At 47.0% G+C, this 438872-nt stretch overlaps 8 protein-coding genes, 1 long non-coding RNA gene and 3 pseudogenes across 21 annotated transcripts; 5 read left to right on the top strand and 7 right to left on the bottom strand.

The window, feature by feature from the left end:
- The first annotated feature begins 14245 nt into the window (after positions 1-14245).
- LOC133372769 (gap junction beta-5 protein-like) lies at positions 14246-14914 on the top strand. Its single transcript, XM_061601832.1, has one exon. The coding sequence runs from the start codon at positions 14246-14248 to the stop codon at positions 14912-14914; it is 669 nt and encodes a 222-aa protein (XP_061457816.1).
- Positions 14915-18283: 3369 nt separating this feature from the next.
- On the bottom strand, positions 18284-25561 carry RPS15 (ribosomal protein S15). Its single transcript, XM_061601831.1, has 5 exons — positions 25536-25561; positions 22626-22773; positions 21991-22076; positions 20704-20938; positions 18284-18450 (listed from the first exon to the last, which is right to left on the bottom strand). Exons 1-5 carry the CDS (start codon positions 25559-25561, stop codon positions 18337-18339), a joined length of 609 nt encoding a protein of 202 aa, XP_061457815.1. The 3' UTR covers positions 18284-18336.
- Positions 25562-26919: 1358 nt separating this feature from the next.
- On the bottom strand, positions 26920-78023 carry DAZAP1 (DAZ associated protein 1). Of its 5 annotated transcripts, XM_061602190.1 has the most exons (13): positions 77423-78023; positions 60619-60659; positions 59823-59989; positions 58168-58233; positions 56107-56214; positions 49305-49353; positions 43231-43313; positions 38990-39194; positions 37693-37722; positions 35575-35715; positions 34930-35112; positions 31894-31983; positions 27928-28015 (listed from the first exon to the last, which is right to left on the bottom strand). In XM_061602190.1, exons 1-12 carry the CDS (start codon positions 77452-77454, stop codon positions 31904-31906), a joined length of 1185 nt encoding a protein of 394 aa, XP_061458174.1. In that variant the 5' UTR covers positions 77455-78023; the 3' UTR covers positions 27928-28015; positions 31894-31903. The 5 variants fall into 5 exon arrangements, with proteins under 5 accessions (XP_061458170.1, XP_061458171.1, XP_061458172.1 ...); XM_061602186.1 differs by lacking the exon at positions 31894-31983 and having other exon boundaries at positions 26920-28015; positions 77423-78020; XM_061602187.1 differs by lacking the exon at positions 31894-31983 and having other exon boundaries at positions 26920-28015; positions 56107-56211; positions 77423-78016.
- On the top strand, positions 65594-67122 carry LOC133372747 (peroxisomal N(1)-acetyl-spermine/spermidine oxidase-like; annotated as a pseudogene).
- A 3135-nt stretch (positions 78024-81158) lies between the features above and the next one.
- GAMT (guanidinoacetate N-methyltransferase) lies at positions 81159-89518 on the top strand. Its single transcript, XM_061601171.1, has 6 exons — positions 81159-81451; positions 82737-82882; positions 84255-84318; positions 85420-85487; positions 86761-86871; positions 87976-89518. The coding sequence occupies exons 1-6, from the start codon at positions 81205-81207 to the stop codon at positions 88111-88113; spliced, it is 774 nt and encodes a 257-aa protein (XP_061457155.1). The 5' UTR covers positions 81159-81204; the 3' UTR covers positions 88114-89518.
- A 441-nt stretch (positions 89519-89959) lies between these two features.
- On the bottom strand, positions 89960-99241 carry NDUFS7 (NADH:ubiquinone oxidoreductase core subunit S7). Its single transcript, XM_061601173.1, has 8 exons — positions 99132-99241; positions 97254-97290; positions 96214-96282; positions 94663-94780; positions 93227-93406; positions 92010-92056; positions 90692-90780; positions 89960-90179 (listed from the first exon to the last, which is right to left on the bottom strand). Exons 1-8 carry the CDS (start codon positions 99145-99147, stop codon positions 90082-90084), a joined length of 654 nt encoding a protein of 217 aa, XP_061457157.1. The 5' UTR covers positions 99148-99241; the 3' UTR covers positions 89960-90081.
- A 4480-nt stretch (positions 99242-103721) lies between these two features.
- Positions 103722-117931, top strand: LOC133372731 (uncharacterized). 9 transcript variants are annotated; one of them, XR_009759537.1, is made up of 9 exons: positions 103722-103823; positions 104853-104944; positions 106734-106853; positions 110285-110471; positions 112209-112285; positions 112894-112999; positions 113590-113700; positions 113964-114099; positions 117631-117931. It is a non-coding gene; the product is annotated as an uncharacterized LOC133372731 (long non-coding RNA). The 9 variants fall into 9 exon arrangements; XR_009759536.1 differs by having other exon boundaries at positions 103724-103817; XR_009759539.1 differs by lacking the exon at positions 103722-103823 and having other exon boundaries at positions 103882-104944; positions 106752-106853.
- On the bottom strand, positions 112896-138505 carry LOC133372730 (cartilage oligomeric matrix protein-like; annotated as a pseudogene).
- A 1052-nt stretch (positions 138506-139557) lies between these two features.
- PWWP3A (PWWP domain containing 3A, DNA repair factor) lies at positions 139558-158377 on the bottom strand. The gene is made up of 14 exons (XM_061601273.1): positions 158145-158377; positions 154837-154966; positions 153864-153940; positions 152317-152387; positions 149484-150440; positions 148152-148262; positions 147620-147690; positions 145731-145810; positions 145380-145440; positions 145134-145209; positions 143886-143936; positions 142094-142524; positions 141464-141552; positions 139558-140527 (listed from the first exon to the last, which is right to left on the bottom strand). The coding sequence occupies exons 2-14, from the start codon at positions 154891-154893 to the stop codon at positions 140437-140439; spliced, it is 2223 nt and encodes a 740-aa protein (XP_061457257.1). The 5' UTR covers positions 154894-154966; positions 158145-158377; the 3' UTR covers positions 139558-140436.
- An 11026-nt stretch (positions 158378-169403) lies between these two features.
- Positions 169404-435303, bottom strand: LOC133372632 (calcium/calmodulin-dependent protein kinase type IV-like). The gene is made up of 15 exons (XM_061601509.1): positions 435140-435303; positions 433428-434626; positions 291811-292103; positions 275232-275297; positions 261977-262019; positions 189874-189952; positions 188302-188364; positions 186231-186313; positions 183975-184047; positions 179860-179950; positions 177685-177759; positions 173335-173410; positions 170783-170909; positions 170315-170467; positions 169404-169948 (listed from the first exon to the last, which is right to left on the bottom strand). The coding sequence occupies exons 2-15, from the start codon at positions 433547-433549 to the stop codon at positions 169652-169654; spliced, it is 1641 nt and encodes a 546-aa protein (XP_061457493.1). The 5' UTR covers positions 433550-434626; positions 435140-435303; the 3' UTR covers positions 169404-169651.
- Positions 204786-205628, bottom strand: LOC133372746 (prohibitin 1-like). The gene has a single exon (XM_061601807.1). The coding sequence runs from the start codon at positions 205626-205628 to the stop codon at positions 204786-204788; it is 843 nt and encodes a 280-aa protein (XP_061457791.1).
- LOC133373026 (5S ribosomal RNA) lies at positions 287212-287330 on the top strand (annotated as a pseudogene).
- Positions 435304-438872: the final 3569 nt, after the last annotated feature.

Below are 438872 nucleotides of genomic sequence, written 5' to 3'. Positions count from 1 at the left end.
GAGGTGTGGAACAAACCCATCAAGCCTATCTCCAAAATCATGAGGACTAGAAACTTGGCTTGGAAAAGAAACAGCAAGGAAAGAAGGTAAACCTGCCATGCTTAGGAAGCTATATTTTGCGTCCGTGCCACATTCTGTGGTTTCTTTCTTTGGCCCCATAGTTCCAGATGCAACTTGTAGAGGCAAGGTTTGTGATTCTCTTGTTTTCAGAGGAGGGGGCCTTCTGTTCTGACAGCAACCCCCCGGAAGCCTACAAATGGGGCACAGAGATGTCGGAACATCTCCCTCTGTCCCCTGAGCACCAGCTATTCAGATAGACTGCCTTGGGATAGGGAGGCTCAATTGAGCCCTCAAGACCAGGTCTCCTCCATGACTCTGGCTCACACTTTAAAAAAAAAAAGTCTAAGACAGATTTGGAGGAAGGCTGAGGTAATTTCATGCAAGTGGGGTTGGAGGTAGAGGAGCCCAGAGGGAGAGGAGGAGTCAGTGAGGAAAGTAAAAGAGAGACACACACATTTGCCCCTGGAATCTTGTGGCAGTGAGTTCCATAAGTTACCCTGTTGTGTGCCCATAAACTACTGCCAACTGATAAGCTACATATTCTAGTTTTAGGAGATTTGAGGATAAACCTCGGTGGTGAACATCTCCCTCTGACTAGGTCAACCTGCCCCCCCCATGTTGCTAGACTACAGTTCCCATCACCCTTGACCATTGACTGCTGGGGAATAGTAATCCAATAATATCTGGACAGCAGCAGGTCAGGGAAGGCTGAGCTAGGCCTTGCGGGTGGGGGAAGCCTTTTGTGTTTTGGCTCCCCTGGTGGCTCAAATCACCCCCGGCCACCAGCGATGCAGAAGGCAAACATACCTTTTGATCCAGAGCTAATTCCCACTCAGCAAAGCTGGCCCACAGGGTCACACACCTGCCCCCCCATTCCCACTTCTGCCACCACTGACCGCCCTTGTGAGCACCCCTCCCAAATGCTCATTTTTGAAGAGGAGGAAAACACAGGCTGGCAGTGGAGGGGCGATTTGCCCTTTAAAATCAGAGCAAAAGAAAGAAACAAAAGAGAAGGCTGGGGGCCCTCCTTCAAAAAAACCAACCCTTTTCTTTCTCTCCCCCCCCCCCCCGGCATGGAGAGACAAAAGAGAGGGCTTCTTTTCTGAAGCTTCATTCATCTTGCATTGGAAAGGAGATTTCCTCAGTGACTTGTCCCATAGAGTGAATAAATCAGAACGAAACCAACCGGTGGGGGGACGACGACGACACGGAGGGGGTTGGAAAGAGAGAGAGAAAGCAACAGAGGGCTGATGCCAGCCAATAGCAGCCCAGAACATGCTCTTGGGTAACCATGGAGACAGCCAATGGCTTCCAAGAAGCAGATTAGAATAGATAGACAGAGAGAGAGAGAGAGAGTAGTGTAGTGGCAAATTCAGAAGTGCAAAGTCCCTTCATGTCACACACACACACCCTTTTTGGCTGCTGAGTTGAGAATGAGATCATTGTTAATGCCTTCTCCCACAACGACAGCCAACCCTAGCAGCCAAAAAGCATGAAAGTGTTGGCTACTGAGAAGAGTCTTCTCACTAGCTGACTCACCTCCTCTGATTGGATCATAGGATCCTGCAGACATAGGGACCCTGCTCCCAAAAAAGGAAAGAGTCTAAGCCCCCCCCCGACACTGGATGCCTATACTCCCGGATATAGATATATCCTGACCAGCCCCACTATAAAAATGAATGCAGCTAAATTGTAAACGGCCAGTCTTCCGTTCTGATCTGGCCTTCCCTGGGAACGACTCGAAGAGCCGTGTATGCAACATACATTGAGAGTGCATTGAAAGCACATTATCCCCCCCATCGAATCCTGGGAGCAGTAGTTCAACCCTTGCAGAGCCACTGTTCCAAACACCCTGAATAAACCTCAGTTCCCAAGATGCTTTGCAGGGACAGCCCATGTGCTTTCAATATGCTGTCCATGCCTCATGTACACAGCCTTGCAAATGTGAAAGAGGAAAAGTTGGTTTTGGAAATGACAGACGCCCTGCCTGTGATTGCACTGGCTCCTTTTGCCTTACACACTTCAGCCTAAAACAACTCTGCTCATTCTCCCTCGCTGCCCCTTAGGTGTAGAAATCCAGCCCCCCCTCCCAGAGATTCCTGGACCCTTAAAGACTCTTTTGCCCTTGCTGTAGATCTCCTGAGCCTTTCCATGACCCCGCTCATTCTCTCCGTCTTCCTCATATGTCTTGAACATTCTCCCAAAAGAGCTGCAGGTGTCAACCTTTTTCCACTTAAAAAAACCCACAACCCAGCGCTAAATAAACAGAATCAGTGACTGTGAACAGGGCTGCAAAATGTGAACCGAGGTGTCTATGAATGAGAAGCTTGCAAAAGCAATCCTTTGCCAGAGAATCCCTCCTCTTCCAAAAAATGTCCTGGCCAGAAATTTCAAGGGAAGGGGCGACAGTCCACCCTTCAAGACTCACAGTTGGGTAATTTGGAAAAGGGGGATTCTGGAAGTGCCCCTAAGCTAATATCTATAGTGCAAATTCATTCATAGTCCTCTGAGCCCATCAGAATAGGAGGCACATTTTACAAACCCATCAACATCTGTGCCATTCAATGGGGCTGAACGATATGATTTCAGCACCCTGGACAGGGCAGCCATCAAATCTGCATCGAAGACTCTACTTGTCTGGTGCCCTCCCTATGTTTTAGACTACAGTTGGCCAGGACTGATGGGAGTTGTAATCCAAAACATACGGGGGGGGGCACTGGATTGAGGAAGGTTGATCTACTTGGCATACTTAGGGCTGACTGCTTCCAGACCACAGCTCAGGGGGCAGAACACCTGCTTTGCATGCAAAAGGCCTAGGTTCAATGCCTGGGTTTAAACAAGATGCTTACTTTATTTTCAGGGGAAGGACAGCTGGTTGCTCAGTGGCAAAGTGTTGCATGCAAAATGACCCTGGTTCAAACCCCAGCATCTTCAGGTAAGGCTCCGAAAAACAAACACCTGCCTGCAACTCTGAAGAGCTGCTGCCAGTCAGTGTGGACAATACTGAGGTGAGTGGGCCAAAAGGTCTGATCTGGTACAAGACAAATTATCATCATTCTAGGCCAAGGGTTTCCAAAATGCGGTCCGTGGACTGCCAGTGGTCCATGAGCTTCAGTGGTCCACAATGTGTCTGCATTAAATATTCATATTGACTTTTAATTGTCTCGCTTTTTAAAATTTCTTACACCGTATTTTATCGCAATACAATTTGAATTCTAAGGAACACAATCAAAGGCAATACAGGAAACAAAAGCAACCATACCAATGCAATTCAAAATCATACAGCATCTAGCAGAGCAAGCTGCAACAGGCAGAAAAACCATGAAGTGATCCGCCAAGGCCTTCAACCATTTTCAAAGGGTCCATGGGGAAAAAAGATTTGGAAGCCCCGGTCTAGAACTCTGACTAGGAATGAGACGATGGGGGACAGAATGTGGCCGTTGTTTATAATTTACGTGTGATAATTATATCTGTAAAAGTTCAAGGTGATTGTTTTGGTGTGGAAAGCCCTATGCAGCTTGGAACCAGGATCCATGAAAGATCATCTTACCCCTTATATACCCAGCCGGTCACTGCGCTCTGCAGGTGAGGGCCTCCTGCAGATACCATCTTATCAGGAGGTCCATTCCGCACAAAATAGGAAGCGGGCCTTTAGTGCGGTGGCACCGACCCTTTGGAATTCTCTCCCCTGAAATATTAGACAGCCTCCATCTCTGTTATGTTTTCGGCACTGACTAAAGACTTTCCTCTTTCAACAAGAAACCTTATTGCAAGAGACCTTATTGCAGTCTGTTGCTGAAATTGCTTTTTTAATGTTTTTAAAGCTTCTTTTTAAATATATAATATGTTTTTAAAGATGTTTTGTTTTAACATATTTTAAGGTGTTTTAAGAGTGTTTTTAGTGTTTTTGTTTGCCGCCCTGGGCTGCTTCTGGGAGGGAGGGAAGGATATACATTTAATAAATAAAATAAAATAAGTGCCCAGGTTCTGAGATTCTAAGGGATCACAAGCCTTATCCCACTTTTTTTCTCCCCCCGCCCCCAAAATAACAATGGATATGGGCATCTGTGCCTGACATCTCCCTACCATGTGTCAAATTTGAACTCATGGCTTGGGACCAGATCACCTGAAAATATTAAACTCCAGCATGTAGGTCTTAGCTATCAACCCAGGCCTGGAGGCCATCTGTCTCTGTGGAATATTCTGTAATGCCTCACTTATCCAAGGTGGAAAATTTGATGAAAGAGAGAAGGCATTAAAAGAGGGGAAAAGTATTAAAGTGAAAGAGTGAAATGAACTAATAAAAGGAGAGGAAAAAGAAAAATGCATTAGTGTGAAAGTAGAGTGAAAGGTTGTCTCCATCTACTGAGAGCAGACCTATGGAAATCAATGGAGCTGAGTTAGACTGCAATCCAATACACATCTACTCAGAAGTAGGCACCATCTCTGTTATCTTTTTGGCACCAACTGAAGACCTTCCTCTTTCAACAAGCCTTTTAAGGAGAGATCTTATCCCAGTCTGTGTCTGTGTTGGTGTTACATGTTAAGATGTTTTAGAAGCTTTTAAAAATGTTTTTAAAGATGTTTTGTTTTAACATGTTTTTAAAAATGTTTTAATATATTTCAGAGTCTGTTTATATGATGTTTTAGAGTGCTTTTAGTGTTTTTGTTTGCCGCCCTGGGCTCCTTCTGGGAGGAAGGGCGGGATATAAATTTAATATTATTTATTTACATTTATACCCCACCCTTCCTCCCAGAAGGAGCCCAAAGCAGCAAACAAAACACTAAAAACACTTCAAAATATCTTAATATATTTTAAAATATATTAAAAACAAAACATCTTTATAAACTTATTAAAACAAAAACATCTCTTTAAAAAAAGTAAGTGTGCATTGGATTGCAGCCTTAGTCACGCACCTTATTTTAAAAAGAGCATTAAAATGACAGGCCCAAATAAGAGAATTGCAAAGAAACAGGGACATGACAGAGAAATGAAAGGGTGTGGGAAGAGAGAGGAATCTCCTGAAGAAATTAAATCTGATCTAACCTAGATGTGGTCTGGACTTATACTATTGTAGGATAAATGGGAAAATGGTATTTATACAGCCTCGTCCTTTTTAACTGCAATAAAATGTTGCTGCTGTTATTCTGTTGCATTGTCACTGTCTTTTTTAAGCCTACTGGTTTAATCACTGGATGCTGTCTCCCGCCCACCTTTTTTAAACAGAACAGGAGAGGAAATTGCTTTTGTTCGAAAAATTATTTTGAAAGTCTGGCTCGGGGATGGTCAGGCCTGGAAGGAGAAAAGGCATTCACATGAACGGAAAGTGAAGGGGAACGGAAGAGATAAAAAAATGTTACAATGGAAAAGGAATCGTGTTTTAGCGCCTGAAGCTTTTAGGCCTTGATCGCTGGAGGCGCTGCCAGATGGTCTTGGGGTGGGCGGAGGCTCCTCTTTCTCTTGAACACACACACCCTGCAACCCCCCAGGGGTGTTAAACAAACAGGCTGTTGTTACCAGCTTGTGCTAATTGAAATTTCAGTCAAGATCCAGGGCAAGAGAAGAGGAAACCCAATCCTGGAACAAAGCGACCGCAGGGGAGGAGGAGGGAGAGGGGAGGGGGTTTCCAGGCAGCCAGCCGAAATCACTCCCCGTCCACCCCACACACGCATCTCCCTCCCTCCTGTGATGTCCTGCTCGGAGGTAACACATCCCGGTTGGACAGTTTCCAAAGCAAGGTCAATGCAATTGCTGAGAAATCAATGCCGCAGACGTGAAACGCCAAGGCAGGATGGCTTGAAGTGCAAGAATGATCATCATAAATTTAAAAAGGAACCGGGGGAGGGGGGGTCACCATGGCAACAGGGCCGGATTGGTACCCAAGTTTGCTGACTGTCCCCGGTATCCGGAATGGGATGCAGTTAACCTGCACAGGTCCTGGAAGGAGTACATGAAACAATCCTAACTTGTTTTGTTTTTCAAGGGAGAGGGTGCGGGGTCCCAGGAAGCTTTGTTTATGAAAAGAAACTGCTTTTATAAACATGTGTGTGCCTCAGTGCCTTCCAAATGAGAAAGGATTTAATGTACATGTCTCAAAGGACAAAAGGAGGACAGCCACTGCTTCTCTGCCTGAGTACCTGCCTCCCTCTGATAGCCCTCTATGGGCAGAGGCGACTCTGCTGCCTCTCTGTGTGTCCCTCTTTCTTTCCAATCAGCCTGCATCCACAGAGGCGGCTCGGCGCTGCCTCTCTGAGTGAGTCCATCCCTCCTTCTGACCAGCCTCGAAATGCAGAGGTGACTGCTGCTTCTCTGCATGAATCCTTGCTGGCCTTCCAATCAGCCTGCACTGGCGATGAGTTATTCTGTTGAGCCTCTGTACTGGGTATGACTGGATCATTCCATTATCCCTGAGACAGGGGCTGTGTACACACCAGACCTTTAAAAGCACATTCAAAGCACGTTCCCCCCCTCCCAGTAATTCTGGGAACTGTAGTTTACTCCTTACAGACCTGCCATTCCCAGCACCCTTAAGCTACAGTTCCCAGGATTCTAATGAGGATGTGTGAGCGCTTTGAATGTGCGTTAAATGCCTGGTGTATACACAGTCCTTAGGGACTCAGTAGAATCTCCACCCCAAGAGAACAGGTTCCCTGTTGCAATTCTGGATGAGTAGCATTCAGGAACATAGAGCAGCATGCAGAAACATATAGGGTGTGCTACATGGAAGGTGGTTAGCTCTTGCTCTTTCACACTCTGAACCCTTCTGGATTGTAACAGTGATGCATTTGCCTCCCAAATGATTTGCAACAATACATAAGATATACCCATTGCACAGATGGGAAACTGGGGTCAAGAGTGACTTGCCCAGGGCCATACAATGAGCATGCGACTGCTGCAGGATTTGAACCCAGTCAGCGTGCATGCTTATTTTGGTGTAAGATCCTCAATGAAGGGATGTTGCTCAGTGGGCAGAACACCTGCTTTGCATGCAGAAGGTCCCTGAGTCAATCCCCAGAATCTTCCGGAAAGACCTCCGGTCCGAAACCTTGAGAGCTGCTGCTAGTCAGTGCAGACAATACTGAGCTAGATGGACCAATGGCCTGACTTCCCATAAGGCAGCTTCCTATTTAAACCAACTCTTTACTTAGGACCATGAGGACTAGGACCTTACTTTACTTTTAAGGGAGGGGCCATAGCTCAGTGGCAGAGCATCTGCTTTGCACGCAGAAGATTCCAAGTTCAATTCCCGGCATCTCCAGGTAGGGCTAGGTGTATCCCAGAAACCCTGGGAAGCTGCTGCCAGTCAGTGTTGACAAAAGATAATACTGATCCCAACAGACCAATGATCTGACCTGGTGTGAAGTACCTTCCTGTGTCCCCGTGGTGAAGGCTGGCTCTCTAGAAAGCATGCAGAATTAACTATCCTTTTGTTTGCGGGAATTGGATGGCGATCCTATTCCTCCTCCTAGATAAACGTATTCATTTATTTATATAATAATTCTTCCTGCTGCTTTTCCCAAGGCGCATACATCATTCTGGGAGACTCACAGCCATTCAAAATCCTGATACCATCCTAACATCATCTTCATCAAAATGTGGTAAAGCCGCAAAGGGAATTTAAAAAAAAACACCTTTTATTTATTTATTTGATTTATATCCCGCCCTTCCTCCCAGTTTACATAAACAAACAGTACAAGTACTGTAGCATAACAATACATTTATTATTATTATTATTATTATTATTATTATTATTATTATTATTATTATTATTTAGATTTATATCCCGCCCTTCCTCCCAGTCAGAGCCCAGGGCGGCAAACAAAAGCACTAAATGTTTTACTCACTAAAACATCATAAAAACAGGCTTTAAAATATATTACAACCAAAATCCTTAAAACATAACACGTTTAAAAACATCTTTAAAAAAAAAAAGCTTTAAAAACATATTAAAAAGCAATTTTCTGACAGAGGGCCGCATTTCCTCCTGGGCAACCTTCTGCAGGCCACGTGGTAGGCATGGCCAGGGACCAAAGTGGGAGGAGCAATGCATGCAAATGTCCAGTAGGCTCATTTCTACACACACTCACATGCACACCCCTCTCTCTTTCCCCTATCCAGGCAAGCAAAGAGGCATGATCAGAGTTCGAGGATGCGCATCCCAGGCAGGCACAAGCACTCCAGGAGAGTGTGAGGCAGGGCCAGCAAGGGGGCCTGGCTTGGAGAGAGGGGGAGTGGCCTGGGGAGAGCTTTGCTATCTGGCCCTCAGGTAGACAGATTTTTTAAAAGGCAAAAGTCCTACTGGAGCAACAATCGCAAGAGCAACAACCGCAACATCAATATGTTTACTAGGCAACAGGAAGGTTGTTAAAAGAGGTTTACCAAACCCACAACAGACATGATGTTCCATAGCTTGGGTGCAGTCACTGAGCAGACCCTGTCTCTCGGTCAACACTGCGCCTCCCATAATCTGATCTTAGGCCAAGAAGAAACCCACTTTCTCTGTGTCCCCTCCTGATCTTGAGGATGGGCAGGCTGGTGCAAGCTGATGCCTTGGCACCCTGGAGCCTGAATCTTGCTTTATTTTGAAGGTAAGGGACACACGTTCGTGGCTGATCACTTGCTTTGCATGCAGAAGGGGTCCCAGGTTCAGTCCCCAAAGGCAGGTAGGGCTGGGAAAGACCCCCTGCTGCCAGTCAGTGTAGACAACACTGAGCTACATGGACCAAGTAGTCCGACTCAATATAAGGTGGCTGCCTATGTCCCGAGAGATTGTCTGAAGGCCTCTTGGCCTAAGATCAGCTGATTAAACTTCAGCAGCAGTGAGTCTGCAAGCAGGATCTTGGATTCCTACACTGAGCAGGGCGTTGGACTCGATGGCCTTATAGGCCCCTTCCAAGCTCTACTATTCTAGGATTCTGCGAGCTGGGGAAATGGTGGACAAACCAAATTGCTCATTTTCAAGGGAGCTGGTGCACTGTTGTAGCTCAGAGTTATGAGTAACAAAGCCTCTGGTTCGATTCTTGACTCTATAGATGGCCTCAGTTTCCACCCCCCTCTACAAAATAATATTCCAAAATCGACTTCCTCGCCTTTTCACCCATCTGATTCTAAGTCTTGCCCTCTGGGGCAGAGAACAAGTTTGTTCCGTCTTCTGCCTGGGACAGCCCTTCAGACAGTTGAAGGTAGCTATCACATCTCCCTTTAATCTCCTCTTATATTTAAACCAGCCGTTTACCCCCAGAACCATGAGGACTGGCATCTTACTTTTTTTGGGGGGGGGGACAGCTAAGACCTGTTCCTGAAACCCTGAAGAGCCATTGCCCGTCAGTGCAGACTTTTTTGTTGCAGCTAAATTTTGTTATGTTTGCCACCCCAGGCTACTTTGGGAGGAAGGGCGGGATATAACTACTACTACTACAAATGGCTGCTTGCCCTACAGGGTGGTTGTCAGGATTACATCTTTAGCTCTACATACAGTATTTGAAGCACTTTTGAACAAAATGAAACTATATTATCATTATTGTTAGTCATCAAAGGTCCATAGTTTCTTCTTAAAAAACAAAACAAACAACCAGCTGCCAACCTCTGAGCCTTACGAAATGTGAAGTCATTGGGATAGCTAAAAATGGAACCTCCTGGGTTGGGAGCAGACTACCAGAAAATGCCGGGGATGGAAAAACTGGGATGTACTGCTGCCTTCTTTGTGTCCTTATTGGCAAATTTTCTCAGAGGCGTGCGTCTGACCACTTTTGGACACAGAAGATGGAGCTGGGACTGTTTTGGGACTGATCCAGCAAGCCAATTCTTATGCTTGTTACATTTTTTTGTTTAATATTTAGGGTGGTGCTTCAGACAGCATTCTGCTAAACTCCTGCTTCCAAAGCAATCATTCCTCAACCTCTCTCTTTCTCTCTCTCCCTTCTCGATGGGGGCGGAGGAAGATGGCGCTCTTTCAGGTTGGACCAACGTCAGATCCATACAGAGACACACACTGTCTGTTGCATCCCCTCGTGTCTGTCAACACACACCCTTGGTTGCACTTTCCATCGCTAGGCAACAAAAATGCAGAAATTGTGCCTGAGCCATCATCCTTTATGAGAGACAGGATCTATATATATATGTGTGTGTGTGTGTGTGTGTATCTACCTAACTCACAACTGAAATGTGTCTGTGGTTGTAGATGATGCCGCAGTGTCAACAACCATAGCGTCCAAACTGCAATCCGGACCTTGCAAAATTAAAGCTCTAAAGCTGTAGCCAAGGAGTCCCCAGCCTGCCCCCTCTGACACCCCCAATTTAATCAATGCCTGCTTTTCATCCCGTTTCTGAGAGCCCAAAGATGCTGTGAGATGCCTGCTTTGCATACTCCCAGGTTGGAGAAAAGAGGCCCGCTGTTACATTAAATATATATATATATATATATATATATATATATATATATATATATGCATGCAGACACTCAAGCTTCCAATTCTCGGTGGATTGCTGTCTTTACAGCCAGTGATTTGAGAGACAGACAGAGCATCGAGAAAAAGACAGGGGTGCATCTGGTAAGAAAACAAAGAAAGGGTGGTCTTACCTCCTCCCCGAAGAAGGTTGAATGGAGAAAGGAGAGGACCCAGAGCAATCCCATGGATTCCGCATCCTTCGCCACCCTTCAGGCGACTCTCCCTCCCTGCTAGATGCAGATGGGCTTGGTTTCCTTTTGCCTGGCAGGAATGTGGCACCACAGGATCACTGCTGGGCGCTAGAGGACAGTGCAGAGCCAGTCTCCAGGTTGCTAGGGGGAAAAAATGTTGCAAAGAGGGTGTTGCAGAAGACAAAGTTGGAGGAGGACGCAAGAGGAGAATGCAAGGTGGCACGCTGCTGGAATGGCCTGAGATTATGGTTTGGGACTTCTGAAAATCTCAGTCATGCTTATTCCTTGGCTAGGGATGGGTGAGAATTTCGATTCAGTTTGCATTTCAAGCAGAATTTATCAAATTCACAAATTCCGGAACAATATAGGAACCAAAACACAGCCATCCTTCGAAATTCACATTTATTAGAATTTTGGGATGCTGTTCGGCAACTAAAGGACATTGACAAAAATGCATACATTAGGGGAAAGTGTGCATAAAAATGAATATATGAGTGAAAATCACATGCAAAACGGTGTGAAATGATGAGAAACGGCTTGCAAAAAATGTGTACCTTTGTCAAAACTACCTGAGAAAAATGTGTTTATTTGGAGAAATTCACGCTAAAATGATGGAGAATTTTCATGAGGACTTTTTTTTTAAATAAATTGCAGATTGCTGTAGGAAAGTAGCGAACTGAATTTATCGTTGGAAAAATGAGAAACGGAAACAGAACAGACAGCTCTTTCCACCCCTATCCCTGGCTGCTGCCTGGATCATCTCATCCAGCCTCCTGTTCACACGGTGGCCACAATCATATATCCCAATGGGAAGCCCCCATAAGCAGCACCTGAGTGCAATGGTGTAGTAGCAAATTCAGAAGTGCTGGTTCCCTACACGATAGTCACAACCATTCCTCCCCCCACTTTTTAGCTGCTGGGGTGAGAAGGAGAACCTTGTTAATGCCTTCTCCCACAACAAGAGCCAATCAGCATGAGAGTGTTAGCCACTTAAAAGAGTCTTCTCAGTGGCTGACTCACCTCCTTTCACTCTGATAGGCTCCAATCAGGAGGAAAGGATAAGGAGTCATGTTAGAAGACTCTTCTCAGTGGCTAACACACTCCCCTTTCATGCTGTTTGGCTTGTAGCATGCTGGAGACATAGGGACCCTGCTTCCAAAAATGTAAGGTCTAAGATCCCTTGAGACCCTGGATGACTACACCCCTGCCTGAGTGATGTTCTTACACAGAAAAACCACCAAGATAGCTCAATGGCTACTAACCACAGTAGCCTGCTTTTAAAAAAACACATTAACTCTTCCCACCCACATCGTGCACACCTCCCTTCCCTTGCTTGCTTCAAACTCACCTGAACTGGAAGCCCCACCCCTGAGCTCCAGAAGGTGCCTTATTTATACCAAAATACAGCCAAGGGAGCAAGCATTTCCTGATCTTTTCATTGCTGCCCTTGACTGAAGAAAGGGCAGTTTCAGGGGAGCAGGCTGTGTCGAAGGGCATCCAGTCAATTTTTTCACCAGTCACCCCCTTCAGACGTCAAAGCCATACTAGCCTCGCAAGGTATACCTGTCCAGCCCTCCGATCCTGTCAGGTGAGGCCTCACTCTGTGGACTTGGCTTTCTTTCCTACCTTTATTTTTTTTATTAGAGCTACGGCAGAATGCGTGTAAACGGTTTTCATGTCAGTAGTCCTGGCTGAAGAAGTTTTTGCTTGCTCAAAAGGACTAATGGTTCACAGGAGCAGCTGTTTTTCATCATTGCTTCTCAGCTAAAACAAGTTTCAGTTGGCTCTGTTTGGTCCTCGGGACACCCCCCAGGCCACACCCCTCACGGGTCCTACTTTGCGCTGTCCTTGGGTGGTTTTATTTATTTTATTATTATTTTGCCTGGCTGGAAATGTGTCCTTGAACTCTTGCTTGCCTGGACAGAGGAGAGAAGGGGGTGAGCGAGTATGCATAGAAACTCGCCTGTTGTACAATGGCAGTTGCTCTGCCCACTTTTGCCTCTGACCCCTCCTACCACTGGCACGTGGCCCCCAAAAGGTTGTCCAGAAGGGAATGCGGCCCTCGGGGCTGAAACAAACATCTTCACCAGTGCAATAGAGGATTTTGCGACTATTTTAATAGGAGCTTTTAACAGAGCCTTCCCAGGGGTGGAGAACCTGTGTCCTTCTAGATCAGCCTTTGCCACCCTGGTGCCCTGCAGATGTTTGGGACTACAAGTCCCATCAGACCCAGAAGCATAGCTGCTGGTTGAGCAGGAGTCCAGCAACATCTGGGAAGGCTGATAGATTCGCACCCCTACAGATCAACAGCATATGCTGTTCTTTTTGAGACCAGCTGCCTTAGAGCAATGGCTCTCCCCCACAGGAATATTGGGAACTGTAGTTTTTCCCTCCCACACCTAAAACTCCCAGCATCCTTACCAAACTGTAGAGACTCCTCAGCTGCCACCCATGGACAGCCACTCCATCAGGCTACATGAAACATTTCCATCACAGCGGGCAGATAGTGTAACTCCAAGAAATGGTGTCTGAGCTTGTCTTTTTCCTCATCCTTCTCTCCCCTTTTTTCCTTGCATGTCATGTCTGCTACGTTACTGCTGTTCACTCTGGGAGCCTTTCAAAATAATAGGCAGATTAAAAAGGATTTCAATAACAACAAATAAGATAAAATATTCCATACTGATAGATAGCAATGGCAGGTATGGAAAGCAGAGTGTAGCCTGGACATTAAAACCAGACAGATCAGGGATTAGAAACCCTTGGCTTGCCTCTGCTGTGGGACAGTGCTTGGTTTTGTATAAATGACTTATTTAGTTGTATTTGTGGATACTAGATGTTTCCAACTCATTTTTAGCGTATGCCTCCTGGACTCTATAAAAACAGGCTGAGCACATCTAATACCTTCAAATACAACTAAAATAAGGCTTCAGCATAAGATGACTTAATATATAACTAAACAGTAATAATACTAATAAATGACAACGCAAGTGTCGCCAACCTTTTTGGGGCCAGTGGGCACATTTGGAATTTTGAGAAAATGCCGTGGGCATCACTCACAAAATGGCTGCCTTTGAGGGGGCATGGCATAGCAGTTGCCATATGCAAAGAAGCAGAAAAAGTGGCACAGCCAGAAAATAGCGTGGGCAAGCCCCCTCTTCCCCCCAGCCCATCAATGGGGGAAAAAGGCACCTAGAACAGCCACCGCTGGGCTCGCTCACAGACCCGGAGAGAAGCTCTTTGTGTCTCTCCTCTGTTCAGAAGAGACAGGAGGGTGCGGGCATTCCGTTCTAGCACCTAGCAACACGTTGGCCGTGCTTAATTGTGTGTGCGTTTAAAAGGCTGAGCAAGGGTGAATGGGCTGAGCAGGAAGACTCCTGTGCCTTTTTGAAGGGATATCTACAGAGACCTTTTGCGGGCACTGTAGGAGGTACTGCTGGGCACATGGGTGCCCACGGGCACCACGATGGCAACCCCTGTAATAACATACACAGCATAATAATAGTGTGCCTGGTTTGCATTTCAGTGCAAGGTTGCTCCAGAGACCCATGGAGTCCGAAGCCTTAATGACGCTGCTGAGTGGGACCAGCAGGCAGGTGCATAGGCTGTGTCGAGCCGGCCTGTCCTTCCTCACAGTGCTCCGGCTCGGATCGCTGGCGCTGGGGGCCAAGACCCTATGGCGAGACGAGATGGCCGACCTGCAGTGCAATTCCACCTCGCAGGGCTGCATCTTGTCTTGCTTCGACAAGGCCTTCCCCATCTCCCCTTTCAACCTCTTTCTGCTGCAGGCGGCTAGCCTCCTGACGCATGGGGTGGCCTGCGCTTGCATCTTCCACTCGCCTAGGTGCCAGGGGAAAAGTGGCTGGTGGCGCGGCCCACTCCACGGCAAGAGCCACGGGCTGCGGCTGCATTGGGTCAGTCTCTTGGCGAAGGCCCTCCTGGAAGGAATCTTTCTGATGGCGTTCCACGGCCTCTACAGTCGCTATCCATCAGGGCTCCGCTGCCCTCTGTCAGTCACCTGCCCCAAAGCTGTGCTGTGCGCCATCCAGTATGCCAACTGGAAAGACACATTCAACCTTTTTGTAGCTGGGATGACCTGGGTGTCCGTCGCGCTGTGCCTTGTCGCCCTGTACCCGGCAATTGCCGAAACCCTTCGGCCTCCATCAAGCCCTCTGAAAAATCAACTGGCACGCCCCTTTTTAGTCTCACATCCTTGAGATCTGCTGTCCAGGATGTCCCTTATACCAGTTTGCCTGTCTAGCCTACTCTGATCGGCAGCAGCTCTCCAGCAAAGAAATCTTTCCCCTCACCCATCAACCAGGGCTGTGGAGTCGGTACCCCAAACCTTCGACTCCTTTATTGTTCTGCTGTCTGACTCCGACTCCACCCAAAATTGCTTCCAACTCCACAGCCCTGGAAAGCACTGTAAATGTCTTTTTAAATTGGAAGCTCTCATAGGAGCATTTTTATCGCTGCCTGAATATGTGCTGATCTTGGCATCACAGCATTCGTCTTCATCTGGGTCCTGCGTCATACACTGACACACAAAATGTTTTCCATCTTGAGTTATGCTGAAATGCTCAACTACAGCTGACTTCATGGGAAGCTTCTTTGACATTTTGAATGTATGTTTTAAAAAAATTGTCAATCAAAATTTATTTTGAAGCCGGAGTCGGTACATTTCTACCGACCCCGACTCCACCCAAAATTGCTTCCGACTCTGACTCCACAGCCCTGCCGTCAACCCAACCCTTCCATCTGGACACGCCATGGATTGAACGCAGGACCTTCTTGCACACAAAGCATGTGCTCTGCCACCAAGCTATTGTCGGTCCTTCCCTTAAAAGACACAGTAAGATTGTAGTCCTCATAGTTCCGAATAAAGGGCCAGTTTAAATAAGGAGTGTCTCAATGCCAAGTCAGGCCATTGCTCCATCGAGATCGGTACTGTCTACACTGACTGACAGCAGCTCCCCAGGGTTTCAGGCAGGGGTTGTTCGCCAAAATTAGATGGATTGAATTTGGGGCCTTCTACATGCATGGAGGTATGGCCTAGCACGCTGGCGAGAGCCCACTCCAGGGCTTAATTTGTGGTGGCACCAACGTCAAGAACCAGAAGGCTGATCCAGACGAATTACTGTTACTGCTTTTAGCATGCAGGCCGCCTTGGAAAAGCATCTGCAAACTCCTGTCGGTATGCAACACAACAGCCGGATTCGTTACAGGCATGTGGCACGTAAATCACATTGTATCGATGCTATTCCAACAACGCTGGCTCACAGCTAGTTTTGCAGCCCAATTCAAGGGGGTGTTTTTCATTTTCCAGAAATCGGGAACGGGGAAGCCGCGTGGCTCTCCAGATATTGCTGAATTCCCAACTCTCATCAGCCTCAGCCAGCTTGCCCAATGGTCAGGGAGATAAGGAGTTGCAACCAGCAACATCCGGGAGGCCACAAGGTGCCCCCAAGCTCAGATACAGATGCTTTCAATAAAAATTAGCAACAGCTACCAATGTGATTCTGCTCACCATCGTTTTTAAAACCATCCTGTCGAGTAAGCGCGCCAACGCGTTTGAGTAAGAGAGTTTCTGATTATACAGCCACGAGAGCTGTAGCCAGCGTGGATTTTTCACATTCCTCTATGTTCAATCGAAAATACCCCCCATGCCATTCTGAGGCTTCCCAGAAGCTCATTTCAAAACAAAACCTTCCAAAGCTGAATAGTCCCGAACTCAGAAATGCTTGCTTGACCACCCTCTTGATTTTCACGGCGACACACAAAACAGTCAGAGAGAATTCAAAGTCTAAAAAGAGAGGGAAAAACCCCAGGGCCCTTTGGGACTTTTTTCCTGTCAGAGTTCTCATAACATAGTGAAATTCATTCAAAACCAGCCATGTTCACAGAGTACCTGGAATCCCAATCCTGACCTTGCCCCAGACTCGGACCTTCGTCTTCTGCAGTTTAAAAGTGACAAAAATGCCTGGCTGATTTTTAATTAATTTAAGAAATTTTGCATTGAACGGAATGTGGGGAAGGCTCAGGAAGAACCACCTGTCGGGGTTCCCACAGCCAAACGCCCAGCTGCTGGGCTAATCAGGGGGCCACACCCACGACAGATGTTGATTTCACACGAGGCAGTCATGGCTTCCCCCAAGGAATCCTGGGAAGTGTAGTTTGTGAAGGGGGCTGTGAGGAGACTCCCATTCCCCTGACAGAGCTCCAGCGGGCAGAGGGGTTGAACAGTCAGCCACTCTGGCGGAAGGTCTGTGAGGGGAACAGGGCGTCTCCTAGCAACTCTCAGCGCCCTTCACTAACTACACTTCCCAGGATTCTCTGGGGGAAGCCATGACTGTCCCAAGTGAAATAAAGGCCTGGTGTGGATGTGGCCAGGGACAGCTTTGGTTTAAATTTGGGTGGGAAGCTTCATGTGCCTGCTGTAGAATAAAAGGGTGGGGGAAACGCTGAAAAGCAATATTTTCCTTTTGGAAAGAGGCTTCCCCTCTACCCAGTGCCCACCCACCCAATCTCCTTCTCTCCCCCTCCTGGGTCAGTGTTGGACTAGGACCAGGGAGACCAGGGTTCAAATCCCCACATAGCCATGAAGTTCACTGGGTGACCTTGGGCCAGTCACTGCCTCTCAGAGGAAGGCAATGGTAAAACCACCTCTGAATACCCTTACCATGAAAACCCTATTCATAGGGTTGCCATAAGTCAGGATCAAATTGAAGGCAGGCCATTTCCATTTTCAAACATGATTGCACAGAAATAAATCCCACTGAACTAAAAAAATATACAAATGATCAAACCCACCCTCCCTTCTATCCCCTTTCTCTTGCCCCTCCCTCCCCATCCCCTTCCTCATTCCCATGGTCAGTTTTACCTGTCTTAAGCATAGAGTCATAGAATAGTAGTTGGAAGGGGCCTATAAGGGCATCAAGACCAACCCCCTGCTGGATGCAGGAATCCAAAGCAAAGCATTCCCGACTGCACAATGATTGCATAGGAGTAAATACCATTGAATTCTATAAGCATGCTAATGATCAAACCTGCCCTCCCCCTTCCTTTGTCCCCCTCCAATCCCCCTTTTCCTCCTCCATAGGCAGTTTTACCTATCCTAACCATGATTGCACAGGAATAAATCCCATTGAACTCAACAAGCATGCAAATGATCAGACCTGCCTTTCCCCTCCGCTCTTCCTTCTTCCTCCTCCCCTGCCCACTCCAGCCCTCCATCCCTCTCTACCCCGTCAGTTTTACCAATCCTAAGCATGATTGCATGCGAGTAAATCCCACTGAACCCAATATACATGCAAATGATCAAACCTGTCCTTCTCCCCTCCCCCTGCTACTTTTTCCACAGATAGAGAAGTTCAGAATTTGGTAGTGAACCCTTAAGGAAAATTCACAACCCTGCAGTGTCATGAGGTTGTTGTTTGTGTGTGTGTGTGACCATGAGCAAGTCCTGCTTACTTTATTAATCACCAGTTATCGCTGCACAGGGAACCGCAAATTCTTTTTACAATCAAAGAGAGCAACAGGAACGGTTTGGGAATGTCCCTATCCAAAAATGAGACTAGCTCACAGGATCAGTTGGGAAACAGCTTTTATTTACACATAGAAAAGTTCTTCCCAAATCCTCTCACTTCAGAGGAATGAACCGAGATGAGTGGGTGGCCCCAATTCCAGGCCGGCCGTGCTTCACAGGCTTGTAAGTGATGGAAAATTCTCCCAAGTAGTGCCCAATCATTTCAGGCTGAAAGAGAAGGAAGAGAACAGTAGTCTGTATGAAAAAACAAACTTACGTTTGGTGCCTACCAAAGACCCTTCTTTTTCCAATAGATCTTTTGAGTGGAGGTTTTTATCCCAGTCCGTGGGCAGAATCCAACTAAATGATACTCAGAGTAGACCCACTGAAATCCAAGGAGATGACTAACTGAATTCTATTATTTCAATGGATCCGCTCCAAGTATATATTAGGGATACAACCTTGCCTCTGTATTGGATTTGAAGTTGTATTTATGAAATTGCTGTTTCTTTCATTGTCGATGTACCTGTGGTTAAAACACAATTTGTAAATGAAAAGAAGTTGACTCAACCGCGATAAAATTACACACAAGTCTGCTTTGTGTCAAGCACTGAAAATCGAATGGGGGTAACCACGCTATCAGAACAGTTAAAAGTTTTGATATGGAGCTGTTAATGCAAAGTAGAATGCAAGAAGTAGAACTCCTTTCTTCACTGAGGAAAAAAAGGAAGTAAGTGATGATGTGCTCCACATTATACCTTAAGACAGAACAGTTTTGTTTATTCATTTATTATTTGATTTATATCCCGCCCTTCCTCCCAGCAGGAGCCCAGGGCAGCAAACAAAAGCACTAAAAATGTTAAAACATCATAAAAGCAAACTTTAAAACACATTTAAAAACATTGCAAGGCTGAAGTAAACAGTGTGCAAGGAACACCCACCACCGTCAAATATCAGTCTGTTTAGTGATGTTTAAGACCCAATGCTGAGTTTCTTATGGGAGTTGAGGCAACATGAAAGCTTGTGCACAGATCAGAAATTCTGCAAAGTGACCAATTTCTATTTGTTTCAAATTTGCAAAAATATTCACATTCTGTTTTTTGAAATTTGGGGGATGACCACTTTAAGAAAAAAAATCTTTAACCTTAAGCCTTGTTGCTAAACTCATTTAATTACAAGTCTATGGGCAAGAGAATGTCTTTTCAGAAACTGATTTATGTAAGCCGATTTGGGAAACTTTCTGGCTGAAGAGCAGGGGACAAATGTTCCAACGCACTGCGATTTTGGAACAGGCGCGGGAGTTCCCAGATCAGGGCTTGAAACGAATGGAACCACAATGGGCAACCTGAATCCCGTTACAATGCCTTCCCAACCCGTACCCTTTTAGCTAAGACTTCCTCAACTAGCTGCTCTCAAAATGTTTTGGACTACAGCTCCCATCAGCCCAGTCTCAACTGCTGGCCTCTGAGACTGGCCCAGTATCATCAGCTTGGGGAATTTCCACCCTATGGCCCTCTCTCCGCTAGCTGCCACCACAGGGGCTTCTGCAGGACCATCTTGCCCTGAAGGGAAGGAAGAAGCAGTGGTAACCCCTTCTTTTAAACAAACAGTTTTGTCTTGTCCATTTTATCTTCTCGGTGGACCACTTAATGATTTTTTTCTGTCTATTGCAGCAATTTTCTGTCCTAGGTGTCGTTTGATTTTTTTCATTGTATTTTTCATTAATTTTAATATGACAGCCAGCATGGTGTAGTGTTTAAGGTGTTGGACTACGACCTGGGAGACCAGGGTTCAAATCCCCACGTACCCATGAAGCTCACTGGGTGACCTTGGGCCAGTCACTGCCTCTCAGCCTCATGAAAACCCTATTCATAGGGTTGCCGTAAGTCGGGATCGACTTGAAGGCAGTCAGTCCACTGTTCATTGACATTGGTGGTGGAGAGAGCGCCAGTGTGGCGTAGTAGTTAAGAGTGTTGGACTACGACCTGGGAGACCAGGGTTCGAATCCCCACACAGCCCTGAAGCTCACTGGGTGACCTTGGGCCAGTCGCTGCCTCTCAGCCTCAGAGGAAGGCAACGGTAAAACCCTCTCTGAATACCGCTTACCATGAAAACTCTATTCATAGGGTTGCCATAAGTCGGAATCAAAGGCAGTCAATTTCCATTTTAGTTGCTACTTTTGTTTTTACATTGTATCTTAAATAGTACTATGATCTGCGTTCCATACAATTCAAATCGTAACACAATAAAACAGAATACAAAGAAGAAAGAGATGATTAAACATCAATAAATATTTAATGCGGACACGCTGCAGACTTCCTGAAGGAAGCTTGCAGACCCCTGGTGGTCTACGGAGCAGAGTTTGGGAGCCCCTGTCTCAAATAACAAAGGGCTGACTGGAGTTGTAGTCCAACAACATCTAGAGGGCCACAGACTCCCCATGCCTACTCCTATAGGAACGCCTGGGGGCGGGGAACGCACCTTGATTTCCACCTGGTTGAAAGTTTTCCCGTTGTACACGCCGACCATGCTGCCCACCATCTCTGGAAGAATGATCATGTCACGCAAATGGGTCTTGACCACCTCCGGCTTCTCCATGGGCGGAGCGTCTTTCTTCGCCTTGCGGAGGCGCTTCAGGAGAGAGTGCTGCTTGCGGCGCAGGCCCCGATTCAGCCGCCGGCGCTGGCGGGCGCTGTAGAGCTGCATCAGTTGCTCGCTGGGAAGGGAAAAAAGTGCCCCTGTCAGTCCTGATGCCCTTCAAGGCATAGAGTGCCACCTGACAAAAGCAGGGAGACTAACTGTGAGGCGTCCTTCCCTGGCTCTCCCTGTCAGGTTCCTACCTGCTCGTGGTTACTGCCTGTCTCTAGGCACCACCAGGGAGTCCACCAGTCCGGACCGCTCTCTCTTATGGTTTACCTATCCCCGCTCTAGCACAGATCTCAACAAATCCCCCTGCTAGGCAACCACCAGTAACGTCCCAATACTAGTATTCCCAGAGACTCTGAATACTGGTATTGTTATTCTCTTCACCGCTGCCACCATTTGTTACAGTTCCCCTTCAGCCTTGGTCATTACCTTACCCTCCCTTCTGGTCTGTGAAACCCCAGCCAAGGATCAGGCCTTTGGTAAACCAAATTAAGTATTTATTACAGATAACAAAGCTAACAAGATTAACTGGGGCTAACCACCCCCCAGGTTATTACTAAAAAAAATTTGCACAGCACTATTCACAAAACAATAACAGCATCAGAACCATTTACATATACTTCTGTTAATGCAGCCCAAAATAGCATTTGCCTTTTTTTGCAGCCAATCCCAATTATTATTAAATAATAATAACAACAACAACAACTGACTCAGCTTCCTCTGTTTCTAGAAGACATCCAGGTCCTACCCAGAAGGCTCCCGCTTCCAAGTCAGGATTGCAGACGGCCAGCTAATGCCCTTCCCTCAATCCCCACAGCGGCTTGGGTTCAAGCCTAGACTGGCAGCCCTCCGTAAACTATAAGCAGCCAGAGCAAAGGGGAGTTGCAGTGCAAAATCTGTGGAGAGCCCCAGGATGGCAAGGGAGGAACGAAGACGAAAACTAACTGGTGTGACACTTTTCCTTTTGTTGCCGCTAAACTGATTTGTTGACATATCTGCCACCCTGGGCTCCTTTCAGGAGGAAGGGCAGGATCTCAGCCCGGTAAATAAATATAGAAAAGGAGAGGGAGTGGGGTGTAAGCGATTTAAAGAGGGGGGGGGGAAAGACGAATATTCTCTTACTAGGACATGTCCAGGAGCTGATCCAGGTCAACACCCCGGTAGGTGAACTTCCGGAAGGTACGCTTCTTCTTCTGCTCCACTTCCGCCTGTCCAGGGAGAGGAAACACACAAGAATAAAGAATGCAAAAATGTCTACCCTGACTGGCGGCGGCTCTACAGGTTTTTAGGCTGGGGGGACGGAAGGACGGACACTTCACTAGCCGGGAGATGCTGCCAGGACCTGGGCCCCCGGACATCCAAAGCAGGGGCGCAAGCGCTGAACTCCCAACCAGTTATCTCCCCTGAACACCCCCCCCACACACTATCGGCTCATGTTTAAACAGGTCAAAATGCCAGATGTAAAATTTTCATTCAAAGCATTGGGGTGCGTCGCCAGAGCACATGCATGCTTTGGGGCGAGCGTAGTCTGCTTGCAATGGGGCAGGGCACGAAGTTAACTCCCCAATGCTCTCCGGCCGAGGCCGCCCCGTTCCACTCTTCCTATCCGGCTCGCACCATTCTTCCCCCCACGGTAAAATCGACCCCCGTTCCCACTACGCGAACAGTGAGGCCTAAACGCCCCCTGCCGCCCTCCTCTTGCCGGATGGATCCGGATTACGCAGCCCCCCAAAAAGTCTGCTTCAAAATCTACCTACCATCTTGGCTGCTGTCTTCTCCGGGAAAAGGCCGAGCTCCCGCACAGGCGCCTCTTGGTATCGCGAGAGCGTGCGAGTTCCGGGCGCAAAAAAATAAATAAAAAAAAATAGGGAAGGAATTCTCTGCTCAGTCCACGCCCTCTGCGGGCTTCAGACCGTTCGCTTCCGCCCGCAAAGGGGCGAGCCGCTTGGGCGCACGCGCAAGCTTCTTAAAGGGACCGTAGTAACGCGGCTTTCACCCGAAGAGGTGCCTTTCTCGTGTTTTGGACTGCCGTCCCTAACCAGACCCCACAGCACGGAGTGCACAACGCTGGGGAAGGCTGGAACATAATAAATACGGGCTTGTAGGTCAGCCTGTTTGCTAGCCTCAAAAAATATTGTATCAGGGGATTCATTTTAACATGAGCTTTTGCGGTTGTAAGTTGATTTAAATGGCTTTTTAAGGATGAATTTTAAATTGCTGTAACCCGCCCTGAGACCTCAGGGTGAAGGGCGGGTAATAAATTATTATTCATACTATTATAATTATTAATACAATTATAATATCATTCATCCCTTCCTGCAAGGAACTCAAAAAGTTCTTTCACCCCATTGTATCTGCAGAACCACCCTGTGAGGTAGATTAGGCTGACAATGGCAGAGCCAAGGCCACCTAAATGAAGTTCATGGCTGAAGTCCTAGTCCGCCATTGTAACCACAGAACACATACACTCACACAGCCCTACCTTTTTCTGTCAGAGTGCAGAGGATTGCAGTATTGCAGAACATATTGAGCTGCTTCTGATCATGCACACTGAGGTGAGTCTCATTTTTTGGAACACAATTGTATCCAAGACGGATCTGCAGAACCTCCGCATTCAGCAGCAGTCTATCTCCAAGCCACAGATAACAGGGACAAAGCGGGCAGCGTTGCTTGCCTTTGTGGCCTGCTGGTTGGTGGGTTTCCCTGCAGATATTTGGTTGGAAAGAGGATAGTGGCCTGAATCACCAGGTTTTACTCTTCGACTGCATCCTCCGCAAAAGCATGTCTAGGGAAGATTGCCCCTTTGATTCCTGCCATTTTAAAAAAAGCTAGTCATAGGGACAAGTTAGTGATGGGAAACACACACATCCAATACATACAATCTTCACTATCAGTGCTATTAGTGTCTCTAGTACAGGAATCAGCCATTGGTGATTAGTGCTCAGTTGGGACTGCTGGGGCGGAAGGCAGGGAGCCCAACGGTAGGTGGAGCTAGAGCCAGTGAGGGGCGGACCCAACAAATGCTAGTTTTTGTCTCAATCTCCTCCCTGCTGAGTTCTACAAGAGGCAACACTGAGATGAAGGAAGAGGAAGTTGACAGCAAGGACCCCTACACTGGGTATTAAGTAGGAAGGCAGGTAGGTGAGGACTGGCTGGACGCAGCCCGACGTTAGTGGGGCATTACCCCACACGCCCTAATGAACCAACCTCCACTAGGAGCAGGCGCACTTAGTGTTGTTATGAGACCCCCCCCCCCAATTTCCCTCCCAGAGCTACAGTTCCCAGCATTCCCTGGTATTGACTGTTAAACCATGAGAATTGTAGCTCTGGGAGGGGAATGCTGGTCTCCCAGCTCCTCTCAGCAACCTTAAGACGCTACAGAGCCACAATTCTTTGGGGGAAGCCGTGACTGTTTAAAGTGGTATGATACTGCGTTAAATGTCGAGCGCAGACGGGGTCTGAGTAAGACCGTTGGTCCTGTCTCAGTGTTACTGACAAGCAACAGTTGTTCCCCCCAGCCCAGGGTTTGAGACAGAGGTCTTTCCTAGCTGCACCCGGGGCCTGGTTAGTGCGTTGGACTGGGACCTGAGAGTTTAGGGTTCAAATCCCCCCTCCTCACCTATGAAGTTCACTGGAAGACCTTAGGGGCTAGTCACACTCTCTCAGCCTCACCTGCCTCACAGTGTTGTTGTGAGGGGGAGAACCATGTTTGTAAGCAACCCTTGAGCTCCTTTGAGGAAAAGTGGGATATAAATGTATACTGAAACAATAAAATTTGCAACCTTCTACATGCAAAGCACATGCTCCGGCACTGATCTAAACTCCATTATCATTTTCTAAAACCATATTTTAAAACATGAAAAACAGACCAACAGTGGCTGGCTCACAAGACAAGCGATTCGAATTTCCCTGGGAAATTCTGAATAGGAAAATTTAGTAACATTTATATACTGCTTGATTGCCAAGAAGCCTCTAAGTGGTTTACGAAAAACATTAAAATTATCAGTAAAAAATTCTCTAGGAAGTTTTCCCATGCAATTTGTATCAAAACATGTTCCTTTGCCTTACAGAGTGGTTGACCTTAGCATGTTTGTTACGTAGTAAACAAAAGCTTAAAAACTTCAGAACTGCTAAGCCCACCTCTTACTGGAGTTGCGATCGGCATCCATTCAATGTAAATGATAACGAACTTACAAAAGAAAAACACTTCCGTGGGAAAAATAAAAGCACTAGGAAGTTTTCCACCCTCCACTGCTCACAGATGTGCCATTAAGTGCAGGGCAGAAAGGACATTCATCCCCCCCATGCCCACCTCACACACACAAAGGGTGAACAGAGTAAGTGCAAAAGGCCCCTTCTCATGGCTGCGAAACATGCGGCTGGTGGGGGAAGGTGGCCAGTGCCAACTTGTGAAGGGGGGGGAGCTGCTTGAATTCTCCTAGAGGCTGAACGCAAAACCGTTCTTGAGCATGATACCCATGGAAGTGAACTAGCTCAACCTAAGAGGAGCCCGGCTGCAGCTCCCAAGAAGGCCCATCAAGTCCAACATCCTGTTCTGACAGTGGCCAACCACATGCCCCAATGGGCAGCCTGCAAGCAGGACCCGAGAACAACAGCAACTCGCCCCACCTGGTATTCGCAGCAACCAGCATTCAGAGGCACAATACCTCTTAAGGTGGAAGAACATGGCCATTGTGACTAACAGCCACCGACAACTGCATGAATTTGTCTCATACTTTTAAAAACCCATCCAAATTGGTGGCCTTTGCTGCGTGTTTTGGGGACCGAATGCCATAGTTTCACTAAGCGCTGTGTAGGCTAGTACTTTCGTCTGTCCCGCGTCATCTAACAATCAGCTTCACTGGATGGTCCCAAGACTATTAATGAGAGGGGAAGAGATTGCCCCCAATCCATTTTCTCCACAACATGCGTAATTTTAAATACCTCTGTCACGTGCCTTTTTCTTGCCTTTTCTATAAGCGAAAAAGGCCCAGGTGTTGTAACCTTTCCCCGTAGGGGAGTTGCTCCATGTGCCCCTTGGTCATTTTGGTTGCCCTTTTGCTGAACCAACTTGTAGGATCATAGTGACTACCTACTCATCAGAAAGATGGATTACAAAAATAGTGTAGAAATTAATTAGAAAATCCTCTGTACAGCAGCTTTTCAGGCTATGGCAGGGCAAAATGGAAAGGAAATAGGTCAGCTGTGGATCCCATCAGACCAGTCTGCACGACTGTGAGAGCTGTAATCCAAAATAGCTGGAGAGCACCAGGTTAGCCTTCCTCTCTGAAAACCTTATTCGAGTGCTTCACGCTTTTTATCTGTTATGAAGGCCAGCTCCTCACCGTCCAAGTTGTACATTAACAATCATACAACTAAAACCCTTTTTTGACAATTTGTTAACCCCACAGCATAGGCCACCATTCCCTAATTCAGGCCCAATTCAGCACAAATTAACACATCTTTTTTTTCCTGCGGCTTGCTGGGTACATTTTAAAAGCAGCAAACCCCAAGGCCATGAAACAGCTTTTTCAGAAGAAGCTGGGAAAAGACCACTTGATTCAGAGATCAAAGAGGGGCAAGAGTTTAAGCAGAAACCTTTTTGTTATTTCCCAAATCCAGGATGGTTTAAAGCAGCAGGCTGCCTTTTAGCAGAGGGGAGGAGGTTGTGTAAGGTGAAGGGGTGGGGGACCATTCTGCAAGCCACTGGGAACAGAACAGATGAGAATTTAAAAGGTATTCTTGTAACAAAAGTGTTGATTGATTTTTTTGCTGCCTTAAGGTGGGCAGTATATACGATGTCAGAAATCAAAGTGTTTTTCGTACTGACTAGGCTGTCGCCATAGCCACACTTTGCAGGGACACGGAATGTGGAACAGATTAAAGGAAGAGATTGTGAACTCATTGTGAGTCGCTGAAAAGCACGCAAGCTTCAGTCACACAGAACCTTTCAAGAGTCTGCTGCCTGTGAAACCGGAGTTTCTTGGAGTTTACAGGCTATGGTGAGAAATTGAAGCATTTTGAAAAAATGAAAAGAAAGTGGAGACAGGCTTGTGTTTCTAATCCAAATGTACTTCTCTTTATTCAAACCAGGGGTAATCACTAGTTAGTGCAAAATGCACCAATTTTTATTTGTTTGCCTGAGGGAAATCTACATCTTCGCAAGGCCTCCATTAACCCCCCTTAAAGAAATCTACATCCCAAAAGGATTTTTTTTTTTAAAAAAAGAACCTGAAGCCCAGATTGAAATGCTGTGCTTCCCGAAGTGACCTGGTGCCTTTCCAACAATTCTGCGCTTCTGTTGTTATCAGCTCAGGAACCAATAACAAAATGACTAACAGTAGATTCCTTTCTTTTCTCATTCTCTCAATTTTTTTTAAACTTCCAGAGTTTCTGGACCAACCACACTTAACAAAAGGAAGTTGGGAGTTGACCCTCACTTACTTCTAAGCTAACGGAAACCCTGTTTGTTGTTTTTTCCTCTTTTAAATTAAAAAATAAGCCAGCATACATAGTAGAAAATTTCTCTTAAAAATCTCACAATCTGTAAATGTATATATTTTTTCTTCTTCTTTAAACATAAAGTTTACAATATATGGTAAAACAAAGGCTCGGGAAAAAAATAAACTTCCAACAAAAATATAGAGAAAGAAACCTGAAGTTGTTGTTTTTTTTAATTAAAGCTGAAGACGTTTTTAAAACCCTGTAGTTTGAACCAGTGACACACTCTTTATTTGTGCTGATGGGTTAAAGAAAGGAAAACAAAAATTAAAAACTGCAGTCCAAACACCACCCACAGCTTTGCTTTCAAAAGCTTCCTCCTCCCCCCAACCCCCCCCAGATGTTACGTTTGTGCCCCCCCCTCCAGCAAAGTAGGTGATTGTCACACGTTCATAAGTCTGGGATGCCTGGGTTTCAAGCTGGTACCAGATATCCTGCTCTGGACAGAACTCCCTGATTTCTAGGTGGGCGCGTTAGCGTCGGTAGGGGTGAAAACCTTGAACGTTATGGTTCTGTCCACGACCAAAACCACTGCCCCCTGCGGGCGGCCCACTTGAGGGTGGTACTGAAGGGCCTCCATAGGAGGGGGGCTGTTGGCTGGGATCAGCAAAGCCTTGTCCAAAACCACTCAAATCTTGTCCGTATCCTAGAAAGGAAAAAAGAAAAAAAGGGGAGGGGGAGAAGGGAGAGATGAGCTCCTGTCCCACTCAGCAATTTTCAATGCCAGAATGATAAATACCACATTCTAAATTTACACATTCTAAGAACAGTTCCACACGCACAGAGCAGCCTGACTGACCCTTTGAGCTGTCAAGGATGGGGGGAAATGAGTAGGGAGAGAATAAGAGACAACCCCCCCCAATTTAAAGCTTCCCAGTGCCAGCCCATTCCTCATTAAGGCCTGCGGGACCCACAAGTCCAATCCCAAGGGTAAAAACAGGTTTGACTCCATCGGCAGAATTTACCAATAAAAGCATGGCTCCATTGGACTAAAAGGTGGGAAACTACTTTTATTTTATTTTTTAGCCTTAGGGCTACATCCACTGGCTGGTACCAGCTCTCCAGGCAGATAGAAGCTTTTCCCATTGCCTGGCATCCAATCTTTTTAACTGGTGCTCTGCCACTAAGCAATTCTCCCTTGCCCTCACCAATCCAGGTGCCAGTAGAGTTTTCCCAGCTGAAGTTTAAGACGAGTGGTTAACTCTTTGGCTTATACACTGCTTGTGCTGGCTCCCTGAGAAATAGATATCCCAGATCCACAATGGCTCAGATAAAGCTGCCACACTGAACCAACGGCATTGGCAGGGTAATGCAGCAATGCTCCAAGTGGCGGGGAACTCTTTTGGGGCAGGAAACCTGATGTCTTGCCACACTTGCAGACTGAACTGCTGGAATGTTCTCTGAACGTTACATCTGTCCTCCTTCTGACAGTGTTCCAGACAACTCACTTGCACAGGTAACTGTAGGAGCAATGTAACCTTGGAAGAGCAAACTCACACACTTCCTCCATGAATGGGAATATCAGCTTTCCGGTCTGCTGAAGGGAAGGAGTGATCCTGTGCAAGTTCTTACTCTCAACATTACAGCACTCGCGCACGTGAACACCCATGTGCAAAGTTGTCTGCACAAGTGAGCTGATTGGAAAAGAGTGTTGCTTTTTCCAGGTCTTCCTAACTGGGGTGGAGAACATTCTCCAAAAAAAATCAGATATGGTCATTCAGACTTGGGATATTTCCCATACAAACACCTCTAGGTTGACTAAAGAGGCTATTGCCTCAGATTTTGGAAGGCGTTTGTTTTGTTTTTAGAAAATCCAAAGAAAGGAAGGGTCATGGTAGAGGGTGGGAAGAATCACCCTTACCATTCAAAAGGCGCATAGGACCTTTGAAGCAAACAGGAGTGGCTTCAGAACATAGTAAAAAGCAGAAAAAATATGTTGAGAGTCACCCAAAGGTGATCAAAAAACTGACAGTGACAGCCACGCAGCTTAAATTGCTTTGTGTTGTCCTGTCTTGTCTGCAGACTTAAATATAGCACTGATGCTGCTAGCGGCCAAACCTATAGGATCTTTAGTAGCCTCCCCAAACCCTCTTTTACCTGACCACACCTACAAGACATTTTCCAGAGGCTTCTCTTCCTTACCTCGAAGCATCGATTTAAAAATGCCCCCAAGTCAGCAGGACCCTTAAAAGTACATCTTGAATGTCATGCCAAAGGCTTACAGGTTTAAAAAGCTATCCCTCACTGCAGCGCTGCAGTTTTGAATTATTAAAAAAATCCAGAAAGACTAAAAATCCACAGGCCTGCTCTTCCTCACACTTTAGAGTGGAGGGAGCCACAAAAGAACCCATGTGCTCCCGACACCCTGTAGGAAGATATTCCCAGACATGCACAATGCATAGGAAGATTCTTAATGTGGAATCAGACCATTGACTCATTTGAACCTGGGCGCCTTTTGCATGCAAAATATGGGTTCTAGGCTGCTGAGCTTCTTTCTGTCCCTCCTGTCGAAGGTCAAAGCACATTTGCTGTGAGGGAACAGTGAGTCCTACACCTTTCCCCACTCTAAAGGGTGGCTATTTAGCAGCAGTCAACAACCAGATTGCCAGTGAGCAGGAGGGTGTCCCTTTCATGTCTCCTCTCACCAGGCACATCCAAACTGTCATGTCTGCAGAAGGAACATGTGCCCCCACATACTTTAAAAGAAGCTGGATGCCTTCCTGGTAACCACCCCATGCTCCCCACAGAGCTTCTGGATAAACCTGCAAAACAAGAGGCAGGTGGATGGGGTAGGACTGGTGACCTAAACCAGCCCAACCACTGATAATTTGTGACTAAGAATTAATGTCTCCTTCCTCCTGCTTTCCGTCTTTTAGATTGCAAGTCTGAAGGGAGGGGCTGTCTTATTGCTGGTACTTGTGAGCCACCCTGGAAGCTTTTTTCTGCTGAAGAGCAGAACAAGAATGCTTTAAACAAGTAATAAAAAAGCAAGTGCCTGAAATGTCAATATTCCAGGACTGCTTTACTCATTTATGGAATATGAGAGATAAGAGGGAGAGTGTGAACACCACTGCCTGGACTGATCCATTTTTAAAATCCAGGCTTATAGGTGAAAAGTGGGGCATCCTAACCTAGGAGATGCGCCCAGAGATCTGGAGGTAATATTTAGTCCAGATCAACTAATCTGTGACTTAAATTACTGAAATGTAAAGAAAGCTGTACCCCACCTTACTTGGCCTTTAAAGGGACTATTAACATGGGGGGGGGGGACCAGCTCATGAGACAACACTCAGAGCAGAAAAGGGGAGGGGGAGAAGAGGAAAGCAGCAGCAAAAACTTAATTTGCCAAAAGGCAACAAGAGCACCATGGGCTATGTCTACTTGGGTGCTTGCCCTGAAATTTGACTCAGGCCAGCCAGCTGCTGACTAGCGCTGTACAGAAAACCCATTCTCTCCCTTGTCTCCTTTCTGCCTACCCCATCCTCCCCAGTAAGGGCATGCTCTCTCTAACCCCTGGGAATGTTTGTGACCCAACTGAGAAGCTCTGTGGGATTCACGCTTGGAGACCTATAGGGCAAAGCGATGAGCAAATTTGCCATTTTGTGCCATGTCAAAGAGGTTTCCCCATATATATCTGAACAAGCACTCCTGCATTATCAGAACTGTGGCATTTTAATTAATTAATTAATTAACAACCTCCTCTGGACCAGGCCCAACAGCTGGTTATTTGTTTTATTTTATTTAACGAAACATATACTGCTTGACTGTAGAAAACCTCTAAGCGGTTATCATGTGAAGGTGGGATTATCAGAAGCCACGGCCGTGCAAAGAGTTCAACCAACTTGTTAATTCTCCTTTTTACTCTTGCAGCGAGTTAAAAGTGAGGACAGATATTATTATTTATTAGATTTATTAGTCGCTTGATACCTGAAAGTCCCCAAGAGACTTACAGAGAGCACATGGGCTCTCCCTTTAAAAAAACCAAAAGTGCCTCCACTTGTAAAATTGTTTTCCGAAGTGTCTCCCCCCCCCCCCGAGTGGTGCTGTTTCACCTTTCATGGGGGCATCTCTGCCCACCACAGAGGACAGCTCTCTCTTAAAAGCAAGCTAAATGGGAAGAGCTTGTGTGAATTCACTGACCAGAATCCCCCTGCCCCACATACACACTTCCCCAAAGGCAGAAAAACTGTCCTTCCCTGTGTATGAGTCATATATAGAGACAGAGCTGAACTGCCTTGGCACCTGAACAATCCCAAGCACAAGGACCCAACACTCTCTATGTGAACGCTGCCAGATTTTGGTACGGCTAGTTAAGCCAGCAACCTGCTGAGGGGCAACCAGGTAGTTTTAACAAGATCAGCAGTTGCTTTAACCAGAGAAACCTTCAGGGGAGGGCAAATGTCTCCCCCCCCCAAAGGGATGATACCCCTGTAAGAAAAAAGGTTACTTTCTCCCCCACCGCCCCTTTCCATCCACACAAGAGATCACAAGCAAGAGGATTTGGTGTAAATAGGCTCCACCTACCTAGGGTAACTCACTTCTCAGCCTGACCATAAGTGTGTAAACAAAGAATTGGCCCGAAGCCTGAAGGGTCTTGAGAATAGGTACCCAGGCCTGGCAAGAAATGGAGGAGACCAGGGTGACTAAACCCCCAAGAGAGCCCTGCACAAAACCTACAATTCTCTCGGAAAGGGGGCAAACAGGACTTACCCAAAATGCAGCGCTTAGGGTCAACCCTAGCTGAGAAGAACGACAGCATGTGGAAGACGCTGCCCCAAAAGGGTGGTGGTGGTGGTGGTGGTGAAGTGCCAGAATCATTTCAGCCATGTCTGTAGCCCCCTTCCCCACCACTGGAGTGATCTTAAAATTGCTATGCATCCTTAAAGTGATAGACATGCAGAACGGGGGGGGGGGGGAGACTGCTTTTGTACGACAACATTGCTGCAGAACTTGGGAGAGTGGTACATGGATGTCAGCGAGAACTCTTTGGAAATCGTACATGTGCGAGCACAAACATATGGACATCTTACAGGCGGCGTATGGCAGTCCCCCGTTCTGGGCACATACATTTCCAAGAATATGGCCCTATCATGAAAGCTCAGGATGGTTTGGGGGAGGGTTAGTTTCTTAGGACATGCCAAGGAGTAACACCCCGGCTTTATTGTTTTCGCTCTCTCTACATTTCTCTTCATTAGAAATGAACTACGAACACTCCAAAAACAAAGTAAGTAACCTGCAGTTATTAGGATAGAGCAGAAGGGTCACAGCATTTTTAAAAACCAAAAAGCATTTTAAAAAAGAGCATGTGTTAAATACTGGTGGCTCCCTCCCTACGTCACTCTGTCTCAGCTTAACTTCCTGGTCGCTACAAGCCAGCCTAGTCAAAGAAGCCCTAAGGCTCTTCTGGGAATCAGAGGCTTGTGCAAAGATGAAGCCTGCAACGTGGACCGAGATTTTGGGCTAAGAGAGTCTTCTTCCCACAAACACCTTTTCCAGCACCTCACAAGACCTGCTAGTTGTCTCAAAGAGTCATCTCTCTCTCTCTCTGTCTCTCTCTCTCGGTTGACTAAAACAAGGTTAGATCGGACGACTTAGGTACTTTGGGTAGTCTGATTTCCTTGAAATCAGGGAGGGTATCCTTTCACTTGATTAACTAGAAGCCCCTTTTGCTGCTCTGACACAAGATGGATGACAAGGAAAAACTCATCCATTTGATGAGCATCTGCCGTTGCACGCAGATCATTTCAATAAGGTACCTCCTAGCTGTGGTCAGACTAACAAAGCTTTCCCACACGCTGAGATCAAGATGCTTTTATTCCCCTCCTTGAAGGTTTCTCAAGATTTCACTTCAAACATCCAAGGCATCCTGCTCTCACTCCCCTTGCCATCTGTTCCCTGATTAGAAGCCTTCTAAGTCATTTGACCAAAAAATCTCATCAAACAGCTTTAGCGTGCAGGGCATTCCAAAGCCAACAGCAGCACTCAACTTGTTGTGTTTTCGGGGGTGGGGGAGGAGGATGTTTGCTGAATCAGAAGGAGAATTTTATATATTTTTAAAAAGCCAACCTGCAGGGTTGCTGAGAGACCTGCATGCTGAGAAACCCCTACAGAGGGGAAGGTATTGAAAGATTCTTTTCTATGCCATTCCAACTAACCGTGCAATTACAATATTGGGCTCAACAGATTCTGCACTAGGATGGATGACCTGCACTCAAGAAGAATGCTGTCAGGAAAAAGGCTAGTCACAAAGGCCTCATGGCCTCTCTTTGCATCCCCTGAAGATTTCTCTATTGGAAGCCTGGAAATTGACATAAATCTTGTACCAACAGACCTACAAAGCAGGGGGTGTCTTTCTACAAAGGAAAGGAAAAACCCAGAGATGGCGAGCAACAAATTAACAGCAAGTGGCATATGGGGTGGGTGGGCTTAACTGGAGCATACTGCCTCCAAGTTTGGTGCTCACTGATCCAAGATTCTACATGTGGCCAATCAAGATGAGATGCATGAGAGTTCAGAGCTCTGCAGAAGGGGCCGATTGTCCCAAGCAACATGAGCATATATTCTCATTCTTCCCATGGTAGTTTGGCCATGACCTTTTTTAAAAAAAAAAAAGTTGGAATGGTGCAACTATTCAACAAATTAGGGAAGAAAATATCTTGTGCTGTTGAACTGTTCAACTAGGAGGCGGCGAGAGACTTTTAATCAGACTGCAGAATCCTAGCAATCTAGAAGCAACCCTACTCTGGAGCCAAGAGGAAAAGATTAAATTTGCTACCAGAAAAATTAGCCAATAGAGAAGAAGGGGCACAGAATTTCCTAAATATATATTGAGAATAGCATTTGGATGGTGCTAAAATCCAGTCCTGTTAAATTCAAAACAGAACCTTTCATGCATGCAACTAGAAATCTTACAAAATCTAATTTTGGTGCAGGAAAATGTAAGCTTCAAGGGGTAGAGAGACCCAATTTTTGCAGCTGCAAGATCCTTAAGGTGCAACTTATACTTACAAATTCAACTACAGCATTTGTTTGAACTCTACGCAGAGAAAAAAATTACAAGCCAGATGACCTTTTCAAAGCCCCTTTCAGGCTTGGAAGATCTGGACTTGGTGCTAAGAAACAAACAAAAAGGCCTACTTACATTATGCCAGAAACTTGTGCAGATTCATAGCCCCCTCCCCTTTATTTCTCAGGGTAACAGCAATGTCTAGACAGCTGAAATTCAAGCGGTCACTATCAGACACCCAGTTTATCCTACCCTCAATCCTCCCACAGATGGGCACCACGTTGACAGGAAGCAGCCCTGTTCTGATCTCATGGATCAACTTTCACAGGGATGGTCACTACAAGCCTCTACTCTCAAGAGGCTAATCTATATCAAGAAAAACAGGTAAGAGTTTAAAAAAAAAGGCAGAAGGAAGCTTTAGAGAGCCTTTGCTAAGCGTAACTTGCAAGCAAAACCCCAATTCTGTTTTCCAGTGGAACAAAACAAAGGGGTGGGGGAAGAAACACGGCTGGAAGAGGCGGCCACGTTGCACAGATCCTGAGGCCAGCACTTACCAAACTGACTATAGGGGAAATCTGGCTGGGCGGTTGGTGGCTTGCTCATGTCCTGAGTTGGCTGAGATGGTGGTGGTGGAGGGGGGAAAGCTAGTTGTGTTGCCCCAGGAGTGGCAGGCGGTGGAGGAACGCCAGGAGGGGCAAACTGGTCGGGTGGAGGAGGTGGGGCACCATAGCCAAAACCTGAGGGGAAAAGGGGGAAAGGCCAGTCACTAGAGTGCAAACCAGGATTACAGAAGAAGCCCACACTGATTCCTACCTGCTCCATCAGGCGGCTGGGAAATCCCCTCTGGGCAGTCCTCAAGAATCCTCCCCCCCCCCAAGTTATCACTCCCACCCACCAACTAGGGATAGAGACCATGTAAGTGAAAAATTCAAAGAGCATCAGGGTGGGGTAGCATTAACAGTAGCCTCCCCCGACCCTGGCTCTCTCCATCAGCTCCAGCCAGGTTAGAGCATCATACACCCCGCACACTGGGTGATCTTCCACCAGTTTAGATACTCTTGGTCTGACTTACCTTGCAGGGCTGTTATGAGGACGATATGGACCGGGACAGAGGGAACAGGACACACAGTGCGTGTTACCTTTGAGGTCTCCCCGGCAGGGGGGAAAAACGTGCCGCAAAGCTGCCAAGGAGTACTTACTGAAGGGCGGAGGGGTGCCGTATCCCTGTGCAAAGCCCTGTGGGGGCGGAAATCCCCCTGGAGGTGTTGAGACGATGTACGAGGTAAAAGGGGGTGGGGGCGGCGGCGGCGCTCCTCTACCTGGAGGGGGACCATAACCACCTGGGGAAGGAGAGGAGCAGCCCGTAAGAAGCTCATCGCATCTTTATTCTCATCTCATCAGAAGAAGCAGAAGCTTGAGAAAATGGGGCATGTTAAGGCGTCTGAGCCAGCCCCAAGAAGCTGGGCGTCAACCTGCTATGACAGTGATCAAGATTCTCTGGAATTCACTGCACGCCGTTGCTTGCCAACACAGGAGTTTTCACTTTGGAGGCACAGCATTTGTAATGTCCCCCACCCCCCAGCCAACGTGCCATCTTGCTGGGTTCCTGACCTCCAGTGCCCATCTAAGAGAAAGCCTCAAATATGAGAAAACAGACACACAGGACAGTTTGTGTTTGAAATACTGCAGGGGAACGGAACCCCTTAAGAGTGGGATGGGGTGGGGAACCTGAACCCCCTCCCAATGCTGCTGGACTACAACTCCCATCCTCCTCCTGGAGGGCCGCAGGCTCTCCATCCCTTCTGCAGGAGCACAACTGTAATGTGAAATGGGCACAGTGGTGAGGATTCTGTGGGGGGAGGGGGTTAAAGGCCAACTCTGCAAGGATGATGATTACAAGGGGTAGTGGATACTCTCAAAAATATTTTGCACTACCTCGTTCAGCCCCCAGCATTCAGCCACAGTATGCACTTATAATCCCACGGAGAAGCCTATTTCGGCATTACGTGGCATATGCATAAACATGGTGAGGTCCAATATAATACGGATGTAATCCATGTACCCCCTCACACTTTGAAAATTGCCACACACTTAAAGAGTCCTGTTTCCTTGTGCAATGCAAATTAAATTGGAAGTTGCACCTGCTGCTTTTTGTAAATTGTATGGCTTTTATTGATGTATTTTTATATTTGTGTTTTTTTGTAAGCCACCTTGAGGGCCTTTTGGCCAAAAGGCGGGGTAGGAATAAACAACAACAGTAACAATACAAAATTATTGTATATCAAGTTGGCATGTGGCATCAGGTTCCCATGAAAAGCAAGGCACGGCAGCCTAAGAAACTGCATAACCGGCTCCTGAGCTGCTGAGTAAGTTAAAACTCCTAACTATGTAGTTAAATAGGCAGTGGAAAGAATTCTAGGCTCAGAAGACCCAAGGTACGTCCTAGCTCCTCTCCAGCTTTCTCTATTAAACCGTGGTGCAGAGGGCTGCTGCTCAAATGAACTTGTAGATTTAAAAAAAAAAAAAAAACAACCAATCATTTGCTAGCCCACCCCATTTCTGAACTCCTTTAAGGCACAGGGCAGCTTCGAAGCCAACCGAGGGGCTAGCTTGGTGAAGAAATTGTTTTATTTATCCAGTCATTCCTGCATAGCTCTGAGATAGCCGGCTTTCAAAAATGAAGGTTTCTCTTTAGTGCATTGTGAACATGAAGGCTTAGGGGGCAGGCCTATGAAAGACAGTATGAGAACCACCTCCAGGCAGAAAGTGTGTTTTGCAAATGGAAAGAGGGTTAGTTCTCTTCCCTATCTGCCCTCCGCAATCTTCTCAGACTGCCAATGTGTCACAAACAACTAACTTGAGTACATACGGGCTAGCTATATTTGTGGCCTGTATTTGTGAGGTCTTAGGGCAGGGGTGGCGGGGAATCCTCACTCCCCCCCCCCCGCTGCAGTCTGCATTCAAGGCTAATCTGTTGGGAGTCGCATGCTGGAGCCCCCTTTCCCCTCCTTGACATTCCCACGAAATTAGGCAGAGGGCCATGTGAAATTAAAGTCAACCCATCCCTGCCAATCAGGCATATTTACATAAAATGAATCCCTTTCGCTGTCCACACACACAACCTCAAGAACCCTGGGAACCATCGTTCAAGTGGCTGGAATGTACTTGCAAAATTACAATTATTAGAGGACCTAAGTTGGATACGTTCATTCATTTCAATGGGTCCACCCCATGTGGGACTAATGTTGGAGACAACGCTGATTTGCTTTAATTTGGGTTTCAATATACAATACCTTAAGCATCCATAATATACTTACCAAGTGCTTGTCCAGCTGGTACCCACATACCTAAAGTGGGGCGGGGACGGGGTGGGGTGGGAGAAACACACACAAGAGAAGACCTGGTCAAGCTACTACATCTGCTTCATCAGGGCAGTGCAAGCATTCTACAACCACATCATTTCAGGGAGATTGTGGGAATGGCAAGAAATAAAACCCAGTGGAAGTGCTTTTCAGGAATATCCTGAAACAAGGCATTTGGAAAATGGTATCCAGGATGTGGCTGCGGACTCTTAAACTGGAGAAGCCCATAGATGGAAGGGGGCAAAATTCAGCTGTACACACCATCCAAACTGCTGCCTGTGCCTCCTGGAATGGGGGCAAAACCTGCCATCCAGAGACCCTCCACACCTTCTCCTATATACCCAGAGCCACTTTTTCTACCCCCCCCCAAACCCAACTATTTCAGAGCGCAAGGGCTGGCCAATCTTGCAGCTCCGTAAATACAGGAGACTGCCTTATACAAGGTCAGACTATTTGTTCCCCTGGTATCCTCTCTTAAGGTTTCAGGCAGAGAGAGGTCTTTTGCATCGTCAGCCACCTGCCGTTGTAGGTTGGTTTGTTTGTAAGCTGGAGATGCCAGGGTCGGAGCATGCTCTAGTGTGCGTACACACGCTCCAACAGCATCAGCCACAATCTCAAGCTGAAGGGGGACCAGGCAGGGCTTTCAAGAGCCAGGAAACAAGGATTCTTTACCACTCCATCCCAAACTGGTTGTCAAGGTCCAAGACCACATTGTGTAATGCATGTCACGCAGCCTCAATTGTGGCTGTATCAAAGCTTGATGCATGGGGCTCGGTCAGAGGAAAGAGCTCCCTTTGACACCCCCTGCTAACAAAGAAATTAAGAAGAGGCCTGAGGCTGGATCAGGCCAAAGTGGGTCCCATCCAGTCCTGCATCCTGCTCTCACAGCGGCCAACCAGATGCACCGGGACGCACAAGCAGAACCAGAGTGCCACAGCTGCATTCTCCCCACTTGCGATTCCCAGCCATTGGCATTATACAGAGCAGTACTGCCTCCAAGGTGGTGCAGGGAGCACTCGAACTCCTTTTAAACAAGAGATGCCGAGGGCCTTCTGCAAGCAAAGCAGGCACCCTTCCACTGTGCGGCAGCCACTCTCCAAGCCCTGAACCCGATGGTTATCTGCAGGGGCGGCCTGCATCAGGCTAAAGGGGCCGTTTGCACACGCTCATACATCAGAGGAACGAGGGTCCAAACTGGGCCCAGGAGCACAACGGACAACAAAGTGGTGTTTTAAAATCAGCAACAAGGCACCTGGATGGAGGCGAACCAAAGTCACCCAGGAGCCGAGTGTACAACGGGTACCTTGAGGCCCATATCCTTGTTGCCAGGTAGGCGGGGGCTGCCCTGCCCAGCCATTGGCAGCACTTGGCATGATCCGGCTTCCCCACTGGCTCGTGCCTGTCGGCCCTGGAGTCTGGCTCTTGCTATCCCGCGGCTCGGCCCGCTTCACCTCCACCTAAACAAAGAGAGCAAGTTGCTCAGGAAAGGGGAGGCTGCCAGTTAACTCGCCCCCCTCTGCCCTTCTTCACACACACCCTTAAGTTAACAGTTTTTTTAAAATTAGACTTATATCTTAGCACCTTATGACTTATGGCTAAGTACTTAAAAAAAAGTATTACAAACTTATTTTCTTTTTTTTAAAGGCCATTAATTCAGAAAAGGTGTTTCTCAGGTACAATGGATATCAAGAGTAAGCCACTCCAAAAGTCTTCATATGCAGTTAGAATAAAAGGTGCCCCTGGACGTGGTTTTCTCTTCCATTATGTTTGTCGCTTAACTTGCTCATCTGAAAAGCAGACAGTGCCATCTTCGCAAGGGATTTCTGCTCTCCGCACGTAGTTCTGACATCTGGCTTCACAGGTAAGAGAAATTAAGTTTACGAGCAAGGGTGGAGGAGAACATCATGGAAGAAGGTACTACGGCTTTACGCCAGACCTTTGGGAGGGATTTTTTGGGGTGGTGGTGAGGAAAGTGGTGAAATTTATGGCCGAATCTGCCACAACTAAACTGCAAATTTCAGTTTTGTTCATACCTGAGAAACACACATTTGGCTTCCAGTTTCTTTTTTAAAAAATATCCTTTTAAAACTTAAATATTTTTTTTATTATTTAAAAGTCTAATGGAAGATAGAGACTTACCTTCCCCAGGCTAACGCTTAAAGAACCTCAATTAACTCAAACAATGTCAGAAGGGAATGGATGTGATAAGAGAACCTTACATTACATCTAACAAAAAAGTAAACAAACATGCAGGTAATAAAAAATGGACAGTTGAGTCAATAAGAAGCAAAACCTTCATACTGTGTTAAGTCAGGGGAAAAGCATTTTTTGCAAGGGTGTGTGTGTCATGCTTAAACTCAAGTGAATGTACCCCAGTGCTTTTAAGGCCACTAACAATGTGCTTGGCCTACTTAAGATGCACTTCCTGTCGAACAAACTTCACATAGAAATCCAAAAATGTTGAGCTGATGTTAATGTTCAAATTTGGTGGCGGTGGTAGGAGACTGGCGATGGTGGGGAGAAGAGATAAACTCAATTACTAAGTGAAACTGAGCAATGGGGCAGAGAAAAAAGGAGGTAATAAAATCTTGCGATTTTAAATCACACGTGAGTCAGGACACGGCTAACAATTTGGATCTGCTCAGTTACACTTAAATAAATCAAGGATCTTTGTCTCCCAAGAGCTCAGGACACAGTTCAAATGGGTATACTTGGTAGAGCAACCTTCCTCAAGCTAAGCAGGCCTTTTGGGGGACACTGCCTGGATAGGAGACCGCTTGGAAACCCTACATATCTTTCCTGAGCTCCTTGGAGGAAAGCCTGGATATAAATGTAGTAAAGCAAAACATCTTCAGATGCGTACTTCCAGTTAACTAGCGTATGCAAGGCTGCACAAGTCAATGCTGATAAATAGGCCTCTCAAGGTCTCCAAACCTTCTCAACACACTCTCTCTTTAGTCTACCCAAGCCCTTTGCTGGACTCATGTTGGAGTCAAGGGATTGCCTGCCCCAAAGCCATAAGCCCCAAGTCAGAAACCCTGAGATAACTAGGTTGCCCCTTAAAAATGGCTAAGGGGGGAAATAAAAGCTTTGGAATCAGAGCAGCTATTTCGGAAATAACCCTGAGAGTGGCAAGTGTTGAGAAATTTTTAAAAGCTGCCATCAACAATGGAGTAGAGTGTTCAAAAGGGTTGTTTGTCATTTGCGTTTGGGCTGACCAACAAAAAGAGAGTTGCATCCAAGCCTCTGTGGCCCAAGCCTGCTGTTCTCCAACTGTGCTGGGGTGCTGCACAGGTGCTCCTGGCTTCACTTCCGTGGTGTGAACACCGCTGCCATCTCTGCACCTTTGCTGGGCTGAGGTTTTAGGTTCAACTTCGTGCAAAGACAAAGATGAGCTCTCACTCTTTTGCAGTACGGAGAACACTGCTTCTCAAACCAACTCTTATCAGCCTGTCTTCTGGGCTCCCACAACTACTGAATTTGATTAGCAACCTACAAGGACCAGAAAAGCAGTAGCTCCAGTTCTAGGCTGGAGGTAAATTTAAACAGCATTTTAAGCTAAATAACTACTCCTGCATTAACTAGGATATCCTAGCAGGTGTTTTCTGGATCCCAGATAATCTTCCACTTTCAAACAACGTATTTTCTGCTTTTCACCATGAATGATAAAACTTGAACGCTGGGAGACCAATGGGAGCTTTAAACTCAGGAAGGGTCTATGATCAACACCTGCGCTGTCAAGCAAAACTGGAGAGCAACAAATATTTTAGGTTTTGAATCAGAATCTCTCAACGTCCCTTCAAACTTTCCCTTTTCAAAAGGAGGGGCAATTGAGAGGTTGAGGCTGCTGTCTGAAAGTTAAGTCACTCCTCTCCTTGCCTGCTGCAGCTGAAGCTACGCTCAGAGAGGAGCCACTTAAACCAGAGTGAGTTAAGGAGGCAGAGTCCTTTCACCCATAAGCCTCTAGGAAGCACTGACAACACAGTATGAAGATGACAACAACCAAAAGGTCACTTAACTGCATCGTGGTTAAAAACACTATTATAGGTAAAAAAAAAAAAAGAATATGTGGATTCGTATCAAAGTCTTACAGTAAGTGACCCAATCTTTTTTTTCCATTTGAACCATTCCTTCATGATGCTTTTGTCAATGGTTTGTTCACGTTTAGCTTCTGAGAGGCCACTGTGCACCCCCCTCCCTCTCCTGCCCGCAAGCTGGAATAGGGAATAAAAGGAACACACATCTGAAGGAGTGGTAATAGGAAGCTGAGCCTTGGGCAATGTAGAGATTTCACTGGCGCTGCAAAAAACGACAACACTTTCTAACCCTTATCATCACTTCTTGCGGGGGATGGACTCCTCCTGGAGCACGACACGTGCGGGCAGAAAAGGTAGCACATCTTCCTGAAGGACAACCTAAATACTGCTTGCCTTTGTTCGTGTGAACACAGCTGAAGAGCAAGGTAAATCAGAGAGGTATTCAAAACTACATTCTTAACTACTGCATCGTTGAACTCACACTGTCCGTAAACTGTCTTCAAACGCCTGCCAGCAGTTTTCAAACTTCTGGGCTCCAGGAATCCCTTCCTGCATTGATTTGTCCAAAGTGCGTTACAGAGGATTCTGGGAGGGTGTGCTCCATCACAGCCCATTCTCCAACCACTCAGCCTGCTGACGAGGCCTTTCTCCACCCCCAGAATCCCTCAAACACACCCAACCCACTCCCACAGCCAAGTATTGTAAGGGAAGATGGGATAGTAAGGATGGCCGAGCTGTCCTGGTTTGGGCACATCAATCCCAGATCGATAAGCGATGGCTTATTGGACAGAGAGCTAATGCTGTGCCAGCACACTCCCTCCCTCCCTCCCTCCCGCTTGCAGCTCACTACAAGGTTTACCATTCAGACTTCCAGGAAAACCCCTGGGAGCCTTGCATTAATGTGGCTTTCCCTAAACTGGTGCCCTCCAGATATTTTGGACTACAACTCCTGTCAGTGCTGGCTGGTGCTGACCTGGGAAGCACCAGGCTAGGGATGGCTGCATTAAGGCCTAATAGAGAGGAAGGGATTTGGGGGGTGAGGCGGGGAGCACACAGGGACAATGTCTGTTCATGGTCTGATAAACTTTCATTTATTAGATCAAGATCATTACATCTGAACCTGGCCATCGTCTTTCACGGAAGTTTGCCCACCAAGAAATCCCCGAGAAGTGTTCAGGGAAGCTCCAGGATCCTGAAAACACAGTCTGAAAGACACCAACGGAAACTTTGTCAGTGCCAAGGAATTTCTGCAAGGAGTTGTTCCTCACTCATGGAGAGGCCAGAAACCTCTTTGGTCAAGATGTGTGACAAAATAAGTCACTCAACTCAGGAGGATTCCTCTTCTGCCACCGCCCCTCCCCCGCCAGCCTACAAAAGCTCCTGTTCGCCAGCCAAATTGCCAGTTGCCCCAAGGCTCAGCTTAGTCTTAAGGTAAAATAAAACTACAACTACACACTTTTTTGCCCATGATGTCGTGAAAATGCATGTTGACAGCCTGGTCCACTGATTGTTCGTCCTCGAAAGTAATAAATCCAAAACCTAGCCAACGACGAAGAGTGAATCAAGGTAGCAGGGGTGTTGTGACACAAAACAGGATGATGAACAGTATTAGGGGCGGACCAAGGGTTCCAGCAAGGGTTTCAGGTGGCTTGGGGGGGGGGGCTTGCCGTGACTTCCCAATGGTAAGATCTTCTGGGGTCAGGGGGATGGTGGTGGAAAAGCTCATTGTTCTTGTTGGCATAAATCTGGCTAGATATTATGGGCTAGCATCAGCAGGGGCATTTTCCTTCCACCCTGCCAGTTAATTTCAATATCCAAGCAAACTCCAAATGTAGCCCTGCACAGAACAACTGCTTAACTTGAGAAAACTATCAATGGTCAAGTCAATGCAGGACCATTAGCTGATGCAAATGCACCCTTTTGCAAAACGGGCTTTCTTTTTTTAAAAATGTGCAATTTGGTGAATAAAACAAAATGAAGGGGGGAAAGTGATGCTGGGACAGGGTGTCATTCCCCCCCTGAAACCCAAGATTTCCCCCTTGGTTTCATTTTGCTTTGCAGCTAGTGCTGACAGCAGCCATTTATTGCTCTAAAGCGTTCAACAGAAAAAAAAAAAAAGATACAGTCTTTGTAACAGTTCATGTCTCTCTAAGCTTATCCAACATGGTTGGGTAAGCCTGTGGAGCCTTATTGTAGAGAAGGTTTATACTTAAAAAGACACAAAGATACAGGCCAAGATAGTTCACAGCAGGTCAAAATTCTGCTGTCAGCAACAAGAGCAGGGGCGGGAGGGGGGAGAAAAATCAAATAAAAATAAATGGATTGCCGGGACTTTTAAAAGCATCTCCAACACGCAAGAGTAAAACCGAGGTCAGGCCTCTACGGAGTGGCTTTTCCATCGGAATACATTTGCCTGGAGACAGGTGGGCAATAGCAGATCCGCAAACATCCAGTATTTAAAACGGGGGAGGGTTACCAACTGCCTGCATAGAAGAACGCATGCTCCTTTTTGCACTTCACTCCCAGCGAGGGAAAATGAAAAACGGGAGGCAAGCAAGAAAATTCTGAGGAAGAAAGGCTGGAGCCCCGGAAGGGGAAAGAGAGCAGAACTAATAAGAAAAGCAGCAATGAAAGGAGGATGGAACGTCAAAGGCTCAAACAGAGGCTGGGTGAGCGAGTGCTGAAATAGGCTGCAGAATGAGGTCCCCTTCCACCCCTTCTTCCTATTTGGGAAGTGATGGCCAGAGGAGGCTGACGAAAAGCTTTTTGGAATCCTCACAAGAGATGGCGAAGCAGCCCTTCGGGATACCAGGACAGAACTGGGGAATTGACGTCACAAAGAGATTTTTCCAGAAGCCAAGAAGGCTCTGCCCAAGAGTGAAAGGCATGTGAAAGGCACAAAGAGACCAAAATGCTAGCGGATTTTTGGCAGTTGGGAAGGAACTTGAAGCAAGCAGAAAACCGTGGCATTTCTGGATGGGCAAACATGCAAATGCATTCATCTCTAGATATTAAAAGTCAGGGACCCAGGGAGAATTGTCTGCCAGGGGGAGGGGAAGAGGAAATGGTGAATTCCTCCTCCTCCAAGAAAGAGGATAAGATTGTGGAGTTCCAGGACTAGATGAGACGGAAGATTGTTTTTACCTCTGACTTTTTAGATTGCTTGTTGTATTGATGTCCTTCCTGCCCTGCGCTCCTTAGTGATATAAATGGGTGGGATATAAATTCATCCACTAACAAAGTAATAAATAAATAAATTAGTAGCCGGCTCACACACACACCCTCGCTCTGAGCTGTGGCAGACAAGCACTTTGAGGTGCAATTGCCCCATGGTGCGGACTGTGTGGGCCGCCTGCCCCCCAACTCCAAGCGGAAGAGTGTGCTGCATACAACAGATCAGGGAGTGGAGAGAGAAGAGAGGATAGCGGGACAGGATATGCGTGCCTCAGGCACACCCCCACCACCATGATTGTCAGCCTGCTTTGCAGGATACTTAAGCCAACAGGAGTGCTGCTTCCTTCACAACTGAAAGCCCGGGGGGGGGGGAATTAGGGTCAGAGGAAGTGCTTTTCCCTTTATCCTTTAAAATCATTCCCCTGACTTTTACCTACAAAAGAATATCCTCCAGCATACTGTAAGAAAGCAGCCAGAGAATGAAGCAGATTAATCTCTCATCTGCCCCCCTTTTAAGCCCAAATTGAATAACCCTCAAATGGCTGATTTTGGAGGGTTTTTTTGGTAGCCCCCCCCCCCAATGCAGTGAGGCCTGCCTGGTGGTGACGTTACTCTATGTTCGGTGGCAGGATAATTTCCCCCCTGCTCCCAGTCATTTCATGGCATGTAACTGGAATGTTGTTGTTTTTTAAATCATTAATTTCTGATGCATTTGATTTTGTTAATTTTTTAACTGAGATGCCATACCTTTAGCATTGTATGGATTCACTGTGGTTTTACTGTTTGGTTTTAAACTCTCTACAGAGTGGGTTGTACATTCGTGGTACGCGGAGAAAGCCCACTGAAAGTGAAGGGCAAGACGAACGTAGCTCCGTTAATTTCACAATAGGCCTCCTCTGAATAGAATTAGGTTGAACACAACCTTCTGTATTTCTGGTAAGTAACCTGGGGTCATTTCTGCGAAAGGCTACTAAGAAATTTACTAAATACTAATAATGTGGCACCTGGAGGACAATGACCATGATCACTCCCCGCTGGGTCATTTGGGACCCCCCCCGGCCATCCTCTTTTTAAATTTATTTATCCATCTGAGAGCTGTTTCCTGAGGCCCTCTTCATTCTTCCATTGCAAAGCTAAACTAAAGCTGGAAAGCACATGTGAGAATGTGCACATGCGAGAGAGGGGCCTTTTCGGTTGTGGCACTCAAGTTGTCAACAGCCACCCCAGGGGGCAACATTCAGCCCCCACTGCTGGCTTTCAAGTGAACTCTTGTTCTCTTGCAATATCCTTTTTTGTCATTCGTGTCATCACAACAGCCCTATTGACATAGTACTAGCTGATCACCACAGCTCCCTCAAGTTCAACACAGTGAGCTTTGAGAGTTGAACTGCAACCTGAACTTTAGGGAAGAAGAATTATCTCACAACCAAACACACCATTTGATCTGCTGGCATCACACTGCATTTCTCTGTGAGCCTGGATACTTTCTTTCAAGAAGAACCTGCAAGAGTTTTTGGACTCATACAACATTTGCAGATATGTAGACTCAGGTGCATACAGGATGGAATCCAGAGGAGGTTAGGTACCCTCAACTTTTTCAGTGGTAGGCAACCTAATATATATATATATAGGGTCTGTGACACTTTTGTTTACCTTGAGTGAACCTTATAGCAATCTGGACTCTTCTGAAAAGTGCCTAGCCAAACTATCAACCCTGCCTCAATATAAACCTTTGCTTTTCTGCTGGCTTTATTATGAAGCAAATTTCCAAAAGAAAATTGCAGCAGGAGATGTAGGACTCACATAACATTTAAAAAGATGCTTTTCATGGTGGCATGGTACAATTTACACATGGCCATATAATATACCCTGTCAAACAACATGCACCCAGTCCCTCTATGGGGCATCAACCTCCTTTCCAGCACTGGCTCTCCCAAACCCATGCTTAGTGCAACCTAGCTGAGAGAGCAGTAGGTTCGAGGGTGGGGGGAACAGTTTAAATCATAGCTGTGGAATCACTAGGTGGTTGCGAGACAGCCAAATAGCGTTTAAGTACACATTCTCCTTCTGTAAATTGGGATTGAGGCTTGAGGCTGGCATGGGAGGGTGCATGGGATACGAACAAAGCTTTCTGACTGCTCAAAATGACAAAGCAGAAATGTCAAGGTGAAAGAAGAGTGTTAAGATCTTGAGCAGAAAAAAACACACGTCAAGAATTCAATTCGGGAATAGGAAGCGATTTTCCTAGGATACTCGGACTATGCAGGCAACGAAAGTGATGCACCCAAGAACAAAATAAATAAACAAAAGGCAAACTGCACTGAGAGTGGCCAGGGATAAAAAACAATAGGCATTTGCTTCTCTTCCCCCAAAAGGCCCAATTCAGACAAGGCACTTGTAAAAAAAGTTTACAGTTATACTATTGAGAGGAAAAGCACAGAGCTACAAGGGGAACTCCAGGGCACTATGGACAAGCAGTTAAGACACCAGCGAAGTAAGCCACGCGTTGAAGAGTGATGTCTGCCCATAACTGGAATGGGTGGAACAACAGTGCAGTTGTCCAGCTGGTCAAATGCTGCACATGGTAAGCCAAGGTGGGCACAAGGAGTCATACCACTACAGCATGGGCAGTGCTGTGGTGGTCCCACCCATGTTTGGCAACTGGCACTGCCCACACTTGTTACAACATGGCAGCCTCCAGGCAGGGCTGCAGCCAAATGTGGTTGCCTTGCTCTACATCAAAACCTTTCTGAGGCCACCTCTGGCAAAACAAGATGCCGTGTTTGGCCTGGAGCTCACAAGCTACAAACCTGTTGATGGTAGCTTACTGGGTAAGCAAGGAGGCTTTAAGGCAAAGGGGGGGGGGAGAGAGAAAACCTTGGGAGAAAGCCCTAGAAAGAAGGGCGTTAAGGGCCAGAAAGAAAAGCCTTCTGAATTTCCTGCTTCATCATGGGGTCGACCAAACTGCTAGAGGTTTAGGCCACTTAGCCCCCAAATGGTTGAGTTTGATGGAGAGCATAAGAGTGTGGGATGAACAATTCAAAATAAAGGCAAGACTCTTTTATTGCCTCCACTAACCTTTTTTAAACACACACACACACACACAGGGGAAGATGCTGCTCTGTGCTGTGTCAGTGAATTTTTCTGTTGAAACAGTGCAAAGCTGTTGCAAAACAAATTAAGGCATCAAAATAAGAGCAACCGCCCACCCCCACTCCTCCCACCCCAAATACCGAAAACTTTGTTTACACTCCAATAAAGACAAAGCCCGGTCCCTCCTTCGTTTGCGGAAATGGCCTGTACCTCTGTGATAATCTATCACCTAGAGAGAAGAAAATCTAAAGAGATATTAATCACAAACAGTTCACAGGAGGGAAAAAAAGGAAGAGGGAAAGAAAGAACTTAACATTTACTGTACTTTTACTATGAAACACTTAAATATGCCACTAAGGATGTATGTCTAAATTAAAATAAAAACTAAGACTTAACAGCTTAATCAATATGAAGTGAAGAATTAACATATTGCTTTAAATAATGGAGTAAACAAGGAAGAGTGGAAAAGTCCAGATGGCAAACTATTTCCTAGCATGTCTGACATGCTACCAAGTGGTTGGGTGCAACTCACATTTATGACTTTTTTAAAGAACAAAAAACCTGCGTCTAAGAGCCAGCTGAAAAGTGACTGATGTAATGAAAAGCTGGACAACGCAAGTGCTGCTTCCTGTTGGGACTGAAGCTGAGAAGGCATGCTTACTCAGCCTTTTGAGTTCGTTGGGGAAACTGCTTCCTTGCTCCAACATAAAAGCAGTATCTCAAGGTTAACAGGGAACTCACATAAAGCCTCATCAACTAAACTTTTCAAGCAGCAATTTACAGACATGGTTTCTCAGCCGCAGCCATTTAACAACAACAACAAAAGACAAAGCAGAACATATGCTCTAATCTTGCAGTTAATGATAACTGCAAGCATGGAAAACAGATTTTAACAGCACCATTTCTTTTTTATAAAAAATGGGGGTGGCGAATCTATAAGCTTGCTGGCTACTCCCTTCCACTCCTTTCCCCTTCCCTGTTTGAAACAAGCAGCTCAATTCAGGTGCCAACATTTTTTGTTAAGGAAAACACCTTTCTGGGGTGGAGGATGGGAGGGAACAGAAATGGACATGTAACATCTGACTTTGAAAGCAGTTAACACACCAGATGAAATTGCATGAAAAGTCTACATGAAGTAGTTTGCTCTGTGAAATAATTTCCTGAGGCAATGTAAAAGATACATATTTTGTTGATGTGAAAGTTTGCCATCTGACATAGGGAGAGGATAAAGAAATTTCAAGGACAAACTAGATTCTCCTTTACCTCGGGGCCGCTGCTTCTCCGCATCATAGATCATTACCACTTCGGTGACCTGGAAGAAGAGAAAGGGGAATTCTACTAATGATGCTATCAGATGAGGGTTAATGTACGGCAGAATGCAACCGAATGCTTGATGTGTAGCAATCAATATGCATCCGCCAGGAAACAATCCATATAAACCCCTTACAAGTGAAGTGCCCTCCCCCAGCAAGGGCTTCAAGGCAGAAGATCATTCCAAGTTCTTTCTTCTTTAAGATGTTAACATATAAAGTACAACCAACATTAAATAAATAAATAATGGATAACCGAGACTGCAAATATCAACAGACAAACCAAAGTCTCAAATCAGCCCACAAAGTCACCTCCCCCCCCTTTTGAAAATTCATCAGACAAGGCACAGATTAATTGTGCCAAAGAAGCAGAAAAACATTGTATTAGGAAAAGGGGGAAAAGCAGGAGGCTCTGGGGAATGAGGATTGATGCCTTAGCTTACTAGAGGGACACACAAGGAACGCTGGGCATGTTTTCAAGCCATCTTAGTAACTGTTTCGAACAGGCAAAACTCCCCAAGGGGGCAGAGAGTCTGATCGTATAAACAGGTGCCCGGCAATAACTACCCCTTACCTCTACTTTGCATACATTTTCAAGGGGCAATTCAGGGATGGGAAAAAGAGCCTCAAATGACAACCAGGGGCCCCAGCCAACCTCTTTTTCTCCCTGGGATTTAACTGATGCCATTTACAAGAACAAGAGGGTCATTGCTGGATGACTAGGCTGCTCTCCCTGCAAAGACAGGAAATCTTCAACATTTCCCAAAACAGTGAACAGGGCACTAGGGAGACACTGGGGGACTCTCTGTATGTGAAGTTAACAGGCTGCTGATTCAAATTTCACACCCCCAAACCTACTTCCCCTAAAATCTCTTAGCCGTCGCAAAGACCAGTGATCAGACAGGCTGTTTTCAAAAGGACACCGATTCCGAGGGGTCTAAACTGGCCCTGGAACTGCAACAGATTTCCACACACCCTACTCCTAAGTACTACTGAAGATCAGGACCTGCATTTTAACCACAGGACCCAAATCTTCAGAGGATGGGAGAAACCAGGGCTCCACACGAGCAGGGAGGCAGGCTTTCCTAGATAGCACTGTCTTCAGTTGGCTCATGAGAAGGGCATGGGGGAGGAGGGAGGGACAGAGAGAGATGGCAGCTGAATGTAGGGCCTTGCAGTCTCTTGTCAAACTGTGATTTTCTAAACAAGAGAAACTTCACAGCCTGTTTTTTTTCTCCCCCACATGTATGAGATGCCCCTGAGTGCCATTTGGAATGATGCAACCTTATGACAGTGTCTTCCAGGGCATCCCAGGGAGACCTAAGCCAGGAGGGCCAGTGATGAGTTTCATGCTCACCTGTCCCCAATATTCAGCCACGTGCCCACCCCGGCTCAAATAGCCCGTCTTTACAGCCTGCAAACCAGGCTGAAAAAGTGAGCCGGGGGGGGGATATTTATTTAGTCCTAATTGATGTATCTGTGTGCATCAATGGTGGCTCCTTTAGTTTGGCGGGAGGGAAGAAACGAGAGATGCCACTTACTTAAGCACAAGGAAAAAGTCTTACATTAAGAAATGACTTACTAGCTGCAAGATGCTGGGCCTGTCTGAGGGGGCTTTGCTCTCCATTTGACAGGCATTTGTGCTAGCCAGCTCTTTCCTTGGGTCTTACCCTGCCTCTGCTGTGGCAGGAGAAGGACCTTTGATACTCAGAGCTTCTCCCGTCCAGCTCCAAGAGGCAGCTGTTCACATGGGGAAGTTGGAAGGACAGGAACTCTGTTGCCTAGCACCACTCAAAGGCGTTTAGGTAGCACTTGCCCTGAAAAGTCACAAACTTCCCCCCAGGGAGAATTCCGGGAGCCAAGGGGCAACTGCATAATGAAAAGGGATGTACGTGAGTTTGCCCAGGGTGAGGTTTAAGTGCTAATTTGAAAAGACAACTCGTTTGGCAGGGCTCAGGTTACCCAGCACAAGTGTGAACAGGAATCCTTCTAACATGGGTTGATCCCCCTTTTGGGACCTACCCAATTATGACTTGCACACTGCCCCGTCCCAAGAGAAGTGTCAAGTTTCTGATTCATCTGGGCAAAAGCAGCCATTAGTTGCTGAATACGTTCAAGTGGACACGTCCGCTGTTGGGGAAAGCCAGCTCCCTTTTAAGACAGCACATCGCAAGCTGACTTGAAATCCATTGCCCAACCTGAGCAAACTCAATTTGCAAACCTCCCTCCCACCAAAAAGAAAAGAAAAAAGAAAAGACCCAGGGTGGTGGTGTGGGGAGAGCCATTTCCAGCCACCTGGCTGGAAAAGGGGCCAGCTGAGCCCATTATTTTGCAGACATAGGCAGCCTATGGAGGCTTCCGACTTCACAGCGATCAGGGTCCCCTGGAAGCTGCGCAGAAGCACTCCCACACACAGAAGTAGCTAGGCTTGCTGAAAACAAAAGTACAGACAGTTTGAGATGGGCGTCTGGAGGTCCAGAAGTGGCCCTCCCCACTGCATAAGCCGCCGGTGCCTGGGTCTTAAGCTGAAGCTGGGCTAGCCACCCCCCACTAGGTATGGGGCTGAGCAGTTTGTTTGGGTGGTTCAACTCAAAACCTCTCCCCCAAATTTACCTGCAATGCTGTCCAGTAAACACTTAGGAGCAGGAATCTTTCCTGGCCCAACTGCACTGGCTACCAATTCGTTTCCGGGCCAGATTCAAAGTGTTGGTTCTTACCTATAAAGCCCTTAACGGCACCGGACCGCAATACCTAATGGAACACCTCTCCCACTATTATTTTATTTATTTATTTTATTTAATTAAGCTTATATACCGCCCGACTAGCAACAGCTCTCTGGGCGGTGAACATTAAAAATACAATAAAAATAACACAAAACTGTACACAAAACTGTACAGTCTAAAATCAAAATATAATAATTTACAATTAACAGGAATTAAAATGCCTCAGAGAAGAGAAAGGTTTTAACCTGGCGCCGAAAAGATGATAGTGTCGGCGCCAGGCGCACCTCCTCGGGGAGACCATTCCATAGTTCGGGGGCCACCACTGAGAAGGCCCTAGATCTTGTCACCACTCTCTGGGCTTCCCTATGAGTCGGAACCCAGAGGAGGGCCTTCGTAGTAGACCGTAGTGTACGGGCCAGTTCATATCGGGAGAGGCGTTCCGACAGATATCGTGGTCCCGCGCCGTATAAGGCTTTATAGGTAAGTACCAACACTTTGAATCTGGCCCGGAAGCATATTGGAAGCCAGTGCAAACGGGCTAGCACAGGTGTTATATGCTCAGACCGCTTAGTTCTTGTTAGCAGTCTGGCTGCCGCATTTTGCACTAGCTGTAGCTTCCGAATCGTCTTCAAAGGTAGCCCTACGTAAAGCGCATTGCAGTAGTCCAGACGCGAGGTTACCATAGCATGTACCACTGATGAGAGGTCCTCCTTACTCAGATAGGGACGTAGCTGGGCTACCAACCGAAGTTGGTAGAACGCATTCCGGGCCACCGAGGCTACATGAGCCTCAAGTGTGAGGGAAGAGTCTAAGATGACTCCCAGACTACGCACCTGTTCCTTTAGGGGGAGTGTAACCCCATCCAGGACAGGGTATATATCCACCATCCGATCAGAGAAACCATCCACCAACAGCATCTCAATCTTGTCAGGATTGAGTCTCAGTTTGTTAGTTCTCATCCAGTCCATTGTCGCAGCCAGGCAACGGTTCAGCACGTCGACTGCCTCACCTGAAGAAGATGTAAAGGAGAAGTAGAGCTGCGTGTCATCAGCCTACTGATGACAACGCACTCCAAAACTCCTGATGACCGCCCCCAGCGGCTTCATATAAATGTTAAAAAGCATGGGAGACAGAACCGAACCCTGCGGGACCCCACATTGGAGAACCCACGGTGTCGAGCAATGTTCCCCAAGCACTATCTTCTGGAGACGACCCGCTAAGTAGGAGCGGAACCACTGCCAAGCAGTGCCTCCAACTCCCAATTCCACAAGCCTCTCCAGAAGGATACCATGGTCAATGGTATCAAAAGCCGCTGAGAGGTCAAGGAGAATCAACAGAGTTACACTCCCTCTGTCTCTCTCCCGACATAGGTCATCAAACAGGGCGACCAAGGCAGTCTCAGTGCCAAAACCAGGCCTGAACCCCGATTGAAATGGATCTAGATAATCGGTTTCATCCAATAGTGCCTGGAGCTGGTCAGCAACCACACGTTCCAGGATCTTGCCCAGGAACGGAACATTGGCTACTGGTCTGTAGGTGCTGACATCCTCTGGGTCCAAGGAAGGTTTTTTCAGGAGTGGTCTCACTGCCGCCTCTTTCAGACAGCCAGGGACCACTCCCTCTCGTATGAACCTACCCGTTCGCTGCGCTCGACGTCGAAGGCCCTTCTCTGGGTTCCAACTCACAAGGAGGCCCGGAGAGCAATAACGAGATCTAGGGCCTTCTCGGTGGTGGCCCCCGAATTATGGAATGCCCTCCCTGACGAGATACGCCTGGCGCCTTCTTTGATATCTTTTCGGCGCCAGGTAAAGACCTACCTCTTTGCCCAGGCATTTTAGTCTTAGTTTTTAATTTTAATGTTATAGTTAATTAATTGTATTTTTTATTAATTTTGTCTTAATCTGTTTTTAATGTGTTTTATACTTATATGCTGTACTCATATTTGTTGGTTTTAAATGTGTTTTTATCCTGTTGTACACCGCCCTGAGACCTTGTTGCTATAGGGCGGTCTAAAAGTGCAATAAAATAAAATAAAATAAATAAATAAATCTTTCATGCACACCCATCTACGTTCTGTTTCAGGACCATGAGCTCATTGTGTATACTAAGCCCATCATCGTCAGAGGGCATCCTAGCCATTCTCAAGGACTATTGTTTTACAGAAGCAAGATGCCAGTCCCGATGAGGTAGGGTTTAAGAGAATAGGCACATGGTCTCTACGTGAAGTTTAGAAACCAAGGGAATGGTTGGGCAGGGCTGTTAAGGGTTGAAAAAGGCTGGTGGTGTTTTAGTGCCCTATACAGTTCCTCGCCCTCCGTTCTGTCCCCTCCTCTCAAACAGATTCTATGCCTGCTCACTGCAGAACCAATTTCCATGCTGTTCCCTAAAGCCGCTGGTGGAAATCCCCTAAAGCTGCTGGTGGAAATCCCCAAGTAAGTGAAAATTTGGGGGTTTTAAAAATAAAGGGAAAATATGCAAAATCTATGTGGGTTTGTTCCAAGGACAAACATTTGTGGGAAATGAGGGAGGCCAAGGACAAGAATATAGATAACCCTGGTTGCAACTAAGCAACTCTGGGCTTATTTGTAGACATGGTTTCTGCTGTTGCATTAAAATTTGTCCTTCCAAATTCAGTACCAACATAAAACATGCCACTATTTACTTGTTCTTATAATCAGTGACCACGGACCTTGGTGTGGGACAGGCCTCAACCCTTTTCCTGGGCAAGCCAGTGAAGGAGCCATTGAAAGGCCCCAGAAGCCCAAACCTCGGTGAGGGAAGAGCTACAGGAAAACTGTGCTCCACGCATTGTGTGTTGTAACACTCCTAGGTTAAACCCACATAAGCCATGGTTATGATTAAATAGGCTTTTGTTGTATTAATAGAATCCTGTGCTCAAAGCTTGCTGGTATAATTTTTTTTAAAGCGCTATATGTTTGAAGCAGAGGGGTAAGGGTCAACACTATTCAGGGACTGGGAATCTTATTATTCTGCCTATACACCAACCATAAAGACCTTGTGAATTAAAGGATAAATTCAGGCAATGTTTGTCCATGTGATGAGTAGCTGCTTTACAACTTACCTGTTTTGGGGAGTGGGGGAAGAGAAAGAAGAGGGCCAATTGTGTGTGTGTATTTGAGAGCACAGCAGGAAAGTCATCTGTACTAACGCAAAAAGACATGAACTTTTAAGGATGGCAAATTGTACCCTGACCAAAAAAACAACTACAATCAGTGGGAGCGCTGCTTTTGTGGGTTGGCATTTTTATCATTGGCCAGCCCCAACAGAGCTCTCCATTCCCTGCCCCAGAGAAAGGAGCCTGGACAGTCATGAACTGTCAGGGGCAAGAAGAGATGGCCGTACACGCAACTCCACGTATCCCTGCTACGTTATACTCGTGTTGGATTTTGTTGCAAGCTGTTTAGGGGGAGCCATACTTGGCTGAGGGGTGGGGAAGATGGCCATAATTCAAGGTTTAGAAAATCAAAGCAACAATGCCAAACCTCATCAAATTGTTGGGTTTGCTTATTGTGTACAAATAAGGGACTGCTGAGCCCACCGCCAGAAGATCCAGCTGAGGGGTGTATGTGTGGGGGAAGAACCCTAGAGATTGTTGGGGCATCAAGGGAGAGGCTGCATTGGCTGGTCAGTCTGCTCCAAGAAGAGATGGGGCAACAGCAGTCTTCCTTATATCAAATTATTACCAACTGAGCCCTTAGCAAAGATTTAATTCTGTGGGAAAACAATACAAATACTTAAAGCCAAATATATTCTTGATGCTGCCAGATCAACAGTGCCGAGCTTATAACAGTACTTCGACTATGAGAAGAGGCTAAACCATACACTCTGAATGCCAAAACTGAACACATGAGAACAAAGGTCTTTTATGACTAGTGGGAAGAAATGCAGAAGGTGTTTTTTAAAGGAAAGACTGGCTGCAGGAAAACAAAATACTTGGGCAGGTGTCTGGAGACTGGGAGAAAAAGCCTCTTTCAGGAGAACAGATGATGCCTGCCCTCTCAATAAACTCACCACTCCGAACTTCTTGAAGTATTCCCTGAGCTCCGTTTCACCACAGTTGTGAGGGATCCCACCAACAAAAATTTTATTAGATTTGCTATCACTTCTGGATCCTTTCTGCTAAGACAAAAAGGGACAGAAAAAGTTGTATTAAAACTAGGACTTGTCTTGCAAAGCCACACTGACTTCACACTTACACAAGGGTTGGCAACCATAATCCTTTTGATGGTCAAACAACTTCTATCTTAAAGGTACAGACCCACAGGGGTACATTTGCATCGGACTTTAAATTCAGAGACTGGTCAAGCATGGCTTTTTACCGTGCCTTGCAGTCTGCAGTTCAGATCTGGCTCAAAGACCCCCTTCCATTCATTCATTCAGCCTGCCTGCCATTTGTCAGCATAGGTCTTGGCTGCAATCAATGGAGACCATAACAGAAAGATGCAGGAGCACCCAAGGGCTGCTAGCATGTGGGGAAGGCGTGGGAGATGAGAGGTATGAGAGATATGGATTTATGAGTACGGGTAAGGAGTAAGTGATGCAGGGGAGATGAGAGAAGGAGCCCATTCCTCTTACCATTTGTATCAGTCCTCTCAACTTACCTCTGTGGGGGGTTTTGAGCAAAGGCTATATATAGGAGGGAGAGGGCTCCCCTCCCCCAAATAATTCAAGAACTGGAACGGTGGGCGATAGTCAAGTTTTCCCACCCCATGAGAAGGAAGTATGAATGGATGTGCTACAAATGTCCCATCCAGGCCATGGACACCAGACTCAGATATTTACGAGTTACATTTGGGTGGGGTTACATCAGCTAGAAAGGGAACAGTTCAGACATTAACCTTTCTTTAAAAAGCCAGCTCGCGCTACTGGAGCGGGCACCTCTAAAATGATTCACCAAGGATTAAGTTACTTAGCATAGAAGGAACGCTGCCTGCATGTAAAAGTGTTATAAAGAACACAGTAATCATTTATCCCCGCCCGCTCCTTCCCCATGCAAGGAAGATGGGCAGAGAGCAAGAATAGCAAACAGGACAAAGGTGAGAGGGGAGGAACGGGGTTGATAAGGAGGCCCAACATCGAGGAAGGCAGAGTTGTCAGCAGGCTTGAGAGAGCGCAGGGGGGGGGCATTTCATGAAGAGCACTGTTAACATCAGGAACAAAGATGGGAGGGGGTTGCTGAGAGCTGACAGCCCTCAATGCAGCCGAAAGCACAAGGAGAGCCAAGGGGCCTTGAACAGGTGCAGGAGGCAAATGGGGAGACCTGCAGAATCCCAAGAGGGGAGGTTTATATACAGAACTCTTAAAAAAAAAAAGTCCCAAGCTGAACAGACTTATCCTATACCCTCCAAAACCCAGTGTGGCATGGGCTGAGCGTAACTTAAAAGAGCAGCTTAGCTTATCGACAGGAACCTGTTAGACCCTTGAGGACGCTGCTTACTCGCTAGGGCATTCAGCAAAAATCTCTCTGCAGTAATAGTTACGGTACGGAATGGTCACCCTAGAGACGCTGCCTGGGCCACTGAACTAAAATAAACTAAAATAAGTGAAGACAGGTTTGTTCACTAAGACTTTACAGTCCATGCCTCTCCTGGCCTGTGCAAGTTATCTTTCACTGGCTGTTATGTTTATGACTTTTATATCCCCAACCCTGAACAAGTCCTTAAAAAAAAAGGGCTACATATTATGAGCATCCATAATATTCATTGATTAGAGAGGCATCTGAACACATCAGTGAGTCTTCCAGATGGGAGATTTCGCACTCAGCTCCTGACCCCAGTGCAATAAGCAAGTATGCACATGTACTACAGACACCCCATAGGAACAGATTGTGGATGATGGGCTCAGCTGAGTGCACTAAAGCATAGCCGCTTTCAGCAAGCAAGCAAGCAGTGACATCTGGCAAGCCAGCATCAGTGCTGAGAGCTCTATTTGTGACTTTTGCCAGCAAGCTTGAATTTCACTGCCCGCTTCCAGCAGGTTAACAAAGCTCCTTGGAATTTGGACACGAAAAACATCAAAGCAATATAGAGAAGGAAGAGCGCAAAGCAACGACTGCCGAAGTGGCTCCCTTACCCATCCCTCCTTTGGTCGGGTTCTCTCTGGCTGCATTCCACGAGGGGTGCAAGGCTTTGGATCAATCTGTCAAACAAGAGAGAGTGTGAAACTAGAGGCATGGCAAGCAACAGTTAAAAAAAGAAGATCTGAAGCTGGCTTTGCCCTGTGCTGGTGCTTGACAAGCAAGACAACCAGCACCAGTAGGTCCCGCCCTCCTTAGGAGGGCCAAAGCCACATATTGAGAAACCCGCAGAAGGCACATCAACAGAGGCAGTTTCGCTGCACGCAGCTCAGCCCAGCCATGCTCTCTCAAGCGGAAGGAGAGATGCGACTGTGGGGCCTTTCCATAGGCTCTGCTGAGAGACTGACAGCCGTTGGCATCTCCTCCCTTTGAACTCTTTTCCATTCCAGTCGGTCTTTATCAGAACTTTGTTAACTAAGGACTTGTGCTCGCTTTTCTCCCAGTCCCTATTCTGTGTCATGCCTTTTAAATGATTTGTAGGCTGCCCTGCGAGCCTTTTTGTTGTTGTTGTTCAAGAGTTTTAAATATATACAGACAGCAAAGCGAAACCCACCAGTCAATTCCAAGGCCAAACTGCTCGTTGACTTATATGAAGAGTGTAAATGGCCACTCGCCTGGAGCAAGTAGGAAGAGCTGGCAGTGACCAGGCAGGGAGGCTGATGTAAACAGAAAAGAGCTGCGTCGCTCTCCCATTTGGGAAGGTGATGAGCCTCACAGTGGTACACGCCAGTAGGCAGGCTGAAAAGAAGTGTCTCGCTAATCCAACACTGGCAGACTTATTTGCAAGGCTGCCTCATTTAAGCCACGCCTTCATCTTGTGGTGGCATCAATCACAGCAGCCACCTACCAGTTAAAGCACTCCCGGCAGACCAATATACTGTGGAACTAACAACGCCGGTGGCTTTGCCTGGCAGGTGCCGACCAAGAGATACTTTGAGGGCACCAGCAATTCCAAAAACAGCAAGGGCAGTCGCTCAGTGGAAGAGCATCTCCCTTGCGTGCAGAAGGTTCCAGGTTCAGTCCCGAATTCGTCTTCAGGTAGGGCTGCAAGAGACTCCCTGCCTGAAACCCTGGAGAGCTGTTGCCAGTCAGTGTAGACAATACTAAACTAGATGGACCAAGGGACTAATGCAGTAGAAGGCAGCTTCCTATGAAGGGGGTGGGGTTCATCTAGCAGGTATGGGGAGAAGGGGACACCACCCTCCACCGCGCATTTCTCATCATGATTTTGAGAGCAGATATAAGATACGGGGGGGGGGGGGGGGGCAGGTAAGATGGATGTTCAAAGTTCCCCTAAAAGCCAAGCTCTAGTATGTTTTAGCCTCACTACAATTACATCTGGAAGGAGCCAAATCCAAAGAATTTAATTAGTCAGTCAGTCAGTGTGGCGTAGTGGTTAAGGTGTTGGACTACGACCTGGGAGACCAGGGTTCGAATCCCCACATAGCCGCGAAGCTCACTGGGTGATCTTGGGCCGGTCACTGCCTCTCAGCCTCATGAAAACCCTCTTCATAGGGTCACCCTAAGTCGGAATCGACTTGTACATTTACATTTTACAGTCATGCCCACAGCTCCTTAAGAAATAACAACTGGGCATGCAATCCCATCTCTCTCTCTCTCTCCCTCCCACACCCGATTGTGGCAAACTTACATTTCGGCCATCTAACGTATGAGGCCTGCTGGCCAGAACCGTGCCCACACAGTTGGGATCTTTGAACTTGACGAATCCAAACCCTCGCGACTGATTCGTCGTCTTATCTTTCATTATAACACAGTCGACAACTTCCCCATACTGGGAAAAGTAGCTACGGAGGGTTTCTGTTGAAGAAACATACACATTTTTGTTGAGGACAACTTGTTGAGGAGACAGAACGCTGGGCAGTGATGGAAGTAAATGTGCCCTGGACAGACGGCCTTAAGCTGGCTTGTGCCTTTTTGAGAAGGGTGTACTCAGAGCTGATGGCAGGTATGGCTCTTGAGGGCAACCAAAATAAACGCTTAAAGTATTAGTTACCTTAAAATGGGTTTCCAGCCATTCAGTGCTTCGAGAAGCAGCAGAACGCTATTCAGAACAGGCTCGTAGGGTCCACAGAAGGGTGGCTTAATAGTGAAGGCAAGAGGGCCAAGGCATACAGATAGCATTTTATAGGTTGAGGGAGGCTCAAAACAAGGCTTGAGAATTTGCACTCTAACATACACTGGCCACCATCCTCCCTACCCCCATATCTCAGAAAAGCAACCCATTTGCAAGCGCATTTTAGGCTATGCTGGCCCCAGGGAAGCCTCAAATGACTTGGAGTGAGGCAAGCCCTCTTAAAGCCATGGTACAATGAGAGCAGCAGCCCAGATCAGAGGTAGGGGAATTTGAGCTTTATGTATGATTTCGGGATTCATTTTTTATTATTATTTGAAGTAAGAAGCTCATGATCAACTCAAAAGATGATTACCTTGCGTAGTGCTCCAGTCTAGGCCGCCCACAAACAACTTTCTGTAATGCCAAGAACACAAAAGTTAGCATCTCTTCTGTGAAAATAAAGGCTGCTTTAATTTTACACATACATCCGATGTACACACTCTTCTAGTAACCTGCTACACTGTTAATATGCCTTCAGAGGGTAGCTGTGCTACTCTGTATGCTTTCTAGATTATGAAACCTGCTTCCAATTGAGAATCTCTTCACCACTTTTACTTACCTTATGAAGCAATGTGTCTGACCAAAGCAAAATGATCATTACCTCATCACACCACCTGTTCAAAAGGCCTAGTATCAGGAATGTACTGAGTGCTTTTTTTTAAAAAAAGTAAGATGTGTTAATACTTTACAGTTGTAATTTCATCCCACACAACTGCCCTTTGAAGTATGTCTTTGTTTTGCCCATTTCACAGAGGCTAAAACAGAGGTAGCTATTTGTCAAAGCAACCTAGAAAGGTCACAGCTCAGCTCAGATTTCAGTTTCGATCTTGCTAATAACATACTATTCACTAGACTAGACCATAAAGGCCCTGGAAAGCCATTTGTTTTCCTGAAACTGTTTCAGACAAACAGTTTGCACCTTGGGAATTGAACTGCATCCTGGGAAGGTGTCCAGTAAGTAATTCACTACTGGCAACAACAACTTTTACAAATGCCTTTTTATTTATTTTATTTTTCAAGCGCTGAGGAAGGATTTCACAACTGCTGTTCAAGCGATCTAGCCAAAAGGTATGCCTAGCCCTTTCTGAGCTAAGGGCTTGAACAGCCAGCAGAGGGCCTTGCATGAATTTCCAAGAACGCCGTCTCAATTTTCTAGACAAACCCCACCAGCACTAAAATCTCAGGTGCATGGTAAAATAGTGTAATCTGAACACCGCTGCAGTCATATGATCATGGGAACTGTGGCTCATTATGGTTGCTGTACCAACAGAACTATGACAGCCAAACAGCAGCAACAGTTCACTGCACCAACAGCATGTCATTGCTTGTGGTTCTCCAGGTGTTGCTGAAACTCCAGCTCCCACCAGCCCCCAGTCAATGGGTCACCACCTGGAGGGCCACAAACTCTCCATCCTATAAAGGGTATTTGGCCGGCAAACACACACACACCCCTGCTGCGCAGAAAACAGATATTTCCACCCATCTCTCAAAGCGTGATACACACTCCAGCACTGGAAATGGCAAAGATCATCATCATTCCTACCAGGAGTCACTCTCCAGCCTAATTCCCACATATAAGTAGAGAAAAACCACTGAGGGCATAACTCTGCAGCCCTCCCCAATTTGTGGGAATACATATCCCCAAACCTCCCCCCGCAATAAAGGATCCTCTTTGCTCTCCCATTTATACAAGGTGCCACTTGTACAAGGCTGAAAAAAGCCAATTGAGAAGAATGTGTAGTTTCTACCATGTGTCAGGACTCCACCATTGCCTCCAAAGTCAAAGGATATTCAAGCCATCTAATGCTTGCTTTAAATATCAAACAATTCCATATATCAGCAATGCAAATGGCTGCACACAGCTTGCATGCATGCCATATGGGTGGAAGAGAGCCTGTTGGGAAAACTCAAACAGCAAAAGGCTTCCTTTTAAGAGCACGCCAAACAAAGTGCAACAATTAAGGACCCCGGCGCCATTAACTTTCATCACCAAGATTCAGCTTTGACTTAATATGTTTTAAAAACACTGCAAAGTCCCCTGCTCCATTCTCCAATTTAGAGTTTGCCCTAAAGAGTGGCTGTGTCTATCTTCCCCTGAAAACAACTCCCAGGGGTGGGGGGAGAACAGCACAAGTGATGAACTCTTTGAGATAATGCAGCTTTACAGATAACTAAAAGGGAAACGAAGCACTTTGTGTTTATACTAACAAAGGAATTTTGGCAACCTCTGATATCAACTGGATGTCCAGTTCTGGACAACAGTAAGCTATTATGTACAATCCTAAAGTGTACCATTCAGAGAGGCACAGAACAGTGGATCAGGGGTGGGGTGGTAGTATTTGGGATCAGGATGCCCCTGAGTGCATGCTAAACTAAGGAATCTGTTTTCAGTAACAGAACTGAGGCCAGTTGTTTCACACACAAAACCCACTCCCCTCAAGCTCTATTTTAGGAGCCTAATTTGGGGGTAGAAGTGTGGGGCTTCTTTATTGTTGCAGTTGTTAAGCAACGGGAATCAGAAAGCCTTGCTGACCTATGTAGATCACCTAGAGATCTTCCAGTACATCCTGATTGGCTCTCCCATTACTGAAAGTTACTATACTGGCACGTATAGGATTTCACAACTGAACTTGATCAATGGGACAAACTCCCAGGTAAGTGTGCATAGGATTTCAGTCTCAGGAAGGAGAATAATTTGTTTATTCCAGTACATTCACGTTGGTGAAACCAACTTACAGTTCTAGCTTCCAGAAGGCAGTCAGGCTAGTTTGTTATAGCAAGAACTACAGTGTCTTACGATACCTCAAAGATAAATCAATTTATTGTGACATTAAGGGTTTGTGGATTTGAGTCCATGTCATTAGATGCATGAAGTGTTGTCCTTATTAGGATACACACAAAGAGAGGTATATATTTATATATTCCTGTGAACTGAGGCTACCATTTGATACAGCTTGGCACCCAGGTGCCTAGAAATTTGCAGCACCTGTGAATTAAGAGAGATTTCTTCAGTCTTCTGCAGGAACGGCATGTAAAATCTGTCACACCTTCTTTTTAGAAACTGAAGCTGGTGTTATCAGGTTTTGTTGCAATGTCTCCAATCCTGGCGATATAAAGCAGAAGGCCATCCAGAAGAGCCTGCCATAATTGTGCCAGAACTGCCTCCTAGCTAGAGAGTTCTTAAGACTTCCTGTGTGTCCCCTCCCCGCCCAAAAGTGACTGGACATCTTTTGCTGCACTCATGTAATGACACTTATGATCACAAAAGGCTAGTTCTGCTAAAAAAAAGTCATCAGACATCAGCTCTGTCCAATCCCACTGTAAAGGTGACCGAGCTCTTTCCTCATACGTGAGTGTACACACAATACACATTTAAACAGGCTCGCTTCATTTAAACTGAGAATTCCTGTGATGTTTTCAACACACTCTGCTAAAATCCCAAAGGAAAACATGAGGTCAGGATGTTTTCACCACTTCTCGTGGAAAGTGTCCAACTTTGCTTCCCTTTCCCCTTTTTAATTATCCCGACACTCTAGAACAGCCTTGCCCAACTCAGTGTCATCCAGATGTTTTGGACTTCAGTCACCAGTGTAAGGATTACACAGCAACACTCCAGAGGCATAAAAACGTATGTAACTCTGCCCTGGACCTCTCCAAGGGATTTCTATCCAACATAACCAATCCAAATTTCAGTGTCAATTTAACTTCAGGTCACAGACTGATCTTACTTTCTCAAAGAGCAGAGGTAGGGAACCTGTGGCCCTCCGAATGTTGCTGGACTACAACTCCCATCATCCCTGGCCACTGGCCCCGCAGGCTGGGGCTGGTGGGGGTTGAATTTCAGCAATGTATGGAGGACCATTCTCTGCTTCTGTTCTAAAAGGATGCTTATCCGCATTAAAAAAATAAGAAAGAATCTTACTAAAGTTTTAATATGACAGAAGCTGAATTTACAGGGGGATAAACTAACAACAGAAGATTCCGATTTAAGTTTCTGCATCCTATCTGAACATTCCAAGCACTGGAAAATTAACACCAGGATCCAGCCTCCAGCATTAAGCCCTACTGCAACTAGTATTCACTGACCCGCAGAATGGTGTCTGTCACCTATTCATAGATGATTTGGCAGGAGCATCCCATATCTTAAATCACTTTACTTCCATATTCTGGCTGTCACAAACCCAAGTTTCCTGCACAAAGATTACATCAAAACCAAAATGGGAGGCTTGGAACCAGCAATAGGGCCCATTTCTCAGACCATTTAAGATCAGAATGCACCTGCTGTTCTGTTTATAAAGAGGGAACAGTAATGTTTTCACTCAGAAGGAACTATTGAGTTGTGCATAAGTTCTCTCTCCCCCATTTTTAAAATACCACACTAATTCTAGAGAGCTACTTCCCAAGACAGAGTGATGTAATATACAGGTACAGGATGCTATAAGGCAGTGAGTAAACAGCCTAAGCACACTGAAAAAAGTTTGATTCCACCTTGCTCAACCTGGTGCCATCCTTTGGACTACAGCTCCCATCAGCTGTGGTGGCAGGCACTGCTGTAGCCCCAAACACCTGGAGGGCCATCAGGTTGGGGAAAGGCTGGCCTAATTCCTCTTATTAAGACTGACTCAATTGGCCGTTGCCACCAATAACTAACTTGGCTTTCACTCGCACCCTCCATCCACATAAACAGTCACAATGCAATATACTTATTCCACAGCTCAGGAATCTCAAGATCAGTGTTCATGTGACCAAGGCTTCAGAAAGGTTGGCCAGCTACAATGAGAAGGCCTTGCAACAGAGCAAAGCCAAGTCAAAGCAACATGTTCAAATAGCATTGGGAGATGACTATATTACCAGATTTATCAGTTTCAAGGTACCTAGTAAAGTCAATTGCCCATTCTTCCCCCTCCTTTTTAAAACACCACACATTGTCACTAGGCTAAGAGGAGAGAAAAACCACAAATACAGAACAGACCTCCCAGCTGGCAAACAAGTTATTAGAGAATCCCTAAACACAACAACATGATTAACCCCACAGGTAGGGGAGCCAGGTGTGTATCAGGAGCTGCTGAAAGGAAACTTAAGCACCATAAAAACATCTCGTGGTGTGCTTGCTTCTCTAGGGAAACACAAAATCTTCAATACAGTGCAAACCTGGCTCAATTTAAAGCAGGCTGAAGCCAGGCATGAAAGCGGTTTAACTCAAGGACAGGCTATTCGTCTCTTCAGCAGCTCTCAGTACCCTGAGAGGAATAAGCTACCAGCTTGAGAAAGTGGAAACTGGGTGAGCCATGGGGCCGGCAGGTGCAAGAGGAAGTCCCAGAGTGCTGATTGTGGGCGCAGGGCTGGCAGGACTTGGTGCTGCCCTGCAGCCGCTTGGGGCTCTCTCAGTATTTCACTGACGTGTGAGTGCTGGAGGCCTTGGGACGAGCTGGGGGCTGCATCTGCTCTGGAAAGCTCAGAAACAAAGTGGTTGAGATAGGTGCCCGCTGGATCCATGGGCCCTCCAGGGAGAATCCTGTCTTCCAACTGGCACTGAAGTACAGACTATTGGATGCTGCTGCTCTGGCTGAGGAAAACCAGCAGGTGGAAATGGGGGGGGGCATCCCTTGGGGCCTTCAGTCTGCTACGCCGGTCAGGGCCAGTAGCTGAAGCCCTGACATAGTGGACTCCATGGGGATCCTCTTTTCCACTTTCTTCAAAGAAATGTGCGAGTTCCTACATGTGGCTAAAGTGCCTGCACCTAGTGTGGGCCAGTACTTGAAAGACGCAATAGCTCAGAGGGTGAAATAATGGCCAGATGATGAGCAGACAGAGTCTGAAACTGGCTGTCCTCAATATATACTTCAAGTTCAAGTTGGAGTGCTGTGTGAGTGGGACTCACAGCTTGGACCTGGTGGCACTGGGCCCCTTCGGAGAGTACACCACGCTTCCTGGCCTGGACGTTTCCCAATGGTTATGAAGGTCTCACTGCCTGCCTGATGGCATCTCTGCCCCAAGGGGCTGCATTACTTGATAACAGGGTAAAGACAGTTCATTGGGGACACCCCTACTAGGAAGAGACTCCCACAGGCCAAATCTTCAGAGTCCAGGTGGAATCCAAAGACGGTGAGAAGTTTCTAGCAGATCATGTCATTGTCACCGTGCCTCTAGGTTTTCTCAAAGAACATCAAGAGTCCTTTTTTTAACCCACCACTTCCATCCCAGAAGATGGCAGCAATAAGGCAGCTGGGCTTTGGGACAACCAATAACATATCTGCAGAATTTGAGCAGCCAATTCTGGGAGCCAGCCTGTCAAACGCTTGAGGTGGCGTGGGAAGGCGACTCGACCTTGGCTGAGCCATCCATTGACTTGGAGGCTACCTGGTCCCAAATGATTGCCGACTTCATTGTTCTCCACCCACCAGAGAGGTATGGGCATATCTTATGTGGCTTCATTGCTGGGACAGAAGCTGAATTCATGGAAAACCTCACAGATGCACAGGTTCTTTCAGCATTAACACAAGTTTAACACACAGGAAATCCACAACTTGATCTGCCAAAGAACATTTTGTGATATAAATGGCACAGTGAGCCCTACACGAAAGGCTCCTATAGTTATGTGGCTGTGGGGACCTCTGGAGACAAAACTGATGCTCTTGCTCAGTCCCATCCTGAGGACACATCTGATACCAAGCCACCACAAGGTTTTTTTTCGAGAGAAGCCACACATCACACATTCTATTCTACTACCCATGGGGCCTTGTTTTCAGGCCGGAGAAAAGCAAATCATCTTATCCACATCTATAACGTGTCTGAATCCCCACATTCTGCATTGTAAGCCAGACACTGAGGTGACAAGCAGCTTCTTTTCCCATTCTCTCTCTCAGTATAGCTCCCTGTCCCTTAACTTTTTAATCAGTGAGATAAAAATGCCTGGGGAATCATTTGTCTTGAGTTGATCACTGGGATCGTGGGTGCCAAAGGACACAGCTACTAACACCTCCACTGTGTGCAAGAGACAGCATTCAGGAGAGCCAGTGTGGCATAGTGGTTAGAGTGCTGGACTACCTGGGAGACCCACTCAGACACGAAGCTCACTGGGTGACTTTGGGCCAGTCACAGTCTCATAGCCTAACCTACCTCACAGGGTTGTTGTGAGGATAAAATGGAGAGGGAGGAGAACCATGTTTGTACATTGCCTTGAGCTAGGAAAGGTGGGATGTAAATGTAATAAAATAAATAAGCCTCTGGTTAGGCAGCTTTGTGGTTTTTGGTCCCAGTATATAACTTCATACTCTGAAGGGCTTAATATACACAGAACTCAAGCTGAGTCTTTGCATTGACTTTCTCATGTAGAGACACTGTATTATTTGCCTAAATTTTAATTCTATGTTGGTCTTTGCCCCCAAACATAGAATAGCTACACACCTTTCTCCCCTCCCAAAACAGATGTTCTAAGATAGCTGTAGTACTCCTACCACATTACAAGTGTGCTGTGAATTTCAATACACTGGGGGTAGGGCATCCCTTCAGGGTGCTGGGGATCATGCTGCTTTTCCTAGAGCGAGAAACTGCATTCTATATACTTTGGAAAATACCCTCCCTCCCCCAGGCTCCTAGAGGAAGCTTGCATTGTCCTACATGGCTCTCCAGCTCAGCCACATGTGCTCAGCTGTGCATCTCTGCTGTGCTTTATGGGACCATTCTTCTCCTCCTCCATCCTCAATGCTAGTGTAGTCACCAATTACAGCTTCTCAAAAACTGCGGAGCACAGGCATGCCTGTGTCCAGGGGACTGATGCCAGGAGCCAGGGATCCGCCTCCCAGCAGCCCAGGCCACAAAAGCAGCATAAAGTAACTGTGACCCTGGGTGGGCAAGACAGGACCTGTTCCTCACGTTCAGCACACCACAGTGGTAATGAGGCTACAGCTAAGGTCAGAATGTTGCGGTTTCACTTATGAATCGGACAAACCACACCTACCAACAACTCTACATTTCATTCACTAGGGAGAGCTTCAATCTCCACCCCGCCCCCAGCAGAGATTATCAAAGGGCACCTCCCAGTGCAGAACAGCCAGCTCTTTTTATATCTTTTTTTTTCCTGGGCACCAAGATAAAAGAGCTACCCTACCCAATGACTAATGGCTTTGTCTTGTCAGCTTGATCCAGAAAACTGGATCTACTCTGCAAGTGAGCCACTCCCTAAGCATGGCTGCCATTAGACATCTAAGACCCACTGAAAGCTGATTGTTAAGAGACACAGGAGGTTGAGCAACAATGGAGATGGTTTGAGGGGAAACTGGGCTGCACAGAAGACCAACGGCAACATCGTGAACTTCATCCATGTGGGGTGCTGCCAGGAAGTGAGGGAGGAACTGGGGCTCAGTGGCTGAGGGCTTGCTTTGCATGCAGACAGACCCAGGATCAATCCTTGACACCTCCAGTTAAACAGGATCAGGTAAGCAGGTGATGTAAAGACCTCCAGTGAGCCCCTAGAAAGCAACTTCCTGTCAAAGCAGACCAAAGTGGACAAATGGAGAAACAGACTGATCTGGTCTAAGGCCGCTCCTATAATCTCAGATGAAGGCTGTCCTAGCAACATCAGAAAGAGAAGGTAAGGAAAATAGCACTATACTATGACTGTGCCACCAGGTAAGCTTTGCATGAACTAGCTCCAGGGAATTTCTTCCCAACTTTACCACCAGGTGTTATAAAACAATCTTCTTGCATGGAAAACTCATCTCAGTCTCAAGATAATTCCACGCAGGGATAGATAGCAAAGCTTTAGGCAAGTCAACTAAAAGCCCCCCAGTGTTGGCCCTCAGAATCAAATAGGAAAATGGGCACAGGAAGCTGCCTTATGCCAAGTAAGATCACTGGGCCATCTAGCTCAGACTGGAACAGAGGAAGCTGCCTGAAACTGTGCCAGACCATTGGCCAATCTAGCTCAGCGCTGCCTGCACTGACTGGCAGCAGCTCTCCCAGGCTTCAGGCAGGGTCCTCTCCCAGCCCTACCTGGAGATGCCATTGGGGACTGAACCTGGGACTTTCTACATGCACGGCAGGTGCTTGACCACTGAACCACAGCCCCTTTCTCATGTTTTGTCACCCAGCGAAATCCACTGAACAGAATGATATGGGCCAATATGGGGAAGAAAGGTGAGACCTTGCTTTAGATCACACACTTTCAGGTTCCTCTGAGCTCTTCGGCTACCATGACTACCTGGGACTGCCAACATTGCCATGCGATAAAAAGCCATTTCCGTTTTTTATTTTGACCTATTTCAGAGTTCAGAGCAGCTTTTGGTGCAAGCACATGAATGCTGCCCCCAGTGTTTCAGCTCTCTTTAATCACGTGCCTGGCCCACCAATGCTGTGCAGAAAGCACAGAATGTGCCTACAGTGGAGGGCTGTTTGGGGTCACCAGTCTTAAAAGATGTCACCACCACTGTTACTCTGGCACTCACCCCCACTGTATCGCAAGCCTGGCTCACTCTAGCAGGCATCAATAGAAGCTGAGACGCCATCCCAATGGCACGGGTTCAATGAATACTTAAGAGGCAGCCTATTCTTCACCAATGAAAAGTAGGGGAGAAGGCAACTTGTGAGGTACTAAGGGCCATATTGGGGGGGGGCTGCAATTAATTCTCGTGTCTCAGATGCACGCGACTAACATAACCAAAATGCAAAAAAGTGCACATGCCAAAAAACAGTTGGACAACATGGCACACTCATCCTAGAGGGCTAAAACAAGTTGAGGATGCTGGCAACAGGAACCCATTTAACATACAAAATGCTTTAAAATTCTCATTGGCTTGCAACAATTCTGTACAGTGAGAGAGCCTTAATATTCTCATGCTGTGTAAAATGAGCCCAAGAGATTGTGAGTTGCACAAGGTCACCCGTGGGTTATTGGTTGATAAACACAGTAGAAATTGCAAAAAAAATGAAAAACTATGAACATGGGTTTCATTTTACTTGTTTCTGATCCTCTTCTGGCATGTTCTCTTACGTGTTCTCTCTATATCCTCATTTCCTCCTTTTTATTGAAGGGCTCAAGGCAGCGAACAAAAACACAGCTCCATAAAGCTCCACTGAAATTACTATAAAACACTCACCCGTACACAACACATATCTAAACCAAGCATCTCCCTGCAGGAAGGAGGGGCTAGAAATCTTTAGAAGAGAAAGTAGGGGACATTAAGCAGAATATGGTTAACCCTGCACTTCCCTACTAAAAAGTTATGAGTGGTACCTACTCTTCTGTTTGATTGCTCAGATGCAAACATTCCTGACATGCCATACAGCTGTTTTGAGTGCAGGCATTTTCTCTTCTCAGTGGCCATTTCAAATCTCCTGGCTCCATTCTAAATTGTTTCTGGCCACCTTGACAAATATTCAGACAAAAAGAAAAAGGCAGGGTTTTCCGAGGTCAAGCAGAGCAGCTGTATGTAAATAAAGCGCTGCTATTTATACACAGCTCGACAGATTGCCATAAGCTAAGACAGTTTTGGTCCCTGGCTTGGTGATAGATGGGATTCTGGTACATTGAGCAAATGCAGAATTAACTGGACCTGCAGCTTGAGAAGAGCACGGAAATAAACAAACAAACAGACTAGGAGAGAAGCAAGCTACCTTGCACCAAACAGTTGAAGAAAACCTCTCACTCTTCAGTGCGTGGCTGCTGCCATCTACCCGGTTTATCTGCAGCTCATCTGCCACACAGCAGGAAACCTGTTATGCTTGACACTTGGTTTTAAACAACACTTCCCTTAATGCAAAACAATAGCAACAAAGGTACAGGTGCTTTTAGATACCTAATGGAAAACCTCTAAGAACAGGGTAGCAAAGCAAAGCAATCCACATTACAGGCTGCCATGATAATCATCACCCAGCTCCCTTGGATTACTTTGGGTTCCTTTGGGAGGAAAGGCGGGATAGAAATTTAATAAATAAACTGTTTTAACAGCTGTGGAAAACTTTCTCCACATTAGATGTACCAAGATGTTGCCGCCCTGGGCTCCTGCTGGAAAGAAGGGTGGGATATAAATCTAATAATAAATAAATAAAAAGACAGCAATCCTAGGCACTTTTTTGGTACTAAGCACCACTGAACTTGCTGGGGCTTATTTCTGAGGACACGTGCCCAGGATCTGGGTGGACACCCTCTAACTTTTGGTGTTATGTCCTGAGCCATTTTCATGAATCTGTTTTTGTTGAGCATTAACTTTACATGCTAGAAGGTTTTCCTCTTTTTTGGGCTAATGTGTTGGGCTGCATCAGATGCAATGCCAAAGCATACACAGACAAACAGTTGTGAAGCCTCAGCCTCGCGTGTTCCCTCTCCTTGCTCTGCATGCATGCCAGCTCTGCCCCTCCTTTACTTCCAGGGTAGGATGGAACTACTGTGCACATGGTGAGGAAGAAGGGCAAATGAGGCAGCACAAGTCCCTTTTATCAGCTTCAGCCAACATGCCAGCGTCAATCTTACCTGGATAGAGACAGCTTGGCCACAATAACCCATGCTCTGGTAACCTGTTATATGTGGAGTTGCCTTTAAAGCTCTAAATGGCTTGAAGCTAGGTTACTTGAAAGGCTATCTTCTCAGATATGCCTGCCCATACCTTAAGATGCTCTTGGAAGGCCCTGCTCTGGCTGCTCCTGCTCAGTGAAGTGTGTGTGCGAGCGGGTAACCACCAGGCCTTTTCAGTACTGGCGATCTGGTTTTAGCTTTTTTTTTTTTAATAGCTTTTCCAGGAAGAAGCACCTGGTGCAACTTCTGGGATCTTCTTGGTGACAGGTGAAGACCTTTCTGTTCACCCAGATCTTTTAAATAACTTAGGTAATCTGGGCCTCTAGGTTTTTTTAATGCTGGGGGTGCAGAAAGTTGTTTTGTTGCATTTATGCAGTTCTCCACATTGTTTAATGGTGTTTTACCATTATGTTTTACTTTGCATTTCAATTGCTTTTTTAAAAACTTATTTATTGTAAGGCACCCAGAAAGGTTTATATTATGAGGTGACCTACAAATGTCATAAACAAAAGAAATGAAACCAGAGGCTCCTTGAACGCTCATTCTCATGGGAACAAACCACGCTTTACCATTGTTAGCATCTGAATCAGCCCATTCGATTGTGTTATCTTTTCCTTCACCACAGGAGGAAAAGAATTTCATCTAAAACCACACAAACCAAGCAAGCTACAATTAAGCTTACAAATCCTATTTATTAAAACAAATGCAGGTTACTGTGGCCACACTTACTGTATCACATTCCACAAGATCAGGAAGTTAAAAATCTTATTTACTATTCAAAATTTTGTAAGAGTATCCAGAATTGACAGCAATCTGGCCAGAAAGATTAAATATTTGGAAGCATGAACAAATTAAGTTACCACAAGCAGATCTTCAAGATTGGCCATTTGGATTGGGAGTCCACCTTGCACGTTTAACACTGAGACCTTTACTGCTGCTTACTGGCATCAGGATCTAGGCACTTGTTATTGGCACCAAGGAAACAACACATCTGGAGTCATCATGAAAGTAAACTCAACTACCCTTGCAATAGGCTTCTTGTCCACATGCATATACCTCTATCTAGACCAGAGATGGAGAACCTGTGGCCCTCCAGATGTTGCTAGACTGCAACTCTCATCATCCCTGACCATTGGCCATGGTGGCTGAGAGAGATGGGAGTTGTATTCCAACATCTGTTAAGGCCAAAGATTCCCTACCCCTGACCTAGACCAACTGACCACACACAGCTCTTTTAGTCATTGTGGCCTACCCCTCCAATTCCCCCCCCAATATTTTTCTCCGTAATTCCCAGAGGGGATTTCTACTGGTGAAAGGTGACCACTGACAAGCTGGAGCAAATCAGTTATAATTTTTACCCTGGGGTCTTGCACCCTTAAAAAAAAAAAAATCAGTTCAAATGAATGAGATTGTCAGAAAAAGCTTGTTTCTTGTCACCTTGACTCCTACCTTGACAGTGGAAAGGCAGGAGATCAGTATTTTACTTTAAAAAATATTGTACCAGCACCAATGCACACCATGCTTTACAGAGTAACAAAGCCAGTCCCCAGTTCCACAAAGCGTAACATTTAGATGTCAACAGTAGTTCAAAGACAAAAGGAAAGGGGTGACAAGAAATGAATGTGTGTAAGTGAACTTACATGCAGTAAGGCTTCCTTACAGTTGGAGATGAGAACCAAGTATGTGAGAGATGATTTAAGACTCAAGAAAAACATGGGCTTTTAGGAGGCTTGATTTAAGAACGCAAAGAACCACAAACCCCACAGCAGAATCCTTCCCACTCAGAGGGCAAGTCATTCTTTTCATTACAGTTCAACCTCCCACGTTCAGGTTGCCAACTTGCAACCCTGGCATAATGTCATATTCTTGATGTAATTCTTGTTTATTCTGTATACCACACTCTAAGCATGGACCTGATGATACAAGAAACTTTACAACTGCAGTATAGCTGCTCAGTATTAAATCTTAAATGTAGAGCAACACACAGAGGCATCATCCAAATATTAGGGAATCCTATGGCAGTTGTTTTTTAAGCACATTTTCTGCTTTGGCATAATGAAGTTTCGGTTCCAGGCTGTTTATGCTTATTTCCCTGTAAATGGCAGCCTATCGAGCAATGGTTTAAAAATATTCCCCCAGCTCTTTTCCTATATGCTGCAGACATCCTGTTCAACATTTGGAGCATGGTGACTAAGGAGGACATATACAAAGAGACTCAACCAGCAAGTAATTTTAAGGTTATAGATTGAAAGAATAAAATCCCTTAGAAGGCTTTACAAACTACCCCTCCTTTTCCACCCCCCACACTTCAAATTCAGCCATTTCCGGGATGGAAATTGATCTGTGAAAATCTGCCCAGGAACAAGAAACATAAAGGCACGTTGGGCACCCCAGGAGGTCTTATCTGCCTGTGGCAGGACAAGCAAAGCAGTCAAAGTGAGATTCAAACGAGAATCTTCTTTTAAGCCTTTATTTCTCCAGCATGGACTGAAAGCAAAACCATGCCACTGCCAGCCGTCCTCTACACAAGAGGGGCAAGCTCATACATCATGGAGAGCACAGATGAGTCACCAGTGTTCTTGTTCTGTACAGGCTCTCAGCCTCCTTCAACAGCAAAAAGGCACTTCAGAGGCATAAGGCTGTTTCAAGAGCAAAGGTCCAACAATGAAGAATCGTGCAGGGTCACCACAGCTAAGAAATGGGCAAGGAGGGGGCATGGTTAAGCAACTAATTCCCCCACCCCTCCTCAGAACGTGCAGCAGGACTCGGAGAATAATTGCAGCTCTTCACAAGGTATACAAAGCAAGGAACTACTGCAGCTTCCCAGCCAGGAGGAATCCCCTGGTGACCTTGGGCCCCAGCTGCAGCACGCAGGTGCAAAGCTGCCAGCCACTCCACAGCCGTAGCATGTGTACCACCTCGCTAGAAATCCAGCACCCAAAAAGCAGAAAACAGGATGGGGCCTCAAAACCTGTGATGGAGGAGAAATGACCTGGGCCTCGTTCACTGTTTAGGGAGCTGGATTTGACTCTGCAGTCTTGCTGTACAATAGGTTATCTTAACCCAAATCCACAAATTACCCAAGGAGTAACCTAAGAGCCCCTGAGAAGTGTTCTCCCCATCAGTTCCTCACTATGCTACAGATGTCCCCATAGCTCTGTTTCTCAACAGCGGAATCACCTTCCCATGTGCATGCTGGGGGGGGGGGGAGGAAGAGGAGTGGAAACTGGGCCTTCAAAAGGAACAAGTTCAATACCTCACTCACATAAAACTGCATGAGTAGGAAGAACCTTTTGATTCCATGCCAGCATCCTTTCATCCCACATTCCAATCGTCCAGAAGTGAGATCCTTGCCTACCTGCTCTGCCTCCCCTGCCTCCTCCTCTGCTCACCCAGTCACCAACTCATCTGGCCCAACAGCAGCCATCTCCCCACCACTCCATTATTTCTGCAGAGATCTCCTTCAGAGAAGGCCCTGCTGCTGAGCCCGCTATTAACTGTGTATACCTGCAAGCTAGCAACCACAGACCAAAAGCACCCTACAGAAAACTCTCGGTGGTCAGAGGCAGGGGGTGCCACAGAATATTGGTTGCTGGACTCTGCTGCCCTCAGGCCTTGCAAGCTTCCTGGAAACATCTGGTTCAGTGCTGTGGGAAGCAGGGTACTGGACTCAACAGACCAATGGCCTGATCCAGCAGGGCTCTTGTCTTCTGAAACACACCCTTGCACTCAAACCCCTTCACGTGGCCCTGCCGATATTACCACCATCACCCCATGCTCTCTTTCATCTTTTTCATTAAATGCTCCCTCCTCCCACACACAAGCCCCATAATCCCCAAACAATACAGGAGCTACCCACTTTTTTCATTATTTTGCATCTGTCCCCCTACCCCCAGCCAAAAAGAGGAAGCACTACCTCAGTAAGTAAAACCTCCCTTCCCTTTCAAGCTCCTCTCCCCATACCACCCCCTTTGCCCCCTCTCTCAATATAGCCTCCACCTGAGAACCATTTCATACTGAAAATCAACACTTAGCCAGTCCACCCTATTGGCACAAATAACTGGGTTGGGTTTTTTTGAAAGATAGGGGGTGCCTTTCCCTGGAGGTTTTTTGCTCCCCACATGAGCACCCCCAATTATCCCTCTCCAAGCCCTCAACTTTATCCCAGCCCGAAGTGGGACCCATTGGCCCTTCTGCAGTGGAAAAGAAAATGAAAGAAGCGATACGGAGGAGGGGTACTTTCTTTGGAGGTCCTCTCAGGAGACTTTGCCCCTCCCTGCTGAGACAGAAGTAAAGGTGGTTAATATCCCACTTTCTGACTACCTTGGGAGGGGGGCTGCTTTATGTAAAAGAAGCCCCATGGGCCCATCTCACCCCACAGCACAAAGAAAATGAAGGACTAAAGGAAGGAATGAACATTGGAACAGTGGTTCCTAACCTCCCCCCCAGCCCACCTGAAAATTGCTGAAGATCTTGGCGGGCCTCTTAATGATTTCCCTGCCTGTTGTAGCGATTGTAGGGCACTGTGCTAGATGCTGCATGATTTTAACTGCATTATATTTTTTGTACTGTATTAAGACTGGCGTTCCATAGAATTTAAGAAATAAAAGAAGCAATAAAATACAATTAAAAATCATTACGAATATTTAGTAAGAACATAAGGGCTACCTGAATGAAGCCTGTGGACCACTGGTGACTCACAGGCCACAGTTTGGGAGCCCCTGCATTAGAATCTCACAGTGGTGGTGTAGAAGCACATTCCTCCTACCTACTTTCTGCAGCCCCCCAATGTCCCCTGGTCAGCTGATTGCGGGGTGGTGTTTGGGGAGAAAGAACACCCAGGGGCACAGAAAAGGAACAAAGGGTTGCATGCTGTAAGATTCTTTTTTTGGGGGGGGGAGAAAAAAGAAGCACATTAGTTCTACCTACTTTCCAACCCCTCCCCAAACATGCCTCCCTCAAAACCCCTTGCCTACCTAAAGAGGACCAAGTCCTGCATCTTAATAAGGAGGGAAGTGTGTTTCGAGGTCCTCCTGTATGTGTGTGAGTGAGAGACCCCTCTCTAGCCAAACAACCCCCACTCACAAATCCATAAAAAGGGGAGTCTTCCTCTGCCCCCCAGCCATTTAATCCTTCGCTAGACACCCTCCCAAGGCAAAAAATGGGAAGCCCCGCATATTTAATCCTTGCCTAGAGACCCCCAATGTGAAAAAGGGGAGCCTTCCTTGACCCCCCTGCACATTTAATCCTTCCCCAGACACCCCCCAGGGGTAAAGAGGGGAGCCCTCCTCTGACCCCTATATTTAATCCTTCCCTAGACACCCCCAATGCGAAAAGAGGGGAGCCTTCCTTGACCCCCCTGCACATTTAATCCTTCCCTAGACACCCCCAATGCGAAAAGAGGGGCGCCCTCCTCGGCCCCCGTATTTAATCCTTCCCTAGACACCCCCAATGCGAAAAGAGGGGAGTCTTCCTCGGCCCCCCACCCACTTAATCCTTCCCCAGACACCCCCCAGGCCCTCTCGTTGTATCTCCCCCTCCCCCCTCAAAAAGGCCTCCACGCGACCCTCCCCTCGCGTGACCTCCGCCCCCTCCTCTCTCTCACCCGATCTCGTCGGCGCTCCCCACGCTGTTCATGTTGGCGGCGGCGGGGCCCGAAAGGCCGGGGCTGGGCCCGGTCGGCTGCCCCTCCGCCTCTTCTCCTTCTCCTGCCGCTTCTTCTTAGGGGAGAGGAAAGGAGAGGAGGGCGGTTGAGGTAAAGTGAGGTGAGGCGGCAGCGGCGGCCGCTTCTGCCGTTGCTGTTATTTTTATTATTATTATTACTGTCAGCTTTCCTTCTTCTTTTCCGTCTTTCCTTGTCCTTCTCTGCCTGCCTGCCTCCGCTTCCCTCTCAGGCCCGGCCGCCGCCACCGCCGCCTCCCTCGTTTTTACCTCACACACGAAGAGGCCCCGGCGACGAGCAGCAGCAGCAGCGGGCGTTGCGCGCATGCGCAGGCGGCCGGCGCGCACGCGCGCTTCCCCTCCCGTTCCCTGTGGCCACCAACCGCCGCTTCGGCAGGAGACGGCTCGCCGCGCGTGCGCACAAAGCCCGGCGCGCGAGAGGCGGTGTTTAGTGGGGGGGGGGTTTACACACGCTCTTCCTCCTCCTTCTATAGCAAGAACGTCATTGGCCCAGCTGACTTGCTACGGGGTTTCCGCCAGGGAGGGGGGGAGAGATTACATGGTTGTGTGTTTTAAGAGATGGGCGGGAAAGCGGTTAAAAAAATGGGCGGAGCGCGCATCCCCCGTACGTTCGCTTCCGAAAGTTCGTCCTTTGGAATGCTGGGAAGTGAAGTCTTCTGGGGCGGGGCAACTGAGGCCCCACACGCAGAGCATGTCTCGCGCGGTGAAAAAGAGTGGAGAGGATGAGGATTTTGCTGCCGCCGCCGCAAAGTTTCATGGGGGTTGTAGTCCGTTGGGTTTGAGGGGGAAGAGAGCTGAATTATTGTAAGAAAGTTTCCAAGTTTCTTTCTTTGAAAGGGGGGAGGATGAAAATAGATTATAGGGAGAAAGGGAGGAAGACTTCAACGCAGTCCCTAAAAGCTTCCACCACGCTCACACTTAGTGGGGAAGGAAGCACTCTGTACATGCTCAGAGACTCACACCTTCCCACGGATTTCAAAGCAGATTTCCGAGCCAGCGTCCTGAGTCCAGTTAAGATCAGAAGAGCAGCAGCTCTTGTTTATTATAAAAACAAATAAGAAATAACTTTTTTTCAATGATATACTGCAACTGAAACTGGAGGTTCCATGAGGCCATCATGTATACTTGACAACCCTAACCTCTCCATTAATTTGCCTCATCCTTTTTTAAAAAGCCAGCTAAGCGTGCTTAGGCTTGTGGCAACGATATGCCGTGTGAAGGAGGGCTTTTTTTTTTGGCCATAGACTCTCCAGCCAATTTTGTTTTTGTTTATTTAAATCATTTTTCTCCCCATTCTTCTTGCGTGCACACATAAAAAGGCTCCCAAACATCAGCGATGGGACTGTCTGTGCCCTCGGGCTTCCCTTCTAAAAGGGCACGACACCAAAGGGAAAAAGGCTTGGGAGGGAGGAGGAAAGTAGCAAGCTCAGGGAGTGGTTCTTGGTATAGAGTTCTTCCAATAACCAACTGGAATGTCGTTTCATTGAATGACCCCCGCTCCCTCCAATTCCAGCAGGATAGGAAAGGGAGAACAACTTCGCTCTGCAGTTTCTCTAGGCACCATCAGGGGTGTAGTCGTCCAGGGTCTCAAGGGAGTCTTAGACCGCCAACGTTTTTGAGAGCAGGATTCCATCAGGTTCCCTGTGTCTCCAGCATCCTGGGAGCCGATTAGCATGAAAGGGGAGTGTTAACCACTGAGAAGAGTCTTCTAACATTCTTCCTCACCTGCTGATTGTAGCCAATGAGAGTGAAAGGAGGTGAGTCAGCCACTGAGAAGACTCTTCTCAATAGCGAACACACTCCCCTTTCACGCTGATTGGCTCCAAGGAAGATAAACGTGTAGACACTGAATTCAGTCATTCGAATAATATCTCTGATAGTGGTGAGAAAGGACAGTCAAATGATGACAGTGAATCAGAAAGCAGTATTCAAGCCTGGCCAGATTATTCTATAATATCAGAAGGCTGTGTAACCTTAGAAGTGGGTGTGCCTGTGAGAGGGCATCACTGTGACTATCACGAAGGGATCCTGCACTTCTGAATTTGCCACTACACTGCTGCATGTGATGTTCCTATATTAATGTATATATGGTAAGTGTTGTTGTTTTAGAAGATACATGGTAAATGGAGTGAAAGAGGAGGGGGAGTGACTGGGCAGTAGAATGCTTGATGATTGGCTGAGTGTTTAAAATGGCTGAATGTATAAAAGCAAGAGTGAGAGTGGAATCTGGGAGGGGGAGAAGAGAAAGAGTGGATTGCTTGGTGGGGTTTGAGAGAGTTGTTTGTCAGGAGAGAGTGAAGAAGGAGGGAGGTGGAGTTCGGATTAGTATTGAGTAAAACCATATGCTTATGTGCCTTAAGAAGAAATCTTGTTAATCTTGTTAGCTTTGTTATCTGTAATAAATACTTAATTTGGTTTACCAAAGGCCTGATCCTTGGCTGGGGTTTCACAGACCAGAAGGGAGGGTAAGGTAATGACCAAGGCTGAAGGGGAACTGTAACAAATGGTGGCAGCGGTGAAGAGAATAACAATACCAGTATTCAGAGTCTCTGGGAATACTAGTATTGGGACGTTACTGGTGGTTGCCTAGCAGGGGGATCTGTTGAGATCTGTGCTAGAGCGGGGATAGGTAAACCATAAGAGAGAGCGGTCCGGACTGGTGGAGTCCCTGGTGGTGCCTAGTGACAGGCAGTAGCCACGTGCAGGTAGAAACCTGACAGGGAGAGCCAGGGAAGGATGCCTCACACTGCACACCATGCATAATTTTGTGAACCTCTTTCTTGTATCCCTCCCCACCCATAGCCTTAGTTAAAAAAAAACACCCAACATTGAAAAGCTCCAAACATTGCAAGGCAGGTGCATCACCAGCTTCCTGATCGTGCCTTTTTCTGTCTCCTTTCCCCAGCCATGCAATATCCTTTCTGAGACGGAGCGACCAGAACTGTTATTTGAAGCGGTGAGATACTTAGGTTAGACTTCACGGGTAAGGGGGAGCAGGGGGGAGGGCTGTTTAGACCCGGACTCTCCACCCTTCTTGTGCCCTGGGGCACATTTGGAAATCTTAAGAACCCTGTTGTGGGCGCTGAAAAAATATACCCATTTCACAGAAGAAAAGCTGGCAATGCTCAGAAGCCCCTACAAACTGGAAATACACTTTTAACTCCCCCTGCCAACAAATTAAACACGGGCAAAAAAGCAAGCGATGCCCCCCCCAACAACAAAGGAAAACAACTAACAAAAAGTTGGGAGGGGCAGTTTGAAGGTGGGTGCTCTATTGGGGACCCCAGATTTAGACGGCAATGTGGAGGACTTTGTTTCATTTCAAAGAGCGGTAAGCCAGGTCTGTAGAGTTTGAAGGCGCAGGGAGGGGGGAGGAGGTAGTTGTGGCTTCCTGCTCCTTCTGCTGAATGGGGTCCCTTGGCACCTGCCCTGTCGGTCCTACTCTGATGGTGCCATTTCATTCCACACAGCCTGGATCCAGTCAGGCAGCAGTGGAGTGTATGCAATGGTTATATTTCTCCAGCAGATGTCCCTTCCTTTCCATCTTGGAAATGGATGGGGGGGGGGAAGTGTGTGTGTGAAAAATAAGCCTTGCCTTTTCGCTCAGAACCAGCTGCCCGCTTTCACTGTGCTATGCACACTCAGCTGTTTCCCGCCCCCTCCTCGCTTGTCTTATCTATTTAAAGCCAGCTCAAAGTCCGAGGGATGTCTTTCTCTGTTGGGAATCTTGCACTCTCAATCTGTGCTGAAATCCCTCAGGATCCAGCCATGACTTCCTCCAAAGCGCCTCGCCCAATCTTTTTGGAAGGAGAAAACTGCAAGCCTTTGTGGAAAGAGGCCACGGCAGGCTACAATCTGACAGACACCCACTTGGAGATCCTGGGGAAGCCAGTGATGGAGCGGTGGGAGACCCCCTATATGCACTCCCTTGCTACTGTGGCAGCTTCAAAAGGTAGTGTCATTTTTAGTTGCGGTCGGGATTTGGGAGGACAAGAACCTGCATATGGAATCTCACTTCCTCCCCCTCCAGCCTACCTTCTAAGGGTGGTGTTAGTTGTATCTGCATTTTGAGCTCGCCCCATTCTGGTTCAAACAGTCTGCCTATCAGTCTTAAGTTGCATGCACACCATAGATTTAAAGAGCATTTCCTCCCCCCACACGAAGAATCCTGGGGTCTGTAGTTTGTTAAGGGTGCTGGGAATTGTAGCACAGGGAGGGGTGAACTACAGTTCCCAGTTTCCTTTGTGGGGAACCGTGCTTTGAAAAATGGTCCGTGTTTGCATTTTAATTGGTCGGCAGCTGCTTTGATTCCATTGATGAAAACCAGGAGACATTTTTGAACAGAAATAACTACTCTTCATGAAGCAATCTCGAATCTCTTAGACATCTCAGGAACTTGCACTCCGCTATTTTTAACCAGGCCTGCATGTGTCCAGATATAGAGAGCTTTAAAGAGCTGCTTTATACCAAGTCAGAGCGTTGGTCCATCTAGCTCTGTATTGTCAGCACTGATTGGCAGCAGCTCTCCAGGATTTCAGGCAGGGGACATTCCCGGCCCTACCTGGAGATGCTGCCAGGGCTTGAAGCTGGAAGCGTCTGCATGCAAAACAAGTACTGGACTCTGATAATGCTTCTTGGCTGGATGGATAGAGGATAGAGAGGGGGCTGAGTGTGTGCAGTTGCTCTGCCCACTTTTGCCTCTGGCCCCGCCTACCCTGGAACGTTGACCAGAAGGGAATGTGGCCCTCGGGTTGGAAAAGGTCCCTCATCCTTGCCATAGACCTTCAGGCAAATCATTGAGTGGATTCGGGCACCAAATCAGAATTTGATTGCCAAGCTTCTCTTAAAAGGCCGTCCTGAATGTCAGAACTGAAGGGGCCAAACCAATGCGAGTAAGAAGGGAGTTCCACAAAGCGGGGCCAACACGGAGGAGGCTCCCTGTTTTGTGCTTGCCCGTCTGTTTACTCCGGCGGCAAAGAAGCATGACCTCAGACGCAGATCTTTGATTATGGGCAGGATTGTACAGGCGCAGGAGGTCCTTTGAGGGAATCTCATCTCAAACCATCTAGGGATGAGGTTGCCTGTGTAGTGCCTTAGGTCACAACGGTGCCCTTGACGTCTTCCCTTGGTGCCCGCAAAGCCTCTGAGACCCCCCTCCCTCCACTCACAATCATCACCTATGTCCACTCCAAGCATCGCAGCTGCTAACCACATGTCCCTGTCCTGTCTCTGCTCAGGAGGCCGCGTCCTAGAGGTGGGTTTCGGGATGGCTATCGCCGCCACCAAAATCGAAGAGTTCGCCATAGAGGAACACTGGATCATTGAGTGCAACGAAGGGGTTTTCCAGCGCCTGCAAGAATGGGCCAAGAGGCAGCCTCACAAGGTATATCAGAAGAGCCCGGCTGCTGGGTCAGGCCAAAGGAGGCCCTCGTAGTCCAGCGTCCCGCTCTCACAGTGGCCAACCAGCCACTTCCAATGGGAAGCCCCCATAAGCAGGACTTGAGTGCAACAGCGATTCTCCCCACTTGTGATTCCCAGCAACTGAGGCAGACCACTTGTGACAGCCAAGGTTTAACACAGCCACTGTGGGTAGTAGCCATTGATAGCCTTCTCTTCCATGAATTTGCCTGATCCTCTTCTAAAGCTGCCCAAATTGGTCACTGCTCTCTGTGGGAGCAAATTCTATAATTTAACTATTCACTGTCTGAAGAAGTCTTTACTTTGTCTGGCCCAAATCGTCCGACATTCAACGTCGTTGGATGTCCGTGAGTTTCAGTGTTATGAGAGAGGGAGAACAACTTTTCTCTGTCCGCTTCCTCCATGCTATGCACAATTTTATACACTTTGATCATGTCCCCTCTCCCTTGCCTTTTCTCTAAACTAAAGAATCCCCCAAATGCTGCAACCTTTCCTCATAGGGGAGTCACTCCATCCCCTTGATGGTTTTGGTTGACCTCTTCTGAACCTTCTCCGCTCAACAATATCTACCATTCCGTACGAATGCAAGGGTCTCGCACGGGCATCGCACAGAGGCAGAGCGGAATGGAACAGCTTCAGGGCTCTGTGTGTGATGGGCGGGTGGCTCTGGGGTGGACTGCCCTAAAGAGGTATTGCAAACTATTTGCCAGGGGAGAGGGAGTGTCCTGACAGACAGGCGTGGAGGGCTACATTTTGCCAATCGCCAAAACCCGTGGTTTAAGGGGCTGCATAATTTTTCAATTTCAAAACGTCCAAGATGACTCATAATCCCTGCTGAACATAGGCACTGCATAACTAAGGTTGACTTTCAAGGGTCGCGCAAGAGCGAAACCCTTAGATTCTCTCTTTTTCACATTCCTTCACAGACCGACACTCACGTCCGAGAGAAGTCAAACCGGTTTAGTAGCAACATAGACATGTCCCCCTGGTGGACATGACAATCTCCCCCGATCAATATCTCATTCAATAGACCCCAGATCAAATTTATTGTTTATTCAATTTATTTAAAATATTTCTATCCCACTCTTCTACCCTATAATAGGGCACTCAGGGTGGCTGAGTCCAGTTCAAAACTTACTAGCTTGTTTTGCATGTCACCGCTTGGCAAAGCCCCCCTTTTTTTGCACTGAAAAATCCTAGCAGGTTAAACTGCAAACCGACCAGAGGAAGGTCAACGGTCTGGAGCTTTCCAGTTGCTGAGTCAGTGCCTATGTGTGGTCAGTCATTAACCTGCTTTAGCACGCACACATGACCTCTCCTTTGCTTTTCCCCCCAAGGTCGTCCCCTTGAAGGGGTTGTGGGAGGAGGTCGTCCCTACTCTGCCCAATGAACACTTTGATGGTAAGAGACAGACTCAAATCCACCTAACTGGGCCCCAAAAGTGATGCTGCTTGGAATGGCGTACCATAGGAGGCTTAGTTGGGCAAAAGTTTAAAAAGAAGACAATGTCAAAGCATGCAAATGGCAAATCCCCTCTCGATCTAGGAGGACTGGGCAGTTGAACCTAGAGGTGGTGTGGCTATGAGGATTAAAGGGGCGTGGCTTTCCACTACTATCATTCCTTCTATCTATAATGTCCTGGCTGTGAGTGCTGTTCCTTACGCAGCCAGAGCAATACTATCCACACACAAGAGAGAGGTATCCTGAGGAACTCCAAGGGTTTGCAGAAGTACAAGAAATCTTGTGGGGGGGGGTATCCAAAGACACTCCAGTAAAGACTGAGTGTGCTTGGTGGCCATGGAACAGTGGCTGAGTGTTATGGCCATGGGGGAGGAACGGGGAAGAGGGTGGGGAGAGGGACAGAAAGGAATGGAGTTGCTAGAATTTGAATCGCAACACTCCACGCTGCAACATTTTGTTGCGGGCCCCACTTGTAATGCCTCAGCAGTTTAACCAGGAACAGTCCCTGTGATCTTATCCCTGCCCCTATATCTAGTATGAAGCAGAAGCGAGGAAGCTGTTTTTCAGCCCGAGGGCCGCATTCCCCTTCTTCCAGGGGCCACCTGCCAATAGTAAGCAGGCGCAGAGGCAAAAGTGAGCACAGCAACCCACCTAAACGGCACTTTTGACCAGCAGCCACTGCGCACACTTGCATGCCCCTTTCCATCTTCCATCCATTATCAAAATTTGAGGGCAAATCCCAGCCAGGCAAACACACTCAAGGCGGGTGCGAAGCAAGGCGGGTGAGGGGCATGGCCTCGGGGAAGTTCCAAGGGCCAGCCAGAGAGACCTGGAGGGCCGCATTTGGCTCTCATGCCTTGGTAGAGAGTGTCCCCAAGATCTCCTGCTTAGGAGATGTTGTAGACACCACCTATCAAAAGATTTTTGGGGTTTTTTGGCTATTTGGTTTGTTCTGCATGGGAAAAGTTGGCAAACAGCGGGCCAAGGTGTCGGGGCCCTCTTTGAAGAACCCACCCGTGCTGCCTTTCCCTCCCCTTACAGGAATCCTCTATGACACCTACCCGCTGTCCGTGGACACCTGGCACACGCACCAGTTTAACTTCATCAAGGTGAGTCGTGACTGCAGTTGAAACAGCACTGCTTTTTGGAAAATTATCTTAAATGAACAAGCAAGTCCTTAAGGGCAGAAAGGAAAGAGTTAGAAAGTATCCCGAGCAAACTTCTGGCGGCTTCTTGGAAGGCAGAGGGGTGGGTGTGAGGGTTTCCTCTCGTAGCTGCTGGTGGATGTTTGGTACAATTTGAAATGCAGCAGCTCATCATAGCAAAATCTATAGCCACACCTCTATCTTAACCCAAACAGGAGTGTGTAGCATAAAACCCTCCCTGGAGATGCCAGGAATTGAACCTGGGACCCTCTGCGTGCAAAGCAGGTGCTTACCATGGAGCTGTGGTCCTTTCCTTAAAAATAAAGTAAGGTTCCAGTCCTCATGGTTCTGAATAATGGGCTGATTTAAGCAGAAAACTGCCTTTGGGCGAGTCAGGCCCTTGGGCCACCTAGCTCAGCTGTATACCGACTGGCTCCACTGACTTCAGGATTTCAGGCGGAAGAGGTGTGTGTGTGTCAGCCTTACCTGGAGATACCTGGGACCTTCTGCACTCAAAGCAGATGCTCTGGCACTGAGCCACGACCCTTCAGTCGTACAGAAGATGGATCAGCCTTTGCTGCTGCAGAGGCCAGACTAGAAATTGCGAGGAAGCAGAGTTTGGCTAAACCTTTGGTTAAGAGCTGCTAAATGTGCTTCTGCAGAAGCAAGGAAAAAATAAGAAGCCGTTATATTTAGCATACTTATGCCTTGCTTTCCAGACAAGATGGGCTCTCAAGCCTGGTGGCAATTAAAACCCACGTTGTGGTACTATCACACTAGGGAAATAGTGGTGTGTGCGTATGTGTGTCTGCGTGTGGAGGGGGTGGGTTGTTATGTGCCTTCAAGTCGATTATGACTTATGGTGACCCTATGAATCAGCGACCTCCAATAGCATCTGTCATGAACCACCCTGTTCAGATCTTGTAAATTCAGGTCTGTGGCTTCCTTGATGGAGTCAACCCATCTCTTGTTTGGCCTTCTTCTTTTTCTACTCATAGAGAGGGAAAGTCTTTCCTGTCCTCCAGCAGTGAAGGTCCTCTCCACACAAAATGAGCTACAGGTTGGTTCAGGGGGCTGCCAGTTTCCTCCTAATCTCAGATAAAGGCAGGCAAAAAGCAAGGAATCTCTGCCCTTTTAAGGGCCAATCTGTATCAGAAAGTCCCGGGGCTGAACCCCAACAGTGCCCGTTATCATTCCACCCTCCCTTTTTTCCACCCTTGGCTTTTGCTCTCTGCAGGGGCACGCGTATCGCCTTCTGAAACCAGGAGGGGTCCTTACCTACTGCAACCTGACGTCCTGGGGTGACCTCCTCAAGAGCAAGTACTCAGACATCGAGAAGATGTTTCAGGTGAGAGGGAGAAACGGCCCAGGGTTCTTTGGGCGCCAACAAATGGAGCCTAGAGGACAAGACCTGCTGGCAGGTGCTGAATATGAAGAGTTTTTGTGTGTGTGAGTGAGAGAGTGAGAGAGAGAGGGGGGGGGGAGATTCTAGCCCAGCCTCTGTGGGTAGAACCACACCGTAAACGTACATGGAGTCTCCTTGTCATTCATCTCCTGACCTTCTGGGGTTACGGGTGGGTGAGAGTAAGGATTAGTAGGGAATTCTCAATATTGGGAACTTGCCAACCCACGATTCTGAGGGTTGTGGAATTTGTGGACGGGTACAATTAATTTGTTTTTAACCTTCATTTCGCGATTAGACCGTTATTCAAAGATGTACGGATGTGTTTTTTTCCTGTTATAAGCCACGTTGGCAAATATAATAAAATAAAAATTAATATTCCCACATACCTCCAAGGGGCTAAAGGCAGTGTACAAACTCCCCTTTCCCCACCAACTTTTATTCTCACAACAACCCAGCCAGGTAGGTTAGGTCTCATTCTCTTGAGTGACTGTTCTACCTAACCACACTGGCTCTGTATGTGTTATAAGCTTTCATTATAAAAATAATATATAACTCTGTAACTGCCACCTTGGTAACAGCATTTGTATGTTAGCAGCTTGTGGAGGCAGAAGCTGAAACGTTTTGTTAATACAATACAAACCTCTGTTTTGTTAATCACAATTATGTTCATATATTTTTAGGTGATTAACAGAGTCCTTTTAGGGATCCAGAGCAAGCTTGAGTGAAGTTCTGTTTGTTGCTTTCAAAACTGTCTCTGTCTATCTCTGTTTGTGTGTGTGAATGTTTTTATATATATATATATGACACACACTCCACACACCAAAGAAGGCTTGTACCGCAGCATGGAACAGCCCCAGTTCACAGCTGAATGGGTTTTACCTGCTATGCTTCAACTTTTGCTTCCTGTGTGCCTCCTTACGACCCGACTGCAACGGCTTCTCCTGCTGCCGCAACTTTCAAACAAGCCTCGCCACGGAGCTCTGACTGCGAGGGTGTGTTGCTGTTTGTTTGCTTTTTTAAAATTCTCATGATGCTCTTCTTCCTTAGGAGACCCAAGCGGGGCACCTGGTCGAGGCCGGCTTCAAGAAGGAGAACATCCACACCTGTGTAATGGACCTCGTCCCCCCGTCTGACTGCCGATACTACTCTTTCCCCAAAATGATCACTCCTGCCCTCATCAAGTAGTGCTCAGCCTCTCACCCGACGAGGAAGGGCGAGCTGAAGGCAGCAACAGCAGAGACTGTCTTTCTCCTACAGCTGAAAAGGGGAGGGGAGGTTTTCTTCTTTTTCTCAGCCTCTGGGGACGTGGACGTTAGCATAATGATGGAGTCATTTAGGAAAAAAGAACATTGCAAGCTATTCTGTGATCAACCCCTTCCAACCATCCCGTGTCAATATTGTTTCTGTGTCTCTCTCTCCGTCTCGCTGCCCAGGATATAGCTCAGGGGTAGAGCGGCTGCTTTGCATGTAGAAGGTCCCAGGGTTAATCTCTGGCATCTCTAGGTAAGGCTGGGAAAGGTCTTTCTCTCTCTGAACCCTTGGACAGCTGCTGACAGTCTGGTAGAGCTAGAATGGACCAGAGTAGCTATATGTGCTCCTGCCGTAACTAAGGCTCCCAACAGCTTCTGAAGCTACCTTTTCCCTAGTCAGGCTGCTGGTCCATGTATAGAGATGTGAAGGTCCAGGAAAAAACCCAGAAATCTTTTTTTTCCCCGAAGCCATTTTTGGTTTTCTTCTAAAAAATTGAAAAAAAAATGAAGAAAAAATGGATTATGGAATGTTTTATTTTGGCATGATGAATAAAATGTTTCATTGAATCTTGGTTCTCCCCTCTTTTCTCAGTTCTTTTTATGGGAATGGATGTTTTCTGTCTGCTTGACACTATGGAGGACCAGTGGAGACATAAATAATGTTCTTTGTTGATGGTTTCCTGTGTTTTTTTTAAAAAACTGGTTTTTGCCTGCTCCTCATAAACTGGCAAAACTAAAGAGGCTCCTTACAGTTCAGGATCTTGTAGATCCATTTGTTACAAAAAAAAGTAAACATTTTAAGAAGTAAATTCAATTTGTAATAATTGTTTGAATAAAATGTACTTTTAATATACCAAATGTGATAATTGTATGCCAAACCAACTTGTACATAATTACATTCGATGTTCCTGAAGTAACAAAGTGACTTTCAATCTGTAAAAAGTGCTTATATTGCATATTTTCAATTTTTCCAAAAAATGTCCTTTTTTTCCTGGAAAACTGGAAAAAAAAGTTTTTTTCCATGGCTTCAAAATTTCAGGAAATTTTACATCTCTATCCATGTAGCCTAGTATTGCTTGGCAGTGGCTCACCACAATCATTGACAGAGGTCTTTTATGTCATTTTTTTTAACTGGAGCTGTTAGGGATTGAACCTGGGACCTTCTGTGTCCAAACCAGAAGCTGTATTCCCAGAGCTACAGGCCTTCCTCTTGACTTCTAATGTTCAGCCCTAATAGGGCCTGGGCTGTTGTATTACACAGTTTCAAAAGGCACAGAATTTGCATGCTGAGAACCTCAACTTTTGCTTTAATTAAAAAAAACCAAAGCTTTTGGCCCTCATGACGGTAGTATGTTTCCAACAGTGCTGTAAGCTGTACCGTGTGAAACCTCAAAAGCCACATCTGGGCTCTCCACTCTTTTTCTGTTACGTGCTCTCCTTTGCTTTGACAAAGGCACGGTTGAAAGAGCTGGATGGCTGCTGTGAAATATCTGAAAGGCTGTCGTTTGGAAGACAGAGTGGTAGAGAGAGCAGGACTAAACCCGACGAGCGGAAATGGCAGGGAAGCAGATTTCAGCTATGCCTTGAGAGAAATTATTCAGCAGTGGAACAGTTTAGCGGCAAAACCTCCTTTGCTGGAGGAATTTTACATAGAGGCTACCTGGCCAGGATGCCAGAGTTGCAAGATTCTACACTGAGCGAAGCAGCTGAGTCTAGCTGACTTCCCAAGGCCCCTCCCGACTCTGATTCTGTGAAAAGAGGCAGATCATCAAACCAGTATGTTATATACATATATATTTGCAAATTTATTGGGAAACCGTATGCAAAGTAGTTTAAATATGTGCGCTACAACGAAGGAGAAGGGGCTGTCGCTTTCAGCCCAGCACCTGATTCGCAGCCAATGCTACTTCCGGTACCATATCTGGAGCTTCCTTTCACGCTTGATCTTCTTCTGGAGCTGCAGGATGCCGTAGAGGAGGGCTTCGGCGGTCGGAGGGCAGCCTGTGGGAGGTGAACCATCAGAGCATCACACGAACGAACACCCAACGGAAAAACCTTCGGCTTGTGCCTTCAGAGTCGTTCACTTTAGGCAATAACTGACAGCAGCCTCCCCCAGCCTGGTGCCCTCCAAATATTTTGGACTACAACTCCCTTCCGTCCCAGCCGGCACAGGTTGATGACAGCACGGCTATGCTGGCCGGGGTGGATGGAAGTTGTAGTCCAAAACATCCGCACCGCACCAGGTTTATTCATTTACTTTTATTTAACTATTAAATATATATCCCACCCTTCCTCCCAGCCCACAAGCGATACAACACTAAAACCCATATTCAAACCAAGTAAAACATCTTAATAATAATAAAAAAAGCAATTCCAACGCATATGCAGACTGGGATAAGGTCTCTACTTAAAAGGCTTGTTGAAAGAGGAAGGTCTTTCATAGGTGTAAAAAGACGACAGGTTGGGGAAGACTGCCATGGTGAAGCGGGTCTTTTGACTTTGTTTTAATTTACCTGGAACGTAGATGTCCACGGGCACAATCCGGTCACAGCCACGCACCACAGAATAAGAATAATGGTAATAGCCTCCACCATTGGCACAGCTGAAAAGAACATTTTTTTTAAAAAAAGTACATTTTGCAAACAGAAAGCAGGCCAACATTTTCCCTGATGTATCCTTTACTGTATTAATAGCCCTACTGCACAAATACGCTAGAGAGCGGCTCGCAGAATAAAAATAATTCAGTAAAGGCAGCTAACAAAGTTAAAACCACTGTTGATGATGAGTGAAGGGGTAGAAAATGCATGTTATGAGCAGCAGTCAAAATTCTCTGAGTAGGACTAGCGTTGAATGTTACCTATTGATTTCAGCAGGTCTGCTCCGAGGAGGACCTAGTCAATTACAACCCCAAAAGATTAAAAGTCTTTTTGTGTGTGTGTGCGCGTGCGTGCGCGCGCACATGGGGGGGATTTTTCTGTTTCCACTGGGGAAAAAAATTATATACAAGGAAGGAACCAAGGAAATCTCTGGCTTTTGCTCTTTCATTCCTCTCCAATTGTGATCCCATCCATGTTTTCCTTTTGGCCCGACTGAGGAAATGCAGCCTCCCTGGCTGCTGTAGTCAGACAGAAATCATGGGCTGGATCATTGGATTCCAGATTCCTGGAGCATAGAGATGGAAGGTGGGGAAACAACATATGTGGGCTAGCAGATTTCGTTAGACTTCATCGGCAGCCACATGGGCCAACCCTCAGGGATAACGATGGGAGTTGGTGTCCAACAACGTCTAGAGGACCACAGATTCTCCATTCCTTGGTGCCACCAATGCTCGTCAATATAGTTAGCATATTTCCCTTCTGGATCCCAGGGGTAGCCAACATGGTACCCTCCAGAGGGTATTGGACTAAAATACCCATCAGCCCCAGCCAGCATGGTCAACGGTCAGAGATTATGGGAGTTGGGAATCCCACAACATCTGGCAGGTTGGCAACCCCTTGCTCTGTCTCCCAAACATTTTGCACCCTTGAAATCTGGAGGGGGAGCTTGGACAACTCTATTGCCCCTTACTTCATCCAAAACTGCAACCCACTTTCAAATCGTTCTGGGAAAACCAATGCAGAAAACTCATTCTGGTTATAACATTTTCAACACCATGTTGATCAACGCGGAGCATTTGGAAGGCAATCTCTAAACGTCCAAAGGGTCCTCTCCTCAAAAGGGAGGGGGAAATTACGGCACGGGTTTTGTGAATGCAAACAGCAATGAGGGGAAAACAATCACAGGGAAAAGTCACCCACCTTTCCCAATGACAATATTAAGGAAGATTCTTACCTTCCCATGGAGATCACATAGCGTGGCTCAGGCATCTGGTCGTAGACCTGTCAAGAAATATATATATATAAAATGTGCAAGTTTTGCACTTGGGGCTCTTTCTACATATGATCAGGTTAGGGTGGAGCATCTGACAGGCCCAGAAGTCACAATTAAAGCAGTACAGAGGAACAAAATGATGGAGGTTCAGATCCGCAGAGCTTAGCACGCAACATGTTATTTGCTGGACCGATTATATGGGATGAAGAGTGTGGAGATCGAGGTTCAACTCCCCATTCGGCGCCATGAAGGTCACCGAGTGACCTTGGGCCTGTCTCTCTCAGCCTAGCCTACCTCGCAAGGTTGTTGTGAGGATAAAATGGATGGCAGGACAACCACGTAAGTCGTGTAGAGATCCTCAAAAGGAAAGGCAGGATGTAAATAATAATAACAACAGAAATGGAGTGGGGGAGAGAAACTAAAGCTGGTCGCCTAAAGGCGATTATTTCATGTCATAGGCGATCAGTAAATGGGGCAGAGACCATAGCTCAGTGGTAGAGCACCTGCCTTGCGTAAAGTAGGTCCCAAGTTCAATCTCCAATTAAGAAAGGTCAGGTGTTGAAAAAGACCCCTCTTTGTCAAAGAGCTGCTGCCAGTCAGAGCAGATGATTATGCGCCTACATGGGGGGGGGGGAAGGAGAGAACCTGTGGTACAAGCACACAGGAAGGCATAATTTATTTATTTATTATACTTGTATACCGCCCCATAGCCGAAGCTCTCTGGGCGGTTTACAGTAACTGAAAACATTAAAACAGATACAATTCAAACACATATTTTAAAAACAATTTAAAATACAGTTTAAAATTTAAAACAATATAAAACACATGCTAAAATGCCTGGGAGAAGAGGAAAGTCTTGACCTGGCACTGAAAAGATAACAATGTTGGCGCCAGGCGCACCTCGTCAATAACATCATTCCATAATTTGGGGCCACCACCACCACCAGAGATGTGCCCCCCCCGATGTTGCTGAACTGCAACTCCCATCATCCTTGACCACTGGCCTTACTCAGCTGCTGAGGAATGGAATCCAGCAACATCTGGAGGCTCACCATCCACCAATCTGGTGCCCTCCAGACATTTTGGACTACAACTTCCATCAGCCCCAGCCGGTTTGGGGAAGTCCTGCATTATGCCTTTCCTTCAAAGGGCCGAGCCTGGCCGCCACCCTCACTTACCTTCCGGAGGGCGGGCGCCATCTTGTTGGTCAACGTGCCTGCCACAATCATGACGTCAGCTTGCCTGGGGCTGGCTCGGAAGACCACTCCGAAGCGATCCATGTCGTAGCGGGGGGCGGCCATGTGCATCATCTCGACAGCGCAGCAAGCCAGGCCGAACGTCATCGGCCACAGGGAGCTCTGGAGAGGCAGCACAGGGAGGGTTAGGGTGTGTGCACCAACGTCTGCTCCAAGCGTTCCAATTCCAACTCCCTACTCTGCCAACCCCCCACCCAGCACTTCTGGAAGGCACTGCATTGGCTAACACCCTGCTTCGGGAGGGCAGCAGAAGGAATCCATAAATAAATGGACTGTACAAGAATCAGTACTCTTAAGTCAGTAAGTGTTTGATATCCCAAGCATTCTGCCTCCGACAGAGGACAGCCTACAGGATGCAGTGGGGGCAGTTATGCCCCAGCATTCAGTCTTTGGGTATATTCAAGGCTGGCACTAGGCCTCGGGAGAGTGGGTTTTGTTTAGGAAGGGGGCTGCGACTCCACACCAACATTGGGTCATGGGGTGCACAATCCATGGCCTGACACTAGCATGGACCGCAGGGTGGAAGCCACACTCGCCCAGCCCCAACAGCAGAGGCCCCTCTCAGTGCGAGGGGTCCACAGCCAGTGCCCAACCTGGCCGCCCGCTGGTGCCTCAAAACATGGACATTTCCCATTCCCGGTCATACTGGCCAACAGCCATGACCAACAGACTGGTCTCCTGTGGGTCAATCTTTTAAAAAATCACTAATAGTGGCGAGCTTTTCAACATCCTGCAGCAATGAATCCCATAGGTTAATTCGATGCAGGGGGAGGGAAGTAGGCAGAATTCCATCCTCTCCCTCATCCCTGGTAGATTCATCTGTTTCAAAGACTCATAGATGGGATTGCGGGGTGTGTGTGTGTGTGGCCAGGGGATGAACTAGATTACCTTTGGTGCCTTCAGTTCTAAAATGGTGCCTCTGAGATTGGCCCTCTCTGACCAGAGGGGCCCAGCTGCAGTCTATTATTGGGACCCACCCTGAATTATTAGGATAAAGCGGTATTCAATCTCAACAACAACTTTACTCTCATGAAGGCTAGAAGCTTCTTTATCTATACTGTATCATCCAGCACTGATTGAGGAAGCCTCCCTAGGTGCTGGCAGAGCGATTGCAATGTGGCAGAATGTTTACAAGCATTCCAACTGCAGAGGGAACAAACTTCTCAGCAACAGAATGTCCACAAACAGTCCAGCTTCTGCATCTGGGAAAAGCGAAACGTCACTTTGCCTCCGGGTAAAATTCATACGTTGAGGCCCAAGGGCCTGGAGGAGATGTTAAAGGCAGAGAGGACTAGCTAAATCTGAGGCTGCAAGCACTTATATTTTCTCCAAAAGGCTTTTGGGAGACCTGCACTCACCCGCCGAGCCCAGTTGATCAAGTCGTCCAGCTTGGTGATGACATACTCTCCCCGAGTGCTGGGAAGGTACGACTTCTGAACAACGGCAGGGCTGCTCTTTTGCTGAAGCTGAACAGAACTGCAGGAAAAAGGGACCCTGTTGGAACACCGTTTCACCCCTGTAAACCCTCCCAACTCACAAGGCCAGCCCTGCTAGGGTTTTGTTTGAACAGAAATCCCAGTGGCAACTTGGTGGCTCAGCCGTGGAGATTTGAGTTCATGAACGGAGTGGCTCAAAGCACATGTGCAGTGTAGGGATTTTGTGATCAGGGCCAATATAGAGCTCAGAAAGCGCATGCAAAAATCCACACCTGGTCCTCCCCCCTCCAAGAAAGGAGCTTTTCTGCTTTTAAACTCGTTATATTTTCAAGCGCAAAAGAAACAAAGAATGCAAGAATCAATTGTACAGAAGTCCAATCAAACTTTTCAGTTTATTTATTTATGAAAATGTATGCCACAAACCACTGAAAACATCTTAAAGAGCCATTCCTACACAGACTGGGACAAGGTCTCTACTTAAAGGCTTGTTGAAAGAGTAAGGTCTTCAGCAGCAGCCAAGGGACAATAGAGATGGCATCTGTCTCGTATATTTAAGGGGAGGGAATTGCAAAGGGTAGGGGGCCACCACACTAAAGGTCTGCTTCCTATGTCGTGCGGAACGGACCTCCTGATGAGATGGTGACTGCAGGAGGCCTTGAGCTGCAGAGCGCAGTGATCGACTGGGTATATAAGGGGTGAGATGATCTTTCAGGTATTGTTGCTGCTGATATATAACTGGGAGCCAATCTATGTGTTGATCCACTGCAAATTACTACCCGGAGATCTCCTAGTAGATCCTGATCCACCGTCTGCCCTTCCCCCTGCTCTAAGGAGCTCAGGCTGGTATGCACTGGGGAGAGACCTCAACCTAGTGGTAGTGCTCTGCATGCAACAACAACAAGAAGTCCCTGCATCAATACCCTTAAACGGGCCTCCTGTAGCTGGTGATGTGAGGAAAGCATGGTGAGGCACTGCCAGTCAGAACAGGAGACAATACTGGCATAGACAGAGCAAACAGTTCCGTCGCTAATTTTAGCTTCAAGACAACCCTGTGAGGTAGATTAAGCTGAGAATTACCTGCAAACTTGACTGCATAATTTGTGGTCCAAGGTCCCCCAATGAGCTCTATTGCCAAGCGAGGACTTGAAAATGGGGGTTGTATTCGAACACCAACCTGGGCATCCCTGGTCAAATGCTCTAACCACTACCCCATGGTGATTCTGAAAGCCTCTTTCTACTCCCTCTCCAATGTAATCACAACAGGTTCACTCAGGATGAAGGGAACATGTGGAAATTGGACTCCCCGAATATTAATGAAGAAAGCATGTTTTTAATTGTAACTGTGTTTTAGGATGTTTTTAAGTGTATTTAAGAACGCTTTTTTTTCTTCGTAAATTATTGTGTTGATATGTTTGCTACCCTGGGCTCCTTTGAAAGGAAAGATGGGATATAAATTTAATGAAATAATAATACCTGTCAGCGCTGTTGCTTGTGGGTGTCTGATGGAACAAGCGAGCTGGTGCACTGAACGCCGTCAGCTGCCTGTTCAAGGAAAGCCAACAGTCAGGGTCGAAAAACAGGGTTCATGCACAAACCTCGAAATCAGCCTTCCCCAACACTGGCCCCCCCTCCAGATGGAGCCGGACTCCCATCAGCCCCCATTGCCACCAGTCTGGGGTCAGAGATCAACAAAAACAGAAGGGCTACAAGTTCCCCATCCCTGTCTTAAAGTCGGCAAGTTCTGCAGTTAATAGAAGCTGAGACTCATTACAGAAGGACAGAAGAGCTTATGTCACTGGAAGGTGGATTTTGGTTCAACATTATGAGATACTTCTGGAGGATGACAACAAGGGTAGCCAACTTGGTGCCCTCAGACAGTTTTGGATTACAACTCCCATGAGCCCAAGCCAGCATAGCTATATGCTGATAGGACCATGGCGTTGTTGGGAGGGGCCAATGGGAATTGTAGTCCAAAAATCTACATTGAACTCAGTGGGGGTTTACTTCAAAGTAGACATGCACAGGATTGCAGAGTGAGCCTTGCTGGCTGAATGCAAACGAGGCAGATTGAAATCAGATCCAAATCTTATTTAGGGTGTTGGACAACATTCTGGAAAAATGTCAAAGAAAGCATCTGTGGAAATTTCTGACTCAAAATCTATTTGCCTCATCCTGCAAATAAAGCTGTCTCCAGCTCTAGTCCGATTCAGAGCAGACCCACTGACATCAACAGACATGGCTGACTGAGGTACATTCGTTCCAGTGGGTCTATTCTAAGCAGAACTACATTGGATTCAATCCGCCCCCCCACCTCAGTTTTCACATTTGCCTAACTAGTGCAAACCACATTGCTTAGACCACTCGCAACTCTAACATCCTTTGTGTGTTACTTGATCTTTGCTTAGAAACTTTGGCATGTAAATAGCTGAAATAAAAAAACCCCAACTAGTACGTTTTTTTGATCATTTGTTGCGAGAGTTAGGAGGGGTTGGAAAGGAATGAGGTGTGCTTACCTCCAAAGAAACAGGCCTTGCGGGACCACACGGGAAACTGGAAAGAAAACCATAGCGTAAACGAGCAGGTCAAATCCGGGGCTGCAAAGCCAGGAGTGATCTGCAACCAGGCAGCCTCAACAGGGGCCAGCCCCAATGAGCCAACATTGTTTGGCCTCTCCCACCACCCAAATGCGTATGGACGGCTTTGACAGATAAATGAAGATGCCCTCTCTCCTTCCCTGTGTTTCATTTATTTATTTAGGGTCGTCGCCAACTAAGTTATATTCAGAGTAGACCCACCGAAATGAACAAACCCAAGTTAGTCAAGCTGATCAATCGCCATGGGTTTGCTCCGAGTAGGCAGGGCAGGGGATACAGCTGTAAATTTAAATCCTGCCTTCCCTTCTAAAGCAGTCCAGAGGACAGCCTCCCTGCCTGAAACCCAACAGAACCGGTTACCAGTCTGAGTAGACAATACTGAGCTTAGCGGATCAATGGCCTGACTCTGTAGGAGGCAGCCTCCTACGTTCCTGTATAATTCAGCTCTTTATTCAGAACCACGAGGACTAGACTCTTGATTTCTTTTAAAGTGAACGATCAGAGCTCGGCGGTCGAAGATCTGCCTTGCACGCAGTAGGTCCCAGGTTCAATCACCACCCCCGATACCCAGGTAGGGCTGGGAGAGACGACCATTCTGAAATCCCAGACTGCCTCTGCCAGTCAGTGTAGGTGATACTAAACTAGATGGACCAGTAGTCTGACTTCGTATAAAGCAGCATCCTTTCTTGTTCTTCTCCCCAGCTTGTAAACAGGCCAGCCCCAGAGATGACGGGGCCGGATCCAGTGTGGCTGTTGTCAGGGGGGCTCTGCGCCCCAGCACCTGTTGCACCGTCCTTCCCTTGCCCCCACTTTCCTCCCTCGTCCAACGGAAGGGACAATCTCCAGCTTTCCAGCGCAGGGCTCATATGGCAGCCAAGGGCCAGGGTGCTCTTTGAGAGACCCAGGGACGAAATCGTCTAGGCAGCCCAGCAGGCAACACGAAAACAACAACGCATCTGTGTTGGAATTGTTTTTTAAGATGTTTTTAAAGCTTTTTTAAAAAGGCATTTTTAAAGCTGTTTGAATATGTTTTTAAAGATGTTTTATCTTAAAGTCTGATTTTAAGAGTGTTTTTAGTGCTTTTGTTTGCCGCCCCAGGCTCCTTCTGTGAGGAAGAGCGGGATATAAATTTAATTAACAACAACAACAATAAGAGCAGCACCACCTACCAGATATTATCAACAGGCAGGGAGTGATTATCATTGTCAATATTATTAATTATTATTTGTTACCTTTATATCCCTGCCCTTCTTCCCAAGGGAGCCCAGGGCAGCAAACAGCTATTATTATAATAATAGCAGCACCTGCCAGATATTATCAATAGGCAGGGAGTGATTATCATTGTCAATATTATTATTATTTATTACCTTTATATCCCTCCCAAGGGAGCCCAGGGCGGCAAACTGGTGGCCTTGGGGCCCAGTCGCTGCCTCTCTCGGGCTAGCCTACCTCACAGGGTTGTTGTGAGGATAAAGTCGAGAAGGGGAGGGAACCGCGTTCGGATGCCACCTTGGGCTCCTTGGAGGGAAAGGTGGGATATGCACAAATGCAATAATAAATGAACAAATGATAACGCACTAAAAACATCCTCAAAAGCTAAACATCTGGGGAAACAATCTTTAAAAACATATTTTCTACAAGAGAACACCCTAAAAACCATCTTAGAAAACAATTCTAGTGTAGCTGCGCTGCAAAGTTCTGCAGCAAGCCTTCCCCCCCCCAAAAAAGCAGCCCCTTCCCCAAAATACAGCCCCCCCCGGGCTGGACTGCGCCCCCCTCCCTCCTTGCGGTACTCACCAGGCAGGGCAACCATCTCGGAAAGCCCTTGAAGCCACCTTCTGTTTACAGGGCAGGCGGGCGCACCCTCCTAAGCGCTCCGGGTAGGAACCGGCGCCGCCTGGGAAGGAGCGTTCCGCCTTTCAAGGAGCGTAGCGCTGCTGCCCCTGGCGGCAGGGAACGGACAGAGCGCCTGCCTCGCTCAGCTTCCCTACCCGCTCTCAAGCACTTTCCTAATCTTCCTTCTTTCCTCTTTCTTCCCTTCTTTCCTCCATACATATTACTGTATGTTGTTCTTCATCTCACTATTTTATCATTTTGTTTGATTTCATTATATTATAATCTCATTCTTTTATTATTTTATTTCATTGTCGTTGTTATGTGCCTCCAAGTCGACTATGACTTATAGCGACCCTATGAATCAGCGACCTCCAAGACCATCTGTTATAAACCACCCTGTTCAGATCTTGTAAGTTCAGGGCTGTGGCTTCTTTTACAGAATCAATCCATCTCTTGTTTGGCCTTCCTCTTTTTCTACTTCCTTCTGTTTTCCCCAGTATTATTGTCTTTGCTAGTGGATCGTGTCTTCTCATTATGTGTCCAAAGTATGGTAACCTCAGTTTCACCATTTTAGCTTCTAGTGACAGTTCTGGTTTAATTTGTTTAACACCCAATTTGGTTTAACACCCAATTATTTGTCTTTTTCACAGTCCATGGAATGCGCAAAGCTCTCCTCCAGCACCACATTTCAAAGGAGTTGATTTTTCTCTTATCCGCCTTTTTCACTATCCAACTTTCACATCCATACATAGAGATCGGAAATACCATGGCCTGAATGATCCTGACTTTAGTGTTCAGTGATACATCTTTACATTTGAAGATCTTTGCTAGTTCTCTCACAGCTGCCCTCCCCAGTACTAGCCTTCTTCTGATTTCTTGATTGTTGTCTCCATTTTGGTTAATGATTGTGCCAAGGTATTGATAATCCTTGACAAGTTCAATTTCCTCATTGTCAACTTTAAAGTTACATAAATCTTCTGTTGTCATTACTTTAGTCTTTTTGACGTTCAGCTGTAGTCCTGCTTTTGTGCTTTACAAAAATACCTATACCCTGGACAAGAGGCTACTGTAAGGACAGAATATGGAGAAACCGACTGGTTCCCCATCAGAAAGGGTGTGAGACAGAGGTGTATTTTATCACCCTATTTGTTTAATCTGTACGCAGAACATATCATACGGAAAGCGGGACTGGACCAAGAAGGAGGTGTGAAAATTGGAGGGAGAAATATCAATAATTTAAGATATGCAGACGATACCATACTACTAGCAGAAACCAGTAATGATTTGAAACGAATGCTGATGAAAGTTGAAGAGGAAAGCACAAAAGCAGGACTACAGCTGAACGTCAAAAGGTCTAAAGTACTGACAACAGAAGTTTTGTGTAACTTTACAGTTGACAATGAGGACATTGAACTTGTCAAGGATTAGCAATACCTCGGCACAGTCATTAACCAAAATGGAGACAATAGTTAAGAAATCAGAAGAAGGCTAGGACTGGGGAGGGCAGCTATGAGAGAACTAGAAAAGGTCCTCCTGCCTTTCCTGGGGTATATGATTTGTCCTGGCCCAGAGCAGATTTTGGGGTGTGTACCTCCAGTTACTTATTTTTTTCTGCGTGTTTTTGTCCAGTTTGATTTTGCATAGATGCCCTCGTGAGTGCCCGGGGCCCAGCAGAAGCTCTGGGCCGGACAGGATGCACTGGCATCTCGTAGGGGACACCCTTTCCTTTCCTGGAGTATATGATTTGTCCTGGCCCAGAGCAGATTTTGGGGCATGTACCCCCAGTTACTTATTTTTTCCTGTATGTTTTTTTCTGCTTTGGTTTTGGATAGATGCCCTCCCATGTGCCCTGCGCCCAGCACAAGCTCTGGGCCAGGCAGGACGCAGTGGCATCTCGTAGGGGACACCCTCCCCTTTCCTGGGGTAAATTATTTCTCCTGGCCCAGAGCAGATTTTGGGGTGTGTACCTCCAGTTACTTATTTTCTTTCTGCGTGTTTTTGTCCAGTTTGATTTTGCATAGATGCCCTCGTGAGTGCCCGGTGCCCAGCAGAAGCTCTGGGCCGTACGGGATGCACTGGCATCTTGTAGGGGATACCCTCCCCTTTCCTAGGGTATATGATTTGTCCTGGCCCAAAGCAGGTTTTGGGGCGTGTACCCCCAGTTACTTATTTTTTATGATTTTATGATAATATCAGAATACTGATGATTTTGATTGTATAAATTTATTGTCAGTCTTGACGGGGTGAGTCTCCTGATTTCAGTGATATATCATACAGTGTACCCCATTATATATTTTGGGGTTCAGGGGCATGTTAAATTTGGCTTGACGTTGCTGTAGCTGTCAACTTTTCTTCTTTGTTAGTGATTGAACTTTCACGCCAATAAGGAAGTGGGAACTGGGAACTGGGTGGGAACCAACTTCAGCGTCGTCCGGCCTTGAAGGGCAGGCCACTCTCAGATCCCCTCCGTTTAGCAATCTGCAGCCCCGGATTGGCAGTGTGTGCGTGTGGGGGGGGACCAGGCTGAATTGGCGGGGGAGGTGAATGATAGTCCTGCATTGTCCCCCATATTAGAGTGGCTTACAAGTACAACAACCCAACAAGGTCCTCTGGGCGCAGTCTTGTCAGATTGGCGCAAGCGCACCGGAAGCGGCGAACATGACCAGCAACAGCCTTCTCATCTTATCTCTATGGGTATTTCCAGTCGCTTTAGGAGCGTCACTTTCGGGGACGATGGAGCTGGGCTTGATGGGAGTTGCAGTCTTCGTCCGGCGGGGCGCTGGGAGCTGTAGTGCTCCCGCCCTCTTTCGTCATGGCGCCCGGCGCGTGCAACACCATCTAATGAGCGGACAGGGAGGGGAAAAGGGAGCCGGTGCTTTTGTCAACAAGACAACACTTGCGTGTTCCTCCTAGGAGCAGATTCCCGTTGCTTAGCAACCTGCGAGTTACGATGGGGGGTCGAGGGGGAGCGGGACTGAATTGTTGCGGAGGGGAGGGAGGGGGGAGAGTGCCCCCCCGCATTGTAGCCTGGCAGCTGTTTGAACGTAACAATATCAGAAGCTCAACTGGCGTGTTCGCTGCAGATCAGGAAGGGTGCCACCAGGGCCAAGGGGATGCCAGCAGGGTTAAGTAGCAGAATCAATGATGCTGTTGGAGACAAGAAGACTTCTTTTAAAAAATGGAAGTCTTGTCCCAGTTAGAAGGATAAAAAGGAATGCAAACGCTGGCAAAATAACTGCAAGAAGACAGAGAAGGATGCTAACATAAGAACTTGAGCACATTGCTAAAAACATGAAAGACCAACAATAAATTCTTTAAATACATTAAAAGCAGGAGATCGCCTAGGGAGGTGGTCGGACCCTTGGCCCACATTGAAGTCAAAGGTATGCTAAAGAGAAGCGAGTTGCTGGTGGAAAAGGGGTTTTAGGATTCAAGTGGACTGTGGAACTTAGGAAACTCCTTTCTCCTGAGCCAGACCCCTTCGTCCATCTAGCTCAGTGTTGCCTGCACTGACTGGCAGCAGCGCTCCCCAAGGTTTCAGGCAGGGGTCTCTCCCCACTCCTACCTGGAGATGTTGCCCGGAATGGAACCAGCAACCTACTGCACACAATGGCACCCTTTGCATGTATACACTCATTTGCACGTTGTAGTTGCATAAAATCCCCACCGGAGGGCAGCCTTGCCCTGCTGCCATTGTAGGCGCTTAAAATCCACACCGGAGCGGGCCCTTTCCCTGTTTGCCAATGTAGTTGCTTAAAATCCCCACAGGAGGGCAGCCTTGCACTGCTGTCATTGCAGGCGCTTAAAATCCACACCGGAGCGGGCCCTTTCCCTGTTTGGCAATGTAGTTGCATAACATCAGAAACGCACTGGAAGCGGCGAGCATGACCAGTAACAGCCTTCTTATCTAATCTCTACGGGTATTCCCAGTCGCTTTCGGTGACGATGAAGCGGGGCTTGCTGGGAGTTAAAGTCTTCGTCCGGCTGGGCCTGTAGTCCTCCCGCCCTCTTTCGTCATGGCGCACTGCGCATGCGCCCCTATGGCATGGTGGTGTAGACAAGAACTCAGCTAGATCGACCAAAGGTCTGACGTAGTATAAGCAGCTTCCTCTTTGGCTCCGCGGGGGGAGTCGCTCTTCTTTTCGCAACTCTATGGTGAGCACTGCCCAATCAGAGGACAGGGAGGGGAAAAGGGAGCCGGTGCTTTTGTCAACAAGACGACACTTCCGTGTTCCTCTTAGGAGCAGATTCCCGCTGCTTAGCAACCTGCGAGAAAGGATTGGGGGGCGAGGGGGAGCGGGACTGAATTGTTGGGGAGGGGAGGGAGGGTGCCCGGAGGGAGGGTGCCCCGCATTGTAGTCCTGCGTCGTCTGCCAGATTACAGCTCGCAGGAAGGGGAATGTGGGTGGCTGACAAGAACCCAGCAAGGTCGCCCGGGCGCGGCCTTGTCGGAGTGGCGCAAGCGTCTCGGAAGTGTCGCGCGGGGACGCCCCAGCCTCCTCGCCTTGCCTCTCGCTCTCTGTCCCTCCTCCCTCGTGGCGCACGGCGCATGCGCTCCTGCGGGAGGCGGCGGGGATGGCGGCGGGCAGGGGGGATTTCGGGTCGGGGTCGCGTCTGGACCCCGCAGCGCTCATGGAGCAAGTCAAAGTACAGGTCGCCGTGGCCCACGCCCAGTAGCTGCTGCCGGGAGGGAGGGAGGGCGGAGGTGCTCCCACGTGCAAGCGCAGTCTACCTTCTCCCCCCCCATGTTGACCGACGCGCGCACAGCCGTGGGCGGGAGGGGCTGTGGCTCCTTGCCGGGAGGACGGGTCGGGGAGAATAATTGAGAACCGCGGACAAACGTTGTGGCAACTTTTAATACACTTTGGGGGGGATAAAAAACATGTCAAGATAGCGAAAGTGCGCCCTCCTGTGGGGACAATTTTTAAAGCGCTTTGAGGGGATAAAAACATGGCAAGGAAGCGAAAGGGCGCCCTCCTGTGGGGAGAATTTTTAAAGCGCTTTGGGGGGATAAAAACCTTGCCAAGGCAGGGAATGGCCTCCCGTGTCGCAGCCTTGAACAGGAAAGACCGCGTGTGTGGCTGAGTGTGGTGTCCGGATGCTTAACGGTTGACGTGCAGGTTGAAGCTTCTTTGGATGCGGACAGCCACTCAAACCGAGATCACGTCCAAGCCGAGCAGACGTCCGCAGGGCAGGGCTGTGGGTGGCAAATGCATCCCTCCAAATGGAGCCTTCCCTTTCAGAGACAGTCTGCCGCAGAATTGCCAAACACCGGGGGCAAGAATGCAGGCAGAGCCGCTTTTGCAGATCCGGGCCGCTCTGCCTGGCCTTTTTGCCTCTCCCCGGGCTGCACCCTCCCTGGCCCTTCTTCACAACCTCCTTGGCCACTGGTGCCTGGCCGGAGGATACTTGGGGGAGGGTGTGTGGAACATCAGCTACCGTGAAAGGTCATCTGTACCCCCTTTGCTCCACCCACTCTTGCCTCTGGCCCTGGACACCACTTGCATGTGGCCTCCAGAAGGCAATGGGGACTGACAAAGACCCCAGGCCTGAAATAGAAAAGTCTTCTATGTCGTCGGACCCTTTGCCAGCCGTAGGTCCAGATTTTCCGCTCTGTTTGCCTCGGGGGCATTCCCAGTGGTGTTCGGTCGATGCAGCCCATCCTCTTCCTCTTTGCTTTAGGACGGCAGCCGCCGCTCTCCGTCCCGTCCACCATCCCGCAGTCTCCTCCGGGCAGCCAAACCCAGACGTCCATGGGGATAGACATCAGTTCGGTAAGCCGAGGGAGGGGGGGAGGAAGCCCCCCAAGGGGGGGCAGCTACCATGCCAGGGGGCTGAGGCGAGTTGACTACCTCCTCTTTCCCCCCCCCCCCCAGCAACCTCTAGTTCTGCAGGTGCTGTGGAGACCTCTCCAAAAGGGGTGCGTTTTCAGGAGTCCAGCCTTTAGGAAGAGCTATCGTTCCCAGGGGTCTTAGTTGGGAGCTGGGTTTTCCCCTAAACAGGCCTTCAATACGGTTTTAAGGTGGAAGGTGCCTCCCAGCGTCTCCTGTATACTTTTCCGTTTGTAGAGTCCTCAAGAGTTGTGTTTATCGCCCAGGTGGTTGCCTGCCATAACCTTTGCCTTCAACGTCACCCTTTTCCCTGGCCTCGGCCTTTGCCAGTCTGGTGCCCTCCAGATCTTTTGGACTACAGCTCCCATCATCCTCAGCATCCTATAGGCATGCCGGCTGGGGCAGTTAGGAGTTGTGGTCGAAAACATTTGGAGGGCACCAACATGGCGAAGGCTGGGGGAGGTCCTGGTTTAAGCTTCGGAGTCCCCGACAGAGGGTTGGCGGTTCACCAGTCACACCTGAACTTTCCTTTAAGCCAAAGTGGGGAACCTTTGGCCTTCCACTCGTTGCTGAATGACAACTCCTGTTGTCCCCAGGCAGCAAGCATGGCCGATAGCCAAGGATGATGGGAGTTGCAGTTCAGCAGGCATCTGGAGGGCCGCAGGTTCCCCAGTCAAGCTTTTTTGAAGCCCTCCCTGACTGCGGAGGGTGCGGGACCTGCTCCACGGAGGGTTGAGGGTGCATGCGGCGCCCTCCCTTCTGCTCCTCCCTTCCTCTCATCTTTGCGGATTTGAGCTCTTGCAAAAAGAAAAACATTTTTAGCATTATGAAGCAGAATGCTTGTGTGTGTTGAACTGGGCGAGGGATCCTAGGGGGCGACAGAAGCTGGCTTCTGCAACCTTTCCAAATTGTGCCAAGGTCCGCAGCCGTTCTTGAGAACTTTGCTGTGCTCCTTTTCCTCTTGGGGAATGTTGGAAGACCCTGTTCCTGGCTTGGCTGGAACCCCTTCTCAACAGGCACTTAACCCCCATGCTTTCCCAAGCATACCTTTGCAACAATGAGGTCTAGGCTCTTAACTTTTGAAGCAGAGGCACTCGGGACGCCCGAAGATCCTCATGCCGTGTCATTTTTTCCCCTCTCCGCTCTTGTGTGGAATTTCAGCGCACGCATCCGCCCCAGGCTGCATTTTTTTTAAAAATTCCATCTTCTGAAGGCTCGGGGGGCAGAGGCCAGGGGAGAAAGCACCTTGTTAGCACAAATCCTGCAAATTTAGACATAGGTGCGAGAGGGGGGAAAAGCACCCTAAATTTGTCTGTGTTTCCGTGAAGAAGCGGTCAGTTGCATTTTTCAGAGTGGGGTGTAAAGAGCAACGTGGGAACATTTAAAAGTGAGTTTCCCCCCTTCCAGGTGTTTTTGTTTGGGGGTGTTGAGAAGCCAGCAAGGGCAAATCCCTTGATGGGAAACGGATCGGCCGTAAAAACCAGCCTGTGTTGTCTTGATGCCTTTTTTCCCCCAGTCCATCAAACGAGTGGTCGTATTTGGAAGACCATTTACACTCAGCATTGTTGAACTGGTCCTGGCTGAAACGTGCCGGGTTCCTCAAGGGGTTGTCTTCCATCTCATCCATTCCCTCTCTCTGACTCACAAAAGAAGCCTGTGACTTCGCCTCCGTTTCCTCGTTTCTCTCTCCAAGCCCCCCAACCCCGGTGCCTCATTCTCTCTCTCTCTTTAGCGCTGTGTCCTCCTGTAGGGATCACTCCAGCAGTACCGCAACCATGCTGGTTCCCCGGCCAACCAGTCTCCCACCTCTCCTGTCTCCAATCAAGCTTTCTCTCCAGGCAGCTCCCCTCAAGTAAGGGACCACCGTGTGTGTGTGTACTGTCGAAGCCCTCTCGTTTCTGTGCTGCTTCTCTTTGTTGGCCCCCCCCGCACACTTTCCCTGTTTCCCTCCCCCCGTCTTAATTTTCCATCGCCCACCGGTTTTGTGTGTCTTTGACTGCGCCCCTCTCTTTTAATTTTTGTTTTGTTTTAATTATGAAGACAAAATGGTAAGATGCGTAGAAAGGGCCAGGCCAGCATTCGGCAACCTGGCCCCCTGGCTGGGAGTTGTACTTGAGAATGGCTGCTCTGGCTGGGAGTTGTAGTCCAGAATGGCCGCCCTGGCTGGGTGGGATAGGGGTTGTGTCCACCCTGGCCTCTAGACTGGAGAGCCTTTTTAAATTAAATAAAGAAATCAGAGTCAGTTTCACTCAGAGTAGGCCCATTGAAACTAACATGCCAAAGTTAGCCCTGTCTGCTAATTTCAGTAGGGTCTACTCTGAGTAAGTCAAAAGTTGTGTACAACCCTCAGTTTTCACAGGGGGCAAAGACTAATCAGTGGCTCTTAACCATGTTAACTAAACAGAGCCTCCCTGTTCAGGAGCGGTATACCTTTGAGTATCACTTGCTTCGCCAAAACAAACTGGTGGAAGAAGAGATGGTCTACCGGTGGGTGTTAGGCGTTGTAGCAAAACAGAGCCCCCATTTCCTGAGGCAGTCTACCGCCGATTGTCAGGCTGTGGAGGCAGACAGTGGGGGAGGACTGTTTTCCCCTTCGTGCCCAGCTTCTGGGTTTCTGACTTGCCTGCCGGTGCCAGTCTATCTGCCGGCAAGGCCTTAATGTTCTCTGTGGAGAGGAGATCTATCCCCAGCCACAGCAGACAACGTGGAGCGATTTAAGAGCAAGGAACGCAGGAGAGTGATAAAATGCCAACATAAAAACCTTTCTCTGGAATTTTTTTTTTTGGGGGGGGGGGAGACAAGCGAAAGGCCTTGACTCTCACCGTCTCCCAGTCTCTATCTGCCTTGCTTCAGTAGGCTGGGGATCCTTGGAGTAGCGTTTATCATCCAGATAGGTTCACGCAGGGAAAACCAAACTCTTTCGTTAGGAAAGCCTGCATTCTTAGCCTCCAGCTGGAATAATTGCTTTCAGTGAGCAGTTCCAGAGGCATTCCGGCTGACAGTGAAACAGCCATCTCTGCAGCACACTTCTTCTCACCTCGTCTGTCAAGCACTCAGCCATGTTACCACTTCCTCCCAAGCTTCTGGCTTGCTTGCTTCTGGTCTGGTCTGATTCAGGCTAGTTGCTTTTCGGCCTTACTGGCTAGACTGGGCTGGTTTGACTGGGCAGGCTGGGCCCATAACCCCTGTCGTCGTGTGAATTCCAGCACGTCCCAGTACCCGGTTGTACCCGGTAGCTCCCAGTTCCAGTTAGCCAGATAGAAAGATAGGCACAGACCGTTTTAGGTTTAAGAGTCTTTACTGACTTAAAGTAATAAACAATACAAGCATTCTCCAGCTTCTCCTGACTTCTACAAAACATCCCCCACACTTCTACTTTCGCTTTCCCTGATTATATACAGTTTCTCTGCCCTTGCCAGCCACATCTGTTGTGCACCGACCTTGGCAGTCCTGAACACAGATTAACCCCATAAATGTCAGTTCTGCACTGTCTTTCTGAAAAACCATGCATTTGTTCTTCTGAGGAGTCAACAGAAACAGCGGCCAACCAGGCGCCCCAGTTAGGCATCCTCCTCCACTCCCCATAAGCAGGACTGGAGTCCTTATGTTTGGATGCTTGATGGCTGTGCAGATGTCGCTCCTGGTGACGCTGGACTTTGAGGGCAGAGCCATGGTCAGATCCAGCCCCCCTCCCTGCAAAAGGCCAAGCTTGAGGTTACCGCTGACAGTTGCATGCTGCAAGGGAAGCCGCCTCTTAGTTATCGCTGCCGCTTTCTGCACGCGAGCAAACGTCTTGTTGGGCTCCTTGAAAAGCCCGCTGTTGTATGGGCAGGTATTTTTCGGGTTTTAACTGCTTTCGTCAAGCCAAAAGGCTGAGCTTTTTTAAAATGTTTTTTAAATGAAGATGCTTTTGATATTTGGCTTGTGGCCTGATTTCATCATTCCCTCGCTCCCCCCCCCATCATTTAAGGCAGCCGTTTTCAAACTGTTCTGGAGCTGGGAAGATGCTCCTCTCTTCTTAGGAGATCAGAAAGAGGGCTACCTACACGCACACCTCAAAAAAATCAACTCCATGCTTTTAAATAATGAAGGCGCTTTCATTTTTTTTAAAACAACAACACCCAACTCCCTTGCCACTGTGAAAACATTTGTGAAAGAGCAATTTAATATTTACGTATGCATTTTTGTTTAAGAAAGGGAAAAATCAAAAAATGAAGTGTGTCTTTTGTGTTCTGACTTTGTCTTCTTTTAGTTGTGTATTTATGTGTCAGCGGGCAAAAAGAATCTGCATTTCACTTCCCTAAACGGGCACCGTGATGTCGGATGGCGTTTCATAAACCATTTTGACCTTTGTTTTTAAATCTCGTTTGTGTGGAATTGTGACTAGGGCGTGGAAGATTAAAAAGCAACACTACATCTCTGGATCTGTTTGCGCTTTCTGTTGTCTTTATTTTACTTTATTTTCCTTTTTGGGGGAGGGTGAGATGCGTGTAGATATATAAATATATATATAGATATTAAAAATAAATGTGGGCTTGGCCAGTTTCTACTGTGTTTAAAGGAAGGGGTGAAGAGGAGGGTGGGTCCGCGCTGGCTTTTTTCAGAGACCTCCCAAGGCGGCGGAAGTTTGGGAATTAATGCCTTTGGGTTGCTTTTTTTAAAAAAATAAATACAAAGCAAAAATGTCTAATTGCTGTTGGTATCTAAGCATGCTTTCTGAGCAAAGGCTGTATTAGCCGAGTGTCCCCTTACCCACGAGCAAGTCGTCGTCTGTAGGATGATTTTAGGCCAGTCATTATTTTAATGTTACTTGTTTTCCCCTGATTTTCTTCCTTCTCTCTGTGTCTCCCGTCACCCCCACCCCCTGGTGCAATGACCAAGGGCTAAGGGCTTGCAACCGGCTTCTCTTCCTGAGAGGACACAGTGGCCACGGAAACCTCATGTGCACAGCTGCCCTCTGGGGGGGAAATGCGCAAGGAAGAGGGTCCTTTGGCTGACAGAGGTGGCTTGCTCTTAGGACGAGAGGGCACGGCAGTGGCTGCACTGGGCTTGTTGATCTTTGCCGTCCAGAGCTGTCTGGCGTGCAAGTTGCGGAGCGAGAGGTGCCCGTGCACGCAGGGCCAGGAAGGCCCGGGAGCGACTTCCGCACCTGCTTTGAGCAGGCTGGCGGCTGTACTGGGGTTGATGCTGCCATTTTGGGGTGGGTGGGGATCCACGTGGCTTTTCTCCCCAGTAGAGATCAGCATAAGCTTAATTCTCTTTCCTCCCATCCCGATGAAATAGCGAGCAGAGAAGTGGATGCTTTTTGTGGAACACTTCGCGTCTTCAGTTGATTTGGGCAAGGGGAGATTATTTGGAGTGCAAGCGTAGAGGATCCAGATCAGCCAAAGTACTTCTCCCTCTTTGCAAATAAGGGGAGAAGGGGGTTAGGACATTTTCACTCCCCCCCCGCCACTCCATTCTACAAACTGTAAGTAGAATTCAATCAAATTTAGTGTGTATACACATAACTTGTTTTAATGAAAGAGGGGAGGGCCATTGTTTTTGCACAATTGAATGGGAGGGTGAAGTATTTTGGGGGTTGCTGAGGCCAGGGTGCTGTCTTTGATGCAGATGCCCCCAGCCTGGGTCTGGAAGTTCTAGATTACAATTCCTTGGTTTCAAAGCCTTCATTCTGAAGCTGCTCTTTAAAAAAAAAGACAGTGTGGACTAACTGCATTATTTTTGTTTAAAAGAGAGATGGTTGTATCAAGGATCTCTGCTTATCTTTGCAGGGGACTCCTTGAAGGGGCAAGATTTGCAATGCTGTGTCGATGCTTCACGTTAGATAAATCCTAACCAACCAGCCCGTAGAAATTAACTCTTAGCGGAAGCCAACTCATTAAATTCCTTTTAAAAACTCTTTTGTTGAGAAACGACAACTATCCCTCTCCAGGGTGTGGGTGTGCTTTGTGAAGCCATCCGGTTCTTCATTGGCCAAGGTGTGACTTTCACATATTGCTGCCTGACACTTGCTGAATCTCTGCACATGCACAGGAGTTCCCAATCACCCCCTAAAATAGCAGCAACATTCAGAAGGGAATATTTTGCAAATATGAATTGTGGGGGGAGGGGGGGAATCACCCTGTCGTTACAAAACAGAACACCGTAATTTACATACGATGCTAGTCATACGCAGGTCCATTAATTTAAGTGGGTCTACTCCAAGTAGACCTTCGGCGGGGACAACCCTAACCTTTCTTTTGGGGGGAATAAGATGTGTTTAAGCAGATTTCCCCCTTTTGGTCTTAAGTAGTTCTAACTCTATACGGGGACGAGCAATTGCACATTTTTTACGTAATTATCCATATTATAATGATTATATTACTAGAGACATCCAGAACAGAAATGCAACTTAGCAAGTAAAAATGTACTTAGATCTAGCTTGTAGGGTGCTAGCCTTTTAATACCTAGTTTTCATCGAGGGGAGGTAAAGAATGGCTTTTATTTCCCCAACTTTCTTACGGGACACCCGAAATAGGGGTTTATCTGAATATTACAAATTCAGCTGTTTGCAGCAGCTTCTCTTACAGACAGGCAGCTTCAACACATAAAAGTATCACAAACTTGATATTTGAGGGCAAATCAAAGGGTGGGAAGTCTTTAGTTTTCTGTATCTTTGGACTGTGTAACATCCAGTTCTTTATAGGGTTTTTTTTAAAACCATGAGGACTAGTGGAATGACTTTACTGATATATGCAAATCCTACCATTGAGCTACAGGTTTTCTCGGGGGGAGGGGAGAGGCTTTGGGGCAGCAGCACAGGAACTCTGGAACATAGAAGCTTAGTTTATTGTGGCTTTTTTTCTTGGCAAAAAATAAGGAACCCTGAAGGTGGCTTCTTTGTAAGCGTGTGCGCGTGTTTCCCCCCTTCTTTTTGCAAACTTAAGAACATGACAATGATGTGAAGAAGCAGCAAAATTCTGTGTACATTCTTTTCGATCTCTTTCTTTGTTCGTTCGTTGGTTTATTTTCCTGTGAAGGCTTTTTTGTCTTTGTAACTTTGCATTATTTGTAAATGAAATGTAATAAAGTTCAGCTGTTTTTCTCTCTGGCTGCCCAGCTCTGCTTTTCTGAATAACAACAATTCTTAATTGGAAGTGTCTTCGTGATGGGTACAGGGTGGTTGTGTTTTTGTGCTAATGCATCCCGCTTTCCCGCCCCCAAGCCAGCCAGCTGACGACGTTGTTTTCCTGAATCTCTCCGATGCTTCAGAGCCGCCTACCTTCAAACACCCATCAGTAGGTAAAGTGACTTAATTTCCTGGTGTTTTTGTAGCTGTGGAAAAATACCTGCTAGAAGCGTTTGTGTGTTCGTCCTTGTGCATTCATTCTCTTGCAGTCTCCTGCCGCCCATTTCTATTTGCACTTTTGCAGGACTGACAATGGGGGTGGGCTTTTTCAGGCAATGTACCCTCCCTCCCCCTCCCAGTTGGAGACACACACCCTCCGCCCAGACCTCCTGCCCTTGCCGGATCACCTCCCTCCTCTGCTTGGTGCCTTCCGGATCGTTTGGGGTGCAGCTGCCATCAGCCAGCATAGCTCTGCTTCCATCAGCGTCAACAGACCCCGAGTGGGGCTGATGGCAGCTGCCATTCCAAACCTCTAAAGGGAACCAGACTTCACATGAAAGAAAGCAGCAAAATTCTGTGTATGTTATTTTCTAATTTTTACCCCCCTGCAAAGGCTTTTTTTGTCTTTGCAACTTTGCATTATCTGTAAATGAATTGTAGTAAAGTCCACCTGCATTTCTCTCTGGCTGCCCAGCTCTGCTTTTCGAAATAATAATTATTAATTCGACGTTTCTTTTGCGATGGGTAAACAGTGTTGTTTTGGGGGGGGTGTTTTTTGCAGCTGCACCCCTCTTTCCCACCCCCTGGGTGTGGCCGGCTGTCGCCTTTGCTTCAGAGGCACCCTCCCTTGCAGACATCAACGGACAATGAACGGAGCCTTCCCACCAGTAGGCAAAGTGATTTAATTCTCCAAATTTTCTATACATTTTTTTTTAAAAAAAGGGTTTTCTTTGTGTCTGTCCCCCCAAGAAGGTGTTTTAATTCCTTAGCTGGAGGAATTAACGTGCGACTAGGTGTAAGGCGCTGTGTTAGCATAGGAAGCCTGCCGTATGGCCGTTGTGCTCTGACTGGCAGGAGCTCTCCAGAACCTTGGGCAGAGAAGCTCTTTCATATTACCTGCTCCCTGCTCATTTTTAACTCGAGATGCTGGGGGCTTTCTGCTTGCAAAAGGCAGTGCTCTTTTCTTTTTTTTTGCAGGACACTGATGGGTTCTTGAGTGGGCCAGACATAATTAACTCAGTAGTCAAAATTGGAGGCACAGTTCATTCTTTCTTTGAGAGTGAAAGAGAGGAGGGCTAGGCCCCCCTTCCTGTTGCATCTTGACATCAGGCCTGATGCAAAAAAACCACCACCCCCAGTAGAGGCAGGATGGAAGGAAACAGCCTCCCTCTGTAGGCGAGCCCTTTGGTCTTGCTGGAGTCTTTGGCTACTTATTTCCTTGTTTTTGACTTGGCTTTTCCTTCTCCGTGTTCTCAAGCGCCTCCTCTGGAATGACTGGAAACGGGGCACGTTTTCCAAGCTTCAGCGCATCTCTGCCCAGAGCCAGCGAGTGATTCCAAGGAGGCTTCGGAGGACAGTTACTGGAGAGGTTGGGGAAGGCTGCCCCAAAGGCAGCCGCTGCGAGGCATTGTGGTGCAGTTTGTCGTTTGATATATTGTGAAAAGCAGTGCGCTGAGTATCCTTTCGAGGCGGGGGCGGTGGCACTTAGTCTTGCTGGCTGCGGTAAGACTCGTAGTCCTCGGGAATAGTGTCTGGACGAGCGAGAGGGAACCGGAGTGAATTAAGAGAGTTTGCGGATAAACTGACACCCTTAACCACCCAACCTCAAACGCTTCTCTTGTTTCCAAACAGCGTGCAAAGCATCTCTCGACATCTGCTAATCGGGGCAGAGATGGAGATGGCTGTATTGGCAATGGAGGACTTGGGACTAGAAATACGGATCGCCGCAGAGGGCTGCACCCGGCGTCCTCTGTCCGCTAGCACAAGGGTAAGTGTTGCACATACAGAGGAATCCAACCCAAATGTCTGCCTTTCTTTGTCTCTCTCTCTACCCGTCAGTCTCTGTCTGTCTCTCTCTGTCTGTCTGTCTGTCTCTCTGTGTGTGTGTGTGTCTGTCTGTCTCTGTCTGTGTGTGTGTGTCTCTCTGTCTCTCTCGTCTGTCTCTCTCTGTCTGTCTCTCTCTCTCTTTCTTTGTCTCTCTCTCTGTCAGTCTCTCTTTCTCTCTGTGTGTCTCTCTGCCTGTGTCTTTCTGTCTCTCTCTACCTGTCAGTCTGTCTCTGTCTGTCTCTCTCTCTGAGTCTCTCCCTCTCTGTCCCTCTGTCTCTCTCTCTGTGTCTCTTTTTCTCTGTCTCTCTCTCTACCTGTCTTTCTCTCTCTGTCCCTCTTTCTGTCTGTCTGTCTGTCTCTCCGTCTGTCTCTGCCTCTCTGTCTGTCTGTCTCTCTGCCTGTCTGTCTCTCTATCTTTCTCTGTCTGTTTGTCTTTCTGTCTCTCTCTCTCTGTTTGTCTTTCTGTCTCTCTCTGTGTATCTCTCTCTCTGTATCTCTCTGTTTCTCTTTCTATCTCTCTCTGTTTGTCTTTGTCTCTCTATCTCTCTGTCTGTCTTTCTGTCTCTCTCCCTCTGTGTCTTTCTGTCTCTCTCTCTGTCTTTCTTTCTGTCTCTCTCTCTCTCTCTCTGTTTGTCTTTCTGTCTCTCTGTTTGTCTCTCTGTCTGTCTCTGTCTGTTTGTCTTTCGGTCTCTCTCTATCTGTCTCTCTCTGTCTTTCTGTCTCTCTCTCTCTCTGTCTGTCTTTCTGTCTCTCTGTTTGTCTTTCTGTCTCTCTCTCTGTTTGTCTTTCTTTCTGTCTCTCTCTCTGTATCTCTGTCTCTCTGTCTTTCTCTCTGTTTGTCTTTCTTTCTGTCTCTCTCTCTGTTTGTCTTTCTGTCTCTCTCTCTCTGTTTGTCTTTCTTTCTGTCTCTCTCTCTCTCTGTATCTCTCTCTCTCTCTGTTTGTCTTTCTTTCTGTCTCTCTCTCTCTGTTTGTGTTTCTTTCTGTCTCTCTCTCTCTGTTTGTCTTTCTTTCTGTCTCTCTCTCTCTCTGTTTGTCTTTCTTTGTCTCTCTCTCTACCCGTCAGTCTCTCTGTCTCTCTCTCTGTCAGTCTCTCTTTCTCTGTGTGTGTCTCTCTGCCTGTCTTTCTGTCTCTACCTGTCAGTCTGTCTCTGTCTGTCTCTGTCTCCCTCTCTCTGTCTGTCCCTGTCTCTCTCTCTCTCTGTCTTTCTCTCTGTGTCTTTTTCTCTCTGTCTCTCTCTCTACCTGTCTATCTCTCTCTGTCTGTCTTTCTCTGTCTGTTTGTCTTTCTGTCTCTCTCTCTCTGTCTTTCTGTCTCTCTCTCTATGTTTGTCTTTCTGTCTCTCTCTGTATCTCTCTGTTTCTCTTTCTCTCTCTCTGTTTCTCTTTCTGTCTCTCTCTGTATCTCTGTCTCTGTCTGTCTTTCTGTCTCTCTCTCTCTCTCTCTCTGTTTGTCTTTCTGTCTCTCTTTCTCTGTATCTCTGTCTCTGTCTGTCTGTCTTTCTCCCTCTGTGTCTTTCTGTCTCTCTCTCTCTGTTTGTCTTTCTTTCTGTCTCTCTCTCTGTCTTTCTGTTTGTCTCTCTCTCTCTCTGTTTGTCTTTCTGTCTCTCTCTCTGTCTCTCTGTTTGTCTTTCTTTCTGTCTCTCTGTTTCTCTCTCTCTCTCTCTGTTTGTCTTTCTGTCTCTCTCTCTGTCTTTCTCTCTGTCTGTCTCTGTCTCTTTGTCTTTCTCTCTGTCTCTGTTTGTCTCTCTCTCTCTCTCTCTCTGTCTTTCTTTCTGTCTCTCTCTCTGTATCTCTGTCTGTCTGTCTCTGTATCTCTGTCTCTTTGTCTGTCTCTCTGTATCTCTGTTTGTCTCTGTCTTTCTTTCTTTCTGTCTCTCTCTCTGTTTGTCTTTCTTTCTCTCTCTGTATCTCTCTCTCTCTCTGTTTGTCTTTCTTTCTGTCTCTCTCTCTGTTTGTCTTTCTTTCTGTCTCTCTCTCTCTCTCTCTGTTTGTCTTTCTCTGTCTCTGTATCTCTGTCTCTGTCTGTTTGTCTTTCTGTCTCTGTCTGTTTGTCTTTCTTTCTGTCTCTCTCTGTCTTTCTTTCTCTCTCTGTTTGTCTTTCTGTCTCTCTCTCTGTCTGTCTCTGTATCTCTGTCTTTCTGTCTCTCTCTCTCTGTATCTCTGTCTCTGTTTGTCTTTCTGTCTCTCTCTCTCTGTTTGTCTTTCTGTCTCTCTCTCTGTCTCTCTCTCTTTGTCTCTCTGTCTCTCTCTGTAACTCTGTCTCTCTCTCTGTTTGTCTTTCTGTCTCTCTCTCTCTCTCTCTGCCTCTCTCTCTGTTTCTCTGTCTCTGTATCTCTCTCTCTCTCTCTCTCTCTCTCTCTCTCTGGAGGGAGGGGGAGAGCTTGGCCGATGCCTGAAAAATCCCACCTCACGTGTCAGCCCTGCAGTCTCCAATGCAGCACTAGCTTAAAGTTCCTTGTCCCGCTGGCAAAATGTTTTGTGCCAGCAGAACTCCACCACGCAAGAACGAGTGTCAGAAACTGTGTGAAGAGATACACAGAGAGAGACAGAAAGACAGACAGAGAGAAAGACAGACAGAGAGAGAGAGACAGAGAGAGAAAGACAGAGAGAGAGAGAGAAAGACAGAGAGAGAGACAGAGACAGAAAGACAAACAGAGAGAGAAACAGAGAGAAAGACAGACAGAAAGACAGACAGATATACAGAGAGAGAGAGAGACAGAAAGACAAACAGAGAGAGAGACAGACAGAGAGAGACAGAGAGAAAGACAAACAGAGAGAGACAGAGAGAGACAGAGAGAAAGACAAACAGAGAGAGAGAGACAGAAAGACAAACAGAAAGACAGACAGACAGACAGAGACAGAAAGACAAACAGAGAGAAAGACAGAGAGAAAGACAAACAGAGAGAGACAGTCAGAAAGACAAACAGACAGAGACACACAGAGAGAAAGACAAACAGACAGACAGAGATACAGAGAGAGAGAGAAAGAAAGACAGATACAGAGAGAGAGAAAGACAAACAGAGAGAGAGACAGACAGAAAGACAGACAGAGAGAAAGACAGAGAGAAAGACAAACAGAGAGAGACAGACAGAAAGACAAACAGACAGAGACACACAGAGAGAAAGACAAACAGACAGACAGAGATACAGAGAGAGAGAGAAAGAAAGACAGATACAGAGAGAGAGAAAGACAAACAGAGAGAGAGACAGAGAGAAAGACAGACAGAGATACAGAGAAAGACAAACAGAGAGAAAGACAAACAGACAGACAGAGAGACAGACAGAGAGAGAGACAAAGAAACGGAGAGAGACAGACAGAGACAGAGAGAGGGAGAGACAGAGAGAAAGAGAGACAGAGACAGACAGAGAGACAGACAGAGAGACTGACGGGTAGAGAGAGAGACAAAGAAAGACCACTACCCATCTCTCCTTCTCTCCCCCTCCCTCCCTGGACTCTACGTACCATTGCAGCGGTACCGCAGATTTGCCCAGATGATGTTCTCCTGAGAGAAGCAGAAGACGCCAAGGCGGCCACCGCGCATCGTTGTGTCAAGGACCACGCCTGTGTCTGCCACCAGCTCAGACCCCTCATAGAAGCGAGCTCTGCAAAAAAGACAGAGAAACACTGACCTTCTCTTTAACACCGTGCCATTGGCACAGTTAGCCCAAATCTTACGGGCCTCCCACTTTTGTAAAGCTTCCAACAAGACGGAGGCCGCACTTCTGCTGCCACGACAATTAAAAAACACAATTAATAACAATGCTACCTCATCTCTTGTTTTATTTGGAAAAGGAAATCTGGGGAAAAGCCGCGGAAAAGGTTTACCTTCTCTTCTTCCATTTGAAATGCATTTTTCCCTGGTGGCTCACGTTAACCAACAAAATGTTAACATATACATTTTTATAATCACATTACGAATTGGGTCTTACCATTCAAAAACAAAGAAACCCCACCTCCCCAAAAACAGAACTAGCAGCGAAGAAGCATCAAATGCCATAACAGGAAAACATGACATCCAAAAAAAGTCCTAACTGTTAGACCAGAACACCAACAGAAGCAGCGACCTAGTGGTTGCAGTGGCAGGCATTCAAGAGGCAACTGGACAGGCACCTTCCAGCCTTCCTTTCACTTGGATTCCTGCCTTGAGCGGAGGGTTGGACTCCACGGCCTTGAACGCCCCTTCCAACTCTACGATTCTGTGATTCTGTGTGCCCACCTAAGACTTTGGATACTCTCCACTAGGGATGAGCAGCTACTTAGATCCCATTTCAGTCTTGCTGGCATTCAGTACTTCAACGCTGTATGAATTTCGTCTGCAGCTCTGTACATGCTTTTTAACATAAAATGGCCTTGTACGCTCCTTCCAACTGTACGATTCTAAGACAGGAAGCGAAGGGAGGGGCTGTTGGACTTTGCCGAGGAGAGAATTCCACATCTGTGGAGTCACCACTGCGCAGTCCCTTCTCCCTAGTACACACCAGGCTATGGAGTGTGTGTGTGTCCCTCCAGCCAAATGAGATAAGTGCTTCTGCTTACCGGATATAGCCCACCTGGGGGCGGTGCTGCAAGAACCAGCGGTAGGAGGTCTTGTCTTCCCAGCCGACGTTGCGGGGGTCTTTCCACAGCAGCTTGACCTGGTCTGCAGTCCCCCGTGTGCCAGAGGGAGTTGCGGAGGAATTCCCCGGGCCCAGTCTTTGACTTCACCGCCTGGGTTTGGAGGGCGGGAGGGCGGAGGAAAAGGTCAACGTTTAGAAAGCAGGAGGGGTAGCAATGGCCTACCTGGAGCCCCCCAGATGCTAGACAGCAAGGCTCGTTGGCGGCCGGGAGACAGACAGACAGAGAGAGAGACAGAGAGAGACTGACAGGTAGAGAGAGAGAGAGACAGAAAGACCGGCAGAGAGAGAGAGAGAGAGACCAGAGAGACTGACAGGTAGAGAGAGGGACAGAGAGAAAAAGAGACACAGACAGACAGAGAAACAGAGAGAGACAGAGACAGACAGACAAGAGAGACAGACAGACACAGACAGACAGAGAGGGGGACAGACAGAGAGAGACAGACAGAAAGACAGACAGACAGAGAGAGACAGACAGAAAGACAGACAGACAGAGACAGACAGAGAAAGAGACTGACGGAGAGAGACAGAGACAGACAGGCAGAGATACAGACAGACGGAGAGAGACAGACAGAGACAGAGAGACAGACTGACAGGGAGAGACAAAGACACAGGCAGAGAGACACACACAGAGAAAGAGAGAAAGACAGACAGACAGACAGAGACAGATGGAGAGAGAGACAGACTGACGGGTAGAGAGAGAGACAAAGGAAGAGAGAGAGACAGAAAAAGAGACACAGAGAGAGGGACAGACAGACAGAGACAGACGAGAGAGACAGACAGACACGTGCACACACACACAGACAGAGATAGAGAGACAGAAAGACAGAGAGATAGAGACGGAGAGACTGACAGAGAGAGACAGACAGAGAGAAACAGAGACAGACAGAGACAGAGACAGACGAGACAGAGAGACAGACACACAGAGACGTACAGACAGACAGAGAGAGAGAGACAAAGAGAGACAGAGAGAGAGAAACAGACAGACAGACAGACGAGACAGAGAGACAGACACACAGAGACGGACAGACAGACAGAGAGCTTGGTGAAAGCTGGCTCATGCTCTTGATCTCTTTCCTGGAGACTAGCCGAACCCTCAGCCTTGCTGTGTCTGAAGACAATAAGCTCTCCTGCAGTCTCTCCCCTGCCCCAGATGGTTTTCCTGCTCTGACCCACGGCAACTGGGCCCTCTTAGCCACCTACCTTGAGCTGAATCCCAGGCTCCGCCACCGCTCTGAAGGGGTTCGCCTGCCAGTAGGTTTGTTCCATCTGTTTCCACATGACCACGTAGAAGCTGGCGCTGTCCTGGTAGCCGAAGATGAACCCCGCGTAGTCGTCGTCTGTGGCCGTGTTCACGTGGAAGGTGCCCTCAAAGTCCACCCCGTTAAATGCCGTGTACCCTGAACCCAAGGGAGAGAGAGAGGACATGAGGTGTCACGGTCGCCGAAATCGGGGGGGACATGACCCAACTGGGTGTGGTGTTGTGATGGGGAGGGGGCGCATCTGTGGCCCTCTAGAGGCCGCTGGCCTCCAGCTCCCAGGAGTCTGGGTGGCCAAAGGCCTGTCCCTAATCTCAGAAGCAGCATTCCCTGCTGCATGCGAGAGATGGGAGGGATGCCTCTCGTATGAAGAAGTGTTCCCTCCTGAGAGAGGCCCAGCCTCTCTTCTTCGCTGCTGCAAAGTATCAATTCTACTGCTACGACTTTTATTATTATTAAAATTTATATCCCACCCTCCCAGAAGGAGCCCAGAGCGGTAAACAAAAACACTGGAAGCGCTCTAAAACACCTTTAAGAACAAAAGACTTTAAAACATACGAAAACAAAATGTCTTTATTCAAACATCTTGAAAAACAAAACAGCTTTGAAAGCATCTTAAAAAGCAATTCCAACAGAGACGCAGACTGGGATAAGGTCTCTGCTTAAAAGGCTTTTTGAAAGAGGAAGGTCTATTAGTCAGCGCCGAAAAGATAACAGAGATGGCGCCTGTCTAATATTTCAGGGGAGGGAATTGCAAAGGGTCGGGGCCACCACACTAAAGGTCCGCTTCCTATGTTGGGCGGAACGGACCTCCTGATAAGATGGCATCTGCAGGAGGCCCTCGCCTGCAGAGCGCAGTGATCGACTGGGAATATAAAGGGTGAGACCATCAGGTATCCTGGTCCCAAGCTGCATAGGGCTTTGTACACCAAAACCAGCACTTGAACTTGGCCCAGTAGCAAATGGGCAGCCAGTGCAATGCTTCCAGCAGCAGGGTCACTTGTTGGCGATACCCTGCCCCAGTGAGCAGTCACCAGCTGCAGCTTCCAGACCAACCTCAAGGGCAGCCCCACAAATAGAGTTACTGCTTGCCAACAGTTGGGATTACTATTTATCCATGTTTGTAATGCTGGTTGGGATTGTGAACGTTTTGTCAAGAATATTAATAATGGTGTAGCATTTATCATAAATATCAATTACCGACAGCCAAGCCGGGGTCACTGTTCATGGTCTGAACAATTTCCATTCCCTGTAAAGAGAAGGGGGGGGAGAGAAAGTGGGTGCTGTTTTTCAGTCTGATACCTCATGATCCCCTTGGCTAAGCGGCTAAGTTCTCCTCCCTCTGTGCATCCAGACTTTGCCCCTCTGTTCTGTTGATCCAGCTGGTTGCAAGGCCTCTGCCAAAGCCAGAGAGACATTTTTCAGCCCAACGGCTGCGTTACTTTCTTGCCCAGCTTTGAGGGCCACTTGCCAAGGGGGTGCGGGGCCAGGGGCAAAAGAATCAAAAGTCAGCCATGCCAGAGCTTGATGTTTTTTTCCCCTCTACACATGCAGGCACGATCTCACAGCTCAGAGACATGTTCTGGCCCTCGAGGAAGGCCAGTAAGGGGCAATTCTAAGGGCTCGGAGGGCCACCCCCCCCCACCCTGGGCCTGAGGCTCTCTAGCCTGTTAAGTGCTGAACACAACAGGAACAGGCCAAGGGTCAAAGCGGATGGAAGAGGGACACCACATACGACTAGTGCAGGAGGCTTAAAAACTTGCCTCCTTTGCCAACCGACCTGGTTGAGGACGATCCAGTTGGGGTCGATCTGCGCATCGCCCTCAGGGTCCAGCACCACCGTCTGGTACTGCCGGAAGTCGGTCAGCTTCACCTGGGCGTTCTCGGGGCAGACGTCGATGCGGTCAATCACCTGGTCCTGGTCAAAGTCGCCCTTGCAGGCATCCCCGATGCCGTCTCCTGTGGCGGGAGGAGGGGAGAGGGTCAGCTGCCTCGTAACGGCCCTCCCCACGCAACCCCCACTGGATGACAAGAGTGGCTCCCAAGGGTCACGACCACCCCGCAGGGATATATGCCTCTGCAAGAGACTCGATACACATTTGAAGCATTGGGTGGTCATCAACTAAGTCCTCAAAGTGAAAAAATGGAAATGGACTGCCTTCAAGTCGATTCCGACTTATGGCGACCCTACGGAGAGGGTTTTCATGGTAAGCGGTATTCAGAGGGGGTTTCCCATTGCCTTCCTCTGAGGCTGAGAGGCAGTGACTGGCCCAAGGTCACCCAGTGAGCTTCACGGCTGTGTGAAGATTCGAACCCTGGTCTTCCAGGTCGTAGTCAAACACCTTAAACCACTACACCACACTGGCTCTCTATTTCTTTTTCTATGAATGAATGAATGAACCGCTGTTAGTCACACCCATTAATTTCATTGGGACTACTCGGAGTTAGGATTAACTCTGGAAGCGTGAGGCTTTCCCTTTAAATAAAAGCCTGCGCTTTTATTCCATTTATTTTATATTTATACTTCACGGCCCCTTTCCTGCCTCCTCCAGGGCTTTTGGTCCACAGCTCCCGTCAGCCGGATGGGACTTGCAGGGTCCAGAACAGCTGGAAGGAAGCAGCTTGGGCAAGGCTGGTAGAGATGCACTTGAACGGTAAGCCGCTGGAATTTGCAGCCTTTAGAGGAGAAGCCTTTCTCTGCCACAAAAGCCAAGGTGCTGTTACGACTGCTCGGCGAACCCTGTTTTGGTTCAAGTGGAGTCAAGGAGGTGCAAGGCCCTGGAGCATGATTCCCACCCCACACCCCCTTTGTGGGACACGTTGTGCGTTCCTGAGGTGAAGGAACAGCAAGGCCATCCTGTGAGCAACAAAAATAACCAAGAGGAATTGGAAGAAATGTTACCTTCTCCTTGGCAGATCTCCCTCAAGCCTAGCAGAACGATCCCATTGTTCAAAGAAACCACTGAGTTTTCTCACTATCAGCTGGGGGGGGTAATGGCAATCTGAGCTCCAACCAGAGCTTGGGAAAGTTCCTTTTTTTAAACTACAACTCCCATCAGCCCCATCCAGCTGAGTTGTAGTTCAAAAAAGGAACTTTTCCAAGCTCTGGCTCCAACATGTGTAACCACGCTCTCAAAGAACTCAACGCCGGACTGCAGGGGTAGAACAGGCAGGGATTCTGTGTCCGGCACAAGCCTTGAGACAAACAGATTCCTTCCTGATTTGGGGTCAGAGCTCGTTCACATCACTTCAGCTGCACTCCGCTGCCCACTCCTGGACCTAGGACAGGTAACCTCTCCTACCTGTCACTCCTTATAGTCATAGGGTCCTTTGATCTCTTTAGTTTAAAAACATGAATGGGTCAGGATATTAATGACTGATGCTGCCACGCACCCAGTAATTTTGTCACGTTGTTCTTCTCGTTCCTCTCACGAAAAGAAAGCTTTGCTTTAGTCCGGTTTGGACCTGCATTTCTTGGTTTATACACGCACCATTTGGGCCCATATCAGGGCAAAGCGCTTGTTGTACCCCTAGCAAAGATCCCCCTCCTCTCAAGGAGGTCTGTTTCATGGGACACGTGGGTGGCAGGTTCACACACTCAGGTTCCCAAGGACACATATCGTAACTGGCCAGCTCTGCAAGAACCTTTCCGGCTTTTCTCTTGGCTGATGGGGAGCTGATGGACGCCAGTGGGCGACTTGGCTGCTTTTTTTATTGGTCCAAACTCGGACTCCGCTTTGGGGAAGGCCAGAGAGGGGAAATCAAATCTGCAGATGATACAAAATTGGGGGGCATAGCTAATACTGAAGAAGGCAGAAACAAAATTCAAAGGGGCCTTGATAGGCTGGAGTATTGGGCTGAAGACAACAGAATGAAATTTAACAGGGATAAGTGCAAAGTTCTACTCTAAGGAAAAAGAAACCAAATGCACAGTTATAAGACGGGGGATACTTGGCTCAGCCATGCTACATGCAAGAAGAATCTTGGGATTGTTGTTGATCACAAGCTGAATTTGAGCCAACAGGGTGATGTGGCTGCAAAAAAGGCAAATGCTGTTTTTGGCTGCATTAACAGAAGCATAGTTTCCTTACTGTCTGCATCTTCCTGCCCAGGATTAGGGACCAGGCGGCAGTTGTCAGGGCCGGGGGGCCTCTGATCCGGGATGCCATCATTATCGTCGTCCTCATCGCATTCGTCGCCAAGTCCATCCCCGTCAGAGTCCACCTGGGAGCTGTTGGGCACAGTTGGGCAGTTGTCCCTGGAGTCCTGGTGCCCATCGCCATCTCTGTCCGAGGGAGAGAAGGAAGGGGGGGATTTGATACAAGTTGGGGACATGGAATGTCAGAGAGCAAGCACGAAAAGGGAGGCCCTGGACCCTTCAGCCCAGGAATGTTTATTCCCAAAGAGTGTGTGAGGGAACTGTGCCAGGAGGATCCCATCTGACCCAAACCCTGCAGAGACCTCTTTCGAGGAGTCTTGGGGGCCCTGTGGAGACATCCCACTCCAATGGGAGATCTGGAAGAATCCGCAGTAGTCCAGAGGCCGCCTGGATATCCCTGTCTCAGACTTCCTCTCCTGCCACTCACCCCCCACCCCCTAAAGGCCACATCCCGAGCTCTGCCTCGATTCCCCCCAATCTCCCCCTGGGCTTCAGGAGTAAACAGGGCAGCAGCAGACCCGATGGGAATGCCCAGGGTGGCCGGAGGAAGGTCCCTCGTTTAGCTGCGAGACTGTTCTAGCACCAGGGATTGACCCAGAAGGGAGGAGCAAAGCCGACGGCAAGCAATGGCCGAGTAGAGGACAAGAGGGAAGAGGTGCTGGCAGGGACTACACACAAAGCTGTGCGCGCAAGTCCTGTTCACTCTGCACCCCGGGCGCTCCTGTTGCTGGTTTGGGAAGTGGTGCACCCACAATGTTAGAAACAAAAGGGAACAAGCACCAAACTGAGGACAGGAAGGAGAGACAGGCTTTGGTGCTGGGTAAAATTTATCGTCAGCTCGACGCGTTTCGGAAATTATCCTCCTTCAGGAGCTAAAAACGTTAAAACAAATCAATGTCGCAGAGACAACGCAATGTTCTTAAACAGTAACAGAATATTTTTAAAGACCACACTCCACTTTGCACACATTTTAAAATGTTGTCATGATGTCGTATCCCTAAACATGAACATTGAACTGACATATTATAAAAGCATGGCTCAAATTAGACAGAATCTTGTGCTGGCCATGACAAAACAACTTCAACGTGAAACTCTCTCACCCTCCCCAGAAAAACACGAAGACATCGCCCTATACTGACCTGTGGAGATCCCTTTCCTTTACACCGTCCAGGCAATGCACATTCTTTGTCCAGCCCCACACTAAACACATACCAGACTCAAATGCTGCTGATAACCATGGTGAATATATGAATCTGGTCAGCTGCACTTGCAGATTTCACTGATCCAGCTGGTACTTACAGTGACTAACTAACATGTACTGTAGTTACAGAAAGTAAGCCAAGTTTCATTTAGAACCCTTGTTGTTGATTTTATTTACACTCAGAAAAATCCAAATCCTCATTTAACCCTAGAGATCCCAGACTTTTCAAAGGGATAATCCAGAATAACTCTCTCCTGCTGAGTAGTCTGTCATGTTAAAGTTGTTTTGTCATGGCCACCACAAGATTCTGTCTAATTTGAGCCACGCGGTATAGTTTTATGTTCAATGTTCATGTCTAGGGATACAACATCATGACAACATTTTAAAATGTGCGCAAAGTGAGTTATAAGGAGTGTGGTCTTTAAAAATATTCTGTTAATGTTTAAGATCATGGTGTTGTCTCCGCGACTTGGATTTGAGTTTGTTTTAATGTTTTTAGCTCCTGAAGGAGGATAATTTCCAAAATGCGTCGAGCTTACAGTAAATTTTACCCAGCACCAGAGCCTGTCTCTCCTTCCTGTCTTCACCCACAATGTTAGCCACGATCCAGATCCAGCCTATCGTTTCATATGACATAATGAGTTTTGATGCATCCCCCCCCTCAAAAAAACCACAGCTTTGATCAGAACTGAAAAAAAGAAAAACCTAGCTGCATTTTAAGTCAGGAATGTGTACACAGTTTATGTCTCTCTCTCTCTCCTCTGGAGTTTTGTTGCATTAACAGCCCCTTTTCAAGCCTACTGATCCCCGGCTCTGGATCTCTTTGGGTCAGCTCCAGCTCTGACTCTGGATCCCCTCTCCCCACCAGGAAGTGCTCCTGCTCAACCGCCAGCAGGCCAAATTTCTTTAAAGGTGAGTCCAAGTCACACACCGCGTTGGAGGCTGCCCGCTGCATCTCTGCCTGAGCTAGTGTTCTCCTTTGCCGCCCCCCCCAATCATCCCTCCAATCAGCCACATGATCTGATTGGGTGTGATTGGATCTAAGGATCTAGGAGAATTGATTGCCCTTGAAGGAGTCTGCCTGTTGCATCTCCTGTATGAGCCACTGTTCTGGCCTCTCTGCTTTCCAGTCAGGAGCTATGATTCTTGTAGAAACACAAGGGGTTGGGTAAATGCTTCACTCACTCACTCTCTTACATTTTGGGTGTAAGGATAGAGCTTAGGACTGTGGCAGATCAGCAAAACAACTCATAGAGGTTCCACCATATTGCCCACGCAGGTAGAATGAAACAAGCTATTTCTGTCACTCACTGGTCTTGGTTGGTGTCACCGATCAGGTCACCGATGAGGTCGTGGTCAGTGTCTTTCTAAAGAAACAGAAAGCACCAGTTTCACTGTTTTTAAAAAAGTTCGCAGGAGCACCAACAAGACTTATTGACATTCTTGACTCTCATCTAACACCCCCTGTTTGAAAGATCTAAGCCAGGGGCTACCAAACTGTGGTCCGTGAGCTTCATTCAGGTGGTTTGTGTCGTGCATGTAAAACTACAGCGAGAAACCTTACCGCCTCTAGCACAGCAGTTGCAGAATTTCCTGAGATTTCAGGGCAACATTGCAGGGGCAGTTATTATTATTACTGTTGTTGTTGTTTATTCCTACCCCGCCTTTTGGCCAAAAGGCCCCCAAGGCGGCTTACAAAAAATAAACACAAACATAAAAGTACATCAATAAAAGAGCCCTTGCAATGGGCAACGTGGCAGGAGATGGTAAGTTCCAACAGCCACATGTTTCAGGAGAAGGTCAGTTACGACAGGCAATATTGCAAGGAAGGATAGAGATCATTCAGAGGACATCATGGCAGTGGAAGATCAGTTGTCTAGAGAAGCTGATCTACCAGTGCTGATCTTCTCATAGATAAGTGTGGGAGGAATCTTCAGGTTGTGAGGAACACAGTTTGGAACAGTGGATCTCCTGATTTGGCAAGATAAAACCTGCCCCCCTCCCATGACCCATTTACACCCACGCCACCAGCTCAGCTTCCCACCTGAGCGTGCACTTACCTGGTCTGGGTTCCTGACCAAGGGGCAGCTGTCGCACACGTCTCCGACGCCGTCGCCGTCGCTGTCCTTCTGGTCCGGGTTGGGAATCCTGATGCAGTTGTCCCTGTTGTTTGTAACCTCTGTGGAGAGGCGAGTGACAAAACAACTGGGGTGAATCAAAAAAGAGTGGCACGTCACCTTGGCTGAAAAGTTAGAGAGGACTTGAAAAGTTCAAAAGCTCCCTCCTGAGCAGAAGCCAGGAGGGAGGATCTCTCATCCTAAAAAGAGGCCTGCGTACGAGAAAATGGCTCTTCAAAAACAGTAAGCACGATCCACAGTTCTTGTATTAAAAATAATTATTTTTTTCCCCTGCTGTCCAATTAATTTGATGTCCCTTTTCGATTGAGTAAAGTAAAGTAATGCTCAAGATTCTACAACAAAGGCTATTACCATATATGGAGTGAGAAATGCCAGACGTCCAAGCTGGATTTAGGAAGAGGCACCAGAGATCATATCGCAAACATACGTTGGATAATAGAACGGAGCAAGGAATTTCAGAAGAAATCACCGTGTGCTTTATAGATTACAGCAAAGCCTTTGACTGTGTAGATCATGAAAAACTATGGAATGCTTGAAAAGAAATGGGGGTGCCACAGCATTTCCTCCAAGCCCTGTCTGTGGTAACTTCTCTTAAACTTGGGGCAGGGCCTTTTTAAAAATGGTAGCTGGCCCCCTCCTGAGTCCAGCCTCTCGGGATATTACACCGATCGCCTCCTCCATAATATCAACCACCTTGGGCCCTGGGAATGACAGGGGAGCCTCTCATGGTGGTGCTGCCCACCACTGGGAGCTGCCCTGTTGGCACTGATCCACTACAGGGGCTTCTCAGTGGTGGCTCTCCATTTCTGGAATGCCCTCCCTGGTGAGACACGCCAGTCTCCCTCATTAGTCACTTTCAGGAAGAATTTAAAACCATTACCCAGACATTTGATGGCTGAAAGCTACTGTTCTTGACAACCTGGAAGTTATTAGCCAGGAGGACATGTGGTTGTTCTTTAGAAGTTTCCATTTAATTTTTACTGGCATTGTTTTAACATTTTGGTATTTGCCGCCCTGGGCTCTTTTGGGAAGAAGGGCTCGAGAGCAGTCCCAGTGAAAGGAATCCTGCTCTTTGGCAAAAAAAAAGGTGAAAAACTCCAGGGAACGGCCAGCACTCACTGTCTCCATCCACGTCGTCGTCTCACAGGTCCCCCTGCTCGTCCTTGTCGCTGTCACGCTGGTCGTTGTTCTTCACGTTGCGGCAGTTGTCACAGGCGTCGCCGAAGTTGTCCTGGTCCACGTTGCGCTGGTCTGCGTTGCGCACGAACACGCAGTTGTCCTGGAGAAGGAGGAGAGAGGAGGAGCTGTCAAGAAAGGGGGTCGCAGCGACAGGAGGCCCAGAGCTTTACGCCGCCAGATCAGGGCTCAGGCTCATCTCCCGCGCAAACTTCTGTATCCTCTGCAGGGTCCATTCACTCAAAGCTCCCAGGGCGGGTTACAATAATTTTAAAACACATAATTAAAAACAGTTAAATACAACCTAAATGACCTCACAGAAAATAGGGTGGGTCCTAAAAATATACCTCCCGGGTGTCAAAGGCCAGGGTAAAGAGGTGCATCTTCAGCATGCACTGAAAGTTGTACAGTGAAGTTGCCAGGGGCACCTGGGTGGGGAGGGAGATCCACAGCGTAGGGGCCACCACAGAGAAAGCCCAGGCCACCCCCTCAATCATCCGAGGGTGGCAGAATGACCCAAAGGGTCCCCTCTGCCAATCTCAACACCCAAGAGGGTTTGTAGGGAAGGAGGCGGTCTCTCAGATATTTGGGACCTACATTGCTTAGGGCTTTAAACACTAATGCACACAACTGGGAATGTCCCTGAGGCAAACAGAGCGGAAAATCTGGACGTACGGCTGGCAAAGGGTCCCAAGTCATAGATGACTTTTCTATTTCAGGCCTGGGGACTTTTTCAGTCCCCTTTGCCTTCTAGAGGCCACATGCAAGTGGTGTCCAGGGCCAGAGGGAAGAGTGGGTGGAGCAAAAGGGGTACAGATGACATTTCACGGTAGCTTATTTTCTACACACCCTCCGCCAAGTATCCTCCATCCAGACACAACCCAGCCAGGCACAAGCGGCCAAAGAGTTTGTGAAGAAGGGCCAGGGAGCGTGCAGCCCGGGGAGAGGCAAAAGCGCCAGGCAGAGCGGTCCGGATCTGCAAAAGCGGCTCTGCCTGCGTTCTTGCCCCCGGTGTTTGGCAATTCTGCGGCAGACTGTCTCTGAAAGGGAAGGCTCCATTTGGAGGGATGCATTTGCCACCCACAGCCCTGCCCTGCGGACGTCTGCTCGGCCTGAACATGATCTCCGTTTGAGTTGCTGTCCGCATCCAAAGAAGCTTCAAGCTGCGCGTCAACCGTTAAGCATCCGGACACCACACTCAGCCACGCACGCGGTTCTCCTGTCCAGGACACGGGGGGGCATTCCCTGCCTTGGCAAGGTTTTTATCCCCTCAAAGCGCTTTAAAAATTGTCCCCACAGGAGGGCGCACTTTCGCTTCCTTGCCATATAATAATAATAATAAAATTTTATTTATGAGTCGCCTATCTGGCCGAATCAACGGCCACTCTAGGCGACGTACTATCATGGTAAAATACAATAAAAACCAATAAAACCACAACAATAATTAATATACCGGTATTAAGAGCAACCCACCCCAGAGATCCCTGAACAGCCAGGTCTTTAAGGCCCGGCGGAAACCTATCAAGGAAGGGGCATGGCGAAGGTCAAAAGGAAGGGAATTCCAGAGGGTGGGGGCCACAATCGCAAATGCCCTCTCTCTGGTCCGCACCAGCCTCGCTATCTTAACTGGTGCGACCGATAGAAGATCTCGTGTGGCTGATCTCGTCAGGCGGCATAATTGGTGATGCTGGAGGCGCTCCTTCAGATAAACTAGGCCGAAACCGTATGTTTTTCATTCCCCACAAAGTGTATTAACATTTGCCACAACATTCGTCCACGGTTCTCAATTAGTCTCCCCATCATTCCTCCCGGCAAAGAGCAACAGCCCCTCCCGCCCACGACTGTGTGCGCGTGGGAGGTAGACTGCGCTTGCACGCGGGCGCTCCTCCGCCCTCCCTCACCCACCTGCAGCAGCTCCTCGGCGTTGGCCACGGCGATCTGTACTCTGACTTGCTCCAAGAGCGCTCCGGGGTCCAGCCGCGACCCCGACCCGAAATCCCCGCTGCCCGCCGCCGCCCGCAGGAGCGCATGCGCCGTGCGCCACGACGGAGGGACAGAGAGCGAGAGGCACGACGTGGAGGCTGGGGCGTCCCCGCGCGACACTTCGGGACGCTTGCGCCACTCTGACTACCCGGACTACCTTGCTGGCTTCTTGTGAGCCACCCTCATTCCCCTCCTGAGAGCCGTCACCTGGCAGACGACGCAGGACTGCAATGGGGGGCACCCTTCCTCCCCTCCGCAACAATTCAGTCCCGCTCCCCCTCGCCCCCAATCCTGCCTCGCAGGTTTCTAAGCAGCGGGAATCTGCTCCTTAGAGGAACACGCAAGTGTCGTCTTGTTGACAAAAGCACCGACCCCCTTTTCCCCTCCTTGGACGGTGTTCAGCATAGAGTTGCGAAAAGAGCGACTCCCAGCCCGTTGGTCGATCTAGCCGAGCCCTTGTCGGCACCGCCAGGCCATAGAAGCGCGTGCGCCGTGACGGAATAGGGCGGGAGGAAAGTCACCCCGGCGGAAGACTGCAACTCCCATCAAGCCCCGCTTTTTCGTCACCGAAAGCGACGCTGCTAAAGGACTGGGAATACCCATAGAGATGAGAAGACTGTTGCTGGTCATGCTCGCCGCTTCCGGTGCGTTTCGGATGTTATGCAACTACAATGCCAAACACTGAAAGGGCCCCCTCCGGTGGGGATTTTAAGCAGGTACAATGAGAGGAATCTAGTGGCGATTTTATGCACCTACAATGCAACATGGTCCTCTGGGCGCAGTCGGCTCAGAGTGGCGCAAACGCACCGCAAGCGACGAGCATGACCAGAAACAGTCTTCTGCAGTGGGGATTTTAAGCGCCTGCAATGGCAGCAGGGCAAGGCTGCCCTCCGGTCGGGATTTTAAGAAACAATGCCAAACAGGGAAAGGGCCCGCTCCGGTGTGGATTTTAAGCGCCTGCAATGACAGCGAGCAAGGCTGCCCTCCTGTGGGGATTTTAAGCAACTACATTGCCAAACAGGGAAAGGGCCCGCTCCGGTGTGGATTTTAAGCGCCTGCAATGACAGCAAGGCTGCCCTCCTGTGGGGATTTTAAGCAACTACATTGCCAAAGAGGGAAAGGGCCCGCTCCTGTGTGGATTTTAAGCGCCTGCAATGACAGCGAGCAAGGCTGCCCTCCTGTGGGGATTTTAAGCAACTACATTGCCAAACAGGGAAAGGGCCCGCTCCGGTGTGGATTTTAAGCGCCTGCAATGACAGCGAGCAAGGCTGCCCTCCTGTGGGGATTTTAAGCAACTACATTGCCAAACAGGGAAAGGGCCCGCTCCGGTGTGGATTTTAAGCGCCTGCAATGACAGCAAGGCTGCCCTCCTGTGGGGATTTTAAGCAACTACATTGCCAAAGAGGGAAAGGGCCCGCTCCTGTGTGGATTTTAAGCGCCTGCAATGACAGCGAGCAAGGCTGCCCTCCTGTGGGGATTTTAAGCAACTACATTGCCAAACAGGGAAAGGGCCCGCTCCGGTGTGGATTTTAAGCGCCTGCAATGACAGCGAGCAAGGCTGCCCTCCTGTGGGGATTTTAAGCAACTACATTGCCAAACAGGGAAAGGGCCCGCTCCGGTGTGGATTTTAAGCGCCTGCAATGACAGCGAGCAAGGCTGCCCTCCTGTGGGGATTTTAAGCAACTACATTGCCAAACAGGGAAAGGGCCCGCTCCGGTGTGGATTTTAAGCGCCTGCAATGACAGCGAGCAAGGCTGCCCTCCTGTGGGGATTTTAAGCAACTACATTGCCAAAGAGGGAAAGGGCCCGCTCCTGTGTGGATTTTAAGCGCCTGCAATGACAGCGAGCAAGGCTGCCCTCCTGTGGGGATTTTAAGCAACTACATTGCCAAACAGGGAAAGGGCCCGCTCCGGTGTGGATTTTAAGCGCCTACAATGACAGCGAGCAAGGCTGCCCTCCTGTGGGGATTTTAAGCAACTACAATGCCAAACAGGGAAAGGGCCCGCTCCGGTGTGGATTTTAAGCGCCTACAATGACAGCGAGCAAGGCTGCCCTCCTGTGGGGATTTTAAGCAACTACATTGCCAAAGAGGGAAAGGGCCCGCTCCGGTGTGGATTTTAAGCGCCTGCAATGACAGCGAGCAAGGCTGCCCTCCTGTGGGGATTTTAAGCAACTACAATGCCAAACAGGGAAAGGGCCCGCTCCGGTGTGGATTTCAAGCGCCTACAATGGCAGCAGGGCAAGGCTGCCCTCCGGTGGGGATTTTATGCAACTACAATGTGCAAATGAGTGTATACATGCAAAGGGTGCCATTGCTCAGTGGCATTTGCTTTGTGTGCAGTAGGTTGCTGGTTCCATCCCAGGCAACATCTCCAGGTCGGAGTGGGGAGAGACCCCTGCCTCATTAATGACCTAGAATTAGGAGTGAGCAGTGAGGTGGCCAAGTTTGCTGACGACACTAAATTGTTCAGGGTTGTTAAAACAAAAAGGGATTGCGAAGAGCTCCAAAAAGACCTCTCCAAACTGAGTGAATGGGTGGAAAAATGGCAAATGCAATTCAATATAAACAAGTGTAAAATTATGCATATTGGAGCAAAAAATCTTAATTTCACATATACGCTCATGGGGTATGAACTGGCGGTGACCGACCAGGAGAGAGACCTCGGGGTTGTAGTGGACAGCACGATGAAAATGTCGACCCAGTGTGCGGCAGCTGTGAAAAAGGCAAATTCCATGCTAGCAATAATTAGGAAAGGTATTGAAAATAAAACAGCCGATATCATAATGCCGTTGTATAAATCTATGGTGCGGCCGCATTTGGAATACTGTGTACAGTTCTGGTCGCCTCATCTCAAAAAGGATATTCTAGAGTTGGAAAAGGTTCAGAAGAGGGCAACCAGAATGATCAAGGGGATGGAGCAACTCCCTTACGTGGAAAGGTTGCAGCATTTGGGGCTTTTTAGTTTAGAGAAAAGGCGGGTCAGAGGAGACATGATAGAAGTGTATAAAATTATGCATGGCATTGAGAAAGTGGATCGAGAAAAGTTCTTCTCCCTCTCTCATAATACTAGAACTCGTGGACATTCAAAGAAGCTGAATGTTGGAAGATTCAGGACAGACAAAAGGAAGTACTTCTTTACTCAGCGCATAGTTAAACTATGGAATTTGCTCCCACAAGATGCAGTAATGGCCACCAGCTTGGACAGCTTTAAAAGATTAGACAAATTCATGGAGGACAGGGCTATCAATGGCTACTAGCCATGATGGCTGTGCTCTGCCACCCTAGTCAGAGGCAGCATGCTTCTGAAAACCAGTTGCCGGAAGCCTCACGAGGGGAGAGTGTTCTTGCACTCGGGTCCTGCTTGCGGGCTTCCCCCAGGCACCTGGTTGGCCGCTGTGAGAACAGGATGCTGGACTAGATGGGCCACTGGCCTGATCCAGCAGGCTCTTCTTATGTTCTTAAACCTTGGGGAGCGCTGCTGCGTCAGTGCAGGCAACACTGAGCTAGATGGACGAAGGGGTCTGGCTCAGGAGAAAGGAGTTTCCTAAGTTCCACAGTCCACTCGGATCCTGAAACCCCTTTTCCACCAGCAACTCGCTTCTCTTTAGCATACCTTTGACTTCAATGTGGGCCAAGGGTCCGACCACCTCCCTAGGCGATCTCCTGCTTTTAATGTATTTAAAGAATTTATTGTTGGTCTTTCATGTTTTTAGCAATGTGCTCAAGTTCTTATGTTAGCATCCTTCACTGTCTGCTTCCAGTTCTTTTGCCAGCGTTTGCATTCCTTTTTATTCTTCTAACTTGGACAAGACTTCCATTTTTTAAAAGAAGCCTTCTTGTCTCCAAGAGCATCTTTGATTCTGCTACTTAACCCTGCTGGCATCCCCTTGCCCTGGTGGCACCCTTCCTGATCTGCAGCGAACACGCCAGTTGAGCTTCTGATATTGTTACGTTCAAACAGCTGCCAGGCGCTTTGCACTTTCTGGATTTTGGCCTTTCGATATCCCTTTTTATCAATCCCCTCGTTTTCCTTTTGGAATGTTCCCGTGTTGGATTTTCTTGGCAAGTGGCCATTTACACACGTTTAATTTAATAGCAGTATGGTCACTGCTCCCAATCGGTTTGACAACACATCTCACACCACGTCCTGGGCGCCACTTAAGTTCAGGGCTGCCATCCCACTGGTCAGCTCTATGACCAGCTGTTCTAGGGCACAGTCATTTGGGGAATCTAGAAATGTTACCTTTGTCATGGCTGGAACACACCTGTAGCCAGTCAGTGTCTGGCTTCCATGCAGAAAATGTGGCCCTGTGCATAAACAATGTCCCCCACAGCCTGTGTTCAGTCACGTGGGGAAAGAAATTCATGGACGTACCCATCTCCCTCAGTCCCAGCACCTATCTTCCACCCTTAACGTCTCCACCCCATCAAGAGAAGTTTTTAAAAAAGTTTTCCTTTCTTCCTCTACAAGCTCTACGCTTTCCATCCACACACGAGAACAGGCTGTGATTACTGGGCAGTGTCCTATTTGGGTAACAACAAAGAACTCCCAAACAGGCAGGCGTGTCCTCTTCGGAGACTGAAAAGAGAGATAAGGCTTCACTGCCAAAATCTCGTGTCAGAGGAAAGCTTTGAAGGTTACGCAGTTGGGTCATTTGATCAGCTCCGTGAATGTTTTAAAAGCAAACACCGCATTTTTATTTTTATTTTTGGCAGTCAAGATAAGCAGCCCAGGAAACTCTGCTCAGTATTTCTCAGCTTCCATCTGCAACTATTTTTTTTAAGGGTGCATGGAAAGAAAACCCCCAAGGCCCAGAGGTGGAATCCTCAGGCCGGTCCCCTTGCAGACTCTGCCTCTACAGAACAGCACCATGAAGGCAGTGAATTATTATCCACTCCATCAACATGGAGGCTTCCACCTGCTTGTCTCGTGTGCTGGTGAGATGGCAAACACCCCCAGTTTGCACCTCTCCCCTCTTGGCTTCCTCTCACGCCACACTTGGGACCCACAGCTACTCTCTGTGGGTTTCCCCCCTCTGCTACAGTAAGTGTAATCCTAGGCTGGCTTCCCACACATCACTTCACATTAAACATCAAGGTTCTAGTCCTCAAAGCTCCCATTCTCCTCAGCTGCTTCAATTCATTTTGTTTTTTTCATAGGTTTCCTCCTTCGCCCTAGCTCCGACCCACGACTTGTTCCCCTCTATACCAAGAATGGCCGCCTTTTCCCGTGACCGAGTACTTCTCTAGTCATCTCCGCCATTTCCTCTCTTCCTCCTCTGCCATCCGCTCTTAGTTAACCTCTTGGCCTAGTCTTGCCCTTTTCAAGCTAGATTGCTTTTTTTAAACAAGGAGAAAAGCCCAACATCCCGTGCAGCAGCTGGTCCTGTGTGTGACCTCCAGCGTGTGTATGTGCAACCCCCCTCCCCTTGAAAATGCACCAGCCATTCCATAAATGGGAACCCTCAACAATACTGGCCATCGGTAGAATTGTACAAAGTGAGTTTATTCCAAAAGCACTGGGGGGGGGGGGAGAAAGAGATTTCCGGGACCCCAGACTGAGTACTAAATATATACTGTATTCTAAACTTCTTATTTGTTTTGCTCTCAAACTGGCTAAAAAACTTTCTTCCCTGCCTGTTTTGTATACACAACAACCCTGTCAGGTAGTTTAGCCTGAGGGAGAAAGAGAGGGGCTGGCTAGCCCCAAACTATCCAGCTGGCTTTAGTCATGCTGAAGCATAGATGAGGGGGACCTGGGTTCATATCCCCACCCAGCCATGAAGCTCTTCGGGTGACTGGGGGCCAGTCACTAACTCTCAGGCTAACCTACCTCACAGGGTTGTTGTGAGGATAAAATGGGGAGGGAAAAGAACCATGTATACAATCTTGAGCTCCTTGGAGGAAAACTGGGATATAAATGCAAGAAATAAAATAAATACAACGATATACAGGACGTAAGTTGTACCGGGACATTACAGAGGTGGATTGAGCTGTCGTTCAGACACTTAGCATTGGTTGGAAACTCCTTGAAGGAGGACCTTGATAAGCTACGTCCTGCACCAGATGTAGGGAACCTTTGGCCCTCCAGATGTGGCTGAACTACAACTCCCATCAGCCCCACCAAGCATCAGCAATAGCCAGGGACGATGGGAGCTCGCATGAGAGGGCAGGAAGATCTGCTAACATTGGGTTGCACTTCCAACCATCTAGGTCAGCAGTGCCTGCACTAACCGGTAGCAGCTGTCCAGGGTTTTAGGCAGGGAGACTCTGCAGTCCACCTGGAGGGTCCAGAGATCAAACAAGAGACCTTCTGCATGCATGCAGATGCTCTGCACCTGAGCTATAGCATTAGCGCTCTAACCGTTCAACCCCTTCTAATCGTAAAAGCACAGGGGAGAGCATTTTAGTGTTGGCTTCTCCTCCACCTCGCCCCAGAGCCCAAACACACAACATACAGTCTCGTACCAGGGATATCTCAAGGAGGTGGCCTGGACTGACGTGCGGCATGGTCGGGCTGTTGTTCCGGCTGCCGTCCTAAAGCAAAGAGGAAGAGGATGGGCTGCATTGACCGCACGCGACTGGGAATGCCCTCGAGGCAAACAGAGGGAAAAATCTGGACATACGGCTGGCAAAGGGTCCCACGTCATAGAGTACTTTTCTATTTCAGGCCTGGAGACTTTTTCGGTCCCTATTGCCTTTTGGAGGCCACATGCAAGTGGTGTCCAGGGCCAGAGGCAAGAGTGGGTGGAGCAAAGGGGGTACAGATGACCTTTCGCGGTAGCTGATTTTCCACACACCCTCCCCCAAGTATCCTCCGGCCAGGCACCAGTGGCCAAGGAGGTTGTGAAGAAGGGCCAGGGAGGGTGCAGCCCGGGGAGCGGCAAAAAGGCCAGGGAGAGCGGCCCGGATCTGTAAAAGCGGCTCTGCCTGCGTTCTTGCCCCCGGTGTTTGGCAATTCTGCGGCAGACCGTCTCTGAAAGGGAAGGCTCCATTTGGAGGGATGCATTTGCCACCCACAGCCCTGCCCTGCCCTGCCGACGTCTGCTCGGCTTGGACATGATCTCGGTTTGAGTGGCTGTCCGCATCCAAAGAAGCTTCAAGCTGCGCGTCAACCGTTAAGCATCCGGACACCACACTCAGCCACACACGCGGTCTTTCCTGTCCAAGGCTGCGACACGGGGGCCATTCCCTGTCTTGGCAAGGTTTTTATCCCCCGCAAAGCGCTTCTCAATTGCCGCCACAGGAGGGCGATCTTTCCTCTCTTCCCATGTCTTTTAGCCCCCACGAAGCGCTTTAAAAATTGTCCCCACACGGGGGCGATCTTTCGCTATCTTGGCATGTTTTTTTATCCCCCACAAAGTGTATTAAAAGTTGCCACAACGTGTGTCCGCGGTTCTCAATTATTCTCCGCATCATTCCTCCCGGCAAGGAGCAACAGCCCCTCCCGCCTATGCGTCGGTCAACATGGGGGGAAGGAGGTAGACTGCGCTTGCACGTGGGAGCTCCTACGCCCTCTCTCACCCACCTGCAGCAGCTCCTGGGCGGTGGCCACGGCGACCTGTACTTTGACTTGCTCCATGAGCGCTGCGGGGTCCAGCCGCAACCCCAACCCGAAATCCCCGCTGCCCGCCGCCATCCCCGCCGCCTCCCGCAGGAGCGCATGCGCCGTGCGCCACGAGGGAGGAGGGACAGAGAGCGAGAGGCAAGACGGGGAGGCTGGGGCGTCCCCGCGCGAAACTTCCGGGGCGCTTGCGCCACTCCAAGGCGGACGACCTTGCTGGGTTCTTGTCAGCCACCCACATTTCGCTCCTGCGAGCTGTAATCTGGCACGCGACGCAGGACTACAATGCGGGGCACCCTCCCTCCCCTCCCCAACAATTCAGTCCCGCTCCCCCTCGCCCCCCAATCCTCTCTCGCAGGTTGCTAAGCAGCGGGAATCTGCTCCTAAGAGGAACTCGGAAGTGTGGTCTTGTTAACAAAAGCACCGGCTCCCTTTTCCCCTCCCTGTCCGCTGATTGGACGGCGTTTCATTCGCCGGGCGCCATGACGAGAGAGGGCGGGAGCACTACAGCGCCCCGCCGGACGAAGACTGCAACTCCCAGCAAGCCCCGCTCCATCATCCCGGAAAGCGACGTTCCTAAAACGACCGGGAATACCCATAGAGGTAAGATGAGAAGGCTGTTGCTGGTCATGCTCGTCGCTTCCGGTGCGCTTGCGCCACTCCGACAAGGCCTCGCCCGGGCCACTTTGCTGGGTTCTTGTGAGCCACCCTCATTCCCCTCCTGCGAGCTGTCATCTGGCAGACGACGCGGGCAGGGAGGGGAAAAGGGAGCCTGTGCTTTTGTCAACAAGTCCACACTTGCGTGTTCCTCTTAGGAGCACATTGTAGTCCTGCGTCGTCTACCAGGCTAGTTTACAGCCTAGCACTGCGCTACAGCCCTTCCCCAAAGTGGAAGCTGCAGTTCAACAATCGCTCATGAGTTAGCGGTGAAGCCCAATTCTACACAAAGATTAGTTGTCAGAAATTAAATTTGGGCCTGCTTTTTTGATGAAGCCCTGACATCTCCCTGCAAGCTTTTTGCCCATTATCTTCCACGCCTTGGAACCCTCCCATCCAACTGTTTTGCATTTCTGTCCTTGCAAAAAGCTTGCAGGAGCAATTTTATGTATTATAATTCATTTGTAAGCCACTAAATTTCAGGATACAAACCGTCCATATCCCTAGCACCTCATTTTTCAAAAAAAAAAAAAAAACCCTAACCAGAAACTTCAACCAAGATAAAAACTATTGAGATAACATATCTATGGTTACACACTCTTGTTTCACAATTCTTCCGCAGGACACAAATCAAGAAACCAGACTGTGATGGTACCAGTTGGGAAGGCAGTTTATTGTTCAAGTAAAAAAAAATTCACAAAAGAGAAGACTACAGATAATAGATAGAACAATGGATTATAATTAATAAGAGTAGTTTCAGTTCCAGCAAATTAATCACACTTGTGTTTACCAGATTTCCCCCCCAAAAAACAATCATTACAGAAGTAGAGGTTGAAATCTGAACAGAGGCAATTTCTGGCTCTGGTGGGTGAAGGCAAAGTTATATACTCCAAGTTTTGCAAAAGGGCCAGGCAATTCATTTTCAGTAGCAGAATATACAGCAGAGTGTTTTCGACAAATACCATTCGGGATCTAGTGAAGCTGAAGGCAATTTGAACAAGGGGGAGTGAAGAGAGAAGGGTTTGTTTTCATGATGCACACATTCACTTTAACTTTTCTTTCTGGTTAAAAAAAGATTTGGGGACTCGTCAAACCTCCCATGCCAGTTTCAGGCAGGCAGAAGCCATACACGCAGCCACCAGCCTGGTGCGGGCTGTTCTGGATTACATCTCCCAGCGGTGTCCGCATCACAGAGCAATGGCAGCTGCAGTCCAAAACATTTGGATGGCACCAGGATGGTAAAGGCTGGTTTACACCATGGGGTAAACAAACCCTCAAACCAGTACTGATTATTGCTCAACTCTAATCATCCCAAAAAAACAGCGTATGTGTAGTGGGTTCAGCAATGGCATCCACTTACTGCAGCATATATGAAATATATATATATATATATATATATATATATATATATATATATATATATATGTTTTAAAAAATAAAGTTTCTTATGTGTTATACAAAATAAGTGCTTCCCACCTCATTTTACAGAAACACGCACAGGTTCCGGGCGGCCTGGGGAACGGAGTCACTGGCTAGCTTCCAGAGACGGCCTCTTGCTCTGCAGATTCCACTTCCTCTTCTTCTCGAGAATTTCTTCTTCGAATATTTCTCTCTCCCTGAAAAATAAAGGTAAACAATAAGGGTTGGGGGGGGCAGAATCTAAGGTCCCGGATGGAAAACAAAATAGACAGGACTGACAGCAGCCAGCCAGGGTCTGGAAAGCCCCCCTCCCCATCTCCAAGACCACCAGCAACGGCGCTCGAAATCATACAAAGTACGCAGAAATTTGAAATCACACAGGCAAGGGTTGGCAACATCTACGGGCCAAACAGCAGTCGGTGCAAGGCCCGGCTTGCGGGTTTCTTCCCAGTTGAGGCATCCAGACGGCCCCCGTGAGGATGGAGGACTAAATGAGTCCCCTTTGGCCTGATCAAGCTGCCATGGGGTTCTCTTTACTGTTGTGAACAGGGAGGGCATGAAACTGTTGATCTATTTTTATTTGAGGGATATGTTCCATTTATTTATTTATGGTTATGTGTAGCCTGCTCTTCGCTGAACATTTTCAGTCCCAGAGTGGGGAACAAAGTAATCATGGTGAACAGGGTGATGTTGGTGTGCTTCTTACGACGGCTCGAGGCTACTGTCTTTAGACTGGCGGTTGTTTACCTGAACAAAGCCTTGAGCACAGATGTCTTTGTGGAAAATGCATGCAGGGTATAAATAAACTGGCCATGCCTCCATTTCCACCACCACCACCTTGCAATATTTGGGCACAGCAGAGAGTCTTCACAACTCTCTTTCATAAGCTGCCTCAAAGCCAGATTTCAGCTGAACTTCAGGACAAATTTCTTAACCGTCACAGCGGTACGACAATGGAACCAATGACCTCAAGAGGTGGTGGGCTCTCCAACCCTGGAGGCATTCATGAGGCAGCTGGACAGTCACCTGTCCAGGATGCTTTAAGTTGGATTCCTGCATTGAGCAGGGGGTTGGACTAGATGGCCTTACAGGACACTTCCAACTCTATGATTCTATGAAATTAAAGTAGATACCTTCGGCTCACCAAGGGCCCCCTCATGTATTTCTCTTCAGCCTTCTTATAATCAATGTGGTCCACAGCTGAAATGGCGTATATGATGGCCTGGGGGTGAAGAGAAAACAAATGCCACACTTTAGTGACCGTGGCTGCCAGATTAATGGAGGAACACCCCTAGAATGGAGGAGGGGGGGAAGGGCTGCAGCTCAGTGGTGGAACGTGGAAGGTCCCAGGTTTAATCCCCAATGGCATCTCCAGGTCGGGCTGGGAGAGAACCCTGTCTGAAATCCCGGAGAGCTGCTGCCAGTCAGTGCAGACAATAGTGAGCCAGAGGGACCAATGGTCTGACTCTGTATAAGGCAGCTTCCTCTTTAAAACCAGCTCTTTTTTCATAATCATGAGGACTAGAATCCTCACTATCTTCAAGGGAAGACCCACAGCCTAGTGGCATAGCACATGCTTTGCCTGCAAAGAGTCCCAGATCCAGTCCCCGATGGCATCTCCAGGTCAGGATAGGAAAGGCTCCCTTGCCCGAAATCCTGGACAGCCGCTGCCAGTCAGTGTTGGCAACCCTGAGTTAGACGGCTCAACGGTATAAGGAAGCTTCCCGCCGTTCCAACTCCTTACAGGATTGTTTTTCTTTTACCTCAGGGAACAAGACATCCAAGACGAATTTGATTTTGTCTCCGTTTATTTCGGGCAACAGTCCGGCGCTGACCTCTTGGTAAACCCCGTGCAGGTAGCTGAGCACAAGGTCCTGCTGAGCGTCGTCCTCTAGGTACGTCTCCGTGCAGGTCAAGTACGGCCGGGCGGCAAAGAATTCCCTCAGCCAGTGCGACGGCTTCTTGCTCCTCAGGATGGAGCGGAGGTGCTCATCTGCCCCCTTGGCCTTGACGATGAACTCGACGATGCGGGCGTTGGCCTTGTCCCGGGCCGCCCGCGTCCGGTCAGGGAGGACTTTCCGGAGGGGCTTAGTGGGGGTCGCCTCCGATAGCGACTCGCTGAGGTCCGTCTCCTCCGTCTTCGGAAAGGTCATCTGGGACAGGTCAGGGAGGACCTCTCTCCGAACCGGGTAGCCTCAGGGAAAAGGAGACGAGAATGTCACGGTCTCCTTACGCTGCAGGAAGGCACAGAGGAAGTCTCCCTCCGCCCCCCCCAAATATAACTGACACGTTATTGCGTTCCCTCTCCAGCAAAACATACTTCTCAGAACTGGACTAGCACAGAGAGCCCAAAAAAAGTCTAGAGGTACCTTTACATACACACACACGCAAATACCTGTTTCAGAAACTGGAAGCGCTCAGAACCCCACCCCGAAAGAGGCAAGGCACCCATACCACCCAGAACGAAGAACAAAGTGAACATCCCTGCCAAAAAGCACCTGTCTTTTAAAAAATAATAATAATTGGGAGGGGCAGGGAGCCTTGGCACGCACCAAGGGGAGGGTGGTGTCTGAAGGCATCGTTGTTGGGGACCGCAGGGTTAATATCTCTGCTATTGACTCAACCCAAGCAGGTAGAAGGTCACTTTTTAAATCTGCATTTTTCTTTCCACATAGGAAGCTGCCTTCTACTGAAACAGAGCATCGGTCCGCCTAGTTCGGAATTGTCAGTACTGACAGGGCCTCTCCTTGCCCTGCCTGGTGACACTGCCGGAAACCGAACCTGGGCCTTCTGCATGCAGAACAGGTGCTCTGCCTCTGAGCTGTGGCCCTTCCCTGCGTTACCCGCCGTGAACCTGTCTGACAGGGCAGCACACAAATTCTCCTGAAAGCCAAGCATCTGAAACGTATGCCGCATCTCGATACCGACATGTCAACATTTAGAATCCCGGATAAATTAGCACGATTAAAACAAAAGTTCACAAGACCTGGAGCCTTGCAGGAGCGCCATTGCCTTGAAGCGATGAAGGGGGGGGGGAGGGAAATCTCCTCCCACCGAAGATCGCCAAGCACAAAGCATAGCCCCGCCTCCAAGTGGGAGGAGCAACCCATTTCCTGGGTTAGTCTCCACCGCCAAAGCAGAATGCACCTAAACGGGATTGTCAGCGTCGGCTGCTGTTGGCCTTCCAGAAGCAGGAGAGAACTATTTTGGGGAACTGAGTAAGAGGAACAGGCTCCCAATCTTGCCACAGGCTTCTTCAGAATGATGATGATGACGATGATGAATAGTTTATTTATAACAATACACATAATAGCTCTTAATGGTGGCTTTATCCGTGGTACAAGTAAATGCATTTTCTGTGTTAAATTCCAGTCTCCTCAAAGCCAGCTGAATTGCATTTGCACGCAGGTCTATAGTTTTGAGATTGTGTCCTGCTTGTCTGATCCAGCAGCCAGGCTCTTCTTATGCCCTCAAGAACCAGGATTTGAGTTGGGAGCAAGGATTCAGGTAAAGTGCTTCATCTCTAAGGGGTGGGCGTAGTTTATAAATACTCACTCATATCATCGACGCAGTACTCCAAGAAGGAGCCCATGAATGAATGACAACCTTGAGGGGAGAGAGAAAAGTTTCTCAATTAAATTCCGTCTTTGGGGTGGAGAGATTTCAAGCTGCAACCTGCCTCTGAGGCTTTGTTCCTTCCAAAGAGAAGCTGAGCATGAATATAAACCAAGAATAAAGAGGTTACATATGAGCCTGTTTGTGCATTGCCCCTTTATCACCAGCCAGTTCCACCAGGCTATATAGCAGGAGGAGAGAGAGAGAGTGAACGAGCGCACTAGAGCCTGATTTTTTCCTCTTCCCTCCCAGAGCTTTTTCCTTTTGTGTCACACCCTTTTAGACTGCAAGAGTGAAGGCAATGACTGGCTTTTATCAGTGATGTTTGTAAGCCCCACGAACCCCCATTACTTTGCGGGAAGGCTGTCCCACCTCCGGGCTCCATGGAAGATCTATTACTATTTGGCAGAGAGCCGAAGGCAAGTGGGGTGGGGGCGGGGGCAACAGACTGAAAAAGGAAACCAGGACTGGAAGGAGTCAGTTCAGGAGAAGAAATAAGGGGGGAGGGAATCATTGAGGAGAGCCAACTCCCCCACTGTGTCACCCAACTTCTAAACCAGGAGTGGGGAACCTTTCGTCAGCCCAAGGGCCACCTTCCCTTCCGGGCCACCTTCCGTGGACAACACGGCAAAAATGGGAAGAAGAAGAAATATAAATTTTGTCCTCTGTACAGTAGGCTAGTTTCTACACACACACACTGCTGTCTAAGCGAGAGGTGCGATCAGAGTTTGAGGGGACCTTCCCAAAACACTCAAGGCGGGTGCCAAGCAGGGCCAGTAAGCGACGTGGCCCGGGGAGAGTCCCAAGGGCCAGACAGCAAGGCCAGGAGGGCCGCCTTTGGAACTGTGGGAAGGCACCTCGAACTGGGATTGCGTGCCTGAAGGGAGGTAAGAAAGGAGTCCCTCCAGGTTCCTAAGGCTTGCACCTGTCCTTTGCTCGCCTGCCGATCTTCCTTCTTGGAAGCTGATACCTGTTAGGGATGCTGACCACACCGTCCAACTCTCCTTCCTGCTCCATCTTGCCTTTGGTTTGTCTCTTTCACCTGTGGCGCAAGGGCAAAGACCACGGCAGGTCCCCGAGCCTCCCGTGTAGCAAATTAGAACTAGAATCCCTTTCCTATCTGTTGTGTATCTCGCCGACGAGAGGAGCGCCCACCAAAACAAAAATAGCAGAGGCCCTTTCGCTTACCTACTCGGATTCTGTAGTCCGCTATCAAATTGATGCACCAGGTGATTTCAAGGCTGTGGTCCTCTCTGGCTTTTTCCTTATTGGGGGGGGGTGAAACATGGAAACGAACAATGAACTCAGCTCCCCCTCTTGTGGGACCGAACAACGCGAAACGAGCAGAGAGGAAACCCTTCAAGGATCACAGCAGGGGCCGTGCCCTCCCCCTTCCCCGAAAAGAAGCTCACATCTCGCCGTTTTTAAACTTACGATCAGCGTTTGCTTCTCTTCGCAATCAAAGTGTTTCAGGTTTCTGAGCGAGGTGGAGAAACTGCATGAAAAGAGATGGGGGGCGGGAGAACAAGTGGCATCAATCACCAAGCCAAAAAAATTCAACGGTTGATTCAGCCATGGGGAAAATTGCTTCTGTATTCAAATCTCCATCAGCAGAGATCCCCCGCTGAGAAAACAGCACAAAAGTACATCACGTTTTTGAGAGGGAGGCCTGGTGTCTGAAGGAGCGGTTTGTAGAGAACTGCCCATGAACATTCCAGGTGTCAGAGCAGCTCAGCCAATGGCAAGGAGACATCACCAGATTGTTATCTGATTGCGCTTATTTACCCTTTGGCTTTTTTGTCCTCCACGCATTTCTCTATGATGACGACGTTGGCTTTCTTGGCTTTGCGTTGCACCCTTTTCACCTTCAGGGAAGACAAAAGAAAACCTGACAGCTGCAACCGCTTGGCACAGCGAGGGAGGCAGGAATCCAAACCCAAATCACCCTGATCGTCTCAAGAGAGAGTATGGTTCGCAAGGTACTTCAAGCAATTAACAGAATGAAAACCTGAATGCACACTTGCGCATCCAGAGTTCTGTCAGACTGTCCAAAATGTCTATCTACCTCGGGGGTGGGGAGCCCCCAGCCCAATCTTGGCCCGCCAGGGGGTTCAATTTGGCCCATGAGGCCATTCGCCTCGCAAACCACGGCCACCGGACAATCAGCTGATGCGTCAGTGAAACAGACCCTTGCCAAGAGCAGGATTGAACCCAGGGGTTCAATCCTGCTCGCTACTGCTTTGCCGGTGCGTTTCCTGACATCTGAGGATGCCTTATTCTCCTCCATGTATTCGTCTAATCCTCTTTTAAAGGCCATCCAAGCTGGTGACCGTCACTGCTTTCTACAAAGAGTTTAACTGTGCGCCCTGCAAAGAAGTCCTTCCTTTTTCTCTCTCCTGAATCTGCCAACATTCCACTTCGTCAGATGCCCCCGGGTTCTAGTGTTAGGAGAGAGGGAGAAAAAACTTCTCTATACACTTACTCCATGCCGTGAATCACTTTATAGCGTGTTGCCTCCGACTTGCCCTTTCTTCAGACTAAAAAGCCCCCACACGCTGCAACCGTTCCTCATAGGGGAGTCACTCCATCTAGCTAGACAGGATATGCATTTCCCAGGGGTGGCCAGCTAAATTTTTATTTTTAAAAATTGGTAGATCTGCTTTTCACCAGTCTGGTCCTCTCCGCCCTAGACCCCACCCTCTCCTGGAGCTTGCTTCACGGGAGACAGGAATGGGTCCTTGAAGTGTGATAACGCCTCTCGCCCACCTGGATGGAGAGAAGCATGTGCGCACGTGGGTGCAGAAATCTCTTGATTTCCGTGTGGCTGGAATGCAGCCTACTCTACAAAGATTGAGCGTCACATCCCTAGTTCCCCACACACATTTGCCTTGGGCCCTGCCCACGCACTGGCATGCGGACCCCGGAAGGTTGCTCGGGAAGGAATGTGGCCCCCAGGCTCATAAGGACTCCTTAAGCCTTGCTGTGGCAGAAGCTTTTTGAACTCCCCTGGAGCAGATCTGTGTCTTGTTAGCAGGCAATGACATATTTATTACTAATCAGGTGGCAAAATTTGCTTTAGCTGCAGGAAAAGTAAGAGCTGGCTATCTAAAACACCATGCGGGATGTGGGGGCTGTGCCCCTGCACCATCCTGACGGTAGCATCTGTGTATTTAGATATGGGGTGGGTTAAGGTATCTCCCAGGAGAGGACATTTTATTTGAATTGTACCGCTGCTCTTCCATTTTATGCTGAAGAATTCTGTTTTCTTGTAATATGATCTGTTTTTAAATATATATTCTGTATTTTCTTATATTTGTTCAATTGTGGTGGCCTATGGCTTTGAACAATAAAGATTTCTTCTTTGCTTTGGCCAGGGGTGGGGAACTTTTGCGGGCCTCCAGAGGATGTTGGACTCCAAAACCCATCAGCACCAGCCGGCATGGTCAGTGGTCAGGGACGATGGGAGTCAGAGTCCAGCAACAGCTGGAGGGCTACGGGTTTCCCCATGCGTGGCTTTGACTGTTGCCCGAGCCTACTACGTAAACGGCTTGGAGAACTTTGTTGAACATATGAGTACCGGAAATCCCCTGTCCGTGTCTCCCGGGGGGGGGGCGAGATGGGACACCCCCCTCCCTAAAAGGCAATAAAATTAGGGTGTCATTTGTCACTCTTACCACAGCCGGCCAGTAAGGGTATCTTGGCAGCTTGCACCACACCAGCATCCCGGCTTCAATGGAACAAGGTTCTAAACGCACAATCAGAAAGACAGGGCAGTCGGGGGGCTGCAACCCCTGCAGATACTTTCAAGATCAAGGCCCACTGGCTTTTTGGGAAGGGGGGGGGAAGAGACATGCACCGCAGAAGTTGCGTCCGGCTCTGCGAACGCGCAAGCGAGGGTTTCCCCGGGGTGGGACGTCCAAAGGGGGTTTGATTGGTCTTCTCTCACCCACCCAATATATGGGTAGGGACATGGGAACATAAAAAGCGGCTTATGTACGGAGTCAGACCGTTGGTCCGTCTAGCTTAGTGCTGCCTGCACGGACAGGCAGCGGCTCTGCAGGGTTTCTCCCCCAGAGTTTAATATAATGAAGAATCAAGCAAACTAGCATCCAAAGGCTAAAACAAGCATTTAAAACTGGGCTCAAAAATATGCTGGACACCAGGGCAGCATCAAGGGTGTATACCGAAGTGGGTAACGCGCCTCACCTTGATGCAAGAGGATACTGGGTAACTCTTCGTCCTCGTCGTCCCTCGAACCTGGGCTCGGATTGTCTGCTCCTACGGGGCTGAGCTGCACAGAAGAGGGAGGTTCTAGTCCTGTTGATCAGAGGAAAAGCATGAACTTGTTTCAGCACTGGAATCTCTTCTTTAAAAACAACACGGCAACAGCGCATGGGGTGGTGGTGGAGAGAGGGCGAGAACTAATTTTACGTTACAATATGCCAAACTGGTGGTGGTGGGAAACCTTCGGCCCTCTAGATGTTTCTGAACGACACCTTTCATCAGCCCCAGAGAGCCCGGCTAATAGCCAGGGACGATGGGGGCTGTAGTTCAGCAACATCTGGAGAGCCAAAGGTACCCCACACCGCTCTCTCTCTCTCATACACACACGCGGCATGCAAAGAGAAGGCCAAATCAGCTATCTGAGGGAAGAACTGCGGGGCAGGAGCTGCTGTGCCTTCCTGGGCCTGGATGTTGTTGCCATCTCTACTCCTGGATCTGATCTGGAAGGGGGGTGGGGGAGAGGAGAGAAGAGCACCCTCAGGGGAAGGATCCCTCCTTCAGTCAAGGGCAAGACAGCCAGAACTGCCCCCGGCATCGGCTGTACCTTGAAGAGCTTGCTTTTCTCCTCCTCCCTCCCCATTCCTTTTTCCTCCTGTGTCGTGTCTTCTTTAAGATTTAGAGGCAGAAGGACTGTCTTGGAACTTTTTCTGTAAGCCACTTGGATCTTTTTTGGGGGGGGGGTTGGTTAAAGGGTGGGGTGGAAATGCTGTGAATATTTTTTTTTAAAAAAAAATCAATGCAATCCCACTATTCTGCCTCTTGGCCCTCGCCCACCTTCTTTAGCTGTGCCTTATCCATGGAACCCATCCTGGTCCCAGAGAGCTTGCTCCCCAACCACTCGACCACTTGAGTTTGCCATTATATATGTATATCCTTCCTCCCAGCAGGAGCCCAGGGCGCCATACTAAAAACACTTTAAAGCATCATAAAAACAGACTTTAAAATACATTAAAACAAAAGATCTTTAAAAACATTTTTTTAAAAAGCTTGGACGATGTCTTAAAAAAAGAAAAAAAGGTTAAAAAAGATGTTTTTTTTAAAAAAAGGTTTAACAACATATTAAAAAGCACGTCCAACGCAGACGCAGACCCTTGAGAAGAGTTTACTGGAAGAGGAGGGAGCAGGAGCAGGAGCAAAACCACAACCCTCTCCTACAAAAACCACTGGAGCTTCTTGCCGAGTTTTAAAGGTGCAGACTTTCCATGACCCAGAGGTAAAGACACCCTCTGCCCACCCCACAAGCATGCAAAATACCTTCTTCATCTTCAGAATCCTGAAGCTGGAACTGGTTCACGTTGACACGCGTGCTTTGATTTTCCTCTTCCTGACCTTCCAAAACGAACCCGTCAGGAGAGGGGCCTGATTTCGAGTCCTCCCTACGAGTCCTCCCTTGCCTTTCCTGGGAGAGGCACGAAGCCGCACAGGTTCGTTTCTGGCGAGTTCCTTCCAGGCCCTCCGAGTACCTGCTGCCATTGGAGGCTTTGATGTATTTCCTCGGGGGGGTCCCTCCTTCCTCTGAGAGGCCCCTCGCCAGTTTGGTTGAAATGCATTCAACGGGACAGCCCAGCAGGCTCCTCCGCAGCGTAGGCTTCATGCCCAATCTCCTGCCCGGGGGTGTTAACCTGGGGCAGCTTTTGCGAGAAGCGGGAGCCGGGGTACTTGCTCTAGCCGGCAATGGGAAACTGCTCTCCCTGCCAGACTTGCCCCGAACTTGATGGTGCCTCCCTTCAGCCTCCTTTAAGGAACACAGCGATTTCGCATCTGCACCGGGCTGGGATAACAATTTCTGCTCTTCTGGTGGCGTGACGGGCATTTCCACTTCTGAAAAGGCACCAGCCGCCTCCCTGGTGCCCGAAAGGTGTGGCAATTTTGATGAAGACCGCTTAGAGCTGGGAGATCCCTTGGAACTGAGGAGATGCTCCCCTTCAGTCACCGCAACCTGCACCAGGGGGTTGGACTCGCTAGTCTCCTCCCCACTTTCAACCTCCTGCAGACCTTTTTGAGAGAGAGGCCGCTGCCAGCTAGCTGTAAACGACGGCAAATCCCCTACCTGGGGGTCATTCTGGGCTGATGTTTTGCCTTTTCTCCCTTTGGAAGGGGAGCCACCTTTGCGTGGGACACCTCGACGCAAAATATTCAGAGCCTCCCTCAGGGCACGCCGATATATCAGCTCCTCCACAGCATTGCGGCTTTTCCTTCTCTGGCTCTGATCTGTCGAGACACATCTAAAAGACTCATAAAATAGTATTTGCCACCAACTCTCCTGCCAATCATCCACTGTGTATGTCCCCCTGAAGTCCTTGCGGGGAAAGGGTGGGCTACAAATCTGAAATGGAGGGGAGTTTCTGGCCTTCTCTTCAGTGGTTTGGCGAGGACCTGCAGCCATTTTTAAATGTTTTTTTTTAAAAAATGTGTTTTTAAATTTGTATATTTGTTTTTAATTGTTGTAAACCGCCCAGAAAGCTTTGGCTCTGGGGCGGCATGCAAATGTAATAATAATAATAATAATAATTAGCTCCATTCCACCCACAATAGCTCTTCCGCTGGGCTGCGTCTAAAGGATCGACGGCCCATCCCCTTGGTGGTGGGTCCCAGTGGTGTCCCTCCTGCCCCCCCAGAATACTGCCCAGTGCCTAATTCGCTATGCTTTCAGTACCAGGCAAAACCTTTTGAACTTCCCCAGGCCTTTAAAAACATTGGAACATCGTTAATATTTTTATCACTTTAACTGCAGAAGTACTCCTCAGTGGAAATTAGATTGCATTTTTTGTTCCATGGGGATTTTTTTTGTGTGAGTGGCTCTGTTATTAGATGATATGACCTTGGCTGAAATTTATTTTCACTGGGTGGTATTTAATGCTAGCCTTACTCAGACTCACTGACTTTCCTACACACGACTAACTTAGGTTCATTCATTTCAATGGGTCTACTCTGAGTAGAACTGCGCTGAATACAACTCATTATGTACTGTTATTATGTCTCCAAGTGACTGAACAGGAAAAAAAACCCAGAAGTTAAATAAATTAAAATCCAAAAAAAAGAACATGCAAAAGTAAAATTATCTCTGCTACAGAGATTGGTGGCCTTGTGTTTTTTCCCCTTTTAGTCCTTGTGCTGTTTTATGACTGGCACTTTACTGGATTTGCAGTTTTAAATTTTCTGAATGCTTTTTGGCACCACCAATAAAAAGCAGTATGTACCTGTAATAAAAGAAATAGGATTTTTTAAAAAATCCAGGGAAGGGCTGTAGTTCAGTGGTTGGAGCAATGCAAGACTCCTTTTCTGAAAACCTGGAGATCAGCTGCCAGTCATCGCAAACGAAAGCGAGCGCTAGACAGACCGATAGTCTGACTCAACATAAGGCAGCTTTGTAGGTTACAATTTCAATTAGCTCTCAATCCAGAATTGTGGAGACTGGGATTCATTTTTGGGGTTTGCAGGGAAGGCCAATCGCTCAGTGGCACCGCACTTGTGCTGTGCACAAGAGGTCCCAGGTTCACTCCCTGGCATTTCTAGGTAAGGCTGGCAAACAGGCTTTGCGCAAAACTCTGGGGAGTGGCTGCCAGTCAGTGTAGACGATCCTGAACTCTGACTGGGTACAAGCCAGCTTCCGGTGTCCCTAAGATGGTTTGCCCGACTCCAAAGAACAGGCAAAGCTGTGCGGACGAGGACTCTCATAGCACAAAGCTCCTACGGAGCAGGACTGACTCCACAGAGAATATTTCATTTATTCATTGCATTTATATCCCACTTTTTCTCCAAGAGCTCAAGGTGGTGGACACGATTCTCCCCCTGCTCATTTAATTCCTGCAACAACCCTGTGAGGCAGGTTAAGCTGAGAGGCAGTGGCTAGCCCCCAAGGTCACCCAGGGAGGTTTACGGCTGAGTGCGGAATTCAAAGCCAGGTCTCCGTCCAACACTAACCACTGCACCACACTTCCTCTGTGCCGGTTAGGAGGGAGAATGTCAAAAAGTATCCACGCTGTACTCGGAGAGACTTCAGCAGAACAGGTGGCATAAACATTCTCTCCCTTTTCCCGGCAAACGCTCACATACACCCACACAGATTTTTAAAAGCAAATCTCACCTAACTGAGAGGCAATGCTGTTGATGTTCTCCTCATTCAAAGGTTTAATATTGGCACAGCGTACGTTTACCCTTTCAAAACAAGAGAAAGCAGTCAGAAAAAAATAACAACCTGGTCCTTCTTTGCAACCAAGCTATACTATTAACAGTAACCGGCTTTGGTTTTTGTTGTTGAGAAATCAGATGCTACATAATCAAATCTAGATCTGCTGCTGGCCTGCTGAATCGCTTGCAGTCACCGGCAAAGTTTCTGATTCCCAGTTGTTTAAAGAGAAATGACAACAGCTTCCATTACCCACCCTAAAACAGATGCCTGCTTAGACGCAGGGTTGTAAATAGCTCTCTCCTGGACACCTACCTAAGGAAGGCCGCTCACACACAACCCAGGGGTGTGGAAACCTTAGCCCTGGGGGCCAAATGTGCCTCTCCAGGACTCTGTTTGGCCCTTGGGACTCTCGAACAGGCTGCCCCCCCTGACCACTCCACGCCATGCACCCCCACGAGTACTTATAACATGTCCTTCAACTGCAATAATGTCCTGCCCGGGTGGGGGCTAAGCAGGTGTGTGTACATATAGAAACTCCTAACTCTTGCATGCAAGGCTGGACTTCGGGGTGGGCGATCTGGGGGACGGCGCAAAGCTGAGCTCCGTGGCTGTGGGTTTTTTAAGGTATTGTCTGCAGCGACCTACGGTGGCAAAAAGCAAACGTATGTAACCTTCCCCCCACCCCGCAGGGTGCTCGGGTGCTAACTACAAATGTGATTTTCCTTCAGTGAGCTTTAAAGCATGCTGCTTTTCCCATTTCAACTTTCAATATCATTTGAGCTGGGTAAAAATCCAGCGGAGCACGGCTGGGCTCAGAATAAAACAGAGGCGTAAGCTGCTTATCCCAAGGAGTACCTGCAGATGAGAATTCTCACATATAGTCTGTGCTTGCAATAATTCTTTGCACACACACATGCATGGGTCCTTGTGGGGGACGGCAGCAGGGCCCCCAACCCAGGACACTATTTATCCTATTTATAGAGGGCTGAAATGCAGTCTTCTGTACACAAGGCAAGAGCCACCTTCATTGCTTGGCCTATTTTTGCCTCTGGCTCCACCCACCAGTGGAACGCGGCCCCCAGGAGGCTGCCCGTGAGGGAACGTGGCCCTCCTGTAGATATATTTGGGAGGCCAGAGTCAAACCTGCAAGGGAAGAGGCTTTGCAAACAGGTAGCGCTGCAGAAGCCTGTTGTTGTTATGTGCCTTCAAGTCAGTTTTGACTTATGGCGACCCTATGAATCAGCGACCTCCAAGAGAATCTGTCATGAGCCACCCTGTTCAGATCTTGTAAGTTCAGGTCTGCGGCTTCCTTTATGGAATCAACCCATCTCTTGTTTGGCCTTCCTCTTTTTCTACTCCCTTCTGTTTTTCCCAGCATTATTGTCTTTTCTAGTGAATCCTGTCTTCTCATGATGTGTCCAAAGTATGATAACCTCAGTTTCATCGTTTTAGCTTCTAGTGACAGTTCTGGTTTAATGGAGAGGCCCGTAACGGAACTTAACTGTTTGTTCTCACACATGATTTGAACCCGAAGGGTGGCCAGCTTGTCCGGCGATCTTCTCCGGCTTCTAGACAAAACCTGGCAGGGAGTTTGAATAAGATCAATTGGTGGGGGAAGCCAAGGACCCAGAGGATCCTACGCCGCCTTCTTTCCCCAACACACCTCCAAATAGGTCCCCTGAAATACTCCAGTGTGCAGAGTTACCTCCCTCTCACCACAGTCAATTGGGGGGGGGGAGAAGGGGAGTAATAAACACAAAGAAAAAAATAGGAAAAGCTACCGCCCTCCATCTCCTGCCGTGGTCACAGTTTGTCAGCACGGCTTGGCTGCATGCAGATTCTTACACATTCTTTGTGGCAGTGCACCTGATTTGCATGCAGGAGTCCCAGGTTCAAATCCCCTGCATTTCCAGGGAGGGATGGGAAGATCCTCTGCGTGAAAACCTGGCGAGCCACTGTCGACAATTCTGAGCTTGATGCACACTGACTCAGTCCAAGGCAGCTTCCTTGGTTCCTGTTTAAATCAGCCCTTCACTCAGAACCATGAGGACTAGAATTTTACTTTATTTTTAAGGACCCTAACACAGTGGCAGGGCAACGGCTTTGCATGCAGAAGATCCCAGTTTCAATCCCCAGCATCTCCAGGAAAGGCTGGGAACATCCCCTGGTTGGAATCCTGGCGAGCCTCTGCCAGTCAGTGTAGGTTGGCAGAGACTAGATGGACACACGCTCTGACTCACTGTACAGCAGCTCCCTCTGTTCCTCTGATTGCCTTCACAAATCCACACGGGCAAAACACAAAAGCCAGATTGTCCCTGTTATTTGTCAGTTTGTTTTGCAATTTTATCCCAAATATCTCCGAGAGGAGGCCGTTGCACTTTACCACTCACCATTGCCAACCCCGAAAAAAACCAAACAAACCGGAACAGCATCCCCAAGAGTCCGGGGGGGGGGAGAGCTGTTAAACCCCATCACCTTTGCTGGCCAGAAGTGCTTCTTCCACTTGCAAAGGACGTATTCTGCCTCGGTCATGGCTACTGTTCATGGAGCGGGCAGTCAAGGAAGGCTCCAAGGTGAAAGGGGTGGCCCTCCAGGGTTCATGGATCTTTGAAGACAAAATGTTCAGTGGGAGAATGATTGATTGTCGCGAACCAGAACAGTTTTATCTTACTCTTCCTCTCAAGGATTTGCATCCAGCTAAGTTCTAGTTCACAGCTGGTATTGCACAGTGCGGAGGAAAGCCTGGCTGGGAGTCCAGAATCTGCAAGTTCATCATGTCTCCTGGGTGTCAAGGGCCAGCTAAAGATTACCCCCACAGCGAGTGGCTCAGGGGTTACGTGCCCTGCCACCTGTGCAGCCGTGGGCAAGCTGCAGAGTCCCAAGGAGCCCAGTTGCCCCCAGCTGGCAGTAGCGGACAAGGAAGGGGCCGGCTTGTGCAGCTGTGGCAAGCTGAGCAGGCCCTAGCCAGCTGGGGAGGACTAGCCTCAGAGGGAGGCCATGGGAAACCCCCTCTGAATACCGCTTACCATGAAATCCCTATTCGTAGGGTCGCCATAAGTCGGGATCAACTTGAAGGCAGTACATTTACATTTTGTAAGTTCTGCTTCAGAGCAGACCCACTCAAATTCATGGCCTTACGTTAGTTGTGCCGAATTGATAGAAACAATGCCAGGAATTCAGGATGGGATATTATCATCAATTTGTTACAGAGCATTACGGATGAGCACAAAATTCCTCACTTTAATCCCTCAGTCACGTTGTATTATTATTTATTAATTTGCCCTTTAATTTGATTGCATTAAATTAAAAAGCTAGGGAAAGGCCGTAGCTCAACGGCAGAGCATCCGTTCTGCAAGCAAAAGGGACCTCCATTGCCTTCCTCTGAGGCTGAGAGGCAGTGACTGGCCCAAGGTCACCCAGTGAGCTTCATGGGTGCGTGGGGATTCGAACTCTGGTCTCCCAGGTCGTAGTCCAGCACCTTAACTGCTACACCAGACCCTGCTTAATCTTTTTTCTGCCTGCTGTAGCAATTGCAATGCCCTGTTCTAGATGCTGGGTGGCTTTTAAGTCTATTTATTGCCTCTTTTACTTTCTATATTGAATCTTGTATTACGGTTTTCTAAGAATTAACAGGCACGAACCACGTGGGAGAAGGTCAGTCCACAGACCACCGTTTGGGAACCCCTGATTTATGCTTAATAACCCTCCTGTTTTTAGAAATTCAAATTCTAGAGCCAAACCACTGACAAGATTAGCAGATCAGCAGTGCAAATATGAAGTATATTAAGGCGCAAGGAAGAGCTGATCAAAAGGGAGAAGCCATTTCCTCCCCCTGATGACAGGGGGTCAAGGGACCCCCATTTTTTTTAAAAAAAGGAGGGCCAACCATTCCCCACCCAAGATCAAAAGACAGGGAAAGCAAAAGGTGATGTCAGATGCATAGTAGAGATGGGTGAGAATTTCGATTCAGTTCTCATTTCAAGCAGAATTTATCAAATCCGCGCTTTCCGAAGCAATATGAGACCCGACACACAGCCATCCTTCGAAATTTCCATTTATTATAATTTTGGGATGCAGTTTGCCAACTAAATGATATTTACAAAAATGCTTATATTAGGGGAAAATGTGCATAAAAGTGAACATATGAGTGAAAACAACAAGCAAAAAGGCATAATGAAAAATGGTTTGTACCTTTGTCGAATTTGCCTACAAAAATGTGTTTATTTGGAGTAATTTGCACTACAAATTACCCTTGAAAACGGTCCGGAAGCTGCAACTGGTACAGAATGCGGCGGCTCGTCTGATTAAAGGCAGCCGCCGGCAAGATCACATCACTCCAGTTCTGAAGGAGTTGCACTGGCTACCGGTTGTTTTCCGGGCCCAATTCAAGGTGTTGGTTTTGACCTTTAAAACCCTACACGGTTTTAGCCCAGTCTATCTGAAGGAGCGCCTCCAGCATCGTCAGGGATGCCGCTCAACAAGATCAGCCTCAGAAGACCTTCTCTTGATCCCACTGGTTAAAACAGCTAGACTGGTGAGGACTAGAGAGAGGGCTTTTTCAATAGTGGCCCCCACCCTGTGGAACTCTCTCCCAAATGACCTCCGCCATGCCCCTTCGATGATGAGCTTCCGCCGGGCCTTGAAGACCTGGCTCTTCAGGCAGGCTTTTCGGGTGGGTTAAGTTTCTTACTGTTATGGTTTTAAATTTTAATGTTCTAATGTACTGTTTTATCTTGTACGTTGCCCAGAGTGGCTGGACAACCAGCCAGATGGGCGACTAATAAATTAATTAAATAATAATAATAATAATAATATGGTGGAGAACTTTCATGAGGATTTAAAAAAAAAAATCGCAGATTGCTGCATTTAACATTAGAAAACCAAGAAACTAAGAGAACTGAAATTGCCAGATCGTTCCATCCCTAATGTGTAGAAAATAGAGTGCAACCCCCCAGTTTCTTCATATGGGGAACAACCCCCCCACATGCATAAAACGAGGGAAGAATAAGACCCCCCCAAAAGCCTTACCAACAAAAGTGAATCCACCTATCTCCCCCCCCCACTGTCAAAAAAAGAGAAATGACTCAAACTAAGCCTCCATGGCAACACAAATGGGTGAAATATTGGGAGGGGGGGTTGGTAGTAATAAGGAAAGTATAACTCCCCCAAAGGGAACCCCCACACTGAACAAAAAGGAGGGAGTAAAATTTGATATTTGTATACATATATATATATATATATATATATGAAGCAGGATTGGGGAGGGGGAGAATTGAGATAAAGAGGGGCAACACGTGGATCAAAAAGAAGTGTAGGGGGGGTGCAACCAAGTGTAGGGGGGGTGCAACCCACCCACCCCATAGAGAAGTGAACTGACCTCCTCCCTTGTTAATAGCAAGTGGGCCAAATTATTTGGGTGTGTGTGGAAGGTGCGAGCCCCTCTCCCCAAAAAGGGGGGACAGACAACCACTGCCCCCCGAAAAAGAGGAGAGGAAGGCCCCAAGCAACCACAGCCCCCCTCCCCAAATATTAAACAGGGAGGGGATTTGAGCACCCCCACCTCCTGCCTGGGGCGGGGGGAGGAAGATACCTGGGCAACCCACAAGTCTGTATTAGGAGAAGGGTGTGCGTTGGGGGGGGAACCCTGGTGAAAGCATATTATGGGATAATGACGTCTTTTCCCTCCCCCCACTCAAGTAAAGGGGAGAACAAAAGCCCCACAAAAAAAGTTTGCCTGCGCTCTCGCTCTCTCTCTGCTGTGTATATATATAAAAATTAAATACCTCAAGTCGGGAGAGGAAGGGAGGCGGGATTCGAACCAGCCACACCAGGGGAACGTCGGACTCTCGGTGAGGGCGCCGCGCACTCCTTTCCCCGCCCTTTTAGTCCGTGATGCGCGGGTGACAAGCTCTGGCCGCGCCCCCTCTCCAGTTGGGGCCACGCCCTCTTCTCGGCTCACCTTATTCCTTCTCTAGTTGTTGCCGAGCCCTGCCAGTTGGCCACGCCCCTTCCCCTTCCCCTCCCCTCCCCTCTGTCACGGTTCAGGCCTCGCCTCGTTCTGCTTTTCGGCCGTTGTCGCTGAGGGCCAACTTTGGCCACGCCCCTCCCTCCTGACTCTTCCTACTCCTTTTGGAAGCTCCGCCCACATTTTTTTTTAAAAAATAGGGCCAATCCGCTTGAGGGATTCATCTCCGTCTCCCTCTCTGGGCCCCCAAAACCTTCGGCTCGCGCGAGAGGAGGGAGGGCCAATCAGAACGCTGGGGGAGGAGTTTAGAAGTCGCCATGGTGGCTGCTTGTTTGTGAGGAATTTTCCTCGCCTCCCTCCTCCCGCCAATCAGAATGAAGAATGAGACGTCATTCGCGCGCCAGCCTTTCTTTCCCCAGCCCCGCCCCTCAACTCCCCTCTTGCGCGCGCGCTTGCCCCCCCCCTCCGTGCTCGAGGCATTTTTAACGGCCTTCCTTGAGAGGGCGTTGAGGAGGGCGGGGGACGTTTAGCCAATCAGAAACGCCGTTCTGCTCTGTCGTCATTTCTTCATGGACACCGCCTCTTACCACCCACTTCATGTCATTTTTTAAAAATCATCTTGCTGCGTTGTTTCTCCTAAGGAAATTTTTTACCCCCTTATTCTTTCCCGGTGAGCTGAAACAGTAGAAACAAGCATGGGCATTATCCTTTATATACACATTATTATTAATATAATAATATAATAACAACAATACACAGAGATGCCTAACCCCAACACGGAAAAAGTAATGTCAGGAACAGGTCCATACCCACCTGCGTTTCCAAAACATCTGATAACAGCCACATTTCCCCCCTGACTAAAGACTGATGGCAAACTTAAGCCTGAAAGCCCTCAGGGGTGTCTGTACCTCCTACCTTAGCATTTTTCAGAACAAAGCAACCATGCAGAGATGCGGCAGGCAGCCTCCTTTTGACAAGTAGGGTCACTCTGCTGCATGACTATCAGGAATGTGGGGTGTGAATCAAACAATCCAAATTTCACCTGGTGGTGGAAATGCAACAGATAGAGGCTAAGCAGAAGGAAGAGCAAGGATTCATGCAGAGAGCCAACAGGCAGTCGTGTGTGTGTGTGCGTCTTCAGCTTACGGGAGTCTTTCATTCTTCCCCCCCTCCCCCCAGTTACTCAGATACATGCACACACATTGTGGTTAAAACCATGACACAATAAAAAAGATTGTCTGTTTGGCTATACTTCAGATAAAAATGGGGTGGGGTTTTTACTTTTTTGGTAAAAAATGCGGTGCCGGTACTCATATTTTGATAAAACGTCTGTGGGTGCCAGCACAAAATGGCTGCCATGGGGGGCAAAAAAAAGAGATGCTGGTACTCTGTACCAATGCGTACTGTCACAAAAAACGCCCTGGCCCTATTATAACTAAATCTTAAGTATTTGGAACTGAAACAATATTACCCACAAAATGAACACCTCTTCCGTTCATATCCTGTTAAGGGCTTGTCCACAGATGTTGAGCTATGCATCCACCCCTCCAAATGCGGGCATTTTGGTGTGCATGCAAGCATGCATGCATGAAGGCAATTCATGCAAGCATGCACGCATGGACAGAGAGCTGGAAATCTTCCCCTGCTTGGGCTGTGCACCCTCTAAATCCTGCCACCCAGACAAGAGGATGCTAAAATTTAAAACATTGTCCTTCTAAAACTCCTCTAATGTTTCTTGGGTGGAATTAGGTGCCCTTGCTAAGACGCATGAGAGCGTGGCACAATTCTCATGCGCGTGGTCTCTTACAAACTGAGCTGAGAAGGATCAGCAGCAGTCATCTCTTTCCAAACAGAACCCTACAGAAAATAGATCCATGATGATCCAGCTACAGGCATCTGTATGCACTGGACCACTAATATTCAGTGCCCTGATCTTTTGCAGTTTTAATTACATTTTTTTAAAGTGTGCCTTGGAGCATAGATCAGCATTCTTCAACCTGGTTTCCCCCCCGAGTTGCAGTCCAAAGCATCTGGAAGGCATCAGGTTGGGGAAAGCTAGGGTAGATCGATTATGCACATATAGTTGTTCTACCCCAGATAACAAGTGAGTGCAAGAAATCATGCGGAACAGTTTAAGCACAAAACTGTCAAGAGGAGTGGGAGCAGGGGTGGATTCATAAGAGGTTCTAAAGTAGGCAGGCAGCTTTGGAAAATCTGCTACATACTCAGCCTTACAGCCATTTGTTTTAGGAAAGAAGGTCTTGGCGCATGAACGTGGTGGCCTCAAGTCATCTCATGTGGTGGTTGCCCCATTTACTGAACTCTGGGTAGAGATGGTGTAAGAATATTCGCAAAATCGAATTTGGTATCGAATTCTGGGATAATCCGCAAGTTCGTCTCGTCAGGCTCCCGTTCTTTGCATGCATTCGTGGCTGTCGGCGACAATGTAATTTTTTTTTTAAAAAAAGTCACATCAAAAATTGCATAATTGTTTTGTAATCAGCTGCTGCTGTATACATTAAATAAATTATACACCAGCATAAGATATAATGGGGGGAAATATGTAATTTTTCAGAAGAACTAACGAAAAAAAGAGGGAGAACCGTGATAACCAGCAGAACAGAATTTATGGCAGCCCCTTTGACAAATTAAATATTAGACATGGGCCATCTCTGTTATTTTTGGCACCTATTGAAGACCTTCCTCTTTCAACAAGCCTTTTAAGCTGAGAACTTATCCCAGTCTGCCTCTGTGTTGGAATTGCTTTTTAATATGTTTTTTAACCTTTTTTTCTTTTAAAACAATACATTTTTAACCTTTTTCTTTTTTAAAGATGTCTTGGAAGCTTTTTAAAAAAATGTTTTTAAAGACGTTTTGTTTTAATGTATTTTAATGTCTGTTTTTATGATGTTTTAAAGTGTTTTTAGTGCTTTTGTTTGCCGGCCTGGGCTTCTGCTGGGAGGAAGGACGGGATATCAGTCAAATAATAACTAAATAATTAAACTGAAAAACTAAATGTAATCAGATAGCAAACCTCATCCGTAACTCATGGGAAAGGGGGCATCCACAAAGGGATCAAGCAGGTTTTCCTGTTCCTTTCCTGAATTATTTCAGCTCTGTGTCTCAGCCCCAGAACCCAGTTTAACTTGAGAAAATGATAAAATAATGGTTCCCAAACTTTTCCTCTCAGGGACCACCTGAAAATTGCCAGGGGTCTCGGCAGGCCACTTAAAGATTTTTCTGCCTATAGTAGCCATTGCAGTGTGTTGTCCTAGAGGCTGTATGATGTTTAGTTGAATTTGTATTTCTTGTACTGCATTTGATTGTGTTCTATAGAATTCAGATTGTAAATACCGTATCATAAGAGAAGCAAGTAAAAATCAACATGAATATTCAGCGTGATGGGTGGGCGGTCTCCTCTCTCCAACCACAAACCCACAGACATGCTGCGGACCACAGTTTGGGAACCCCTGTTATGAAATAAATTCTGACGTTTGGGGAAAGGGAGAGCTTTTAAGTCAAAACTGCATACAAAAATGTGTTTATTAGGAGAAATTTGCACTACAATGCTGGAGAATTTTTATGAGGATTAAAAAAAAGATCGCAAATTGCTGCAAAGATGTGGAGAACTGATTTTAAGATGGGAAAAATGAGGAACTGAGAGATGTGAAATGGGCAGATCTTTCCATCCCTAGCACAGATATCAGTGATGCAACCCTCATTAGAAAAGATTCATACACATTAATTACAGATATTTTTATTAACAGGTGTATGCTTCCACATGTACCTATAACATCAAAAAGGTTGAACTGCTAAATTATTAGGAAAGGCTAACCTGAAACGCACACATCTATAAGACTCACGCCCACTTCTTTCAAAACGAGCGGCTGTGATTTCAACAAGATAATGCAGAGTGACATGCTTCAAGAGCCAAAAGGCTTTGAAGGTAAATCAGGAACATCTACACCACTAAATATTTTTATGTACAGATTATTGTCACATTCCAATCCTCTGTTAACACACAATTGTTCCTGCTATTTCTGATGTTCAGGTGTGAGTGCCGACACCAGTCATGTTATCAAAACAACACCAATGTGCAAGAGGAAGGTATTGGCAGGCTTGCTGGGCCCCGAGGTTTACTGAAGTACAAAAATCTAGTTACAAAAACAAGGGTGTGGGAAACCCCCAAAACAGGCTAGTGAGGAGTGGGAGCTGAGCATCTCAGTGGCCCCTTTTGGGGAAAAGAGAAAAGCTGGTATAAAATCAAAGTGCTGTTCTCCAATCAACCAATGTTTACAAAAATGCACATATTAGGGAAAAGTGTGCATTAAAATAAATCTGTTAGTGAAAATAATACAAAAATGCATATTAGGAGAAATTATTTGCAAAAATGTGTCAAAACTGCATACAAAAATGTGGTTCTTAGGAGAAAACCACACAAAAATGTGGAAGAGTTTTCATACTATTTTTTTAAAATGAGTTGCTGCTGCCCTGGGCTTCTACTGGGAGGAAGGGGGGATATAAATCTAATAAACAAATAATAAATAAATATACTGCAGAAATGTGGAAAACTGATTGGAAAAATGAGAAACTGAGAAAACTGAAACTGACAGATCCTTCCATCCCCAGTAATGGCTGGCTGCCTGGGACACTAAGCAGAAGGACTTCACGCTACAATATTTTATTGCAGCATCCCAGGTCTCAGGGGAAAAAAAATCACTCTTATTATGTTTTCCGGGATTGGCTACAAGCAACCAGATATGTTTTCTTCCAGCCTGGTACACATCTGGATAATGTTTTGCCACTGGGAAAACAGGGTTTGCTTTGTCTGTCTTCAGTAGCACACTGAATCCTATAACGTACGCTGTAATAGTGTTTGTGAACCAGGTTGACCTCAGCCAGCCAGCTCATACCTGATCGAGCTGCATTCAGGTTTTTTTGAGGCCTCTTTATCCTTTTTATTGGGCATTCATGTCTATTTGTGCTCATGATGGTATCTGGGCAGTTATACGCAATCTTGCTTTCAATACTGTTTGTGCCTGCAAAAATTTCAGGGTGGATAACGTGGCCAGGTTTGAACACTGCTTTTTTTCTTCTCTATCCTTGTTAATGCCTTCTCTCACAAAAACAGACATCCCTAGGAGCCAATTGGCATGAAAGGGGAGTGTGTTAATTTAAATTTTTTAATTGTGTTTTAAATTGTTTTTTTAAAGATATATTTTAAATTGTATTTGTTTTTAGTTACTGTAAACCGCCCAGAGAGCTTCGGCTATGGGGCAGTATAAAAGTATAATAAATGAAATGAAATGACAAAAGTCTTCTCAGTGGCTGACTCACCTCCTGTCACTCTGACTGGCTCCAATCAGCATGCTAGAATACTCTTCTCAGTAGCTAACACACTCTCCTTTTTGGCTCATAGGATTGGAGAGATTGGCTCATAGGATCCTGGAGACATAGGCACCCTGCTCCCAAAGAAGTAAAAGCAGCCCTCTATAAATTCACCACCAGTGCACCATTATTGCATGCTGCAGAAATAGACCTGCAAAAAAACCCACCAGTCTGGAGGGGCACAAAATAATGAATTGCGTAGGAAGCCATCTGAGAGTTGCCTGGGGCATCACTATGGTGAATAACACAAGTCTGATCACAGCAGTTGTTCTGTGACTTTTTTTTTTTTTAAGCCTTCTTTTCTCTTTGGGTGTGTTCTTTTAAAAAAAAATAAAATCTCTAGAGACAGATGGGTTAACTGTCAGCCCTTTAAAGAGATGAAGACCACCAAGGCTTCATACATTTATTTTCTGTTCATTTTTCTTTAGCCCTTTTGGCTGAAATGTAGAACAGTTCCAGAAGAAAAGACTGAATTCAAAGATCTGGAATGTCAGATCCCCTTCCGCCTGCCCTCAAATATTTTTGCACTATTAAAAAATTCCTCAAAAGTTTTACATCTACATTAATTGGAGTGGGGGAGACAAAATGCACGCTTATATAGTTTTGACATCTACATTCAATGGGTTGTCTCCTACTCAGAGTAGACCCACTGAAATTAATAGACCTAACTTAATCAAATCCATTAATTTCAGTGGGTCTGCTCTGAGTAGAACTAATGTTTGATACAACCCTGTGTCTGGGGGAGGGGGAGAGATCACTACCACCTGAATTTGTAAACAGAATAAATCCCCCCCCCAATGTCCCTGTTACAGGATGAAATGGGGTGAGGTGGAGAAAACTGGTCAAAAAAATGAAATTTATTTACAGTGCAATCCTATGCATGTTTATTCAGAAGTAAATTTCACTAACTGCAGATTTTTAGCATGCAGTTCTAAACAGTACTTGATTTTGACTCTTGTTAGGTCAACTTCATGCCTGGGACCCAAATGCGGCCATTATTTCCAATGGGTCTACTCCAAGCTTAGTTGGCTGAAACCAAGCAACTAGGCCTCGGACTGCAAGCTTAAGTACAAACTTCAGAGGCACCTCTTTTCCCAAAAAGCAGGAAACAAACTCTAAAAAGTTAACCACACGCCAGGGGTAGCCAATGTGGTGTCCTCCTGATGTTGGATTCTAACTCCCAGCAGCCTCTGCAGGCCAACATGGCTGACTGTCACTTTCGTTAAATCAATTGTGGAACTTTTCATTTGTGCAATTTGTAGCACAACTTCAGAACGTTTTAACTTGTGCAATTTGTTGGGAGTGTTTTTTTTTTTAAAACTGCACCTCTAAAATGTACATTGGTAAAAGTGAAAAACACCATTGTCTCCACAAGCCCTTTGACGTGATGTCTTGATGGGATGCATACATTAACCAGAAATATACTGTTCCTTACATCCTTACATTTACACACACAGCTACAGACAATGGGATTTAAATCTTAAGCACCCGAGCAGTAACTTGTACCCAATGTTAGTACTACTCAGAATAGACCCACTGAAGTTAATAGACATGACTTAGATCCATTAATTTCAGTGTGTCTATGCTGAGTAGAATTTAGTTGGATACAACCCTATGTGTGGAATCTATTCCTGGGTTTCCCCGGTCCCATACTGACTCTCTTGTAGTCCAAAGATCCATCAAAACCAATTTCAGTCAATACCTTTGTCAGTTTCCTTCACTCCACAACTAGTGCCTTGTCGATTTCTTATTCATAAGCTTGTTAACAGTGTAACTGAAGTTCCCAGAAAGCAAACTGCCTTAACAATGTAACAAAAACTCTCACTGGACTGTCAACGCTCGATTGCTTTCCAGTGTCACAACATAAGTAAACAACAGTGCAGATTGTTCTCACTGTTAGATTGCAGGAATGGAAAACTTGGTTTTTATTCTCTGTTTGAGATGGGTGAAGCTGTTCTCTGGGTTCAACCGAGATCATTATAAGCAATGAGCTGACGTTTAGCCCTTGGATTCCAGGCAATGTTTCATAGCAAAATGTTGCATCGATTAGACAAAAAGTGTTGGATTTCAACCAAAACGTTGTGTTGGCAGTCTGTTATTGTTAGAAGTCTTTAATATGCCTATTCTCATATTCGGACACTTGCAAAAGAATACTGTAGTACAAACACTTAGAAATCCTTATTCTTCTGGGAAGAGTAAGTGATGGTTCAGAGGGGCGTTGATTAGTCTTTCAAAGAGAATGGAGGGCATTTACAAATAACATGTTTGCTCGCTAGCGAAACCAGCCAGCCACAAGGGCATCCTGTTATCTAGGCTAACTTCAGCTGCGGCGGATTTGTCACACACATATGAATTATTAGTGCATGCTTATCAATGACTACTACAAGCCACAATGGCTATGTTCTCTTTCCATTGGAGGCAAGATGCCCCTGAATACAGTACCAGTTTGCTGGGAATCACAATTTGGGAGAGTTGTTGTTGCACTCAGGTCCTGCTTCCCTTTGGGACATCTGCTTGGCCACTGTGAGAACAGGATGCTAGACTCCATGGGCCCCCTTTGGCCAATCAGCAGCCAGGCTTTTCAGATGTTCTTATGTAAAACTATAAAATCCTGTCAAAGAGACGGGATAGGGAGAATCCAGGAGCCAATGCAACTGCAGCAACCTAGCCAGCACATCCATATGATGCTGGGGCTGATGGGAATTGTAGTCCAAAACATCTTGAGGGCACCAGGTTGGCGAAAGCTGGCTTGGAACAATGCAGCATGCAGAGACACACTGGCAAGCCTCCTCTCAGGGCAGATAATTCTGCTGTGTCTCTGCAGTGGGAGCTATTGAATGCTTTGAGCACACGCCTATTCAGACATAGACACACCAGAACCACCTGCCTTTGGAAGGAGGCAAGACGTGGCCTTAGCAGGGCATCAATGAGAGAAGTAGTGGGGAACCTCCTCTCTCTGATGTTTGAAGGGGAAACTGTGAGACGCCCTGGAGCCTTGCATTATTTAATTAATTGATTCTTTCCGGTATGCTAGCCATCTCTTGGAGCACAAAAAGTATGACGATGACCGAGTTACCAAAGTGGCATCCAACACCTCTGGGATACATATGCAGGCTCTAAAGTTGAGGCTCCATTCTAGGGAAAGTAGTGGCAGAGCACCAGCTTTGTCTGCTGGAAGTCTCATGTTCAGTCCCCATTGTGAGCATTTGTAAGAGGACCAGCTAGCAAGTGGAAAGCTTTGCCTGCTTTGTCTGAGACCCCTGCAGAGCAACTGCCAGTCAGAGCTGACAATATGGAGCTGGGCAGACCAAGAGCTTGACCTGATCTTCCTGAGGAACAGGGATGCACTGCAAGATTTGTATCAGGAATGTATATATCGCTATCAGTCTGCGGCTGCGACACTTGAAGGGTGTATTTTTCATTCATTCATTGTTTTAACGGTGAAGGGAAAGCGAACAGGGAGACATTTTTCTCTGTCTCTAGTGTACTACTAGAACCCCAGTTTCGTCCTCAGATGAAACAGAACATTGGGAGATTCAGGACAGACAAAAATAAAGTGCTTATTGACACAGCCAGCGCCTAGTTAAACGATGGAATTTGCTCCCACAAGAGGCAGTGAAGGTTACCAACTTGGAGGGCTCTAAAAGAGGATTAGATGAATTCATGAAGGAGAAGGCTCTCAAAGGCTGCTTGCCATGATGGCTATGTTCCCCCCTCCGCTGTCAAAGGCAGTGTCCTCTGAATAATACCAGTTGCTGGAAACCCCAGGAGGGAACAATTGGTGTTGCGCTCGGGTCCTCCTTGCAGGTGGCTTCCCATTGGGGCAGCTGGTTGGCCACAGTGAGAACAGGACGCTGGACTAACTAACTAAGTTGTTAGTAACTAACTAAGTTGGAGCATAGCGCCCTTGGGGAGAGCAGAGACAAAGGGATGTCTCCTCTCTCCCAGACAGTCGGAGGACAAAGGAGTGGAAAAGGCAGAAGGACGAGGGGCAGGTAAGCTTCCCTGAAGATGTCACAGTCTAGCGACAGAAGGAAGACAGTCAGAGAAACACAGATAAAGGTAAACAGGCCTATCCGTCTGGAGGACCCAAACTCTATCTTCCTTCTGCAGCACCAACAAAACAGGAGTTGCTCTTGCCCCACTTCCAACACTGCCAGCCCTCCCCAGTTTCCTAGTCTGTTAGAATTAAGGTCGCCGTTTAATTCAGGAAAGGAGAAACGTGGCCCTGCCCTCCTTGTTTTAGGGTAGCCCAGCAGACAAACTGTTTAGCGAGTGACGTTTTTCCTGCAACAGGTGCAAATTGGTGAGAGCTACTTCCCTCCCTCTTCCTATACCAGGTGTAAGTTCCCTGCTAAATCCAGGGGTATTGTCCAGTTTCTCCACACCATGCACATTTATGGCACATCCACAGTGTACATGGAAAGCACATGGCTTCCTCCAAGGAGTCCTGGGAGTTGTAGTTTATGAAGGGTGCTGGGAATGTAGCACAGTGAGGAAAAACTATTATCCAGGATTCGTTGGGGGAAGCCGTGTGCTTTACATCTGTGTCGCATGTGCTTTAAATGTCTGGTGTGATCATACACGTCTGTCATGTCTCCTCTAAGCTTTTTTCTCTACAGCAAAAATCCCCAAATGTTGCAACCCTTGATCATTTTGGTTGCCCATTTCTCTACCTCTTCCACCTCTAGAATACTATTTTTGTGGTCATTTTTGTGGTCAAGCAATCAGAACTGCAGACAGCTTCAGGGACATAGTAAAACTATGGAATTTGCTCCCACAAGATGCAGTAATGGCCACCAGCTTGGATGGCTTTAAAAGAAGATTAGACCAATTCATGGAGGACAGGGCTATCAATGGCTACTAGCCATGATGGCTGTGCTCTGCCACCCTAGTCAGAGGCAGCATGCTTCTGAAAACCAGTTGCCGGAAGCCTCAGGAGGGGAGAGTGTTCTTGCTCTCGGGTCCTGCTTGCGGGCTTCCCCCAGGCACCTGGTTGGCCACTGTGAGAACAGGGTGCTGGACTAGATGGGCCACTGGCCTGATCCAGCAGGCTCTTCTTATGTTCTTATGTTCTTATGTTCTTATGACTAGATGCCCCCCCTTTGGCCTGAACCAGAAGCCTGGCTCTTCTTAAGGTCTTAGGTTCTGTATGCTATTGGAGAAGGTCCAAGAACAGGAAGCGCCCAACGATTGATGAGCCAAAAGGAGAAATAATTCTCAAAGATGCCAAACAATAAATGCCTTAGTTTGGACAGAAGCTATCCAGATTGGTTTGTTTCTTGGAAAAAGTAAAAAAAAAGAGAACAAGCTCTTAACAAAGGCCATTTGGCTAAAACTCATTAGGCTCTTCGTCAAAATAAAGAATTAAAAATTTTTTTTGCAACTTTGAGCATTATTGGAGATGGTCTGTCTATGGGCACCAGTTGTGGGAATCTCAGGTAGGGAAAGGTGAGATTGCACTCAGGCCTTGCTTGTGGGCTTCTTCTCTGTGGGGCATCTGGTTGGCTACTGTAAGAACAGGATGCTGGACTAGATGGCCCTCTGGCCTGGTCCAGCCTCGTGAGGTTGTTAGCTTAAAATACCAACTCCGTTGCCTTCTTGCGATAGCCTTGTTCTGTAAAGAGCCTTTGGCAGGGAGGGGGACTGCGAGATAAACAGAGGGCGATGATGGTGAAATGATAAGAGGACAAACTGCTCTTCAGGGCTTTTTTGCAAGCAAAGCGAAATGCTATCACATCACTTCCTCATAATGTCTGCAAGCTTTCGAGAGAGGTTGCTCCTTCATCTGAGAACACCGTCTCAAATCTGGCAAACGGCGTTGTTTGTCACTTCTGTTCTTCCTTCCTTCTTCTGGTCTGTCTGCTGCGGTGATGAGGAACAGACTTTCCCCCTTCAACAGCCGGCAGGAGCAAAGCAACCAGGCTCTTGCAGGGGTTAACTTTTGCAGCCAGAGCCATTGAGCATCGCTGCCGCGGCACCGTGGCTCTCGCTCTGGAAAGCGTCGAGCTTCTCCGAGGTGGCCGAAGGAGGCTCCATCGTACCCCCGTCTTGCACGCTGGCCCCGGAGGGCGTCTTCTTGTAAACGTTGCCCTCGATGAGGAGGGTGCTCTCCGCTCCCTGGACCAGGCCCGGTTCCTTGGGGGCATCCTGATGATGCCGTCCATTCCTGGAACTGTCGTGGTGGCCGTGATTGCCGAGACGGCTGGAAGCGACCACAGCTTTCATCGCAGCCTGCGTAAAACAAGTTAGGAAGAGAAGAAGAAGCATTGCATGTTAGCGCAATTTCCCCCCCAATATGCACATTTTTACAAAGCAAATTCCCCTAACGTGATGCATTTTTGGTATGTTATTTTCCACTAATAAATGCATTTTGCAGATGTTGGTTGCCTGGAGTGCTGTACTGCAAAATTGATACAAGTGCAAATGACAAAGGATGGCTGTGTTTCAGTGCTTGTATTTGGTAGATTCACCTTTAAGTGTGATAAAAGAACTGGAATAAGAGGAGTGTACCACATACGCAAATATAGTGGCTGTTTTAGAGGCTGCAGCTTTGACCTCATCCCTATGTGAATACTCCCTGTCGCTTCTGGCTGTTACCTTCAGCTTGCGCCTGGCATTAAATTCCTGGAGCTTCTTTTGCGTGCTGTCCATGTGAGCGAACTTAGCAGCTTTGCCCGTCACCCAAGGGTGCTCCAGCGCCTGTTGCACCGTGAGCCTCTTCTGGGGATCCAAAACAATCAGCTTCTGAACCTGCAGGGAACAGCGGTAACCAGGGGTAGTTGAGGCTTGGATGCCTTAATTCTGCAAGGAGCAGCAATGGTGGAGGCTTGAGCCTCATCTGCACTATACATTTAAAGCGTTATCATACCACTTTAAACAGTCACAACTTCCCACACTGAATCTGGGGAACCATAGTCTGTATAGGGTGCTGTTGTTAGGAGACCCCTGCTCGCCTCCCAGACTGCAATCTGCAGAGTGGTTTAACAATCAATCCCTCTTGTGCACAAACGCAAGTCCTTCCATGCAGGCTAGCTGCCAGTCTAGGCTGGGCTCAAAACAACTCACCAAATCCTTGGCATTGAGAGACACTTCATCCCACCATGGAGAGACAAACTCATAGTCGCAGTTTAGGATCCTGCTGTACATATATTGGTCTCCTCTTGGGTCAAAAAAAGGTTCAAAGCCGCAAAGCCTGAAAAAATTATTTTATTTAATTTTCTTTCACAGAAGTCGTATACCACTTAATCGTAAAAACTCCTAAGCAGTTTACATAAAATACTGAGGTGGTGATAAGTAGACCCATGCATACAGATCAATGTATGATGTAGTAATCCCCAAAATTAACAAAAGCCTCCCGTGAGCCCAAAGTACCTGAAGAGTCTGCTCACTACCTCTCTGCGTGAGTCTCTTCCCATCAGCATCTCCTGGGCAGGGAACATTTCTCCCTTGTCTCTGTCTCAGGTGTGATTGGATCATTCAACCATTCCCAATATAAATGTGCCAGACAGTTACCTGCCCTCAGTGGAGGGTGCCCATTATGCCTCTGCATGACTCACTGCTCTATACGCAACCCCTTTCCACTCAGGATCCAATTTCTGCACTGTGCTACTGAGGAGCTCAGTTCACTCTGTGCATGCCCTGGAACTGCACGGTTCCTTTAGCTTTGGTCCATGGGAGGCTGTGTAGGAGAGTACAAGTGCATAATGGCCTAGATGAGCTGCCTTCTCCGAAGAGAGATTGCTTGTACTCATGGGATCGAGATCCCTTGGAGGTGAAATGCAAGGAAGGGCCTCAGATGATGATCTCAGGGTCTGGACAGCTTTATATTGGGAAAGGTAGTCCTTTAGGTATAGAATCATAGAATAGTAGAACAGGAAGGGGCCTATGAGGCCATCAAGTCCACCCCCCTGCTCAATGTAGGAATTGAAGTTAAAGCTGCTTCTCGAATGCCTCATATTTACGGTTTCTGTTCACCTTTTGTACTCTAAGACCATCAAGGGCTCAGTCCTAGAACTCTGGGACCACTCGCTGGGGAACTAGGGCTTGATTTTGGGAACACAACACACCAGTCCTGGATAAAGTGTGTCTAGTTCCTGGTCTGTTTTTGTGATGCTGGTGATTACAGGGTCCCTATCATTTCAACAGGCATCCACACAAATAATAGTTATGGCTTCAGAACAACAGTACCGCCTCCTGCCCACAGTACTGAAGTGCAATTGGCCGAGTCATCAATTAATCAACAAAACCCCTTTGATTAATCAACCATGGCTTCATTAATTGGGCGCCTTTCCTTGCAGAACCCTAAACCGCCTGAAGGCTCTTCAGATGGATGAATGTTTCTGAGATTCGGGGTGTGTTTGTATTCAGATGTTGTTCAGGTTCATCATTCCTTTGCGGCAACATAAATTTAAACACACACGCACACAAAGAGACAGAAACCCACATCAGCTACTACTTCGCTATCCTCCACACTGATGTCCATTCAGTCGGGGGGGAAAATATTTTTTTTAAAAATCTGCTTGCTGCAGAAATATTTAACCAAAAAGCCACAGGGCTCCATGACTTTCAACTTGGCTACAGCCGAAAGCTGTGCTCACGGCTGGAGTTCGATTCCAACGGAAGGAGGAAGTCGAATCTCCGCTAAAAGGGGTCGAGGTCCACTCAGCCTTCCATCCATCCGTGGTCGGTGAAATGAGTACCATGCTGGGGGGTAAAGAAAGGCCCGGGAAGGAACTGGCAATCCCACCCCATATATACGGTCTGCCTAGTAAACATCGCAAGACGTCACCCTAAGAGTCGAAGACGACTCGCACTAAAAGTGCGGGGACACCTTTACCTTTTTAACAACCCTGAGCCAAACCCAGCATATTTGGATTGGCCGTGCCCACCATCTGCCGTCAAGTTGATCCCGATTTATGGCGACCCTACGAATAGGGTTTTCATAGGAAGGGGTATTCAGAGGGGGTTCACCATTGCCTTCCTCTGAGGCTGAGAGGCAGTGACTGGCCCAAGGTCACCCAGTGAGCCTGATAGCTACCTGGGGATTCGAACCCTGGTCTCCCAGGTCGTCGTCCTTAACCGCTACACCACACTGTCTCTCCAATGTTAGCCAAAGCTGCCTATAAAAATGTGTTAGGAGTTCTCACTAAAACGCTGAAGATTTTTCATGAGGATCCCCTCCCCCTTTGCAGGTTGCGGCAGAAACGTGGAGCACCAAATTTCAGACTGGACCGCCGAGACAGTGAGAGGGGTGAAAAGGACAGAGCCTTCCACCCCTAGTAGAAACTAAGCAACTGCACCAAGGCAAAATTCACACTCGTTGCTCTGCCCAAATTTTGCCTCTGGCCCAGTCCACCTCTGGTGTGTGGTCCCCGGAAGGTTGCTTAGTACAGGAATGTGGCCCTCGGGCTGAAAAGGTCTCCCCACCCCTGCACCAGGCCAACGTCTGGTGGCGGTGGGTGGTCGAGAAACCAGAGATCAAAAATTGGGACAGGGAGCTAAAGATGGTTCATCCATGGGCTGTGTACAGATGAAGCCTGAAGAGGGGTGAGACAGAACGAGAGGGAAGGAGCGACGAAAACGGGCGCCGTGCATCAAAGGATTTCAACATTACTCACAAGATATATGTTATCACGCCGACGGACCACATATCCACTTCTGGGCCGTACGGTGAACCGTGAAGGATCTCAGGCGCTGAAGGCATTGGAAAATAAAATAACATTGCAGTCAAGGCGAGCAGATGGCTGGCATATGCCTCCGCGGCATCCCACACACACGCCAGCCTGCCTCTGTCTGCCCACGGAGAGCTCTTTTTGAGCACACAAATGCTCCTAACTGCATTTCAGATGGTCGGCCGTGTTCCTTCCCCCCCCCCCGTCCCCACCCCATCTCCACATTTTCACACCTGCCTCTGTTTGTGGGAGGGAAATGCAAGGTGTTGACAGGTTGGGCCCTTTGGAAGAGGCAGAGAGGAGGTGGAGATGGTGCCATGTTCTTCATTTGCCACTTATTCCCTGATGGGACTCGCAGGCAGAGACGGGATGCATGTGTGGGAGATTTCAGAGCAGGGAGAAAAACTTAGCTGGGGTGGGGTGGGGGAACAAGGAAGGTCGGGCGTGGATCTTTGCAGGGCTCACTGATTTACAGTCCTAGAGTCAGGGGCGCTGTAAAGACAGGATTTAGGGGGGCAGGAGCCCAGGGCCCCACAGATCAGCCGGGCCATCTGAGCCCCCTTTTAAATCCAGGGGGCTTCCGGAGTGGTGTGTTGGGGTTATTATGACCCTTGTTAATTTTTTATCCTGCCCTTTCTTCCAAAGGAGCCCAGGGCGGCAAACAGCAAAACAATGAAATAAATATATATGTGGGTTTTTTTAAAGAAAAGAATTGTTATAATCATTTTTATATGTGAAATGACGGCATCGTTTTTAATTGCTGATGCTTCTATGGTGAAATTGCTTTGAGATGGGAAGCGATTCATAAATGGAATAACAGAACTACAGTGCAAATGAAAACATTTCAAAAGGTGTAGCAATGCCCCCTGGTACAGACCGAAAAATGGGGAAAGGCCATAGCTCACGCAGTGGCAAAGCATCTGCTTGCAAACAAGGTCCCAGGTTCAATCCTCAATGGCGTCTCGAGGTAGGACCTGGAGAGACTCCTGCCTGAAAGCCTGGAGAGGCGCTGCCCGTCAGTGTAGAGCATCCTGAGCTTATTTTATTTATTTATTTATTTATTTATTTATTTATTTATTTATTTATTTATTTATTTATTTATTTATTAAACTCGTACACCGCCCCATAGCCAAAGCTCTCTGGGCAGTTTACAATAACTAAAAACAAATACAATTTAAAATACATCTTTTAAAAAACAATTTAAAACACAATTTAAAAATGTAAAACAATATAGAACACATGCTAAAATGCCTGGGAGAGGAGGAAAGTCTTGATCTGGCACCGAAAAGATAACAGTGTTGGTCCCAGGCGCACCTCGTCAGGGAGATCATTCCACAATTTGGGGGCCACCACTGAGAAGGCCCTCTCCCTTGTTGCCATTCTCCAAGCTTCCCTTGGAGTAGGCACCCGGAGGAGGGCCTTTGATCTTGAACGTAGTGTACAGGTGGGTTCGTATTCTAAACTTATTTTCCTATTGCACAAGCAGCCATCAAACTGCCAGCCCCCAAACTAGTCAAGTAATTTGTCCCATAATCAGAGCTTGGAAAAGTTACTTTTTGGGACTGCAACTTCCATCAGCCCAGTCCAGTGGCCATGCTGGCTGGGGCTGATGGGAGTTGTAGTTCAAAAAAAGTAACTTTTCCAAGCTCTGCCCATAATGTATTATTAACAGGGCTTTTTTGTGACAGCCCTCACCAGTATGGAGGACCTGCACCTCCTTTTTGGCTGCCTATTGCAGCCATTTTGTGCTGGCACTCATCATATGTTTGTCAATATGGGAGTACTGGAACCTCGGGTTTCTTACCGGAAAAGCACTGATTAGTAGTGTATGAAGATTTGAAAGGAACCAGTATTCATCTTCATTTCCTGTTTCTTGTTATCTTTTCTCATCTCGTTCTTTTTTAAGAAACTACCTAGCTCCTTATTAAACCCCATATGCTCAACTGCACAAAAACTTACTTCACACTGCACGCCTTTTTTGAATGTGACAAAAAGCTGCATATTAAAATAAACCTTGCTAGATGGGCCAGTGGTTGGAGTTAGAATCTGCGACTTCTGATGTCCCTAATGGCAATTCAGTGCGGGACCAGGCACCATGTTATAGGCTGCAGGAAGTGGGTTCCAGCCATACGACTCTTAGAGCAGACCCCTTGGAACCAATGGGCATTGCCCCCATTAATTTATAAACTTTAATTAAATAAACTTTAATTTATAGGCCGCCTATCTGGCCAATGGCCACTCTAGGCGGCGTACAATAAAGCACGATAAAATACATGGTAAAATATGATACAATAAAAACAATATAACCAGTACAGCACAATGCAAAATTACAATATTTAGTAGAGTTGTCAGTAATACAATTCTGAAGCTAGTTCACCTTAGAAGTCTCAAGTTCATAAAGGCCTGATGGAAAAGCCAAGTCTTCAGGCCTCGGCGAAATATATATAAGGAAGGGGCATGTCGAAAATCTATTGGGAGGGAGTTCCAAATCGTGGGGGCCGCCACAGAGAAGGCCCTCTCCCGAGTCCTCACCAACCCAATCACTTTAGTTGACGGGACTGAGAGGAGGCCCTGAGTGGCAGATCTTGTAGGGCGGCACAATTTATGACGTTGGAGGCGCTCCATCAGGTATACTGGGCCGAAACCGTACAGGGATTTATAGGTTAATACCAACACCTTGAATTGAGCCCGGAAAATAACTGGAAGCCAGTGTAGATTGTACAGCACTGGGGTAATATGATCATAACGGCGGGTGTTCGTAAGTAGACGAGCCGCCGTATTTTGTACCAGCTGTAATTTCCGGACTGTTTTCAAGGGCAACCCCACGTAGAGCGCATTGCAGTAGTCTAAACGAGAGGTGACCAGAGCATGTACTACGAGTGGGAGCTGGTGGACAGGAAGGTAGGGTTGCAGTCTTCGTATGAGACGCAATTGACCCCAAGCTGCCCGGCATCTACTCTGAATACGACTAACGTTGGGATACAACCCATGGTTTATAATTTCCCAAGGGAGACACAAACTCTTTGCACCTTCGGGCTCATTCACAAGCAAGTTAAACTTCGTATTAAAGACGCAGCTTTTCCCATCGCAATAGATATGCAAGGTTTACACTTCCTACCTTCCAATCCGCTGTTTTCCATTCACGCTAGTGGGTGTTCCTCTTGAAAGGTTTAGTGTCACTGTTTCCTTTTGGCCCCACCCCAATTTTACATGTTTACTCCCTCCAGAGTATAGACATTGCTACGGGAGAAGGGGAGGGTTTTTTTTGACAGTTTCATTGTTTCTTGTGAATTGCACGCCCCTCCCAGCTGAAGCCCGAGAGAGCTGGGGTGCAATTGACATGAAACTGTATGAAACTGATTGGGGGGGAGTGAGTGAAAGGCAAAGTAGGCAGCTTTTGCAGGTGGCAGAGACAGCCGGAGCCGGCGACAGGGCATAAGAGAGCCCGCCCACTAAAAAAAATCGACTCAAAGTGCCTACACGGAAGAGTGCAGCAAAGCTGAGATGGTGTTTCCTTTCGGTTTTGCATTATAATTGGATTGGGCTGATATGGATTTAAAGGGGAAAACTGTGTTCTAGCTTGTACTTGCCTGCAAAGTCATATGAACCAGGCGAATTACAACGGGATGCAAATAGCACCAGACACTAAATCGCCATGTGGCTGAGCCCTTCTTCTCCACCCAGAATCTCCCTGATAAGTGTTGAACAGCAGAAGGGGATCTCAGATCAATCGGGGCCTTACTCAGGAGAGCAGGGATGCTGCCTTATGCAGAGCCCGACCCTTGCTCTATCTCACTCAGTACTGTCTACACTGACTGGCAGTGGCTCTTCAGGGTTTCTCCCATCCCTACCCGGAAGACTGAATCTGGGACTGTCTGCATCCAAGGCAGATCCCTCTGCCTCTTCCCCACGGCTGAGCACAGTTGTTGATCCCATCCCTGTGCCTTCCTGCCTGCCTCTCCATTCCTAGAAACAGAGGAAGCTGCCTTATACTGAGTCAGATCACTGATCCATCTAGGTTGATATTGTCTACACTGATTGGCAGAAGCTCACCGGGGTTTCAGACAGGGAATCTCTCCTGGCTCTACCTAGAGATGCCATTGGGGATTGAACTTGGGACCTTCTGCATGCAAAGCAGATGCTCTGTCACTATGCTATGGGCCTTCTTCTGGCCGAAAGGTGCAGGGGCTCTAGATCTCCCGTCCTCTTGGCACCAAGTCCTCATTTCGGGGGGGGCCTTCATAGGCAAGATACATAGGCTAGAGTTTCCTTCCCCTCCTTCTTTCTCCTGCTTACCACAGTATCCCGGAGTGCCGCACACTGTTTTCATAGTATCCTGCTCATCCACAATCTTGGATAATCCGAAATCACCTGGAGCAAAACAGACAGGGGGTGCATCTTTTAAGGCTGCCTCTCTACTGCCATACTACCCTGAACATGCCCAATCTCGGAAGCTGAGCAGGGTCAGGCCTGGTTAGCACTTGGATGGGAGACCGCCTGGGAATCCCGGGTGCCGTTGGCTTAGAGGAAGGCAATGGTGAACCACCTCCGAATACCTCTTACCATGAAAACCCTATGAATATATCCAAAAGATTCATAGGGTCGCCATAAGTCGTAAACGAAGGCATATAACAACAGCAACAACTCATCGATCCTATACAGTAGGGAAGGGAAACCTGAGGTTGGGCTACAGAGGTTGCTGGACTCCATCTTCCAACAGCCCCAGACAGCATGGCCAATGGCTTAGGGATTGATGGGAGTTGTAGCTAGGGATGGAAAGATCTGTCCATTTCCATCCTCTCTTAAATCTTAAATTCAGTTCTCCACATTTCTGCAGCAATTTGCATTGGGTCATTTTTTTAATAAAATCCTCAAGAAAACGCAATAGCATTTTAGTGGAAATTGCTTCTAATAAACGTATGATTATGGGATTGGGGGTTGAGATGGATGATTTCTATGAACCCCCTTTTCCAGCCTCTGCTGGGGAAGAAACCTGCTCCTCTGGTCAGACTTGTTTCCTTTGTTGATTTAGCTAATGGGTTTGCCAAGTGGCCACCATTAGCATATGTAAGAATACAGCTGAGAAAGATCCTGTTGCTATTGGAACTTTTTCTGCCGAGAGGCCTCCCCCCTACCGCCTCCCATCCTGGAGCCAAATTATTCTTATTTTATTACTATAATTATTTTTATTTATACCCCGCCCTTTATCCAAACTGGAACTCAAGGCGGCTTTCAGATAAAAGTAAGTACATATCATTAAGAACATATAAACATATAAAAATCAGCATTAAAGAGAGGTTTGTTTATAGCGCAGCCTGGGAGAAGCTGGGAATGAGGAAGACACACAGAGAGGCCTGCTCTCTGCATCATGGCTTTGGGAAGCCTCCCTACCAGCCTGATGGGAAAGCAAGCTCTGTTTGACTGTTGACGCTGTGAGCACCTCCACATTATGCTCAGATTGTATATATGTGTAAATAAAACCCATACATCCTATAAGTTACCACAGTCTCCGCTGACTTTCATTCCAAGGAGACCAAACCCTGGGTAAAGCACAGGAACCTGTGGAAGGCTCTCACCACTTGGAGACTGGGGTGCACGGAACGGTGTTTTTTATGTAGTTTTGACTAATCTACACATTTTTGAAGGTGGGGCTAGCCCTGTTCCCCATTTCCCCCACTGAGGCAGCCTGCTGGGATGGTTGCTTCCAGGTGAGATCTTGCCAGAGAAGGCCCAGTGTGCCAAAGATCTGCGTGAATAGATGTGAGAATGCTTGTTTTGTAACATTCGTGCGAATATTTAGATATATTTTATCATTGTTTTTTTTGTTCTGTATATGATTCACTTTGCCTTCAGTGATGTACATTGCTTAGAGATTTATTGCTCAGTTATGTTACTTAAAATGTGGATTGTCATAATTATTGGCAACTGTATTGAATGTAGATTTTATATTGATTTTTGTTGAAATGTAAACCACTGAGATTTTTTGAAATATAAGATAGATAGATAGATAGATAGATAGATAGATAGATAGATAGATAGATAGATAGATAGATAGATAGATAGATAGATAGATAGATAGATAGATAGATAGATAGATAGATAGATAGATAGATAGATAGATAGATTAGATCTTCAGAATATATACAGAGAGAGAGAGAGATTCAGAGGATGGAGGGAGATATAGATAGATAGATAGATAGATAGATAGATAGATAGATAGATAGATAGATAGATAGATAGATAGATAGATAGATAGATAGATAGATAGATAGATAGATAGATAGATAGATAGATAGATAACCCAATCCATCTGTCCTCCTTAGAGGCCTAGAGGTTGCAGGAAGGGGCCAGGGAGAGAGCATGGGACTCCTCAAGTACAGGGGCCACAGGGAAGCATTGAAAGAGTAAACATAACATTTGCTCTTTGCATCATTTGTGGGGGGGATTAAACCCTCCTTTTCCCAGCCATACCGATTTTGAGAGGAGCATCCGGAGACAGATCTGCGTAGAGGAGATTCTCTGGCTTGAGGTCGCGGTGGACCACCCCGTTTGCGTGCAAATACTGCAGAAAACAGTAGAGAGGAAAGCGGGTGAACATTGCAGGAAAACCGCTTGGCTCTCCGTGCTTTTGAAAGCTTAAGGTTGCTTCCAGACTAGACATGGAGCCTAGGAGGTTGGCTTACACTGAGTCAGATCCATTGCTCCATCCAGCTCAGTACTGTCCACACAGACCGGCAGCAGCCCTCCAGGATTTTAGGCTGGGTCATCTCCCAGCCCTACTTGGAGATGCTGCCAGAGATCGAAGCTGGGACCTCTGACATGCAAGGCAGATGCTCTGCCCCTGAGTTGCTGCCCTTTCCCTAAGGGGATGCATCTGCCTGGACCTGCCATTCGTTGTTCACCTGCTTTCCACAGAAAACCCAGGTGTTGTTGCCAAATTGTTGCATTCAGGTGTTTTCTGTTTGTCTTCCTGTTTCTACCCCCCACCTGACTTTTTGTTATTTCTCCCCATCATGTAAAACTCTATAGATTGTTCAGTGATTGGACTGGCAAAGTGCTACTGAGGCTTTTCAGGGCTTCTGTGCCTTTACTTAGTAGCTTCCTTCTCGCAGCTTTTGCTTCCGTTCAGGTTGGTTGTAGCATCATCGATGAATCATACCTTAACTAGTTACTTCTTGTTCACTGGAGTGGAGGAGAGGAGCTTTAATTTAATTACTGCCTTCCTTCCCCCCACTTTTTAAAAAACAAACCCCTGAAATAACCCTGTTTTACAATTTAAAAAAGCCAAAAAGCCCCCAAAACTGTTAATTAAAGACACACATGCACACAATGTGGGGAGCAGGAACTGACCAATTAAAGAACAATCCGCCAATCATCCCGCAGCCTCCTTGAACAGGAAGCAATTGGAGGCAGAAGCTGCAGTGAGGAAGCTTATAATTAAAGTTGCAAGGGACTTTTGCTGAACACGACTTACATCTGAGTAAACATTACAGCAGGATCCTGGCCACGAGGAAAGAACACTGCGGCATAATACGGTATTATATGAAGTGCTGTGTGGCACCTGTTCTTTTCATTCTGCTTCCGGTTGATTACTAAAACACACTACCATGGAAGCAACACTCCCCTCTGCCCCAAACAAAAGGCTTTGCAACACAGCTGAGCCAGTCCATTTGCAAGAGGGCTGAGCCCCATAGAAAAGGATTCTGTTCTGATCTAGAAGGCTTGGCTTTTTGGAGAACATTCACTGGTTTTATAAAGTAGAGAGGGGGTGGAAGGTTAAAAAGAGTAAAGCAAAGTATATATGAAGATCCTTTCAGTTCAGAGCAAAGGCCCATGTAGTCTAGCATCCTGCCCTCACAATGGCCAACCAGATGCCCATTCTGGGAAGCCCGCAAGGAGGACCTCAGTGCAAGAGCAACTCTCCCTCCCTGCTTCCCCCAGCAACTAGCATTATTGGGCAGACAACATGTCAGGGCCACAGATTTCAGCACAGGAGATAATTCGTACCCAGACATCAGATGGCCGGCCGTTATCAAAACCTGGTCAAAGCGATCCAAGCCGAATTACATTTTTCCTGCACACCTCGCCCCCTCGAGACCCCCACAAACCCTTGCAATTTCTTTCATTAACTCAGCTGTGGGTCGCCTTCATGCTCCTTGCCGGGAGGGCCACATTCTCCATAGAGGAACAGGTGGGATGCTTTCCTTTAGGATTTTCCCACCTCATTTAAAAAAGAGAATACCATTGGTTGCCACGGAAACAAGCCTCCTGTTGACCTTTACTACTGAGAAAGAGTGACCAACCTCATATTCTGTCTGTGTTGCTGAGCGTCTGCATATATACATCCTCTTTTTTATGTCCTGCCATAATTTAGATCAGAGGAAACAGCTTCTGCCCAAACATGCTGCAATCTGATGCCTATCCTAGTTTAATCTTCATCCAGTTTTATGGAGCAAAACTTCTGCCCCACACAAACTTCACTCATTCATTCTCTCCCTCCCTCCCTCCCTCCCTCCCTTCCTCCCTCCCTCTCTCTCTCTCTCTCTCTCTCTCACACACACACACACACAATCTTTTTCTCACCCTCTCCCTCTCACCCACCTCACTTGCTTCTTTATTTACTGTTTGTTTATTTATTTATTACATTTATATTTCGCCTTCCTCCCAGTAGGAGCCCAGGGCAGCAAGCAAAAACACTAAAAGCACTCTAAAGTATCATAAAAACAGACTAAAATATATTAAAACATCTTTATAAACATCTTTTAAAAAAAAGCTTTAAAAATATCTCAAAAAGCAATTCCAACACAGACGCAGACTGGGATAAGGTCTCTACTTAAAAGGCTTGTTGAAAGAGGAAGGTCTTCAGTAGGCGACGCAAAGCTAACAGAGATGGCTTACAAACACCCATATATACATTCCCACTATGGATGGAGAAGAATTTCAATTCAGTTCTCATTTAAAGCTGAATTTCCAAAACAATATGAGCACCCAAACACAGCCATTCTTTGAAGTTCGCACTTGATCAAATTTTGCAGTGCATTTCATCGCCCAAGCAATGTTTACAAAAATGCATATATTAGGGGAATGCGTGCATAAAAAAATGAATGTGTGAGTGAAACTAACAATGCATCCTGTAATGAGAAACAGCTCGCAAAAATGCATCCATGAGTCAAAACTGCCTACCAAAATGTTTTCATTAGGAGAAATTTGCACTAAATTGGTGGAGAATTTTCATGAGGATTTTTTTTTTAAAAAATTCCAAACTGGTGCAGAAATGTGGAGAGAGTGCAAATTTCTCCTAACAAACCCGTTTCTGTAGGCAATTTTGACTCATGGATGCTATTATTTTGATGCACACTTACATATGCAGTGTTGTCGACGCTGTTTGGTTGGCAATGCGAACTGAACAAAACTTCTCGCCCACCCTAATTCTCCCCCACTCATCTGCCCACATTCACTCCATCTCTGGCTCCTCACATTAAGTGACACCGAGGAACAAACGGCGCCTTATGGGCTCAGGTTTTAGACAGCCTGGAGTGTCAGCTGATCTCCTCGAAAAGTCAGCTGATCCCTGGCGCTGGAGCCAGGTTGGAGCTGATTGGTCAGCTGGGAGCCGTGTGCGTGTGTTTGTGTCTAGCAGCTATTAACTCTCACAGGGCTAACTTGTCCTTCCCCACTGCAAGGCCCCCTCCCTCTTTCTCGCTCGCCTTTTGTTCTGTAGGGCACATGGGGGTCCCCAGGGAGTTGCTTCCTCACTTGCTCCTCTCACCCAGGCAAACAACTGCTGGTGCCCATCTTAATTTCACAGGTTCCCGACTGCAGAGATCGGGAGACAGGGAGCTTTAACGGACAGTGACAGTTAATAAAACTGGAATATGAAACACACACACACCACGAACGTAGAAAGAGGCAACCGCTCTCTTGCATAGGCCAGCAGAGAAGCTGAAATGTCCGAGAACGCAAAGGCAGTGCATAAAATATATTCCAGTCACAGAAACGGAGCTGTTGAGGAGGGGGCAGAATTTGGTCTATCCCACATCCTAGGAAATCTCAGATTCTGTGGTATTGGTGGGTGGGCGGGCGGGTGGGCGGGCATCGTATCTAACTCAGGCCCCATCTGCGCCATAAAGTGGCACCGCACCACTTCAAAACAGTCATGATTTCCCCCAAATAATCCTGGGAACTGTAGTTTGTGAAGGGTGCTGAGAATTGTTAGGAGACCCCCTATTCCCCCCCCTCAGGAAACTACAATACTCAGAGTTCCCCTGGGAAGAGGGATTGGTTGTTAAACCACTCCAAGAATGGTAGCTCTGTGAGGGGAATAAGAGTCTCCTAATGACTCTCCACACTCTGAACAAACTATAGTTCCCAGGATTCTTTGGAGGGAATCCTGTTTAAAAGTGGAATAAAATTGCTTTAAATGCATAGTGCAGATGGGACCTAATGCTCCATTGAAATCAATGGAGATGGCTGACTCCATTGATTTCAATGGGCCTTCTCTGAGTAACACTTATTTGGAGAGAAGGCCTCCAAGGAATACAGAGAGATTTAAAAAATCCAAACCGGAAAGGCCTTGAGTGACTTACGGAAACAGCTTCCAGGATCTGCTTCGCCACGTGAGCCGCATCCCTCTCACTGTAGAACCCCCTTTCGACGATCCTGGGGGAGCGAGCAGGACAGGATTCAGAAACTGCCATCTTTTTGTCCGTTACCAGCTAGTCTACTTAGGAACCTTTTTGAATTACATTTGCTATCTGTTGGCAGCCCGCAGCTTAGAGATAAACAAGAAACCAGATGAAGAACCAGGCCTTTTTCTCCTTGTTTTAATGTTTATTTTAATTTCCCCCATTTTTTTCTATCCTCACAACCACCCTACGAGGTGGATCAGGCTGAGCGATGGTGATTGGCTCAAAGTCACCAGTGAGCTGACCCGGGAGAATTTGAACCCTGCTCTTTCCCAGGCCTTCCTAGGCTGACACTCTAACCACGTCACCACGTTGCAACTACAAGCTGCCGCTGGCGTGAATTTGTGTTGATGTTTGCTTTGGTACCAGTGGAAAGAGAGAAAGGAGACTTTGGATATATGGGACACAATATCTGATTCTCAAAATTCATTGAACTTAAGTCCAGTAATTTCAAGGGGTCTGCTTGTGAGTATGACTCCCACTGCAATAATTTATTTATTATTATTTATTATTTCTCCAATGAGCTCAAGGTGGCATACAAACATGGTTCTCCCCCCCGCATTTAATCCCTACAACAACCCTGTGATTGGGCGGATTAGGCGGAGAGGCAGTGACTGGCCCCCAAGGTCACCCAGTGAGCTTCATGGCTGCATGGGGATTCGAACCTGGTCTCTCAAGTCCTAGTCCAACACTCTAACCACTACACCACACTAGTGATGTTGCAATAGTTCAACAGGTGCAACCCTCTTATCACTGCACAGGGGAAGCTTTGCTCGTTGAATGCTCGCCTGGCAAACACTGCTTTCTAAAAGGTACAGAGTTTTTGCCTGGAATGATGACAGCAACCCTTTGGCTAAATTGGCTAGCATCAGTCAGGTTAGTGAGGGTCCACCCCCCTTACAGCAGGAGTGACCTGCTTGTGGCTCACAGACTTTATCTGCCCTTGAGAGGTTTCTTGTGGCTCCCCCAAGACACCCCCCACTTTGAATTTATTTGCTGTCATGGATTTAGCTTTTTTTATTTAGAGGAACAAATAATGGCTTAACCAAAGAATCCCTAAGCAGTGTACACAATTGAATCTCAAGCAATTATCAACATAATTATCAATCCACACCATACATTTAAAGCACATTTAACACACATTTAAAACACAGGGCTTTAAATCCCTGAATCCTGGGAACTGTAGTTCAACCCTCACAGTGCCACAGTCCCCAGCACCTTAACAAACTGCTTTTGTTGTTATGTGCCTTCATGTCGATTATGACTTATGGCGACCCTATGAATCAGTGACCTCCAGTAGCATCTCTTATAAACCGTCCTGTTCAGACCTTGTAAGTTCAGGTCTGTGGGTTCCTTGATGGAATAGATCCATCTTTTGTTTGGCCTTCCTCTTTTTCTCCTCCCTTCTGTTTTTCCCAGCATTATTGTCTTTTCTAGTGAATCATGTCTTCTCATGATGTGTCCAAAGTAGGATAACCTCAGTTCCATCATTTTAGCTTCTAGTGACAGTTCTGCTTTAATGTGTTCTAACACCCAACTATTTAACAAACTACAGCTCCCAGGATTCTTTGAAGGAAGCCAGTGTGCTTCCAATGTATGGAGTAGTTCTAGCCATACAAATAAAGTCAGCAAAATTTAAGAACGGGCATGAACTTGTTTACTCATCTAGTGACAGGAGAAGATGCACAAAGGGGTTTAAACTGGGGGCAAAGCTTGAAACCTGTGTGTTAAGTTTTTAAAAAAAATAATTCTGGGACTCGGTCCTGCTAAAGCATATGAAACAAAACTGTTCCTCCCCACGAGCAAAGTGCATGTCTAAAGACCCTTCCCACATTTGGAGAAATGAAGAAGGGCTGTCAGTAACTGGGTAGTGTGAGTAATAGACATCAGTGCATTCTTTTTCTGTTGCTAGTGTAAGCAGAACTTTTTTTGGGGGGGGAGAGAATAGCGATTTGGGGGGATCTGTAGAGAGCAGCAAAGGGATTGGCAGTGAGGGCTGAGAATGACCTCCACAAAGTGTTCCTTCTCTCCCAACAGACGCACAACTTCCCTGCGGCGGCTCTGACACAAATTACCATCCTCTGCGCCTTCTGTGGCGCAATTTGTCACCTCTGATTAAGAACCTGCCAGTCCGACACACGGTTTCTCACCGCTTACCTGTCGAAGAGCTCGCCACCTGTCACCAGCTCGAGGATGAGGGTGATCTGTGAGGGAGTCTCAAAGATCTCTTTGAGTTTGATCTAAAAGAGAGAGAGAGAAAGAATATATAAAGCTGAGGCAAGCTTGCCTCCAAATATAAAAAAGACAACTGAGGAGCCGGGGATTTTATATGTGCGTGTGCCCACATGTACCTACGCACAAGGGGAAGGGTCGTAGCTGAGGGGCAGAGCATCTGTTTGGCATGCAGAAGGTCCCAGATTCAATCACCGGTATCTCCAGGCAAGGCTGGAAGTAAACTCTGTCTGAAACCACGGAGAGCTGCTGCCAGCCAGTGTAGATAATACTGAGCTAGATGGCAGCTAAGCAGATGGGATAAGCCAGCTTCCTAGGTCGCTGTTTCAATCTGTCCTTTATTCAGAACCATGAGGGCTAGAAACTTTATTTTTAGGGGCTCAGCAGTAGAGCCCCTGCAGGTTCAATCCCTGGCATCTCCTGGTATGGCTGGGAACTGGGATGGAGAGGTCTGTCCATTTCTCCTTTTTCCAACCTTAAATTTAGTTCTCCACATTTCTACAGCAATTTGTGTTTGTTTTTTTAAATCCTCGTGAAAATTTTCCTGCTTCATGCAAATTTCTCCTAATAAAACTGAGGGTATCTTCACACATTGCAGAGTTAAGCTCTGGAATCCGGTCCCGCAGGAAGCCATGTTGGCCACCAACTTGGAGGGCTTTAAAAGAGGATTAGACAGATCCACAGAGGATAAGGCGGTAAATGGCTACTAGCCATGATGGCTATGCTCTGTCTTCACAGAGGCGCTACACTTCCAAATACCAGCAATGAGAAATACTGGAAGGGCAGAGTGTTGCTGTTGCGTTCAGGTTGAGGGCTTCCCAGAATGGGCACCGGGTTGGCCACTGTGAGAACAGGATGCTGGACTAGATGGGCCTGAGCCAGGAGGGCTGCACTTAGCTCCATATGCCACCAAGCTGCACCTTGTGAACCTGAAGCTCCAGAGATGTTGGAGAATGAAGACCTGGAAACCTAGTTTTCAGGGCGACCTGCTCCACTGGTCCAGATCCTCAGTCCTGCGCCTCTTCTCTACATGGCCAGGACCCCAAAACCACAACGGCTCTCCCTTTACAAGAAATCAACCTCTGTTTTCTAGAGCGGCAACCTGTTCCTTGACGGATATGATCTTGGGGGATTGCCCCGCATCTGGCAGCTGGAAGGCTTTGCAGACATTGACAGCGCACGCGGAGCACACAGGATGTAGCCCTCACGTAAGAGAGTAACCTACCATTGATGGGGAAGGAGGGTAGTCCTCCAGTTCCGAGGAACCGCAAATCAAAGGCAGGTGGAAAGGTCCCAGGGAGCAGAAAGTTAGCAGATGAGTTCCTTGGACAGCGGAGCAAGCTTTGCATCTGGGCTTGGTGAAATGGGATTGGCTGTTAAGCAGCGAAAGCTAATCCGGGAAGGTGAATGAGGCAGCGCTCCACCACCCTCACCTTGCCCTTAGCCAGCCCCCAACTGCCCGCCTTCTTACTCTGGCTACCAGCTTCATAGGAACCTGCCTTTTACTGAGCCAGACCATTGGTCCACCTAGCTGAGTACTGTTTACACTGACTGGCAGCAGGTCTCCAGGGTTGCAGGCAGGGGACATGCCCCATACGTGGAGATGCCAGCAGGGATTGAACCGCAGAACTTCTGCATGCAAAGCAAGTGCTCTAACTACTACAGCTCTTCCCTTCAGTCTCAGTGTTGCCAATGGAGAACTCACGAAGGAGGAGAAGGCAAGGATTTCCATCCCACCATCCCCAATGGTCACCAGCTGCCACTGCGATTAGAGCAGTCAGCTCAGGCAGGCTGGCACTGCAGCCTTGGGGGCAGCCTCTCGGCCCTGAGTTCAGTCTGCCAGGCTTGCCCCCCTCATCCCCAATCTGCTCCCCACTTTGCCCCAAGACATCAGACTTTCTCTCTCCCCCACACACCTGCCATTTGCTCTCTCCCACGTGCGAGCCACGTGCAAAGGGCTCTTTTGCACCCTCAACACAGGCCCCTCTCAACTTACAATGTTTGGATGTGAGAGCCTCAGCAAAACGCCAATTTCGGTTCTGATTATCTTCTTGTCGATCTGAAAAGGAGGGACAAAGCAAAACAATTTAACAACTTTTAAAAAATTCTCAGAACAATTCCAGACATTCTCAAAAGTGTTATTGTTAATACGTTCCAAAAACAGCTGCACATAAAAACATGCTTTTGTTTGGTGATCTCTGGGTTGCCAGGAAGAGTCTCCTGCAGCCGCCCAACGTCAGAGTCAAGAGGAAGGTTTGCAAATTCCTCCTAAGAGTCGATAACGTTGGAGACAGAAGCACCTCACCAGGGAGGGCATTCCACAAACAGGAAGCCACCGCTGAAAACGCCCTGTCACAGATCAATGCCAACCGGACAGCCACCGGTGGGGGCACCACCAGCAAGGCCTCGCCTGCTGATTGTAAGCAGAACCACAAGGAGCACCTATTAATGGTGGGGATGGGCAAATCTGTCCATTTCGGTTTCTCTTCATTTCTTATTTTCCCGATCAGTTCCACATCAAGAAAATAAAAGTCCTCATGAAAATCTACCAGCAATTTAGTGCAAATTTCTCCTAATCTACATGCTTGGATGCATTGTTCCTAACCTACACCTTTTTGCAAGCAATTCCCCCTAATAGAACACACTTTTGTATGTCATTTTCACCTATATTTGCATCCCTTTAGCACAGTGTGTGCATTCCCTTGGCTGGAAAACTGCCCTGCAAAAATTCAGAGAAGGGCACATATCAAAGGACGGCTGTGGTTCAGTTTGTATATTGTGTTGGAAAGTGAAAACTGGCAGTGGAAACAGTCTGCTGAAGTATGCATTTATTTATTATATTAGTGTCCCCTCGTGTTTTATCCCCACAACAACCTTGCAAGGAGGCTTAGGTGAAAAGAGAGTGACTGGCCTGAGGCCGCTCGGTGGCCTTCATAGCTGAGCGAGGATCTAAACCTGGCTCTCCCTGGTCCTAGAACGCCACACACCAACCCAAGGGCAGGTCTAGACGTTGTTGAACTACAACTCCCATCAGCCCCAGGCAGCGTGGCCAACGGAGAGGGACAGCAGGAGCTGGAGTCCAACAACATTTAAAGGAAGTGGAGATTGGTGGCTGCGATGTCAGCAGGACAATAAATCCACCCCAGGTCTTCGTCCAAACTTTCTAGGAGCTGTTCACAGTGCTGAACCTATTTCAGGCCTAACTCGGGGCTCCCAGGCTGCCCTGGGCTCCTACTGGGAGGAGGAGTGGGCCATAAATCTAATAAATAAATAAACTCTCAAGGGGCTGTTCAAAGTGCTGAACCAAATATTGGGAATAGGTTCCAGCACCTTGGACAGCTCATTGTAATTTCAAGCTACAACCCAGAGTGGATTCACGTCTCCACTGGCATCAAAGCCAGCAGTCTTCACTGTCTGGATGGCACCGTGTTGGCTATCCCAGGTCTAAACACTCCATCATGCTGGTCTCTAGGGGGCAGATCCCTGTAAAGGAGCAAGCAGCCTTATCTAATGTTTATTTCATTTTATTTTAAAAAGAGGGGACTTGAAAGTTGGCGTTGGCACGTACCGTCTTCTTCAATATTTTGGCTGCGTACTGAATTTTAGTTCCTTTCTCTTCACAGCTGTACACCACTGATGTGGCACCCCTGAAGAAACAGAAAAAGAGAGAGGTGATCACACAGCATTGCTCAAAATTGAGAAATAGCCCTTAAGAAAAAAATCAACAAAAGAAGCAACGATCCATAGACCACCCTCTGCCAGCCTGGGGGGGTTCTAGAGGTTTTGGATGCCAGCTCCCATCAGCCCCAGTGTCACGTGGTTGGGGGCCCAAAATATCTGCAAAGCACCAGGTTGGCAAAGGCTGTCCCAGATTTCACACTTGGGATCCCCAGGAACTGGCATTCAGAGGGATGTTGCTCTCGATCCTTGAGGTAGTACATGGACACCATCACCACCACCATTAGGATTGGAAAGATCTGTTCATTTCAGGCCTCTCAGCTTCTCATTTCCCCAAACTTAAATTCAGTTCTCCACATTGTTTGCCATATTAAAAAAAAAAAAAAACTCATGAAAATCCCCCAGCATTTTAGTGCAGATTTTGTTTTGAGTAAGGTACAGTTTTTTGCAAGCCATTCCCCATCATACAACAATTTTCTTTTGTTCTTTCCACTTGCATATTTTTTTTTCAAATACACACTTTCTCCCTAACGTGCACCCTTTTGTAAACGTGGCTTGGCTGGCAACGCAACGTCTGAGCAAGTGTGAATTTGGAAGGATGGCTGTGTTTTGAGCCCCATATTCTTTTGGAGAGTGCAGGTTTGATAACGTGAACTGCATTGAAATTCTTGCCTGTCCCTAGTAATATGAGATATGTGTGTCTGTGTAACAAGATGGAAGCCAGGCTTGCTTTCAGCAGAGACTAGCTTTTCCCAAGCCTGGTGCACTGCAGACGTTTTGGTCGCCAGCCAGCTGGCATCAGCCCCAGCCAGCACAGCTGATGGGAGTTGTGGTCCAAAATAGCTGGAGGCGCCAGGCTGGGGACCCATCTTTCCTGAGGTCAGGGATCCCTGCACCCCAGGAGCAGAAGGGACTTACATCACCCCACCCACCTCACGTGTGTTTCTGGCTCTGGTAAAACAGTTTTTAATTAAATTCACAATGCTAAAGAGTGCTAAACCTTTAAGCAGCTTTAACCTTTAAGTACTGCTGGGAGAGACCCCCCTGCCTGAAACCTTGGAGAGCTGCTGCCAGTCAGTGTAGACAATACTGAGCTAGATGGACCAATGACTCGCTAAAAAGCAGTTCCCTGTGTCCCTGTTTAAAACCAGCCCTTTATTCAGAATCATGAGGACTGGGATCTCACTTTATTTTTAGGGAAAGGACCATCCTTTAGTGGCACAGCACTGGCTTTGCGCGCAGAGGGTCCCAGGTTCAATCTCCAAGTACGACAGGGAAAAGACTTGCCACCTGAAACTCTGGAAAGCCACTGCCAGCAGGGGATACTGAGCTCGATGGGCCAAGGGTCTGACTCATCTCCTTATTTTCCTATTTAAATCAGCCCTGAATTCAGGACCATGGGGACTGGAGCCTTGCTTTGTTTTAGGGGAAGGCCCATAGCTCAGTGGGAGAGCATCTGGCTTGCATGCAAAAGGTCCCAGGTCTAATCCCCGATGGAAACTCCAGGTAGGGCTGGGAAAGACCTGTGCCCCAAAGCCTGAAGGGCTGCTGCCAGTCAGTGCAGACAACACTACGCTACATGGATCAAGGGTCTGAGTCAGTCTGCGGCAGCTTCCTCGGTTCCCATCTGAGCGGCAGCTCGCTGGCAATAACTTGGAAGAGTTCGGCTTCCCAACCGGGCGATTTAAACAGCAGCATCTCCATTGTGGCACCGTGTCCACACCGCATACGCTTCCTCCGGCTAAGAATAGCCTCCCTGCAACGTCTCTTCCACCAAACTTCATTAGCAGCAACAGCAGGTGCAAAGTAAAATTAGCTGCACCCCCCGCTTTACTCCTCTCCTTCCCAGACCCTTTGCAACTGCTCCTGCCCACACACGTATGCGCACGCATGCATGCCTGTATATATGTACATGCGCCTGTCTCTGATGAACTTCCTGCTTTGACGTCAGATGAAAGGTGTGAAACTCCTCTCTTTGACTGTGGGTGGAGGCGCACCATTTCGTTATTTCGGACAGACGCAGGAGTGCAGGCCTTATGCCGAGTGAGATCCCTGGCCCACGTAGCTCAGGATTGCCTGCACTGACTCGCAGTGCCTTTATCATTGAGCTGCGGCCATTCCCCTAGCAAATAAAGGAAGATCTCAGTCCCCACGATTCTGAATAAAGGGCTGATTTTCAGCTGAAACAGAGGAAGTTACCCCCATGCCGAGTTAGAACATCGGCCCATCTAGCTGAGCGTTCCCTGCACTGACCGGCTACTGAACTGTGGCCATTTCCCTAGCAAATAAAGCAAGAGTCCTAGTCCTCATGATCTACTATATATTTTGGGAAGTGGCTTGCCTGTTCGCTGTGCATTTGGATGCCTCTTAAGTGATCGCAACCATATATGGCACAACGGCTCCTGCGATTAAGGTTTTCATCGATGTTTGGATACCATCGGACGCCATTTTGAATCAAGATGGCGGACCGTACCTTTCAAAAATATGCTGATTTTTAAAATGTCTTACAGCAATGTCAGAAACAGGGGCTGCTGGTTCTGAATAAAGGGCTGATCTGAGCCGATGCATAGGAAGTTACTTTGTCCTGAGCCTGACTCTGGGTCCTTCTCGTATATTGCCTACACTGTCTGGCAGTGGCACTGCCGGGTTTTAGACAGGCAGACTTCTCCTGCCCAATCTGGAGACTGAACATTGCATGCCAAGCAGATGCTCTGCCGCTGAGATATATTTTCCTTTAAATTAAAGCAAGATTATAAATAAAAGGCTGACTTCAAGAGGAACCTCGGAAGTTGACTTATTCTGAGTCAGGCCATTGGTACATCTAGCTCAGTACTGTCTGCACTGACTGGCAGCAGATCTCTAGGGTTTCAGGCAAGGGACATTCCCAGCCCTACCTGGAGATGCCACCAGGGATTGAACCTGGGGCCTTCTGCTTGCCACGGAGATATGTCATTTTCCTTTAAACTAAAACAAAATTCTAGTCCTCATGGTTCTGACTGATTTAAATAAGACCATAGGAAGCTGCCTGATACCAAGTCAGATCCTTAGTCCATTCAACTTAGTCTTGTCCACACTGACTGGCAGTGACTCTCTGGGGTTTCAGACAGGGGTCTCTGCCAGTCCTCCCTGGAGATGCCTGGTGACTGAACCTGGGAGCAGGGGCTCTACAACTAGGGGCGAGGGAGACAATCGATTCAGCTCTCAGTTAAAGGCAAACCCACCTAATTTGCATTTTCTGAACCACCAGGCAAACCAAAACACAGCCATCCTTTGAAAATGTGTAGAATGTATTAGGGCAAATTATGCATACCTTGATGAAGATAAGACACAAAAATGTGTCACGTTAGGGCAAGTCGTGCACATTAGGGGAAAAAATTGCGGACAAAGATGTGTCTGTCGGGAGAAACACGCCCAAAAAACACAGAGGAACGAAGACTTTGACAAAAAATTATTTTACAAATCGCTTGATCAAAATAGCTCTCCAAGTGATGAAAAAGGAAAACAGGAAAAGAGAAAAGAAAACTAAAATTCATAGTCCAATGAAAAACCAAACTACACGAATCCATCATCGTTCAATACAAATATAGAGATATTATCACCATTAAAAAAAAGGTAAATTCAATAACACTTTTTAAAGAAATATTAGTAACTAATTAACAACAACGTCAACAACACCCTTCACCTAAAGGTCCCAGGGCAGGTTACAACAATTTAAAAACACATAATTAAAAACAACCTAAACAGCATCACAGAAAATAAGGTGGGTCCTAAAAATATACATCTCAGGTGTCGAAGGCCTGGTACGTCTGGGCAGGGTCGCCAAAAGAAAGGCAAGAAAATCATCCGGCTATCTTCTGGAACAATACAGCAAGGGGCCTCTCTAATGTCAGCGGGCAGGGAGTTCCACAGCACAGGTGCCTGTTGCACGAAAGGATCAATCCTTCGCAAAGGTTACATTACATGGCCCTTGGCGCAAAGCGCAAGTCCATTTCGCTCCCCCGAAATTGCTCCTTTTTCCAGTCTCAGTAGGCAACCTTCTGGGCAAGGGTGGGAGGAGCCAGAGGCAAAAGTAGGTGGAGCAACACATGCAAATTTTTTACCTTTGCACAGTAGGCGAGTTTCTAAGCTTCCTAAACACACACACATACTGTGCTCTATCCGTCCTCCATCAAGGCAAGCGAGGGCACGAGGAACGGAGACAAATTCGATTCAGTTTGCAGCTCAAGCCAAATCTGTACAATTCACGCTGCCGCCAATATTGAGAACCAAAACACAGCCAGCCTTCAAAATTCGCACTTATGTGAATTTTGCAATCCTGTTCGCCAAACAAACAATGTTTGCAAAAATGCATCTGTTAGGGGAAAGCATGCATGAAAACAAACAACCCCAGAAGGCACATAGCTGCCAAGCAAAAACACTCAAGGAGGGTGTGAAAGCATAGCCAGTGAGGGTTATGGCTTGGGGAGAGTTCTGAGGGCCAAACGGAGAGGCCTGGAGGGCCGTATTTGACCACTGGAGGTCCTGAGGTTCCCCATTGCCAACTTGGTTGGGTACAACCCAATGAAATGAGTTGATCAAGTGTATAGACTCACTTAAGAAAGAATTTGTATACCACCCTCTCGCAAAAAATCAGGGCAGCGCACGGCAACATCAAAGCATGTACGTCTCCCACTAACGCATCGTGGACAACGAGTCTGCAGAAAGCCACGTTTGGATGCCCCAGGAAAAAGCAAACCTGCACTGGAAAATTCGGATCTCCTGGGCTTTGCTTTGCGCATTGATTCAGAAAGTGTGAATTAGGTCAGGCTCGGCTGTAAAAGTGACCCGAGTTGAATTTATCCCCCCATCCTTAGTAAAAAAATAATAATGAAAGTATCCAACAACGGTAAATTTCACATTTCTTATGCTTCCTTCTGCCTGGCTCTTGCCTACTGTGGGCACACAGCCCTTGGGAGCTTGTCTCGAAGGGAATGCAGCCCCAAGGCTGAGCAAGGCTTGAAAATGCTTGGCGGGGCAATTACACAATATTAGGCTCTGGACTCGACTGTCCTGCTTCCTCTTTGGACAGCGGGAGTTCGCTAATGTCCAAATGTGGCAAGCCAGATCTGCTGTGTTTGGGGGGGCATCTGCCGAGTAGGGAGATGAGGACAGCCTGGACCTCTGCCCCCCAAATCCTAGCCAAACATTTGCCCCCACACACACATAAGCAATCCAGCCTGCATCCTAATATTCCTTATTATCTTTCCACGAGTAGAAATCTCACTTTTTAAACTAATGAAAACTGACTGCTCACTGGAGGGCAAGCAGCATATCCCCAAGCGTGGCAGCCCCTGCAGCTGATCCCCCCCATTGCTGTGTCCTGGCCCAAAGTAAACACCCGAAATGAACACATGTTTTCTCACCCCAGTGCCGTTTACCAATCCACCCCCCCTCTGCTTTTTTCAGCCATTGGGTTTTCTACTGTAAGGTCCTCGGGGCAGGGACTCACCCTCTCATACTCTTGTCAAGTGTTGTGTATGCTGTTGTTACTAATGATCACCAGCCTTACCTGCCAAGTTCTGGGCCCATGAGGTAGAAATCCTCGAGGACCGCATCCCTCCGAGAACCCTGGATCCAGTAGTCGTCTTCTGCAGGCTTTGAAGTGGGCATCCTCAGGGCAGAGACTCAGGTCCGTTCCAGAGTCTGTGTTTGGCCCCTGGGTCTTCTCTCTTATGGCCAATTTCCAGGAGTGTCTTGAAGGGTGAGAATGTCAAGCCCAAATCCCCCACCGCCTGGCAGGTGTGCCAATGCTCAGGTCCTCAGCCTGCTGTCCCCACGGTGGAGGGACCCCCCCTGGCTGCCTGGCTTCCAGTTACTTCCAGCCAAAGGGTGGGCGGATGAGTGTTTGCCTTTTAAAAATGCCCCTCAAGGGTAAGGATCTGGTCTTGAGGGCAAGGTGAGGATTGCTCCCTCCTCTCTCTTTTGTGCCGGAGTCTGTGCTGGAGTGCCCTTCTGCTACTCTACGCACTAGGGGTTCGCCTTGAAAAAAAACAACGGCCCGGTAGAGTAGGACGAGTCACGTTTCTCCCCCTATCCTGGGCTGCTGTCCAAAACCGCCTTCCCATAGATGTCTTCTCTTTAGGCCATTGCAAATATTTTAGGCGAGGATATACGACGGTAAGGAATGCACTCCGCTCTGGCCGCAACCCCCTTTCTGTTCCTTTCTGTCCCTTTAAATCCAGGATCTCTCCAGGGGGATCCTCATCTTGCCAGCTGCCAGAAAGATCTCGCTCTAGTTGGGAGATGCGACCCTCTTTGCTTTGATCCAATAATTATAATGTCTCTTTATATTTGAAAAATCAGCATCATAGAGATGTCACCATTTCCCAAAGCTAAGGAAAAGCCTGAGTCTTCCTTCGACAAGGGAAGTTTCACATTGCAAAGCACAGATCTCCCTCCGGAGCGCTCTGCTCCTGTTCTTCTGGCTGATGCTCAGAGGATGCACAAGACCACGCCCGAGAGAGACGACGTCTCAGTGACCTCTATTTGAGAGCGTGCCTTTCCAGCTCAGCTCACTCCTGCCACCTAATGGTGCCTGTGTTTCACTGCAACTTTGTCCAGCACTCAGATGTCACAACGTTTGGGTCCAGGACCCCCTGATTCCTTTTTAAGGGTGGGGGAGAAATTAATTTCAGTTCTCAAATCGAGCCAAATCTATCAAATGTGCACTTTCCGAAACAATATGAGTACGAAAAGACAGCCGCCCTTCGAAATTCACACATCCAAATTCTGGAAAGCAGGTCTCCAACCAAACAATCTGTTGGGGGGGGGGAATTTGCATAAAAATGGATATATTTGTGAAAATAATATACACAAATGCATCATATTAGGAGACATTATTTGCAAAAATGTGTACCTCAGTGAAAACTGCATACAAAAATGTGTTTATTAGGAGAAAATCTCACTAAAAATAGTTATGAATTTATATGAGGATTTTTTTAAAAAACAAGCGTTGCTGCAGAAATGGGAAGCTGCAAAAACTGAAACTGACATATCCCTCCATTCCTACTTAGAGTAGACCCATTGAAATTAACAGATTCAAGTTGGTTATGTTAGTTTTCACAATTAGCAGGGACTGAAATGGAAATGGACTGACCCTATGAATAGGGTTTTCATGGTAAGCAGTATTCAGAGGGGGTTTCCCATTGCCTCCCCCTGAGGCTGAGAGGCAGTGACTGGCCCAAGGTCACCCAGGGAGCCTCAGGGCTGTGTGGGGATTCGAACCCTGGTCTCCCAGGTTGCAGTCCAACACTCTAACCAATACACCACACTGGCTCTCTAATAGGGACTAGAGACTTTAAAAAAAAAACACGGAAACTGGACATTCATGAAGCTGGCCTAAGAAAAGCCCAATCTAGCCTAGCTTCTTGTTCTCATAGTGGCCAACCAGGTGGCTCTTTGGGGAAACTCACAAGCAGGACCTGAGCACAGCCGTGCTCTCCTCACTTGTGATTCTCAGCAACTGGTGTTCAGAGGTATAGCCACCATGGCTAGTAGCCGTTGATAGGGATGGAGAGATCTGTTTGTTCCACTTCTCTCCGTTGCTCATTTTCCCAGTGTTAAATCCATTTGTACAGCGATCTGCGGATTTAAAAAAAAAAAGCCCTCATGAAAATTCTCCACCAGTTCAGTGTGAATTTCTCCAAATAAACACATTTTTGTAGACAGTTTTGACAAAGGTACACATTTTTGCAAGCCTTCTCATCATTTCATGCCTTATTGCACATTATCTTCACTCATATCTTCATTTTTATGCACACTTTCCCCTAATATATGCATTTTTGTAAATGTTGTTCAGTGGGCGAACTGCATCCCAAAATTCTAATAAAAGCGAATTTCGAAGGATGGCTGTGTTTCGGTTCCCATATTGTTTCGGAAAGTGCGAATTTGATAAATTCTGCTTGAAATGCGAACTGAATCGAAATTCTCACCCATCCCTAGCCATTGATAGCCTTATCCTCCCCTGTGAATTTGTCTAATCTAAAGGTGTCTAAGTCGGCAGTCACCGCTGCCTCTTGTGAGAGCGAATTCCAAAGTTTAACTTCTGCTGTATAAATAAGTTTGCTCTGTCCTGAATCTTTCAATCTTCAGCTTCATTGGATGCCCACAAGTTCTAGTTTTATAGACGGAGGGGAAAAAATTCCTCTGTCTACTTTTTCCGTGCCATGCATCATTTTATACACTGTTATCATGCCGCCTCTGACTCACCTTTGCTCTAAACTAAAAAGCCTTTCCACACGCGGCTGCATCCTCTTGATCATTTTGGCTGCCTGTGTGGCATAGCGGTTAGAGCAGCCTTTCCCAACCAGTGTGCCTCCAGATGTTGTTGGACCACAACTCCCATCAGCCTCAGCCAGCATTGCCAATGGTCAGGAGAGATGGGAATTGTGGTCTAACAACATCTGGAGGCACACTGGTTGGGAAAGGCTGGGTTAGAGAGTCAGACTAGGAAACCAGGGTTCAAATCTCCACACAGCCTTTAAGCTCGTTGGGCGACCTGAGATGCCCATCGTCGTCTCTTAGCCTCACCTACCTCACAGGGTTGCTGTGTGGGTTGGGGGGAGAAGACTCTATACACAATTTTTTGCTCTTTGGAGAAAAGTTGGGATGTAAAAGCAATAAACACATTCATTTATTTAATTCATCGTTAAATTTATAGCCCACCCTTCCCCCAAAGGGAGCCTTTAAGTAGAGTAAAGGCAACCACATTCAAAAAGATTTGCATGTGGAATCAGAAATAGCCTGCTGTCGATTCTAGCACAAAACGTTTTGCCCTCACTCTGGATCATTTCTGGGGTCACCCGGCATCAAGGCCTCCTGAGGATCTCATCCTCTGCTATTGTGGGAAATGGCCACAGGGAGGGGCTGTTGCTCTCTTTATAAGTGAGACAGTGGCCTGTTTTCCTGATCAGATTACACTGAGTTGCATTTTATTATTGATAGCCAGCTTTTCTGCTTGGATAATAATCAAAATGGCTCACAGCGAAAATGAAAATACCATCAAATTTGGGGGGGTAAAGACAGGAATACAGAACAGAGGAAACTTCCTTATATTAAGTCAGGCCATCTAGCTCAGTATTGTCTTCACTGACAGGCAGCAGCTCTCCAAGGTTTCAGGCTAGGAACACTCCCAGCTTACCTGGAGATGCTCCCTAGGGATTGAATCTGGGACTTTTTGCAAGGAGACACTCTACCCCTTAGCTGTGGCTCTTCCCCTAAACAAACCACACACACTAAGGTTCCAGTCCTCATGATCCTGAATAAAAGGCTGCTTTAAACAAGAACAGTGGAAGCTGCCTTATGCATAGTCAGGCCATCCAGTCCATCTAGCTCAGTATTGTCCACACTGACCTGGGCAGCAGGTCTCTAGGGTTTTCTGGCAGGGGCTTTCTCCCAGGCACACCTGGGGATGCTGCAATTGGGGACTGAACCTGCGGCCTTCTGCATGCAGGGCAGATCCTCTAACCACTGAGCTACTGCCCATCTCCAAAAGAGAAGGCATCCCTCTTAAGAACACAAAAGCACATATTTTTGCTTTCATTTAATGTGGGGATTTTATCCCTGGCCATTCAAAATTCCAGAGGCCAGGTCTACCCATTGACAAAGGTAGCAGGTAGACCAGGCATCTGAAATCCCGGCCACCAGTCTACTCATTGAAACGCATGGGCATTCTGGCCACCAGGTCTACCCACTGAAACGCATTGACTGTCCAGCCCCCAGGTATACCTATAGCAACGCATGGGCTGTCCAGCCTCCAGGTCTACCCATAGCAATACATTGGCTGTCCAGGTCCCAGGACTTCTCATTGAAATACATGGGCTGTTGGTACGCCCGGTCTACCCATTGAAATGCATGGGCCATCTGGCCCCCAGGTCTACCCATAGAAACGCATGGGCTTTTCTGCCGCCAGGTGTACCCATTGAAACGCATTGACTGTCTGGCCACCAGGTCTACCCATTGAAACGCATGGGCTTTTCTGCTCCCAGGTCTATGCATTGCCTGTTGGGATGCCAGAAAGGCAGGCAAGGGAGGGAGAATCGGCTTAGATCTGGATGGACCCTAGCTGGCCTAACCTGGTATAAGGCAGCTTCCTACTGAAACAGACATTTTTTTTAGAAACATGAGGACTGGCATCTTGCTTTATTTTAAAGGGAAAGAGTATAGCTCAGTGATAGAGCATGGACTTTGAATGCAGACGGACCCAGGTTCGATCCCCGGCATCTACAGGTAGGGCTGGGAATGTCCCTTGCCTGAAACCCTGGAGAGCTGCTGCCAGTCAGTGTAGGCAATACTAATCCAGATGGACCCCTGGGGCTGATTCAGTATAAGGCAGCCTCCTATGTTCTTGTCTCTCAAATGGATACGCTTTTATATATTAAGCTCTATAGAAATGGCCTAAATCAATCAGTTAATCAATTCCCGGAATCTTCTGAGGTGATTGGAAACCTTCCCTGTCTGAAACCTGGCAGAGCCGCTCCCAGTTAGTGTCGACAGCAGAGGGCCCAATAGTCTGATTGTAATAAAGCAGCTCTTTCAATCTATTCACAGTCTCGAGGACTGGAATCTTGCTTTATTTTCAAGCTAAAAGCCACAGCTCAGTGGTCGAGCACCCACTTTGCACGCAAAAAGTCAATCTCTGACATCTCCAAGGGAAAAGAACCCTGGAGAGCTACTGCCAACCAGTGCAGACAACATTGAAACAGGTAGACCAATGGTCTGATTTGTTATAAGGCAGCTTCCTTGGTTTTTAGGGAAGGCTCCGGGCATTTTAGACTCTGGTCTTAATGGTTTTTAAGTTTGCTTGTGTCTTAACCTGGCTTTCCTTTGGCCCTCGGCACTTTGGGGTCTGTGGCGCAGGTCTTAATCCGGCCCTGCCTGCTTGTCTCCTGGTGCTCAGGAGACCATCAAGAGACGCGAGCATCGAGCGCTGTCTCTGTCACCGCATGTTAAAGATGATGTTAGAATTCACCACCAGTGCAAGGACATTCTTCCGCCGCTGGGATCATCCATTTGCAGGCTCCCACAAGGCAGGCGATGTCCTTGCACCGGCGAGGAATTCTAACATGCTTTTTCTCTTGTACTTACAAGGTAGGAAATTAGCGATCCAGCAAGGGCAGCGAATGAGGTCGTGCCTCGCCAAGGGTTCCTCTGACAGCCATCTGGATATTGAATATGCGAAATGTGTGCTAATGGGATTTTAATAACACGCTCCATTTCTTCCCCCTGGTTAGCGAGGAGTCGGATAGGCCCTTTTTTCCTGGGTCCACCTCCGGTGGCATGCATCGGGGGCCAAACTCTCGGATCTGGTTGCGCCATTTGGCTCCCCAAATTGCCAAACGGGCTCCCCCCAAAAAGGGCTGAAGTTTGCATCTGCAGCACAGCAAAATCCCCTCTCGTTGCCGAGATGGAACCTGAATCGGGCTCCCTCGACACACCGTTCTCCCCTGGAGAAGGGGGATATGGCGCAGAGATGACACCAGCGTGGCATTCGGCCACTGGTGTTCACCGAGCCATGGAAGGGGAGGGGGAAACAGGGAGGCTCATTATCACGTGGGGGTCGATGTGCAGCCCATAAAAAGAAAGATGACCATCATTTTGAGTCAGGCTAGTGGTTGAACTCATCAGTGATGCAACTGGGGCATAGAGCTGAGAGTCAGGGTGGGGCTAGGGCCCAGAACCTGGTGTGTAGCTGGCTCCTGTGGCGAGCCACCAGAACCACCGTTTGGAGACTCCCCCTTGTCAGCGGGGGGTTCTTTGGCTCCAGACTGGCTCCCCCTGCCAAGGCTGGCTCCTGGCTCCTGGCTCCCTCTCTCAGCATTGACACCTGGCTCCTGGCTCTGACCTCTGGTTCCTGTCTTCCAGCACTGACTCAATGCTAGCGCACCTGCTTTGTACAGTTCAGTCCCCAGCAGGATCTCCAGGTAGGGCTGGGAGTGACTCCTTGCCTGAAGCCCTGGGGAGCTGCTGGCAGTCAGTGCACAAAAGGCCGAGCCAGGTGGAGTGGTAGCTGTGCTCTTGTGGGCCGCTTCCTTGCTGAAGCGAGAGCTCTCCTCCAAGATCCAACCACCCTAGAATCATAGAATAGTAGAGTCGGAAGGGGCCTATAAGGCCATCCAGTCCAACCCCCTGCTCAATGCAGGAATCCAAATCAAAGCATTCCCGACAGATGGCTGTCCAGCTGCCTCTTGAAGGCCTCCAGTGTCGGAGAGCCCACTACCTCTCTAGATAATCGGTTCCATTGTTGTATGGCTCCAACAGGTAGGAAGTTTTTCCAGATGTTCAGTCAAAATCTGGCTTCCTGCAACTTGAGCCCATCATTCCGTGTCCTGCGCTCTGGGATGATCAAGAAGTGATCCTGGTCCTCCTCCTCTATGTGACAACCTTTCATGTACTTGAAGAGTGCTATCATATCTCCCCTCAGTCTTCTCTTTTCCAGGCTAAACAGGCCCAGTTATTTCACTCTCCCCCGGATCTAAGGGAAATGGACATACAACAACTTTCATTTCTTTTGGCTTTTTTGCTTCATCATCTTCTTCATCATTGTCTTCTACATCTTCTGCACCTTCAGCATCATCTTCTGTGCCTTACAGATAATGCACACATGGTGGAGAAAACCCTGCAAAAACGCAGTTGCGACGGGGCCGTAGGCATGGTCGCTCCACTCCATTCTGCACTGGTTGGCCCCCATTGGGAGTCTCGGGGTCCAATTCTGGTGGTGGCCACCACATTTTGAGATGGCGCGTTGACCATACTGGAGCAGATCCAGAAGAGGGAGACCAGGATGGGGAAGGGGTCTGAAGCCTGTGAGGAACAGCTGGAAGAAATGAAGATATTTAGACTTAGGGGAGACAGGTGATCACTTGTTTTTGAATATTTGAAGGGCCATCATGCGGAAGACGGAGCAGACTCCTTCTCTGTGGCTCCAGAGCAGGGATGGAAGGATCTGTCCATTTCGGTTCTCTCACTTTCTCGGTTTTCCACTCGGAATTTCACTTCTCCACATATCTGCATCAATTTGTGGGTTTTTACTTTAAATCCTCATGAAAATTCTTTGGGATTTTAGAACGACGGTTTTCCTATCTTTGCATGCAGTTTTGAGCACTGTCCACATTATGCAAGCAGTTTCTCCTAATATAATTCTTATTTCAATGTTGTTTTCACCAAGATATTAATTTTAATTAAACAGTATATGCATTCCTGTAAGCATTGTTTGGAGAACTTCATTGCCAAATTCAGAAAAAGTATGAATTTCGAAGCATGGCTGTGCTTTTGGTTCTCATATTCCCATAGCATCTTAGGAAGTTTCGAACTCAATCGAATTTCTCACCTATCCTTAAAGATAACAGTTCCTTCCAAAAAACAAAACAACCACAGAGATAGGATGGCGATGGGGGGGGGGATTTTTTTTTCTTGTTTGCAAACCAGCCCAGCTTTGTTTAAACATATTTATTTATTTTCTGTGGATACAACAGCAAGCTTGGTGGATGTTGAAGGTGACATGGTGATAAATAATCATTATTCTTGGACAGCCATCTCTCTCTCTATCCCCTGCAGCTTCACTAGCCTGGCTGCAAACCAAACAATTCCCTGCCCCTCCCTCCACCTCCCCAAATCTCAGGAACGTACACAGGGACACCAGAAGGACGTGAGATAGTCAATGTATTCAGTTTTTCAGGTTGCCTCACTATGTACGAAAAGAAAAGCCACCAATCTGTTTGAAAGGAGTCAACAGCAGCCGGGCAACATCAAGGAAGTCTGCCGTTGACTCAGATATTCTTAGATGCTTTCTGTTTTGTTTTATGACAAGAATGCTTTGCACCAACCGTAGGGACCTGGCTTTGTGCTTCCTTTTGGAGAAGCGCCCCTCCTGTCCTCCACCTCCACAGCTCAGTTCTCATCACCATAAGATGCAAGAGCTCATATCGACGGATGGATGGATCTCAGCTATTTATATGCCACCTCATCACCGAAGCTTCTACGCGGCGTATAATAAGATACAGCGGGTATCAGTCAATGGCTTGTATCCAGGCAAACCCTCCTCAGAGTAGACAGGTCAAAATGAGGAGGCTTAAGTCATCACCCCTATTAGTTTCAATGGGTCTACTCCAAGTAGGACTTAGAGCCAGTCCAATTAAAATTCAGCATAAAAACAGAGAAAATGCCTGCTGAAACAGAAAGGTCTTTGTCATTTCCCCAGGCTAAGTTCAGTTCTTCATATTTCTACATTGGTTTGTGATTTTCCTTTAAAAAAATTTCTTATGAAAATCCATCAGCGGTTTAATGCAAATTTCCCCTAACATTGACTTTTTTTGCACGCAAATTGGCCTCATATCCACATTTTGCAAGCCATTTCCCCAAATACAATGCATGTTAATTTCACTAGGTGTTTTTACGCACCCTTTACCCAAGTGTGGATGCATTTTTTGTATGCCAGACTTGGCTGGCAAACTGCATAGCAAAAATTCATAGAGATGTGAATTTTGCAGGAGGGCTGCATTTTGTGGCATGGATTGCTTCGGGAAGTACAAATCAGGCAAGTTTGCCTATACGTGACCCCCTTTCTCTAGGTGCAGCCTGGTCTCTGTAAGGAGGGCTCCCAGGGGAGAATACCCTTTTCAGATCTTTTGAGTTTCGATCTGCTAGAACAAACATGCTGCAGAGGGAAGTGAAGGGATTTCCTATCCTTTTTAATTCCAATTTCTTGCGTTTCCAACATGCCCCCCAAACTGGGAAACCTCAGCAGATAACTTGTGGCAAAGTGTGCTATGTTGGGGATGTGGGTGTCGCTCGTTGGGCTGGATGGGGCCGTGTGGGTTGTCCCGGTGGTAGGTAGGCGATGTTGTGGGACCACGCGAGCTGGTAAGCGATGTCTTCAGCCGCCTCCAGTTTGCGCAGTTCAATGAGGCCATCGCCTGCCGAAGCCAGCGAGTTGGCGACAAGCTCAGCCACCTTTGCGTCCCCCTCGGCAGAGATGATAGCTGCTGCCTTTTCCTGCTCTGCCTTTTCGACGGTGAACCTGGCCCTCTCTGCTTCCTGCTGGGCCACTTGTTTCATTTCTACAGCCTCAAGGAACTCCTTCCCGAACGTCAGGTGCGTCAAGGAAACGTCGTCCAAGATGAGGCCAAACGAGGCCGCCCTTTCCGCCAGCACTTTGTTGACCTGCCTGGAAACCAACTCCCTCTGAGTGATCAGTTCGCCAGCATCAAAACGGGCCACTACTGATTTGAGGATCTCGGTCGTGATGGAAGGAGGCACCCTCTCGTTGTAGTCCTCCCCAACTGTGGTATAGATCTGGGGAAGCTGTGCCACCACTGGTCTGAACAAAATCCGCAGGGCAATGTCGACGTTCTGTAGGTCTTTGCTCCCAGTAACAACTGGGATGTTGCATGGGTGAGAGCGGCAATCGAAGATAACAGGCTTCTGCACCCAGGGGATGAGAAAATGGCTCCCTTCTCCAACCACGTTGTCCTGAACGCCCTGGAATCGGTCAAAGATGACAGCTCTGTGACCTGCATCCATGGTGTAAAGAACAGAGTTGACTACTCCGCCAACGACGGCCAGTCCCAGGCCGAGTCTGCCGATGGTCTCAAAAATCTTGGCAGCCATCGGGTTCCTCATAAATCCTGCTCCTGCATTTCCAAGACAGTCACAGCGCCCGGTGAACTGGTGGTCTCCACATGACCGTCCAGACAAGCCCTCCAGTCTTTTGATGTTCATGCACAATATTTGCACCCAAACCACTCAGGAGCTTGGTGTCGCCTATATGCCGCAATGCCTGATGCGATCTGTAATTCTTCCAGTCTCAGCGGGAAATGAGCAGGCAACAGTAGTATAATCCTCAGCTCATATTTGGAGGGAGTTACAGCACCAAATCTTGAACCCATGTACCAGGATGATTTGTTTCTTTTTTTGACCTTCAGGAGTGGGCAAACCTGTGACACCACCAGGGCCCACCTCCTGATGCCACCTTGGGATGTCACTACCTTGTGACATCACTGAGCCCTGCTTTGTGACATCACCAGATTCCGCCTCTCAAGTGCCAAGATCTTAGACACCTGAAGAAAGAACCTTCCTGTGATTCTTTGTGAAATACTGCAAGGTTTTTCTTAGTGTTCTATACCACATGAATTTTCTGTGGGAGACCACATGAATCTGTGGAAGGTACCAGATCCATGGGGTCACTTGACTGTAGAAATTTGGTGGAGGGTGATTCTCTAGCCGCAACCCCTTGTATCCACCAGCCCCGGAGCAAGAAATGTAACCTTGTGAGGAAAGGATAAAATACATAGGGCTTTTTAGTCTACAGAAAAGGCATGACTGAGATGTGTAAGATGACTGATGGTGTGGGAAAAGTGGATAGTGTCTCTCCCTCTAAAGACTAGAAATGGGGGCCATCCAATGAAGGTGAATGTTGGCAGATTCAGCACATAAAGCTTTAATTTTTTTTAAAAAAGATGTTTTGTTTTGAAATGTTTTTAATGGTAGTGTTTTAATATATTTTGAAGTCTGTTTTTATGATGTTTTAAGGTGTTAGTGCTTTCGTTCGCCACCCTGGGCTCCTACTAGGAGGAAGGGCGGGATATGAATCAAATAAATAAATAAATAAATACTTGATATTAAACAAACAAACAAATACTATGGAATTTGCTCCCAGGAGATGTAGGGATGGCCACCAATTTTGAGGTTGGAAGATTCAGGACACATGAAGGAAAGGGCTTCTACACATGCCGCATAGTTAAACTACGGACATCGTTCCCGCAGAAAGCAGAGATGGGCCACCAACTTGGCCGACTTTAAAAAGGATTAGACAAACTCATGGAGGATAAGGCTTATCAGTGGCTACTTAGCCACCATGGCTGTCTTCTCTCTCCACAGTCAGAGGCAGGATGCTTCTGAATCCCAGTTGCTGGAAACTGCAGGAGGGGAGATTTGCTCTTGCACTCAGGACCTGTTTTGAGGGCTTCCCTTTTGGGGCATTTGGATGGCCACTGTGAGAACAGGGCGCTGGCCTATGATGGGCTCCTTTGGCCTGACCCCGCCATTGCAGGGCTCTTCTGACATTCTGTTGTTATATTCTTAAGGAAATCCGTCCTCTTGTCCAACATTCATTTTCTGCCTTTCTCCATTCCAATTCTCTGGGACTAAGGAATTGCCCTTTCGAATGGAGAGGCTTAGCCCTCAGCGCGTTGCCTTTCCATCTTGAAAAGAGGAAAACAATGCATTATTTTGTTCCCTCATTAAAAGCCGGAATAAAATCCACTGTAAGTGGGAATGAAATTGACTTCCTGGGAGTATTTTACATTAGTGGAGGGGGGGACCTTTCCCCATTCTTTCTTTTGTTCATTTTAAAAAAAACCCGATAAAGCGTGCATCTTGAATTTCTGCACCGCCATCTTCCTTGCAGAAATAAAAAAAGGGAAGAAAATTAAAAGGATTTAGAAACCTTCGCTTTCTCTTTCTCTCTCTGCCCCCCTTCATATCCTTCTTTTTTCTAACAGCGGACCTTGAAGTCTATCATGCTGTCTGGAAAATGCAATGCAGCCTAATATATGAATTTATCAGCAGACAAAACTCATTCTTTTAACCTGGAGCAAAATGCTAACTAAGGCCATCTTCTGCTTTGTCAGTGACAGCAAGGGGATTCGGGGCCTGCATTCCTCTGGGGCCTTCCAAAGCCTGAACACATTCACTGTCACGGGTTGTTGTTGACCCAAAGCAAAATGGCCCCTTCCATTTTTGTGGGCCTGATTTGGTGGCCACTAAAGGATGCGTTAGCCACTTTTCAGGAGGATGGGATGAATTTTGAGGAGGATGAGGTATGTCGATACAAAAAGGGTGAAATGACAGTGGATAGTGAAGTAGCATCATTCCATGGGCATTGTGGGATTTTAAACATAGTGGCCATCAGTGTGGAGAGCTGAAACACCAGTCAGTTTGTTGTCAAAACTACCTTCTCAGAAACATTAAAAATAACACTAAAAATGAGAGCGTTCGCATATTAATAGACACGCCGGGGGGAAAAAACCCAAATGGAAGTTGTCCTAAAGTCTGTTTTGAACAGAATGACAGGATGGGTATTGTGAGTAGGATGGAACAGAAATTCAATTCAGTTTGTATTTAAAGGCAAACTTTCCTCATTTGCCAATACATGAACCAACGCAGCCATCCTTCGAAATTTTGCACCTCTCCAAAGTTTGCAACGCAATCTCCAGCCAATCAAAGCGTAGAAAAAGGCATATGCTAGGGGTCAAGTGTCCATATAAATACACATATTAGTGAAAACCGCATATTAGGGAACGTTACTGTGCAAAACTGTGGCTATGAGGAGGGAAAGTTGCAGAGAAAAAGGTGTGCATCTCGGGAGAAACATGCACTAGCGTTCTCATGTGTTTTCATGAGGACTTAAAAAAAAAATCTGCAAACTGATGTGGAAATTTGGAGAGCCAAACCTAAGACTGGGAAAATGGGAAACTGAGGGAAATGGACATATTTCACCCATCCTTAGTGGTGAAGTGGCTAAAGAGTCCATGTTGCGCGCACTGAGTCCAAAACAGCCCTGTTGGCTAGGGCTGATGGGAATTGTAATCCAAAACAGCTATGGGGCTGATGAGTACACCAGGTTGAGCAAGGCTAGCCTAAGGCTACCGTTGCTTTAACCACTACACCACACTCCCTCTCCCTGCTTCCGTTTCCCTGCCTGGCGTCCTCTCTCCCCTGACTTTCCCTCTCCCATTCCCCCTAGAAGTGAGTTGTCTCACGTGTGACTGAGACGCACTTTGGAACTGTCAGCTGCGTCTGCAAAGGGCCCTCGTTAGCATTTTGCTAGAGGGAAAAGAATGGGTTTTTCTCCGCTGATAAATTCATATATTTATAAGCTCTATATTTGCAGGAAAGACGACAGAGAGAGGAAGGCGGTCTTCTGGAGAGCGGGAGACAGTACTGTGCTTTTAAAAATATTTTTCTGTCTGGGAGATTAAAGGGAGACTCCTGTCCCCCTGGCACCAGAGTATTTATGCTGGCTGTTGTTTCCTACCCAGGAAAGAGATCTCGGGGTCGCGGTGGATAGTTTTATCAAAATGTCAGCTCAGTGTGCATCAGCGTCGGAGGAAAGAAACAAGAAGCAAAATTCCATGTTAGGGATTATTAGGGACAGGAGTGAAAGATAGAACAGCTGGCAGCATTGTGGCTTGTACAAATCGACGGCGCGGGTGCATTTCTCAACGCTGCAGACAGACATTACACGACTGAGAAAAGATGAAAAGGCAGGGCTTGTATCCAACGCTGGCCCTACTCCAAGCAGACCCATTCATTTCAGTGGATCTACTCTGAGTAGAGGGATGGACAGATGTGTCCATTTCTGTTCGGTCAATTTCTCATTATTATAAATTCAGTTCTCCACATTTCCACAGCAATCTGTGTGTGTGGGTTGTTTTTTCTTAAAAAAAATCCTCATGAAAATTCACCAGCATTTTGGCGCGAATTTCTCCTAATAAGCACCTGCTTACACGCAGCTTTGACCATCGTGGACATTTTCACAAGCGATTTCCCGTAACAGAATGCCTTTTTTTGGTATGTTGCTTTCACAAATGCATTCATTTTTATACACGCATCCCCTGAATATATGCATTTTTCACTGTTTGGTAGGAGACCTGCATTGCCAAAGTCAGAGAAGTGCAAATTCCAAAGGACAGCTGCGCTTCGGTCTGCATGTCCAGTAGTGTAGTGGCAAATTCAGAAGTGCAGGGTCCCTTCATGAGAGTCACAGCCATGCCCTTCCCTCTTTTTTTGCTGCTGGGTTGAGAATGAGATCCTTATTAATGGCTCCTCCCACAACAACAGATGTCCCTAGGAGCCAAGGAGCACAAAATAGAAGAGTGTTAGCTACTGAAAAGAGTCTTCTCAGTAGATGACTCTCTTCCTTTTACTCTGATTGGCTCCAATCAGCAGGAAAGGACAAGGAAGCATATTAGAAGACTCTTCTCAGTGGTTAACACACTCTTTCCATATTGATTGGCTCATAGGGTGCTGGAGACATAGGGACCCTGCTCCCCGAAAGGTAAGGCGTCTAAGACCCCCAGAGGCCCTCGACAGCTACACCACTGTCTGCATCTTCTTTCGGAAAGTGCAATTTAGGTAGATTCATATTTGAATGCAAACTGAATAGAATTTCTCTCTCATCTCTGTTGTTGTTGTTGTTATGTGCCTCCAAGTCGACTACGACTTATGGCGACCCTATGAATCAGCGACCTCCAAGAGCATCTGTCATGAACCACCCTGTTCAGATCTTGTAAGTTCAGGTCTGTGGCTTCCTTTATGGAGTCAATCCATCTCTTGTTTGGCCTTCCTCTTTTTCTACTTCCTTCTGTTTTTCCCAGCATTATTATCTTTTCTAATGAATCATGTCTTCTCATTATGGGTCCAAAGTATGATAACCTCAGTTTCATCATTTTAGCTTCTAGAGATAATTCTGGTTTAATTTGTTCTACCACCCAATTATTTGTCCTTTTCGCAGTCCATGGTATGCGCAAAGCTCTTCTCCAACACCACATTTCATATGAGTTGATTTTCCTCTTATCCGCTTTTTTCACTGTCCAACTTTCACATCCATACACAGAAATCGGAAATACCATGGTCTGAATGATCCTGACTTTAGCATTCATCTCTGGCTGGAGCCAAAATGATCAGGGGGTCTGGGGCAGCTCCCTTGAAGAAAAGGCAAAACCCTTTGGGGCTTTTAAAAGCCAGGTGTTCATAAGGTGGAAACTGGCACTTGGATCTTCTCTTTGCTTGTCTAAAGTTAAGAATAGTTGTGAGGGGATCGAGCCGAACTGGCACCTGATGCTGTTTGTTGCGTGTTTATTTGTTAAATTTGTATCATGTACCATGCCTTTTTGACAAGCGGTGCCCAAGGTGCACACATTCATGCCTTGCTTGTGGGCTTCCCATAATGGGCATCTGGCCGGCCACTGTGACAACAGGCATGTAAAGCAGGTTGTCTACCCTGAGCTATGGCCCTTCCCAAATGTATTTGTTGACCGGCTACTAGCCAGGATGGCTATGCTCTGCCTCTGCAGTTGGTGGCCGTACGCTTTTGAATCCCACTTGCTGGAAACTGCAGAAGGGGAGAGTTGCTCTTGTGCTCAGGTCCTGCTTGTGGGCTTCCCATAATGGGCACCTGGTCAGCCACTGTGCGGACAGGATGCTGGACAGGCCCACTTTGGCCTGATCTAGCTGCCTTATGTTTATAAACCTCTCCTTACACAGATTTTGTTTTTAAACATTTTATTTATAAGGTTTCTCCTCTGCCCTTCACCCTGAGGTAGGTATCGGTCAGAGTGCCCAACTGGATCTGGGAGACCAGGGTTCAAATCCCCACTTGGCCATGAAGCTCTCACTGGGGGCTAGCAGATGACTTAACCTACCTCATAGGGTTGTTGTGAGGATGAAATCGGAAGGGGGGGGGAAACCATGTTTGTACAGCACCTTGAGCTCCTGGGAGGAAAGGTGGGATATAAATGTATCATCATCATCATCATCCTTTCCCAGAAAAAGAGAGGAAGGCCTTGCCCCAGCCAACCTCATCTTAGTGAAGCAAGGACTTAGTCCTTTGAACTGTGGAAGACCATCCCCAAATCACACCCGGGGTGTGTGTCTATTTCTCCTCTCTGGCTTATTCAGGTGTTCCTCACAAGTATTCCTCCCCAGATCTCATTTTTGTGACCCTCAGTTTTAAAATATGGAAGGAACAATGCAAAATAGCAGCAGCACTTGATAAAAAAAAAGAAGTCTGTGTGGGTGGGTGGGAGGTGAGTTAACTGTCCTAACATTAGGGATGGGTGAGAAACTCAAGTCAGTTTGCATTTCAAGCTGAATCTATCAAAATCTGCACTTTCCCAAAGCTACGACAACTGAAACACAGCATCCCTTCGAGATGGCACTTTTTTGAATTTTGCAATGCAGTTTGCCCACCAAACAAGTGTTCCAAAGATGCACGCGTTAGGGGAAAGTGTGTTTTAAATTGTTTTCAATTTTTCAATTGTGTTTTCAATTGTTTTTAAAAGACGTGTTTCTTAAATTTGTATATTTGTTTTTAATGTTTTTCGTTACAGTAAACCGCCCAGAGAGCTGTGGCTATGGGGCGGTATATAAGTACAATAAATAAATAATAAAAATGGATATATCTGAGTGAAAGCCGCATACAGAAAGGCGTTATAGGACAAGGAACGGCTGGCAAAAATGTGTACGTGAGTTAAAAACTGCGTACATAAATGGGTTTCTTAGGAGAAATTCACATTCAGATGCTAGAGATTTTTCACGACGGTTGCTTTTTTAAAAAAATTGCTGCCGAAAGGGGAGGGGAAGTATTTTAGGCATTGAAAGGCTTGGAATTAGGAGAAATGGAAGGGGGCGAAGGGGCCGTAGAAAAGACAACACAAGTATGAGTCCATGGGAGCTTCCTCAGAGGACCTTAGAAATTCAAAGTAGCTTCGCAGAGCCTCAAAGCTCTGTCATTCAGAGCCTGGAACCAAAACAATGCGGAATTGTTTCGGGAAGGTGGGAAAGTCCAGGGACTCGACGCTCCTCGCTCAGACCGGCGGTTCCGCTAGTCAAACAAGCGTTCCACTTGAATCGATTCTGGACACCGCGTTAGCATAATCCCTCCCTCCCCCGCCCCGTCTCGCTATGACAACTTGACGGAGAATTCGGGAAAGGGGGGAGTGTTGAGTGGCAGCAGACACCGCGCTGACAAGGCGAGAAGATGAGGGGAAGGAGAATTTTTATCCCTCCTCGGAAAGACTTTGAATAAATAAATAAAACACATCGTTTTTTAAAAATTCCAAACTTCTTCGGCTTTTTTTTGGGGGGGGGAGGAATTAATTTGCAAGGTTCAGCCCCTGAGCTTGCCACCGCATTTGGGGAAGTGGTAGCCCACTCTGGAAATGGCGGTTGGTTTGGTGGCCTCCCTGCTGTCTGTGCATGGACGCAGCGCCCCCCCCTCTGGTCGTTCCTTTCTCCACCCACCCCCTACCTCTGGGGCTTTACCCGCGGTTTGACAGGCGCAAATGGGAATTGACATTTTACGCCTGCTGCCAGGAGCGAAGAGTGCACATCCGGCTGGGAAACGGCCTTGTACCCTGCCAATCTTTTGGCACCGTTAGGCCGGAAGAGGACATGCACCTCTTGTGTAAAGGGTACAGCGGGGGCATTGTCTGCGGCGCGAAGGCCAAGAGGCTGCCTGCCTGACAACATGTTGACGGTGCCTTGGAGAAGCAAGAGGGGTCACACCCCACTGTTTTGTCGTCACGCACGGCAGAGACAAGGCCACAGCTCTTCAGCCTTGTCCTTTCTCCAACACAAAGGGAAAGTCCGTATAGCTCAGTAGGATAGGGTATGGATGGGTGAAAATTTCAGTCCAGTTTGCATTTCAAGCCGAATTTATTTATTTATTTCATTAAACTACCCAATCCACACTTCCCAAAATGGCACAAGAACAGAAATGCGGCCATCCTTCGAATTTGCACTTATTTGAGTTTTTGCAGTGTAGTTTGCCAACCAAACAAGGTTTTAAAAAATGCATCTGTTAGGGGGAGAGTGTGCAGGAAAATGGACCTAGGAGTGAAAATAGCACACAGAGAGGCATCACGTGATGAGAAGTGGCGTGCAAAGAGGCGTACATGAGTCAAAACGGCCTTCAAAAATGACTTTGGTCAGGAGAAAGTCACGCTAAAATGCTGGAGAATTTTCATGAGGATTTTTTTTAAAGAAAATTGCAAATTGCTGCAGAAATGTTGAGAACTGAATTCAGGATTGAAAAACTGAGACACTGAATCTTTCCATCCCTGGTATAGAGATCCCAGGCTCAAATCTCAGCATCTCCAGGTACAGCTGGGAATGTCCCTGCCTAAAACTCCAAAGAACCTTGGGGGGGAGGAGGATTTGGCTGAAAAAGGTTCCCCACCTCTGAACGAGAGAACGGAGCGTAGATCTTGTGTGACTGAGGCTAAGAGCTCCACTGCACTAAAGATTTCAAGGAGTAGCATACCACTTTACACAGTCCAGGCTTCCCGCAAAGAATCCTGGGAACTGTAGTTTGTTGAGGGTGCTGAGACTTATTAGGAGACCCCTCTACTCCCTGCACAGTTCCCAGAGTTCTCTGGGAAAGAGGGATTGATTGTTTAACAGAATGAGAAGGGAGAATGTGAAACGGAGGCTTGATTTTCAGTGGGGAGGTAAACCCGTTTCTGGACTGCAGGTGTCACAGCACAACAACAACAGACAAGTTGGGCTTGCCACAAAATATTGCACTGTGGAATGACGTGGTTCAGCCAGCCATGCCCTTTGCCAAGGCACTCCATTTCATGCCTCCTCACCTTCAGTTTCCCACTCCCCTGCAGAAATGGGCAGATCTTTGTAGCCTTAGGTGTTTTCCACCTAGGCCATACTCACAGTAGACCCACTCGGTGAGCAACTGGGTAGAATCCTCTCTGCATATTTTCATTTACATCTCCACCATTAAAAGGGACTAGAGACTTGCTTTTTTAAAAAAAGAAAAGAAAGAAAACTGGACATCTGTGGAGTTGGCCTCACACAAGCCCTGCTGGATCAAGCCAAAAGCTCACCCAGTCCAGCCTGCTGTTCTCACAGTAGCCAACTAGATGCCTCTTTGGGGAGGCCCACAAGGGGACCTGAGTGTGATAGCAGCACTCTGGTTGTGATTCCCAGCAAGTGGTATCACTGACTCCAGCTGTGGACCTAGCCATGGTGGCTAGCAGCCCTTGACAGCCTTCTCCTCTGTGAATTTAGTAGTCTTTTAAAGCCATCTAAGTTGGTGGCCATCGCTGCCCCCTGTGGAAGCCAATTCCAAAAAAATCCACAGCCTGGTATATACTCTAAGGAGCCAGCCACCTTACATGAACCAAACCACTTTAAAAGGAGGGTGTATTTAAACAGAGCAGGACCACCACAATGTACGCAGAAACAGCAAACAGGTAGCCTCTCAAAGGCTCCAGACCTGAGTGTTTTTTAACAAAATGTTTGCAATTCCCAGTGTTTGACAGTATGTGGGCACTTTTCAGAACAGTTTGCAGACTGCTGAACTCTGAAACAAATCTTTGAATCTTTGATTTTATCTCCTTGAAGGCCACTTCCCTGCCACTCCACCGAATTTGTGTGTGTGTGTGTGTGTGTGTGTGTGTGTGAAAATACAGTTGTGGTTTTTTTAATGTAGTAACTAACAACATTCTGCAGGGGGAGCAGTTTCCATGCATTGTGGAAGAAGGACCCATTTTGTGTGTGTGTGTGTGTGTGTGTGAGAGAGAGAGAGAGAGAGAGGAGAGAGATTGCTGTTCTGTAGAGCAATTAAAGAGGGGTTAAGGAATTATTGTGAACAATTTAAATTAATGACCTTAATAAATGTGAGTGGACCTGGTGAGATCAAACACTGTTGTTGTTTTTAAACCCAGAGACTTTTCTTTAAAACGCCCAAAAGGACCTCCCTACCAAATCTATTTTCCCCCCAAATTCTGCAATGTTAAGCTTTGATTTCTGCCCTTGCCCTTCCTTCATTCTGCAAATTCAGGCTCAGATATTAAATCAATTAGTTGGACCAATTCAGCCAACCAATCACTTGACTGCAGATTACGGCTGCAATTCTATGGGGAGTGAGTCCCACTGAACAGCCGTGGGGCCTCCTCCTGAGTAAAAACACGAGCAAGATTGCGCTGCGAGGCTGCATGCTTACCGGGGATTAAATCCCATTGAACTGAAACTTACTTCTGAGTAGACGTGTATGGGATCTCACTATAAAACGGTGGTTTGTAATTCTTTGTAACATTGGAATCAGGAGAGACTGTGCCAATCCTGGACCAGTGCCTGGACTCAGTGGTGGGCTGGATAAAGGCCAAAAAACTGACTCTGATTCCTCACAAGACAAAGGTGCTGGGGCCAAGCGATTCCTGAGTCTGGATAATTGGTCAATTGCCTGCTTTGGACAGGGTTGTACTCCCCCTGAAGGAGCAGGCTTGTAGTCTGGGGGTGTTGCAGGATCCATCTCTGTCCTTAGAGGCCCAGGTGACCGCAGTGGCCAGGACTCGGAGGAGTGCCTTTTACCAGCTTTGGCTGGTAAGACAGTTAACGTCCGCTTCTGAACGGAGATAGCCTGATCATTGTCGCCCATGCACTGATAACCTCCAGGATGACTACTGCAATGCGCTCTATGTGGGGCTGCCCTTGAGGTTGGCCTGGAAGCTGCAACTAGTGCAAAATGCAGCAGCGCGACTGCTCACTGGGCAGAATATCATCACCGGGTTACGCTGCTGCAGCATGACTTGCACTGGCTGCCAATTAGCTGCGTCGCTCATTTCCCCAATTTTAAATTCAGTCCTGCAGCAATATATATATATTTTTAAAAACCCTAATGCAAATTCTTTACCCTTTTAGTGCGAACCTATCCTACTAAATACATTTTTGCAAACAGTTCTGACAGAGCATGCATTTTTTCGGCAAGACATTCATCCTAATATAATGCATTTTTGTATGATTTTCACCAATATATTCACTTTCCCCTAATATATGCATTTTTGCAAGCATTGCTTGGGGAATTCCCTCCCCTTAAATAGTAGACAGGCGCCATCTCTGTTATCTTTTTGGCGCCTATTGAAGACCTTCCTCTTTCAACAAGCCTTTTAAGCGGAGACCTTATCCCAGTCTGCATCTGGGATATGAGATGTTACATATGAGATTGTTTTCAGTATATGGAATTGTTTTTAATTGTTCATAGATACGGGATCTTTTTAATATACAGAGTAGTTTTCAATTGTAAATGTAGATTTTTTTTCAATATACGGAGTTGTTTTTGCTTATGGAATTGCTTTAAATTGTTTTAACGGCTGATGCTTCCACACTGAAATTGCTCCGAGATATTTTGTGGAAAGCGATTCATAAATGGCATTGAATGAATTAATGATTCGCTTGCAATGGCATCGGGACACACTATTTTGGGATGGCAGCTTCCCTGCCCCACCGTTTTGAACAACTTGCAATTATTCCTCCACGGTATTAGCATTTCCAGCAGACACATGAGGACTACAGACTCAGTGACTTTGGGCAATATCAGGGAAATGGGTTCATGTGCTAGATCAACCTGCTAATTATGGAAGCTGTACAAAACAAGCACAAGACTAAATCTCCGAAAGGAAAATAAAAATGAAAACCACACACACATACAGAGAGAGAGAGCTTAAAACATACCTCTTTACGAGCTGCAGCCCATAAAAATCCATTAAAAATAGCAGATCATTACACGCTAAGAGCTTGTTCCAGGGACGCCTCAAAAGAGACACAGAGAGAACGCCAAATAGATCTCCACTGAGACAGAGAGGCATAGAAAGATCTGGCTATTTTGGTTCTCACTGTATCTTATTCCCTTAAATTCACTTCTCCACGTTTCTGCAGCAATTCCCTTTTTTTAAAAAATCCTCATAAAAATTCTCCAGCATCTTACTGTGAACTTCTCCCTAATAAACACATTCTTGTATGCATGCAGTTTTGACTGATGTACACGTCTCTGCAAGCCATTTCTCCTAACAGAATGCCTTTTTGTAGTTGATTTTTACTCATGCGTTCATTTTGAAGCACACATTCCCCTGACATACGCATTTTTGTAAACATTGTTTGTCTGGTGAACCGCACTGCAAAATTCAGAGAGGTGCACATTTCGAAGGACGGCTGTGTTTCGGTTCTCAAGTTGTTTCGGAAGGTGTGGGTTTGATAGATTTGGCTTGAAATGCAAGCTAAATCCAATTTTGCCACCCTCCCCGAAATGGCATTCCACTCTTTCGGGATAAAATTGACTAAATATATGGATAAAATAAAGGGGGGGGAAATCATTTCCTTTTTTAAAAAAATGTGTGCATGTCAGCGAGAGAGACGTTTTGTAAGGCTGGGGAGTGGGATCAACTGTCTTTTTACTTGATTCCCAAGATCTACCAAGCAGAGCAAGGTGCACAAGATATACTGTTAAGAAGTGTTACGGTTGAGGGCCTTTTGGCCAAAAGGTGGGGTACCAATTAACAACAACAATAATAATTAAGAGTCTCTGGAGAGCTCTTCAGCAGCTGGATGAGATCAGAGGCGGCCCATCTAGTCTAGCATCCTGTTCTCACAGTGGCCAGCCAGATGCCCATTACAGGAAGCCCACCAGGCAGACCTGAGCGCAAGAGCAACTCTCCCCTCCTTCGGTTTCCAGCCACTGGTATTCAAAAGCATGCCGCCTCTGGCCGTGGACGCAGAGCATAGCCAGGCTACCAGCCACAGACAGCCTTCCCACAAACTGGGTCTTTGAAAGCTGTCCAAGTTGGTAGCTGTCACTGCCTCTTGTGGGAGCGAAGTCTATCGTTTAACTCTGCGCTGCGTGATGAAGAATCAGAGAGTTGGAAGGGGCCTAGTAAGGCCATCAACCCTCTACTCAATGCAGGCCTTTCTCTCTGTCCTGAATCTTCCAACATTCCGTTTCATCGGACGTCCATGAGTTCCAGTGTTACGATTCAGGGAGAAAAGCTCTCCAGCGCACTGTCTGCGCACCCTTACAAGAACCCGTTACAGAACAAGGGTGCCTCAGAGCATGTCATGCAACCTACAGAGGTCTTGCCTGTACCGGAACCACGCTCATTGCCCTTTGTGACCCAAACACCACTCCTGGCCAGCTTTCTTCAGCTCACCGGTTGGAAAAGTGAATTGGCTGTTGCCCTTAGAAACTCCCTTATACGGAGTCAGATCCCTGATCAATCTAGTTCGATATTGCCTACACTGACTGGCAGTGGCTCTCCAGGGTGTCAGGTAAGGAGTCTTTCCCACTGCCTGCTTGAAGATTGAACCCGTGGCCCTTTGCATGCAAAGCATGCGTTTCACCACTGAGCAAGGCTCCTTCCGAGCGACAGTCTGTCCCTTAAAATAAAACAAGGTTCTAGTCCTCATTGCTCTGAACAGAGAGAGATGGATTTGACCCCCCCCTTGCTGGACCCGAGGTGCTCCTTCCCAGTCATCATGGAATCAGCAACTTTCTCCACTCGACTTTCTCACGCAGTTAGCTCCATGGCTAATTTCCTCCCGAGCACTCAAAGCGAGAGGCTTCTTAATTGCCTCATCTCTCGCGTGCCTCGTTTGCGGTCGAAGAGAAAGCAATCCTTCCAGTATAGCTAATCATATCACAGATCCTCCCTCCCTTTGTCGGGGCCTTCTTGTCCCCATTTGCGTCTCCCTGCCTTCTCTTTTTGCGCCCTGCTCCTGTTCCTGGTTCTGCTCACTTGCCCTGGAACGACACAGACCCCACTAATTCAAGACGGCCCCTGCCTCAGAGCCCTCGAAGCGCATGACAAACGCCTGGTGGCAAGAGAAATCTGTTTTACAGTTACAGGAGCAGAGCGAATGGAGGGAAGAGATGTTGCTGGCGTGTCAAGCTCGGTAACAGAGGGCAGCCGGGTCTAATCCGACAAGCCATGGAACACCGGAGCTTCGAAAAACTGAGTTAGGCAAAGTAAGGCAAGCTCCTGAGGTGGCAGATGCTGAGGGCAGCGGCTAGCTGTTCCGAACCATTCCCTGCAGTTGGAGGGCAGAGCTATGTATGTTACCCAGCCTCTCCTGCCCCCTCCACGAGCCTGATACCCCCCTGGGGCTGGAGAAGATGCTAACTGAGTTCGCCACCATGGTGCCCGTGAGCACGATGGTGCCCGTGAGGTCTTCCCCTGGTGCCCACCAAGCCTCTGAGAGCTCCCTCCTGCTCACTGACCCCTTGATCATATGACGGGTGAGGGTGGTTTTCTTACCTTCCCTCTGAAAAGCACATGAGGCCCAAGGAGGAAATGAGGAGAGTGACTCTCTCACCCACTTCCTCTTCCAGCTCTATGTACTTTTCAAGGCTCAGATGAGTTCTGCTGCGTCTGACATTTTACCCATAGCACAACCCCCCAGATTCAAATGTGAGCACGTGGGTCTCAAATGGTTGGCAACCGCTGAGCTATCCCATCACCAGGGTTGATGTAAGAGTCAACTGCCGTTCCAGTCGGCTTCTGTACATAGAATGGAAAGGTGGAAGCCTCCTCTCCTTTGCCCCAGGACAGGGGCCAGACCTGTTTAGGCAGAATTGTAGCTAGCTGTTTCTAAGCTCGAAGATATGGCATCTCCCAGAGAATCCCCTAAATGCAGGAAGCCAATGAGAACCCAGATACAAGCCCATCAGAACAGCCCTGCAGAGCTGGATCAGGCCATACGGGGCCCATCCTAGCCCAGACTCCTTGTCCGCACATTGGCCAACCACCTGCCCATTATGGGAAGCCCACAAAGAGGTCCTGAGTGCAACAGCAACTCTCCCTGCTTGTGATCCCCAGCAACTGGTGTTTAGAGGCATACTGCTTCTGACAGTGGAGGTTCAACATAGCCATTGTGGCAAGTAGCCATCGATAGCCTCCTCTTCCTCCATGAATCCTCCACCCAAATCTTTGGATGCCATGTCGTCTGCTAGTCTGTCAGGCCTGCTTTGTCCTTATTAAGCCTCTGAGCACGGCAGCATTAGGTTACTTCCGAAATTCTCCCAGTCCAAATTTCTCTCTGGATTGTGGAGCGGAAGATTGGGGTGGTTTTGTTTACAGCCTGGAAGCCATGCATTAGGAATGGTTCCATTCTTAAAATTATGGATTTTATAGATGTGTGTTCATGTTTGGTGCTCCTGGTGCCCAGGAAGCCGCTGAATCCTGTTCCTGTCTCACTGCCCTTTTTTGTCATGAGGTGGTGATGTTCTTCCTTGAAAAATCCATAGAGCTGAAGGAAGAAGTTGCAAGAGTGGCACTCTTTCTCACTTCCTGTTTCAGCTCTATGCTCTTTTTGAGGCTCGGATGAATTCAACTGGATCCAGTGTTTACCCAGATCACTTGGGAAAGTGAAAAGTGTGCATGTGTGGGGCACGATCTGGGGGAGAGGGGAGAGACATGACCAGATGGAGTGGCACTCACAGCACTTGCTCAAAAATGGGCCTAAATAGATTAGAAAAAACTCTCATCTCTATCTGACACTTTTTGCCTCTGACCTTGAAAATGTGTCTAGTTTGTTATTACTAGCAATGCAGGAAAAAATGGATTCATTTCACATATAAAGACCTTCCTTTTTCAACAAGCCTTTTAAGTAGAGACCTTATCCCAGTCTGTATTGGAATTGCTTTTTAGATGCTTTTAAAGTTGTCTTTTAAAGATGTTTTGCTCTTAATGTTTTTAAAATGCGTAGTTTTAATATGTTTTAAAGTTTTTTGTTTTCAAGATGTTTTAGAGTGCTTTTTGTGTCTTTGTTTGCTGCCCTGGGCTCGCTCCTTCTGGGAGGAAGGGCGGGATATAAATGTAATAAATAAAATAAAGCTGAATCGATCAAATTCGTACATTCCGAAACAATACGAAAACCAAAACACAGCCGCTGTTCGAAATTCTCACGTATCCAAATTTTGCGATGCAATTCTCCAACTAACTAGCCAACGTTGACAAAAATACATATTAAGTGTGCATAAAAACATGTGAAAATAACACGCCAAGATGCATTATGTGATGAGATGCGGCTTGCAAAAATGCGTACGGACGTCAAAACTGCCTGCAAACGTGTGCTTATTAGGGAGATTTACACCCTAAAATGCTGGAGAATTTTCATAGACTAAATGGCAGATTGCTGCAGAAAGGTGGATAACTGAATTTAAGATAGGGACAAAGGGGGAAACAAAGAGAATCAAAAGGGACATAGCCTTTTGTCCCTAGTTATTAGACAAAGAAACATGACAGTTATTGTCTGCATTAATTATCTGAGCGTTTGACGTCTGCTATGCCCCTTATGAGGTGCGCCACTGTCCGTTGGCCCTAAAGCTGCGACCCTGATGTTCCTGGCCCGACTGAAAAACATCTCAGGGTGCATTTTGTAGCCAGCACCTCGCCGTCGTCTGAATTAAGCTCCGCTGCTCAGACTGGCTCTCCAGAGCTATAACTCTCCGGTGTTCTTGCTGATGGCGGAAAGGCTGAGCTTCCCTTGAGGGATGAGCTGCAAATGCTTTGGGGGCGCCCAGTCCATGAGAAAGAGAGATTCTCCTGCTCTCAGCACTCGCTCCCCGTTCCTCTTGCGATGGATGGTGCCTGCCTTGCGCCGTGAGTGCTCAGAGAACTTCCTAATGTACTCGGGGGCTTGATTGATTTCCTGAAGCATCCCTCTTCATCGGCTCTCGATAGCACCACAGAGAAGCAGTAAATCTGGGGCGGCAAGACAGCGCATTTCCCGGTGCCTGCCGCTGTCCCACCCAACCGCGGGAAGCCTTCTGCAAACACACACCGCTTTCGACCAGGTTTGCCGAGCCATCGGCAGATCCCGTTCCAGGCTTGGGTTCAAGCAACATGCCTGGGAGATGGAGACAAATGCCGTGTCTGCGCCACAGCTGAGCCATCTGAAGCCACAGCAGAGATCAGTGCCTTTGGGCATGTGCAGAGTATGGATGGCAACATGAGAACATGTGAACATCCCGGTGGATATCATACAGGCGCTAACCGTCGGGGGATTTTGGCACCTATTGAAGACATTCTTATCCTGCCAGATCTTCCCAGGATAATCCTGGCCTGTTTGTTATTAATTTTGGGACAGTATCATGTTATTTTAATAGGGTTTTTAAAATCTGTTTATTAATTTATCTCATAATTAATATATTTCTGTTCGGTACATTGCTTGCGTTAGAGTTTTTGGTAGATAAATACTGCAGCAGAGTGCAGAAATAACTAGTCTGCTAAGACTGGCAGTTGAAAGAATAAAGAAACCTAAGGTTTATTATTGCAAAGAGATAAAGGCATACATACTGAAGCAGCCATGCGGCTTCCACTCTGAGAGCCATGACTCACAAACCGACAACAGAGAGAGAAAGAGAAGGGAGGAAGGGGAGGAGCAAAGCCTGCAAAAAGAACAAACGCTTTAGAGGAGGAGTCAGTAGAGGGAAGAATAGATTGCCTTTCTGTCTATCACCCCTCACCCTCCCAGGTCAGGTCACTTGTAACATGCATTGGTGCTTTACTGCCAAACAGTCTTTTTATTATGAAGCAATTAAGAAAGCATCCATATAAATAAACAATGTTTGTATGGCTGGATCAGAGACATAATTCAAAGGTGTGCATGGGAACCCTTTCCTAAGCTGAGAACCCATGATATTTTTTGCAGGGGGGGGGGACTGGGAAAACTGGAGGGATTTGTGAGTTAATCCAATATGAGTTTTGGATAGCTCTCTCATGTGGAGTTCTTCTCCTCTCATTGCCACACAGGGATGAGGGAAAAATTCATTTCAGTTCATATTTCAAGCAGAATCTATCAATGTGAGAAGTGAAACCCAGCCATCCTTCAAAGTTTGAACTTACTTGAATTTTTCAATGCAGTTCACCAACCGAACAAGGTTCACAACAGGCCATACTTCGGGGGAAATTGTGCAGAAGAATGAATATATGAGTAAAACTAACATACAAAAATGCATTATATGATGAGAATTATGCAAATATGGGGAGAAAATGCTCTACCTGACCCTTTTTGTCTCTAACCTTGAAAATGTGTCTCGTTTGTTATTACTAGGGATCGGGTGAATTTTGATTCATTTCGCATATAAAGCCAAATCGATCAAATTTGTACATTCCGATACGAAATATGAAAACCAAAACACAGCCATTCCTCAAAATTCTCCCATATCTAAATTTTGCAATGCAGTTGTGCATGAAAGCAAATATATATCACGCAGAAATGCATGACAGGATGAGAAACGGCTTGCAATAATGTGTACGCGAGTCAAAACGGCCTAGAAAGATGTGCGCATTAAGAGAAATTCACACTAAAAGGCCGGCGAATTTTCCTAAGGATTTCCTTTTTTAAAAAATAAGTCGCAAATTGCTGCAGCAATGTGAAGAGCTGCATTTTAAGACAGGGAAAAGGAGGAATTGAGAGAATCAAAATGGACAGACCTTTCTATTCCTGTTGCCACGAGACTGGGACAAGGCGAGAACTATCGGTGAGCTCCTATTTCCAGAAGGGAGCAAATCTTGGCTTGTCGTTATTTTAACATCCTTCGCAATCGCTATTGATGTGTCACCTGAGAGAGAAGTTTCTCAAATTTAGCCTGAAATCTACTTCTGGTGGGAAAAGACTGTGACCCAGTTTAGTGGCAGCTGATGCCCATGGGTTGGCTGATGGGCAGAATGCAAGGCGCCCACATGGCAGGTGGAGCCAGAGCGAACGAGAGGCAAAGGTAATGAATTCTAGTTTTCCCCACCCCTTTCCTTCCCTCCTGAGTCCTACAAGCAGCAACACTGAGAGTGAAGAGGAGGAGGCAGCTGAGAGCCAGGACCACCCTCTGGACTGGTTGTAAGCAGGAAGGAAGACAAGCGTCTGAAGGCAGACTCAGGGCTCGGCTACACTGCGGTTTAATGTGTGTTTGGTGCTGCTCACATCCCCTTTAAATTTGCATGGTTCACATGACGTCACTGGCAAACAGAAGCTATCGCGCAGTTTCCCCCCTGTAAATCTCTACTAACCCAATCCTCTGATAATACAAAAAGGAAAGAAGTCTCTATGCCGTATCTCTAGTGCTTGCAGATGCTTTACTCTGATGCTTTTAGGTGGGTGTGTCAATCGTTCCCTTCTCCATGCCCACTTCCTACTCCTCCCTTTGTTCATTTTGTTTCCTGCAGGCCGACAAACAACTTCCGGCTGCTCTCCTCTGTTCTGCTGGCCTTTTGTATGTTGCTGCAAATGATGCCTTATTTTCCTCTTCCCCTCCTAACTTGTGCGCAGAAGCATAAGAAAGATCCGTATTTCAGCTGTGTTGTACCAGTGATGAAAATACAAATAATCACAATTCTGGGTTGCTTTTTTTAACACATGAAACTCACTGGTAGAACAAACTAAGCATGCATGGTTGCCAAGCAACCTGAGGGAGTGGAAATGTTAAATTAGAGGGTGTGGTCATTAGGAAACTGACTGATTGATCCTTCCCCTCAGTGTGAATAGAAAACCCTGTGTTTACAGCTGGCGCTGAGCCCTTTCTGTGGACAGTGCAAATAGAAAACTGAGGTAAAAACAGCATCTTTAGTATGAAGTAATGGTCCCATGTGGATAAGCCCTCACGCTGACGGGGCAGCACCTCATGTGCCCTAACGGATCAGCCTCCACTGGGCCAGTCTCAGGCAAAGTCTTAGTTCACTTTGAGGAGGAGGCCTCAGAGATTCCTCCATTCCTATTAGGGATGGATTTCTCGCCCCCACAATCTTAAATTCAGTTCTCCACCATAAGCCATCGACTTTGAAAGTTATGGAACAAATGTCAACTCTGACTTGCAAGGACCCCTTTTTTTGAGCCTGAGGGCTGCTTTGCGGTCTGGGCAACCTGCTGAGGGCTGCCCATGAGGTGAGTGGAGCCAAAGGCAAAAGTAGGTGGAGCAAGTGATGCAAATTTTGCCTTGGTTCAATAAGGCTAGTTGCTGCACATACTCGCAGACCCTTCTCTGTCCTCCACCCAGGCAAGCAAGCAGCATGATCACAGTTTGAGGACACATCCCACCCACCCAAGGAGGATGCAAAGTAGGGCCAGTGAGGGGGGTGTCCTGGGGAGAATCCTGGGGGCCAGATAGTGAGGCCTCGAGGGCTGCATTCAAGCAATGGACCCGAATCAAGCAACCAACCAGTGCAGGTGAGGTGTGAGGGGCATCCCAGTGACTTGGAGTCACCGTTGGACATCCAAACCACCTCCCTACCCCGCAATGTCCAAAACGAAACGATCGGAAACTCGTTTGCATAAGCAAAGGACCTCCGCAGAAGGACGTGCATTTCGTAATCCCCAAAGTTATAACTCAGGTTATTTTATTTTATTTTTTAAAAATCGACAACTGTTAGAGCCATACAACAATGGAACCAATTACCTAGAGAGGTGGTGGGCTCTCCGACACTGGAGGCCTTCAAGAGGCAGCTGGACAGCCATCTGTCGGGAATGCTTTGATTTGGATTCCTGCATTGAGCAGGGGGTTGGACTTGATGGCCTTATAGGCCCCTTCCAACTCTACTGTTCTATGATTCTATGACTTCCTCCAGAAATAATCCAATGGCAAAACAAGTCTCAGCTTTCAATTTCCGTGTATAATCATCGAACGTGGCGACCTCCCCCCCACACACATTTTTTTACTAAAGGTAATTTCCATCTCAGTAACCCCTTCCAAGCCCTTTTCTCATCCGTCTCAACATCATCTCCCTCCCCCAGCCCCACAACACTAATCAGATGCGCTTTTTCAAAATCCATCCAGACAAGAGTTTCTTTGCTTTTTCCAGTACAAGGAATGGGGGCGGGGGGGAGGCACAAGTTTGCTTCTCTAATCCTGCAATTGTCCCTCACTGGTCTTACATCCATTTCTAAAGCTCTTCATAATAGATTTAATTTTTAAAAAGAAATCTCGGGAAGGTTATTATCGGATATTTCAGCTTTTAATTAAAAACTATAAACTCGTGTGGAAAGGGGGGGTCTTCTGCAGGGTGAAGGAGAGACAAACGGGCATCCCTTTTAAGACAAACGGTGCCTTTATTTTTATTTTACTCCAGATGAGGATTTAGCCCAGTACGTGCAATTTTACCTTTGCAAATATATATATATTTATTCCTGCAGTTTTCATGCATGAAGCCGGATTTGGCTTAAGAGATGTGCGGATGCAGAGCGACGTAGATTAGACGGGGAAATTAGAGGCGCAAGATGAAATAACCCCCCAAGAAAGAGAGGCGAGGGGGGGAAGGAGGGGTTAAATAAATAAACACACACACATAAATACTCAGGGGGTCTGGATTTCAAGGAGGTTTGGATTTTGGGATGGGGTGAGCACTTCAAACAGCAGAGGCTCAACCGCAAAACCACCCCAGTTTTTTTAAAAAAAACATTTCATCCAAGTACAGCCTGATCGCCATCTCTTAAAAGGGTTTCCGGATGGTCTAAACGATTAAAAGCGACCGCTGACAGCAGGGACGGTGGGGCAGAGTGCGTGGCCCTCTAGTGGTGGTGGTTGGACTCCATCTCCCATAAGCCCCAACAGCCAGTGTGGCCACTGGTCAGGGACGATGGGAATCAGAGTCCAGCGACATCTGGGCGAGGGAAGGCTCCCTTAGGCTACCCACTGCCACAGGAGTTATCCCCTGCTGTTAGTCATCGTGGCTAAGGGGAACCTCCCTTTTCAGAAGCAGTCTACCCCAGAATGCCAGCTGCTGGAAGGAGGGAAAGGCGCTGGCCTTACATTGCACCGCTTCTGGGATTCACAGAGGAATCGGGAGGCCGCTACACGGACCTGTCTTCCGGGCGCTTCTGAGAATGACAGCTAAGTGAGACTTCCGCGGCAGCCTGCCTTGGTCTGGGCTCACAGAGGCTCTTTTTAAGTCCTTGGGCGAGGCAAATTAATTGGAGGAGAGTAAGCCTGTCTGAGACTGTTAGTCACATTGGCTAAGTCAGGGATTGGGGAACAGTTGTGGCTCTCCAGAAGTGGCCATTCTCCACGTCCCATCCGCTCCAGCCAGCATGCCCAATGGTCAGGGGTGATGAGGTTGAAATTTGCACCTAGGAAGGAACAGAGGACTCCAGGAAGCTGCCTTAATACTGAATCAGACCACTGGTTCATCTAGCTTAGCATTGTCTGCACTGGCCAGCAGCAGCTCCCCAGGGTTTCAGGCAGGGAGAGTCATCCGGGATTGAACCTGGAGTCTTCTGCATGCAAGACAGAGGCTCTACCACTGAGCTACGGCCTGTCCCCTACCTTCCCTGGTGGGATCTCACCATTGTTTTTTTCATGGGGGAATGAAAGGCACTCTGTACATGCTCAGCGACACCCTCTTCTTATCCCTCTGTGTGTGTATTGTGGGATACTGGGAGAGGGGGTCAGTTCTTCTTCGCATCTCATTCTCTAAGTCCAGCCTCCAGAGGCACTGAGCAGGGGGTTGGACTTGATGGCCTTATGGGCCCCTTATAGGCCTACTATTCTATGATTCTATGAGGGGGAAAGGGTTAGGGGGCTTAAATGGAAGCTTCAGAGGGAAGCGATAACCGGTGTTGATAACGAGGTGCAAGCAGGCAGGGGGGAAGGGGAAAATAACTTCTCCCAGCATGTCTGGAAAGAGACGGCTGCGCTGTGATGAAAAACCTGGCCAAAAAAACACACTTATTTGTATCACAGGAGTCAGCAGAACTGTCTCTGAGCCGCGCAGGGAAAGGAAGATCTGCTGACTCGTGAGGAAGGGGGTGGCCTCGTGCATTCGCTTTCCACAACCAGAGTTGTGTTCGCTTGCTCTCCCTCTCTTTTGCCTTTCCCCCTCCCCAAAGATGGGGCTTTGCTGGGTACTCAGTGGTGTAGGAGCAACAAATCTATCATTTTTAGTTTCTTCCATTTTTCGAACGTTGAGTTGACTTCTCTGCATGCCTACATCAGTTTGTTAATTTTATTATTAATATTATTATTATTATTATTAAGTCATCAGGAAAAGTCATAAGCACGCTACTGTGCGTGTGTGTTCTAGTGTGAATTTCTGCACACATCCACATTGTTGGCAAAGCCATTTCCTAAAATATATAATGCCCTCATGCACATTCTTTTCATGAATTATGCACCGAAGGAGCAAACTCCAAAGGATGGCTGCGTTTCGGTTCAGGCCCTGCTTCAGAGAGTGCAAAGGAGGTCGTTTTGCCTTTCAGTGTGAGGGGAAACGAATGTCTTCTTACATCTCTACCCAGGACACACATTTGTCTATCAAATGCCTCTGGGCACGTGAAGAAGGTGGATGGATTCGCATCAGCACCCTGCTTCACAGCACACCCGGCGAAAGGGCTGTAGCCGGCTGAGTCCTACTCAGAGTCGACCTGTCGAAATCTCCCCGATCTCCATGCAGGGCAGGGCAAAGGCTCCCTGCCTAAAAGCCTGGAAAGCTGCTGCCAGTCTGTGTCGACAAGACTGTGTTGAACGGCTCTGGCTCAGTATACGGCAACGTCGCGCGCTTAGGTTCCATTGATCGATGCCTTCCAGTTCCCACTCTGGATTCCCCAGTTCGCCTCCCTCGCTTTTGAAGCCATCGCCAGCGGCACTGTTGGAAGCGGGCTTCAGGTGCGGGCGAGGCAAAGATCCTCCAAAGGAACATCAGGAAGAAGAAAATCAAATCACAATCAAGGAACCCCTTTTCTCCGGGTCTGTTTCTACCCGCTGGTCTCCCAGGAGGCCCAACATCAGCCGGCCAGCTCTCAGTGGTGACGCCACCAACAAGGCCATGGAAGTGGATGTTTAGAAGCCTGAGCAGATTCTGAGATTATAGCACCTTGGCTTTTTCTCCACCCCGTTATTCTGACTCTGTTTCTTTCTACATTTCCTCCTGGATTCCGGCAGAACTGGAGCATTTCTGTAATCAAAGCAGTGGTGGCTCCCATTTATGGAATGCCCTCTCCAGTGAGGTGCATCTGTATCCATCACTTATTGACATTCAGGAGGAATTAGAAAACATTACCCAGGCATTCGTTGGCTGACGGAGTCTGTTGCTGGCAACCCGGAGGTCACTGACGAAAGCATGTTTTTAACTGTGTTTTGGAATGTTTTTACTTGTAATGGCGTTTAAGAATGTTTTTAACTGCTTTGAGTATTTTTTCTTTTTCTTGTTAAACTGGCGTATGTTTGCCACCCTAGGCTCCTTCAGGAGACTCGGAAAATCGGGTTGGGTTCTGCGGGTTCCTCCTCACTTCTGCTGGCCTCTTTCCCAAGCTGCTGCACTTTTCACAGCAGGCCGACCACCTGAACGGCTTCAAACACCCAGACTTTATCTGTGCCATTCAGCCTGCGCAGCTTCGGCAGACGGAGTGGGAGGAGGCGAAAAGAAGAAACAGGAATCCCATTTGCAACCAGCTCCTTAACGCCGAGTGGCTGGATTATGGCCTTTTTCTTCCGAGCCAGAGAATTGCAATGGGGGAGAGCCGCGTCTTCAAATCAGAGAGCGCCAAACTGCTGTCTGTCCCCCTTCTGTGATTGCCTTTCTCTCTAGGTAACCCGCATTATATTCGGACCAGTGGCTCCAGCGTGATCTTTATGAATGTTGCACAGCGTGCCGTGTAAAATAGACGGCAGCCAGTGAGAGCCTTCCCCCCGCTTTTAAGTCCATCTGTTCTCCAAGGAGTGAAAAAGGGGGTGCATGAAGAAGTGGGGGGGGAGGGGGAACCCCAATTGGGGGATGATCAGGGGACTGGAAACAAAGCCCTGTGAGGAGAGACTGAAAGAACTGGGTCTGTTTAACCTTGAGAAAAGAAGACTGAGGGGAGATAAGGTAGCATTTTTCAAGTCCTTGAAAGGTTGTCACACAGAGGAGGGCGACGATCACTTCTCAATTGTCCCAGAGTACAGGGCACGGAAGAATGGGCTCAAGTGACAGGAAGCCAGATTTCGACTGAATGTCAGGGAAAACGTCCTAACTGTTAGAGCGGTACAACAATGGAGCCAATGACCTCGGGAGGTGGTGGGCTCTCCGACAATGGAGGCATTCACGAGGCAGCTGGACAGCCACATGTCAGGGTTGCTTTAACTTGGATTCCTGCATGGAGCAGGGGGTTGAACTAGATGTCCTTACAGGCCCCTTCCAACTCAACTATTCTAGGATTCTATGAAATTTGCCGTGTCTTGCTCATGACAAAAGGATAACCGAACAAGTCTTCTGTGGAATCTCCGACGTCTCCCTTCCTCCTTACAATAACATGTTTTGTGTGAGTTACACCGTTGGGTAACAAATAATGAGGCTTATGGTAAATGTTTCTGTTAACTGGAAATATTTATATCCTGCATTTGCATCCCGAAGTGGGGCCTTGCATGAACAAAATGAACCACCTCCACAGACCAGCAACAGCACTCTCTGCCCCCCTGCAAGAAATATCAAAATGTTTGGATTCTTTAGGTTAACAGAAGGAAAATGAGCATGAATTGATTCAGCAGCCTGGGGGCCACCACCGAGAAGGCTTGGTTGCGCATCCAGCCACTCATTTTTGATGGTGGACAGATATGAAGTGGGTCTCTTTGGGGAAGAGCCGTAGCTCTGTGACAGAGCACCTGCTTTGCATGCAGCAGGTCCCCGGTTCAATCCCCGATGGCATCTCCAGGTAGGGCTGGGAGAGACGTCCTGCCTGAAACCCTGGAGAGCTGCTGCTGGTCAGTGTAGACAGTACTGAGCTAGCTGGAGCAAAGGACTGACTCAGCAGAAGGCAACTTCCTCTGTTCTGATATTCCTATGTCTCCCCAACAATTGACAGATGTCCATATGGGAAAAGGGAGCCACTTAACGGAAGGGACAAGGCTGTTGCATTGACTCGATCCAACCTGGGGTCCTTAAAGTTGTCAGGATGCAGAGGCCCACAAGAAGGCACCAGCAAGGCCCTGGCCTCCGGCAGCAACCCAGGAGGCCGGATGAGTGAGCCAGGAGTCAGCGCCAGGTCATTCAAAGTATTTTTTTTTTTAATCAGGGTGGGAAAGAAATCAAATGGAAGAATGCAAACCTCTCATTCTCAGAGACCACACCGCAAGGGCTGCAGGTTACTCTTCTCGAGCCTCCACTGTCAGAGGCAGTCTACCTCTGAGTACCGGCCGCTGGGAGTCATCAGCTGGGAGAGTTGCTCTTGCCTTCATGTCCTGCTTCTGCACTTCCCATTCAGGCATCTGGTTGGCCACTGTGAGAAGAGGACGCTGGCCTAGAGGGGCCCCCTTTGCCCTGATCCAGCAAGGGTCTTCCGAGGCTCTTAAACTTGGGACCTTTGGCATGCAAAGCAGATGCTGTTCCACTGAGCTATGGGCCCAAAGATGACAATCTGTTTACTGGCTACTAGCCACAATGGCTCTGACCTACCTAAGACCAATTGCTCTGAATCACGAGTGGGGAAGAGCTGCTCTTGCACTCAATTTCTGCCTGCCACCTTCCCAGTTATTATCAATACCTTGATAGGTACCAATACTGCAGCACAGTCATTAACCAAAATGGAGATAATAGTCAAGAAATCAGAAGAAGGCTAGGACTGGGGAGGGCAGCTGTGAGAGAATTAGAAAACGTCCTCAAATGCAAAGATGTATCACTGAACACTAAAGTCAGGATCATTCAGACCATGGTATTCCCGATCTCTATGTATAGATGTGAAAGTTGGACAGTGAAAAAGGCAGATAAGAGAAAAATCGACTCCTTTGAAATGTGGTGTTGGAGGAGAGCTTGGCACATACCATGGGCCGTGAAAAAGACAAATAATTGGGTGTTAGAACAAATTAAAACAGAACTATCACTAGAAGCTAAAATGATGAAACTGAGGTTATCATGCTTTGGACACATCATGAGAAGACATGATTCACTAGAAAAGACCATAATGCTGGGAAAAACAGAAGGGAGTAGAAAAAGAGGAAGGCCAAAGAAGAGATGGATTGATTCCATCAAGGAAGCCACAGACCTGAACTTACACGATCTGAACAGGGCGGTTCGTGACAGATGCTCTTGGAGGTTGCTTATTCATAGGGTCGTCATAAGTTGTAATCGACTTGAAGGCATAAAACCACAAAACCTTCTCAGTGGGGCCTCTCTGGCCACTGTGAGAAAAGGAGGCTGAACTAGATGGGCCCCTTTAAGCCTGATCCAGCTGCCGTTGCAAGGCTCTTCTGCTATTCTTACGAGCAGGAAAGGATCCCTTGTTTGGTGGGCGCATTTAATGCTCTTATAAAAACTATCACCTCCTAGTTGTCCCTGGACAGCTTCAACGCATCTGACCTGTGGACATCTGAGGCCCGCAATCCCAAACGGAGCCATTGGTAAAATCAGCCAGATTGGCGAACGGGACGGTAAACACAGAGTAATGGCCTCCATGTACTCCTGGTATCTCTCTTCTGTCTCTCATAACCTGCACTGACGACAGCGGGGCGGGGGTGTTGAGGCAGCAGGAAGAAAGGCATCCCTAGTTAACATGATTTATTGTGGAAGATCACGGGGGAGGCTTTTTATAAAATATGTAGGGTTGCTTATGCTAACAGCATCAAGGAAAGAGGAAATGCCGGTTGTATATTATTTTGGAGACAGCCAGCTAGGGAGGCGGCTGACGAATACAAGTGTGTTTCTGTCTTTGGGGTCTACTCCAGGGTATAATGGAGGGATGGTGGGGGTTTGAAGAGAGGAGGGGAGAGGGAGAAGTGAAGAGGCGATTTCTGCCCATCATAGCTAACCCAAGGTTGTGTTGAACGAGAGCAGAGTTAAAATACACAATTCTGATCGATTCCACTGCAGAACCTGTCCAGGTATTGAGGGTGGGTGGGGAGAAGGTTTCTGGGTGGCCAAACCACTGGACCTGTGGAGGCTCACTGCACAACGATTCCGACCCAGATTCTGCAACAGGAAAGGCTGGATTCTGCAATCGGTGTACAGAGGGGTTGGGCTAGCTTGCGTCCCGTGGGATATTGTTGGGCTCCACAATTGGCCAGGGGGATGATGGGAGTTGTGGTCTCTCAAGGCCTCCACCAGGCTCCACAGGCTCTCCACTGGTAGACACTATGCGAATCTGCACAATTTCTCTTACTTTGCCTTCCTCGTGTGCTTATTTTTCAAATTCTTTTTCATAATTCTGCTTCTGCTGATCATGGGATATGCAGAATATGACAATATACAACAGGGGTCGCCAACATGATGCCCATGGTGGGCACAAAGGTGCCCTTGAGGTCTTCCCCCAGCGCCTGCGAAGCCTCTGGGACTGCCCCACTCACTGCCCCCTTGGTCATGATATGGTGAAGGTGGCTACCTTTCCCTCCCTTGAAAAGTCCATAGAGATGAAAGAGGAAGTTGGGAAAGTGATGCTCTTTCCCACTTCCTGTTTTAGCTCTATGTGCTTTTCAAAGCTCCGATGAATTCTACTGGAGCTGGCTTTTGCCCAGTGCCCACAGGACACAAAAATCCAAATGTGCCCTCAAGAGGTTGGCGACCCTGTTATACAGATTTTGCCCCCTCTGCTGGTAAACTTAATGCAGCCTAGAGATTAGAGGTCTCTCCCCCACCCACACCCCATTTGTCTCTCTGATTTGCCCTGATCTGTATTCCACATTATTCCTGAATTCTGGTTCAACTAGAAGAATTTCTAAGACAAATTCTGGAGACGAAGCAAGTAGAGTTTGCAGCAGAGGGGGAGGAACAGGCGTGGGAGTTCAGCTCCAATATTTTCTTCAGAGCAGGAGGAAAGACGACATCTGCCAGAGTGGCAGGGCAATGGATGGACCCCCTTTGGTCTGAGAAGTGGCTGAGGTGATAATGAGGCTTTCAAGTTTGCTTGCGGCTGGGCAAGGCATAGGGTTTGTGATGGAGGACAGAGCTTAAGGGAGAAAAATGAATTCTACACCCCCCACATGGAGCCACAGCCTTTTTAAGTAGGTTTCCAAAGTAAACCTTGCTGTCCGTAAGGGCTAAAAACCTGTTTCCCACACATGCACCCCGTGGAATCACAGCCTTGTAAGTAGGCTCCAAGGCTATACTTAACAAGCAGTTAAGAGTTACTTTAAGCCATGTGTCTGTGAACCAAGGGATAATCTACGCACACGCACACACACCTGTGGCCTCCTGTGCATACAATTTCCCCTAACAACGTGAGTAGCTGACAGTAGAGACGGGCGAAAAATTCAGTTCAGTTCGCATTTCAATCCGAATCTATCAAATTTGCACTTTCCAAAGCAGAGCTAGGACCGAAATTTGAAAGCCTTCGAAATGTGCACTTACTAGAATTTTGCACTGCAGTTTGCCAACCAAACAAATTTTACAGAGATAACATACGTTAGGGTAAAATGTGGATGACAATGACTGTATGAGTAGTGCGGACAAAACAAAGCAAAGAGGCAGCTGGGGGTTCGGAGGAGCCCTTAGACTTTGTCAGGCGGGTGCAAAGGTTTTAAAAATTCAGCCGAGGGCGTTCCCCCACTCAGCTCCCTACCCCCACCCCTCGTGCGCTCCCAGCCAATGAGGTTGCCGATGTGACATTATTAAAGGATTAACAAGTTGTTCCCACTCCTCAACTGGAGAGAAGTGCCGTATTCTGTTATATTTTCATGTCCAAGACAAAAAGTGGGGAGAGGGTGGAGAGAGAGAGAAAGACAACATCTAAAGTGTCACGGCCTTCAGAACATTATTAAGGGTAGCTTGTCTGGGTTTGTGAGAGAGGGAGAAGAGAAAGGCAAGAAGGGGGGCGGTAAAGAGAGAGGAAAAGTAGAAGTCAGAGAGAAGCCGGAGGATTAAAACTAAAAAGAAGAGATTAGGAGTGAGATATGAACTGTATTCAAAGCCAGTCAGTCGGGGAGGGGAAATTGTACACAAGTGGAGCAGCGGACAGGCCGTCTCAAGGATGTCCCGGCGAGGAGAGCACCGCAGGTAGAAAACGGTGTGGTGCACAGATAGCCCGCTGGCTCCTCTCATACCGCATGTGGCAAAGGCACAGCTCCTCGCCTCCCCGTGCTGCTCAATTTATGTCACGCAGTGGGAGTCAGTCCTGGCCCTGCTCAGCCGGCAGCAAAAGGAGGGGGGCTCAGAATAGCTCCTCCGAGGGGAGAGATTCTGGGCCGGGGGCCGAGGGCAAAATGGAAAGATAGCAGAGCATAGGAATAAAGGCAGCCACCTTATCCTGAGCCGGTGCTTCATCTAGCTCAGTATTGGCTACACTGACAGGCAGCAGCTCTCCAGGATTTCATGCAGAGAGTCTCTTCCTGTTCTGTTGGGGATTGAACCTTGGACCTTTGGCATACTAAACAGATGCTCTGCCGCTGAGCTATGGCCCTGCTCCAGCTACAGCCTGGTGGCAGATGCATCATCATCATCATCATCATCATCATCATCACCATCATCACCATCATCATCATCACCATCATCATCATCATCATTATTATTATTGTTATAGGATATGTGCTTTTCCAGTAGGAGCCCAGGGCGGCAAACAGAAGCACTAAAAACATTCTAAAACATCATAAAAACAGACTTTAAAATATATTGCAACGAAACATCTTTAAAAACATATTAAAACAAAACATCTTTAAAAATATCTTTTTAAAAAAAAAAAAAGCTTTAAAAACATATTAAAAAGCAATTCCAACACAGACACAGACTGAGATGAGGTCTCTTCTACTTCATTCATTCCAATGGGTCTCCTCTTAGTTAGATACAAACACCCTGGTCAAGTTTGGGAGGCAACATGGGGTTTAAAGTTGGGGCCATTTTCCTTTCCCATAAAACTGTCAGGGGCTCTGGTAGGAAATGACATCCCTGGGCTTCTGGGGGATGATGGTGGCCATTGACCACCAGGAGGTGCTTCAGACAGCAGTGATTGTGTCTCAAATCTAGTCCTCCTTTACAAATCAATGCCCCCCGCATGTTTATGGTGAGAAGATAGGACCATTGGGGGGGCATCTTCATTCAAAACTAATGTATATCCCCGCACCCCACAGAACCAAACAACAGGCTCCACCACCAGGGATGACTGCCGACAAATTCTCCCTGCTCATACATGGAACTCATTGGACAGCCTCTTGACCGAGTTCCCTCGCTCTCCCCGTAGCCCACCTCTCAGGGTTGTGGTAAGGACAAAACAGGATGTCCAACTCCCTCACGTTGGATGTGACTCTGGATACTGAATATGATGTGAAACAGGACACAGGCGAGGAAATTAAGTGAGGAATGGACCCTGAAACTCTGCAAGGAGTTTGGCTCCATTGTATGTTTCCATCTGCAATAATAAGGAACCCCTGGCCTGTGTCACTTTGCCAGAACGGTGATTTTGTGCAAACCCATTTTCTCCTTTCATGACTGAATAATCATTCTTATCATTTGGGGTTCCTGGGGCACCTTTTCTGTTCGCAAACTGAGTGCTTTCGATGCTTGTAAAGGGAGAAAATAACAAAAGCAGAAGCTGCTCTCTTGACAACAACAACGATAATACCACCCTGCCCTTCCTCCCAGAAGGAGCCCAGGGTGGCAAACAAAGGACAAAATACCAAAAAAAATCTCACAACATCTCAAAAACTCACAGAGGTATAAGGAAAAGCACGGAGGCAGAATTCTACCTGATTGCTGACAACAACACGGCAAGGGTCCCTATGAACCAGTTCCAATTAATTGTTCCACTTTCCTTTCCTCTGAGAAGTCACCATCCCTGTTTTTGACTTTGGGGGATGCCTCATTTAAAGGTTGTTGGCGTGAACGGCAGAAGCGGTTCTTCAGGGGTCAGCCCTCTAGCAGCTGAGCCCAGCAGAGCGTCTAAGTGGATTGAAACGGAACTGAGCCAGTAGCGTGACGCAGCGGCTACAAGATCTAATGCAGTCTTAGGCTGCATTAAGAGAAGCATAACGTCCTGACCATGAGAAGTGAGAGTTGCACCTCCATTCTGTTCTGGGGTGCCGTGCCAAGCTCTGGGAGCCACATTTTAAGAAGGGGATGGACTATCTGGGACTAAAGCAGAGCTGTCCATCCCTTGGGATTAGACAAATCTATGGACAAAAAGTCCATTGATGGCTAATTGTCGCAGTGGCTATAGGGAACCTCCAGCTTCAGAGACAGTCTATCTCTGGACATCAGGTTCAGGGGAGCAAAACCAGAAGAGGTCTGTTGCCTTCAAACTTTGTGGGCTGCCCAAGTTGCCTCTGGCTGGCCACTATGGCGAGGTTGGGGAGTCTCTTTCAGCCCGAGGGCCTCATTCCCATCTGGGGGAAACTTTCAGGGGCTGCAGGCAAAGGCAGGCAGAGCAATGAATGTCAATTTTAATTTTGTACAGCAAGCTAATTTCTTTCATACCCCTCTCTCCATCCGAGCAAGGAAGAGGCATTCTCAACGTCAAAAAACAAAAATGACAAACTCAAGGAGGGTGTGAAGAAAGGTTGGGGAGGGGATGTGGCTTGGGGAGACTTCCGGGGGCCATAGAGAAAGGTACGGAGGGCCAAATTCAGCCCCTAGGCCTGTTCTGTAGGGACACACAGGCCATATCCACACCATACATCTAATCCCACTAGTATTCCACTTTAAACAGTCATGGCTTCCTACTAATAATCCTGGGAACTGTAGTTTGCCCCCTGTTCCCCTCACAGAGTGACCATGCCCAGAATTCCCTGGGAAGAGGGATTGATTGTTAAGCCCCTCTGGGAATGGTCGCTCTGTGAGGAGAATCCGGCACGTGTGTTCTTCTCACAACTCTCAACACCCTTCACAGACGACCCTTCCCAGGATTCTTTGCGGGAAGCCATGAATGATAGTGGAATAAATATATGATGTGAAAGTGGCCACACATACCCCCTTGAGATGATAATGTGTACCACTGCAAAATGCGGAACACCAGCCCTCTCGGGCGGCATTCAGTGCTCATCCTTGCTCAGAGCAGACCCACCGCAGTTAACAGACGTGACTAACTTAGGTTCGTTCGTTTCTGAGTAGTTGAATAAAACAAACCTGCCTTTGTCGTCTCTCTTGCTTGCTTGTTCTGCGGGCTGAAGGTCCTCGAAGTCCGCCTGAACGTCCGGCTCTAAAGGTACCACCACTTCACTTCCTGCTGGCCATTTCAGGAGGGCTGGGGAAGAACGCCATCCAGTTGGCCCCTCCCAGGGCAAGGGCCTCAGCAGAGTCCCAACTATACTGACCTGTGAAGTTTGGGCAAAAGAAAGGGAGATACAGCTCAGGTCCCTCCAGTTTTTGGAAAATATAACCGGCTCGATGCGCCTGCCATTATTCTATCTGCTGATCAATCAGGAAATTTGCAGCTGCTGGAAATCATGCCGTCCTCCCCCTCCCTCTGGTATTGATCGGTGAAGATGACTTTTTAGGGTTCGGATAATGGAAATATGCATCAGGAGATGAAATCAAATGGAACGGCTAATGCCGAGATCACTGATACGAAGAGGCACAGACCCTCATTTGCAGCAGCAGAAATCCTGTTATGATATTTTACATTTGCTCCAAATCCCATTTCGGCACCACTCGATCTCTTAATTCTCTGCCTTCCTCCTCCTCCCACACACTGTGGTGACTCGCTCTCACCTTTTCAAAGCCTCAATGTCAATTTCTATTTATTAACTGGGGACTTTAAAAGCTCTCCCACCTTTGCGAAGGCACCTTCACCCTCTCTTCAGTGAGACTCCAATGTTTGATGGGTCAAGCATCAGACGGAAAGACAGAATTGTGGGGTTAGTGTCCATTTTGCCAGTTCATGAGGGTTGGAGATGAAATGGGTGCTGTTGCTTTAGCAATGAACTCTGCTCAGATTGGGAGCTTAGACAGGCAATGTTGCTTTAGCAATGAACTCTGCTCAGATTCGGAGCTTAGGTAGGCAATGTTGCTTTAGCAATGAACTCCACTCAGATCTGGAGCTTAGACAGGTGATGTTGCTTTAGCAATGAACTCAGCTCATATCGGGAGCTTAGACAGGGGATATTGCTTTAGTAATGAACACAGCTCAGACTGGGTGCTTAGATGATGTTGCTTCAGCAATGAACTCAGCTCAGACTGGCAGCCAATGTAGGATCTGTTGCTTTAGCAATGAAGTTGCTCAAACTAGGACTGTAGATAGGAGCTGCTGCTTTAGCTATGAACTCAGCTGAGATGGGGAGCTTAAATAGGTTCTGGAGGCTCCACCTTCTCTCTCACAGATCTAAGCAAGTACTTCCATGGCTTTTCCCCTCCTCTTGAGTAGCCTCACTCACAGATAGCTGGGCCCTTCCATGGCAGCTCTGAAGTTCCTATTTGGCTCTTGTCTGCTCCTGTGGCTCTGCAGGAGATCAGAAGGGACCCGAGAGCCAGCCAGGAATGCCGGCAGCTGGCAGGAGGACTTCCATTCTTGAGCAGGGATGTCCTGATCTTCAGGGTCACTGGCCCAGTGTAGAGATCTGCTGGAGGTTCCTGCTTCTCACCTGAGTCTCAGTGCTGTTGTTGCTGAACTCAGCATTGAGGGGTCAATCTGGCATTAGATGCATCAGCCTGTCATTGGCTCTGCCTCCATCTAGTGTATGGCTGCCTCTTTTTTACCCCGCTGGTCCCAAAGGAGCACAAGCTGCCCCTGCTTTAAAAGGGCTTATCCACACAGGAGCATACCTTTGTACGAAATATGCTGCTTTTACCATTGTGATAGATTTGCAAGGTCCACACTTGGTAGGTTCCAATCCACTGTTTTCCATTCACACTAGTAGGTGTTCCTCTGGGAAGGATTAGTCTTGCTGTTTCCTAATAGCCCCGCCCTCTAATTTTACATGTTTACTCCCTCCGGTTCAAGGCTAAAGCCGGGAGAGCGTCTCAGTGTGCAATTGACAAGAAAAAATGAAACTGACTAGTGTGATGTTCCTATATTAATGTATATATGGTAAGTGTTGGTTGTTCAGTGGAGTGAAAGAGGAGGGGGAGTGAATGGGCAGTAGAATGCTAGATGATTGGCTGAGTGTTTAAAATGGCTGAACGTATAAAAGGAAGCGTGAGAGTGGTGGCGGAGGAGGTGAAACTGAGTGGGTTGCTTGGTGGGGTTTAGAGAGTTGTTTGCCAGGAGAGAGTGGAGAAGGAGGGGGGTGGAGTTCGGATTAGTATTGAGTAAAACCATATGCTTATGTGCCTTAAGAAGAAATCTTGTTAATCTTGTTAGCTTTGTTATCTTTAATAAATACTTAATTTGGTTTACCAAAGGCCTGATCCTTAGCTGGGGTTTCACAGACCAGAAGGGAGGGTAAGGTAATGACCAAGGCTGAAGGGGAACTGTAACAAATGGTGGCAGCGGTGAAGAGAATAACAATACCAGTATTCAGAGTCTCTGGGAATACTAGTATTAGGACGTGACTGGTGGTTGCCTAGCAGGGGGATCTGTTGAGATCTGTGCTAGAGCGCGGAGAGAAACAATAAAAAAGGACAGTCCGGACTGGTGGAGTCCCTGGTGGTGCCTAGTGACAGGCAGTAGCCACGCGCAGGTAGGAACCTGACAGGGAGAGCCAGGGAAGGGCGTCACAACTAGACTCCCCCTTTCTCCATTGATCAAGCAAGTGAAAGGTGGATGGGGGGAGTGAGTGAAAGGCAAAGTTGGCAGCAGCTGGGGCAAATTTCGCAGGCAGCAGAGAGAGAGGAAGTGGGCAATGAGGCACAAGAGAGCCCGTCCGCTAAAAAAAAATTGAAGCAAAGCGCCTACAAGGAGGAGCGCAGTGCAGCTGAGACAGCGTTTCCTTTCCTTTTTGCATTATCAGCAGATTGGGTTAATATGGATTTAAAGGGGGAAGCTGTGTGATAGCTTCTGCTTGCCTACAATGTCATGTGAACCAGGCGAATTACAAGGGGATGCAAGTAGCACGAGACGCACCCTAAATTGCCGTGTGAAGGAGCCCTTAGACACACTCATGGATCTAACAGTCATATCTGTATCTCTGTCCACTTTTGCGTCAGACACACCCACTACTGGCAGGCGGCCCCTGGAAGGTTGCCCACAGTGCAATGTGGCCCTCAGGTTGGAAAAAGTTCCCCAACCCTAGTGTAAGCTAGGGATGGAAGCATATGTCCTCTCGGTTTCTCATTTTCCCCATCTGAAATTCAGTTCTCCATATTTCTGCAGTCATTTGCAAATTTATTATTATTATTATTTAAAATCCTCATGAAAATTCTCCGGCATTCCTCTACTAATTCCATTTTTGTTGGCAGTTTTGGCTCACGTACCCACCTTGGCAAGTCATTTCTCATCTTACAAGGCCTTTTTCTATGTTATTTTCACAAATATATTCATTTTCATGCATGCTTTCCCCCAGTATGAGCATTCTTGTAAACATTGTCTGGTTGGCAAACTGCATTGCAAAATTCAGAGAAGTGTAAATTTTGCATGACGGCACATTGCTTCGGAAAGTGCGAATTTCATCGATCTGGCTTGAAATGCCAACTGAATTGAATCGCTCACCCATCCCTAGTTCAGCCAACCCTTTGCAGGGTTTTTTTTTGGGGGGGGTTCACATTCTCATTAGTGAGGGAGTAGGAAAGATGGCTTTCCGTCCCTTCCGCTTTCAACCTGTTGTTGTTGGAAGGAGGTGTTTCCCCCCCCCCTCGGTGTGTTTTATTTTAAATAATCCTATTTTTGAACCAAGGGATTACGATTGATCCTTCGCTCGTAATGCTGTGGTAATACAGCGTCACGCAGTCGGTGGTGCTTCCCCGCTGAAACACTTAAGGTAGTTTAAACCCATTTGTGCCCAGGAGTGAAGTGAATTGACAAAGAGGCAGCACCTGTGGATGCAGAGTCTGCTGGGCGAGGGGGCGAATGGCTGCAGGCAGAAGTGCATTTGCACCTGCGCATGTGTCTTCAGGGTTGAGCCCACGTGCGCACAGATTACCCCCTCCCCCTCTCTGTGCATAACAGGGACAATAATCTAACTTAGGAACTTAGGAAGATGGACCATTGGTCCATCTAGCTGAGTATTATTTATTTTATTTATTTATTACATTTATACCCCGCCTTTCCTTCCATGCTAGAAACCCAAGGCGGCTTAGGTATGGTTCCCAGGCGGTCTCCCATCCAGGCACTGACCAGACCTCACCCTGCTTAGCTTCAGCAGTGCGCTGCCCTCATGTGCCTTCAGACCATAGCCTGGGACCAGTGCATTGTCTTGGATTTCAGGCAGGGAGTCGCTCCTAGCCCTACATGGAGATGCCGTTGTGGATTGAACGTGGGACCAGGCTCTGCAGCTGAGTTACGGCCCTTCCCTTCAGAGGACCAGGGGTGGGATGGAAAATGGAACTGTCCGTATTATTTGATAAAAAATAAAAGAAACCGGCAGAGCATTTTCTCCATCTAACACTGGAGCCCGGGGCCATCCGATGAAGCTACATGATGGGAGATTCAGGATAGGGCAAAGGAAGTCCTCCCTCACACAGCGCACAGTAAAATTATGGCATTCGCTCCCGCAGGAGGCCTCCAACCTGGATGGCTCTGAAAGAATGAGACGCATTCGTGGTGGTGGAGAGGGCTATCAGTGACTACTAGCCATGCTGGCTGTGCTCTGCCTCCACAGCTGTAGGCAGTATGTCTCTGAATAACACCAGTTGCCCGGAGTCCCGGGTAAGGCGAGGGCTCTTGCGCCCAGGTCCTGTTTTGGGGCGTCCTTTTGGGGCATTGAGATTGGCCACGGTGAGTACAGGATGCTGGACTGCTATGGGCCCCCTTTGGCCCGACCCAGTTGCTGCAGGGCTCTTTGGAGGTTCTGAGGGACTGAAGAAAAATGATATTTTGATGCTTTATCTACCCATGCAGAGGAAGGTTGTGATGTTCCTATATATTAGTGTATATATGGTAAGTGCTGGTTGTTTAGAGTATACATGGTAAGTAGTGAAAGAGGAGGGGGAGTGAATGGGCAATAGAATGCTTGATGATTGGCTGAATGTTTAAAATGGCTGACAGTATAAATGAAAGGATGACAGGTAAATCTGGGGGAATGTGAGGTGGTAAATTGTGGAATAGGGGGGAGAAGAGAAAGAGTGGATTGCTTGGTGGGGTTTAGAGAGTTGTTTACCAGGAGGGAGGTGGAGTTCGGATTAGTATTGAGTAAAACCATATGCTTATGTGCCTTAAGAAGAAATCCTGTTAATCTTGTTAGTTTTGTTATCTGTAATAAATACTTAATTTGGTTTACCAAAGGCCTGATCCTTGGCTGGGGTTTCACAGACCAGAAGGGAGGGTAAGGTAATGACCAAGGCTGAAGGGGAACTGTAACAAATGGTGGCAGCGGTGAAGAGAATAACAATACCAGTATTCAGAGTCTCTGGGAATACTAGTATTGGGACGTTACTGGTGGTTGCCTAGCAGGGGGATCTGTTGAGATCTGTGCTAGAGCGGACAGGTAAACCATAAGAGAGTGCGGTCCGGACTGGTGGAGTCCCTGGTGGTGCCTAGAGACAGGCAGTAACCACGAGCAGGTAGGAACCTGACAGGGAGAGCCAGGGAAGGAAGCATCACAAAGGTCCCTGCCCAGAGCAGCTTACAATCTCAATTAAGAACGTTAGAAGAGCCCGGCTGCCAGATCAGACCAAAGGCTCATCTGGCCCATGCAATTACCTCCCGTAAGGCCTCTGGGAAGGAGGATCTGGTCATCGTGGCTAGTAGCCCTCGACAGCTTTATCCTCCACGAATGTGCCCAGAGTTGAAGGACGCCTTCCAAAACACTCAATGAGGACAAGAGGCAGCGCCAGTGAGCGGCATGATCTGGGGAGAGTCCCGAGGGCCGGGCAGAGAGGTCTGGAGTGCCATATTTGGCCTCTGGGCATGGCGTTCCCTAAGGGAGCATTATCAGGGTGCAGAATTCCTCATGGAACACACCAAGATTTACATCAGGTGTGGGGAACCTTTGGCCCTCCAGACGTTGCCGAACTTCCGTCGCCCCGACTGTTGGCCAAGCTTGCTGGGGCTGCTGGGAGTTGTAGTTCGGCAAATCGGGTAGGCCAAAGGTTCCCCACACTAGTGTTATGGGTATTCTGAGTGAGACTCCAGGACTTCGCCTCACCCAGCCATCGATTTCTCACCCCGGCGCCAGAGCTGGGATTTGGAGACAAGGCGTCCAGGAGACATTCTTCAAACTGTTTTCTCTCCCAAATTGGCTCAGGGCTCTCTGCGGCAAACTCCCCGGACACGCAGACACAACCATTTCCCATCCAGTTTTAATTACGAATTAAGCATAAGCTCCGTCTTTATTAGGGTTTAACAGAGATGTGGCGCAGGCGGGAGTGAGGGGTTGTGCATGCAGGGAGGAAGGAATTTGAAATGCACGTCTCAACGCTCCGGATGCTAATTTGCACGGAGACTAGCGACGGTCTCTAGACTGCTGAGCACAAAACCAGGGAGAATGAAAAGCGGGGGGGGGGAATTATCTTGGTTAACATAATTACTTTGGTTCCTAGAAGTAGCCGTAAAGCCAGGGCTATTAGCCGTCTGCAACAGAAGATACACAACACGTGCTGGGGGTAGTGCCTGCTCTGCACAAAATGGATGCAATGTGGATTCATGGTTTTCTTGGGGGGGGGAGTTTCTAGCCCTCATGAGGGCGGAGACACATTTCGTCAGATGAAGCAGCGTTCTTCATTCAAGCACAACCATCCCTCCTCCTGCTAGGTAAGGGGAATGTTTAGGAAGCTGCCTGTTACTGAGTCAGACCACAAGTCCATCTAAGCTCAGTACTGCCTTCAATGCCTGGCAGTGGCTCTCTCCAAGGTTTCAGGTAAGGGACACTCTCCCCCCCCCGGACATACCATTGGGGATTGAACCTGAGACCTTTGGGGTACAAAGCAGCCCCCCCCACTGAGCTATGGCACTTCCTTTAAAAATAAAATAAGATTCTAGTCCACATTGTTCTGGATCAAGGGCTAGTTTAAGCAGGAATGTAAGAAGCTGTTCTATATGGAGACAGACCACTGGGGTCCACCCAGCTCAGTCCTGTCTACACCAACTGGCAGTGTTTCAGGCAAGGGACACGCCCAGGGGATTGAACCCAGGGCCTTCTGCATGCAAAGCAGGGGGCTCTACCACTGAGCTGTGGCCCTTCCCATTCGGACAAATGGGGCCAACGGGCGTTCACCTCTCCTCCTGGAGAGGGTCAATGGCCTGATTTGGTATAAGGCATTTCCTGATGTTTGTAAACTCTTCAGTATTTCCCACTGCCTGCCTACACTGGCTTTGAACCATCACCGCTCGCGGCGTTGCCCTGCTGCAAGCATCCAGCTGCAGAGATTACACAGACAGGATAAATAACTATCTATCACCCATGTGTTAAAAATAAATAAATAGAGGAATGGGGAAGAAATTCAATTTGGTTCACTTTTAAAGCCAAGACAGCTGGTATAGCACAGTGGGGAGGAGAGCCTGGCTGGGAGTCCACAGCCTGTGAGTTCAAATCCCCACTCATGTCTTCTGGGCATCAAGGGCTAACTAAGGATCACCCCCACAGGGAGTGGCTCAGAGTCACGTGCCCTGCCACCTGTGCAGCCGTGGGGAAGCGGCATAGTCCCAAGGAGCCCAGTTGCCCCCCAGCTGGCAGTTGCAGACAAGAAAGGGGCTGGCTTCTTCAGCTGTGGGCAAGCTAAGTAGGCCCTAGCCAGCTGGGGAGGTCTAGCCTCAGAGGGAGGCAATGGGAAACCCCTTCTGACTACAGCTTACCATGAAATCCCTATTCACAGGGTAGCCATTAGTCGGGATCGACTTGAAGGCAGTCTACTTCCATTTTTTTCAAAGCCGAATGGATCAACTTGGGAAAAGCAACGAAAATGGGAAACGCAACGCAGCCCTCCTTCGAAATCCGCACTTCCCCGCATTTTGCAAGGCAGTTCTCCAACCCAGGATTGTTTACAGAAGTGCATCTATTAGGGGGAAAGTAGGCATTAAAATTGCACAGACTCGTGAACTTAACATACAAACATGCACTACGTTGGGAGAAATGGCTTGCAAAAAATGTGCACGCGAATCAGAATGGCCGACAAAAATGTGTTTGTAGGAGACATTCGTACTAAAATGCTGAAGAATTTTCACAGGCTTTTTTTTTTTTAAAGCAAAAAATGTCAAATTGCTGCCAAAATGTGGAAAACTGAATCTAAGGACATGAGAATCATAGAATTGTAGAGTTGGAAGGGGCCTGTAAGGCCATCAAGTCCAACCCCTGGCTCAATGCAGGAATCCAAATTAATGCATAGAATGGAGAGAACCGACATGGGACAAATCTTTCTATCCCTGATATAAGGCGGAGAAGACAACCGAGGGAGAAAAGAGTTTAAAGACAGAAAAATGGGTTTGAAAGAGGGGGTCGGAAAAGTGGAAGGATCCCAACCCTGTTAATTCTAAAGAACCCCACCCCCACCCCTGGCGTTTAAAAGCCCACCTTTAAAAGCTCTTGGCAATGCTGACATATAGGTAATTAGCTTAATTGAGAAGCCGAAATGCTACAAAGGTTTTTTGTCGGATCAATAAGGTTTGCCGTGATGCTCTGCAAAGTGCATCTTCTTTTTAGTTTACGTCGTGTTTTCTGTTTTTAAATCCTGCTCTTAACAGCCAAGGCATAGAACGCTCAGGTGTGGCCGGCCCTTGGAGAGTCACAAATGCTCCATTTATTTCCCTGTAAAAAGCTGTCTCCTTTGATTCCTAGGATCAGCGATAAAATTATAGCCTTAAAAACCAGCCTTAATCTGTCTTCAGACTTACATCCTGTCCAGGGGGTGGCTCTGGGGTGCCCTCCCCTCCTCAGGGTCGCCCCTCCAGAACTTGACTGGGCAAACTAGGTTCCAGCAAACCTAGAAATAGCATCAGCTGTGAAAGAGGCAAATCCCCTGCTAGGGATCGTTAGGAAAGGTCCTGAAAACAGAACGGCCAACATCATAATGCCCTTGTACAAATCTATGGTGCGGCCACATTTGAAATACCGTGTCTAGCTCTGCTTGCCTCACCTCCAAAAGGATATTGTAGCATTGGAAAAGGTGCCGGAAAGGGCAACCAAGGTGATCAATGGGATGGAGCAACTCCCCTACGAGGAACGGCTGCCACATTTGGGCCTTTTTCAGTTCAGAGAAAAGGTGGGTCAGAGGCAACATGAGAGAAGTAGATAAAATGATGGATGGCATGGAGAAAGTGGACAGGGAAAAGTTTTTCTCCCTCTCTCATAACTAGTTCCCACTTTCTCATTTTCCCAATGTTACATTTAGTTCTGTACATTTTTACAGTGATCTGCGATTTTTTTTTTTTTAAAAATCCTCATGAAAATTCTCCACCATTTTAGTGCGAATTTCTCCAAATAAACACATTTTTTGTAGGCAATTTTGACAAAGGTACACATGTTTGCAAGCCATTTCTCATCCCTTCATGCCTTTTTGCATTTTATTTTCACTCATGTATTCGTTTTGATGCACCCTTTCCCCCAATATACGCATTTTTGTAAATGTTTAGTTGGCGAACTGCATCCCAAAATTCTAATAAATGCAAATTTCGAAAGATGGCTGTGTTTCGGTTCCCATATTGTTTTGGAAATTGATACATTCTGCTTGAAATGCAAACTGAATTGAAATTGAAATTTTCACACATCCCTACTCATAACCCTGGAATGCATGGACATCCTGTGAAACTGAAGGCTGGAAGATTCAGGACAGACAAAAAAAAGTACTTCCACCATGAATTTGTCTCGTCCTCTTTTCAAGTCCTCCAAGTTGGGGACCATTGCTGCCCCTTGTGGGAGCAAATTCCGTAGTGTAGCTCTATGTGAAGAAGTCCTGCATTTTGTCTGTCCTGAATCTCCCAGCATTAATTCTCACTAATAAGCAGAGCCACAAAACAGCAATCCTTTGAAACTTGCACATCTTCCATATTTTGTGAGGCAGCTCCCCAAATGAAAAGTCTGCCCCCAAATGTGTATGTGGTCCTACTCAGAGCGGACCCCCTGAAATTAATGGACGTTAGCCGTGTCCCTGAATGATTAATATATTACAGCAAATAAATCTGCAAAGCTACGTTACAAAAATGCACATATTTGACAAAATTGTATACAAAAATGCATACCGTTTTCATGGGGCTCTTCCACAGAAAATTTGCAAACGGGAGCAGACATCGTAAACTCAACTAAAGGTTGGAAGAACATGAACTCAAAAGAAGCTAAAAGCAACAAATTTATCTGTCTCCACAGTTATCTCTCATTGTCCCTTAAAAAAAATCTAAATTTTGCACAGCAGACTTTCATGGAATCGTAGAATTGGAAGGGGCCTGTAAGGCCATCGAGTCCAACCCCCTGCTCAATGCAGGAATCCAACTAAAAGCATCCCTAACAGGTGGCTGTCCAGCTGCCTCTTGAAGGCCTCCAAGGTTGGAGAGCCCACCACCTCCCTAGGTCATTGGTTCCATTGTTGTACCACTCTAAGGATGTTTTTCCTGATGTTCAGTCAAAATCTGGCTTCCTGTCACTTTAGCCCATTATTCCGTTTCCTGGGACGATCAAGAAGAGATCCTGGCCCTCCTCTGTGTGGCAACTTTTTAAGGACTTGAAGAATGCTATCATAGATCCCCTCAGTCTTCTCTTCTCCAGGCTAAACATGCCCAGTTCTTTCAGTCTCTCCTCATAGGGCTTTGTTTCCAGTCCCCTGATCATCCTCGTTGCCCTCCTCTGAACCCGTTCCACTTCGTATGCACACTTTCCTGCAATATTTAGTGGTAGTGGATGCTGACTTAGACCACTGCACCATCGAATCAGGACTTTTGGGTAGGCACTTGGAGCCCCACTCAGGACAACCAGCAGGAATGAGCTCCCAAACTCAGCAGACTTGCTTACCCCATTTGGAAGGATTAAAACGTATCAATGTCTAAAGAAGGGGAATCCCTGGAAGATCATTAAGCTCCCAGTGTCTATAGTTCCATAACCGAACCACTGTGCATAGACAGCTTTAAAACAAAAATGAAAAACAAGGGTTACACAAATCAGCCAGAGCGATCCATCAGCAGTGATGATAATGCAAGAGAATCTCCCTGTAGCAGGTCTTTTGTACCCTAGGAGTATGCTGCCCCACCACCACCGTGTCTCTTCCCAGCAAAACAGAACTTCCACATCCAGAGGCAGTCTACCTCTGATCCCCAAAGGCAAGACAGGGAAGCAGGCGGTTGGATTCACCTTTGGGTCATACAGGCAGAGCTCTTCTAACATCGCCCCTGCCACATCACAGGAGTGTAGCAACAGTCCACATGCAGGGGGAAAGAAAGATGCAGCCGCCAGGAACAGATCGACTCATGCTTACATCGTAAAAGGTAAATGGTGAAGTCCCGGACGTGGTATGAAAAGGCTCTTGACATTAATAGCACAGCCCGTACCCCCCAATCCTCAATTTACTGTTGTGTGCTGATCTATAAACCTGCAGGAAATTGCCTGCCCTAACCACGTCTCTCCCACCACGTGAGGCCAAGGTATTTATTGACTCACGTCGCTCCTCATTCATGGAATCCGCCTAGTTTGCATGTGGGTGTTTCAGCTCAACTGCCATCCCAGCTGCGTGCTCCAGAGGCATCCCTCAGACCCCTGTTGTCCTCTGCCAATATGCCCCCGGCCTGAGCCCCACTTTGGCTATGCGACATCTCAGTTGTTATGAGAGAAACGCATGAGGGAGCCCTAGAACGACGCTCTGTGAAGGAAAGTCTGTTGATAAAATTGTCCACAGGGATGGAAGGATCTCCCTAGTCTGGTCCTCTCCTTTTCTAATTTTTCCATGCTTAAATTCAGTTCTCCACATTTTCGCAGCAATTTGTGTGTGTGTGTGTGTGTTTTAAAAAATCCTCATGGAAATCCCCCAGCATTTCAGTGCAAATTTCTCCTAGTGAACACATTTTTGACTCATGTACACAAATCTGCAAGTCGTTTCTCGTCATATAATGCCCCTTTATGTTATTGTAACTCATATAATTCATTTTTCTGCACGCTGTCCACTAACTGAAGCATTTTCCCAAATGTTGCTTGGTTGGAAAACTGCATTGCAAAATTCAGATAAGTGCACATTTTCAAAGGATGGCTGCGTTTGGGGTTCTCACACTGTTTTGGAAAGTGTGAATTGGATCGATTTGGCTTGAAACGTGAACTGCATCGAAATTTTTACCCATCCCTAGTTGTCCATTTAGTTAACTTGGACAGGAAAGGAAACCTTGGGCAAATTACGGAACATATACCAGGAAATAACATGATTGTAAGTAACAAATAAGATTATGGAATGTATACCAAGAAATGACCCACATTCTTAGAGTGCAAGTAATCTGAGGAGTAAACATTTGTTAGTAGGTATGTTGGAGAATTTGCATATTCATCCCATGTGCGGAACAGAAGACAATTCAGCAAATATGATAGGTATTTGCTGTTGTTGCTTTCAGTCTGCAGATGATATGTAACTGATGACGTTTCTCCCTCCCCTGCTGGCATTTGCATTGTGCTTCCTTCGCATTGAAATGAACGGGGTGGAATAACGTCACGATGCCAATGTAATTGATGCAATTAACTATGTCAACTACATTAGCTATATTATTCTGCGACAGTGGAGAGCGGGACAAATGACATCATTTTTGATGGAAGGTGAACTGCAGAGGAAGAGAAGCAGTGCTGTACGTGACAAAGACAGGGCAGAATGGAAAGTGATTCCTCCTTACGTCTCTAGTTGTCAGTATAACTTTGGCTAAGGGAAACTATAACTGTGTTTTAGGGTGTTTTTAACTGTTTTTAGAATGCGTTTCTTTTTCTGGTTACATTATTTTGTCGATATGTTTGTTCCTCTGGACTTCTTCAGGAGGAAGGGTGGGTTATAAATTTAATAAATAATAATAATAATGACAACAGCAGCATTTCTCTAGAAACATAGCAAGATTGGAAGCTGCCTTATGCTGAGTCAGACTATCAGTCCATCTAGTACAAGATTGTCTGTACTGACTGGCAACAGCTCTACTATCGAGCTATGGTCATCTCCCTAATAAATAAAGCAAGATTCCAGTCCTCATGAATCTTAATAAAGTGTTGAACCTAGGAACCTGCCTTATTCTGAGTCAGATCCTTGGTCTGTTTAGCCCAATATTATCCACACTAACTGGCAGTAGCTCTCCACTGTTTCAGACAGGGGACGTTCCCAGCCTTACGTGAAGATGCCAGGGATTTTTACGTGCAAAATAGGTGCTCTGCCAATGCACCTTTCTCCTAAAGATAAAGCAAGATTCTAGTCCTTATGATCCTGAATAAAGCATTGATTTAACTACAGACACGGGAAGCTGCCTCACTGGTCCATCTAGCTCAGTCTTGACCACACTGACTGGCAGCGGCTCTCTGGGGTTTCAGGAAGGGGACCATTCCCAGCCCTACCAGGAGACACTGGGAATCGAACCTGAGACCTTCTGCATGCCAAGCAAATGCTCTGCCCCCAAAGGGCCCCTTCCTACATCCTTTCTGTGAGGATGTGGTTTTCTGTTTCTTGCTTGGGAAGAGAGGGGGAGATTTTGAAAAGGCATCAAGGTGCCTCTTCAATGCCTCCTTTCTCCCCCAGATGAAGGCAGAACGTTTGCTAGCAGATTTTGCGAGCAAATTAGCTCTCAAGTCCAACACAGCTCCGGGCAGTGTTGCGGCGACGATAATAAACTGTCCTCTTCAGACACGGGCAACATCTTCCCCGCTGTCTTCCTCACCCTCTGTGTCTGCTATGAACATATGGTAATAGGTGCCCTTTCGCTGCAACCCCCCTGTCTTCTCCTGTCTCAATTGTTTTTTAACTTCCCAGCCAGCAAAGGCCCACCGTGCCCCCTCTCCACGGCGCTCCGCAGCGGATTGAATATCAAACACCTATTTATCTCACGACAGAGGAAAAGAGCCGTTGATGCTATGAGCTGTTTGGGGTGGTGGTGGACAGAAATAAATATAGAAAGAAAAATTCTCTCTCCCTCTCCTCTCTTCCCCCCCTCCAATATCACCTCCTCACCAAGTCCACTAGCCTCATCAGGATTTTATTGGGGAGAAAGGGGGGGAACCCTCTCCTATGCAAAACATAAGCTTTGTATCTCCCAAAACCTTCTCTAGGTGCTTAAAAGTAGGGACAGAAAGAAATGTCCAGTTCGGTTCTCTGTTTCTCATTCCCCCCCCTCGTGTTATTATTATGTATTTAATTTATATCCCACCCTTTTCCCAGAAGGAGCCCAGAGTGGCTTAAATTCAGTTCACGTTTCTGCAGCAATTTGCATTAAAAAAAAAAACTCAGAAAATTCTCCAGCATTTAAGCACGGATTTCGCCTGATCAACATGTTTTTGTGGGCGCCTCTGATTCATGTACACGCTTTTGCGAGCCTTTTCTCATCAGATAATGCCTTCTTGTGTGTTATTTTCACGCATATATTCATTGTTATGTGTACTTTCCCCTAACATATGCATTTCTGTAAACCTTGCTTGGTTGGCAAACTGCATTGCAAAGCTCGAATAAGAGCGAATCAGCAGGTCTTGCATTTGGCATCAAATTATAAAGGCGCTGAATGCAAGGCCTGTTTGCAGAGGAACAATTAGAGGCACGCCCTAAGACTCCTTTCTTAGGATGTTAGCAGTGGAGGGCTGGTGGGTCCAGTGTCAGGCCATGAATCCACTAAAGATTTCCATCTGAACATTCAAGGAGCTGTCCGAGGTCCTGGACGTATTTGGGGAATAGGATTCAGCACCTTGAATGTCTCCTTGAAAGTTTGGACTAAATCCCAGGGTGGATTCACTGACATGGGAGCCACCAGCCTCCACTGGATGCTAGCTGTGGGGGAGGTGGGAGTGACTGGGCATCCTAACATAGCCTGGGGGGCAGGCAACTTCCCATGCGTGGATAAAAGCATTCACAACGTGATCACAACTATGGTATCATTGTCGCCTTCATTCCATCAGTCGCTTTTGTGCAATAAAAAGTCTCACAGCAACTAAAAACAGAAAAGAGGATTCCACAAACAGGGGGCCACCACTATCAAGTCCTTTTCCCATGAGCCACCCGCTGTTTTTCCTTTGGGTGGGGCACACAGAGAAGAGCCTCTGAGGAAGGCCACAGGGTCCAGGCTGTTTCACAATTCTTTTCCGTGCAGGGCTTTACTGGCACACTCATGCCCTCCGGCGCATTGGTAAAAAACAGCAACAGCCACCCATGGGTAGACCAAACACACAGTGCCCCTTCCACCCAGGATCCTGTGGAGACTGCTTTTTCCCACAGCACTGCCCAAATGCATGTTGGTGATGTACAGGAGGGAAAAGGCACGGACAAACGGAAGCAATGCGAAGCTGCAGCAAAGGGCGCGACACACAGATTCCAGGAATAACAATCACAGAATAATCACAGATCCCTTTTGCGCATCAGTCCTGGTTTGGAAAGACCAGCAAGCCCCACATCTGGAGCAACACATTCAGAGGCGGAGGGTTTCGCAAGTTGTGCTGCTCCTCACCAAATTTAGATTGTAGGCTCCTTGAGGGCAGAGAACTGTCTCTTCTTAAACAATAGGCTAATAACAGTTGATCACTTTATGCACGGCCTAGAACAGAGAACGCTTCCAGCTTGAGGGCCAGATCCCCTGCTGGGCAAGCTTCCTGGGGGCCTCATGCCAAAGGCAAAGGTGGGCGGAGCAGTGAATTCTACCTTTGTACAGTAGGCTAGTTTCTACGTGGACCTCTCTCTAGCCCCCATCCAGGAAAGCAACAGACCCGTTCAGCGTCCCAGGATGCATCTCAGCCAGGCCAAAAGAGGGTGCGGTTTGTGGAGAGTTCTGAGGGCCAGAGAGAAAGACCTGGAGGGCCACATGTGGCCCCCAGGTTTGAAGTTCCCCACCAGTTTGAGTGCGAGAACTGAGGGCTTCAGTATTTCAGTTTAAACACTTCGCTTGTGTGTGTCCTTTACAAATTTACAGATATTAAATTCAAGGCATTCGCATATTTGATGCCCGAGCGCAATCGACTGGAAGCAGACGATCCCCCCTCCCTGCCCCTCCTAGATTCAGCCACCACCACTTTCCCTCTCCCTCTAGCCCCCTCCCCATATGTATTTTGCAATTTTCTCCTTTATTGATTTTCAATCATAGGCAGAGAAACACAAGACAACTCCGGATAAGCGCCTAACAGCCGGTCAGTGGAAAACTAATCGCAGCAATTAGCAGCGAGTGGAGACAGGGCAGTTAATGAGATGGGGGAGTCTTGCGTCGGGATGAGTCAATTACCTCCTTACCACCATCGCTGCCACCATCATCTCCCCCACCCCCCTCGCCTCCCTCGTGGGTCCGAGAACAATTAGATGACATCGCCCTTATTGCGCATGAGTGTCTACGTGTGTGTGGGGTAGTGGATTCGAGACAGCCAGCTATAGATCTGGCTGCTTCGGGTTCAAGATCGATAGGTGCGCATCAACCCCTGGGGTCCATCCCTTGCCCACACCCTCAACTCCGTATCTCGCAAAGCTCCATGGGGGGGGGGAGATGAGGTTTTTACATCCAACCCCCCCTCTGTTTTATTTGTTCCTTTGCAGACATTAGCGCCGAGTTGTAGAGAGAGCCGCTACCTCGCCTGTTTGCAACCTGCGAAACCCTTTTGTGGCAAACCGGATTGGCTTTGAGGTCACATTCGTGCCATGCATTTATTCCGCTTTAAGCAGTCGTGGCTTCGTCCCCTAAAGAATCCTGGGAAGGGTCTTTTGCAAAGGGTCATTTTCTGAGAGTTGTTAGGAGACACCTCCCTGATTCCCCTCACGGAGCTCCATTTCTCTGGGAATTGGAGCCCTTGGTTGGGGTATAGACATCTAGGGTCCTGGGAGGGTCTTAGACCTCTTATTTTTTGGGGAACCAGGTCCCAGCAGGGTCCCTATGTTTCCAACATACTGCAAGGCAATCACCAGGAAAGGGAAGCGTTTTAGCCACTGAGAAGAGTCTTCTAACTTGCCTCCTTGTCGTTTCCTGCTGATTCAAGGCAATCAGAGTGAAAGAAGTTCCTGCTGGCTCCTACTTCAAAAAGCCGAGTTGTGGAGAGTGAGAATCCTGTAACTGCAGAAGAAGAGGCAGGGAATCCCGACGGTAGCGCCCCATCTACATCATCAAGCGGCTGGGTAGCAGCAGGAGATAAATGTGCTGAATCAAGCAATATTTCTGACAGTGAGAAAGGACAGTCAAATGGTGGCAGGGAAGCAGAAAGCAAATATTCAAGCCTGGCCAGATTGCTCGATAATCTTCAGAGGTTGTGTAATTTTAGAATGGGGCGTGGCCGTGGCTATCAGGAAGGGACCCTGCGCTTCTGAATGTGCCACTACACCACTGGCTCCAGGAGGAGCACAGGGAAAGTGCCTAGCGACTCTCAGCACCCTTCACAAACTACACTTCCCGGGATCCTTTGGGTGCTTAAAGTGGAACGACGGCAGAATAGATGTACAGTGAGTCTCAGCGCTGCGTTTGTAGGACGGAGCAGGGAAGAGGATAGGGGCAAACCAGGAATGAGCTGGCTCTGCCCATCACTGGCTTGGGCCCTGCCTACTGTTGGGGGTCTCTGCGCTCTGCCCCACCCCCCTTGGATGGGCACTAGCCACCACGGCGTTCTGGGGTGTCCAAGGTGGCAGCCAACAGCAGCAAGGTGCCTTATACCAAGTCAGGCCAGTGGTCCGCCGGGCTCAGTATTGTCCACACAGATGGGCAGCAGCTCTCCAAGGTTTCAGTCCCACCCAGCCGTTCATGGGGATTGAACCTGGGACCTTCTGCATGCAAAGCGCCGAGCCACAGCGCTTCCCCAAACGCTCCCACAGAGGAACGTAGGAGGTCGCCTTATATGGAGACCACTGGTCCATCCAGCTCCATGCTGACTGGCAGCAGCTCTAAAGGATGTAGAACAGTAGAGTTGGAAGGGGCCTGGAAGGCCATCTAGTCCAACCCCCTGCTCCATGCCAGAATCCAGCTTAAAGCATCCCTGGCAGGTGGCCATCCAGCTGCCTCCTGAGGGCAGGTTCTCTCTCCGCCCTCCCAGGAGATGGCAGGGATTGACCCTGGGACCTTCTGCCTGCAAGGCAGGTGCTCTTCCATTGAGTTACGGCCCATCAGCGAGGAGTGCTGGCCCTCACCATTTGTCCCCAGCCCAAAGAGTCGCCTCCCTTCTGTCCACGGCCAGTGAGTAGCTGAGCGCAACAAGCGGGATGTTTCCCCCCCAATGCAACAGAGGGTGTTCCAGCCAACTTCTTCCCTCCCTCTGCACCCCGCCTGCCACCTCTTTTACGAGCCTGTCTCCCCGGCAGATGAAAGCCGGCGGCCCCCCTCCCTGCTCCGCATGATGGATGAGCCCAGTCGAAATTTTTCAATTTCCCTTTATTAAAGACAGGTGGGAAGCCTCCGGGGTTTGGCTTCGCTTCAGCAGAAAAGCCGACAGCCCCGCCACTCTGGAGGTGGGGAGAGCCTCCCAGCTCCCTCTGTGACACCCACAGACGTAAAAGAGCCAGCGCCTTGCGAGGCTGCACAGACGCCATCCGCGGCAGATACACAGAAGGGCCCTTGCGGAAGGTCCCAGGTTCACCAGCATCTCCAGGGAGAACTGGCAGTGCCGCTGCCAGTCAGTGTAGACTATATTGAGCTGGAAGGAGAAACGGTCTGACAACACCAGGCAGCTGTCTGTGTTCCTATTTAGGAAGGGCCCTACCTCAGTGGTGCTTTGCATGCTGACGGCCGCAGGTTCAATCCCCAATGGCATCTCCAGGTCGGGCTGGGAATGTCCCCTGGAGAGCAGCTGCCAGTCAGTGTAGAGTATACTGAGCTAGATGGACCTACAATCTGACTCAGTATAAGGCAACTACCTATGTTCTCATGCAAGGTATGAAAATGAGATATATGGCTCGGACAGGCAGTGGGTTATAGCCCACTAAATTCTACTCAGAGGAGACCCATTAAAATCAATGGAGTGAAGAAATCCATGCCCTTTAATTTCAGTGGGTCTACTCTGGCTAACAATAAACCCAACCCTGTATGTCCACTGTGCCACAACTCTGCTGAGACTGTTCTAGTGGTCAGGGCTGGCGCCAGGCATGACTGGGCCCTTGGGCACTAGCCTGCCCTGGACCTGTGTCATCGTAGGCCAACACCCCCCCCCCAGTGCAGGCAGTGTGAGGATAATAAGCCTACCCAGGCGCCCCACCTCTCTCGTCAATGATGTCACGCGTAGTGGCATGCCTGCCATCAGCCAAGATGGCGGCAGGTGCTTTCCTCAGAGGCTGAGTGCACTCCATTCATACTGACAGGAGAGGCGTTTGGCATGCGTGCAAGCTTATTGAAGCCTGCACTCTCTGTGTTGGGTGTGTGTGCCTGGAAGTTCCCTTTCTGTGATAGGGTCGGGTTGCAGGACCTGATGCTGCTGCGGATCATGGAACAGGAGCGCCACCCTTCTACCCTAAGGTGGGGCCTTTCAGGGGCCCCTTTGGGCCACAGGGGCCCTTGGCCAAGGCCCAACCCGGCCACCCTCTGGTGCCAGCCTTGCTAGGGGCGAAAGATTTAAAGGGACACTTTTCTGCTGCTGCAATTCTTTCCAGCTGAAGTCAGAAGCCAACCAAGCAAAGGCGGAATAGCAGATTTATGCAGTGAAAAGCTTTGTACTGTCTTAATTTTTTTTTAAGACGGCTTCTGATCCAAATTTTAAAATGCAACAGCAAACAAGCAAGCATTGCTTATAATTAATAAGAGTCTAGGGGAGGACAGAAGCGACGGAGAAAGGCCTGGGGAGGAAGTTTGAAGGAAGTGGAGAAGAGGCGATTAGGAAGTGATAATTATGGCCATCTTCAAATATTCACTAGAAATGTAAGGGGCATCATTTTCTGTGCCACCCTGTATTCATCACATGCAGCACTGTTTCTGTTCTGCTGCAGTTTACCTTCCACCAAAACCAATATTATTTGCCTCGCTGTCGGCCAGGGTGAAATTACACCACTTACCTCATTAATTACATAAATTATGTATGTTGCATTGTCATTAGGTAATTCCGCCTCAAGGAAACACAATGCAAATGGGCAGGGGGAGGACACATAACACTTACTACAGATCATATTGATTGACTGATCGGATTGATTTCCGTTCTGGACACGGGACAAAAAAGCGAACCACGGCAACTTTCCGTTTTTGTTGCAATTCACACAGAGATGAGGGAGCAGCTTGTCGCTCCAAAGGTGAGAACCCTAAACCAACAGGTTTCAATTGCATAGAATAGTAGAGTTGGAAGGGAGCCTGTAAGGCCATCAAGTCCAACCCGCTTGCTGAATGCAGGAATCCAAGTTAGAGGAAAAAGGATTTGGACTGTAAACGTTTGGAAAATCATTTCTTGACGGGACGAGCTGCCGAAATGCAGGGAGCTGAACTTCAGAGTGAAAATTGAGAAAGTGAAACTGACAGATTACTACTACTAGCCATGCTGGCTACGCTCCCCATCCACCGTCAGAGGGAGGGTGCCTCTGAATCCTAGTTGCTGGGAATCGCAAATGGGGAGCATGGCTGCTGTTGCGCTCAGGTCCCCCATGGTAGCATCTGGTTGGCCACTGTGAGACTAAGACTCGATGACCCTTTGGCCTGATCTTGCAGCCAGTTTCCTCTGGTGTTTTTACATCCACCCCTGTTGCCCATTGCTACTTATATAGGCCCCAGTCCCTGTTTGCTCTTGTGGAATTTCTGATGCTAAATTCTCAGCCCCCTTCCTCTGTTCTAGAAGGAGCGTGGCAGGCGAGTATATTTATTCCATTTTGGGAAGCCACTCATGTTCTTCCCAATCCGGATCATCCCTTTGACGAGACAATAGCGCCTTTCATGTTTGAACGCCGGGCACGTTAACGCCCAACTTCCCTGCCAATCCATCATCCACCGACTCTCGTGACAGGCTAAGCTCTTTGCTCCGCTGTGCAAAGAGTTTAATCCTGGCGCTTTTTTTGTGTGTGTGTGGCTGCTAATCCCAAAATTTTAATCATTGTCCTAAGGGGGAGGGATGATTTTTTTGTGCGGGAGGGGGGAGAAGGAGGAGGAAAGAATTACCTGAGAAGCAGTTAAAACTTTGAGAGTGGGGCAGCAATTTGCCAGGTGTTGGCTTCATGGGGGCTAAGGATCATCCTCGAAATGAGCTTTTCATGCTATCTTAATAGCTGATTTAATGAATTAAGAAAGGAGAGAGAGAGAGGAGAAGACACTCACCCTCTTGTAGACCACTCTCCTGTAGATATTCTGGCCTGTCTCCGCCTCTGTGCCTTTCTGCATCCACTGCTTATCCTAGAACCACCATTCCTCAATCTAGGTCCCAATGACCATTCCAAGCATCGATATTGTTGGGAGTAAAGCATCAACAGGTAACCTGGACCAGGTGGGCAGGGGGATAGACAGAAAGGCAACCTATTCTTCCTTTGCTGATTCCTTCTTTAAAATTGCCACTTGTTGATATGCAGGTTGTTTTTCTCAGGCTTTACGTCCTTCCTCTTCCTTTCCAGCTAGTTAGCGCTAGAGTGTACAAGTGCTGCTGGAATTATACCCCCAACCTCAGCTGACTCCTGTCAACCATCTTCAGCCAGAGGTTTCGGCAAGATACCTTTACTCACTCATGAGGAGGCTTTGCCTGCAGTCAGGCACTTCTTCGGATGGGCCGGGTTTCCAACTGGCATTTGAGGTTGGGCTGGGAGCCCGTTCAGTCTCCATGTCAGCAACTGAACTCATCCTGGGTGCAGACAGCCCTTCCTAGCCTCATCGCAGGACCCTGGTTCCTCCTCCCCAAAAGAACTCGCCGAACACCATCCCACCATCTGCCAAAACACCGTGAGGCTCTGTCCCAATCCACCCAAATTGCCACCATTTGGCAATGTCCACCTCCTGACCCAAAAAGCTGTTACAAGTCTCCACCCCCCTGGACAGTGAAAATCCTCCTGGCTCCACCCCCTTACACCAAATTCCCTCCCCCCCGGTCCAAATTTCAAGCAGAGAGGCTTTTTACAGAATCACTCAAAGAGGTGGCGAAATGAGAAAAGCCATTAGAAGCAACCTGACTTGAAGACGACTCTGGTCTCCGTGTTAAAGGGGTCAAGAGTCCTCGCCAGGGCTGATGGGAGTTGTAGTCCAAACAATCTGGAGGAGAGCACCTGGTTGGGGAAGGCTGATGCCGAGCCAAGAGGGGAGGGGAAAAAACTCCTTCCTCCTCCTCCAGCTGACTTTGCAGCTCCTGACTTTTGTCCCCTGCACCTGGGAGATCTTGTCCCTGGCAATTAGGCCAGTGGCAAAGATCTCAGTCCTCACCATCTTATCATTTAATAACTTACTGTCAGCTGGGGGAACGCTCCAGAAACCTCTCCTGTCCACATCTCTCCTCTGATCTTGGAGTTCCAAATTTCCTGGCCTTGTTGCTAAAGAGAGCTCTAATCCCATCGTTCCCCCGCTCCCAACTCATTTATTAATTTTGTACAAGGCCACCCCCCTCAGCTTGCCTTTATGCGACAGGGAGTAGCATGTTCACAGCTGCATCTAGGGACTGAGGAGAAATCCAATTCAGCTTCCATTTAAAAGGAAACGTACCAAATCCACCCTTTCCGAAACAAGATGCAAAGCATTATATTGGGGTGGGGACAGCGTTGCAAACAATGTGTCTATTAGGCAAAAGAAAGGTGTATATTGCAGGACGCTGATGCATGTTCATGAGGCCTTTTTTCTTTTTTTAAAAAGCAAACTGATGTGGAAAGATGAGGAACTGAACTGAAGACGGGAAAAACTGGAACAGGTTCAGAGGAGGGCAACGAGGATGATTCGGGGGACTTGAATAAACCCTATGAGGAGAGACTGAAAGAAGTGGGCATGTTTAGCCTGGAGAAGACTGAGGGGAGATAGGATAGCACTCTTCAAGCACTGGAAAGGTTGCCACCCAGAGGAGAGCCAGGATCTCTTCTCGATCGTCCCAGAGGGCAGGATACAGAAGAATGGGCTTAAGTTGCAGGATGCCGGATTTCAGCTGAGCATCGGGAGAAGCATCCTAACTGTTAGGGTGGTATGACCACAGAATCAATGACCTAGGGAGGTGGTGGGCTCTCCAACACTTGAGGCATTCAAGAGGTAGCTGGACAGCCGGCTGTCGGGGATATTTTAAGGTGGATTCCTGCATTGAGCAGGGGGTTGGACTTGATGGCCTTACAGGCCCCTTCCAACTCTACTATTCTATTCTGATTCTATGATCTATGATTCTATAAAAACAAGAGAACCCAAAAACTGACAGATCCATTCCTCCATCATTTCAGGAAATGCAAGGTCACATTCAAAATCCAAACTGAGCCCACATCTCCAAGCCTCACTTAGGCAGCAATCATCCACCCACTTACCAGGGAATAAGCTCCATTGAATGATCCTTACTTCTGAGTAGACATGTACAGGAATGCACTGTTAGCATTTTGACTTACCATTCTTGGCATGAATGGACCTCATTATTTCTTCTTCTTTTTTCTTAAAAAGAAAAAAAAAGGGTAAGCAAAGTCAGCCCAAGTGGCCAAACTTCTGAGACCCAGATTAACTGTACGTTGTCACGTTAATGAACGGCTCATTGTCTCTGGTTTTGCTAATTAGGCTGAAATTCCTGCATTCAAATGAAGAAATTAACACGGGTCATGAGCGTGCGCCCACAAACTTGGGCTTTTTTTAGTGCTTCAGGGGGGAAAAAGGATTGAAAAGGCAGCCTTCACCACTATCTCCGTTTCGTTGTCTGTCTTTCTTTTTTTTTTTACTACGGGAAAAATCAGAATTCCACCGGGAAGGATTTGGCAGACAAAGAGCTGCTCGCTGCAACTCAAGTCTTCAGCTCAGCCAATTCTAACACAATGCTAATCGCTCAATTTCAGTTTTTAATTTCTCCCCTTTTTTTCCTCGTTTGGGGGCTGAGACGCAATGAGAGGCTCGGAACAGTTAAGATTCCTTAAGTGCCGTCGAGAGGAAGACAACAGACAGGAAGGGATCTGGGGTGCGCGATGTCCCAAAAACTAGTGATTTTGCTAGATGTGCATCCCAGAGAACACACTACGGAATGTTGTTTGGATGGCTCTTATAAGCCTTCAGATTTGTGTAAAACTTAGGAATGGAGGAAACTATCTTACACCAGGATCTGACCCTCGGTCCCTCTACCTCAGTATTGTCTGCACTGACTGGCAGCAACTCTTAGGGATTCGGTGCCAGGGGTTGAACCCGGAACCTTCTGTGGGCAAAGCAAGTGTTCTGCCATTGAGCTATTTATTTATTGCATTTGTATACTGCCCCATAGCCAAAGCTCTCTGGGCGGTTTACAACAATGAAAAACATTAAAAACAAATATACAAATTTTAAAAACACATTTTTTAAAAAGCCATTTAAAAACACATGCTAAAATGCCTGGGAGAAAAGTCTTGACCTGGTGCCGAAAAGATAACAGTGTTGGTGCCAGGCACACCTCGTCAGGGAGATCATTCCATAATTTGGGGGCCACCACTGAGAAGGCCCTCTCCCTTGTTGCCATCCTCCCAGCTTCCCTCAGAGGAGGCACCTGGAGGAGGGCCTTTGAGGTTGAGCATAGTGTGAGGGTGGGTCAGGAGAGGCGTTCCATCTGGTATTTTGATCCCAAGCTGTGTAAGGCTTTATAGGTTAAAATCAGCACCTTGATTCGGGCTCGGAAACATACAGGCAGCCAATGCAAGTGGGCCAGAATTGGTTTTATATGTTCAAACCGTCTGGTCCCTGTTACCAATCTGGGCGCTATGGCCTTTCCCTTAAAAAAAACCAAGAGTAAGATTCTAGTCCTCAAGCTTCTGAATACAGGGCTGGTTTAAATAAGAAGCTGCCTGGTACCAAAGTCGAACCATTGATCTATTTAACTCATTTTACTATTTAACTGCAGCAGCTCTCTTGGGTTTCAAGCAGGGAGCCTTTCCCTGCCTTACCTGGAGAGGCCGGGGGACTGAACCTGGAACCTTCTGCAAGCAAAGAAGGTGCTCTGCAACTGAGTTATCATCTTCCCCTTAAAAACAGAGTAGGATTCTAGTCCTCAAGCTTCTGAATAAAGGGCTGGTTTAAATAGGAAGCTGCTTTATACCGTGTCAGCCCACTGGTCTATTTAACTCAGTATTATCCAGACTGACTGGGGACTTTACCAGCTGTACCTGGAGATGCGCCGGGGACTGAACCGAGGACTTCTGCATACAGAGCAGATACTCTGAATTGTTTCCTTCCCTTAAGAGTAAAGCAAGATTCCAGTCTCTCCTTTACTTCTGTCATTCTATGCATTGGCCCCTCTCATCTCCCCCTGGATTCATGACCCAACTCTTGCCGTCACAGGAGCGGCACCTGTCAACCTCCCTTTCCCTTTTTGTCTGGGGAGTTTGAAAGGAGGAGCCACCACTGCCAAGACCCTCCTCCCTACCAGGAGAGATCCCATCCAGTTCGCACTTAAAGCCAAACCTATCCAATTTGCACTTTGTGAAACAACAGAAGACCTGAAACACAGCCATCCTTCAAAATTTGCACTTACCTGTACTTTGCAATGTTGACAAAATTGCAGATTTTGGGGGGGGGGCGGCGGTGGATGTGTGCAAACAAGAATATATTAGAGAAAGTAACATCCAGAATGCATTCTATTAGGAGAAATTGCTTGCAAAAAGGTATGGAGGCATCACTTTCTGTTCCGCCCTGTGTTTGTCGCATGCAGCCTTGCTTCTGTTCCACTGCAGTTCACCTTCCGCCAAAAATGATGTCTCACCGTTCACTGTGGCAAAATCCCTACTCTGCCCTCAGATATATGCATTGTCATACACGTTGCATCGACAGAGAACTGCACTGGCCCATCGGATGACCGCTGAACTCAGCGGGCAGCCAACTGGGGGTGGATGCACCTCATGAAATGGGGGGCCTGTGCCCACACATGAGCATTCTCAAAGAAACCAGCTTGAGACCACGTTGATCATTTTTTGAATTTTTATTATCAAAAAATACAGAATCCAAATAAGGTTGTGGGTTGTTGTTTTTTTAGGAGGGGAAGAAGGGGGGGTTTACCATCAGCACAATGTCTAGGGTGGAAAGTGGCATGTCCACAAGACCGAGCGAAGCCGAGCTGAGTGAGCGAGCGAGAGAGAGAGCAATGTGAAAATGGGTAAGAAATGGCAGTGTTCTGTCGTTCCTGTTTCTCACAAGGTGAGAAAACCAGGAAAAGGAGAGGGGGGAGGGGAACAGCTGGTTTCAACAACAAATAAACCCAAAATTTTGATTTTTCTTTTTTTAAAAAAATTATAAGCAGCAGCTCAATATTAGCCTGTGTTCAGGCTAAACACCCTTCATCCTCCAGCATGATCAAAATGGTCAAGACACATATTTGCATTAATATAATGTGTGTGTTTGTGTACGGGATGCGCAAGAATTCCAGCCAGTTCAGATTTGGTACTGAATTTTCCATTAATTTGCTTATTTTCTGTCACTGCAGAATGGAATTTAATGTAGTGATTTCCTGGGGCTATTTTCAAAAACAGATTTCTTTTTTTTTTTTAATAAAAGCCTCTAAAATACTGATATCAAGAACGATAAATTTACATTTCCTTTCAAAATATCGATATTTCGAAAGGAAGTATCGATAAAATTGTAATTATTGACATTCCCTTTAAAATTATCCATATTAATATCAATTTTTTTTTGGAGGGGGGATCAGTAAAAGAAACAGATAGTGGACAAAGAATGCACTTCAATCCATACCAGCCTATTAGGTTGACTGAATGCTTTCAAAGCAGGGATCCTGACACTAAATGTCCCCCAAATTTCAAATTGCTGAATCCCATTTTCAAAATGAAAAATTGGGGGCACCTTTCACTACGATCCCTGGAAATGCACGTTTTGATGAAGAATGGCCCACCTTCTGAGGAGTCCAACTTCCTGAACTTTTTAATTATTTGGCGAGGGCTGTTGCAAGGAGTCAAATGAATCGGTTAGACCCTAGCAGGTCTTCCTTGCAGGGTGCACTGAGGTGGGCTGGGTGAACTTTTCTATTTTGGCTCCTCATTTTCCCACTCTTAAGTTCAGTTCCCCCTATTTTCCCACCAGTCTGTGATTTTTTTAAAAAAATCCTCACAAAAATTCATGAACATTTTAGTGTGACTTTCTCCTAATGTACACTATTTTGCTATTTTTTGCAATCTTCCCTGTTACGCATTTGGGTAGGTCATTTTCTCTAACAGATGCCTTTTGATGCACACTTGACCCTAGTACATGTATTTTTGCACGCACTACTCAGCTGGAAAACTACATTCCAAAATTCAGGGAAGTGCAGATTTCAAAGGACGGCTGTGTTTCGTTCTGTCTGTTGTTTTGTAATGTGTGAATTAGGGAAGCTTGCCTTTAAATGCAAACTGAATTGGATATCTCTTCTCTTCTTAGCTGGGTGAAGAGGGAGTACAGCCTGCTTGATTCCACTTTCAAATGGTGATATCTGCTGTTTCTACCATTCTCCCAGGGGTGGAGGGACTGATCTGACATATCCCAGCATTCCTTTCAGGAAAATGACACTACTTGCCATTTCTACTGGGGACGAGGCTCTCTGAGCCGTCTCCTGCATTGTCACTGGTCTGGCTGTCCCTCCTCATGGGCTTGCAGACAAGCCCAGAACATTAACTCATGCAGAGATGCAGCAGGCAGCCTCCTTTAAGGGAAGGCAATTCCGCTGTTTCTCTACATCACACGGGATTGAACGTTCCAATACAGAGACGGGGCCAGGATGATCAGGTTGGAAGGAGACAAGTGGGGGCAGCAAATCATGCAGAGACACAGCAGAAATCCTCTTCTGTTTATGATAGGCCCATAGGAACCTTAAATAATGGGCAGCACACTGGTATGTGCTAGAACATGCAATGGGAGGTTCCTTTGGGGTACTGTGGGCTAAATAGGTGGTGCATCAACATTCAGGCAACAGCTGGGATCCATGTGCCCTGTTCTGGGCCCTCTGTCACTTTTTTTAAAAAAAAAAGTAGTTCCCAGTGGCAACCATTTTTTATTTTTTCAATGCCAGCAGATGACGACTCAATTTTCAGGGGAGATTGGCATCTGCTGTGTGGTAGTGGCAGCCATTCACACTAAAATGCTGATGGATTTTCATGTTTGATTTTTTAAAATTGCAAACTCCTACAAGTGTATTTTATTTTAAGTTTTAACTGATCTTGAGATGAGAATGAGATACAAAAATGGGCAGATTCACCCAGCCCTAGAGCAGACCTGCTGAAATTAATGGCAATATCTAGTGTACGTGCCATTCACTTCGGCAGGCTTACTCTGAATGTAACTTAGATGAATATACCTTAGATGCATATGCTGTGTTAGGTTTTCTTTGCAAACCGGTAGTTTCACCTTAAAAACTACAAAGCCTGTTTCGGGAACATTCAGAGCAAGCAAAGGAAATGTTTCTCTTGCTGTACCTCAAAATCTGGCCTTTTAAAAATAAATGCACTCTGTATGTGTGTGTGTGTGCAGGTTTTCTTGGAAGAAATGCAACTTGGAGTCAGTGCAAAAGATTGCATGAGGGAGAAGCAAGGGCAGGTCATTTAAAAACACTTCTTGATCATTGAGAGATTATTGCAATTTTTTAAAAAAGAGAAAGAGAATGTCGGTTTGCATTTGAAAAATAAAATCAGCGAGTGCGTCCCCCCTGCCCAACAGGAAATTAAAAACGTTAAAAAACAATTCCGTCCATCAAAACCATCCTTGGCAAAGGCGTTAAAAATAATAATAATCATTAATAGTAATTCATAATCACAGTATTATGCCTGGTGGCTATATGTACAGAAATATCACAGCTGTTCCTAACGAGTCCCTTGGTCTCATAAGAGACAGAACGCAGTGGGGTGTCATCGCTGTTCTGCTTTTTGGAACGTCCCCCGCGAGAGCTTGGAGAAGGATATCCACAGAAAGCTGATTAAGACGGGGGAATACGGTCCCAAGACATGCAAGAATTCTTGCTCTGGCTCCACGATAGCCTGGAGAATCCTTGGGCTTTTTTTGGCAAGGGGAGGAGAAATCAAAAATTTGGATACAACCATCTTATGGGTCAAACCCCACACACGTTTTTGTTAACAGGCCAAATCTTCGCAGCCAAGACCCCCATGGAGGCCAAATCCACATAGAACAGCTTTCGCGTCTGCTCTCGGGAGAATGGGAGTGTGGGTCCCCAGACTGGCGTTCTAAGCCGCCAACACAAGCCCTGGTCTCTGGGGATTTTGACGGGAGGATGTGGCATTTAGGGCAAATGGGCGGTTTCACTGACAGTGCGAGGAGGGCAGGGGTGGGGGCGGGGGCAGAGGACGGCCGATTCCCAAACACCCTGAACACCTTGCACACGGATGCTCCGGAACTCAGTGTCAATTGTCTAATATTTGTGGGTGATGCTCAGCTCATCTGTCCTTGCATACCCATGGTGGGTGAGTGAAAACAAGGAACACGTCATCAACTTAATCGTGCTGTTCTCCCCGCTACCTGACCCTTCCGCAACTCCTCGTGGGAAGAAGCACAGGGTTTAAAAGCGCCCCTCTCTCAGAGCTCGAAACCATTGTCCTGTTCAGACGCCCCTTCAGCCCACCATCAAGTAAGGTCCAGAGTTCTCCTTGTTGAAACGATAGACAGACTGTCTCCTTCCGTATACTTGGAATGTCTACGCAATGGCTGCAGTGCTGTCTTTATCCCCCTTTGTCCAGACAGCAGTGGGCCTGCCACACCAGCGATCATTAACGAAAAGGGAACGTAAAAGAAAAGTCGGCAAGTTGATTTGGGCAGATCAGGTTTCTAGTCCTCTGTGTAGCTTTGGCTATCAGGCGCCGATCCCAGTTGCCTGATCTGTGCTTTCGTGAGTCAAGAAATTTGGTCAGCACAGTTATGATGCGGTTGTCCACCTGCATGAAGGTCCAAAAGTACAGGAATACCCCATTTACGTACCTTCGTTTAACGGACCCTCACAATAACGGACATGCTCCATAGGCCACCATGCCCCGCTTAACGTACGCGTGCTTCGCAATTACAGACACTTAATGGCATGACACCACTGCCATCTAGTGGCGATTGCAGTGCAGTACATGCATAGATAATTGCTTCACTTTAAGTACATTTTCACTTTACATACACGCTCCGTTCCCATCGCGTATGTTAATGCGGGGTACTCTTGTAAACCTGTCCAAGGAAATGCAGAGGGGGCAAAACAAAGATCTACAAGTGAAGCACCGCTTGTCCACTGTGGAGTTTCTTTTGGTCCTAATCGCAGAAAAAGATTGGAATACAGAAGAAACAAAAATTACGTTTGGGAGGAGGGAAAGAGAGGAGGGACCGACTATATTTGGTCTAGAAATCTTAAAAAGTAACACCCAAATGGGTGGGGACCGTGGAAAATTAATCCCAACAGGGTCATACCCTGGCCAGATGAAAATGGTCCATAGCGCATCAGAAGCACAGAACTAGCTTGGCTCCCGCATCAGGATTTTAAAAACCGGTCTCTTGCTCGCTCATCCTTCCCCCACCCTAGATCTGATGGGGTAGGGGAGTTTGGTTATTATCTGCGATGGTGACTTCCAAGCAAAGCAGGACTTGGGAAAGGAAGGCAATCTTTGTCCACCTACGTCCCTTATCCATAAGCTTGTTTGTGGCTGAGACCTCAGTTCAGAGATTGTCATAACTACACACACCCTCCCTCCCCCCACAAAAGCAGACACAGTCGTCGTTGCTGATCCTCTCGTCTCAATCCCTCTCGTTTGCATTCTCTCTTTTCTCTCTTTCAATCGTTCCCCCCTCGTCTTCCCATCGGCAGCTGAAAGAAATTGAAGTTTCTCTCCTGTTCTCCCCCTTGGGGGCTAGGAAGTGAGGATAGTCCAAAAAACAGGCACCACGACCACAAAGAACGCATCCGGAACTCTGAAGCTATGACAGGAGTTATTGCTGGTGAATATCGGCTCCGGAGACTCGTAGAGGGAATCGTCTTGTTCAACGGGACAGGAAAGAAAGAAAAAGGAAGGGGAGAGAGACAGAGAGAGAGAGAGTTGGAACATTTTTCAAACCACGCACACTCATTCATGCACCCCAACAGCCCCGCTACCGTCACCTCCCCATCAGCACTGTCGGCCTGTTTTCCGGCAATCACATAATTGAACATAGGGTCGCAAGAATGGTCCTTCTAGTCCTGGTCCCTGTTTCCAGCAAGGAGGTCATAAGCAAGGACTCAGCGTCTGGTATTTAGAGGTAGACTGCCTCTGAACATGGAGGCTAACGGCCTCACGCCTAAGAATCTTGCAAGGCGGTTGTAACGGTGCCTGGGACAAACTCCATCAGGCTGCAGCAGAAAGAGAGAGGGAGCAAAGGGAAGCGAGGCCACTCCATCGGTACAGCCAAGACACCAGCTCCACCAGGCTCCTCCTTCCATCCACTGGCCGCAGCCAGACCTCTCGGTTGTAGAGCACAAGGGGAGATCGGGCAACAGGGCCACTGCTTCGGCTCAGCTGGGCCCTCTTTGAGAGTTTCACCACCTTCAGAAGTGTGAGGAATTGGGGTCTAGGAGATGGCTTCCTCCGTGGCCGTCTCTAAACAGTGAACCTCCCGCCCCCACAGAGGTGCAGCAAGCATCGTCGTCGTTCAGCAAGCGTGGGGGACCTGTGGCTTTCAGATGTTCCTGAATTGTATATTGCACATTGTATTGTTATAACCTGCCCTGAGATCTTTTGGTGAAAGGCGGGTAAGAAATTTTCTAAAGAAAACCCGAGGTTGCTTTTTTTTTTCCCCCTCCTCCCTCACAATTCCTTTTCCTTTTGTGTCGTGTCTTTTCGGTTGAAAACCAGCAATCAGGGACTGCCTTATTACTGATCTTCTGTAAGCTGCTCAGGGAGATTTCTCAACTGAAGCTTAAAAAGCTTTAAATATATCAATGCAAATCTTGAAAACAGTATATTGAAGTAAGTTGATGACATTGGAAAATCCTCGTCCTTCGTCTGCTTACTCAGAATTAAGTCCCACAGGATGTGGTGGGTTCTACTGTCAGAGGAAGTTGGGTTGGATTGCAGCTGAAAAACTAAATTAAGTAAAGTATTTTCCAAAAAAAGCAAAGTGGGGAGGGGGGAAAAACAACCCCAATTGCTCCAGAGCGCCAGTGGCTGAGATGTTGCCAGATATTCAAACTGGCACAAAATTGGCTGAAGGCTCGAAGCCAAAACCAGCTGCAGACGCTAATGGATTGCATTTGCTTCCCAGCCTTCAAGGAACTCAGAAGAGAGTGTGTGGTTTTCTCTCCCTCCCACCTACATTTTATCCTCACAACAACCCTGCGAGGTAGGTTGGGTCGAGAGTGGGGAAGGAGGGAGAAAGAATTGAGCGGCCCATAGAGAGCATCTTGGCCGAGTGGGGATTTAAATGCAGGCCTGAGCTTGGCACTCTGACCCTTACATTAGACTGGCTTTCCTCTAAAGCAGCATCAGAAAGGGTTGTGGCTCAGCCGTAGAGCACCTTTTCTGTGTGTGAGGAAAGGTCCGAGGTTCAATCCCAGATAGGGCAAGACCCTTGTCTGAAATCCTGGAGAGCCGCAGTCAGTCAGAGTAGACAGTGTTGATCTAGATAGGGTGGGGAGCACTTTTCACCCTCAGGGGCCGCTTTATATTCTGGGCAACCCACATGCCAGGAGTGCCAGCAATGAATGTAAATTTTACCTTTGACAATATTATTATCATCATCACGGTTTATTTTTTATGCCGCCTTTTGGCCAAAAGGCCCTCAAGGCGGCTTACAAAAAATAAACACAAATACAGAATTGTTGCTGTTATGCGCCTTCAAGTCGATTACGACTTATGGCGACCCTATGAATCAGTGGCCTCCAAGAGCATCTGTCATGAACCACACATCAAGAAAAACAATACCATTTACAAAACTTAGATAACGCAGTATGAACATTATTCAAAAGAAGCAACGACAAAGAGTAGGCTACTTTCTACCCACACTCACGTGCCCCTCTCTGGCCGCCATCCAGGCACGCACGAGGCGTGATCAGCGTTCAAGGGCAAGCATCCCAAGCCAGCAAAAAAGCTCAAGGAGAGTGCGAAGCAAGGCCAGTGAAGGGTGTGGCCTGGGGAGAGAGTCCCAAGGGCCAGGGAGACAGACCTGGGGGCCACCCCCGAACTAGATGAGCCAACGGTCCGTTGATGTCAACTTCCTAGAAAGAACTGGGTCGCGCCTTTGTGAAACCGGGCTGGTTTTGCATATTGCTGTTTCTCCTGGCCGACATGGCCAGATTCCTGTTGTGGGTGTGCACAAGGGGTGGTGGTGTCAGAGTGCAGGTTGAAAGGGCAGCCTGTTGGCAAGCTCAGAGGCCCCTTCTCCGGCTGTCTTCCTACCTCAGGGGTCCATTTCAAAATACGGAGGAGGCTTTTTTCTAAAAAAAAAAAAATTGCATGACGGAAGCCAGCCAGCCTGCAGAGTGCTGCCAACTACTTCCGATGCCAAGGACAGCTCTTGCAGGGCTAGGGGAGGCTTGCGTGTTTCATTTCTTGGCCAGGCCCTCAGGAGGTCAAAGGACAATTGCTTCTCCAATAATCCCCGTCTCCAAAAGGCCTCTAATCAGCCAGCCCATGCAAAAGTGCCTTCGAAGGAATCCTCGAAATTGCAACAAAAGCCGTTTTAAACTCCGTTCTGCCAGCTCGCCTCGTCTTAAGTTTATTACTGGATTAAGGGTAGTTGTTGCAGGATCAGAGCCAGGGGAGGACAGAGAGCGACAAAACCGACCGATGCAAATCCTCCTTTGTGCTCAACTCCCTTCCCGCCATTGAATTATCACTCACAAAATGATTGCCCTAATTACTGAAAAAGGAAGGATGCGCATAGAGCAACCTTGGCCAGTCTGGCACCCTCTAGATTTGGGGGGGCACTGCAATCCCCACTGGCACAGCTGTTCGATGCCAGGGGCGACGGCAGCTGTCGACTCAAAACATCTGGAGGGCACCAAGTTGGCGACGGCTGGTATGTAGAGAGAGAACTATATTTCAGGTGTGTGTTTTGATTGTTTTGAATATTGAATTTTAAATTGTTGTAAGCCGCTCTGGGACCTGCTGGTGAAGGGTGAGTAGTAGTAGCAGCAGCAGCAGTAGTGGTAATAATAATAATAATAATAATAATAATAATAATAATAATAATAATAATAATAGTTACATACACCCCGAGGGTAGGGTGGAGTCTTTCTCAGCCTTACCTGGAGAGCCCGGGGATTGAACCTGCGACCTTCTGCATGCAAGATGGATGCTCTGCCATTGAGCTTGGAGATATCTGGTTGGCCACTTTGCCTCCCCAATGTCTCTCCCTGTTAATTCGCAGAGCAATCCTGAGCATGTTTACTCAAAGGTAATGCCCACTAATTTTCAGTGGGGGTCTACTCTTTCGTAAATGGGTTTTGGATTGTAGCCTTGCCGTGCAACCCTTTTGCATGTCTCCACGAAAGTAAGGCGCACTGAGATCAGTGCAGTTGACACCCAAATAGGTTGCTATCCTCTAGTTGGAAATATCAGATCTTTGTGTTTACTCCCATCCCAGATCTTTTGGACTACAACTCCTGTCAGCCCTCAGCCAGTTTCATAGGGGAAATGTGCCCTAAAATGTGGATGAATTTTGACAAGGACTTTTCACACACACACAGAAATTCACAAAGTTATGAGGAGACCTGAACTCAAGATTGGGAAAACCAGAAACCAAAATTGACAGATTCCCTACATGTCGCCCATAATCATTTTGAAAACCACCCAGGGTTGCTTTAATTTTTTTAAAAAGCAGTTTATTCTTTCATGAGGGAAGAGCTCTTGTTTTCTTTTAAAGCTGCCTAAAAATCACACACGCATGAAAGGCGGAGAAACAAGGAAAGAAAGAGGGGGGAGAGACAATATTCCTTTTGACATTTCGGCGTTAGCAGCTCCCTGGGAAGAGCTGTGGCCAAATACTAATTATACGTTAACAGGGGGAGAAAATTATTAATTTGTGTTTTCTTTTTTCTCTCCAACAGCTGCGTTACTTGATTCAAAAAAACAGTCCCTGTACAGAGAGCTGGAGGTGGCTTTTATATATAAAAAAGAAAATGAATCAACTAAAATAATTTGCTCTTTCCCCCCCCCCACACCTCCATCAAAACAAAAGCAGCCTTCAAGTACCCTGTGGAGATATGTACCAGGCAGGCATCAATCTAGATTTATTTTCTCTCCCTTTACTTGTAGACTCCAAAGGAGAACCACACATAATTTGTTGGAGAGATCTGAGCATCGCTTGGGCGCCACTCACTTCGGCCAAAAACCTACCCATGGCATTTCAGCCATTGCCAACAAAACAGAAGGGTTAATGTCCATTCAAAAGGTCGATGGAGTGGGGGCTGTAATAGGCTTTTAACTGATTTGCTCTCAAGGGCAAAATGGGAAGGGAAAGGCTTATTATTCCATTTGAAAAACATTTATTATTGTTGTTATTGATTATTGTTGTTGTTGTTATAGATAAAACATGCAACACACAAGATCAGAGTGTATTATCGTATTCCCTCTAACACTGAACTCAAGTGGTTGTGTGCCGCTGAGAGAGCCAGCGTGGCGCAGTGGTTAGAAGCAGTGGCTCTTAACCTGGGGTGCACGCACCCCCAGGGGTGCGAGACACTTTTTCTAGGGGTGTGAGACCCAACCAAAGATTTTGGAAAACTGTCATTTATCTTAGCTAAGTTAGGCTAAAACACACATTAACATAAAATAAAATAAAAATAAAAAATGAACGGTATTTTTTCAGGGGGTGCGAGAGCATATTTTGGAAATCCAAGGGGTGCTGGCAGTGGAAAAGGTTAAGAACCACTGGCAGAGTGTCAGATTGGGGCCTGGGAGACCAGGGTTCAATTCCCCATTCGGCCATGAAGCTCCCTGGGCGACCTTGGGGGCGAGCCTAACCTACCTAGCAGGGTTGCTGTGAGGATAAAACGGGGAGGGGGGAGAAAAAGGCACGCCCCCCTCGAGCTCCTTGGAGGACAGATGAGACAGTACTGTAAATGACCAGAACTTTATTGTATATAGCCAAAGGGCTCTCTCTTGCCTGGAGGGAGGATAGAGAGGGGGTGTGTGCGTGGATGTGTGTTGTAGAAAATTGTTCCTGTTGTAGAAAGGCAACATTTACATCCATTGCTCCGCCCACTTTTGCCTCTGGCCCTGCCCACCACTGGCATGTGGCAGCCCTCAGAAACTTGCCCAGAATGCAACTGTGGCCCTCAGGCTGAGAAAGATTCCCCACTCCTGATTTCGCTCCTGGAATGATTATTTTGACCTGCTTTTAATGCTACCATTTTATCAGCACTTTTCAGCTAAAGAGCAAGGATGAAACACTGAAATAAATAAATATATAATGCTCAGAAAATGCTGAGGGTAGGAATGGGCAGAATGATCTGTATCTGGCCTGTGTCCATTTTTGCACATGTCCATCTATACGTCCTATATTTCCTCTCAAATGATGCATTTTTAACTATATTTGGAAATGGTTTCTGGGCCGCGGATTGTTTCAGAACATTCCGGAATCGCACCATTGGAAGGGTAACTGTGTTATTCCTCACATCAGATCAGTTCATCCTGGAATTCACAGAGATCGAATCCCTCAAGGGTCCCTAGCTGAGCAGGCGCATGCGGATGCAAAGTAACTTACTTGTCGGCCGCACGTACACCTTCAACTTTAAGCAGGGCTTGTCAACCAAGTTAGGTGGCGTCGCCGCTGAAAGAAACACAAGGCGAAGGGGGGGGGAGAGGAAAGAAAAAGTTGGCATTAAAAAACCCGCATGTTTACCTTTGATTTTGTGCATTCGCTAAAAGTCAGAGGAAATCAGGATACTTCTGAAATTCTGGTTCACAATTTTCCCTCCGGTTTGGAATTCTAGAGTACCTAGTCTCATTTAGGAGCCAACGTATCCATGATTCCCCTTTACTGTTTGCTTTCCAAATTTTGTATAGCGAACATTAGGAATGGGGGTGAAATTCAATTCGGTTCGCATTTAAAGGCGAATCTACCTAATTTGCACTTTCGGAAACAATAAGAAAAGAGAAACCCAGCTGTCCGTTGAAATTTGCACTTCTGTGAATTCTGCAACACAGTTTTCCAACCAAGGAAATGTCTACGAAAATGCATGAACTAACGTAGGCATAACTGTCTATCCGTTAGTGAAAAAAACATACAAGATTGTTTTGCAAAAATGTGTACACCAGGCAAAATTCCATTCAATTTTGAATTTTGGAATTTGGGAGCCATATATAAGCCGCCTTGGGGTTTCTATCATGAAAAGAAAGGCAGGGTATAAATGTAATAAATAAATAAATTCAAAAATCTTCCCCAACCAAAAGAATAATGTACAAAAAGATGCATATTAGAGGAAAGTATGCATAAAAACATCTATATTAGTGAAAATAGGAGACAAAACTGCATGATATTAAGGGAAATTGCCTTGCAAGAATGTGCATCTTAGGCAAAATTGCATACAAAAATGTATAAGAGGAAACATTTCTCATGCTGGTAACTTTTTGTTGTTTTTTCCAAACTGATGTGAAATACGGAGAACTGAATTTCAGATTCAAAAATGAGAAACTGAAAAATGACATATTTGCCCCTAGTGAACACGCACAGCGCAATTTGGTCACAGTTTTTAGTTCTTTTTCATTTCATTCAAAACAGTTTACATAGGGTGGCTTCCAAAGACAGCCCTACTCAGGGTAGACCCATTGCCATTAATGGACCTAAGTCAGCTATGCCTGTCCATTTCAATGGGCGGATTCTGAATAAGGCAAACACTGGAGACAGCCCATTGAAATTAATGGACTGAAGGTATTGATTCATTATTTATTTGATTCCATTTTGGAATCACTTCCCATAAAATATCTCGATGCGATTTCACAGTGAAAACACCAATGGCAAAAGAGTTAAGATGCCACATATAAAAACAATCTCATATATTATTTATTTATTACCTATCTATGAAATTTAGTTCCCCCCTTCCTCCCAAAGTAGCCCAGGATGGCAAACACGGACAAAACAATTTCACAGCAACAAAAAGGAAAACATTCTAAAAACAGCTTAAAAACATTCTAAGACATAGTTTAAAGACATACGAAACACAGTTACAGTTTAAAAGCATTTGAAACACAGTTACAGGTTAAAAACATTCTTCCACTCAGTGATCTCCGGGTTGCCGGGAACAGTTCCCTTCAGCCATCCAATGGCTGGGTCAACAGGAGTGTTTCCAACTTCCTCCTGAAAGTCAATAGTGATGGAGACAGACACACCTCACTGGAGAGGGCATTCCAGAAACGGGGAGCCATCACTAAAAAGGTCAGCGCCAGTATATACAAACAGAAACAATTCCATATATAAAAAGTAATACTTTCAAATCCAATGCAGATACAGACTGGGATAAGGTAGTCGTATCCACTAATTTCAGTGGGTCTGCTTTGAGTATGACTAACACTGGATACAAGCCATTGCTCTAACCCCTACTCAGAGTAGACCTACTGAAATCCTTTGTTGTCCTTATTTTATTTAGATTGTATGCATTATTGGGCAAGGACTTGTTTTTATTGTCTTTTGCACTGCGCCATGTGCATCTGATGGCGCTATATAAATAATAACTCAAAGAGGCATGACTAGCTAATGTCTATTGATTTCAATGGGTCTCCTCCGCGTTGGACTTAGCTGCATGCAACTAGGGATGGTCAGTTGTGGTTTCTCCTTTTTCCAAGCTTAAATTCAGCCCTCCCCATTTCTGCAGCAATTAGTGGTTTTTTTAAAAAAAAAACCTCGTGAAAAATGTTCCGCATTTTAGTGCAACTTTCTCCTCACAAAGACCCTTGTGTCTGCACTTTTGACTGACGTACACATGTTTGCCTGCAATTTCTCCCAACATAATGCATTTTTGTGTCATCCTCATTCACATATTCGTCTTTATGGGCACCTTTCCCCTTATATATGCATTCTTGTAAGCATTGGTTGGTGGGCAAACTGCACTGCAAAATTCAGAAAAGCCCAACTCTGGAAGGAGGGTTGTCTTCCGTTTCTTATATTGTTTCCAAAAGTGCAAATTTGATAGATTTGGATTTAACTGAAAAGTGAACTGAATTCCTCCCCTATCCCTAGATGCAACCCACTGATGTGAACCAGGAGCCGTTACAATTCTTCAGCACAGCACTTGTTTTAATCAAACAAAGAGAATGGAAGAATAATCAGTTTGCCTGGAAACTAGCCCAAAGACGCCACATTTATTTTCCTGTGTGGAGGAGTTTTGAAGATGTGGGGACACCACTGAAAAATCTCTGTTGCTCCTACCCACCAAAAGCAGCTCTTCCCTGTAGGCCACAGAGCAGATCCTCCGAAGTTGATCTTAATGATTTAGCAGGGATAAGCAACTTTTCAGACAACCTAGTCCCAAACTATTTAGACTAAAACCACCAACAGTACTGTGGAAACAAAGCAGCAGCCAAGGCAACAGCCCAGTTCCCACAGCCATTCTACACCAATGGCAGTTTCTGAACCGTCTTCAAGGTCAGTCCCAGGTAGAGTGCTTTACAGTAATCTAGCCCAGGCATAACCAAAGCATGTGAGGCTGGGCCAGCCCTTGTGTTTTCTCCCCAATGCCAATGTCCATGCCCACACTGATAAAATGCTGCAACGACAAACAAACACTATTGGTTTGTACAATTGCATCAAGATTACTTTTCTGCAGTGTTTTCCCAGCATCCAAGAGCACATGTGCTCATAGCAGAACTCTGCAGAAACAGGATGTTGATGCAATTGTGCCTAGGTCACTTTTAAAAAATAGGGTTTTACCAATCTGTGTGTATGGATCTGACAGTTGGACAGTGAAAAAAGGGGATAAGAGAAAAGTCAACTCATTTGAAATCTGGCATCGCAGGAGAGCTGTGCGCATACCATGGGCCGCGAAAAAGACAAATAATTGGGTGTTAGAACAAATTAAACCAGAACTATCACTAGAAGCTAAAATGATGAAACTGAGGTTATCATACTTTGGACACAGCATGAGAAGACATGATTCACTAGAAAAGAGACCAATGCTGGGAAAAACAGAAGGGAGTAGAAAAAGAGGAAGACCAAGCAAGAGATGGATTGATTCCATAAAGGAAGCCGCAAACCTGAACTTACAAGATCTGAACACAGTTCACGACAGATGCTATTGGAGGACGCTGATTCATAGGGTCGCCATAAGTCATAATCGACTTGAAAGCATACAACAACAACCACCCATCGGTCAGCAACTCCAGAGACTCAGTCACATAAGAACATCAAAGCCTCGCAGCCGATCAGGCCAAAGGGGGCCCATCAAGTCTAGTATCCTGTTTTCACAGTGCCCAACGTGATGCTCCTATGGGAAGCCCGCAAGGAGGATTTGCACCGATTGCTGTTTGACCCACAGGCGTTGCCAGCCTCTGCTAAGAAGCTTAAGAACCTTTTAGGTGCCCCTCAATTCCTGTCGCTGAAGACAGCTCTCGCTTTTAAAACGGCAACTTTGATCAAACTGATGTCAAAAGTTGTCCGACCCCCTAAGCAGGATGCTTTTCTATCCTGAACATCCTTAGACATCTCCGGATTTCCCCCAATAAAAGCCTGCCAAGCCAAATGATACGCTTTCGGCAGCCTCCTTGAATGCACGTCGAGAGACGGGCAAAGAGAAAGGGGATTGTTTGAGAGAGAGGAAAAGTTTGTAATTAAAAGCACAAGGTGGTGGGGTGGGAACGCTTCTAGGCGTGAAATTGTCCGGATTAAGAAGGTCAGTTTGCCCGAGAAAAAAAAAAGGTTAAAAAAAGCGTTTAAGGAGGCGAAGGGGGTGAGATTTGACAAGGTGGATTTTTCAGTCTGCCCCAAAACCAATCAGACTTGACACTCCAACTTAGAACTAGGCAGGGAATATCCTGTTGGAAGAAAAGGCTTATCCTTCCTTTCCCTTGGAAGGGTCATCAGAAATGTACATTGACGCAGCGTCCAAACACAGTTCTTTTTCTGAGGGATCGGCACTGTCCTTACCGCACTCGCATCTCCTATATCATCCTTCCTGATACTTGTTATTTTTTTTTAAGATGGGTCTTTTTAAAGAAAAAGATTCAGCCACCTCTTGGAAACAGAAGGATGCAAAACTTTAATAAAAAAGTATGCTTCCTGGCTAAGGATGGAGGCATTTGTCCATCTCTGATTTTCATTTTTCCAATCTTAAATTCAGTTGTCTGCATTCTTGTAGCAATTTGAGATTAAAAAAAAAAATCCCGATGAAAATTCTCTAGCGTTTTAGGGTGAATTTCTCCTAATAAATCCATTTTTGTAGGCAGTTTTGGCTCTCACACACATTTTTTCCAAACCATTTTTCCTCATATAATCATATGACCATATAATTCATCGTTACGCACACTTTCCCCTCTAACATGCCTCTGTTGTTGTGCCCAAGGAATTTTGGGGAAATTAAAAGGGGGGCCAACACGAGGCAGCCTTTGAGAGGACCTCTGCTGCTGCTGGTGAAGGCAGGCCACCCCGTCCCTGAAGGGAGACCAATGTGTTTGAACCCCATCCGTACCCTTTTGCAACTCCCTTTTCAAGGCCTGTGCAAAATGGCAGACTCCTTTCCTAGTGCAGCAACACTCTTCCAAAGAGCACTGAGAAGCTGGTTCCATCTGTGCTTTTAATTTCCCAAAATGCCCCCAAGCGCTGGGAGGGGAGAGGAATTGTGGGGAGGCATCCTCAGCAGATCCCGTCAGGGCGCCGGGGCCCGGTCAACTGCCTGAGTGTTCCAAGCGTTGACGCTAGCACAGTTGTTTTAAGCGTGGTCGGCCCTGAATATGGAGACTACAATCCAACGTGCTTGGCAGAGGAGCTGGGGTTCAGCAAAAGACTCTTGACGTGACCACACAGCGGAGCTCTGGCAAACCCTACCCTAATTAAATACCCTGGATTATTGTTGTTGTTGCTGTTGTTATTGGCTTGATACCCAAAGGTCTCCAAGTTACTTACACAACGTTAAAACAAAACAAATAAAACGCACTATAAAAGCATAACAATCAACAGCAGCAAAACAACAGCAACAGCACCCCCCACACAGCCACAGGAAGGTTTGTCAGCAGATTAAAACAAAACATCATCTCAACCTATCAAATGCCTGGGAGAAAAGGTACATCTTTACCTGGCACCGAAAAGATGTCAATGAAGACACCAGGAGGACCTCACTGGGGAGCATATTCCACAGATGGGGGGCCACCACTGAAAAGACCCTCTCCCTTGTCACCACCCTCCGAGCCTCCCTCAGAGGGGGGACCTGGAGAAGGGCATCAAAGGCTCCAGGTAGACCCTACGGGGGAGAAGGCGCATGTATTGTGGCAACTACTGTGAGATGCATATGGGCTCCTTGGCTGCTTATGCTTTAGGGTCATTCCAAAGTTTTAAACTGGGCTTTCATGACCTCCGAGGGGTTTCGTCATGTCACCAAGCTTTTAAAATGATTTAAAAAGCAAAAATTGCACTCCGCTCTTAAATGAGAACAAGTTTCTGCAGGGCAGGCACCCCAAGGCAGCCACTCCCAGGGGATCTCAACATTGTTCCCAATGGCTCACTGAGATATTGATAGCCACCATGCAAGAGCTTTATTTCAATCCCACCTCCCAACCTCCAAACCCACTCTCTTCCCATTCGCCCTGGGGAGAGGAGCAATATTGTCTTTGAGACAAGGACGTTGACAGTGTTGCGGCAACATCACCTTTTACAGGGGCAAAAAGAGTGTTTCTCAATGGAGAGCGGAGAAAGTCACATGGGTGTGTTTCCCAGAGCAAGGGTGGAGTGCGAAGGAACACCAGGAAACAGGCCTTTAAAAATATGAGGAGGGCATGCAACAAAGTGCTGCAGCGCAGAATAGTCTTGATTATGGCCCGCTGACCACAACCGTACACTTTTCCAGGATACTTCCATTCCTCTAATTTTCCGTTAAAACTCCAATGGCCAGCTAACGTTCCATGATCTTTGGATATGTTTAGAACACATTGGGCTGCTGTTTTTGAGATTGCCCCCCCCCCCGATTTTCTTTCCTCCAAAAAAGCAAATTAATCCTTGAGGTTCCACCAAAGCCTTCTAATATCTTCCTTCTGGGCACGGGAGGTACCCTTTTGACTACATCGTTACTGGTGGTTGGAGAATTAAGATTTCTAATGAGCATATACCAGCGGTTTCCAAACTCACCACCACCAAAGGCCCCTTGAAGATTGCTGGGAGATCTTCAGAGACCCCTTCATGATCTTTCTGCCTATTGCAGCAATTGTAATCCCACAGATTTACAACTGCAACACGATACAATCGAAGTAGCAAGAAAAATACGTTAAAAATCAATATGGATGTTCAGGGCAGTGGATCTCTGAACTTCAACCACAAATTCAGAGACACGCCATGGACCACCGGAATGAAGCCCATGGACCACTGGTGGTCCACGGGACACAGTTTGGGAACCCCTGGCATATACAAAAGGATTATTTAATTCGGGGGGGGGAGATCTTTTTTGGAAACTGCTCCAGGCACGATCATATCGCAAAGCAGCTAAGTGCACATATATATAATCCTTAGTTTGCATAACATTAACGAGAGAGAGAGAGAGAGAGAGAGGGACTGAATGAGGTCTTTCCCAATTCCTAGACCTAAGGAGAAATTATTGATTGATTATTTATTTCATTTATTAAATCTATATCCTCCTGTCCTCCCAGCAGGAGCCCAGGGAGGCATTTCCCCATTCCGTTACCGTTTTGGAATTTTTGGCTTAATTGCTAAAGCAAATTCCACATTGGCACACGCATAGCTTGACACCGCTTCGGTTCATTTCCCTGTTTTCTCCCTCTCTGTGCGACATGTGCCAATTGATTAAACGCTGCATAACGCGAAGGGGGAGGGGAGCAAACATGATGTCTATGATTGCATCAAGATTGTGGGGTGGTTTTTTTGCATCAAGATTCTGCGTGTGTGTGTTTACCAGCCCATACATCTGCTCCTCACCATAAAACCTGCCTCTGTCGAGACTGCCAGCTTTTGCTTATGACAAAAGTGCAACTGAGCGCCTGCAGAGTTCTCTTCACCAACGAGAATGAAAGATCTAGGTTGGGAACTTCAGGCTCTGGGCCCAAATGTGTTAGCATTTGGAACCGCATGCCGTCAGAAGCTGAACTGTAACAGGATCCCTGTTGAAGGAGCACACTTGACCCTGGGTGCAATCACACAGAGACTCTAGTAGTAGGAAAACAATAAAATGGCATTTGTTAAAGGAAATAGATGTTTGATAGAAGAGATCCCTCATTCTAGCTAACTAAAGTTGGAAGGGCAAGTACTGGCAGAGTAGTCATGGGGATAAAACTGAGGAGGGGGAGGCACCATGCATGCCTCCTTGAGCTTGTTTGAGGATTGCAGCAGGGAAATCAGAGCATCAAAGAGTTGGAAGGGGCCTACAAGGCCATCTAGTCCAACCCCCTGCTCAATGCAGGAATCCCAATTAAAGCATCCCCGAGAGGTGGCTGTCCAGCTGCCTCTTGAATGCCTCCAGGGTTGGAAAGCCCACCACCTCCTGAGGTCATTGGTTCCACTGTCGTACCGCTCTAACAGTTTCCTGATGTTCAGCCAAAATCCAGCTTCCTGTCACTTGAGCCCATTATTCTGTGTCCTGCCCTCTGGGATGATCTAGAAGAGATCCTGGCCCTCCTCTGTGTGGCAACCTTTCAAGGACTTGAAGAGTGCTATCCTATCTCCCCTCAGTCTTCTCTTCTCAAGGCTAAACATGCCCACTTCTTTCAGTTTCTCCTCACAGGGCTTAGTTTCCAGTCCCGTGACTGTCCTTGTTGCCCTCCTCTGAGCCCGTTCCAGTTTGTCTGCATCCTTCCTAAAAGTGTGGTGTCCAGAACTGGACTCAGTACTCCAGATGAGGCCTAACCAGTGCCGAACCAAGGGGAACTAACACTTCACACGATTGGGAAGCTATACTTCTGTTAACGCAGCCTAAAATAGCATTCACGTTTTTTGCAGCCGCATTGCACTGTTGGCTCACATCTGACGCAATCAACCACAATAAACGCTAAGAATGATTGTGATTAAATAAATTACTCTGTGACATTTGAGCGGGTAGCCTCTTCCTGGAGTCACATCAAAGGTGAGACACAGATGCCGCCGGGAATAGGGACACACAGGTTGAACCCTCCCTTTCTCCTCTGTAATGTGAGCCTTGATGACCTCATTAACACAATGACATCACGGCCTTCAGTAATCGATTCTGCAGGTGGAGGTTGGCCCATTGGCTCTGGCTCCAGCTATGGCTGGGCTCTCCTGCCTTCCGCCCCACCGGTCCCAATGGGCGTCAGCCGCCATTGGATTCTGCATGTCATCAGGAAGAGGAAAGGGAGAAATAGACACCCCAACCGACACTGTATTCAGCAGCAGACTGATGTCGCCCCTAGTGTGGCATTCAGCCTTTGATCTGGGAACACGAGCCAAATTTTCATTCACCACCCACTTTTTTTGTTGTTTCAGTACACAGGGTAGAAAACTAGCCCCATCGTAGCTGCACTCCGATTGCAAGACGGCAGAGAGTTCCTCCTTCGTCTCTTGTTTTTAGGTGGCGGAAGGATTTTTCTATAATTTGGAGCAAGGAGAGGAAATAGGGTCATGGCTTTCATTACAGGGCCCCTGATACATTCATCGGTCCCAGTTCTCGATCTTTTTGCAATTTGTTTTTGAAAATAAGTCCTTATGAAAATTCATCCGCATTTGGCTGCAAGTTTTCCCCGAACAGACACACTTCTGCATGCCTTTTCTCCTAGCCTACACATTTTTTTTAACAAAGCAGTTTCCCCTAATATCGTGCATATTTGGACATTATTTTCATGAATCTATGAATTTTCCATGCACACACGTTACCTTACCCTCTCGTATGTGTTGCTGGGCTGGAGAGGCGCATTGCAAAATCCAGAGACATGCAAATTTGGAAGGATGGCTGCGTTCTGGTTCATGTATTGTTTCAGAAAGTGCGAATTCGGTATGTTTGCCTTTAAAAATGCAGTGAATCAAATTTCTCCCTTAGCCCTAACCTCTCCCCCACCCATAGAGCATTATTTGAGACCAGCTTTTCCCACGGATGTGGGTCTGAGTTTTTGTTTTGTTCTGGAGCAATCGAACCTCTGGTACGATCGGGGGAGGAAAACACGGCCCAGATAATCTGCAAGCCGCCACCCTCCCCAATTTCCAGATTTTGGTTTGGACACTCCCTCCCACCCCCATGCAGATCCCTCTGAAGTCGAAGAGACTCGCTCTCTTCGACCCGAAAGCCAGTGCTTGACCTTGACCTAGAACCATGGTGCACAAACGGGGCAGCTTGTCTGGATGCCTGGAAGGTTAATGGCATTTCAATTTGCAAGCTGTAGAAGGAGGTAGGCCTTGTTCTTTCATGTCTGCTAAACACGGCACCCTCAAAGAAGCATAATTTGTAATGTTCCACATGACTTGAATTCTAACTGGCTTGAGCCGTGATGAGTTTCACTATTTACTCCTGTGTAATCTCTCCCTAACAACATTAAAAAATAGACACACAGAGGGAGAGAGAGAGCGGAGTAGTAAATGTAGTTATTTTGCAAGTGACATTTTACACAGGGAGGAGAGGGGCACAGAGAGAAAATGGTAATTTAATGTAGATAAAAGGAACAAATTAAGGAAGTTGAAAAACAGATGCTTTAGAGCAAGAGAGGAAAAATATGAAGAAAGATAAAATTCTGCCTGCTTAGTTTCTGGGCTGAGAGAGAGAGAGGACTTGCTACCATGGAGAGCGTTGGGGTCGTGGATTTTAATTAATAATGTTATTATTATTTTAACATTTCTTTATTGATTGCAAAGGGGGGGGAATATGAACAAGTTTCTGGTTGAAGAGACGCTGGCAGACGGCGCGGGCCGTGTGATGTGAAGTTTCCCCTTCCCAACGCTGACCTTGAAAGTAGCAGCACAGGGCCCGATTCTTTGCTTGCCGGGGGCCCAATTAAAGCACGGGGGATTGCGAGATGCAGAAAAGGTGAAGCTGGGATGGTGCTTATCACCATCGCCTCTTTTTATTTTGTGCTGGCATCCACAGCACTTTTATCAAGACAGGAACACCGGCACTTCATTTTAATTTTTTTTTTAAAAAAGCACTATCTCTCTCAATATATATATTGTACAGCACTTTGAGGGAGGTGTCTGCAATATTAACAGTGGCCTGAGATGTCACAGTGGATCACAGTGGAGGAAGGGCAAGGGGCTCACAGCCTCTCTGGCTGCTATTGGCTTAACTGCTCTGATGTCACAGTAGGCTGCATCAGCAAGAGAAGTCACCTGGAAACGTATGAAGGGCCCCGCTGGATCAGATGCCCGAATGGGAAGCCCACAAGCAGGATCTGAGGGCCACAGGAACTCTCCCCATCTGTAATTCGCACCAGCTGGTGGTCAGAGGCAGACTGCATCTAACCGTGGAGGGAGAACATAGCCACTGCGACTAGTAGCCATTGAGAGCTTTATCCTCCACGAATGTGTCTAATCCTCTTTTCAAGCCATCCAAGTTGGTGGCCACCGCTGCCTCTTGAGAGAGCTACACCCGTAGTTTAACTCTGTGCTGTTTGAAGACACCCTTTCCTTGGTCCTGAACCTTCCAATGTTCAGCTCCAACTTGGATGTGCACAAGTTCTAACGTTATGAAAGAAGAAGAGGGAAATCCTCTCTGTCCACTTTCTCCACATCACGGACAATTTCATACACTTCTACCACGTCCCCTCTTGACTTTTCTAAACTCAAAGCCCATGATCATTTGGCTGCCCTTGTCTGCACCTCCCTGGTTCCTACTGGCTTAGCTGCTCTGATGTCACCGTTGATCCGGGGAAGTCACAGTCTCTCTGGCTGTTATGGGCTTAATGGATGCTGCGCCGGCCTGGTTTGGCAGGAGATGGTATGTCTTCCCTGGCTCCTCTTAGCTTAGCTGCTCTGATATCACCACTGAGCAACGTCAGCAGGGGAAACCACAGATTTTTCTGGCTGTGGACTAAGCTGACTGCTTAGAGGGAAGGGTCACTTGAGAAATGGAAGTTTCAAGGTCCCGACGCTTTGCGCTGCAACCCCCAGCAACTCCAGCCACCAGCATGGCTCATGGTCCAACGTTATGGGAGTTGGGAGTCCAAAACATCCAGCAGTTTGGAGGAAAGCTGATCTAGGCAAACCCTCCATGAAATTCAGCCCCCTTTATCTACAGCAACCTTTCCCAACCTTTGGGTGCCCAGATGTTGCTGGACCACAGCTCCCATCAGCCCCAGCTAGCCAACGGTCAGGAACAATGGGGACTGCGATGCAGCGACATCTGGGCACTCAAAGGTTGGGAAAGGCTAAGTTACAGCAAGGGTCAGAAATCTCAGGCCCGGGAGCAGAATGTGGCCCTCCAGACCTCTCCATCTGGCCCTGGGGATTCTCCTCAGACCACACCCCTTCCCAGGCCATACCCTTTCTCCCCAGCTTTGCTGAATGCCTTCCTTGAGGATGCTACTTATTGCTGATCCTACTCAGAGTAAACCCACTCTCAGACATGACTAACTTATTTCAGTGGGTCTGCCCTGGATGGGGCTACAGCCATACTGCCTTGAACACGCCCGATCTCGTCTGATCTCGGAAGCTAAGCAGGGTCAGGCCTGGTTAGTACTTGGATAGGAGACCGCCTGGGAATCCCGGGTACCATCGGCTCAAAGGAAGGCAATGGAAAACCACCTCTGAATACCTCTTACCATGAAAACCCGATGAATATCTCGAAAAGGATTCGTAGGGTCGCCATAAGTCAGAATCGACTTGAAGGCATATTACAACAACCCCCCTGGGTAGGACTTAGTTGAATACCACCATGAGTGTTTTTGCCTGGCTAGGATGTGTCCCTGAAGTGTGATTGTGGCTCTCTGGCTTGCCAGGATGAAGGATAGAGAAGGGTATGGATCTATGTGGAAACATTTATCATCATCATCATCATCATCTGCCCTTCACCGTCATCATCATCTCCCTTCACCATCACCATCATCACCATCATCATCACCATCATCATCATCATCTGCCCTTCACCATCACCATCATCTCTCTTCACCATCATCATCATCATCATCATCATCTGCCCTTTACCAACAGCAGTTCAAAATTCAGTATTAAAAAACAATTAGAGCAAATCACAATCACGGTAATACTACAAAAGGAAAATTCACATGCTGCTCCGCCCACTTTTTCATCTGGCCCCACCCACCACAGGCATGCGGACCCCCCCAGAAGGGAATGTGGCCCTCGGTCTGAAAGAGGCCCCCCGCTCCTGATGCGTGCCAAGAGGCTGTCAGCCTACAAATGACACCTTTTCGCTGGAACAGCAGGAAGGGCTCCACACTTCCCCTTTGCAAGGCATCTCAAACGTACTTTCGTCCCCAACAAAGGCAGGCTCCTCTCTCCTCGACACTGCTGTTTTCTCTCTCTGCCCTTCTTCTTTTTTTTTTTTTTGAGAAAGAAAATCAAGATTAATGAAGACTCTTAAATCAGGGGCTTCTTAATGGGTGGTCCGGGAAGCTAATTTCAAGCGTTTGATTATTTTTTCCTCCCTGGTAGGAGAGTCAGGCCAGAGGCCCCGGCGGGAGGGCCGAGTTCAAATCATTTACAAGCTGAAACATCGTCGGGGAACGGAATCATCTTTAATGCTCCTGTCCCTCAATCCTTCTCCGCCCCCCCCAACGCACCCCCCCCCCACAATTGCAAGAGAAAAAGAACAGGTTGCCAATCTCTCTCTCTCAACGGTTTATTTTTATTAAAATTCTCGGAATGTGGCCCCAGCTGGGTGATCTGCATTCCCGAGTCGCCAATGGAGGTTAAATAGAGTCATTCTGGCTAATTAAAGCGGTCCCTGAGATTGCTTTGGTTAGGAGTGACGGTGTAATCAGGACAGTTAATCGGCTATGTCGCTTCAGTTTTTTGTTTAAAAAAAACGCATCTAGGAGGAAGAGGTTGGGTGAAAGAGAAGTGGCATTGATACTGTTCCCTCTTCCCCAGGAAAATGACCCTATAATGCCTCTTGCCTGCTGGGATAGAGAGGGACGTGTCTTATGGATGCAGCCCCTGGGACCAGCAATGCCTTCATCCATTACAATAGATTGCAATACATTGCAAAGAGCAATGGATAAATACAAGCTAGTCAGGCGACCCCTGTCTCATCCATTCAGCACTCACGCGAGAAGACAAAGCGGGATCGAGCCCATTAGCTGCACCCCGGATGCCGAAGCACCCACTGACCTCCCATGTGCTGGCAGTAAAGGACACATCACAAGCAAGCTGAACCAAGGGGAGGGGAAACAGACAGAAAGGAAATCGATGCTTCCCGCTGCCAAGTCCTCCTCTAAAGTGCTTGTTGCTTTTGCAGGCTTTGCTCCTCCCCTTCCTCCCTTGCCTTCCTGTCTTTGTTCTAAGCCGGTTAGCAACAGCACCCTGAATAGACGAAGTGCGGCTGCTTCAGTGTGTGTGACTTTACCTCTTTCTCGTAATCAACCTTACACTTCTTTATTCTTTTGACAGACCAGTTTATTTCTGGACCATATATATGCCCCAAACTCTAATTAAATGATCCATGAGGGCATCCACCAGCAAGGCAAAGCAAGGCAAGGCAAAGTTTCAGGACCATGGACAGCGCACGCCTGAGGCCAAACATCCAAGTCATCTCCGCAATCACCTGGAGCAACCCGCTGATTTTTATAGCAGGGTTAGGTAACAGTTGACTGGAGGCCCTGCCCCTGAGTGCCACCTCTTGACCAGTTACAGGGCCGGCACCTTCTTCTGCAGCCGTTGTTTCATGGGGCTTCCCACAATAGGGGTCTCCCCTCACGGCTCTCTCGATAATTCAAGGAATCTGTGGACCGTCCCGCAAGAGTCTGGCAGCAGAGGTTGCTTCCTCAGGGCTCAGAGGAGGTGGGCCCTGAGACCCACCCAGGATAGATCCTTCAAGACATAGGATGCTCCTTTACACCCTCAAGAGGCTACGGTCCCAGGCAATGGTCTGAAGGCACACAAGGCCAGCACCCTGCTGAAGCTAAGCAGGGTCAGGTCTGGTTAGTGCCTGGATGGGAGACCACCTGGGAACCATATGTAAGCCGCCTTGGGTTTCATGAAAAAAGAAAGCCTGGGTATAAATGTAATAGCTAAATAATAAATAAGATCTAGTCTACACTGACCGACAGGGGTTGAGATGAGGGTCTTTCTTTTCCAGTCCTATTTGGAGATTGAACCTGGGACCCTTTGCATGCAAAGCAGGCGTTCTAACCACTGAGCTACACCCCCTCCTCCATGGAGCTGCTGTTGCTGGAGGACTGTGCCCCCAAGGTGTCCTGGTCCAGGGACGTGACATGGCCACAACCCCAGCAGAAACTTACAAAATCACATTCTCCTGAGTGGTCCAACAGCATCTTCCCTTGATGCCATCCTAACGCCAATTCCACGGCTGCTGTAGGGTGTCGTTATAACACCACCAGAAAGCGGCAAGCGAAACTGCAGAAAGAAAGGTGCACTCCTGGATTCAGCCCGAGTCTGGGTGCTCAGGTTTCCGCGGTGGCCAGGAGCGCACTTGCCCAGTTAAAACTAGTGCGCCTACTGCACCCATTCCTGGAGAGATATGATCTGGCCATGGTGACACATGTTTTAGTCCCATCCCGTTTGGACTACTGTAAGGCACTCTATGTGGGGCTGCCTTTGAAGACTGTTCGGAAACTTCAGCAGGTCCAAAGAGCTGCAGCCAGATTTATAACTGGGGCTGGTTACAGAGAGCACACGACTGCCTTCTTACAACAGCTCCACTGGCTACTGGCCTGTTTCTGAGCACAATTCAAAGTGCTGGTTATATAATTTATTTATTCATTCATTATTTCATTTATATCCCGCCCTTCCTCCCAGCAGGAGCCCAGGGCGACAAACAAAAGCACTAAAAACACTTTAAAACATCATAAAAATACATTAAGACAAAACAACTTTAAAAACATTTTTTAAAGGTTTTAAAACATACTAAAAAGCAATTCTAACACAGATGCAGACTGGGATAAGGTCTCAATCTAAAAGGCTTGTTGAAAAAGGAAAGTCTTCAATAGGTGCCGAAAAGATAACAGAGATGGTGTCTGTCTAATATTTAAGGGAAGGGAATTCCACAGGGTCGGTGCCACCACACTAAAGGTCTGTTTCCTATGTTGTGCAGAGCGGACCTCCTGATAAGATGGTATCTGCAGGAAGCCCTCACCTGCAGAGCGCAGTGATCGGCTGGGTATGTAAGGGGTAAGACGGTCTTTCAGGTATCCTGGTCCCGAGCTGTATAGGGCTTTGCACACCAAAACTAGAACCTTGAACTTTGCCCGGTAGCAAATGGGCAGCCAGTGCAATTCTTTCAGCAGCGGGCTGACATGTTGGCGATACCTTGCTCCAGTGAGCAGTCTCGCCGCTGCATTTTGCACCAGCTGCAGCTTCCAGACCAGCCTCAAGGGCAGCCCCATATAGAGCGCATTACAGTAATCCAGCCTGGAGATTACCAGTGCGTGGACAACAGTGGTCCGGCTATCCCGGTCCAGAAACGGCCACAGCTGTCTTACCAGCTGAAGCTGGTAAAAGGCACTCCTAGCCACAGAGGTCACCTGGGCCTCTCGCAACAAAGATGGATCCAGGAGCACCCCCAGACTACGGACCTCCTCTTTCAGAGGGAGTACGACCCCATCCAAAGCAGGCAGCTGACCAATTATCTGAACTCGGGTACCACCAACCTACAGTGCCACCGTCTTGCTAGGATTCAGACTCAGTTTATGACCTACAAAGCCCTATACCGCCTGGGTCCAGGCTATCTGAAGGACCGCATCTTCCCATAGGAGCCTGACTGAGCCCTGAGATTATTAGGGGAGGCTTTTCTTTCAGTTCCCCGCTCACAAGCATGTCCGGTGGGAACTTGGAAAAGAGCCTTCTCGGTGGCTGCACCCAGGCTCTGGAACTCCCTTCCTAGAGAGGTCAGCCTGGCTCCCTCCCTGCTGTCCTACCGTTGGCAGCTGAAGACCTTTCTCTTCCAACAGGCTTTTGGGAACTGACTGCAAGGGCTACGAAATAGGGTGCTGCTTTTACTGATTTGTATTTTGCGGCTTTTAAAGTTGCTGTGTTTTCAATGGCTGTACTTTGCAGTACTTACATATATAATAATATTCGTGTCCCGGCCGGAATTCAAACCCCAGCGAGAAAGGGGTGAAAAGCTGGAACTTCTCAGAAAACTTCAATGGCCCATTGGGGGAATCAGGCCTGTTGCACTCCCAGCGCTTGAAGCCATTTTGGCGGTGGTCGCAGGAGTCGTGGCCTTCGTAACTGACCATGTAGAGGATATATCGCTCCATGCGATCCATGGGGAACGGGACCTCATAGTGAGGGCAGTAGATGTCCAAGTAGTCATTGATGCTCACCTCCACTGTGTAGTCACCCTGATGGAACCTGCAAACGAGAGCGGGGAAAATGGAGGTTAAAGAAATCAAATCCGTGAAGTGTCTCGGGCGAAAGAGAGGTGAAAGAAATATCCACAACCCTCTGAAAGAAGCTGAGAAACGTCCCGTCTGAACGTGGATTTTTTTCCCCTTTTGGGGGTGTGACATTTTGCTTTGAAACCTCAAATCTGAATGGCTTAGGCTTGCTGGCATCTCTTGGCATCAATTATTAACTCTTGCCAGCTCTCAGCTAGTAAAAGCTTCCTAATTCATCATCATCATCATCATGAGCCATCAATGTTGGCGCTTGGCCAAGTGCAAAAAATAGGCCCCTGTCTCACCAAGCTTACAATCTAAAATGTTCACACATGGGGCGATGTAAAGGGAGGAGCAGACAGGGGAGAAATTGTGGTTGTATCTGTTGGCAGTCAAACATGGGGACTTACCCATGTTCTATGCAAGAGGAGATCCAAAATAATCCAAAACCGAGGGAATGTGAGCATTTAGAGAACACCTAAAGCAAAGTCATTTTGACTCTAATAAGAGACACATGCACAGGACACAACAGTTGTATAATGCTGCATGCGCTTGGGGGATCTCTGAGCATGTACAGAGTGCCCCTTTCCTCCCTGCAGTACAAAACCATGTCTCCCGCTCACATGAACACTCTCTTCTCCCATGTTCCTCACACACGGATGAATGAGACAATTTGCCTTGGTGTTTTGGACTGCAACGGCCTAATCAGCCTGACCAGGTACCTTCCCAGCCCTACTTGGAGATGCTGATGGTTGAAGCTGGGACCTTCTGCGTGCAAGAAGATGGCATCTCCTTGAGGAACTGAAGGCCCTGGCAACGCATGCAATGAGGAGTACCTGAACAACATTCAGGATTCTTGTTTTAAAGAAAAAAACCCGGACAATTCCTTAATGTATCGTTCCCACTTAGGATACAGGAACTCCACATTCGGGGCTCCACCCCTGTGGAGAAATCCAGAGGCAGCAAAATTGGCGAGCTCCCTTGCACAGGCCTGTGGATAGGATCCCAGGAGCGCAAGCACCCCCCAGACCCACATGGTGTTTCCTGCTCGCTGTGCAGGCCAGAGGATCTTCTTCCAATAGCAACGATAGCTCCACGGATTCCGCCAGACTGGGATTATCTCTCACCGGAGAAGCCCAGAGCACCAGGACCAGCCACGTGATCTGTCTAATCTTACCTCCTCCCATTAACTGTACAAGATTAAACTGAGCACCTCTTAAAATTAATAAACTGGCAACGATGGGTGATTAGTAGAGTAGCGGAAGGGGAGGGAGTCCTTCTTCAATGATGTCTCAGCAGCCCCCTCGGGCATTATATTCAGAGGCACACTCCAATCATATATAATTTTGGGGGACAGATTATCCGAGAGATTAGAGGATTAGCAAAGACAAGAGAATCAGATGCTGACACCTGGGCTTTAGGAGTGGGGGGTGTGCTGCACTCCTTAAGACGCTATCAACAATTTTTCCCCAAGTCCGCCAGTCCAGATTTCCCACAAACCACTTTTCTAGAGGTCATTTTGGCCAGTGCACCTCCACCCCCAGCTCAAATTCCCTCCCGCTCCCTGTAGCCCAAACACTGTCATCCTGGGAAAAGGTCTGGCCTGGATGGAGATCCGTGAGATCCATATTCTTTTCCCCTCCCCGCTCAAGAGGCTCTGTCCCCAGAGACAGTTGGGGAGGGGAATCCTGTGCCCCTCGGGCTACGTGCAGCCGTTGCCCTAATTCCGCGCAGGGGAGGAATAAAAGCAGAGGGGAAAGGGGGGCAGAAAGAGAAAGAAAGGGGGTGGCAGAGTGGGGAGATGATAAAACGGGTGGGCAAAAGGAGAGAGGGGAGTTAATGGCACCATCTTTGCTCACCACCAGCTTGCAGCCCTGACATACCATCCCAGAGGAATGCAGCCCTCAACAGATAAAAGAGAACCCTCCCTGCCTGCCCTCTCCACACCCCTTTCCTCTCCTGGCTCCATCCTCCCCCTCCTGCCTTTGCCACCACCTTTCCTTCCTGCCCTCCCACCGTTCTGGACATCCGCTCACAACCTGACTCTTGCCATTACACGAGGGGCACCTGCCATCCCCCCTTTTCCCTCCGTGTCCGGGACGTTTAACAAGACCCTCCTCCCTCCTGGAGCATCATCTCTCCTCCCCCCCAACATCTCCTGCCCTCACCCATCACTAGGGCTTGGGGAGGAATCCGATTCAATTCGCATTTAAAAGCAAAATGGATCAGAGCTTCCCGAAACAATCTGAGAACCGAAACACAGCCACGCTACAAAATTGGCACGTGGTCCAAGGTTTGCCATGCAGTTCTCAAACCAACCAATATTTACAAAAACGCATATATGAGGGGAAGGTGACTCATAAAGATAAATATATTGATGAAAGGGTCATACAAAAATGCACAATGTTAGGGAGAAATTGCTTGCAGAAATGTGTACATTAGTCAACACTGCATAGAAGGCTTGTTTTATTGTTTCCTATTGTTATTTGTATTGTTTTAAATTGTTTTTAGATTTTTAAGTGCCTTTTGAGGTTTTAAGGTTGTGCATAGTTTAATTGTATGTTTTTTTTAATGTTTTTAACTACACGTAGTTCTATTTGTAAGCCGCCCTGAGTTCCAGTTTGGAAAAAGGGCGGGGTAAAAATAAAGTTTCAGTTTCAATCAATAGAAAAAATGCATTTATTAGCAGAAAGTTGCGCTAAGAAATGGAGATAGCCCTCTCTCTCTCTCTCTCTCTCTCACACACACACACCACAATCATCTGCTTCACATATAAATTGCCCATGCCTCCCCCTCAAACCCTTTGACTGCCACTCCTCACACACCCAGGGAGGTGGAACGATCCTTTTGCAATGTGCACCTGCCACCAGGGAGGGCTCAGACATTCGATTCATGTTGCAAGCCGCATCTCTCCAATGCGCCCTTTCCAAAACGAGAACCAACCACAGCCCTTCTTCGAAATTCACGCTCCTCCGAATTTGACAATGCCGTTGGTCAACCAAACAACGTTTGCAAAAAAGGTGTACGAAAGTGTGCGTCAACGTGAGTGAAAATCACATATGCAAATGCGTTACATGACGAGAAAATTGTTTGCAGAACTGTGTCCGCGAGTCAAAAGGGCAGACAACAATTTGCTTATTGGGAGAAGTTTGCACTAAAATGCTGGAGGATTTTCTTGAGGTTTTTCTTTTTAAAAAATTGCTAATTGCTGTAGAAATGTGGAGAGCTGAATTTGAGACTGGAAAAGAATGAGAACCTTGAGAGAACCAAAATAGACAGCTCTTTCCATCCTTACCCACCACAGAGAAGAGAGTGTGTGTCCCGTGCACATTAGGGTTGGTGCCAGGTCTCTGGGATGAGCCCAGCGACTCTAGTTTGGAGGTTAGGGTCAGGATAATTTCAGGTTAAGAGGGAAGGCTCTCAGATAGGGTCCTCACCTGGAGATGCCAGATGACTGGACCTGGGACCAGGTGTGTAGTCGTCCAGCGTCTCAGGGGGTCTTAGACCCTTTACTTTTTTGGGAGCAGGGCCCTATACCTCCAGCGTCCTATGAGCCAATCAGCATGAAAGGAGAGTGCGTTAGCCACCGAGAAGAGTCTTCTAATCTACTTCCTTCTCCTCTCCTGCTGATTGGAGCCAATCAGAGTGAAAGGAGATGAGTCAGACACGGAGAAGACTTTTCAGTAGCTAACACTCCCCTCTTTCATGCTTATTGGCTCCTAGGGATATCTGTTGTTGTGGGAGAAAGTGTTGACAAGGATCTCATTCTCAACCCCACAAAAAGGGGGGAGGGGAGGGGCTGTGACTTACACGAAGGGACCCTGCACTTCTGAATTTGCCAGTACGTTACTGCCTGGGACCTTCTGCCTGCAAATCAGCTGCTGTACCAGTGAGCTACAGCCTGTCCCCTTAACAAACAGAGTCGACTGCAATAGAAACTGCCTGAGATCAAATCAGGCCACTGATCTACCGTCGCTCAGCACCCTCGACATTAGGCAAGGGGAACCTTTGGCCCTCCTGGTGTTGCTGCACGAGAGCTCCCATCTTCCCAGGCCTTTGGCCATGCTCGCTGGGGCCGACGGGAGTTGTAGTTCAGCAATGCCAGGAGGGCCAAAGGTTCCTCGCACCACGTCTATGCTGACAGGCTGCAGCTCTCCAGGGTGTCGGTCAGGGAGATTGAACCTGTGGCCTGCCTTCTCAATGCGAAGTAAGTGCCCTGCCACCGTGTCTGTGCCCCCAACTTGCTTATGCACGGATGAGAAGAAAAGGCTCTATGGGCCTCCAGGGAGGGGTCCCCCCGCATTTCCAAGAGAGGAACAGCATTACCTTTCATCATGCATACATATATACATATGTAAGCCTGGCGAGCAGATCTATAACTCTCCATGAGCCCTTTTCCCGGCTGGCGGAAGACGTGACCGCATCTCCATTTAAATGGAGTTGGCTGTAGCGACGAGCTTCCCACTGTGTGGTGAAGTGGCAATTCAGCCCAACAGGGCGGGGGCAGTTTCTCTCAGATCCTTACCCCACCAACAACAGAAGAGCGCGCCGCTGGGTGTGCAATGCAACCACCGCAGGAGAAGAGCCGAGCGAGCGCGTGAGAGAGAGGCTGACTCTCGTTCTACGGAATGGGCAGCTACAGGTCCAAGGCCCATGCGACAGTAGTTGTGCAGAGCACATGAGAACGCAAGGATGGCCCTGCTGGATGAGGCCAAAGAGGATCTAGTCAAGCCTCCTGCTCTTCACAGTGGCCAACCAGATGCCCATTATGGGAAGCCCGCAAGCGGGACCCAAGCGCAAGAGCAACTCTCCTCGCTTGCAATTCCCAGCAACTGGCATTCAGAGATAAACTGCCTCTGGGTGTGGAAGTTCCATTCTCACGGGGAGGAAAAGCCCGGCTGCTGGATCAGGCCAAATGCAACATCCTGTTCTCACAAGTGGCCAGTCAGATACCTCAACGGGAAGCCCGCAAGCGGGACCCGGGTGCGAAGCCCTTGTATATGGGGGTTCCTAGCTCTACCTGCAGAGCCCGGGGATTGAACCCAGGGCCTCCTGCACGTCAAGCAGGTGCTCTACCCGCTTAGCTACAGACCTTCCCGTATAGATAAATTAAGACCCTTGTCTTCATGGTTATAAGTAAAAGGCCTGACTTGAATAGGAACACAGAAAGCTGCCTTATGCCCACTCAGACGCTTGGGCCCATCTAGCTCAGCACTGTCTACACTGACTGGCAGCAGCTCCACGTAAAGCTGGCTCCTCAGGGCACACTTAGCATGGTCAGGAAGCTTGTTGGGCCTGGCCTTAAATGAAAAGACTCAGGATCTGTGAGTGAGTCGCAAGGAAGCCCCTTCCTGGCTTTCCTCTCCACCTCCCCTCTCTTGCTCCCACCCTCTCCAGCTCCACAATCCCAGCTTCTGCCCTCTAATGATATCATTACTCAAAGGCTGCCAAAGAGCGCTCCAGCGTTTATCTCTCTCTGGGGGGACAACACGGGCCTCGCTACCTCTCCGTCAGATTTGGGCCTCGCCATTTGGGTCCCACTCATCAGGAGCTCTTGAAAGGTCCCGGAGCTCCGAGGAGCTTCGTCGGAGAGCGCTGGGCCCCAGCTGCAGCGGAGCAGCCCACATTTGAGAGAGTGTGGTTACACAGGTGTGTGTGTGTGTGCATCTCTGTGCGTGTGTGCATGAAAGAGACAGGTCAAAGGAATGATTCCATCCAGTACGTGTGCCAGCACTGCATTGAGGGCTGGCATCACGGCTTGTCACATCCGGGCATCTGCCGAGGGCCCAGAGCCCAGCTGGGGGCCCACTGAAAACAGAACCATCTCCTCCTCTTCACTGTCGCAACCTGCTTGGCTCAGTCACTTCCTGCCCTAACCCAGACAATGGTGACAGTGAGATGGAGAAAAAATAATTCTTATTCTTATTTAGATTTGTATCCTGCACCATCCTCCAAAGGAACCCAGGGCAGCAAACATGTCAATACTAAAACAATGCAATTAACCCCTCAAAAAACAGGTTCCTGAAAACAATGGAAAAACAACTTTCTAAAAACAGGTAAAAAATGACAAACCACCACCTACTCTCAAACTCATAATTTCAGAGTTGCCAGGGACACCACTTTCAGCTATCAAATGCCCAGGTAAACAGAACTGTTTCTAAAAGTTAGTGGTGGCTACAGTGGGCGTTCCACAAATGGGGGCCACCACCGAGGAGGCCACGGCCACAGACACCACTGCATGCTTGCACGCCTGCTCTCTGCCGAGCTAGTAAGTAGATGGATTGCACTATGAGGAGGAAAAGGGGGAGCAAACCTTGGAGATCTTAGGAGCTAGACTATTCGGGGTGAGCAAGGAGAACACCTCTCCCAAAGGCCCCTCCAAAACACAGAACTGGCCTGATATCGACACACAGCCCCAGGCCAACTAGAGTACCCAATGTTTTTATTTCACAAGGTTCCTGGGAGATGGGAGGTGGGTTTCAGACAGCACAGGGGTGGGACCTTGTGATCCCCATGTGGCAGCAGCAGGAGAGGGCAGGTGCCTTCACTGCTTGCTTGAGGTTGCAGACCAGGCAGATCTTCATAGAGCTTCTACCCAGTTGGTTGCAAAGAAGGCATTCCGTCGGGAACACAGGAGTGGCCTTTTACCGAGTCAGACTTGGTCTGTCTAGCTCGATATTGTGTACACGGATTGGCAGCAGCTCTCCAGGATTTCAGGTGGGAACCTGTCCCAACTCTCTCTGCTGAGTGACAGCCTTATTTCCCCTTATTTAGCAATCCATATAGTTCCAGCTTTTTGCAACGGTTTCCCAGCCCTTCAGGCCGCGACGGGTCTGCACAGGCTTGAAGGAAGGCACCAGGGTGCTCCACACAGCTGCCGCTGTCAAAGCACCCCACTGTCACCCATCACCCCGCCTCCAAGAGAATTCGGGTGCAATTGGCTCGGGTGCAAGAAATGCACACGGCCTCTCCCCAAACCAACATGGCAAATGGTGCTCTAGGACTGAGCTCCGCAAGCGGACTCCCTTAGTGTGCATGTGGGCGGGACTCCAGAGTTGCAGCGTGCGCACCGAGTGGGTTGAGGTTGGGGAACACACAGCTGCCTTTGGGGCAAAAAATCCCAGCCTTTGCCCACAAATCCTGCGCATTGGCCCCATGGTTCAAAATATGAGTGGGCAACCTCGTCTCTGAGTAACCTCCAGCGATTCTCCTCGATATAATTAAGCGGCAGTTATCTTTGGAGGCACTGGGGGGAATAGTGGGGGGAGAAATTTGTTTCCCTTTGCATTTTAATGCAAACCAACTTAATGTGCACTTCCCGAAAGAACACACAACGCAAGACTCAGCGGTCCTTTAACATACACACATTTGTGATGAGCTTTACTAATCCCTCTCTCCTCAAAAATGTGGAAAAGACGCATATGCATCAGGGAAAATGTGTGCGTTAGTTAAATCTTTTAAATATACTTTTTGTTCTATTTTTCCATTATATTGTTTTGAAAAGCATTGAAAAAGGTGTCCTTTCAGAGTGCCAGGAGCCCCGGCTTCAAATTCTCCCACTCAGCCATGAAGCTCTCGCTGGGTGACCTTGGGGGACAGTCACCGTCTGTAAATTATATATATGTATATATACATACACACTAGGGATGGAAAGACCTGTCAATTTTGGTTCTCTTAGATTCTCACTTTTGTAATGTTAAATTTATTTATTCTTAAAATCCTCTTGAATATTCTGCACCATTTTAGTGCGAATTTCTTCGAGTGAACACATTTGTGTAGGCAGTTTTGACAAAGGTACATATTTTTGCAAGCCGTTTCTCATCACTTCATGCCTTATTGCACGTTATCTTCACTCATATATTCATTTTTATGCACACTTTCCCCTAATATATGCATTTTTGTAAATATTGTTTAGTGGGCGAACTGCATCCCAAAATTCTAACAAATCCGAATTTCGAAGGATGGCTGTGTTTCGGTCCTCATATTGTTTCGGAAAGCGCAAATTTGATAAATTCTGCTTGCAATGAGAACTGAATCGAAATTCTCACCCATCCCGACACACACACGCATACACACATTCAGAATTCCAGCTGGCTGGCGAGCATGGAGGAGAGGGGTCTGCTATCTTCACACCCTGCTTGTGAGCATCTCGGAGGCACCTGACTGGCCACAGGGTGCTGGACTGGAATTGGCCTTTGGTCTGATCGAGTAGGGCTCTGCGAAGAGAGGCCTGTTGTGCTAGAGAAATGGAACCTCTGCATACAGAAGCAGTTTACCTTAAATGACGGGATGCTGGGGGAAAGGGAAACAGGAGGGCCCTTGCCTTCCTGCTCTGCTCAGGGGCTTTCCGGAGGCTTCTAGTTGGCCTCTTTGGAAAACAGGATGCAGGAGAAGATGGGCTCTTGGCCTGACACAGAAGGGCTCTTCTGAGGTTCTTCTGAAGCAGCGAAATCATCTAAAACCTATTAAGCAAATGTGTCCAATTACTTTAATTAAATTAATTTATTTAATGAAAACGCAGGAAATCTGCCTGATTTCACTTGCTTTGCATAATTCATTCCACCACTTCTTCTTTTCCTTTAACGTAAGTCGCCTGGGCTTTTTGCTAATCACGTAAACGAGCCGAAGAGGACCTAAGAGATTGTTTCCAGCCTCCCCTCTGCCTTTGGAAATGTCAAGCATGACAATCATGAGGGCTAGAAACTTGGCAGTGGTTGGTGTTTTTTTTAAAAAAAAGAACCACACAAAACAAAACCTTAAATTCTTTGACACCCAGATTCTTTTCTGACAGCAACCTGCCAACAAACTCACAAAGGCATCTCTGGAACCTCACCAAGGAAGCAGGCTTGGGGAGAGTAATAATAATAATAATAATATTTAATTTGTGTGTCGCCTATCTGGCAGATAGCCACTCTAGGCGACGTACATTAAAATGAGATAAAATACAATAATATCAAATGCAGTCACATTAGTCTCAATAAATAAAATACTGGACAGTCATCAATACATTTATAAAATATTTACATTTGCAGCATGTAATAGATGACAAAATCATGGAGATTAACCCATCCCAAGGATCTCAAAGGCCTGTTGAAATAGCCACGTCTTCAGGGCCTTGCGGAATACATCCAGGGAAGGGGCGTCCCCCTCCCTGATTCTCAGCTTCCAAACATACCCTCCTGACAGCCCAAGTGCTCCAATCGAAATACCCTACAAACAGCATTAAGGACATAAGGAGTGCCTTATGGCATCAGGCCACAGATCTATCTCGTCCAGTGTCCCGGTCACCAAGATGCCTCTGGGAAGCTCACAAGCAGGCCAGGAGCAGATCAACCCTCTCGGACAGTTGCCCTCAACCAACTGGTGTTCACAGATAGATTGCCTCTGGACCTGGAGGTTTCATGCCCTATATGGCTTGAGACACGTCTTTAAAAGAGCGCCTCCCTCAGTATTGACCATCTCGGACCCAATTGGCAGGTGACCCCTTGTCGGTGATGCCACTTTTCAGCACTCACGGGTTGGTACTAACCTGTGACAGGGCCTTGACAGTGGTGTCTCCCTGACCGGGGAATGCCTTCCCCAGCGATCTGTCTCCATCACTTTTGACTTTTATCGCAAAGCCATCTCTGACTCCTTCCCCAGAAGGCCAAACACAGCTAGTATGTTGCTAGGGTCAAGTATGGCGTAGTGGTTAGAATGTTGGGCTAGGAGCTGGGAGACCAGGGTTCAGGAGCTGGGAGACCAGGGATATAAAAAGTGAGAGATGCATGAAATAAGAAATAAATGGAATAATGGACTGCCTTCAAGTCGATCCCGACTTATGGCGACCCTACAAATCGGGTTTTCGTGGTAAGCAGTATTCAGAGGTGGTTAACTATTGCCTTCCTCTGAGGCTGAAAGGCAATGACTGGCCCAAGGTCACCCAGAGAGCTTCATGGCTGTGTGGGGATTCGAACCCTGGTCTCCCAGGTCACAGTCCAACACTCTAACCATTACACCCTATATCCCAGAAAAGTCTCAGGAAAAAAGGTACAACCTCTCCCCCCAAATATATCCCGAATAGATATGTGATATTCAGAACAGACCAGGAAGATGTTTGTTTAGAGTTTAAATAATAATTATAAAAGACTCAATCTGTGAACATCACAGTGTGAGTTTTTCAAGGAGCTCTTAAGTGGCTGTACATCTCATTACTTGCGTTATAAGTTCTGGGATCACACAGGGAAATAAGCTAATTAATGCAAAGGGGGTATGTGCGCCCGCACACGCGTACATGTGTGCTGGCGTAGTGTGCATATTCTCTTTGCCCTCCATTTCCCCTAATCTGCTGTGCCAACTCTGCCCCCGGCAAGGTAACTTTTGAAAATGTGAAATGAAAACTCCCCTCCCCAACTTCCAAAACAGTCCTTTGCACAGAAACACAAAAACAGAACTACCCAGCCTAGAAATAAATACCTCCATTGCCCCCAATGCAAATTTGGTCATAATCACAAACAACAGCAACAATCCTGCCTTTTTTCTCTGAAGAGAATTAATTGATTTGCCTTAAAGATAGGTAGATGAACAGGCAGAAAGACATTAGGATTTTTTTTAAAAAAATGAAGGATGCACAGGTCTCGGAGGGAACAGTATGACGGATAATATTTACACGATTGAAAAAATAAGTGGCATGGAGCTGAACCCCAAAATCAAAGCTGACTGAGCCCATCTCAGACTTTTTCTTGCAGAGCTAACCATGTTGATGGGGAAGTGACTCAGCTGTCGCAAAGGATAGTGCCATTCTCTTCCTACAGCATGGCATGTTGTCAAACTGTAGCGGCTTGCCAGCAGACCCCTACGGGTTAGTGCCCGTGACATCACGGATGGCCCGTGACAGAGATCTTCCTCCTGCTCGTTCTATACATGTGCCTGCAACATCAGTCCATGGTTTCGGGAGGTTTATTTGTACTGCTGTCAGGTGCTCCTCTATCCCACACATATATCTAAGGGAGGAATGAAAAGATCTGCCCATTCTGTCACAGTTTCTCTTCTTTCCAATCTTAAATACGGCTCTCCACATTTCTGCAGCAATTTCTTGATTTTTTTCCTTGGTTTTTGCAAAAAAATCCTCATGAAAATTCTTCAGGGTTTTAGTGCGCATTTCTCCTAATCACCACATTTTTTCTCTGCGGGTTTGACCAATTTTTGCAAGCAATTTCTCCTAACAGAATGCTTTTTCAGACGTTTCTTTCGCTAATACATCCAGTTTCATGCACCTTTATCCCTAATTCACTGTTTGTTGATTTTTAGTCCACAAATGCTACGTAAATAATGATGTTTCTTCCTGCATTGTTTTTGACGTTTCCCTGCCATGGTCATTAATGATATCATTAGTTAGGTAATTAATTATCAGCCATAGCAGCTAGCGAGATGAGTGACATGGGTTTTAGCAGAAGCTGAGCTGTAGGGGAACAGAAACGGTTTGATTGCGACAAATCCAAGATCGGGCAAAAATCGCTGCCTCTTTCCATGCCTCATCTTAGGTCAGGGCAGAACCTACTCCATATTTGTTGAAGGAGGGCGAGAGAGAGAGGTGCAGCCCATTTTACCTTACAAGCAAAGCCCAGCACTAACATTCAGGGGCTGCAGTGGGCGAGAAGAGAAAGCGTTGACTGAGTCGAATCTGCCGACTGCCGGACAACTGGTCTGTCGGCAGCCCTGAGATTCATCTACGAGATACAGACTTATACAAGCCCCGAAGGAACGTTGTCGACCGGTTATCTGCCAGCAACACTGAAATGCAATCCCTGTTTGGGATGTTGCTCAGCCGGGCGAAGAGAAGTCCAGGGAGTGGGGTGGGGAGATTACACAGCAGCAGGAATCCTTCCAAAAGACTGTGGATTATTTATCTTCCACTGGAGAGAGGGGAGGAGGAAACTGCCGTGTGGGGGGGAAAAATAGCCACGGGATTGTAGAAATGGTGCTGATGGGGAAACCAGATTTCTAGCAAAGCATAGCTTATTAATACAGAGATGGGGATGCTTTTCCAGCCTGCCACGTTGCCTTCTGGGGCCACGTGTCAGTGGTTGGTGGAGCAACGCATGTCCATTTTACCTATGTACAACAGGCTAGTTTCTACACACACGCCTCTCTATCTTCCAATCCAGGCAAGAGGCATAATCAGAGTGCTCCAAGCATTTCAGGGCAGCATACATGTTCCCTGCCCCCCAACCCACCTCCATGTGTTACCTTGCGAGGTAGGTTCGGCTGAGACATCACTATTACCTTGAGGTCACCCAGCGAGCAGGGATTTGAACCTGGGGCTTCCCTTTACTGATCTGGCACTTTAACCAGCAGCGCCACCCAGGATCGCCATGCCTCTTTTATCATAGAATCATAGAGTTGGAAGGGGCCTATAAGGCCATCAAGTCCAACCCCCTGCGCAATGCAGGAATCCAAATCAAAGCATTTCCGACAGATGGCTGTCCAGCGGTCTCTTGAAGGCCTGCAGTGTCGGAGAGCCCACCACCTCACTAGGTTCAAACCTAGGGCAAGTTCAAAGCTAGGGCAGATGTCTCAAGCAAGCGAAACGCAGAGGTCAGCACGCACGCACACACACACACACTACAAAACAAGACGTCAAATACCCCAGGATTCATAGCATCACAGAGTCGCAGAATAGTCGATTTGGAAGGAAGGGCCTCCCTATGTCATTGGTTCCATTGTCGTATGGCTCTAACAGTTAGGAAGTTTTTCCTGATGTCCAGTCGAAATCTGGCTTCCTGCAACTTGAGCCCATTATTCAGTGTCCTGCACTCTGGGACGATCGAAAAGAGATCCCGGCCCTCCTCTATGTGACAACCTTTCATGTACTTTTTCACCTGTTCTAACTCATCTCCAGGTAGGGCTGGGAACGTCCCCTATTTGAAACCTTGGAGAGACGCTGTCAGTCAGTGTAAACTATCCTCTGCCACATGGACCAGTGGCCTGATGTTTCTTGCATTCCTATACATGGTGTGAAGAAAGTGGACAGAGAGAGGTGTTTTCCCCGCTGCCACTCACTTAGGGGGGGTCACCCAATGAAGGGTAGGAAATTCAAGACAATCAACAGGAAGGACTCCATGACATAACGCACCACTCATTTCAGGAATTCCCAGCCAGGGGATACAATGAGAGCAAGTAGCCTGGCTGTTTATATAGAGGGATTGAACAAATTTGTGATGAAGGAGAAGCCTTATTTATTTATTTTATTAAAGTTACGCCCTCCCCTTCTTTCCAGTGAAGGCCAGGCCAGCAAACACATTTGTGACAGACCTACAATTAAAAACAAGGTAAAAACACTTTAAAATGTTTCAGAAACTGTTAAAAAATCTACAAACAAGGAGACACAACAAAACGTGTAAACTAATCATGCGTCTGGACAGGCCCATCGAAACAGAAACGTTTTCAGCCGGCGTCTAAAAGAATACAACGATAAAGCCTGCCTGATGTCAATCGGCAGGGAGTTCCAAAGGACAGGTGCTGCAACACTAAAGGCTTACATGCTCCTTGCAAATGCGTAACAGACATGGTGTGGCACTTGTCAACATGCAAGTGCTGCAGATCCAAGGGAGCGAGTCAGGACGTATGGGGTAAGGCAACCCCTTAAGTAAACTGGTCCCAAGGGCCTTATATACTAAAGGTAAAGGTGTCCCCGCACTTGTAGTGCGAGTCGTTTCCGACTCTTAGGGTGACGTCTTGCGACGTTTACTAGGCAGACCATATATATGGGGGGTGGGATTGCCAGTTCCATCCCCGGCCTTTCTTTACCCCCCAGCATATACCCCCCAGCAAATAAATGTTTATTTATTTATTACATTTATATACCACCCCATAGCCGAAGCTCTCTGGGCAGTTTACAGCAATTAAAAACATTAAAAACAAATATACAAATTTTAAAAGACAAAAACAATTTAAAAACACAATTTAATTTTTTTAAAAAACAAATTAAAAACACATGCTAAAATGCCTGGGAGAAGAGGAAAGTCTTGACCTGACGCTGAAAAGATAACAGTGTTGGCGCCAGGCACACCTCATCAAAAAGGTCATTCCATAATTTGGGGGCCACCACTGAGAAGGCCCTCTCCCTTGTTGCCATCCTCCCAGCTTCCCTCGGAGGAGGCACCCGGAGGAGGGCCTTGGATGTTGAGCGTAGTGTATGGGTGGGTTCGTGTCAGGAGAGGCGTTCCATCAGGTATTGTGGTCCTAAGCCGTGTAAGGCTTTATAGATTGAAACCAGCACCTTGAACCGAGCTTGGAAACATACATACATAATAGTAACATCAGCCAATGCAGATCTCTGAGCACAGAGGTAATACACCGTCAGCATATAATATGCCTTCCATTTGCTGTTAGGCTCTGTGGAGCCCCCATGTTCAGGGGCAGTCTACCCCAAATACTAATTGCTGGTGGATTGTGTGTGTGCGGGGAGGAACAGAGAAGGAAATCTGTTGGGTTCGTGTCGGCATGTGGTTGGCCACTATGGGAAACGGGAGGCTGGAACAGATGAGCCTTTGTGGCTTGATCCACCAGCTGGGCTCTTCTGATATTTTTTCGCCGATCTCTTCTGACACCTGAATATGGATGTCTCAAATGCAATGGCCCTGGAGAGTGTCTTCTGTTTGTGGATCAGGGCTTGCGGCTCAGACAGCACGCACAAGCCGCTCTGCCTGCCACAGCACAGCCAGTTGCCTGTTAATTTGTTCCCATTTAAAGTCATCCACTTCGTAAAATGTCAACAGAGTTTCAAGAAGGCGCCACCTGGCATGGTTCCTGCTGGGCCGGTGTGATTCCCTCTATGGGAATGCCAAAGCGCTGTAATTAAAACGGGCGAGATCTGAACAGGCTCCGCGTCGCACGGTGCTAATTCACTGCCTTTGTGTAAAAAATGAAAAACAATGTATTTCCCCCCCCTTTGCCAAAATAATAATAATAATTTCTATATAAAACCCTGTCACAGAAGTCAGACACAACAAGAGATAGAGATGCGAAGCAAAGCAGGAGATATTTGCCTTCCTGGCATGTTCAAGAGTTTGATGGCCAGCGCGTGAACGGCGATGGAGAATATTCAGGTCGTCTCCCACACACACACACAAAATCCCAAAATTGTGTAGTGTCCTCCACTCACCTTGACTAATTTTAGGATTTCTGTTCCTCGAAAATCTGGTGTTCCTTTTGGAGGAGTTGCCTGCCAATTTGAAACCGTGCATAAAACCGGGATACCGTCAATTCGGAAACAAGCAGTTTGGCTGAATCCTTCATGCTGTGATTTCTTCCACTTATTTATACTTCCTCAAAGGGGCTCAAAGGATGGGAAAAAATTCAATTCCATCTCTATTAAGGAGGGAAGGATCTGTACATTTTGGTCCTCACAGTTTCTCATTTAATTATTATTAAATTTATATCCAGCCTTTCCTGCCGGAAGAAACCCAAGGCGGCAAACAAAAACACTAATGCACTCTCAATACCTCTTAAAAACAAAAGACTTAAAAACATATTAACACAAAACATCTTTAAAAACATATTAAAACAAAACTCTTAAAAAAAACTTTAGAAACATCTTTAAAAGCAATTCCTACACAGACGCAGACTAGGATAAAGGTCTCTACTTAAAAGGCTCGTTGAAAGAGGAAAGTCTTCAGTAGCAGACTGGGCTAAAGGTCTCTATTTAAAAGGCTCGTTGAAAGAGGAAGGTCTTCAGTAGCAGACTGGGATAAAGGTCGCTACTTAAAAGGCTCGTTGAAAGAGGAAGTTCTTCAGTATCAGACTGGGATAAAGGTCTCTACTTAAAAGGCTTGTTGAAAGAGGAAGGTCTTCAGTAGCAGACTGGGATAAAGGTCTCTATTTAAAAGGCTTGTTGAAAGAGGAAGGTCTTCAGTAGGCGCCAAAAAGGTAACAGAGATGGAGGGGCCTGTCTCATATTTAAGGGGAGGGTTTCCCAAGGGTCGCTGCCACTACACTAAAGGTGCGCTTCCGATCTTAAATTCAGCTCTCCACATTTCTCCAGCAATTTACCTTAAAAAAAAATCTTAAGAAAATTCTCCAGTATTTTAGTGTGAATTTCTGCTACACATATTTTGGTCTCACAGACACATTTTTGCAAGCCATTTCTCTGAACAGGGTGCATTTTTGTGTTATTTTCATGAATATATTTATTTTTACACACACTTTCCTCTGAATAGGGGCATTTATGTCAACCTTGTTTGGTTGGGGAACTGCATCAGGGAAGCGTGAATTTCGAAGGATGGCTGCATTTTTTGTTCTCGTATTCTATTCGGAAAACGCAAATTTGATAGATTTGGCTTGAGATGCAGACTGAATCGAATTTCCCCTCCATCCTTAGCACCTGCCTTGCATGCAGAAGGCCCCAAGTTCAATCCCTGATGGCATCTCTGGGTAGGGCTGGGAGAGACTCCTGCCTGAAGCCCTGGAGAGCCGCTGCTGGTCAGTGCAGACAACTCTGAACTAGACAGACCAACGGTCTGACTTCAGTATAAGGCTGCTTCCTATGATTCTAGTAACTGCGAGATCCTATGCTGTGTACGGGGTTGGGCTGGATGACCTCCAGGATCCCTTCCAACTCTCGAGACTGTGATTTCCCTGAGACTCTGTCTCCTGCAAACTGTGGAAGGTATGTGTGTGTTTGTGTGTGTAACAGAGAGAGAGAGAGAGAGATCTGCTGGTTGTTTCAGTCCCTGAAAACAATTAGAGTCCCTTTCCGTTGCTGGAGCCTGACCTGCAGAGAGAGTGTAACCCTGGTGTGGGTGGTTTTTTCCTTGTCGATGTTTATATATATAAATATATATATATTTCCATTTTCACGAGCGTTTAGCCTGAGCTGTTGAGGCTATGGTAATTACACCTTCGCTGTTGGAAAGAGATAGAAATAATTACCTAGCGGTTTCCTGGGGTGCGGGAGACCTGCATAGCAATTGAAGTTACTTCTGGGCCCGGACAGAGTGAGAGACACAATGGTGAGGACGTGTCCTTACCCTCTCAGGGATGGTGGGGGAGAGAATAAGAGGAAGGCGTCAAGTCTGCTATAATGCTGGTGCACAAACCAGCCACAGGAGAGCTCTTTATACTGAGTCAGACCCTTAGCATTGCCAACACTGACTGGCAGCAGCTCTCCAGGATTTCAGGCAGGAGTCTTTTCTCCCAGCCCTACCGGGAGATGTCATTGGGGAGCGAACCTGGGTCCTTCTGCATGCAAAGCAGGCACTGTGCCACTGAGCACAGTAAGGTTCCAGCCCTCATGATTATGAATAAAGGGCTGGTTTCAATAGGAGCATCGGAAGATGCCGATGTTGGGGGGGGAGGAGAAGCTGTACTTCTGTGCCCAGTGGGGTCAGAACACCTCAGATGGGCTGGTTCTTGTTTCCCGAATTAAAATGGGAGGTTCCTTTCCAATTTAACAGCTGATCTTCCTTCACTTTTAGAGCATGCCACAGCAACAGAGGAGACCAGGAGCTTGTCTGCATCAGCTGCCAAGCAGGGTGTATGTTTGGATTTTGAAGAGCCAAACCCTGAGATTTTTAATGTTTAATTATATTAGAATTATATGTTTTTATTCTGTACGTCGCCCAGAGTGACTGGACAACCAGCCAGATAGGCGACTAATAAATCTAATAAATAAATAAATAAATAAATAAATAAAATAAAGTGATAAGCTGTGCTGAGACAAAAGTGCCCAGGTCTCCCCAGGGAGTGAATGAATCCGCAGAGCCTCTGCACTGGGGAGTGATGATCACTCAAATCACCCTTAGGTGCAGAGATCCGCAAGGTTCTCCCCACACACACGCACACCAATCAACACCATGACTCAATACTCAAATTGCGCTTAGATGCAGAGAGCTGAAACGTTTGCACATGCAGGAAGAGCACCAATCAACACCATGACTCAATACTCAAATTGTGCTTGGATGCAGAGAGCTGAAAGGTTTGCACACAAGGGAGAGCCCCAATCAACACCGTGACTCAATACTCAAATCGCGCTTTGATGCAGAGACCTGAAAGGTTTGCAAACACAGGAAGAGCGCCAATCAACACCACGACTCAATATTCAAATCGCGCTTAGATGCAGACACCTGAAAGGTTTGCGCATGCAGGGAAAGCACCAATCAACAAAGAGACTCAATACACTTGGATGCACAGATCCAAAAGGCTCTCACGCACATGCAGGGAGAGCACCAATCAACACCGTGATGCAATCACAGCGAACATCTACTTTGGCCCACACAGCGAGCAGCAAAAAAGTGACAAGACCACTCTGGAAACAATTCTCAAGATGAAGTCCCAAATTCATCTGAGGACTATAGATTCCTCAACACCTCCTGCCTCCCTGGCCATTTCTGCTAATATGGGTTTTATCTCCAAAACTCTCCTCCTCCTCCTCCCCCGGGCCGCTGTTTAACGCACATACTCATGAGTTTGTTCGACTCTCTCTCCCCCTCCTTGCAACTCCCCTCCTCCCTCTCAAGTACATTAATTGTTATTAAAAATTAAAGGCTTTCTTGTCTCTTCGGGGAGTTGAGAAATCTCTTTTGGCAGGGAAGGTCAGCTGCGTTCCATATGCCCACACCTCCCGCATGCATCTGAAAGAAATGCGTGGACACACACACAGGCACACAATCACACTCCCTTCAGCAAACACAGGCGGTCAGTGCCGAGGGCTATTAAGAAGCAAGAGGGGAGGTTCAGCAGACTCAAGGGAACCTTGAGGTTTACAGATGTACAACAAAGCTTTGAAAGGAACGCCCTAAGGGGCAAGCTCCCTCCCCCTCGAAAAAACATGCCCAGAAGCCATCGCCTGTCGACACCGGCCGTCGGAAAAGTCACATGGAAAAGGAGGCACTATGGAATGGAGTATCTCGGAAGAGGGCGTGGCCGGCGGGAAACAGTGAACAGGCTCCATTGCAGGCTCCCATGTGGGTGGGTCCATGTGTATGTGTGTAGCAGATGCCCACAGTGCCCTCAAATGCACAAAACTCATTGCACCATTCTGTGTCCCCCGGTCGACAGGTTCATCGCCCCATTTTTTCTTCATAATTTCTTCATAACAACAACAAAGGCTCGACTGGTGGCCAGCGGCAGAACAAGGCAAAACTTTCATCAAATCCATTACAACCCTCAGCTCATTCCTTCACTTGACCAGGAACCCCAAAAGACTAACCCAACCAAGTGGGTCTTAGGGGATCATAGGAACCTGCCTCATACCGAGTCAGACCATTGGGTCCATCTAGCTCAGTACTGTCTACACTGACTGGCAGCAGCTCTCCAGGGTTTCAGGCAGGGAGTGTCTCCCAGCCCTACCTGGGATTGACCCTGGAACCTTCTTGCCAACCATTCCCATTGCTTCTTAACTTCTGCTTGTCCAGGCTGCATCATTCGGAAGTGGAGGGCAAGGAAGGGCCATGCAGGGAGAGCACCAATCCACACCACAAAGCATCCCACATACCCCCAGGTCTCTTCCGGCCATTTCCATGCTCCAAAGTGACCCCCAGGGCAGGGTTCCCTCCGCCCGAGCTTTCAAAAGGGGAGGTTTCCTGCATCTGCAATGTAACATCTAGTTAGGTTCATAATCAGTAGGACAGTAACATTAAGCAGTTGTCCTCATTGTTAAGACAGTAACATTAAGTAGATTGAGGGCTCCCAAATTATTATTATTATTATTATTATTATTATTATTATTATTATTATTAATAATAATAATAATAATAATAATAATAATAATAATAATAATAATAATAATAATAATAAAATATCCCACCCTTCCTCCCAGTAGGAGCCCAAAAATACTAAAACACTGTAAAACATCATAAAACAGACATTAAAATATATTAAAACAAAACTTCTTTAAAAACACATTAAAATGCAACATATATAGACACATAATTGTGGTCCATGGACCACCAACGGTCCAAGAGTTTCATTTAGGTGGTCCAGGTCACGACTGTGGATTTGTGGCTGAATTCGGCAGAGGGCACATCCATCCCATTATATACTTATACTGGTTTTTTATTGTGTTTTAATGGCTTCTTATTCCTTATATTGTATTGCAGGGTATTACAACTTGCATTCCGTGGAATACAATCGATAAGAAATCAAAGAAGCCATGGAAATACAATTCAAAACACTACAGCATCTACCACAGTGCGTTACAATGGCTCCAACGGGCAGAAAAATAATTGAGGGGTGTATCAAGACCCTCAGCAATTTTCAAGTGGCCCACGGGTGGGTGGGTGGCAAGTTTGGGAACCACTGAAGTACAGGACATTTTGGAATGCTGTTTCCACTACCGTATGCATCATTATGGTCACTACCGTATGCATCATTATGGACACATTACCTTAGCATGTGTTTTTTGGTACACATGACTTGTTTGGCGAACCACACTGCAAAATTCAAAGACGTGCACATGCTGAAGGGCGGCTGCATTTAGGGTCACATATGCCTTCAGGAAGTGCGACCTGCATCGAACACATACTGAACTCGAACCTCCTCGAGTGCTAACTGAAAACGATCAAATGCGAACTGCATGGAACACAAACTGAACGCGAACAGCATCAAATTTCTCCTCTATCCCTACTGAGGAGGTCTTCTGACTTTCCCACTTGGCTCCAAAGAGTTTCCTGCAAAGCACTTCTTCTGCCTCTCTCCCTCCCACACACAAACCTGTCGTTTTTTCCACCCCGCGACGCTCTCATCCTCTCCAGACGTCGGCGGGCTGCCCGGGAGCCACCCATGAGAAAAGAATGAAGAGTGAAGTTCAAATTACAAGGCGGACGAAAGAGGAGGAAAAGTTTTCAATCAGAGAAGCAAAGAAGGAAAAGGAAAATGGGCAACCCACAGCTTGCCATGCCGGGCTTTTTGCTTCTGAGGTTGAGGGAGGGATGGGGGGGAGGCAAAGGCGATTAACGGCTGTTAAATGGCTCGAAATTTATGTTGCTGAAACAATCTCTTTTTCTCTTGTCTGCCTTTTTGTGCAAAGTGCTTTCTAATCACAGGCTGTTGTCAGGGTTTACTTATTTATCCCCTGGCTTTTCCCCACAATGAGGACACTCACTGTTTAGCTGCCCACAGTTAGACCTCGAGATGCCCCAAGCTGAGCCGGCCGCAGTCGGCTGACAACAACAGCACCAAGGGCCTCAAGGGATGACATTTGGCTCCCCTTGGACGGATGTAAAAATGGCGGCTGGGTCAGCGGATGCAACGGACCGTGCAGAAACAGGCCTCTGCGGGGTGGGAGGTGGGGGCGGTTCCCAATTCGAATTGTGGGAAAGGAGCGCAGAGGTCATCTAGAGCTGGGATGATGCTTTTCCAGCCCGAGGGCCGCAACCTGCTGAGGGCCGCATGCCAGTGGTGGGTGGGGCCGAGGTAAAAGCGGGCAGAGCAACGGGTGTAAATTCCCCCTTCATACAGGAGGCTTGTCCAGGCAAGCAAGAGGCTTGATCCGAGTTTGAGAACACACATCCCCGGGCAAGCAAAAACACTCAAGGAGGCTCAGAAGCAAGGCCAGCGAGGGGGAGTGGCCTGGGGAGAGGGGGAGTGGCCTGGGGAGAGGGGGAGTGGCCTGGGGAGAGGGGGAGTGGCCTGGGGAGAGGGGGGAGTGGCCTGGGAGAGTCCCAAGGGCCAAATAAAGAGAGGTATGGACCAATTTTTTTAAGTAATGTTTTTGAAGATGTTTTGTTTTAATGTGTTTTAAAGTTTGTTTTTATGATGTTTCAATGTTTTTAGTGCTTTTGTTTGCCACCCTGGGCTCCTCCTGGGAGGAAGGGCAGGATATAAATCAAATAATAATAAAAATGATAATGATGATGATGATGATAATAAAATTGGACTATGCTCCAGCACCTCGGACAGCTCCTTCAAAGTTCAGGCTAAAACTCAGAGCCGATTCCATTGCCCCACTGACATGGAGCCACTGCCTGGGGGGCTGCATTTAGCCCGCAGGCCTAAGCTTGCCAACCTCTGGACCGTCCCCCCCTGCAACAACCAGCCTCTGCTTAAAGGCTGTCGGCATTTAGACCTTTCTCCTACTGGCTAGCAAAAATCCACTCCCCTGCCATGTCCTCCTAGTTTTATCCCACCCATTTCTCTTTGGGTTGCGTGGACAGCCAGCCATTCTGGGTGTGGCTGATGGGAGTTGTCGTTTCAAATATCTGGTGGGCACCCTGTTGCAGGAGGCTGGTCTCCCATTAAAGGCCAAATCTATCCAATGTACACTTTCCTAAACGATATGAGAACCAAACCACAGCCACCCTTCAAACTCTACACTTATCCGAATGTTGCGATGCAATTCTCCAACCGAACAATGTTTGCAAAAAAAAATGCATCAATTTGGGGAAAGGGGGCAGGAAAATGCACATATTAGTGAACTTGACCTACAAAAATGCGTTGTATCTGTTGCCAAAAGTGCAAACATTCGTTTTTAAAAATGGGTTTATTAGGAGACATTTGCACTGAAATGCCAAAGAATTTATGTGTGTTTTTTTAAATTGCAAATTGCTGCATGAATATGGAGAACTGAATTTAATTGGGAAAAAGAAAAACGGAGAGAATCCAAACTTGACAGATTTTTCCTTTGCTACCTGCTACTGGATCTTTGTTTAAAAACAACAACTGCAAATGCCGGAACTGGAACCTGGAGCCTGCAGCTCTACCCTCTGAGCTACGGTTGTGGTGGCTAAGGTTGTTGCTATTTTTACCTATTAAAAAAACCCAACTCTACTGGCCAGCACAAGCCTTCAGTTCATTAACCTTCCCACACAATACTTGCAGCCTTCTAAAGGATCTCATGCCATCCCTCTCTAAAGGAGCCAAGCCAGGCCTCTGAAATCCAGGGGCCTGCGGCATGCAAACAGCGTAGCCCAATAATTAATAAATAATGCCCAGGCCCCCCAGAGAATCGCAGAGTGCTTTCTCCATATTGATCGTTTAAATTACACCATCAATCCCATCGCCACCCCTTCCCACCGCCTCCGTTGCAATGGGCAGCTTAGGTCATCTCTGTCTGGCAGGTGAGGGCGGAGAGCCAAAGCAGCGGGTGGAGAAGCCCAACCTTTGTTGCAGCATGTTGCTCCCTCGGAGCTGTCCGTGGTCCTGCAAGAGAAGGGCCAGAGCTGCGTGGTAGAGCGTCGGCCTTGCACGCCTCCCCGGTTGCATCTCCAAGTAAGCCTGCGAGAGACCCCCGCCTGAAAGCCTAGAGAGTTGCTGCCAGTCAGTGAAGACAATATGGAACTCATGGACCATGGCTTTGATTCAATATAAGGCAGTTTCTTGTCTCCTAACTCCTGGCCAGCCTTGCCCTCTGGGACCTGGGTATCAGACCAGACACACCTTGTCACTGAGACAAGGAGGAACGTATGAGATCCTGTTCCAAAAGAGCCTTGAATCAGCAATGCGGTCTTAGGAAAGTCTACTGGGTCAGACAGGTGGTACATCTAGCTCAGTATTGTCTACACCAACTGGCAGCACCAGAGTGGCATTTTCAGGCAGGGGACATTCCTTGCCCCACCTGGAGATGCTGACAACTGAATTTGGGACCTTTTCCATGCCAAGCAGGTCCTCTACCGTGGAAGCATAGTCCTGCCTCTAACAAAAACAGGTCATATCCAATGTGAGCCCTGCTCAGCACAGACCCATCGAAAATAATAGACAGGCCTAATGTAGGTCCATGGATTTCAACAAGCCGACCCTGAGTAGAGATTAATTGGATACAACCGAAAGTAAGATTCTAGTCCTCATGGCCCCGGATAAGAACTGGTTGCAACAGAACCCTAGGAAGCTGCCTTATGCCGAGTCAGGCCACAGGTCCATCTAGCTCGGTGCTGTAAACACTGACTGGCAGCAGCTCTACATGGTTTCAGGCAGGGGACATCCCCAGCCCTACCTGGGGCTTGAACCTGGGACCTTCTGCATGCAAGGCAGATTCTACCCCTGAGCCAAGGCCTTAACCTTTGGCCTCTCCCACGGATCCTGGCTGACTTGGACCATCCTGCTCTTCCAAGTGAAACCGCTGCATCGTGCAAAGCAGGCACAGCTGGAGATGAATCTGAGACAGCGGCAGCAAAGCGGGGGGGAGGACCGAGACAGCGGCAGCAAAGCGGGGGGGAGGACCGAGACAGCGAGAAACCTCATCGGTTGACTTGGTTGCGTTAGCAAATTCTTGCCACAAAGCATCCAATTAGCCACAATCCCGTCCCTTAATGGCAGTTGACAGAGCAGAGAGCTTTGGGATAGTCAATTGTCGCACCCGAGATCCCATCAGAGGAAAAGGATCACGACGGAGCATTCATATATGTCATCGGGGCAGGGGGGGCGAGAGACAGAAAGAACAAAGCAGCGATTGCTAACATTAACCCTGTGGCCAGGCCAACACACACACACACACACCATTCTTTTGCCGTTGGAATAGGCTAGGGATGGAAAGATCTCTCTCTCTCGGTTCTCTCCGTTTCTCATTATTCCACTGTTAAATTCAGTTGTCTACATTTCGACAGCGATCTGCCATTTAAAAAAAAAATCCTCGTGAAAATTCTGCACCATTTTAGTGCGAATTTCTCCAAATAAACACGTTTTCGTAGGCGATTTTGACAAAGGTACACATTTTTTGCAAGCCATTTCTCATAGTTGCATGCCTTCTTGCATGCTGTCTTCCCTTCCCCTAATATACACATTTTTGTAAATGTTGTTTAGGTGGCGAACTGCATCTCCAAATTCTGATAAATGCGGATTTCAAAGGATGGCTGTGTTTTGGTGGTCATGTTGTTTCGGAAATTGCAAATTTTGATAAATTCTGCTTGAAATGTGAACTGAATCACAATTCCCTACACATGGCTCAACATTCCTGGAAGCCTATTACTAGGTGTAACTTTGCAAACGAGAGACAGGCTTTCTGCTTCAATCCGCTCCCGACGGTATTTCATATTTTTTGCCATGGGAAATTTGCTCGCTATTTGTAGAGAAGGCTGTTTTAATTATGTACGTGCTTGCAGAGTGTGATTTGAGGTCCACTAAAATAGTAACCTTGAGCGCGTCAGTCGAGACGTTTGAACACGAGTGTGTTGATCTTGTAAGGGTGTGTTTGAGTAAACTAAGTGATACCTATTTTCAACTGTAGTTAGATGAAATTCTGTTATAAAAGGGGCTGGCTGTTCTAATTGTTTTGCTTTTTCTTATATTGTGATTAAAAATGAGCTGATTTGGTTTAATCTACTGTGTTTAAAAATAAGCTCGTTTTTTAACTTGACTTTTATTTTATTTTCTTCTTGCAGGCTAGGGGATATTTTGTTTAGGCTACTACATTATGATTTATTCCTTGTACTAAACTTTTTGTGCAGCTTTTATACTATCGAAAATGGACTGCCTTCAATTCGATCCCAACTTATGGCCAACCTATGAATAGAGTTTTCATGGTAAGTGGTATTCAGAGGGGGTTTCCCATTGCCTCCCTCTGAGGCTGAGAGGCAGTGACTGGCCCAAGGGCACCCAGTGAGCTTCATGGCTGTGTGGGGATTCGAACTCTGGTCTCCCAGGTTGTAGTCCAACACTCTAACCACTACGCCACACTGGCGCTCTCTCCACCACCAATGTCAATGAACAGTGGACTGACTGCCTTCAAGTCGATCCTGACTTATGGCAACCCTACGAATAGGGTTTTCATGAGGCTGAGAGGCAGTGACTGGCCCAAGGGCACCCAGTGAGCTTCATGGCTGTGTGGGGATTCGAACCCTGGTCTCCCAGGTCGTAGTCCAGCACCTTAACCACTACACCACACTGGCTTTAGTTTGATACTATAGTTTTGTTCAGCTGATTGTATTTTATCGATGGTGGATTCTATGTATCTGCCGTTTTAAGATGTTTTGACTTATGCTTAGAGTTTTGTTTAAATATAAGCAGTGTAGTCTAAATAAATAAATAAAATAATTATTGTATCTTTTAAATGCTGCACAGTGTTTGCTTTGCTTTTGGAAGCAGCTGAAAGACCTTTATTGATGGGCAGCCGTACGTTCAGCAACTTTCTCCTAATATTTAAAGTCTCGCACAGAGCTTGGACCCTGATACTGAGAACAAAAATCTCCCCTGTCCCTAAGTGTATTAAAGTATGGATGGAAGATAATGCTTATCTTATGGCTACTAGTCACAATGGCTCGGCTCTGCCTCCATCGTTGCTCTTGCGCTCAGGTCCTGCTTTTGGGCTTCCCATACTGGGCATCTGGTTGACCACTGTGAGAACAGGATGCTGGACTAGAGGGGCCCCCTTTGGCCTGACCCAGCAGGCTGTTCTTATGGGATGACCCTCTGAGAGAGCCGGGAGGGTGAAGCGTCTCAAGCCACAGGCCTATCGACTGCTGGAGGCAACATCTAGCTACAGAGCCGTGATAACTTCATATGAACGCACACCCCCATGTGCAAAAGCAGTCCGGCACTCTACACACCAAATGTTGGGGGGGAGGCCTGCCCCTCCTTGAAAGCGCTAGTTAAGGGCCGTAGCTCAGTGGCAGAGCACCTGATTGGCATGCAGAAGGTCTCAGGTTCAAACTCTGGCATCTCCACGTAGAGCTGGGAATGCCCCGTCTGATATCCTGAAGAGCCGCTGCCAGTCAGTGCAGACAACACTATGCTAGATGGATCGATGGCCTGAGTCTGTATACGGCATATTCCTTTGATCCTATTTAAATCAGCCCTCTGCCCACAAGTATGAATGGGTGACAAATTCGATTCAGTTCACACTGCAAGCCACATCTACCAAATGCATACTGTCCAAAATGGTACTCGGCCATCTGTCGAGATTCACACTTAGTCCGAATTTTGCGATGCAAATCGCCAACCAAACCATGTTTACAGAAATGCATACATTAAGGGAACATACAAAAATGCATTCTATTTGGAGAAATTCCTGCCAACACTGCATACGTTAGGCAAAACCGCTCATTAGGAGAAATCCAGGCTAAAACGCCGGGGAATTTTCATGAGGCTTTCTTAAATTTAAAAAAATCGCAAATTTGTTTTGTTTTAATGTATTTTAAGGTCAGTTTTTCTGATGTTTTTAAAGTGTTTTTAGCGCTTCTGTTTGCCGCCCTGGGCTCCTGCCGGAAGGAAGGGCGGGATATAAATCAAATAATAAATAAATAAATTGCTGCAGAAATCTGAAGAACTGAATTTAAGATTGAAAAATGAGAACCGGACAGATCTTCCCATCCCTACACACAACCACGAGGACAGGGGTCTTCCTTTATTTTTAGCAACAGGGTCGTATCTCACTCTACTTCCCTCATAGAACTACAACTCCCAGAGTTCCTTGGGAACGGGGGACTGCCTGTCAAACCACTCTGGGAACAGTAGGTCTGCAAAGGAAATGGGGGCCCCCCTAACAACTCTCAGTGCCCTTCGCAAATGACCCTTACCAGGATTCTTTGGGGAACAAAGCCATGACTGTTTAAAGTGGAGTAACAGTGGAATATATGTATGGTGTGAATGCCGCCTAACATTGGTGCAATCCCTTGATACGGATTTATTAATTTTTTTAAGGACTTTGAGGCAGGCTTATAGGATCTAGAGTTGGGGGGGTTCCGCTGTTGTGTCTCGTCTCCCCACACCGTCCCTGGCATGATCTTGCGTTCAAGATGGCAGGTGCCTTAATTTTTTTAATCGCTCATGCGCTATCTGACAGACTCCCCCGGTATTCGCCTTGTATGCCCCCCGCCATTTTTGCATGACAACAGCACGTAATCCGTCGGAGTGAAATGGCTCAGAATAAAATATTAAAACTAACCAACAGGCTTTTGTGGAGCGAGGGCAGTGTGTGTATGTGTGTGGGGCACACACATCTCATCATCGGCCACCTCTCCCTCCCACAAGCCCGCTACATGCCACCTTCAACAGCTCCTCCTTTATACACCGGCTCCGTGATCAAATCGGGGGCAAGAAATTACCTCCCCTACAGGGAGTGTTTTCCAGCTTCTAAAGTTTGAACGCTCAAATAGTCCCCTCCATGCAGAGACACACACTCAAAAAGTCTTTTAAAGAGCATTTTCTATTACAGCAGGGATCTCTCGGGACGGCGCATTCAAAACCCACTCTCCAGATCCTTCTTTTTCCTGCCTTTTTTTTTAAAATACCCTGAGAAAATAAATATCCCATCTCGATCCAATTTGTTTGAAATATCTTCTGAAAGGGCCCTCTGCTTGCAGAGGCTGCTTGCATTAATTCTGCCAGGGTTGGAGGAAAATCGCGCCCTCCATCATAATAATGGCATCCGTGGAAGGCTGCCGCCGTCGTAGCCAGCGACCTAGGGAGCAGTGAGCTAGCTTTCTCCAAGGAACCTAAGAAGCGCAGCTTGCAACTTCCAGCAATTCTTAAGAGCTCCGGGATTGAGATTGATTTGTGGAAACTCCCGGCATATGAGGATGGTCCTCACCTAATTTCCTTCGCAACTTCTTTGGCATGGAGAGCCCACGTCAGAAAAACACCAGGATGCAGATAGATATACACGAGCATCCTACAATCGATGTATTCTGCAGAACGTTAATATAGATCTGGCAAAGGGAAGAAGCCAGCTCATGTAGCAAGCCCGGAGCTTGGTGTCTGTTGCCCAAGGCTTTGTCTTAAGAGCCAACCGTTTACAGATGAAAATAAGCGGGAAAGAGACAGAAAATGGTATGGTTAGAGCAGGGGTGATTCAACTTTTCAGGCCCAAGGACTACCCCCGGGTTAAAGTGTTGGACTAAGGTTGCGTACACACTATACACTGAAATTACATGGCTTCTCCCAAAGAATCCTGGGAACTGTCATTTGTTAAGGGTGCTGGGGACACCCTTGAGGGGTACGCTATAGTTCCCAGGATTCTTTGGAGGATGCCATGCACTTTCAATGTGTTTTTAAATGTAGAGGGCACATACACAGCCTAGGACTGAGGACAGCCAGGTTCAGACCCACCACTCCGCTATGAAGCCTGCTGGGAGATCCTTGGGGCAGCGCCCTTTCGGTCTCACCCACCTCAGGAGGAAAGGTGGGGTATAAATGGAATAACCAACTAAGCATAGTGTCACGGATGGCTGTTTCACATCCCTCTGTGTGTGAAGCAGTGGTGGGATCCGTTGGCAAGCGCCGGTTCAAAAGCATTCCATTGACCTAACAGGCTGGCATCGATTACAATCCGTCGTTTATAAGTTAACTGCTGCTTTTACTGATGGCTTTTTCCGCTTGGGAAAAATATCAATATTAATAGCAATATTTTAAAAAAGGAAATATCCTTTCAATATCCTTTGAAGTAAATAGCAATATTTCCTTAAAAATATTGAATTGTCATTCTTAAAATAAATATTTTAGAGCCTGATTTTTTTTTAAAAATTCCATTTTCAAAATTAGCCATGGAAATTGACTACATTAAAATCTGATCCTCAGCTATTGAGATTAAGCAAATTAATGGAAAATTCAGTACCAAATCCCAATTGGGTGGAATTCTAGCACACCCCTACCTAGTGTGAAGTTGCTGTACTTATGAGTTTTAAGTCACATCCACCTCAGGCCACATCAAGGCAGGAACAATATACATACGTATATCAGACAGGTGCCCATTGAAGACCTTCCTTTTCCAACAAGCCTTTTTAGTAGATACCTTTATCCCAATCTCCATCTGTATTACAACTGTTGTTTAAACTGTTTTGTTTTTACGATATTTTTAGCACTGTATCATTCGTTTGCTGCCCTGGGCTGCCTTATAAACAGGTCCCGCTTGCGGGTTTCTCTTCAGAGCATCTGGTTGGCCACTGTGAGAACAGGACGCTGGATTAGATGGACCATGGGCCCAATCCACCACCCAGGCCCTTCTCATTGTCTTACAACAGGCGGTGGCTGGTTCCAAGGGTACCACAGGCTGTGCCATTGCTCCAAGTGGTAGGCTGCACATTCTTGCGGTGCTTCAGATTTTGCTCATATGCGCTTACACGGATGTGCATCCAAGACAAGAGAGGCGTCCACTGCCCACTCTAGAACATAAGAGGAGCCAATGGTCCATGTAGTCAAGCCTCCTGTCCTCACAGCGGCCAACCAATCGGAAGAAGCCCTGAAGCAGGCCTTGAGCGCAACAGCAACTCTCCCCTCTTGTGATTCCCAGCAACTGGGATTCAGAGATAGACTGCCCCTGGGTGTGGAGGTTCCATTCTCACCTGTCTTAGCTAAGAAGAGCCCTGCTGGACCAGGCCAAAAGGGGGCCCATCGAGTACAGCATCCTGTTTGCACAGTGGCCAACCAGATGCCCCAATGGGAATCCCAAAAGCAGGACCTGAGTGCAACAGCAACTCTCCCCTCCTGCAGTTTCCAACAACTGGTATTCAGATGCCTAACTGCCTCTGACAGCGGAGGAGAGAACGCAGCCATCGTGGCTTGTAAGCATTCATAGCCTTGTCCTCTAAAAACTTCACTTCTAGAGAGCCCCGGGGAGAAAACTGAAGCCTGAACTCCAAGCAGATTACGGTAACAAAATTTTAACAAGGCATACTTCACATGCAGACACCCAAAATGGAAAGAAAGAAAGAAAGAAAGAAAGAAAGAAAGAAAGAAAGAAAGAAAGAAAGAAAGAAAGAAAGAAAGAAAGAAAGAAAGAAAGAAAGAAAGAAAGAAAGAAAGAAAGAAAGAAAGAAAGAAAGAAAGAAAGAAAAGTGATTTTCCAGGAGCTGGCGAGCATGTGGAACAGATCCCCGGAAGGCTAGGCTTTGGAAGCAAAATCTTTTGCTAACCCTAAGTCAGTTCTCTCCATTAACCCGCCAGCCCAGTTGGTTGTTGGCATTGACGGAGCCAGCAAAAGGACTTCACGCAGGGCACATTTTAAGCTCGTTTCCCAATCGCTTTCTCACTTTCTTCCTTGCCCTCCTCGGACAGCCTGCTTTTTATGCGCAATCCTTATTCCTGCGTGAAGCTAAACTCAATTGTCTGGGTGCGATGTTAATGTGCCTAGATAAAAACAAAAACAACCTGGCAAACTGGCAAGAGTCCACGCTGTGCAGCAAAGCCTGAAGAATAAATCTTTCAATTAGCCATATATTGACTGAAGCGCCTTCGGAACGGATTTCTTCTAAGTTGGAAAATGCTTTGCAATCTCGTTTAGATTTCCTTTTTTTTAAAAAAAAACACTTCTAAGTCTTTTTATTTATTGAAACTGGTTCGGGAAGGTAAAATATGAGAAGTGGGGATACAAATGATCCCTAAATTCACATAAATATTCAAATAAGGGGGAAATATATATACTGAAATGTGGTGCTGGAGGAGAGCTGTGCAGATACCCTGGACCACGATAAAGGCAAATAATTGGGTGTAAGAACAAATTAAACCAGTACTATCACTAGAAGCTAGAACGATGAAACCTACTTTGCACACGTAATGAGAAGACACGATTCACTAGAAAAGACAATAATGCTGGGAAAAACAGAAGGGAGTGGAACAAGAGGAAGGCCAAACAAGAGATGGATTGACTCCATCAAGGAAGTCACAGACCTGAACATTTACAAGATCTGAACAGGGTGGTTCACAACAGATGCTCTTGGAGGTTGCTGATTCGTAGGGTCGCCGTAAGTTGAAATCGACTTGAAGGCATATGACAACAACTAGACACACATACACACCCATATAACAACAACACCATTATGATAGTACAGACATTTGCCTGTCTCTTGTTAAAGCCTTTCTGCTTTAACAGTTGGAACCATTACCCTTAGATGGAACATGCATTGATTACAATGCATCCTTCTTGACATCTTCCTGTCCTTCATTTAAATGAGGGGTGGGGAAACATTTTCAGCCAGGGGGCCACTTTCCCTTCCAGGCAACCTTCCGAGGGCCACATGCCAGTGGTGGGCGGGGCCGGAGGCCAAAGTGGGTGGAGCAACAAGTGTGCATTTTCCCTTTGCACAACAGGCTAGCTGCTACACACACTTGCATACCCCTCTCTATCCAAACAAGAGGCACGATCAGAGTCCAAGTTAGTTTGTTCCTCTTCCTTCCCGGCCCCTTTTTCCTTGCGTGTCGTGTCTTTTACGTCGGAGCCTTGTTTTAATTGATGCTACCATATGCTGCCCTGGGAGCCATTTTGGCTGAAGATTGAGGTACAAATGCTCTAAATAAAAATACTAAATGAACATCAGGCTGGGTGTGTTTAAAAAATCATAAAGGTCACAAGTCTGAGCATGTATGTATCGGGGCAGACAATGCATTGTTTGCCACCCTGGGCTCTTGCTGGGAGGAAGGGTGGGATATCAATCTATCAATCAATCAATAATAGAGAGAGCACCAATTTGCATATAATTTGAATACACTACTTAATATCCATCTCACAGTACCTAAAGGGCCAAAGCTCAGGGACAGAGCACCTGCTTTGCACGCAGAAGGTCCCAGGTTCAATTCCTGGTCAGGTGGTCTAATGGTTAGAGTGTTGGATTGGGACCTGGGAGCCCAGGGTTCAAATCCCCATTCAGCCATGAAGCTCACTGGGTGACCTTGAGGGCCAGTCACTGCCTCTCAACCTAACCACCCTCACAGGGTTGTTGTGAGGATAAAACAGAGAGGGAGACAGAAACATGTACACCACCTTGAGTTCCTTGGAGGAAAAGGTGGGATACAATTTAATAATCAATAAAACAAAATAACATCTCCAGGTAGGGCTGGGAATGCCCTGTGTCTGAAATCCTGGAGAGCCACTGCCAGCTTCCTATTTAAATCAGCCCTTGATTCAGAAACATGAGGACTAGAATCTTACTCTGTGTTTACGGGAAGGACCCTAACTCTGCTTTGCATGCTGAAGGCCCCAGGTTCAACCCCTGGTGGCATCTCCAGGCAGGGCTGAGAATGTCCCTTGTCCGATATCCTGGAGAGCCCCTGCCAGTCAGTGCTGTGAGCAAGACGTGCCAATGGCCCAACTCGGTAAAAGGTACCTGCCTATGTTGACCGGTGTGCGCCTGCTTAGTCCAGGGATTAAAATCCTTTCGATTTCTTGGACAGGACCTTGATCTTGGATGGCGCAAACTGGGGGCAGGGGAGGCTGCGGCAGTCCCCCCTGATGCATACATCATTCCCCTCGGCCACCTCAGGCTGCCTGTGACTGATGTGGAGCTGTAGGCCAAAACATCTGGAGTGCAACAGGTTGCGGAGGTGTGACTGGACACAAAGTTGCAGCTCACAGCATCGGGTAAAATGAAACTAAAATGGGAACCATCTCTTTTTATTGTACGAAAAACTAGGGCTGGGTGAAAAATGCAACCCTGTTCGCCTCTCCAGTTGAATCGATCCAATTCGAACTTTCCGAAACAGTATAAGAACCGAAACCTGGCCACCCTTTGAAATTCGCACTGATCTGAATTTTGCAAAGCAGTTCGCCAACCAATCAAGGTTCTCAAAAATGGATCCGTCAGGGGGAAAGTGAAGATATGAGTGAAAATAACATACAAAAATGTATTAACTGATGAGAATTAACATTAACGGAAGTATAGTTTCCAATCCGCGTGAAGTACAGGTTCCCCTTTATTCGGCACTGGTTAGGCCTCATCTTCAGCATGGCATCCAGTTCGGGACACCCCACTTTAAGAAGGATGCAGACAATCTGGAACAGGTTCAAAGGAGGGCAAGGAGGATGATCAGGGGACTGCAAACAAAGCTCTATGAGGAGAGACTGAAAGAACTGGGCACGTTTAGCCTGGAGAAGAGAAGACTGAGGGGAGATATGATAGCACTCTTCAAGTACATGAAAGGTTGTCGCACAGAGGAGAGCTGGGATCTCTTCTTGATCATCCCAGAATGCAGGACACGGAATAATGGGCTCAAGTGACAGGAAGCCAGATTTCAGCTCAACATTAGAAAAAACTTCCTGTTAGAGCGGTACGACAATGGAACCAATGACCTAGGGAGGTGGTGGGCTCTCCAACACTGGAGGCCTTCAAGCGGCAGCTGGACAGCCACCTGTCAGGGATGCTCTAAGATGGATTCCTGCATTGAGCAGGGGGTTAAACTTGATGACTTTATAGGCCCCTTCCAACCCTACTGTTCTATGATTCTATGAGAAATGGCTTGCAAAAGTTCAGGTCTGTGGCTTTCTTTATGGAATCAATCCACCTCTTGTTTGCCCTTCCTTTTTTTCTACTCCCTTCTGTTTTTCCCAGCATGATTGTCTTTTCTAGTGAATCCTGTCTTCTCATTCTGCGTCCAAAGTATGATAACCTCAGTTTCATCATTTTAGCTTCTAGTGATAGTTCTGGTTTAATTTGTTCTAACCTGCAATCATTTGTCTTTTTCACGGTCTATGGTACGCGAAAAGTGTAAGCCGCTTGGGGACCTTCGGGTATCAAGCGACTAATAAATTGAATTATTATTATTATTATTATTATTATTATTATTATTATTATTATTTCATCGTCATGCACCCCCTCACCCCTTGGCTCCACACGAAAAGAAAATGCATCAAATGGGAAGCGATTGTCCTTTAGGGGAGTACAGCATGAACAATCATTGTTTGAAAACTGCCTGAATGACAAAATATATTAAGAAGGGGGGGATTTGGGGGCGGATGGAAGAGGTAGGATTGTTATTATTCTGCCTGCTTGCTGCGGTTCCTTATGTCTTGCCACAGAGCCTGTAAATTCCTTTTGAATCCCCCGCTGAAACACTATTTTCTGGCTGCTGGTAAGAAGGGGCAACGGTGAATTAACTGCGATGAAGGCAAGAGGTGTGTGTGGGGGAGTTCAGAGGAAAGATGGAGTACATGGGGGGGGACAGTTCTCCTTTTCTCCCCCCAGCTAGAGGAAGAGCATTTTGAAGCCAGCTCTGAGTCTGCCCAAATCACAAAAGCACAAACGTGTGGGCAAGCAAGCCCACACGGCCTCAGGTTTGAGCGAGGAACAGGAAACACCCACCCCTTTCCACACGGTTGTCTAGTTATGGGGGAGAAATTCGATTCCATTCATGGTGAAAGACAGATCAATCAAATACTTTCTGAAACCGTTTCAGAAGTGAAACACATCTACCCTTGGAGATTTGCCCTTCTCTGAGTTTTGCGGTGCGGTTCCCCAACCAGACGACGAGTACCAGAGTGCAAATGTTTGGGGAAGAGCGTGCTTAAAAGTGAACATCTGAGTGAAAATAACATACCCCCCCAAAAAGCATTATGATAGGAGAGCTTGCCTGCCGAAATGGATGCGTTAGCCACAACCGCACACAAAAATGTGTTTATTTGAAGAAATTCGCACTGGAATGCTGGAGAATTTTCATGAGGATTTAAAAAAAAAAAAAGCAAACTGCTGCAGAGAGCTGAATTTAAAACTGGAAAAATAAGGAACAGAGAATCAAAAAGTGACAGCTCTTTCCATCCCCACCTATGAGTCAGCTGAATGCCCTGTTCCCTCTTTCCTTTACAACTGAAATTCAACACCGAAAACCATCAGCATGTAGCAGGGGCGATAAATGATGGCACCCTTAACAGTGGCTCCAAGTTGTGACACTCAACTATCCTTTGCCACCCCACCCCTGACAACAGTCTAAGGTTTGATTCACTCAGACTTGACCTAGGGGAATGCTAGCCCAGCCGAATGGTGAAGCAATTGCACAGAGCAAGGGGGCATGCCTGCAGTCTCTGCTTCTCTCAGCCGTTTATTTCATTTTATAGTATTATTCTCCAAGAAGCGCATTTTATTCACACAACGACCTTGCGAGGGAAGCCACTGAGTGAGCTTCTTAGCCGATAAGGGATTTGAAGCTGGGTGTCCCTGCTCCTAGCCTGACCCTCTAACCACAACACCGTACTGTCTATAGAGTACGCCGTATACACACTAACATGGCTGAGAGCGGCGAGTGACCCCCTGGGTAGGGGGTCAAAGATATTTTGCAGCTTATGGTATGCACAGTGAGGGTGAGCACTTCCTAGGTGAAAGCTGAAGGTGGAAAAACAAGTGAGAGAAACCAGTGTTTTTATGAAGTTCCTTATATTTTGGGCAGGGAGGAGGGTGCCATTTTCTTCCTGCCATGTTTTTCTTCTTGTTCAAAGAATCAATGAATATAATGTGGCGGCTAACAGTGTGAGTTCTGAAGGAGGACGCCCCCAACTGTCTAACAAGAAAACAGTACCTGTGAGACAGGAAGTCCCCAACTATGTGCGAGGAAGTCGTCGGCCATGAGACAGGAAGTCCCCAACTGTCTAACAGGAAGACATTGGTTGTGCAGCAGGAAATCATTACCTATGAGACAGGAAGTCCCCAACTATGTAAGAGGAAGTCACCGGCTATGAGACAGGAAGTCCCCAACTGTCTAACAAAAAGACATTGGTTGTGAAACAGGAAATCACTACCTATGAGACAGGAAGTCCCCAACTGCATAAGAGGAAGTCACTGGCTATGAGTCCCCAACTGTCTAACAGGAAGTCCCTGGCTATGAGACAGGAAGTTCCCAACCATCTAAGAGGAAGACGCCACCTGTAAGACAGAGAGTCTCCAACAGTCTAACCAAATCCACAGTTCTGAGGGAGTAAGTCGGCATTCCATATTTTCATCAGCAACGTTGGCAGCCTTGATTGCGGCGATGACACTATCGCCTTACTGTACGAGTAAGACTGTCAGGTGACTGGATTTAAGCTAACAGGTTTTTTGGGGGCACAGGATTCAACCTTCCCAGGGTTTCCAGGAAAATGACCTAAATCAAGAATGTGGACTGTTTTCTACTCTGCTTGACGGGAGCTTTCGACATTTTCTCTACCCTTCACCCTTCGTTAGTGTACAAATTGTAATTCAACAAAATGCAACAGAAGGAATGAAAGAAGCACTAAAAATACCATTTACAAATCATACAGCACCTAGCACAGTGCATTACAATTGCTGCAAGAGGCAGAAAAACCATCACGTGGTCCGCCAAGATCCTCGGCTATTTTCAAGCGAACCATGTGGGGGAGGGAGTTTGGGAATGGCTGGCCTATGACATGTAGAGGGCAACATACGTGGCTGATATCTTAAGCATACAAGAGCCTGGTTGCTGGATCAGGGCCATGGCCCATCACAGACCAGCATCCAGTGCTTGCAGTGGCCAACCCGATCCCCATTTTGGTAAGCCTGCAAATAGGACCTGAGCACAAAAGCAACTCTCCCCCTCCTGCAGTTTCCAGCAACTGGCAGGGGTATAATCATGGGCGGGGGGCTCGGGGAGATCTTAGACCCTTTACTTTTTGGGGAGCAGGGTCCCAGGCAGGTCCCTATGTCTCCAGTGTCTACGAGCCAATCAAGATGAAAGGGGAATGTGCTGGCCACTGAGAAGAGTCTTCTAGCATGCTTCCTTGTGCTTTCCTGCTGATTGGGTCAGAGTGAAAGGAGTTGAGCCGGCCCCCTGAGAAGACTCTTCTCAGTAGCCAACACACTACTGATGCTGATTAGCCCCTAGAGATGTCTGTTGTTGTGGGAGAAGACGTGTGGGGGAAGGACCGGTGTGACTATCATGAAGGGACCCTGAACTTCTGAATTTGCCACTGCACTGCTGGCAACTGGTATTCGGTAGCGTGCTGCCACTCACCGCCAAAGGCTGGAATGAAATGCCAGACGCTGCTCCCATGAAAAATACAAAAAGCGTCGCTCAGATTGCCCATCTAGGGCCACCATCGTGATCGACCGGGACCTTTATCAGTCCAAGCAGGGACCCAAGTTATTTTATTTGCACGAGAGCCCAGAAGATGGGCCGGGCTGGCGAAATGAGAATTGCCTGGATGGGAGAAAACAGGAGTGGATGGGGGGGGGGCGTGAGCCAGGAAGAAATCGATTCTGCGCCCACCTTCTCGCGCTAAGACTGACACGCTGCCTTTGGGGACCCGCTTTGTACAAACACACACATGGCCTAAATTATTTAATTTCTCCAAACTGCCGCACCTTTATAAATCATTAACGGGCTCCCTTTTTGATCTGTGTTAACGAGGTTGCTTGATTGTGCCGCTCGGGAAAAAAAATATTTAAAAAATGATAGCAACGGCGACGGAACATGAGATGGCGAAGAGGCGGACAATTTTTTAAAAAGGTTAAACTGAGAAGGAGGGGAAGAGAGGAGGGGGAGGGAGGGTTGGGGGGGCACTGGCGGTGCAAGCTGTCCAGTATGACGTCCCTATATATGGAAAGAGTCATCATGGTGGTTGGCTTAACTCATCTGGAACCAGAGGAGACAGTGGCCACGTCCACACCATGCATTTAAAGCACTATCATTCCACTTTAGACAGTCATGGCTTCCCCCACAGAATCCTGGGAACTGTCGTCTGTAAAAGGTGCTGAGAGTTTTTAAGAGATCCCCATTACCCTCCCAGAGGGGTTGAACAATCAATCCTTCTCCCCAAGGAACTCTGGGAATTGTCGCGCTGGGAGCAGAATGGGGGGAGGTCTCTTAACCACTCTCAGTACCCTTCACAAGCTACCATTCCCAGGATTCTTTGGGGGAAGACGCCATGACTGTTTAAAGTAGCATGATAGTGCTTTAAATGTACGGTGCGAATGTGCCCAGTGTTGCCTCTAAGGATCGCTCCTCGGGGAATCGTTAGGGATGAACACATCCCACTTGATCTCTTCCTTTATCAGTGTCCCTGGTTCATCTCGTAGCTCCTCTTAATTCCAGCATTCAGGCTCTGCATGCCGTTCCTTTACATTGGGGTGAGGAATTACATTGCAGGGCAATTCTGGCCTGCGGGGCAATTCTAGCCTGCCTATTTGGCCTGCGAGGCTGTTTCAGCCAAGTAAACTCCCCCCAGTGCCTTACACCTGACAGGGCAGGTTAGCACTGAACTTTGAACAAGCGCCAATTACCTGCCATCATTACCATGTGAGACAACTGACCGGTGGGCTGTCCTGCCCACCTGTCAAAGGTACCCTTGAGATGTTGAAGGTGAGGGAGGGAAAAATCTGCCCAGCCAGGACAAAAACACTTCTCATGGAGAAGTCATTGCAGAAGACCCTGAGTTCAGTCTGCAGTCGACTGGTTTTGGACGGTGGGGTTGAGAAAGTTCTAGCTTGGTGAGCCTGTTCCCTGTCAAAGGAGACAGTCCATGACCTAGACAGACTAATGCACTGAGGTGGTATGACGCAGTGTCAGATATTCACAAGGCCAGGTGAATGTAAGGAGTCAGATTTGTCTTTTTCACCTCAACGTTGCCTGTTGTCTCAAGCAAGGGTACGACACAGGAACAGAAAAAGCTGCCTTAGGCCAAGTTAGACCATTGGTCCCTGCAGCTCAGTATTGCCTACACTGACTGGCAGTGTCCCTCCAGGGTTTCAAGGCAAGGAGTCTGTCCTAGCTCTACCTGGAGATGCCCTTGGGGAATGATGGCCTTCTGCAAGCATAGCAGGTGTTCTGCCACTGAGCTATGGCCAAACACTCACGGGAAGCCTGCACATCTCAGCAACACAGAGACCTCCCTTATACGGAGACAGACTACAGGGCCACCTCAGTCATTAGCGTCTACACTGACTGGTAGCAACGGCTCTCCAGGATTTCAGGCGGGGGACATTCCCATCCCTGTCTGAAGTTGCTGGAGATTGAAGCTGGCACTTTCTGCAAGCAAGTGGACCTGCGAGCTGTGGGTGAGGAATCTCAGACCTGGGGGTGGGCAAATGTGGCCCTCCAAGAATCTCTGCCCAGGCCACCACCCCCAGGCCACATCCCTCACCAGCCCAGCTCTGCCCATCTAGCAATTTTACATGGCTGGAATTTGCCCTTAAACTGCGACGATACCCCTTTGTGTGCCTTGACGGAGAGTGATGCGTGCTTAAGGCACACCTACTTTTGCCACGCCCACTGGTGGGTGGCCCCCGGAAGATTTCCCATGAGGGAATGTGGCCCTCGGGCTGGAAAAGATTGCACACCTCCGGTTTCGAGCAAGGGGGTGGGCACGTTCTGAAGACTGAGACGCAGCCTTTGTGAATACAGGAGCTCTTTCTTGTACAAAGAGAATGACAAAGGAGCTGTAAGTTTTATGGTGCATGTGTTTGGAAAAAAGAAGATGTAGGAATTAAAATCCGTGCCAGCTTCCCTCCTGAAATTTCTTCAGGGACAGAGAAAATTTGCATTTAAAATTGTGTTTGTGTGTGCGTGTTGCGGGGGCCGGGTGGGCAGCAACGGCTGTTTGAAAAGAGGTCAAAAAACCAACGAATTGCTCGAAAAATATATTACAACCCTCCTGAATCAAATGGTATTAGGGGATTGTCAACAGAAATTAACAAGACGACAAAAAGCTAGCCAGGAACGGAAAAATGATACGATTTAAGTTTGGGGGATTTGGGGAGGTGCCTTAATCTCAGAAGACATGAAAACAAATCCCACCGTTTCTGATAAGAAACTTCCCCCAAATCTAGCAACTGGAATACATTATGCAAATGGCCCAAATTGGGAGTCATTTAATGACTTTTGCGCACTGTGTGGTGGTGCACATGCACGCATGTTTGCTGGAATTTGGGGGACGGCCTTTGAGTCAGCTTTTGGCCTTTGGAATGAGCAGAGCAGGAAGGAGGAAACCAGGAAAGCTGGTGGGCGGGTGCCCTGCTTTACAGAGGACAGTCCTCTGCTGGAAGGGTGATCCAGTCCAAAGCTGATGGGGAAAATCAAGAACCTTAAAAAGGGAGAGCAGGGAGGTGAGACGGGTCTTGAAGTTGCCCATCAGCTCATAGATCACCTGGTTGCACCCTTCCCTGCCTTGGAGAGATGGATTACATTTCAATTTCAATGAGAGCAATGCCTTTCTACAGGCGCCTCTCCACACAGCGGAGGCTGGTCACTGGGGCAACGTGGACAACAGCCCCACCATTCGTTTGTCTGCACCCTACCTGGAGATGCCATTGGGGATTGAAGCTGGGGCCTGCTGCATGCCTGCCCCCCCCAACTCCAGAGTCATATTCATAAACCTCTTAGCATTCAGAGACTCTCTGAAGTCATTTTCTGTCCACCTCTCTTGGTGTAAGGAGAACGGAAAACTTACAGCTGCATATAGGCATAAGAACATAAGAACATAAGAAGAGCCTGCTGGATCAGGCCAGTGGCCCATCTAGTCCAGCATCCTGTTCTCACAGTGGCCAACCAGGTGCCTGGGGGAAGCCCGCAAGCAGGACCCGAGTGCAAGAACACTCTCCCCTCCTGAGGCTTCCGGCAACTGGTTTTCAGAAGCATGCTGCCTCTGACTAGGGTGGCAGAGCACAGCCATCATGGCTAGTAGCCATTGATAGCCCTGTCCTCCATGAATTTGTCTAATCTTCTTTTAAAGCCGTCCAAGCTGGTGGCCATTACTGCATCTTGTGGGAGCAAATTCCATAGTTTAACTATGCGCTGAGTAAAGAAGTACTTCCTTTTGTCTGTCCTGAATCTTCCAACATTCAGCTTCTTTGAATGTCCACGAGTTCTAGTACTATGAGAGAGGGAGAAGAACTTTTCTCTATCCACTTTCTCAATGCCATGCATAATTTTATACACTTCTATCATGTCTCCTCTGACCCGCCTTTTCTCTAAACTAAAAAGCCCCAAATGCTGCAACCTTTCCTCGTAAGGGAGTCGCTCCATCCCCTTGATCATTCTGGTTGCCCTCTTCTGAACCTTTTCCAACTCTATAATATCCTTTTTGAGATGAGGCGACCAGAACTGTACACAGTATTCCAAATGCGGCCACACCATAGATTTATACAATGGCATGATATCGGCTGTTTTATTTTCAATACCTTTCCTAATTATCGCTAGCATGGAATTTGCCTTTTTCACAGCTGCCGCACACTGGGTCGACATTTTCATCGTGCTGTCCACTACAACCCCGAGGTCTCTCTCCTGGTCGGTCACCGCCAGTTCAGACCCCATGAGCGTATATGTGAAATTAAGATTTTTTGCTCCAATATGCATAATTTTACACTTGTTTATATTGAATTGCATTTGCCATTTTTCTGCCCATTCACTCAGTTTGGAGAGGTCTTTTTGGAGCTCTTCGCAATCCCTTTTTGTTTTATCAACCCTGAACAATTTAGTGTCATCAGCAAACTTGGCCACTTCACTGCTCACTCCTAATTCTAGGTCATTAATGAAGAAGTTGAAAAGTACAGGTCCCAATACCGATCCTTGAGGGACTCCACTTTCTACAGCCCTCCATTGGGAGAACTGTCCGTTTATTCCTACTCTCTGCTTTCTGCTTCTTAACCAATTTCTTATCCACAAGAGGACCTCTCCTCTTATTCCATGACTGCTAAGCTTCCTCAGAAGCCTTTGGTGAGGTACCTTGTCAAACGCTTTTTGAAAGTCTAAGTACACTATGTCCACTGGATCACCTCTATCTATATGCTTGTTGACACTCTCAAAGAATTCTAATAGGTTACTGAGACAGGACTTTCCCTTGCAGAAGCCATGCTGGCTCTGCTTCAGCAAGGCTTGTTCTTCTATGTTCTTAGTTAATCTAGCTTTAATAATACTTTCTACCAGTTTTCCAGGGACAGAAGTTAAGCTAACTGGCCTGTAATTTCCAGGATCCCCTCTGGATCCCTTTTTGAAGATTGGCGTTACATTTGCCACTTTCCAGTCCTCAGGCACGGAGGAGGACCCAAGGGACAAGTTACATATTTTAGTTAGCAGATCAGCAATTTCACATTTGAGTTCTTTGAGAACTCTCGGGTGGATGCCATCCGGGCCTGGTGATTTGTCAGTTTTTATATTGTCCATTAAGCTTAGAACTTCCTCTCTCGTTACCACTATTTGTCTTAGTTCCTCAGAATCCCTTCCTGCAAATGTTAGTTCAGGTTCAGGGATCTGCCCTATATCTTCCACTGTGAAGACAGATGCAAAGAATTCATTTAGCTTCTCTGCAATCTCCTTATCGTTCTTTAGTACACCTTTGACTCCCTTATCATCCAAGGGTCCAATCGTCTCCCTAGATGGTCTCCTGCTTTGAATGTATTTATAGAATTTTTTGTTGTTGGTTTTTATGTTCTTAGCAATGTGCTCCTCAAATTCTTTTTTAGCATCCCTTATTGTCTTCTTGCATTTCTTTTGCCAGAGTTTGTGTTCTTTTTTATTTTCTTCATTTGGACAAGACTTCCATTTTTTGAAGGAAGACTTTTTGCCTCTAAGAGCTTCCTTGACTTTGCTCGTTAACCATGCTGGCATCTTCTTGGCCCTGGTGGTACCTTTTCTGGTCTGCGGTATGCACTCCAGTTGAGCTTCTAATATAGTGTTTTTAAACAACTTCCAAGCATTTTCGAGTGATGTGACCCTCTGGACTTTGTTTTTCAGCTTTCTTTTTACCAATCCCCTCATTTTTGTGAAGTTTCCTCTTTTGAAGTCAAATGTGACCGTGTTGGATTTTCTTGGCAATTGGCCAGTTACATGTATGTTTAATTTAATAGCACTGTGGTCACTGCTCCCAATCGGTTCAACAACACTTACATCTCGCACCAGGTCCCGGTCCCCACTGAGGATTAAGTCCAGGGTTGCCGTCCCTCTGGTCGGTTCCATGACCAACTGGTCTAGGGAATAGTCATTTAGAATATCTAGAAACTTTGCTTCTTTGTCATGACTGGAACACATATGCAGCCAGTCTATGTCCGGGTAGTTGAAGTCACCCATTACTACCACATTTCCTAGTTTGGATGCTTCCTCAATTTCATATCTCATCTCCAGGTCTCCCTGAGCATTTTGATCAGGGGGACGATAGATCGTTCCCAGTATTAAGTCCCTCCTGGGGCATGGTATCACCACCCACAACGATTCTGTGGAGGAGTCTGCCTCTTTTGGGGTTTCGAGCTTGCTGGATTCAATGCCTTCTTTCACGTATAGAGCGACTCCGCCACCAATACGTCCTTCCCTGTCCTTCCGATATAGTTTATATCCAGGGATAACCGTATCCCACTGGTTTTCTCCATTCCACCAGGTCTCCGTTATGCTCACTATATCAATGCTCTCCTCTAAGACCAAGCACTCCAGTTCTCCCATCTTGGTTCGGAGGCTCCTAGCATTAGCGTACAGGCACTTGTAAGCAGTGTCTCTCTTCAAGTGTCTTTGGCACTTGTGGTTAGGCCTGTGGTAATTTTGCTCTTCTGAATTTATATCCTGTGCCCCTGCTCTCACAATGCCTACTTCTAGGCCTACCCCTTTTAAAATTTCATCATTTCTTTGGTTTTTATCCCAGGGGGGAGGTGTATTCCGAACCGGCATTTGACGCTGACTCCTACAAAAATGACATTTCCAGGTATCCAGTTTTGGCGCTTTTGCCTGAGAACTTAATTTACTTTGTCTAGAAGAATTTAGGGGGTCAGGAAATGTTTAGGGGGCAGACCCCCCTAGGTATGGGCCTGGGCTTGACTGTTAAACCACTCTGGGAAATGTAGCTCTGTGAGGGGAAAGTCCTAACGCTCAGCACCCTTAGACTACAGTTCCCAGGATTCTTTGGGGAAGTCATGAGTGCCTAAAGTGGTATCACAGTGCTTTAAATGCATGCTACAAATGGAGCTTAACTTAGGCTCATTCATTTCAGTGGGTCTACTCTGAGTAGAATACAGCCCATGGAAAGATGTACATACGTACAGTGATGTGACCTTGGATTAAAAGGAGAAACAATCTCAATGTGACTGTGCGTGCATTGAGAGAGACAGTGTGGCACAGTGGTTAGAATGTCAGACTAGGAACTGGGAGGCAAGGGTTCAAATCCCCACTCAGCCACGAAACTCACTGGGTGACCTTGAGGGCCAGTCACTGTCTCTCAGCCTAACCTACCTCATAGGGTTGTTGTGAAGGTAAAATTGAAGGGGGGGAACCATGTTTGTACGCCACTTTGAGCTCCTTGGAAGAAACGTGGGATATAAAGATAAATATGCCGGTTTTTATTTTGCGGTTTCATTGCTATGCTTTAAACGGTTTTAATTCCATAGAGAGCTTCGTTAACATTCTTAATTATAAACTTTCAGTATGTTTCACTGAGATGTTTTTAACTGAAGAATTGTTTTAATTCTTTTCTGTAAGCCACCTTGAGTCCCAGTTGTGGGGGAAAGGCAGGATATAAATGAAGAAAATAAATAAATATAATCAAACAAACTAACTGCACAGTGCATCACTAAGGCTTCCAACTACTCCTTGAAGCAAGTTATCACCTTGGTGGCACTGTCCATGGTACCAGAACGCCAGTAACAGGAACACAATTTTCTGGTAGGCCACTTGGCACATATTACAAACCTTCGTTAGTTGCCAACATCTCCCCTTGGGAGAAAAGACTTCCCTGCAAGCCCCACATTTCAAAAAGGCCAAGGCAGCCCAGAACTTCAGCGTGGAAACTCTGGCCGGCAGCGTCACCAGAGAATCGGCCAGCAGATATTGTCTGCGTGCGGTGGTGGCTCAGACACCTCTTTGGGTGACGTTTTGACAGATGGGCTGAGGGAAGACTCTGAAAAACAAGGCCAAGCGATTTCCCGGCCAGCGCTGAGCGTCCCCCCGCCAGCTCTGACAACCTTAATATCAATATTTATCTCCGCTCCGAAAGGCTGATCCTTGGGCGCATATTCCCACCTCCATTACAGTTATCCATAATGCCTCTGACGGACCTTCTAGAAGGGAGGCTGGCTTGGCTTTAATGTGAGTTGACAGCCCGGCCTTGTGCTGGCAACTGAGATATTCTCCGCAGGCAGGAGGCGGCTTCCTGACAGCTACACTTTGGGGGATCACCTCAGATACGCACTGGGAGCTCAGGGTGGCTTCCATTGCCTCGTCCTCCTCCAAAACTTGGGACAGGAAACCTCACGGGAAACAGGCCACAGTCACCCCCCGTTGCCACCCCAGGGCTCAAAATTCAGGAAAACACACTGGGCCGTGCTTGGATCCAACATTCTCCGAGCAGACTCGGTGAAATTCAGGTTGCATCCAACTAATTTCTAACCAGAAATTCTGAGCGATGGATCGACCAGTTTCAGCTCATTTTTCCCATCTGAAATCCACGTCCCTGCAGTGATTTTTACCTTTAAGAACCTTCCCAAAAACTCCGCAGCATTTTAGTGCTAATTCCTGGTAGTGAACACATTCTTGCATGCCGTTTTGACTCACATACACTTTTTTTTTTGCAAGCAAGCAATTACTCCTGACGGAATCCATTTTCGCGTGCCGTTTGCACAAATACATTCACTGTTGTGCCCACTTTCCCCTAATCAATGCACTTTTGTAACCCTCGCTAGGTTGGAAAAGTCAGAAACGTGCAAATTTCAAAGGAGGGCTGCGTTTTGTTTCTCTTATTTCAGAAAGTGCGAATTTGATCGATTCAGCTTGAAACACGAACTGCATCGAATTTCTCGCCTACATCCCTGAGAGTAGACCCAGTGAAGTTAATTGACCTAAGGCAATCACAATGGCCGATGGTGAATATAAGCCTTTGCTCAATTTAGTAGTGAAACTGCCTCACCTCTTTCAGCGTGGAAAGGTTGTCAGTGAGCGGCAAATCTCACTGGCACCCATCCTGGTTTCTCAGCGCTGGCTGGCAGATCAAATTAAGGGAAGGGCCATAGCTCAAGGGCAGAGCATCTGCACTGCATGCAGAAGGCCCCAGGTTCACTCTCCAGGTATGGCTTGGGAGGACAGACTCACCTGCCTGAAATCCTTTAAGTCAACAATACTGAGCCACCCGTACCAGTGGCCTGACTCAGTATAAGGCCACTCTTTATTCAGTCCCTCCATGCACACAGGATACCCCTCGGAATGAGGCAATGGGCTGCAGGAAGCCAGATTTCGACTGGACATCAGGAAAAACTTCCTAACTGTTAGAGCCATACGACCATGGAACCAATGACCTAGAGAGGTGGTGGGCTCTCCAACGCTGGAGGCATTCAAGAGGCAGCTGGACAGCCATCTGTTGGGAATGCTTTGATTTGGATTCCTGCATTGAGCAGGGGGTTGGACTTGATGGCCTTATAGGCCCCTTCCAACTCTACTGTTCTATGATTCTATGTCACGACATGGCGTGGTTCTAATGCATTCTGGGGAAAACAAAATGGCGGGTGCTGGCAGAGAGATGCTGAGGGGGGAGGGATGCAGGCAACTCTCATGCCCCACTGCTGTGAAAGCAACCCCACGAAAATACCCTCTGTGCCCACGTCGGCGGAGGCTGCAAAATTGGAGGGCCTGGTCTAAGTATGAAGTCTGGTTTCGGATCAAGATGGTGGCCCTCATGTTTCTTAAAGAAATTTAACAGGCTCAAACTGCTCTTTGGCTGCTGTGTGCCTAATTTGAAGAGCGGCAGGGGGGTGCCCTTTCACGCCTCGCTTGGTAGAAAGGTCAGCCTGGACAGGCCTTTGCTTGGTTCAGAACCTGGCTTCTTCCGCTTCATGATTCTTCCCACCACCACCACCACCCAGCCTTCATAACTGGGAGGGACAGCGGCGATGGCCCAACGTCACTCCAGTAAAGGGGTCCGTTGCCTTCCCCTCCAACCTGGCATATGAAAACGAAGAGGGAAATTTAAGCAGCAGGTGGAAAGATCTTGGCCACATCATGCTTTTCAAAGGACCTGGCAGGGTTCAAAACAAGAGCTGGATACGTGCAAGGGTTTGTTGCTTAACACAGCCAGCTTCTAGGTCCAGCTTTCATGCCTCAGCTGTGGCTGATCTGGGGGAAGCGCCGTCGCTCGGTGGCAGAGAGTCTGCTTTGCACGCGGAAGGTCCCAGTTTCGATCCCCAGTGGCATCTCCAAGAAAGGGTGAGAAAGGCCCCCTGCCTCAAACCCTGGAGAGCTGCTGCCACTCACTCAATACTGAGCTGGATGGACCAAGCTTCTGGCTCATTTTCCTATTTAAATCAGCCCTTTATTCAGAACCATGAGGACTGGAATCTTACTTTATTTTCATAGCATGGGCTGTCACTCAGCGGTAGAGTGACACTTTGCACGCAAAAAGGTCCCGGGTTCAATCCCCGACGGCATCTCCAGGTAGGGCTGGGAGAGACCCCTTGCCTGAAACACTGGAGAGCCGCTGCCAGTCAGTGCAGACAATACTGAGCTAGATGGACCGGGGGTCTGCCTCAGTAGAAGGCAACTTCCTATTTAACTCAAGCCTTGAGTCAGAACCATGAGGACTAGAATTTATCTTTGTTTTTAGAGGAAGGGCTGTAGCAGTGGCTTTGCTTGCAAAAAGTCCTCAATGGCATCTCCAGCTAGGGCTGGAAGAGCCCTCCTTGCCTGAAACCCTGGCTGATACCCCCGCCACCATCTTCATTGATGGCATGCATGCACACTACGCTGGGTGCATGCACACGCCTGCTATCAATCAAGATGGCGGTAGGGGCATTGGCCCCTTAGAGAAGGTTCTGCTGCCATCTTGGTTGGCAACAGCTGTGTGTGCAATGTGCAGAGTGTTCAAAGAAAGGGAAGAGTGGTAGGTGGAGAGGACGAGCACTGCGGGGCTGCATGGTCTATGGGGGGTCTGGGAGCTCCATCTCTGCAAACTGCAGCAGGGTCGAGAGTTGACCCTACTGAGGATTGTGGAAGGGGAGCACTATCCACAGACCCTATTATTATTATTATTATTATTATATTTCTATCCCGCCCTTCCTCCCAGCAGGAGCCTTCTGGGCCCCTCTGGGCCTCAGGGGCCCTTGTCCAGGACCCGACCTGGCCACCCTTTGGCACCGGCCCTGCCAGAGCAGACTAATTTTATTTATTTATTTATTTATTTATTGCATTTGTATACCACCCCATAGCCGAAGCTCTCTGGGCGGTTTACAACAATTAAAAACATTAAAAACAAATATACAAATTTAAAAACACATTTTTAAAAAGCAATTTTAAAACACATGCTAAAGTTGTCAGAAGGAAAGCGAGCAGCGATAAATAGTCCCACTCTGCCCCGAGATAAACGTTTTCAAGCAGGTGGTGCTACCAGCCTTTGCAGAGACAGCCTACCTTGTGGTATTAGTACTGATATTTAGGGGGAAAGAGGCAGAATAGCCATAAATGGTTGCTAATTCTAGTTTTGTCTCCTATCCTCCTGCCTGCTGAGTTCGACAAGGGCAACACTGACTGAGACCGAGGAGGAGGACACTGGCAGGCAGGGCCACCCTCATAGATTCATTGGAAGGCAAATGGGGACAGGCCAAGGGCAGGCGGAGGATGGTGGGGCAGAGCCCCCACTTGCACTGTCAGCTTCTGAGCATGGAAGGGCAAAAGCGTCATCTTGCCCTCTGCACTGTGCAGCCTGGCCCTGGGCAAGTGGGGAGGGGAAGGTGCCTTTCAAAACTACGACAGAGTTGCTCACAAGTCACTCTGGCCAAGCAGCTGCCTTCTACACTCAGGGCCGCTCCCTCTCCTCCTCCTCCTGTTGCCATCATCATCCTAACGCCAAATTAATACGTACGGTTGAGGGCACAGCTTATCAGATAAGTGTGTTGTCTTGAGAGCATTTAGATGGAGCTATGGCTGACTGCTTTCGCCCGCAAATCGCAAAGAGGAGGCATTTGGGACCTTTTTTTTCCTTTTTGCAATTCTCATCTTCCTATCAGGCTTCAGAAATTGCCTTGGTGGGGTCACGTTTGCGGAGGATCAGAGACCCTGACAGTGCAGTAATTATTTTTTATTATTTTAATTTATTTATTACATTCATATCCCACCTTATATATCCTCCAAGGCGCTCCTCCCCCACTCCCCATTTTATCCTCACAACAACCTTGTGAGGTAGGTGAGGCTGAAAGACAGAGCCTGGCCCAAGGCCACCCAAAAGAATCTGTAGACCGAAAAATCCACACTATTCTGTATTTTGTGATGCAAGTCTCCAACCCAAAACTGTGTACAATATATATTCATAAAAATAATATTTTTATTATCGTTTTATTGTGGGGAAATATATCCCCCGCAAAAGCGCATTGTGCAGAAAAACTGCATGCAGAATAAGGTCACTGCATACCAAAACGTGGGCTGCAGCCAGCTAAGTTCTGCTAAGAATTTGCTGGTCTTTCACCAAAATAAAATTACATACTAAGAGCAGACATTGAAATTAATGGGCATCGGTTAGTCATGTCCATCAATGTCAATGGGTCTACTCTGAGTCCGACAAACACTGGGTACAAATCTTTGTATATAGTAAGACAAATGCAGGCTCAAATGCAAGCTGATGAATATTTGTGAAGACTTTGTAAAAAAAACATACGTTGTTTTTGCAAAGCGAGGAAATGGGGGTGAACTGAGCTGAAAACTAGAAAAATGAAAAACCAAAATTGGCAGATGCTTCCATCCTTACACAGGACCAGCAGCCCTATCGGGCTCAATGTCCGACCCTCAGAGATGCGAACCACCGGCCTTCTCTGGGAATTAGGCTAGATGCTGTAATTTGCATCGTTCCACCCTCATTAACACAGATGCTCGTTAGCCGAATGCCAAGACAAATCAATAATTGCCACTAATGAGATGTCCAAAGCAAGTGCATGTTAATACACCCGGTCATTTTTCTAACCCATATTGACATCGGTGTCAGATGTACAGCCTCCATTCGCAGGGACAGTGTGGGATCCTTGTGACTTTGTCAGACCTGCCTCGTGTTTGGATTTTTCAAGGTTCTAGCCCTGATGGTTTGCTCACAGAAAGCGGTCAAGCGGTGAGGGTGGCATTTCCTAAAAGCCTCAGAAACAGGAGACCAAATGTGAGTAGAATCTGCCACTTCAGTGTATTTACCATCTGTTGGGAATGCTTTGATTTGCATTCCTGCATTGCGTAGGGGGTTGGACTTGATGGCCTTATAGGCCCCTTCCAACTCTACTATTCTATGATCTATGATTCCTTCCTTGATACAGAGAGCCAGTGGTTAGCATGCTGGACTAAAACCTGGGAGACCCAAGTTCAAATCCTCCTACTTGAAGCTCACTGAGTGACCTTGTGGTGGCCAATCTCTTTCTCTCTCTCTCAGCTGAGCCTACCTCAGAGGGTTGTTTCACAGAGATGTGGAGAACGGTGAACCATTGGTGGAAAGATGGGATATAAATGTAATAAATTAATAAATATTAATGTACCTCTTCATTTTATTTAAAATGCACCCCCTACTTGACGAAATGGAGATGTTTTCAGCAGGTGGCAAAATATCAGACTTAGGGGTGCCCCTCTGATTTCAACAGGAACCAGGACTCCAAAACACCATCTCCACAAATGTGAAAAGCCTTAGGGGCCTGCATCCAGCGTTAGAAATACTCAGACTAAACCCACTGAAACTACTGGGCATGCCTAACTCAGGTGACCGCTCCATGCGGCTTGCATTGAACTAAGTCCTGCTCAGAGGAGACTGACCAAAATTAATGAACCAAAGTTAGTCATGTCTGTTACTTTCAATGGGTCGACTCTGGGCAGGGATAGCACTGAATACCACCCAAGAGCAAGAGTTTCAGGAGCATGGATAGCAGTCCTGCAGTCAAGAGCAGGAGGGAGATGTTGCTTCAGCACTAGGCTGACTCCAACAGCGAAAAGCTTTATAGCAGGGACAGCCAACAGGGTGCCCTCCAGATGTTGGTGGACTATTGCCCCCATCCTTATCCCTGGCCCATGCCTGCTGTGGCTGATGGGACCTGGGGTGCAAGATCTGGAAGGCACAGCGTCAGTTATCCTGGCTTTAGAGCCTTTAGGGCTTTAGAGGAACTGCTGGGCAGGGATTGATCGATGAGAGGCACATTTAAATGACAGAGGGTGGTCCTGACCCATAGCAATCTCCATTATGAGGAAGGGGTATTGGCCAAAATGAGGCAGTAGGAAGCAGGCCTTGAGCCGGGTGAAGTTAGATTGCTGGCCAGGAACAAGAGCCGTCACTCAGAATGCAGGAGCAAGAGTTTCAGGACCACGGATAGCAGTCCTGTAGTCGAGAGCAGGAAGGAGATGTTGCTTCAGCACTAGGCTGACTCCAGCAGCCAAAAGCTTTATAGCAGGGACAGCCAACAGGGTGCCCCCATCCTCATCCCTGGCCCATGTCTGCTGTGGCTGATGGGAGTTGGGGTCCAAGATCTGGAAGGCACAGCATCAGTTATCCCGGCTTTAGAGCCTGCCCTAGGAGATTCAGACTGAAGCCCTACCTTCCAAGTACTGGAACAGGCCAGTTAAAGGGGTAATGATACCACTGTTGGCACCTTCTAGACAGAGGGGCTTGGGGCTATGGGGAGTGAACTCAAAGCAATTTACAAAAGCAAGCATTAAAAACAAGAGTGACAACCTGCCGCCTGGGCTGGGAGGAAAGGTAGGATATAAAGCAAATCAATCAATAAATAAACAACCTAAAATGCACTGATAAGATACTGTAATGTAAATGAGCAGATCCAACTCAACTCCACCCCACTATAAAAGAGGAAAGTAAGGCCCAAAGGCCTGGACAGTGGCAGCTGGTCCCCGGTGGGATGGAAGGCAGGGAGCCAAGATAGTAGGCGGAGCCAGAGACAACGAGATTGTCCCCTAGCCAATGCTTTTACCAACCCGCTTTTTCCCCACCTCACAAAAAGTATTGATAGTAATAACAATATTTTGAAAGGAAACATCAATAGGTGAAAGGAAGTATTGATAAAAATCATCATTCTTCATATTGGTATTTTAGAGGCAGATTGTTTAATTTTTTTTTTTAATTGTTTTCAAAACTAGCCAGAGAAAACCGCTACAGAACAATCTGATGCCAAACGATAGAGAATAAGGGAATTGATGGAAAATTCAGTACCAGATCCAAATTGGGCTGAATTCTAGCACATCCCTGCTGTTGGCCTTGAGGAACCTTTGGGGCCCTCTGGATGCTCCTCACCCTGACCTACAGGGAACAAGAAGAGCTCCTTACGGCAATGGGTATTATTTGCAAACGCACACCCAGCCTGGGCCCAGACAGAGTAGCTCACGCCCTTGCAGGCGTCCGGCTGTGTTAACACGATGCCAAGCTCACCGTTGTAATTGCTGGAAAATGCAGGCAGCCATCCGGGAAAGAGCTTTACGGGAGTCATCAGATTCCGCGTGGAAAGGTTTCCATAGCGTGCCTCCCCCCAGGGCTGGCAACATGCTGACCACCTGTCCGCTCGGCAGGGGAGGACAAGCAGCTAGCGCGCGACACAGGGACCAGGGCAGCGACTCCAGATGTCTGCCATTTGCGAGTGATTTGCAACCCCTGGAAATCGCAGGGCTACAGGATGCCAAGGAGGAACGATTGGTGCCCAGATCCAGGCTGGTGCTTCAAAACCCACAAGCCTGACCTCGCTGAATATTAGCCAACTCATCCTGTCCCCAGCAGCCCCCTATCAATGGTTGCTAGGGGATGGTGGGGCAGGACCAGAAACTGCAAGGAGACTGTCCAAGATTTAGCAACCAGCATAAATTCGGCTTTTAAATAGTCACCTATGGTAACTAAGAATCACTTCCAGGTGACCAGACAAGGAAGGTTCAATCATCTGGAGAATTGCTCTCTCTTGCTCTCCTTTTCAGGCTGTTCATAGGCCATATATGACTCATACATATACCTGTGGGCTTATCATTTGGGAAGCCAAGCTGAGTCTAAAGGAGTTGGGGAGGTTATGGGGCATTTGCAGAAATGTCCATGGTTATCACAAACGTGCACTTTTCTCAAGTGATGGGGCTGGAGGGAGGGGAGACCCTTGTCTTCATTCCCTTCACTTTTCTCTAGATTTCTAGTGCCCTCCCCAATACAGGAGCGCCGTAAGCTAGCCTCCCCCCCAGCCCCCAACCCGCCCTCTGTTCCTCTGGCTGCCTCTTAACGCCTCTGGCTAGGCAATGATCAGTAATGTAAGATCTTTCTTAACATCTCCTGCCAACTCTGTCGGAGCCCATCTCCAGAGTACCAAGGCCCTGAGTTATGTAAACAGAGCACATTCTCCGTCAAAGATTTCTCCCCCCTCCTTTAAAAAAAATGAAACGGATACAGAGAGGGAAAGGGGGTCTCTCTCTCACTCATTTGCACATAAAAGAGACCTTTGCTATCCTCCCGGGGTGCGGGTGGCATGTTTGTGAGCTGGCAGGTTAAACTCGACAAGGAAGAAATCGGTTACCCTGCCTCGTTCTGGCCACCTCCCTGCCAGGCAAGATGTGCATCAATCAATCCTGCCATGCAGCCAGCCAAAAAGCTAAGGGGTAGGAGAGAAATCTAGATTCAGTTTTGCCTGCAAAGCCGAATCTGTCCAAGCCACGCTTTCCGAAACAATAAGAGATGGTTTGGACAGCCGGGCGGGCTGTGGCTGATGGGAGTTGGCTTTTTAAATAGCAGAAGGTTGGTCTTTCCCCTTGCCCTGCTATTAGGGATTGGGGATATGTTTGATTCAGTTCCCATTTAAGGCCAAATTCATCCAATTCATACTTTCCAGAACAAGATGGGAAGCAAATCAGAGCCCTCCTTCAAAATTTGCACCTGTCCAAATTTTTGCAATTCAGTTCTCCCACCAAAGAATGTATACCAAAATGCTTACACAGGGTAAAAGGGTGCATAAATATGAATATGAAAACATAGAAAAGTATAAATCAAAGAATGAATAATAGATGCTTGCAAACTTACCACCCGCATCCCAAGAGTAAAGCAAAGGTCTCTTTTATGTGCAAATCAGGGTCTGAATTGGCATTTTAATTAATCCAGTGTTGGTCCACTGCAGAGTAGACCCATTGAAATTAATGGGCATGACTAACTTAGCTCCATTAATTTCAATGGGCCTACTCTGCGTATGATTAGCGTTGGATACAACTACAATTAATTGCTTAGGGCGGTATTCAGTGCGAGTTCTACTCAGGGTAGACCCGTTGAAGTTAATGCACCCTACTTCCGAAGGTTTATTCATTTCCGTGAGTCTACTCTGAGTCGGACTCTGCTGATTACAACCCACTGACTTATATCCCACCCTTCAACCCAAAGGTTTCAAGAGCTTACACCGCAAACTAGAAAATGTATATGAATCAGGACAAACACTGGAAAACAACAATGTAAACCAGAGATCAGAAAACAAACACTAAAGCAGGTAGTGTCCATGCAGTGCCAATGAACACCTTCCCTGGTGCCCACAGGGTATCCACACCTACTGAAATTTGCTTCACCGGAACCATTCTATGTAAGCCAAAAGGCTTGGTGGCAAGTTGACATAAGGAGAGCTTGCCGGAGCAGGCCAAAGGGGGCCCATCTAGTCCAGCCTCCTGTTCTCACAGCGACCAACCAGGTGCCCATGCTGGGAAGCCCACAAGCAGGACCTGAGCGCAAGAACAACTCTCCCCTCCTGCGGTTTCCAGCAACTGGTATTTTGGAAGCACCCTGCCTCAGCTGTGGAGGCAGAGCATCGCCGTTATGGCTACTAGCCACTGGTAGCCTTTTCCTCCACTGAATGTGTCTAATCCTGTTTTAAAGCCATCCGTGCTGGCGGCCATCCCAGCCTCCCGTTGGAGCAAATTCCACTGTTTGTGCTGTGCCAAGGAGAACTTTCGTTTGTCTGTCCTGAATCTAGCAACCTTCAGCTTCACTGCACGTCCCCGTGTCCTAGTGTCATGAGAGAGGGAGAAACACTTCTCTCCATCCGCTTTCTCCATGTGCCTGCCATGGTCTCTCCGGTTTGCAAACGCGCCAGGAAGGCTTGGAATCTTTTTCGAGCCGAGAGCCACATTCCCCTTCCAGGCAACCTCCCAGGGGCCACATACCAGTGGTGGGGGGCTGCCAGAAGCAAAAGTGGGCAGAGCAACCAAATGCAAATGCCATCTTTGTACAGTAGCATCTACACATGCATCCATGCCCCTCTCTGTCCTCCAGCCAGGCAGGCAAAAGATGCCATCAGAGTTCAAGGGCACGTTGCAGCCAAGCAAAAAGAGGGCGCCACTGGGGAGAATTCTGCTATGGGGAGGTATATAAATGTAATAAATAAATAAATTCCAAGGCCCATCCGGAGAGGCTTGCAGACCCTGGTCCTGAGATTCCCCCAGCCCTGCATAAAAAGGAATTCATGTAAGGGACAACTGGAGGGAATTGCCAACCATCTGGGGTGCCAACACGAGGGAGGCTCCCACACCTACCAACTTCAGAACCGTGCAGAACTATGAGCAAAGTCTCTTTGGCAAATCTCACGCACAGGCCGGTAATAAGGGCGAGCCTTTGCAGAAGTGAGCTTCAACATGCATCCAAGGCCGAGGCTTAGGGCCTGGCTCGATATTATTTTCTTGTTGAAAAACATTTCTAACCCAGCCTTCATTGTAAACGGATCCCGGAAGAAGGAACCGCGCAGGTGCCACTGCACAGCTGACCAGCAGAGCCTGCAAATGCTGTTTCCTTTGCCCGCGTGCTTTGAAATCAAGCCCCACTTTCAGGAAGGACCTGCATCTTTCACCTGCCCCACGTCTGACGTCTGTTAGTCTCATTTGTTGAATTTAGATCCTGCCCTTCCTTCGAAAGGAGCCCAGGGCAGCAAACATATTCGACAAAAAACAACAACAGTGGACCATCAAGAAAAAGCGTTCTAAAAACAGTTTAAGACATTCTAAAACACAGTTGCAGTTTAAAAGCATTCTTCCATCCAGTGATCTCCAGGTTGCCGGGAACAGTCCCTTTCAGCCATCAAATGCCTGGGTAAACAGGAATGGTTTCAACTTCCTCCTGAAAGTTAACAGCGGTGGAGACAGATGTACCTTGATGGGGAGGGCCCTGCATAAATGGACAGCCACCACTGAAAAACCCTGTTGCGGATCAGCACCAACCAGATACCCCCCCCGGCAGCAGCACCATCAACAAGGCCTTGTGGGGCAGGTGTAGGGCAGGTGGGCATGGCTTGGGGCAATTGGCCTCATAGGCCAAACTAGGACCCCTGCTCCACCAAATTAAGCCTGCTGACCAGAGGGTGCCCCACTGCTGGCTTAAGACCATTTATGCCCTGTCCTTAGTCCAAAGACCTCAGGGCAGGTGACAGCAAAATTAAATAAAATCACAGGTTGTATCCGACCAAATCATATTCCCAGCGGACCCACTGAACTGAAGTCCATTGGTTTCAGTAGGCTTACTCTGAGTATGACTTAGTTGGATGCAACATCACGTCCATACTTAAGATCATAAAAATACAATGAAAGGAAAATCGCAACAATGATTAAACCATTCCCAAAAAACCCCTGGGCAAAATGCCATTTTTCAAGCTGGTGTTTGAACACCATCGAAGTGGGCGCCAGCTGAATTTCACAGGGCAGGGAGTTCCACAGTAGGCACTGAAGGCCCACCAGAGAGGCAATTCCTGGCACTGGGATGCTAAGGAGAGCCTCCCCAGCTGATAAGAAAACCCAGCTGCGGGATCAAGCCATCCAGTCCAACACCCTGTTCTCACTTGGAAAGACTGAGAAATTCGATTCAGTTCGCATTGAAAGCCAGATCTATCAAATTTTCACTTTCTGAAACATGAAAACCAAAACACAGCCACTCTTAAAAATTCACACTTTTTCATATTTTGCGATGCAATTCTCCACCCCAAACAATGTTTACAAAAATGCATAGATCAGAGGTAAGTGTGCATTCTGCTAGCAGGCAACAATATATTTATAACTACCCAGGTGGTAAAATTTGCTCTAGCAGCGGGGAAACTAAGAGCTAGATACAAAAAAAACCTTGTTAGGTGAGTGGGTCGTGCCCTGGTGCCATTATGGCTGTAATACGTATTCACTAAGTTATGGGGTGGGTCAGTGTATCTTTCGCTTGGGAGAGGGAATTTATTTGAAAGTTAGTACTGTTGTCCCTCTACTGTATGCTGTTGAACTGTGTTTCTTGAAATATGACTTGTATTTTTATATTTTTTTTAAATTTTCCTTTTATATGTGATGAATTGTGGTAGCCTATGGCTCTGAGCAATAAAGATTTGTTTCATTTCAGTTCAGTTTTTTTATTTCAATAAATACCTTTGTTGTTCTTGTTATGTGCCTTCAAGTCGACTACGACTTATGGTGACCCTATGAATCAGTGACCTCCAAGAGCATCTGTCATGAACCACCCTGTTCAGATCTGGTAAATTCAGCTCTGTGGCTCCCTTTATGGAATCAATCCATCTCTTGTTTGGCCTTCCTCTTTTTCTGCTCCCTTCTGTTTTTCCCAGCATTATTGTCTTTTCTAGTGAAAAATGTCTTCTCATTATGTGTCCAAAGTATGATAACCTCAGTTTCATCATTTTAGCTTCTAGTGATCGTTCTGGTTTAATTTGTTCTAACAAAAAATACACAAAAATGCATTCTGTTCGGAGAATTTGCTTGCAAAAATGTGTACACGAGTCAAAACGGGAGACGAAAGCGTGAGACTTTTGTACTAAAATGCTGGAAAATCTTCAAGAGGATTTTTTTTTTAAATTGCAAATTGCTGCACAAATGCAGAGAACTGAATTTAAGGGTGGAAAAAATGAAAATTTGAGAGAAATGAAATGAACAGATCCTTCCATCCCTAGTGGCCAACCAGATCCCTCGGCGGGAAGCCTGCAAACAGGACAAGAGTGCAAGAGCAGCACTCTCTCCGCTTGTGATTCCCAGCAACTGCCTCCGACGGGAGGAAGGACACAGCCATGGTAGCTGGTAGCCATCAATAGCCATCTCCATGACTTTGTGTTTTACAGCCATCCAAGTCGGTGGCCATTACAGCTACTTGTAGAAGCAAATACCATAGCTTAAGTCAGGACAGTGTAGACTAGAGGTTATCGTGCTGGTTTTGGACTAGGGAGACTCAGGTTCAAATCCTGAGCAATACTATGGCGGGGGGAACAAGGTGGAAATTACAGAGAAGCAGATTTTGGATAAATATTAGTCGAATGTTCTGACTGAAAGTAAGAGCTATGGGGAGATGGGAAGAGGCTGGTTTGGGAGGCTGTGATCTCTCCCTTCACTGGAAAGTGTTGAAACAGAGGCTGGATGGCCCACCTGTTAAGGTTGTCGCCATTGCACCATGGATTATACATACTTTGCCAAGTGGGGTGGGGGATTCAGATGAAACCAAGGTCCCTTCTAGTTATGACTTTAAAGCTATGATCTTAAGACTTTGGGATAATCACTAGCTTTCAGCCTGAGCTACCTCACAGGGTTGTCATGAGGATAAGAGGGACCCTTCAGCACCTCAGAGGAAAGGTAGGTGATGTATATATGGATACTTCTAAAAAAAAGTATATGGATGACACTATAAAAATTATGAGCCACGATTTCTATAAGAAGGAAGACATATATTCAAAAGCTGTGTCAAAGCTTTCAGGTCAAAGCTGTAGCCAAAATTAAGCTCTCTTCAGGGATAGGCAAGAACCACACTTTTAAAATACAAGTAAAAAGACAAGAACCGTTGACTTATAGAGATTTGGTGCATCTTGAATTTTCCTCCTCCATACTTATCTGGCAAGCGAGAGATAAATTCAATTTGCGTCTCTTTGCCTCTCCCTCTCCCTCCATCCCTGGAGTAAATTATTTGCTCTCGGAATAAGTCCGTGCTGGAGGATCTGACACGCGTAAAGCGCTTCCATTACGGACGGCGCTGTTAGTGATCAGTGTCAATTGCTGAGTGCTGTGTGATTCCGCATTTCAATTTATATATATATAAAACATTTTCATTTGCTAGATACATGTGTGCATTTCTTATTATCATTATTATTATTATTACTGATATTTGTTTTGAAGCTGGGGGCATTTGGTCACAGTTGAGCATGGGTGGAAAAGGGGCTGTTTATTTACACAGATAATTGTGTCAACTTGTAAAGCCGTAATTCAAAGGAAATCTAAGACACAAACAATGAGGTTTAAAAAAAATTCCTTCCCCCTTTCCTTTCCTTTCCTTTCCAAATCTGCTGTCAAAAGCATTCCTCCGTAATTTGATCAGCGGGAAACAGAGCGCGGGGAACGAGCCTGAGCTCTGCAATCATGACAATAATCTCTTCAGCGCAAAAATAAAATAAAAAGACTCAGATGGCTGGAATATCGCTTTAGTTCTTCATGTTTAAGTCAATGGGAGTTAATAGATGAATTGACGAGCGAGAGAAAGTTAGCCGGAGATGTAGAAAGCGGGTGAGACGATCCCCCTTTTAAGAGGACGGCAGCAGGTAGGTGTGGGATGATGCCGTGTTTCACAGTTGCACAGGTAAAGGATGTTCGGCAGTGAGAACAGCCTGTTTCAGGAGGTGGTGGTCTCTCCTTCACCGAAGGTATTTAAGCAGAGGTTGGATGGCCCACCTGTCAGGGATGCTGTGATTCTATCCTCAGTCGCAGATCCCACATTGCAAGGTGGGTTGATCTAGAGGACCTACCAAGACACATTCCAATGCTATGAATCTACCTATGTGTCATGCCCTTAGGAACAGACACAATATCTGTACATTGTAAGGTCCTGGGAGAATGCAGCGGAGGCGTGTCCGTTTGGGCGAATGGAGCACCGCCCAACAAGCTCAGTCGGCAAACAAAAACACTAAAAGCACCCCAAAGCATCTTAAAAAATAAAGACCTTAAAACATACTAAAACAAAACATCTTTAAAACCACATTACAAGAAAACATCTTTTTTTTAAAATGCTTTAAAAGCATCTTAAAAAGAAATTCCAACACGTACACAGACTGGGATAAGGTCTCTACTCAAAAGGCTTGTTGAAAGAGGAATGTGCATGTGCACATGTGTGCATGCACAGGTGCACATTTTAGGTTGTTGTGTTGTCACTCTTGTTTTTAATGCTTGTTTCTGCAAGTTGCTTTGAGTTCACTCCCCATAGCCCCAAGCCCCTCTATCTAGAAGGTGCCAACAGTGGTATCATTACCCCTTTAACTGGCCTGTTCCAGTACTTGGAAGGTAGGGCTTCAGTCTGAATCTCCTAGGGCAGGCTCTAAAGCCGGGATAACTGATGCTGTGCCTTCCAGATCTTGGACCCCAACTCCCATCAGCCACAGCAGACATGGGCCAGGGATGAGGATGGGGGCACCCTGTTGGCTGTCCCTGCTATAAAGCTTTTGGCTGCTGGAGTCAGCCTAGTGCTGAAGCAACATCTCCTTCCTGCTCTCGACTACAGGACTGCTATCCGTGGTCCTGAAACTCTTGCTCCTGCATTCTGAGTGACGGCTCTTGTTCCTGGCCAGCAATCTAACTTCACCCGGCTCAAGGCCTGCTTCCTACTGCCTCATTTTGGCCAATACCCCTTCCTCATAATGGAGATTGCTATGGGTCAGGACCACCCTCTGTCATTTAAATGTGCCTCTCATCGATCAATCCCTGAGACGCTACTCCGTGGGACTCATCTTTGGTGTAAAGATGTTCCACTGAGTGTGACTCTGGCCGAAGTCTGGCATACAGAGCACAGAAGATAGCAAGACTGGAAGATTTCTCTATCCCATTTTCCAGCTGTTGTGGACCACTGAGATTCTCCAGGCCTAATGGTTCTGGGGAAACTTTCACAGCCTGAAGACCTCATTCCCTTGCAGGCAAACTTCCAGGGGGATACGTGTGTGGTAGGCGTGGCCAGAGGCCAAAGTGGGCAAGGCAATGGGCAAGACACAAAGGCCATCGACTTCTACACACACAGAGGCCTCCATGCAGCCAAGCATGATCACCGTTCAAGGGCACATCGCAGCCAGGCAAAAGTACTCAAGGACAGCATGGAACAGAATTGCAAGAGCCAGATTGGGAGATGTGGAGGGCCACATTTGGCATTTGACCCCCCCCATACCTGAAGTTCCCCACCCCAAATATGCTATGGAAATAAATTCAGGAGAGTAGTTTAGAGTAGACCCACTGTCTTCTTTATGGTGGTTTTATGCTTTGGATGCCATTCAACTAAGTCCTCCTCCGAGCAGACCCCTTGCAATTAATGAACCAAGGTAGCCATGTCTTTCCACTTCAACATGTCTTTCACCCATTATATGAAATATCAACATGCAAATTCATTTTTTTAAATAAACAACCCTCTTTTTTTCTGTTTTTAATTCTCCTAATATCTCTAACACACTAGAAAAGACAATATTGCTGGGAAAAACAGAAGGGAGTAGAAAACGAGGAAGGCCAAACAAGAGATGCGTTGATTCCATAAAGGAAGCCACAGACCTGAACTTCCAAGATCTGAACAGGGTGGTTCACAACAGATGCAATTGGAGGTCGCTGATTCATAGGGTTGCCATAAGTCGACGTCGACTGGAAGGCACATAACAACAACACCACCTCTAAACTGAGCAACACTGAAAATACTTGGGGGGGTGCATGCATTTATGCAGAAATGTGAAGACATATATGCACCTCTTTGAGGCTATGAGGGTTGCGGGCATTCATGACAGCTGTGGGAGCTCAGATTTCCCCTTGCCCTTCAGTACATTCGGTGCCAGTGTTATTTAAAAACAGGTGAGACAGACAGGCCACGAGGATCTGCTCCATGGAGGGAGCAGATATAACAGGATGATGGGGCTTTGTTAACAGAGAAAATCCATTTAAGTTCACTCGTACTTTTCCAATAGGCTGCCATTATGCCTCAGGGGTCCCCGGCGCTAGAGCCAGAGAGGGATGGCGCGGGCCCAGATTTCAAATGCAGCCTTTAAAACCATCTCTCGCTGCCTCGTTCCACCGAGGTGCTGTGAAGCAGGGCAGCCAACACACCGCAGTCACAACGGTGCTGCGAGCCCAAGTTCACTGTTTCTGCAATAAGACAAAATGCACAGAAATGCTTATGTTAACGGGAAGGATATACTAGCCACAGGGAATACCAAAAAAATGCACTGTGTTGGGGAAAATTGTTTGCATGAATGTGCATATTTCAAAACTGCATATAATAATGTGTTCATTCGGAGAAATTTGCACTAACATGCAGATTTCAACAAGCCTTTTAAGTTGAGACCTAATCCCAGTCTGCGTCTGTGCTGGAACTGCTTTTTGATATGTTTTTAAACCTTTTTTTTAATGTTTTTAACCTTTTTTTAAAAAAAAATATGTTTGGAAAGCTTCTTTAAAAAATGTTTTTAAAGCTGTTTTGTTTTAATGTATTTTAAAGTCTGTTTTTATGATGTTTTAAAGTGTTTTTAGTGCTTTTGTTTGCAGACAATATTGAGCTAGATGGACCAATGGCCCGACTCGGTTTGAGGCTGCCTCCTCTGTTCTTTATTACGTCTCCTCCCATGAGCAGTTAGGTTAGCCGCTATGAGAACAGGATGCTGGGCTAGACGGGAATTTGATCTCAACCCAACAGCCGAGCTCTGGTGACAAAAACAGCAGATGAAACCACAAAGCAAGGGGAACAACTGGAGCGACCCCATCCGCTGCGGTGACGCAGCAACTCTGCAAAGTGGGCAATAGGGCTGGCAATAAACAGTGTGTGCTCTCTCTTGCTCTCTCGCTCTCCCACTTCAGCAGCTTGAGTGCTGCTCAACTCCCCAGCCATCTCCCATTACCCAGCATGCCCTCCGCTCGCTTTGTTACTTTCCGATCACGTCCCGGGCACCCCCTTGGGACGACGCAGAAATTAACAGCGGTTCAGATCTGAAGAACTTTATGACACGTGTATGATAGGCCTGAACCAGGGTGTAATTGAATGACGGATGAGCTTCCAAGAGCCACATTTCCAGGGAGTAATGAAAAATAGAACTGATATTGACTGAAGGAGCTTTTGCCGACCGGCTTGGGATGAGCCAGGCCATTCGGCACGGGGAGCGCATCAATAGGGCGAGTAATAGTGCAGTTATTGTAACTCCCCCCCAAAAAATGTCATTTGGGCTTTAAAAACTAGGGAACACTTTGCTATTAACCGGGCTTAAACAGAAAGAATGCAAGAGGGGAGAGGCAGGTAATTTATTTTGCTCGTCTCCGGGACTGCTCTGCTAGGTAGAAATGCCCCACTTTCTCCTCCCTGAGGCAGGCTTAAGATTTTAGAGATCCGGCTCAAGGTGGAAGGAATCAAAATCTGGCAGCTTCCACGGAAGGCAAGTATGGATCAAAGAAAGAAGAGGACTTTTTTTTTTTTAACATGAATGCTTGAACTGCAGGATACAAACTTCAGGGTTACATGTAGAAATGAAAGGATTCAAAAGTTAGGCACACAGAGAGCTGCCTTATCCATCTACCACAGTAATGTCTACTCTGACTGGCAGCAGCTGTCCAGGGTTTCAAGCAGGAGTCATTCCCAGCCCTAACAGGAGATGCCGGGGAGTGAGCCTGGGACCTTCTGCATACAAAACATATGCTCTACCAGGGAGCTACAATCTTTTTCTTTAAAATAAATCAAGATGCTAGTGCTCAATAAATAATCGATTTAAACAGGAACATTGGAACCTGCCCTTATACCAAGTCAGACCCTTGGTCCATCTAGCTCAGCATTGCCTACACTGACTGGCAGCAGCCCTCCAGGGTTTCAGGCAGGTGACAGTCCCAGTCCTACCTGGAGATGCTAAAATGATGTCTGCAGGAGGCCCTCACCTGCAGAGTATAGTAATCAACCGGGTAAATATTCAGGTAGGGTTTACATTTGGGACAATATAGTAGGGAAAGACCCCCCCTAAATGGGCCAAATGGAACCTGCAGGTTCAAAAAGGGCGAAGAAAATTTGCAGGCACGGAGAGCAAAATTGGATTGTCATGTTACACCCACTCAGTTGTGTTTTCCCCCTTTGTTCCATTGCCATCCCCTAACCTTAAGGATGATACAACACCTCGCTTGTTGGGGCCAACGGGAAGTTCATGAGCTGGCTCTTTGCCCATAGAAACAACCCAAAGCAGGCGCTTAAGGATGCATGGCATCTCTGCGCATGTCCTCAAATTGCACATTTTACTTGGAAGGACAGTAAGTTTATTTTATTTTATTTATTTATTTAATAAATTTAGATCCTGCCCTTCCTCCCAGAAGGAGTCCATGGGAGCAAACAAATACACTCCAAAACATCATAAAAACAGACTTTAAAATATATTAAAACACCTTAAAAAGCAATTCCGACACAGACTAGGATAAGGTCTCTACTTGAAAGGCTTGTTGAAAGAAGAGGGTCTTCAGGAGGACCCAAAAAGATAACAGAGATGGCGCCTGTCTACTATTTAAGGGGAGAGAATTCCAAAGTGATACTTTAACTCTGCAAATGATACATAATTATATTTTTATTTTTTATTTTGTTGCTGCTTGTGTTTATTGTTTGTTGTCTGATTTTATTGTTGATATTTTGTATTTTAACTTTTTTGTACACCGCCCAGAGAGCCACTCGCTATGGGCAGTCTATAAATGAAACAAATAAAATAAATAAATAAAAATAAAATAATTGATTACACTTTCCCCACTCCTTTCCATTGAAATGAATGGGGTAGAATAAGGAAAGGACAACGTAATTGACACAATTAATGGCATTGTTATATGCCTTCAAGTCAATTTCGACCCTATGAATCAGCGACCTCCAAGAGCATCTGTCATGAACCACCCTGTTCAGATCTTGGAAGTTCAGGACAGTGGCTTCCTTGATGGAACAATCCATCATCTTGTTTGGCCTTCCTCTTTTTCTCCTCCATTCTGTTTTTCCCAGCACTATTGTCTTTTCTAAGGAATCATGTCTTCTCATTATGTGTCCAAAGTATGATAACCTCAGTTTCATCATTTTAGCCTCTAGTGATAGTTCTGGTTTAATTTGTTCTAACACCCAAGTATTTTGTCTTTTTTGCAGTCCATGGTATGCACAAAGCTCTCCTCCAACACCACATTTCAAAGGAGTTGATTTTTCTCTTATCCGCTTTTTCCATTGTCCAACTTTCACATCCATACATGGAGATCGGGAATACCATGGTCTGAATGATCCTGACTTTGGTGTTCAGTGATACATCTTTGCATCTGAGGACCTTTTCTAGTTCTCTCATAGCTGCCCTCCCCAGTCCTAGCCTTCTTCTGATTTCTTGACTATTGCCTCCGTTTTGGTTAATAACTGTATCAAGGTATTGCTAAGGTATTGATAGACAGTACAGAATTCTGCCACAACAGACAGCGAGACCAATCATGTCATTTTTGGTAGAAGACAGACTGCAGGGGAACAGAAACAGTGCTGCATGTGATGAATACAAGGCAGAACAGAAAAAGATTCCTTCTTAACATCCCTAATCTCAAAGGCTTCCCTGAGACAATACGGTAGAATAGGTTTAGCATGTATACAGGGGAGAAATCTGTGCCTAATTCACATTTCCTAAAATGACAGGTGGACTGGAATACTGCTATCCTTAAAAATTCACCTTTTTTTTTACTTTTCTCCAACCAAAAAATGCAAGGAGAAAATAAAACTATATATTTGGGGAGAGTGCACATACACAAGACTATGTGAGATGGGGAAAAGGTTTGCAAAAATGTGTGTTGGCAGATGGCACTGTTTGCAGAGAAGCGGACAGAGAAATTCAGATGAAACTGAGTGAATCTAAGTGCAGACTAATTTTTTATATTAAAAAAATCCCAAACTGAGCAGAAAAAAAGCAAATGGAATTTAAGATTGGAAATAGAAGCAACGGGGGGGGGGAATGGACCCAAAACTGACAGCTTTATCCTTCCCTAGTAACTTAATCGGAGGAGACCTAAACTCGAATCCTCAGCCACTCACTGGGGTTGACCTCAGTCCTCTCTCTCTCTCTCTCTCTCTCTCTCTCTCTCTCTCTCTCTCTCTCACACACACACACACAGACACACACACACACACACACACACACACACATGAGAGAGAGAGAGAGAGAGAGAGAGAGACTAGCCTACCTCACAAGGCTGTTGTGGGGGTGATGTGCTAAACCTCAGCGCCCACAAAACTCTGAAAGCTCATATCTCCCACACACACACAGCACAAACAAAACTCAGTTCCTCTCTTTGACCACGATTAATGACTTGGTTAATTGATCTCCAACAAGGTTCCTGCTTCTCTTCCCCAGTTGATCGATATCAGAAATCTTTCAAAGACGAGGGATATTCCCCCACACACACCTCCTTGTTAAAAAAAACCCACCCTCTTCTCTGTCCCCAAATTGAAAAGGCCCATTGATTCAGGAGGAAAGGAAAGGATCAATAAAACGGGAAAACAATTAAAGCCAGGCCTGTGACTCCTGAAACAAGTTTAAGTATCAGGCCCTACATGCAACAGAGCGAGGAGGTTTCGCCCCTACCCCCTCAGGGGGAAGCATGTGCCCTTGACAGTGAGAGACACACAAAAACAAGAGGAAATAGCATGATAGAATCATAGAATAGTAGAGTTGGAAGGGGCCTAAAAAGCCATCAAGGCCAACCCCCTGCTCAATGCAGGAATAGTTTCGTGTCTGGTGGCAGTGGCGGCATAGGAGGTTGCCTCAGACTCTGCATGGCTGCGACTGCCGTACAAAGTCCAAAACAAGGTGTCTCCCAACCCAAGCACTGCCGCCAAACTTTGGGGAGAGGTGCTTCCGTCGCTTGCTAAAAGGGCAGGATGCTAGACCTCATGGTCTTGAAGAAATCCCCACAAACAATGGAGCGGCCTGGCTTTCGCCTAAATGCTTCTAGGGACACAGGAAAGTGGCTTAGGCCAGATCAAAGGGTTGGACCAGCTAGCTCTCTACTGTCCACACTGACTGCCAGTGGGTCTCTAGGGTTTCGGATGGGGGGGGGAGTATTCCCAACCTTACCCGGAGACGGATTGAACTTGGGGCCTTCTGCATGCAAAGCAGATGCTCTACTAATGAGCCATGATCTTTTCCTTTTCAATAAATCAAGGTTCTAGTACTCATTGTTCTGAAGAAGGGGCTGATTTAGACAGTAGCAGACGAAGTTGTCTTACACCAGGCCAAATCATTGGTTCGTCTGTTGTCAATGCAGGCTGGCAGCACGGGTCTGGACCTGGGACCTTCTGAATGCCAAAGCAGGTGCTCTGACACTGAACTACAGGCCCTAAGGAGAAGGGGGCAAGGTTCAGCACTGGTAAGGATGGGATCCATTGGCCAGTGCCAGTTCAAAAGCATCGCATCAACCTCACAGGCTGGCATCGATTCGAGTTCGTGCTTTGCCCGCTAGAAGCTGATTTTACCAATCAGTTTTTTTTCCCATCGAAAAAAAATACCAATATTACTGTCAATAATTTTGAAAGGAAATAGCGATAGAATTATCCCTCTTAATATTAATATTTTGGAGGGGGATTTTTTAAAAAATCCATTTCTAAAAATAGCCATGGAAAATCGCTACATGAACATCCAATCCGCAACAATAGAGAATAAGCAAATTTATGAAAAATTCAGCGCTAATTCCAAATTGGGTGGAATTCTAGCCCATCTCTAAGTGGCGGAACACCTTCGCATGCAAAAAGTCCCAGGTTCAAGCCCCAATGGGAGGGCTGGAAGTGTCCCCTGTCTGAAAACCTGGACAGCTGCTGCCAGTCAGTGAAACCTATACTGAGCTAGATAGAGAATTAGCCTGACCTGATGTAAAGCAGTTTCCTATTTAAATGCTCTTCAAAGCCCAGGAAGAAAAACCAGGGTTGAATTGCAGGAAAAAACACAAGCCACAGCAAAGCTCAGCTTGTGCACTTGTCTATTATTATTATTATTATGGTTTATTTCTATGCAGCCTTTTGGCCAAAAGGCCCTCAAGGCGGCTTACAAAAAATAAACACCAATACAGAATGCACATCAAGAAAAACAGTACAATTTACAAAACTCAGAAGACGCAGTATTAACATTATTAAAAAGCAGCAACAGCTTTCAATGACAATACAAACACAGGCAACACTTTCCTAATATTTTCCTAATAATTAGATGAGGTCTGCTACTTCTTTCATCAATACGTTGATATCAAAGCATGGTACCGCCAGAGCGTCTAATAAAAACCTGTTGGCCTGCCCCCGTGGTGAGACAAACAGTGTTTCTACCCATGAATGAAAACACAGAAGGCCGGACCATAGCAAGCTGGAGGGGGGACTTCAGATGGTGGCAAAAGCACCAGCGCCACACATTTCGGATGAGTGCAAAGATCAGGCCCACCAATACGCTTTGCCATGTTACGAGGCCAACTCCGCTCTTGGAGAAAGCCCTCGGCTGCTCTTGCACCATTCAGCTGCCCCCCATTTAATTTTCGGGGCCCCTTCTTGGCAAGCTGAGTGTGGGTTGGAAGATGGGTGCGTGGAGATGGCAAGCCCGTTTCGTTATCCCTATGAATTCATGAGCTTTATAAACACACGGTCCCAGACGGTGGAGGACTCGCCCCTCTTGCCAAACTGGCCAACCGGGGCACGGCAAGTTTTGGAGGTGACATGAGCGAGGGGAAGGCGACGGGATGATGGATCCCAAGCTCCCAAAAAGAAAACAAACAGCAGCAAACATTTGGCTTTGTGCCCAAGCTGCCCTGCCCTGGCGCACGGCCTCTCAGCAACCAACGGACATGTTTTCCAAAAAACAAAACAAACCAGCCCAAAATGACTGCATTTGGCAAGTTCCAAGAGCCCTTCAATCCCTCCCTTTCTAACCCTTTTCACCTTCTCCCTTCATTCACAGGCTAATCAGATTAAAATGCCTTCTGGGAGGTGTGTGCATGCTCTTGCCCCCGCTGAAAGAGGACTTGCAGCCACCAACTCTGGAAAGTAAAAGGTGGTCCCTCCAGCTAGAAGATGGGGTTTTGGTTTTTACCAACTACCCCAAACCATACGGTTGGCTGTCACAGAGGGATCGCAAAATACACCTATTGAAGTTACTCTCCTCTATGGTCAAGTCTTCCTTGAAACTTGACGCATTCTCGAAGACTGAATATCTTTTTTACAATTCAGACACGGCCCGTGCCCTGGTAACGTTTGCCTCAGCCTCTATTGTGGACTTTGTTTACTCGTGTAAGGAGGTGTTTCTAGGCAAAGGAATAGAGGTTAAAAGACACTCGCCAGATCCCAGGATGGTGCACAAAAGCAGCCAGGGCCTCGTGCATCATTCATACGCGGCTGCCTTCCAGAACTGTATGGTAGAAAAATAAATCTGAGCGTACAGTCTTTTGAGAGAAAGAAAATGAACGGAGGTGGTGTTCAACTTTAAAAAGTTTAGGAGGAGAGGACAGCAGCTTCTCATAGTGTGAACGGACACATACACACCCATTGACAGGACATCTGCAAAAAGATAAGATGATCTGTCCTTGCTAAGATTTAACACACACAATACAACCCTCACTTCACTCTGCCGAATGATTTGATATTCAGGGCTGTGGAGATAAGTCACCTTAAAGCCTTCCGCTGTGCATTGTGGCATCTTGCTTTCCACTGGGGCTCTTTAAAAGCGTGGGGGGGAGTGGCAGGTGGGATGGGGGACAAAGGAGTGTCGAAAGCATCCCTTTGAAGGAAGTCACTCATCCATCCCAGCCTTGCATGTGTGAAGAGGATCCAACATTAGAGCAGAGCCATTCAAGTTGAGGGACGCGATTTACTGCGGTCTATTAATTTCAACGAGTCTACTCCGAGGATGCCATAGCTGGTAAAATTGGGGATGGGGAAAATTAATCCATTTCTCCTGTTTCCACTCTTAAGCTCAGTCCTCCACATCAGTCTGCATTTTTTAAAAAGTCCTCATGAAAATTCATCAGCATTACTTGCAAATTCCTCCCAACTGTGTGCAATTTTGCCTGATATGCATTTTTTTTGCAAAGCACTTTCCCCCCCAATGTGATGAATTTTTCACTAATACAGGCGCTCCCTGGCACACTTCACACATCACTTGGCTCAAGAGCTGCACGGCAAAATTGGCAGACGCACGAATTTGAAACCAACGGCTGTGTTCCGGTCTGGGTAGTGTTTGGGAACATGCAGTTTAGGCAGGTTTACATGCAAACCGAATTGAATCTGCCCCCTTTCTCTTCCCCCTTTTAAAAAATAACTTTAAGTGACATTCACTAGTTATCCCTCATTTCCTGCATGACCTGAACTTCAGTCTATTTCCGCAGGCTGGGCCCATATCCTATGATTCCCACCCATCAAACCCCATAGCCGTATTCCCTGCAGCTTCCCCTAGCCTGTGTGGCTAATCTGAGTTTGCTAACTTGCACGGAAAGCAAGCAGGGGCCCCTTTAATTAAGCTATTTAAAACCCAAAATATATATTTTTTAAACACACACACAAAACCTAAGCCCAACTTTGAAAAGCCTGGAGGTATCCCAACGGATGCAGTTCTCCTGCTTCAAACGCTGCCTTTTTTCCCCCTTTCTTCCACCCGTTTGCTCCATATACAAAGGTGCCAGAGTACTTTCGTCTCTGTGGAAAGACCTTTTTAATTGGTTCCAGGCATAAGGTTAAAATGCGTCTCTCTCCCCATCCCCCCGCACGACACCCCCTTTTTCCCCTTTGCAACACTTCTCTTCAAGTTAAAGAAAGTGGTTTGAACAGAGAGAGAAGGAATAGCAGAGCTTAACAGCAGCTGCAACTCCGAGACAGCCTGAAGGGTACACGGCAACAGGAGAGAAAAGGGAATTGTTAAGAGTATGCAGAGGTCTTGCAATAGTTTAGCGCTTGATTGATCCGGGGCTGTTGTATATTCCACAACGCCAGTTCGCAAGCACGGAATTCATTATTTTTTTTTATCTTTAAGTTCCTAGCCCCTAAGACTGTACGGACAGGTTTGGAGATAAACTGCCAAAAAGGAGAAGGTTCCACAAAACAAACGCAAAAGAAAAGAAAAGAAAAAAAGGAGTCACTTCCCGGTATAACGGAATGCAAAAATAGAAAAATGAAGTATCACTACAATGCAATGCAAACAAGAGTACGAATATGAAAATAGGCAGGGTTGAGACCAAACTTCTCACTGTTTTGCAGGAATCTCTTTTTTTCCCCTTGTTTTGTGCTGGTGTTCAAACATTGCATCTGGAAATCTATCTGCTCATGATTGCCTTTTAATTGCCCTCAAAGATGCCATTGCATAGCTAAATCTGATGGGCCATGTTGCGCAGTGATGTCACCCTGTGTGCTGTATGATAAATGACTGGTGAGATTCTCCCTTGTGACAAATCTAGGAAGCACTGCCCTTGCTCCCAATTGACTTCACTGGCCCTTGCTCTCAGCTGACTTCACTGACCCACAGTGAGGGCACCACACAGCCAAATATTGTTGGATATGTTTCATTGTGGTGGCACCCTGTCCTGCTATATCATCCCTGTTAGGCTGAGTTCACCTGTATTACAAATCTAAGAAGCACCGTCCTCACTCTCAGTTGATTTTCTCACGTATTCCCCCATCAGTAGTTTCAGCCCTAATCTCAGATGCTGGGCTAGAGGACAGCAGCTGAGTTAGATTGGTAGCAGTTGGGGGGAGGAATTATGTACCCCCACTTAGCTTTTTCCCCCTAGCCATGGATTATTTGCAAAGCAAGTTAATATGTGTACATTTCCTAAAACAGCATGCTTTATATAAATTTCTGTTTAGCTTTGCACAGTTGTTTGGTGTGTGCTGTTTTGCACAGACTGTTTACAGACAAAGTTGCATTTTGGGACTTCCTTGTGACTCAATAACAGGACTGGGACTAGTCTTGTGTCCCAGACCCCCAGACCACTCTGACAGGACTTAGATGGGATAATCTGCCAGCAGTTCCCATGGCCCCTAAATCTGCCAGCAGGTCCCATGGCCCCTAAATCTGCCAGACCTAAAGTCAGAGGGTATTCCCCCATGGACCCCTCCAAACAGCAGAGGCATTGTCACTCAACTCAGGAGTTGGCAGCTGAACCCTTTGCTTATTTAGAACACTTATACACTGCTTAAAGGTCCAACAATTCCATCAACAGGTGCACGGAAGGCCACTTTTTAAAATCCTTTTGACGGATGTTAGAAGTTCTCACTACCTGTGTGATGACCCACCAGGGATAAAGAAGGAGAGGAAGCCCTGACAGTAACACAGGGGGGTTATTTATTGCATTTCTATTCCATCTTTCCTCCAAGGAGCTCAAAGCAGCATACAAACATCCCCTTCCATCCCTCCTTTACCGCAAAAAGAACCATGACTCAGCCATGCGGTCTAAGCCTTGAAAAGCACCATCAAATCAGTTAACAAGTTTTGCTGCTGCAAACTCTCAGTCCCCCGGTGTCCAAAAGTTTTCCAGTTTTTGATCCTGCATGCCAATTTGGAACCTGACCAAGGCAGCTTCCGACATCAAATCAACGCCAAAACACTAGGAAAAACTCTGATGAAAAGCCGATTTCATTGATTGGATTAACAAAAAAAAGCCTTAAAATAAAAGACGGGGGATCAAGGGGGACTCACCCATCAACATTCTCCTCCAACCCATGTCCCAAAGCACCCCAACGTTATGTCTGTGCTCTGTTACAGTAGAAGGAGGTACCGGTATATTAGTCAACTAAAAATCTGCAGGAAAAAAATAACCAGGGCAAACTGTAATCTGTGAGGCCAAAAACCAAGGGAACCCTAATTCAATTTTTTTTTAAAAAACCACTATTATTTCATTTGTTTTGTTTGCAGCCTGACAACTGCAATCGGGAATCCTAGCTATGAGCCATTCAGAAATGTTCCATGCAAAATCACTTTTGATTATTAAAATAAGCACATTCCACACACAAGCACACACTTTCTCCGACGTCTCAAAAATGCATGTGGACCGAGGGCGTTTGTACCATGTCAACCGATATAAGGTTGGTCAGGGAGTTCCAAGGTCGCTGATTTATACACCAACCACACAATTCTAAGCATGCTGATGCAGAAGCAAGCCCAATGCACTTCCTCTCAAGAAGGCACGCACAGAATTGGAACATACGGCCCATTGTAACATCAGAATTTGTTTGCTGAATCAGGCCAGAGGGGGCCCATCTAGTCCAAGATCCTGTTCTCACAGTGGCCAACCAGATGCCCTTTATGGGAAGCCCAACAGCAGGACCTGAGCACCAGTAATGTGATGGCAAATTCAGAAGTGTGGGATCCCTTCATGATACCCACGCTTCCTCCCATCCTGTTTTGTTCCCTGCTGGGTTGAGTATGAGATCCTTGTGAATGTCTTCTCCCACAACAACAGACATCCCTAGAAGCCAATAAGCATGAAAGGGGAGAGTCTTAGCCACTGAGAAGAGTCTTCTCAATGGCTGACTTGCCTCCTTTCACTTTGATTCAATCTAATTAGCAGGAAAGAACAAGAAAGTATGTTAGAAGACTCTTCTCAGTGGCTAACACTCTGCTGTCATGCTGACTGGCTTATAGGATAATGGAGACTTGTGGACCCTGCCCTGCTCCCAAAAAAGTAAAGGGTCTACAACAGCTCTCCCCATTTCGGATTCCCAGCATCCTGCTTCCAACAGTGAAGGAAGAACACAGCCATTGAGGCTAGCAGCCATTGAGGCTAGCAGCCACTGGTGATGACATACTGAGTCAGACCTTTCATCAGTCTAGCTCTGTATTGTCTGCACTGACTGGCAGCAGCTCTCCAGTATTTCATAAATGAGCCTTTCATCTTCATCTACAACTGAAGCCTTTTCTTCTTTTAAAAGAAAAAAATTCCAAGGATGTGAGGAATTGAACCTGTGACCTTCTGCGTAAGACGCAGGTGCTCCACTGCCAAGCTAGGGTCTTTCTCTTGAAAATAAAGATTCTGGTCCTCATGATTTTAAAGGGCCAGTTTAAACAGAAAAATAGGAAGCTGCCTTATACTGAGCTAGGCCATCGGTTCATCCAGCTCAGTGCTGCCTACACTGGTGTGTGGGGTGGAGGAGGAATCTTCTTCATCCCAAGAGCTGCATTCCCCCATCGGAAAATGCAGGGGTGGATGGAGCCAGATGTAAAAGTGGGTGGGGCAACAGATGCAATTCTTACAGCAGAGACCAGTGGCTCAGCCGTCAGTAGGGCAGCGAATCCGCTACGGGGTTTAGTCCAAACTTTCAAGAAGCTGTCCGAGGTGCTGCAACCAGTTTTGGGAATACTCAGAGGAATCCATTGCGGAAGATCTGTGTCTCCCCTGGAGCCAACGACCACGAGGACAGCAATGCAACCTCCTCAAGGCCAGAGGGGCACTGCTACCGTGGGCTCACCTTGCAGACACACTTCTGGGTGTGGGATCCTGCGCGCAATTCTCCCTCTGACTCAAGAGCCCCCATCCCCTGAAGAAGGGGAAATGTGATCCCAGGGTTGAGACACAACAGCCAGATAGGGAAATCTGAAAGGCTACATTGGGGGATCTCCAAGCCTGAGATTCTCCAACTCTCCCCTACAGCAACAAGCTGCATGTCTCCAGCGTTTTGGACAGGAGCCTTTCTCAGTCTTACCAAAGAACATAAGAACCACCTTCTAGATCAGGCCAATGGCCCATCTAGCAGAGCATCTGCTTCTCACAGGAGCCAGCCAGATGCCTCACTGAGAACCTCACAAGGAGAGACCTGAGCGGAAAAGCACTCACCTCTTCTGAGGTTTCCAGCAACTGGTATTTGACTAAAGTAACGACCACAGAAGATTTATGTAACTTTCAAGTTGACAACGGTGACATTGAACTTGTCAAGGGTTATCAATAGCTCGGCACAGTCATTAACCAAAATGGAGGCAATAGTCAAAAAATCAGAAGAAGGCTAGGACTGGGGAGGGCAGCTATGAGAGAACGAGAAAAGGTCTTCAAATGCAAAGATGCATCACTGAACACCAAAGTCAGGATCATTCAGACCATGGTATTCCCAATCTCTATGTATGGATGTGAAAGTTGGACAGTGAAAAAGGCAGATAAGAGAAAAATCAACTAATTTGAAATGTGGTGTTGGAGGAGAGCTTTGCACATACCATGGACTGCGAAAAAGACAAATACTTGGGTTTAGTATTTGATTCTAGGACGCCTCACTCAGTGCAAGCACAGAATTTGGGAGTCAGAATTCCCTTCCATGAGAATCGCAGGGTGGTGGGCCTTTACTTTCTGTCCCAGGCAATGAAGGTTTGTTTTTTTTAACGGGTCCACATTTCCAATTCTCGTCTCACACGAGCATGTGGCACTAACATCAATTACGGCCGCATGGCCCTCTGGCTGTCCATACCTGACCCTTGCCACAAAATGGCGGCGCCTATCCAACTCCAACGGAAGCGGTGGCTCATATCTGCATTGTTGTTGCAGGCCTGAGGAGCAGGGGATGGTTGCCGTTCACAGCTGATAAACTCAGGAGAGAAGGCCCAGTTTTGGTTTTGAAACCAGGGCGGGACACCACCACAATGTGCCGTTGGAAGCGGCCCTTGAAGGCACGGCAGGAAGCACTACAGTCAGGCTGGGTGTTTCTATGGTTACAGAGTAGGCCAGAATGGCTCGCTGACATGGCCGAGGGCCGGAAGGGGCCCCACAGGAAACAAGGGCTTGATCCCGAACATCTACTGCACCGTTACACGACACGACCGTCCCTCACGAGAGTCAAGCGAGCTCAAACGTAAGCCAAAAGTCCTGCCGCACATCCCAAATGAGTCTCGCCCACCGAGGGATGGAAGTACACCCTACTTCCACTGAAAAATCAAAACGGGCTTTGCTTGTGGAAGGGAGAGACAGATGGCAGGCCGTCTACAGCATTATGTCCCGAGCCATTAAGAAAGATTCCTCTCCGAGAGACGCTTCAATTGAAGCCACATGTCGGCTCCGCCAACAGAACAGCTTTCGTCCTTTAGCTGCCGTCCTACAGGGCAACTCACACAACTCTCCGATTCTCCCGCCTCAAGAAGGCCAGCTTGATCGAAACCAGGTGATGCAGGGCACTGGGAAATCCTGATGGGAACTGTGACTGGGCATGATCCAAACAGGCATGGAGGTGGCGAGAGGGGACAAAAAGCAAAATGGCAGAGAGGACAACGGCTCGAGAGGGAACGAGCAAGGAGGGAGTCATGGCCACCAACTTGGAAGGCTTTAAAGAAAGGATGTAGAGAAATTAATGGAGGAGAAGGTGGCTACTAACCGTGGTGGCTGTGCTCTGCTTCCACGGTCGGAGGCAGTACGCTTCCAAATACCAGTCGCTGGAAACTGCAAAAGGGGAGAGTTGCTCTTGCGCTCAGTTCCTGCTTGTGTGCATCCCAGAATGGGCACCTGGTCGGCCACTGTGAGAACAGGATGCTGATCTAGATGGGGGCCCCATACAGCCAACAGAATTTCTCTGATCATATGTCAAGTGTATTTCCTCTCCAATGAGGAACTATGGTCCACCTGCGCCATCGAGAAATTGGCCGGAGATGCAACTGAGAGATCAGCAGTGCTTTCCTTTTTGTGACTTGGTGATCTTGGCATGGGACAAAGGAGGCACGTGGTTTTCAAACCATTCCTGTGAGCTGAAGAACATCTACAATGCAGCATTGTGCAAAGGCGCACTACTTGCCCACACACACAAGCATAGGTTTTTGCTATGGCGTGCAAACATTCCACAGTGAAAAGCACAGACTGAAAGCCGACTGCAAACACTGTTGTGCAATTGCGTAACACTCTGTGCATCACAGCTGGTGCTTCCCCCCACTCCTTCCCCCCGCCCAGATCTGGATTATACAGATTCACTGGCATTTCCAAACCATCGCTTACTCTCTGGTACGTATCCTCAAATGCAGAAAATCATGAATGTCTACAAGAACCCAGGGCTCAGTTCCACATAGGAACTCTGCTCCATTTCCAGTTTTCTAATCTTAACATCAGTTCCCAATATTTCTGCAGCAATCTGCTTTTTTTTTTTCTTTCAAAACAATCCTCATGAAAATATTTCCACATTTTCCCCGATATAAGCAGTTCTGTAAACATTCCTTCATGGGAGAATGACTCTGCAAAGTTCACATTAAGTGCACATTTTGTGCTTTAGTTTTTATACCATTTGAGAAACTGCGAACTTGGTTCAGTGGTGGCCCCCAAATTACAGAATGATCTCCCTGATGAGGTGCGCCTGGTGCCCACACTGTCATCTTTTTAGCGCCAGGTCAAGACTTTCCTCTCCTCCCAGGTGTTTTAAATTGCTTTCAATTGTGTTCTAAATTGTTTTTAAAAGAGGTGTTTTTAAATTTGTATATTTGTTTTTAATGTTTTCAGTTATTGTAAACTGCCCAGGGAGCTTCGGCTGTAGGGCGGTATATAAATACAATAAGTAAATAAATAAACTTGATCAATTCAGGTTTAAAAGCAAACTGGATCCAATTCCTCCCCCCCATTCCTCCTTGCAGAGCAACTTTCCAAAACATTAACCACTGCCCTCGTTTCCAAGTACTTTTTAAACTTTCCAGGCAGGGAAGTGCAAGCAGCTGTGGGTCTGCACGCACAGAGGTGTTTTGGTGGCGTGAGGGGAAATAACCAAGCAGTGAATTAGACCCGACAGGTATTAACCTTGGCGATTTAGTGCCATTATTTGGAATGTATTAGAAAGCAGCAAAGGGGCTGGGATTATTTTTGCTGCCAACCTCATCCCAGGCAAACTCTGACTTGGCTCCACAACGCCGCACAGGCCCTCGGATGAGTGATGCAATCCCTTGTCCTTGCAAGCGGGACCCAGCCGCGCATCATTGAGCAGCCAGATGTGACTTCCGATCTTCCTTCTTGCCCCCCCAAATCCCCATTTTCATCAAAGAGAGATTATTCCCTCCACCCGTCGCCACCCCAAAGCTTCACAGCCATTCAAGGCACACACACCCCCTTGGAGAGGCCAACAGAGCAAATCACTATTGTCCCAGGATAAAAAGGCAAGGATCAAACCTAGCTAACCAAAGGCTAACTATCCGTGGTCTGTCCTTTGACCGTGGAATCCTTACCCCCTAGAAGAGGCCTCAGATCACAAGCTGTCAAAGATGGGGATAGGGAAAAGTGTCAAGGCATGTTGGACACGAATCCAGAAAACCACCAAGGGTTCGAACAAGACAGCAAAACTTTGAGGAAGGGAAGAAGGCAATCTGCTACCGCAGGACTCTCTGTTAGTTACTTAGGATCGGGCCATCAATCGACCGCTCAGACCATTTATTTATTTTAACTGAAGTATAACCCAGCACAAGCATTCAAAAGCCCCATCCGTTTCAGTGAACAAGAGAGAGTGAGAACGTATCCCATTCAAAAAATCCATCGCTGGACTTTTTTAAAAGGTGCTCGATTCTAGCTGGATCTGATCCTCCGGCTAAATGTGGTTCAACTGACAAGACTTCAAAAAAGAAAACAAAAAACCTCTCGTGTTTTAAAAACATTATTTTTTCAGCAGCCCCAGCATATTATTTATTTATTTTTTATGTTTATACCCCACTTTTATTTTCATGATAGCAACCCAAGGCGGCTTTCCGTATGGTTCCCAGGCGGTCTCTCATCCAGGCACCAGGGTGCTGGCTCATGTGATTTCAGACCATAGCCTGGGAGCATAGGTAAAATGGGTAGAGGGGTTTAATTAAATCCACTTACCTCACACCCCCTCCTGTTCCCCAAAATAGGTAAGGTGACTGTCACAAACCATAGCAGGGTTGGACCCCTCAGAACCCCTTGACTAAGTCAAGAACTGAATGGGTTGGAGCCGTCCCAAGACAGAAAATGCTAATGACAAAATGTATTCTTTTTTTAAAAAATCAAACAATAACCCCCCACTTGCATCTGTGCTAAAGTCAGTCAACACATCTAGACAAGTCCTCTCCTGGCTTCATGGTATATTGGACAGTTATTTGACTGCGGGCAAGTAATAGGCGATCAATTAACAATGTTTGACCCATCCATTGATCGCCTTCTCAACCATACTAAAGCTGGGTGGTTTACAGAACCCTATGGTTTAGACATCAGTAGATTTCGATGGCTGCGGACAAGCCAAGGCCTGTGGTTACTCAGAGAGCAGGGAAAGGCATTCTGCACATCCTCAGAGGCACCTGTTTTCTTTTCACAACCAGCCTGAAAGAATCAAAACGAAGAGGGAGATATCTCCCAGCATCTACAGCTAATGATAACGATTCAAGTAGAGGAATTGAAAATGAGTTTTGGGGGCCGCCACTGCACCCTTCCTTTCGTTTTTGCAAAGGAAATTTATATTACTCTGGTCACACTGCCCATCTAGGCAATGCCGGGACCATCAAGCAAGCGTTCCACTTCATCGGACCATTCATCACCGGGGGGAGTCACATTTCTGCAAACAAGACATGAACGGCCGTGGGCACTGTGCAGCCAAGGAGGGCATAACAGAGCCGAAGGCACCAAGAGGTAAGAGGTACTGAGGTAAGAGAGAGTTCTGCCACTTAACCAAGCTCTCTGGAGTTCCTTCCGTCAGATTGGCAGGCTCCGCTGAAAGCTGGTTTTGCAAAACGGACGGCGAGACAGAACCTCCATTACTCGGGGCAGTCTACCTCCACATTCAAAGACGCCACTGCCAGTCTGTGTGGATAATACTGAGCTAGATGGACCAACTGTCTCGTTTGATATAGGGCAGCTTCCTATTTAAATTGGCCCTTTATTCAGAACATGAGAACTGGAATCTTGCTTTTTTGTTAAGTGCAAGAACCACCTGCTTTGTATGCAGAAGGTCCCAGAAGCCCCCCCCCCATCATCCTCGGTTAAATTGGGTCAAGGAGCAGGTGACTGGAAAGACTTTTTCCTGCCCCTGGACAGGCTCCATCAGTCATAAATCCACTAGACACCAAGAGATGGCAAAAGAAAAACAGATCCATCTTCAGAGCTTCTGGCAAGGCCCGGCAGATCCTAGAGGGCCAATACAGCTCCAAATAGCCACCGTAACTAAATGAGCCTCCATGTGCAAAGGCAGCCTACCGAGAAATACCAGACGCTCCCGGGAAGCCGACAGGTGGGGCCTGTTTTTCCCTGTTCATGAGTATCTCTGGTTGTGTACGCATCATATACTAACAACACATTTAAAGCATATTTCCCTCCCCCCAAAGAATCCTGAGAACTATGGTTTGCTAAGAGTACTGGGAACCGTAGCTCTGAGAGGAGTAAACTACAGTTGCCGCATTCTTCCAAAAACCATCTTAAAAATTTATCCTTGCAACACCCTTGTGAGGTAGGCAAGAGAACAGGGCTGACTCATGCTCAGAGGCAGTACATTTCTGAATACCAGTTGCTGGAAACCGCAGGAGGAGAGACTTATTGTCTGAAATCCTGGAGAGCCAGATATCACCGAGGTAGATGGATCAATGGTGTCCCTCAGCGTCTGGCTGGAATGGAATTCCGGTGGACATGTTCGTGACCCAATTCTGCATTTCAAGTGTGAGCGGCGCACAAGACACAAAAATAACACTGTCACATAGTCACTGAAGCGAGGCTCTGGAGCACTGAGATTTGCCTGCATTTGTATGAGTTGTCACGGCTGAATATAAACACCTTTTTTTAAAAAAAATTAAAGGGCACGCTTGTGACATTGAGAACAAAGATATTAGATTAAACTCTCTTCAAACTTCTTGCTTTCCAAACTTTTGAAGTAAAAATGCATATGTTTGACCAGTGGGATCTGCAACAAAACATTGCCATTTGGGGTTGGGATGAAGCAATCCAGTGAACTCGGATCCTTAAGTAGACTCGCATGATTTGATCTGAGCAGATCATGGCCCGGATCAGATCACAAGTCTCCTTCACAGTCTACAAACCACAGGATTCCTTTTAAGTGGTGGTCCGAGTGGCTGCCTGGTTGGTACTGAGCTGACCCGCGACAGGACCTTTTCAGTGGTGGCTGCCCATTTGTGGAATTGCCCTCTCCAGTAAGGTGTGTCTGTCTGTCTCCATCACTATTAACTTTCAGGAGGAAGTTGTTAAATTTAATTTAACAACAACTAACTTTGAATGCAAATACAGGAAAGCCCCCCCCCGGCATGACAGGAAGCTCCCAAGCAGGGTGTGAAGGCAACAGCCCTCCCTGCTGTTGTTCCCAAGCCATTTCTACTCAATGGTAGATTGCCACTGACTCTGGAGGTTCTACTTCGCTAGTCGCCATCCACAGGCCTCCCCTCGTCCATGAATTTTTTTCTAATCCCATTTTAAAGCCCACGTACATTAGCGCTGCTGCTGCTGCCGCCACACACATACTGCCTTAATACCAAGTCAAGTCTATCTGTCCATCGAGCATTGTGGGCTCTGACTGGCAGCAAGTCTCTTTGTCCACCAGCAGAGGCAGGCCTTTCCCATCCCCTACGGCCTTTTCACGGGAGCAGTTGGGGACCGAACACAGGACCTTCTGCATGCAAGACAGGGGCTTTGCTACTGAGTTATGACCCTCCATTTTATTTTATTTTTAAAAGCACGCATGTGCATACACACATGCTGCAATTGCAGTTTGGGGAGTCCACAGCAGGGCAAACAGCCAGTGTCTCAATCATGCCGCATCGATCCAGAAAATGGCTAGCAATTTCTCCACGGTGGTATCATAAAGTATACAGCGATAAAAACACCCCTCATGTTGTCGTCCTCCCTGAGCGACAGCTGAAAATTGGGAGACGTGTTTGGGTTGGGGAAGGGGACAGCTTGAAGCAGCCCACCTCTCCAACCCACACAAACTGTTTTGCACCTCCAGAGCGGTGCAGGAAAGATGCAAGACAGATGCTCTGCCCCTGAGCTAAGATTCTAGTCCTCGTGAACCAGGGACTTTCTGCATGCAAGGTGGATGCCCTGCCCCTGTGCTACAGCCTTTCTAGTATTATGAAAGAGGGGTGTGCCTAATTTTATACGCGTCCACCAAATCTCCTCTTACTCCCTTTTTCTCTAAAATAAAAAAGCCCATTCGCTCATTTCAAATTTCTCCCCTTAAAACACATTTGTGTACGCTGCTTTGACTAAGGTGCACATGTTTGCAAGCAATTTCTCCAAATAGAATGCATTTGTGTAGGCTATTTTCACTAAGATAGTCATTTTTAGGCACTCTTGCCCCTAATCTGTGCTTTTTTTAAAAAAAACATGGTTGGTTGGCAAACTGGATCACAAAATCTGGACACGCGCGAATTTCAAAGGACGGCTGAGCTTCGGTTCCCATATTGTTTCAGAAAGGGCAGATTTGATAAGATTTATTTGCTAAATAAAAAAAATCACAGAATGCATTGGAGATGTCTGCTTCTTTGCTTTGGAAAGAGGACATGATCATTTCGAGTTCCAAAATGGGAGGTCTTTGGGAAAACCATCCTAGCGTCAGCAGAGGAGGGAGACTGGAAAGAAAGACAGGAAAAAGATCTCGTTACAGGAATCCAGATGGGAAGAGATGAGAGATTTACAAGGTCCAGCGTCTCAAGGATGGACTAGAATGGGTTTGGGGAAATCTGTGAAAAAAGAGAATGGAGGACCTTGTAGGAGTGGATTTTTTTTTAATGTGGGGAAAGTGGTAGAGGCAGGGGTGTAGTCGTGCAGGGTCTCGGGGGGGTCTTAGACCCTTTACTTTTGTGAGAGCAGGATCCTTATGTCTCCAGCATCCTATGAGCCAATCATCATGACAGGGGAGTGCGCTAGCCACCGAGACTAACATGCATCCTTGTCCTTTCCTGCTGATTGGAGCCAATCAGAGTGAAAGGAGGTGAGTCAGCCACTGAGACGACTCTTCTCAGCAGCAAACACTCTCCCCTTTCATGCCGATTGGCTCCTAGGGATGTCTGTTGCTGCAGGAGAAGGCATTAACAAGGATCTCATTCTCAATCCAGCAGCAAAGAAGCGGGAGGCATGGCTGTGACTACCATGAAGGGACCCAGCAGTTCTAAATTTGCCACTACACTACTGGGTAGAGCACCTTCTTTGCAACCAGAAAGTCCAGGATCCAATCCCAGCATCTCTAGGAGGAGCTAGAAACTTCCTGTGCTTACCATCAGCTCTTTATTCAGAACCACGAGGACTAGAAACTTCCTCTCTTGGTGAAAGACAGTAGAGCAGAAGACCTTGCAAAATGTAGATTTGGAGAATCTCGGGGCAGGGACCTCTCTCTCTCTCTCGCACGCACACACACTTCATTGTCGTATCTTGAGAGAAATGGAGATCCATGCTTCCTATGGACCCCCCAATTCCCCCTTCCTCGGGCGGCCATCCTTGGGACACAATGGAGGAATTAGGACGTTAGCGAACCTGCATGGCTCATCCAAGTTCTTCATCATCTAAACAAATAGCCGAGCAACAACACGCTCAAACTTCTCTGAAAGAGAAGAGCAAGGCTGCTCTTGTGAGGTTGCACGTGCAGAACCATACGAAGCTCTAGCAAAAACGTTTGCACTGTCAAGTGAACAAATTTCAGTCCAACGAAAGACAGCGGCACCGGAACATTCCACAAATGAAAGAAAAAGGAGCAGAACTAAGGAAGTAACTGATTGATAGGCGATATTAGGATTCACTTTAGGATGCAGTTGGCTCTCTTACAATGCATGAAACTTTCCTGCCTCCTGTCCTGCACTTTCAGTTGGATACCGCTCTTTCCCCAGTGACACTCTAGTAACAGGAGTGACTTTACAATGCATAAAAGCAGTGAACTTGGAAAAAACAGAGGTGTACACAAACGCCTGCTGACTCCGATTTGCTGTTCTTACAAAACTTTGTTGTGCTAATTGAATTAGGCCTCACAGGTATAGTCTAAGAAAGTACCAGATAGATCTGATTCTGGATAATTTTATCACATGCAAAACTATGCCTAGTCTGAATCTGGGAAATTCCTTTTTACCCAGCTTTTGGCTCTTAATTTGAAGTGTTTTAGGTATCAATCGCCTCTTTTAATGTGGTCAGTCTTTCATTGTATTGATTAGGTTGCGCTGTGTTTGTTGTTTTAATGGGGTTGTTGTGATTGGTTTTAATCTTATTGTTACAAGTCACTTTGGGTTGCTTTGCAAGGCAAGTGGCTAACAAATAATAATAATATAGATTATTATGGTCAAAGACCAGCCCATACAGAATGTACAAGTGCAAAATTGGGGGGAAAGTAAAATAATGTAACTCCTGTACATAATAAAACCAAGCAAACCACAATAGGAGATTTCCTTGTAAAGCATGAAAATATTAAAGATTAAAATTACAAAAATATTATTTAATCATTACTGTCCAACAATCAATAACAGCTGCAAGAAGGCTGGTCACTTTCATCATCACCACTTCACTCTAAAGCGCCGGGACCCAGGAAGGATTTTGGATTCATCCAAGATTGACCTTTGCTGTCCACAGTTTTCCATACACAGTAGTGCGAGATGCTCACCCAGTGTTGAACTTCTCTCTCTCTCTCTCTCTGTTACACACACACACCCCAGTAGGGATAAATGAATTTCTTCATTTAAATTTTTCTCAATTTTTCATCACCCCCCTAATTTTAACAGTTTTCCACATTTCCTAGCAGTTTGCAATTTTCTTTTTAAAGCTCCTTATGACAATTTGTCACGTTTTATCTACTAATATATGCATTTTCATACGCAATTTTGCCTATGTCTATGCATTTTGCAAGCCATCCCCCAGGCGTCACACATTTCTGAGTCTTATGTACACTTTCCCCTAATATACACATTATTTGCATGCATCATTTCCAGCTGGAGACCTGCGCTGCCAAATTCAGAGAAGGGCGCAATCCAGTGGGTAACTGTGTTTCAATCCACGTACAAATCCGGGACCGGCGAAGTAGCTAGCTCCTCTTTAAAAGGAAGGCCAAACAAATTTCTCTTCCTTCCCTAACTTGGAGATGGGAAGGTTTCGACAGGAAAGAGAAAAGAGATTCCACAGAGGAGTAACTTGGCATAATGCGCCTGACCTCTGGAGAATTATGCTCACTTACACCTGTTGGGGGCCCTGGACTCTGCAATTTCCACCAGGTTTATTCCCTATCGCGCAATTGGCTTTTAATTGTCCCCTGAACGCCCCATTTCTCCCCACTGCAATGCCAAAAAGGAAAGCTCCTCTCGCTTACAGATCCCAATCGGATCAGTCACTCTTGAGGAAGCATCCGCAAGTGACATCTGAAAAGCTGGAAACTGCCTTGCCTCATGCAGGCTGCAGACAGAAGGATTTAAGGAAGTCCTATTTGGACGGCATCATCGGGGTGCGACATAGAAATTCCAATATTTCACCTCCATCTTTATAATATTTCCCCCTGATATTTCAAAGCCATCAACCTGGATGGCTTTGAAAGAGATTAAACAAGTTCAGGGAGGGTAAAGCTTTCACTGGTTATCAACCACAAGGGCTATGCCCTCCTCCCCTGTGGGTTGGTGAACTGCATCACAAAATTCGGAGACACGCCAGTTTTGAAGTTCTTACATTGTTTTGGAACGTGCGAATTAAGAAGGTTTGCCTTTAAATGCGAACTCAGTTTAATTTCTCCCACATCCCTAACTAGAACTGACCCGGCAGGGCTCTTCTACATTGTAATAGGACAGACGCGTGGAACCTTTGGTCCTCCAGATATTGCTGAACTACAACTCCCATCGTCCCTGGCCATTGGCCATGCTTGCTGGGGATGATGGGAGTTGTAGTTTAGCAACATATGGATGCCTAAGGCTCCCCACACCTATATTAGGGAGTGGGAAATTGACGTCCCAGAAGGCAGTGATTATCTGTCTTTTTATATTTGCTGCATACTGCTATGCTTTAGACTAAGGATTAGAGTAAAATCATGTGGTTGCGCACCACCTCACATCTCCAAGCGGTGAGAGACTTTCAGGGGTTCCTGCACTTGACAGTTTCCTTGGAAAGAAGGTCAGCAAAGACTATGGTGTCTTATAGGATATATGACTTTTATTTACACATATTCACAACCTGAGCATAAGATGGGGGTTCTCAGCATTAATAGTCCATCAGATCTTGCACCCCAAAGCCCATACCTTTGGGGTCCTTCAGACACAGAGGACAGGCCTCTCTCTGACTTTCCAACTTCCACCCTCAAGACAAGATTGAAAGACACAAGCCTCTCTCTGACTGCAGAGTGGGAGAGTGGAGGGTGTCTCTCCTGAAAAGAGTTCAAATAGCAACAGGATCTCTCTTGGCCACATCCCTTTGGATATGCAGACTGACCACTCAAAAAGAAAATAACTCACAGGCTGATTTGGCTAAACTATTAGATTAACAAAGGAAACTAGTCAGACCAGTGGAACAGGTTTCTTCCTTTGCTGATCTCAACTTCCTAATAAAAGATCACAGGCTGGAAGGGGGCCTAAAGAAATCATCTATCTCAACCCCTAATCCCATGACAATATGACAGGATTCAGACACACACACACACGCTCTAATGGGAATATAACCTGCTTAACTTGACAACAAAGGACTTTGCACAGGAACTCATGCAGAAGTAACCAGAGGAACCTTGCCAAACCTGATATCTCAGCAATAAGGTCCTGCCCCCAGGGGTGTAGCTGTCCAGGGTCTCAGGGGGTCTTAGACCCTTTACTTTTTTGGGAGCAGGGTCAGCATTCTATGAGACAATCGGCATGAAAGGGGAGTGTGTTAGCCACTGAGAAGAGTCTTCTAAAACATTTCCCCAGCTCCATCAGGAAAACCAGAGGCAAAAGCCAGATATCCCTTTCTGAATCCAATCCGTATCTGTCAGGATTCGCTCCACCCCTGTCCAGAACTTGTTCCTATTCCTTCCCAAACCAGCCTTGCCCATTTGGAGGAAGGATTTATAACCGGGAAAGATCGCTTGCTTTAAACCAAATTACCCCGGCGCTGCTATCATTAGAAAAACATTAAAACAGTCCAGTCACCAGCAGCTAAGTTCACCTCATTGCCGTTACACCTGGGCTCATAAATCCTGCTGCTTCTTTTAAAAAACAAAAACACCAAGCCAGCCAGGGTTGGGTTGATTTATAAGGTGAAACAAATATTAAAACACTTCAGGAAAGGAGTTGTAAAAGAAAAGAAAAGCCACAGACAGACTCGACAGAGCAATCCTCCCTTTCCCCCCCATGGATCTAGAGATGAGACATTTTGCAGAGTCTTGTGTTTTCTAGATTTGGGGCAAACATAAAAGTGGCAAAACTTGTCATTGAGGGAGCCAAGTCCCTATTTCAAAGCGGCACACTTTCAAACGGTCCACAGGGACCCTCGCTTAGACCCGGGGGACTGCAGGCAGAGAGAATTTTTATTTTGAGAGAGGGCCAGCGTTTCCGACAAAGTCCTGGGCCAAACGGGAAGGCGCCTAACACCAGATCAGAGCATTTGCCTCTCCAACCCAAAGGTGGGCTTCTGCATTCTCTTCTGAGGGCCACATGCCAATGATGGTGGGGGCCAGAGGCAAAAATGGACAGAGCAACAGATGCAAATTTTACCTTTGCACACTAGACTAGTTTCCACACTCGTCCCTGTCTATTCTCCAACCAGGCAAGCAAAGAGGCATGATCAGCATTCAGGGTCACAACCCAGCCAGGCTCTGCCACTTACCTCTAGGCTTTTCCTTAAAAACAAAGCAAGATTCCAGTCCTTATGATTCCGAATAACGGAGGCCAATTTAAACAGGAACATAGGAAGGCGACTCATACCAAGTCTGATAGTTGCTCCATCTAGCTCAGTATTGTCTACACTGACTGGCAGCAGCACTCCAGGGCTTCAGGGAAGGGACAATCCCAGCCGGATTTCGAACCTGGGACCTTCTGCGTGCAAAGCGGGATTTGTGCTAAGGCTGCAATCCAGCGCCTTTCCACTTGACCTGAATGGATCTGCATTGTTTGCCCCCATTGAAATCAACGGGGCTGACATTTGAGCCATGACTAATTTTGCCCCACTGATGTCAATGCGGCCTAAGTTCAACTGCCTGAAACCCTGGAGAGCTGCTGCAAGTCAGTGTGGTTAGATGGACCAATGGTCTGACTCAGTACAAGGCTGCTTGCTATGCTCTTAAATTAAGCCCATCTAGCCCAGTGCTGTCAGCACTGACTGGCAGCAGCTCTCCAGGATTTTGGACAGCGAGTCTCTCCCAGCCCTACCTGGAGATGCCATTGGGGATTGCACCTAGGACCTTTGGCACACAAAGCAAGATGCTGTACAGCTGAGCTAAGATTCTAGTCCTCATGAACCTGGGACCTTCTGCATGCAAAGCAAGATGCTCTACCACTGAGCTAAGACTCTAGTCCTTGTGAACCTGGGACCTTCTACATGCAAGGCAAGATGCTCTACCACTAAGCTAAGATTCCAGTCCTCATGAACCTGGGACCTTCTTCATGTGAAGCAAGATGCTCTTCCATTGAGCTATGGCCCATCTATCTGCTACAGATTTGGTTTGGGGTGTGTGTATGTTGCTGTTTTTGCAAAGAGAGACAGTCTCTTTCGAATGCTTCCATGGACCTCAGGGTTAGGAGTTCTTCATCCGAGAGAGTCTCTTTCCACCGCTGCTACTAGGATTCTGGGTGAGAAATTTGATCCAGTTGACATTTCAAACCCAATCTATCAAACCCACACTTCCCGAAACAATTCGAGAACCAAAACTCAGCCGTCCTCCAAAATTCACGCTACTCTGAATTTGGCAATGCCGTTTGCCAACAAAATAAGCTTTACAAAAACACGTACGGTAGAGGGACGCATACACCAAAATGAACAGATGAGTGGAAACAACACGCAAAAATACATCACCTGATAAGTCCCCTTCCCCTTCGCGCCCCCTTCCAGCCAGAAGGCAAGGCCAAGGAGACGCTTGAAACGGAAGTGCTTAAATCGACAGCCACCCATCCAGGGAACGGACACCAAGCCGCTGGCAAACCCTCCTCTCCTTGGGAACATCCGGGTCTCAGAACCTGGCAAAACTGACTGAGAAATTGATTCAGGGAGGGGAAGCCTAGGCCAAGAATGGGGGACCTTTTCCAGCCCAAGGGCCACATTCCCTTCCGGGTAACCTCCCGAGGGCCGCATGCCATGCATGGGCAGGGCCAGAGCAACACACCCGCTCGCACACCTCGCTGCGTCCTTCATCCAGGCAAGGGTCATGCTCACCGGCCTGGGGCTCCCCACCCTCTGGCCTAGATGTTCCATTTTCTTAGTTTGAGGAAGGGATGGGATCTACCGGTGGGTGCCGGTTCAAAAGCATTCTGTTGACCTAACAGGCAGGTATCCATTCGACTTCGTTCTTTGTCTACTAGCCACTGCTTTGACCCATCTGGGCTTCTTTCCCCCCCTTGCCAAAAACATATTGATATCAATATCAATATTTTTTAAAGGAAATGTCAATCATTTTAAAGGAAACGGCAACAGACAAAAGAAAACATCGATCAGATTGTTGTTCTCCGTATTTCGAAAACGGCCGCTAGAGCAGAAGCAAATGAATGGAACATTTGGTAGCAAATCTGAATTGGGTGGAATCCTAAGCGCACTCCTAGTGTGAGGAACCAAAACGCTGCCCAGTTTTCAGGAACGTCCCAATTCTTCCTTCATTCTGGGATCGGGGGGGGGAGCTTCCCTTTCGACAAGGGTGGTGTCAGTGGATGCAATTTCAGCAGTCGCCCCTGGCAGCCCCATTGTTTTCCCAGAATGCCGCAGACATTGCAGGATTCTGGAGCATTCCGGGGGAAATGGCGGCCTCCAGTGGGATCGGCTCCGCCAGAGCCGAGAATGAAGATGAAGGCAAGTAATGAAACAAGTGACATTTCTAACCAACAGCAAAACCAAAGATGTCTTTAACGACAGGGATCCTCCAAACGACCAATTTCAGCTAGATGTAGCAATGGTCTGGAAGAAAGCGGCTTCCTCCGTTCCTTTTTAATTCAGCCCATTCTTCAGAACGATGAGGACTAGAATCTTACTATACGATTAGGGGAGGGGACATAGCTCAGTGGCAGAGCACCTACTCTGCATGAAAGGAGGTCCCCAGGTTCTGTCCCCAATGGCATCTCCAGGCACGGCTGGGACAGACTCCCTGCCTGAAACTCTGGAGAGACAATGCTGACCTTGATGGAGCAACGGCCTGACTCGGTATCAGGTCGCTTTCAGTGTTCCTAATTGAGTCACCCACCTATAAAGTATTGAGGGGGGGGGAGAGAGTACCTCTCTTTCCAGCCTTCAGAACTTTAACATCTTGACACAGAACACTCGTGGAACCTCCACAGACAGTCATTGCCTACCTTTGAATACCAGGCACTGGGGAAGGCAACCGAGGAGGACTGAAGCCTCATCGCCTAGGATGGGAGGCCTTCGAGGCCTCCAACGGCTATTGCTGGGAGTTCCTGGCCACTGGCCAGGCTGCCTGCTGTGGCTGATGAGAACTGGGGTCCAAGAACATCTAGAGGTCAAAAGAAGTCCCCCATCTCTAATCAAGGGCCTCTTTTACTGAGTGGCACTGGTGATGGAGACAATACGATGGTCTCGCCCACAGCAAGAAAATTAGTAAGCAACCCCGCCTCCCCAAATAAATATATATATATATTTGTGTTAAAATTAGCTACCTCTCAACCCGGAGAGGGGAAATCCTCTGGGAAATTTTTCACTTCTTGGGTTTAGAAAGAATGAATTAACATCCCAAGAGCAACTCCCACACGACAATGTTCATTTAAACACTAACTCTGGGGACGACGGCCAAAGTCTATTTATTACTTAATTTAACACAACGCAGCACAGATTGGAAATGGGGGAGAACAGGATTCTCCACACGCATCTTAAGGGTTTGCGGCAATGGGGGAATGTCTGTAGCTGAAGCCGATCTCATCTCCGGTGTAATTCTGGTTTCCTGTTACCAGCCTCAGGAGGCTCTGTGGATCTAGTTGCCTAGTGCCAGAGAGAGAAAAAACAGGGGGTGCCAGAGAGAGAGAGAGAAATGAGAAAGCGGTGACAGAGAGGGTGACAGAGAAAGTGGAAAGGGGGTGGCTAAGAGACAGAGAAAATAAGATGGCAGGGAGAAAAAGAGGGAGGGGGAATGGGTCAATGAGTCCCCTCATTCACCTGCCCCACCCACCTCTGGCCCATGCCCCACACCCATCATCCCAACAGATGCCCCCCTCCGCTCTAAAAGAATGCAGAAGGTTGATCCAAACCAAGTCAGTTGAACCTAGCTCATATTAACATCAGCCGGGCAAAATTTGTCGTGACTTCAGCCCCATTGATTTTAGTGGGGTCTAACCAAGCTAACCCATTCATGTCTACTGAGAAGGAAGCCCCATTGAGCCTGATGAGGGTCACAGTCAGATATGTAGGCGCAGGATTGCAGCCTTTGTCATACATCAGGGATAGCCAAGATCATGCCCCCTCAGTGCTGTTGGACTACATCTCCCCTCATCTCTGGCCTAGGATGGGGAACCTGTGGCCCTCTAGATGTTACTCGACTGCAACTCCCATCCTTCCCCCTAGGGATGAAGGAGAAATTCAATTCAATTCACACTTGCAGCCAAATCTATCCAATTTGCACTTTACAAAACAATCCAAGAACTGCAACAGAGCCATCCTTGGAAATTCTCCAAATTCTGCAGTGCAGTTCGGCAGCCAAACAACATTCACAAAAATGCAGGCGTCGGGAGAAAGCCTGCATAAAAATGAATACAAGGGCAAAAAGAACACGCAAAAATGCATTGCGTGGAGAGAAATGGCTTGCAAAACATGCCTACGCCCGTCAAAACCACCTACAAAAATGTGCTTCCTCAGGAGAAACGCACCCAAAAATGCTGATCAATTTTCATGAAAACCTGCAAATTGCTGCCAAACTGTGGAGAACTGAATGGACGGATCCTCCCGTCACTGACCATCAGCCCTGCTGGCTGCGGTTGATGGGAGATGGAGCCCACAAGATCCAGGGCAGCATCCCAATTTCTAACCATTATTACTTATTATTTTTATTTATTTATTTATCCTGGGCAAGGGTCCTCCTCCATGCCTGAGGACTGGAAAGTGGCAAATGTAACGCCAATCTTCAAAAAGGGATCCAGAGGGGATCCCGGAAATTACAGGCCAGTTAGCTTAACTTCTGTCCCTGGAAAACTGGTAGAAAGTATAATTAAAGCTAGATTAACTAAGCACATAGAAGAACAAGCCTTGCTGAAGCAGAGCCAGCATGGCTTCTGCAAGGGAAAGTCCTGTCTCAGTAACCTATTAGAATTCTTTGAGAGTGTCAACAAGCATATAGATAGAGGAGATCCAGTGGACATAGTGTACTTAGACTTTCAAAAAGCGTTTGACAAGGTACCTCACCAAAGGCTTCTGAGGAAGCTTAGCAGTCATGGAATAAGAGGAGAGGTCCTCTTGTGCATAAGGAATTGGTTAAGAAGCAGAAAGCAGAGAGTAGGAATAAACGGACAGTTCTCCCAGTGGAGGGCTGTAGAAAGTGGAGTCCCTCAAGGATCGGTATTGGGACCTGTACTTTTCAACTTGTTCATTAATGACCTAGAATTAGGAGTGAGCAGTGAAGTGGCCAAGTTTGCTGATGACACTAAATTGTTCAGGGTTGTTAAAACAAAAAGGGATTGCGAAGAGCTCCAAAAAGACCTCTCCAAACTGAGTGAATGGGCAGAAAAATGGCAAATGCAATTCAATATAAACAAGTGTAAAATTATGCATATTGGAGCAAAAAATCTTAATTTCACATATACGCTCATGGGGTCTGAACTGGCGGTGACCGACCAGGAGAGAGACCTCGGGGTTGTAGTGGACAGCACGATGAAAATGTTGACCCAGTGTGCGGCAGCTGTGAAAAAGGCAAATTCCATGCTAGCGATAATTAGGAAAGGTATTGAAAATAAAACAGCCGATATCATAATGCCGTTGTATAAATCTATGGTGCGGCCGCATTTGGAATACTGTGTACAGTTCTGGTCGCCTCATCTCAAAAACGATATTATAGAGTTGGAAAAGGTTCAGAAGAGGGCAACCAGAATGATCAAGGGGATGGAGCGACTCCCTTACGAGGAAAGGTTGCAGCATTTGGGGCTTTTTAGTTTAGAGAAAAGGCGGGTCAGAGGAGACATGATAGAAGTGTATAAAATTATGCATGGCATTGAGAAAGTGGATAGAGAAAAGTTCTTCTCCCTCTCTCATAATACTAGAACTCGTGGACATTCAAAGAAGCTGAATGTTGGAAGATTCAGGACAGACAAAAGGAAGTACTTCTTTACTCAGCGCATAGTTAAACTATGGAATTTGCTCCCACAAGATGCAGTAATGGCCACCAGCTTGGACTGCTTTAAAAGAAGATTAGACAAATTCATGGAGGACAGGGCTATCAATGGCTACTAGCCATGATGGCTGTGCTCTGCCACCCTAGTCAGAGGCAGCATGCTTCTGAAAACCAGTTGCCGGAAGCCTCAGGAGGGGAGAGTGTTCTTGCACTCGGGTCCTGCTTGTGGGCTTCCCCCAGGCACCTGGTTGGCCACTGTGAGAACAGGATGCTGGACTAGATGGGCCACTGGCCTGATCCAGCAGGCTCTTCTTATGTTCTTATGTTCAAGGTCCTGGAACGAGTGGTTGCAGGCCAGCTCCAGACACTCTTGGATGAGACTGATTATCTGGATCCATTTCAGTCAGGTTTCAGGCCTGGTTTTGGCACGGAAACAGCCTTGGTCGCCCTGTATGATGACCTTTGTCAGGAGAGAGACAGGGGGAGTGTGACTGTGTTGATTCTCCTTGCTCTCTCAGCGGCTTTCGATACCATCGACCATGATATCCTTCTGGGGAGACTGGCTGAGTTGGGAGTGGGAGGTACTGCATTGCAGTGGTTCCGCTCCTACTTGGCCGGTTGCCTCCAGAAGGTGGTGCTTGGGGAGCATTGCTCGGCACCCTGGACTTGCCAGTATGGTGTTCCGCAGGGGTCAGTTCTGTCCCCCATGCTGTTCAACATCTACATGAAGCCGTTGGGTGCGGTCATCCAGAGCTTTGGAGTGCGTTGCCATCAGTATGCTGATGACACGCAGCTCTATTTCTCCTTTTCATCATCTTCAGGTGAAGCTGTCAATGTGCTGATGCGGTGCCTGGCTGCGACAATGGACTGGATGAGGGCTAATAAACTGAGGCTCAATCCAGACAAGACTGAGATGCTGCTAGTGGGTGGTTCTTCTGACCAGATGGTGGATGTCCAACCTGTTCTGGATGGGGTTGCACTCCCCCTGAAGGAGCAGGTTAGTAGCTTGGGGGTTCTCCTAGAACCATCTCTGTCACTTGAGACTCAGGTAGCCTCGGTGGCACAGAGCGCCTTCTACCAACTTCGGTTGGTGGCCCAACTACGTCCCTATCTGGACATGGATAACCTGGCTTCAGTTGTCCATGCTCTGGTAACCTCCAAATTAGATTACTTGAATGCACTCTACGTGGGGCTGCCTTTGAAGATGGTTCGGAAACTGCAGGTTGTGCAAAATGCAGCGGCCAGATTGGTAACAGGGACCAGACGGTCCGAACATATAAAACCGATTCTGGCCCGCTTGCATTGGCTGCCTGTATGTTTCCGAGCTCGATTCAAGGTGCTGGTTTGACCTATAAAGCCTTACACAGCTTGGGACCACCTGATGGAATGCCTCTCCCGATACGAACCCACCCGTACACTACGTTCAAGATCAAAGGCCCTCCTCTGGGTGCCTACTCCAAGGGAAGCTCGGAGGGTGGCAACAAGGGAGAGGGCCTTCTCAGTGGTGGCCCCCAAATTATGGAATGATGTTTCTGATGACGTGCGCCTGGCGCCAAGACTGTTATCTTTGCGGCGCCAGGTCAAGACTTTCCTCTTCTCCCAGGCATTTTAGCATGTGTTTTAAATTGTTTTTATATTGTTTTAAATTTCAAAATTGTGTTTTAAATTGTTTTTAAAATGTGTTTTAAATTGTATATTTGTTTTAATGTTTCTGATTGCTGTAAACCGCCCAGAGAGCTTCGGCTATGGGGCAGTATACAAGTGCAATAAATAAATAAATAAATAAATAAATAAATATTACATTTATATCCTGCCCTTCCTCCCAGAAGGAGCACAGGGCAGCAAACAAAAAGACTAAAAACACTCTAAAACGTTGTAGAGACAGACTTTTAAAACATATTCAAAAAAGCATCTTTAAAAACCATAAAAACGTCATGACAACCACAGACGCCTTCGAGAGGGTGGCATTCGTTTAGTCACAAGTGAAACACGGAATGCATCCGTCCATGACGAATAGGTCCAAATGGAGTTTGCTTTCACGAATTTATTTGTTCAAACGCAGCGTTCCTGCAAGAAAGCTGGGAATCGCCTGTACCTTACACATATTCTTAGCTAAGGAAATGATTTTATTTGATCATTCTAGAATAATCTAGGACGTTCCATCATTTGGCGGAGGGGGAGAGACCCATCCACTGTGCTGAACAGATGAAAATCAGACACCCAAATGGTCCTGAATACAGCAATAATGAAACAAACATAGATTTCATTTATTTATTTTTATTATTTGATTGATATCCCACCCTTCCTCCCCACAGGAGCCCAGGGCGGAATTTAGTAAAATAACAACAAAAACTGAATCTGGGTTTAAAAAAAAAAAAAGCAAATGAATAATGAAAATTAATGTCTTTAATAATGAAAATGAATGGAATTATAAAAGAAGGCGGGATGGATCTTAACAAAGACTTAGAGACAGTTCTAGATACGGCTCAGGATTGAGGGTTGTATTTAACTAAGGTCTACTCAGAGCAGACCCATTGCAATTAATGAACCTGAGTTAGTCATGTCTATTAACTTAAGTTAGGAGTAGTTCTGAATACACCTTTCAATTACTTTTCCCCACTGCTGCAAACATTTAACCCGTTTAGATGTAGACATATGTTTTACTATTTGTAAACATTTTGTAAATTTTATTGATCTCTTCATTTCATCAGAATCTGCTCGGAAGCAGTGACAAAAAAGTGGTGTACTCAAATGGAAAATAAATATATTTTTACAAAATGCATTTTGCCCTTTTATCTGCCATTTTCCTTCCAGGAGGAGATGGCACGACCGGTGCGACGCGATTTATGTCAATCGCTGCTGTGAGGCTGTTGTCATTTTAAAGAGAAAATTGGGCTAAAAGTATCTAGGAAACAAATAGGAATAAATGCCAGCGGGTTGACGGACAGATAGGCAAAGCCGTGCAGGACTCAGAAGCTGTAAGTGGATTTCTGCAACATGTCATTGTGCAACCGTGCATTTGTGGTGGATTTACCCTGCACCATCCACACATCATTCCGCTTCATTAGCTGTTTTGTGGTGCTCCCTCAATGTTATCACATCAGTGCCATTGGGAGGGGGACTCAAGGCAGAACAAAAAACAACCCCCACAACATTTGTGGTATGGCAAGTTACAGAATTTCAGCATGAAGTTACGGGATGCGTGCCAGTTGGAAATGAAGGAGTATGTCCACCCCAATACTTTTGTAGGCATAAACAGCATTGAAAGCGGAGCATGTATAACCGCTAGGGATAGGCCAGAAATTTGATTCAGTTCACATTTACAGCCGGATTGATCTAATTTGCACTTTCCAAAACGATACAAGAACCAATAACACAGCCATCCTTCGGAATTTGCCCTTATCCAAATTGTGCAATGCAGTTGGCCAACTAAACAACGCTTGCAGAAATGCTTATATTAGAGGACAGCATGTGCAACGTGAATACATTTGTGAAAATACCATACCAAAACGCATCATATGGGGATAAATTGCTTGCAACGTGTACAGTATTCAAAACGGCACACAAAAATGTGTTTGTTAGGAGAAATCCACACTAAAATTCTGAAGAATTTGCATAGGGATTTTTTTTTTAAAAAAAATCACAAATTGCTCCAGAAATTCAAGATGAGAAAAATAAGCAATTGAGATAACCAAAACGGACAGCTTTTTCCAGCCCTAGTTCTACGGCCTTATTTTTCTCTGCACGCATACAGGACCGCACAATGAAATACAGATAGGTAAAAACCCACGATTCGGGGAACCATTTAGTTCATCACAGACTTGGCAGTTTTGATTTGCGATGGCACCCTTTGGGAGAGAGACGCTATCCATGTTTTTTTCATAGTCTATCGATAAGGAAACACCACCCTAATAGATCATCACAACGGCTGCTGTGCAGGACTACTCAAAGGCAGCAGCCAGGATCCAATGAAAAGGGTCAACACATTCAACATATGTGCAAACCATCCCAATTGTACAGCAGGGAGAGACACGCTTTTTTGGTCCAACGGACCCAATTGTTATTTGTCCCCACCCCCAAGGGCCAACTTTGACAACCCAATTTGGTCACATAGACCAGTGTTCTTCAACCTTGGGTCCAGATGTGATGTGGGACCACAACTCCCCATGATCCCTTGGATCAGTGGCTAAGCCGGCTGGGGACGATGGGACTAGTAGTCCAAGAACATCTAGAGACCCAAGGTTGAAGAACAGGGGTGTAGGCAACCCAACTGCGTCTCTTACCCATGTCAGGTTTGAGGCAGGTGGCCGCAATCTGGAGAAACCGGCCTCGTGGGCCAAATCAGGGACTGTGCCAGGCCAGATTTGGCCCACGGCTATGCAGAAACGCACCTAAAACACAACCCCCCTGAGATGCAGCCTCATCGTTTTGATTAATGGCTCGCCACGTTTTGCCTTTTTTGGGGAACCGGGAGTGGACGTTTCATTCGGGGGTGCCGCTAGGTACTTAAGAGACTCAGGGCACTTGCCCAAGATTTGTACCTGCTTACACATACCCAGAATGGTTCAACAGTCAATCTCTCTTCCCAGGGAACTCTGGGAATTGTCACTCTATGAGGGGGGAAAGGAGATCTCCTAACACCTCTCAGCCCCTTGAAGAAACCACCATTCCCAGGACGCTTTCGGGTAAATCCATGGCTGTTTAACGTGGTATAATACTGCTTTAAATGTATAGAGCAGATGGCGCTTCAAGTCATATATCCCTTTCATCTCCATGCCTGCCATGACATCCATTATGTGCTGTTCTGTCCCATTGCTTAGGCTCCGTGCGCACCTTTTACGCAAAACGTGCACTTTTGACATATGATGCAATGCCTTTTGCTGCATCCACCCATGAAATGTGATGTAAAAGAAAGCGACAGAATGTGCACACTTTGTTTTGCTTTTGTGCGCCGCACCAGCAAGGCATTGCAAAAACGGAGGTTTGCGTCACCCGACTGGGAGCAACGTCCCAATCCACAAAGTTTGGGACCAGAGGGGCGGCCCCTTGCAAAAAGAGGAACGAACACATTCCCCCGCCGCCACCTCCCCTGCCCGTGGTCCCAACCAAATGCAATTCAGATGAACCCCTCCTTTTCCAGAGAGAGTTACTAAGAGGGCAGACCTTTTCTCACGTTCCAGCCAAATGCAACTCAGATGTTGGTGGGATGCGAAGGAGGCCTTGCCCAGGAGATCTTGATGTACCATTGGACACCCAGTAGGAGAATGGATGCATAGAGACTCTCTCACCCACACGCACATGAATGCCGCAGCCATAAACAGTGTGCTGGTTCTTGTCCACCGCCAGCCCATAACTGCCTGTCCAGATGTCGCCAAGCTCATTGCCATCACGGCTCTTCAAGACGCTCAACCAGATCCATGGCAAGATTAAACCTTTTCGGTTTTCTTTTCTCTTTTTAAGAAGAGAAGTGAATTAACAGTTGTGGTCAGGTCACTAATGCAACCCTTGTTTTAAAAGAAAAGGAGGGGGGGGAAGCCCAGCGCAGGCTAAGTTAGAACAGAGCAAATGGTGTACGGCAAATGGTGACAGGAAGGGAGGAAGCCTTCAGAAACGGGGAAGAGGGAGCAAAAGAGTCTCAAGGAGAGACTGAGAATGCAGGGGTGTTTGAAACACACAAGCTTTGCAGGGAAACGTTAAGAGGCTATGATGCCACCAGACCATCAGAAGCCACTGCTGTGAGCTTGAGTCAAGTAGTTTCTTGGATGTGAGCCAGCCGAAGGCTTCAGAAGAATGAAGCCATCACTGCCCATCTAAAGCTGCAATCCTCTACAGGAACTGGGGGGGGGGGTAGAATTGCCTTTTTAAGCGAACTGATCTCATTTGCACTTCCAGAACCAATGTGCAATCCAAAACGCAGTTGTCCTTCAAAATCTGCACAAGGATGAGTCGGCTCCAGCTAAATTCTGTTTGGGGCAGGACTACGGAAGTGGAGGGATGGATCTATGTAAGTCACGTCCTTTCGGTTCAGTGGGGCTGCTCCGAGTATGGCTAGCAGTGGATGCAAGCCTTTGGGGGGGGGGTGTTGGAGAACGTCATTGCAAACAACAAGAACGGTGTCTCTTGTTGAAAAGTGCACGCAAAAACGAGCGGAGCTAGTGTGCAAAACTCCATTCTGTTGGGGGGAAACGGCTTGCCCAAAACGTGCGTATAAGGCACAACGGTGTGCCCAGATGCAAACTGTTAAGGAGCATGCAGGTGAAAATGGGTGTGAATTTGCATGCAGAATTTTTTATTTAAAAAATGGCAAACCGATGCAGAAATGAGAATACTGAAAAATGGGAAACTGACAGTGACAAATGTGTTCATCCCTAATCCAACTCAGTTCTATCCATTGGAATTAATGGGTCAAAGTCAGTCATCTCCTTTCATTCCAATAGGCTTACTCTGAGTAGAATTTAATTGAGGACAAACTGATGAGCTTCAACATTGTGCTGTGACCTCATTCGTCCACCACACTGCATCATGCAGTACACATAGATGTAAGATACTCATTTTTCAGTGTCCTCAACCTATCGCCTCCGATTCGATGAATCTCACACTTCCCGCCCAGCCCACAAACTGAACTGAAATCTCATATCTTCCACATCAAAGTCCAAAATAATATTTAAAAAAAATAACACGCAAAGTAATTTCCCGATTTGTAGCCAAATGCAGACTTTTTTTTAAAAAAAATGCAATTATATACCCAGTAGAGCTAACTGTATTACCGTGGATTTTTCTTAATGCCGTTTCATTTTTTGTGATTAACTTATTAATCTCTACACATTAATATTAATATTGTTAATAATATCCAGTGTTATTGCATAAGCCCCACCTGTCTGTCTGTATTAAGGGTGAGCTCTCGTAGCTGCTGTTCCTGGCAAAACGCCAGCCCTATTTCATCCAATTTGTTTTTTGCCTTCCAAAACGTTGCAAGGATAGACACACGCGCACTCAATTTCCTTCCACAACCTCCCGTCCAGACAATAAGCATTGCTGAATGTGGTCTGGGCCGCAGCTCAAAGGCCAGCCCAGCTCATTGAGAGATAAAACACTCAATTAAACTTTCTTAATTTGCCCAAGCATTTGAGGGCTGAAGGGGACTGCCCCCAGCAACCCAAAAATCACTGGATGAAGGCATGTTTTTCACTGTAACTGTGTTTTAGAAGGTTTTTCACTATTTTTAGAGCGTTTTTTATTTTGTGTTGCTGTTAAACGGCTTGGTTGATACGTTTGCCACCCTGGGCCTCTTTGGCAGAAAGGGCAGGATATACATTCAAATCAATAAATATTACAGAAGGAGTGGATGCAATGTCCAGTAGGCACAGGAAGTAAGTGGTTGGCAATGTATAACAGCAGGGAAGGGACGCTTAGCCAGCGACCCTTAGAGTGAAAACAGGGGGCCATATTCAACTTACTCAGAGTAGACCCATTGAAACTAATGAACCTAAGTTACAATGTTTATTAACCTCACTGAGTCTACTCTGACTGAGGACTAGCACCAAATCCTATCCAGGGGTTATCAACATTTAGTACCTGCCCTTCACTCATCCCAGGGCAGGTTACAATAATGTTAAAACAGGGCATTAAAAACAATTCAAAACAACCTAAAAAAAAATCACAAAACAGGGTGGATCCTAAAAGTACAAATCTCAGATGTCAAAGACCAAGGTGAAGAGGTGTTCCTCAGGGACGCTAGAAGATGTGGTTATTTTATCCTGACATGCAAAGGAAGGGGGCAGGCTATTCAGAGAGGGTCCATTTGTGTTGTTAAAGAGTATTGAGGTTCTCTTTAAATCCAGAAAGGGAAAGCCAAGAAGGTAACAACTGTCATCATGAAGGCTATGGGTTGCACTCAACTGAGTCTTATGCAGAGTAGACCCACTGAAATTAAAAAGGAGCCTTATAGATGCAACCAGACACAATGGGTTGCGCTCAATGAAGTCCTACACAGAGGAGACCCGCTGAAACTTCTTGACCCATAGATGTAACCAGACACAACGGGTCACACTCAATGAAGTCCTGCTCGGAGTAGACCCACTGAACTCCAGTGGGTCCATTCGGAGTAGGACTAGCATTGAATACTGGCCACTGGGTATTGTTGCATTTATGGATCCAAGTTTTATTCCACCTCGTTGAACTTCAGCAACATCTTGGAACCACGCAGTGCCAGTTATCTTCATTCCAAAAGCCTCTTCTCCTCCCCCCATCTCATGCACACACCACACACCAACCCCTACAGCTGCATCCCAGCACCATCACATACCAAGAATTCCTGAGGGGCACCGCCCTTCGCTACCCCACTTACATACACACACAATTTCCTCTCTGAATGGAGAAGGCATAAATCCAACCAGATCCCCTTGACAAGGTACGCAGCTGGAACAAGACAGCCCACCTTGATCTAACCACCAGTTAACAAAGTGGGTTACAAAGGGAAATGAGTGAGCCAGTGGGGATCAGCTTCTCCTAACACTGTGAGCTTTGGAAAGGTTGCCGGCATCACTGGGCCGTGTGGCTCTTCCAATCCAACACTGAAGCCAAGAGGAAGCTCCCAGCAACGCAATCATGTCTTGATGGCAATCTTGGTATTGACCTTACATTGGCTACCTCTCCTACATCAGGCCAGATAAACTTGCCCATTGCTATAAGACAGCTGGCCAGAAAATACGTTATTGATTGATTGATATCCCACCCTTCCTCCCAGCAGGAGCCCAGGCTGGCAAACAAAAGCACTAAAACCCCTTTAAAACATCATAAAACAGACTTTAACATACATTAAAACAAAACTTCTTTAAAAACATTTTTTAATAAGCTTTGAAGACATCTTAAAAAACATAGTGGGTTTTTTTAAAAAAAAGTTTAAAAACATATTAAAAAGCAATTCCAACACAGAAGCAGACTGGGATAAGGTCTCTACTTAAAAGGCTTGTTGAAAGAGGAAGGTCTTCAATAGGCACCGAAAAGATAACAGAGACGGCGCATGTCTAACATTTAAGGGGAGGGAATTCCACAGGGTCAGTGCCACCACACTAAAGGTCCGCTTCCTATTTTGTGCAGAACGGACCTCCTGATAAGATGGTATCTGCAGGAGGCCCTCACCTGCAGAGCACAGTGATCGACTGGGTATATAAGGGATCAGATGATCTTTCACGTCTCCTTGTCCCGAGCTGTATAGGGCTTTATACACCCAAACTAGAACCTTGAACTTTAAGGAGGCCAATCCTCTGCCTGACAAAAGGCAGCTGAAGATCCTCTCCAAACTCCCAATATTCTAATGATCGCATCCTACTTCCAAGGCAAATTTATTGGGCCTCCATCTCCCATTCGGAGGAAATAAGGTGCTACACTCATACCATTCCAGCAAGACAGGACAACTCCACTGTCGAGGAATCTCTCTCTCTTCCCTCATACCCCTCCATCTCGCCCCACCCTCTCCTCCACTGCAAACCATCGTGTTTGATTTGAGACTCCAATCACCTCTGTTTGAACCTTGGAAACCTCTGTGTGTAGAGATACACACTCTTGTGGACAATCCTTCCGGGAACGGCTGAGGGAGATCAAAGAGGCAGACCCCAGAAGGAACCTACGAGACCTCCCCCCCAAGCCACAAGCCGTCCGAGTTTTTAATTTCCTCCCTATCATCTAAATGGGAGAGGAAAGGATTGCCCCACAGCCATATGGTTTGACTTCAGCTACAGTTCAACCATTTCGTCTCATGGCGGTGAAATTTTGGTGTAAAACAATATTTTTCAGAGAGGGCAAAGATGAAGGATAAGGCAGTTTAACTGCCCGGTTGAATTTTCCTGTTTCTACATTCTACATTCCTGTGGGGGTGCATTCGGTGCATACACACGAACATTCTGCTAACTGGGATTATTTCCCCCAAGGCCAAAGAGGATATTTCTGTTTTCTCACACAGTGGGGGAAGAGCGGGGGAACTGGGAAGACAATCTACTAGGCTATTTCAAAGCCAAAAAAATAAAAATGATCGATGATTCAAACCTGTCCTCCCTCTACCTTCCCAGCCAAACTTTCATAAAATGTTTCCACACTGAGCCAAAGAAGAAATCATCCCTCAGAGTATGGGCTGAACAGGCCCCTACGGTAAATATACCATGCTCTGCTGGAACATATTTTCAGGAGATCTTACCTAGATAAAAACGCACATTGTTCTCTTGTCTCAGTTCAACGGGCCTCCGGTACAGACGCGACTCGCCCCACACACCTCAAAAACTGGAGAGTCTGCAGCACGTAAGCATTTGTAATATGCAACAGGACGGGCAGCCGACTAGATTGCAAAAGAACTGTTTGGCCTAATCAAAAGTTCTCTTCGGGTATTCCATGCCTGAAAATAAGGGGGCATCTTAACTATGTATGCATAACATGCTCAGAGGCAGACAGACACAAAAGGGTTTTTATTTTAAAATTAAACAGAAAAAGCTGGGATCATTTTATGTTTTAGCAAGGCTGCTCGGGCAGCTTGATGCATTTATTCATTTAAAGGGCTATCCGACTGAGCTCATAAATTCAGTTCGCAGATTAACTGATTGCATTGTGGCATAAGTCTCCAAGAGCTGAACCCCATGAAGGCCATAAGAAATTGTGCCCAGCCTGGAAGGGGCCACAGAGTTCTTCTCTCATTTGGGCTGTGACTGACTTAACACAAGGGGCTAGCCCTCCAGAAGTGAGGGGATTGTTTTGGAGCGAGGAGCAGTCACCAAAACATTGCCCCTTACATCAACACGACTGTGGCCATTTCGACTCGAGCTGGTGCAGAGAGACTCCCAACAAACACAAACCCAGACAGATGACAGATCATTTGGGCATCAGCTTTGCTCCAGATTATGACAGTTTCAGGGCCAATGTTTATTTATTTTTTTATTATTTGATTTATATCCCGTCCTTCCTCCCAGCAGAAGCCCAATGTTGGGTGTGCAGAGGAGGAGATGAATGAAACAGGCCCCAAAACGATTTCCGGAACAGTACAGATTTAGCACAATGTTCTCTATTAGAGAATAACTCTGCCATTGAAGGGACCCCCACAGAAGGAGAAAGACGTAAAATGGAAGCTTCCCATTCTTGAGAGCGGCTGAACAGGAAATGTTTCAGTGGGAAAAATTAAAGCCCTCTCCCTCCTGACCCAGAGGCATCAACAAAGGGGGAAATCCAAGAACAAATGGTGGCATTCAACACTAGGTTTAGTGAGTAGCCCACTGAAGTTCATGGACATGGCAGACTCAGGTTCATTAATTTTAATGGGTCTACTCTGAGCAGGGCTTAGCTGAATACAACCCAAACTCCCCTTCCAAAGATCGAGGGCCATTCCCTAGCCGGAATCGTGGTCAAAATGCCCATCACTTTCTTAAATCGCCTTTCCCCAAACCTTAATCTTTTTCCCAAATGTCCTACCCTGAAGGGAAATGCCGGCCCGAGTCTCTGCAGAACTCCTCAGAAGCAAGAAGAAGTCTGCACCCTGACTGAGTGACCTTTCTTTACACAGCTTTTGCTTAAAAAAAAAATACTAAGTTGCTCGATTAATATAGATCAGCACCCTTCTCCCTCTCTCATTACCCAAAACCATCCACAGTGTCAACACCGGTTCGTTCACAACCTTGGCCGCTGAGGCTTGAAAGGAGAAGTTAAGATGCACCCTAGGGGAAGACAAGGTACCCCAGAGATTCTCCCAGTGGTCCCGAAGAGACCAAGGTTGGCGACGTCAATGACAGGGAGACATGAAGGCCTAAGCCAAAGGCTCTCGCACGGCTAGGTTCATTAAAATGCTGTTGGCAAAACTGAAGAAGAGATCAAACACATCGCCTGCCTTTCTCCCCCCTCCCCATCCTTTCCCTCTCTTTGCATCCCAAAGGCTGTTCCAGTTTCCTCCAAGCCAGGTTGATCTACAAACCAAGGATTCATTTACAACCTCGCCTCGTCCCTCTCGGTAATAAGGAAGCCGCATTTCCAACCTCTTCCAGATCAATATTACCACATTAAGAAAAAGAATATCCCAGACCCTTCACATCCAAGGGCTAAAGCGGGGATGGACGTTTGCAATCTGGCATCTCGCCCCCTCACTTAAAGCAGACAAATTCCCAAGCCGGGGCAACGGAAGTTGCTTTATAGCTAGTCAGACCATTGGTCCCATCTAGGTCAGTATGGTCTGCACTGATTGGCAGCAGCTGTCCAGGGTTTCAGTCTTACAGGCGCTCTGCCACTGAGCAACACCCCTTCCCAACTTTGAAAGGATTAGAAAGAGAGGGGAGGGTGTTCTCATTTCCAGCAGAATTTAACAAATCCGCAAATTCTGAAACCATTGAGGACCGACACACAGCCATCCTTCAAAATTTGCATTTATTCAAATTTTGGGATGCAGTTCACCCACTAAAGAACATTTACAAAAAAAATATGTTGGGGGAAACTGTGCATAAAAATGAATACGAGTGACAACAACATGCAAAAAGGGATGAAAAATCCAAAAATGTGCACCTTTGTCAAAACCGCCTACAAAAATGTTTAGTTTAGTTTATATTTATATACCACTTTTTGGCCAAAAGGCCCCCAAAGTGGTGAACAACATATTAAAACGTATTAGGGAAAAAAGAAATTACATAAGAAATAACCAGCAAAAAATATATTTCAGGAAACGGCTTGCAAGAGCACTTATGTTTTATGAGAAATGTACATGAAATGCATGAAAACTTCTGTGCAGGCATTTTTTTTTCTTTTAGAAAAATTCACACACTGATGCAGAAATGGGGTGAACTGAAAAGTGGAAAGATGAGAAGCTGTGGGACAGCTAAACTGACAGATCCATCCATCCATCAACTGTTGCAGGAAGAACTTTTGGTTGGACACCGAAGAGATGATTTTCGGGGAGACCCAGCGAGGCCAATGGGGGTAACTTGTCATTGGTGCAGACAACACCAAGTTGTTTTTTAATTTCTGCCCCTTCACAATTGCTGCCTGGGCAGATGCTGACCCCCTCAAATCTCCCCGAACGACACAACATCTAGGGCATTCTGGGGGAGAAAATCACAACCGCCTTGCAGCAAGAGGAGCTCCGCAAGTTAAAGAAAAAAATTAAAAGATGTCCGCCACCAATGGTAAGTCCCCTACACGCCCCTCAACCCTTTTAAAGTTTTTAAATTGCTGGAGGAAAGAAAGGCTCACCAAAATCATGGGGAAGACACGTGTGAAAGAAGTGGGGAAAGGGTGCAAAAAAAACACCAGCATATCTCAGGAACATCGAGTGGGCTCTCTGCAGGATCACCAAGAATCCCGATCAGTTTCTCCGAGCCTGGTGCTCTCCAGATGTTTCATTTTTTAATTTATTATTATTTATTTGATTTATATCCCGCCCTTCATCCAAGCAGGAGCCCAGAACGGCAAGCAAAAGCACTAAAAACACTCTAAACCAATAATAAAAACAAACTTTAAAATATATTACAACAAAACATCTTTAAAAACATTTTGAAAAAGCTTTAAAAACATCCACAAAAGCAATTCCAACACAGACGCAGACTGGGATAAGGTCTCCACTTAAAAGGCTTGTTGAAAGAGGAAGGTCTTCAGTAGGCGCTGAAAAGATAACAGACAAATGACATGGAGGCCTTCTTGGATGTTCCACTTGGATGCCGCTCATTCCAAACAGCAATGTTGTTCAGTCTGAACATCCTCCCCGTTTGGTACACATGCTTGTTGGAAGTGTTGGGGGGGCAACTCGGCTTGCACTGAAGGCTGATGTCTTTGCACGGGAAAGAGCAGACGGAGGGAGAACCTCCATGCTTCCTAGATGGTCCTTTCCCCTTTCGAACCTGTGTTGATATACCATTCAGTGCTAAGCTGATACTCTTAGGGTAGAGATGGCGCCTGTTTGGGATTATAACCCGCATCCTCCCCCAGCACGGCTGTACAATGTTGAGGCTGATGGGAGTTGTAGTCAAAAGCATATGGAGGGTGCCAGGGTGGGGAAGGCCAATCTAGATGCTCAGATCAACCCCACAAGGCTTGGGGATTCACAGGGCTCAAAAAGAGCCTTCCGGCAGGCACAGAGTGGCCTGTGGGCCCCCTGCAATCAGAAGGCACAGAATCTGTAGCTAAAGGAAAAAGCATACAAATTCTAGCAAGACAAACCAGGGCCTTCCAGACGACGCAAGGGGTGTGGCAGAGGCAGAGGGTGAATGTTTGATGTGCAATCCTTCCTAGAAGCACACCTGGGTTTCCATGTCTGTCCAAAGCCCCAATATGGAAGGGGGCACTCCACTGTGCAGGCAGGTAGGTTGTTCTAGACAAGGGGCAAGGAACCTTTCACAGCCTGGGAGACGGGGCCAGACATCGGATGTGAGGGGGGGTCATACGCAAATGCAGGCATACCATGAATTGCCAAAAAGAGAAATAATTGGGTGTTAGAACAAATTAAACCAGAACTGTCGCTAAAATGATGAAACTGAGGTTATCCTACTTTGGACACATCACGAGAAGACACGATTCTCTAGAAAAGACAATAATGCTGGGAAAAACAGAAGGGAGTAGAAAAAGAGGAAGGCCAAACAAGAGATGGATTGACCCCATAAAGGAAGCCACGGACCTGAACTTACAAGATCTGAACAGGGTGGCTCATAACAGATGCTAAAACAAATAGCAGAGGAGCTTTTTCACCTCTGTCCTCCATCCAGACAAGTGAGAGGCATGATCAGAGCTCAGAGATGCATCCCAGCCAGGGAAAAACACTCAAGGTGCCGAGAACAGCCAGCGAGGGATGTCACCTGGGGAAAGCTCCAATGAGGGGCTCCCCTCCCATTTGAGACTCTGGATTTAAAGGGGATTCTCCATTTAGGTGGCAACTCACATTTACTTTAAAACAGGCATGCCAGTTTTAAAAGGGGGGGTCCTACTCATTCTTCTGAGTGGAGGGCTACATCGGGTCAGCTATGAATTAAATATTAGGGAGAAACTAATCCTTGCTCAGCCTACAGAGGCCACGTGGCAACCTTGGCCAGCCACCATCCCTCAGGAAGGTTGCCCACAAGGGAATGTGGCCATCGGGCTGGAAAACGTTCCCTGTCCGCAGACTAAATCATACTTGGAGTCAGGCCGAGCGAAATCAATGCACACAACTCACTTCAGTCCATTGGGTCTACTCCGACTTTGACTTCATGGGATTCAACTCAAGGTCCACACCCCAGAGTTCCTCCACGAAAGATATAAGGAGAGTCCTGCTGCAGATGGGTCAGGCCCAAGGGGCCCATTGAGTCCAGCATCCTGTTCTCACAGTGGTCAACCAGATGCCTCAATGGGAAACCCGCAAGCAGGACATTAAAGGCAAGAGCACTCTCCCCTCCTGCGGTTTCCAGAAGCATCCTCCCTCCAACAGTGGAGGGAAAACATAAGAGCCCCGCTGGATCAGGCCAATGGCTGGCATAGCCCAGTACTGGAGCAACTTCCTCACTAGGAGCTATCCGTGGTGCTGAAACACCTTGGAGCAACTTCCTCACTAGGAGCTATCCGTGGTGCTGAAACACCTTGGAGCAACTTCCTCACTAGGAGCTATCCATGGTGCTGAAACACCTTGGAGCAATTTCCTCAGCAGGAGCTATCCGTGGTGCTGAAACACCTTGGAGCAACTTCCTCACTGGGAGCTATCCATGGTACTGAAACACCTATTCTACCTTGCTCTGTTAGCTCCTCCACCTCACCAGATCACAACGCAAGAACACAAGAACTAAGAGCCCTGCTGGATCAGGCCAGTGGCCCATCCAGTCCAGCATCCTGCCCTCACAGTGGCCAACCAGATGCCCCAATGGGATGACCGCAAGCAGGATCTGAGTGCAACAGCCACTCTCCCCATTTGTGATCCCCAGAAATGGGTATCCAGAGGCATCTTGCCTTCAGCCACGAAGAGGGTGTCAAAGCGCTTTAGACCAGGGGTTCCAAAACCTTCCCCCCGACCATTTAAAAATTGCTTAAGCTTTTTTTGCAGATCGCCTGATGATTTTTCTGCCTGTTGTTAACCTGCGTGATATGCTGCATAGTTTTTAATTGTTATTGGGTTTTTTTACTGATGTATTGTATTACAATCTGAATTCAATAGAATTCAAATCACAATAAAATAAATAAAATCCAATACACAACATAACAGCAGCAATAAAAATACAATTAAATAAAAATTAAATTAAAAACTCAAGATGAAGATTCCAAAGCAATGGATGTTTTGACTTCAAGCACAAATCCACCGACATGCCACAGACCCCCCCCCGAATGAAACAGTCATCTGATGACCACACTTTGGGAACCCCTTCTTTCGAAGTTGCTGGACTCCACCTCCCAAGTAGCCAACATGTCCAATGGTTAACGAGAGTTGGAGTCCAGCAACATCCAAAGGGCCACAAATGTTTCCCCATCTCGGATTTAGATTGTCATGTTTGAAAAGCTATAAAACATCCCCTGTGTTACCACTGGAGGTGAATGCAGGCAGAAGCTGGACTCTAACAGGATCCCTGTTGAAGAAGCACAATTGACCCTGGATGCATTCACACAGAGAGTGTGACTTAAAGTAAACAAACAAACCGGCATTTATGAAAGGAAATACATATTTGATAGGAAAGATCCTTGGCTCTGGCAAAGTAAAGTGGAGATGCAACAAGGCAGGGTTTTTCCTGCATCTCAAGAGAAAACAGATCCAAAAGCTTTCCTCTCCAAGGGAGGAGTGGGAGAAGAGAGAGGAAGTCAGGTCAGGTAAGAGTATCAGCTTAGCACTGAATGGTATATCAACACAGGTTAGAAAGGGAAAAGGAAGCATGGAGGTTCCTCCCTCCGTCTGCTCTTTCCCGTGCAAAGACGACAGCCTTCAGTGCAAGCTGAGTTGCCCCCCAACACTTCCAACAAGCGTTTGCACCAAAAGGGGAGGATGTTCAGACTGAACAACATTGCTGTTTGGAATGAGCGGCATCCAAGTGGAATGTCCAAGAAGGCCTCCATGTCATTTGTCTGTTATCTTTTCAGCGCCTACTGCAGACCTTTCTCTTTCAACAAGCCTTTTAAGTGGAGACCTTATCCCAGTCTGCGTCTGTGTTGGAATTGCTTTTGTGTATGTTTTTAATGCTTTTTCAAAATGTTTTTAAAGATGTTTTGTTGTAATGTATTTTAAAGTTTGTTTTTATTATTGGTTTAGAGTGTTTTTAGTGCTTTTGCTTGCCGCCCTGGGCTTCTGCTGGGATGAAGGGTGGGACATAAATTTTATTGTTCTTGTTTATCATCATCATCATCATCATGATATCATTCATAGCCTAGTTAAACTATGGAATTCGCTCCGACAGAAGGCAGCAATGGGCACTAGCTTGGATGGTTTTAAAAGAGGATTAGACAAATTCATGGATGATAAGGCTATCAGTGGCTACTAGCCATGATGGCTATACTCTGTCACCATAGCCAGGTGCAGCATGCTTCTGAAAGCCAGTTGCCGGAAGCCACAGGAGGGGAGAGTTGCTCTTGCACTCAGGTCCAGCTTGCAGGCTTCCCATTGGGGAATCTGGTTGGCCACTGCAAGAACAGGATGCTGGACTAGATGGGCCACTGGTGTGACCCAGCAGGCTCCTTTTATGTTCAGGTGGGAAGTCAATGGGGTTGAGCCTCTGGCCTCCTCCACTTCCACTGCTATGTTCAGCAACAAAAAGGTCCATTGGCAAAGCATTCAACCCAACCCTTCCTTCCCTCCCCAGTGCCCAACATGATGTCCACTTCAGCCCCTCCATCATCACCACCAGCACGTATGCATACACACCGGTCCTCTACCCTGTCTTGCGCTTGCACCGTTTGGAGACTCATTCAGCAATCATTAGCTCTGACGGCAAGAAGCACTAGAGGAGACCAGCTGCATCAACAAGCCAGGAGGAAACAGGTTGTATGTTTTTTGGGGGGGGGCACAGAATTAAAAGGCGTTTGCATGCTGAGCAATAAAGGCTCACAGATCACACACAAAAAAGAGGGGATTTGGATTGTGCGGTCCAGGGATGCAACAAAAAAGCATCCACTACTGGGGTCCTCTCCATTATCTGCTCAAAAGCCAGATAAAGTGTTTCGTTTGCAATTCTTTGGGAAAACAGGACCATAGTTTTGGAAGAGGGGGCAAAATCATGACCCAAGGCCTCCTTGAAGCCAAACGACTTTAAAATTGGGGAGAAGACACTCAACTGTGATGCTATGGTTTCCCTTGTTGCTTTTTCGCAACGATAATTAAAAAATATATATTACTACTTGTATATCCCACCTTTCCTCAAAGGAGCTCAAGGAGGCATACAAACATGGTTCCCCTCCCCTCTCAATTTTATCTTCACAACAACCTTGTGAGGTAGGTTAGGTTGAGAAACAATTACTGGCCCAATTGAGCTTCATAGCTGAATGGGGACTTGAACCCTGGTCTCCCAGGTCCTAGTCCAGCACTCTAACGACTACACCACACCAGCAAATGCCGCAATCAACAGACCCATCCATCACTAGCTTAAAGGATCTGTGGCTGGCCACGGAGAAGATTTGCATGTGTTTATTTCAAAACCCCTTTTTTAAAAAATCCTGTTTTTCTGTCCCAGTCTGACACCCTCAAGGCGGCTCACGGGAAGATCTTCACACAAGCCGAAATAAAGCAACAAAGGGGAAAAAAACAAGAATCAATAAATCATATACACTTTTAAAACCAGTAAGAAAATGCCGAACACCGGGGGGGGGGAGGACAGGAGAAGCACACAGCACCAAACAGTAAGAGAAAATAAGTCAAGACAGAAATTAAGAAAAGAAAGGTCAGGAGCATTAAGGCTGGCTGAATTTTCAAAAGAAAGCCAGTCTGGCTAGTTTTTCTTTTGAGGCCTGTTGCCAAAAAGACAAAAGCAAATTGCCCCATCAGCTTTAGAGGGGGGGGAAGAAGATCGCCCTGGAGTGTGTGCATATGCTTGTGTGGCATGCACACACACAAACATAGCTACCTCCCATTTCTGGATTTCTTTCATGCTTTGAAGGAAAGGGCACTTTTGTTCGAACTGAACGACAATCTGCAAAGTTCAAATCACGCTGCCCTCTTGTAAGCCTGCTTAATTTGAAAGTGAACTCCCTCAACTATCAAGAGGGCTTCCTTTGAGGGGGGGAAAGATTATGTTTCAGATTGGAGCCTTTAGGGTAACTACTATACTGTTGTTCCTCAAATCTTTGAGGCACGCTCCCTGCCCGCGCTTAAGAAATGCACTTTTGGCTCCGTTGTGTCCCCCCACCCCCTGGAGCCACTGTTGGTCGTGGTTCTAATCACTGATCTAAAAGTCTGGCACAGTTTGGCAATGCCTTTATTCGGAAATGGGGACATATTGTTCAGCAGTGGGATACTTCTGAGGTCACCAGAACAAGGGGGTCAAGGGGGAAAAAAACAAAACACAGACGTACAAAAATTAGGAAAACAGGAAGCTGCTTTGTACCAACTCAGACCCTTGGGTCCATCAAGCCCAGTATTGCCCACACTGACTTGGCAGTGGCTGTCTAAGGTTTCCAACAAGGAACATTCCCAGCCCTGCCTGGAGATGCCACCAGGGATTTTTGATTACCCCCAAAAAGTGGCAACTTTAGTGGGCTTTAATACAAATATCCCTTACATTCCAAACTGCCAACCTCCATTTTTGAACAATCGGTTATTGTACGCCCAATGTGATAGGGAGAGATCTGTTTCTGGTTATATCTTAATCGTACTATAAAAATAGATAACTAATGCACGCCGCCATCCGATATGTATCTACCTGGTTGGAAGCCCCACTAGATTCAGCAGAATTTTCTTTTGGGTAGACAGATAAAGGACTGCCCTGTGACTATCTTTTTAAAAAAGACCTTACTCCGGACTGTTTATCCATTTCTTTCAAGACTATCTACACCAGCCTTTGCCAGGAGAGACGATCACACTGGGCGACCACGCCCCACAACCTCTGGCACAAGCACCTGGGGGAAATGCACATGCCGCTGGTGACATCCACGGATGTGTCTGTTTGGAAACAGCCACATATATTGTGGTGCTACCGCCAAACGGGCAAGAGTGCAACAAAGTGAGCGCAAGCCTAGCAGTTCAAGCACTGGATCCAAATCGGAGATGAGGAAGAAACTCAATTCAGTTCACATTTAAAGGCAAACTTACCTCATTCACACTTTCCCAAACCATCTGCTAACCAAAACACCGCCACCCTTGGAAAGTTGCATTTCTCCGAATTTCGCAGCATGGCTCTGCAGCCAAGCCGGTAAAGGATGCCTCAAAATGAAAAATATTAGTCAGCGTAACATACCAAAGCGCTTTACATTAGAAGAAACTGCTTTGCAAAAATATGTATACTGGGCAAAAGTGCACAGAAAGACGGGTCACAGAATCGTAGAGTTGGAAGTGGCCTGTAAGGCCATCGAGTCCAACCCCCTGCTCAATGCTGTCTGTTCAGAGAAATGTGCACTAAAATGCTGATGAGTTTTCATGAGGACTTTTTTAAAAAAATGCAAACTGATGTGGAAATATAATGGGTTGAACTGAACCATTGGAAAAATGAGAAAATCTATCCCTAGGGTCAAATCTGCCCCCACCATCCCTCAGCCAAAAAACTTTGAGCTGACCATAAATTTCTCAGCCTAACCCACCTCGTAGGGTTGTTGTGAGGATAGAAATGGAGGGAGGGGGAGGAAATAGCCATCTCTGCTATCTTTTCGGCGCCTTTTGAAGCCTTTTATGTTGAGACCTATCCCAGTCTGCATCTGTGTCAGAATTGTTTAATATGTTTTTACAAATGTTTTTAACCCCTTTTAAGGTTGTTTTTGTAAATGTTTTTAATGCTGTTTCGTTTTAATGTATTTTAAGATCTGTTTTATGATGTTTTAAAGTGTTTTAGTGCTTTGTTTGCCGCCCTGGGCTCCTGCTGGGAGGAAGGGTGGGATACAAATTAAATAATAAATAAATAATAGATAAATACATGTTCGCCATCCTAAGCCCTTCAGGAGAGAAGGGTAGGATTCGAAAGTTATAAACGTAGGCCAGTTGATCAGATAATTTTGGAATGAAGTCAGTAATGTACAAGATGATATCTCTTTCAGTTGACAAAGCTTCTGTGATTGTCATATGAGGAGTGACGTCTGGTACTGCAACAGCCACACACGCACACAAAGAAAGAAGGCTGCAAGACGTGAAATCCATAAACCTAGTTATATATCTGCCTCTGGAGACACAGATCATAAAACCCTGGTCCGTAGGTCAATGGCAGATTACCCAGCTTTGCAGGAAAAGGTTCCCGGTTCAGTCCCCAGCATCTTCAGTTAAAAAGGATCAGTTCGCATGTGATAGGAAAGATTCTTCTCTGTGCCAGACCCTAGAGGGCTGCTGCTAGTCAGAGTAGACTACACTATTTTGTTTCCCATATTTGGATAATACGCTCTAGGCAGTTCCTGCAGCAAATGCTTTCTATTCTGGTCATTGACGGTAGTAAAGAAAGAGTGATTGACTGACTACACCGGGCTGGATGAACAAATAATCTGACCCAGTTATAGATTCTTGTGGTCAGCACTTCGAAGGTGCTGGGGGAGAGAGAATTTGACAAGAGGTTGAGGGACCTCTGTGCAAAATATCTCATCAAGACTCTTCTCTCTAAATCTCTCTTGGGTTGAGTTGAGTTGTTCTTTATTGCTTACAGGTCATGAGCCACCGCAAACACATACGAAACATAGATTAAGAAAACAAACATTTACAGAATTTACACCACTTGTTAAAATCCAGAGCTTGGAAAAGTTACTTTTTTTGAACTACAACTCCCATCAGCCCAATGAACTGGCCATGCTGGCTGGGGCTGATGCGAGTTGTAGTTCAAAAAAGTAACTTTTCCAAGCTCTGTTAAAATCACATAAAGGGTATCGGATAAGTGAATACATAGCTATAATTACATCAGTGTAAAACTACGGGTGACTTAAAAAGCCGTTATAAAATTAGAATAATAAAAGAAGCTATCTGAAAAGTTTAGCTCTAATTTTGGCAGCCGCATGACCAAAAAGAGCAACTCGATGCGTTATAAAAGGGTCATTTCCCGCTAGTAAAATGCAAACTTGTTCCAGAGGGGTCCTATTCTTAAGATTAATGGGGGATAGGAACTTGGCCCGAGGGTCTTTATAAAGGGTACAGAACAACAAATAGTGAGTGATATCCTCCACTTCACCTGAGTTGCATGGGCAGCATCGGAGGTGCATAGGACTCTGGCTATATCTCCCTTCCAGATATGCTGGGGGCATGGTCTGAAAACGAAGAGCAGTAAAAACGGATCTCAGCCATGGTGATTTTAAAAAAGAAAAATAGGGCTCCAGAGAGAATGCTGTTTTATACATTGGGAACCAATGCGAGAAGGAGGACTGGGAGGCGTATGCCAAATCCCACCTCGAGGCATAAAAAAGAATTCTATCCCTGAGTCGTGCTCTAGCTCTAGAGGAAACATATGAGGGGGCAGTTTCAATACTAATCCCGTAAAAGGCTAAAATAGATTTAGTCCTAGTAAGCCAATTGTTTGGATCAGGGTTACGAAGTTGTTCTAGATAGCGTTTTTTAGGTAACCTTGAATCATCCATGCCAGCTAATCTAAGCGAAAAGGAGGCGAGGGCTACATGAGCTAACGCTGTTAGGGAATACAGTCCTAGTTCCAATCTTAAAAGGGCAGATGGGGTCCCTTTAGGGAGGGCTAGGATCCTACGGGCAAAAGCATTTTGTTGCTTCTCTAAGGAAGGGATCTTTGCATAACCCCAAATCTCAGCACCGTAAAGTAGGATTGGGGTGAATTTCTTTTGGAAGACCTCGACTACAGGCGGAACTAGTTTTCCACCGTTAAGGTGGAAAAAACGGTATAACGAGTGGATAGAATTAGAGGTCTTAAGGTTCATTGCTTCAGAATGTAACTTCCAGGAGAGAGACTGAGTAAAAGTAAGGCCAAGATATCTAAAATGGCGCAGTTGGAGTATAGGTTGGTCGTTTAGCCTCCAAACATGCTGCTTATGCTTTCTCCCAAAAGCTATCACCACTGTCTTAGAATAATTAATTTCAAGATGTTTACTTCGACAGTAGGAACCTAGCGCAGAGAGTAGTCTTCTCATACCCACCTGGGTAATAGAGATCAATGCTAGATCATCCGCATAGAGGAGTACTGACAGCATGTTACCTAAGATCGTGGGGGGGAAAAAAGTCGAGCCTGCTAAGGCATCAACCATACCATTAACATATAAGTTGAAAAGAAGTGGCGCCAAAAGGCACCCTTGCCGGACCCCTTTACGAATAGGCACTGTCTCAGAGAGGGATCCATTAGTACCAACTCTAACCCTGAGAGAAGTGTTGGAATAGAATGTTTGTAGCAGACATAGCAGGCGGCGGTCGATGTTAGTGGCCGCGAGTTTCTGCCAGAGTCTCGATCTATCGATCAAGTCAAATGCCGAAGAAAAATCTACAAAGGTCACAAAAAGTTCTTTCCTCTTTTGAAAGGCATATTTCTGGATCAAGTGAGTAAGGGTAAAGCAATGATCTAAAGTAGATTTGCCCTTCACAAAGCCCGCCTGTTCCTCTCCAATGCTCTTATTCTCAATGGCCGAAAGCTGCAATTTCTCTAGCAAATATTTAGAATATAATTTTGCAGCCACATCAATGAGGCTGATGGGTCTATAGTTTTTGGGATCGGATTTAAGGCCCTTTTCATACATTGGAACCACAATACTATCAGACCATCCCTTCGGGATAGAACCAGACTGATTGATAAAAGTGAATAATTTTGCAAAAATGGGTGCCCACCAACCTGGGGCAGCTTTATGGAGCTCAGCAGGAACCATGTCCTGACCAGGCGCTTTCTTGGAAGATAGAGAATTTATCAATACAGACACTTCTTCCTGACACACTGGTGGCCATTCCATACAGGTTTGCAGAGTCACCTTGAGTAAACTAAGATGGTTATCTATCCCGGGATCCCCAGCGAAAAGGGCTGTAAAGTGTAGGCACCATTGGGAGGGAGTGATCGAGTTGTCAATAGCAGAGGAATCTCCTTTAATCCCTCCCCTTATGATAGCCCAGAACCTAGTTGAGTTTCATTCCGTTAAGGCTAAGGACAAGTCTTCCCATTGCTGGCGGACAAACTTTATCTTTTTACTGTGCAGTAGATTTTTATAAGCCCTGCGGTTACAGATATAGGAGGCTAAGTTTTCAGGGGAGTTTACTCTTCTCAGGGCTCGTAAAGCACCAGCTAAGACCTTTTTTGTTGTACACAACTGGTGTCATACCATCCCTTAGGTCTCTTGGATAAGGGGCGAGAGGTAGACAATCGAGGTCTTAATGTCTCGGTAAGTGTTCTGTAAAGGTCCAAGGGAGCATTAGAATTTAAAAATTGTTTTTGCCAATTTAGAAGGGCTGGTGAGTATAGAAAAGCAACCAGGTTGTCTTGGAGGTCTCCATCCCATCGTAGCCTCCTAGACCCCAAAAGGGTGAGATCTTTAGTAAAGATACCTCCAGGAGAAGTCAAGGTAGATTGCAGCGAGAACAGGGAAACATATGGGTAAGTGATCACTTTCAGATCTAGGCAATACAGTAAAATCCATAAAATAATGTCTTAAAGCAGAGAAGAGCAACATAAAATCGATAACACTCGAGCCTCTTGGCCCATAAAATGTACAGGAGTCTGCATACGAAGGATCACAGCTGCCATTGCAGATGAATAAACGAAACTTAATCGCTAAAGCAAACAGTGAGCAGCCAGCAGCGGTTATGACTGTATCACGGGATAACCTAGGGGAAATGGAAGATAAATCCTCTGGAGTCAGACCCATTTTCTCCCCTATATCTTGGTTGTTTGCTCCCAAGCGCACATTAAAGTCCCCAGTTAACAAAATGAGGGGATCCCTTACTAACTGATAAATTTTGTGTAGAGTCGAGTCTAGTTCTGACCAGAAAGTCATAGCTCTCTGCTTACATTTAGCTGGGGGAGCATAGACGTTTACAAGAAACACTTTCAGATTAGTGGGCCATACCATCTGAACAGCCAAGATATTGTTAGAGGGTGAAGTTGATAACTGAGAAACAGTAAGATTTAAATCAGAGGAAATCAGAGTGGCTAAGCCCCCTGTTGGTCTTCCACCCTTAGTCGACTGAACCGCTGGGCACAAGAAAGACACATATCCCGGGAGAACAGGGGAAGCTAAGGTAGTGGCCCAGGTTTCTTGGAGGCAAAGTATACATGATGTCATACAAAAGTCCCTAAAAGTACAATCTACCATCTTATTAGCCCAGCCTGCAACGTTCCATGAGACAGCATTTATAAGGCGACAGTTCGTAGGGCTGAATCTTCAACTGGAAACAGAATTCTTCAGAGTTTTCCCGGGGGAAGGAGTAGCTGCAGAAGCAATAGAACGAATATGTGAGTCCTCGTTACAATGTGGTCTGCTAACATTTGATATGGGCAATGACGAAAAGGGTTGCGTTGGCATTGGACGACATATTTGGGGGGGCGCTAATTCTGTATCGTCCAAAGATCTTAAATCTGTCCAGGAAGAAATTATATCTGTCACCGAAGTCTTTCCTCTTGATGTTTGTTGAGCCCTATCTGAGAGGAAGGGCATAATATCAACAGAGGAATTCATTGATGCAACTGGTTTACTTGAAGCTTGTAACCTAGACCCCATATCAGCACCATTTAGCAGTAATGAATTCCTCAGCAGGGAACAAGGACAAGCGGTCAAAGTTCTAGCCCTAGACAAAGAAACATTGCCTGTAGGGAAGAGAGAAGGGGTTAATTCGACACTCCTCAGCGTGGAGGAGAAGGCTTGGTCTACAGGTCCCGAATCAGGTGTCAGCTGGGAGGGGACTAGCAAAGTTTCAGCGTGTGACATCTTAAATTGTAAACTTTGCACAAATGTTTGTAGTCTAGTAATGATATTCCATTTTGAGGGCACAGGGAGAGATATGAAGTTCTGAAACAGTATCCTTTCCACCTCTACAAAAGAGGACTCTTCGTCCGATGGCTGCCCTGCATCAGGGTCCAAGCCAACATCATGAGGAGGAGAGGTGGAGGATAAAACCAAAAGAGACTGTTCCAGACTACTCATTTGTGGTGTAGGAGTCACAGGTCGTGGGCGGGTCACAAAAGTGCTCTGTTCAGCAGGGGCTCCCTTAAATAGTAGCAGAGACGGAGATGGTGACTTGAGCTGTGCCCGACACGAATCGTCCTTTAATAAGGAAATTAATGGAAAAGGTGGAGCCTTATTATAGAAATGTCTTTGAACATAAATTTCCTTAGCAGCCAGTAAGTGCTTGTTTGAATGGAATAAACAAGCTGCATCCAGGTTCCTAAATGTTATCAGGGATCTAGAGTATGTGGGAGTAGCCACAAGATATTCAGCATAACAGATGTCAGCCTCTTTAACCTGTCGCAGGGGTGTATCTTTCATGATGTCCAATATATAACGTTTTCGATGAGGAAGTAAGTCGTTTAAATTGAGGCCGAAACAATTTAGAAGAACAATTTTGTTTGGGCTGTATCTTAGAGTCCACCCCTGCTTCTGAGTGCGAACTATAGACATAATAGGAGCTCTTTGGGCCCTTAGTGGGCATACTGGAACAGGTTTACAAGGAGTCGAGTGGAGTTCCTTTAAATAATTTGACATAGGAGAGTTTTCCGCCACTGCCTGATTTCCCTCCTGGGAAGTTTTTTGATGGGAAGAGCACACTTGGGTGGAGACAGATTTTCTCTGCGGATTTTCTCTTGCTTTCATCAGCGAGTCCAAGATTTTAAACAGTTTAGAGAAGTTCATCCTCGGATTTTTTGGACGCTTATAGTTCTTAACATTTCTAGATTTCTTCCCTTGTATAGTGGTCTTTAGTTTTCGACAGCATTTGCTCTGTCTCCTGGTGTAAGAGGTCTTAGATGAGTGGAGCAACGGAACCTGTTGACCATTCGAAGAGGAGATACACAGTTTTTTAAATTTCTCCGTCAGGGTGGTAAGGAGATTGGTAGCTTCCATTATGAAGACTTTGATGCATGCAATCTCCCGACTGGTTGAGAGCAGGAGGGAATTTAACTGAACCAGGGCAGCTGATGACTTATTCTGGGTGCAGTTTAGCACGGATGGATCATCCCCCGAGAAAGATACATCATGAGGTAACGGAGCTGATGGAGTAAATCCAGCTCTAATGGTTAGTGGAGCAAGGATGGCAGGAATCTCACTCGGCTGAAGTAGAGCTTCCTCCATTTCCTGGGCCAAAGACCCTGGAGTTTGGACCCCCCTGTCCCCAGGGGAGTTACCTCCCAAGTCTCTCAAATCGAGAGTCCAGTCGAAGACCTCATTATTCGGCCTAGCCGGTGGCGAGGAAGGATGACTTGCATTGGCAAGGTAAAGAGCATCTTCTGTTAAGTTTCTCTCTTCTGGGGGAGATAAAAGGGGCATTTTCCCTTGCAATTCCTTGTCTTTCCGACAAAAGAAGTGATTTTAGCTTGGTGAGAGGGGCAAGGGAAATTGTTTGTATCCTTATTTATGTCTTTTAAAGGGGAAGCACCCAACTCTCTGCACATTTGTCTTGTGAGGACCATGTTCGTTTAATTATTCAGAATTAAAAGCTGGCTCCGAGAATACACTTACGTTTAGATCTTCCTTAGCTGTCAAGTCGACTGCCCAAAAAGTTGGATTTGTTGCTTGCAGTGTGCAAGAAGCTTCTTTGCAGCAAGTGGTGCAGCGTTATCAGTCACACAGAGGCCTCACCATAAATTTTCCTAAAAGAAACGTCTACGCAGAGGCGATGATAAGAAGCTGAAGGAGAGAACCACTGAACTATAAAAAAAAAGAAGGAGCTTAATTGGATTGTAATTTAAAAAGTTTAGAACTGTTTAAAAAGATAATTATAAAAAAAGAAAAAGAAAAAAGAGTGGTGCTCCTAAACTAAGCATCCTTCCTAATCGCCATCTTGGATCTCCTCCTCTTGGGTGTCTCGCCTACATTTTTCAAACTCATGCCGCCTTTTGCTTGATGCAAAATCTCTGCGGCGACTCTAGTTGTCACCGGAACAGAGGAGGGGGCCATTCACGGATGCTCCAAGTTCCCTCCATTAAATCCTCCCCAATCTCTGGTGTACTCAGCAAGTGCAGGATCATGAGTGGATTCCAACAGGCCTCGAGGGCGCTTCTCGGAGCCCTCAAGATGATGAAGAGCACTATCCCACTCCACACAACTCCATACGCCCAGTTGACACACAATTATCTCCCTGTCGTCACAGTCATGATGGAGCTGGGAGGCTGATCTCACAGAAGGAATTAGCCTTTACTATATTGGGGGGCGGAGGGAGCCTTTGCTACTCTTCTGCAGTCGGGCAATGCTTTTATCAGGACTAAATTTAAAATATCACAAAATCAGAAGCAAGCTTTTGTCTTCTCCAGAACTCTTCAGCAAGCTAGATGTTGAGCAAAGGGGAGACAAAAGATAGAGGAAAAATAACTAGCTTGATATGGGAGCCACAAAACCTTTCCCAGTCCTAACTGGAGATGGTAGAGACTGGACCTAGAGACTCCCTTGCAGGCACAGCAAACTCTCTATGCCTCAGCTATAGTTCTTCACCTAAAATTAAGTAAGATTCCAGTCCTTACGGCTGCAGCCTCAGGCTTTAATCCTATGCATGCTTTACCTGGAAGTAATCCCCATGGAACAAAATGAAAGTTGCTTCTGAACAGGGATCAGTGGGAAATTCTGTTCTGTTCACATTTCAAGCCAAATCTATCAAATTTGCACTTTCTGGAACAAAATGAGAACCGTCCTTTGAAATTTGCACCTATCTGATTTTTGCAATGCCATTCTCCAGCTAAGCAAGGTTTGCAAAAATGCATCTATTAGGGGAAAGTGTGCCTCAAAATGTATATATTCATGAAAATAACATGCAAAAACGCATTATATTAGGAGAAATTGCTTGCAAGTTTGTGTACACCAGTCAAAACTGCAGGCAAAAAAAAATGTGTTCATGGTAGGAGAAATTTGCACTTGTTGTTGTTATGCGCCTTCAAGTCGACTATGACTTATGGTGACCCTATGAATTAGTGACCTCCAAGAGCATCTGTCGTGAACCGCCCTGTTCAGTTCTTGGAAGTTTAGGTCTGTGGCTTCCTTTATGGAATCAATCCATCTCTTGTTTGGCCTTCCTCTTTTCCTACTCCCTTCTGTTTTTCCCAGCATTATTGTCTTTTCTAGGGAATCATGTCTTCTCATGATGTGTCCAAAGTGTGATAACCTCAGTTTCATCATTTTAGCTTCTAGTGATAGTTCTGGTTTGATTTGTTCTAACACCCAATTATTTGTCTTTTCCGCAGTCCATGGTATCCGCCAAGCTCTTCTCCAACACCACATTTCAAATGAGTGGATTTTTCTCTTATCCGCTTTTTTCACTGTCCAACTTTCACATCCATACATAGAAATTGGGAATACCATGGTCTGAATGATCCTGACTTTGGTGTTCAGTGATACATCTTTGCATTTGAAGACCTTTTCTAGTTCTCTCACAGCTGCCCTCCCCAGTCCTAGCCTTCTTCTGATTTCTTGACTATTGTCTCCATTTTGGTTAATGACTGTACCAAGGTATTAATAATACTTGACAAGTTCAATGGTAGCAGAAATTTGCACTAGAACTCTGGAGAATTTTCATGAGGATCTGGAAAAAAATGGCAACTTGCTGAAGAAAGGTGAAGAACTGAATTTCAGGCTGGAAAACTCACAAACAGAGAGCACTGAAGTTGACATCTTTTCATCCCTACCTAGAAGTAATTTCCACTGAACAAAATGGAACTTAGTAAAGAAGCATAGAATTGCTCTGTTAGTTGGATTATACTCAACTAGATGCTATGTAGGTTTTGGGTTTTATGGAGGACTGTGGGGCCAAAGATAAAATCTTTGGCCCATAAAATCCAGCAGTCACCTGAATCAGTCTCTAGCCTTAAGCAAAACACACCCAAGTTACTTGTAAGCCAGAGAACAGAAATAAAGCTGGTTTTGGAGAGCAAAGGGCAAAAGAATCCCAACCGGGGAATATTTCCAATTCGTGGGAGTTTGAGTCTAGTCCCCTTTTCAAATGGAAGAAGACATTCTCCAGCTTTACTTATTCAACAAAATTTATATACCGCTCGATAGTGAGAAAACCTCTAAGCGGTTTTTAAAAGAATGTTATCAATGAAACCAGTTATAAACAAGTCATTAAAAACATTTTTGAAAATGATTAAAAGAGCAGTGGATGAAAAAGAGATTAAAACACATCAGCATCTATGCATCCAGATAGACTTACCTCAACAAAAAATTTGAAGCGGGCACTGAAAAAGATTACAGCAAAGGCGCCTGGCTGGTGTCAATAGGCAGGGTGTTCCAAAGTGTAGGTGCTGCGCCACTAAAGGATATAAGAGAGTCCCCTCCGACCTACGGGTCTGCCCCTGCGGGTCCGGGGCAGTGGAATCAGTGGACCATGTTATATTATATTGCTCTTTATATCGAGATCTCCGTGACACCTTTATTTATCTCCCCATGTACAAAATGTGCAGAGGCCCCGAGTCATCTGTCGTGCACCAACTCTTGGAAGATCGAGAACCACGGGTCACTATTATGGTGGCCTCCATTGCCCGCAGGAAAAAGTTGGCCTAGAGGTTTTATTATTTTATTAGTCTTGGTGGACTGCCGTTTTGTAATAACACATTTTACGATTATGTTGTCTACTTTCTATTTGCTGGTCTTTGACCGAAATAAACTTATTTACAAAATTTTAGATATGGGGTGAAATGGCCCCACAAATTAAGTTCCACTCTTGAACAGCTAAACGTCCATTTCAAAGCCAGGTGCATATCCTCCCATTAAATCAAGGTTGTTAACACCTAGTTTGGATCATCCAGCAAGTCTCGCTAGCTCTCCTGCTGCACCTCACCAGAACAGCTTCACCAACTGGTTTTATTCATTTAAAATCTACATTGACCTACTGAGCACAGAATGGAAAAACAAGTATGGGTCTTTTTCTCCCCCACCCGTTTTCCAATATATTTGAGAAACATAAAGAAATTGTCCTATGCTATAATTATATACCATCAACAAAAATGGACCTCGGCAGAGTGCGAAGTCCGCAATCAGTGTGCCACAGGATGCATTGGTGTACATGCACATGCACTGAGAGAGGTTAGAAGCATCTATGCTTCACCCAGAGATTTGTCTTTGGAGGACCCTGGGGAAGGAGCTAGCAACTCACACTGCCAACAAATTAACACACCATCTCTCAAATATATAATGTCAAAAAACAGGGGCCGTGGGGGCATATTTAAGCAGCTTAAGAGACAAACGGCCCAGAATATTTCAGCATTTTGGAACTTTCTGCAGAGCAACCCTTGGAGATATCAAAAACAAAGGCAGGAAACAGATTGGCTCAAACAATTATTTTTTAAGACACTGGACCCCAGCTTGCACATGGGAGGTCCTTCGCCCAACTTACGAGACGTTCAGGGCAAACTTTTTAGAAGTCGCGGCAATGTTAATGTTGCCATCTGGACCGGGAAAGAAATTTGCACTTTGGGGGCCCAGTGCTCTTAAAAAAATACACACACACCAAGCTTTCCTTGTAGTAAATATGGCTTCCCTGTCTCATTCACAACTCTCGTTCTGTGGACCCAACATGGCTGTAAGCCAATGATTTTAAAAGACACTTCCTGATCACCCAGTGTAAATAACCAGCTGTTTTCCTCTGGTTATTCTGCGACTGCCAAATCAAAGCCAAAACTTGCACAGAGACAGCAGGCATTGTGGCTACTTATCCTTTAGCTTCTATCAGGGCTTTTGGCCCCAAAATCCAAGAGAAGGATTTATATATATGATTTTATTATGATACTTTGTATTTTAAACTTTTTGACACCGCCCAGAGAGCTATTCGCTATGGGCGGTTTAAAAATGAAACAAATATATATATATGTATATATATATGTATATATATATATATATATATATATATATATATATATATATATATATAATATGTGTGTGTGTGTGTGTGTGTGTGTATATATATATATATATGTGTGTGTGTGTGTGTGTGTGTGTGTGTATATATATATATATATATATATATATATAAATATATAAATATAGTGTTGACTAATAATAACAACAATGCAATAATATGCAACTTTGATTGAGCGTGCGTCTACTTCTGAGGTTGACAGCACCACCCCAGGCACCTTTACGCCAAAGTCCCACTTCATTCAATGGGTTTGCTCCCACGTAAATTCAGCCTAGCTGTGACAAAGCAAGGGAGGAGGAATTTTATAAAATAAAATTTGAAAAATGAGAGGACTTTGTTTTAAAAAAAATGAGGATATTTTGATCCATTCAGGGCCACAAACAATTCAATGTTTAGCACACAGAAAAGGTCTGAAGCCACTCAATGCTAAAGCAAGCCTGGAGGTAGTTTTTTGCCTCATCCTCAGACATTGACGCAGGTCTGGTTAGATGTGCAGAGCAAAGATATTCACAGTCAGCTTATTTTATTTTTTTCATGAACATGGCAAATCTATTGTTGCATGCCCTGAGCGCTCTCACAATGGAGCGAGCGAAAAATGAAAACTTTACACATAAACAATCCTTTTTTGGGGTGGAGGGTGCTTGCCAGAGATTAAAACATCCTCCTCTAGCTATAAACTCAAGAATCACCTGGCCACATGACATTGCCAGGTCTAGATAGAGAAACAGATATATGAATATTACATGCAAACAGCAGGGGGGGGAAAACCAGATTGCACCGGGCATCATAAAACAACTAAAAAGCGGAGATGTAATAAGGAAGGGAAAGGTTGCATCTGTGTTATTGTGAGGGTCATACGAATCCCCCCCCCAAATTCAGGGATAAGGTAGAAATGTAGAACTATATAGACTATGTTGTTGTTGTTGTTGTTATGTGCCTTCAAGTCGATCACGACTTATGGCGACCCTATGAATCAGCGACCTCCAAGAGCCTCTGTCGTGAACCACCCTGTACAGATCTTGTAAGTTCAGGTCTGTGGCTTCCTTGATGGAATCAATCCATCTCTTGTTTGGCCTTCCTCTTTTTCTACCCCCTTCTGTTTTTCCAAGCATTATTGTCTTTTCTAGCCTATATAGACTATACCGACAGAGACTGAGCTTTAAAGGCAGTGAAAAAACAATTACTGGGTTGCATCCAACTTTAACTGCAACTGGGAAAAGGCGGGAATTTTGATTCAGTTCGCATTTCAAGCCTAACTTATCAAATCCACACTTTTTGAAACAATATGAGAACCGAAAGCACTTCTCTGAATTTTGCAATGCAGTTTGCCAACCAATGTCTATAAAAATGCATCTAGTAGGGGACAGCGTTCATAAAAATGAAAACGAGTGAAAATAGCAAGCAAAATGGCATTCTGTGAAGAGACATTGCTTGCAGAAATGGGTACATTGATCAAAATAGCCTGCAAAAATGTGCTTATTCAGAGAAAACCACACTACAACACTGGAGAATTTTCATGAGGATTTTTCTTTTAAAAAGAAACATTCATAAATTGCTACAGAAATGTGGGAAACTGAATTTAAGATCGGAAAAACCACAACTGACAGATCTTTCCATCCCTAGTTGCAACTACTCCAAGCCGATTCCTTTCAATGGGTCTACTCTGCATAGAACTTAGTTGGCCACAACTCAGAATTACGTATTCAGGGGCCCAACAGAGTTGTCTGGGTGATATACAAAGTGAATGGTGTGTGTGTGTGTGTGTGTGTGTGTACACACAGACATCATACGCAGTTGTATCCATTACACCCATTGAAATTAATTACTGGTTTAGATATATTCATTTCAATGGGTCTGCTCAGAGGAAAATGTAGTTGGATACAACCTAGATATATATAGGGCTGTATTCAACTAAGTTCAGGGTAGACCCATTAAAATTAATGAACCTAAGTTAGTCACGTCTATTAACTTCAAAGGGTCTACTCTGAATAGGACAAGCAATATGTACCAGAGAGAGGAAAGTATGAAGGAAATTTGTAACTATGCCAACATCATGCCATCTTTGCCCCCCCCCTTTCATTTCAATTTCTCAGAAACTCACCTCCTCTCAAGCACAAAGCCTTCAGCCTATTCCGCATCCAAGTTCAGGACCCAAATTGAATCTTACATACATGCAACCGTATTTCCTTCCTTGATGAACATCAGAAGAGCTCTTCAGCAGCCGGATCAGGCCAACAGGGGCCCATCGAGTCAAGCATCCTGTCTCACAGTGGCCAACCCAATGCCCATTCCGGGAAACCCCAAAGCAGGACCCGAGCGCAAGAGCAACTCTCCCCTCCTGTGGTTCCCAGCAACTGGAATTCAGAGGCATAACTGCCTCAAATAGTCAAGGAAGAGCATCCACCTTCTTTCCAGCGATCATTTCAGTCACCCTTCCCACCTTCTGTCTCCCAAAAACCTTAGAGCAGTGCCCGTTGGGGAGTGTCCCCACTCATGCCAAATATCGCCCCATCCGTTCACCTCTGTCTGATCCCTCCTCCCTGCTGTTGACGTCTAGACTGTAAGCGCTTCAGGGTCGGGGGATTGTATCATCCGCCAGTATTGCCCTTCTGTGTTTCAGTAGCACCCAAGAAAGAAGGTCAAATATGGACTCCTATCTATCTGCTGCAAGGAAATATAATTGCTAACAGCAAACGTAGAATGTCCATGCATTTGCATCCAAGCACATACAAAGCGCACATTAGGGCACATACATATTTCATAGCAATGGTGTGTTGTTATATTGTCCGTTCCAGGGCATTTTTATACTTGCGTGCATCACACACACTCACACACATATTTTCAGGATTATATCCACCTTTCTACAGCAGCCAACAGAAATAAAACAAATCTCTTTATTGTTTTAATCATTTTCAAAAAATGTTTTAATTACTTGTTTTCCGCCGTTTTTATTGATATGTTTTTTTAAAAAAACGCTCAGAGGTTTCTCACAAGCAAATATATACATTTTGTTAAATAAAAATAAAAAGTATTTAACATATACTTTTCACAACACTTAGAGATTTTAAAAATATTAACAGTTTAGAAATGCTTTTAACACACACACACCAGAGCATATATGAAATATGTGCAGAAACTAAGGAATATCCATTTGAGCTCATGTGCATTCCGTATATATGGTATATTTCTATAGCATGCATTACAAAGACTGATATATCCACAAGAACAGACTATGCATATATTTCTAGATATATATGAATAACAAAAAAAAACCCTATGAAGTTGATATGCATTTGCTGCAGTGTGGATATGTACTCCGAGGTATGCATAACATACCTTAAACTAACTATGCGCTGACAAGACTTCCCAACTGAGGCATCTTTGTAGAGCCCCGTTTGCAAATTGCACAGAAATCGTGTTTAAAACAAATTAAAAAAGGCACCCAGCGTGCAACATGTTTTTAAACTGCAACTGTGCTTTAGAGTGCTTTTAAAACCGCCACTGTGCTTTGGAATGTTTTGAAACAACTTTAGAAGGTTTTGAAACTGCTTGTAGAATGTTGTTTGGTTGCTGTTCAATTGTTTTGTTTCATTTCGTTTGCCGTGCCCGGGCTCCTTGGGAGGAAGGGAGGGATATAAATTTAATAAATAATAACAACAGAACAGATACAATTGAGCCAAGCAAACAAATGTGAGTGCAGAGTTGGCAGGCGTGAACTGGGGTCATTTTTCATTTGAGGAGAGGGGTGGGTTTTTGTAAGCCATGGAGCTTTGCACTACTCAATGAGGTTGAACTTGAAAGAAAGCTTTTAAAGCATTGGGGGGGGCATAGTTGACCAGCGACCGCAAGAAGCGTCCTCCCTTTACCCTGCAAAGCCCCACGACCCTCTCCTCCATTTCAAATTCAGCACAGATACGACATCTGGATGCCAAATGCATAACCTGTGGGGAAAGCAATTGTGCTCCCCAGAGAGAGAGAGAGAGAAAATCTAGTCGAAGAAACTGGGCCTTGCTTGCATCTGCCATTTATTAACCACAGGGCCTACCCACCTCGGAGAGCCGCTAAGAGGATTTAACGGTTTGGAAAAAGAGGACAGGCAGAATAATCCTTTGAAGGGAGGTGTGGTGTTTGTTTGTTTTTAAAAGGCATTTTGAAACACAGACTTATTTTTTTAAGGTGCATATCCGTGTTCCAAAAACACAACCAGGTCTGAAAAACAGGACAGTGGTGGGGGGCGGAGAAGAGACTTTTCTGAGGTAAAATACCGCAGGGAGAATCCGATGTGAATTGGAACTGGTTTTAGCGAAGAGGGAAGATTTCAATACAGAACTGGGGACAGATGTATTCCTTGCCGCAATTCTGGGAAAGGGGTGAAGGTAATACACTGACTTGGCCGTGAAGTGGGGAAACCCCATAGCTCATAAAAGAACCAGTTTTTAAAAAAATATCTATGAAAGGAGATTGCATTGGGAGCCCATTTGTATATACTTGAAGGAGGCGATTTCTCAAAAGGCGACAACGCACAATCCGTCGGTTCTGCGAGGGGAAAAAAAGATGGTCCATATTTGAAAGCCAAGAGACGTTCTGGAGAAGTCTGAGAGTCACATCCTGAAGCTGAGTCTATCCAGTTCCCACTTTCTGATAGTGAACGAGAACCAAAATATAGCTGGCCTTCAAGATGCACACTTCTCCACATTTTGCAAGGCGATGCGCCAACCAATCAAGGTTTACAAAAATGCATACATTGGGGGAAAGCATGCATAAAAATGAATATATTGGCATGAAAATAACATACAAAAAGGCATTATATGATGACAAACGGCTTGCAAAAATGTGTACAAGCTGGCAACAGAAATGAAAGGTCCAAGGTAGGTGGGAGGGACATGGATGGTAAACACCGCCTTGGACCTTTCATCCCCCATTATATCTACTGAGCTCCACAAGATCAAGGTGACGCAAGGACAAGACTCAGCCGAAGGCCACGGCAGGCGGCCATTTTGCCAGCCCGTAACTTAGGACACCGTAGAGAACCGTTTGAGAAATGCAGCATACCGGCTTGCTCTGCCAAGCAGGGACGGGCAACAAATTTGATTCAGTTTGCATCCGAAGCGGAGTCTATGCAATCGGCACTTTCGGAAAGAATAGGCGAACCAAAATACAGCCAGCCTTCAAGATGCACACATCTCCAAATGTTGCAATGCGCCAACCAAACAAGGTTCCCACAAATGCATACATCAGGGGAAGGCGTGCATAAGAATGAATACATCCGAGTGAAGACAACATGCCAACAGGCATCACATGATGAGTATCGCTTGCAAAAATGTGTACATGCGTGAAAGCAGGCTGCAAAAATGCGCTCGCGAGGACAAACTCGCACGCAAACGCTGGAGGGTTTTCATGAGAATTAAAAAAAAACAATTCATGAATTGATGCAGAATTGTGGAGAACTGCAGTTAAGATTGAAAAATGAGGAACGGAGAGGACCGAACTTGACAGAACTTGACAGCAGTTTCCCCAGTGGGATCTCACCGGATCCAGACGAAATCAACACTCTGAGCGACTACAGATGCACTGCTATGCGCGATGAACGCACTGAACAGCCTTGCACTTTAAGCAGGAACACAGGGACATTTTTGAGAACATTCAGAGCCATATCTACCTCAAAGATCAGACTCAGATGTTTGCCTTATGGATTTGGCAGCAGAGAACATCAGAAAAGCCGGCTACTGGGTCAGGCCAAAGGGGGCCCATGTAGGCCAGCATCCTGCTCTCACCGTGACCAGCCAGATGCCCCAATGGGAAGCCTGCAAGGAGCAGCCGAGGGCAAGAGCAACACCTTGCGATTGCCTCCAACCGATATTCAGAGCCTGTAACAGTGAAGGTAGAACATAGCCATCATGGCTAATAGCCAGTAAACAGATACTCAAACGTGGGGAAGGCCATAGTTCAGTGGTGAAGCGCTTCCTTTGCATGCAGAAGGTCCCAGGTTTAAGATCACCAGATCAGGCTTGCAGCCAAAGGGGCCCCATCTAATCCAGCATTCCGTCTTCACGGTGCCCAACCAGGTACCTGTTGTAGGAAGTCAGTGAGAAGGACCCGAGTGCAACATCAACTCTCACCACTCAAGAGTCCCAACAATTGGTATTCAGAGGCAGGGGACAGCCCTCGCTCTCCGTTCAAAGGAAGAACCTTTGGAAGATTATCCGTTTCCTCTTTTAATTTGCATGCAATCCCCAATGTTCTTGGGGGGGGCATTTGGACCCTTTTCCATGCTCAGACAGAAAAAGATTGGCAAGGAAATGAGTTGGGCACGGCCTGTGTGGATCTTTATGGGCGATCCTGATGTTTCAAGCACACCCGGATAGGGGTGGGCGAAAATTTCAATTCAGTTTGCATTTCAAGCCGAATCGGTCACACTCACACTTTCCAAAACAGTATGAGAATGGAAACACAGCCATCAGGGTTTGAATCCCCACATAGCCATGAAGCTCACTGGGTGACCTTGGGCCTCTCAGCCTCAGGAAAACCCTCTTCATAGGGTCGCCATAAGTCGGCATCGACTTGAAGGCAGTACATTTATGTTTTACCAATATTGCAATGTAGTTCGCCAACCAAACCACGTTTGCAAAACTGCATACGTTAGGGGAAAGCGTGTGTAAAACTGAACGCGGGAGTGAAAACGTGCCAAACTGGTTTTACGCGACGCAAAAATGCATACACGAGGCAAAACTCAATGCTGCTGCCCAACAAGATCAGCCTCAAAAGACCTCCTCTCCGTCCCACCAGTTAAATCAGCTAGACTGGTGAGAACTAGGGAGAGAGCTTTTTCAATCATGGCACCCATTCTATGGAATTCTCTCCCAAATGACATCCGCCATGCCCCCTCCATAATGAGCTTCCGCCGGACCTTGAAAACCTGGCTCTTCAGGCAGGCCTTTGGGGTGGGTTAGGTTTTAGCGTTACTGTTGGCATTTTAAGGTATTAGTGTGAATTGTATGTATGTTTTCTGTTGTGCGTCGCCCAGAGTGGCTGGAGAACCAGCCAGATGGGCGGCTAATACATTGAATAAATAAATAAATAAAACTGCCACAAAAAATGTGTTTATCGGGAAAGATTCGCACTAAACTGCTGGAGAACTTTCGGGAGGGTTTTTTTTTTTAAAGACAAAATTCACAAATCGCTGCGGCAATGCGGAGAATGGAATTTAAGATGGAAGAAAGGAGGAGCGGAACGGAGAAATCTTTCCAGCCCTACATCAGGATGGACCCAAGCAGGACAGTGACTCCTCTGGGGATGAAGCTGTAGCTCAATGAGGAACATCTGCTATGCGTGCGGAAGGTCCCAGGTTCAATCCCTGGCAGCATCTCCAGGTAGGGCTGGCAGTGTGCCCTGATGAAAGCCCTGGAGAGCCACTGCCAGTCAGTGTAGACAATACTGAGCTACATGGGCCAACGGTCTGACTCAGTATAAGGCAGCGCCCTGGGTTCCTATTTAGAGTATTTGAATGGAGATGTCCCAATTTATGCATCAGAATTTGCCCCAAACTGGTCCCCAAGGATAGCTTTGCCAGATCAAGCCAAAGATCTCTCTAGCCCTACATCCTGGTTCCAACAGTGCACAGCTAGAGCAGTCCAGAAGCAGGGCACTGTACAGAGAGGTTTCCAGTCCCGTTATTTGTTCACACTATTTATTTCATTTATTTATTACATTTATATACCACCCCATAGCCAAAGCTCTCTGGGAGGTTTACAACAGTTAAAAACAAATATACAAATTTAAAAAGGCTTAAAAAAAAAACAATTGAAAAACACATGCTAAAATGCCTGGGAGAAGAGGAAAGTCTTGACCTGGCGCCAAAAAGATAACAGGGTTGGCGCCAGGCGCTCCTCGTGCACTATCTAGTGTTTGTGGTAGACTGCCCCCAAACATAGAGGCTCCACTGAGCTCTCGTATGCACTGTTTCAGGTGGATCCAATCAAGGGTTCTTATGGTTCCACTGCTGACCGGTCAGCGCCGCAACAGGAACCGCAGAAGTCGGCCAAAAAGGCAATAGGCATCCCCTGCATGTGGTCAAATCACTAGCAGGAAGGCCCAACCTTTCCTTTCCGCAAGCCATGCAGCTGGGAAAATCCATTGCTTCGCCAGTCCGCTGCCCCACGAGAGCAAATGTTCCCCCCCCAGGAACCTTTTCGTCCACACGCCCGGAGTGACCAACAACAATGTTTACAGCTAGAGACAAAGTCCTCCATTGAATAAAGTAGTGGTGTTTTTTCTTTTTTAAAGATATTAAAAATTGGAAGAAAGAAAAACTCTCATGTGGCTAAATACAGGCCGGGGAGCAAAGTAAGAAAAAATGATGGGACAATCAAGAGAGAAAATAGCAGATCGTTTACCCGCCGCCCTGTCTCTCTCCCCCCCCCCACACTTCTGCAGAGATAGATACATATAAATGTGAGGGCCTTTTCAGGAATTACGTCTTGCAGCTGGAAAACTGTCATTCTGGAATTACTCTAAAACTGCCCATTACACAGTTGCAGGTAGGAGAGAAGAGAGAAACAAATCTTTGTCTCCGTTACTTTGGAGGTGATTTATCCAATCATGCCAGCACGGAGAACTGGAATTTGCTCGAGTGTTCTAACAGAATCATCGGCCCTCTTTGGAACGGGGCTATTTTTTATAACTTTGGTTCAGCTCCTCTCTCGCACCTGTGCACACACACACCCCTCCCTCTGCAAAAGCAGAGATTTAACCAAACCATTTTTTTTAAATCCCAGACTTCAAAAAAAAAAAAAACCCAAAGTCACTCCACCCAAACTGGTCTGACCCTCCAGCAATGATAGGAGAGACAGACTTAAAGAGTGTCAGCTGCTAAGGTTGGCACAACATACGTGATTTGGTTGCACCCAAGCACCAAGGGTGTCCGGATCGTTAGATGAAAAGATTTAACTGGACCTTGAGGACAGAGAGGCAGGAGGAGAGAAATCAATGGTGAAATTCTGCAAAATTTGGGACTAAAACCCATGCACCGCATTGAACACCTTCCCAATGGAAAAGCAGATAATTTAAAAAAAAAATACTAACAAATGGATCTCAAGGTACACAATCCTGGGACAAGAGACTACGACAGGCACTCCATTATTATTATTTATCATTATTATTTATGACATTTGTATACCGCCCCATAGCCGAAGCTCTCTGGGAGGTTTACAACAATTAAAAACATTAAAAACAAATACACAAATTTAAAAACATTTAAAAAAAAAACAATTTAAAAACACATGGTAAAATGCCTGGGAGAAGAGGAAAGTCTTGACCTGGCGCTGAAAGGTAACAGTGTTGGCACCAGGCACATCTCATCAGAAAAATCATTCCATAATTCGGGGGCCACCACTGAGAAAGCCCTCTCCCTTGTTGCCAAGCTCCGAGCTTCCCTCGGAGTAGGCACCCGGAGGAGGGACTCCATTATGGGTCCTCTGGTTCCAACAAGGCAATATTTTTCCCCTCTCTAACATTCCTGTCAACCAACAATGTCAGTATGTTTGTGGCGCCATCGTGCTCTGGTCGACACGGAGGGCGATATGCCAGCAACCGCTTCCCATGAGTGGCGCGTGGAATATAAATATGGCAGCTGTTCTCGCAGACCCGTCAGGAGGCGCTCAGCCTTTCCTCCGGGTACACTGAGGACTTTGGGATACACTACCAGCTCCTTCCCCTCACACACACGCCCTTCATTTACGCGCAGAAAAGAGCTGGCCCGTGGGGAACCTGTCCCTCCCACCGATATTTCAATCGGCAGCCTACGCAGAGACGTATTTAATAAACATCTCTCGACGTTCTCCGGACACAGCATTACCACATAAAACATTATGATGGGTCGAAGGCATCAAGGAGGCCTGCGGGTGATCTCAAATTGCATTGGGAAGGGGCATAAACATCCCGAGCCTCAATTTACAATTGATTTTTAATTCAGACGCAATTATCAAGGAGGCCATTCCTTTTCTCTCTTTTTTTGCGCCCAGGCGAGTCATACTTATCCTGGGATGGAAACACTGGAAGAACGGAGAAATCATCTTGAAATGATTGGGGGGTGAGGTGAGTGAGGAGAGGTAATATAATACATACACAAGGCTTCTTGTTTTTATCTCAAATTATTCCCCCTCCCCCAAGAGAGGGATAAAATGCTATTCCAATTGCATCTGTTAAATATATACAGCCTTCCATTTTCCTGCTGTGAGAAGGCTGTTGATTTGCAATGGATTTATACCCCAAACCAGAATTGCCAACCAACTGTGTATGTACCAGGGATGGGTGAGAATTTCTATTCAGTTCGCATTTGAACCCGAATCTATCAATTTCGCACTTTCCAAAACAATATTTGAAACGAAACACAGTTATCCTTCGAAGTTCGCGTTTATTAGAATTTTGGGGTGCAGTTTGCCAACTAAACAATATTTGCAAAAATGAATATGTGAGGAAAGTGTGCACAAAATTGGATGTGAGTGAAAATAACATGATGTGATGAGCAATGGCTTGCAAAAATGTGTCCCTTCGTCAAAAGTGCCGATAAAAAATGTATTTGGAGAAATTTGCACTAAAATGGTGGAGAATTTTCATTTTTTCAACAACAAAAAAAACACCCAGAGTCCCGCAGAAATGTAGAGGACTGAACTGAAGGTTGGAAGAGTGAGAATTTGAGAGAACTGAAATTGACAGATCTTTCCATCCCTAGAGTGTACATACACACACTAATCTGTGATTGGTCAATATTGAGAAGACCAAGTCACCCACACAAACCACAGATGATAAATTTGGAATTCCCTCCCCCTAAATATGTTAGGCAGGCACCGTTCCTGTTGGCCTTTGGGCTCCTACTCAAGACCTTCAACTCTTTCAACAAGCCTTTTAAGTAGAGACCTTATCCCAATCTGCGTCTGTGTCGGAATTGCTTTTAAGATGTTTTTAGTGGAGTACCATCAGTTTGCCTTTGGACAGAAGGGCAGGATATAAATATCATTAATAATAATGAAACCTTTCAGTAGCAAGATCCACTACAGGGGATTTTTTTTGGAGGGGAAGGATGGGCAGATCAGTGTTACTCAAACACAGAGAATGTGCAAGCTATAGGTCAACGTCTCCTTTGAAGTTCTTTGGTGGACCACACGCCCCATAGAAGCGGCTCACCCCTTGGGGGAAATCACCCACGCCTTTCCTACGAACCCTTAACCTTCCCCTTGGCCCGTAAATGTGAGAATTTACAGAATCATTAGACAGAATCAAACCTGTGTCTCTCCCTCCCATCTCAAAAAAGTGATAAGGTTAGAGAAGGAAACTGTGATGATAGAAGCCATAGAGGAACCTCATTAGGATTTCCTGTGCAAACGCCACCAATCTGAAACCAAGCAAAGCTACCTTGCTTTCCTTCAAGATGCAAATTCACACAGAAATGGCCACGCAGAAACCTTCCAGCTGCCACTATACAACTTCTGCCAATATTGGGTGGTTAAAATCCATTGGCTGCCTTCTGTTGATTATTGGTCGTCCCTCACTTTTTAGAGTTTTTTATTTTTCTTGCCCCCCTCACACACACTAATCTGCATATATTTCCGCTCCATGCCACATATCCCCAGTGGGGTTGGATGGGGGGAGAACAAATTAAGAGCACGACCCAAATATTCTCCATTTCTTTAAAAAAAATGGGTTGTATCCAATGTTAGTCATACTCTAAGCAGACCCACTCAAATAACTGGCAATCATTCATTTCAATGGGTCTACTCTGAGTAAGCTGTGGTCGGAGGTAACCTAACTTCCTGGGCCTTGAAGAAAGAGGCACACTCCAAGCCGTTCAGGACGCAATTGTTTCCGCTACGCCAAGGGTGTGTTGTAGCAACATCAGAACCAAAGGGAAATTATACACACACACACACAGTCACAAACACATTGTTGCCCCAAAATCATTTTCATCTTCACAGCAAGAAATCTTAAGCCACACAAACAGAGGGGAAACGTTTATTGCGTTTTCGAGACGGGTCTTTCGGTCCTGGTTCAGATCAATCTCATTAAAAACAACCTGTCTTCATTATAATTTTTTTTTTAAGTTTTTAAAAAAGAGTTGAAGAGCAGGAAACGTGTCCCCCCCCCTTCCAAAAAGGGAGCAAAGCCACAAGTGCAAAATCCCCCAATCCCTCCAATAGGAAATAGGATCCGTATGAACAATGTATGTAGCAGAGCCCAATGGGTTGAGCCAGGATTATTCTAAATTTTAGGTGAGCTAAATAACTACGGCAGAGATGATAAAAAAACAGGGTGTCTGTTAGATGGGAGTTCAATGGCCTGATTCACCCTAAAAGTGGGCGATTGTGGTCAAAGCCTGTTGGGTTATCCATGTCATAGCGTACCCTACCACTGAGACAGTAATTCGGGATGCCAGATTGAGAGAGGCCTACCCAGCCTTGTCAACATCCCCCATGCTATCCACACAGAGGTCCTCATTGAAAGGAGGCCACAAATCCCCCTCAAATTTTACAACATTTCATCTCCAGAATGAAGACCCTCATTCATGATGACAGGAAACGGGCTACAGAGAGAGTAATTTCACTATTAAAGGTTCCCCTCAGAGCTTTCTCACAGCGAGAGCGGGGAACTGGCGAAGGAAAAAAATTATCTTCCACTGAGACATGGGTACATGTGGTGTGTGTGTGTGTGTGTGTGTGTGTGAGTGAGTGAGAGAGAGAGAGAGAGAGAGAGAGAGAGAGAAAGGGAGTGAGTTTCTGTGAAAGCGAGCCCCAATTCAAAGATTTCTATTCCATTTTTTGCCACCCAGTTTCTGCACCATCAGACAGAAAAGGTTCACTTTTGCATTCATGTATACATATATTGTTTGCCCATCAGCAGGTAGCAAAGGAACAAGAGAGGCGTACAAAAGCCACACGAAGGAAAGACACAACCATCTTTTCCCCTCAGAAATTTTGCACCCACAAATAATTTGATGCCGTCCCAGAAAGAGGCTCCTTCGCCCACCAAAACTTTAAAAAAAAAAAAAAGGGAATGGACCTGTACCAATAATTGGTCTATTTTATACACTTAGGGGAGAGGGGAAGTGACTTCTGTTCATATATCCATTGCCACAGCCTGGCAATAATAATAATAATAATAATAATAATGGAAAGAAGGTACCCCCAGGATGTGACTTTAAAAATAGAAATATGAACATTACATTTTGAAATTGTGCACACTCATTTTTAAAAATATGTCAAGAGGGGAAAGTAGCAATGAAATTTTAGGGGTAGGGAGTTGCATACTGTAGCTTAAGGGGGTGGGATTTTGAAGACAGAGAAAAGGGACGTTTCCACATTTTCTAAAAAAAAATCTCTGTAACATTTAAGGAAGAGCCTGGGGTTTTGGTGGACTGGGGTCCCATCCATCATGATGATGAATCAACATTTTGGATCCTGTCCAAATAGCTTCAATGGCTTCAGACTTCAGAAAGCTGTTAGTATAAACTCTCGAGAGGAAAAGAGAGACCCCATTTCTTGAATTGTACCATCACAAAAGGATATTTTTAAAAGAGTTGCATGACCCTCTCAGCTGGCTGCTCCAAATCATGTTGACGTTAAAAGATCTGAGGGTTCTTCCACTTCGGGGTACAGGACATGGGCACAGCCCAGGACAGCAGATCAAGAGGCAGAATCCAAAGGAACTTGGCCTTACCTCAAGTTCATGCCCAAGGCTGTTGGCTGTGAACTCCCTACCCAATCAATCTTAAGGTGACCAGAAAGCAACAAGAAAGAGCTGCTCTACTACACTGCCTCGCCATAATCTACGAGAAAATATTTGGTCGCCGCCGCAGTCAGCTTTGCCCGCGTTTGACCACTCCAAAGACAAGCGCCCAGACTTTACGACAACCCAGTTGAAACCATCCCCACAGACACTCTGGTTGCAAACCAATTTGGAAGTCCTTTAAGATTTTTTTGTTTCAACTTTATTTCCCCTCCAAGGAACATCGAAAAGTAGGCCTCAGGCAAGAGATGAGGCTGTCTGATTTAGTCCAGCAGGTTAAAAAAAAAAGCCACAAGGAAAACAGGTCAAGAACTGTCTCCATTCTGGAGAGGGGGGGAAAGAGAGAGAGGGTGTACTGGTGTTTTAATTTGACAAGATGCAAGCCCTTAAGTGACGCGTAATTGATTTTACAGTCTGCAATTCTGCTGAAAACTGCTATCATTGTGTTCTCCTTCGCTGCACAGAATTACAACTTCCTAGAATTGACTTCTGGACGAATGATTTCTCTTTTTTTTCCAGTGGTTCGGATGCCAAACATAAAACAGCTGTTAAAAAATCTCTCCCCCCCCCAATCACAACGCAACACCCCACCTCAGTTGTTTTACATCAGGTTTGGAGGCAGAAAGGTGACAGATCAGGGGTTGCCCTGTGAAACTTATCAAACTTAGCCTTAACACTTAAAAAACAAATGGATAAGAAATTCAAACAGCCCCTCCCCCATACACAGTTACACACACAGAACGTTAGCCTCAAGGCAAGCTGATAAATTTTGGATAAATCAGGATAAACAGCCCCCCCCCAAAAAAGTTTGACAAATAAGTGGGTCTCTTTAGGATAACTGACATACAACAGCACAATCATATATGAACAAACGGGTAATCCCCATTGAGTTCGATGGGTGTCCTCCCAGGGAAGGCATCCATAGGACTGAAACCCACATCAGCCTGGCGCTCACTTAGCAAGGCATTAAATCCCAGAGGGTTGTCCGCAGCTAAGGTCTGCTCAGAGGAGACCCTTTAAGATGCATGGCTTTTCGTTCGTCATGCCCACTTATTTCAATGGGTCTGCTCTCAGGAGGGCCAGCTGTAGTTTCGACCCAAAACTTGCATGGAAACATGAATGTGTAAGGGTCTTACCAGCAACCTAGATACAATTTATCATACTGGAATACAATGGAGTAAAGCAAAGAGATAGCAGCGTGCAGAAACAGCACCCCTCCTCTGGCTAAAGTTTTGCTTTTGAGACCCTCGCCTGGTTTCTCTGGAAATATACACTTGTAGGTAACTTCCCTCAAGTCTTGGCTGATCACCATGCCTTTTCTGGTCTTGACTTCGACCGACAGACAGGATGAAAATGGCACTTTTTTAAAAGCCTCCCTGTTGTGCCATCCCAATAGCAACATCCCTGAGAAGGCTAGGCATCCTTTCACCTAATAATTTTGGAGACAAGCCCGCAGAAACGCTAGCTCAAGAAGAACAAGATTTTTGTGCATAAGCAAGAGAAATGTAATTGTTCCTCCAAAAATCTGCCAACAACCCTACAAAAATATACAGATGGAAACATAACTGACTTGTTTTCATAAATCCCTTGGGGGTATGACACCGCAAAGAGAGAAATAGACCCCCCCCAAACACCCACACAAATGTTCGCAGAGAAACAGTCCCCTGAGTTTTAAAGCGTGCAAGAGAAGGGTCTAATCTCCATTTTACCTGGGATTGCTCTTGTTCCAGTACACCGCATAGCGATCTGAAATAATTTTGTTGCCATCGTCCGTCCACACACAAACCCCAACTAGGGTCACAAGCAATGCGGCTACCTCCAAATTCGGCATTGTACCCTGTTCTTCTCCACCGTCACCACTTCCTTCTTGTCTTCCCTCTTTTTTTCCTCCTTGCAAAGCCTTGCTTTTTGTTGTTTTTATTTAGGAAGAATGCAACCAGTTCATTTGACTGTGCATGCAAGGTTTCCTTCTGGTATTCTGGATCTCCACTGGACAGTCAACACTTTCCTTCTGTCTGTCTTTCCTCTGTCGATGCAAACTCTCTCTCTCCGACACACACACACCCCTAATTCATTCCATTGTGGAGATTCCCCACAGTTCTTGGGCAGAATCTTTCTTTTTTGAATGCATTGTGGGATAGACCAATATCTTGGTAGCAAAAGTCTACCGCAAATCGACACTTGCAAGAGCGTCTTGGGGGCAATCAGGATTCAATTTTGCAACAGAAGGCATACAGAGAGAGAGATGTGTGTTATCTAGGAACAAATGGGTGTGGTACAGGTTCCTCCTGCTGTCCTCTCCCTAAGAACACATTCTGGTAAGTTTCTTGTCTTTAGGTTTGAGTTCCTTCTCTGTGTCTCAAACTCTTCATAGGCATAAGAGAAAGGACAGGGGTTTCATCTCTAGAAAACTAAAGCCAACAGTCCATGGGGAACTTGGGTTCAAATATATTTAAGTTAGGGGGGAAACGAGATAAGGGCTGAGAGGTTCCAGTGGGTAATATCAGCATGTCGTGCAATTGACACAGTAGCTCCACACACCACACACACTTGCAGAAAAACAAAGTCAGCAAACAAAGTTTGAGAAGCTGGTTCGCCTCTGGGAATCTGCCATTCCTGCTAACATATCATTAAAAAAAAAAAACTTTGCATTTAAAACAAATTCCAAAGAGCTTTTAAAAAAAAATAAAAACCTTGTCAAGAGCTTCCCTCTGCAAATTGCAACCAGTTGCCTGAAAAAGTGAGTTTCCAAGCGAGGGATGAATTTCTTTTTTTTTAAAAAAAACCCATGAACAATTCAAAACTTGCTCCTGGGGTTTGAGGTGGTTTAAAAAAAAAAAAAAGCCTTGTGATTCTCTTCTGCTTCTCTTCCTCTTTTTATTAGATGGGACCACTCTGTTGTCTTTTCCTTTAAAAAAAAAAGAGAGAGAAAGATGTAAATAAAACTAAAATTATCAGGGGAAGTTTTAGGAGAGGGGGGGTCCTTCCCTTTTGAATGCCAAAAGTAGAATCCAGGTCTCAGGAGAAACACCCCCCCCCCAAAATCACACAGCAGATTTCTTGCCTGAGCAGGAAGGGAGAAGAAAATCTACTTTTCCTGCCCCCCTCGCCCCCCCTCTTTTACTGTGCAGTCTAAGAAGCTTTCCTTGCAAACCGGTAAGAAAACAACAAGGAGGAAACAGCAGCAATTTTGCAAGGAGGGGAAGGTGAAGAGGGGAGAGCCATCGAAGACCACCGACCCCTCCCCACCCCAAAAATGCACCCCAAAAAGAGATTATACCAAAGACCTTCCCTCCCCCCAACTTGCCCGATTTCATTTAAAAACACACACACACACACACACACATCTCAATGCATGCATTTTTAATTTTTAATTTTCATTTTGCAAAAAGGATCCTGAAAGAAAACATGCTGCCCCCACCTTTTATATATATATATATATATATTAAAAGGTCCTCTTTTTCCTTTCCCTGCTGTGGATTCTTTTCAGCCTTGCCGCTGGTCTCCTTGAAGGCTGCCTCCCTCTTTATTCGCAATCACTCCCTTTCTCTTGGCCTTTCAATGGCTTTTGCTACTCTTGCAACAGAAACATTGTTACCACTTGGCCGGTCAGCCTAAAGTAACCACGTCTCCCCCCCCTTCTCTCTCTCCCTCTCCCCCCTTCCTCACCAATCCCCCTCCACTCAACAGGGGCGGGGCCCCCAAAGGCTCAAGGTTGGTTGGCCGGCAATGCAAGACCCCACCCACCCTTGCCATGTGAGACTCTTTCCTGTAGGGGTTGGGGTTTTGTTTAAGTTAAAACCAGATCTGGGCTTTTTTTGGGGGGGGGGAGAGGAGGCAGGAGGAGGGGAGAGATGTTAATATATATATATATATTTGCAGGGGGGCACCCTTGGCACCGCTGCTGGAAAGAGAGGCTGCCTTCACTGTCAGCCAAAAATCCAAAGGTTTCATCCTTCCCTGGTTATATAAAGGTGGAGATCTCCCCCCCCAAAAAGAGGGGGGTGCTGCAGTAAAGGTGGGCGCTTATTTTAAGTGGTCTGCTTTTCTTTCTTTGTCTGCAGCTTGTTTGCAAATCACCTCCACCGCCTCAACTTCATTAGGATGCAGAATCCAGCTAAGTCCTAGAGCCACTGCAAACGCACGGCACAGGAGCAACCTAGGTCTTTCAGTTCAGTGGGTCTACTCCGCGCAAGTTGCAGCCCTACTCGGAGCAGACCCACTGAAATTAACAGGCCTAGGCTGGTCACATCTGTTACCTTCAATGGATGCACTGTGAGCAGGGCCTAGTTCTGCCCTGGCAAAGCTGTCCTTAGCAGAGTTTTTGGTGCAAATCCATTGTGTGCCTACTCAGACGTTAGTCCCGGTGAATCTAGCCCTGCTTACTCCCAGCCCGATGAGCCAGTGCATAGAGGATTACCCCCCCAAGACTGTTTTTTTTCAATCCACTTCATCGTTTTATACCCCCTTTCAGCTTTTTTTAAAAAGGTCTGCAACAATGACAATGACGTCTGCTAAGCAGGGGCCCAACACATCACCAAAAGCAAGCCAACAGCTGGGTGGACATTTTCCTTGGATGCAGCCCTCCAAAGTACGCCATTCCAAACATTCTACAGTCCAGCACTCTTCACAACAACCCTGTAAGGTAGCCCTGACATTGCTCCCATATTGCAGATGAAAAGGCTGAGGCTGGTTAAAAAGAAAGGCACTTGGCCGAGACCGCTGGGTTTATCACAGAGCTGAACCTGGAAGGATAATTTCCTTTTGGGGGGCTCTTGGTCTCCTCTGGAGGGGAGACGAGGGGGCCAGCTGCAAACCTTCTAGCCTGGTGAGAGAATTCCCCACCCTGTTTAAAACCAGACTGCTGAGGGTCCTCAACTGCAACAAGACCCAACACCTGGAATTTCATTGTTGCCTGTTTTCCTAGTGGCATATTTATATTCAAGTCTAAATTATTTTCTTTTTCTAATATTGTGTTTATTCCACATTTGCTAAACTGTTGATTTTTGTCCTCTCTGACTTAATGGTGTTTTGTAAACTGACTCCTCCTCCCTTTTGCAACAGGACGCTTGTTGCAAGCAGTGGAAAGGTGGCATATCAGTAAAAGCAATCAACCCTAATATTTTACACTGCATTTTACCCCCCTAAGAGCTCAACGTGCATCATGCACCTCAGTCATTTGCACAACCACCCTGAAAGGTAGGCTGGTTTTATCAACGTAAGGATATCAGAAGAGGCCTACAGCAGCTGGATCAGACCAACAGGGCCCGTCTAGTCCAGCGTCCTGTTCTCACAGGGGCCACAACCAGATGCCCCAAAGGGGAGCCCGCAGGCAGGACCCAAGCACAACAGCGATTCTCAGCAACTGGCATTCAGAGACATACCGCCTCCAACACAGAACATAGCCATTGTAGCTAGTTAGCCACTGCTAGCCTTTTCTCCCCATGAATTTGTCCAATCCTCTTTTAAAGCCTTCCAAGATGGTGGCCATCACCGACTGCATCTTGTGTGGGCAGCTAAAACCCTTGAGAGCCAGTCGGGAGTTTGTTAGTCACAGTTGAACCTCCAAGGCCAGAGGAAGCCTACCTCTGAACACCAGCTGCTGGGATTCACAGGCAGCAAGAGCCACCGCTGCACTCACGGTCTTGCTTTTGGGCTTTCCGTTAGGGGCATCTGGTTGGCCACTGCGAGAACAGGATGCTGGACTAGAGGACCCCCCTTTGGCTGGATCCAGCTGCCACAGGGCTCTCCATATGGAGGTCTATTGGGGTAGCAAAATAGAACCCCCGTGCACAGGAGCAGTCTACCTACCTTGACCTCACCAGGCTCCAGAGGGGACAACAGACTCTCCAGCCACACCAAGGCAGCATCCAGGGCCAGTCCAAGGCCACTGTCCACAACAAAGGGCTCAATCAAGAACTGCAAAGCCAGAGTGGCCCAAGGCCGGGAACCTGGCAGTCCATGGGCAACGCAAGAGGCAGGTCCAGACCCGTCAAAGACCAGGCTTCCAAAGCCAACAAGCAGTCAGCAACCACAGCTGAGGTACAGATAACATTCCCGCAGCTCTGCCGGCCTAGCACTGGAGTTTTAGAGCTGCAGCAGCTGCTGCCATCACACCCTCAGCCACAGCTGACTCCTATCAGCCAGGCCTTTACTCCCTAGGAGGCGTCACCAGCAGTCAGGCACTCCTCTGGATGGGCCAGCTCTCCAGCTGGGGTCTGAGGCAAAGCCTCTCTCCTGGGCTGGGGACCCCTTCAGCCGCGATGCCCGAACTCACCCTGGGTGTAGCAGATGACCTTCTTTCATCGCAGGACCTCAGCTCCTCCCACCCCAGATGGAGCCTGACCCAGGGCTGGGTCCAACACCCGAGCCTCCTGGTCTTCCTCAGATGAGGGCTCCCCTGACACTATCGCTTGTTTATTTATTTATAGCCAGTTTGCTCCCACTCTGTACTAGGAAGGGGAGGTGGGAAAGGATCCCCGAGCTGCTTGCAAATAAGGCAGTCCCTGCCCTCAGGCTTACAGTCTAAAAGGCACGGCACAAAAGGAAAAGGGGCGAGGAGGGAGAAGGGGAAAAAAAGCAAACTCATGTGCTAGTTCTTTACTACATTTTCTTATGACAACCAGCTGGCATGGAAAGAGGTGAAGGAGAGGAGGAGCCCCAAGACACACTTGCTAGTGTCTCAGCTGATGGGGGGGAGGGAGGAGGGGGGAAATAGGAGGGCTGTTCCTGGGGGCATCTAGTTGCCCCAAATAGAAACAGAATGCTGGGCTAGGTGAACCTCTGCTCTGATCCAGCAGAGCTCTTGTTGTGTCTCCCCTGTGAGGTAGGACACTGCAAATGGCTGCAGGACTGAATTTAAGATTGGGAAAATGAGAATCCGAGAGATCCGAAATGGGCAGATCTTTCCATCCCTAGTCTCAGCTAAGGCCTTCTTTTGCTGATGTTGCAGGAGTTAATGGATTAAGAAAGACCCCTTTGGCTCTGCAAAAGCCTCCTTTTATGTGCGGCAGGAGATGAGGAATTAAAGAGCCCTTTGGCTCTGCAGAACCCTGGCAGGAGATAGGGAACTAAAGAGCCCTTTGGCTCTGCAAAAGCCTCCTTTTCTGTATGGCACAAAATGGGGAATTAAAGAGCCCTTTGGCTCTGCAAAA

The sequence above is a fragment of the Rhineura floridana genome, chromosome 18 (assembly GCF_030035675.1).
Source record: "Rhineura floridana isolate rRhiFlo1 chromosome 18, rRhiFlo1.hap2, whole genome shotgun sequence".
Taxonomy (NCBI): Eukaryota; Metazoa; Chordata; class Lepidosauria; order Squamata; family Rhineuridae; genus Rhineura; species Rhineura floridana.
The sequence above is the reverse complement of the archived record's forward strand: the minus strand, read 5'-3'. Positions and strand labels throughout refer to the sequence as shown.

Excerpts from the sequence above, each read along its gene's own strand:
- GAMT (XM_061601171.1), top strand. The coding sequence starts at position 81,205 with ATGTCTTTCTCTGTTGGGAATCTTGCACTCTCAATCTGTGCTGAAATC. Across the intron at positions 82,883-84,254 it reads CCAAGAGGCAGCCTCACAAG|GTCGTCCCCTTGAAGGGGTT; the intron begins GTATATCAGAAG and ends TTTCCCCCCAAG. Across the intron at positions 84,319-85,419 it reads GCCCAATGAACACTTTGATG|GAATCCTCTATGACACCTAC; the intron begins GTAAGAGACAGA and ends CTCCCCTTACAG.
- LOC133372632 (XM_061601509.1), bottom strand. The coding sequence starts at position 433,549 with ATGCCGAATTTGGAGGTAGCCGCATTGCTTGTGACCCTAGTTGGGGTT. Across the intron at positions 292,104-433,427 it reads TGGAACAAGAGCAATCCCAG|GTTCCATCAGGGTGACTACA; the intron begins GTAAAATGGAGA and ends TCTCGTTTGCAG. Across the intron at positions 170,910-173,334 it reads GGCGTGATAACATATATCTT|GCTTTGCGGCTTTGAACCTT; the intron begins GTGAGTAATGTT and ends TAATTTTTTCAG.
- PWWP3A (XM_061601273.1), bottom strand. The coding sequence starts at position 154,893 with ATGACCGAGGCAGAATACGTCCTTTGCAAGTGGAAGAAGCACTTCTGG. Across the intron at positions 145,210-145,379 it reads AAGAGAAGCAAACGCTGATC|GAAAAAGCCAGAGAGGACCA; the intron begins GTAAGTTTAAAA and ends CCCCCCAATAAG. Across the intron at positions 140,528-141,463 it reads GGGCCCTTGGTGAGCCGAAG|GGAGAGAGAAATATTCGAAG; the intron begins GTATCTACTTTA and ends TTTATTTTTCAG.
- DAZAP1 (XM_061602186.1), bottom strand. The coding sequence starts at position 77,454 with ATGAACAGCGTGGGGAGCGCCGACGAGATCGG. Across the intron at positions 58,234-59,822 it reads ATACGTTAGATGGCCGAAAT|ATTGATCCAAAGCCTTGCAC; the intron begins GTAAGTTTGCCA and ends CTTGTTTGACAG. Across the intron at positions 43,314-49,304 it reads GGAGAAGCAGCGGCCCCGAG|GTTTTGGATTTATTACTTTC; the intron begins GTAAAGGAGAAT and ends GTCGTTGGCTAG.
- NDUFS7 (XM_061601173.1), bottom strand. Across the intron at positions 96,283-97,253 it reads CAAGGCCTGTTTCTTTGGAG|GCAGCTGACGGCGTTCAGTG; the intron begins GTAAGCACACCT and ends TTCCTTGAACAG. Across the intron at positions 93,407-94,662 it reads TGATCAACTGGGCTCGGCGG|AGCTCCCTGTGGCCGATGAC; the intron begins GTGAGTGCAGGT and ends CTGCCTCTCCAG.
- LOC133372769 (XM_061601832.1), top strand. The coding sequence starts at position 14,246 with ATGGAGTCCGAAGCCTTAATGACGCTGCTGAGTGGGACCAGCAGGCAG.
- RPS15 (XM_061601831.1), bottom strand. The coding sequence starts at position 25,561 with ATGGCCATGTTCTTCCACCTTAAGAG. Across the intron at positions 22,774-25,535 it reads ATGTTCTTCCACCTTAAGAG|CCCGCAGAGGGCGTGGACTG; the intron begins GTATTGTGCCTC and ends AACGGTCTGAAG. Across the intron at positions 18,451-20,703 it reads TCAACCAGGTGGAAATCAAG|CCTGAAATGATTGGGCACTA; the intron begins GTGCGTTCCCCG and ends CTTCTCTTTCAG.
- LOC133372746 (XM_061601807.1), bottom strand. The coding sequence starts at position 205,628 with ATGGCTGCCAAGATTTTTGAGACCATCGGCAGACTCGGCCTGGGACTG.